The sequence below is a fragment of the Spermophilus citellus genome (assembly GCF_964194105.1).
Source record: "Spermophilus citellus genome assembly, chromosome: 15".
NCBI classification, from domain to species: Eukaryota; Metazoa; Chordata; class Mammalia; order Rodentia; family Sciuridae; genus Spermophilus; species Spermophilus citellus.
In genome coordinates, this window is record NC_138195.1 from 72,578,860 (window position 1) to 73,153,103 (window position 574,244).

The 574,244-nt window shown below is 46.6% G+C and overlaps 10 protein-coding genes and 1 long non-coding RNA gene across 20 annotated transcripts; 4 read left to right on the forward strand and 7 right to left on the reverse strand.

The window, feature by feature from the left end:
• Window positions 1–638: 638 nt before the first annotated feature.
• Window positions 639–29,622, reverse strand: PCGF6 (polycomb group ring finger 6). 2 transcript variants are annotated; one of them, XM_081267403.1, is made up of 10 exons: window positions 28,532–29,622; window positions 26,941–27,040; window positions 26,758–26,854; window positions 25,896–25,951; window positions 25,739–25,798; window positions 24,798–24,930; window positions 17,645–17,672; window positions 7,936–8,034; window positions 5,429–5,515; window positions 639–1,793 (listed from the first exon to the last, which is right to left on the reverse strand). In XM_081267403.1, exons 1-10 carry the CDS (start codon window positions 28,889–28,891, stop codon window positions 1,737–1,739), a joined length of 1,077 nt encoding a protein of 358 aa, XP_081123529.1. In that variant the 5' UTR covers window positions 28,892–29,622; the 3' UTR covers window positions 639–1,736. The 2 variants fall into 2 exon arrangements, with proteins under 2 accessions (XP_081123529.1, XP_081123530.1); XM_081267404.1 differs by having other exon boundaries at window positions 24,798–24,906; window positions 28,532–29,620.
• Window positions 29,623–44,063: 14,441 nt separating this feature from the next.
• TAF5 (TATA-box binding protein associated factor 5) lies at window positions 44,064–61,785 on the forward strand. The gene is made up of 11 exons (XM_081267396.1): window positions 44,064–44,759; window positions 47,637–47,874; window positions 51,318–51,633; window positions 52,372–52,535; window positions 52,645–52,780; window positions 55,392–55,512; window positions 56,151–56,280; window positions 59,203–59,367; window positions 60,161–60,338; window positions 60,520–60,697; window positions 60,796–61,785. The coding sequence occupies exons 1-11, from the start codon at window positions 44,201–44,203 to the stop codon at window positions 61,011–61,013; spliced, it is 2,403 nt and encodes an 800-aa protein (XP_081123522.1). The 5' UTR covers window positions 44,064–44,200; the 3' UTR covers window positions 61,014–61,785.
• A 61-nt stretch (window positions 61,786–61,846) lies between these two features.
• On the reverse strand, window positions 61,847–68,083 carry ATP5MK (ATP synthase membrane subunit k). Its single transcript, XM_081267408.1, has 4 exons — window positions 67,939–68,083; window positions 63,484–63,579; window positions 63,301–63,393; window positions 61,847–61,953 (listed from the first exon to the last, which is right to left on the reverse strand). The coding sequence occupies exons 2-3, from the start codon at window positions 63,568–63,570 to the stop codon at window positions 63,304–63,306; spliced, it is 177 nt and encodes a 58-aa protein (XP_081123534.1). The 5' UTR covers window positions 63,571–63,579; window positions 67,939–68,083; the 3' UTR covers window positions 61,847–61,953; window positions 63,301–63,303.
• A 98-nt stretch (window positions 68,084–68,181) lies between these two features.
• PDCD11 (programmed cell death 11) lies at window positions 68,182–112,429 on the forward strand. Of its 3 annotated transcripts, none has more exons than XM_081268046.1 (36): window positions 68,182–68,266; window positions 71,304–71,416; window positions 72,417–72,548; window positions 73,889–74,056; window positions 75,435–75,596; window positions 76,703–76,826; window positions 77,278–77,459; window positions 79,093–79,200; window positions 81,801–82,007; window positions 84,140–84,264; window positions 84,446–84,506; window positions 85,141–85,287; window positions 87,014–87,265; window positions 87,836–87,982; window positions 88,496–88,690; window positions 89,636–89,806; window positions 90,793–91,012; window positions 92,044–92,193; window positions 92,610–92,725; window positions 95,109–95,650; window positions 96,454–96,516; window positions 99,038–99,146; window positions 100,856–100,945; window positions 101,150–101,252; window positions 101,670–101,847; window positions 105,253–105,309; window positions 105,906–106,028; window positions 106,225–106,347; window positions 106,977–107,274; window positions 107,471–107,584; window positions 108,210–108,359; window positions 108,595–108,845; window positions 109,564–109,732; window positions 110,274–110,427; window positions 110,871–111,036; window positions 112,077–112,429. In XM_081268046.1, exons 2-36 carry the CDS (start codon window positions 71,315–71,317, stop codon window positions 112,246–112,248), a joined length of 5,631 nt encoding a protein of 1,876 aa, XP_081124172.1. In that variant the 5' UTR covers window positions 68,182–68,266; window positions 71,304–71,314; the 3' UTR covers window positions 112,249–112,429. The 3 variants fall into 3 exon arrangements, with proteins under 3 accessions (XP_081124172.1, XP_081124173.1, XP_081124174.1); XM_081268047.1 differs by having other exon boundaries at window positions 108,598–108,845; XM_081268048.1 differs by lacking the exon at window positions 96,454–96,516.
• Window positions 112,430–112,561: 132 nt separating this feature from the next.
• On the reverse strand, window positions 112,562–119,482 carry CALHM2 (calcium homeostasis modulator family member 2). The gene is made up of 3 exons (XM_081268049.1): window positions 118,159–119,482; window positions 116,074–116,787; window positions 112,562–114,516 (listed from the first exon to the last, which is right to left on the reverse strand). The coding sequence occupies exons 2-3, from the start codon at window positions 116,626–116,628 to the stop codon at window positions 114,100–114,102; spliced, it is 972 nt and encodes a 323-aa protein (XP_081124175.1). The 5' UTR covers window positions 116,629–116,787; window positions 118,159–119,482; the 3' UTR covers window positions 112,562–114,099.
• Window positions 119,483–120,560: 1,078 nt separating this feature from the next.
• Window positions 120,561–124,247, reverse strand: CALHM1 (calcium homeostasis modulator 1). The gene is made up of 2 exons (XM_081267742.1): window positions 123,403–124,247; window positions 120,561–121,554 (listed from the first exon to the last, which is right to left on the reverse strand). The coding sequence occupies exons 1-2, from the start codon at window positions 123,952–123,954 to the stop codon at window positions 121,075–121,077; spliced, it is 1,032 nt and encodes a 343-aa protein (XP_081123868.1). The 5' UTR covers window positions 123,955–124,247; the 3' UTR covers window positions 120,561–121,074.
• LOC308634141 lies at window positions 124,236–127,902 on the forward strand. Its single transcript, XR_014018961.1, has 3 exons — window positions 124,236–124,284; window positions 127,352–127,434; window positions 127,772–127,902. It is a non-coding gene; the product is annotated as an uncharacterized lncRNA (long non-coding RNA).
• A 7,760-nt stretch (window positions 127,903–135,662) lies between these two features.
• CALHM3 (calcium homeostasis modulator 3) lies at window positions 135,663–139,143 on the reverse strand (the record flags this gene model as incomplete). Its single annotated transcript, XM_081268107.1, has 3 exons — window positions 135,663–136,136; window positions 137,688–137,943; window positions 138,857–139,143. 3 exons carry the CDS (start codon window positions 139,141–139,143, stop codon window positions 135,663–135,665), a joined length of 1,017 nt encoding a protein of 338 aa, XP_081124233.1.
• A 20,954-nt stretch (window positions 139,144–160,097) lies between these two features.
• On the forward strand, window positions 160,098–232,424 carry NEURL1 (neuralized E3 ubiquitin protein ligase 1). Of its 3 annotated transcripts, none has more exons than XM_081267958.1 (6): window positions 160,098–160,197; window positions 212,283–212,524; window positions 212,876–213,197; window positions 225,793–226,482; window positions 229,394–229,540; window positions 230,135–232,424. In XM_081267958.1, exons 1-6 carry the CDS (start codon window positions 160,113–160,115, stop codon window positions 230,371–230,373), a joined length of 1,725 nt encoding a protein of 574 aa, XP_081124084.1. In that variant the 5' UTR covers window positions 160,098–160,112; the 3' UTR covers window positions 230,374–232,424. The 3 variants fall into 3 exon arrangements, with proteins under 3 accessions (XP_081124084.1, XP_081124085.1, XP_081124083.1); XM_081267959.1 differs by lacking the exon at window positions 160,098–160,197 and adding an exon at window positions 198,869–199,095; XM_081267957.1 differs by lacking the exon at window positions 160,098–160,197 and adding an exon at window positions 200,487–200,712.
• A 1,015-nt stretch (window positions 232,425–233,439) lies between these two features.
• SH3PXD2A (SH3 and PX domains 2A) lies at window positions 233,440–461,675 on the reverse strand. 3 transcript variants are annotated; one of them, XM_081267954.1, is made up of 15 exons: window positions 461,106–461,675; window positions 415,614–415,694; window positions 391,165–391,240; window positions 361,823–361,899; window positions 351,871–351,962; window positions 327,021–327,049; window positions 307,300–307,344; window positions 300,988–301,119; window positions 263,459–263,572; window positions 259,564–259,647; window positions 254,471–254,588; window positions 250,783–251,120; window positions 249,788–249,837; window positions 245,117–245,236; window positions 233,440–242,959 (listed from the first exon to the last, which is right to left on the reverse strand). In XM_081267954.1, the coding sequence occupies exons 1-15, from the start codon at window positions 461,175–461,177 to the stop codon at window positions 240,995–240,997; spliced, it is 3,393 nt and encodes a 1,130-aa protein (XP_081124080.1). In that variant the 5' UTR covers window positions 461,178–461,675; the 3' UTR covers window positions 233,440–240,994. The 3 variants fall into 3 exon arrangements, with proteins under 3 accessions (XP_081124080.1, XP_081124081.1, XP_081124082.1); XM_081267955.1 differs by lacking the exon at window positions 307,300–307,344; XM_081267956.1 differs by lacking the exons at window positions 307,300–307,344; window positions 327,021–327,049; window positions 351,871–351,962; ... (2 more) ...; window positions 415,614–415,694; window positions 461,106–461,675 and adding an exon at window positions 305,848–305,894.
• A 33,664-nt stretch (window positions 461,676–495,339) lies between these two features.
• Window positions 495,340–540,401, reverse strand: STN1 (STN1 subunit of CST complex). Of its 3 annotated transcripts, none has more exons than XM_081268344.1 (10): window positions 540,246–540,401; window positions 539,425–539,616; window positions 525,298–525,393; window positions 516,844–516,912; window positions 510,516–510,677; window positions 509,546–509,669; window positions 508,113–508,284; window positions 504,602–504,724; window positions 502,201–502,273; window positions 495,340–498,850 (listed from the first exon to the last, which is right to left on the reverse strand). In XM_081268344.1, exons 2-10 carry the CDS (start codon window positions 539,576–539,578, stop codon window positions 498,693–498,695), a joined length of 1,131 nt encoding a protein of 376 aa, XP_081124470.1. In that variant the 5' UTR covers window positions 539,579–539,616; window positions 540,246–540,401; the 3' UTR covers window positions 495,340–498,692. The 3 variants fall into 3 exon arrangements, with proteins under 3 accessions (XP_081124470.1, XP_081124469.1, XP_081124471.1); XM_081268343.1 differs by having other exon boundaries at window positions 539,929–540,401; XM_081268345.1 differs by lacking the exons at window positions 539,425–539,616; window positions 540,246–540,401 and adding an exon at window positions 533,436–533,491.
• Window positions 540,402–574,244: the final 33,843 nt, after the last annotated feature.

A 574,244-nucleotide genomic window follows, 5' to 3' on the forward strand; every position in this document is an offset into this window, starting at 1 on the left:
CTTTATCAGTTTGACTTCAGGGAAGGTTCTGGGGTCTGAATGTTGATCAATCACACAGGCACCATATGACTCGATAACTGACCCAAACAAAACAAAAACAAAACAAAATACTACACAGAACAGTAGGTCTTGAGTGAACTTCTCTGGTTGGTGACACTTTACATACCATAGAAAATTGCTTAATTCTTTAGAATTAAGCATTATCCTTGCAACTCCTTGGGAGAAGACACCTGTGAACTTGTGCCTGGTTTTCCTCGATTCCACCCATTTGCCTATTCCCTTTGCTGGTCTTAATCTGTATCCTTTTGCTTTAATAAACAATAACCATGAATATATCAGCTTTTCTGGGTCTTGTGAGTCCTTCTAGTGCATTACTGAACACAAATGTAGCCTTAGGGATCCTGACATACATATGTTAACATGAGATAAAAATTAAAATATTAAGTAATCTGTGCAAGAGATATTTAAGAAGCAATAAATTCTATAGTTGCTACTTTGTCCATTTTCTAATAAAACATCTATACTATGAATGTACATGTTTATTAAATATCTATTTTATGGCACTTTAATTCACACACCTTGTCCATCTTAAAGGGTTTTGGTTATTTTTTAAAAATCCATAGTAAACACATTTCAAAGTAAGCTAAAATAAATTTTTATTAAATGTTAGAAGAGATATATACACAATTCACAGATTCTTTACAAAACAATTGCCAATCCTTGTCCAATTTTTAAAGTTTTATACAGATTTGGAAATTTTGCTGTGAAATAGTCTACAAAATATTTCATTTAGAAAGAATCAGGAGGCTAATTTTAAGCAAAATAATGTTCAAAATTGAAGTCTGCATAAAAGTAAGCAGCTTTAAAACATTCTTATTCTTTATCCCAGTCACAAAATAAGGGGAAAATGAATATTAAGCTGACTTGCTGAGGAAACAAAAAGTATTCTGTAAACTTCTGAAATTCACCTGAAATGTTTTATTATTACTTTCAGAAGGAGTGCCATTACAAGTTATCGACAAATCATACTTTGTATGCAAATAAAATTAAATATGTCATCACAAATAAGCACCTCTTATTGTAAGATATGTTAAGAAGTCTTGTTACACTGAAGGCTTATGACACAGTGTCTTCACACAGATAATGATAATTCATCCATTTTATGAACAAACATTTCTTTAGTAGTATTGCTGGTTTAAGTGGGGGGGGGGACTCTACAAGTTTAAAATATGATGGCAAATACAAAAGCAGCCAGTAGTTTTGGTCTTTTGAGAGTATACCCTGTGGTTTAACAAAGACTGGCTTTGAATCTCCCATTCAAAAGCATACCTCTTTTTCCCAAAAGGATGACTGTCCAACTGATGCTGTTCCACAGAACAGAATCCTTACTGCCAACTTTAAAGGGATATGGCTCAACAAAGGAGAAAACAGTGATCACTTTACCTCAAAGATGGGAAGCAAAAATCAACATCAAAGTATATGGAATTTTAAAATATGCTGTTTTGGAAAAATTCCCCTGAGCTCTAGTGCTTTTTACATATAGTCTCTAGTGAAACAGGTGCATTCCTTTGTTCCAATTGTACCTAGGATTCTTGGCGCTGAAAATAGATAAGGTATGTCTTGAACAGCACAACGTGGTAGTGATTACATGTTTTGTGGAAATCTTTGGTGAAATACAGTCCTGTAGAAATTTCCTTACTTTGTTTGCTTCCTTCCTCATAATATGCCTAGCATCTTCAAGTTATTTTCAGAGGAGAAACCACAAGACCATAATGAAGGACAAGCAGACCATCCTGAAAAGGGGAAGGAGAGAAAAAGACTATTTTGCAGTTTTTTGAAAACTGGTTATGCAAATGACCATATCAAAGCTGATTTATTTATTTGGGGTACTGAGAACCCAGGATGCTTTACTGCTGAGCTACATGCCCAGTTCTTTTAATTTTTTTTTTTAAAACAGGATCTCATTAAGTTGCTGAGACTGGCCTCAAACTTGTGATTCTCCCACCTCAGCATCCCTAGTCATTGGGATTATAGACATGCCTTGGGGCCCAGCAGGCAAGGTTGCTTATGACAAACAATTATCCAAAGATGAATAAAAAAGATTTATCTTTTCTTCTTCTTAAAGTATCATGGATCTATTTAAGAAATGAAACGTTTAGCTGGGCACAGTGGCTTATGCCTGAAATTATGGCAACTGATGAGGTAGAGGTGGGAGAATCCAAGTTTAAAGCCAGCCTCAGCAATTTAGAGAGACCCTGTCTCAAAATAAAAATAAAAAATGGACTGGGGATGTAGCTCAGTGGTAGGGTGCACTTGGTTCAACTCCCAGTACTATTTAAAAAAAGAAACGTTCATTTCCACTTACGTATAGTTCACTACTATTGTAAGTAATGTAACTTTGTAACTCTTACCCATTTAATGGAAGCCTAAAATTAATCATATAGTTTACATCCTCCCTTGAAGATTGTCCTTAGGGATGTTGGGCAACTTAACTTTATACTAAATGATTCTAGATGCTCTGTTTCCAAGTCTTTTTTTTTTTAAGAGAGAGAGAATTTTTTAATATTTATGTTTTAGTTTTCAGTGGACACAACATCTTTTATTTTATTTTTTTATGTGGTGCTGAGGATCGAACCCAGCACCCTGCACATGCCAGGCAAGCATGTTACCACTTGAGACACATCCCCAGCCCTCCAAGTCTTTTTATCAGCTTTTTTGGTGAGTCTCTGTTTCCCTTCTGGATATCAGGTCTTAATTCTTTGTACTCTCACCAAGCCTGTATTCAGTAAGTAACTCACCTTTATAAGGTACTATTTCTATTTTCCTATGGACTGAAAAACTAGCTAAAAGGAAAGACTCATTGGGAAATGTAATAAGGACTTCTCTGAGTAACAAAAAGGAGTGGTGGCACATATCACTTGAATTGGCAATCCTTATTTCTCCCTAACTTTTTCTTCTTCACTAAGATTTTCCATGGCTCCCCTTCCTAATTTCTTACCCACTACTCTGTGATCTGGCTTCTGTTCCTGGCAACTCCAGCAAAAATTATCAGAATTCTAAAAGGGGGTTCACAAATTCAAATGCCCCATGAGGACCAGGAAAGTAACATAAATGAATATTTAAGTTAGGCATATTGAGTCTATAGGGAATGACAAAGGCCAGTCAACAGTAAACCAAAGAGCAGATGATGACTGCTTGAAAAAATTTTGTTGTTCTTCTTATTGTTGCTGGGAGTGAAGCCCAGGGCCTTAAGCATGCTAGATAAGTGCTCGGCTGCAGAGTTACATCCTCAGAACCCAATGAAGAAATTTAAACTCAAAATAAACAAATTTTTTAAAAAAAATTAGCTTGTCTCAATGGGTGCAGTGGAAAAACCGGTAATCTCAGTGACTCAGAAGGCTGAGGCAGAAGGATCACAAGTTCAAAGCTAGCATGGCGGGCTGGGGTTGTGGCTCGGTAGTAGAGCGCTTGCCTAGCATGCGTGAGGCCCTGGGTTCGATCCTCAACACTACATAAAAATAAATAAAGAAACAAAATAAAGGTATTTAAAAAAAAAAAAAGCTAGCATATCTCAAAATAAAATTTAAAAGGCTAGAGAGTCTGGTGTGGTGGTACACACCTATAATTTCAGCGGCTTGGGAAGCTGAAGCAGGAGGATTGCGGGTTCAAAACCAGCCTCAGCAAAAGTGAGGCGCTAAGCACTCAGTGAGACCCTGTCTCTAAAAATACAAAATAGGGCTGGGGATGTGGTTAAGTGGTTGAGTGCCCCTGAGTTCAACCCCCCAGTACCAAAAAAAAAAAAAAAAAAAAAAAAAAAAAATAGTAGGGAGCCTAGAGATAAGCTCAATGATAGAGTGCTTGCCTAGAATGTACAATGCCCTGGACTCAATCCCCACAAAAAAATACATTAAAAATAATAAACATTAAAAAATATATATATCAAATAATACAGCTAAGTCAAATAAAGCATAACCCCATACAATGTCTCTGAACCATCAGATCTATTCTAGACTTAGTAACTGATCAAAGCAAATGAATTTGTATAACAGAAATAGATCCTTAGGGACTGGGGATGTGGCTCAAGCGCGGCGCTGGGTTCGATCCTCAGCATCACATACAAATAAAATAAAGATGCTGTGTCCGCCGAAAACTGAAAAATAAATATTAAAAAATTCTCTCTCCCCCTCTCTCTCTCTCTCAAAAAAAAGATCCTTAACAGTTTTTATATGAATACAAATTATATTTTACATGTTAATTTTTGCATAGTTATTATGTTTCATAAATGAAAAGCATCATTTTATAAAACAGTATATTGATATGCACAGATATAAAATGGAAATGTGGATTGCAAGCTCTTTGAAGATCTCAAAATTATTTCAATAAAATAATATTTTATGAAATAATTATTCAAGTTTATATCTAGATGTCTAAAATTTTTAATTTCTATAAATATAGTATATTTTTATAAATATAAACATGTCAATATATCTATATTTATATTTTCTATTTAGATGTCTCCATTAATGGTCTCAGTTTTAACCATCCACTATGGTTTGGATATGATTTCTCTTTATAGGTTCATGTGCTGGAAACTTGGTCCCCAGTGTGGCAGTGTGAAGATGATGGAAACCTGAAGTAGAGTTGCTGGGTGTGGCATATGCCTGTAATCCCAGCGGCTCCAGGGGCTGAGGCAGGAGGATCAGGAGTTCAAAGCCAGCCTCATCAGCTTAGCAAGGACCTAAACAACTCAGAGAGACCCTGCCTCTAAATAAAATACAAAAAAGGACTGGGAGTGTGGCTCAGGGTTTAAGCGCCCGTGGGTTTGATCACCAGTACAAAAAAAAAAAAAAGGAGAGAGAGAGAGATGTAAAGTGGAAGGTGATTAGGACATGAATGAAGTCTCAAGGGAGGAGGTCAGGTCTTTTAACAGGACTGGATTAATTCCCTCAAGAATGGGTTGTTATAAAGCAAGTTCAACTATTTTAGCTCACTTCTTGCACAGGTACCCCTTATGAACATTGCTAGATCCCTTTCTACTTCTTAGCCAGGGGACTCTGGCAAGGACACAAACATTATCTGTTTGGGCCTTTTGGCCACCAGAATCACAAGCCAAATAACTTCTTTTCTTTGTAAATTAATCTTCTTCAGGTATTTTGTTATAAAGACACTAGATAGTATTCAATCAGTGAGTCTTCTATAATGTAAGTCATTTCATCTATTCATCCATTCACTCTGTGGTACTGGGGATTGAACCAGAGACACTTTACCACTGTTCTGCATGCCTAGTCCTTTTTATTTTATTTTTTATTTTCAAACAGGATCTCACTAAGCTGCTGAAGCTGATCCTCCTGCTTCAGACAAGTAGCTGGGACTATAAGCATGTGCCAGCACACCCAGCTAGTTACTTTAAGGAAGAACAGAGACCTACTTGCATTGCTGCATCACCTATTGCACGTCGGATCTCCCTTAGAGTCTGGTACTGCTCCAGCAAGTGATCACCACAGATGATATCTACCTATGGAAGAATAAGAGCACATCAGATCACTTTCTGCAAGACACCATATGAAGAAATGAAGGGGAGAATATCAACATAATAAGTATTCTTACTTAAAAAAAGGGAAGAAAAAAAAGCATACTATGCAAATTAGCTCGATTTAGCTATCCCACAGAGTATACATACTTTAAAACATTATGTATATAATAAATATAGATAATTTTGTCAAAAAATAATAAATGGGTGGTGGGATACCAACTTTAAGTTTTGGGAATCAATTTTCTGGGTTTTTTTTTTTCTCTCTCCCAGAATTAGGGATTGAACTCAGGGCTTCTCATACATGCTAGGAAAATGCTAACCACTGAGTTTCATCCACAGTCCTGACAATCAAAATCTCTTTTTTAAAAAAATATTTATTTATTTATTTTTTTAGTTTTTCAGCGGACACAACATCTTTGTTTGTATGCGGTGCTGAGGATCGAACCCAGGCCGCATGCATGCCAGGCAAGCGCGCTACCGCTTGAGCCACATCCCCAGCCCCCAATCAAAATCTCTTAAATCACCACATGTGGCACTTATAATCTAAATCCTAGAGAGAACCCCTCCTGAGTATTACTTCTCATTTATTCTATGTGATCAGAAGCAAGTCTTCTAACTTATGCTTTTAGAAACATTAGACTGTTTTTTAAGATCACTCACAATTCTTTGTGCAGGAGTCCTTAAACAACTCTCTCTAACCCAAAGCCCAAGGACAGCCTCAATTATGCCATGGTTACAAGGTAATACGTTATTTCTAATTTTCTCTTTTTATATATATATTTATTTATTTATTTATTCTTAGTGATGCTGAGGATCGAACCCAGGGCCTTGCATGTGCTAGGCAAGCGCTCTACCACTGAGCCACAACGCCAGCCCTCTAATTTTCATGGTACATGAGAATCAACCAGTATATGTCAAGCTCAGAGAGATCACTTTAATTTGATTTAATATACATTTTTAGTACTATGGTACTAAAAACATTAACAAAATTTCAGCATCATTTTAACATAACTACCAATTTAGTAAACAGCAAACAGGATATTTTAGATAAGAAATATTCCATAAAATTTTACACATATGGAGAATTATAAAAACTCCTTATAAATTTGACTAATGAAAAAGCAGTGCTATTTCCAGTGCATTTTCACTGGAACCACATAACTATACATATGTGTATCTTTAATGTTCAATAATATGTAAGGCTTGAGATTTACAGTTTACAAGAAAATATTATACAACTAGAATAGGAGGGGTTTTGTTTGTTTATTTTTTGCTTTTTGGTGGGGCTGGAGAGCAAAAAGAGATATTTTGTAATCCTTAAAAAAAAACTAATAGGGGGACTGGGACTGTGGCTCAGCGGTAGCACACTTGCCTGGTATGTGTGAGGCACTGGGTTCGATTCTTAGCACTATGTATAAATAAATAAAATAAAAATCTATCAACAACTAAGAAAATAAATAAATAAACTAACAGGGAAGGGTAGGCCTGATAGTGCAGGCCTATAATCCCAGCAACTTGGAAGACTGAGACAGGAGGAACACAAGTTCAAGGCCAACCTTAGCAATTTAATAAGGCCCTAAGCAACTTAGACCTTGTTTGAAAATAAAAAAGGTCCGGAGATGTAGCTTAGTGGTAAAGCACTCCTGTTCAATCCCCACTAATTCCCCCCAAAAAGAAACCAATAAGAAGGGTTAGGATATAGCTCAGTGGTAGAGTACTTGCCTAGCAGGCACAAGGTCCTGGGTTCAATTCCCAACACTGTAAAAAAAAACAAAAAACAAAAAAAATCCACCAAAACTAATAAGGTCTACCTTAGACAGACAGATATTATAATTTTCTAGGGTTTGTTTAGTACTGGGGATTGAACCCAGAGGTGCTTAACCACTGAGATATAGCACCAGCCCTTTAAATTTTTTGAGATGGGTCTCACCAAGTTGCTTAGGGTCTCAGCTTCCTGACTTATTGGGATTACAGACATGTACCACCATGCCCTGACACTTTTCCAGGTACTTTGAGCTTGCTTATTACACTACACTTGCAAGGATGTTCTCTGAAGAAAAGTGGATGATAAGTAATCTTTTGCTTTACTACCAAATGAGAAAGAGCTAGAATTGAGAGTCTAGAAGTTCTTAAATATTTCTCATATCCTCAGCTTTCCTCTAACACTAAGAGATGGTCATTGATGGCAAAAAGAAATGAACAGAAAATCAAATGTGATCAAAGTTGGGGGTGGGAATCACTGTGTATCAACATTCAATTGGTATTTACAATGTCTACAGTATCATAAAACAAAGCCACTACACAAAATCCTAGCAAGAAAAAACAAAACAGTTATTTCATCAATATGGGTAAAGGTAATCTCACATCTTCACCTGTCCTTTTACATACATGATGCACTGTACCTGACAAGCTGGATCAAGACCCATTTTTCTTCTGAGGAATTTTTCTACATGTCCAATAGTGGCTTCTCCTGAAACTCGAACAAACTTCTTTTCCAATGGCTACAAAAATAAACAGATAAATCTATTTTCAGAATTTATATATGGATACATAAATATAAAATATGTAAATCTTTAAAATATGCATATCTTGCCGGGCGCAGCAGCACAGGTCTGTCCCAACAGCTCTGGAGGCTGAGGCAGGAGGATCACGAGTTCAAAGTCAGCCTCAGCAAAAGGCACTAAGCAACTCAGTGAGACCCTATCTCAAAATAAAATACAAAATAGGGCTAGGGATGAGGCTCAGTGGTCGAGTTCCTTTGGGTTCAATCTTCAGTACCAAAAAAAAAAGATAATGTGTACCTTAAGACATATTTTATAGCAATGCTGATTTAATTTTCTTGAGAGAAAAATTACTATGAAATTTGAGTTCATTTATATTCCAAAGAAAAATAGAAATTCTTCTCTGTTTTTCCTCTCTGAAAAGTATGTCAAAAATTTATTTAATAGAAAGGCTTTCTAGCTTATTTATTTTATTATTTTTGTGGTACTGAAGACTGAACCCAGGGTCATTTTACCACTAAGCTATACCTCCAGCCATTTTAAATTTTATTTTATTTATATTTTCCAGATAGGGTCTTGCCCAGACTGGACTGAGATCCTCCTACCTCACCCACTCAAGTAGCTAGGATAATTTAATAGCACATCAAAACCACAACAAAGGGCTTTAGGTTTATCTCAGGGGTGGAGTGCTTGCCTAGCATACAGGAGACTCTGGGTTCAATCCCTAGTATCATTTTTTAAAATAGAGAGCTAGGGGTATAGCTAAGTGGTATAATGCTCGGCTAACATAATCAAGGCCCTGGATTTGATCCCTAATCTGCAAAAAGAAAAAATGTTGAGCATGTGGCAGACACCTGTAGTCCCAACTACTAGGGAGGCTGATCACTTGGGCCCAGGTTTTTGAGGCCAGCCTGTGCAACATAGTCAGGTCCTGTCTCATCAAAAAGAAAGATAAAGAGGAAATGGCAGGGGAGGGGTAGCAATTCAGAGTAAAAGTTATTCATTCATTTCAAGTAGTAAATTTACAATTCAAAGACAGAGAGAATACACAGGATCAAATGTTTAAAACCTAGTTTCTTCAACAACAAAAACTGCAAAGAAGAAAAAATAAAATGGAGAAGGAATAGTAAGACTAAAAAGAAAAAAAAAGATGTAGTATCATTATTATGTTTGTTAAAGTAGTCCTTATTATTTATTTATTCTGGTATTGGAGATTGAACATAGAAGTGCTTTACTACTTAGCTACATCCCCAGAACCTTTTGTTGTTGTTTTTGAGACAGGGCCTCACTAAGTTGCTCTAGCTAACCTTGAATTTGTGATCCTCCTGCCTAAGCATCTCAAGTAACTGGAATTATAGGTGTGCATTACTATACATGGCTAAGAATAGCCCTTATCCTCTATTTATTTTTATTACTGATGTTGTTGTTATTATTATTTGCTGAGCTGGTGATCAAACCCAGGGTTTTGCACACACTAGGCAAATGTTCTACCTTTGAGCTACATTCCCAACCCTGCCCTTATCTTTTAGAAGCAAACTGAATTACTTATGTAAAAATGATATACAGTCTGGGATTTGCTTCAAAATTATATGAGAGGGGGACTGGGATTATAGTTCAGTAGTGGAGTGCCTGCCTAGTACATGTGAGACACTGGGTTCGATCTGCAGCACCACATAAAAAAATAAAGGTATTGTATCTATTTACAATTAAAAATATTTTTAAAAAATTGTATGAGAGGAAGAAGAGCAGTGAAGGTATAAACGAATATGTACATAGGATTCCGTTATACTATTCTAATATTGTATGAGTTTAAAATTTTCCATAATAAGCAGGGTGCAGTGGCACACACCTGTAGTCCCAGCTACTCTGGAGGCTTAGATAGGAGGATCACTTGAACCCAAGAATTGGAGACCAGCCAGGGCAACACAGCAAGACTCTGCCAAAGAGAGCGGGCAGGGAAACTGGGTGTAGTGACACACTTCTGTAATCCCAGCTACTCAGGAGGCTAAAGCAGGAGGATCACAAGTTCAAGCCCAGCTTAGGCAATTTAGCAAGACCCTGGCTCAAAATAAAAAGGACTGGGGATGTATTTCAGTGGTAGAGTGCTTGCCACCAAGTCAAGCATGCGTGGGGCCATAGGTTCAAACCCAGGTTCTGGAGGGGGAAAAAAAAATTAAAAACCTTTAATCTGTCAGAAACTACAGGACAAGTGACTCAGTTTTGTCAACAAAAATTATAAGAAGGGCTGGGGATGTGGCTCAAGCGGTAGCGCGCTCGCCTGGCATGCGTGCGGCCCGGGTTCGATCCTCAGCACCACATACAAACAAAGATGTTGTGTCCGTGGAGAACTAAAAATAAATAAATAAATAAATATTTAAAAATTCTCTCTCTCTCCTCTCTCACTCTCTAAGAAAAAAAAATTATAAGAAAAAATAAGGAAATAGAAACCTTAATGACCTAACAACTAAAACAAAGCCATACTACAATTTAGACAAAATTTTGAATATCAAGTAGATTTCTTTTTTTCCTTCTTTTGTGATAGGGTTTCATCATGTTGCCCACACTATTCTCAAACTCTTGGGCTCAAGTTATCTTCCTGCCTCAGCCCACATAGCTTGGGCAATAGATGTATACCACTGAGCCTAGCTCTAGATATTTGATAATAAGAAATTGCTGGGCTGGGGTTGTGGCTCAGTGGTAGAGCGCTTGCCTCATATGTGTGAGGCACTGGGTTTGATTCTCAGCATTGCATATAAGTAAATGAATAAAATAAAGGTCCATCAACAACTAAAAAAAAAAAAAAAAGAAAAAGAAATTGTTAATTCTTTCATTCATTACCCTCAAGCTTTAAAAAATGACAAATTTACAAAGTTATAAAAATAATAAACTCTCCAATAACCTTCACTTAGTTAACCATCTATTAATACATTACTTTATTTGCTTCATTTTTTCTTATGTGTGTATATGTGTATTTTTTTTCCTTAGACAACTGGAATTATTCGCAGGCACTAAAATATTTAAAACTAAACAGACTGGCAGTTAACTTTTCAGAGTAAGGGGATTTGATTTTCCTAATTAACTATAATGTAATTGTCAGAAAGTGGTATGGAAATACTCAGAAAAATTTTTAAAATTAATAATTATGTAAATAAGTCCATATTCAAATTTCTCCAATTGTTATAATGATATCCTTTATAAACTGTTCTTCTTCTTATTATTTTTTGGTATTGGGAGTTGAACTCAGGGGCACTCAACCCCTACATCCCCATCCCTATTTTGTATTTAGAGACAGGGTCTCAATGAATTGCTTGGCATCTTGTCATTGCTGAGGCTGGCTTTGAACTCGTGATCCTCCTGTCTCAGCCTCCTGACCCGCTGGGATTAAAAGCATGCGCTGCCGCACCCTGCATAAACTGAATTTATTTTAATCTAACTCAAAGAAGGATCACATATTGCATTTGTTCGTCACATCTCTGTAATCTTTAGTTCAGAATAGTTCTGCTCATCTTATTTTTATCTTTCATAAAATGGACATTTAGTAACATATTTTTAGGTATGATATGTGGTCATTAAAAAGAAAACAAAGGCACAGTTGCACATGCCTATAACCACAGTGATTTAGGAGGCTAAGGAAGGAGGGTTACAAGTTCTAGGCAAGCCTGGGCAACTTAGCAAGACACCGCTTCAAAATAAAATATAGGCTGGATAGATTACCCTTCAGTGCAATCCCTAGACCAAGGGGAAAAAAGAAAGAGAAAATGGGAAAGAGAGAGAGATTGATTCATCTTTTTTTTTTTTTTTAAGAGAGTGAGAGAGGAGAGAGAGAGAGAGAGAGAGAATTTTTAATATTTATTTTTTAGTTCTCGGCGGACACAACATCTTTGTTTGTATGTGGTGCTGAGGATCAAACCTGGGCCGCACGCATGCCAGACGAGCGCGCTACCGCTTGAGCCACATCCCCAGCCCCCTCATCTTTTTTTTTAATATTTATTTTTTTAAGGTTTAAGTGGACACAATATCTTTATTTTACATTTATGTGGTTCTGAGGATCAAACCCAGTGCCTTACGCATACTAGGTAAGCGTTCCACCAATGAGCCATAACCCCAGCCCCTGATTCATCTTTTTAAGAATACTGAAATGTTGGGCTAGGGATATAGCTCAGTTGGTAGAATGTTTGCCTTACATGCATAAGGCCCTGAGTGCAATCCCCAGCACCACAAAAAAAAAAAAGAATACTGAAATGTTGCCAGGCATGGTGGTGCACACCTGTAATCCCAGCAGTTTGGGAGGCTGAGGCAGGAGGATCACAAGTTCAAAACCAGCCTCAGTAAAAGCAAAGTGCTAAGCAATTCAGCAAGACCCTGTCTCTAAATAAAATACAAAATAGGGCTTGGGATATGGCTCCAAATGTGGTTGAGTATCCCAGAGTTCAATCTCCAGTACCAAAAAAAGAAAACTGAAATGTTTCCAGAATAAGTGGTATAGTGCTAAGGACTGTTGAAAGGTGAGTGGATGGGAGTATAGAAGAAATAAAATTGGACATTAGTTAATAATTGGTAAAGCTGATGATGGGTATACGAAAGTTCGATTCTGTCTACTTCTTAGACTGTTGTTACAATGTTGCAGAGCATGGTGGCAGACATCTGTAATCCCAGCCACTCACAAATTGGAGGTCAGGCTCAGCAATTTAGTGGGGCCCTCAGAAACTCGGTGAGGCCCTCAGCAACCTACTGAGACCGGTATCAAAATAAAAAACAAAAAGGATGTGGGCTGGGTTGTGGCTCAGTGATAGAATGCTCACCTAGCACACATGAGGCATTGGGTTCACACCTCACATAAAAATGAAATAAAGATATTGTGCCGGGGCTGGGGATGTGGCTCAAGCGGTAGCGCGCTCGCCTGGCATGCGTGCGGCCCGGGTTCGATCCTCAGCACCACATACCAACAAAGATGTTGTGTCCGCCAAGAACTAAAAAATAAATATTAAAAAAAAAAAAAAAAAAAAGATATTGTGCCGATCCACCATTTGACCCAGCTATCGCACTTCTCGGACTATTCCCAGAGGACCTTAAAAAAACGCTCTATAGGGATACGGCTGCATCAATGATTATAGCGGCACAATTCACAATAGCTAGACTGTGGAACCAATCTAGATGCCCCTCAATAGATGAATGGATAAAAAAAAATGTGGCATATATACACAATGGAGTATTATGCAGCACTAAGAAATGACAAAATCATAGAATTTGCAGGGAAATGGATGGCATTAGAACAGATTATGCTAAGTGAAGCCAGCCAAGCCCTAAAAAACAAATGCCAAATGTCTGCTTTGATATAAAGAGAACAACTAAGAACAGAACAGGAAGGAAGAACAGGAGGAAAAGACTACAGTAAACAAAGACGAATGGGGGGAGAGAAACGGGGAGAGAAGGGAAAGCACATGGAAATGGTAGGAGACCTTCAATGATACACAAAATTATAAGAGGTTATGATGGGCAAGGAGGAGGGAAAAAGAGGGAGAGAATTGAACAACAGCAGGGGAGGTAGAGAGGGAAGATGGGAGGGGAGGGGAGGGGAGGGGGATAGTAGGGGATAGGAAAGGTAGCAGAATACAACAGTCACTAATATGGCATTATGTAAAAATGTGAATATGTAACAGATGTGATTCTGCAATCTGTATTTGGGGTGAAAATGGGAGTTCAAAACACAATTTGAGTCAAATGTATGAAAGATGATATATCATGAACTATGTAATGCTTTAAATAATCAATAAAAAAAAAAAGAAAAGAAAAAAAAAAAGATATTGTGCCGGGCTGGGGATGTGGCTCAAGCGGTAGCGCGCTCGCCTGGCGTGCTTGCGGCCCGGGTTCGATCCTCAGCACCACATACAAACAAAGATGATGTGTCCGCCGAGAACTAAGAAAAAATAAATAAATATTAAAATTCTCTCTCTCTCTCTCTGTCCCCCTCTCTCACTCTCTCTTTAAAAAAAAAAAAAAAAAAAAAGATATTGTGCCGACCTACAACTAAAACATTGAAAAAAAGGGGTTGGGGGTTGAGGATGTAGTTCAGTGGTAAAGTGCCTCAGGGTTAAATCACCAGACCCCCAACCAAAACCCAAAAAGTTAAAATGCTGCTGCTTTGTAGAAACTTTTATATTGAATATGGAAAACAGAATTCATGATATTGATTCATAGGTTTAGGGAGTTAGACATTTAACAACCATGTATCAACCTAGTAAAATAGGTTTAATTTGAACTCACTTATTAAGTACAAAAGAGAAAGTGGGAAAGAGAAGGAGATTGATTCATCTTTATAAGAATACTGAAATGTTGGGATGGGGATATAGCTCAGTTGGTAGAGTGTTTGCCTTGCATGCATAAGTCATGTTTTTAAAGTAATGGAATACTAAATTATACTGAAAAAGCTATAACTAGAACATCTATTATAAATACATAAGTTAAAAACAATGAGACTGCAAATTTGTTAACTACAATTGTGTAAAAGACTGTTTCAACAATGTAAAAAGTCACAAAATACAGTTAATAGAATCATTTATTTCTAAAACAATACATTCATCACTTCTCATAGTTATAAGCCTACAAATTAACATCTGTATTATCAGTTTAACAGAAAATGTAATATCTCAAAACTATGAGAATAATATAATGATTCCTATATACTTATCACCTCGCTTTAGCAACTCAAGGTCAATCTTGTTTTAGATTCATTCACCTATTTCCCATCCTATCTATCCTATTTCCTGGCTCACCCTTGTCCCCCACATGTGTTTGGAAGCAAATCCAAAATATAGCATTTCATCTGAAAGTACTTTGGTATATCTCTAAAGAACTTTTTAAAAACTCAAGTATAATATCATTATCACACCTTAAAATTCCTTGATATCAGAAAATATCTAGTAAGCTTCAAATTTCAACAATTGTCTCTATTTTTATTTATTTTTCTCTAGAAGAAAATTATTTTGTTTTCTAGGGCTGAGGGAATAAAATTAAAATTTTATTAAAAAAAACACATAATAACCAGTGGTGGATTCAAACTAAAATAGTAACATTTATCAGATACAATTTTTAAAATATTTTATTTTTTAGTTATAGTTGGACATAATAGCTTTACTTCTTTTTATGTGGTGCTGAGGATTGAACCCAGGACCTTGCACGTGCTAAGCGAGTGCTCTGCCACGAAGCCACAACCCCAGCCCAGATACAATTTTTCAAAAATATTTATTTTTTAGTTGTAATTGGGCACTATACCTTTTATTTATTTATTTTTTATGTGATGCTGAGGATCGAATCCAGGACCTCACACATGCTAGACAAGCACTCTACCGCAAAGAAACAACCCCAGCGCTCAGATACAATTTTTATATTCCCAATAAGTTTATACCAAATAAATTATAAACAATGCTTCTACTTTAAATTTCTATTGGATCATGGCTTAATTATTAAAAAAAAAAAAAACAGTTCTCTTGAGATATAATTCATGTACCACTAAATTCACCCTTTAAAAATGTACAATTCAGTGGATTTTAGCATCTTTGCAAAGTTGAACAACTACCATCACTATCTAAGTTCAAATGTTTTCATGACCCCAAAAAGATCCCATATAAATTAAGTCATTCTCTCTTATAATCTTGGCAACCATTTAATCTACTTTGCTTCTATAGATTTCCCAGTTCTGGATATTTCATATAAATGGAACCATACAATAGATGGATAGCCTTTTGTGACTAGTGTCTTTTATTTAGCACAGTGTTTTCAAGGTTCATCCATGCTGTAGCATGTGTCAGTACATCATTCTTTTTACAAATAATATCCTATCACATGGATATGTTACATTTTGTTTAACTATTCATCAGTTGATGGATATTTGGGTAGTTTCCAAATGGGGGATATTATCTTAAAAACTTTAAATTTTTTTTTGCAAATAATGGAGATTGAATCCCAGTGAACTACATCTCTATCCCTTTATACATTTTAGTTTTGTTTTTGCCATGTTGGGGATGGAACCCAGGGCTTCCTGCATGCTGGACAAGCACTCGACCACTGAGCTACATCCCGAACGCTATATTTATTTTGAGACAGGGTCTCACTAAGTTGATTAGACTGGTCTTGAACTTACAATCCTCCTGACTCAGCCTCCCAAGTGACTGAGATTATAGGTGTGTGCCACCACAAGTGGCTCAAAAGCTTTTCACAGATTATTTTTCAAATCAAATCCAAATAAGGCTTATACATTGAAATTAATTTATATGTCCCCTCAGCTACTTTAATCAATAGGTTTTTCTTCATTTCTTTCCCTTTTATTTGCTGAAGAAAAGAATTACTTGCCATGTAGTTTTCCACTTATCTACACTGGACCTATTACTTTGTGTCATTGTGTTCCTTTGTCCCCAATATTTCCAGGAAATGAGCAATCAACTCTGTAAGCATGATCACCTTTCCATCTGTTTTTGCAAGAATATATTACAGGTGGTTCTGTCATCTTGCTTTTTGATGTGCAATAATCAGGAACTAAATTCTACATGTACATGTGCTTCTATTGAAGCAGTAGAGTAACATTTCAATTTATTTCCCAATTCTTTCTTCATGAGTTCTAAAAAATGCTGGCCTGTCAAGACACCATAACTGAGTACAGAGATGTCTTCAGGGAACTCCAGAATCATACAACCCTGTCATTGTACCATTTAGAAACTTAACTGCCATTTTCTTACATGTATTATGAAACATTCATTGATATGACAGTTTCCTAAACAAACGCTATGAAACGATTTCTAAAGTTAATTACCAATAGTTTGATACTTTAAAGTCACCAAAAATCATGGGGACTTAACATTGCATTCCCTCCATCACAATAAACTCTGAGAGACATCTATATAATGTACTTTATCCAGAGAAGTACCTACGTATTCTTATGCTTTAATTATTTCTTTAAGTTATTGTGTTCACAAAACAAAGCAGTATGTCCAACCAGGTATAATTTGACAAAAGTTACATAGACTTTGACAAAAGTCACTGGAAACCTAAACAGTTAATCCTTTTTAAAAAAATGACTTTTCCTGAATAACTCATACTATAGCACCAACACTATATCAATGGCACCTGTGATTTGAGCCTTTAGGACAACTCTGAACTTTAAGTATGTTACAAAGGAATGCATTCTTACCTCTAAAATCTCAGTGAATGATTAAAATAACAAGTTAGGGCAGGTTAACTTGAGTCAAACATGTTATATGTAAATAAAATTTTAAGCTCATACTTAACTAAATGCCAACTTTGCAAAAAATGCTTTGAAATTGTATTAATCACCAAGTTAACATAGCATTTGGTTTTAGCTTTTTTTAACATAGCATTTTTTTAATTGAAAAATTATCCACAGTTCTGAATTAATAACAAATCCCTACTTAATAACACTTCCCTTCATGAACCTATTATAATAGGTCGCTGTAGAATATACTTCATATTTCAATAACTTATTTAAAAATATTTTTATTATGAAGTAAGACAGTCTCCATTTGGTTACTAATCTGAACCAAATATGTGTGCTAAGGAATTCTCTTATGAAATGAATGAAAAAATAAAAGTAAAATACCTTAAAATGTCCCGTGCCTTCATTAGCACTGAAAAATGAGAGCAAAGTTAATCAATATTTAATACTTTAAGTTATATGTCTAGTCATAAAACAACAGAAAAATAACTTGAATATAAATATTTGAGAAACATCAGTCTAATGTAAAAGTCACCTAAGTCTTTAGGAAATAAATAAATGTAATTGTCATTTCTGCCACCTAGTGGTAAGATGAAGGCAGTTTTATCCAGCCACTACCATCCATACTTCAGAAGTTAAAAATATATTCTTTATAGGAAACGTGCTAGAATTTTATTTACTTGCCATCTCATCTAGCATTATTAGTATATAATTGAAAATTTTAAAAATGTATATATTTACAATGTACAATGTGCCATTTCAGCTTCAATATATATGTACAACCAAATGATTAAATTGAGATAATATATACATCCCTTCATAACTTTCTTTGTGGAGGAAGCCCACTGCAGATTGAACCCAGATGTACTTTGTCACTGAGCTATACCCTCAATCCTTTTTATTTTTTATTTTGAGACAGGGTCTCCCTAAGTTGCTGATGGTCTTGCAAAGTAGCTGAGGCTGGCCTAGAATTTGCGATCCTCCTACTTCAGCCTCTCAAACTGCTGGGATTATAGGCAAATACCACCAGGTCCAGCTCATATACTTGTTTTGTGTGTGTGTGCAGTGAGAATATTTAAGCAATTTTTTAAGCATGTAACACATTTTTATTAATTGTAGTCAGCATGTTGTACAATAAATTTGCAAAAAAGGATATCGTTAATATTTAGATTTTCCCCACACTTATTGTAACATTTTCCAACTTGAAGAACAATGTTTGTTTTTTAAAATCATAATGAATGTATTTTCCCTCCACAGCAATTTGATATAATTTCTTTAAAAAAGGCTGCCACCTTTCTGCTGTTTTACTTGTAACATAACCACTGGGCTTGATTTTACTGTTTGCCTTTTACAGAAAAGCCCAAAGGGATTTCTTTATTATATCACAGGGAGATAAGGAGCAGTAACTTGTGTTGAGCATATACCGTGCTCCAGGCATTATCTTCTTATACTATGTATGATTTTCATTTAATTCTGACAATAGCCCTACAAATCAGGTATAGGTGTTCCCATTCTACAGATGGGGAAATTGAGATCATAGAGGTTGAATAACTTGCTTCAAGTCACACAGAGCTATATATGATAAAGCTGGTATTCACACTTCATATGTTCCTTCTTCCCTATCATGTTATGAACAAGCAATATCACAACTGCATTATCTCCACAGTATTCTTTATTATAAAAATATAATACCTAAAAGGGGTTGGGATTATAGCTCAATGATAAAGTGCTTGCCTACCATTCACAAAGCTCTGGGTTCAATCCCCAGCACCATACACATACACACCAAACACACACACACGTTTATACAGAGATAGACATTATATATATAATATGCTGCATAATTTGTATACTATATTAATATACATCTATATATTAGGTTAGAAACAATTGTTTATATAATATAAATCTTAATAAAGTACAAATATATTACATATATATAAGATTACAATATAACATTAGAGTTATAAAATAAAACTTCTATTCATTACAAGAATGATCGCTTGGGCTAGGTGTGCCTTCTGTGGTAAAACATGTGCATGCACAAGGTTTGGGTTCAACCCCCAGCATCAAAAAACAAACAAACAACAAAAAAATCCCTGTAGAATGTGAGATGTATGGGCAAATGACTTCTGCCTGAACATCTAGAGGGATTTTCTTTTCCTTTTCTCTTTGTACTGGGAGATAAAACCAGGAATGCTTTACTACTGAGCTACATCCTCAGCCTTTTTTAAATTTTTTCTTTTGAAACAGGATCTGGCTAAGTTATTCAAGCTGTCTTCAAAAATTTGATCCTCCTGCCTCAGTCTCCCAAATCACTGGGATTACAAGCATGTATTATCATGCCAACTTCCAGAAAGTTTCTTAACTGACAAAGGGAGCCCATTCTACTTGTGGGCAACTTTGTTAGAAAGTCTTTCTTGTACTAAATTGAACATATTTCTCCTGGCAACTTTTACCTTACAACTGTCCTCATTTTGTCTATTGATGCTCTTGTAAATTAGATAGATCTTTCTTTTTTTTTTTTTTAAAGAGAGAGTGAGAGAGGAGAGAGTGAGAGAGAGAGAGAGAGAGAGAGAATTTTTAATATTTATTTTTTAGTTCTCGGCGGACACAACATCTTCGTTGGTATGTGGTGCTGAGGATCGAACCCGGGCCGCACGCATTCGAGGCGAGCGCGCTACCGCTTGAGCCACATCCCCAGCCCCTAGATAGATCTTTCTTATGTGATAATTTGACTTAAAAAAGTTTTGGGGAGCCAGGTGCAGTGGTGCATGCCTATAATCCCAGCAATTCAGGAGGCTAAGGCAGGAGGATGGTGAGTTCAAAGCAAAAGTGAGGCACTAAGTAACTCAGTGAGACCCTGTTTCTAAATAAAATACAAAATAGAGCTAGCAATGTGGCTATAATCCCCAGTACCCCCCCAAAAAAATTGCTAAATTGCTTGCTAAATTGCTGAGGCTGACTTTAAATTCATGATCCTCCTGTCTCAGCCTCCCGAGTTGCTGGGATTACAGGCATTTACTATCACACCTGGCTCCTGCGATCATCATCTAAAGATCTGAAATTAACTATTTTGTTCTTCCACAGCCAAATAAAATACATACATTTAGAAACCTTTTTTTTTTTTTTTCAGTTGTAGACCGACACAATACCTTTATTTATTATATGTGGTGCTGAGGATCGAACCCATTGCCTCACACGTGCTAGGAAGCACTTTACCACTGAGCCACAACCCAAGCTCTCAAACCTTTTATTATTTTGATTACACCTTGATTTACCAACCTCTCTTAAAATGTGATACCTACCCAGATGTGATCACAGTACATTTGATGGGCAAATGCAAAATACAGTGGATATTACCTCTGGTTTACAAAAAACTACTATGCATCAAGTTTTAGCCATATCATACTCATATGTCATATGAATCCGATTTTTTTAGCATTTATATGTTGTATAGAGTACCATGCATGACCTAACCAATCTTTCATTCTCTTTGCTTTCTTATTTATTGTAAATAAATACAAGCACTCTACCACTGAGCCACAACCCCAGGCCTCTGCATTATTTCAATCTTAAGAACATGGTAAAAGGGCTGGAGCTGTAGTTCAACAATAGAGTACCTGTCTAGCGCACATGTGAGGCACTGAGTACAATCCTCAGCACCACATAAAAATAAATTAAGAAAGGTATTGTGTCCATCTATAACTAAAAAAAAAAAAAAAAAAATTAAAAAGAATATCAGATGGACATCATTACCCTAGGTATGTGTATGATTGCACAAACGGTGTGTCTCTAAACCATGTACAACCAGAGAATTGAAATGTTGCACTCCATTTGTGTACAATGAATCGAAATGCATTCTGCTGTTAGGTACAACTAAGTAGAACAAATAAAAATAAGCCTAATTAAAAAAAAGAACATGGTGGGGGGAAGCTGGGATTGTGGCCCAGTGGTAGAGTGCTCACCTAGTGCATGCAAGGCCCTGGGCTCAATCCTCAGCACCACATAAAAATAAATAAATAAAATAAAGGTTATTTTGTCCAACTACAACTAAAAAATATTTTTTTAAAAAAAAAAAGAACACCGGGAGGCTGATTTAGGAGGATCGTGGGTTCAAAGCCAGTCTCAGCAATAGCAAGGCACTAAGCAACTCAGTGAGACCTGTCTCTAAATAAAATATAATAGGGCTTGGGATGTGGCTCAGTGGTTGAGTGTCCTTGAGTTCAACGACCCCAGTACCCCCCCAAAAAAACAGAACACGTTAAGAACTGTTAAGAACACACCGAGGAGGCTGGGGTTATAGCTCAGCAATAGAGTGCTGGCCTAGCACATGCAAGGCCCTGGGTTCGATCCTCAGCACCACATAAATAAATAGATAGATAGATAGATAGATAGATAAAGGTATTGTATATAGATAAAGGTATGTATATACAGAACACACTGAGTATTTGTTGTTTTTACAACAAACCTGTGAGTTGCTGTTAGAATTCTCAATTTAGAAATACAGAACTGAAGGGCTGGGGATGTACCTCAGTAAAAGAGCACTCGCCAAGCGCTGGAGTTGTGACTCAGTGGTAGAACCTTGTCTAGCACATGTGAGGCACTGGGTTCGATCCTCAGCACCACATAAAGATAAATAAATAAAATAAAGCTATTGTGTCCATCTACGACTAAAAGAAATATAAAAAAAAAAAAGCACTCACCTAGGTGAGGCCCTAGATTCCATCCCCAGTAGTGAGAGAGAGAGAGAGAGAGAGAGAGAGAGAGAGAGAGAGAGAAAGACTAGACATAGATTCACAAGCACCAGTGCCATTTCCTAGGAACAAACATTATTAATATTTCCTTATACGCCCTTTCAGAAATTTCCCACCACTCTTAAAAATAAAAGCACCATAAATAAATGGACACATGATACATATGACTTATTTGTGGGAGACGGGTATCAAGATTGAACTCAAGGGCACTCAACCACTGAACCACATCCCCAGCTCTTTTTTGTATTTTATTTAGAGACAGGGTCTCACTGAGTTGCTTAATTCATTGTTGCTGAGGCTGGCTTTGAACTCTCAAGCCTCCTGTCTCAGCCTCCCAAGCTGCTAGGGATTACAGGCATATGCCACTGGGCCCCACTGACTTGCTCTTTTACACTTTGTTTTTTTTCTACACGATACATGTTAGAAATTGTTCCATATGAATGCAAACATTATTATATTAGCAAATATTCATGTATGAGTTTATCATTATTTAACTAGTTTCCTTAACCTACTTAGGTGGAAACTTTTTTTTTTGGTAGGGTTGGGGATTGAACCCAGGGCCTTGTGCATGTGAGGCAAACACACTATCAACTGAGCTATATCCCCAGCCCAAAACACATTTTTTAATAATAGAAATTACTGGATTAAATTTTGGAATTACACGGTTTCTTTTAATTCCTCTAGAGATCTTTATTTCATCATCATCAACCACTACTTATATGAGTTTCAGGGGAGGGGGCGCGTAGGGGAGGTTTCTCGCCTCTTAAGCATTCTTAAATTGAAAATACAAGATAAATATTTATCTCCTTCTCTATTATATAAATCTATATAATAGAGAAGGAGATAAATACAAGTAGAGAAGGAGATAAATATAACATAACACATTAGATACTAAAATAAATGATACAGGCAGCCTAGAGTTATAAGGAGGAAGTGATTGAAAAGTAAAATAGTCACCAATAACACAAATTGGAAAATATAAATTTTTCTAAGGCATTTTATTCTGTGAGTTATGTAAGTAGAGTATCTGAGAACGTTTGACACATGCCAACTCTATGACCACGATAAATCTGTTTTACAAAGCTGCACTCTAAAGGAATATACCATATCCTACAGTGTTTGAAGCAATTGATTTGAATTAAATATCTAACTACTTTGGAAAATAACTTGGCAAAATCAAAATAAAACTGAGAAGAAATATATCCTAAAACTCAGCAGATCTATACCCTTAGATCTACCACATATGCACAAAAAATATCCGTAGAAAAATGTTTCTAACAACATTGAAATAGCAAAAAACAACAACAAAAATAAACACCTGGAAACCACCAAATTGTTTAGCAGTACAAGAAAAGGTACATCATCACATATTCATTTTAATGAATTATCAGACAATGGTGAAAATGAATGAATTAGCGTTATACTTTCTAACATGAGTGATTCACAAAATTGAGTAAAAAAAAGCAAGTTGAAAAACACAGTATGCAATTAAAGTTTTTAAATTTGTAAAAACAATTCTATATGTTGTTTAGAAAAGGATACATTTTGTTAAGCCTATGAAAAATGATAATAAACCCTACTTTTAGGAAAGTTGTTATTAACTTCTGAGGGAGAGAGATGAACAGAATAGGTAGCCGTGATAGCTACATTACTAATGGTTTCTTTCTTTCTTTCTTTCTTTCTTTTTTATTGGTACCAGGGATTGAAACCAGGGACACTTAACCACTGAGCCACATCCTCAGCCCCCAGGCACCACCCCCTTATTTCAATCTCACTCTTTCATTCTAGAACAGTCTAAATTGCTCAGGGCCTCGATAAGCTGATGAGGCTGGACTTGAACTTGCAATCCTCCTTTCTCAGGCTCCAGAGTTGCGGGATCACAGCAATGTGCCACCACATCTGGCCTAATGGTTTATTTCTTAAACCAGATGATGAAGCTATCCATGGCTATTGTGCTATTTTTTTAAATATTTATTATTTTTTAGTTGTAGGTGGACACATATCTTTATTTCATTTTTATGTAGTGCTGAGGTTTGAACCCAGGCCTCACATGTGCTAGGCTCGAATTCTACCCCACTGAGCCACAATCTCAGCCCCAATTGAGCTATTTATACCTTTTTCTAAATCTTAAATATTCTATATTTTATTTATTTAGGTACTAGGGGTTGAACAGAGAGGCATTTTGCAACTAAACTGTATTTTATTTTTTTTTGTTTGAGATATGGTCTGGCTAAATTGCTGAGGCTGGTCTTAAAATTGTGATCTACCTGCCTTAGCCTCCCCAGTCACTGGGATTATGGGAGTGTGTCATCATACCTGGCTCCATAGTTATTATTTTTGGTACCAGGGATTGAACCCAGGGATGCTTAACCACTAAGCCACATCCCAGCCCTTTCATTTTTATTTTGAGACAGGATTCTGCTAAGTTGCTTAGGGTCTCGCTAAATTGCTGAGGCTGGCTTTGAACTTGAGATCCTCCTGCCTCAGCCTCCTAAACTGCTGGGATTCTAGGCATGCACCACTATCCCCAGCTCCATAATTAATTTTTAAAGGGATATAAGAAAAACTTGATTTTACCTGAGTTTGGAATAACTTCATAGTTTTGGGACTTAAAAAAGTCCTTGTTGGGCTGGGGATATAGCTCAGGTTGGCAGAGTGCTTGCTTTGCATGCACAAGGCCCTGGGTTCAATCCCCAGCACCACCAAAAAAAAAAAAAAAAAAAAGAATAAGAAGAAAATGTCTTTGTTAAGATCAATGGGTAGACTTTTAGGATACTCACCCAATGAACTCCAGTAATAAAGACATGTCAAGTTCAGGTGGAATACGAAATACTGATTCTAGGACTTTCTTAGTTCTTCCTTTGCTTGAAGGGACTGACTGTGGAACAGCTATTTGATAGCCAAACAAGAAAGCTGATTTAGGATAAAAATTTCATAAATTAAGATATTTCAAAAAAAAATAATTATATGTGTATTAGAATTATGTTGACTAAAATGTCATAAAGCACTCAATCCTCCTTTCATTAATAGTATCAACTAATGTCAAAATTAGTGAAATTAACAGCAAATCAAGGACCTCCTCCAAAATGGAAAGCTGAAGTATGTGGCTGGTTTATCAGGGCCACAGAGAGAGTTCACCAGAACATCAATATTTGTAGATAACACTTTTTAAACACTACTATGTGCCAGGGCTCATGCTTAGCAATTACATGCATTTCATTTTTTTTTAACTGATAAGAAAAAACCCCTGAAGCTTAGTAGATTAGGCAATTTGCCTAAAGTCAACAGGATTTAAACCCAAATCTATCTGACTTCTATACTGTGTGTGATATTACCAGCATCATAAAAACTAATGTCTGAGCAGTTACTATGTGCCAGGTACTGTTTTAAGTGCTTATATTACTGATTTTTTTTAAAATGAACTGTAACCCCTCTTTTAAAGCTGAGGAAACTGACGCATTGAAGTAACTTGCTAGAGTCACCTAGTAAAATGGTAGAGCTAGGAGTGAATTCAGAAAATCTAGCTCCAGGGCCTGTATACCCTAATTCTTTTATTCTTATGAACAATTAAATTGGGTTACATTGTAGCACTGCCCTCAAAACATTTCTCTCTCATCACATAATAACTAGCTATCCCCAAAAAAGAACTTCAAAGGCCCTGATTTCAGTAAGTTAGTATTCTTTAATCTATAAATACATTATGGTATACACCCAAACTTACCAGGTTTAGGTACTTCTAGACCTCTTTCTTTATAGAAATCATGCATTTGCTTTTTTTCTCCTAAAAAATGATAAAACACAAACTAAATTACACTTAAAATGTAACTAGTAGAATCAGAGATGCTGGGGTTCACAACTATGTAATAAAAGAAACTTACTTTCCTCTAGATTGATCACTAATTTGTACACTATATCTTGTAATTGTCGGTCCAACCTAATAAAAGGAAAGGATGGAGAATACCTCAGAATTCATAAAAATGCATTTTCCTACAGTGAGTTAAGTGTGTTTTCCCAGGGGAATGGGCATCTCCTTTTTCAGTGGCAAGTTACTTTTAGGTCTCACTTAAAGCTCCTGAGACATAACTCACCGAGGAGAATCTCAAGTAATTAGTCACAAGTACTCATAGATTCTTAAATGGGTCACTAAATTATTCCCTGTGTTGTGGTATTATTCCCTCAAAAAGAATGTGAGCTTGAGGGTAGACACTGTATTTTTAACTTCTGTGTATCATCTATAAAACACTCTTCTATCAAGGCAATACAAAATCAACAGTATTTGCTGAGAAAATTAAATTAATCTACTTTCAGTATTTTTCTTCTCTTTAGAAATTAAACATTCACTAAAACTTGTCTTTACAGCTATAATGATCCATAACAGATAGGTTGTACTAAAAAGACCAGTTGTTTCAGGTCTTACTTCTAAAAAAAATTCTAAATACTGTATGATGAAAATAACAAGACTAAACTAGCCCCATTAACTTGTATGATGGGATTTAAAAACCTCAAATAAAGAGGCTTGTTTCCCTTTCTTTTTCTTTTCCTATTTTTTACCTCTCTTTTCAAATCCCCAGTAGATACCACAGTGCCTGGTACATAGTAAGTGCTCTACACACATTTCTTTAAAGAATACGTAGTTCTCTTTCTTCCAATTTTGAGGGAGTAAAGAATTTATTCCCAACTAACTTCAAGCTTTCAGAAAAAGTATACTTAAAACAATTGTTACATAAATATTCCTCTTACCTTATATTGTAAAGTGGTTGTGTCTGATGTACAACTACGTTGCATTTTGGACATCTGTTGCTATAGTAAAAATGTCTTACAATGCAGCTTTTACAAACTGTTAAAAAGAAAAGTTTAAATTAGGATTCTTTAAACATTTCAAATATTAATGATGTTATTTAGAAATGTAAACTGTATGCTTACACGTATGAAGACATTCTGTAATGGTAGTTGCATCTATTAAATAACCCTTGCAAATGGAACACAAGATATATGGTGTCAGCTCAGCAAGATTAATCAGGCGCTGCAAATGCAATGGAAATAGTTTTAAAATATGTCTTTGCCTTCTCAAATTCTTTTCCTCCCCAACTAAACACATATATAATTTTTTAAAAAATACTTTTTAATTGACAATGGACCCTTATTTTATTTGTTTTTTATATGCCATTCTGAGAATCCAACCAGTGCCTCACACATGCTAGGCAAGTGCTCTATCACTGAGCCACAATCCCAGCCCCTAATTTAAAACATTAGAATAAATAAACTTCATTTTTTCCCCTGCCTTTTTGCACACTGGGAATTGAACCCAATGGCACTTTACCACTGATCTCCATTCCCAACTCTTTTGCTGAGGTGGCCTCTAACTTACATCCTCCTGCCTCAGACTTCTCAGCAGTTGGGATTAAGGGCCTGTGCCCAGCTGCCTTCTCAAATTCTTAAACTAGCGGGTGAGGTGGTCTGGGTCTGTATTCCCAGGTTCTTTGGAAGCTGAAGCAGGAAGATCTCAACACTGAAAGCTGGAGATCAGCTCAGGCAACACAGTGAGAAAGGTCTCAAAAATAAAACAATTTAAACCACATCTCAGCAGGGCACGGTGGAGCATGCCTGTAATCCCAGGCTTGGGAGGCTTAGGCAGGAGGATCTGGCGTTCAAAACCAGCTTCAGCAACGGTGAGACACCAAGCAACTCGGTGAGACCCTCTCTCTACATAAAATACAAAATTGGGCTGGGGATATGGCTCAGTGGTTGAGTACCACTGAGTTCAAACCCCGGTATCACCTCCCCTCACCCTCCCCCCAAAACCCCACATCTCAAGATCTGTTACAAACAGCATGAAACATTACAACATGGAAACCTATACCTCTAACCCTTCAAACTCCTACTAAAAGTTACAATGATACAATATAAAGCAATGTTTCAGAGGGATCTCATTCTCTTGGATATGCAGTATACTGGCAGTGAAAGAAGGCCTCATTACACATTACACATTGCTTAGAAAATGGGCAAACATTACACATACTGGCGGACAAGTTTAATAATTTGGTCAGTTGCATTACCTAACTTGATGAAGAATGTGCTACTACGTTAAAAAAAAAAAAAAAAAAAAAGAAGAAGAAAGAAAAAAAAACAACTCTCCGTTTACAGAATGAATAGGTAGAGTGCCTATTATCTGGGTCGCACTGTAAACCGGGGATTGCAAGGGGCATGGCACCCTAGGCGTCTAATCCGTCCGTCAAGCAGTAACCTCAATAATTATTTGCAGAATGAATGACTGGGACCCACAGGGCCTTAGCAACCTACTGGGACCTCACAAAACAAGTCGGCTGGGAATCGGGCCGGGTCAGAGGCCTCCCCCCGCCACACGCCTGGGCAGGCAGAGCGAGGAGGGCTTGAGGTACACACGAGTGCCTAGGGCTGCAGCAGAGAGCCGGGGTCGGCCCCGGGGACCCGCGAGGGCGAGCTAGGTCCTCAAGGCCACGGAGGCCCAGCAAGATCAAGCGGGGGCCATATATACCTCCTCTTCGTCCTCAGAGTCCGGCCGGCCCCCTTCCAGCCTCAGCGAGAAGTGGCTCAGCTCTTCCTCCTCCTCCTCCTCTTCCTCCTCCAACTCCTCATCCTCTTCCAGCTCCTCGTCGTAGTCTTCGAAGCGGCCCCTCAAGCGGCCCAGGCTGCGCTGGGGCTCTAACTCAGGGGGCCGGGAGCCGGAGCAGCCTGGAGCCCCCACCTCGGGCAGAGGAGCCGGGCCCTCCTCGCCGGCCGCGGGCGGCGGGGTGAGGGCAGGTGGGGACACGGGAGGCGGAGGCGGCATGACTGCGGCTCCCTCCGCCTTGGCAGCGCCCGCGTTGCCTGCCGTGATCGCCGCGACCCCTTCCATGGCCCCGGCAAAAATCGGACCTGAAAAGCTAAGTGCCGCGAAGGGAGAGCGCGGGAGTTCAGTCGGACCGCCTTCGCTGACAGTGCGCAGGCGCGGGAGCCCTGCAGGGGACGCTGGGAGATGTGGTTCACCTAGGCCGAGGTGAAGCGGGACGCTCAGGTGTATGGGGCGGAGCTCGCGGCTCGCACCTTAAAGTAAACTCACCCAATTTTGCTTTGAAAGGCTTGATTCTTGGCACTAACTTTAAAAATGACTAAACTACCTCAGTTTCAGACAATGATATGCTTGACATCAATTTATGCCAAACAATGAACTAAATGCCATATGATGTTGCATTATGAATCAAGATGATTTCAGTTCGAATACAAATTACATGTTTCTTCTGTGGCAAATTATATTCACCCAAGCTTATTTCCCTTGGCAAGTATGAGATTCCTATTTTGAAATATGTAAATTTGTTTATGTTAAGGAATTATACATTATATTGCCACGGGATGTAAATCTATCCAATATTGAAATGTTGTCCATTATACTCTATCACATAATGAAAAATTAATTCTATTTAGATCAACGAACATTTATAGAGGGTCTTCTATAGCAGAAACTGAGACCCACACACATCCTCTTCCCCACTCCCCACCCCTGATTTTATTAGAAGAGAGTTTTGGAGTTGAATTACATTATCCTTGCTAAGATAATATCGGTTAAAGTCAGAATGTCTGCAAGACAGCCAGGTTCAGGAAGTCAAATGCTCCTTAGCTTAACAATTTTTTTTTTTACTTTTTTTTTCTTTTTTTAAAAAGAGAGAGAGAGAGAGAGAGAGGAGAATGAGAATTTTTTTTTTTTTAAGAGAGAGAGTGAGAGAGGGAAGAGAGAGAATTTTTAATATTTATTTTTTAGTTCTCGGCGGACACAACATCTTTGTTGGTATGTGGTGCTGAGGATCGAACCCGGGCTGCACGCATGCCAGGCGAGCGCGCTACCACTTGAGCCACAACCCCAGCCCGAGAATGAGAATTTTAGTATTTATTTTTCAGTTTTCAGCGGACACAACATCTTTGTTTGTATGTGGTGCTGAGGATCGATCAAACCCAGGCCTCACACATGCCAGGCGAGCGTGCTACGGCTTGAGCCACATCCCCAGCCCTAGCTTAACAATTCTGGGGAGCAAGGGGATCAAGGTCACATTTCAGAAAATATGTTGTTACTGAATTAAAGTTAGTTTGATCATGTGTTAAAATGGACACATTATTTTATCTTACGCAATGGTATAATAATGAAGGTAAGGATGCAGAATAGGCTTTTCATTTGTTGGTGACAGTTTAAGTAATACAACCTTAAAGAAGGGAATTTGGTGCCAGGTGTGATGGTACTTATCTGTAATCCCGGTGACTCAGGAGGTAGGAGGATTGCAAGTTCAAGGCCAGTCTGGGCAACTTACTGAGACCTTATTTCAAAATAAAAAAATTAAAAAGGAACTGGGGATATAACTCAGTTGTTAGAGTGCTTGCCTGGTATGACCAAGGCCCTGAATTTAATCCCCAGCACCAAAAAATAAATAAATAAATAAATAAGGACTGAGGATATAGCTCAATGGCAGTGTGCCCCTGAGTTCAATCCCTAATACTAAAAAAAAAAAAATAAGTAAAATAAAAAGAAAGAAAGAAATAGTAGCAAAATCATATCAATAGTTAGTTAAAGTATTGGGATCAATGTGGCTTTTTTTGTTGTTGTCTTTTCTGTAATGTGTGATTTTTTTTAAAATAAAAATTGTATGTGTTTAAAGCTTGAAGAAACAGGGGCTGGGTTTGTGGCTCAGTGATAGAGCACTTGCCTTGTACATGTGAGGCATTGGGTTCGATCCTCAGCACTACATACAAATAAATAAATTAAATAAAGGTATTATGTCCATCTACAACTAAAAAATAAATAAATAAAAGACTGAAAAACAGATGAAAATTATCAATGAAAAAAGCCAAGTAGAAAAAAAAGGTTTTTCATGGAAATAGACATGTTAATTTTAAGTTTCATACGGAGAAATACAAATGTAAGAATATCCAGGAAGTTGGGTGTTGTGGCCCAGGCTTGTAATCCCACCAGCTCAGGACGCTGAGGCAGAAGGATCATTAGTTCAAAGCCATCCTCAGCAATTTAGGGAGGTACCGAGCAACTCAGGGAAGCCTGTCTTTAGATAAAATATTTAAAAAGGCTGGCAGTGTGGTTCAGTAAGCATCCCTGGTACAAAAAAAAAAAAAAAAAAAAAAAAGAATAGCCAGGAAAACACTGTAAACAAAAGCTACAGAATAGACAACCTCTACCAAATATTAAGGCCTCCTTAATGAAAATCTTGTGTGTCTTACTGTGTGAATAAACAGACAAACCAGAGAGCCCAGAAATGAATAAAAGTGTTAGGGGACAGATTAGAAAGATGGGAACAAGAGGTTAAGAGAATAATTCTATAAAATGGGCCCACTGTGCTGACCCCCACATGCTTTCTTTGCCAAAAAGCAATTTGCCTGCAGCCCTGCCTGACCTAAGTGGCCTAAGTGAACAAGATATGTCACATTCTTCAGCAAACTGCAGGAGAAATACAGGCCCCAAATAATGTTGATAAAGGGAATCCAAGTTACCCTGAAGAGAGAGACTTTTGTGACTAGACCCTGAAACTCTGGGAGATAAGGATAGTCCATTAACCAGGAGGATAGTCCATTTAACCATTAAATCCATAATAATGTATGGTTAGAGGGGCTGGGATTGTGGCTCAGAGGCAGAGCGCTTGCCTACCTAGCACACATGAGGAACTGGGTTTGATCCTCAACCCACATAAAAATAAAGGTATTGTGTCCATCTACAACTAAAAAAATATTAAAAAGAAAACTGAATTGCAGGAGGTGCACATTGTCCTAACCCTCTCTGAGAGGACCCACTCTCTCCATTGAGTGTCCCCTTGCCTTTTCCTATCCCTTCAATAAACTCATTTCTGTTATTCTAAGTGACATGTCTGAAATATTTCTGACTTCATCACAAGAATCAGGGCGTGAAAGGGGCCTTTACACTGCCTCAGTTTCCTGGAAGGCCCCAGCTCTGTAGCAAAAGTACATATGGAACTTCAGTATATGTTAAAGATGACATCTCAAATCACTGAGGCAAAGATAGACTCTTTCATGAAAGTGCTTAGGAAAAATGGTTAATCATTTTGTGAGAAAAGAGTTAAAATAGCATGTTTGGTTACTTATTCTTTTCTGTGTTCAGGGAACTTTGAACTATGATTGACCTTTGGTCAACCTCTGAAGTATGGCCTTTAACATTTTTTTTTTAAATGTCAGTAATTGATGATTTGCTTGTGTGCACCTGGAGCAACAGACCATGTTGTACCAGTCTGTCAAATTGCTTTGTACAAACATCAAGATTTATGATGCGCATGCACCTGGTTTTGTGTTAGAGACCTGAGTTTTAGTTGCTATGGCTGGCTGGGTAGCAGGATATGTCTCCCATATGACTAGGCCCCCATATAATTCTGAGACCCTAAAACTCAAACATATCACATGTGTTCTTATGATTGGCTGCTACAAAGAAAGCATGTCCTGTATGGCCCTGGATAAGAAAGACACAGAAAGTGTGTCTGCCCCTCTGGACTCTGCCAGTATGTTTTCTGCTGCTTTTGTTTTGTATCCTTTGCTGTAATAAACCTCTTTCTTGGGTATAACCTGCTACTGAGTCTTGTATTTTAAGTGAATTGCTAAATCCGAGGCAGTGTGGAATTTCTGAAATACTTTTCAAGAGAGTTAACAGCCATAACTCATATCATATGCAAGATTAAAGCTGAGATTGATTAGAAATGTAATTGTAAAAAAAAAAATAAACTTCCCAGGGCTAGGGGTTGTGGCTCAGTGGCAGAGTGCTTGCCTCACACATGTGAGGCACTGGGTTTGATCCTCAGCACCACGTTAAAAAATAAATAAAACAAAATAAAGATACTAAAAAGAAAAAAAAAAGCAAGTTGGGATATAGCTAGCTCAGTTGGTAGAATGCTTGCCTTGTATGCACAAGGCCCTGGGTTCAATCCCCAGCACAACAACAACAACAAAAAGCAAATTACCTTTGAAAAAAAAAAAGATAAACCTTATAGGCTCTAGAAGAAAACATTGGTAAAGTCCTCTTTAACAGGGTTGAAAGGAAAGTCAGCCCATCTATGATTCTAAATCCAAATGCAATAAAAAGATTGATAAATTTGATTTCATAAAAAAACACACAGGCCCCCCAAAATATAAACAATATCAAAAGTTAATGAAAAAGTTGTAAGAAAAAAAATTGCAACATCCATCTCTGATAAACAGTTACTACTGCATATAGCTCTTTATGTTTCACTCACATTTATGATAATAAAATTACATCTTAATTTATTAACATATAATCTACTTTTTTTGTGTGTGTAATGCTTGGGATGGAACAAATCCAGGGCCTCACACATGCTAGGCAAGCACTCTACCCCCAAGCTATATCCCAGCCCTAAACCACTCTTATAAAATTATGGGAGGCAAAAAACCAAATGCCACATGTTTTCTCTGATATAAGGAGGCTGATTCAGGGTGGGGTAGGGAGGGGGAGCATGGGAAGAATAGACAAACTCTAGATAAGGCAGAGGGGTAGGAGGGAAAGGGAAGGGGAATAGGGTTAAAAATGATGGTGGAATGAGATGGACATCATTATCCAAAGTACATGTATAAAGACACAAATGGTATGAATATACTTTGTATATAACCAGAGATATGAAAAATTGTGCTCTGTATGTATAACATGAATTGTAATGCATTCCACTGTCATATATAACAAATTAGAATAAAAAATTTTAAAAAAATTAGGAGAGGGCTGGGGCTGTACAGAGCACTGGCCTAGCATGTGTGAAGCACTGGGTTCAATCCTTAGCACCACATAAAAATAAATAAATAAAATAAAGACATTCTGTCCATCTACAACTACAAAAAAATTTTTTTTTTAAATTTAGGGGGAAAAGTCTACTTATGGTGGTGCATGCCTGTAATCCCATTGACTTGGGAGGCTGAGGAAGGAGGATCACAAATTTGAGGTTAGTCTCAGCAACTTATCAAGGCCTTAATCAGCTTAGTGAGACCTTATCTCAAAATAAATATAAAAAGGGTTGCTGAGCCAGTGGCAGTGGGCATGCCTAGTAATACCAATGGCTCAGGAGGCTGAGACAGGAGAATTGAAAGTTCAAAGCCAGCGTCAGCAATGATGATGCCCTAAGCAATTCAGTGAGATCCTGTTTTTAAATAAAATACAAAATAGGGCTGGGGATGTGGCTCAGTGGTCGAGTGCCCCTGAGTTCAATCCCTGGTACAGAAAAAAAAGGGGGGGGTTGCTCACTATGTCAGCCTTGGTGTGGTGCTAAGTGCTCTTGCTACATCAGTGAATAACAGTCCCACAGTCTCTGCCTTCGTGGAGTTGACTACTTATTGGAGAATATGTCAGTGTTGTCTAAATTTATCATGGTTTTAACTGATATTCCTTTTGACTTTTTTACAGTTATAAAAATTATTTCACTTTATTGTTTTTTCAAATTATATCCAAGACTCTGAACTAACTTATTCTGAAATCACAAAAATAGTATGATCTCAACGTAACAGATAATACCATGTACATTACAGGTGGTGTACTCCTTCTCAATCTCTGTGCCCATAGACTTTTTCATCAAATATCAGCATCTTTTTTTTCTGTATATATATTTTTTTAATTTTTAAAAAAATATCTTTATTTATTTGTTTTTATGTGGTGCTGAGAATTGAACCCAGGGCCTTGCTCGTGCTAGGCGAATGTTCAACTGCTGAGCCACAACTCCAGTCCTAATTTTTAGTTTTATTGATTTTTTTTAAAATACATGACAGCAGAATGCATTACAATTCTTATTACACATATAGAGTACAATTTTTCATATCTTTGGATATAGAGTATATTCACGCCAATTCATGCCTTTATACATGTATTTTGTTTTTTTTTTTTTGCATTACAAGTCTTATTACAAAAATATAGCACAGTTTTTCATATCTCTGTTTATATATAAAGTATGTTGACACCCAATTCGATTTTTCATATATGAAAGGGAGGGGGCAGGGGGTTAGCAAGGGCAGTGGAATGTGATGGACATCATTATCCTTTTTTTTTAATATCATTTTTATTGTTGCCGTTTGCTTATTTATTTATTTATTTATTTTAAGAGAGAGTGAGAGAGGGGGGAGAGAGAGAGAATTTTTAATATTTATTTTTTAGTTCTCGGCGGACACAACATCTTTGTTGGTATGTGGTGCTGAGGATCGAACCCTGGCCGCACGCATGCCAGGCGAGCGCGCTAGCGCTTGAGCCACATCCCCAGCCCCGCTGTTTATTTTTTTATGTGGTGATGGAGATTGAACTCAGGGCCTCATGCATGCTAGGCAGGCACTTTACCACTGAGCTATCTCCCCAGCCCTATCCTTTTGCTTTTTTAAAAAAATATTTTTATTGGTCATTTATGATATTTATTTATTTATATATATATACGATGCTGAGGATCGAACCCAGTGCCTCACACATGCTAGGCAAGCACTCTACTACTGAGTCACAACCTCATCTTTTGATTTTTAGTATAATAAATTACTATCTATTAAAAAAAAATGGATTGGGGATATAGCTCAGTTGGTAGAGCGCTTTGCACAAGGCCCTGGGCTCAGTCCCCAGAACCACAAAAAGAAAGAGAGAGAGAGAGAGAGAGAGAGAGAGAGAGAGAGAGAGAGAGAGAGAGAAAGGGAGGGAGGGAGGGAGGGAAGGAGGGTGGGTTGGTTGGTTGGTTGGGGATGGGACAGAGTGGTTAAGTGCTCCTGGATTCAAGCACCAGTACCAAAACAAAACAAACCACTTCACCCTGTCTTTCCCATTAAATATAAGTAAAAACTTTGGGGAAAAAAAAACCTGAGGTCTCTGAAATATAAATGGTAATAGGTTGGGAAACAAAACCAGAGCTCAAAGTTTTCTGAATCACTGAGCCATCACTGAGTTTCCCATTTTTTTCTCCTCTGGTATCCCGACTCATACTCAAAAATAAGCTGAAACTCAGAAATGTGTACCAGGATGAACGGAAGGAACTCCAAGAAAAATCCTCTATTGGTGGTCTGAGGAGCAGGAAAGGGGCTTCCTGTAGGTCATAGTCGGCAGGAGAAATTCAAAGTTTTCTTTTTCTTTTTTTAATTTATTTTTTAGGTGTAGATGGACACAACACAATGCCTTTATTTTTTACATGGTGCTGAGGATCGAACCCAGGTCCCCCCCCCGCCCCCCCTGCCCCCTCCCCACGTGTTAGGTGAGCTCCACTGCTGAGCCACAATCCCAGCCCCCCCCCCTTTTTAATATTTTCTAATATTCTTTAAGTTGTAGATGGACATAATGCGTTTATTTTATGTGGTGCCAGGGGTCAAACCTAGTGCCTCACGCATGCTAGGCCAGCACTCCACCACTGAGCCACAACACCGCCTCAGGGGTTTCTTTGCTTCAGTTTTCTCATTGTCACCCACACCAGTTCACTGGCAAATCCACAGTGGCAATGGAAGGAATGACAGGAGGGGCCAGGCAGACACCTAAAACTCTGAGTTGAACTCTTCTCTCTGGCAAGAGGAATTGTGATTCCAAGAGTAAGGTGTTGGTGGTGGGGATCTTTACTGATTTTTCATTGCTTCTTGTCCCTAGAGGCAATTACAGTTTTAGAGAATTCAAAAGAGATGAGATCTGGGACACTTAAGTGCACCCCTGTTCCTAGCTAAATAACATTGGTGTTACAGTAATGACATGTGATATTCCCCCCAACACTTCTGTGTTAATACAGGAGGTTAAATGATTTGATTACAAGAGCTGTGACCAAATCCATGTATTCATCTGTTAGATGGACCAATCATTTGAAAGGACTAACTAGGGGCTGGGGATGTGGCTCAAGCGGTAGCGCGCTCGCCTGGCATGCGTGCGGCCCGGGTTCGATCCTCAGCACCACATACCAACAAAGATGTTGTGTCCGCCGAGAACTAAAAAATAAATATTAAAAATTCTCTCTCTCTCTCTCTCTTCCCTCTCTCACTCTCTCTTTAAAAAAAAAAAAAAAAAAAAAAAAAAAAAAGGACTAACTAGGTGGTAACTGTAGGCAGGTAGGGTATGGCTAAAGGAGTGGGTCATAGGGGGCTTTTTCTGGAGCGGTTCATCTTCCCTGGTGTCCCTTCCTACTTCTCTCTTTGCTTCCTGGCTGCCATGATCAGTCCTCTGTGATGCCCTTCTGCCATGATGTTCTGTCTGATGTTTGGCCTACAACAATGGAGTTGGCTAACCATGTGCTGAACCTCTGAAACAATGAGCCCAAAATGAACTTTTTCCTCCTGTAAGTTGCTGTTGTTGGGTATGTTGGCCACAGCAATGAAAAGCTGACCAACACAGTTGGGGAGAGTAAAGAAATTAAGAAAGTGGCCTAATAAAGCTGTGAATGAACTTCTGGGCTCCTCTCTGAGCTGCATTGGCATGGATTTGACTGACATTAGTCAGCATTCCACAGCTTTGAGAATAGATACAGGTTTTTGACTAGTTATGTCATAGTAATTTATATACCACTAGAAAAACTTTGAAAGCTTTTTGGCAGAGGAGCCATGGCATAGAGAAAATGAGTAGAATATGTGGCATTTCACAAGGGAAAAAATAATCAGCAGACTCAAATAACAGCCATTGGAATTATGAAACAAAAACTTTGAATTAGTCAACTTTTTGTTGTTGTAATAAAAATAAAAGAAAATCAACTTGAAAAATGATTAATTTTAGCCTGAGGTTTCAGTCCAAGGTTTGTTAAATCCATTGCTCTGGGCTTGAGGTGAGGAGGCAGTGGGAGAACATGGCAGAAGTGGCTGCTCACTTCATGACAGCCAGGAAGCAGAGAAAGAGGGGGAGAGAGGGATAAGGAGAGAGGGAGAGAGAGAGAAAGAGAAGAGAGAGGAAGTGGCCGAGGGACAAGATATATACACCCCCAGTATAGGCCCACCTCCCACAGTTTCCACCACTTTCCAATGTTGAACCAGCACACAAAGAAGAGACCACGGACTCCAATTTTAAGCCAAATTAAAGCAAGCTTATATTGTGTACACAAAGAGAGCTGGCCAGCAACTTCCTCACCAAAATTTCAGGGTCTGAGGACAGTCCAGCTCTCAGGGAAGAAAAGGTTTATATAGTACAAAAAGTTACAAAGGGGGTTGTCTTGGGAACTTACAGCTAACAGGGTTTTGGCAAACATAATACAAAGACAGATGGCAGATTAATGATCTATATGGCAAGATATTTCAAGGTAGGGAGTAAACTCAGATCCCAAGATCAGAATTCATGAGGCGTTGCTGAGGTTTCAGAAAGAGTTGTTATCTGGTCAGGAGGAGCCAGAATTCATGAGGCCCCACTAAGGTTTTAAAGAGGGTTGCTATCTGGTCAAAGAGAGCCAGGCATGGGTGACTTCAGAGCACTGGTAGGAATTCCAAACAAATTTAGAAATCTCAGTAATTTATAGTAAAACAGAAATTAACTTCTCATGACTTTGTGACAAGATAGCTCCCAATCTTAAGATGGAATTAGCTGGGTTCTTCACTCAATAGTCCATCCAGTTATGAACCCATCAATGCATTAGTCCATCAATGAGATCAGAGCCCTTAGGATTCAATAATTTCCCAAATGTTATTGAACATTCTCTAAACATTGCTGCATTGGGGACCAAGTCTTTAGCACATGAGCATTTGGGGGACTTTCCAGATCCAGCTATAACAAACTTTAAAGCAGCTGTTATAAAAATGCTCTACAAGGGTCTGGGGTTATGGCTCAGTGGTAGCGTGCTTGCCTAGCATGCGTGAGGCACTGGGTTCGATTCTCAGCACCTCATACAAATAAATAAAATTAAGGTTCATTAACAACTAAAAATTTTTTTTTAAATGCTCCATAAAGTAAAGAACAACACTCTTGAAACAAACTGAAATATAGAAAATCTCACAGTAGATTTTCTATATTAGAATATGTTTAAAAAATAGAAATTTAGAATTGAAAAATACAGTAACAGAAATTTTTAGAAAAATTACTGAATGGGGGCTGGGTTTGTGACTCAGTGGTAAAGCACTTGCCTAGCATGTGTGAGGTACTCACTGGGTTCCATTCTCAGTACCATATATAAATAAATGAATAAAATAAAGATTCATCAACATCTAAAAAAGTTTAAAAAAAATTACTGAATGGGGGTTTTCTGTTTCTGGGAAAATGTTATAGACATACTTTCCCTATTCTTAACACTAACTACAACTAAACCCTGGACATTATGTATAAAACAGATATAAGAAGACTCTAAAAGGTAGAAAGAAAATGACAGAGAGCTAAAAGTTAATACACAAAGAATAACATAGTAGTGAGTTTCCTGGATTTTTTTTTTTTTCCAACATATATCAGACTTTGAGCTGAAGAAGCAAAACAAACAATCAAGAAGGGAACACTCTAATTAAAGACAAAAAAATTTCTAGCCAAACAATCAAGAAAGGAACAATTTAATAAGACAGGAAAATTTCAGATGATAACCATTCTACTCCAAACACTGTAGAAAAAATGTGTAGCTCTCTTGGGCTGGGGCTGTAGCTCAGTGGCAGAGCACTTGCCTTACACATGTGAGGCACTGGATTTGATCTTCAGCAGCACATAAAAATAAAATAAAGGCATGCTGTCCTTCTACAACTACAAAAAATAAAGAAAGGAAGAAAGAGAAATAAGGGTTGTTCTCAACCTCCCCCACCAGCAAAGACTATGTAGGAAGCCTAGTGTTCCATCCTCATGGTATTGTTGTGTGGTACCTGCCACTCCTGACAAGAGTAGTGTCACAAACCAAATAGGGAGTTGGAACTTAATCTCCAGCGGTCAATAATGAGTGCCCTGACTCATGGTCAGTGGAGACCACACAGGGAGATGGAACTCCCAGTCCCAGTCAGCAGTAGTAAGTTGCTATTGAAATTGGTGGAAGTCAAGTAGAAAACATAGACTTCTATTTACAATAATCAGTGATGAGGCAGTGGCCTCCCTCCTCCTGCTTGCCCTGCCAGAATGATAGCCAAAGAAAGATAGCTAAATACTAAATTTAATAAGCTCCAGATTTCATGACATAATATGGAAATGTCCAGGTTTACATATAAAATCACTCGTCATACTGAGAACCAGAATGATCTCAAATGAAAAACACAATCAATAGATGCCGATACGGAGATAACAGAAATGTTAGAACTTTGACAACATTTTAAAGCAACCATGATAAAAATGCTTCAACAAGTAATTACAAATACACACGAAGATGCTGGGAATGGTGACACACACCTGTAATCTCCATGAAGCAGGGGACTGAAGCAAGATTTCTTAAGTTCAAGGCCAACCTGGGCAATTTAGGAGACCCTATCTCAACAGCTGGGTGCAGTGGTGCATGCATGTAATCCCAATGGCTCAGGAGGCTGAGGCAGGAGGATCATGAGTTCAAAGCCAGCCTCAGCAACTTAGTGAGCAATTCAGCGGGAAGTTGTCTCTAAATAAAATATTAAAAGGGCTGGAGATGTGCCTTGATTTAAGCTCCCTTGGGTTCAATACAGTTACAAAAAAAAAAAAAAAAAAACCCGTCTCAAAATAAAAAAAGAGCTGGAGATGTAACTCAGTGATAGAGTACCTCTGGGTTTCCCAATACTGTAAAATAAAACTATATATGAAACAAATGAAAAAATTGTAAGTCTTAATAGAAAGCCTCAAGAAAGCAGATATATAGAAAAGAATAATATACATCATGACCAAGCAGGGTTTATGCTGGGAATGTAAGTTTTATCTAATATTAAAAAAGTAATCAATTTGTAAGGTATAGTGGTGTACACCTGTAGTCACATCTACTGGGGAGGCTGCAGCAGGAAGATCTCAAGTTCAAGACAACTTAGTGAGAACCTGTTTCAAAACGAGTTAAAAGAAAAAAAAAAGGGTGGGATGTACTTCAGTGATACAGTATTGCCTAGCATGTGCAAGGTCTTGGGTTCAATCCTCAGCATTGAAAAAAATTAATCAACATAATCTATGATAGTGAAAGACCAAGGATGTGCTCCATGTGGTCCCAGATGCCTGGAATCCCAGAGGCTGAGGTAGGAGGATTACAAATTTGAGGCCATCCTCAACTTAGCGAGACCCTGTCTCAATATAAATATCAAAAGTAAAACAGGCCAGGGATGTACCTTTGTGGTAGCCTAACAGTGGTCCACTTTAGGCTTTGAATATCACCCTTGCTGCCCTGCCACTGTGACTTATTTTTAAAAGGATGTGATTTTTTCTTTTCTTCTGTTTCTTCTCCTCCCTAAACTCTCCCGTTCCCCTAATCTCAGGGGAAACAGGGTTACCTTTCTTCCAGGTCCTAGGCAGTTTTCTGACCTTGAGCACCAGAAAAATCTCAGAAATAACTGTCTCCCAAATTAACAAGTGAATTACTACTCTGACAAAGAACTCATGGAATGTAACTTCTGAATCACCTCTTTAAAAGCCCTCTGTTCTCCCTGATGGGCAGAATCACAGCTTCTAGAACAGGCGGCTCCAGTGTTTCTCTGTTAGCAAAGCAATAAAATGTCTTTTTCCTTTTTATCAGAACTGTGTCCTCGGCTGGGATTTTTGCTCAGGATTCTCAGCACCACATAAAAAACTAAATAAGCAAATAGGGGCTGGGGTTGTGGCTCAGAGGCAGAGCGCTCACCTACCATGTGTGAGGCACTGGGTTTGATCTTCAGCACCACATAAAAATATTGTGTCCACCTATAACTAAAAAATAAATATTAAAAAATAAATAAAGGTGTTAAAAACAACAACTGTGTCCTACTTATTGGACTGGCGTCGGGGTAAGAACTGAGCCCTAAATGAGACCCTATCTCTACATAAATAAATAAATGGGCTGGGTGTGTAGCTCAGTGGTAAAGTGCCCTGGCATTCAATCCCTAGTACAAAAGGTGCAGGGGTGGGGGGGGTGGGAGTGTCTTAGAAAACTAGAATTAGAAAAAAATTTTTTTTTTTTTTTTGTGGTGCTGAAGATTGGCCTTGTGCATATGAAGCAGGCACTCTACCAACTGACAACTGAGTTATATCTCCAGCCTGGAATTTCTTAATTTGTTAAAGGGCACTGGTAAAAATATCATTATACTTATGTGGCAAACATATTACTTACAAGTAAAACACTAAATTCTCTTTTCCTAAAATATTGAACTGAAAGGGTAAAGTTTCTAAGATGGAAAGCTTGAATTAAAATGTAAAAGATTAGGTATTATTAAGTTCCTCTGTTACACCCAGATTCCTAAGATAGTTAAGACAACCCCCTACTGGCCATTCAGCCTAGGGCCCTGTGCAGTTTGTCACAGGGCGCGAACCAATCAGTTTGAATGTGTACCCAGTTTAGAAGTGACCAATCACCCCTGCCCAGCCTGTTCCCGCCAATGAATGGACTAATCATGTATCAGAGTTGTTGTTCAATTTTCCCACGCGTCGTGATGATTTGTTCTGATGTATGCAAAGCCCCCCACCCTCTCCAAAAAGTGTACTTAAGCTCTGCTTGACCTCTGCTCTGGGCTGCTCTCCCTTCTTGAGTGAGCACGGAGCCCCAGTGCGCTGGAACGGATCCCTAATAAATCCCCCTTGCCATTGCATGGAGCTAGTCTCGTGTGGTCTCTCCTTCTCCGACGTTTCGCTAGACCCTTACAGAACCAATCAAGCGTCTCTACATTCGTCTTTTTCATCTAATACACATATTCAACACATCAGGACCTCTTTTTTTTGGCGAGGGGAAATACCAGGGATTGAACTCAGGGGCACTCCACCATTGAGCCTCATCTCCAGTCCTTTATTCTTGCTTCTTTACAATTAATAAACCCATAAATCTGCTATTCCCTTTCTTAGTTGAAAATGCTCCAATGGCTTCATCTTACCTAAGGGAAGAGTGAAAACTCTTGAACAGGATGAGCAATTTTTGTTAGAACTTAATCCCAATTTAATTCTGTTCTCCCTACTTATAGTTGGCCAATATGGTCCAGCCTCTCTCAGTTCTAGACCTTTGCACCCCACCTTCCTAAGGTGTTCCCACTAGCATGGCAAACTTTTTTTTTTTTTTTTTTTTTTTTTTTAAGGCAAAGACAGTAGTTTATTTAGGAAGATAGATATACATTCAAGAGAAAATATGGGCTGACTCAAGAGTGAGAAGCTGTGCCTTGGGCTGAGGGTCCAATATTTATAGAAAGGCGATATCAGGGGCTGGACTAGAGATGGATCCAGGGTGGAGGTGCACAATTTCGCATCAGTTTTTTTCCTCCCTTGAGTGTTTTCCTTATTTTATAAGGCTGTGGGCCAAAGGCATGCTACTCAAGATTATAACTGTGTTTTCTGCATCTCAAGGCTTTTGGCCATTTCCATTAAGATCCAGTATTTTTCTCTATCCTAAATCCCAGTCTCACTCTCCTCCCTCACCAGACTTGGATCCCTCAATTTTAAGGGTTAGTGAATGTAAAGATCTGGATTCTTCCGCTTCTTCACGCTAGCAAGGGACCATGACCCTGCCTAGTAAATCAAAAATCTCACCCTGATTGCGGGGGTGGTGGTGCACGCGGGTAATCCCAGCATTTTGGGAGGCTGAGACAGGAGGAACACGAGTTCAAAACCAGCCTCAGCAAGGGCAAGGCACTAAGCAACTCAGTGAGACCCTGTCTCTAAATAAAATACAAAATAGGGCTGGGGATGTGGCTCAGTGGCGGAGTGCTCCAGAGTTCAATCGCGGTACCCAACCCCCCACCCCACCCCCGCCGCAACCAAAAAATCCTGAATTTCCATCTTCACACTTCCTTTTTCTTGTGTGATTTTGACAAGTTATTTAACCTCTTTGGGTTTCGGTTAAGCCATTCGTAAAGTCCACAGGGAAAATGGGGACAAGATTGCTGAATTAAATGACATATCATGTAAGATGTCTATCACAGTGCGTGTATATAGCTGGCCAGCAATAATTGGTAATTATTATCAAGCAAATGTAATAGGCGGTCACCAGCTCCCACTTCCTGCCTGCCCTTCACTCACTTTTGAAAGTAGCTCTCACGCCTATTCCTTTCCTCCTTCTCTTTCGCTCCTCCTCCTGCCGTAAATTGCCTACCACAGAGGTCGTGAAATGCTCCTCCCCGCCCTCCATGTGGCGAAAACGCAATCACGCTTGACGGCGCGAGGTGGCTCAGCCGCAAGATGGCGGCGCTGGCGGAGGAGCAGACGGAGGTGGCGGTCAAGCTAGAGCCTGAGGGACCGCCAACGCTGCTACCTCCACAGGCGGGCGACGGCGCAGGCGAGGGTAGCGGCGGCACTCTCAACAACGGCCCCAACGGCGGCGGCGGGAACGTTGCGGCATCGTCATCGGCTGGCGGGGATGGCGGGACCCCCAAGCCCGCGGTGGCTGTCTCTGCTGCTGCCCCGGCGGGGGCGGCCCCGGTGCCCGCCGCTGCTTCAGAGGCCGGCGCTCCCCACGACCGACAGACTCTGCTGGCGGTGTTGCAATTCCTACGGCAGAGTAACCTCCGCGAGGCCGAGGAGGCGCTGCGCCGTGAGGCCCGGCTGCTGGAAGAGGCAGTGGCGGGCTCCGGAACCCCGGGAGAGGTGGACGGTGCCGGCACTGAGGCGGCGAGCGCGCTTCTCAGCCGGGTCACGGCCTCTGCCCCCGGCTCTACGGCCTCCGATCCTCCCAGCACTGGTGCTTCAGGGGCCACAGTCGTCTCAGGATCAGCTTCAGGTTCTGTGGCTCCGGGGAAAGGTGAGCCGCGGTGTCCAGGGGAAGAAGGACCGGCTCAAAGGGGAGCAAGCCGGGAAGGCAGGGGCTGGCAGGCCTGCACCTCTGCGGGCTTGTTTTGAATTTCCTGGGCCCGCCTCTAGGGCCACATGCCCGCCCCTTTCTCCAGTGCGCCGGCTGCGCAGTCAAACCCTCTTCCTAGCTGTCAGTTCCAGCTAGAGGCTGAGCAGAACTTATTGAGCAGCGGGATGCATGGGGAAGAGGGGCGCAGAAAGGCGGGGAGCTCAGATTTTTGATTTTTCTCTTATTGGACTTTTGAGCCTTGGGCAGGTCCGCACTAACACTATTTGTACAGTTCTCTACTATTGTTCTATAAGTACTTTAAGTTATATATTTTAATTTTCCCAGTGGAACTGTGAGGTAGACATTACTTCCACTTTAGAGATGAGGAGGAAACAGATTTCTTGAGGACTTGCTTTGGACCACTAAGCCAGGGACTGATCGAACACAGTGTTGTCAATATTACTCAAAATATGGGCCACATACCACCAGTGTTAAATGTTTTGAGGATGCAAATTGTTAGGCATCAGTCCAGGCTCTGACTATCTAGAGGTGAAGTCTGTGAATCTGCAATAAGTGCTTTTAAGGAGTATTAATGTATGGCAGAATTTGAGAGCCACAAATTCAGGAACAGGTGTGGGACAGACCTTTTTGTCCCTACTGGTTTTACTTGTGTGTTGCCTGTTCCTAAGGTTGAGTTTTTTCTATTCAATAGGTTATTATGAGGCTCAGATATATATGAAATGCCTAATTCTGAAAAGTTCATGCTTCTGTATTCATTCCTGACACTTGTGTCCCCCACTTTCTCTCAGCAACTGTTGTCACAAAGTCCATGCAGTGAAACTTTTATGGGATATAAGATGACAAAGGTGATCAATAAATGTTGAATTAAATTATCCAGTTCAGCCCTCTCATAGCTGTTAATCTGTACTTAGGAGGCCTAATCTTTGCAGCATTGCCAAAAGTGAAGTTTGAATACATAGCATTTTAATCCATAAATAGAAATGTGCTAAAATGTGATTGAGAAGAATCTTTTTTAAAATAGTTTTTTAGTTGTCAATGGATCTTCTTTCTATCTATCTGTCTCTTTATATGTGGTGCTGAGGATCAAACCCAGGGCTTCACACATACCAGGCAAGTGCTGTACCACTGAGTCACAACTCCAGCCCCAGAGAAGAATCTTTTTTGGGGTAGGCTTACTGGGGTTTGAACCCAGGGCCTTAAGCATTGCTAGGGAAGCATTCTATCACTGAGCTGCATCCCCAGCCTCCCTGTCCTTTATACACACACGCAAACATACACACACACACACACACACACACACACACATACGTGCACATACCACTGTTTCTTTCACGTTTTAATTTCAAGACAGGATTTTGCTAAGACTTTGAACTTGTTATCCTCCTTCTCAGCTTCCTGAGTGAGATTGCAGGCGTGTTCTACCAAAAATCTTTTCTGAATACTGAATTTTGTGAATGAACTGTAAAACAAATCATACTGTTTGTTATATTGCTATTATCTCTTATCGCTTCAGAAGCCTTTTTACTTATTTTGGTTCTGAGGATTGGACTCAGGGACACTTTATTACTGTGCTACATCCCCAGCCCTTTTAAAAAATATTTTTAAATTTTGAGACCAAGTCTTGCTAAGTTGCTTAGGGCCTTGCTAAGTCGTTTATTATCATTATTTTTTTGGTACTGAAGACTGAACCCAGGGACTCTTAACCACTGAGCCACATCCCCAACCTTTTTTATTTTTAATTTTGAGACAGTGTCTCACTAAGTTTTTCAGGGATTAAGTTGCTGAGGTTGGCCTCAGACTTGCTATCCTCCTGCCTCAGCATCTTGAATGGCTGGGATTGTAGGTGTGTGCCACCATGCCCAGCACTTCAGAAGCTTATTTTTAGATCTTAATTGAGAAACCAGAAAGGAGGAAAAGAAGCCATAAGAGTGATCCATAGCTGTGAACCCAGCAGTAGAGTGCTTGCTTAGCATGACTAAGGCCTTAGGTTCAAAACCCAGTATTGTCAGGTTTGATTGACAACTGTATCATTGTTTGGCATTGCCATGTTACTAAATACCCATGTTTTCTGCCTTGAGATAGTAGTTATGGAGGTTGCTTTAAGCTTATATAATTGAGTAACAACTCATCATCTTTTGGAGATAATAAAAGGCATCCTAAAATGCTGACATTTTACAAGTGTACATATGAAAATAACACAAGATAGAAAGCATTGGGCTGGGGATATAGCCCAATTGGCAGAGTGTTTGCCTCGCATTCACAAGGCTCTGGGTTCAATTCCCATTACCCCCCCAACCCACACACACACACACACACACACATGAGACAGAAAATGTTGCAGCAATGTCACAAATTATTTGGGTAGCTCAGAGAGTGGGAAATGTTTATAGCTGGTGGCTTGGTGGTGGGAGATGCCATTTGCACTGAGCCTTGAGAGGAGATTTAATAAACTGTTTGATTTGCATGTATTTATGTGTGTGGTGCTGGGGATTCAATCCAGGGCCTCATCCCTGCATATATGATCTTTTATACAATTTGTGTTTAAAAATAATGTAATTCTAGGAAAAATATTGAATTTTTTGTTATTGATTTGAAAACTTATTTTAAGATGTGTACATGTGAAGGGGTTTTGGCCTGGGTAACTGAAACAAGTGCAAAATCCTATTAAAAGATTATGTGATTGGGTTGGGGAAGAGAGGTTGAGAGGAAAGGGACAAACTGAGAAACAGTTTACTTTTGAGCCATATCAAAACAGCAGTAGTCACATGGTACATATCAGATCATTTTCTTAAAAGTTGTCTTTCATTTTTTAAACAGTTGGAAATGTAGCTGTGGAAGACCAGCCAGATGTCAGTGCTGTCTTGTCGGCCTACAACCAACAAGGAGACCCCACAATGTATGAAGAATACTATAGTGGACTGAAACACTTCATTGAATGTTCTCTGGACTGCCATCGGGCAGAATTATCCCAACTCTTTTATCCTCTGTTTGTACACATGTACTTGGAGCTAGTCTATAATCAACATGAGAATGAAGCAAAATCATTCTTTGAGAAGTATGTGGATTTTTACATATATTTTATTTATACACGCATACACACAACTGTAATCACACAAATGTAAAATTGCAATACAGAAAGTACTTTGTGAATCTAGCATAGGATATTATTGAATTGGAGAAGTCAGGAGAAGCTTCCAGAGGAAGCCATACTTAAGGTGAGATCTGAAGATTGCATAGGAATTAACCAGATAAAGAAAAGAGGGGAAAACCATATATGAAAGCTCTGTGGCACGAGGGTCATGGTAGCTGCAAAGACTGAAAGAAGACTGTAGTAGTTGGAATAGAGAATGGGGTGGGTTATGATAAAATATGCAGCTGGAAAATTGGTTAGGGGCTAGAACAATAGGTTCTCAGACCACATTGAAATTCTGTTTGTCCTTAGAGCAGAAGAGAGTTGTATTGAGTAGGATTGGATTTGGCTGAGAGTCACTGAAAATAATGATGGTATAAATAAAATTCTTTTTATCTTTATTCTAAGAGCCATAAGAAACTGATAGATTAGACTGAAAACCCAAGAAGAGACTTAAATATAGACTTAAATATAGTCAAAGTTTATTTCTCATAAAGGTAGAAAAGTTCAGAACTGGTATTAAGGGTCCTTGATTATTGGGGATACAGGCTCCCTTGGCCTTATTGCTCTATCATTCTTGTCATGAAGCTTCCACCATGTGACATGATGGCTTTCTAGCTCTAAGTAGTCATATCTCTGTTATAGTCAGCAGGGAGGGCCATATTCTTCCTAGAAGATACACACATTTACAATTTTTCAGCCAGTGGTTATACTAGATACAATGGAGGTAGGGAATGTGGTCTTAGGTGTCTATATGCCCAGCTAATATTCAGGTGTTTTGGATATTTGGGGGTAATGAGGCATTTCTGCTATAGAAGTCATTGGAGGGCCATGCCATTATTAAATGTGCAACTTCAAGGATCTTTCTTGCATGGTATGGGGAACAGATGGTGAGGAGACTGACTATTGATTGATCAGTCTTAGAAATTTCTGAGTGGTTCTCATTAGGGCTGATATTCCTTCTTTCCCTAGGTCATTTGCCAATGCAAGGAGATGTTGTTTTTTTTGTTTTTATTTGTTTTGGTGGTCATAGTGATTAGGGGAAGGAGCAAGGATACTGAATGTTCTAGGATAGGCAGGTAGTATACTTAAAGAATTGTCCTACCTCAAATGCTAATAGCATTTGAGAAACAGGACTAGATCATGGTTGTGGTAGTGGAGGTAAAGAGAAATAGATCAACTGATGAAACACTTGATGGATTGAATATGGAGGTAAAGGAGATGGAAGTATCATTGATAATCCCAGGTTTCTGGCCCCGCAGATGCATAGGGATTCCCTTCAGCTGACATAGAAAACTCTGGAAGAGGACTTGGTTTGTCAGGTGTGAGAATAGTCTTAGTTGCAATTCAGGTATGCTCCAACTCATTTAAGTAACCTCCAAACCTTATCAATCAATAGTCACCTTTTCCCCTTCTTCCTGTTTTTCCCTTGTTAGAAGAGCTTAGAGAAGTAAGGAATGGAATCATAAATTGGAGTTATGTGCAATATTGATGGATATGGATGTGATTGTAGGAGAATATAAAATTAATAAGAGAACTATGTCCAAGCCTCGGGGAGCTCTAGCATTTAATGGTCAAATATAAGATAAAGGCTAGTGAAAAAGGGAAGAAAATCAGGAGAGTGTTGAGCTGTAGAAGACAAGGGAAAGCAGCATTTAATAGTTTGAATGAGAGCTCTTTAAGGCAAGTAATAGAGCTTGAAGCCAGGACTTGTCAGATAACACGGTAGTGATAGAGGAACAATAGAACTCTTATGTCATTGTATACATTTATTATAGTAGGATGCTTCATAGAAAGTATAGAAATGCTCTGCAGCTTAGTATTCTTAAAAAAAATATTAAGGATGACAATGACAAAATTTCTACTCTGGAAGCTAATTTCTCTTACAGTACTGTCATCAAAAAACCTCTTGTTAGCTGGGCACAGTGGCACCTTCATGTAATCCCAGTGGCTCTGGAGGCTGAGGCAGGAGGATCTTGAGTTCAAAGTCAGTCTTGGCAATGGCAAGGTACTAAGCAAGTCAGTGAGACCCTGTCTCTATATAAAATACAAAAAAAGGGCTGGGGATGTGGTTCAGTGATTGAGTACCTCTGAGTTCAATCCCTGGTACTCCCTCCGCCCCCCCCCCCAAAAAAAAAAAAATACCTCTTGCTCTTCCAGTCTCATGTTATAGCCATCTCCCCTCATAGGAAGATAGGAAGGTGAAATATCATAGAGGACTCTGTCTCCCAGACAGTTATGGACAAGCTCAGCCTTTGCCAGGACCCCACCATGCTCAGATGAAGGTAATAGGCAGTGATTGATATGAACCCCAAGAGGCTGAGATTTCTAGTTTCATTCAAATCTTAGAAACTCTGAGTTCATTTAATGGTGAGTCTATATGGGTAACAAGTAATAGTTTAGGAATCCATTGATATTGTTATCTCAGAGCTAGAACCCTATATCTTAAATCATTGTTTTCTTTTTTGGTACTGAGGATTGAACCCTGGGGCACTCTACCACTGAGCCACATCCCCAGTCCTTTTTATTTTGAGATAGGTAGACTTGCCAAGTTGCTGAGGCTGACCTTGAACATGGAATTTTCCTGCCTCAGCCTCCAGAGATAGTCATTGTTTTATAAATATTTTTCTTTAATGCTGCTCTTAGTGCCAAATATATATCTTTAATTTTACTTTTTAGGAAAGTTAAGATTTGTTAAAACAGAGAAGCACATTTAAATTTACTAATTGTTTGTAAGGCTGAAGGCTTTATTTAATTGCTTTTGGAATAGTAAATGGAAATGCTTATTGTTTGTTATCAATATTTGTTCTTTAGTAATAGTATTAAATATAAGTATTTAATAAATGTTTGATATTAAGAACATTGGGAATAATTAAAAATGGTGGATTTATGAGAATCCATGTATTGATTGTTGTTGAGGCTGTAATAGGTACATTGAATACACTCTATAACATTTTCTGCTTTTATATGTGTTTGAAATTTTTTATAATAAAGTTTTAAAATGTAGGGTTTAAAGAAAAAATAATTCAGCAAAGAGCTCTGACATTCTCAAATGTCTATCAAAGATGGTAAACAAAAGAAACTGTCTATCAGTGGTGGGTATCTTATCTTTCATTCACTTATGATGTTTATTTCAAATTCTTCTCTTAAAAATGTTAATGATAAATTTCATTAGAGAATTAAATTGGTCATTTTTAGGACAAATTTAGAAACTGAATTATAGTCATTTTTAAATGAGTTACTTCTGGTCCTACAGCTTAGTTCAGGGTTTTCTAAAAATATTCTGGGATGGTTTATAAATATATGGGGGAAAGGCAGATCCCTTGATGATTACATTGAAAAATGACTTTTTAAAATCACTGAAACAGGTTCCATGGAGATCAGGAATGTTATTACCAGGATGACCTACGAGTATTATCTAGTCTTACCAAAAAGGAACACATGAAAGGGAATGAAACCATGTTGGATTTTCGAACAAGTAAATTTGTTCTGCGTATTTCCCGTGACTCGTATCAACTCTTGAAGAGGCATCTTCAGGAGAAACAGAACAATCAGATATGGAACATAGTTCAGGAGCACCTCTACATTGACATCTTTGATGGGATGCCGCGTAGTAAGCAACAGATAGATGCGATGGTGGGAAGTTTGGCAGGAGAGGCTAAACGAGAGGCAAACAAATCAAAGGTATGGGAATAAACCTAAGAACTATATAATGCAGATTATGAAAAATCATAACATTTTCATCTACATAATTTATATTTTTTTGTAGCTAGTTTGAGAATAATTTTACACTGTATTTAAAATTTCATGCCCTAAGGACGGTGTATATATGTGAGGATTTGGGAATAATTGCATTAACAGAACCCTGACTACAGTGGCTGAAACAAGTAAGGGGTTTGTCTTCAAGTGAAATGAAATGCAGAGGAAGGTCCTCTAGGACTGGCATAGCTTTACAATGCCATCAATGTCCCTGGCTCTTTCAAGTTTTTGGTCCACCACTTTTAGAATGTGACCTTCTTTGTGCTCACAAATGGCTGTTGCAGTGCCAGCCTTGCAACTACTATGAAGGAAAAGGGGAAAGGACAAAAGGCCGACTGAGTCTCCTTTTTTATCAAGGAGATAAACTTTTTTTTTTTTTTTTTTTTTTTGTAAACCATACCCAGTATACTCAGAATTATGTTATATGTCCATTCCTAGTTGCAAGGGAGCCTGAGAACAGAAATGATTTAACTACTCCAATAAAATCAGGGTTCTGTTAGTAAAGAAAAAGGGGCATATGGCTATTGGTAAACAAATTCAGAACCCTGCCTTGGGGCATAAATTACTATATTGTAATTGTGATTCATCCTGTCAAAGATGTGCAAAGAGTATATTAATGAACAAAAAATTAATTTAAAAAATGCTGGTTCTTTTGACTTGTAGGTATTTTTTGGTTTGTTAAAAGAACCAGAAATTGAGGTACCTTTGGATGATGAGGATGAGGAAGGAGAAAATGAAGAAGGAAAACCTAAAAAGAAGAAGCCTAAAAAAGATAGTATTGGATCCAAAAGCAAAAAACAAGATCCCAATGCTCCACCTCAAAACAGGTGAGGAAGAAACCTCAGCATTTGTATGGAGCTTTAAGATATGTTACACAGGATTCAAGTTTGTTAATACTCAAACAGTAATTCCCACTCTCCCCACTTACCCCCACAGAATCCCTCTTCCCGAATTGAAAGATTCAGATAAGTTGGATAAGATAATGAATATGAAAGAAACCACCAAACGAGTGCGCCTTGGGCCAGACTGCTTACCCTCCATTTGTTTCTATACTTTCCTCAATGCTTACCAGGTTGGTAAAATAATTGGACAATATCTGCCTAGAGAGTCGTATAAAATGGTGATTTACCATTAGGATAAATGTAAATGTGTTAACTAAAATGGAGTTTTGTCATTTAAATTGTTGATATAATTTAAAGATGGGAAAAGAGAATTGGATGCTATAGAGAATAGATAGAAGGCCATGTTTAAAAGGCCCTTGCTTATACTTGTCCCTCATTTCACTGATTAAAATTCTTCCAGCCTTTGACTGGTTCATCCCTATTGAATTTGGTGTAAAAATTCATATAAATTTAATATATTTTTTTTTTGGTTTGTTTTTGTTTTTTTGTGGTGCTGGGATTGAACCCAGGGCCTTGTACATGCGAGGCAAGCACTCTACCAACTGAGTTATATCTCCAACCCTAAACTTAATATTTTTTATTAAGCATTCTACATGTCTTGCCAGGGACTGGGGAGGTTGAGGCAGGAGAATTTCAAGTTCAAGGTCAGCCTCAGCAATTTAGCCAGGCTCTAAGCAATTTAATGAGAACCTGTCTCAAAAAGTGAAAAGGGATATGTTGCTTGAGATACTGGCATATGAATTATGATGTCTGCAGCATTCTCTTCCTCATTGGGCTAAGCCAAATCAGGATAGGTTAGGTGGGCAGACTTGTGCATAATCTCTTAGAGAAAGCAGGCTAACTGGCCTTTTCCACTGGGGGTGGCCACCATGTTTCTTGAACATGAGATGGAGACATATGGCCTGGATTCGTAGCTAATGAGAAATTGGAGTTGCCCCCCCAAACTCTAGAATGCATCCCCTCCTGTTTATGGGGCTTTCCCTGTGTTTTGAGCCTTAAGACTCCTCCAGGACAAAACCCTGCAGGCCGGTAGAAGCTTGGTAGAAGAAGTTTAATCCCCCTACCTTTAATTTAAACCAGGAACATGAGTAACTGTAAAATAGGAAGACACTTAAACTCAGAGAAATGAAATGACTAATTCAAGGTCACACATTGATAGGGATGGAATCCAGACTTCCTGATTTCCTTATTGACCTGCACTATCTTTCAAATCCCACATCACCCATTTTATGGATGAAACCATGGGGATATTGAAGAGTGGACTGAATAGTCACTGCCTGGCCCCTGGAGCCTGATGCATAACTCTTCTCTCACTTAAATGATTACAGCTGGTTGCCCTAACCCTATAGAATGTAAGCTCCATTTTGTTGGGGACCATCTTGCCACCCCAAGGAGAAAACTACACAAGAATGAAACTGACAGAGATGACAGCTGAGTTGTGAGATGGAAAGAGCTGGAGACTGGATAGTGTCTTGAGTACCTGGATCTAACCATGCCTTAAGCTGGTGTAACTCTGGACATTTCCTTTATGTGGGCCCAAACCCCCCCCCCATGAAAGTTTGATATGGATTTTTGTCACCTGCAGCCAAAAGTGTCTTAATTAATCTATGCCATAAGTTGTATATTGTTCTCAAAAATAAAAAGGGCTGGGAATATAGCTTAGTGACAGAGGACCGCTGGGTTCAACCTCCAGTACAAACAAAACCAAAATAACAACAAAAAACCCTACATATCTTTTTTTTTTTTTTTAGAGAGAGAGAATTTTTTTAATATTTATTTTTTAGTTATCGGCGGACACAACATCTTTGTTTGTATGTGGTGCTGAGGATCGAACCCGGGCCACACGCATGCCAGGAGAGTGCGCTGCTGCTTGAGCCACATCCCCAGCCCCCCTACGTATCTTAATAGATAAAATAAGCTACTGATGATATATTCAGTAAACTACAAAAAACAACATTTGCTTCCTGTTACGTTCTCCATAGATAGAGGGCAAAAAGTGGGTAAATAATAACATGTTTTTCAAATAAGAGCTTTCAGACATGGGTTTTATAGGGGAATATAATCTCAAATGATCTTTTTTAAAAAATTTTTTTTTAAGAGAGAGAGAATTTTAATATTTATTTTTTAGTTTTCGGCGGACACAACATCTTTGTTTGTATGTGGTGCTGAGGATCAAACCCGGGCTGCACGCATGCCAGGCGAGCGCACTACCGCTTGAGCCACATCCCCAGCCCCTCAGATGATCTTTTTATATGAGAAAAATAGCCATCATTATGAAGTCTCTAACATATGGTTGTATTTTTTTCCTTTAAAAGAGTAGTGTTGGGCTGGGGATGTGGCTCAAGCGGTAGCACGCGCGCCTGGCATGCGTGCGGCCCGGGTTCGATCCTCAGCACCACATACCAACAAAGATGTTGTGTTCACCGAGAACTAAAAAATAAATATTAAAAAAAAATTCTCTCTCTCTCTCTCTCTCTCTCTCTCTCTCTCTCTCTCTCTCTCTCTCCTTTAAAAAAAAAAAAGAGTAGTGTTTAGTCTAAAACTTCTTTTTGGGCTGGGGATGTGGCTCAAGCGGTAGCGCGCTCGCCTGGCATGCGTGCGGCCCGGGTTCGATCCTCAGCACCACATACCAACAAAGATGTTGTGTCCGCCGAGAACTAAAAAATAAATATTAAAAATTCTCTCTCTCTCTCTCTCTCTCTCTCTCTCCTAACTCTCTCCTCTCTCACTCTCTCTTTAAAAAAAAAAAAAAAATAAAATAAAACTTCTTTTTATCGGCAGGGCCTCACCGCAGTGGATGTCACTGATGATTCTAGTCTGATTGCTGGAGGTTTTGCAGATTCAACAGTTAGAGTCTGGTCTGTGACACCCAAAAAGCTTCGTAGTGTCAAACAAGCATCAGGTAACTGAGATGACTTTTTGGGGTGTGAGCTTTCCATTAGTCTACGCCAGTCTTGATTCCATGGAATATACATACTAGATACCGATTTTTTCAGAAATTCACTTAATTTCTTTAAATGCTAACATTTCCAGCAGTGAAAAAGCATCAGAATAGCTATTAGGAGACTGAGGTGGTAGTATTATTCTACTATTTAAAATCTTAAATAATAGAAGAATACTTTTTGTTTCAGCCATAAAATTGGGTAAAAAAGATCTAATAAGTTCAGAATTCCATTTTTAAAGGTTTTTTTTTTTTTTTTGGCTAAACTTAAATTATCTAACCATAGTAACACATTTAAAATTATTGTGTATTTACATAGTTTTCATTTTTGTAAAACATTGTGGTATAATGGAAAAACTTGAATTTCAATCTAGTTCTAATACTGAGTACCTGTGTGCACTCTAGCAAACCAACTGTTCTGAACCTCAGTTTCATCTTCTGCACACTGGGATGATATCACCTAATTTAGAGATGTTAGCACAGTGGTTGGTATATAGGAAGAACTGTTCAAATGTTAGTTCTTCTCCTGAACTATAATGTGATTGTCTTAAAATGTTTTGATTAATGTACTTTAAAAAAATATTTCTGGACCATTTTAGATCTTAACCTCATAGACAAAGAATCAGACGATGTCTTAGAAAGAATCATGGATGAGAAAACTGCAAGTGAGTTGAAGATTTTATATGGTCACAGTGGGCCTGTCTATGGAGCCAGCTTCAGTCCAGATAGGTAAAATACAAACAATAAAAATTAAATACTGCTATACCATGTAGAGGTAATATAAAAATATCTGGAAGGTATTTTTATATTACCTCCATATTATAGAGGTAATATCTGGAAGCATAGTACAAATGCCTGGAAAATTTTCTTAGAAAAATCTCATGGTTGCCTGTCATTCATAACCTTTTTTAAAAAAAACTTTATTTATTTATTTATTTATTCATTCATTCATATGTGGTGCTAAGGATCGAACCCAGGGCCTTGCATGTGTGGGGCGAGTGCTCTACCACTGAGCCATAACCCCAGACCTCATTTATAACCTTTTATAATCTTGCCATTTGCTAATTCATTTTGGGGAACTGGTGTACAAGATAGCAACTTCATATATACCTCAATTTATAGACTTCAAGATGCCCAGTTCTGGGCTCGGGTTGTGGCTCGGTGATAGAACACTTGCCTAGCATGTGTAAGGCACTGGGTTTGATTCTCAGTACCACATATAAGTAAATAAATGAAATAAATGTCCATCAATAACTAAAAAAAGTTTTTTTAAAAGATGCACAGTTCAGAGCTAACTGGGTTTCGAAAATCAGCTTTAGCTTTGTATAACCCTAATTAGGGGTTGAATTTCTTGAGTCCTTGCTTTGTGTCTGTTGGTACATAAAAAATAAATTCCTGATATTAATGGTATACTAACTATGAACTGGAACTTTATCTTTTGTATAATCAGAAGATAAAGAGGGCTGGGGTTGGGCTGGGGATGTGGCTCAAGCGGTAGCGCGCTTGCCTGGCATGCGTGCGGCCCGGGTTCGATCCTCAGCACCATATATCAACCAAGATGTTGTGTCCGCCGAGAACTAAAAAAAAATAAATATTAAAAATTCTCTCTCTCTCTCTCTCCTCTCTCACTCTCTCTTTAAAAAAAAAAAAAAGAGGGCTGGGGTTGTGGCTCAGGGTTAGAGAGCTCATCTGGCATGTGTGAGGCACTGGGTTTGATCCTCAACACCACATAAAAATAATTAATAAATAAAATAAATACCATGTCCATCTACAACTAAAAAAAAAAGTACTAAAGACTGCCTTTTTTCTTTTTCCATATTTTTATTGGTGTACTATATTTATACATCATGTTTGGGATTTGTTGTTCAATACTGGAACATGCACAAAATATAACATATTATTTGGAAAAAAAAAAAAAAAAGTACTAAGAAATCCAGGCACTGTTGTATGTGATGTGTACCTGTAATCCTAGCAACTCAGGAGGCTGAAGCAAGAGGATTGTGTGTAAGACTTGCCTCAGCAACTTAGTAAGACCATGTCAAAAATTAAGAAGATACTAAAAGGAAATATATAATTGCTATTGCTATTTTAGGTCTTCCCTTTAGCCATATGATTCCAAGGTATGTATGTAGTTATTTACCTGTTTTTTCATGATCTGGAATGTATAGTAATGGGTTGGGTATTTTATATTCATAAGACCATCTGTATCTTACTTAGCTAGATAATAGCTTTCAATCTATTAAGATTTTCCTCTTGAAATTTTTTTTCCCCCCCGTGGTGCTGGGGATTGAACTCAGAGCCTGTACATGTGAGGCGAGGCAAGCACTCTACCAACTGAATTATATATCCCAGCCCCTCCTCTATGAAACTTTTTGAATGAGTTTTTGTTGTTGTTTGACAGATAATATATTATATATATATATATATATATATTTATATATTTATACATATATATATTATATATATTTATATATATATTATATATTTTTATATAATATATTTATATATATATTTTTACATATATATATATATTTTAATTTATTTTTAGTTGTTGATAGACCTTTATTTATTTATAAGTGGTGCTGAGAATCGACCTTAGTGCCTTGCACATGCCAGGCAGGTGTGCTGCTGCTGAGCCACAGTCCCAGCCCCAGACAGATCATGATACATTTTTATTTGATTTCAGACTTAATTCTGATTTTAGTGAAAACTGTCAGGTTTTGTATTTATCCTTGTAAAGTATTATTACCATGTTTGTAGTCTGCCTACTGCCCATAAAAGCCTTTTTTTTTTTTTTTTTTTTGCAGTGGTGGGTGCTGGAGATTAAACCCAGGGCTTTACATACATGCAAAGCACATGCTATACTGCTGAGCTGCACTTCCAATCCCCTCTTTTTTTTTTTTTTTTTTTTTTTTTTAAAGAGAGAGTGAGAGAGGGGGGACAGAGAGAGAGAGAGAATTTTAATATTTATTTTTTCTTAGTTCTCGGCGGACACAACATCTTCGTTTGTATATGGTGCTGAGGATCGAACCCGGGCCGCATGCATGCCAGGCGAGCATGCTACCGCTTGAGCCACATCCCCAGCCTCCCCTCTTTAATTCTTAAACAATTATATAGAATAGGAAAATAGCATCTCCATTTTAGAGCCAAAAATTGTTGAGTTTTACATGGCAGCACATTTCTTTTTTTTTTTAATATTTATTTTTTACTTCTTGGCGGACACAACATCTTTGTTTGTATGTGGTGCTGAGGATCGAACCCGGGCCACACGCATGCCAGGCGAGCACGCTACCACTTGAGCCACATCCCCAGCCCAAAGCAGCAGCACATTTCTTAAACTTTCCCAATGAAGCTTATTTGACTATACATTTTATTACCCAACATTATTTTGAACTGACATTTATCCTTTTATTTTAAAATAGTCTCATTCAGTAGGTGTTCTCTGTAAGTAATGTCAAGGCTAACATTTGGTTTTAACAATAGTTCAGTACTTTCAGCTTTTGGTATCTGTGAATTCCATGTATAAATTGAGAGTGATGTAACATGTTAATAAATTATATTTAATGTTCAAATGTAAGGAAAATCTGGGCAGGTAACCAAATGTTATTTTGGGAATATAATCTGGGAATGTACCAATTTTTCTTCTCTCAGGAACTACCTGCTTTCCTCTTCAGAGGATGGAACTGTTAGATTGTGGAGCCTTCAAACGTTTACTTGCTTGGTGGGATATAAAGGACACAACTATCCAGTATGGGACACACAGTTTTCTCCATATGGATATTATTTTGTATCAGGGGGCCACGACCGAGTTGCTCGGTAAGAACATGGTATCTTGTGATTGTGTTTATTCAGTGAACATACTGGTTTCTTGTTGAGCATTACCAACTTCATCCATACTAATTTTCACTTCCATTATTTAAGAAAAAAACAACTTTTGGAGAACATCTGAATTTATAGCTATTATTTGAAAATGAATTTGGGACAGGAGTTACCATATCAATATGTCTATACCAAGAGTCCTGCTTTTTTTAAAGTTAACTTATAAAATCTCCCCCATTAGATGATTATTTCTTCCATTACCACTTTGAGTAGCTTTGTTTCCCTATCATTGTCTCTTTAAAAGTTCCAGATGAGGTAGCTCAGGTTAGAAACTAATTATATGGTACACAAAACTAGGGGAAAATATATTTTAATGGTTTAGACTAAACTAGGAGTGAAGAGGAGAAAGGGGCAATATAGAATATTAAATACAGAAAGTATATAAAATTAAAGAATTATGAGGGGCTGGGGATGTGGCTCAAGCGGTAGCGCGCTCGCCTAGTATATGTGCGGCCTGGGTTCGATCCTCAGCACCACATACAAAGATGTTGTGTCTGCCGAAAACTAAAAAATAAATAAATATTAAAATTCTCTCTCTCTCTGAAAAAAAGAAAAAAAAGGAATTATGAAAGCTAAAGATTTGTACCAGATCAATTCTTTTTCTAAAGAATGTCTCAGTCATTCCATCTTCTTCCATATAGTTGGCTGGCTTAATGGGAACCCATCTATTTTGGCATTTTACAGGTATAACTCCTAATTATCATCTTTTATATTTCATAACTTTTAAAAGGCTCTGGGCTACAGACCATTATCAGCCTTTAAGGATATTTGCTGGTCATCTTGCTGATGTGAATTGTACCAGATTTCATCCAAATTCAAATTATGTTGCTACGGGCTCAGCAGACAGAACTGTGCGGCTCTGGGATGTCCTGAATGGTAATTGTGTAAGGATCTTCACTGGACACAAGGTATTTCATATAAAACTTCATTATTCCAGCACTTTCCAGATAAATGTATTTTTTAAACTAACCAGTAACTCATACATTTTAAAGATAACATTCATACCACTAAACTAAAATTCTAACTTTGTCTTATTTCCTTAGATATATTTAACTCTACTTTGATACTTTCCATGGAATTCTTTTCTAGGGACCAATTCATTCCTTGACATTTTCTCCCAATGGGAGATTCCTGGCTACAGGAGCGACGGATGGCAGAGTACTCCTTTGGGATATTGGACATGGTTTGATGGTTGGAGAATTAAAAGGCCACACTGACACAGTCTGTTCACTTAGGTTTAGTAGAGATGGTGAAATTTTGGCATCAGGTAATGGCTTTGTGGCAAACACATAAAATATATACAGCAAAATGTCAGAATCTAAATATGACAGATGCAACTAATGGTTTCCTTTGACTTCCCCTTAGGTTCAATGGATAATACAGTTCGGTTATGGGATGCCATCAAAGCATTTGAAGATTTAGAGACTGATGACTTTACTACAGCCACTGGGCATATAAATTTACCTGAGAATTCACAGGAGTTATTATTGGGTACATATATGACCAAATCAACACCAGTTGTACACCTCCATTTTACTCGAAGAAATTTGGTTCTAGCTGCAGGAGCTTATAGTCCGCAATAAATCATTGGTATTAAAGACCTTCTGGAAGCTACTGTTTGAAAAAGGGAGACTAAAAAGCAAATACCTCAGTGATTAATATTTAAGCTACAAAGAATGTTTTTGTCTATATGGATCTGGAAGTATGCTGCTTAGAAAATCTGAACAGGACAGTTCCACGTTTCTACAGCAACCACATTTAACTAATTTCCGTTAGTTGAATAAGAGAGATACTATGTTCGTGGAGGGGACATTTATGGTGCTTTGGATTGTGTGGAAACTATGCATTTTCTGTTCAAATGCTATTTTAATTTATTATGTTTAGAAAAAAATTTGATCTTAAAAATTCATCCTGCTTCAAGATTCAAATTAAGAAATATAATACTGTCTTGAATTTTAGCTGAAGAATTCTATGAGCATGTATGTTTCTGCTGTAAAAATGAAGTTACTGTATGGCACTCAAGTACTATGTTAAATGACCCACTAACATTTTTCTTGGCCCATGATTAGTGGAATTTATGTAACTGGGTAGGGTGAACTAAAATTCCTTCCTAAGATATAGATGAAGTACAACCACCCACTAACATCTCAATTTATACCTTTTGAGTTTTGAGTGCACCAAAACACTCTAAAAACAGGTGAAGAGATTTAGCTATCATGTTCTACTTCAGCTAAAATGGCTACATATACAACCTAGTACACTTGAAGTCAGACAGACATTTCAGTTGCTTACCTCCAGTACTGAGCCTTGCTTTGGAAAACTAAAAGATTTAGACCAAGTCACTGCCAGTTTTTGCCTTTGTTGCATTTTGTACAGTTTTTATATTTTTGATATCTTGTAAATAAAGACAACCAGCTTTTCCAGGTTCATAATTTATTGTACAAATTGAATATTACATGATGAGTTGATATTAGCTTCTCCAGGGATGGGAACTTAACAGATGAGGTCACACATTTTAGAATCCTATAAACAAAGCAAAGACAATTTTGACATAAAATGTGTTCCAATACTACTTTTAAGTAATTACAAAGTTCACTTGCATAGAAAATTGGGCAAAATACTACCTCTTTGTAAAGAAGTAGTCATGGATCATTCTGGAATATGCAATCCCTAAGGTCAACAATTTTGACTGGAAAAACTTCACAGAAGAAAATCTCTGAAGGAGAGCTATATTAGATAAAGATGTGGATTTGGGGATTCCTGAATATTACCTGCCACTAACGCCACAGATTAATTACTCATTTAAGAATGGGCAAGTGAGAGGCTGGGGATATATATAGCTCAGTTGGTACAGTATGTGCCTTGCATGCACAAGACCCTGGGTTCAATTCCCAGCACCATACATATAAAGGAAGAATGGGCAAATGGAGTCTGAGGAGAAAATATACTTTATGGGGGTTCAGAGAAAAGACAATTCATTATTTGAAAACTGAAACTAGCAAAGAAACTACTGAAAAGAACATACGTAACTGTATACAAAAGGTCAGTTAAGGTTAGGGGAGCAGCTTAAGTGGCAAGAGTGCTTGCCCAGGCTGTACAAGGCCTTGGGTTTAATTCCTAGCACTGCCAAAAAAAGTATTATGAAAAGAGCATACACAAGTTGTCTAACAAATAAGGACAAAAATAATTTTAAGAAAAATACAAATAGTAAAAAGGGACACAGTTTATTTTACTCATCAAATTTACAAAAATTAGAAACAAGATTCCACATTGGATAGACAAGACATACCCTTACAAAGTTGGTACCCCATAATCTTTGGGAAAGCACTTCAGCCTAAGGAAACATTCATAGATATAGACTATACTTCATGCTCAAAAACATTCACTGTAATATTTATCTTCAAAAAATTCTAGATTTTTTTCTGTGAAGTATAGTTCCCATGTCAATGAACATGTGCATTCAAATCATAAGAAAATAGTTATAAAATTAAAGAGATGCCCGAAACTACTGGAAATGAAATAAAATACATTTTTTAAAAAGTTAAAAAGAACAAAAATAGATAAATAAGATGGGCAATTTTTTGTTTGCTTGCTTGCTTACATGCAATAATATTTGCAAAAAATGACAATAGTTTACTTTTATAGTTGGGGAGGGAGGCCCCTAACATCAAAGTGGCTTAGTTATGGACTTGGAAACGTCAGCTTACCATTTATTTATTTTTTTTTTAAAAAATATTTATTTATTTATTTTAGTTCTCAGCGGGTGAACACAACATCTTTGTTTGTATGTGGTGCTGAGGTTCGAACCCGGGCCGCACGCATGCCAGGCCAGCGCGCTACCACTTGAGCCACATCCCCAGCCCAGCTTACCATTTATGTTGCTTTCACAGCTGGAGTTTTTTTAGATCTTAGCTTGAAGTATAAGACAGCCAAAGCAATGCCTCCATATGTAGCCAGTACACACTGAAAAAGAAAGAAAAATATAAATAAAAGTTACTGTTACTGTTATATTATTGAAAAATACAACTCCTTAAAGATATCATTAATACTTACATTCATTCTACCAGTGAGAGTATAAGAGTTGAAATATTTTTTAATACCAGTGAACTGGAATTGGGCATCATTTTCTGGACCTGCCATTATTTCAATCTTAAAAAAAAAAAAAAAAGAAAGCAACAATAAATTGGTTTTGAAGAAATTTAAAATAAAATAGGATTTTTTCTTAGTTAAAAAACTAAAGTCAGTGCAAATAACTATTGTGGTAAAATTTCATCTATGTTTCATCCAACACAGGAGTAGCAAAAATGGTGACAAAAGCCTTGCCAGTTAAGAGGAGCTTTTGAAAGCAGGACTTCATCTTGACTACTTTCTTTAAAAAAAAAAAAGTTTAGTTGTAGATGGACACAATATCTTTATTTAATTTATATGTGGTGCTGACGATTTAACCCAGTGCATAACATGTGCTAGGCAAGAGCTCTCTTACTGAGCTACAACACCAGCCCCTTGATTATAATTTCATAAACACCCCAGAATATGTCACATCATCCAGCATAGAAAAAGAACACAGTAGTCACTAAGTTCACCCTGAACCAGTATAGCTTAACATTTTTAATTCCAGGTTTTAGTCACATTAGTATACTGTATATTGAATTAACCAGTTTTAAGATTAGTTGAAAGTTGGAGCCTATGATACTTTCAAATTTTCTCAGAGAAGTGGACACCAATTAGCTTAACTCTCAGCTCCCTATTATAAGTCACTTAGGACTTCCAAGGGAGGGTAGACAAGGTATCATCTACTAAAAGGAGTTGATACTAGCCACTGAAGATGGTGGGAAAGCTGAAATTCTTAACTTCTTATTCCAAAATAGATAAAGGATGTTGAAATGAACAGTGAAACCAAAAAGTCCAGGAAAAAAAACTTGGGCAAACATTTTAATTATCTTAGGAAAGGAAAAATATAGGGCTGGGGATATATAGCTCAGTTGGTAGAATGCTTGCCTCGCATGCACAAGGCCCCAAGTTCAATCCCCAGCACCAAAAAAACAAGCAAACAAACAAACAAACAAAAAAAAAAAAAAAAAAAAACAAAGGAAAACAGCTAGACATAAAATAGAAGTTTGCAAAAAAATAAAATTATAAGCTTGCTTGGAGTGTAAACTGGTACAACTTTCCTAAAGCACAACTTGTAGTATCAATTATTTGTATACTCTTCCATTTAGCTAGTTCATTTTTCCTCTAGGAATTTATTTTTACAGAAATATTATTCCTGTTTCAGCTTCCTGAGTAGTTGGTATGACAGATGTGTGTCACCATGCCAGGAGGCTGAAACAGGAGGATCTGAGTTTGAGGCCATTCTGGGAAACATAGCAAGACCCAATTAAAAAAAAAAAAATACTGTAGCCAGGTGTGGGGGCACATGCCAGTAATCCCAACAGCTTGGGAAGCTGAGGAAGGAGGATCATGAGTTCAAAGCCAGCTTCAGCAAAAGTAGGGCATAAGCAACTCAGTGAGACCCTGTCTCTAAATAAAATACAAAATAGGGCTGGGGATGTGGCTCAGTGGTCAAGTGTCCCTGAGTTCATCCCTGGTACCAAAAACAAATAAAAAAAATACCTGTTATGAATGGAAAAACTGAAAAGTTCAGTTGGAGGAAATAATAATGTGCATAGAACTTTGTGTATCGATGTGGAAAGAGGTCCCCAGGTAATGTTAAAAAAAAAAAATCCAATTTCTGGATCTTGGGAGCACATCAAAGTGTAGTTTAGACCACTAAGAAGAATCAGCATGACTGGAAACTTGTTAGAAATGCCAATTCCCAGATTCCACCATAGACCTATTGAATTAGAAACTCTAGGGCCTAGCAATCTGTTTTAACAAGGCCACTGATAATTCTAATGAACACTGAAGTAATGGAAACAGAAAATCAAATGTAATTATATATACCCCCCCCCCCCAAAATATGCCACCAAGACATATTTAGGTGGGCATGGTGGCACACACCCATAATCCCAGTGATTCGGGAGGCTGTGGTAGGAGGATTGCAAGTTCAAAACCAGTCTTAGCAACTTAACAAGGCCCTAAACAATTTAGGAGACCCTGTCTCAAAATAAAAAGGGCTGGAGATATGACTCAGTGGTTGAATACCCTTGGGTTCAATCTCCAGTACCCCCCGCCCCTGCCAAAAAAAAAAAAAAAAAAAAAAAAAAAGATATGTTCAAAAGGTCACCATAAATATCAGAATATCAGTTGGAAATTCATATGTGTGACCACCTATCTACCACAACTTGGCACACTGTGAGTTCACTGGCAACAGTGATCTCTGGTGGAGATTGGTAAGCAGTGGCAATGACTCAGGTCTTGAAATGGAAGAGGGAATTGTTGCTATGGAAACTGGCACGTTTTTGTTGACCATTCAAAGGCCTGCAGGAGCATTCACTTGCAAAGAATTGGCAATGAAAATTTGAGACCTTAATTTGAAAACTGATTTAGAAAGGTTCTTGGATCAATGAAGAAAATCCAAACTTTTTTAGATTCCTTCACAGGCCTTGACCAGTTTAACCCCATTAGGAAAGACTCCATTAAAAGAAAGCTTTATGTCAGTTACCTAGGAGGCTGAAGCAGGTAAACTGCAAGTTCAAGGCCAGCCTCAGCAACTTAGCAAGAGCCCATCTCAAAATAAAAAGGGGACTGGCCGACTTGGGTTGTAGTTCAGTGGAAGAGCACTTGCCTCGCATGTGTGAGGCCTGGGTTTGATCCTCAGTACCACATATAAATAAATAAAGTAAAAAATCCATTAGCAACTAAAAATATTTTTTAAAAAAGTGGGGGGGGGGGACTGGGATGTAGCTCAGTGATGAGCATTCCTGGGTTCAATTCTCAGTACCAAACAAACAAAAAACCCTTTATGATGTATTTTCATATCAACTGTTTCACTTTACTAAACCTATTATAGGCTAATTTTTCATTCATTCCATGATACTTTTTAAAAAATTATGGGATGATGTCTTATTTTTGGTACCAGGGATTGAACCCAGGGGTGCTTAATCACTAAGCCACATCCCCAGTCCTTTTTTATATTTTAGAGACAGGGTCTCACTGAGTTGCTTAGGGCCTTACTAAAGGCTGGCTTTGAACTTACAATTCTCCTTCCCTAGCCTACCACGCAGCTGGGATTACAGGCAGGCGCCACCAGGTTTAGACTGATGTCAGTTAGTGAGAAACCCTACAGAAAACATGCCTTAACTTCATCAACTCATTAACTGATAACTCCTATTACCTCGTGTCTAACAAAACTTTTTAGGAGGGAGTGGTGTCCAACTGAAACAATATTATGATGCTTTAAATTTTACTCTAATTTACACAACATAGAAGGCTGATGTTCGATATTTCTCAAAACAACTTTGATCCTAGGAAAGGGCATGGTATAGGAACTGAAATTTAGAGTGTCTTAAAGGAGGTCAACTCAGAAAAGGTTGAGACAGATGGGCAGTGGAAATGTTGCTGGTGTGATAAACAATGGATGTAAGCCTCAAAACATCTAGGTCTGCACCTTTCAACAAAGGGCAAGTTATTTTAGGGCAAAGATCAGGAACCCTCATGTTGGAGTACCCTTTATGGAATAATTGAACTGAAACTTACTTTTGTCTTTGTCACATCTAAGTTTAGAAAGCTATGTAAATGAAGGAGGAAATCAACTAACATTCCTTGTGAACTTGAGATTTAATGTTAAACGCTGCTTATAGGAAGGTCTAAGTAGATGAATCTCCTCATTTATTTCTAATTAAGCCACTAACCAGTATTAAATATAACCAATCCTTTCAAGCCTGTCTCTGCCTATAAAATGGTCATTTCATTAAAAGCCTAAAATGACCAGTTGCCCTTGCTTTTTCTCTGTTCTTCGATATTGCTATTCTGCTGTCTGATTGGATATCCATCTGGAGTGATGAGTTCATCACTTAGGGGTAAAACCAAACACAAAAGAGAGCTACAGCTCTCCTCTCAGGAAGTCCTTTCGCTGTTCCTACACACACAGGCCTGGAGAAAAAAGCAAGGGCCAGGCCACACTAGCTCTCGCTCTGACAAAGGTTGCCGCACAACTAAAGGAGGCTTGGTTGCCAGTTTCTTAATCAAAACTTAGTGTCAACAAACATCCACAGCCATACAGGCGAAAAGAGAGATGGGGTCAGAAGTCCGAGTCCTCATTCAATTTTTATCCGTGGGTGACCTTGGGAGACTTCAGCGACGGGTCTCATCTTTTCCCACTAGAAAAAGCAATTTAAGAGTCTTCGGAAAGCGGCTGAGCCTAACCGCTGCTCTCTGAGGTTTCCTAGCTGCTGCAGGAGCCTTTAGGCCTCGATCCTCATTTTCTCTAGCCCCTTTTCCATTCCCCACAGTTCTCGACTCCCAAAGAGAAGACCTCGTGGAGTTCCCGAATCAGAAACGGTCAGTCTAGCTCAGCTCCACAAAGCCGAGGTACTAGGTCCGAGCCGGGGAGCCCTCCTGACTTACCTTGTTAAAGCCACAAATTCGACAGCCGACGTCCTTCAACTTACACAGCTATCTCCTGGACCCAGCCGGAAGAAGCCACCTCCTCCGTTCGATTTTAACGGGCCACAGCGATTCAGCCTTCTGCATCGATTGGCGAGGGCTCCAAGTTCCGCCCTTCCGCTTCCTGTCTATACAAAGCTTCCCAGGCCTGCAGGCAGCAACATAGTAACGGAAGTAGGGTGTGGGGCCCGCCCACACTTCCGGAAGAGCTTCACGCGCTTGTTGGTTTGGTCTCCGCGTGTGTGAGTACGTCTGGACCTACTCCGGGGTAGAGAGGCGCGCGGAGCTGGTGAGTGAGGTCGGGAGCGAGAAGGGAGGAAACTTCATGGCTTTCAGATCCGCTTCGGGGCTAGGTACATCGGGTCCTTGTCACGCACCCACCTGTTGAAATGAGTGGTTCGTACACTTGAGCCCAGTTCTGCTCTAGCGGTTCCTGTAACCCCAACCTATCCTCGGGAAATAGCTTAAGTTCCTTCTCTTCTCCTGGATGGCCTTAGTTATTGGAGCCTTGGTTTCCTTTTGTCTGAAATAAGATTGAGGGTTGAATTCCCAGCGAACTAAATCCCTTGCACTTTCCTGTTTCTATGAAGCCCGCACTTGTACTTTGATTCCAAACCCTAAGGTCTTTCCCGGTCATTACCTCTATTAAGTCTCAAGCCCTTCTAGATTCTTATTTCCAAGTATCTCACAGAACCAATACCTCCTATTTTCTCTTCTCAGTTGTACCTACTTCTTGTTTTCATGGTTTCTTGGCTATTGCATTTAAATCCTACCCGATTTCCTTTCTGCAAGTCCCCTCGTTGCCAGTCTAGTCTATATTCTTTATTACTGCTCTCTCGCTTCCCCACATAAGAATCTTACTTGCCAAAGTAAACATAAACTGCCAATTCTAATTCAGATCTTTTCTCCAAATCCCAACCTTTTAGAATTTAACTCTAATTCTTATGCATTAATTTTCCCTATGATCTAATTGAACAACTGTTCAAAGGCAATAGCAAGCCATTGAAAATTGATAGGCAAATTATTAGTGTTTATTGAGTCTCCCAAGGTCACCCACTTTTCCTTTTTCATACATTACTTTCCTACCCATCAAATTCCTATTTATCTTTTTTAAAAATCTTTATTTATTTACTTTTATGTGGTGAACTTAGGGCCACACACCTAGGAGGCAAGTGCTCTACCACTGAGCTACAGCCCCAGCCCTCCTATTTATCTTTTAACATTAAGCTCAAAAGCATCTTCCTTATGAAGCTTGCTTTCTTTACCAGGGCACCACTTCCAAGCTCTTTGTTTATGGTTTATAATCTGATTTTTAGCAGGCAATGAACCAGGGTGCTTCAGTCCACTGAGTCACATTACTAGCTCTTTTTATTTATTTATTTAATTTTTATTTTAAAAAACTTTTTAGTTGTATATGGACACAATGTTTTTATTTATTTTTATGTGGTGCCAAGGATCATACCTAGTGTCTCATACAACTCCAGACCCCCCCCCCCTTTTATTTATTTGTTTGTTTGTTTGTTTGTTTATGGAATCAGGACTTGAGGACACAATATTTTATTTTTATGTGGTTCTGAGGATTGAACCCATTGCCTCACGCATGCTAGGCAAGTACTGTACCTCTAAACCACAAGCCCAGCCCCGCCTTTTTATTTTTTGACACAGGGTTTCGCTAAATTGCTTAGAGCTGCACTAAGTTGCTGAGGCTGGCTTTGTATTTGTGATCCTTCTGCCTCAGCCTCTGAACTGCTGGGATTACATGCATGTGCCACTGCACCCAACTGATTTATATTGTAAATTACTTGTGTAATTGTTTTGTTTTCTTTTTTTCCGTTGAACACAGGTGTGCTTTACCAATGAGCTATATCACCAGCCCTTTATTTCTTTTTTTAAGTTTATTTGTTCTAATCAGTTATACATGACAGCAGAATGCTCTTTAATTCATTGTACACAAATGGGGCACAATTTTTCACTTTTCTAGTTGTACACAAAGAAGTGTCACACCATTTGTGCAATCATACATGTACCTAGGGTAATGATGTCTGTCTCATTCCACCATCTCACTTATCCCCATGCCTTCTTCCCACCCATCCCTCCCCTTTGGCCATTGCAAAGTTCCTCCACTCATCCCATGCCCCCCACCCCTTAATGGATTAGCATCCACTTATCAGAGAAAAACATTTGTCCAGCCTTTTATCTTGAAAGAGGGTCTCAGTACATTGCCCAGGTTTTTCTAGAACTTGATGATGCTGTCATTGAACTTGAGATCCTCCTGCCTCAACCTCTTGAATTGCTGGGATTACAGGGGTGCACCACTGCACCCAGCTTATTTAATGTATTTGCTACATTAAATCTAAGTCTTTTTTTTTAAAGAGTATTCAGATTTTTAAAAAAAAAAAATTTTTAAAGAGAGTGAAAGAGGAGAGAGAGAGAGAGAGAGAGAGAATGAGAATTTTTTAATATTTATTATTTTTTAGTTCTCGGCGGACACAACATCTTTGTTGGTATGTGGTGCTGAGGATCGAACACGGGCCGCACGCATGCCAGGCGAGCGCGCTACCGCTTGAGCCACATCCCCAGCCCTAAATCTAAGTCTTTTTCATTAAGGAACGTGAGTGGTTTGTGGTTTTGAAGCAGAGATATTTGGAAAGATAAAATATGGATTAACAGGCCTGATATCTCATAGTCTTAAATCTTATCTTCATCTGACCCTTTACTACTCTTTGGTATTTATTCTAAAGAATTAAAGTTACACTATTAGCAATACATGCATACCTATATTTATAGTGGCACAGTTCACAGTAGCCAAACTATGGAACCAACCTACGTGTTCATAGAGGAATGGATAAAGAAAATGTGGTATGTATCCACAATGGAGTTTCATTCAGCCATAAAGAAAGATGAGATTATGTCATTTGTAGGCAAATGGATGGAACTAGAGACCATTATGTTAAACAAAATATGCCAAACTTGGAAATTCAAGGGTCATATGTTGTCTGTCCTATGTAGAAGCTAGAGAGGAAAAAGAAAAAGGCTGGGGAATCTCACGAAAATCAAAGGGAGAGCAGTAGAACAGAGGAAAGGGACCAGGGAGTGGGGAGCGGGAAGTGCTGGGGAGTGCTATTGGCCAAATTATATTGTGTACATGTGTGATTATGTAGCAACAAACCCTACCGTTATGTACAACTATAATGCACAATAAAAAATATGGGAGGGAAAATCTTGTCTTGCACATTGGTAGGAAGTTCTCTTACTCATTGATCACAGCCTTTATGAAACCTGCCATTAATGCTACTTCTCACCATTGTTCTTTGCATTGTTTTTAGGAGACCCAAATATGGCAACTGTAGAAGAAAGCTTCCCCCGAGGGGGTACAAGAAAGACCCACAAATTAGAGAAATCTTTCCAGGAGTCAGTTGAACAAGACAACTTATTTGATGTAGGTTATATGCTGCTGTGGTGAGACTCACTTGAAACTTTCTAACATTTTTGTGGAGAATGAGCCGTATTTGAGACTTGTTATTTTTCAGATTTGTTTTTCGTTGAAGTTCACTTCTGTAATTGAACTCATTGGCGAGGCTCTACCATCACAAAGCTGTATTTTTGAAGCATGACATTTAATAATTGAGTTTGAAGTAATGTACCTTGTCCTTGGGAATTCTGTGCCATGTTGGTTAAGGAGAGGGGGAAAAAAAAAGCATGTTTATTATTATGTTTTTAAATGGGATCTTTGCCACATACAGTGGTCAGAATTTGCATTAGAATTTTTAAAAAAATATTTTATTTTTCAGTTACTGATAGAGCTTTTATTTTAATTATTTATATGTGGTGCTGAGAATTGAACCCAGTGCCTCACACATGCTAGGCAAGTGCCCTACCATTGAGCCCCAGTCCCAGCTCCATGCATTAGAATTTGTAGTCAGTCTCACCTCAAGTAGACTGTATTTCATAAGCTAGAGGAAACTAACATTTGAGTGTATGGCCTTAGATCTATTTTATGTAATCTTTCCAACTATATTATAATGTAGAAATTGTCATTCTGTTATGAGGAACTGAGGCTTAGGAAGATTATGTATTTACTAAGACTGCATAGCTTATCATGGAAGAGTTTGGGAGTTCAGCTTGGGTCTCTTGACCACGGATTCTGTTTTCATGCAGTGTTGCATATTTCTTCTTAAGCTCGGAACCTCAGTGTTCATTTCCAATCAAGGAAAGAAGAATACAGGAAAGAAAAGACTTAGGAACATGAAGGTGGCTTCTCAAACTTTGGCAGTGATGGGTGAATGGGAGAGTTGGGATTATAGCAGGAATTAAAGGAACAGTTGGGAGGAGTAGCAGAGTAATAAAACAAGGTGACATAACCTGAAATGTGAGGTAAAGACCAGGATTGCTGCTTCTCGTTCTTTTAGATCTTTGTGGGTCTTTTTTTTCCCCTTTAGATTTCCACTGAAGAAGAATCCACCAAAAGGAAAAAGAGCCAGAAAGGACCAGCGAAAACAAAAAAGTTAAAAATTGAAAAAAAAGAAAACAGCAAGTCTATCAAAGAGAAATTTGAAATTCTTAGTGTTGAGGTTTGTTAATGTTTTTTTTTTTTTTTTTTTCTTTTTTTGTACCAGGGATTGAACTCAGGGTTATTCAACCACTGAGCCACATCCCCAGCCCTATTTTGTATTTTATTTAGAGACAGGATCTCACTAAGTTGCTTAGTGCCTTGCTTTTGCTAAGGCTGGCTTTGAACTTGCCATCCTCCTGTCTCAGCCTCCTGAGCCACTAGGATTACAGATGTGTGCCACCTTGCCTGGCTTGGTTTTCTTTTTGACATACTATCTTGATTAAGTTTGTGTGTTCTTTCCTGCTTTTCTTTCATTTTTGCCTTTTATATATAGATTTCATCTATGTATGTAAGATTTTTACAGATGTTGAGTATTATTTGATTGCTAAACCAATGCCTAATGTCTTCCTTTTTTAAAAGGTGCTGTTATCTTGCTTGTGTTTTCATGGGACTTTTAATAGATTCAAAGGTTTGAGCTGACAGTAAATTTAGCAATCATTCTACCCATTCATTTCATTTATTTTTATTTTTTGGCATTCAGGATTGAATCTAGGGCACTTAACCAAATCACCAACCCTTTTTCTTTTTTATTTTGAGACATGGTCTTGGTTGCCAAGGGCTTTGCTAAATTGCTGAGGCTGGCTTTGAACTTGCTATCCTCCTGCCTCAGCCTCCTGAGCCACTGGGATTATGGGTGTGTGCCACTATGCCTGGCTACCTATTCATTGTATAAAAGTGAAGCTACCTCAGATATGATGCACTTTATGTTCTTAAAATCTTACATTATTAACTCCTGATACATATTAATTAAAAAAATGATTTGAGGGGAACGATTCAGCCTGTAGGCATATCTTGTTTGTCTTGTTTACTTTAAAAAAAATTGTTTAACTTAGTGCCAGCAGTAGAAACTATAGATTTTACATGAAAATGTGATTCCGCCTCATTACAACTTGAAAGTGTCCATGTTCCTTCATGTTTATGGTCACAAAGGAGCTGCATAGTGGTTGCACTCTTCAGAGCCAACATGTGCACACCACACTACTTTTGTCTCCGCTGGCCTGCATCCATCACTGTGTTGTCTGCCAGACATTTGAATTTGGGTTGGTTGGGATATGATAAAAAGCAAAAATGTCTTTTGGTGACTCAGTACTGTTAATACTGTTGCCTGTAGACCTTTTACAGTGCTCGGATATCTGATAAATATGTGTGTATATTCACACTTAAGTGTTTTTTTTTTTTTTTAATTTACAAAATTCCTGTAGCTTTTAACTGTTGCAATTGATACTAGAAACCAGGTCTTCTAACCTTCCTATCATTGTTCTCTTCCTTACTGTACACATTTCCTTTTTTCTCTTCTAGTCCCTTTGTGAGGGAATGCGGATTTTAGGTTGTGTGAAAGAGGTAAATGAGCTGGAACTGGTGATAAGTCTCCCCAATGGCCTCCAGGGATTTGTGCAAGTAACTGAAATCTCTGATGACTATACCAAAATGCTGAATGAACAGGTGGCACAAGAAGACCCTCTGAAGGTAAGGGAAATCTCTGTGAAACCTGTTACTGAAAGTAGGTGGTATTCAAATAAAAGTAAAATTACCACTTTGCTAAATGCTAAGAAAGAAAGGTAAAGGTGCAATGAGGGTTTATAATAAAGTGTGCTTTAAAAATAAATAAATAAATAAAGGGTTTTACTTAGTCCAAGGAGCCTGAAAGATCTCTATGAGGAAAGGATGCTTGAGCTGAGATCTAAAGGATGAGGGCTTCCTGGGTCAGAAGGAAAGGAGTTCAGGTAGAAGATGGATGCTGTGTAATAGAAAAGGCTGGTATGGCTAGAGTAGAGACAGCAAAGGAAAGTGTGGTGTGAGATGGGGCCAGAGAGCTGAGTGGAAGCCAGATTATACATGGCTTTGTAGACCATATTAAGGGTTGATTTTAAATTCTATAATCAACAGAAAGTCCTTGAATTGTCCTCACTGGAATGGGTGACACATGGACAACTTAGGAAATAGATTGAAAAGGCATAAGGAGGGGCTGGGGATGTGGCTCAAGCGGTAGCGCGCTCGCCTCACATGCGTGCGGCCCGTGTTCGATCCTCAGCACCACATACAAAGATGTTGTGTCCGCCAAATACTAAAAAAAATAAACATTAAAATTCTCTCTCTCTCTCTCCCTCTCTCTCACTCTTAAAAAAAATAAAATAAAATAAACGGCATAAGGAGATTCTTACAAATTGGGAGGACATTGTAGTAGTCCAGGCTCTGAGATTGATGGCAGCTTGGGTCCAAGATTTACCAACTTGTGAGAAGGTAAAGCCATTGATGATAGATTTCACATTGGTAGTGAGGCAGACAGGTGGCTGGGACAAGTCTCAGGTTTAGAGACATGGAGGTTGCTGATGATTTTTCTTGGGAGGAAAAAATGGAGTGAGGGGTGGAAAGCAGTTTGCTTTTTTTTTTTTTTTTTTAAAGAGAGAGAGGAGAGAGAGAGAATTTTTAATATTTATTTTTTAGTTCTCGGCGGACACAACATCTTTGTTGGTATGTGGTGCTGAGGATTGAACCCGGGCCGCACGCATGCCAGGCGAGTGCGCTACCGCTTGAGCCACATCCCCAGCCCAGCAGTTTGCTTTGAGCTGAAGAGTGAGTAGTAGATGAAGTGGAGAGAATAAATATAGGTAGCTCTTCTGAGGAGTCCTTGACAACTGCTTATTATTTGGAGACCTTATGCTGAAATTCAAGATTCAAGATTATGACTTGGCCTCAGAACCATCTTCCTTTGTGCTGAACAGTTACTTTTTATTCACTTTTTTATTTCTGTGGGTTTGAGGATAAGAAGCCACGGAGCCAAGGCAATGGATTCTTTGTTCAGAGGAAAGGGATGTATCAGTTCTTTCTCATTGGTATTATGCAGGACCTGCTACGCTTGCCTGAACTTTTCTCACCTGGAATGATGGTGAGATGTGTGGTAAGCAGTCTGAGAATCACAGAGAGGGGCAAAAAAAGTGTCAAGCTATCGCTGAACCCCAAAAATGTCAACAGAGTGCTGAGTGCTGAGGCCCTGAAGCCTGGCATGGTATGTATCCAGGGTCAGGGAAGACGAGCAGGCAGCATGCCTTTTCCCTCCCCCCACCTCCTTTTACTTTGAGCTTAATGGCTACACACAGAGATGGATCTTTTCCTGGAGGGGAGGTCTCCTGAGCGCTTTGGGTGCTTAATGAACATTGAAGAATTGAGCCTAATTTCATTGTCTTGGAAGGAAGAAAGGGCAAGCAAGTTGAGGTTTGGCTCACCAGCACACAAATGCCTCCAGGGAACCTTAGTGGGGGGCTGGCTGATGGTGAGGAGTTCCTCATAATGACTTCCCAGGACTTCTTCTCAGATTAAACCTTTTTTAGAGGCCTTTTGGCATTTGTGTGGAATGCTTGAGGGTAGCTGAGAGCAGGTGGCAGGGTAGATGGGACCATAAATCTGCCAGCTGTTAGTGGATACCCTGTCACTTTATATCTAGCCCTGTGGAAATTAAGAAGAATTTAGTCCTGGCTTGGATCCTTCAAGTCCAATAGGTACAAAAGAATAACTTACAACCTTATAAATAAGTACTCTGGCAATTAAGGGGCAGAAGATGAATGTAATTTTGCAACATTTGGTTAAAAGTGAGATTTGAGAAAAGCCTGGAAAGTTTGGAAGGATGTAGTTGTTTAAAAAGGGAATAAAAATAAGCCAAGTTGCAGGAAATTGCCAAGTTTTGAGAGCCTTCTCATGACAGATATTGTTTCAAGCACTTTCTCACAGTCAACCTATGAGGCAGGTAGACGTTCTTTCCTTTCTACATTTGAGAACATGGTCTCAAAGGTTTAAGTGACTTATCAAAAGACCAGGTGGCTAATCCACGAAATGTAAAGGAGGTTAAAGGATTTTTTTTGATGTCTTGAAGGTGCTTAGTGAAGACATGATGATGGCTGCAATGGTAGAAACTGGAAGATTCTTCAGACCTTGGGAGAAAGTTGATGCCTTTTGTCCTCTAGTGGGATTGTGGCTTAAAGTTTAAAAGTGGGGATTGTGGTTATTGCATAGTGTTCAAGATTAAAAGTGGAAACATTTGTGTTTGGAAGTGGATGTTTATCATGTGTCCTGTTGTCTTTGACTTGGAACTTTGGGGCATGCTTTCTTTTCCCCCAGCTGCTGACGGGCACTGTATCTAGCCAGGAAGACCATGGCTACCTAGTGGACATTGGTGTTGGTGGAACCAGAGCTTTTCTGCCATTGCAAAAAGCTCAGGACTACATCCAACAAAAGAACAAAGGTGAGAGAGGCCACTGCATGGTGGTGAGGTGGTACATGCATGTGGGGATTATATTTAAATGCCACTTTGCAGTTAGCATGACAGAATGGTGACCCTGAAGGCTATTTGGCTTTGGGAAAATTGGTGGTTAATCCTAACTGATGGGAAAGGGAAGATGTACAAAGGGCCAGGGAATGGTCGGACCATTTTCAGTTTTCTTCGCCTAGATGATTTCACTGTATTTGGGGCCCCAGGGCCTCTAAACCAGCACTCTCCTGGCTTGTTGAGATTTTCATATTTTTGTGAGGTAGTTGAATTTCAGATTCCCTTTTGTAGTTGGTCCCTTAGTGATTGGGAATGTGGGGAATATGAGATGCTAATTGGGCATGTAGACCATAGATCTTTTTAGGTGTTGCTTGGGCCTGTGTTAAAGTCCTTCTCATTCTTTTGGGTATTGGGAATGTGTTTCCAGGTGCTAAACTGAAGGTAGGTCAGTACTTGAACTGTGTAATTGAAGAGGTGAAAAGCAATGGAGGAGTTGTTAGTCTGTCTATAGGGCATTCAGAAGTTTCTACTGCCATTGCTACTGAGGAACAAAATTGGACCCTTAATAACTTGCTACCAGGACTGGTGGTCAAAGCCCAGGTACAGAAGGTAAGCTGTTCATTGTTACTCTTTTCCAAATTTTTGTTATAATAAGAACATGCATACCATCTAAACTGTGCTGTCAGGCTATCCCCCACATGTGGCCATTCAGCACTTGAAATGTGTCTAGTGCAATATGTTCAAATACTGCTATTCTGGACATAGTTGGTTAAGTAAGCTATTATTAAAATAAATTTTATGTGTTTCTTTTTTTTTTTTTTTTTTTTTTTGGTACTGGTGATTGAACCTAGGGGTACTTAACCACTGAGACACATCCCCAGCACCCCCTTTTTAAAATATATATTTAAGTTGTAGTTGGACACAATACCTTTATTTTATTTATTTATTTTTTTGTGGTGCTCTACTGCTGAGCTACAACCCAGCACCCGCAACCCCCTTTTTTATATTTTATTTAGAGATAGGGTTTCACTGAGTTTTTTAGGACCTCACTAAGTTGCTGAGGGTGGCTTTGAATTCGAATTACTCCTGCTTTATCCTCTCAAGCTGCTGGGATCATAGGTGTGCGCCACCGTGCCTAGCTTCTTTGTGTTTTTTAAAATGTGACTGCCAGGAACTGAGCGCTGCAGGTCTGTAATCCCAGGTACTCAGGATCTCAGCTACATGGGAGGCCAAGGCAGGAGGATTACAAGTTCAAGGTCAGCCTGAGTGACTTAGAGAGAGACCTTTGTATCAGAATAAAGTGAAAGGGGCTGGAGATGTAGCTCAGTGGTAGAGTACTTGCCCAGCATGTATGAGCCCCTGAGTTCAATCCCCGGTAATGGGGGACCTGGGGATTGATCTGGGGTCGGGGGGAGTGACCACTAGGAACCTAAAGTTACACATGTGGCTTGCATTATATTTCTGTTGAACAGTGCTGATCTAAAAGGTCAAATGGTAATAAAAGGCTTATAATAAAGAACTGTCTCAGGGTGTGACTGTGGTTCAGTGGCAGAGTGCTTGGCTAGCATGTGTGAGGCACTGAGTTTGATCCTTAGCACCGCATATAAAAAAATAAGCAAATAAAATAAAGACATGCCGTATATCTACAATTAGAAAAAAAAATTTAAAAACCTGTCATTCCTCCTAACCCTTATCATTTTATGCATGTATGTATTTGTTTATTCAGTGGTACTGGGGATGTAACCCAGGGCTAAGCAAGTGGTCTACCACCCAGCTTCAGCCCCCCCTCCCTCTACTTTTTTTTTTTTTTTCAGACAGGGTCCCACTGTGCCCTGCCCTAACCCCTATCATTAACTCTTGTAGCTTGTCCTGTGAAATTTCCCTCCATAATTCCAAGTGATAAGCTGTTTAGCCACAGTTTATCCAAGTTGTGAGTCTGGCAGTTCCCAAGCATACTTGTGTGAAGCTCCTTGCACTCCCTTGAGAAATCCCAGAGGATGGAGGGTTGATGCCTGCTATTGGCTGGAAGGGAGGTGAGCTTGCTGAATAAAGAAATAGCCAGTGCTTGGAGTTATCCTGCTAGTTAATTTTATAGGAAGAAAGATTGATAAAAGGTTAGATGGGGAGAGAAATACAGTTATTGTGGATAATGTGGCATCCAGTGTTTGCTAAGAACAGTGTCTCTCATACTCCTGGTTCCTTCAGAGAAATGTTTTTTATAACTTGTTCTGTTTATTTCTAGGTGACTCAGTTTGGTCTTAGGCTAAACTTCCTCACATTCTTCACGGGCCTTGTTGACTTTATGCACCTGGAACCCAAGAAAGTTGGGACGTATTTCTCAAACCAAGCAGTAAGAAATGATGCACCTATCTTTTCTTGATTCCAACTGTGTCCCAGGCAGCTATACAGTGTCCCAGCTAGCCTCAAGGAAGGTCCTAGCACTGCATATGTACAGGTGTATAGAGAAAAGATGAGGGGAATGATAGTGTTTTGGAGGGAGCACAAGAAACTACTAATAGTGCTTGGGTTGAAATTAGACAAGGAGCAGGTGGTACCAGGAATTGAATTGGGGAACTTCTCACTGAGCCACAACCCCAAGCCCTTTTTGTTTTTTATTTTGAGACAGGGTCTTGCTATGTTGCTCAGGGCATTACAAAGTTGCTGAGGCTGGCTTTGAACTTGTAATTCTCCTGCTTCAGCCTCCTGAACTGCTGGGATTACAGGAATGTGACACTGTGCTCAGCTTGCTTTTATAATTTAAAGTAGTTTAGAAGGGTATTTATCATAGGAAGATACTTTTAAGTAGAAAAACATGGTTCTAAAAAGTTGTATAAGGATTGGGGATGTAGCTTAGTGGTTGAGTGCTTGCTTATCATGCTTGAGGCCCTGAGTTTGATCCCGGTTCCACAAAAAACAACAAAAATGATCTATGAGTAGTATGAATCCAATTTGGAAAAATAATTAAAAAGAATCACCTGGTTAAAACACTGGAGGATTATGTAATCAGGCATGAATTGTGATTAACCCTGGGTGATTACTCTATTATATATCTAAATATTTGAATTTTTTACAATGAACATGAATATTTGAGAAGGATATGCCACTAAAAGTTATTCAGAATTTTTTAAATCCTCAAATACTTTCTTTTCATTTTTTAACAGTAATGTATTCTCATGGATACTATAGAGAAAAATAATTTTCAGAGAAAATAGATTTTTCCATCATCTAGTGATAATACTTTTAATATTTTGTCAAACCTGTTTGTGATAATATATTTCTTTTATAGTACTATTTATGTACAGAGTTGAGACATTTTGCATGTTTTGGCCTTGGGATCAGATCTCATATGTGGTAGGCAAGTGCTTGATCACTAAACCACTGAGTTATATCCCCAGCCTCTTTTTTTTTTTTTATATTTTTAAATTGGGGCATTATAGCTGTACTTAATGATGGAATTTGTTCTTACATATTCATACATACACACAATGTAACAATGTAACTTGGCCAATATCACTCTCTAGCACTTCCCACTTCCTACCCTCTTGCCCCTTTCCTCTGTTGATCTCCCTTTGATTTTCATGAGATCCCTTCCCACCCCCAACCTTTCTTTTCCTTTTTCCTCTTTCCCTGACACATACAAGAGGAAAAAATATGACCCTTGACCTTCTGAAACTGATATATTTCACTTAACATAATGGTCTCTAATTCCATCCATTTTCCTACCAATGACATAATTTTATGTTTCTTTATGGCTGAATAAAACTTCATTGTGTAAATATACCGGATTTTCTTTATTTATTGACTGTTGATGGATACTTAGGCTAGTTTAATAATTTGGCTATTGTGAATTGTGCTGCTGTAAACATGGGTATGCACTAGAATGAGTATAGCTGAGTCATATGTTGGTTCCATGTCTAGTCTTTTGAGGAACTATCATACTGATTTCCATAGTGTTTGTACTAACTTACAGTTCTACCAACAGTGTATAAGTGTTCCTTTATCTCCACATCCTCTCCAGAATTTATTCTTATTTGTATTCTTGATGACTGCCATGCTGACTGGTGTGAGATGAAATCTCACTGTGGTTTTGACTTGCATTTCCGTAATTGCTTATGATGTTGAATATTTTTTCATATATTTGTTAGCCATTTGTATTTCTTCTTTTGAGTGGTGTCTATTTAATTCATTTGCCCATTAGTTAATTTCCCCAGCTGTTTTTACATTGTATTTTGAGACGAGGGTCTTGGGTAAATTGCCTAGGCTGGCCTTGAATTTATAATCTTCCTTCCTCAGCCTCCCAAGTAGTTGGGATTACAGGCCTGTGCTGCTGTGCTCAGCTAGATCAGGCTTCTTGGTGTTACTAGAGCAAAAACTTATGCTGAGTTACCTATGCTGAGTTTTTGCTGTAGGGACACCATTATGTATTTTTTGTTGTATGTGCATTAGCTTCTTGAACCCCTAGTTGATTTAGTAAGCATTGATTTTGTCAGATGTAGTTTTTATGGGTTTTTTGTTTTTTTTATAGTTTCTTTTTTTTTAAATATATTTTGTAGTTGTCAGTAGATCTTTTATTTATTTATATGTGGTGCTGAGGATTGAACCCAGGCCCTCACACGTGCCAGGCAAACGCTCTACCACTGAGTCACAATTCTAGCCCTCTTTTTAAAAAAAAATTTTTTTTTTTTAGTAGTTGATAGAACTTTGTTTATTTATATGTGGTGCTGAGAATCGAACCCAGTGCCTCACACATGCTAGGCAAGCACTCTACCACTGAGCTACAGCCCCACCCCCAGATGTAGTTTTTACAGGACTTTTTATTTAACTTTTCCTTATTGTACTTGATTGTCCAAGCTAACTTTACTAAATATGTTAGTACTTTCATGTGTGATCAGCACATGGGGAGTCTGCTCTATTCCTCCTGCTGCTCATTTTGCCCTTTCTTTTGTCTAGGTAAGGGCCTGCATCCTTTGTGTTCATCCTAGGACCAGAGTTGTGCGCCTGAGCCTGCGCCCTGTCTTCCTGCAACCTGGACGCCCACTCACCCGGCTCTCTTGCCAGCATCTAGGAGCTGTGCTGGATAATGTTCCTGTCCAGGGGTTTTTCAACAAGGCTGGGGCCACCTTCAGGCTAAAGGATGGGGCTCTGGCTTATGCCCGGGTAAGAAGCCTTTGTTTGGTCAGGGATCTCGTCACTGGAAGAACTTTGGAGATACATGGGTTCTTTTCTGCTTTCTTCATTTCTTTCTCTCTCTTTTTTTTTTTTTTTTTGGTATCAGGAATTGAATCTGGGGCGCTGCACCACCGAGCCAGATCCCTAGCCCATTTTAGTTTTTGAGACAGGATCTCACCAAGTTGTTTAGGGCCTTGCTAAGTTGCTGAGGCCGGCTTTGAATTTGAGATCTTCCTGTCTCAGTTCCCAAGCCACTGTGATACAGCATGTGCCACTGTGCCTGGCATGCGTTCTTCGTTTATTTATTTGTTTTGGTACTGGGGATTGAACCCAGAGGTGCTTAACCACTGAGATGCATCCTCAGCACTTTGTTCTATTTTATTTTGAGACGGGGTCTTGCTAAGTTGCTTATTAGGGCCTCACTAAATAGCTGAGGCTGGCTTTGAATTTGAGATCCACTGCATCAACCTCCTAAGCTGCTGGGATTACAGGTGTGCACCACTGTGCTCAGCTCTTTATTTCTTGATATGAGTGTCTCATTTTTATATATCCCCAAGTGTGAAAGACTATTCGCAGGGATTAGAACAATGTCTTTATTATATCAGAGTGCTTTAGAACCAACTTGCCCTATTTGTTTTCTGGTCAATAGTATGTACAAGAATGAGTAAGGGGTTGGGGTTGTGGCTCAGTGGAAGAGTGCTCGCCTAGCATGCATGAGACACTGGATTCAATCCTCAAAACCACATAAATGTAAAATAAAGATATGTGTCCACCAAAGACTAAAAAATAAATATTAAAAAAAAAAGAATGAGTTAGGAGCTACACCAGGGCTCAGCAAAGTTTTTTTTTTTAATTGCTTTTTAAATACATGACAGTGGAATGCATCACAATTCTTATTACACATATAGAACACAATTTTTTATAGCTCTGTTTATTTTATAAGTATGTTCACACCAATTCATGTCTTCATACATATACTTTGGATAATGATGAGCAAAGTTTTTCTTAAAGGGTCCGATAGTGAATATTTTGTTTGTGGACTGTATGTCTGTGTCCTAGCTATTCATCTCTGTTACAGCACGAAAGCAGCCACAGACAGCGTGTAAATGGATGAATATGACTGAGTAAAAGTTGTTTTTTTTTTTTTTTTTTTTTTTTTTTTGATACTGGGGATTGAACTATATCACTGAGCTTCATTCCTAACCCTTTTTATATTTTGAAATGGGTTTTAGTCGGTTGCTGAGGCTGACCTCGAACTAGCAGTTCTCCTTTCTGCCTCAGCCTCCCAAGTTGCTGGGATTACAAGCATGTGCCACCACGCCCAGCTTCAAATAAACTATTTTTTTAAGTTTAAATTTTTGTTTTTTATTTATGTGGTGCTGAGGATTGAACCTAGGGGCCTCACACATGTGAGACAAGTGCTCTACCGCTGAGCCACAACCCCTTTTTTTAAAAAATATTTTTTTAGTTATAGATGGACCCAATACCTTTATTTATTTTATTTATTTTTATGTGGTGCCAGGGATCGATCCCAGTGCCTCATGCATGCTAGGCAAGTGCTCTACCACTGAACCACAGCCCCGACCCTCAATAAAACTTTTTTTTTTTTTTTTTTTTTTTAAGAGAGAGTGAGAGAGGAGAGAGAGAGAGAGAATTTTTAATATTTATTTTTTAGTTCTCGGCGGACACAACATCTTTGTTGGTATGTGGTGCTGAGGATCGAACCCGGGCCGCACGCATGCGAGGCGAGCGCGCTACCGCTTGAGCCACATCCCCAGCCCTCAATAAAACTTTTTATTCCATAAAAATGGGTCTTGGCTTATGAGTGCAGTTTACCAACTTGTGATCTAGATTATTCTCTGATGTTATGGAGATTTGGATTCTTTTTTGGTTGTAGTTGGATGCAGTACCTTTATTTTTATGTGGTGCTGAGGATCGAACCCAGGGCCTTGCATTGCTAGGCAAGCACTCTAAACTGAGCCACAACCCTAGCCCCATGTTGTTAAGATTCTATGATGGTAAAGAGTGAGAAAAAGTACTTTAACAGTCAAACTACTCTTTTTGTGATAAGTGATAAATGTATTGATTCATCAAGTACTCAATCACTTGGTACTTTGCAGCTCAGCCATCTCTCTGATTCTAAGAAAGTCTTCAGTCCTGAGGCCTTCAAGCCAGGGAACACTCACAAATGTAGAATTATTGACTACAGCCAAATGGATGAACTGGCATTGCTTTCTCTACGGACGTAAGTCTGCCATTATCCCGTGTAGGGGTGTAGAGGAGTGCTCCTGTGTGCATGTGCTCTCAGTATCTCCTGGCCTTGCTGGAAGTGGGATTCTTCTCTTGTCAGCAAGATTGTAGTCATGCTGACATTTAGGCAACTTTAGCCCAAGCTTATTTAATCATGCATTTTCCTTTTGTCCTAGATCTATTATCGAAGCTCAATATCTTGGATATCATGACATCAAAACTGGGTCAGTGGTGAAGGTAAGACCTCACGCTTATATATAGATACCCACCTTCAGACATTCTGTAGTTCACAGGTTAATTGTAAGTTCATTAGTCTTCCTGTTAACACATTTGAAATCATGTTCCTTGCTTCTGCCTGCTAACTGGAATTTCTTTCTCTTCCCTTGGGTAACTTGTAATTAATATCAAGGTAAGGTCTTAATTAGCAGCAGAGAGGCAGTAGGTGATAGCCCTGGGACTTGGGATTTGGTGGTGGTTATTAGAGCACATTGAAAGTTAGTTCTGTGATAATTGAGCTCTCTGGAATATTAGAAGCCAGTTCAAGTTGCCTGGCCTTCAGTGTACCTCTAAACAGCTCCCCTTTTTTGGTAGAGTTTGTTCCTTAGGAGACTTGGTCCCCTCATTTAGGGAATGTATTTTCAGGGCAGACAAAAAGTACATGCTCAACCAAAAGATGTGAATGCTTCCATAAATAAACCTCATTAAATCTTTATCTGTGTGGTTATGTGCTTACCCATGTGAGATCTGGAATAACATGCATAGTTAGCCCAGGAAGGTAGGCTTCGAAAGAGGTGTGACATCTCTCTTGTAAAAGATGAAGGGAAACCATTCTTGAGAGACATTGTAGCATTTTTTTCTTTGGATTCCTTAGGGAAAAGTATTGACCATAAAGCCATTTGGGATCTTGGTGAAGGTGGGTGAGCAAATGAGGGGCCTAGTACCTGCCATGCACCTGGCTGACATCCTGATGAAGAATCCAGAGAAGAAGTACCACATTGGGGATGAGGTCAAGTGCCGGGTGAGCCTTTTTTTTTGTTTTTTGTTTTTGGTACCTGGGATTGAATTCAATCAATTGCACTCAACCACAGAGTCATATTCCCAGCCCTCCTTTGTATTTTATTTAGAGACAGGATCTCACTGAGTTGCTTAGCACCTTGCTTTTGCTGAGGCTGACTTTGAAATCTCGATCCTCTGTCTCAACCTCCTGAGCCTCTGGGATTACAAGTGTGCACCACCGCACCCAGCCCGGGGAACCTCTTGAAGGGTCAATTGGGGTTTTGACTAGATGGAGTTGAAGTTTCTGCCTTTTCCCGTAAAGCGAGGGTAGAACATCTGCATTATGTACAGGGATGTGCCTGGCATTGGGAAAAGTGATTTCCTTCTCTTAGGAATTGGGTAGTATGATTGCGAGTTATATTATCCATATAGGAAGAGAGAAGCCAATGTGTCACTTTCTGCCACATTTGATTGCAATCTATATGCTGTTGTCATGTCTTAAAATGGAGAGGGGAGGGTGAGCTGGAACAACAGAATCATTGATATTATGCATAACAACTACCAAGTAGCATGTGTTCTGTACCAGATGCTATAACAGGTACCTGACATGCATTATTTCATTTTGTCACTCTATAAAGTAAACATTGTCCTCATTTTGCAGACTGAGAAATTAAAGCTAAGGATAGCTGAGTATCTTGCCCCATATCACACAGTTAATTAAACAGCAGAACCAGTTTTCAGTTGTCAATGGACCTTTATTTAATTTATTTATTTATATGTGGGGCTGAGAATCGAACCACGTGCTAGGTGAGTGCTTTACCACTGAGCCTCAACCCCAGCCTTCTTATGTGACCTTAATGCCTTCTGGATTTCTGGTAGAGGTGAGACTTGGAACTGGAAAGAATGGTTAGGATTTGGAAGATTGTGGAAGAGCAAGAGATGTGTTCCAGCATAGAAATAACCTAGACAAAGCCACAGAAACATGAGTGGTTTTTTTACAAGATCTTGAATTCCAAGAAAAATTTCATAGAGTTGTGAAGATTAAACATGATAATAAACAGAGCACCTAACTTAGGACCTGCTGTATTCAGGTTCTCGGTGTGAAAGTTTCTTAGGATTTTCGAGCCCAGGATTCTGTGCTTGCTGAGCATGTGCCTACTACTGAGCTATACTCCCAACCTTATGTTTTCTTCTTTATTTTGTTGTTATTGACTCAACAAAGGTAATGACTGTGCATTGGTACAAAATTTTATATAGTAAAATCAAGAAATAAAAATAGAGGAGTTTCTCTGCCCTTAATGAGATTATCTTCTGAGGGGTGAAAGATGATTGCATCAGTCAGTCCTAGTGTAGAGGGAATAAACAACAATGCTAACATGGTAAATTGGTCCTGTCATTCATTTCATTAGACTAGCTGCATAACCTACTAGGCAGGAGCTGAGGTGAGATAAAAGTTACTAGAATACAAGATTCTGGAGGTGCTGTAAAATAATGAGCATTGCTGCATGGCCAGGATGGGTAGTTTTTCATATCTTATGGAAGGAAATACATTTGATGTAGAGATTTATATGCCTTGATGGTCATTCTGCAGGAAGCAGACAAGATTTGCAACTGAGATTATTAGAGGAGATGAGGTAACAGGTTCTTGGGGGAATTGCCCATGGCCTTTGGGTTCACGGGGGTTACAGGCACCAGTTCAGCAGCTTTCTTGATAACAGGTAACTTGATGACCACCATCTTTCCCCTAGGTTTTGCTTTGTGACCCTGAAGCCAAGAAGCTGGTAATGACCCTGAAGAAAACTCTGGTCACGTCCAAACTGCCTGCCATTACCTGCTATGGCGATGCTAAGCCTGGACTACAAACACATGGCGTCATCATCAGGGTCAAGGACTATGGCTGCATTGTGAAGTTCTACAATGATGTGCAGGGACTGGTGCCCAAGCATGAGCTTAGTGCCCAGTATATCCCTGACCCAGAGAGGGTCTTTTACATTGGCCAGGTACATTTCCCTTGGATAGGATTCACTACCCTTTATGACCTTGTGAACAAAAATTTGAGGGACTAGTAAGTAGGAAGACTACCTTTTACAAAAATACGGAGTAGAGTACAAACAGCTCCTGCACAATAATGTAGTGGTCCTGAGCCAGCTAAATGGAGGAGAAGGGGCGTAGAACATAGATGCCCTTAAATTAATGGACCCAGACCCACAACCTGGAAGAAATCAGTCATAATGAACCAGTGTCCTTAACATCAGAAATTCTTCTGAAGCCCACTGTCTCCCCAGGGGCATTGCTGTGAAACTAGTAAGTTTAGGTCTGATTAGAAAAAATAATTTTTTAAAACTTAAGGTTGTACCCAAAAAAGTTATTTCTGTCTTCCTTTTATTCAGAAGGCCAATTTGTGAGGATTCTGTGTCACCTCCGTACATTTCTTCTTTTCACTATATTCTTATGTGATCCAGGGTCTTGATGGGTCTCCCGAGGCTTCTGCAGCACTGGTAGAGGGCACCGTGCTCCTGGGCCTTGAGGCCTGCTGCCTGAGCAGGTAATCATGTGTGCTTTCTCACCAGGTGGTGAAGGTTACAGTGCTGAACTGTGAGCCATCCAAGGAGAGGATGCTTTTATCCTTCAAACTGCTGAGTGATCCAGAGCCCGAGAACGAGAAAGAGAGTGTGGGACTTGGTCAGAAGACAGGAAGAGTCGTTAATGTTGGGCAGGTATTTGGACTTCTTCAGACAAGTTATTCTGTTGTTCACTGACAGAGTGGGGAGCCACTAACACATGAGATACTATGTATAGCTCATGTTGGAGAGAAATCAAGGTAGCTCATGAGAGTCTGAGACCAGAGGAGTTTTTGAGAGAGGACTTCATTTATGTTCTTTTCCTGTGTGCCAGAGTAAATGAGAACTCTTTTGAAAGGAAAGTTTTGTTACAGGTGGCTTCTCAGCAGAGTGCCACTGGTTTGTGAAGGATTATCTTCTCTGGTCACTAGGGCCAGCCTCTTTCCTCTGGAATCTATTGGAGGGATCAGCAAGAAGTGATGGGACCCCACAGATGAGTCCTGAGTTGGTGGTGGGGTGAGGTCTGGAGGAAAGCTTCCTCCCTGCTTCTGGCCTCTCAGAGATTCCTGGCTCTGGAATTTTGTGCCTTTGACTACTGCCTGATTCTGACTAGGTTTCTGTCTGCTCAAGACAAGTGCTAGATTTTTTGTCTTTCTATTCCCTGAGCAGGTGGTGGATGTGAAGGTTTTAGAGAAGATCAAAGATGGGCTTCAGGTGGCTGTCCTGCCCCACAACATCCCTGCTTTCCTCCCTACACCTCATTTGTCAGACCATGTTGCCAACGGTCCGCTATTGTATCGCTGGCTCCAGGCGGGCGACACCCTTCACCGAGTCTTGTGTCTGAGCCAGAGCGAGAAACATGTTGTATCCTTGACTGGTTCTATGGGGCAGTGGAAGGTGTGTGTGTGTGGGTCCTGGGCCTTTGGGTGGAAAATTCTGGACCAGGCTCTACTTAGTTGAAAACCTCAGGGGGGAAAAAGAATCAACCGTTTTATCTTGGATATTGCTCCACAGGGCCAAACTAGTGATGAAGCCTGTGCCTGAAAAGTAAAAGCAGGAGTGAGAAAGGGCTACTCACAGATGGTGGTGATAAGGGTGGAGTAGGCAGAAAGTTTGCCTGGGAGAGTAGGAGTCCAGGGGATGAGGAGGAGTTAATGCACACACAGACCCAGTGGAGCAGCCCCAGTGTCACCTATAGTCTTCTTGGAACATTCAGTTTTTGCCTCTTGGGGTGGAACAGTTAATAAGGTGCTGCTGTCCTTCCCCTTTTCTCCCTACCACTCTCCTTGGGCACATGGGGCTCATAAATAATCCTTTCAGTGTTTATGTGGTGCACTGAAGGAAGATACTGTCTTTTCACAGAATATAAAATAAGATCATCGTAGAGTGGCAGAGAAGGTTTAGTAGGGTTTGTTGTGAAGATGGGTCAGCAGAGAATCATGCAATGGCTGACCCAACTGCCAGACCTTGGGGATGAGCTGTCCCCTTTTTGGTCCCCTCCAGTAATCTGGAGATGAGCTAATCAGTAAAGGACTAAAATTGATTTTCAAATGTTAGTGTGCATCAGAAGTCCCTGGAGGACTTGCTGAAACAGATGGCCAGGCCCCACCCCGCCAGAGTCGCTGATTCATTAGGTGGGTGGTGTTTAAGAACTTGGCTTCTTCTAACCTCTGGGTGATTTTGCTGCTGGTCTGCATACACGCAGACTCGTTGAAGTAGCAGAGGATGTAAGTGAAAAAGAAAAATGGGAGAGTTGGACATTTCTTCTGCTCTTATGAGATCATTCCTTGACAGAGTACCTACCACTAGCTCCTTTGCAGGAAGCCATCCTTGGTTTCCTCAGTAGAAGGTGGTCAGGATCCCAACAGCTTCTCAGAAATCCATACAGGAATGCTGCTTATTGGTTTTGTGAAGAGCATCAAGGACTATGGTGTGTTTGTCCAGTTCCCCTCCGGTCTTAGTGGACTGGCACCCAAAGCTGTAAGTTTAGTTTCACGACTGGGACACCAAGTTCATGGAACGTGAGGGGATGGGAAGGATCAGGATACTTAACTCTTTGAAGAAGTCAAGAGGCATCACTTGAGGTTTGTGGTGGGGTGAGTGGAGCCAAGAGCCTGGCTACACCTTTTACCTGCCATGTGGTCCTGGAGAAAGGACACCTATTGTTCCGTACATGGCAGCATTGGGTGAGTGGGCCGTGGCTCCATTTAGTCTCCAATATAAAGAGGATGTAACTATGTTTACACTCAGCATTTTCAGAGTTGGAAATGGATTTTCCTGAACAACCCCCAGTACCAGTTTTATAGCCTTCTGGGGTTTTGAGAAGTTAAGACACCAGAATATCCTTGAAATTATTATTCCCTCCTATTATTGAATTTTAAACTTTTCAGTCAGGAAAGTATCATAGCAGTCCTGTGCTTAGACCTCCATTGTGCCTGCTGAATAAACTGGGACCTAGAGAGGGAAGGGCATTCAGACTAGATTCAATGTAAGATGACACTGAGCAAATGGCACAGAGCTAATTCCTGCCATAGGTTGTTGATAAATATTTTTTTCTCTTCATTGGTCTCACTTCTAATATTTTATCAAAGAAAGTCTAATTGCGTTCCCTGCTAGAAAGTTTTTTTTTTAAATGGGAACATGGGGGAGGACCCCAGAAACATGCCTAGAGAGGGCAAGAGGGTCACCAATGGGAGTTGGAGACACACAAACAGCCTTGGTCTCTGGTTTGCTAGTAATGTGCCTTCTCTGCTGCTGGGTGTCCTCTCTGAAGGCTAGGTTGGGCAGCCTGGTTCTCTTCCTATGATTTTATGCATGGGCAGTAGAGCTGTGCTCAGAGAGGGCTGGGTGGAGCTTCCCAGGTCCCCTTTCTCCTTACTCCCCTACCCCATTTTTAGACATAAAATGGGTTGTCTTAATAGAGGCTTCCTTTATTTTCCCCATTTTCTGCCTACTTTTTCCTTCAGATCATGAGTGATAAGTTTGTAACCAACCCAAGTGACCACTTTGTTGAGGGGCAGACAGTGGTTGCAAAAGTGACCAACGTGGATGAGGAGAAACAGCGGATGCTGCTGTCGCTACGGCTATCAGATTGCACTCTGGGGGAACCAGCCAGCACCAGCCTCCTCCTCCTGAGCCAGTGCCTGGAGGAGCTGCAGGGTGTGCGCAGCCTCATGAGCAACCAAGGTGGGGGCCTCTGGGCCTGTTTGGTGGGGCAGGAAGCAGAGGATGAGGGCTGGGGGGGGGGCGTGTTGAAAATATACCCATTGTTAGGATAAGTTGTTAGGTTTTCCATAATTCAAAAAAGAAAAAAAAAAGGTAAAACTTTTTTGAGGGGGAGCAGTCTTACTCTTTTACCCAGGCTGCCCTGAACTCCTGGGCTCAAGCAATCCTCCTACCTCAGGCTCCCTTCCCAGTACCTGGGACTATAGCTGCCACCACTGTACCTGGCTTGGCAGACTTTTTTTTTTTTTAAGAGAGAGAGAATTTAATATTTATTTTTTAGTTTTCGGCGGACACAACATCTTTGTTTGTATGTGGTGCTGAGGATCGAACCCGGGCCACACGCATGCCAGGCGAGTGCGCTACCGCTTGAACCACATCTCCAGCCCAACATTTTTTTTTTTTTTAAATGCAAGTATGACCTGCATTAAAGTACACAAATCATTAAATGCATAGCCTAGTAAATATATATGAAATGAACACCTCTGTTGCCACCCAGATTAAGATAAAGGTCATTATGAAAATCTCAGAAGTGCCCTTTGCCCCCTCTGCCAATTGGAATAAAAATTTCCCTTAGTTTTATGGCCTTGGGTTTGCATTTGTTATGAGTTTACTCACCTTTATTTTTCATTCCTTTATTCAGCAAATATATAGTGGATGATAAAAGGTCCCTCTTAGACTTTGAGCCATTATGTAAAATTAATTGCATTAGGCCTGAAAGGATAGATTGAAAATTTAGAAGCCAAAGGAAATCCTGTGTTCCTGGTATTTGTTGGCTGATTTCACAAATTATGGCCAGGTAGGATTAGCAAGTAGCCCAGGTCTGTCTGTCACTAGAACTTTCCTAGATTCTGGACATTTTTGTAAAACCACCTTGTTAGTGGTGCAAGTTTCCACTGCCCTCCTTGGTTGGTGACAGCACACTTTTAGAGGAAAAAAAACAGCGAGTGTTATTTCATCTAACTAATCCCTGCTTCCTTTTGGGCATTTGGCAGACTCTGTGTTGATCCAGACGCTGGCTGAGATGACCCCAGGAATGGTCCTTGACTTAGTGGTGCAGGAAGTGTTGGAAGATGGCTCTGTTGTGTTCAGCGGGGGTCCAGTGCCTGACCTGGTCTTGAGAGCCAGCAGGTATCATCGGGCAGGTGAATGCATTGTTTGCTCATTGTGGTTTGTTGATATGACCCTGTGCTAGTTGTTCCTCTGCTGGCTATAGCATTTCCAAATAGATAATGGTAAGTGGAGTTGTTCCATCTGAAGCTTTTGGCATGCCTAGTTGTGTGAATGCAAATTAAGATAACAGCATGCTAAAGAAGGGTTAGGTATGAATCCTTTCTTATAATTGAATAAATCTAGATTTATATGTATCAGTTGCAGAAATTAAGGTCCACCTGAACTTTAACTATGCAGGTCGAACACCTTGGTTTACTTAATTGTTGTCCATAATAAACCCAGGAGATATGTCTTTGCTGTTTTGGGTTGAAGGGTCCCAGGAGAGGTGCTGTCCTCTATGCACCCTGTTTTAAGGGAATGATCATCCTTGTTTTATTCTATACTGTAGGTCAGGAAGTAGAATCTGGCCAGAAAAAGAAGGTTGTAATCCTCAATGTTGATATGTTGAAGTTGGAGGTGCATGTTTCCCTTTGTCAGGAGTTGGTGAATAGGAAATCTAAAAAGGTAAGCTATACCTGACTTCATTTCTTTCTTTTTTTTTTTTTTTTGCAGGGCCAGGGGGGTACCGGGATTGAATCCAGGGGCATTTACATTGAACATTTTCCCCAGCCCTTTTTTATATATTTTTAGAGACAGGGTCTCACTGAGTTGCTTAGGGTTTTCTTAAGTTGCTGAGGCTAGCTTTGAACTCGCAGTCCTCCTGCCTTAGCCTCTCAAGCTGCTGGGATTACAGGCGTGCACCACGAGACCTCCGACCTTGATTTGTTCTATGGAAGCCTCATAGACTTGTAGCTCAAGGGGTTATAATACAGGCACCTGGAGGTATGGTGACTGGGTGCCTGAATCTGTCTAGGACATGTCTGAATTTTTTTTTTTTAAACATGGGTCTTTATTTTATTCATTTATTTAAATGTTGTGCTGAGACTCGAACCCAGGGCCTCACACATGCTAGGCAAGTGCTCTGTCACAACTCCAGCCTGATTTTTTTAATATTTATTTTTTAGTTGTAGTTGGACACAAATACCTTTATTTATTTGTTTTTATGTGGTGCTGAGGATCAAACCTAGGGCCTTGCACGTGGTGCTAGGTGAATGCTCTACTGCTGAGCCACAACCCCAACCCCCTGATTTTTTTTTTTTTTAATGTTTCTTTTAGTTGTAGTTGGACACAATACCTTTATTTTATTTGTTTATTTTTGTGTGGTGTTGGGGATTGAACCCAGTGCCTCACGCCTGATAGGCAAGTGTTCTACCACTGAGCCAGAACCCCAGCCCAACATGTCTGATTTTGACCTCTTATCCCAGTGAGGTTAAGAGGACTAACTTTCACTGAAGTTCAGGTAATAAATTACATGGTCACCCTATCTTTAGGGCCACGTGGATAATGTAGATGAGTGAATAGGTCATGTGAATCAGGGAGTATAGGGCTAAGACCCTGACAGATGAGAATATGTACCTACCCATACCAAAGGGGTGTAGAGTATTTTATTCCATCTTATTTCCAGGTGGGAATATCTGTGTTTAATGCCTTGATTTTTATTTTTTTTTTAATATTTATTTTTAGTTGTAGTTGGACACAATACCTTTATTTTATTTATTTATTTTTATATGGTGATGAGGATCGGACCCAGGGCCTTGCATGTGCTAGTCAAGCACTTTACTGCTGAGCCACAACCCCAGCCCTAATGCCTTGATTTTTAAGAGATGACAGAATTTGGATTTTTGTTTGAATGAATGTAGAAAATGTTGGAAACTAATTTGATTTTTACAAAACATTGTATGAACCAAACAAAACAGGTCTGGTTGGTTCTAACCTCCAGGCTGCACATCCTCACTCCTGGTGTGCCTCTTATGCTATGCTTTTGTGTGATGTAAAAAAAGTATTTGAGGAAAATCTGAAAATTAGTAGCATTTTCTTCTGGTGACAGATGAGCAGGTTGAATATTTTTTATTCAAAAGTCTTGGAACCAGTTCAGAGTTCAGTTTTTCAGATTGGAATATTTTCAGTAGTTGAGTACTGATACGATTCAAAAGGTTTTGGATTTTAGAGCATTTTGGGTTTTAGATTTTCTGATTAGGAATGTGCAACCCATATTTATTTGGTCTTCATCCTAAGTACTTATTAAGCACCTAATTGCATGAAGTATGGATTAAAATTACCTAAATATAATCCTTGACCTTGAGTTACTTATAGTTTTAAAACTTTAGGAGAGACAAAGGGAGAACAGAAAGCAATACTATGGTACTGGGGATTGAACCCAGGGCCATTTAACCATTGAGCTAAGTCCCCAGCCCTTTTTATTTTTTTTATTTTGAGACAGGGTCTTGCTGAGTTGCTTAGAGTCTTACCAAGTTGCTGATGCTGATCTCAAACTTGAGATCCTCCTGCTTCAGCCTCCTGAGTCACAACTGGGATTTTGAGAAAAGTCAGGTTGGGTGCCTTGTGCATGATGATCTCTTCTTAATGATACTGGCTGAATGGTGGAAGTAGTGAACATATTGGTAGGAGAGTCACAGGATTGAGAGTTAGGACCCACCATGTCTTAAGGCCAAAGAGCCACCAAGAGATCACCTGGCTGTGCATCAGAATTGTCTAAATAACTTCTAAATTTCAGAACTAACTATTTCTAGGATAGGGCCAAGAAATCTGAATTCAAAACAGAAATTAAGTCCAGGTGACTCTGATGAGGTTCCATGAGTTGTGTTCAGATTGGGAAAGCTGGTTCTGGGGAGGGAAAATTAGTTGGTTACAGCTTAGTCCTCTGGACGCCAGAAGGTTTCTCCAGTCTCATCCTGCCTGGTGAGGCCAAGAACAAGTGATGCTGCTGGGTAAGGATGATGCTGCTGGGTAAGGAGAGCAGGGATGATTGCTTTCTTCTCTCTTCCAGCTGAAGAAAGGCAGCAAACACCAGGCCATCGTGCAACACCTGGAGGAGTCCTTTGCTGTGGCCTCCTTAGTGGAGACTGGCCACCTGGTAGCTTTCTCCCTGACCTCTCACCTCAATGACACCTTCCGCTTTGACTCAGAGAAATTGCAGGTGGGACAGGGTGTCTGCCTAACCCTCAAGACCACAGAACCAGGAGTGACAGGTCTTCTTCTGGCTGTTGAGGGGCCAGCTGCCAAAAGGACCATGAGAGAGACCCGGAAGGATTCTGAGACAGTTGATGAGGATGAGGAGGGGGATCCATCTCTGACTGTAGGGACTAAAAAGAAGCACACCTTTGTTATTGGGGACATTGTCACTGGGACTGTCAAGTCTGTTAAGCCCACTCATGTGGTTGTGACTCTGGAAGATGGCATTGTTGGCTGTATCCATGCGTCCCATATCTTGGATGATGTTCCAGTGGGCACCTCTCCTACTACCAAGCTGAAAGTTGGGAAGACAATCACAGCCCGAGTGATTGGTGGACGAGATGTGAAGACTTTTAAGTATGGAGGCTTTGAGGGATGGGCTGGCTTTGAGGGAAGGTTGTCATAATATGCGGGGAATATAGGCAGATTTCAAAAAGTTGCATGTAAATCAGATTCTCTAAAGAACCCTTTAGCACAATATCTTAAAAATAGGGAGTGGTGGTGAAGAGTGTGGGTTTTAAGTCAGACTCTGGGTTTGAATTCCAGATTGACCATACCCAGGTGCTAGTAATTACTTAATTCTCTGAATTTTATTTCCTTGATTTGTAAAGTGAGAATAATTGTAGTGATTACCTTGTAGGGCTGTGGGGAAGACTGAGAGAACATGTATGGTGTGTGCCTAGTAGGCTGCATGGCTAATGGCTCTTGCTCAGTATACATCAGCAGTTGTCATAATCCATCCTCCACTTCACACCTTAATTACACTCACTTTAAATCTGTTATATGTTGTTCTAATGGGAATCCATGCTATAACAAGAAAAGTCAAAAAAGAGTTCAAAGTCTGCTTGTGAATTTCAGGAATTAAGTGGATCTTCAGTAAGTCATATATCCTTTTTAGGCCTCAGTTTCCTTGTTTCTAGAATAAAGGAGTTAGGAATGTTCTTTTCAGTCCTAAAAGACGAGACAAACCAGCTCCTCATCATATACTGCAAGGGATGAGAGTGGACACATTCCTCTCAGACTGACACATTTCCATCCATGGTGGTACAGGAGGTTGGTGGCTTAGGTGTGGTTTGTAGTGGAGTAGATAGAAGTCCTGATTTCCAGATCACCAAGTTCCAGAGAATAAGAGAAGTGATTTGATTTGTTTGTTTCTCTAGGTTTCTCCCAATCAGTCATCCCAGATTTGTTCGAACTATCCTGGAGCTGAGTGTTCGGCCAAGGTGAGGGGGATCCTAGTGGCACAGTCCTATTACGGAAAGAGATTTGAACTTCGGAATCAGGAATCCTAAGTTTTCATCTTGATTCTGTATTATTTTGCCTCATTGATGAGAAAGGCTGTGAAGGGAGGCTGAGGCAGGAAGAATGCAAGGTTGAGGCCAGCCTCAGAAGCTTAGTGAGACCATCTCAAAAAATTAAAAGGGCTGGGGATGTAGCTCAGTGACAGAATGCATGTTTAGTGGGGCCGAGGTCATGGCTCAGCAGTAGAGTGGTAGAGCACTCGCCTGGCACATGAGCACCACATAAAAATAAATAAAATAAAGGCATTGTGTCCAACTATAGCTAAAAAAATTTTTAAAAAGAATGCATGTTTAGCATGTGCCTCAGCCTCCCTGGGGGAGCCGTCCAGGTTGCCATATGCCCCTGGGGCTATTACAGAAGGAACTCTAAAGCAATTTCCAAAGAGGATGGTCTGGTCAGCATCTTGAAGGGATCAGCAAAGGAAGCTAATACTTCTGAGAGGCCTTGTGCCTGACATAATGGAAACAGTCCTGGGACATTGAGTTCCAGATGCTGACCATACTTTTGGAATTTTAAGAGTCAGGCCTGTGGTTCTAAAATAATGAGATTTGATGAATGAACCACACTTCTATTTGCTTACTTCTTGGTGTCCTTAGTTTTTTTAGATTTTTGATCCTATCCACTCCAGTCTTTGTTGTGAAATTAAAGAGACTTCATCATGTTAGTGGTTTTAGTCGTTACATCTTCACCTGAGTTGTGATGTCATATTTTAATTGGACCCATAATTAGTATTGAAGTCAAATAGTTTATTAAAACTGAAGGTGGTTGTCTTAAACTAATAGATAATGCCAGGGATAAGTTAGTGAACTCTGTGGGAAGACTCACTGTGGTCCTGAGAGTGCCTGTTGCCTGTCATCGTTACTGCTGTCATTGGTCTACCCTCCTATCCTGGGAGACTGTGGTATAAACCAGAGTGGCAGTGCCTGGCTGTGGCAAAGCAGGCCAAGCCAGAACATGAATATATTTATTGAAGAGGTGGGAAATGCAGAGATATAATAACAGATAGACAAATCCCAGGACTTCTCGCTCCTCCGGGCAGCTGTGTTGTATTGTGACTTATTTTAATCTCAGGGGCCCTGAGAAACATGGTATGAACATTATATGATATTTTTCTCATGATTACATTTTATTTATTTTGGTACTAAAGATTGAACCCAGGGCACTCTACCACTGGAGCCACTTATCTAGTCCTTTCTATTGTTGTATTTTATTCATTTTTATGTAGTGCCAAGGGTTGAACCCAGTGCCTCACATGCTAGGCAAGTGCTCTGCCACTAAGCTACAGTCCCAGCCTTTATCTTTTGAGACATGGTCCCACTAAGTGAGGGCCTCACTGAGTTGTTGAGGCTGACCTTGGACTTGTGATCCTCCTGCCTCAGCCTCCTGAGTTGCTGGGATTAAAGGTGTGCCCCACTACAACCCAGCCCTGTGTTATGTTTTAAAATAAATATTTGGAAATCAGGATGAAAAACATTTAATTGATTATTTTTTATCAGTTTACATGAATTTTCACTTGCTTTATTTCATTCACTGTTTTTGATATCTATCCATTTTTGTGACTATAGATAAAATAGTAACCTGTCCTGTGATTGTGCCAAATTGTACAGATTCTCAAACTAATGGATGACATTTGGGGTTGTTTACAATTTTTCTCTAAATTATATAAAAATATTAAAAATTATACCATAGTGAACTTGCTGTGTTGGACGTACACGTAAGGATTTCTCTTGGGTGGAATTAGTGGGTCACAGGATATGTGCCTTGCAACTTTAGTGTAGGAAGGTACCATTTTCAACCAGCACTTGTAATCATGTTTTGCATTTTTGCCAGCATTACTTGTACCATTTTATTGATGAGGGTTTTTTTGGTTGTTGTTGTTTAAGAAATTATTTGAAAAGTAGGGGTAGTACTTCATTATTTTGGGGGAGGGAAAGTGATTTTTGGACTGGTAACTTTCATATCCCATGACTTTTTTGCTTTTCTGAAGAAAATAGAGGAGGGGCTAGCAGAGGGTCCAAGTTCTGGTTTTGAGTCAAGCCTTGACTTTAGCTCCTGTTTCAATAATGTACAACAGGCTTAATATCTACCCTGCCTAATTCATTATGAGATTGTTGTTAAGTTCTGTGCAGTTATTTGTGAAAGCAGTTCTGCAAATTGTAAAGCAAAAGCTAAAGTACTAAGAAAGAAGTAAAACATTTTTATTTCCTAATTTTACAGAAATTGTTATAGTCTGGTTCATGTCTACATGAATGACATAGAAAAGATTAACCCTGGGTCAGTATTGTGAGGATTTCCCTTTAAGGAGAGAAATCAGCCATAGAGGGTAGATAAGAGTAGGGTAATCCTCTACAATTAGTTCACAGCCAATTAGGGGAGATGGTTTCAAACTAGAAGCCTCACCTAGAGGTTGTTTTATGTTTTCCATTGTCTTTCTGCAAACAGTGAGCTGGAGGAGGATGGCCACACTGCTCTTAACACTTATTCTGCCAGTCCCATGGAGAAGATTAAACAGTATCATGCTGGTCAGATCGTGACTTGCTTCTTAAAGAGGGTGAGTAGTTGCTGCCCTGCAATGTGAGGTGGTATGTCTTTCAGAAAAGAAAGGGTGGGGGGGCGCGAAAGCTGGAGACATAGGCCATTAGGACTGGGCATTTGGTTCTGTGTTTGCTAGCTACCATGCTGAGCTTGTGAGAGATGACATGTGGCCTCTGCTCCTAGAAAACCTCTGATCTGATCAGGGAGATATATTTTTTAAAACAAGTATCAAGTCCTTTGCAATTCACCATGTTTATTATAGATTAATTGTATAAATGGAGACAAAAATAGACCATAGGGCAAGATTTGAAATAAGTATAATACTAGGTTTATAGTCTTGTGTTTCATTAAGTTCACCAGTAGTACAAAACAATATATAATCAGGTACCAGGTTATGTGTTGTTTTTTTTTTTTTTTTTTTTGGTGATTCTGGGAATTGAACCCAGGGCCTTGTGCATGTGAGGAAAGCACTCCACCAATTGAGCCAAATCCCCAGTCCCAGGTTGTGCATAGTGGCTTCTTGTTTTATTGTATTGACTTGAACCTTGGGGTCTGTGTTTATGGCAGAACACTATAAACAATGAATAATCAAATCTAACCCCAAGTGGAATAGGAGTTCCAAAAAGGAGAGATCATAATCATACCCATTAGAGCCTATCAACAGAGGAAATTGGACTGGCCTTGAATTTTAGGGGTACCTCCTCTTAGTTGCCAGAACCTCTTCCATAAACATCTGAGCATGTCAGTGATGCTTGATCTCTTTAGTTATCTACTACCTATAGATGTTCATAAACTCTGGATGCCTTTACAATGGAGTATAAGGCTCTTCCTGAGCTAACCTTAGGCACCTGTGAACCTGTCTCTCTGAAAACTCCCTGTCTTTTTCCTTCCTGTACACATCATGGTTTCTATACCTTGAGTACTCTATTCCTATTGCTTACTACCCTTCAGGGTTCAGCACAGAGCCCCTTTCCTGATTACTCCTGTAGTGTTTTGTACTCTCTGTATGTTGCTTATGGCTCTGTTATTTACATATTCTTTCAACTTACTGCTTAGACCACAGTTTCCTCAAAGGCAGCACCTGGCTTGTATTTACCATAATGCTTTGTACATAGTGGCTTCTTGTTTTACTGTATTGACTTGAACCTTGAGGTCTTTGTTTATGGCAGAACACTATAAACAGTGAAGAATCAAATCTAAATTGATCTATAAATAAGATGTTGGGGGTTGAGGATATAGCTTAGTTGGTAGAGTGCTTGCCTTGCAAGCACAAGGCCCTGGGTTCAATCCCCAACACCACACACACACACACACACACACACACACACACACACACACAAAAAGCACTAAATAAGATGGTGGCCCATGGAGATGATGAACAATCAACAATCAGTGGGCATAGCCAATCATGCAGGAGGGTAGAGAGGCTGGTAGGGTTTATCCTGATGCATGAAGACATCTTTGAGGTCCTTATTTGCCTCAAGTGAGAAGTTGAGGAGGGATGCATGTTCTGCCAGACTAACCAAGGCTGTGGTAGGCTCTGGATGAAGCCTGTGAGAAGTGGAGATTGGGTCAGGCTAGTGGGGTGGAGGGCTGGACTCCTATCCCTTGGAAAAGTGTGGGATTAAGATTTTTTCAGGCTTATGGTTTTATGAGAGTATGTTAGTAGGGGAGAGAAGGGATGATTGTATTTATTCTATCATAGCTCCTTTTATTTTTCCCCAGTATAATGTGGTTAAGAAATGGCTTGAGGTGGAGATTGCACCGGATATCCGGGGGAGAATTCCCTTGTTGCTCACTTCTCTTAGCTTCAAGGTCAGTGTGCATTAGATCTCTGGAAAGGAGGCCCAGGCTCCTGAAGCTTGACTGTCTGATGTGTGTTCCCAGTGGGTACAAAGAATTCTGTACTTACTTAGGGATTGGTTTGGGAGGTGTTTACTGTGGATATTTAAATGTTAGGGTTTTGGATAAATGACAGGCATTTCTTGAAGCATCAGAAGAATTTTTTTATCCTTCTAGGTTCTGAAACATCCAGATAAGAAGTTCCAGATTGGACAGGCCTTGAGGGCCACCGTGGTTGGCCCAGACTCCTCCAAGGCCTTCTTGTGTCTCTCACTCATAGGTGTGGGAATGAAAGGGTGCCTGGCCGGGGAAGGGAAGGGAAGCAAGGGGCAAGAAAGGGGAGAAGAAGGGAGGGGAAGGCATCTTCAGTTACTGCCCAGGTTGAAGGATGCCTTCAGAGTTGGAATCTGCGTAAAGCCAAGTATGATTTGTTCTGGGAAGTTTTTCTCTTGGCGCTTTTCTCTCTGGGCTGTGTTTCTTTACCACTGTCAGAGTACCTTTACTTACAGTTATTATTTCAGGTCCCTCAGAAAGAGTTGGGATTCTTGCTACATGGTGTTGTGAGCTAGGTCTTTGTGATCCTTCTGGTCTGTTCAGCATGGATGCCCCAGGTCTGGGCAGCCTCCACCTCTCCCAGCCTGTGGTAGAAGAGTATTCCAGTGTTTTCTTCCCTCAATCTGGTTCCTTCTCCCACCAGGTCCTCACAAGCTTGAGAAAGGAGATGTGGCCATGGGCCGAGTGGTGAAGGTGACACCTAATAAGGGGCTGACTGTCTCTTTCCCCTTTGGGAGGATGGGAAGAGTCAGCATATTTCACGTTAGTGACTCCTACTCTGAGACGCCCCTGAAGGACTTCATTCCCCAGAAAGTTGTCAGGTATGCCATGTTTCCTTCCTCTTTTTGCCTTCTGTGGAATTGCTGGATTTTTTTTTCTTTTGTAGAAGTAATCCATGATTTGATACTGGAAATAAAACAAGTATATAAAAAATTAAAAATGTGAATTTCTATCACTTCTCTCTGTATCCATCAGTTTTTACCATTATACACACATGTATGTATAATTTTCCTTTCTATAGTAGTAGAGTTTTGCAACTGTCTTTTCCTTGGAGCAGTTTATCACAGACTTCTTATTTTTAAAAATATTTATTTTTTAGTTGTAGTTGGACACAATACCTTTATTTTATTTATTTATTTTTATGTGGTGCTGAGGATCAAACCCAGGGCCTTACACCTGCTAGGTGAGTGCTCTACCACTGAGCCATAACCCATCCCCTCTGTTACCTTATTTTTAATATTTGTTTAGTATTTCATTACCCATTTCTTATCAAAATGTATCTAACCAGAGCTGGGGGTGTGGTGGTACATGCCTGTAATCCCAGGCACTTGGGAGACTGAGGCAGAAGGATCAAAAGTTCAAAGCCAGCCTCAGTAACTTGGCAAGACCTGTCTCTAAATAAAATATTAAAAAGGGGTGGGGGCATGCTCAGTGGTTAAGCACCCCTGGGTTCAATCTCCAGTACCCAAAGCGGGGAAAATTATCTAATCTGATCTCTGATAAGCCATAATGTTAAAGTGAATATCTTTGTATATATGATTTGGATACTAGAGCAAGTATACCTTGGAAATAAATTTCTAGATGTGAAAATAATGGATCAAATGTCATTATGCATTTTGCCAAATTACCCTCCAAAAAAATTATGCCAGCTTATTTCCCCATTAACAGTATGCAGCATATGACTCTTTCTCACATCCCTACAAACACTGGATATTCTTGGATCTTCCTTCCTTCTTTCCTTCTTTCCTTCCTTTTCTTTCTTTCTTTTTCTGTTTGTCTTTCTGTCTGCCTACCTTCCTTTCCTTTCCTTTCCCTCCCTCCTTCACTCCCTCCCCTCTCTCTTTCTCTTTCTCCTTCTCTTCTTTTCTTCTCCCTCCTTCCCTCCCTTCCTTCCTTCCCCCTCCTCCCTCCTTTCCTATCCAGGACCTCACACGAGCCAGGCTAGATCTCTTATCACTGAGCTACTTTTCCAACCTTTTTTATTTTTTATTTCAAGATAGAGTCTTGCTAAGTTGCTAGGTTCAGGCTGTCCTCAAACTTGAAATTCTTCTGCCTCAGCCTCCTGAGTTGCTGGGATTATAAGTGTGTGGTGTATGCCACTGTACCCAGAATCCTGGGTATTTTTAATTTTTATCATAGCCATTGGTTAAGCAGAAATTGATGTCTAAAAAAAAAAAAAAGTATTGCTGTGAATCTCAAAGCAAAAACTATGATGATGATAAAAAATAGTATAGCAGACACATGGGTGTCTCCTTTTAATTTGCATTTTTCATATTATTCATTTTTATTGACTATTTTACATTTGTTCTGTTTTGCCCGTCCAAGTCACTTGCTCATTTTTATTTGATACATATTCTTAATTTGAAATAACTGATCCATAGGTGTTTTCTATAAATGTGTAGTAAGCTTTTGGGGTTGGGTAGAAGGGGCTTTATTTATGAACTATTTCATGTGCCCTAAAATGAACCTACCTCATTTAGAGTTTAAGACTATTTTATAGCTTGAATATATACTGGTGTTGAAAGGGTAGGTTTTAGCTTAATATAATAAAGTTGGCTAGTAGTTAGAACAGAGCCCTTCAGGAGGCAGAGACTGGAGAATATTCATTGCCCTCTCTCATCTCAAGTATCCCAGTCACTAGTACCTCCTAAATTTTCAATGACCTATCAGATCTAACAACACAGAAATAACCAGGGCTTGGGAAAATAAAAAAAAGAATAAGTCTCAGAGACCTCCAGAGTCCTCTCTGGTTTGTTTCTTGAGGCTTACAAAAATGAGGGTGAATTTTTAATAGTGTATTTATTTTAAATACTTTTTGTGACAGCCGGACTGCTGAGTAGTATTAAGTTGCAGTTTCATTTGTCAGATGAGAGTAACAAATGACTTGCTTAAGGTTAGGTGATCTCTTGAGACCTTTCTTGTTCTGAGGGCCCTGATGCCTATTATAAAAAGCAGATATCAAACTGGGAAAAATTTGGATTGTATTATTGCTGAGATCTTTTTTACTTCTAAGATTCTACACTTTAAAGTTACCACTTAGGATTACAAACAAATTGCCATTTTGGATGAAATAGTTTATAAACACAAGAGTCAACCTTGCTTTCCCATCAAAACCTTCCCTGCTCAGGTTTTACTGGTCCACTACTTCTGAACTGTTATTTGTGTCTTCAGTAGATCTTTCCTTGGTTGTGGTCTCTTGTGGTTAATCTATCTTGTCTGTCTCTCTCTCACTGTCCTAAGATCAGACACTCAGACACTCTTGGGATCTAATGTAGGACTAGTCTCATCTCTCTCCCTCTCTCTCTTTCTCTCTCTCTTTTTTTTTTTTTTTTATATTTAGTTTTAGGTGAACACAATATATATATATATATATGTATATGTATGTATATATTTATGTGTATATATGTGTATGTATATGTATGTATTATGTTTATTTTTTTTTAGTCATAGGTGGACACAGTACCTTTATTTTATTTTTATGTGGTGCTGAGGATCGAACCCAGTGACTCACGCATACTAGGCAAGCGCTCTACCACTGAGCCACAACCCCAGCCCTGGTCTCATTTCTTAAATGCTGCACATACACCTCAACTTGTGTGTGTAGAAGGTTCTATCCCAATAAACCCATTGTAAGTTGAAAATATTTTAAGTCGAAATGCATTGAATTCACCTCACCTACCAAACATCCAGCTCAGCCACACTACAGAGCATTGTTTCCCTTGTGATTGCGTGACTGGTTGGGAGCTAGGGCTTGCTTCTACATCACCAGAGCACATTCTGCTGCTTGTTACTGGCCTGGGAAAAGATCAAAACTCAAAGTATGGTTTCTACTGAATGCATACTACTTTCACACTATTTTAAAGTTTAAAAAAAATAAAATCTTAAACCCCTTGTAAGTCAGGGACCATGTGTACAAGGAGTATGACTCTTTGAGCCTTCCAGAGAGGTTTCACATCTTTACTTTTTTTTTTTTTTCCTAATACCTTTCTTGGGTAAGAAGACTAGGTAGTGCTGTTTTTACTTGACAGACTAGTAAACTAAGGTCTGGAGAGGTGATGTGACTTAACCAGAGTTCCTTAGCAGGTTTTCAGCAGAACAAAGTAGAACCCAGGCCTCGTGTCTCTTTGCTCTTGCCTCTTGTTCACCTCTGGGAAAGACAGCTGAGGCCCTTTGATATTTCCACAGATACCGACAATGAGTATTTCCTTCTTTTGCTCTCCTTCCAGATGTTATGTCCTCTCCACTGGAGACCATGTATTAACTTTATCACTGCGATTGTCCAGGTGAGTATCCATGTTGTTGGGATAGGAAGGGAGGAAGACTCAAGTCAGAGGACTGAGGGGCAGCTACATGTGCCTGACATGGAATTTTGGACTTGCCACCTTTCTTCTCTGCTCATCCACTTTATACCCTGAAACTCTTATCCACAAAAGCTGGGGACATTCAGATTGCTGGAAGAACCCTGTCTGCTCAGGCTCTTGTTTCTCAGGGAGAGGTTCAGACATCCAAATGTAGGTGGTAAGAGAAGAGGGGAGATGGATTAATCTCAGGATTTCCATGGTTGGGCATGAGTGTGGCACGAAAGGGATGAAAGTCCTCATGCTCTGTGGATAGAAATGGGTATTTATAAGGCCAATTTTTAGGTTTGACTTCTTACTGACTTGGTCATCTTCTCCCAGTTTCTGCATGGTTGGCTCTTGGGCAAGCATCCCTGGCCTGACAGAACTCCAGGAGAATATAGTCTAGGTGTGGAGATTATTTCCTATGGATAGATCCAGAGGTGTATTCTTACATGCAAAGTACAATTATTGCAGGTGAATTGGGGAGGGTGGGAATGAGAGGTTAAAGCTGTGTGTACGTAAGCCTTTTATTCCTTTAGGACAAACCCAGAGACCAAAAGCAAAGTAGAAGATCCAGAAATTGATTCCATCCAGGATGTTAAGGAAGGGCAGCTCCTGAGGGGCTATGTGAGGTCCATCCAGCCAAATGGTGTGCTCTTAGGGTGAGTGAAGTGGACCTTGGGACTTGGACCCAGACCATGCTTGGTGATGTGTTCTGGTTTACAAAGCCCACTTTATCCTGCTGAATGCCAGGAGCTTTCTGTGTTTTAAATGTTGTCACAACTTGGGTCCTTGTGAAAGTGAAGTTGCTAGTTCCTATGGTATCCATGACTGCAGGACTTGTCTGTCTCCTTCCAGTCTTGGCCCCTCAGTTGTTGGTTTGGCCCAGTACTCACATGTCTCCCAGCGCAACCTGCCCAACAAGGACCTTTATCACGAATACCTCCCAGAAGGAAAACTGCTCACCGCCAAGGTCCTAAGGTAGGTGCCTTCTCTCCCTCGCCATCATTCTGTCCCTCTGTGATAGAAATCAGCCTCCTTTCTCTAGGTACAGATTTCCAGGCTGATGTTAAATATAGTGGCTTGACTGGGCATGGTGGTGCACACCTATAATCTCAGTGACTCCAGAGGCTGAGACAGGAGGATCACAAGCTCAAAGAATAAGTTCAAGGCCAGCTTGGACAATTTAGTGAGACGGTATTTCGAATTAAAAAAATAAAAAGGGCTAAGGATGATAGTGGTCAAGTACTCCTTAGTCCAGTCCCTAATCCTAAAAAAAACCAAACATAATAGCTGGTGTTGGAGTGCTTGTCATGTTCAGATGAGCAAAAGGCTTTTGTTTAGAACCCTCTACCCAAGTCCCAGCCTCAATCCCTTGAACAGATGTGGCCCCTATCGGGGATGATGAAGCAGGGGGCATCACAAATGTCCCCTGAATTTTTACGAGCATAGTACAACATGCACGTCATTCTGAGAATACTGAGTGTATTGCCGTAGTAAGTGGGGCAGGGCCTGGAGCCAGGGATGCTGAGGAGAGGCCTAGCTGCCTATGGTGCCCTGTGTGCTTTTTGCTGTCCTCACTTTCTGCCCTTGCCCTCTCCCTGTCATAGCCTGAATCACCAGAAGAACCTGGTAGAGCTCTCATTCCTCCCCAGAGACACTGGGAAGCCTGACGTATTTTCCACTCCCCTGGAGCTGCCACTTCTGAAGCAAAAGGAAGGGAGAATAGAGACTGAAAAGCAAGACCAAAAAGGAGAAAAGAAGAAGAATAATCAGAAAAGGAATGAAACAAAGAACCAGAAAGGGCAGGAGGAGGTGAAGGTGCCCAGCAAGGAGAAGAAAGAGCCCCAGAGGCCACAAGTGAAGAGGCAGGATAAGCGGGAGCACCAGGAATCTGGGTATGAGCAGGTAAGTCCCTTGGGGATGATTGAGCCTCATCTCCTGAACAAAGGAGTGTTTGAGAAGCCATCCACAGCTGCCCAGGTTTCTCTTGGATTGAGAGCAGCCTGTAGGGGTAGGCACAGGGTAGTGTAGGGAGGAGAGGGACAGCATTCAGCTGGGTGCTGGAGGAGACACCTGGGCATTTTCCCACCTGACATCTCAGGAAAGAGCAAACAAGAGGCAGAAGACTGGTCTGGCAGAGGAGGATGACAGTGGCGTGGAAGTGTATTATCGGGAAGGAGAAGAGGAAATAGAAGAGACAAAGGTGCAGCTCAAGGTAAAAAGCCAACCCTTGGTGCAGGGAAAGGATGCGGGGAGGGGGGTTCCTTGGCTTCCTCCCAAAGAATTAGGCTGTCTTAGACTCTGTCCTCCTTTACCTCTTCTTTTCCTGTTAAATGTGAAAGGGTAGGGGAATGCTGCTAGTTTCCTCTCCTGGTCATCGGTTCCTTGGAGGTGGGATCTCTTAACCCATGGAGTGAGCTGTGTAAAATGAACTCTAATACACACCGAGTAGCACTTCATGAAATTACAGGGGTGAGCAGATAAAGAGGAGACTTACCTCTCTGAGTTTGTTCTCCTCTGGGAAGGGGGAGCAGGGGTACTTGAGCTGAGAAGAGGGGTCGGGGGCCCCCAGCAAGGTTTCTGGGCATCAGGTGCTTGCATCCCTATTTTCCACAGAATTTTGGTCCTGTGTCTGTCTCTGCTGTACTGTTGTTTTATACAGACGTTTTATAAATTTGTTGTTCTCTGTCACTGCTATAGTTTCCCCAGTGAGCTGACTCCTAACTTGGTTTGGGAGGCCAGGGAGGGTCTCTGCCATGGCAGGAGTATGTTCCTCCCAGTGGGCTAGGGGAATGGAGTCACTGGAGTCAAGTGCTTTCCTCATACCTGTGATCTTCCAGGGGAGGCTGACCAAGCCCGCAGACGTGCCCCGGCTGCAGCTTTCTTCGGGCTTTATTTGGGACGTTGGACTTGACTCTCTGACCCCAGCCTTGCCACCTCAAGGGGAGAGCTCAGATAGCGAGGAAGACGAGAAGCCACATCAAGCCACGGTGCTGTATTTTCCAGGGCTTTGTCCTTTTGAAGAGACCCCTCGGTATCAGAGTCCTGTGGCTTGTCCTAGCCTGGGTATTATTCCTGGGTGGGAATGATGGGGGGATGGCACCAGTCTCAGGCCACATAGTATTTATAGAGCTGTGCACTGCCCTGGCAGCTCTTGGCTTCCACCATGCACCTCCCCTAGGGTTCAAGGAGCACATGACTCATTCACTTTTCTGCTTTCCATAGCAGAAAAAGAAAAGCAAGAAGGAAAGGGAATTGGAAAAGCAGAAGGCAGAGAAAGAGCTGTCCCGCATTGAGCAGGCTCTCATGGATCCTGGGCGACAGCCAGAATCAGCAGATGATTTTGATCGACTAGTACTAAGCTCCCCCAACAGCTCCATCCTGTGGCTGCAGTACATGGCTTTCCACCTTCAGGCCACAGAGATTGAGAAGGCTCGGGCCGTGGCAGAGAGAGCCCTGAAGACCATCTCCTTCAGGTCTGGACTTGGGCTTCCTCACTGTAGGGAGGAGTCTTCAGACAGAGAGCCCTGTGTTGCCCAAGTTCTAACTGCAGAGTTTGCCACCACAGGACATTTCTTTCGAGGCGAGCTAACAGTGTGGGTGACTGTCCCAGGACTCATTGGTTCCCAGGCTTTCTCTCATAGGTGTGGCCATCTGTGAAATAGATCTGCTCACTTATATTTTATGTCCTCTTAACTAAAATAGCTACAGGTGACGTTTATTAGAGTCTTTACACTTAAACAAGGTATGCAGTTTGGAGCAGAAGTAGAATGGGGAAGACAGCTCTGTATATACCTGGTAAAAATCCAGGTGGCCATGTTCCAGGCTGAGTAGAGTTGTTCTCTGAAGCCTAAAGGATGACTAGCCTTGTTTCACTTCCTTGGGGAGAGAATCAGACTCAAGAGTCTGCTTCCAGCCCAAACCTCAGGCCAGTTTGTGACCTGGAGGTTTCCTTCCAGGAGTGGAGTTAGAAGCCAGGAGAGCCTCAGTCCTGGCAGTTGGGCAGGGGTGCAGATTCCTGATGGTGTGCAAGCTACAGTGGGGATGGGGCCTCTCAGTGTTTGCACTTGCCGGTGGGATCTGAGGACATGGGTGGAGCTTAAGAGAAGGAAGTAGGCCATCAACATCCCAGGTGGGAGTGGAGGATCGTTGGGCTGAGTTGATGGCGCTTATGTGTGCCTGCTCTGCCCCCAGAGAGGAGCAGGAGAAGCTGAACGTGTGGGTGGCACTGCTGAACCTGGAAAACATGTATGGCTCTCAGGAGTCTTTGACCAAGGTCTTTGAACGGGCTGTGCAGTACAATGAGCCTCTCAAGGTCTTCCTCCACCTGGCTGACATCTACACCAAGTCTGAGAAGTTCCAGGTAAGACGGCAAGACGGCCAGATGGCCAGCTGCAGGGAGCCTTGAGCCTCTCAAAAGGGCCCTCCTAGAGGTTCTAGGTCCTATCCTGCCCCGGGCTCACTGCCTGATTCCTGGGCCCTAACTTTCTCATCTTCAGGTGAGAGGAGTGGTCTCTTCCCACCTGCAGTTTGGGAAACTGAGGTGAAGGAAGTGATGACTTAAGAAATGGAGGGACAGCAGACCCTGGAGTGTATGACTAGGCCACTGGCGAGGCATTGTCGACAAGGTGGCATTCTGACCTGCTGTACCCTTCTCCTCCTGTTCCCACCGTATCCCCACATTCTCTTGTAATCCAGGAATAGCCTGAAGGGCGCTGGATGAATAGGAAAACGCCCACCCTTTCCTGCCACTGCACACCTCACCTCTCCTTTGGCCTCTAGAGATGGGCCTACATGTGACTTGGCATCAGGGAGCCCAAGTCTTGCTTCTCATGAGTGTTGCAGCCTGTCTTTGTTGTCCCTGTGAAATACCCACTCTTCAGCTTCAGCTCTCTTTCCCACAGGAAGCGGGTGAGCTGTACAACCGGATGTTGAAGCGTTTCCGTCAGGAGAAAACTGTCTGGATCAAGTATGGTGCCTTTCTTTTGCGGAGGAGCCAGGCTGGGGCCAGTCACCGTGTGCTGCAGCGGGCCCTTGAGTGCTTGCCTACCAAGGAGCGTGAGTATTCTTTCCTGGTTCCTGAATATGCTAGGCTCTCTGATATCTGACAATAGGGATTGGCACCTTCTCTTCCAGGGATGGTAACTTCTGAGTTAGGAAAGCCTTATGGAGGGTGTGGAGCTGTCTTTTTATATGCTCATGAATACAGTGATATTTCTTACATTTTAAATGCTAAACCCCAAAGATTGGAGGGTCAGAAAGTAATTAGCATTTATTTTGTTGCCCCTGGAACCCCACACTCTCACCTATCCTGTAATGCCCATTTGTTGTGTATTTGGCTCTAAACCCACCCCACTGTCCTTTTTCCTCTTTGGCCCTCTTGTCATAACTAGGTCTTGACCCAGGAGTGGAATTAGGCTCACTCTGTCCCTGTAGCACATTGTGTTGAGTGGAGGGGTCTGTCAATTTACTAGGTGTCTTAAGCTCTCTTCTCCCCACAGATGTGGATGTGATTGCCAAGTTTGCCCAGCTGGAATTCCAGCTGGGGGATGCAGAGCGAGCAAAAGCCATTTTTGAAAACACACTGAGCACCTACCCAAAGCGCACAGATGTCTGGTCAGTCTACATTGACATGACCATCAAGCATGGCAGCCAGAAGGAAGTCCGGTGAGAGGGGAAGACAGACTGGGGCTGATTTGGCGGGGGTAGTAATGGAGGTGTTGGCCCACTGATAAGTTTTTAGCCCCAATGCAGCTCACAGTTCTCTTGTAGTATAGAAAAACAGCTTTGACATGACTGTGAGCCCCATGGCATTCAGTTTTCCAGCCTCAAAAGGCCAGCCTCTGATCCATGTCTGCACCTTTTGGTGGGAAGTGGCCTGGTCCCTGGCTTGGGAGTCGGCAGACTTGGGTTTCCATCACGATGAACACTGTGCCTGATTCATCATGCAAAACTTTCACAGGCAGGATCTCACTTATCCCCCAGCATCCCCACAAGGTAGTGAGGGTAAGAGGTAGGTAGACCAAGGTCTAGAAAGAACAAGTACCTTACTCAGGCCCTTCATGAGGTTTTGTTTTGTTTATTTATTTATTTTTTTAAGTTTTAGATGGACACAATATCCTTATTTTACCTTTATGTGGTGCTGAGGATCGAACCCAGTGCCTCACGCATGCCAGGCGAGCACACTACCACTTGAGCCACATCCCAAGCCCCTCTTCATGAGTTTTAAGCATTGGTTCTCTCATGGATCTGTGCTTCATTGTGGTCCCTATTCTAGTAGCCTTGTTCCCACTCATTGTGAGGCTCGAAGCCAGTAAGTCCTCCAGCATCTCTAAGTACCTATTCATTTGGAAAATGAAGGTGTGGTGTCACTTCAGTTTATCACAGGAATTCTTTTTTTTTTTTAATAATTTTTTTAATATTTATTTTTTAGTTCTAGTTGGACACAATACCTTTTATTTTATTTATTTATTTTTATGTGGTGCTGAGGACTGAACTGAGGGCCTCGCACATGCTAGGCAAGCGCTTTACCGCTGAGCCACAACCCCAGCCTAACACAGGAATTCTTAATGATGATAAAGTCAGAAGTGGGAGTGCTGGACAACAGAGGGCCCAGAGCCTCAGTGACCGCTAGCTAGTGGGTGACCACTAGCTAGGAGTCATATGACTCATATGACTGGGACATTTGCTTCTGTTCTTCCTTATAGAGACATATTTGAGCGTGTCATTCATCTGAGCCTGGCCCCCAAGAGAATGAAGTTCTTCTTCAAGCGCTATCTGGACTATGAAAAGCAACATGGCACTGAGAAGGATGTGCAGGCAGTCAAGGCAAAGGCCCTGGAATACGTGGAGGCCAAGAGCTCAGTGCTGGACGATTAGTGGCTGTCTGGCTCCACTGGACACTCAGCAGTGGGCCAGCACCACTGTCCCCCCACCCTCCTTAGGCACCTGGGCACTTGTAAAGCTATTGCCTGAGGATTTTATTTAAGTGCAGCTTTTTCTGCAGCATCTTTGGGGTAATCCTGTCAGGATGAAAAAAGAATTGGAGGCCTCCCTTCTTTTTTAAAAATGTATATATTATTATTATCATCATCATCATCATCATCATCTTGCAGGGCTGGAGATCAAACTCAATTCATTGCACATGCTAGGCAATCAGTCAATCACCACATTCTCTGGCCCTTGAGGTTTAATTTCTCTTTACTTGTTCTGTTTTATGATGGATTTGTGTCATCTTTTTTGAAGCTGTTCAGTGATTACAGGCAGCAGTTTGGGGGGCTCCCAGAGAAAACAAGTGTCTGTCCTTCAGGAGAGCTCCCTGGGAACCAAGAGTAGAAAGCCTAACTCCTGTGGATCTCATGGTCAGGATCCTGCTTTGTTCCTGGCAGGCTCTCAGTCCAGCCAGAGGGGTTAGAGTAGTTCCTAGGAAGCAAGCCTTCTGTTAAGGCATTGTCTCAGGCCAGCTAGTACTTCCTGCCCTTTAGTGGAGGCTGGGACAGGAGGACAAAAGCAGGTCCTAAAAGGGAAAATCAAAGAACCTGGATTGCTGAGGAAAGCCACAAGTGTTGACTTAATGTGCCTGGTAACACTCACCCCCAGGCCCACTGTGGCCAATTGACCTCACCTCTCCCAAGCTGGTACATCTCAGAGTTCTGGAAGAATAGTGATCCTTACTAGTTGTTGAACACTTTTCTTTTTGGCTTGGTCTTAAGGGAATTAAAAATTTTCTCTGGCACAGCCTTGAATATCCTGAGAGCTTTTCCCTGGTAAATGACTGAGTTGTATGCCAGGAAGCAGGACAGGGATGAAGGAGAGCATCAAAAGGTTTTAAGAGGTGGTGGAGGTAACCGGGGTGAGGCTGGGAGGGAGCAGAAATTGGGAAGGGCTGGTTCTTGGACATTAGCACTGGGTTTCAGGGGCTACATTTGTCCTATCAAGAACAGGATCTTTTGACTCTTGAAATTTCCAACTGAGCCTCCCTCTGAGAAAGGTCATGTTCTCACTGGTCCAGATCAAATCAGAAAACTGAATCCAGTTGCCAGAAAATTCAGTCCTAGGACCACCCTTGCATGGACACCTGGCCCTCCCAAGCTATTTCCACTTCTGTGCTTCCTTTTAGTCTTGTCCCCTTCACTCCTATACAGACTGGGATCTGGGCCTGTGTGCATAACTGTGCCCATTTGGTTACATAGATACCAAGTTAGTCCTTTATAGTAAGAAATGATTTATCCAAAATTTAAATACATGAAATCATGCCAGAGGCATACAACAGAGGACAGCTTCCCAACCATGCACCACTGAGCTCAATATCCCTTTGCAATTAGATACAAAATTAACTGCACAATGTATTATATAAGGAACCTACAGTGCATTTCTGTCACCTGGCTCTTCTGACTGAAGCTTCAGCTCAGAGTCCCACCTGTCAAAAGAAAACCTATGTCATGGTTAATTGGAGTCAATTAACCATGGTCTGGAAAAGAGGCTTTTCCACAAAGCTATGACCCAAGTAGGCTAGTAGCAACAGGAGAGGCTTCAGGCCTAACAGCTCTCCTGTCAGAGCAGACTGCATTGTCCACAGGATCCTTGTGTCCTCTTCCCTGACCTGTTTGGTCAGGAATCTGTGATTTTAAAAAAATTCCCTTCTGGTGCTGATGTGAACAGGCAGTGGGGGAGTGGGGTTCAGTTTGGAACCAAGTGGTACCATTTGCAAAGAGCGAGTCTGGCAGGCTCTTAGGAGGCTAGCAGGGCCATCTCCACGTTGTCGGGGGCTGTGCCATTGCCAGCTAGACCCTGGGCCCACTTGTGCAGGCGACTGTAGAGCGGGAGACCCTGGTTCTCACGGTACAGATAGACACCAGTGATGGCGTTCCACTGTGGCCGTGGCTGTGTGCCTTGTACTTGGAATTTGGCAACCATCTCTTCATCATCTTTGTTGAGTGCCACAAAGCCAAAGAAACGGCGCACGTTGTTGGCTGCGAGCACCCTGGAGTGCACCTCTGCAGTGCGCTGGAACAGCTGGTCTTCGTTGGTACGGTACTGTGCCCAGTAGGCCTCCTGGCGGTAGCTGAGTGGTGAGCAGTAATGCTTGAGGCACTTGGTCAGGAACACCAGGATGGCCACCACACCGATGAGCAGCCACCCAAAGAGCTGGCCAAAGAACGGGCAAGGATCAGGAGGGGTAGGGAGCTGTCTTATGTCACTACCCACCCCAAGAATAGTGGAAGGAACAGATTCTGCTTCTGTGGGGAGGTAGGAAATGCAGGCCTGTTCTTTCCCTTACTTCCTTTAACTTGTGCACCTTCCCTGTTCTTAAGCTATGCTTCTTGCATGTTCTGCTACCACTTCAAGCCCAAAGGTACCCCTCCATCATTTCACCCATCAAAACCCAGTTCAGCAGTTGGGAGTGTAGCTCAGTGGTAAGAGCATTTTGCTTAGCATGTGTGAGGCCCTGGGTTTGAATGCCAAGTGTGTGTACACACACACCCAACCAACTCAACTACCAGGCTTAGTCATGTTATCTCCAGGAAATTTTCAAAGGCCCCTCTAGGAGTGATCTTGCCTTCCTGAATCCTTCATGGCCTGGTTCACCTTGGATCACTAACTGCCTTGATTTGAGATCACCCATGTGCTGGTCATGAATGCTTGGGTATAAACCTGTCCAAGATTATGTTGGCAAGGACCATCAAGGCCAATTGTACAGAGATCTGTGGGCATTTGATCAGCATCATTTTTTTTAATATTTATTTTTCAGTTTTCAGCAGATACAACATCTTTGTATGTGGTGCTGGGGATTGAACCCAGGCTGCACGCATGCCAGGCGAGCGCGCTACCACTTGAGCCACATCCCCAGCTCCCTTTTTTTTTTCTTTCTTTGTTGATGTCTCTGTCTACTTAGGTTTCTTACATTTCTGAGAGAAGACCTTTTCAGGAAGGTGGTCTTGTGCTCCTTCCTGTCACCCTCACCCTCTGCTTCTCACTCTCCTGACCAACCTCTTCTCCTTCAAAATGCAGCAAAAGCTGGCCAGGATGGGGCAGTAACTGCTTCTTCCTGACTTAATGCCCTGTCCTGCCCCAGGAGACCCCTTGTATCAGCCACACATGAGGCTGATCCAAGTGTTGGGTCTCAGCCAACCACACTACGTTATCAGTTCACAGCCCACAGCAAATGCTTCTGAGGTGGATTACAGGCCCATGCTCACCCTGGCTAAGGTAAACGGCCTATACATGATCAAAGCTCAGTCTGAACTAGAAGAATGTTCCTTCATTGTTTAAAACTGGGATTGAGGGGCTGGGGTTGTAGCTCAGTGGTAGAGCGCTTGTCTCGCATGCGCAGGACCCTGGGTTCGATCCTCGGCACCACGTAAAAAATAAATGAGTGAAATAAAGGTATTGTGAATAAATATTAAAAAACAAAAACGAGTTGACGGGTATAGCTCAGTGGTAGAGTGTGCTTAGCGTGGGTGAGGCCATGGTTTCAACTCCCAGCACCAAAACCAAAACCAAACCTCTCCTAAATTGGGGCTGAAATTGACTTGTCCCACCAAACACTAATGCACAGTTTGTTAACCAACTCTGATGCCTAATGCCAACAATCTATTGCTTTCTTGGAAAACTTAACCCCTGAGTATTGACTTCCCCCCCACATTCAGCACCTCCTCTCCACCTAGGGAGGAAGGAAGAGCCACTTCTTGCACAGCTCCTTACCTGGGACTCATACTTGAGCCTGCGGCTGACCTCCTCCCGGAAGCCTGACAGGTTGGCAGGGCCCTCCCCACAAGGAAACCTAGCCAGGATCTCGGTGGCATGGGCTAGTGGGAAGCCCTCTTCCTCAGCTGTGAGTGAGGAGGGGTCCACAAACTCACTGAGAGCACAGACATAGGCCTCTCCTCGCAGCAGAGAGATGACAGACCAGGTGACGGGGGCCACAGCTGCACGGCCAACGATGGAACTTAGAAGGAGAAAGTTGGGAGCAGCTGAGCAGTTCTTGGTCCTCCGATACTGGCACTCGGCAACTAGGTTCCAGGTGTGGTTGTTGAGGATGACACCGATGAGGAAGAGTGCCAGGGCGGGCACTCCGATGGCTGTCAGCCCATACAAGTAATTCCGGGCTGGTGAGCAGGGACAGTGGAAGGCCACCACAGAGAATAGCTCCTGGCTGCCCACTGTGCCCAGTGCTACCAGCCCATTGAAAATCATCACATCCTTGCTCTTGAAGAAGAGTGACAGGAAGCGAAAGTTCTCTGCAATCAGGGCTGCCATGGTGACTGGTTGGCTGGAGATGGAGTGGAGCGGAGGAGGCAGAAGGGAAAAGGACTGATGGTTCCAGGTGGGACTAGGAAGGCGTGCAGGCTTGAGGACACCTGGAGGCAGGGCATGGTTGTACCATTTTTTTGGCTACAGTAGCTGGTGTGGTGCTTCCTGCAGGACAGGAGATGGCTGATAAACATTTGCCTATGAACATGGTGGGTATGTGGGGTCTATTGACAAAGGAGGAACCCGATTCTGTGGAACTAATGGTGGCCATTATGCTGAGTCCTTGCCATGTGTCAAGTGCTCTCCATCCCCACAATTCCTCATTGAGCTCTTCTATGGAAGGGGAGGCTTCCTGAAGGTGAACCACTGGTCAGGGTTACACGTGACAGCTGAGATTCAAGGTCTATCTGGCTCTTTTTTTTTTTTTTGCCACCACCACCTCCAGGATAGGGGTTAGGAATGGCCCTGTAGTGGTAGGGGATGTGGGATGCTTTCCTTCTGGGATTTCTGGATGCTAATGTCCCAGACTGAGTGACCTTGGACATTGAGAGAGTGTCAAATCTGTAGTGGTTGTCTTGGCTGGGCTGTTATTCCTCTATTTTCTCTAACTCCTGCTGACTTTGCTTGTGATCCCTGCCCTATGCAGCAGTCTCCCAGCAGCCCGGCTCCACCAAGTCCTGGGCCTGGGCCCTGCCCCACTTGCCAGCAGGAGGAAGCCTCCTCGAGGCAAGGCTGTATCTTGCCCACCACCCCTTCCGGAGGCTGCTCTGTTTGCTCTGGGCTGCAGCAGTGCTGGCAACCTGCCAGGGAGTGGGCCTGGCCTCAGGCTCCTGCAAAATTTTTGGCCCCAACTCCTTACCCAAGCGCCACCCACAGGCCCTGAGAGACAAGCCAGGGTGTGGCCCAAATCCTCCCCATCAGGAGGATGAAAAACAAAACTCCCCAGGCTAGAGGAAGCCAGGGAGTGGAGGGAGGGGTGCACAGCAAGCAGAGGTGGTTCTTTGGGTAGTCATCACTACATCTCTGCCCGTCCCCACCTCTGCCGAGTCTGCCAGATGGGCCCAGGCAGGGCCATATGGCCATGTGGGCTCCAGGAAGAAGAGGAGAAATCTGACTCCACAACTCAGAACCAGGGGCTCCCATCTAACTGCTTGGGAAAAGGACTTTGTCTTATTGCGGGGGATACATGAGCTAATGGCAGTCCCGTCTCCCTCTTTCCTTTTGATTTCTAGGCACCTTATTAGCTCCCTGCGGGGCCCAGAGTCCATAAACCCACCCCAATTTGGGTATAAGAAGTCTGGACAGAGTGGGTGATGAGTAGAGGGTGAATCAGGCTATCTTCTGAGACCACTGTGCTGGGGACAGCCTATTTCCAGTGGAAGTGGGACCTCCTCCAACCATCAGTGAAGATAGGAGACAGGCAGCTATGGTGCTTGGGCGGGGGACCGCTCCCTGGGACAAAACCTGGGCCACCTGAGAGGAGCTCTGCCATGCTCCTCTGACACCTGGCACACCCAGGGAGGGGCTCCTCCTTACCTGGGGCTGGCTGCAGGCACTGGTGGCCTTGGCCTCCTGACGGCTGGACTCAGAGTATGGTGCAGGCGTGGGAGACTTGAGGCGGCAGTCCGGTCGCACCCTAAGTGCCTCCTAAGGCGCCCCGGGCTCCCTCCTGCTTTGCTTCTGCACGGGAGCTAAAAGTTTGAGACCAGAGGGCTTGGGGCTGGCGTCTGCAGACAGACTTAACTCCAGGCATCTACAGGCAGATCTCAAGCACCTACAGACAAATTTAACTCCAGAAAAGAGAGAAGGAAACAGTGGGATGGAACCCGCGCATCAGCGAATGGAAAAAGCTTCCCCGGCCAGGAGAGGAGGGTTGGGCGGGCGGCCGAGGGCGGCGCGAGCGGAGAGGAAGTGGAGGCGCCTGTTGAGCTGCTGCTGCCCCGACCAGCGCTGCTCGCTGCTCTTGGTGGCTGGCACTCCACCTCCGGCCTCCACCCTACCTGGTGCTCCACACAGGGCGCGGTGGGGGTAGCTGGGGAGGGTCTCAGCAGGAGACAGGCAGCAGCTCCGGCCTGGATCTGCCCCCATTCCAGTTTCAAAAGCACCCCTTGCTTGATCCCACCTCTCCACCCCCCACCCCCAGCACGCAGGCAGAAACTACTAGAAGGAGCCCCTGTTCAGTTCCTAAGGTCGTGGGAGAGTGCCATCAGACAAGGTGGTCTCTCCGAGGACACAAAATGCCAGGCCCCACCCCAGTCTGGTCCTTCTCCTGAGCTGTTTGCCCCTGACTGAACAAACCATCCCCCATGTGGCTCTTCCCTCCATAGTTCAGCTAAGTCCCAGAACTACTTCACATCTCTGGAAGGCTCATAGTTGAATTCAGGAGTCTAGGATCTTCTGAGGCCCAAGGGGCACAGCCTGGCTGGTAGGTGGAAATTAGGAGGCAGATTTCTGAAGGAGCTTCCCAGCCTGCCCCAGAAGTGGTCCTATCTGTGGGAGTGTGCAAGCTGAGGCTGAAAAGTCATGGGTCAGGAATGCTGAAGAAGAGAGTTCTAAGGACAGGCCACATGGCCCCTGCCAGCTCTGCAGGGCTGTGGTTCCCTGATGGTGGAACTGTTGAGGGATGAGGAAACCTTGCCCGGCTTGTCCACACGCAGGAATGAAGGGGAGAGACCATTTTGGTGTGTTTGCTTGTATGCTTGTTTCAGACCCTATGGCCTCAAATCCTTCCCTAAGAGCTACTTCCTTTTATCCTCACCACAGGCCTAAGAAGCAGGTCTTTTAACAACCCCTGCATGGAGCACACTGCAGCTCCAAGGGCCTAGGTGACTTGCCACAGCTCCTGTAGCTCTGGTGTTTCCACCCGGGTCTGCTGACGCAAAGCTTTACTCTTTCATTCAGGTTTGTCTTTCTCAGTATCCCTGGGCTTCCTGTTCTTACTGGTTGCCCCCACCCACCAACACATGCTTGACTGTGCTCATCTGATCCCCTCTTCCCTGGACCTGGGTCAGGTCCCAACTCCAGCAGGGAGCCCTCCCAGCCCACTTCTGTCTGCAGGGACCTGCCCTCCTTACAAATAAAGAGGGAGACTGGGTCTCAGAAGTGTAAACAGAGAACAAGGAAGGATGGAAATCATGACTGGAAGCAAAGTGATTTCTGAGATGGGTGGGACTCAGGTCTGAAAGATAAGAAACCTATCTGAACCCCTGTTTCTTCCTCCTAAACAAAGACTGAAGTTGTTTATTCCTATGTCTCTTGTCCCTCTTTTAAAGGGAGAGGAAGAGAGACGCCCTCAGATTTAGAAATGAACAAACCCATAAACCACCATGTCCTCAGTGACTACCATATGCCATGTGCTTTTTGACTTTTAAAAATTTATTTGTTTATTTTTACTTATTTTGGGAACTCACTGAGTTGCTTAGGGCCCCACTGAGTTGCTGAGGCTTTGAACTTGCCATCCTCCTGTCTCAGCCTCCCAAGCCACTGGGATCACAGGTGTGCGCCACCGTGCCTGGCTGCCATGTGCTTTTATACACAACCATCTCGAGTTAAGGGCCCTTGTCCCCATTGTACAATTGAGGAAACTAAGGCACAGAAAATGAGTCACCTGGCCCAGAACACAGTTTGTAAGTAGTAGAGCACAGTATTGACCCAGTTCTGCCCCGCTCTGCAGTGTGAGCTATTTCCACTTAGGCAGCTCCTCTCCCTCCTCATCCCACCTCAGGGCAGAACTTCTTAGTGCTTTAGAGCCCCCTTGAGAAAATGGGAGGCTTCCCCTTCTGTTTCTAACAGGAGACATCTTCTGGGGATGGTGTGATTTCCCCCTGAGATCTGGGCATGAGGCAGGTGTTAGTGTGGTCTCCAAGCACCCCTCCACGGGGAGTGTTTCCTGCTTGGTGCTAGTTAACATGGAGTTCACCTCCATATTCATCTAGTGACCACAAACCCTGGCATCTCCTTCCTGGACTTAACTCTCAGCATATTGTCTTATCACCTGCCACCTTGGCCCACTCACCCAGAAGATTCTGGCCAATATCACAAGAGGGCTGGATGTCCTCCTGGTTCCCGAGTCCTGAGCTCCTCAAAAGTCATAGACGACAGAGGATGCAGGGGCAGACAAGCCTGTGAGGCCTGAGAGGAGGTAGTGAGCCACCATGAAAGAAGCAGCTTTAGAAGTGGCCTGGGAAGGTGGTCAGGGGCCAGTCATCTGTCTCCCCAAGTCAGTTCTGAACACTTCTGAACTAATACTGCTTATGGGCCCACTGCCCCAGGGCAGTGTCAAAGCTGGAGGAAAGAGGCCCCCTTCTAGCTCCACAATTCCTTTCCTAAAAGGACAAGTGAGTGCCTGGACATGTGGGCCTGTTCCTGAGGCCTGCTGTGCAGCACCTAAAGCCTTCATTTCTCTATCTTGTTTGAGGGTCTGAGAACTGTGTTTCCTAAGCCAGCCACAGCTCACACTTTGCTGAAGTAGGTGGCCACCTCCTTGCGTGGAGGCCGAGGCCCGCCCCCAGCCCAGCCATTGCCCATCAGAGGCTCCTGGCCCAGCCGCAGTGGTGGTTTGCATTTGTGCCAACTGGTCAGCAGCCTGTTGATGGCACCTTGGTCGGTGATGCCACGCAGCTTTTCCCTCTCTTCCTCAGTACCCTCGGTGGGGCTGTGGGAGGTGGATGGAGAGGTAGCTGTGGCCAGTGGCCCATGAGCATGACCCAGCTCCAGGTCATGGTTCATGGCTTCGAAGAACTGCTGGATGCAGACCTTGGCGAAGGCCTTGGCGTGCTCTGTGCACGTCTCATCAAAGAGCTTGCGCTCGATGTCGATGTAGTGGGACCAGTACTTGCTCTTGAGGAAAGCAGCCTGTGTGAAGCAGGGCCTCACGGAGCGCACCACAAACGCCAGCAGTGTAGTCAGCAGCACGAAGGACCAGCCCAGTGCCTGCGGGGAGAGGGAAGCGTTAGGCCTCCTGCCTCCGAACCTGTACAAACCCCCAAAGCACTCTCTGGGGCCTTTAGTGAGGAGAGCAGGAACTGGACAAGTGACTTCACTTCACCTCTTGGCCTCCTCTGTTTCCTCAACTGCAAAATAAGCATGGGTATACCCACCTCTTGGGAATGAGAGCTTGTATGAGGCATCTGCTGTGTTGGCTGGGTCCTCGTGCACAGGGGTAAACTCCAGACCCTGGAGTGAATCAGCCTGGTTTGAATCCTGTCTGCACTGCTCAGTAGCTGACCAAGAGTGACGCAACCTGACTACTCTGTGGCTAGTGATAGCACCTATCTCATAGTTCCCATGAGGACTAAAAGAGGTAATAGACTTAATAGCGCCTGGTGCATACATAGCACCCACTAACTTTTAGCCACCGCCATTCCAATAGGCCCTCAGGACCATGCCTCTTCCTTTGGGAAAGCTTCTTCACCTCCCCAGGCCATAGTGGCCCTTCCTCCTCAGAGTTCTGTGCCTCTCCTTTAGCTCCTGCTACTGACACCTGCACCAGGTGAGCCTCTTCTCCATATGGGTGGAGCTGAGGCCTCAGGGGTCCCAGAGAAGCCCTGGACAAGCTCTCAAACTCGGCTGAAAAACTGGACCCTTGTCTCTAGCTCTGCTCTGTCAGTACTGTGAGGGCGCTGAAGGCCCCTCCTGGGCCCCCAGCTGCACACAGCAGCATTGGACAGGTCAGAACGGGGATGAGGGGCAAATGCATATACCTATCCCAGGGGGCCAGGCCAGGAGCTGCAGAGCATGTGGTTGGTCTAGGGGTGAGGGGGGCGGGGGGGGGGCCCTCAGGCTGCTCAATGAACAAGTGTGTGCCTAGAGGGGCTGGATCTTCAGATGTTTCAAATGAACTTGGAAATGTGATTTTTATATAAAAAATTCTGAGTTTTAGAGGAAGCCAATCAATTCTAAAGGTGACTTTAGAGTTAAAATTCTGAAGGCCAAATGAAATGTGTCTGTAGGCCAGGCAGCCATGGCCTCTGGAGGCCCTTTCAGCTTGTGATGTGGTAATTTAAAGGTCAGGCAGAGGAGCAGCTGCTTAGACCCTAAGGCCTGCGGTGGTGGGACAAGTGCCCACAGGAGTGGAGACACTGGTCTGTCTGGGAGAGAAACAGAGCTCAGTGGGACACTCACAGGTGGCATCTGGGTGGTGAGGGAGGCCTCATAGGAGAAGGGTCCCAGCTGCAGAGGGGAGCCCGGGGGTTTGCACTCACCAGAGCAGAGTGTGCATATTTCTCCAGGCCTTCCAGGGCAGGCCCAGCCTCCTGCCCCTCTCCTTGACTGACCATCAAAGGGCTAACAGAGTGGTCCTTTAATTCGTATCCCAACTGTGGATCTCCCTTACCCACGTGCTCCCTTCCAAGACACCCAGACCCTCAGCTCCCACTCTCTGAGCAGGGAGGTGCCAGATAGGGGCATTTGCCAGGGAAATATACCCAGATGGCCCAGCCACCCACCAGCTCTCCAAGGCCCAGGCTGGAAGAGAAAATGATGCAAATTCCCTCAGCTTCTAAGCTCAGAGCTCAGGATGCAGGAGATGGGGTCAGCTGAGCTACTGGGTCCTCTTTAGGGACCTCAGGACAGAGGACAAATCTGCTACCCAGAGAGAGCCATAGCACTTTCTCCAGGTGGCCCCAGTCTCAGAGAAAGTTCATTGGCTCTGCTTTTAGTCTCGACTGGGGAAATGTCCCCCATCTCCCACTCCATCTGGAGGGAACCCCATTTTGAAAGTTGGGGGAACAGGGCCTTCCGAGAGGGACCCTGGTCTGTGAGCAGACCCGGCCCCCTCACCTGGGAGATGCAGCGCAGGTAGCGCACGGCCACCTCACGGGCCAGCAGCCAGTCGCCATCATAGATCTCAGGGCAGGGCACCCGAGCCAGCAGGCGGGCAAGCTCGGGAGCAGACAGGCCAGGTGTCAGGCTGCCATTGCCCAGGGCAGCCACGGGCACAGCAGTGCAGAAGGCACAGAGGAAGCACTTGCCATCGAGCAGTGTGACGGCCACCCAGACGACAGGTGCAATGAGGGCTCGCTGGGCCATGGAGCAGAACATGTAGCGCAGCACAGCAGGGTCCTTGGCCCTGCGGCCAGGAGGTCGCTTCCACTCTTCAGCCAGCATGGACACGTTGTTGTTTAGGACCAGGCCGAGCAGGAAGAGCACCAGGGGAGGTGCCAGCAGGATGCCTGCGCTGTAGGCTGCGTTGTAGCCTGGCAGGCAGGGACAGTTGAAGTCGAAGGCTGAGTACATCTGGGCGCTGGCCAGCGCCATGATGCCACAGATGCCATTCATGAAGGACTCCTGGTTGGACTGCAGGAACTGAAAGATCATCCGGAACTTGTCCATCGTGTCCCCCGCAGGGCCCTGCGGCCTCTCCCCACCTCACTGTTGCCTCCAAAAAGGCTCCTGCAGCCCTCCCTGACCACCTGGCACCCACCTCATGACTCAGCCCTCCCAGCTGGGACCGGCAGAGCTAAGGGCAGAGGCTGAGGTCACTGTCGCTTTGAGGAACCTTCTGGTCAGGTGCTGGCCAAGAGGGCGCAGCTTGGCCAATCCTGTGGGTTCAGCCAGGGTTGTGCCCCTCCCTTCCCCACCCCTCCCTGACTCCTAACTCTCCCCAGCTGCCTCCGGCGCTAGGAAGCCACAAGGGCCTCACCTGATGGGGACCAGCTCTCTGTGAGTGTGGGAGGGTGGGGAAGGGGAGGGCACAGGCTGGGAAGACAGTGTGTCCATCAGGGTGGAGTCTGAGGGAGTCCCTGGTGCTGCAGAGGCCTCCAGGCTCCTGGGAAGCATGTCCCCCTCCCTCTGCATGTCTTTCCTCCACACTGCATCAGGATCCCAGGGCCACCTCCATCAGACACACAATGATGGTCTGACGAGGTGGGGATGGCAGTGGTGGGGTGACTGCAGCGGGGGTCAGGGAGATGGGAAGGGTTGGGAGGTGATGTTGGTCACCATGAGGATGGCAGTGGTGGTGGTGGACATGGTGTAATTGTGGGCATGGCATGGAGTAAAATGTCCTGGATTTGAAGTCGGAGGACCTGTAGTGGACAGGCTGCCTGGGCAGGGAACTGTGGTGTCAGACCTGCCTGTGCCTCTGTGTGCACTGCATGTGGGTTGCGGATGGCGAATCCTTTCCTGCCTCCACCTCCTAGCTCTATGTCCCCAGATAAAAAAGTTAAGGGGTTGGTGGGGGTGCTTCCTGCCTGGAGCCTGTGCCTCCAGAGTGTCTGCAGGATGAGGGCCTCCTCCCTGTACTCATCAAAGGGGAGGGGCTTGATGGGCTCCCTTTGATGTCCACAGCTCTCCCAGAAGGGCAGGTCAGATCTGGCTCCAACTGGATGGTTCCTGTCTGGGGCAAGGGGTGGGGGTGGGGGTGAGGCAGAACCTAGACAGGGTGTCTCCACGGGGCCCACAGATCTGTGCCTCCCCATGTTTGTGCCCAGGCATGAGCTTGCTGTGGCTCGCATCTGCGCCTGTAGGCGTGCATGGAACCTCATTAGTGGGCTTTGTATCTGTAAAGTTGACAAAAACAGCGTTGACCTGGGCCTTCCCAGTGTGAAGCTCTAAGCCAGGCACTCGTGTTGTCAGGGGAGAGGAGAAGTCTCTGGAGAAGGAAGGGTCCGGGAGGTTCCCAGAAGAGAGGGGGAACCTAACTCAGGACCAGGGAGGTTCTTGGCATATGTGATAGAAAAGAATTTCAGCACAAGGAAAGGCATAGACGGAGGTTTATTTAGGAAGGTAGATCTACATTTAAGGGGGAATGTGGGCTGTCTGGAGAGTACCTTGGGCCAGGGGTCCCTCATGTATAGAAGGGCTGTATCAGGGGATGAACTGGAGGTGGATCCAGGGTGGAGCTGCACAATTTCACACCAATTTTTCCTGCACTTGTGTATCTTCCTCATTTTACAGGGGCATGGGCCAAGATTTACAACTGTGCTTTCTGTATCTCGACCGCTGATGGGTATTTCCTTTAAGATTCAGTATTTCTCTCTCTTTATCCTGAATCTTGAACTCAGAGAAACCCTGTGGGATAGGCACTGTCCCATTTTACAGAGGTGGGGACTGAGGCTCAGAGAAGGTAAGTTATTAGCTAAAGGTTACCCAGCTTGTAGGTGGGGAGGTGGGATAGGAGCCCAGGCTAGCCCTCTCACAGAGTTAGAGTAAGGGTTGAAGAGAGGTCAGGGCAGTGGGGTTTTGGCTTTTCTCTTCTGGCTGTATCAAGGCCCCCTGTTCTACTAATCCAGGTGGAAATGCTGGTCTCACAAAGGGGATACAGATGGGGAAAATGTTGCTCTGGGACAACTGGAGCCCTTAGGCTGGTAGCCCCTAGAGGACCCTTGTCAGCGGCTCACCTGGGACACCCCTTGGTGGGGATGAGGATGAAGGAGATCAAGCAAAGGAGGCAACCATTGATGTGCACTGGCCCATTGCAGGCATAGCCAGCAAAGGGTCCAAGCTGCAGCTGGGGCCTGGCACACAGCCCCAGGAGTGGTGGGTGGGGATGGGATGGGCCTGGGATAGCTCCGGAAACCAGGAGGGGTGGCCCTAGGTAGCTATCTAGAATCTCTATCGTGCCTATCTTTGTTGGACATGGCTCCCTGTATCAATGTCCCTGTTTAATGGTATCCAAGGTGCCTACTTTACCCTCATATTTATGCCCTGCAAATTCTAACTGCAATTTTATTTTAAAATCTTTGACATAAGGGCTGGTGGTGTAGCTCAGTGGTAAAATACTTGCCTAGGATGTGCAAGGACTTGGGTTCAATTCCCAGTACTATTAAGAAAGAAAGAAAGAAAAGTCTGATATTGATGGATGTGGGGGTGCATGCCTATAATCCCAGTGATTCAAGAAGCTGAGGCAAGAGGATTGCAAGTCTGAGACCAACCTCAGCAACATAGTGAGACCCTAAGGACTTAGCAAGACCCTGTCTCAAAATAAAACATAATGGGCTGGGGTTGTGGCTCAGCGGTAGAGCGCTCACCTAGCACATGCCAGGCCCTGGGTTCTATCCTCAGCACCACATAAAAAAATAAATAAAATAAAGGTATTGTGTCTAACTACAACGAAAAAATAAATATTAAAAAAAAACATAAAAAAGGGGCTGGGGATATGGTTTATTGGGTAAGTGACCCTGGGTTCAATCCCCAGTTACCCCTTCCCCCAAAAGTCTGATATTGAAAAATGTGCTCACACCGGCCAGGTGGTGAATGTCTGTAATTCCAGGGGCAAAGAGGCTGAGGTAGGAGAATCACAAGTTCAAAGTCAGCCTGAGCAACTTAGCAAGAATCTACCTCTAAATAAAATATAAAACAGGATGGGGATGGCTCCATGGTTGAGTGCCCCAATACCCCCCCCACACACACACAAAGTTCCAAGCGTGGTGGTGCACACCTGTAATCCCAGTGGCTCAGGAGGCTGAGGCAGGAGGATTGTGAGTTCAAAGCCAGTCTCAGCAAAAGGGAGGCGCTAAGCAACTCAGTGAGACCCTGTTTCTAAATAAAATACAAAATAGGACTGGGGATGTGGCTCAGTAGTCGTGTGCCCCTGAGTTCAATCCTTGGTAACCCCCCCCCCCCAGAATGTGCTTACTGAAGCAACCTCAAGTTTTTTGTTTTGAGAAGTTTAAAAAAATTAATTTGGATATTTTATGGAAACTCAGCATTTAACACATTTCCTAATACTTTGTTTATTTTTATGATAATTATATAAGATGATCATTTTGTTTTGTTTTTCATCAAGTTCTATGTGGATGTCTCCAAATCCCCTGTTTATCCTAGTGTCATAAACCGATGTCATCATGGTAGGACCCAGGAGGTGAAGAGGTGAAGAGTGATTGGAACAGGCCTTTCTTCTGAAGGGCGGATGGGCGGGGCAGGTTGAGGGGTGGGGGTGGGAAGGAGGAGGGTGTGGCCTTATGAGCACCAGCTGAGGCCAGAGAGCTGGTTGTTGTCCATGGCACAGAAGGGACACAGGCTGCCTGGGATGCTATGCGTTGAACATTTGTCCCCCCACGTTTACAAGTCAGAATCCTAACCCTCCACATAATGGTATTAGGTGGTGGGGTTTGGGGGAGGTAGTTAGGTCATGAGGGTGGTGCTCTCATGGAGGGATTAGTGCCATTATAAAGAGACTGCAGAGAACTCTCTTACCTTTTAACAGGTGGGGACACAGTGACAAAGTGGCCTTCTATGACTGGGAAGGAGGCCTTCACCAGAACCCAACCCTGCTGACATCCTGGTCTTAGACTTTCAGCCTCTGAACTATGAGAAATAAACGTGTGTGGTTTGAGGCAATTCTGTGTTATCTTGTTACAGCGTCCTGGACACCTCACCTTCACTTGTGCTGTCCCTCACTGTCCACAGAGTCTGACTCAAGGCCCTGCCTGCTCACTTGTTGTCCCTTAGTGAAAACCGCATCCCAGAGTGGTTGAGAGCAACCTAACTGGTGACCCAGGTTCAAATTTTAACCGTGCCCCATAGTAGCGAGGGACTTTTGGGCAAGTATTTAAGTATTTAATCTGTGGGGGCCTCAGCCTTCTCATCTGTGAAATGGGGAGAATGATAGACCACCTCTCAGGGGGTTGTGAGGGTGCTGTAGGAGGATGCAGGTGAAGCACTCAGCACAGTGCCAGCCCCAGCATGGGCTCTCTGCAGACGATGGTTACAACATTACGGCAGTAAGAACACACCTGAGCCTCAGCAGTGTCTTCGAAAGTTTGTATTAGGTCATGCAAAGGGGGCCCCTGGGGAGAGTGCCTGCCTGTACCTTTAGGAAAATGCCCGATTTGCATAGGAGAGTCACCCAGCAACTGGTGGAGCAGCCAGAGCACGGGGCAGTGGAGGAGGCAGGAGCCCATGGCGGATGCAGCTGCAGGGGCACTCAGGTGTCATCAGGCTGTGTTTTCAGAGGACCAAGGTCTATTTTTGGTGCTGGGGATTGAGCCCAGGACCTTGCGCAGGCTAAGCAGTGCTCTACCTTCGAGCTCCGCCCCAGCCCCGGTATGTGGTCTTCACCTAAAGAGGATACAGGCTGCTCACCTAAGTCCCCGACCTGCAGCAGTCATCCCAGCACTGGGTTTACATTTGGCCTAAGGCTGGCGGGGACCCAGTTAGGGCCCTATTGGGAAAGTGAGGCTGGGAGGAAACAATCCATTTTTCTCCTGAGCTGCTGACTCCACGTGGTCCTCAAGGTCCCCGAGAGATTGTGCCCTAGGTGCCACGGTGGTGACTCTCAGGGCCTTTGCCCATGCTTTGCACGTTCCTGGAATGCTTATCCTCCTGTTCTTTACTGCAAAACCCCTGTTCATCTTTAAGTTCTCAGGTTAAGGCTCCCCACTTTAGGGAGATCTTCTAGTCTCCTTAGCTTCAGTTAGTCTGCTGATAGAGGCTTTCATAATGTCCTTTCAAGCACAGGTTACAATCTTAATTACTTAGGGAGTGTGTTTATTGACAATCTGGGGCTCAGATATGGCTAAAGGTCCATATCTGTCCTATTCATTACTCTGTTCTTGAGCTTAAGTATTCTGGGTGCTTAAAGAGCTCAATTAATAAGTGCTGGGTTCATTTAAGTAAGTGAATGAAATGAGCCTTGGCCCAAGATGAAGTCCTGGGGAGACACAAACAGGAGACAGTACATGCCTTTCTCTCCAGGTTTCCCTCCAGTCTGTGAGGAGAGTGAGGAGGGCTAAAGGTGGTGGACGTTCAAAGCTCACTGCCAAGGCAGCCCAGCGTCACCTCTGCTCTCCCCATCTGCCATCCATTTCCCACTGGTCTTCTCTAGACTTTCAGGGATACGCTCCCCATTCCACAGTCCTCCAGCCTCCCCCAGCAGAGCCTCTCAAGCACAGGCAAGGAGAAGAAATTTCATTTGGTCCCAAAGGGTTGAGTAAAGCTGGGCCCTCACCAGAGAACTCCTTAATTTTTCTATGGGACCCTCAGAAGTGGAAGCATGCTGGGGTGGACACAATTCCTCGGCTCCCATCTGGTCTTTTGATCCTACTACCTCCCCTTAAAGTCACTCCTGTATCAGTATCACAAATTGGGGCAGGCTGCAAACTCCCTACCCTTCCATTATAATCATGGGTGGGGCAGGTGCCCAGGGATTTATATGAATCCCACAGAACCACTCATCTGCTTGGCCTGGACCCATCCCTGGGTGAGCAATTCCCTGTCCTGGGCACTTGCCAATAATCAAGGACTTTTTCCCTCAGTCCTTCCCTCCTGAGCCTCCCAGAAGTGCTGGATTCGAGTTCATTCCTGTGGCATTTTGAAATTCAGCTGCCTCTGCATTCTCTGCCTCTGGATGCTCTTTCTTTCTCTGGCTTCCCCCTCTTCTTCCTCCAAAACTCATCCTCATCTCACTCAAGATTTTCTCACCAAGGGCCCTATCTTTACCTGAAGCTTTAAGCATCCTCTTCACATGGGTGAATCCCAGCTATCACCCCTTTTCCTGCAGGACAAAGTCAAAGTCTAGAACGGAACCCTGAAGGCTCCTCCCACCCTCCCCTCCTCCTGCAGACCTGGTAGACCAGAAGGCTGCAGCTGCCCGGTTGCACAAGGAGGGGATTTGTACAGCCAAAGCCCAAGCTTCTAGCACATTTCTGGCCTGCGACACTGTGTCTCCGAGGGAGACTCAATGTATAGGATGAAGTCAGTGGTAGGGAGCAGTTGGGCGGGGGATATGGGGTGGACTGTAATCCAAAATTGGTAGAGGCTTGGAAAATGAGCTTGGGTCCCCAAGACAGTGGCTTTCCTGAGGAAGGAGGATCTTTAGGAGCCAGGTGAGAGCCTGCTACCTGTGTCCCTTACTCTCTGGTGGGGTGGCATCCATGCCCCAGGCCTCTTGCTTTTATATACAGTGTGGCAAAGAGGTTGGGGCTTGGAAACCACATCGTCTAAGGACTGAAGAAGGTGGGCAATGCTTTCAAAGGATGTTATGGAAGAGGATCCTGAAAATGTGTTGCTGAAACCTGGTTCCCGGCCTTGATTGCTGTAGCCACTGGTGGGGTCACAGCCCTTTGCTGCAGGAGGGGCTCTTCACAGCTGGGGGTGCCCTTCAGTGTTAGCGGCTGGTCTCAGCCATGGGGACCTGGTTCCTAGGCAGCGTGAGAGGGACCTGTGTGGGGATGGTGCTGCAGCCCTCCACAGCAGGAAATGCCCGCTTACCTTTGCAGCAGACCCCAGTCGCCTGCTAGTATCTGTTCGGGTTCTTGTGAATTTTAAGAACAAAACCCACAGACAATGGAGAATGAGATGAAAGAGTAGGATTTTTTGCAAATGAGAAGAAAAGAAATAGAGCTCTCACCAGGCAAGAGGGAACCCTATAGGAGATTGCCATTCAGGTGTGCTAGTCTGGAGGTTAATATGGCTGCCAGGTAGGTGCATTGATCACTATGTATGTTTATCAGGTATTGGAAAAATACCAAGGCTATTGGTTTGGCCTGTGACCTTCTGATCGCTGGTGCCCTTTTTTTTTTTTCCTTTTGGTACCAGGGATTAAACTCAGGGCTCTTGACCACTGAGTCACATCCCAGCCCTATTTTATATTTTATTTAGATACAGGGTCTCACTGAGTTGCTTAGTGCCTCGGTTTTTGCTGAGGCTGGCTTTGAACTCACGATCCTCCTATCTCAGCCTCTAGAGCCACTGGGATTACAGGTGTGTGCTCCACCACGCCTGATGGTCGTGCCCTTTTTAGCCCTTGAGTCTGAAGCCTTCACTCAGTGCATCCCACTTCCCTTATCCAGCAGCTCCAGGACACGAGAGTTGGCTGGTATGTTTGGAATTTTTTCCAGGTTAATTTCATGGAGTGACGTTTACATTTAGAGCAGTCTTTATGGGGCCCATTGCACTTAACTGCTGCCTATTTTACTGTCTGTCTATCCTGACTATGGGCTAAACTCTTCAGTCCTCTGGCCAAGGCCCTCTACTTTTGCCAGGATGGACTGTCACCTTATTTGATTGTGTGTTCACGGCCCTGTCTCTATCTCTCTGTCCAGAAGCTCCAGTAAGACAGGAGCATGTCTGTCTTGCTCTCTGGGTCTCTAGATGTTCAATAAATGTCTGCTGAATGAGAAAATGTAATTGGCCCAGCCCTTCACCAGACTCTTAGCCTTGGTTCTTGCTGTTCCCTCCCTTGGGCTTCCTCTGCACTCTCTCCTCTTTTCTCTTTTCATATGTCAAAAACTTCCCCATCCTTCAAGACCATTCAAATGCACCTCCACTGCAGAGCCTGCCCTGGTCCCCCAGCTTGGAACTTTACTTCTCCCTGCAAAATCAAAGGCACATGGCTCCTCCATTATATTGGATTACCCCTTTTTCTGCACCATCCCTGTTCACCAAATTGACAATGAGCTTCTTGGGGATAGTGACTCTTGTACACTAAGAGGTGAAAATTTCAAGCAAGACAGGAAACAGGACACAAAATGTAATAAAAGTATAGCAAAGTATACCAGAGGAGAAAGGAAAGATGTCCTAAAAGGAGAGGGTGATCTCCTTTGTTCCCTAGGTTTATGGGGGGGTCTTAGAGAAGTTTCTAGAAAGTCTCGTCCAGGTACCATCTCTTAATTCAATTTTTTTTTTTTTGTACCAGAGATTGAATCCAGGGGCACTTAACCACTGAATCACAACCCCAGCCCCTTTTTATTTTTTATGTAGAGACAGTGTCTTGCTCAGAGCCTCACTAAGTTGATGAGTCTGGCTTTAAACAAGCAATCCTCCTGCCTCAGCCTCCCAAGCAGCTGGGATTACAGGCCCACCTCTTTTTTTTTTTCTTAATACAAAGTTTTTTTTTATATTTTTTTTAGTTGTAGAGGAGCACAATTCCTTTATATTTTATTTATTTTTATGTGGTACTGAGGATCGAACCCAGTGCTTCACACATGATAGGCCAGCACTCTACCACTGAGCCACAACCCTAGCCCCCACCTCTTAACTTTTGATTGACAGTAGGACTGCATCAGATTTTAAAATCCCTACTGTACATGGTCTTACCACAGGTACTCAAGTGAAACTCATGGTGGGGGAGGGGGAAATTTTGCTATGATAATAAGATTAAAATGAGATGTTAAATATCTAAATGCAACTCTTGGTCATCTTGGCCCAGGCTGACTAATTCTAACTGGAACTTGTTTTTTTGTTTTTTTTTTTGTTTTTTGATTTTGCTTTTATAGATTTTATGGTAGTGTTGTAGGGACAAACGAGGCAAGGCACCAAAGATAGCAGGAAACAGTTTTATTTGGCTGCAGCCAGGCTCAGAGGGCACAGCTTTTGCTGTAATCAGTCAATCCCCTGAACCCCGAGCTCAGGTAGTTTCAGAATTTTATACCCAGCATTAAGGGGAGGGGCTCAGAAGTTCACAGTCTGCAGAAGTTCACATAAAAGCAGCTTTTTTCTTTACTGTTCTGGGCAAGTAAACCCTTCAAGGACAACACCTGAGAAGGGGAGAGCTTCTTCTCCCCTTTCTTTCCTCCCCCTGCCAGCTGTTACCATGGAGCCCAAGGGGTAACTTCTCTTATCTTAGAAATGTAGACATCTCTGTGAAGCCCAGCTCAAGGCCAGAGGCCTTGTTTACACATTTTTACAAACTAGTATACTGGATATGTTTGTGGGTAACTAGTAAGGGGTGTCCAGCACACCTGGAGTGCTGATTTCTTCCTGGCCAATGGCCAAGTAAAACAGGGCAACATGAAAATAGGAAGTTTATCTACATTGAACTCTTTTGCAGAGACTCTTTTGCTGACAGTCCTAAAATCAGCCATGGTGAAGATTTCTGGAGAAGCCCAGTTATGACTTTTATGTGGAGAAAGGGGGTGCCTCTTCAGTAGGTCTGCTTTGCTTTTAATTATCCTATTCTCCTGGGCGTTGGAATTTTTGGTCTGCATAAAGTTCACAAAAGTCCCCTCTTCAGGGTGATTTGTGGGTTTTTTTTTATACTTTTATTTTATTTCTTTATCTTTATGTGGAGCCCAGGACCGAACCCAGTGCCTCATGCATGCTATGCAAGTATTCTACCACTGAGCCCCAGCCCCAGCTCCTGATCTGTGTTCTTATAGCAGAGAGAAGTTTTAAATTCTGTGGCTAACAGGTTTTTTGGTCAAGGAATGCAGTGTCCTATTGACTTAAATCAGAGCAGAGCCAGAATGGCTTTGGGTAAACTGGTTTTTGAAAGAAAGCACGTGGGCTGGGAGATATATATATATATATTTTTTTAAATAAAAGAAAGTATGTAGGGGCCAGAACATAGGCCGTAATGTCACCTACCTACTGGTCAGGATGCCACCTCTCATCCCCACCCTCTTCTTCAATTGCTGTAGCAATTTGCCTAAATCATGCCCTACCCTAGTGCCATTTCAGACATTTGCATGGCCTGACCACATCAGGAGGTGGTGGGAGGTGGGCTGCAGAGATTTTCTGTTCTCACAAGATCCCTTGGCAAGAGCCCAGGAGAGCAGAGATGGCCGGGACGGAGGGAGCTGGGCTCCAGGGGAGATTTCCAGGGGCCTCTGTACTGTCCAGGGGACCCTAAAGAAGTATAAAAGCCTTGAGTGAACCCAGCTCTGCACGTGTATAGCAATCATCTGTTCTGGCAAAGGCAGGTGTGTGTGTGTGTGTGTGTGTGTGTGTGTGTGTGTGTTGGATGAATCATCAGGGAGGGGCAGAGGAGGCCCTGGGTTTCTGAAAGACTAGATCTTCCCCTAACTCTTCCTGTTAAGTTTCTGGAGAGTGAGTGACAGTTTTCCCTGCAGATCTGACACTGGTGTTTCAGGGACTTTTGGTCCTGAGATAGCTCCCACACCCATACCTGGCTCTGGACATTGCTGGCCAGGGGCCAACCTCTCAGTGAGGGCAGCATGGAAAGCCCTGGAAGGGGTAGTGTATAGGACTGTGTTGGGCTCAGGGGTCAGGCTGAGGGTTAGGGAGGTGGAGGTGAGTGGGAATGTGAGGGGGGCAGTTCCTGCCAGGTGAAGGGGAAGAGAGGGCTAGACTGAGGAAAAGTCCCAGCATTGGTTGGCTGGAAACAGAACTGTAGAAGCTGGGAAAGTGGTAGCTACACACAACAACCCCCTTGACATAGAAACACAGAAAAATACACTCAACAGGAAAATAGAAACAATTCATTGAGAGGCCAGTAAGAGGCACTAACTAGGGCTTTCTAGAGGAACTCAAAGGCAGAGCTTACTAGAACTTACTGATAGAAGCTAACTTCTATCAACTAACCTTGATAGAAGCTTTAGGAAACCCAACAAGGACATTGAAAACCAACCAATCAAAAAAAAAAAAAAAAAAAGAAAAAAGAAAACCAACCAATCAACCAACCAACCAACCAACCAACTAACCAACCAACCAACCAACCAACCAACCAACTAACCAAATGGTCTAGAGGGCAGACTGATGTGGTAGTTCAGAGCAGACTCCAGAACCAGGCCTCCTGGCATCCAATTCCAGCTCCTACATGGGTGACCTTGGGCAACTTAGCCTCTTTAGGCCTCAGTTTTCTCTTCTAAAAACTTGGGCTTATACTCATACCTACTTCATTAGGTTATTATGAGGATTAAATGAGTTAATATACATAGGGAAGTTAGAACAATGCCGGACACATAATAGTCACCAAATAAGCATGTGCTATTATGATTATTTTTATTATTTAAAATCAACATCTAGGACCCAGAACCCATAACAGTTCTATTTAGACTCCCCCCCCCTCATTTTTAAAATCAGTGCATTGTAATTGTATATAATGGTGGGATTTGTTGTTACATATTGTACACACACACAGTATCTATGATACACAGGTTTGGTCCACTGACCAGAAACATCAGTATTACTCAAGAGCTTGTTTTGAGATTCTGTGGTCCAGTCCTGGATGCATTGAATCAGAACTGGCACTTGACTAGAACCCACATTCATAAGCTAGGCCGAGACTGGGCCATTTGAGACAGAGGCCAATGAGGGCAGACTGTCTGCCCTGGGGTCCTAAGGCCTTGGAACATGGGTGTCAACATGGGCATTTCACATGGGTGCACTGTTGCCATTCAAGCCTGGCAGGGTCCCTACACATCAGTGTGCTGGGACAGCCTTGTGCCTGGAGCCACCATGGGTGCACGGTGGCTGAGGCCAGCCCCCCAGAACCTCGGGGATGCTGCAAGGTCAAGTGGAGGTTTGCTGGAGTACCAGGTACTTAGGAGGTGGTCCACCTGCTCTTGGCTGCAGACTGCGCGCAGGTGGGCCTTCCCACTTCCGCCATCCAGGTCGTCTAGGGGCTCAGGGGGCTCCTCCCCCAGATCCCGGCGCAGCCCCCGAGCCCGCAGCTCACTCTGCATGCTGGCGAAGAAGTGCAGCACGCAGCGGTGCGCGAAGTCCCGGGCATGCTCACAGCACGTCTCGTCAAAGAGCTTCTGTTCCAGGTCCACGTAGTTGCTCCAGTATCTGCGCTGCAGCAAGACTGTCTGGTCGAAGCAGGGCCTCAGGCAACGGGCCAGGAAGGCCGCCACAATCAGCAGCAGGGTGATACTCCAGCCGATGGCCTAGAGGTTGAGGAGGCATGAGGTGGGGTGCAGTGGGGCTCAGGTGCTGTGATACTGTGGAGGTGCTCCAAAGCCCCCTCTTTACTACTCCCTTCATCCTTCCTCAAATCTATCCACTTTCCCATTCAGTCATGCATCCTACCAGCCATTCTCCATCCATATTCATCCATCCATCTATCCATCCATCCATCCATCCATCCATCCATCCATCCATCCATCCATCCATCTTTTCCATTTATTCTCCCATTCTTGTAGCTACTCATCTGTCCAACCATCTTTTCACTCATCCATCCGGTCATCTATCCTCTTATCTGACTATATGTCCATCATCTTCCCATCCAACCTTCCTCCCATCTTGTCCATATCCATCCTCTTAGCCATCCACCTTCCCACCCATTCATGCTTCCATACTCTTAACCTTCTGCTTATCACCCACCCACCCATCAGCCATCCTCTCTCGTCTTTTCATTTAGTCCTTCATGTGATCCTCATGTACATTCATCCATCCATCCTCTCATCCATGCACACATTCATGCTCTATTTTGTGGAAGGCACTGTGCTAGGAATGGGGACAGAGAACAGTGTCCAGGCAGTGAGAAACTGGAAGCCATTCTCCAAGGCTGGAGCCCACACCTAGCAGATTCTTCTTTACTTTCCAAAATTGCCTCTCTTCAAGACCCAGCTTAAATCCTGGAGCAATGAGAAATCACTCCTCGAAACTACAAAGCCATCTGAATGCTTGTCATTTATAGATATGATTCCCATCATTTTCAAAACTGTCTCATATGGCTGCACATAAGACCCTTCCACCCAAATTTAAGGTGAATATTTTATACATGAGGAGCAGAATATCAGACAATTTGCTGAGCTTAACATGACTGATGGCTAACAGCTTAGTTAGGGTTTAAACCCTTGTCTGACTTCACTTTCCCCTGAACTCAGGTGAGCTTAGAGTGTTGAAGCCCACAGAGACCAGCAAGGTTGAGGATAGCAACCCTTCCCTGCTTTATTTTGCACAAGAGGTCAGTGCCATGGCCAAAGTCACAGTCTGAATCAGAATCAAGTGCTGCCTGAACACTGGTCCTCTCTCACTGCACCGCAGATCCATGTTTGCCACCAGCCTGTCTGCCCCCCACAGAAGACAGGGCTTGGGTCTTCATGGCCTGTAACCCTAGTGGTGCTCCGTGTGTAATGGACTCCTGTAATGCTCTTTGGTGGATACACTCCAGCACAGGGATCTGGGGGTGGTGGTGATGGAATCTGAAATCTGGAAGTGGGCCTGGGTTTGCCCCCAGGATAATGGAGTGGGCACCCTATAGAGAGCCAGGCACTGAGGGGAACCTGCACTGTGGTGAGGGGTTTTAAGGAATAATGATACATGCATTCAGATCCCCCACCCTGCCTCTTATATGCTGTATGGCATTGAACTTGTTAACTAAAAACTCTCAGAGCCTCAGTTTCTTCATTTGCAAATGGGATGATAGTAATTGTATCTGTCTCTGAGGGTTGTGCTGAGAATGAAATGAACAAACACATAGAAAATGCTAATACCTGTGACAGGCACCGCAGGTATCGAGACACCGCCTTTCGAGCAGGGTTGTCCCTGACCAGCTCATCTTCTTTGCAGGGCACCTTAGCCAGGAAGAGCTGCACTTGGCTGGGGGTCATGTTGGCAAAGTCCAGAAACTTCTCAGGGTCCACAGAATTGCTGAAGGCACACACAAAGCATTTTCCATCAAGGAGGGCCAGCAGGATCCAGACCATGGGGGCAGCCAGCGCTCTCTGCAGCACAGAGGAGCACATGTACCTGGGAGCAGAGGAAGGAGGAGTCACAAAAGGCAGGCAGAATTCAACTGTGGAGTCAGCCCGAGTTGGAGTCTGAGTACTGCCACTTCCTAGATGTGAGGGCTTGGACAAGAAACTTAACTTCTTTGTGCCCCAGGTCCTCATCCTTAAAAATGGGTCCTATCAAGGAGCGGACTCAGGGCTGAGGAGAGAATTCAGAGAGGCCACGCTTTCGAGGCCCTTAGCAGAACAGAGCTTGACTCCAGGTTGGAGTGCAGCAGGGGCTGGTGAGCATTGAGAATTGCCAAGATCATCGGCTGATTTTGATACAGGGCACGTGTCACAGGGGTGCTACAGGTGAGATCCTTGTCCTTGGGGAACTTGCAGGAGAGGGCATGCAGCCTTTAAGTAAACCACTGCTTCTCATTACATGTAGAAAACTGCTCTGCGTGCCATGGTTACCCCTGGTGAATATGGCAAGTTAAAATCCACGGCCAGTGTGACAGATGTGGCTTGGGGAATTCTTGGGAACCCTGTATCATTCATATTTTTGTGGCACTAGTCATGGAAAGGTGACCAATGATAGGAACAGAACTACACATGTATTTCTTGGGAAGTTGAGGCAGGAGGATGGCAAGTTTGAGGTCAGCTTGGGCAACTAAGTAAGACTCTTTCTCAAAATAAAGTAATAAAAAAAAGAGGGACTGGAGATGTGGTTTGGTAGTAGGGTGCTTGTCTGGCATGTGCTAGGCCCTGAGTTGAATCGCTAGTGCTGCAAAAATGTAGATCTTTCCAGATGGAAACTGGTTACTGGGTCTCTATGAGCTGAAGGAAGTTGGGGAAGGAGGGGGCACACCTGACAGTACCCGGGGGCTGGGTGGGGGAGCCCCTGACAGTGCCCAGGGATTGCTGAGAGAAGAGGTGTGCGATCCTACCAGATGATGCCCGAGTCCTTCCTCCGGAGCCCCTCGGGCCGGCACCACTCCTCCACTATCACCACAGACTGCCGGTTGACCAGGAGACCACAGAGGAAGAGGGCGAGCGGGGGCGTGAGCAGCAGGCCCAGGCCGTAGAGGGTGTTGTAGCGCACCAAGCAGGGGCAGTTGAAGTCGAAGGAGGAGTACAGCTTGATGGTGACCGCGGCCAGCAGCAGGCAGATGCCGTTCATCACAGACTCGGAGCTGTTCTGGAAGTGTTGGAAAAACAAGCGGAACCTGTCCATGGCTGTTGTAGGGTGGGGGCAGCTGCCAGATGGCCCCAGGAGTTCTTTCTCCTTTTCCAGGGCTCTGAGGAGGAGGCCGTGTCTAGTCCTCAGCCCAGCCCCTAAAGACTTAAGGCAGAGGCAGGCTGTCTCCGTGAAGGCTCTTCTGACCAGGCAATTGTCCCCAGTGCTGCTCCCTCTGCGCTGGGCAATGTGTCACTGCTCTGTGACCAACCAGCCCAAAGCACCTCTAGGCAAATGGGTGCCACTCTGTCACTCCACCCCTCCCCACCTCGTTCTTCTTTTCTTTGGGGATTTGGATACTCAGGCCAGACAGCTGGGGGAAGAGGCAAATGCTGGGTGTGGTAAGGCAAGGATGCAGATGGGGCCAAATTGTGCTTTCTGGTCTTGGTCAAGAACATGACTTGGCTCAGACCAGGATTTCTGGTGGGCTCCTGGACTGGGATCAAGCCCAGGAGCATCTGTCCTGGCCTGGGGGCTTCTGGAAGAGAAGACTCCTGGGAAGAGCCTTAAACTGTGCCTCCGCATTGGCCTTGAAAAGGGTTGTGGGAAGGGAAGGGCCTCCAGGTGGGGGTTCTGCATAATCAAAGGCCAGGAGGTGAGAAGTGTCAGATGGGAAGTGAAACTCAGTGGTGGAGACACAGAAGGAGGCCCCAGGTTCAACCCCAGCACTGCAGAAAAAGAGGGAGGAAAAAGAGACAGACAGGGGTGTTGGGAAGGGGCTGCAGGGGGGGTGCTACCTCCCTCGTGTCCATTTTGTTCTATGCTCCCCCCAGTCTGGCTAAACACAGCTTCTACCACACACCCTGCAGCCTCCTGAGCTTGGCATTCAAGCCCTCCTGATGTACCTGACTCCCACCTCTACACCTTTGCCGATGCCAGGCCTCCCTCCCAGACACTTATCCTTCCCTCCTGCCTGCCCTCCAGCAGGCAGCTCAAATGCAGCCCTTTGACCTTACCTCCCGCCCAGCCCTTGGGAGGGCTGCCTGAGCCCGTTATTAAGCCTTCCCGGGTGTGGGGGTGATGTCCCTTCTAGGTAGCACAGGACCCGGGCCTGCACCTTTTTGTTTCCTGGAGCATCTAGGTTGGTGCTAAGCAAATGTTTGTAAGTGATGGCAAATGGTTGTTCTCATGATGTTGAGATGTTTTTATTTATTTTTTATTTTTTTTTAATTTTAATTTTAATTTTTTTAAAATTTTTTTTAAAATTTTTTTATTGATTGTTCACAACATTACAAAGCTCTTGACATATCATATTTCATACATTAGATTGAAGTGGGTTATGAACCCCCAATTTTACCTCAAATGCAGATTGCAGAATCACGTCAGTTACACATCCACAATTTTACATAATGCCCTATTAGTAATTGTTGTATTCTGCTACCTTTCCTATCCCCTACTATCCCCCCTCCCCTCCCCTCCCATCTTCTCTCTCTACCCCATCTACTGTAATTCATTTCTCTCCTTGTTTATTTTCCCATTCCCCTCACAACCTCTTATATGTAATTTTGTATAGCAATGAGGGTCTCCCTTCATTTCCATGCAATTTCCCTTTTCTCTACCTTTCCCTCCCATCTCATGTCTCTGTTTAATGTTAATCTTTTCTTCCTGCTCTTCCTCCCTGCTCTGTTCATAGTTGCTCTCATTATATCAAAGAAGACATTTGGTATTTATTTTTTAGGGATTGGCTAGCTTCACTAAGCATAATCTGCTCTAGTGCCATCCATTTCCCTGCAAATTCTATGATTTTGTCATGTTTTATTGCTGCATAGTACTCCATTGTGTATAGATGCCACATTTTTTTTATCCATTCATCTATTGAAGGGCATCTGGATTGGTTCCACAGTCTAGCTATTGTGAATTGTGCTGCTATGAACATCGATGTGGCAGTATCCCTGTAGCATGCTCTTTCAAGGTCTTCAGGGAATAGTCCGAGAAGGGCAATAGCAGGGTCAAATGGTGGTTCCATTCCCAGCTTTCCCAGGAATCTCCAAACTGCTTTCCAAATTGGCCGCACCAATTTGCAGTCCCACCAGCAATGTGCAAGTGTACCCTTTTCTCCACATCCTCGCCAGCACTTGTTGTTGTTTGACTTCATAGTGGCTGCCAATCTTACTGGAGTGAGATGGTATCTTAGGGTGGTTTTGATTTGCATTTCTCTGACTGCTAGAGATGGAGAGCATTTTTTCATGTACTTGTTGACTGATTGTATATCCTCCTCTGAGAAGTGTCTGTTCAGGTCCTTGGCCCATTTGTTGATTGGGTTATTTGTTATCTTATTGTCTAATTTTTTGAGTTCTTTGTATACTCTGGATATTAGGGCTCTATCTGAAGTGTGAGGAGTAAAAATTTGTTCCCAGGATGTAGGCTCCCTATTTACCTCTCTTATTGTTTCTCTTGCTGAGAAAAAACTTTTTAGTTTAAGTAAGTCCCATTTGTTGATTCTTGTTATTAACTCTTGTGCTATGGGTGTCCTATTAAGGAATTTGGAGCCCGACCCCACAATATGTAGATCGGAGCCAACTTTTTCTTCTATCAGACGCAGAGTCTCTGATTTGATATCAAGCTCCTTGATCCATTTTGAGTTAACTTTTGTGCATGGCGAGAGAAAGGGATTCAGTTTCATTTTGTTGCATATGGATTTCCAGTTTTCCCAACACCATTTGTTGAAGATGCTATCCTTCCTCCATTGCATGCTTTTAGCCCCTTTATCAAATATAAGATAGTTGTAACTTTGTGGATTAGTCTCTGTGTCCTCTACTCTATACCATTGGTCCACCCGCCTGTTTTGGTACCAGTACCATGCTGTTTTTGTCACTATTGCTCTGTAATATAGTTTGAAATCTGGTATCGCTATACCGCCTGATTCACACTTCCTGCTTAGAATTGCTTTTGCTATTCTGGGTCTTTTATTTTTCCATATGAATTTCATGATTGCTTTATCTATTTCTACAAGAAATGCCGTTGGGATTTTGATTGGCATTGCATTAAACCTATAGAGAACTTTTGGTAATATTGCCATTTTGATAATGTTAGTTCTGCCTATCCATGAACAGGGTATATTTTTCCATCTTCTAAGATCTTCTTCTACTTCTCTCTTTAGGGTTCTATAGTTTTCATTGTATAAATCTTTCACCTCTTTTGTTAGGTTGATTCCCAAGTATTTTATTTTTTTTGAGGATATTGTGAATGGAGTGTTTTTCCTCATTTCCGTTTCAGAAGTTTTGTCGCTGATATACAGAAATGCCTTTGATTTATGTGTGTTGATTTTATATCCTGCCACTTTGCTGAATTCATTTATTAGTTCTAGTAGTTTCTTTGTAGACCCTTTTGGTTCTTCTAGGTATAGAATCATGTCATCTGCAAATAGTGATAATTTAAGTTCTTCTTTTCCTATTTTTATGCCTTTAATTTCTTTCGTCTGTCTAATTGCTCTGGCCAGTGTTTCGAGAACTATATTGAATAGAAGTGGTGATAGAGGGCATCCCTATCTTGTTCCAGATTTTAGAGGGAATGCCTTTAACTTTTGTCCATTCAGGATGATGCTAGCCTGAGGCTTAGCATAGATAGCTTTTACAATGTCAAGGTAAGTTCCTGTTATCCCTAGTTTTTCTAATGTTTTGAACATAAAGGGATGCTGTACTTTGTCGAATGCTTTCTCTGCATCTATCGAGATGCTTTCTCTGCATCTATCGAGAGTTCTTATCTTTAAGTCTATTGATGTGGTGAATAACATTTATTGATTTCTGTATATTGAACCAGCCTTGCATCCCAGGGATGAATCCTACTTGATCATGGTGCACAATTTTTTTGATGTGTTTTTGTATTCGATTCGCCAGAATTTTATTGAGGATTTTTGCATCTAGGTTCATTAGAGATATTGGTCTGTAGTTTTCTTTCTTTGAGGTGTCTTTGTCTGGTTTCGGAATCAGGGTGATGTTGGCCTCATAGAATGAATTTGGAAGAGCTCCCTCTTTTTCTATTTCCTGAAATAACTTGAAAAGTATTGGTATTAATTCTTCTTTAAAGGTTTTGTAGGGCTGGGGATGTGGCTCAAGCGGTAGCCCGCTCGCCTGGCATGCGTGCGGCCCGGGTTCGATCCTCAGCACCACATACCAACAAAGATGTTGTGTCCGCCGAGAACTAAGAAATAAATATTAAAAATTCTCTCTCTCTCTCCTCTCTCTCCTCTCTCACTCTCTCTTTAAAAAAAAAAAAAAAAAAAAAAGGTTTTGTAAAACTCCGCTGTATACCCATCCGGTCCTGGGCTTTTCTTGGTTGGTAGTCTTTTGATGGCTTCTTCAATTTCATCCATTGATATTGGTCTGTTCAAATTGTGTGTATCCTCCTGACTCAGTCTGGGCAAATCATATGACTTAAGAAATTTATCAATGTCTTCACTATCTTCTATTTTATTGGAGTATAAGGATTCAAAATAATTTCTGATTATCTTCTGTATTTCTGAAGTGTCTGTTGTGATATTGCCTTTTTCATCCCGTATGCTAGTAATTTGAGTTCTCTCTCTTCTTCTCTTCGTTAGCATGGCTAAAGGTCTGTCGATCTTATTTATTTTTTCGAAGAACCAACTTTTAGTTTTGTTAATTTTTTCAATAGTTTCTTCTGTTTCAATTTCATTGATTTCTGCTCTGATTTTAATTATTTCTTGCCTTCTGCTACATTTGCTGTTGTTTTGCTCTTCCTTTTCTAGGGCTTTGAGATGAAGTGTGAGCTCATTTATTTGTTGGTTTTTTCTTTTTTTGAGGAATGACCACCAGGCAATGAATTTTCCTCTTAAAACTGCTTTCATTGTGTCCCATAGATTCCGATATGTTGTGTCTGTATTTTCATTTATCTCTAAGAATTTTTTAATTTCCTCCTTTATGTCTTCTGTAACCCATTGATCATTCAGTAACATATTGTTCATTTTCCATGTGATGTAGGATTTTTCCTTCCTTCTTTTATCATTGATTTCCAGTTTCATTCCATTATGATCAGATAAAATGCATGGTATTATCTCCACCCCTTTATATTTACTGAGGGTTGCCCTATGGCATAATATATGGTCTATTTTTGAGAAGGATCCATGTGCTGCTGAGAAAAAAAGTATATCCATTTGATGATGGTTGATATATTCTATATATGTCAGTTAAGTCTAGGTTATTGATTGTGATATTGAGTTCTATAGTTTCTTTATTCAACTTTTGTTTGGAGGATCTGTCCAATGGTGAGAGAGGTATGTTGAAGTCACCCATAATTATTGTGTTGTGGTCTATTTGATTCTTGAACTTGAGGAGAATTTGTTTTATGAATGTCGCAGCACCATTATTTGGTGCATAAATATTGATAATTGTTATGTCTTGTTGGTGAATGGTTCCTTTTAACAGTATATAATGTCCTTCTTTATCCCTTTTGATTAACTTAGTCTTGAAGTCGATTTTATTCGATATGAGGATGGCCACCCCTGCTTGCTTACGAGGACCGTGTGCGTGGTATATTTTTTCCCATCCTTTCACCTTCAGCCTGTGTATGTCTTTTCCAATCAGATGTGTCTCCTGGAGGCAGCATATTGTTGGATTTGTTTTTTTAATCCATGATACCAGCCTATGTCGCTTTATTGGAGAGTTTAGGCCATTAACATTCAGAGTTACTATTGATATATTGTTTGTACTTCCATCCATGTTTGATTATTTATCCATTTTTTAAAAAAATTTAGTTTGTTTCTCCATGATTATCTTTCCCCTCGCCCTCTGTCTTTACTGAGGCACTTCCCACTGATGGTTTTGGTTATTGTTTTTCATTTCTTCCTCGAGTAGTGTTTTGCTCAAAATGCTTTGCAATGCTGGTTTTCTGGCTGCAAATTCTTTTAACTTTTGTTTATCATGAAAGATTTTTATTTCGTTGTCATACCTGAAGCTTAATTTTGCTGGATACAGAATTCTTGGTTGGCATCCATTGTCTTTCAGTGTTTGAAATACATTGTTCCATGACCTTCTTGCTTTCAGTGTCTGTGATGAAAAATCCGTTGTTAACCTTATTGGTTTACCCCTGAATGTAATCTGTCTCCTTTCTCTTGTAGCTTTTAATATTTTCTCTTTGTTCTGTATATTGGATATCTTCATAACAATGTGTCTTGGTGTTGGTCTACTGTGATTTTGTGTGCTCGGTGTCCTGTATGCATCTTCAATTTGTATATCTGTTTCCTTTTTTATTTCTGGAAGGTTTTCTGTAATTATTTCATTCAGCAGGTTACTCATTCCTTTGGTTTGAATCTCTGTACCTTCTTCTATCCCGATGACTCGTAAGTTTGGTTTTTTTATGTTATCCCATAACTCTTGGATGTTTTTCTCGTGATTTTTTACCAGCCTTTCTGAGTTGGCTAGACTCTTTTCAAGATGATATATTTTGTCTTCATTATCTGACATTCTGGCTTCTACTTGCTCCACTCTGTTAGTGATATTCTCAATAGAGTTTTTAATTTGGTTTATCGTTTCCTTCATTTCTAGAATTATTGTTTGATTATTTTTTATAATCTCTATCTCCTGATAAAGATGCTTAACTTCTTCTTTTATCTGTTTATGTAATTCATTCTCAATGTGTTCTTTCGCTGCTTGAATTTGCTGTCTTGTATCCTCTTTAAGGTTCCATTCCATCTGTCTAAGGTGTTCCTTGAGTTCTTTATATGACCATTTTTCTGATGACTCTAGGTCCTCCTGAATATTTAGGCTGTCCTGCATTGTTTGTACTCCTTTTCTTCCTTGCTTTTTGAAGCTGCTCATGTTACTTCTTGTTCTGTTTGACTGCTGAGTTACTATTTACTCCTATAAATTTATTTGATGCTTGGGAGGAAAGGTATTAGAAGGGAAGGGAAGAAGTCACTAAAGAGAATGAGAGTAAGCAGGTAGAATTCAAGGAAGGGGGTATAAGATAATTGAAAAGAAATGAAAAGACAAAAGAAGAAAAAAAATAGGAAATAAAAAAAGAAAAAAAATTTTTTTTAAAAAATAATTTAAAAAATTAAAATTAAAATTAGAAGAAAAAAATTTTTTAAAAATTGTAAAAAAATTTTTAAAAAACAACAAGAAAGAAAAATGAAAATGAAAGAAAAACCCAAATCAAAAAAAAGAGAAAAGAAAAAAAGAAAAAAAAAAACTAATAAATGCAGTCTTAGAGTTTGATTAACTTCTCTTCCAGTAGGTGGCGCTGTGCCCACCAGGCCAAGTTTCTCCTGTCAATACGCAGGAACCAATCACTGTGCAGCAGCTCCTCCCAGACTGGGCGAGTCTCCAATCCTGAGTGCCTAGGGCCTCCTCTTGTGTCTAGTCACTTCCCACTTTTCCTCTAGCCAGGCCCCTCTCACGGGTGCTGCTCACCACAATACTGGCTACACGCCAGGTCTGCTGCTCCCGGGAGCCCTGTTTTCATGAACGACTGGGCACACTCTTCCAATTTGCCATTCCCTCAGACCCTAAGTTTGTAGAGCTTGGGGCTGAGAATCCTCAGCGAATTTTACTTGCCCTCCGGTAGCCACTCCCCCGGTAGCTGGTGCAAGAGACCTCAGCTATCAGCCCTGGTGGGAGCGGTAGTTCCGCGCCGTGAGTCCCGCGCCACCTCTGATTCCTCGGGCTGGCTCACGGGAGAGCTGGGAGGGGCCCTTAAGGTTTCCCCGATGTGTGGAGAGGGAAGGCTAGGGAATTACATACCTGTTGCCGCAGGTTTCAATGAAGTTATCTCCTCCGCTGCAGTCTGATGACGTCAGTTCTCTGCCATGGTGGTGTCTCTTGCAAATGGCGACAGTTCGTTTCCCTTTGCTGGGCGACCAATGCAACAGGTGGGTCCTTACTGTCTCTCCCAAGCCCCGTGTGGCCTTACCTATGAAGGCTCTGTAGGCATTTACCTCCGTAGGATGAGAAGGGCTGACCAGTTGTTTCAGCCGGATGGATTAGTGCTGAGTCACAGCTGTTTGTCTGCGGGAAGCAGGTGAACGGGAGCTTGAATTCAGCCGATCCGGGCTCAGTGTGTGTTCTGAGAGGCCCAGACTGTTCGCCCCAGATCCACGTCAGCTCAGCATTGCCTAGTGATCCATTTCCTGGCTTTCAGGGTTCTCAGCGGTCTCCCTGTGGTTTGTTTTCAGCTTCTCCATAGCACAGAAACCTGGGCTCCGGATCCAGGGCAGAAAGCCTAAAAAAGAATGAAAAAAAATGGGGGGGACCCCCTTTATTTCCTCTCCAGCTCTGTTCTTTCTCTTTCCACCTCTTGATTTGTACTATCCTCTCTCTCTGCTCCTAAGAAGCAAATGAGTGGACATAGGTCTTGCCTTCAGTCTCTCTGTCTCTCTCCCTTTGTCTCTGTCTCTCATTCTTTACCCTTCTGTCTCCCTAACTCTCTCTTTCTCTCTCTCCGTGTCTCTTTCTATGGTCCCTTAATAAATATTTCTGAGTGTCTCTGTCTCTCTCGGTTGTTGCTTCTTTCTGTCTTTCTGTCTGTCCTTTCTAACTCCCCTGTCCACATGTATTTGACAGTCCTTTTTCTGAATAGCCTGGCAACAGCCACAGTAGCCCAGGGGGCCTGTTCCTGATGTGGGAAGTCACCTGGGCCTGAACGAGGGGTCAAGGTGGTTGAATATCCAGACCCCAACTTCATAGGCTCCTCCTCAACCTTCTTTTTTCTAGCTCCTTCAAACTTTGCCCACAGCCACTGATAAGGTAAGGGAAGCCTGAGACTGGGATGGACTTGACCCCCACTGGCCCCTGCTCCATCAGGCCTGGAGTCAACTCCAAGTAATGTCCTTAGTGAAATGCCTGCCTCAGCCCTGTTGTCCCTTCCTTAGGCCCTGGGTCCTCATGGTCATGCGTGTGCTTCCCACAGCCCTCTGGAGCACACCAATTAGACATCCTTCTGAATCTGTCCCACCAACACTCCATCTCCATGAACTCACCCTGACTACTGTGGCTGCACCAACCAGCATTCCTTCCATACTCTCACGCAACTTTTAGAAAATGGAAGCATCTCTACTTTTTTTCTTTTCCTGATAAAACACCATTATGGCCAGGCGTGGTGGTACACACCTATAATCCCAACTACTTGGGAGGTTGAGGCAGGAGGATCACAAGTTCAAGGCTAGCCTGGGCAATGTAGTGAGACCCTGTAGCACCAACCAAACCAAACACTCAAAAAACCCCACTATTATAAAAAATTCAAAGATGGCACTATATCTTCCCATCATTGCACATGCAGAGAGTCTGCCTGTCTACAGTGGTGCGTGTCCTTCCAGACTTGTGCCAGGGCCCTGTGGCCCAGGCTGGCTGGCCTGCCTGGAGTTTCCCAGGCTGGGGAAGGATTGACTGATGGGTGCTACTGCTGGTCCAAGGAGCTCCAGCAGCACCCACAGCAGAGGCAGCCTATGTGCCATCCCCAACCGTGACTTCCAATTTGGAGCAAGTCTCAGACACCACCATGCCTTCTCCTATCACATGTGACATCACATAGGTCTCTTTCTGTGCCTCAATCTCAGCTTCTCTGAGGGATGACAGCCCACCTTGCTGTGTGATGGACTCCTGGAACCTGCTAAAGGAATACAGTGTAGTTCACTTAGCCTATATTTTTATTTCACATAATATGCATGTTAGTCCTGGTCTTCCAAGACAGGATTAACTGTGTGGGGAAAATGGTGGGGGTAGAGTTGAGAGGGCAAGTCCCCTGGAGGTCATCAAAGTAGGACCATGTGGAGGAACAGGCAGGTGTTCTGGGGCAGGAGTTGGGAACCTTTGTCTCCTAACATCATGGAGGACAACCTCTACCACAATTTCAGGTAGAGGGCAGTCCCACAAAGGTTGGGTGTCCTGTCTGAGGTCACACAGCCTGGTGGGGACAGAGTCAGAAGAAAGTTGGGATCCTCTTGTACCTTTTTGCCTTAGTCACCCACTGTGCTGTTGACCACAATAGGGTCCAGGCTCCTCCACCCTGAGCCTGCAGAGCAAGAGAACTGGTCTGGGAGGGTCCTCAGCAACACTTGCTCCCATTCTGGTCTGCAGAGTACGGTGGTCTGAGGTAGGGCTGCTTCTTACCTTGGAAGTCTCCAGAAAGGATCAAACAATGCTTCTGGGAGGTCGAGGTGAGAGGTGAGACAGCTTCAGGTCAGCCCAGGCCCCTGGGTTCCCGCAGGGCAGTGGTGTGCAGTTGAGTACCGACAACTGCCTTGCTAGGTATTTACTGGGAAAGGCTTTAGCAGGAAAAAGATGAAGGACATCAACCATAATTTAGAGATATTATTTCTCACAGGGCAAGGAAATGGCTGTAAAGTTTTAAAAAAATCTACATTTTCAGGATTGTCTAATTTCATGATTTTAAAAAAATTTCCAATAAAATCATAAAACTTTTTCTTTTTTTGTGGGGGTGTGTGTACTGGGTTTAGCATCCAGGAGTGCTCTACCACTGAGCTACATCCCCACTTCTTTTTATTTTTCATTTAGAGACAGGGTCTCACTAAGTTGCCCAGGCTGGCCTTGAACTTGTGATCCTCCTGACTCAGCCACCTGAGTCAGTAGGATTACAGGTGTGCATCACTACCCAGATGTCAAAACATTTTTAAAATTTTTTTAACATTTATTTTTTAGTTTTCCGCAGACACAACATCTTTGCATGTGGTGCTGAGGATCGAACCTGGGCCGCACGCGTGCCAGGCGAGCGCGCTACCGCTTGAGCCACATCCCCAGCCCGACAAAACATTTTTATTAGAAAAATTCAAAGAGATAAAGGGACAAGGTGAAATGGTTAACACATTTGTTGCCTTGAGCCTGGGCTTGCTGAACCAGAAGAAGAAACAGAGGAAAGAATAGGAGAAGGACTTAACTTACTCCTGTGTATGGGAAGATATTAAATTGCACATCTGCTGTGTGACAATGCCTATAACCAGACTTTCTCAATCTCCCACTCCATCCCAGAGTTTGGCAGCAAAGTTCTTCTGGGTCTTTTAATTCTAGGAGGGTTTTCTTTCTTTCTTTTTCTTTTTTTTGAGACAGAATCCTGCTGTGCTGCCCAGGCCAGGCTTGAACTCCTGGGCTCAAGCAATCCTCCTGCCTCAGTTTCCCAAGTAGCTGACGCTACAGATGTTCACATTTAAAAAATTCTTCCTCCTCCTCCTCCTTCTTTTCAGGGCCTCATACATACTAGGCATGTGCTCTGCTGCTGAGCTAAATCCCCAGCACCTCCTTTTAAAAATGTTTATATTCATATATAAATGATGGCTCTGCTGGAGAAACTCATTATATCTGGTGGCAGGGGTGCACGTGCATGCATGGTTGTACATACATGGGTGTCTCGTGTGTGTGTGTGTGTGTGTGTGTGTGTGTTTCGTGTGTACATATCTGCTGTGAGGTGGGCATGTGTGTAGTGTGTGTGTGTGTGTGTGTGTGTGTGTGTGTGCACTCAGAAATTCGTGTGTGATTAAGTTACCACTTTGTGTATAATGAGAAACCCTCCCTGAGTTGCTCTTTTTTCTTTTTCCTTCTAAGGAAAGACAGTGGAGTGTGTCCCACTTCTTTCAGGCTGAGGAGGGTGTCTAGAGGAGCAATAGGTCCCTCTCTGTCCAAGAGTGACAGGATTTTGTCAGCTACCATGAGGACAGAGGCCTTTCTGGGTCCTGGCAGACCTGGAGGAAGCCATGTGTCACTAATGTCACCAGAGTCACATGGCCCCCAAGGGACAGGAGGGAGGAAAACAAGAAAGCGAGACTATTTAACCAAGGACACTGGAGCAACTGAGTAATCATTCAGGAACAACTTAAAAGAAATCTCTACATCATTTTTTTATACTAAAATAAATTCCACAGGGTTCAAAGATGTAAGCATAAAAATTAAAATCATAAAAAATCAGAAAGAAAATGTGGGTGAATTGATTCCTCATTAGAGGCTAGGAAGGCCCTCAGGGAGTAGAATTCATCTAGTAGCTGTGGAGAAGAACAAAGTGGGCCTCATCAAAACTAGAAAATTCTGTGGGCAAAAATACCCAATAAGTAAAATAAAACTGCCAAACTTAAAAAAAGATATTTGCCACACACACACCCTACAAAGGCCTATCTTTCTGAATATGCAGAAGCCTCATATAAGTCATTACAAAATGAACAATCCTCCAGAAGAAATGGATAAGGGATGTGAGTAGGCCTATTCACAGAAAAAGAAAGATAAGTGTTCAAAAATCCTGTGAAGATTCTAATCCTTATTCAAAATTAAATAGGAATCTAAACAACCAGGTATTTTTAAAAAGCTTCTCAAGTTGTTAGAAACTAAAATGTTGATAATACCCAATACTGACAAAACCAGAGAGATAGTCACCCTCATAAACCAACAGTTGGGGTACTAATGTAGAGGGTTTTTGTAGGATGGCTTGGTAATAAATTCAAAGCAAATGGCGCTTAGAACAGTAGGATTAGAATGTTACAATTGACACAAAATAAGACAGTCAGCTTCAAATCCTAACATTCTTCCTCATTTACATTCTTGGTCTTGCCCAGTACAGTGGCACATGTCTGTAATCGAAGCAACTTGGGGACTGAGGAAGGAGGATTGCAAGTTCAAGACCAGTCTCGACAATTTAGTGAGACTGTCTCAAAATGAAAAATAGAAAGGACTGGGCGTGTAGCTCAGTGGTAGAATGTCCCAGGTTCATTTCCCAGCACCAAAGAAACAAAAAACCACCCCAAACCCCCAATTGATCTTTACCCCACAGGATATAGTTTCCCTGGTTCATAATATACTTTTAACTCCTTCTTTTCTCAGAAGAGACAAATAAGCCTGGGTTTTATAATATTATCCCTCCCCACTTTTATTTTTGGAATGACTAAGAAGCTGTGAAGGAGAATTATATGACTAAACTGAAATGAAGTTGTTTGCAGACCCTGCGGAAGGGGTTGGTTTCCTGGCTTGGAGATCTTTCTACAATGGCATCAGACCCTACACGTTGGCTCAAATGCAGAGACTTGGGGGCAAAAAAATGTGGGTTGCTGGGGCAGGAGGGGCGCGTACCCAACTGGATTTCCTGAATTCTACTTCTGCTCCATAAGCACACCAAAGTCAAAGTGACTCCAGGTCACCTTTTCCCCTCTTGCCTATATTCATATTCATGAGAGGAAAGTAATTTCTGAGACAGCCCAGGATGGTTAAGTGGATGAAGAAGGGGTTTGTGGGAGATGCTGGGGCTGGAAGTGAGTACCCCCAGATCTAAAGGTAATCAGGTGCTCAGAAGGCCACCCTAGGAAGCACCCCTCCTGCTGATCATAACTTCAAGCTTTGGCTCTGTAGTGACAAATATTTCCCAGGTGTCTGCAGAGGGCCAGGTGCTGACCATACACAGATGTCCACACAGGGCATCTCACCTTGAGCAGGAGTGCTCTGAGCACCCTGATCCACGATTGGGTTTAACCTTTCAAACAGTTGCCTCCAGAGGAAGGGCTTCTCCTCTGGCTCAGGGAGAAAGTGGCCTTAGTGAAGTAAACATGCTCAGAAGGTAACCTCGCAGTGGCTAAAAAATTCGGCCAGTTTCCTTAACGACATGTTTTACTTGTAATGAAGCTGCTAATAAAAGCTATAAGAACTTACATTCCCCCGCCCCCAGAAAAGCTCTTTGCATTTTGAAAGAGGAAAAGAGCACCCCGTAAACGTCTCTTATGGTGTTTTTGTTGTCCGTTTGCCAGAGACAAAGGAAATTCTTGTGGTGTTCTAGTGCTACCTAGTGGTGGCTGGCGAGAGAGATGGACAGGAAAAAGGAGGGGGAGCGGGAGGTGGGTGGGACACAGGGCTCTCAACTGAAGGGTTCCCTGGGGAACTCTTGGGTATACCTCTAGGACCCCCTTGGAGAGGGGGTCAGAGCGAGATAGCCCACTGGCTGCAGCAACTGGAAAAAAGTCAGTCCCTACTCGGGGCTGGGGATGAAAGGCACTAGTGGGAGTTAAGGCTCATTGGAGCGGGGCTTCCTGGCTCTTATTTGTCTGCCAGCTTTTGCCATGAAGGAGTTTTACATTTTTATGCAGTCATATTTATCATATTTCCCAATTATGATTCTATGGTTATGTAAGATGCTTGGAAAGGCTTTCCTGCCAAGTAAAGACCATTTTAAACATCTTTGAGAAAGAGAGATAGGGAGAAAGGAAGACAGAGAAAGACAGAGAGAGATAGAGGGAGGATGCAGGGATACTGAAATCATTTCAGAGCTTCTTTCTTTGGTCTCAGTGTTGTTCTTTTCTTTCTTTCTTTCTTTCTTTTTTTAAAAGAGATTCTTTTTTTATGGGCCTTTATTTTGTTCATTTATTTATATGTGGTGCTGAGAATCGAACCCCCAGTGCCTCACACATACCAGGCAAGTGCTCTACCACTGAGCCACAACCCCAGCTCCTCAGTGTGTTGTTCTTTTGAATCTATTTTGTGTTCATTCGCACCTGGGCACTGACTGGCTAATTTCCAGAGAATTACAGGGTGTTGTAAGGGGTCTCAATCAGGAAGGGGCTGCTTCCGGAAGTTGGTGAGGAGATCACCCCTATAACAAGTGTCACCTCAGGCTGGGGACTCAGAGGAATCCAGCCCAGTACAGGCATGGCATCACATGGGCATGCTAGAGGTGTAACTCAGCTCTTCAATTGCCAGCTCCTAGGCAAGCAAATCTAGGCTTTCCTAAATCTCAGGATTTTCATTTGTAAAATGGGAAAAAGAAGAAGAGTCACATCACAACAACGGCAAGAGTTTGTACCTCCCAGATTGCAATAAAAGTTTGTACCTCCCAGACATGAACTGCTTAGACCAAAGTCTGGTTCCTGGGAATAAGTCCTTCATTGATGTCACTTGCCACAGTGATCTGAATAAGTGGCCTCAGGATGGGTCAGTGGACACAGGACTTTGAAGTCATTACACAAGTTTATCAGGTGGGGGCACTTTATCCTCTTTCTGGCATTGAACATTTTCCTTTCTGCTTCCTGACGGACTTTCACCTGCCCTTTCAGATGCAACCTTGGGAACATGCAGCCTCAGGCCTGGATTATTTTTATTTTTACTGAAGTTGAACCCAGGGGTACTTTACCAATGAACTTTATCCCTAGATCTTTTAATTTTTTAAATTTTGAGGCAGGGTCTTGTTAAGTTGCTGAGACTGGCCTCGAACTTGCAATCCACCTGTCTGAGTCTCAAGAATCATTTGGATTAAAGGCATGGCCCACCACACCCAACTCAGGCCTGGATTTTATGAATGCACACTGTAAGCCCAGTATTTAGGCCTATAGGACTTTTAAGGGTCTGCTTGAGACTGGGGGAAAATTACTGGCTCCAAATTATGAAAGGAAAACTTTGAAATAAAAATTTAGAAGTGCTCAGTTAAATGCCTATAAAACTTAACATTGTATTGACTTTATTAATCATTAAATGGTAGTACTTGTAAAGATTTCATTATGGGGCTGGGGATGTGGCTCAAGCGGTAGCGTGCTTGCCTGGCATGCGTGCGGCCCGGGTTCGATCCTCAGCACCACATACCAACAAAGATGTTGTGTCCGCCGAGAACTAAAAAATGAATATTAAAAATTCCCTCTCTTTCTCTCCTCTCTCACTCTCTCTTAAAAATAAACATTAAAAAAAAAGATTTCATTATGTTTGAAGACCATCATAGATTTTTCTCACTTGGCAAGAAATTCAACACATGCATGATTGCTCAAAAGTAAAACACGTGGTAAATTTGATGAGTTCCTTGTCGTCCAGTGTTTCCAACAAAATTGTAAAAACCCTTTCAAAAAGTATTAGGCAAGAAAATTGTTTCATGTAAAATGTGGTATATTTTAGTATATTTGACCTAATGGAGATAGACCCCAAAGATAAGAGTTTGGGGCTCTATGAAGATCTTACAATCAATTCAGGGGCTTCCTTCCAGAGGGCAAATCTGTCTGCAGAGCCAGTGAGGGGAGCTAAGGTCCAGGTGTGACCAACCTCCTGCCCCACCTTCAAGGTGGCTTGCCCTGCTGGCTGGCCTGCTCCCCCAAGTAGTACCCAGTGTTCCCCAGGAAAGGCTGCAGGCCTTCTTTAAACCTCATCCCCCCCAAATAGAACATGTGGACCAGTTTCCCAAGGTGTGAGCAATAAGTGACCTATAGCAGATTCTATTGAGCCACAATCTCTCATGGGGAGGAGGATCTTCATTTAGATCTTCTTCCCCTCTCCCCAAGTTCCTATAGACGATTTGGATGCACACCTAAGTTTGTGAATTATCAGTCTGAAGAGCATGTGTGTCCCAGGAGGAGAGCAAGAGATCTACATTTTACTCAACTATTTGTCTATTTAGGGAAGTTTCCTAATATGAATATAGTAGTACATATTCAGATTATATATATATATATATATATATATATATATATATATATATATATATATTAGGGTATACATTTAAAGTTTTATTGCTGCTAGGAGTGCACAATCAAAAAAGTTTGGAGCTCAGAGCCAACTGCCTGGCTCTGCAATCTCTGCAATCAGTATTTGTGAAACTGACTGAGAGGTCAGTCCTGCACACAAGCCTGAGAGGAGGAACTGGAATTAGAACACAGAGATGCACATGACAGCTCCCCTTGGTGCTAGCAAGGAAACTGCACCCTGCTTAGTGCCAGGTATACAATTAGTGCTCAATAAATGGTCTCTAGTCAATGAATGAATCTGTATCCCAAAGTATCTGAAAACAAGGCAGTATGATGCCCATTCCATGCTAAAATGGGTAGCACAGAGTTCCATCCCACAGAGAGAAGGCTTCTGGCCTCAGAGAAACTGAGGAAAATGTACCATTGAACTACTGAGAAGGGAACTGCTCTCTGACTGGCTGGGTAGCTGTATTGATAGGTTAATTCATCTGTTTCTTTTTTAATTTAATAAATACATAGTATATTTACTATCATTTTAGTCAGCTCTGAATTTGGCATGACCAAAACTCCTGATAAAAACAATGTAGAGGAGGAAAAGTTTATTTTGGCTCATGGTTTCAGAGGTCTCAGTCTATAGATGGCGACTCCACTGCTATTAGCCCAAAGTGAGGCAGAACATCATGGTGGAAAGGTGTGGTGGAATAAAACAGCTCAGAACATGGGAACCAGGAAGGGGAGCAGGGGAGAGCGCACACTGTGCTTACCAAGGACAAAATATAAACCTGAAAGGCATGCCTCCATTGACCTGCTTCCTTGAGCCACACCCTACCTACCTACCCAGATTACCACCCAGTTAATCCATGTCAGTGGGTTAATCCACAGATTAGGTTACAACTCTCATAATCATTTCACCGCTGAACATTCTTCAGTTGTCTCATATTCATGAACTGTCTTCATGAGCATATGGAGAACAACTCATATCTAAACCATAACGACTATGGTTTCAGGCACTTGCAGACACTCCCTGCAGTTCAGGTAGGACAACCCCACACAGTTTTCTGATAGCCTGATTAACTCTGGACTGACTGGGTCTTGGGAATGTGAGAGGTGTCAGATATCCTAGCTAAGGATGCATGCGCCGTTCCCTGATTTAGTATTAATTTCTCTTTTTTTAAAAAATTTTTTTATTATTAGTTGTTCAAAACATTACAAAGCTCTTGACATAACAAATTTCATACATTTGATTCAAGTGGATTATGAACTCCCATTTTTACCCCATATACATATTGCAGATTCACATTGGTTATACATCCACTTTTTTACATATTGCCATTCTAGTGTCTGTTGTATTCTGCTGCCTTTCCTATCCTCTACAATCCCCCCTCCCTTCCCCTCCCCTCCCATCTTCTCTCTCTACCCCATCTACTGTAATTCATTTCTCTCTCATGTTTTTTCCCCTTTACCCTCACTTCCTCTTATATGTAATTTTGTATAACGATGGGGGTCTCCTTCCTTTACCATGCAATTTCCCTTCTCTCTCCCTTTCCCTCCCCCCTCTCGTCCCTGTTTAATGGTGATCTCCTGCTCTTCCTCCCTGCTCTGTTCTTAGTTGCTCTCCTTATATTAAAGATGACATTTGGCATTTGTTTTTTAGGGATTGGCTAGCTTCACTTAGCATAATCTGCTAGGATTAATTTCTCAATGGGGAGAGAGATGTTATTCCATTGACTAATGTGGTCTCAAGTTCAGGGTGGCCCAGGTTGACCTAGATGACCCCCACTCTTGCCTGCCTGGTAGGGCCATGCCATCCCTGTGGTTGTCTCTGTGTCAGCATTCAGGGGCTCAGGGAAGGAAGAAAGTGGACTCTCAGTCAAATATTTTATTGTTTTATCAACCTGGAGACTTTTCAAAATTTGAATATAGCTGGGTAGGAGCTGTTAAGTTAGAAGGGGGCGAGGTGAACCAGGTGGGAAGGAACCATGGGAGCAGAGGGACAGCAAGAGAGGGTAATAAGGATGGGGAGAAGCAGAGAAGGAAAGGTGAGAAAGACAAGGGAGCCGGAGGGGGTGGGGGGCTGGGAATGGAGAGAGAGAGAGAGAGAGGGAACACACACGAGCTCATGCTCAGGAGAACAGCTTGAAGAAGGGAGACTAGGCTGGTAAAGGAAGGGGAGAAAGGGGTTCAGAGCTACTATTGAAGAATCTGGGCTCCTCCTTAAGTCCCTGCCTCGGGTCCCTCCTAGTGTAGGTACACCCACCGGTCCTCAGAATCCGCACCACTGGGAGGGGGTTGCCACGGCGACAGGTGCTGGAGCACCACCTTGTGAGTATTAATAGCTTTCATTGGAGCCACCGAAACAGTGACTTCATTCTTTCCCTGGCAGGTTCCTCCTCCCTCCTCCCTTCCAGGATGGGGTGGGTTGCTTCCCTGGCCTGGCGGTGTCTTGGTGGAGATCTGTTCAAAGGCATGGGGGTCCTGGGGGAAGGAGGGTACTGGTGTTCTTTGATCCTCTGACCACATAAAAAGGTTTCTGGAGCACAGGACCTCTCAGAGGGGTCATGCTCAGCCTCTCTGGGCTGACCACATCTGCCTCTCATAGGTCCCTGCCTGGCCAGAGACCTGAACCTCGTTTACACTTAAAAGTAGTGTCCCCTTCCCCAGTTCAGAGCTCCCTAGAAGTTTTACCAGGATAAGGCTAGGGAAGAGCCTAGAGTGTGACACATGAGGGGCCCTACACTCAGGTTTATGCCAGTACTATGGTGACACCTTGAGGAGAATGGATCTTCTCTGAGTCCTCATATTTATTCTGACTTATAAAAGGTCTGGTCCCAGCAGCCTCTCAAGGTGACTTCATTCTAGCACACTTCAGGATACACACTGGTACATGCATACACACACACATATGTGTGTATGTGTGCTTGTTTAGAACTAGGTGTACAAAATGCATGGTAGCAAGTACACTTGTATAGTATGGAGGTGTGTGTGAAAATGTGTGTATTGTTATTCAGAGCCCACAGATTTTTTTGATGCATGAGTCATCTGATGGGAGTGAACCTTGGGTAGATACTGCCCCCAAATAAGATAGCAGTCCCTGACCTTCTGTGTCCATTCTGCAGCTGGCTGTCATGTGATTCTGCACACCCAAGATTCTGGCAGCTGGGACCAGGGGCTGTCTTTCCTTCCAGACTCCAGAGAGTGCCTATCACAGATATTTCTAGCTTGCCTGGAGTTTCTGACATTTAAGGGTGTGATGCCTTGAATGGGGTGGGGGTGGAGAAGAAGGGAAAGAAAGTCAAGTCTAAGTGTCTAAGGACACTTAGAGAAGTCCCCTTCCTTCAGGAAGCTTTCTTTGACTGCTATAGGCCACAGATTCCCCTCTCCCGACCTCAGACAACCACTCAGCTTAGAGTGGGTGGTTCTCTAATGGTTTGTTCCTGAGATCTGTTGCCAGGAGACCTGGTCTTATGGTTCTGCTATTAGTCAGGTAATGGGGTCTGTCTGGAATTCTTGCTCTGAGTCATTTCCATAGTGCCCCTGTAGATCTGATTGAGAGCTGAGGGGGAGATCCTCATCTCGATTCCTTTGTTCAACTGTCCATTCACTCTTGAGGGTTTTACTCTGTGCAGGACCCTGAACCTGGTACTGGGAAGTTATATTAGCACTACCTCGCCCCACCCTGCCATCCAGGGAGCTCAACGTTCTGGCGGTAGTCTCTGGTTTTCAACAAGGGGTTCCACTGTTCCGTGAGAGAATAAGCCCAACCCGGGAGACCCAGTCTGCACTAGACTCCGATTTCCCAGTCGCGCCAGGGACCCCCGCATCGCCGAGGACTTGTGGTAGCCGGGAACGCGGCGCGCCCAGGGGCCACATCTGGCCTAGCGGGCGCGCGCGTGTCACTAAGACGCTCATTCACCAGCGCAGCTGTCACCATAACAACCGAAGCCCGGGAGTCCTGGCGACGACTGGGCGAGGGCGGGGGCGGCGGTCGCGGGAACGACCCGGTGGGGGTGGGAGCGCGAGCTCGGCGGCCAGGGGAGAACAACCAACGCGGCTCCGCCGAGCCCCGCTACATGCAGACCCGCCGGCGGGAGGGCGCCACGCAAGTCACCGCAGCGGCCGTCCCCGCGGGCGGGGACCGAGCCTGCAGCTAAGCAGCCAAGCCACCTGGCAGGCCGAACCGCTAAGCACCCGTGTGCGAAGCCCTGACTCTATGGCCCACGGGGAGTGTGCCCAAGCCGCCGCGCCACCCACCACCAGCCCGAACCCGAGCATCAGCGGGAGGAAGAGCGGAGTGCCGGGAGCCGCTGGGCCTGACCCAGGGGCCCGCCCGCGGCCCCCGTCCCCGCCGCGGGGGATGGGAGACAGGTAGCCCGCTTGCGCGAGGACACCCGCGGCGGGCAGGACCCGCCGAGGACCGCAAAACCCAGAGAGAGGGAGGAGAGGAGAGGCCCGCCCGCCCCCGGCCGCAGCCCCACCAGGGCCCTCCCCCGGCGGCGCGCACTCACGCGCGCACACACTTGCACACATTTTACCTCCGCTCCTGCCCAGCCTCGCCTGCGCCCAGTGAGAGCAGAACCTCCTGGGACCGGATGCCATGGGCAACAACTTCTCCAGTATCCCCTCTCTTCCCCGAGGAAATCCAAGCCGGGCGCCGCGGGGCCACCCCCAAAGCCTCAAAGGTAGGCTTCGCGGTCGAGTGCAGCCGGAGGACTGGGCGCTGATGGAGGCTAGGGAGAGATGGAGAGGTGTGGTTGGGGAGGCCCGGCAGGTGCCACCTGTTGTGTGCCTTTGGAGACCGGAGATGCCCATCTGACCATGGAGGTGGGCTGGGGAGTGGGCGCTGTCTATGGTGATAGTGAAAATCAGGGAGAATGGCATTAGGTGGGGTCTGCGCAGTTCTCCCTGCCAGCACTGGAAACAGTCACTGAGTCCCCTCAGGGCCATGATGCTAGGCAGCAGGAAGGGGTAGAGAAGGGCATTTGCCAGGTGGATAGCGGGGTGGAGGGAAGCTCAGGTGGTCCATCTGAGCTCAAGGGAGTCACAGCCATCTCCTTTTCATCTGCTTGGGGCTGGAGAGATCAGGTTGGAAGCACTAGTTGCATTTCTAATTAGAAGGTCTTAAGAATCCAGGACTAAAGGGGCCAGAGATGATGCCTTGCTCCTGGGGTCCCCTGAAGCTATTGACTATATGTATCCACTGAATCAGTCCCCCATAGACCAGATATCTAGTTGGAACTCTTAGAAAAGAGGGGTTGGGATCCTTGAAACAGAGGTCTTTGCTCTCACTGTCCCTGGATCCACTCTGCATCCTCTGGGGGGCCCTAGGCCCAGAACGGGGCTTTGCAGCTTCCAAGGCCGTCTCCTGACCTTCGGAAGACGCAGGACTGGATCCTCCCAGGCCTTCAACCCCTGCTAATTCCCTTCAGGAAGCTGCTTTTCTGTCATCCTCAGAACAGTTGCACTTGTCCTGGACATGCTGATGACTAAAAGCCAGGAGGGGAAGCCCTTGGCTTTCACAAAAAATAATCTACTTCCTCAGTCCCCCAGGTTGTGAGAAGAATTACAGAAGTGCCCTTTAACACAAAGTATTGAAGTGTACAAAGAACTTTCACAAATATCTTTTCAGTGAGCGCAGAAGCCCCTTGGGGTAGTCAGCAGAGCAGAGCTAACTGTGCCCATTTTACAGTTGAGGAGAACCAAGGCTTCTTTTAGATTCCCAAGCCAGTGAGAGACAGAGATAGGCTATAGTCCCTTATCTTATGAATTGGAATTCTGTCCCCTCTCTTGCTGGACAGCTAACCTTGAAGACCAAGGGTGAGGAGGAGAGACAGGACCACCATCTTGCATTCTAACTCCAACTCTCAAAAAAACATTAGCTCAGGAATATCAATGGGTCTCTTGTGTTTTGCTGAAAATTAATATGGTGATACATGTCCAGACCATTTTTAATTGACCTTGTAATTCCATCTAGGGAACTGATTGTAAGAAAATGGAGATGCAGGCAAACACTTATAGCAGCAAGCTAGCATGTTCTCGGCAGTGTTATTTATAGTATGAAAGCAACCTAATGCCCAGTAATCGCAGGGGAGCACATGCAGGCACTAAAATTATGTTTTGAAGATATTTGATGACTTGGTAAAATGATCACAGCACAAAGACAGGATATGAAAATATGAAGATTGTATGATCCCAATTTTGTTGAAAAGAAATATGAATGGCAAGGAAAACCAACAAAACAAACAAAACCCCATAAAGAATGTTTCTAAACTGTTAACTCGAGGCTTTCTTCTGGGTAATGGGATCATATAAGTTTTTATTTCTTTTCTGATTTATATTTCGCTCTTTTCTAAGTTGTGTGCAATAAATATTATTTTTATAATTAGAAATAAGCTGTCATGTTAGCACATCTAAAGACTGTTTCTGGTCATTGAAAACAGATTCCTAATGATGGAGGAATCTTTGGACATCATTCAGCTCAACTTCCCTTGCAAGCATGAATGATGGGCAAAAGAATAATGATTTGCCTAAATTACTTTGTGGGTCACTCAGGTGGCAAAGCTGGGCTCTGTCCATCAGGGATCAGAGGTTTGCTGGAGGTTGGAGAGTTGACTTGGTCCTTTAATACTCACAGATTGTCTCTCTAAAAAGGTCCTGTTCCTTTTTTTTTTTTTTTTGGACTCCGTGGAAGTCTAGAGGAGGCTCCAGGAATTGAACTTCATTCTATCTAAAGTTTGGAATTGTGGGGATCTGAGGTCTTTGACAGAAGGAAAGACCAGGCAGGAGAAGCTGTCCCACTTCCCTGTCCCTATTCACACATCAACTGGAAGTGGTCATGGGAATTTCAGTTCTGCTCCTTCCAGTCCTGGAATGAAAGAGAGAATGTTCCCAAAGGACACCTATTGGTATTTTCCACCCTTCATCCTGGGTCCATTGATCTTCCTTCTTAGTTTGACTTCTAGGGACCTGTTCCCATGACTCTACCCTAATGGAGCCATCACCTTTATTCTGTAATTGTTTAGGTGTTCACTACAAATTCTTTTCTACTCGGATCAGCATTGACCTAGGTGTCTGCTCTGGTGTATCTTTGGTCAGCCAGAATTCCATTCTGATTGTACTGGTGTTAACCCTGGTACAGCATGATTCTAACTCCCCACCCAGAGTTCCGCTGTGGTTGTTTCTGTACTCACCTAGAATTCAGCCTTAATTCTCAGAACTGTTTGTTCAGAAATTTGCTAGGGGTGGAGCAACCCGCTCTATTTTTCCTTCTTCTTCTGTAATTGCAGTCTGTATGGATTCCTTACCATTTTAATTAAAACAATTAGAGGGGACCTGGAATAGTAGGGGGCTGGGACTGGAGTTCACAGATTGGTCCAGCTCTCAGGCTTATGTGATACGGGGTCCATCTTCATCTTTCAGTGGTAGACTTTGGTCTTCCTGGAGACACACTGCTGTCATTTTCACTGGGGTCTGAAGAGTCTTGGAGGCGGTTCATGGTGTAGTTTAGGACCAACAGGCAGACTGAGGAGCTGCTGTATGCTGGGCTCAGAGGTGCATGACATTAACACTCCTGGGGTTTCATGGATTGAAGGAGTATTTGGAAAGGCAAGGCCAAGGAAGTGAATCGAACTGTGTGCTTGCATGTTTGGATTGTTGAAACCCCAGGCTCATGGGCTAAAATGGGGCTTCAGGGAAGGATCTGAGGTGACCATGGAAGGAACTGCAGGAATTGGATGGCAAGGGAGGCAGTGGAGTCCTAGGGTGAATGGGGAAGGGATAGACGGCCAAGGCTTGGGGGAGGGAACACGTGTGTGTATTATCAGTGAGGGTCACGGGGTAACTGAGGCAGGGGTTCATGCTTTCTCGAGAAAAATACAGGGAATAAAGATATTGCCTCCTTGCCCAGCTCTGAGTGTCTGCCTGCTTGGTGCTAAGTGTGGAGGGGCAGGCAACTAGGAAAGTTTTTGGGGAGTTACTCAGCCCCAGTGTCACCAATGGATGGGACTTGAGTGGGCCACTTCCCATCTTCTTTTTATAGTAGCAAAATTTGCATAGCATGAAATTCACCATTTTAACCATTTAAGGTATAACTTAGCATTTAGGACCTTTGGTGTTGTGTGACCACTTTTAATTCCAAGCTATTTTATCACCTCAAAAGGAAACCTCATGCCTATTAAGTACCCCCTCCCCTAAATCCCTGGCAACCACTAATCTACTTCCTGTCTCTATGGATTTGCCTATTCTGGACATTTCACATAAATGGAATCACATAATAACTGTCCTTTCATGTTGGGCTTCTTTGATTTAGCATAATATTTTCAAAGTTCATCCATTTTGTAGCATATCTTTTCTTTCATTTTTTTGTGGCCAAATAATATTCCACTGTATGAATATGCCACAGTGTGTTCATGCATTTGGTGGACTTTTGTGTTGTTTCCACCTTTTGGATATTATGAATATTGAAGCTACAGACATTGTGTATACGTTTTTGTTTGAACACCTGTTTTCAATTCTTGCATACCTAGGTGTAGACTGTACATCTTTTAAAAAGGTAATGCTTCTGGAATTGAACACTTTACAAAGCCACTGGTTGTGACAGCTGCAGGGAGGTCATCCCCTTCCCCCAGCTTGGGCTGGATGTGACACCAGCCTGACCCCTGGTGTTTGTATACTCTTTTCCACAGTGGCTGAGGCTCCTGGGTGACTGAGGGAGGAGCTGCTGGAGTTGGCTAGGGGGCCTGATTATCCAGGTGGACAACAGTGAGCCACAGGAACTTGTCTGCAGATCCGGAACTTCTTCACTGCTCTCTGGGGGTGGTGATGGAGGATGGTCCTCCTTAGACAAGGCCCTCTGCCTTCACATTCCTGCTGCTATTTCCGTGATCTGGGTCCTCCTCCCAGATATTGCAACAGCTGCTGTCTTAATCAGTCTGTCTACGGTCCGTCAGAGAGATCCTCCTACAGCGCTACTTTCCTTGTACCCCTCCCCTTGGCCACAGTGGTTGTGGCTGCCATAATCAGATACTCAAGGCCTCCATTCTTTGGCTAGCTTTCAGTTATTTCCATTGCTCTGTCTGGGTTGCTTCCTTGGTTGCCATGACACTTGTAGATTAGGTGAGCTCATCTAGCTCTCTGCCTCCAGATGTAACAGACAGACCTGGGTGGGGGTCTTGGCTGGTGGCTTCCTCAGCCACCTGGAGACTTCAGAGAGGCAGGGCTGAGTCAGCACCTTCCCACCTGCCCTATTGGTTTTCAGTTCAGCTTTACCTTTGAACTCTCTTTTGTTAATCATCATAATAATATTGATAATAACCACCATATGTTGGGTGGTTACTGTGTGCCAAGTACTTATATGTAGATTTTTTCCATTAAACCCTCCTGATTTGTCACCATTTGTAGATGGGGAAGAGAGGCTCAGAGAGGTAAGTAACATCCCGGGTCACACAATCAGAAGCTAATGGAACTGGGATTCAAACCCAGAGTTCCCTGCCTTTAAAGTTCGTTATCGTGGCCACTATACTATCCTGTCCCCGGAGAATTCTACCTTGGGTGGGTTCTGATTTCCACTGTGGGAAAGAGACTGGGCAGTGATCTCCTGGTTCTGGACTGAGGAGGAGGAGGGAAAGGGAGTATTATGGGGTTCTTGCTGCTGCCTCCCTTGGTTAGCCAGAGGACCAAGGGGCTGGGTAAACCTGGAATTCCCAATCCTGCACCTCATACCACCCTTCCGTGGTTTTTAGTCATATAGACACTTTTGAGAGAACTTCTTTTTTCTCAAAGTGAGGCTTTTCTCTTGCTTATGGTGTAAAATGCAGGCTCCCAACCACTAGCTCAGACCTACTGACTCAGAGATGGGGCCTCCAAATATGCAAGTTAATAAGATCTTCAGGTTATTCTGATATTTCCTAAGACATGGGAATTATTGAAGCCGTGGGCCCTCAGGACAATCCCACCCTGCTACTCTCAGGGTAGGTGGGATCGGCTTCCAGGGGAGGGGAGCTTGGAGCTGGATGGAACTTAGTGAGGAGCTGGAGAGGTCCCTCAGTGAGTGGCCCCGCAGCAAAGACAGGAAAGGCAGGGAGGCCAAGAAATGCAAGATGTGCTTGGGTCGGTGAGCAGCTCCTTTGGCCTGGGATTTGGGCCCCACTGGGGAAGTTAATCCATCTTTTAAGATAGGTTGGGTAAGACCTCAGAGGACCGTGGTTGTCAGGACGAGGAGTTTTATATTTTATCCTGTATTCACTGGGAGACATGGATGGCTTTTGAGCAAAAGGGATGCAGTAATTTTATTTAAACAGTGACAGCAAAAGTAGAGTAGAGGTTGAAGAGAAGAGAAAATGAAAAAAAAAGTTTTTTTTTTTTTAAGAAGCTAGATTCTAATATTGTGCTAGGTACCTTCATATGAATTAATCTCCCAATAAACACGAGGCAGGTGTTATCATTCCCATTTTATAGATGGGAAACTAATGGATGTTAAGGATGCTGTCCAGAAATACTAGAATAGGAAAAGACAGAGCTGGGGTTTCTGCCCAGGACCCCAAAGATCATGAAGGAGAAAAGTGGTCTTGGGAAAATTTCTCTGCATTGGTGTCTCTTCTTCCTGACTCTGGGCGATGTCTTAGTCTGCTTGGGCAGCTGACAGTTTGGGGGGTTGGAAGTCTAGGTCATGGTGCCAGCATGTTTGGGTTGTGATGAGGGCTTTCCTCTTGCCTTGCAGATGGCTTCCTTGATGAGTTCTCAAGAGGGCTTGCCTTGTTCCTGCAGATGTCCTCTGATACTGTTAGATCAGGGCTCCAATCTTATGACCTCATTTAACCTTTATTATGTCTTTATCTCCAAATATAGTCCTGTTGGGGGTTTTGACATAGGAATGGGAGAGGGGATCAAATTCAGTTCATAGCAGATGGCATGTGCCCCTCCAAGTACACACCGAGGCCCAGGCATTGGCTCCACATCACAGATCCCAAGATGGAGGCAGGATGGGCAAAAGCAGAAAGAGAAGTGGGGAGGTAGGGAGAGGAAGGGCAGGAGCTAGGCACTGCCCAGGTAATGCCAGGGTTGCCTTCTCCCCACTGGGCCAGCTGGCAGGACTCATTCCTATTAGTGCGTGACCAACTCATTCCTGGGCCTACACAGCCAGGGGCTAAGAGGCTGAGGGGCTGCCTCTCTTTGAGCTGGTTGCTTTGGTAACCTTGGTCAGGAAGTAAGAGGTCTCCTTGGTAACGCCTGGGAAACCTGCCTCAGGGATGGAGGGACAGAACTGGCCAGTGGTCAGGCCCGGTGGCACAGGCAGAGCTGGGCCAGGCCACTGAGATGACCAGGGCTGTGAGGAAGGGCAGGCTTAGAGAATAGCCTGAGCGGCCTGTTGGCATTTCCCCAGCAAGCCAGAGTCTAGAGGACCTGTGGTCCTGTGGTCCTGCATGGGAGGAGCAGAGTCACTAATGGGCCAGCCCAGGAAGTGGTTAAGGTGGTGTCGGGGGAGGGGAGTGGGGAGAATATTGCTCTGGATGACAGATCCAGCTCCAGCTTATTAAAAGATGCTTATCAGGGGTCATTACCCGGATCCTGCTGCTTCCGTAAATGAGCAGGTGCTGACGCTTGGGGGAGGGGCAGAGCCTAGAGAAAAGAAGGGCTCAGAGAGGAGGAGTGAATAGTGGGGAGTCTTTAGGAGGCAGGTGGGCAGCATCCGCCTTCTCCGCTCTTGCTGCAGTTCTGAGGAGGCTGGGCACAGCCTTGGGCATGGGACTGAGGAGGAGTTCCTGGGATGCTCTGACTGGGGGATGGCAAGGGTGGGTAGGGGAGCCCCTTCCCCGAACACAAATACCAAGCCTGGGCAATGGCCCAGCATTCCCCTAGGCATGAGGATAGTGTCCCACAGAACAGCAGGAGCCACATAGAGCTCACCGGAACAACAGTGGGAAGCAGATAGAAACAAAAATGATGGACAAGTGAACAAAAATGAGTTGGGATAGGATTATTGCTCACAGTCTACGGGCAGGTGCCTGTGCCACCATCCATATACCCACCATCTCATTTAGTCTTTTTTTATTTTATTTTTTGGTACCGGAGATTGAACCCAGGGAAGATTTCTCTAGGGATGCAGCCTGAGAGCTTTACCATTGAGCTACATCCCCAACCCCTTTTTATTTTGAGACAGGGTCTTGCTAAGTGGCTTGGGGCCTTGCTAAATTATTGAGGCTGGCCTCAGATTTACAATCCTCCTGCCTCAGCCTCCTGAGTCACTGGGATTATAAGTGTGTGCCACTGTGCCTGGCTCACTTAGTCTTCACATCAGCTATTTGAAGTAGGACTGGTAATTAATCCATTTACAGATCAATAAACTGAGGCTTAGAGAGACTTGCTTTAGGCTCCATGGTATATGATGGAATTTAGTGGGATTATAACCACGATCTCTCTGACCTTGGAGTTACCACTCTAAAAAAATAAATTTTTTCTCTTATGCAGTTTTGGATTTACAAATTATTGCAAATATAGTACAAAGAATTTATATATACCCTACACCCACTTTCCCTGTTTTATTATTATTATTTTTTCAGTGCTGGAAACCAAACCCAGGGCCTTGTGCATGGTAGGCCAGGACTGTGCCACTGAGCTACTTTCCCGGCCCCTGTTTCCCTATTATTCACATTTCATATTAGTAATGGAACCCTGTGACAATAAACCAATATTAACGTGGCATTGGGGCTGGGGATGTGGCTCAAGCGGTAGCGCGCTCACCTGGCATGCATGTGGCCCGGGTTCGAGCCTCAGCACCATGTACAAATAAAGATGTTGTGTCCGCCAAAAACTAAAAAATAAATACTAAAATAAAAAACAACAACAACAACAACAAAAAAAAACATGGCATTATTAATTAATGTCCATAGTTTATTTGGACCTCATCAATTTTCCCTAATATCTTTCCTCAGTGCCAGCACTCGTATCTAGAATGTCAACCACATTATATTTTTAGTTACCACGTTATGTATTTCCTCGTCATGTTTTCTTAGGCCTCCCTGGGTTGTGATGATTTGTCACATTTTCCTTGTTCTTCATGACCTTGATGGTGTGAGGACTGCTACTTTAGGTATTTGTAGACATTCCCTTCTCTATTGCAGTGTGTCCTATGTTCCTCTCGTGTGTGGACTGTGAGAGAAGAACCAAAACAGGTAATGTGGCTTTTCATCAATCACACCCACTGTGCATGCTGTCCACGAGACTCCGCTATTGATGTTGACCTTGAGCACCTGGCAGAGCTAGTGTTCATCAGATTTCTCCATTGTAAAGTTAAAGCCACACACCACCCGCTCCCTGTTGTGCTCTTTGGGAGATGGTCGCTCTGTAGAGCCACACTTCAGGACTGCAAGTAGTGTTGCACCTCCTTGCTCTGCTCAGCTCTTTCTTTCTTTTTGGTACCAGGAACTGAACCTAGGGGTGCTCAGCCACTGAGCCACATCCCCAGCCCTTTTTACTTTTTATTTTGAGAAAAAGCCTTGCTAAGTTGCTTAGGGCCTCATTAAGTTGCTGAGGCTGGCATTGATCTTGAGATCCTCCTGCTTCAGCCTCCTGAGTTGTTAGGATTATAGGCCTGTGCCACCACGCCTGGCCTTGGCTATTTCTTTACTCAAGCAGTTAAGTTTGGATAAAGCTGTGAAAGAGAAAGCCAGGAAGTTGTCATGGGGAAACTTGATCTTGGAGGGGCAGGGAAAGCTTCTCTAGGGACGCAACCTGAAAAAGAGCTGGGGTTGACTTCACGTTTCCAGAGCTGGAGCAGTAAGCATATTGGGCACGACTGTCCATTTGTCATCCTTGATCCCTGCGAATTAAATGCCACTGGCCACCCCAGGTATCATTGTGACACTCAGTTGAAAACAGTGAGCTGGATGTGGTAGAGGGGTGCAGCGAGGGGTGTTTCTGGGTCAGAGATGGACACAGGCCCCCTGTGCTGGAAGATGGGGCTCAGGGTGCTCAGAGCTGCTGCTCAGCAGACTCATCTGGCTTCTCCTGGCCAGAGTAGGACATCATCAAGCAGCCGCTTCCTTGCCTCTCAGAGCAAATTACTGGCCACTAAGGCAATCTATGTAGGAGTGGAGCAGGAGGAAGGAGGAGAGAGGACCCTTCTTGTGATGAAGGATGTTCGTTGGCTTACCTGTCTACAGTTTCTTTGGCCCTGTATTTTTTTTTTTTTTTAATGTGGCACTGAGAATTGAACCCAGTGCCTCACGCTTGCTAGGCAAATGCTCTACTACTGAGCCACAACCCAGCTCCTGGCCCTGTTGTCCTTGAATGTCATCCTGGCTGCTCCAAAGTGGGGACAGAAGAAGGAGAACATTGCCAGGGGCAGGTGACATGATTAGGGCAGAGGCCGTTCCACATACCCTGGCTGTCCCCTTCATCTTCCCTCCTTGGCTGCCCCCCTCTGCCTGGCCTCTGCTGAGAGGGTGCTCTTCTCCAGGGGATGTGCCTAGATGGGGGTGTCCAAGTGCCCCTAAGAGGGGGCATGGAAGCACTGTGCCCCGGTCAGAGTTGAGCGAAGTTGCAGGGAGGCTCTGGCTAATCACCTCATGTCATGCCTTCTCTGAGCTGGGCATGGTACTGGGTGAACACTGACCTGGTCTCTGCCCTCCAGGTTCACGGCCCAGCTGTGTCCCAGTCACACATCGGTCTCCATGGGCAGAAAGGTCCTGGAGCCCTCCTTCTCCTCCATGCCTGATTTCCCATCCTTTTCTTGTCCTGATCTTCCCAGGGAATGTTCCACTGACCCATTCCTCAGGAGGGAAGAAGGTCTGGTGCTTGGTGCATCAGTCATGTGCTTGGTGGCTAGTGCGAGGACCGGTGGCCACTGACTATAAACATCAGAACCCAAATACATCACAGAGATTGTTTTGTCCTGCCTCCTCTCAGCCCAGGTCCTCTGAGCCCCAGAGGGGCAGTGACTGACTTACCCAAGATCATATGGTTGGATTGGACCAGGTGGTGATAAGGTCAAGGTTCTGAGCTTGCAAGATGGTGCTGAGGAGCTGATAGAAGCTAACTTCTGAGATACACCTGAGGGGACAGATGCTTGCTCCAGTTGTGGTGTGGATGTTTTCCTGCTTGAAGTGTGCTGTCCAGGGGACCCTGGAGGGCTTTACCCAGAAGAGGGGCAAGATCACCTGGATGTTCCAGGAAGCTCTCAAGGCAAGAGAGAGATGGGGCAGGCAGGAAGCCACTACAGTCTTCCAGGTGAGGACAAAGGTGTGGCTTCTGCCAGGAGTTGGAGGAAGTGAGCGGGGGCAAATACAGTGGGTCCTCTGTATTTGCAAGTTCCACACCTGCAGATTCAGCCAATTGTGGATCATAAGTACTAAAAAAAGAAAAAAGTGTCTCTGATTGAACAGGCACAGACGTTTTTTCTTATCATTATTCCCTAGATTATATGTATAACAACTATTCATGTAGCATTTATTCATGTAGCAATCTCTGTTTCTAGCTCCAGATATAAAATATATCTCATCATTTGGCATTACTCATGTAACAGGAATCCCATACAATCCACAGGGACAAGGCATAGTTGAAAGAGCTCATCAAACTATTAAAATGTACTTATTAAAGCAAAAAGAGGGAATTGTGAAGGGGTATATATTCCCCAAAGATAAACTTAAAATAACACTTTTTACTCTAAACTTTTTAAATTTGGATTCATCAGGGCTTAGTGCTGTGGAAAAGCATATGTGTCCAAAAAATGTACATAAGCCCAAGGTACTTTGGAAGGATATTCTAACAGGACAATGGAAAGGTCCTGACCCAGTAATTGTCAGGTATCATAAGTAATCAATAGATGACTTAAAATATATGGAAGGATATGCGTAGGCTATGTGCAAATACTGTGCCACTTTATATAAGGGACTTAAGGTTGCTTGGATTTTGGTGTCCTCTGGGGTCCTAGAAACCGAGGAGTGGCTTTAGATACTTTTGAAGGTGGACCTGAAGATTTGGAGGTGTGGATTCAAGAGAGGGAGCTGTTGAGGAACTAGCTACTTGTGTGAATATGTCAGAATTTTGACTTCCTGGGGAAGTGGCCAGTGAATCGCCCAGGGGGCCTTGTGGGAGGTCATTGCATGCTCATATGTGCACCCACCCTCTGGAGCTGTACTCCTGCCAAGGGTGTGAGGTTTTAGAGCCAGGAGGAGAGAACAGTGAGCAAGTTCAGGCTGGCCCTGAGTTGTCAATTCCATCCCTACCCCCAGGACACCATCAATAATTAATGACCCCTTTGTCATCACATGTGGCTCATGGGAGGGCAGAGGCCAGGTTCTAGCACCTGAGGTGCACCTGGCTTCTACTGTCCCTGGAACCCGAGGCCTTCACTCCTGACCTGGCCAGGCTTCCTCAGGTAGCCCGGGCCTCTTTGTGGGTGCCAGTTCCCAGTCACGGACACACGAACATGAAAGGTGGCCATGAATCAGCCAGACAGGCCAGGTCTTCTCCGGCTTTGTAAGTGAAGGTCAAGGCTGGACCCTCACCCTGGGGCTCAATACTTACTAAATTATTAAGCTCCTAAGTGGGGGAGGGGCAAAAGCAGGAGTGACTGGATGGACGGCCTTGCAGTAAAACAGTGCAGAAAGGGGACTGAGAAATGGGGAGCTGGTGGGGAAGGAGAGGAGAGCAGAGAGATGGCTGCTGGCCCCTGGACTGGAGCTTTCCACAGGGCCTGGTCCTTTGCATCTGAGTAGCACTTAGACTGTCCCCTCCTGTTCTCTGCTCCCATGACAAGAAGCCACACTCTACTGCTGAGCCTCAGACTGTCACAGATTGTGAAAGTCCAAACTTCAAAGTCTTGTTCTAGGCTCTTCTTGGACTTCTTGGGACCCTCGTTCTTGTCCTCACTCTCAGGGGATAGCCAGGACCTCTTCTTGCCTGTGGGTGCTCTGGAGCTTCCAGGGACAAAGGCAGACCTGGGGCATTACAGTGCCCATCCCTACAGGAGAAGTCCTCTCATGGGGCTGGTGGACCTGTGGGGCTGAGGAGACACCTCCAGCCTCTGTTGTGAAGCAAGGAAGTGGAGGAGGTGGTCATGATAGCTGTGAGTGACCAGGATGCCATGCACATGGAAATTTCTGTATGAGAGGGCAGCCCACTTGGAAACTGGGGCTCTTCTTGCACAGGGCTTCCTGTATCCTTCACAAGTGTAGAGGAAACTGTTTTAGGGAGCTTGGGTTTCCTTATCTAAGCCCCAAGTTGAGGTTGTGTTAAAACAACAAAAGTACGAGATGTGCTCGCTGGGTTGGCTGTTGGGATTCAGGACTCGCTCTGAAGGTTCAGTTCCTGAGGCACCAGATTCTATTTTGGCGTGAAGGTGCCTTTTCTACAGGCAAGCTTGTGACTTTCTATGTGGGTATCTGGATTCCAAGCTGGGGTGAGGGTTCCATTCCTGGAGGGCAGCTCTCCATCTGAGGGTCCAGGAGTTATGATTGCACTTAAATTTTGAGTTGTGTAACCAAGCATCCATTTGGGTGCTCAGTATTCTAGCATTGGGTTGAGATTCTCTTGTGATGTAAGACAGATGAGGCTGGACACCAGAGGAATTTTCAGGAGGCAGATTTATTTAGGCTGCAGCTGTCCAGAGGGACTAATGCCTAAAAATCTGTGGATCTGGAAATTCTTTTAGATTTATACTCAGTGGGGTGGGTACTTGACAATTACTCTTTGTCCCATATTTTAGATCAGATAGAGGTTTCACAAGTTTTTGCCAAGAAAAACAGAGATAGTAACTTTTTGTACAAAAAGCTCTCTTGAGACAGAGTTTATCACACCTTTTTGTCTGCAAGCCTGGTGTTTAGAAGAAAGAGGAAGCTTAAAACCACAGTGAGTTCTCTGCAGAACTCCTGTGAAATCCTGTTGATACTCTTTGTGAAATCTTACTGACAAGAAGCCTTATTATGATGTGTGTGCTTGTGTGTGTGTGTGTGTGTGTGTGTGTGTGTGTGTGTGTGTGTGTGTGGAGGGTCCCTGGAGAAGCTTAATTATGGTAAGGGTCTTTTGGGGACTACTTCACTTGGGCTTGGGTTTTGGTTATCAGGGTAGAGGTCTCATGCCCTGAGGGAAAGATAAGTTTTCTTTTCTAGAGCAAATTTTTATCGCTGTGACCAAAATACCTGACAAGAACAACTTAGAGGAGGATGGCACAAGGGCATGGTGGAGGAGCTCTGCTCTATTCATGGCAACCAGGAAAGAGAGGGAGAGAGGGAGATGGGGAAGGGGCAACAGGGGAGGTGAACCCTTCTAGGGAACGTCCCCAGTGACCCACTTCCTTCAGCCACACCCCACCTGTGTACAAGTACCACTCAGTTCATTCAAACTAGAATGGACTGATTAGGTCCCAGCTCTCACAATCCAATTATTTCACCCCTGGACATCCCTGCATCGACACAGCAGCTTTTAGGGGACACCTCACATCCAAACCATAACAGGGCCATCAGCAGATGCAGGGCAGTAGACGGATTTCTGAGCTGATCTCCCTTGGGTTCCAGCCCTTGCCCGAAAGTAAGACCATGGTCGAGTCGCTTGTAAGCTCTAGGTCTCTGGGTGCCAGTGTTGGCCAGACAGCGAGGCTGACTCACAAAGCACCATCCATACTCACTTAAGCCTCCCAAAGTGACACTCATGGTGGGCTCCAAAGGCACCGATGGCCATTGCTCCATGAGTCAAATCCATGGTGACAGCGCTCAAGCTGCCCCAGGCACTGCCAGCTTGGTCCAATTAGTGCCAATCGGATCTTAACTTGTGCTGAGCGGGCCCTGGGGAGACGGAGCTCTTGTTGAGTGGGATGTTAAGTCTGGGTTCTTGAGGCTTGGCCTGTGGCTCTGGTGGGTGGGAGCTGGGCTGGGCCGGGCCAACGGCTCCCCTCCTCATGACCAGCTCTCACTCCGTCCAGGCGGTGAGTGAAAATATGTTGTAAACTGTGAACAAAAGGGGTCCAGCTGTCTTCCTTGTGTTCTGTGAGTGGCTGGGATGCAGAGGGGCTGTCTTCTTGCCCCAGGCTGGCTGGCACGTTCGAGCTGCAACCAATCTTAGCCGCCCCATCCCCTCGCCTGTCTCTCCTCTTACCTCCAATGTGGGTTCCTCTCTTAGAGAGCCAAAGTTGCTGGGGAGAAGACACTGCTTCGTTGGTCTTGGGCTCTCAGCTTGGTGGACCCTCTGTCCTCTTCTTTTCTGGGTCTTGCTCAAGATCCCCTGGAGGCTGCTCAGATATAGGACCTGAGGCATAGGACCTGAACAAGGAATCACTATTTCCTAGCTGTCTCCCAGGCACCTCACTGCCCCTGTGCCCAAGTGGCCAGGTCATGCTGCTGCCCATGGACCTTGGGGTAGGTGCTGACCCTAGGCCTCAGTCCCCACCCACCCTTGCTCCAGACGTACCTTTCTTTTTCAGAAGTCCTCTGAGTCCTGAGCCCCATGATGACAACAGCTAAGATTTGTTGTACTTTCATTCCTTACCTCAAATAAAGAGCCAGGACAGAGGTCCTCCTCTGCTCCACTCAAACAGGGAACATCAATGAATGGGGGAGATGGTTTCCAGGTATGGGGTAGTTTCTTTCCTGTTTCAGAGTAGCTTTTGTGGGACAGAGCCCCTTCTCTGGCACCTGAGAAGGGAAGCCATGCTGTCACCAGCAAGTCCATCCGAGGATATCTGCTTGGGACTGCAGTGACCCTCAACCCTGCTTTCTGGGCCTGCCCAAGGAACTTGGGAAGCTGGGAGGCCTGGGGGTCCAGCTATGGAACCCAACCCAGATGTTGACCTCTGGTGCAGCCTCGAGGCCTCTGGAATTCTCCAAGGACATCCGGTGGGTGGAGGGTTGGGGGTACCATTCTGTTAGGCTAAAGGTATGAGGAGGGAAGAGGAAAGGCAGGCAGTGATGAGGCACAGGCTCCGAGTTGGACTTTGTCTTGCTGCCTAAACCAGAGGCCTGACTTTTCCATGTCTTGGTTCCTTATTTAAGACAACTGATGGAAATACAACACATTTTAGCCATTGTCATCAATTGGGCTCAGATTTCAGGTCTTGGCTTAGGGTATACTTCCTCCGGGACACCAGGGTAGGCTGCATGGCCTCTGCTGTCGTCTCCCATTGCTGCCCTGGGCCCCCATCGCAGCTCTGATCATACTGGTAGTCAGGACCAGTTGCTTGTTGGTAGCATTTACTTTCTCTCAGTTACTGTTGTATCACCACCACTAGCGCCTGGCACACACAGCAGGCAGTCCACAAATATTTTGAAATGAGTGCAGGAAAGGGCTGATTCTGGGGAATTCAGACTTTCCTTCCATGGGCCCTGTTGAAAGGACATTTTCTGAATACCAGGCACAGGTCTGAGATAAGAGAAGGCGAGAGCACGACGGGAGCATTCATTCCTGTTTCGCTCATCCATGGCACAGGTGTTCCTTGGGTGTCTCGTAGGTCTATGCCAGACTCAGAGCAGACATGGTCCTGCCTTCATAGAGCTTGTGGAGCTCATCAGTAGGGCTGAGGGAGACCTGAGGCCAGAGGAGATCACGGTCAGTTAGCCTGAGTGGAGTTAGGTGGGACTCCCTGGTGGAGGGATTTTCCTTGCAGATTGAGGGAGAAGTTTGGGTAGACAGAGAAGGGCTTTCCCTTGGTGGTGGGTGTGGTGGTGGGGGCTGAAGGAGAAGATGGAGCTGCCTGTCTATGATAAGGTGAGGCTGGCCAAGGACAGTGTGACTTGTGGTGTAGGACCTGAACCAAGGACTCAGAGGCTGTGGGTGCCACTGGTCTCCGCACACCCCTGATAGATGAACCATGCTGGGCAGGTCACTCAGTCACTGAGTGTTGTTTATGCGTCTCTAAGATTGGAAGAGTAGTGCCTGCCCTCAGGCCTGCCAGATCCATGTGGCAAAGGCCATGGTCCAGGCAATGGAGGGAGGAGGGGCAGGCCCTGCTGGGCATGGCTAAGTTAGAGGACAGGTGTGTGTGTGGAGAGTGGCCTCCTGGGAAAGCTGGCAGGCAGTCTTGCTTCAGCCTTCTTTGTTTTGTAAATAATTCAATGTTTATTTCCTGTAGTTTGTGTCCACACTGAGGGAGGCAGGTGGGGCAGCTGGAACGAGGTCCAGGAAGTGGTTGAGTCCCTTTTCTCCCCTCTTCCCTTCTTCCTGGAAGGTGGGTGGGAGCCTCCCTCCTTCGCTTCTCTTCTCCCTCTCCTGCCTCCCTTTCTCCCACCCTCTGGCTTCCCAGTCTGGTCCCCCCTCCACTCTTCCCACGGGGCATCACCATGTTCATCTGAAGTCCACCTCCCACCTGCCCTCGGCAAGCACCCCCTGGGTCTGCGGAGCCTCTCAGGGGCCTCGGGGGAGCACCGACCTCTCCCGTGCCCCAGGGCTCCAGAGACAAACAGGCGCTTTTTCATTTTTAGTGCTTAATACTGGGAACGTGAAGGTCTGTTTAGTCTTGTCCAGCTAACATAAACCAGCCGGAACTGGGCTGTGGCGGGGGACTTTGCTGTAGGTTCCCTTATTTGGAATGAAATTCCTTGTTTTACACTGGGAGGCACTGGGAACTTTGAGGAGGCCTGGCTGGGCCTCACCCTGTGGGTGTAGCTCAAGTGACCCCTGTAAGAGTCACCAAGGTGTCTGTGACATAGAAGCTGGTCCTGGGACTCCGCCAGGTTCATGGACTGGAAACAGCCTTGGGCTGTCCCAGGGGTGGAGGGGGGGGCTTGTGTTGTCCAGTCCGGCCCCTTCAAAGAGGAGAAACCAAGGCCCCGAGAGAAGGGACCTGCCCAGACTCACAGGGGTTGAAGCAAGGGGAGGACTTGCAGCCAGGGCTTCTGGTCCCCTGCTTCTCAGGCCTCTATGCTATGGGCCAAGGTGCCTCTGGCCTAGACACTGGCGGGGCTGGGGGTTGAGGGCACTGATGAATCTGGCTGGAAGTGACCTGCAGCCTGGGAACCCTCTAGGGGTTCTGGGAAGCTGATCACTGAGGCCTGGAGCTCGGAGCCAGGGGAGGGATATGGGAGAAGATGAGAGAGAAGAGGCTGGGAGTTCAAAGAGCTGGCTTTGACTGACTCTGCTGTGCCCATGTAACTTTGGCCTTGGTCTTCCAATCTGTCCTGGAGGCCCAGCCTGTTCTTGAGCCTCTCCAAGGATGTGTCCTGTATGAACGGAGGTTGAGGGAGTGTTTCTTAGCTGGGACATGCTGTGTGAGCCAATTTACTAGTCAGGCCACTGTCCCTCTCTGCCCAGAGGGGCGCAGACATTCTATGAGGTCTCTGCTCTCTGATGATCTCTGGCCAGAATTAGCCCCTCCTTCCCTGGCCTGGGCCATCTGCCCTTGGGCTTCTCCCTCTTCCAGAATCCTGAGTCTGCAGGGGCTGGTCAGCCTCACAAGTTTGTGGGGGGGAAGAGATTCTTCCTGCTCAGGCTCCTAGAGAGGGTGGGGCTGGTGGGAGACAGAGAGCATCAGCAGGCACCGTGCCAAGGGCATGAGCTGTAATGGCAGAACTGGGGTTCACATCTTGACTCTGATGCCTACTGGCTGGCCTGTAATTCAAGGCAAAAGCTTCAAAATCCAGGACTCTGTTTCCCCAGCTCTGCAGAGAAAGCAGAGCATGTGGACTGTTGCAAGGAGGACATGAACTCACATCCATAAATGTCTGCCTCTGAGGGTGGGAGTGGGCAGGAAACAGGTCAGCATGATGCCTCTGACCCCTGAGCCAGGGTCCTGATGGCTGGATGCTCAGCCAGCTTGGGGTCTCTCTGGCCCTGCTTCCTTATCTTCATCTGGGACCCCAACTCGAGAAACAGAAAGTGCACGTTTAGATATTCTTTCTAAAGGAGGCTCCCTGTTTTATGTCCTTTGAAAAGAGCTTCTCATCTGTCACTTATTCTTTTCACAGAGAACACACAGCTGGGGTGAAGAAGCTGTAATTGACCAGTGTAGGACTAGAAAACCACAAAGAGCCACATCAGAAAGCGTGGTCTAAAGACATCGTACCTAGAAGGCCCCTGGCATGGGGAAATGAGGGTAGGAGACGTTGCATAGTTTACTATGAAAATTCCATTCATTGCTCTTCTGCAGTAATGCTAGTACTGTAATCCAAGGCTGTTTATAAAGGTACAGTAAACTTTCACTTCTACGAGGTTAGTGAGACACTCATTTACAAGACTGTCTTGTTGCCAAGAGCAAACCACCACCCAATGAGACAGCTCAGCAGTAAAAGTAAAAGGGGATGATGCAGGAAGCGGCGTTCATACTGGCCCCAGGTGTCTCTGGGCAGTGGGATTTAAAGGTTTTGGATTGGATCACTTGAGCTGCCCTCCTGAGGATGGATTTAAGAGGGACAAGATGGGAGACCAAGTAGAGTTGTATCGGGGAACAATCCAAAGTCTGAAGAGGTGTGTTTGATTGGATTGGTGAATGAATGCTATGGATGGCAAGGGAGAAGGAAGAATCCAAGATGGTGCCCAGGATTTTACACAAACACACAAACCACATACTGTTTGATTCCAAGGTTGATGGTGATTCCATTAGGATCCCAGGCAGAAGAGGAGGGTTGGAGGGAAAGTTGGTGGGTTGAACTTTAGTTGGAGTGTATCAGAGAAGCCCTGAGACATCCTGGGTGAGATGTTTGGTCAGGAGCTTCATGTTTGATCTTGAAGCTCAGAGAAGTCTTGGCTGCAATGTGTTGTCAGCAATGGGTGCTGCTTCACTGTGACAGTAATTGAGGTAACACAGGATAGACAGAATGAAACCACGAAGGAGTTGTTGGAGAGATCCAAAGAGAGCCAGGAGAGGGCAGAGGGCTAGAGAAACGCAGAAATAGAGTTTAGAGGAATGATGTGGCACAGAGCAGTGGTTCTCAGACTTTAATGGGCCTATAAATTGCCTGAGAACTTGTAAAAATGCAGATTCCTCTTCAGAAGACCCAAAATAGCCAAAACAATTCTGTAAAAGACCAAAGCTAGAGGACTCACATTTCCTGATTTCAACATTTAACTGCAAACTACAATAATAACAATAATGTGGTACTGGCCTGATAGATAGCTATCTAGACCACTGTAATAGAATTGAAAGCCCAGAAATAAATCCTCTTATATATGCTCAAATGATTTCCAACAGGGGGCCAAGAACATTCAAAGGGAAGGACAGTCTTTTCAACATTTGGTGCTGAAACGCCTGGATATCCATATGCAAAAGAATGACCTTGGACCTTTACCTCACATCATATACAAATATTCAAAATGGATCCATGACCTCAATGTAAGACCTAAAACTATAAAGCTTTTAGAAGAAAGCAGTGAAAAGACTTCATGACATTTATTTTGGCAGTAATTTCTTGAATGTGACACCAAATGCACAAACAAGGAAAAATAAAAATATTTAGCTACATGGAAATATTTCAAATTTAAAAAAAACACTATCAAATGCCTTTAGTTCCAGATACTTGGGAGGCTGAGGTGGGAGAATAGATTGAGCTCAGGGGTTTGAGAACAACCTGGGAAACATAGTAAAACCCCATTAAAAAACAAGAACAAGAACAACAAAAACAAACAACCCCCCCCAATATCAACAGAGTAAAAAAGCAATACACAAAATGGGAGAAAATATTTGTAAATCATGTGTCTGATAAGGGATTTCTGTCTAGACTATATGGGGAGCTCTTAAAGCCAAACAACCTGATTAAAAAAGGGACAAAGAACTTGAATATTTGTCCAGAGAAGATACATACGTGGCCAAGAAGCACATGAAAAAATGTTTAGCAACACCAATCAGGGAAATGCAGATCAAAATTACAACAGCATGCCACCACACACCTATTAGGATGACTACTGTTAAAACCAGGAGATAAGAAGTGTTGGCAAGGTCTTGGAGAAATTGAACTCTTGTGCACCATTAGTAGGAATATAAAATGGTGCAGCTGCTGTGGACAACTATATGGTGATCTTTTGAAAAATTAAAAATAGACTTGCCATGTGATCCAGCAGTTCCATTTCTGGGAACGCACATAAAATAGTTGACAATAGGGTCTTTTTTTTTTTGAAAGTAGGGTATCGAAGAGATATTTGGTTACCCATGTTTATAGTAGCATCATTCTCATAGCTAAAACACGGAAACGTGTCCATTGGTAGTTGATTGCGTAAGCAGAATGTGGTATGTATTTGTAATACATACTATTTAGCCTTTTTACTGGCAAGTTATTTTTTCCCTCTCAGTACTGGGGATCAAACCCGGGGCCTCAAGATTGCTGGGCCAGCTCTCTACCATTGAGTCTGCCTCTCTACCATCCCCAGCCTCATCAACCTTTTTTAAAGGGAAGAAAATTTTACTGGGCACAGTGGCATGTGCCTGTAGTCCCAGAAACCTAGAGATTGCAGCAAGAGGATTGCAAGTTCAAGGCCAGCCTGGGTGATTTAGCAAGATGCTGTCTCAAAATGAAATAAAAAGGGCTGAGGATGTAGTTCAAGGGTAGATGTGTGAGGTCCAGGATTCTGGAGGGAAAAAAAAAAAGATAAGGTATAGATTAACCTTGAAGACATTATGCTAAATGAAATAAGCCACACACACACACACACACACACACACACACACACACACACACCAAATACTGTTTGATTCCACTTACATGAGGTGTCTAGAGTTGTCAAATTCATAAAGACAGAAAGCAGGTTGGTGGTAACCAGGGGTTGTGGGGAGGAAGAAATGGGGAGTTAGTGCTTGGTAGGTTCGGTTTCAGCTTTGTGGGATGGAAGGAGTCCTAGAGATGGCTGGTGGTGACAGCTGTACAATGTGAATGTACTTAATGGCATTGAACACTTAATGGCATACTCAAGATGGTTAAGGCAGCAAACTTTATGTTATATGTGCATTTTACTACAATAAAAAAATGCAGGCTCGAGGGGCCCACCTCCAGATAATCTGGTTTAGTAAGCCTGAGGGTGGACTCCTTGGGCCTCTCTCTCTCTCTCTCTCTCTCTCTCTAAATAAGAATCCCAGGTGATACTGGTACAAGGAACCATGGGTACTCATTGTGAAATATTTGCCCTGGGGTCAGTCAGGCCTGGGTCCAAAAAAAATTTTTTTTTTTTCCTGAGTCGGAGGTTTTGCTATGTTGCCAGGGCATGGTCTTGAACTTCTGGGTTCAAGCAATCCTTCTGCCTCTGCCTCCTGGGTGCTTGGGTTATAGGTGTGTGCCTCCAGGTCTGGCTTCTAGGTTAAAATCCTGACTCCTGAATCTTGACCCGTGGGATCCTTGGGTGTCTCTCTAGGTGCATGTACTGTTGTACAGTTTAAATGAGACTATAGCTGTAGGTGATGTGGCTCAGGGCCTGGTGCATAGTAAGAGCTCATTAAACATAGATGTTTATTACTGGAAGTTGAAAGAAAGTGTGATATGGGACAGGGCAGGCTGCTGATCATATAGGTGGTCAGTCTGAGGAAGGGGTTTCTAGTGAGCACGTCTCTGCCCAGCCTTTGATTCTTAGCTAGGCTGGTCAAAATTCCCATCTTCTCAACTCCTCTGAGTTGATAGGACTGGGAGATCCTGCTTCCCTCTATGCAAGTCCACAAAAACTCATGGATCAAATCAGAAGTTCACTCTTTCCCAAAGAGAAATTTACTGTCAGAAATTTACTGCCTGACACACTCCCCGCTGTAGGGAGCTGCTTGGGGGCTGAGTAAACCCATATCAAACTAGGTGAGCTGAGAACAGTCTGAGAGTTTAATGCCTGTGGGCTCTGAGCTTTGCCCAGGCCATTTCACCAACAGGGAAACACCTGCCAGGCAGACCCAACACGTGGGCACCAACTCCTTGGCTTTGTTTCGTGGCCCTACCATGATTTGCCTCAGTGACACCCCTTTTCACTGATTCCTGGCACCCAATGAACACATCTTTTCTTGAGGGTTCACACCTCCAGCCAGGTCTCTTTGAAGTCCCACCAGGTCTGGGGGCCATATCTCCTCTTGAGAGCAACTTTGTATGCGCTGGTCCATGAAGAATTGGTTTCATAGTCTGAAATTCAAGAACCTTTATTGCCAAGAGCCATGGGGGGGGGCATCTCCTTGTGCCCCCTCCCCACTTGCTGCCCACACAGAGCTTCAAGATGGAGGGAGTGGATTAAGGATGGAATCTCCATGCACAGGAATACTTTGCAGCTGTTAACACTGATGAGGTACCATGATGAAAAATGTCTACCATATTGTTAAGAGAAAATTTGAGCAGCAATACGTGCAGCATGAACCTTTTGTATTTAGACTGTTATGTTTCTCTTTCCTTCCTTTTCTTTTCTCCTGCCCTCCCTTCTTCCTCCCCTTCCTGCCTTTCTGATTTCTTTCTTTCAGTTCACATTTATTCAAGGTCTACTGGGTTCCCAGCACTGTTTTGGACACTAGGATACAGCAGCGGATGATTCCCTGTGCCATGGACTTATACTCTTACAAGGAGAGACAGATTAAAAAAGAAAAAGGCCCAGAATGGCATGTCAGATGGTGATAAGTGCTATGGAAAGAAAGAAGACATGAAGGGGCATGGCTAGGGGTACTTTTAAATAGGTTGGCCAGAGAAGGCCTGATGACCTTGAAGGGCAGCAAGGGATTGAGTAATGTAGAGATCCAGAGGAATAGCTCTCTAGTCTGTTTCATACCTGGGTATCTAGATGTGCATCCACTTATCTCCCATTCATTAACTTTGTGCAAATAGAGGCTAAGACTGAGTGGAGACCCATCCATCTACTACCAGGGGCTCCCTCTGGGAATGGATGGGATGGAGTTGTTAGGGTGACTTGTAGCCAGTTTTCACAGGGTACAAAGTTTTGCAAACAGAGAACAATAAACAGAAAAAACAAAAACAAACAAACAAACAAACAAAAAACCCAACCATTTTATTCACTCTCCAAGAGAAGAGAGGGCCCAAACTCCAAGAGATGTTCTGGCACTGAGTCTGCCTTAGCCTCCTTATGGTTGGGATTACAGGTGTGCACCAATGTACCTAGCTTCCCTGTGTGTTTGTGTGTGTGTGTGTGTGTGTGTGTGTGTGTGTGTGTGTGTGTGCTACTGGGGATGAACCTAGGACCTTGCACATGCTAAGCTTGTGCTCTACCATTGAGCTACACCCCAGCCTCCCAGTTCCTTCCTTTTTTTTTTGGTGCTGGGATTGAACTCAGGGACATTCAACCACTGAGCCACACCCCCAGCCCTATTTTGTATTTTATTTAGAGACAGGGTCTCACTGAGTTGCTTAGTGCCTCACCATTGCTGAAGCTGACTTTGAACTCACTATCCTCCCAAGCCCAAGCTGCTGGGATTACTTACATGTGCCACCACGCCTGGCCCAACTCCTTCTTTGACCAGCTTCATTGAGGAACAAATGAGACATCTGAGTAGTGACCACAGTGGCTGTACCTACTGCTTAAAAAGGGTTAAATTCCTTTTCCTTCTCTTATTCTTCTCCTCAATCCCAGGCCAGACTTAAGTGTTCGAAAGTATGTAAGGTAACATGGAGGAATCCTGGATTTACTCGCCTTCCCAGGGGTCTCTGGGATTCTGTGCCAGGGCTCCATCTTGGGTGCCTCTGAGGGCTAACTGGGTCTGGGACTCCGCAGAGACAAAGGAACCCCTTAAGAACTTGTCCACAGGGTCCTAAACCCTCCCAGGCCTGTGTGTGGTTTTGGGCTTCTGTCCTGGACATCACACTCTGCTCTAGACCTCGTTTTTTAAAAAAAATATTTTAGACTATATATTTTGTCTAAAAACAGAAAGAACTGCAAATAAATACTGAATTAAAAAAAAAATATTTTAAATTCTGATACCATCACCCCCAAAAGCTATCTTAAAAGCAGCTCTTTACTCACATTATTATGAAAGTGACCTACACTTTTTGGAAAATCCAGGAAAACATGAAGAAAAAAAAAGTAAGAACTCACCTAGAAAGGAATAAAGTCAACATTGGCTGCATTTTTTTCTGGGCCTTATTTTTATACCTGTAGAATCCCTTTTGTCTCATATAGTCACAGTCGAAGCCTCATTGGTTGGTTAAGTGAACAGTATTGGGGGAATGGTTTAAAGTGACACAAACATCCCTAAGTGAATTTCCTTTTATTAGTAAATCTCTTGATGTATACAGAGGGCCTGAAGATAGGAATTCCCCTGGGTTGTTCTTGTACCCCCTCTCCTGGGACATGCTGTCCAGGTTTGGTCTTCTTGAAAGCAGAATAAGACGGGCGGGGGATGTAGCTCAGCGGTAGAGCAGTTGCCTAGCATACCTGAGGGGCTGGGTTCCATCCTCAGCACTGAAAATAAATAAGCAAATAAATGAATAAAAGTGCAATGAGAGCCTAAAAATGCTTGTGAATGAATTTGTGAGCAGAATCCTTCTAGATATTTTTCCTGAATGTTTTATAGTTGTCTTGCCTACCTATAATTTAACAGCATTTTTTAAGGGACCAGCATCTTTTTAAAATTCTCAACTTAGTTTGTGTTTTTGTACTTTTAAAAAATAATTGCAACAAATAACCCAATCAATAAATGGTATAAGGAACTGAATAGACACTTCACAGAAGAAGAAATACAATCAATCAAAAAACATGAAAAAAATGTTCAACATCTCCAACAATTAGAGAAATTACAAAGAAATTACAAAACTACAGTAAGATTTCACCTCACTCCTGTCAGAATGGCAATCAAAGAATACAGGCAACAATAAATGTTGGTGAGGATGTGGGGAAAAAGGTTCACTCATACATTGCTGGTGGGACTGCAAATTGGTGCAACCACTGTGGAAAGCAGTATGGAGACTCCTCAGAAAACTTGGAATGGAACCACCATTTGACCCAGCCATCCCACTCCTCGATTTATATCCAAAGGACTTAAAATCAGCATACTACAGTCATGCAGTCATGTCAATGTTTATAGCAGCTCAATTCATGTTAGCTAAACTATGGAACCAAACTAAGTGTCCTTCAATAGATGAATGGATAAAGAAAATGTAGTCTATATATTCAATGGAATATTACTCAGTTTTAAAGAAGAATGAAATGATGGCATTTGCCAGTAATAGAGAATTATGGAGACAGAAAATATCATGCTAAGTGAAATAAGCCAATTTAGAAAAACCAAAGGCCGAATGTTTTCTCTAATATGCGGATGCTAATTCACAGTAAGGTGTGGTAGAGGGAAGTGGGAAGTGAAGGGAGGGGAGGGGAGGGGATGAGGGGATAGGAAAGATGGTAGACTGAATCAGACATTATTACTTTATGTATATATGTGACTGCATGACCAATATGTTCTACAACATGTACACTCAGAAAAATGAGAAATTATATCCCATCTATGTATGATATATATCAAAGTGCATAAATACACTCTACTGTCCTGTATAACTAATTAAATCAAATTAAAAAATAAAAATAATTGCAGGAAAACATTATTGCATAAAATTTACTATATTAACCCTTATTTTTAAAATATATTTTTTAGTTGTAGAAGGACACAATACCTCTATTTATTTATTTTTATGTGGTGCTGATCAGGATCGAGCCCAGTGCCTCACACATGCTAGGCAAGCGCTCTACCACTGAGCTACACCTCAGCCCTTGTCTTAACCATTTTTGTTTGTTTGTTTGATGGTACTGGGGATTGAACCCAGGGGTGCTCTACCTCTGAGCTCCATACCCAGCCCTTTTTATTTTTTATTTGAGACAGGGTCTCACTATGTTGCCCAGACTGGTCCTGCCTTGGCCTCCTGCGTCACTGGAATTATTGACATGTGCCATGGAGCCTGGCAGGCATACAGCTCAGTGATGTTAAGCACATGTGTTATTTTGCAACCATCATTTCCAGAATGCTTTCAGTTTTCTCAAACTGAAGCTCTATTCCCATTCAACTATACCTCCCTGTTTCTCACTGCCCCAACCCCTGGCAGGCACCATTTTGCTTTCTGTCTCTGAGATTTGATTGTTCTAGGTATCTGAGATAAGTAGAGTCATGCAATTTTTGTCCTTTTGTTACTGGCTCATTTCATAAATTCTTTTCTCTCCCTCCCTCCCTCCCTCCCTCCTTCCCTTCCTCTCTCCTTTTCTTTCCTGTGTTGTGGTGTGAACTAATCAATACAATCAATAAGTTATAGGTATAGGATAGACTATAGGAATAAGATTTTGATAAGTAAGATAAGATAAAGTAACAGAAATAAGCAACTGTAAGACATAGGAAATAAGGTATAAGATGAGTAACAAAGGCATAGATAAGGTTAAACCAATATAGCCATAAACATATATATCAGCATGATCATATAGCTTTGCTTAGGATAAGGACATAAGGTTTAAAGATATTAGTGATAAAATAATAGGTAAATATGTGTGTGTGTGTAGGCCATAAGTTAACTATAGTCTTAAGTAAACATTAAATAAGTTACTAATACTGGTTGTGTAATACACAATTATAGCTGAGTAATATTCCATTGTGTGTATGTATGTATGTATGTGTGTGTGTGTGTGTATGTATGTATGTGTATATATATATATATATATATATATATATATATATATATCACATTTTCTTTATCCGTTCAACTATTGAGGGGCACCTAGGTTGGTTCCTAGCTTAGCTATTGTGAATTGAGCTGCTATAGACATTGATGGGGTCGCGTTACTATAGTATGCTGACTTTAAGTCCTTTGGGTATATGCCGAGGATGGGGATAACCCAGTCAAACGTGGTTCCATTCCAAGTTTTCTGAGGAATCTCTATGCTGTTTTCCAGAGTGGTTGCACCAATTTGTAGTCCCGCCAGCAGTACAAGTATATCCCCCTTCCCCGTCCCCACATTGAGGTTGGCTTTGAACTTGTGATCCTCCTGCCTCAGCCTCCCAAGAGGCTTGGGATTATAGGAATGTGCCACCATGCCCGGCTCATTTAATATAATTTCTTTAAGGTTCCTTTCGACAATGAATTTCCTTCCTTTTCGACAATGAATGACATTCCTTTGTATGCGTGTATGCCACCTTTTGCTTATCCATTCATTCCTTGATGGACACTTGAATTGCTCCCATTGTGAGTAATTCTGCCATGCAAATATCTGAGTTCCTGCTTTCCATTCTGTGGGTTTGTACCCAGAAGTGAAATTGTTGGATCATATGATAATTCTATTTTTAATTTTTAAAGGCATTGACTCAATTTGGTTTTCATAGAAACAACAATTTTCTTTCCCTACCCTCTCCTCTCATGCTTAGCGCTTTGTTAAGTTAGAAAATACAGTTTTATTAAACTATAATTGGCATACAATATATGTCACATATTTAAATGTACAACTTAATGTGTTTTGACGTATGTATAGATTTGTGAAGTTATCAGTACCATCAAGTCAGGGGACGTCTCTGTCACCTTCAGAAACTTCCTTGTACCTTTTGGGGATTACTCTCTCCTGCTCCTCCCTGTCCCACCCTGCTGCTCAAGTCACTGCCTGTGTTTCCTGTCATAATTTTGTTTGCATTTTTTCGAGTTCTGTGTAAATGGAATAATACAGTATTCACTCCTTTTCCCCTCTGGCTTCTCTCAGCATAATTATCTTGAGATTCATTCAAAATGGTGGAATGTATCTCAATTGTCCATGGCTTTTTTAAAAAAAAATATTTATTTTTATTTTTAGGTGAACACATTATCTTGATTTTATTTTTATGTACTGCTGAGGCTCAAATTCAATGCCTCATGCATGCTAGGCAAGCGCTTTGCCACTGAGCCACAACCCCAGCCCCCTGTCCATTGCTTTTTATTACTGAGAGATATTCTGTGATGTGAATATAGCACAATTTATTCATTCACTTGTTGATGGACATTTGGGTTGTTTTCAATTTGGGGCTATTACAGTAAAGTTACTAAAAGCATTTGTCTCTAAGCCTATGTGTCAACATGTTTTTCCTTTTCTCTTGGGTAAATATACCTAGAGGTAGAATGGTTCAGTCACATATAGTAGATGTGTGTTAACTTTTCAAGAAAATGCCCCCAAAATGTTTTCCAAAACGGTTGTGCGTTTTACATTTCCCCAGCAGTGTATGGAGAGTGAGAGTCCTAATGTCTCCATATCTTCACCAATACTTGTTAATTTGGGCCATTCTGCGAGGCATGTGTGGTATCTCATCATAGTTTTAACTTGCATTTGATTAATGACTAATCATGTTGAGCATTTTGTCACATGCTTTTTTGTCATCCATATGTCTCCTTTGGTGATGTGTCTGTTTAAATTTTTGCCAGTTCTTTTTTATTGGGTTATTTTCTTATTTTTGAATTTTGAGAGTTCTTTCTTCTAGATTCTTGGAGCCTGGGTCAGGCTCTCTGTAACAAATAACCACTATTGCCCTGACCTGGCTTAAGCAGTGAGGACTGGTTTTGTGTGGCATAGACAAATCATTGAACTTTTTGGAGCCTCAGTCTCTTCATCTGTAAAATGGGCTGCAATAGCTACCTCCTGCCATTCCTGGGGAGCCCATGGGTGCTCACAGGCTTTGTGCACTGTAGGTCATTGACACCAGGGGGATGGCTGCTTAACATCCTCATTCAGTGTGGAGAGAAAGTAAAGTCTTCCTCACCAGGGACAGCCAAGGTAGAGATTTCTCTTGAGCCCAGATTCCCATCATCAACAACAACAACAACAACAACAACAAAACCTGAAAGAGAAGGGAAAGGACAGACTGGGAAGCCACAGGCAATCGGCAGTGGGCTTGGAAGGCGTGGGTTTGAATGCGCTGCTATAAATGGTTTATGCAAATGAGATGGAGGAGCTCTTTCCCCTGCTGATTTAATCCAGAGGGGAAGCTGGGAGGGAGCCAGGTGCAAGGCTTGCAGTATCTCCTCCTGGGGTCCTGCAGGGGGATCTGGGATGCTCTTCTGCTGCCTACAGGGAAGATGGTCAGATAAGCCTCTGTGTTCTGGTTCTTCACTGTTCCAGGACACACCTGGCTGCTCAGCTTCTTGGCTTTTTCTGTCTGCGTGAGCACCAGTTGGTGCTGCCAATAGAACCAAGAGAACAGGGAGGGTCACCTCTGGGGTGGCAAGGTCATGGGCCAGGCAATCTGTCAACTATGGGTCCAAAGGGACCTTGAACATCATGGCTGGGACAGTGACCTCAGGGCTGCAAGCTGGCCTGGAGAAGGGACGAATGGGGGCAAAGCAAGGATCATGCCATCAGTCTCAGCCTTTCTTCCTCTTCTTTTTTCCTGCATAAAATATACTTTGAGCACCAACAAGTGCCCACCATGTTAGGTGCTGGGGATCCAGAGATTAAAAGCTCCCTGTCTGTCCTCAGATTGCTGCCTGTATGGGAAGGGGTCTCTTGCTGTCGCTGTAGAGCTGGGGCTGCACAGAGGATATTGGATAGGGAGTCTGCTTTCAGGCATTAGAATGATCTCAGAGGAAAGACTCCTCTGAATCAAGAGGTGAAGGTTAATCGGGAGTTTTCTTTTTTTTGGTGGGGGGGTACTGAGGATTGAATCCAGGCGTGCTTACCCACTGAACCACATTCCCAGCTCTTTTTTTAAAAAAATATTTTTGTAGATGTATGGACCTTTATTTTATTCATTTATTTATATATGGTGCTGAGAATTGAACCCAGTGCCTCACACATGCTAGGTAAGTGCTCTATCACTGAGCCGCAGTCTCAGCCCCATCCCTAGCTCTTTTTTGAATTTTATTTAGAGACAGGCTCTCACTAAGTTACTTAGGGCCTTGCTAAGTTGCTGAGGCTGGCTTTGAACTCATGATTCTCCTGCCTCAAACTCCTGAGCCGCTGGGATTATAGGCATGCTCCGCTGCATCCAGTTTAAATAGGGAGTTTTGAGTGAACATTTTGGGAGAAGGGGACTCCAGATGGAGGGACAGTACTCAGAGTCATGGACACGCAAGATGTGGCCATGTTGACATACGGGGCTCATGTGCATGGAGTACCTGGGGTGGGGTGGGGTGTCGAGGGAGATGAGACCAGACACATGGGCTGGGACCAGTTCACAGAGGACTTTGAATGCTCCCCAAAGGGGGTCAGGTTCATCCTGAGGTGCTCAGGAGCTACTGAGTCAGCCTGGCTGCCCTGAGGAGGGGATGGAGTTTGGAACATTGTCCACATCAGGATGATGCTGGTGGCCTAAGCTGTGGGAAAAGCCAGAGGATGGAAGGAGGGGATGAATATGGGAGGGACACAGTGACCGCTTGAACAGGGCTACACTAGACCTCTGGCCTGGATCATAGAACCCAGGGGCAGGCCATGGAATCTTGGTTCTGGGGGGCCCATGTTGGATGGGGTCAGGAAGGGGACTTGGAGGCAGTGAGACCCAGCTGAGAGCTGGCTGGTCCTTGACATCCCACCAGACCTTGGTTGAGGGACTCCTGCTTTAGGTGAGTCTGGAATTCCTGATTGCCTCCCCGCAAAGACCCCCCCCCAACCCCCTGATGCAGGTAACTTCTGGTTCAGAGCTAAAGATGGACGAGTCCAATGTGTCCACTTCACACACGTGAGAACTGTGGCCCCAGGAGGGCACTGACTTGCCCAAGGTCACATAGTGAATCAAGGCAGGTGGTGTCACAGCTAAGAAAACAGACCCCTAAGCAAGGCCTAATTTAGCCACCTCCCTTCACTGGCCCTGAGAACAAGGAGATCTCTCTTCTCTGAAGGGGAAGTGTGCTTGGCTTAGCAGGGTTGAGGGTGTGAAGGTTGGGTATCTGCTTAGAGATGGAGGGAGAGGGTCCCTAGGAGAAGACCCCCAGCTCCTATAGGAGGGGCATTAACCTGCCTCCTGAGTCCTTACCCCATGGAGAGCAGAACTGAGGAGGCATTAAAAGATATACCCTCCCCGGGTCCCCCAACACCCAAACATGGTACCAGGCTCTCACAGACTTTCCCTGGTGGAATTTTGCCACAGCCTCAGGGTCTGCCGGGACCCCAGGAATCCTGACTCCCTGGGAAGTCTTCACCATCTAAACTTTGATACCCCCAGCATAGTACTGGTTGCTTGTGGGATCCTGGGCTTCAGGGCTGGAGGCAAGAAGAGAGGGAAGAGGGGTAGCCTCTTGGGGGCGGAGCCTGATAGGCTATTGGAGAGAGAGAGAGGGAAGGATGGAACAGTGGATAGTGTGCACAATGGGAGATGGGGCAGTGACAGGAAATGGTTTCAGGAAGCAAATGGGTGTCCTGCCATAGTATTTGCTGGAGGTGGCTGTCCTTCCTGGGGTGTCCTTTGGTCAGGAGGACCATCGTCTTGATAGTTGCTTTGATGGGCCACATAGAAGCCACCATATGCGCATGGTCCCCTGTCTTTAAGGACCCTGTTGGGGAGGGCTGTGGGTGTGAGATTGTTGGGATTGGTAGTCAAAGCCTGAGTCTGGGGCTAGAGCTGGAAGTGCAGTGGTGGGGGACAAGGTTCTAAAGAGGATGACGCCACTGCACTTGGCATGAGCAGACTGCTCAGAGGAAGGACAGTTGGCTGCATGAAGCCCAGGGTGCCACCCAGCCTTGGGTGGCTTCAGCTGGCTGGAGCCCTGGCTGTAGAAAGGGTGGGCAGTGGGAGCCTTGGCTGAGCTGCAGGGCCTGAGGTGAGTATATGAGTGTGCATCAGGGAGGGAGGGGACGGCTCTGTCCTCAAGAGGAGGGCTTTATCCTTGTCACCCTCGCCAGCTTTTCTCATAATCCTGCAGACCCGGGGAATCAGCCAGTGTGTTTCCGCTTCTCTGATGCATCGGGCTCTGTCTTGTGCCAGCACATATGTCCTATCTCCTATGTCACTCTGGGTCTCCTTGTTGTGCCACCTCTCCTCCCACCATAAAAGTCTCCTTGTCTGCCCTTCCTCGCCCTCCCCAGCAAGGTTATACTGAAGCGAGCAAGTCTTATGAATGCAGATGCTGGTAATTTGTCACTTGTGATTGGGACAAGGACTAGCTTCAAGTTTAAAATTCATCCGTTCTGATCAAAGGCAGAGCACTAACCCAGGTGACAAGGGACAATGCTTAATCTACTTAGTGGAACCGCTGCTCCCCAGCACTCTGGCAGAGCATTGGCACATACGGCACGCATGCGCTGACACATGGAAAGCTAGGAGCAGCCGAGCGCGGCGGTCCCAGGGGTGCTGGTGTGCAGGTGGGCGGGGTCTTGCTGCAGCGCCTCTGCCGCTCCTGGCTGGAGCGCTCACATCCCACCCAGCATCTGCTCGCTGGGACCTCAGCCGCTCCGGGTTTCACCTTCCTGTCTTCTCTGGGTCTCTGGACAGTTGCCAGACTGCGTGCCTTACAGACATTGTGTCATTCTGTCCTTAAGTCCTGTGCTGTTTTAAGTCCATCTTGGCAGAGGGAAAGGCGAGGCTCACAAAGCCCAGTGGCTAATCCAGCCACACAGGGGTAGAGCTGGCCTATGTGACCTCAAGGACAGAGCACCCAGCCTCCATATGGGTGGGGTAGGTCCATCCATCCAGGCTTCCTGGACAAAGATCTTATCACGGGCAAATGTTTGCTTCCAGCTGGGGGCTCTGTGGGTGTGGGCTGTGTCTGGCACACACTGTCCTGGGAAGAGGCTCCTGGTTTCTTCCTTGTTTGGTCCTTTTTGCCCAGCACGGACCCTCTGTCTCATCCCCGCTGGCCTGGCTGACCGAGGGGCTAGAACCAGGGACCATGAGCAGGTGTGTTTATGTGTCTTGGAGGGTCCCAGAAGGGATGGCCTGGCAATGGTCCTGGGGCTCGGAGGAGCCAGGAGGGGCACCCAACTCACCCAACTGCCTGCAGCTTTCTCAGATTCCCTTCCAGTCCCCGCCCCCGCCTCTGCACCTGTTGTGTTCCCGTCATCCTGGGCGGCTGGCAGCTGTCACTGCTGGGGCACCTGTCCCAGACCCAGCCCTGGCTGGTTTCTCTGAAGCATGCAGCTTGCACTCTGTGTGCTTTGTCCTCATCTCTGTCGCCTTCTCTTCCAGACCATAGGCAGCAATCGCACCCTTGTTCTGTTTGTGGGTATGGGAAGAAGTTTGGGGATAGGGTTCCATGTTCTCCAGCACCGGCCCAGCCTAGTAAGTCGGAGAGGGAAGATGTCCCTGGCAGGTCAGCCTTAAGCCCCAAATATCAGGTGACTTATCAGCTCAATCAAATTATCCCTTGTTCTGGATGAAAAAAAAAATACTGTAGCAACCAGAAGCTGCCTCCTAGATCCTCTCTGCAAGGCCACCTCCCCTCCCTGACCTTTCCAGACACAGTCACTTCTCCTACCTCATAAAAGAGAAGTGAGCTCCCTTGTCCATTTTTTTAAAAAAAAAATTATTACCAGGGATTGAACCCAGGGGCGCTTAACCTCTGAGCCATATCCTTAGCTCATTTTAAATTTTTTTTAAATTTAGAGACAGGGTCTTACTAAGTTGCTTAGGGCCTTGCTAAATTGCTGAGGTTGGCTTTGAACTTGTGATCCTCCTGCCTCAGTCTCCTGAGCCACTGAGATTACAGGCATGCACCACTGTGCCCGGCCCATTTTATCTTCACCTCCAGATGCCCTGGACTGTGTGTCATACAAAGCACAGCACCAGAAGACAGTAATCCTGCGTTCAAGTCCTCCTTACCCTACCAGCTGTGCAACCTTGCGTAGGTCTACAATTTAGTAGGCCTTCTTTGCTACATCTCTAAAATGGGCATAAGTCTTCTTTGTCCTCTTGAAGGCAGGGACTGGACCCAATTCTCTCTGGAGGATCTTTCCCTTTAAAGATATCTGTCTCTGAGTCTGAAGGTTTCTATTGCCCAGTGAATTTGTTCAATGTTATATTCTGCGGTTGCTGGTTCTGTCTTTAACTGGAAGTTCTAAGAGGTCAGGTTTAGGATGGGGATGAGGATGCTGGGCTTTGGGGGAACATGGGGGAGACAGGACTTGGCAAGGAAAAAATTGAGCTGGGTAGCCCACCATTGAAGCCAAAATGATGCCCAAGATTCAGGAGGAGTTGGCAGAAGGGGGTCAGAAGGCAGGGAGGTGAAGGCAGAGCAGGGACAGCTCTGGGGGTGGCTGCAGTTCGAGAGCTGACTCGGTTCAGAGAGCCAAGGGGGGTGAGATTCCAGGTGAGGTCAGTGGGCAGTTGCAGCTCCACTGGACGGAAGCGGATTTCTTCTGAACCCAGTAAGGATTCTGTCAGGCCAGGGAGTCCCCAAGGGCACAGCTAGCTGTTGTCCTTATGTCTTCTCTTCCTCAAGCAAGAGGAGTTCATGCTCTTTGGCATTTTTTTCTGGATAGAGCATGAACTTGGATGTCAGGCAGGGCTGGGTTTGAAGTGCACTTCAGTAGAACCCCCAGTAGAACCTTCCCTTAGTAGAACCTGCTCTCAGTAGAACCTCCCCTCAATAGAACCTCTCACCGCCTTTGCAAAGTGTGGCTACCCAACGGAACACTGCGGGGATTCAGCCAGAGCCGAAGAACCTCACTCCTTGATCCCAGCAGAGCGCTCACTGGGATCTGGAATCATGTTTCCTGGCCCATCTGCTGAAGGGTTTCCGAAGGGTGGGGCTGGGTCTTGCTCACCAGCTGGTCCATGGTGAATGCCTGGTGAATGAATGATGCAGCTCAGTGGTTTGCTCACCCCTTTTAGTAACAGAATCCTTCAACCAAATGAACCCTCATGCAATGCCCCAGTGAATAAAACAGGAGGGGTGCATCTCTGGCTCCACCCTGTAGAAGGGGTGCTGCCTCCCTCTGGAGAGGCCCTGGACACTGCTCGGGGGAAGGGGTAGGGAGGGAAGCTGCAGACATAGGGACACTGCTACTTCCTGTTGAAAACAGGGCAGTGGAGTATGGAAAGCCCAAGTAAGCCTGCCCGGCTAGGACTGGGATGGTTGGGAGCCACCCACACTGCCTCCCAGTCCTCTATTCTCTTCTTGCTCAGGTGTCCAGACAGAGGGCTCCTGAGCCAGTCCACTGTGGACTCCCAGCTCCTGAGCCCCCACCTGCCCCTCCCTCTGGCTTAGTTACTTTCCCACAATCCTGTTTCTGGAGAATTACATGAATTCAGTTCTATTCGTGGGCATCTGCTCTGTGGGGGCAGGATGCTAGGCCCGAGGGCAGCCAAAGTAAGCCAGGCGCAGGCCCGACCCTGCTGGATGCCACTGCTCTCTGCTCTGGCACTTCTTGCCTCCTTCCACATGTACCTCCTACCAGAGGGCAGAGTGACTTTTTTGAAATGCAAGGCCAGTCTTGGTTCCTCCCTATTGAAACCTGTCAGGGATTCCCTATTGTGTTCAGGAAAAAGGCCGGTTTTTCCACCCTGCTTCCTAAGGCCCTCCTGGTGTATCTCCAGCGCATCTGGACTTGCCAACAGCAACTCTCCCAGGCTCCTCCTGTTGACCTTGCTCCAGCTGTACTAACCTTGCTTCTCAAATACACTGGGCTCCCTTCACCCCAGGGCCTTTGCACATGTTGCACTCACTCTCTGGAGTACTCTATCAACCTATCTCCACAGCACATGGACATTAGTATGTTTTTGGCATTGCTTTTTTTTTTAATATTTATTTTTTAGTTTTTTTAGGTGGATACAATATCTTCATTTTTCAATTTTTATGTGGTGCTGAGGATCGAACCCAGTGCCTCATGTATGCTAGGCGAGCGCTGTACCACTGAGCCACAACCCAGCCCTCACCGTTGCTTTTCATGAAAGCCTGCCCTGAGTCCCCCAAGAACCTTGCCTCTTTGTTTCATAGCACTTTTCTAGGATTGTGATTCTAAGTTCCTTATTGAGGTTACTTGATAAATGTGTTTCTTTCAGGACTATAACAGCCAGCTCTGTTTCTCATGGATTATCATTGCATCCCCAGTGCAAAGCTTAGGTCTGCCACACAGGTGCTCAATAAATGTGGATCAAGTTGTATTAAGTTGTCAGCATGCACCCAGGGGAAGCTGAGACAGACAGACAAGGCCCCAGCCAGGCTGTACTGTCTCTGTGTAGGATGGAGCAAGACAAGCAGTAGGAGAGGTAGAGCTTGGGTTCAGAGGAGAGACAAGTTCCAAGATGGGGACACTCGCTGTAGCTGGGGCCCTAGGGAAGCTTCCTGAAAGAGGCATTCCTGGATCCGGGTGGCTGGAGAAGAGACATCCAAGTGGCAATAAATGGGAGCCAAGGTGAGAGGGAGGCTGGTTTGGGGAAGGACTGGTATGCAAGGGCCCTGCCAGGTGCATTAAAAGGCAGGTGGGATGAGGTAATGACTCTCCTGTTATAGGAACAGCCTCCAAAGAATCTTTGTTCTGCCACAGTTTCCTTATCTGTAAAATGGGCATTAAAAATAAACCTTTCTTGGTCTTGTTGAGAGGGTTGAACTAGTTCATATGTGCAGCATGCTTAGGGCAGTGCTGAGCACAGAGCAAGGCCTTGTATTTGGTATTAATATAATTGTCATCCACAAAAGGAGTTTGGGTGACTTCCTCTTGGTCAGACTGCCTGAGCCTCCCACCCCGACAAGAAGTGCCCATGTGCATGTGAGTGCAGCCTGTGCCTGTGGAAAGAGGGTTGCTTGGATAAGACCAAGCTGCAGCTTCTCCCAGGGAGAGGTCTCTGGCAGCATGCTGGGCTCTGGGCACTTCCACCCAGGGCCTGCTCAGCTTCTGGTGGCTCACCCCAGGTCAGGCCTGAATGTCCCTCCCTATTTTCTCTGCCCCTCCCCCCAGGATCTCACAGGGGATGGCAGCAGCAGGGTCCTGAGCAGGTCCAGAGCCCAACACAGTCCCTCACAGCAGCCAGACCTCTGAATTCCACCCTATGTGGGGCAGCCCCTGCCTGTACCACGGCCCCTTCCCCAGCCCCCAGCCCTCTCTTCTCCCATCCAGACCTTTCCCTAGGGCTTGGGGCCAGGCTAGAGCCTGGGAGGGGGGAGCTGTGCTGTTGTTTGGGAAAAGGCCCCTGTCCTGAGGAGAGCCTGTGATGGACAGTGAGATTGTCCCAGAGACCTGGCTTGGTGTCTTTTACTCCACTCTGAAGAACTGCAGCAAGCTCCTTAGCTGCTCAGAACCTCCACTTTCTTTTCTGCAAAATGGATTCAATAGTAGCCCCTCCAACCTAGAATAAACATCAGGGGGTGCACTCCCAATGATGATTTGGGTGCCAGTGTCATTATTTGCTTGCTTTGGGTTGGAGGGGCCTGCCTTCCTGGCCCTCTCTCATTCCATCTTGTCTGCACCTTCCCCTCCCCTCCAAGTGTGGGGTGCCAGGTTCTGCACCTTAAGATCTCTCCAGAAATTGCACGAGTCTGGTAGGAGAATGCGTGTGGTGTGGTGAGTATGTGCAGGGTGTGTGTGTAACCATTGACTCTGTGCCTGGTAGGCAGGATGTAGGTAGGTGTGCATGGTGGTGGATGCCTGCAGGAGCTTATGAGACATGTCTGTGCATAACCATTGACATGATCTAGGTGTGTAGTGCAGGTCTGTGTTGCTCTCTGTGTGTGTATGTACATGCATGATAAAAGGGACAATTTCTTCCCTATTCAGGGTGGGATTGGGGGGGGGGATGGTCCCATTTCCTGAGAAATGAAAGCCTGAATTCTGGTGCTAGATTACCTAGGTCTGCATCCCTTCCCTGCCCGCTTCTAGGTAAGAAATCTGTGTCTCAGTCTTCTCACCTTTAAGATAATACTCCTCATGGTACCTGTTGATAATAGCGGAAATACTGGCCTCATCATTCCAACCGAGAGGACCAAAGGAGTTAACTACTGAAAAGTGCTTGGAGCAGAGCCAGGAAGAAGACAGAAACTGTGTTAGCTGTGCATGAAGAAGCTCCTCTAGCTGGACTGTGAACCCCTTGAGGGAAAGAAGGATTTCTGTTTTGCTCCCTCCCTGCACCCTTCCTAGCCCCACTAGCCCCATATTTACATGTAGTAGATTGTGACAAAGGCCTGGTGAGGTGTCTTTGTGTGTCACTACATCCATGGGATGATGCTAGTGTGTGTGATGGGTGTGTGTTTGTCATGGGTGTGTGTGTGTGATGGGTGTGTGTGTGTGTGTGTGATGGGTGTGTGTGTGTGATGGGTGTGTGTGTGATGGGTGTGTGTGTGTGATGGGTGTGTGTGCATGTGTGTCATGTGTGTGTGTGATGTGTGTGTGTGTGTGTGATGGGTGTGTGTGTGTCATGGGTGTGTGTGTGTGTCATGTGTGTGTGTGTGATGTGTGTGTGTGTGTGTGTGTGTGTGATGTGTGTGTGTGCGCGCGCCCGCCCGCGCGCTGGGGCATCTCCAGCTCTGGAGGGCTATTTCAGGAAGCCTCCAGTCTCCTCCTCCTTATGTAAATAAACATGACAGATCCCCTCGCCTGTACCAGCGCGGGGGCGGGGAGGCTCCGAGTGGGTGGGAGCGGGAGGCGGGCGTGAGCAGGGCCAGGGGGTGTGCATGCGTGTGTGGCCGGCTGGCGGGCGGGCGTGTGCGTGCGGGAGGGAGCGCGTGGGGACGCAGGAGGGGCCGCTCGGCCCTGCCATGCCGGCCGGCCGCGGGGGAGGGCTGGGGGGAGGAGGAGGGGAGCTGGCGCCCGGGGCGGCTTGGTGACGAGGCCAGCTGGCCAAACGGTGGTGGCCGTGCTGTCCTGTCCGCTGCCGGAGATGGGGGGACAGATCACCCGGAGCACCCTCCACGGTAAGGCCCCAGCCGATCCTAGGGGTCCGCCCACCCCCAACCTGGAGACCACCTGGGAGGCTGGGACCCAGGGGCACTGGGACTCAGGGCTTGGTCATCCCCCTGCCTCCTCATTGGTTGATGGGCTCCAGGGCTGCCAGGGGGGCCTTTGAGTGGTAGGCACTGGAGTGGGGAAGCAAGGAGGGCTGGGGAGCAGAAAGGTCAGGCAGCTGAGTCCCCCTACAGAGTCTCCGCTTTCTGCTCCCAGGGTGTTGATCAGCTCCCAAGTGGGATGTAAGGTCTTGGGTGTCTCCCTACCTCTCCCGTGGCCTGAGGCAGACCACAGCTGGGGGGCTACATGTGGGCTATGGAGGTGGTGCTCTGCTCCTTGATGGATCTGGAGAGAATGCGTGGCACACACGTGTGCACGAGTGTCTGTGCTCATGAGTGTGCACTGGAGGTGTCTGCGGGTATGTACCTGTGCTGGCTTGTGCCTAAGCACATGAGTGTGCTAGTGACAGCTCACATAGTGCCTGGGTTTTCAGAGTGTCAGAACTTCTGATCCTTGGGGCCCCCTCCACTGTGAGACTGACAGAAGTGCAGGGGAGGGGACCAGCCGGCTTGTCCTCTCATCCCTCTGGTTCTAGAGCTGTGGTCTTGGAAGCAACATGGCTGATGTGGTACCAGATCCAGGAAGGGGAAGGCTTCCTCAGGACTAGGAACTGGGGTTCCTCTACAAAGTGGCTGGTGACAGAAAGCACGCTGACGGTGGGAAGTCCTTGCCACACACCCCTGAGCTCCTTCCCTTGGACTCCACAACTCCATCTGCTGAGTCTGCTGGGCATCCAGGGACCTGGGAAAGGCCCAGGCAGGAAGAAGGGTGGTAGCAGAAGCCATTGGGAAGCCGAGCCTGGTGACCAGTTGGCATCCCCCTTCCAGGCTCTGAACTTTGGGACTATAAATTTTAATTTAAAAAGAAAAGGCGGAGAAAGACATGGGAAATGCAAATCATTGGCTCTCTTAAAAGGAAATTTATTTTGTCCTGGGCACGGAGGGCCAAGTGACAGATGGAAGGCCCTGGAAGACACATAATCCGGAGTCAGCCAGGGGCAGTGCCATTGGCCTGGGCCTTGGCCCGAGACTTGGGTTGGGCTGACCTGGGCCTGGCCTATCCGTCTGTGGGGTGGGGGTTCTTTTCAGGGCTCGCTGTTGGCAGAGGGTCTGGAGCCGCCTGACATTTTCCACTGGAGTCAGACTTGGGCAATCTCGTGGCCTGGGAAGGACAGAGAGGCACTCAGTGCAGGCTCCGGACGCAGTACATGGCCCTCCAGCTGCTTCCAAGCACAGCATCACAGGGGCCAGAGGACCCCGAGAGCTCCCGAGCTCATGATCTGGAGTGGATGAAAAGGGCAGGGGTTGTGATGAGGGCAAGGGTCTTCCTGCGCTTCCGTGTTCTCCTGTGTCTGTGGGGTAGCCCCATCAGGGGAGCCTGAGGATCACATGGATGGATGCGAGTAGGGAACTTGGGGAAAATCAGGAGGGCTTGCCTTCTGAGCCCAGGAGTCACAGTCTTGCCTTCCATATGCCCCTGGGGACAGGAGGATGGCTTAGGTGGGCATCCAGGCTGGGTGGCCCTTGGTGAGTGTTAATCAGATGCCCTATCTGCCTGCCTCTGTCTCAGGCTGGGTGTCCCTAAACTGGCCCCAGCCACTGCCATCACTACCATCCACATCAGTCTAGGGGGTGTGGGTGTGTGCCTGTGCCCACACAGCCCCCGCCAGAACCCCTGCCTGCATGTCCTATGCTTCTGCACTCGTGCCCACCCTGTATGCACACACCAGCTACTTGGTGGTTTTGCCTCCTGGGAGGGGTGTGGGGCCAGTGTGAGGTTCAGGGCTTGGCTCCTTCTTAGTGGTGCTTTCAGTCTGCACAGACTCCCCAAAGACATGTTGATGTGGTCCTAGTTTGTATTTCCTCTGTGGCCTTGGGCTTTTGGTTTGCCTAAAGCCCCCAAATTTTGGATTGCTGGGCTATGGTGGATGAAGGGGAAGTGGCAGAGACTGACTCGGGACTCTAGGGTGGTGGTGGCATGATCTAGTTTTGTGCATGAGGATGTGTTTTGGGTCTCTGTGTGTTTGGTGTCCACAGAGTGTGTTTTGGGTCTGTCTTTGTATACCTCTGTTATGTGTCTCTTGTCTGTGTGTTGAAGGGATTGTGTATTGTTCTGTGTTTCCATGTGAGCAGCCACATTTGTGGTATATTCTGTGCCTATGACATGCCTGTGTGTGTGTGTGTGTGTGTGTGCGCGCACGCGCGTGCATGCATGCGTATGTGTGGTGAGGCTGCTGGTGAGGAATCAGGCTCCTCTGGGACCAGCCTGACAGGGGACTCAAGGGGGAAATGAATTCCCAGTTGGAAATGGTTTGGGCAGTGGCAGGCTTGATCTCTTTAATCAGGCAGGTTCCCAGAGCTGCTCCTGGTCTTGTGGGCAGGCTGGTAGGGGTGGGGCGGGGGCTCACAAAGGGAGGCAGCAGTGGTTCTGAGAAGCCCCCTCTCCTCTCCCTGACCCCCTCTTCCTTTCTCTTCACTTTCTATTCTTCCTCAGCCACCTCCCTTAGGCACTCCCTCCCAGGGCAAGGGGCGGACCACTGCTGAGGGACTGACACTTGGATAACACCTGATGCACACTCAGACATGTCACTCCCAGCTTTGTCTCTGGGTTTCACAAACCTGAGTGCTGGGGGTGCCAGGGTTCAGTGACCTGAGATATTGGTTCCTATTCCCTCCTTTCACAGAAGGGGATACTGTGCTCTGGAAAAGGAAATGGCTAGCTAAAGTCATGCGGCTGGTGACTCAGAGGGGATGCCAGGCCTTGTCCTATCAGGCTGATTCCCTACTTCTCCTTCTTGGGTTCCTTAGTCCTCAAGCCAGCAACGGGGGAGGAGGCATCCCATGGTCTTATGAGCCCTGAGATTAGTGCGGAGGGAGCCACCAGTTTCCCAGCAGCAGTGGTGGGGGCTTAGGCCAAGGTGAGCTCCCTGGAGCTTGGGGGCGTGCCGGTGACCTTCTGTGCACAGGCACACCTGCATCCCACTGGGCCTGCAGGCTCTAGAAGGGCAGGTGGTAGGCTGACCCAACTCCATGTTCCCTTAACTCAGCCCAGTGCTCGGTGCTCAGTGGACACCAGCAGGTGCTCAGTCAGTGGGGAAGTGGGAAGCGTGTGGGGTACTGCTGCCTGCTGGAGCTGAAGGTGGGTGTCAGGGAGAAGAGGTGAGATTGAGCTGGGCAGCTGAGTGCAGAGAGGAAGGGGAGTTGGGGCAGTTGTTCTGGGTGAGAGTCGGCTGCTCTGCTCTTGCTGGCTGTGTGTCTTAGGGTCGGTCCCTTCATCTGCCCAAGTCTCAGCATTCTTGTGCATGGACTGGGGGTGGCAAGGTCTTCCTGCAGAGGTGTAGCAAGGATCCAGTGGACTAACAGGCTCCATAGCAGGGCACTGGCCTGTGGTAAATGGGGTCAGGCTTTCATGAAGGTTTTGTGGAGGTGCCTCAGGCCTGGGTGTGGTTGCCCCCCACCCCCCCGCACCTGCAGCTGTGGCAGGCCCCAGGACAGTGTTCCGGAGTGCTCATGTCCCCTATTAGGCACTCCCACCATCTGTGTGTATGCATGCACACAGGCGGGGAGCTCAGGGTGGAGGTCTGTGTGGCAGGGTGTTTTGATGTGAGTCATGCCTCCCCTCATTGTCTCAGGCCTGGCCTGGTGGACTTTGGAGAGGTACTGGGAAGACAGGGACAGGAAGCTGAATCATCCAGAATCCCCTTCTGGAACCTTGAGGTAGGAAAAGGGAAGAGGAGGAGGACTGGTCTGCCTCCCAGCAGTGAGGATTTTCAGAGGCACAGCTGCCTGCACATCTGGCTGCTGGGAATGGCAGATTGGGTGTCATAGTGTGTGAGTGAGGCTTGGTTTGGAGATGCACTTGGCTATGGAGGTGGCAGTCGTCTGTTCCTGGACACACTCCCCACCTGGGCATCATGTTCTGTTCATTCTTCCAGGCAATATGCAGTCAGGTGCTCTGGGGAGACGATAGGGTGCTAACGTGGCTCCTCACTCTGGGTTGAAGGTGTGTGCACGAGGGCTGAGAGGTCAAGGAGAAACTGGCTTGGGTGGAGTGGAAGGCTCGGGCAGGGGAGAGAGTGCTGAGCACACTGGTGTGACAGATCAGAGTTCAGGGCTGAGCCCCGCCCCCTTACAGCTATGTGACCTTGATGAGTCACTAGTTCTCAGAGCCTCTGTTTCCTTATCTACCAAACGAAATTATCAGTACTGCATTAATTATCTGTAATAATTTGCTGTACAAACCTTAGCAGTTTAAAACAACAAACATTCAACTATCTCACCTTGTGTGGTCAGGAATCTGGTGTGGTTCACTGGGTGCTCTCCGAGGATGTGGTCATATTGGCTGGGGCTATAGCCTCATCTGAAGGCTCACCTGGAGGGCAGCCATTTCCATGCTTACTCAGTTGTTGGCATTCTTGGTCCCCCACAACATGGGAGTCTCCATGGGGCCTCCTGTGATATGGCAGTTGGCCTTCCCAGAGGGAGCAGCTCCAGAGAGGCCAGGAAGAGTGACCAAGATGGAAATGATGGTGTTTTTGATTACTTGGTCTTGGGAGTGACATGCATAACTTCGGCTGTATTCTACTCTAAAAGTGAACTTTGGGTCCGTCCAGTCCACGCTTGGGGGAGAAGGAGGCCACATAAGGGCAGGAAGGCCATGAGGAGGATGGGAATCACCACAGTACGGGTGGCTTCCCACAGATCGGGTTTGGGAGGGCAAGTCAAGTTTGGATATGAAGGGCGGGTGCAGTGTCTGGTATACAAGAAAGATCAACACACACAGACTTCCTTTCTCTTCCTTTTTCCCTGCCAGCAAGTGGGTAGCTATTGAAGGGCCTCCCCCAACCACCACATCCCCAGTCCTTTTTATTTTTTGAGACAGGGTCTTGCTAAGTTGCTTAGGACCTCACTAAATTGCCGAGGCTGGTCTTGAACTTGGAATCCTCCTATCTCAGCTTACCCAGCTACTGGGATTACAGACGTGAGCTACCACATCTGGCTGAAGGTTCTTGAGCATGCACAGCTCTAGTCAAGGGTGTGGACTGGGATCTTGGTGCTGGGCAGAGGAGGAAGCTACCCCATTTATTCCCTCTGTTTTGCAATGTGTCCACTGGCCACTAGAAAGGGCAAGGCACAAAGTGAGTCCTACCTGAACACCTGCTAGTTGCAAAACAGATGGAAGAATCAAACTGGCAATTCCTTCAACAGCTTTTGTTGAATACCTGCTATGTGCTCAGAGCTAGGCACTAGGGAGATAGCAGTTTAAAAAAAGAGATGATATTCTCTGCCTTCAGGAGGCTCACGGTCCATCAGGGGGACAGATAGGCACAAAGAACCCTGCAGCCTTTCCCAGCCAGGAAACTGCTTCGCAGAATATGGAAACTGGTCTGAGTTGTCTTTCTCAGTCTCACAAGGATGGTGTTCTGGATACAGAAGAGCCAAGTCAAGGCAGTGTGCACACCGAGGCCCTTGGGGGATTGGGAGGAACCAGGATTGGGAAAGTCTGCTTGGTGATGGATGCTCAGCTTGGGGGCATGGAAGTCCCCACAGATCCAGAGCAGTGCCCCTAACCAAGTTTAGGGGTTTGAAAGGAATTGAGGTCCACTTGATAACTGAGAGAAAGGCAGGTACGTGGTGGGAAGGGGATGGAAATGTTTGCAGCTGAGAAATGGGCTTTGGCCACACCTGGAGGGAAGAACAGTCAAAGGGCCCCTCCAAGGAGACCAGGAGGCTCACTTCTGCCCAGGTTTGCAATCATCCCTGTCACCCAAGTCCCCTCCCAATGGCCCTCCTGCCTCCAGTCAGGGGTCTCCACCCTTTCTCTCAAATTCTTTACCCCAGAGGGAGCCCTGTTCAGTTAGTGCGTGCAAGCTAGTCCACATGGGGACTGTCCTGGCAATCTGAGATTAGAGTGTTTGGAATAAAATAAGAGTACAGTTGTCTGGCCTCCCACTGGGCTGAAACAAGCTGATCTTTTCTATGGTGGTAGTTGTTGCATTTATTTAAAAAAATGTAAGACATGTTGAGGTCAGGTATTAAAATTTGCAAAATTCTTTCGCATCCATGAACTCGCTGAACCTGCACAACCACCTGGAGAGGGGGCAGAGCAGTTATGATGAGCCAGAAAAAGAACTCAAGGTCCAGAAAGGTGAAGCAACTTGCCCAAAGTCATGTAGCAAATCTGTGGCCGGTGAGGGTTTGAACCAGGGCCTCCTGCCTCCAACGCTTGGGATTGTGGCCCCGCCCCATTATCCAGAAAGGGAGACAAGCCTCCTTCATAGGAGATGGAAATGACAAGGCTTGCATTGGGATTCAGAGCCATGGATTAAGGGCAAGGTGATCTCAAAAGCAGTGGAACTCAGCTGGGCTTTAAGATAGGCAGGATTTGCAGAGGCTGAGTTGGGGCAGGGAGAATGGTCTGAGTCAACATGTGGAGGTAGGAAGGGATGGAACAATGAAACTTATGGTAATAATCATAATAACAGCAGCCACTGTATGTTTTACATACAGCATCTCATTTAATCCTCACAAGAATCCCACAAAGAAGGTCTGCTGTGATTCCATTTTATTGATGAGAAGAGCAAAGCTCCCAGAGGCCTCCCAGTTGGAGATGGAGCTGTTGGACTGGGAGGCAGTCAGGCCTGGGACTAGGCCCTGGGCTCTTCACTCTGACCGGGTGACCTTGACATGAAACTTAGCTCTGAGGGCTGTGTCAGAGTGACAATGGGAAAAAGTCAAGACACTGCCTGTTGAGCCACGTGGGGGTTGGGCACTATCATCGGGGTTAGGGCCACTGCTCTGGTTGAGTGGTGACCTCCTGCTCCCTATCTCTCCTTGATGGCTAGGCTGGACATGGGGGCTCCACAGTGGTTCTGGGGCAGAGCTTGGTGTGGGCCATGGGCAGCTCATTCTGGAGACTATGTGTTCAGGCTTCTCCCCTGGGACCCTGCCAGGGGCAAGAATGTGATCCAGAGCTGGCGAGGGTCAGCCCGAGGGCTGGCCAGGCTTGTGTCTAGCAGCTCATGAATGCCCTGGAGGACTGGGGCCATGGGGGTGAGTTTCCATGTGTCAGCTGCAGCTTTGCCAGAGCAGGGCCCCCGGGGCTCCCAAGAAGCTTGTAAACCTGTCACTAAGGGGGCCCTCTCTGGGGGCTCTGTGGGAGTCAGGTGTCATGATTGGGGGTCCACTCAGGGTCCCTGGCCCCTGGTAGGCTAGTTGTGCCCCCCACATGCCCACCACCTTGAGCCCCACAGCCTACCATCTTGGACTCTAGGGAAATGAATTCTAGTTTTAGGTGCTGCAGAGGGTAAAGGACTGTGGACATGGCATTGGAAGACCAGTGCTGAGGTCCTAGTTTTGCCACAGAATTGCTGGGTGGCCTCAAACAAGTTGCTTCACTAGTCTAAATTGTAATTTACTCATCTTAGAATGGAGACCTAACGGGGTCGTGGTGCATGTCAAAGTGCGGGGAGGAAGTTGGATGGTGTAGGGAAGGAGCCCTGTCTCCAGCGGCCCTCTCTGGACCCTTGATACCAGAGCTGTGCTCAGGTTAATTCCCACTTTGCTTTCTGTCTCCTGCCCCCAGGGATTTTCAGGCCAGCTGAGATGGGAGAGGGAGATAGCAGAAGCAGAGACTCAAGATGGTGGCCACCCTGGCCAGGACCTCCGCTTTTGGCCCCCAATTCACATGGTCATCCATGAGAACAGCACATCCTGGGAGTGTTCGGGACACAGCCTATGTGGCTGGACATAGTGGGCCTGGTCCTGATTCAAAAGAGAAGTAACATGGCCTGAACTATGGTTGTAACAACAGAGTGGACAGGAAAGAGCTGATCCAGGGATGTTGATTTCTGAGGCAGGACTTGAGATTTGGAGTATTCGGGATTTCAGGTGTTCAGAGGTATGGAAGGGTTGGATCAGGGGTGTGTCTAGCACCTGCCAATTGCAGGAGCCCATGGTCCAGGGGCAAGAGGTGCCCAGTAGACATCACTCAGACAGCTTGAGCTCTGAGAGAAGGGGTTGGGACCAACTCCTTCTGGCAGCCTGACCTCTGGCTATCTTGATGGCCTTGGAGACCTCCCTGTAGGAAGAAGGTGCTCGGAATTTCTCAGACTCCAGGAATCAGGACATGGTGCTTTGCAACTGTTAGAGTGCTCTCTCTCCACACCCATGAGGGACAGGGAACAGCACCCATTTCATTTCAGAGATGTGGAAGGGACTTACAATTAAGAGTTAGAGTGGCAGACCCAACTCAGCTTTGGGAGGTCTCCTGTGAGATGATCCAGATCCTAGCACTGCCTGGGGCAGAGCGATGGGGTGCCTTGGGAGTCGGGAGCACCAGCCTCTCCTCCCTCCATCTTCATGAAGACCTGGCTTATTAGTTGTTGCTTTTTAATTTAGGCATAATGTTCATTCATTTTTTTTGACAAATGTGTGAGTTGTGTAACCACTACACCAGCAAGATAGAGAGCAATTCTGTCATTGAGAAAACTTCCTTCATGCCCTGGTGTGGTCATATCTTCCCCCAAATGCTGATACCCATTGATCTCTACCTCCCTGCTTCTGCCTGTTCCTGAATGTCACACGGATGGTGTCCCACAGTAGGTAGCCTTGTGTATCTGGCTTCTCTCCTTGGCATGCTTTTGAGTTTGTCCTTGTTGTGTGCGTCTCTGTTGTCATTGCTGTTTTTCTTGCAGAACGGTAATCCTATGCACGTACCACATTTTCTTTATCTGTTCACAGTGGAAGGTTTTTTTGAATTGTTTCCAGTTGGGGATCATTATGAATAAAGCAGCTATACATTATGCACAGGTCATTGTCTGGATGTGTTTTCATTTCTCTTGGGAAAATGCCCAGAAGTGTGAGTGCTTTGTTGTGTGGGAGGTGTGTGGCTTTATTAGAAACTGCCAACCTGTTTGCCACACTGGCTGTCTCCGGCTGCATCCTGCAGGCCGTGGACAAGGGCTGAGAACATGGTTTGGATTTCTTTTTTTTTTCCTGGTTCTGGGGATTGAACCCAGGGCGTGGTGCATGCGAGGCAAGCACTCTACCAGCTGAGCTATATTCCCAGCCAGTGGTTTGTATTTCTGTGTTTTGGTGGCTCTATGTGTCTCGTGAAGGCAGTTTGATAAAAGCGTTCCATGGCATGATTTTAGGTGGTACCTGGTTGAGCTTTTTTTTTTTTCACATTTGTAAGTTATAATTGTATTTTAAAGTGCTTTTAAAGAATGTACCCAGAATGCTAAAACCATGATTTCCCGGTTATTCAAAGCTTAATAGCTAAATGACAGTCCTGGAGTTAGATTGTGGGTTTGACTTCCATTTTTTACCTCCTGTGTCATTGATAAAATGGGTTGATAAGGACCCTTCCTACTTCATAAATTTGGTGTGAGGATATGTAAAACTCCCAGTTCAAGCTGGGCGCGGTGGCACCCACCTGTAATCCCAGCAGCTCAGGAGGCCGAGGCAGAAGGACCATAAGTTCAAAGCCAGCCTCAGCAATAGTGAGCAACTCAGTGAGACCCTGTCTCTAAATAAAATACAAAATAGGGCTGGGGATGTGGCTCAGTGGTTGAGTGCCCCTTAGTTCAATTCCTGGTTCCCCCCCCCCACCAAAGAAAAAACCCTCCCAGAGCTTGGCACAGGACTGCCATGATTATTAAATATGTATGGCCTCTGTGTGACGGGCACATGTTTTCTGTGTGTTGTTTTGTACAACCACATGTACACGAAGACATGCATATGTCAATGTGGGATTCCTGGTCTCAGGATAAGGAAGAGGGATGAGCCCTTCTCCCTCTGGTGTGCCTTAGGGTTGGGATGGCCTTTGTGTTCTCACAGGTGTGTGTGCACGAGTAGGGCTTTTGGAGGTCACATGTCTGAGTGCATGTTGGGTCCCCAGGACAAGGGTATCCTAAGTACGTACACCTTCTCCAATTGTTCTACTGTCACTCAGCCTGTGGACTCTGTGCTGTCCCTTCCGCACTCTCCACCCCGACCCAACCCTGGAATCTGTACCCTTGGGTCCTCCCCGTGGAAGGGAAGCCTTGGGGAATGTCCTTCAAGGTCCTGGATCTCTGGGTCCTGGGCATCTCCACCATATTTGCCTAGAGCCAGTGTTTTCTGGACTTTTTTAAGGTATTTATTTTTTAGCTGTAGTTGGACAACAATACCTTTATTTATTTATTTTTATGTGGTGCTGAGGATCAAACCCAGGGCCTCACATGCGCTAGGTGAGTGCTCTACTGCTAAGCTACCACCCCAGTCCCTGTTTTCTGGACTTTTACCTAGAGCCCCAGAACCCTAACAGGGATGGGTGGGAAGGAGAGGAGACATCTTGAAAGAAGCTGAGGCCCTGCTTTAGCTGAGGTCTATGGGCTCTGGTTGGAGGAATGGGGAGTGAGGACTCTAAAGGAGAAGCTCCAGTAGGTAGCTGGGCTCAACGGGCTTTGAAAACTATTGGCTGGGCAAGGTGACGTAGGTCTGCAGCCTCTGGAACTTGGGTGGCTGAAGCAGGAGGATCTCAAGTTCAAGGCTAGCCTCAGCAACTTAACAAGGCCCTATGCAACTTAGCAAGACCTAGTCTCAAAATGAAAAATAAGAAGGCTGGGGCTGGGATTGTAGTTCAGCGATAGAACACTCACCTAGCACGAGCGAGGCCCTGGGTTCGATCCTCAGCACCAAATAAAAATAAATGAATGGAATAGAGGTATTGTGTCCAACTACAATTAAAAAATAAATATTTTTTTAAAAAATAAGAAGGCTGGGGATGTATATCAGTGGCAAAGTGCCCCTGGGTTTAGTCCCTAGAACCCCTCCGCCACAAAAAACCCTCAACTTGCCTTATTGAGGTATATTTGCCATTCAATAAACCATGCGTCCTTGAAGTGTATGACGTGAGGCGTTTTAACATGTTTACACCTATAAAATCACCACCACCACCATCAGGATGACGAGCATGTACCTCCAAATGCTGCCTCCTGCTCCTTGGTGATCCCTCCCCCTCCCCCTGCTGCCCTGGGCACCTACTTTCCTGCTTTTGATTGCTGTAGCTTGGTTTGTCCTTCCTGGAATTTGGTAAAAATGGGGCAGAGTGGAAGGAGAGGAAGGCTTGAGAGAGGAACAGGGGTTCTGCGGTGGCTCCGTGGACCGTGCTGGGTTTTTAGACTGGCTCGTGTCACCCAGCCTGATTATTTTGCAGTCATCTGTGTCGTCACCTGTGTCAGCAGTTCGTTGCTTTTTCCCACTGAGTACTAGTCCCCGCACAGATGCTCTGAGCTTTTCCATTCACGCAGCAGGGGGTTTCTCCCCTTTATAGTTTCTTTCTAGTGTGGATAGTCCCTAAACAGCGTGAAATGCTTCCTTTCCCCAGCAGGTCTTATTTGAAACTGAGAGTCAAGCTGTGTCTGAGGTGGCCGGAGCCCAGTGGGCACCTTTTCCAGGCAGCACACCCTCTGCCCTTCACCCCAACCGTCTCCTTCCTGGAGTGACTTCCCTTCCCCTGCCCTCTCCAGAGTTCATTTGACTTCTCCCAGGAATCTTCCCGGGCTGTCTGGGGCTGTCTGGGGCTCTCCGAGCAACTCCAGCCCTGGCAGCCTGACCGCTCTCAAAGCCTTGCGCGGTTTGGCAGTTCCAGAACGTCTTGTCTCCTCGGTGAGAGCAAGGCCAGCCTTCCTCATGCACCCCCACCTCTCAGGCCTGGCATACAGGAAGCTGCTCCAGACAGGCCTCAAGGACTGTTCCCCGGGGCATGGCTGGTCCTGGGCTGCGGGAGCTGGTGCTCGGGGCCCTCCGAGAAGGAGGGAGCAGAGATGCCAAGAGATGAAACCAAAGCCGGCAGCCTGGACCGAGGTCTCTGCCCGCCGCCTCCCAGCTTCCTCTTTTCCTCCCCCTCCTCTGCAGTGGCAGGGTCTGGGCGGACCTGAGAAGGCTCTTCTCCGCATTACTAAATTCCTGTCTTGGAGGAACTAAAAATTTGCAACATCCCAGAAAACCCCAGTCACCTTTTGAGGCTTGGAATCCCTCCACCTCCTTCTTCCCTGTCCTCAGTGGCTCTCTTTCCTGAAGATGACAGAATGGACAGGTACTCCAATTCCTGAAGGACCGGTGAGGACAGCTCCTGAGGAGGAACTGAGGGCCCCAAGCCCCCTAGCCCCCAGCCCATGTAGTCATGCTGCCCAGCTCCTGATTTGTGTCTTAGAGCAAGGGACAGAGGCCACCCCCTGGGCCAGAGAGGGAAGTGTCTTCTCCAGAGTCACACAGCCAGCAAGTGACAGACACAGACACCTAACACTTAGCTCTGTGCTCCTTCCTCTCCCTGCCCCATCTCATGCCAACCACAATGGTTTGTAAAGTGTCTGCTCCTCAGCCAAGCCCTGCCCCATTCTCTACCCCATTTTCTAGAACTGTCTAAACCTGATGTGGGACAGAGGTGACCCTGAGGGAGAGACATGATGGTGGACACAGTTCTGGAGCTGATGCTGCAGAGACTCTCTCTTCCTCCCTGTAGTGGTCCCTCATGGACCTCAAGCCTGCCCAGCTCCAGTGTCACCTCGATTCAACTCTCCCCCAGGAGGTCTTCCCGAGAAGTGACCTGCCTGTTGGTCCTTTTGGTGTTTGTCACTGTGTGCTGTGATAACAGAACGTCCATGTCTGTCTCCCTTTCTGGACTTGTGGCTTCAGGAGGACAGGATCCATCCATGTTTCGTGTCTGTAGCTGCAGTGCCTAGGACAGAGCCTGGTATTCAGTAGATGCAAAGGCTATAATTCAGTGGTGGCGGTGGTGATAGTGAATGGCGGTGCTCATGGCTGGGTGGGTGGGTGGGTAGCTGGTGGATGGCGTTAAGACAAATGAGGAGGATGAGAGGGTGGATGGAAGTGGATAACAAACCAATAAAGGATGATGGGAGAAGGTGACCTGGGAGATTGTGGCACATGGCAGCAAGAGAGGACAGTGGTAAAGTGGCCATGGTGCTGGGTGGCAGTGATGGTGGAAATACTGGGTGACAGACAGGTGCTGTCTGCTTATGCCCTAGCCTTGGGCTCTTCCCTGGGGGACTTAGTCTGGTTCTCTGACACTGTGGCCTGTTCCTTTGCAGACTCCATTGGGGGCCCCTTCCCCGTCAATTCTCACAGATGCCACCACAAGCAGAAGCACTGCCCACCAGTGCTACCCAGCGGGGGGCTCCCGGCCACGCCGCTGCTCTTCCACCCACACACCAAGGGCTCCCAGATCCTCATGGACCTCAGCCACAAGGCCGTCAAGAGGCAGGCCAGCTTCTGCAACGCCATCACCTTCAGTAACCGCCCGGTGCTCATCTATGAGCAAGTCAGGCTAAAGGTGGGCCCGCCCTATGTCCCCTTGTGCCTCTGACCCTCTCCCCACAGCCAGGGTCTGCTGTTAATGCCATTAGCCCCCTGTCCCGCCTCTTTCCTTTCCACTGCCACCCTTCCCTCTCTTCCTTACTTTCCCCCAGCCTTCCTTGGTGACAAAGAGGAATGGGCCTGGGAGTGGCCATGGGAACCGCTGGCTCTCCCCAGCCCATGAGAAGGCTCCCTGGGGGAGGGAAAGGACAGGCTGCAGGACATCCCTGGAGGTCTGCTGAGGGTGGTTTGCAGAGAAGGGTGCCCTCCCTTCCCCTGGTCTGTCTGAAGGGGGAGTGGCTGGGCTGAGGCCATCCCCTGCCACCAGATCACCAAGAAGCAGTGCTGCTGGAGCGGGGCCCTGCGACTGGGCTTCACGAGCAAGGACCCATCGCGCATCCACCCAGACTCGCTTCCCAAGTACGCCTGCCCTGACCTGGTGTCCCAGAGTGGCTTCTGGGCCAAGGCGCTGCCTGAGGAATTTGCCAACGAGGGCAACATCATTGCCTTCTGGGTGGACAAGAAGGGCCGTGTCTTCTACCGCATCAACGACTCGGCCGCCATGCTCTTCTTCAATGGGGTCCGCACGGCTGACCCACTCTGGGCCCTGGTGGATGTCTACGGCCTGACGCGGGGCGTCCAACTGCTAGGTGAGTGACCACTCCCTCTGGTCCCCGAGGGGCACGGCGCATCCCTCAGTCTCCAGGTGCTGCGCCTTGACACTGCTCAATGCCATCAGGCAGGGGACTTCTCCCCAACTTGGCAGCAGCCCCAGGGCTGAGGGGCTCCAGGGCAGCTCTGGGGCCATTGTGCTGCAGAGAGCTTGCTTCCTCTCAGCCACAGCTACTGCAGGTGGAACCCAGGTGAGACCCTTCCCCTCTGCAGCCCCTCAGGTGGTACCTCTGAGCAGTGTACAACCTTTGCCATCAGCAATAGCCTTGAGATCCCACCTGCAGAAGTCATCAGTGTTCATCATAGTAGCCCTAGTTTATAGAGGTCTTACTGGATGCCAGACACTTCATGATTGCCTGTTCTCATCACAACCTGGGAAATATTGGGCCTATAGAGGCAGAGACTCAAATTCAGGGAGGTTGAGTCATGAGGCCTGTGAGTGTGGAATCAATGCTCTGCCCTGAGTTTGTCCAGCTCCAAAGTGAGCTCTTAGTACTGGGTCTGCAGCCTCCCCAGAGCCTGGGCTCCATACCTTCCTAAGTGCTTTTCACAGGGAGGTTGGGTAAGAGATGGGGCAGGAAGCAGAAGGCACTGGGGGGCCAGGAATGGCCAAGACTTCCAGGTACCTCCAGGCTCCAAGTTATCCTCTTGCAGAGGGAGGACTGACATACTGTGGGGGTGGTGGGTGGCTAGGAGAGGGATCATCAGAGGTGGCCTGGAGCACTAAGGTACAGACTTCCTGCCGCAGCACTCCTGTGTGTGGTAGACTTCGGGTACAGATCAGCACGTTAGCGAACTGTCTTTGTCCCTGGGCAGAGCCTGCCGGAGCCTGACACAGTTTCCTCATTGTGAAATGGGTTGGTGGGAAGAGTCCCTGTGAGCGAGTGTCCAGCAGTCCTGGGTACCAAGTGTTTGCCCAGCCAGTGTTTGCTTCTGCTTCCATCTCCCATCCACACCCCTTCTCCTCGCAGGGAGAAATACAGTGACGGTGGTTCAGTACCCCCGCCCCCTTTCTGAATTCAAAGCATAGAAACAGTGAAACTTTTCAAAAACACTTTCACTTGAGTAAAGAGAGTGAAAGTAAAAACAAAGTAAGTAACAAATAAATAAAAAGGGCTGGGGATATAACTCAGTGAGTAGTGTGTCCCTGGGTTCAAACGGCCAAAATTAAAACAACAACAAAGACATGAGTAATGGCCAGAAGCCTGTTTGTGGAGTCCTGAACATCAGAAGGATGTTTTTATTAACTCACAGTTTGGGAACTTTCTGTTTCTCAAGTCAATAAAAGTGTTTCGGCATTCACGCTGACACACTGAAAGCCTGAAACGGGCTGTTCCAGGTGTCAGCTGAAGGAAGGTGCCCTGACTGACCGGCGGCAGTCTGCTCCCCACTTCTGATGGGACCTGGGTGCACCTATGAGACCTCCTCTGGCAGGAGGGCAGAGAGGTGTGCCTGAGCTAGATATAGACCAGGTTGGGTCCTGGTCTCACTTTGTGCCAGGGGTGGGACTCAGTTTCCTCATTGTGCAATGGGGTAATAGACCCTGGGGTTCTTTTGAAGAGTGGACTGATGAGGAACAGCTGACACACAGTAGGTGTCAGACATTCTCACCCACCCTGGGGAAGGCAGTGCTTGACCCAGGGTTAATTGAGCATCTTCTTGGTGATCTGGTGTCCTCAAGACAGCACACATCCAAAGATCTATTCTTAAGCTCCGGCCTGGCCACTCCTGTCTATGGCTCGGGCTCCTCTGTAAAGTGGTTGTGAATTCTGTGACTCAGCCCTGAGTTCTGCCACATTGTGGAAGATGGAGAATGTCTCTGCTCTTGAGAGTCACAGTCTTTTGGCGGGGAAGGTGTAGGATGTAGTGGCAAGTTCCTGCTTTCCCCTGAGCAAAGAATGCTCTTCCTCACAGTCCCCACTCTGGCTTGGAGGCCCAGCCCAAGAGCTGCTCCTCTCTGAAGCCTTCCCCAGGAACGTTCTTCTCCATCCTGCATCCTACCACATGGGGGCTGTGCTTTTTGCAGTACTGAGGCCTCTGCTGAACCAGGGTCCAGCTACGTGTCTCTTCCCCCACAATAGAGAGGGCGCTGAGGGAGGCACCCATGTCTTACCCAGCCAGGCTCCCCTCCAGAGTGGACCCGCAGCTGGGCCTGAGAGGATGTTGAGTAATGTTTGCAGGAAGGGGAGAGTGGGGAGATGGATGGATGGGAGGATGAGGGACTGGCTAGCTAAGGAACAGAGTGGGTGGATGGGGGCAGAGACAGAGCAGCCTGGCCCTCAGACAGCCCTGGGCTTGCTTGTCAGTTCGGGAGACAGACACTGCAGACACAACCAAGGCAAACCAAGTGGGTAGTAAATTGTTAAGCACTATGGACCTAGATCCCTTCCATCTACAGTAACGCTTTCCATATGGGCAGCTGCTTTAACCTCTCAGCAGCAGACCCAGGAGGGAGTCTTTTTTCTCCCCACTTGGCAGGCAGAAAACTGAGGCCCATGAGGACCTGGCTTGCCCATGTGGGGATGTGGAAGGGCCGGTCCTCCAGGAGGTTTCAACATAAAAGGAGGCAGGAAGTCAGAGGAGGCTGAGGCCAGAGGAGGCTGAGGTCTGTGAGGGATGGTGTAGTTCCGGAGGCTTCTCGGGAGAGAAGATTTGGACTGGGCCTGCCTGTTCCAAGAGGCTCTGGACAGGTGGGAATGAAGGGGAACATGCCAGGTGACATGTTCCGACCTCCAAGGGCTGAGGGGGGCCTGGAGAATAGTACGCAGGTCCCTGCCTTGGGGACACAGCCCATGCAGAGGAACCTGGCCAGGCCCCACTCGCTTTCTTTGACTATCAGTGGTGGGTGGGGGTATCGTGGTTGCCTCTGCGTCTCCTGGCAGGCAGGCTGCTCTGCACCCAGATAACCCCAGCTGATTCCCATCCTGGCCATAAATCACCATAATCCCTGGGCATTTTCAAACTCTGATTATGGCCCCTAAATTCAATTAGCAGATTAAAATATCTCTTCATTTGTTCCTCCTAAGTTGATTTTTTGTGTGTATGTTAAAAAGGCAGAGAGCAGGGGCAGGAGCTGGAGCGCAGCGGTAGAGCACTCGCCTGGCACATGTGAAGCACTGAGTCGATCCTCAGCGCCACATAAAAATAAGTAAATAAAGATATTGTGTCCATCTGCAGCTAAAAAAGATGGGGGGAAAAAAGAAGTGGGCGGGGCGGAGGGGCAGCGAGCCGTCCAGGAGAGCTGAGGTGGCCGCAGCAGGCTCTCTTCCTTCCCTCTGTGTCCCCACTCAGACATGCTAGTGGCCCTGTAGAGACTCAGAGTCAATTTTCTTTCTTCTCTTGTCCCCTCCCTGTTGCCAACCCTGTCACTACATCTGTGTCTTTCAGGGTCTGTCTCTCTCTCCTTCAACTCTGATTCCATGAGCTCTTCTTGCTTTTCCTGGGCTCCCTTCTTAGCAGCTGTCTCTCTCTTTTTTTTTTAGAATTTTAATATTTATTTTTTAGTTCTCGGCGGACACAACATCTTGGTTGGTATGTGGTGCTGAGGATTGAACCCGGGCCGCACGCATGCCAGGCGAGTGCGCTACTGCTTGAGCCACATCCCCAGCCCCACAGCTGTCTCTTTCTTGAAGAAAGTTGTGCCCTATATTGGTGGCTTTGAGGACAGGCCAGCCTTTCCTGGGGTGATGATCCCCCAAACCAGTGTCTGATCTTTAGGGATGTCCTGCCCCTGCACCTGTCCCCTCCTGCCCTTTACACCTCACCTGGCCTGTGTCTTATCCTCGGCTCGGAGGTGTCTTGGGTGCCTGGCACATAGTGCACATAGGTAGGTATGCACACAGTAGGTTTGCAAGCTGAGCCATGGATAGATGAGATGTCCAGGAGCAGAGTGGAGGCAGAGGCTGGTGTCACACCCTTCCCTGCCTTGATGGTGACCCAGGCCCCTGCTGATGCCATGCCATGGCCCAGCAGGCCAGCTTCAGGCGCCCAGGCTGCCGGCCATCATGCTGGGCTCAGCAGATCGTCCTCTTTTCTCTAGGCTCCCTGATCCAGGCTGGTATCTCCAAGAATAACAGCTTCCTACCTCCAGGAAGAGGGACCTGCCAGCAACTAAACAAACACAAGTTTTATGGGGTGATTAATACTAGGGCAGATAAACTCTTATCCCAGCTTCCTGAGGGCTCCTTGCTCCTCTCCAAAATGTTAACTGTGGAAGAGCAGCTGTGGTCCTGGCAAAGGGCTGGTGAGCTCGGATCCACCCATGGGTGCTCTGAGCATCCCCCGTGCCCACTACAGCTTGAGCACTATGCAGGGGTCGGAGAGACAAGAACTGAAAACCGGGACCCCTCCTTGAGGAGTTCTTACACTGGGGACATGTGGTGTAATTGCAGTGAGGTGGCCTAAATCCAGTTTTTCAATTCAGTGTGACCTGAAGAGCAAAACTGTAGGGGTGCAGCTGGGGAGCGATCCAGAAGGACTTCCCGTAGGAGATGAGCTTCAAGTCAGGATCCCAAGGAGCAGAAAACAATGGGTTGGCTGGGGAGGAACAGCTAAGGTGATTCAGGAGGGTGTGCACAGGCGCAGGGGTGGGAAGGAGCCGTAGGAGGGGAGCGGATGCTTGCGGGGAGGCTGAAGTAGAAAGGTAGGGGCAACTCATGGGTGAGGGTGTGCACGGGGAGATTGGAATGTTCCCACAGCTTCTGCGCTGTCAAGTTGTTCCATAGGAGGAACTGCGGTTGACAGTAGAGGAGGACGGGGCCCAGATGTGGGGGAATTCTCCCAGATGGACAGACGCCAGGACAGGCCTGGAATTCAGATCTCCCAGGATGATCTGGACATAAGGTCACGTGAGGGGAGCTGTTGGCACATCCAAATGGTGGAGCCCAGGAGGGTGTTAGGTGGGGGCTGCCAGGGCTTGTGGCATTCCGCTTCATTCCCAGGTCTTGGTGAGGGACCCCCACCTGCCACTGAGGAGGGAGATGTAGGGAGACTCTCAATGTATGGAGGCTGCTGCTGGGCTGCTTCGGGGGGTGGGGGGGTAGGTCTGTCCTGCAACAAGACCCCCCTGCCTCAACCCTGGAGATAAAACAAGGTCAGGCTCCACCCAGAGTGTGTCTCAGCTTGGTGGCACTGAAAGAGTGAGCAATACCCTCTGCCATCTGGGGCTCCTGCTTCTTAGGCTAAACCAATATTTACCCTCAACCTTGGCTGCCAGGGGCCGATAGACAAATATTAGTTTAAGGTGCCTGTGCTATAATGGTGGACAGCTAGGATGCTGATATGTCCATCACTGTTTCTTCTCCTTTGAAAATTTCCCTTTTTTTTCCCCCGTTAAAAAATAATAATAATCTCAACTAAGCATGGTGGTGCATGCCTGTAATTCCAGCAATTTGGGAGGCTGAGGCAGGAGGATTGCAAGTTCAAAGCCAGCCTCAGCAACTCAGTGAGACCTTGTCTCAAAATAAAATTAAAAGGACTGGGGACAAAAAGGGCTTGGGACATAGCAGAGTGGTAGAGTGGTAGAGGGCTTGCCTAGTATGCTCGAGGCCCTGGGTTCTATCCCAGCACTGAAAAAAAAAAAAAATCTTGCTGTTTCTTCTGTTTCAGAGACTCTTCTAGACCCTTCCTTTCTGCTCACCCCAAATTCTGCCAATTGTATCAAGGCCCCGTACCAAATCTTCCCCTCCTTCAGGAAGCCTTCTCTGATCTCCCCTGTTCCAGATGATCCTTCCTCCTCTTGACCACCCAGAGTTTGTGGAGGTCTAAGTTATCTAAGCAGTTTTGCATTATGTATTGTCCTTCCCTCTCTTTATAAAGAAAATTATTATTGCCAGATATGGTGGTGCACACCTGTAATCCCAACAGCTTGAGAGGCTGAGGCAGGAACTTCGAGTTCAAAGCAAACCTCAGCAAAAGCCAGGTGCTAAGCAACTCAGTGAGACCCTGTCTCTAAATAAAATACAAAATAAGGCTGGGGATGTGGCTTAGTGGATGAGTGCCCCTGAGTTCAATCCCTGGTACATGACCACCCCCGCACACACACAAAAAGTTATTATTGGACCCATTTTTTAGACAAGGAAACAGAGAGACCTGATAACTTGCCTGAGACCACACAACCAATAGTTGGTGGAGATGAATTTGAACCCAGTAGCCTGGGCTGCTTTCCCTCCTAACACCTCCAGATGTGAGTCCATCTGAGCTCCTTATTAAGTCCGTGGCCCTCCTGTGACTTCCAGAACAAGGTGTGAGAGAACTCAAGGCAGGAAGGATCAGCTGTACATGTTGGACACAGAGAGGCAATGGGGCCCCAGCAGTGCTGGCACGAGGAGGTGGGGTCCCAGAATACCTTATTTGGTGACAAGGGTGCATCTGCCTGCCTTGTATTCCCTGAAGGTTCCCGAGGGCTTTATCTGGCCCCTGGTGTGGGTGCAGTGTGGCCCTTGTCCAGATGCACAGGCACAATGGAGCCATTTGTGACCATCTTGGCCTGCTTCTCACCTACTGAAACGGCAATTTCATATTTACCTAGTATCTCTGGCCCAAGATGTAGTTCTGGTGACCTTGGAGAGATCTGGAGGGCTGTAGGACGTGCTCATAGGGAAGAGCTGGGCCTCGCAGTATTGGGGACAAAGCCCTTGTTTCAGAAGCAGGAGAGAGACTGAATCAAGATTTGACGTGGCCGCTCACTGGCTGCGGGCAGTTCTCTGCTTCCCTGTGCCTCAGCCTTCTGTGGAGTATTTGGGCATAATTATACACGCCCCACTTAACTCACAGATGTCATAGATTCAGAAGTATTTACAAAGTGGGAAGCATTCTTGTCTTTGGTTTAAAAAGGAATATCTAATCTAACCTCCTCACCCACCTCCACCAAAGAGAGACAGACTCCTGAGCCAGGAGGAAAACTGTGTGGTCTAAATTGTCTCTTGGAATACGATCTCTGGTTCTCCATCTGGGTTCCTTGGAACACTGGGTTGCACAGAAGCGTCTCTGGGGGCATCTGAGAAGTGCAGAAGGAGGGTGAGGCAGGGCTCTGCACCCACCTCCTAGACTTAAATTGGAGCCTTTGGTTCCTTTGGACAACAAAGATTCCCTTCTTGAAAAAAAAAGAAAAAAAGAAGAAAATTTGAGAACCACTAGACTGAATGATTCTGAGAATCTATAAGATGCTCTGGCATGAAGATTCTATAAATCTAAGAGTCTGTGACTATGAGCGATTCCAGAACATTCCACCCTTCCCTCAATGAACCTCAGGAAGCTTGTTTGTTTCTCCTTGCTTTCCCGTGGTTGAGTTTAAAGGGAGAGGGTGGAGGCGGGTGTGGGTCCCAGGGTACTGCCCGGAGGAGTGGAGAAACCCCTCGTCCGTCCAAGCCACACACCCGCCCTCCTGGGCTCCTTCCCCTACCCATGCCAGATGCAGACCGGCAGGAGGATGTTTATGGAGACAGTAAATGGCCTGGCAGCGCCTTCCAAACAGGGGCTGGCAGATATTGGCCAGGCAGCCAAGCGGCTGTAGGCTGACCCGTGGTTAAAGATTATCCAGCGCTCCGGATGTGAGAATCCAAACAAACAAGACTCAGGCCTGATGGTGGGCCCTGCTTCAAAGGAGGCCCCTGTGCCAGTGCCAAGGCCCTGCCCTGGTTACCCTGCACTGCTGGCCCAGTGCGACAGAGCTGGGTGATTCTCTGGGCCAGAGCTGGTCCCAAGGCCCTCCTCACCTGGCCTCTCTGATTGTTCTCCATTTGCCAACAGTCTTCCGTCCTGCAAGTCTCTCATTCTAGATGAATCTAAACCCTGGCCTCCAGCCCAGGTCGAATCCTGCTTCTTCCAAACTCTTTCCCTGACCTCCTCTGAAACAGGGGACAAGGACTTGGGCCTCAGTTGGAGATCTTTATTCCAAAGGGGGTATTTATCCGAAGAAGGGGAAGATCAGAGGGAGCCCCATGGGTGGACTAGGACCCCTGGATCCATACAAGGAGAGATTTTCTAACAGTCATTCAGAGATAGGGCACAGGGAGCCTTGAGAGGTGATGAGCTTCCTGTTCCCAGGGACATCATAGCAAAGGTTGAGTTAGAACTTGGCAGGGATAAACAGATCTCTTAATGCCTTAGCTTCTCAGTTCCTCTAAGGTCCTTCTAATGGGAGATGCTAAGTAACTGAATTGTATTAAAAGTAACTTCACGCCTCGAAGCCTTGACCCTCCACTGTCTGATAGCCCCCTAGGATCTAGGTCCTGGCTTATTCCTCTCCTGTGCCCCTGTGCAGGGCTGGGCACCCAGGAGGTCAGCAAGTGGGGCGCCTGGCCCTGGCCTCCTCAGCCTGGCCAGGCCTGGTTAGTTCTGCTCTGGCTCTCACGAGGCACCAGGTAGGCAGGAGCGGGTGGCTGGCTGACGAGTTTCTTCCTGAAAGAGGGGACATGCTGCTGGGCAGCTGAGCAGCTCTCTCATAGCCTTGTCTGTTCCTGACTCCATCACAAACAGCCAAGGTAAACGTGGGGCCACCCTATTGCTTCCGGCTCCAGGTTGCCCCTGGTTTATCTCAGCTGTATCCCAGCGGGCAGTCCAGAGGTCAGGTGGGGCCCAGGGGTGTCTTCTAGGGGCTTGGAGCCAGACCCGGCCCTGATGCTCATCTCGATGTCATCTCATTCAGCTGGACCTTTGCTGTCCCTCTTCAGGAGGGCACTCTTCCAGCTCAAGTTTCATCTATTTCAGGGACTCACACAGCTGGGCCTGCTGGTGGGATGGTTATTTTGGAGTTTGCTGGCTGCCTGCAGCTGCTCCTGGCCCACGGGGTGGAGGGGAAGGGGAGAGGACATATTTGGCTGGGCACCGACCCTCGGGACTGGTGCCGTGTTTAGCAGTTTCCCAACAGCTCCCAGGACCTGGCTTCCAGCTTCAGCAGTATTTCGAGCAAGGCCAGACGGGTCACTTTCCTATCTCCTCCATCCCCTAATGCTCCTCCTTCCTTCTTTCTCTTCTTTGCCCTCTGGTCTCCACATGTGCGCTTCCTCTGGGCCTTTATTCAGTGATTTCATTCAAATGAATATGTTCCCAGTGCCCATCAGGATGGATGTAAAATCCTACATTAGGGTTCAAAAAGTTGATGGTCTGAGTACAGATGGTTCTGACCTTGGCTAACAAACCCACCCGAATATCTGAAGTTCTCAGGGACCTTGTGGGTGTCAGGGGCTCCACTGGATCCTGATCCTGCAAATGTCACAAGGGAGGCAGCTGCACTCCTGCTCTCCAGTGAGCCCTGGGGGCTGCGGGAAGTTGCTCACTCCAAGCTACCAGCCAAGTGCTAGATCGGGCATTTAAACCCAGGCCTGAAATACCCCAGAACCCGTGCACTGGCTTCTGAACCACTTGGCATGTAAATAATGGTAACAATGGCTCGTATTGACCTAATGACTCTTACGTGCCAGGTTTTCTACTAGGTGCCCAAGGACCTTATTCCATTTCATCTTAACATCGTCCTTCCTAAGGGCGGGATGAGAGTAACAGATTTTGTGTGAATCAGTAGACTCAGATATGACTGCTCAAGAAAAGGGGCCCCATGAAGTTAAGCTGCTTTTCCTAGGTCATGTGGCAATGTCATAAGGCAGCGGCAGTCAGGATTTGAACCCAGGGTGATGATTTCAAACTCACTGCACTTGACTGTGTCCCTATTCTGCCTACCAGCATATGGATTTTGGTTACTGAGAAAGCCCAAAGTACTCTAAGGTTACATTATTAGATGTATCATCGGAGATGATGGCCAAACTGTCCCTCGAAATGGTCCATGTGCATATGGAATACTGAGTCTGTTCATTGTCTAATGAACAGAGGTGGAAGGTGAGTGGGCAGTCTGTGTATTCCCTGAAGAGAGGTGTCTGACAGGCCTGGAGGTATTGGATTAGATACCAAGAGGTAGATTTTGTTTAAGAGAAGGAAACACATTCTTAAAGACAGATTAGCTCAGGTGAGAACAGGTTGCCTGTGAGGGTGAGGAAATCTGGTAGTAGGTGATTTCAAGTAGAGGACTCCTGAGGGGACAGAGAGACCAGGATAGCTCACGCCCAGCCCTGTCAGAATACAAGGCCTGTCTTGTTTATTTAACCCCTTCTGCAGAGGCAATGTCCCCAAATTTGGCTGGTGTCACAAGAAGCCACACTAGGGTTTTCCCAGCTTGCTCTTGGGGGATAGGCTGGGTAGTGCAGGGGTCCACATGCATTTGGGCCCAGTGGACAGCTTAGTTCCTGAAGGCTCTGGCTGGGCATCTCGAAAGACTAGATTCCCCTTCTCCCTACTGCTCCCTCCCTTCCCCTTCTCCATTTCTCTGGAGTCCCCAAGGGCCAGTTCCTGGAACCCCTGGGAGGCCAGGGAGCAGGGACTATTCCCAGGAACAGGTCAGCCACAAGCCTTCCCTGCTTCCTGCCTCTGTCCCCCAGGCCTCCCCTCCTGTGCAGGCCCTCCACTCTCCACGCAGCCCCCAGCCTCTGTGCCATTGCTGTCACAGAGTCAATTCCCCGGAATAATCGCATTTTCCAGTTGGCTCCCTCCTTCTCGCCAACACGATGCTGGGAAACCCTAACCAGCCAGGCCCCAGGAGGCCTCTGCAGAGTGGCAGGAGACCTGGGGGTGGGAGCAGCACCCTAACCTCACAGGCCCCAGATAACATGGTTCCTGGAAGGGCCGCAGAGGCAGGAGAACAAAGCCACGGAGGCTTTGGAGACTGGCTCTGTGCTCAGCTGGAGCTGAACTCTGGTCTCTGCTGTCCCTACCATATCAGTCCCCCAAGCTTCCCTGTCATGGCAGAGCACACAGCTGCCCTCGTCCAGTTCTTGAAGAGAAAGCACAGAGAGGCATTGATCCATGGTGTGGCTTCCAGTGGCGCCAACCAAATTTGGGGACATCAACTCCATTGAAAGAGTTCAGTCAGGAGCCCTAGGAAGTGACGAGTATGGTGTGGGGTGGGAGTTGGGCAGAGCTGGCTTTAATCTTGGATCAACCGCTTGGTGGCTGTCATACAACATCCCTGAGCTTTATCTGTAAAGTGGGCCCCCCTCCATGGGCTGCTTTAAAGTGAAATGGATTCATGGCACATAGTGATTACTTTCCTTATAAGTTTATGACTCCATAAAGCAGCCATTAAAAGAATATGGCATTGGATCTGGGCACTGATGGTGCATGCCTGTGATCCCAGCAACTTGTGAGACAGGCAGGAGGATCATGGGTTTGAGGTAAGCCTGGGCAATTGAGCAAGATTCTGTCTCAAAATAAAAAGGGATGAGCATGTAGCCCAGTGGTAAAACACCCCTGGGCTTAGTCCCCAGTATTGGAGGGGAAAAAGAAAAAGAAAAGAAAAGACTACAGTGTTGGAAACAATTACAGTTGTGAAAAAGAAAATTCATAGTGCAGGGTTCTTAGCCTTCAGGATATTCACAGGTGTCCTGAAGTTATCCATAGAATTTAGTGAAAATGTGTGTATTTTTCTGGGGAGATAGGTCAAAGTTATGATAACATTTTCAAAGTGATTTGCTAACCAGAAAAGGTTGAAAACTTCTAGTGTTTATATAGCATAACTCAATTTTTGCATTAGGACAGTAACCAAAAAAAAAATTTTTTTTTTAATTGCTTATACTAGGGATTGAACTCAGGGGCACTCAACCACTGAGCCACATCCCCAGCCCTATTTTGTATTTTATTTAGAGACAGGGTCTCACTGAATTGTTTAGTGCCTGGTTTTTACTGAGGTTGGTTTGAACTCTCGATCCTCCTGCCTCAGCCTCCCAAGCTGAGGGAATTACAGGCACGACTGTGCTCTGCTCCCCATTTTTTTTAAAGGCTGAGAGAGCATGATCCAGATGTTTAAAGTGCTCTTCTCTGGGTGGAGGGACAGCAGATGGTTATTTTTCTTTCTGCTGAAATGTATTTTCTACAAACCTTATTTCTATAAAATAATTTGTATGAGTTGTCTGATTAAAGAGAAAGGGTTTGACTCTCAGTTAAATCATTCTCAAAAGGCTTTCTTGGATGAATGGACTCAACTTTTTCTTCAGTCTTGGTGTCCTTATGTGGCATGGTAATCTCAAAAGACAAGTGTTATGATCAGATGATTCAATTTCTGCAAAGGAGTCCCTCTGGCCCCCCAGTGTGTTAGAATGTCATCAGTGCATTCAGTAAGACAAATATTTATGTTTGCCTACTAAGTGCTGCACTCAGCTCTAGATGCTGGGATACAGAAGGGATACATTTACGAAAAGGGTCCTACCCGCTGACTGTAGGCAATAAGGAAAATACACACATTACCAAGAGCGCAACCAGCAATTTTAAGCATTTAGAAGCAACCATACGGTCCTGAGGTTGGTGTCTTCCCTTCCAGCCTCCTTCTTTGGCTAGACAGATTCCTGTGCACCCTTGCTCCCTGATTTTGCTCACTAATTTATGTCATAAGCATTTTCCATCCCATTAAGCATTCAGTGTTTCAGTGGTGCAGACTTGAAACACAGCAAGAATCAGGCCGCGGGGGCCTCCCCCGCGGGCCGCCCGGGTCTGGGGTGACGGTCGCCCGGTCTCCCGCTCTCTCCGCTGCAGACAGCGAGCTGGTGCTGCCTGATTGCCTGCGGCCGCGCTCCTTCACCGCCCTGCGGCGGCCGTCACTGCGGCGCGAGACCGACGAGGCGCGCCTCTCGGTGAGCCTGTGTGACCTCAACGTGCCGGGCGGCGACGGCGACGACGGCACGCCGGCCGCTGGTTGCCCGATCCCGCAGAACTCGCTCAACTCGCAGCACAGCCGCGCGCTCCCCGCGCAGCTCGACGGCGACCTGCGCTTCCACCCGCTGCGCGCCGGCGCTCACGTCCGCATTCTGGACGAGCAGACGGTGGCGCGCCTGGAGCACGGGCGCGACGAGCGCGCGCTTGTCTTCACTAGCCGGCCGGTGCGCGTGGCCGAGACCATCTTCATCAAGGTCACACGCTCGGGCGGCGCGCGGCCCGGCGCGCTCTCCGTTGGTGTCACCACGTGCGACCCTAGCACACTGCGGCCAGCCGACTTGCCCTTCAGCCCCGAGGCCCTGGTGGACCGCAAGGAGTTCTGGGCCGTATGCCGCGTGCCAGGGCCACTGCACAGCGGCGACATCCTGGGGCTGGTGGTGAATGCCGACGGAGAGCTGCACCTCAGCCACAATGGTGTGGCCGCTGGCATGCAGCTGTGCGTGGACGCCTCGCAGCCTCTCTGGATGCTCTTTGGCCTGCATGGGGCCATCACGCAGGTCCGCATCCTCGGTGAGTGCTGGGGCGTGGGTCCTCCTTGGTGTGGGGGCGATATGGGAATAAAGATCCCTGCCTTTAAGGATGCTCATGGGTCTAAATGAAAGTTTGGTATGTCAGTAGCCAGGTGTCTCAGCAGGGTGGTGCCTGGGTTGAGGGGGTAGAGGAACACCTGAGCAGGTGGCCTTGGGGAAAATGGGGTTGCAGAGTTTTAGGTTTGCCTTTTGGGGGGGGGGAGGGACACAGTTTGAATGGACTGCAGAATGTGAATTTGTGTAAGCCATGTTTCCCAGATAGTTCTATAAGGTGTTAATAGGTACTCTTTGAAAAGGGGTCCTTGTGGTTAAAAGGTTTGGGAAACATGGAGTTAAAAAGGGGAGTGGGATGAGTGTTTCTTGCAGGACTTCTCAGAGCCTTTAATACATGGTGAGAATCTTAAGTTGATGATGGTTATAGTGTACAGTTTTTCCAAACTAATTTGATCAGAAATTTTTTCCTTTTTCTCCACAAAGCATCTCCTTGGACCTCTGTTACCCCAGAGGGAGCAGTTCTGGTCTGCTAACCAGCTTTCCATTACACTGCGCTGTTTCATTAGCCTCACCTGGAGAGCCTAGTAAAGGGAAGATTCTTGGATCCCTCCTCCAGAGACTGCTATTCTGTAGATCTTGGATAGGTTCCTGGCATCTGCTTTCTTTCTTTCTTTCTTTCTTTCTTTCTTTCTTTCTTTCTTTCTTTTTTTTTTTTTTTTTTTTTTTTTTTCAGTGCTGGGGATGGAACTCCAGCCTGGCACATGCTAGGCAAGCACTTTACCACTGAGCTACATCCCCAGCCCTGATCTCCAACCCTGCCTCCCCCCCACAAAGCAAGTAGGCTTTGCCAAGTTTGGAGCCCTCTGGGCCTCACAGCCCCAGCAGGCTTGATAGTTTGAATTGTGTGTGTAAATGTGTGAGTCCGAGCTGCTCTGAGCTTGGCATACTGGGTCGAGGCCGTGTGAGTAACTAAATGCGTGCATGGTTGTGTGTGTGCTGCTGTTGATGATTGCAAGAGTGGAGAGCCTGTGAAATCAGATAAAGTCAGTGGGCCTCCCAACTCTGGAAAGAGCAAATAAAGAGGAAATGAAAAATAAATAAATAATGAATGAAAAGAAACGAGGCTAGGGTGCTAAGAAGTTAGAGCTGCGGGAAGATATAAATCAGGAAGGAATGAAAGATTAGATGAAAAGAAACCAGATAGAAGGAAGATGAATCAGGCTAGGGTGGGAGTTCAGGATGGAATAAAAAGAAATGGATAGGGGAGAAAAAACCTTCAAGCTGAGATGAAGAGATACTGAGCTGCACTCACCAGGAGACACTGCTTCTCAGAGAAATAAAATTACATAAGGGCAAGGTACTCTCTTGCGTCAGCACCATCTAATAATAGATAAGTAGCTTTCCAGTAAGGCTGTGCTGCCCAAAGAGGCTTATGAGACTGGAGCAAAGGGGAAGTAAAAACAATAAAATGAGGACTTTCCTGTGCCAATGATAAGCGAGCCGAGGTGGATGTAGAAGAGTAACCATCCAGAATTCACCGTCTGTTAAACAGAGTGCTCCAAGCTGTTTGGAGAATTGGACATCTCATCCAGCAAATTGGTGGTGTGAGACACTCACTTGACTCCAAAGGAAAACCCAATCCGTGGCCATGTAGGAAGGGTCACTGTTGATCTTACAGAGGAAAGTTTGGCTTTGTGGAAGGCCTCCGTAAACTTAAGAATGGAAGACTTTTTCCTTCACTCATGAGCACCGCCAGACCTGCAGCCAATTTCATACTTATCGTCAGAACATTAGAAATATTATCATTAAACATAGGAATATAGCCAGGCGTGGTGGTGCCCGTCTGTAATCCCAGTGGCTTGGGAGGCTGAGGGAAGAGGATCACAAGTTCAAAGCCAGCCTCAGCAACTTAGCAAAGCCCTAAGCAACTCAGAACCTGTGGTTAAGCATCCCCTGCGTTCACTCCCTAGTATAAAAAATAATAATAGGAATATAAGTAGAGATGCCTTAGAAACGTTGTTCCAGAAATGCTAGCCAGTGTGATAAGACAAGGAAAGTAAATAGGTGTGCGTTTCTGATGGGACATGATGATGGACTTAAAAAGATATCAACACAGTAAGAGAAGCGCTCTGGACATTTATTGAATTTGCTTAGGAATAATAACACTATTGAGTTAGAGCTAATAATAAAAAGCCCCCTTGAGCCCCTGACTGTGTGCAGGGATTCTGTTAGGGTCTTGGGAGAGCCACAGGTGGATGATGGTTCTTGTTCTAAGAAAGCTTGTGGTTCAACTGGAGAAATAGAGCTGGATTCCTGGTAAAGAATGGATAATATCCCTGGCCTGTGGTGGTTCGGTCTGTATCTGTAGTGGGTGGGGGGTTGGTCATGGCTGGATGGACCAGTGTGGTTTTGGGGAGTTGAGGCTGTCCAGAGAAAAGGGGATTGAGGGCAGCTCCACTAGGCTGCTTGGGCAGTTAGCTCTTTAAGGACAAGGGCTCTGTCTGCAGCTTGTGTAGACAATGCCTGGTCCCTGTAGGCCCTCGGAAAGGATTAGTTGAAGGAAGCAGGGAGGGAAGGAGGGGAAGAAGGGGATAGGAGAGAGGACAAGGGGAGATAAGGGGGGAGAATGCAAGACTAGGACACATGGGAGGAGGTGAGGTGTTGGCTGCATCAGTGCCCAAGAGGTGACATCTGGGAATGGTGGGAAGAGGACAGGGCTCTAAACAGGAGGTGCGGCAAGGGGCAAGGAAGGTGGGACTTCGTTGTTTGGACTGGAGACCTTGGGCTGAGGTGGGACTCCACGGAGACCTGGGAGCCCACGCTGGGGCAGGCCCCAGTCTTCTTGCTTCAGGCCAGGTGGTGAGTGCAGCCCCCTCTCCCTGCCGCCCTCACTGCAGGCTCCACCATCCTGGCCGACAGAGGCATCCCATCGCTCCCCTGCTCCCCGGCCTCCACACCAACCTCACCCAGTGTCCTGGGCAGCCGCCTGTCTGATCCCCTGCTCAGCGCGTGCAGCTCTGGCCTTCAGGGCAGCTCTGCGGGTGGTAAGTAGAGTCCCATGTGCTGTGTCAGACTGTCACCCCTGACGGCTCCTGCTGAGGCAGGCGTGCAGCCGCTGTCAGGCTGGGAGTGAAGAGGAGCTGGACTTGTGGGGTGGTGACTTCCGGGGTGTCTCTCTCCTGTCCCCAGTGGGCAGGTTTTTCCAAAAAAAAAATTTTTTTTAAAGTACACAGGGAATGCCAAAGGGTAGCTCAGGAGGGATCTGCCTTAGATTTGGGGCCCCTTCCCTTCACCATGCCTCCTTCTTTCCCTCCCTGCTGCTCATGGCTTCCCTGGCCCCTGATCTGGGGGCTGAGTGGTTCAGAAGTGGGGCTGCCCCGCGTTCAGTGTCATCCCTTGTGCAGGAAGTTGCGTTGTTGGGGTGAACAGGCAGGTCTCCGTAAATGGATTGGGGTGCAAGAGGCCAGGGGCCCCCTTCCCGTGAACCCTGTGCCAGGCATACTGGGTCGAGGCCGTGTGAGTAACTGAGTGCGTGCATGGTTGTGTGTGTGCTGCTGTTGGGGACTGCAGGAGTGGAGAGCCTGAGAAATCAGGGGACCCAGCCACATCTGCTCCTGACCGATGCCCTCTGTGTCCAGGGACAGCCCCCAACTCACCGGTGAGCCTGCCCGAGTCTCCAGTGACCCCGGGGGTGGGCCAGTGGAGTGACGAGTGCACGATCTGCTATGAGCACGCGGTGGACACGGTCATCTACACGTGCGGTCACATGTGCCTCTGCTACGCCTGCGGCCTGCGCCTCAAGAAGGCCCTGCACGCCTGCTGCCCCATCTGCCGCCGCCCCATCAAGGACATCATCAAGACCTACCGCAGCGCCTAGCCCGGAGGGCCCCTCTGTAGACATCAGCCGGCTGCTGCTGAGGGCCAAGCCCGGGGCCGCTTCTCTTCCTCATCCTCCTCCATTAGACGCAGGAACCGGAGGCTCCTGAAGGCTTGGGCACGGAGCAGGTCCGAGGCAGGAAGGCGGGGGCAGAAGCACATCACTGGGCAGAGAGGGGAAAAGGCCACACTCCCCAGTCTTTCCCTTCTTTGCATCAGTTCTTCCCTGCATGACGAGGGGTTAAACTGAGGTCAGCCTGTCCTACACCTTCCCAATCTGGGGCAGATTCTAGGAGGTCCCTGTAGCCCATGTGGCACCTTGGTGAGAATTAAAAAGTGTGGATCTTCTAGTGGACAGATGCTGCCCTAAGCCAGGGCATGTGGCTTGGTCAGTGGAGTAGGGACTGGATTTTAGCCTCCATTTTCTCCTTTAGCCAGTGACTCTTGAGCAGTGCACAACCTGCTCAACAGCAGCCCACAATGGGCGGCTCCTGAGTTGCTCACTCTGATCTGGACCCACCTTCTCTTTCCCCTCTTCCCTGCCTATTGGGACTGGCAGCAGGGGACAAGAAGGCCAGTTAACTCTTCTTACCCCAGGCTGTGGAGGGCTCTAGGTTCTGGATCCCTGGCCCTTCTGGGCTGAAAGGACTCCTTCCTAGCCATGGTTCTGTCCCATTCATCTCGCCCTTGCCCTTGTGCAGGAGTGTCCTTTGGTATGGGGTGGGGACAGGTATGTCTTTGGTGAAGGTCTCTAAGCACAGGTCTTCAGCTACCCCCACCCCCGCCTGTCCTCCCGCATCTCAGTACTGGCCTGGGCCCAGGATGATCTCAGAGGCTGTACTGTGCCAAGGAAGGGCCGTGGCTCCTGGTGAAGGTGGGGTGTCCCTAACGATGACCAGCCTTTTCCCTTATTTTAATTTATTTATTTATTTGGTTGGTGGGTTTTATTGGTTTGTGGGTGAGTTCCCATCTCCTGAGCCCCTAGAAATGCCGTCCTGTATATGGGTGCTGGCGCGGGGACAGTAGTGGTTATCATCACTCAGATCTTCCCCAGGCCCCATCTGGGAAGCTCACGGCCAGCCTAAGTTGGAACTCCATCTAAAAGGGCCAAATTGGGCCACTTCCTGGCAAACGGTGTCCATTTTGTAGAGAGGCGCACTGAACCTCCACAGTGCCCTGGGGCTGGTAGGTCACCCAGCACCATGAAGTGCCCTTCCTTCCCGAGCAGAAGCTGGGTTATCATGGTTGGCTCTGGAATCGCAAATGGCCCAGGAGTCTCCTTTCCATAAGGACATCAAATGCTCCAAGAGGGTGCAGGCAGGGAGCCTAGCATGGGCCAGCGAAGGACCGGGGGACCCTTGTCATAGGAGGGCAGGGAACCTGCTCTGGGAAAGGCTCTCCACCCTGGAGCAAGGTCCTGGCTCCTGCCCTACCTGTTCTGAGGTTGTGGTCACCTCAGCCCTGGCCACCTGTTCTGGGCTGGGCCAGTGCAGTCTTGGCCTAGCCCCCCTGCTTCCCAGCCTCCTGTCATCAGGTGACTCTAGTGTACCCTCAGAGACAGCCTCTCCCTTGACTGGCAGAGCCTGGGGCTCTAGCCCTGGCCAGGCAGCTGCCCTGAGCCTCAGCTTCCTGTGTGAGGTGGCTGTTTTGTGGGGGCAGACTTTCTGTATGGCTCTTGGGAGTTCTCTGTGGGGTATTGCCAAGAGGCGGTGTGATGGAAGCATGGGACAGGACTCTTGGCCAGACAGGCACCTGCACTGGACTTACAGGCACCTTGGAGAAGTCCCTGGACCACTCTGGGTCTTGCCTTCCCGGACCCTGCCTCTCAGACCTGCGGCAGGAGTGGGCTGGGGCCAGCAGGTGGCCCCATCAGTCAGAGAGGCACAGGTCCCAGAGGTGAAAGGTCCAAGTGCATGCAGGGGCTGCCCCGCCGGGGGCTGGGGAGAAGCCATCATCCACTGTTAGTGCAGGGGTAGCCACTGCCTCACACCTTTGTGAACTCCCCCATGGGGTCGCTGTGATTGTGAATAAAGGTGATTTCTACCAGCCCGAGGGCTCTGCTGTGCTGTGGAGGCTGAGAGGGAGGGCCCGTGTGTATGTGGGCATACATATGTGTGGGTGGGGTTACCCAAAGTGTGGCCCTGGGAGAAAACAGTGGGCCTCTGAGGCCCCAAGGTGGCTGAGACAATCAGGCCAGGCTCCCAGGAGTTGTGGGCCAGAACAGTACCTGTGGCTTGTTCAGCAGGGGCCATGGTACTGGTGAGCCCTGTAAGTTGGAAGCGAGAAGCCCTGGTTCTCCTGGTGGCCTCGGAAGCCTGGGTCTGTGGGAGCAGGGTGTGGTCCATGCAGTGGGAGCCCAGGAGGATGCTGGGCTTCTCAAGGCTGAGCAGGCCCAACCTGGATAGGAGCCTGTGGGGTGGTGGCACCACCTAGGGGAAAGTGAGGGAATGACAGGTCTTCCTTCCAGGTGAGCAGGGCTGGCTGTGTCCTCCCTAAACTCAGGCCTCTCCAGTGGCTGAAACTCAACTATTTTCTTATTGGTGGGTGCAGAGGCCTAAACCACACTGGTGGTACAGCTGGGGAGAAAAGGAAAGTCACTGGACAGGGACCCCTGGAGGAACTTTCTAAGATATGCTAAGCACATCTGAGTAGCTGGAAGTAGGGGCGGTAGGAAGACAGCCAAACTGATCCCAAGGTGTGGGCACACCACCTTGAAATTGCACTTATTTGGCAGGGCCAGGCCTCAGAGGCACATGGGATATCTGCCTACCCACCCTGTATCCTGGCCTCCCAGGCTCAGCCTGGTCTTGAACCCAGGACCATGCCGCTCTGCTTACTGCAGTTTAGTACAGATAGGTGGGTTCAGTGGGTTCAGGGGTTCAAGCTGAGGACCCAAGCTTGGCCACCCCCGAGGCATGGATGGGGCTGGGGAAATTTGTCTGATTCTCATAGTAGGGACATACATCCCCCTCCTGAGTCCTTTCAGAGGCCTGGGATTCTGGAGTCTGTGCTGAGTTTGGGTTAGAGGGACCTCTGCTATCCAGCTGAGTGAGGGAGAATTAGGTGATTATGTACAGTTAAAAAGGTCAAAAAACTTTATTTAGTTTTTAGGGAAATACAAGATGCATGTAAACATAAACAAAATACAAAACAAAACAACCCAAATCTTACAGTCTAGAAGCATGCCAAGACAGCATCTCTGCAGACCGAAGAGTCCCGTCAAAGTGATAAAGGACACCTGGAAAGTGGCAGGCCAAGGGGCTGAGTCCCTTCCCCAAGGACACTGCATTTTTGTGATGAGATAAAAAAAAAAACTTCACTATTAAAAATATCAGAAACATGGAGATAGTTTAGCACCACCATGGATCCTGGGATGATTTGCACTCACCCTGACGGCACTGCACTTACTGCCCTTCTCTCCAGCTTCTCTGCTGAGGCGGAAGAGGGAAAAACCCAGAGGAAGGGCTTCTCCCACTAAGAGCCCACTAAGGGCTGGGTGGGGTGAGTAGACACCACTAGGAGTTCCTTGCAATTCTGGAGCCCAGTGACACCCACCATTTTACTTCAGACCCTGGTTCCGGGATGGCCACTCTGTCATGTTGAGAAGTCGCCTTCCTGTAGACCTGTCGGTACCTGGCAGGGATACCCATTCCCCATCTGGCATCCTGGATTTAAAGAAAACCTACTGCAGAGAACAGCTGTAAATGCAAGAATGGAATAAACTCTAAGAACAGCGTGCCCTAGTTAGAAGCCACTAAAAAATGGAAGAGCACATATCCACGGGTGGGTGTGTATCTCACCTGGTCTACTTCATACCAGGGAGGCAAACTCTGCAAATGGAACCACCCCCGGTGACCAACAGAGTGCCTTTGGAACAACTGGTATCAACAGAAAGATGAGTGAGGCCACCTTCCTCCCAGGTGGAGTCCAGTTTGGGATGGCAGATCCCTATTGCATGGCCTGTCATGGTCACTGTTCTGATTTGTAAAGTTTGAGACTGGCTCTGGAATAGGCAAAGGGTAGTGGAAAGACTCCGATGGGAACCTGGGAAATGAACGTAACTCTCCTGGAAACAGCTTGCAGCACCCCTTCCCCACGAAGTAGATCAGTAACCATTCCCTGAGACCCAGCGAATGGTAGTTTCCTTTGGCCAGCTTCTTCTATGGCTAGGTTTCGAAGACTGTCCCACCTCCAGCTCTGACTGGACCCTTGCATGTTGGATCATGAAGCTTCCTGTCTACCTGCTTTCTCTCTTCTTCCTGAAACACTCACCATCAACCTCTTCCTCATTTCTAATAAATAAAGACAAAAACAAACCTCCGAGCCCTCTTTCAGCCCTCCTACACCTTCTTCTGTCTGGAAGATATCCTCTTTTGGAAGCTTCCTTCCCAGTGAAGGGATGGGAAGCCCCAGCCACCCCAAACGTGCACACACTCTTGCCAACGTGCCTCTCACTGGCTTCAACGTGCTCAATCAACCCTTTTGCTCTGAATCACTTTTCTCTCACACATACCTCTTGAGGCCTAGCCCATTGGCCAGGGTGGATCTGGGAGCAAGGCAGGGGCCTCCAGTACAGGGGACCCTACTCTCAAAGGCCACTCAGTTTTAGGACTGGGAAGGGAGAGGGTGCTGATTGTCAAGTGCAAACATGAGATTTAGATGGAACAGGGGAAGGAGGACTGCATGCTAATCCTGGCCTTACAGGTAGGCTGGGATCAAGGCCTTGGAAGGTAAAGCCCTTGACCCAGTCTATAAGCACCATCCTGTGCCTTGTGGCCTGGGGACTCCAGGCATGTAGGACAAAGCTGGAGAGAAGTTAAAACTTGGGGCCATTTCCCCCAAGGCTGTAGGTTACTGACCCTGTCCTCTCACTGGCTCTGATCATGGAGCTTGGGAACCACAGAGAAATATGGCACTGCCTCAGTGAGGAGATTTAGCCAAAAAGCTCGGTCAGGTCCAGGGGAGCCCTCCACGCTACTTTCCTGAAATATTCAGCCGGTGTCCGCATGCGCAGGTCTTGCTGTGCACACTGAGAATCAGTTCTCACCCCGCCCACTCTGCCTGCCCTCAGAAATGAGAACCAAAGGGTCAGCAGTGCTTGTATCAGGGAATCTCAGACTGATGACTCATAGGGTGAGAGGTGGGAGCCTGTAAGGTGACTCTCGTCTGCAGGTCGGTGACCTAATGGAACCACCAACACTTCCACACCCAGTGGTATCTCTTTTCCACATCTTCATTTGGAGCCTGGGACGATGGCCTAGGCTGCTTCTGCTAGACCTGATAACGCCAGTGTGAAGTTTCCAACTAAATAATAATATTATTACAAAAAAAAAAAAAAGACACATTGCACTCTCCAGCCAAAAATTGTGTGTATGAATGACACACAGACTTGATGCCAGAAGCGCGAGTCCCTTGGGACCTGCCCAATGCCAAGGACTTTTCAGTGGAGACAGCTTGCCCGGTGGTTTTTATTATTTTTTCTTTTTCTCTAACCCCATGTTATTAGTTCAAGCGGGAAATTACCAACACTCACACGCACACATGCATGCACACATGTGTGCACACACACTCAACTCACAACCCTCAAAAAAGTGAGGGAATCGTAATTTTTTAGCGATGTGGACAGTTCTCTTTCTAGAGAGCTCTGCATCAAGACTCTCAAAGATGATTGGCTGTGTAGATGTGTCATTCCAAGGGAGACTCACACAGGGGCTTGAGTCCTACTCTGGGCACAGAGATAGATGTCTGTACAGAAATTCACCAAATATGGGGTTGGAGCAGCAAACGTACAGTACTGGAGGTGGAGGGGACAAACCAGCAAGGGCATGCCTGCTGCCCTGAGGGGCAGAGCTCCTGGTCTGGACCCCAGGAGACTTCCCAGCCTGCCACTTTCTCTATCAGCACCAAGAAAGGAGGCATCTGGCTTGGTACCTGTTGTGGGGGCATCTGTCTGCAGAGACCTAAGTAGACCCCTCTGAGTCTTCTCCGAGAACTCCCGCAGACTGTCTGGGTGTGGAGCACAGGCAGGGCTTGCTGCTCAGGCTGAAGTCGCTGAGATGAATGGGCTGGGCTCAGTACTGGGCCCTGCTGCAGGTCTGCGGGAATTCCATCTCCCTGGGGTAGGCCTCGGTGCCCACACCCTCCAGATGGGTTTGGTTACATCTAGGTTTCCTGCCCATAAACTGAACTGAGGTTTCATAGTTTTAGAAAGATTCAGACATACATCAAAAGGATCACAGCCCAAACATCAGGAGACTGGGGGCAGGGGGAATGGGGTAGAGGGCTGCTGGGAGGCATTTTTAGGACAGGTCTCTCTGAGCAGCTGGCTGGAAACAATGGAAATGAAAACAAGGAACAGTTCCTGGATGTCCTCACTCTGCTCTGGAGACTGGGCCCAGGAGGTCAAGAGCCCCCACACCTCTTCCCTGAATCCCTTTCTTCCGGGTGGATGATACCCAATAGTAACAGGGGTTGCCCTCTGGTGGGGACCCCCTACCATCTTGCCAGGGAAGCAGGAGAGGGAGAGGGCTAAAACATCAAACCCCAAAGCCCACCTGTCAGTTCCACAGTTCCGATTCCTCCCAGCAGTCCTCCTCCAACTTTCTGCAGACTGGACCATGGGGTCTTTCTCCACCATGCCAATAAGCCCTGGCATCCCTCTTGGTAATATTGCACTTTTCCTGTCTCTCAGATTGTTTTCATTTCAATTGAGAATGCAAAGTATTTGAAAGGGGTAGGGGAAGTGAGTAACCTTAAAGAAATAATATATTAGTTAAATACAAAAACAGGAAAAGTAGGGGCTATTTCATTTTCCCCCCTTAAAAACAAAACTACCAAACCAAAATCTAAACTTAAATAGTTCTACGCCTACTCTGCAAGTACTAGTAATATGAAAATAACGTTGGATCGAAATTCCCTTGTCTTTTTTCCTTAAGATGATGAAAGTAGTAACATGCCTTACTGAGGAAAGCGATGGATACAAATGCCAGTAAAATATGCTGCTCTAACATCTGAAAGTGATTACAACGATTCTATATAATGCCTTCGTCAAGATGGAGAAGAGAGGAAGAGAGAAATCTTTGGAGCCAGGCGGGGGTTGGACAGGCTGAAGCCTGGCAAACAAAGCCCGCTGGGTGGAGGGGAACCCCAAGGCAGACCGCACACCTGCTGCTCAGGGGTGCCCCTTTCCAGCTTCCTCTTGAGCACAGAGGAGCCAGGCAACACGCCAGGCCTGCCGAGACAAAGAAGGACAAGGTGGGAGAGAGATGAAGACGTATTTTTTTCCCCTTGTAATAAAAGAAAAAGGTCTTTAAACTGAATAGAAAAACAAAGCACCAAAGGATGCAACTTCGGGCATTATATAAACCTCAATAATGACCGCAGAAGGGCTCATTATGGTTAAAGTTGCAGTATACAGCAATACAATGTCATTTCACATTTTCAATTGCAACTAATGGAAAACTAGGTTTGGACGCTGCTGAGATTTCATTTTTCTTTCCTTTTAGTCCGATTTGGTTTTCCTCCTGGTGGGTCAGAACTCCAGGCCCCCTCCCTCCTCCGCTGCTGCTGGCAGTTTCCTCCAATGTCACAAAGCAGCTCAGTAGCTCTAGGGAAAGGCCCTCTTGCCCAGGGTAGGGCTAGGAGTCCAGGGGCACAAGGCTTGGCACCCCCTGGCCATATCTGAGAAGGACTGGCATGCACCCTTCTTACTTCAAGTATTAATATCCTTTGGGTTGCAGGGCTTCTGCTGTGCTGGGAGGCAGGGGCTGAAGGGGAGGGGTCAGGAGTGGGGTCTAGACGAGGGCGTGGCGATCCCTGTTCACTGCCCAAATCTACGTGATATCACCAGGTGGCAGCATTTCCCACTTTTCCTGGATGCCTGAGCAACTCCCAGCCATCCTTGGGGCTGGATGTCACAATGTAAACATGACGACCACAGAATAAGCTATAATGGGGGCGGGAAGGACACAGGATTAATGCAGTGGGGAGTCTGCCATTAACTAGCTGTGTGATTTTGAGAAAGTCACTTCCTGTCCTTGGGCTGCAGTAACAGGAAGGGATGGGATGGAGCAACCTCCAGGGTCCCTTCCAGCCCTGCTTTTTAATGACTCTCTGGCTTCAGGGCACTGGGAATCAAGGAGAGGGGGTCCTTGAGGGGCTGGGGGACTGGTGGGTGGTAGAGAGCCTGACGGGGCAGATGCACACATGGGGCAGGGGAGGCAGGCTCTGGGGAGCACTGTGGTTGGTCCAGTCCAACTGAGATGCTCTGTACTTGGCAGCCACCATGTGCTGTGCTCCCTCCGGGCCTGGCCGGTGGTGGTGTGCTAGTGATTCAACTGGCTCAGAGCGGACATCTGTGGAGCGAGGCCACGGGCCCTCCCCAGGAAGGCAGCTATGTGGAAGGTCCTTTAACCCGACAGACACTCTACTTTTAAATTTTATTTTAAATAATCATAAATTACTTTTTTTTCTTTTAATAAATATGTGCTGTTTAAAAATGAGAAAAGTATATACTGCATCTTTAAGTAATGCACTTTGCTCTCTGGGTTTCTTTCCATTCCACCTTAAAGTGCATTAATTAAAAAATAATGAACCACTTCTTTATCATTATTGTTCAAATAAGTAAAAATAATATTAATATGAAGACACTAATCCACTACCATTAGTACTGCATTCTAGCAGATTAACTCAACATCCTGCTCTATTTAATACTGTCCAGCAGAAGAAAATATCTAATTTTGATTTTAAACAAACTCACGAACAAAACAAAAGGAAACAAAACAATCTCACCACGGCCCTCTGACAAAGAACACGAGCAGTTGGCTACAGCTGCCAGGATCAGTGTGTGGCGAGGGGCGAGGGCTCGGGGATCCCAGGCAAGGCCTCTGGGATCCTGGAGGTGGGGGGAGAGGGTGAGGCCTGCTCGGGGGAGCAGGTGAGGGCAGGGCTTCCCTCCTCTGTAGGAAACCACAGCCCTTAGTCTGGTGATTCTGGCAGCTCATTCGGTGGCTATGAAGCCTGGTCTGTCTGAAATCAAAGGCACGTGCGGAAATCCACTCCCAACAAAGGGTGAGTCCTTGGAGAAGCTGGCTGGGCTTCTTTCTGGAGAGTCCCTCTGAGATATCAACAACGGAAAAACAACCCAAAGTTGACAGAAGACCTGCAGGAAATGTCACTCTCTTGCTTCTCTCTTCTCTGGGGCACTGCCCCCGGGAAGACCAGACTGGCTCCAGGCACAGGGTCCTCCTTCTTCGCGAGCAACTATGGCATTGCCAGTAGGCCAGAGGAGTGGCTGGTGGTGTCTGCTCCAGTCTGACCCAGGAGGCCCAGCTGGGGTCCCCTCCACCCAGGGTGGGGGCCACGGCTGCTTCACCACAGTCTCTGTAAGGCTTTCGGCCCTGCCCCGGTGGGAGAACATACACAGAATGGCAGCCACCCAGCAGTCTGGGCGCTGCCTTCTCTCCAAAGGTCTGGCTCCTAACAACACCTTCCTCCCTCCCGGGGTGGGTTTTTGCCCCACCAAGGTTGGGCAGGAACCAGAAGGACAGTTTCTCTGTTTTGCCAAGACTGGGACCTGGGCTTACCCAGCCCCAAATCCCTCCGGCAAGTGCCGCGCAGGCAAAGTCCACACAGTGGAAACCAAACGAAACGACGTGGCTTATGGAGGGGAGAATGGGAAGCCAAATACAAAACACCCCTCCACAGAGTACAACAGAAAAGCCCACCCTCCACCCCTTCTGTTCCCATGTGAGGCTGACCCCCCAGGGTGCCCAAACAACGCCTAAAATAAGACCCAAACCAAAGGCCTGACATATAAACCCCAAGTCAACAAACCTCTCCCGAAACATGCAAAGGAACTGCTCACCCAAAAATACCCAAGTAGTCTGTGCTGATGACGGACAGCCTGATGACTTCCCCTACCCTCTCTAACTCCAGCACTGTGTCCTCCATGGGGTACCCCAAGGAGGGCGGACTCTCTTCTCAAGGCCGGGGCAATGACAGCTAAGAAGGTAGTTCTTGTGGCACATGGGAACTGTGTTTTTTTTTAACTCTCAGACACTGATAGTGGCCTGGCCCCGAGAGAGACGTGAGCTCAGGAGACAACTCCAAGTCCCAGGGCCTGTGGGGTCTTCATATGCACCCAGCCATGGTGGATGGTGGCAATCCCTGGGAAACAGCACAATCCATAAACACGGATAAGGACAATACAAAGGCTACCTCTGGTGGCAACATGGTAGCCACCAAAACAGCCCAACGGGCAGGATGCTGGAGGCCCCCCTATGACCACATCTTTTCCAGATTTGCAGCAAAGGCACAATTGGGGTTTCCCACATGGCCTGTCCCAAATGACATGTAGTCCATCAATGAAGTCACCAAAGTGCACACGTAGGTCCCAGCTTTCTCATCTCTGGGTTCCAGGTCATTCCTCCCCTATTCAATGTATCCTCCCTTCCAGGCAACAGCTGGGAGGCGGGCCATCTTTCAGGTCCCACATCTGCAGGGCTTAATGTTGTTCTTCCCCCACCCCCTCCCATTTTGTCCTTCCCCTTTGGTCTGCATGTCACTGCTCATCCAGTGGCGGGTACAGTGGCACAGAGGCTGGAGTGACTGTACAACCTCGGTTAGTTCTTTTTCTCCAGGTAGTTGGAGGGCACCCAGCCTTTGAAGGGCTTCACGTCATCCAGGATCTGGCAGTACCACCAGCCATTGGGGTTCCTCTCCAGTACCTCCATGGACACCCCCTCCTGGAAGCCTGCGGTCTCCTCATCCCCCTCATAGTCTGCAATAGAGACGTACACATCTTTGAGGTTATTGTGGATGAACTGGGACCTCTCAATGGGCTTGGGGCGCACAGGGGACACAGGGATGCCATTGCGCTGTGTGGGCAGCAGGGGTGAGTCGGAGCCCTGGCTGGCGGCCCGCTCCGCCAGGCGACCCTTGGCCTCCGTGGCCGCTGGGCGTGCTGTGCTGAAGGAGGAGTTCCTGCGGACGCCTCTCAGGCTGTCGGTGGCTGTGAGTGACTCGTTCCTCCGCAGGGCGCAGGACAGGTTGTTGTCTTTGGGTGGTGGGGACACAAACACCGACTGGGGCCTGACTGCTACCTGTCGCACACCGTTTCTCATCTTCACCGCCACAGCACCTGATGTCTTGCCAAAGCCTCCCGGGGGCTTGGAGGGGATAGGCGGTGTGGCCCTCTTGCTCTGGTTGACGGTGTTGAGCGCCTGCACCCGCCTCTCGATCTTCTCCAGGCTGTCTGACTTGCCCTCATTCTGCTTGCTCTTTAGCACATCCTGCTCTTTGCCAGGGGTGTTGGGCTGCTCGTTCTCATCGGGCACCAGGTAGTGGGAAGGGGCCCAGCCCTCCAGCTCCCCAAACCTCACATACCACCAGCCACTCTCCTGCTTCTCCAGCACCTGCACCTCCACGCCAGCAGGGAAACTGATCTCCGAGTCCTGGACCTTCTGGTAGGCACTACATGTCACGTAGGAGGTGGCTGGCCCTTCCCACTCCTTCTTGGGGGTACCCGGGAGAGCAGTGGCCGGGAGGGTGATGATGTCGGCTGAGCCTCTCCTGGCCCCCTCACTGGGCCCCTCGGAGGCTGTGTGTGGGGGCAGCTCTGAATCCTCACTCCTTGAGCCCTTGAGGCCCCCCCGGAGCTGGCCTGTGGGTCTCAGTTGGCGTCGTAAAGTGCTGATGTCCATCTTCTCTTGACTCTGTGACTCTGCCCGGTTCAGGAAGGGCTTAGGCCGGACAGATGGCTTGCCCCGGGCACAGGAGGTCAGCCCAGCCCTCATATCAGTGTCCTTCTTGGCCCCGACCTTGGGAGTGCCACGGATGCCTGCGTCCGAGGCAGAGCGGGGCTTCAGGTCACCACTGTTCTTTGACAGGGAGGAGGAAGAGGAGGAAGAGGAGGAGCAGGTGGTGTTGATGGTGATGGACGAGGAAAAGGAGGCCGAGGAGTGGTTCTTCCCCAGTTCTGCCTGGGCGTTCTTCTCTGCCTTGAGCTTTAGGAGCGATGATGACTTTGGGGAGCCCGACTTGGGCGAGTTTTTCCTGGCAAGGGACAGTGAGGAGCCACCTGGGGAGTCACTGTCCCCAGAGGAGCCTCTGGTCGACAGGGTGTCCTCTGCATATGGCCGGAAGCCCTCATTCTCATAGATGGTCTCCTCTTCCAGGGCTACATCTTCTGAAGACTCGCCCACCTTGAAGCGGGCCCGCTGCAGGGAGGAGGCAGGTGAGGGTCTACGGGGCTGGGCAGGCTTCCGGTCTCCGGAGCCTCTGTCCTCTGTGGGCTCCTCATTCAGCTCCGGCTCGGAGTCAAAGCCAAAGGCGGGGATGTCATACTCGGGCTCCTCGTACTTGAGCTTCAGTGGGGAATCCTGGCTCTCGTTGGTACCCACAGGACCCTCCTCGGTCTCCTTGGGCTTGCTGGGGGGTGCTGGCGGCGGGACCTTGGGCCGTGTCAATGTGCTCGTGCGGCGGCTCAGGTTGGGCTTCTTGCGCTTATCGATGTAGGACGCGGGGGCCCAGCCCTCCTTCTCACCGATCTGCACGTACCACCAGCCGCCTGAGTTTTTGTCGATGACCTGGGAGGAAGAGGTGGCAGGCCAGTGAGCTGAGAGGGTCTCTGGAACCTTGTGGTGTCCCGGGTGAGGGGCCTCACACTGGGCTCTATCACCTCCGCTTTGCAGATGGGAAACTGAGCCCTTGAGAAAGTGGCCCAAGACCCACTGCAGTAAATGACAGATCAGAATTTAAACCCTGCCTCTAACATCTCCTGGTTGAGGGGTTTCTACTGTCCCCTAATCTTCCAAGTCTGTATTGAGCTGGCCTCCTCTACAGAAAACTCCTCCACTTCCCCTAAACCATCACGCTGTTCCCAGTCCCTACAAAGCCCTACTTGCCAAGGAACCAGATGTACAAAGAATCACCACCATTCCACTACCCAGTCCTCCTCCCACCCCCAATATTCCTAGGTCCTCCCTGGGAGGCCCTTGAAAGGGTGTCTCAGGGAAGTCATAGATGGATTGAAATGGGACATACAGGCCTAAGCCAGAGCCTCTTGGCAAAACATCTCCCAGTGTCCCCTGACTACTGTCATTTCACTGTAGAATCCTACTGAAATTCCACGACCTGAGATTTCTTTGGGTTGAATGCCTTCCTGTAGAAAGGGTGAGGGGCTTTTATTCAATCATTTCCATGTTATTATAAACTAGTTCAAGGAGCTTCCTCCTTGACTTCTAAGATGGGCTAATGACCAGAATGAGCTGCTGGTTGTGCTGGGGTTCATTTGAACTGGGGAATGTAAAGGGAAGATAAGTTGGGATTGTGGGACACTTGCGGAGGGAAAGGTCCCAAGGAAGACTTCTGGGGCTGGGGAGCATGAAAACACTGGCACCATGGAGTGGGGGGAAGGAAAGAAGAGAGGAAGAGTGGAGAACGACAAATTGAGCTCTTTGGAGACCATGCCTCTGCAGCCCCACCAAACCTACATTCTAAGTTTGTAGGCTTTTCTGGAAACCCTAGAACTAGAGAGAATGATTTCTCTTGAAAATAGTTCCAAGTTCCAGACACGTGGTTGAAAACATTCATGCTGGGGTGTCGGCTCTGCAGCCAGCAGAGGAAGCCCAGTGAATCTGATAGCTTCACACATGTCTCTCGGATTTAACTGCATGGCCATACAAAGCTACTCCAGAGAAATGAACCAGTCACAATCTTCTCTGTCCCCTGGAACACCATGCTCAGCAATAAAACATGAAGTACAGTCGTTTTCCCTTAGCCAAGGTTTTGTGTTCCAAGGATGCCATTACCTGTGGTCCATTAACTGGAAAATTCCAGAAATATACAATTCATAAGTTTTAAGTAACTTTTATTATGGTATATTGTTGTAATTGTCGTATTTTATTAGTTGGTATTGTTGATCTCTTACTCTGCCTAATTTATATGTTCAGCTTTATCACGACTGTGACTATACAGGAAAAAACGGTATATGTTGGGTTTGATACTGTCCATGGTTGCAGCCATCCACTGGAGTCTTGTAAGGTTTCCCAGGTGTGTGTGTGGTGTGTGTGTGTGTATAGAATTGTTTAATGCTAGGAGGCCAGCTGTGGTGGTGGGGGGTACACATCAGGGTCTCGTATCCCTTTTAGAGACAATTACTCAAAACCTGGGGGGAAAGAAGTGACTGCATCAAAGGCCAGAGGTCCTGTGGTGCAGATGTGGCCACACTGGGGCTTCAGTATGTTGTTACTGCACCGGCCTGGACCACAGTCTCCCAACAACAGCACTTCGCGATGTGGGTTCTGTGGGGTGCAGGCCCCTGCGGTGCTCCTGGGAGGGAAAGGCTGTGGGGACAAACAGCAGGCCCAGCAATACCACTATGATAGACTGGGTGCCACCCTATCCTAGGCTCTGAGAAGCCCTGCCATCATAAAAACAAAATGAGTTGGATCTTATTTCATCCCTGTCCTTGGAGCTTGTGTGCTCATAGCAGCCTTTTGTTTTGAGGCATCCATTCTCAGCTCCCACCCACGCTCTGGCACCATGAGTGCGCACAGGTGGAGGCACACATCTAGTCCCTACTGTGGCCCTGACCAGCTTTAGGCAAGTGCTCTTCACTGTGGGGCATGTTTCTGTACCATCCCTTCTTGTCCCAGGAACCTTGCTAGCAAGACATAAAATGGGAAATGCAGGCCTTGTCCACAATGAGTGAAACCCTCGTCGGCGTCTGGGCCAAGGCTCACCTCTGCCTTCTGTCCACCACGGAAGCTGATCCCATCAGAGATGCAGGATTGGAACTCAGCAATGGTGTAGTACTCCACCTCGACAGAAGGGGGCTCTGGTGGCTTCGGCAGCTGGAACCCCTGAAGTGGAAAGAGAACACTGAGCAAAATCCAGCTAACCAGGGAGGCGACAAGGCCAAGGACCGGTGCCCGTTCCAGCTGGGGGATGTGCGTGTGGCTGTTTGGACCAGCTGGACAGCAGCTGGCCCCGCAGGCATCTGTCCTCGCTTGCAGGGCCGATCCCCAAGAGGCTGCGCTCCTGAGGAGATTCCAGCGGTACCTAGGGTTCACTTGAGACTGGTCTGAGCTGGCAGATGCTTACTCTTAATATTAGAGTTTCTATGCTTCCATCTCTGGAGGGCCAGTTTTCAGATGCCTCAACAGTTGGATCCCAAAATGAAAACGATAAAGCGGAGAAATTCTCTGACAAAATGCATGCACTGCCCCCGGAGAGGAGCGACTCCCTCCTGAGTTGAAAGGTGAGGGGCTGCAGGTGGGGGGGCCTGGCAGCCGGGCGGGGCCTGGGAGCTCACCATCTCTAGGAGGCTGAGGTGGGAGTGCAAGGGGCAGTGGAGTTGGGGAGAAGTCTTCAGCTGCTCATTCTGACAGTGCCAAAAGGTTAGGGAAGCCCCGATTAGAACTCAGGACACTGTCTCCAAGGCAGATAGAACACACTGAGGTCCCAAGTGCCTTTTAGACCCCTGTACAGCAACATCTAAACTCCACAGTCAAGGACACTTTTTGTTTTTTTTTTGCCCCAGCTCATGGTTCCAGGCTAACGTGGGCCTCATTTGTTCATGCTACTACCATTTGCTAGTGGCTCCCAGGTGCCAGAAGCTGATCTGAGATGCCGGGCATCCAACATTAACCCCAATGGACAACATGCCCTTGTGGATTCTAGCTTCAGTTAGCCTCCACTGATTAGAATGGGCTTTGGGTGTGTGTGACCTACTTCATACAGAAGGGGTTAAAGCAAACCAACTGGGAGCGGGGAGGAGGGAAGAGATGAGGAGGGGGAAGCAGCTGTGCTGTGGCAGGAGGCAACTGTTTTCAGTCTCAGGGTAGATCCCCACCACCGCCTCCCTCACTCCCTGCCCCTTTTTCTGTGATTGGAAGACCTAGAAGACTGCTGGGCTCCAGTCCCAGTATTTTACCAGCTGTGTGTGAGGCCCTTGATGTCAACTCTCTGAGCCTCAGTTTCCTCATCTACAAAATGGAACTAATAACAGGGTCATTAAGAGACTTACTGAGATATGTAGATAACTTCTAGTCCAGCAAGGGACATAGGAAGAGCTCAAAGACCAAAGGTCAACACCCCTGAAACCCTCATGTCCTAATCCCAATCCTGTCAATCAAAACAGATCTGTTTAAAGCAATCATGAAATTCATATGGAAAAACAAAAGACCCAGAATAGCAAAAACAATGCTAAGCAGGAAGTGTGAATCAGGTGGTATAGCAATACCAGACTTCAAACTATACTACAGAGCAATAGTAACAAAAACAGCATGGTACTGGTACCAAAACAGGCGGGTGGACCAATGGTACAGAATAGAGGACACAGAAACCAATCCACAAAACTACAACTATCTTATCTTTGATAAAGGGGCTAAAAGCATGCAATGGAGGAAGGATAGCATCTTCAACAAATGGTGCTGGGAAAACTGGAAATCCATATGCATCAAAATGAAACTGAATCCCTTTCTCTCGCCATGCACAAAAGTTAACTCAAAATGGATCAAGGAGCTTGATATCAAATCAGAGACACAGCGTCTGATAGAAGAAAAAGTTGGCTACCATCTACATACTGTGGGGTCAGGCCCCAAATTCCTCAATAGGACACCCATAGCACAAGAGTTAATAACTAGAATCAACAAATGGGACTTACTCAAACTATAAAGTTTTTTCTCAGCAAAAGAAACAATAAGAGAGGTAAATAGGGAGCCTACGTCCTGGGAACAAATCTTTACTCCTCACACTTCAGATAGAGCCCTAATATCCAGAGTATACAAAGAACTCAAAAAATTAGACAATAAGATAACAAATAACCCAATCAACAGATGGGCCAAGGACCTGAACAGACACTTCTCAGAGGAGGACATACTATCAATCAACAAGCACATGAAAAAATGCTCAGCATCGCTAGCAGTCAGAGAAATGCAAATCAAAACCACCCTAAGATACCATCTCACTCCAGTAAGATTGGCAGCCATTAGGAAGTCAAACAATAACAAGTGCTGGCGAGGACGCGGGGAAAAGGGTACACTTGCTCATTGTTGGTGGGACTGCAAATTGGTGCAGCCAATTTGGAAAGCAGTATGGAGATTTCTTGGAAAGCTGGGAATGGAACCACCATTTGACCCAGCTATTCCCCTTCTCGGTCTATTCCCTAAAGACCTAAAAAGAGCATGCTACAGGGACACTGCTACATCGATGTTCATGGCAGCACAATTCACAATAGCAAGACTGTGGAACCAACCTAGATGCCCTTCAATAGATGAATGGATAAAAAAAATGTGGCATCTATACACAATGGAGTATTACTCTGCATTAAAAAATGACAAAATCATAGAATTTGGAGGGAAATGGATGGCATTAGAGCAGATTATGCTAAGTGAAGCCAGCCAATCCCTAAAAAACAAATGCCAAATGTCTTCTTTGATATAAGGAGAGTAACTAAGAACAGAGTAGGGACGAAGAGCATGAGAAGAAGATTAACATTAAACAGGGATGAGAGGTGGGAGGGAAAGCGAGAGGGAAGGGAAATTGCATGGAAATGGAAGGAGACCCTCATGGTTATACAAAATTACATACAAGAGGAAGTGAGGGGAAAGGGAAAGATAATACAAGGGGGAGAAATGAATTACAGTAGAGGGGGTAGAGAGAGAAGAGGGGAGGGGAGGGGAGGGAGGGGGGATAGTAGAGGATAGGAAAGGCAGCAGAATACAACAGACACTAGTATGGCAATATGTAAATCAATGGAAGTGTAACTGATGTGATTCTGCAATGTGTATACGGGGTAAAAATGGGAGTTCATAACCCACTTGAATCAAAATATGAAATATGATATGTCAAGAACTATGTAATGTTTTGAACAACCAACAATAAAAAAAAAAACAAAAAAAAAACAGATCTGTTAGCCGAGTGCGGTGGAGCAAGCCTGTAATCCCAGCAGCTCAGGAGGCTAAAGCAGGAGGATTGTGAGTTCAAAGCCAGGCTCAGCAAAAGTGAGGCATTAAGCAACTCCTTGAGACCCTGTCTCTAAATAAAATACAAAATAGGGCTGGGGATGTGGCTCAGTGGCTGAGTGCTTCTGAATTCAGTACCAAAATCAAAACCAAAACCAAACCAAAAAACAAAACAAAACAAACAAAACAGAGCTGTCTTGGAGCACAGTGAATGAGGGTGGGAGGGAGCTGGTTTTCAGGGACTGGGTGTGAATCAGTCAACCCTCCTTGCACAGTGCCTGGCTCTGTGATCCTGTGCTTCCTGGCCAGGTGAGATTCAGAACCTACCTGGACGGTGGCCCTGTCTCAGCAACCTGGAATTTGGTGTGTGGAAGGAATTAGCCCATTTTCACACAAATTAAGTCTGCCTGAAAATAATTAGCTTGTGTTAAAAGAGATGGGAGGGAAGCAGAATCCATTGTTCAGTTGTAAACCCATGGGGAAAAGAAAGCCAATAGCTAGGGCAAGGAAGGAACAAAATCTTCCAAGCCCTATATGTACAGAGGTCTCCTCTTCCATGGACTGATGCTATCCCCTCTCTAAGGGCAGATGTCACTGATCACAGTGATTTGCTGCTAAGCCCAGGTGTGACCTTAGCATCTTTTCCCGTACACCAGAAGATTCTACCCCATAGTCAAGTTGATATGGGAAATAGAAATTGCCTGCCAGCCTTATGCATCGCTTCTTATCCTTAGGATAGCCCTAAGAGATAGCTAGGGCTGTACCTATCTTATAAGGAAATTGAGGCCTGAGGAGGATAAGTGATTTGCCTAGGGTCTCTGCATCAACATGTTGGAAGTAGAACGCACAGCCAAGCCTGGCAGATTGAAGCTCCAATCTGTCCACAGCCCTGATGACAGTTCTTTGTTCCAGGACTCTCAGCTTGGCACCACCATTTGGGTCCCCCAAGACCTAGACCGACTGCACATCTACCTGCTTGAGATGCTGGTCACCAGGAAACCCTACCCGTAAGAGCCCGGAACCTAGCAGTGGGGACACTCTATAAACTTTGGTGTGAGCCTGTCCTTGCAACTCCGCACTCACAGATCTGCCCTCTGCCCTCCCAGGCTCTGACATCCACCACATCCACCAGGCATTCCTGAGCAAAGCAAAGCTGAAAGTCTTCCAGGCAACATGGACAGCAGCCCCATTTCCAGCTCCTGGCAATGCCCTGGTTGGACATTGCTGCTGGCCAGTCTAAATGTTTATGTCTGCCAGTGCAGTGGCTGGGATGGATTTATTTAGCCATGGAGCGCAGTGCATTTCCGATTATAAACAGTCCAGTCAGGCCCCGAGAAAGGCCGGTATCTATAGGCTTCCCTCCGTGCCTCCAGCCCCCCAAAGCTGGAAGCCCCAGAAGAGCCCCAGAAAAGGAACAAAAAGGGAGTAGAAATTCAGCACGCATACCAAGCTGGATTCTCGGCGTGGTGGAGGTCTTGTCCTTAGGTTTGGGGAGCCTAGAAGAAGAGACATGGCTTTAGTAATTCCATTCAGGCAATGGGCAACAGCATGTCTATTTTTTGCTCACTCTAAATCCTTAGAGGTTAGCACAGAGCTAGGCAAGAGGGGACACCTAATGACAACTTCCCAGCTGATATCTAAAAGGTTTCATGCACAAGGGCCAACAGAACCAAAGTCAAGAGCTCAACTGAAAAAACAGCTTTCCTCCAGCAGCTGGGATTATAGGTGTGCACCACCATGCCCAGCTAAAGGAGATCCTTGGCATAAACTCTGTTGAAACCACTTTGTGGAGAGTGCTGAAGTCTCAGCTCATTCTTTCAGGTTTCTAGAAACTGGTGGAAGAGCTGTAATCCTGGAGACTCAGGAGACTGGGGTAGGAGGATTGCAAGTTGCAATCCAGCAAGGTCCTGTCTCAAAATAAATAATAAAAAGGGCTAGGGATGTAGCTCAGTGGTTGCACACCCCTGGTTCCAACCCAGTACTTCCTGGTTAAGTCCCAGGAAGATGTCCTACCATCTCTCACTCCAAACAGAAGCCCTGCAGGTGCTTGACAAAGCAGGGAACTGAGGGCTTTATTTTCAAATCATCTATACATCAACCACTAGGTTCCTGACGTCTTTATTATAGTGTGAAGAAACCACTTCTTTCTCTTGGACTACATTCCTCTGAAGAGTGGCTGTTCCTGGTCTCTAGGGTTGGGGCAATGCTAACAGCCTGCACTCATGTGACTCACTTTCAGAGAGACGGCTGGGAGAGGCACAGCCACACACTCCCCTGCCTTCTCCACTGGTGATGAGAATGACCTGAGCTGACAGCCTAAGGGCCCAGGATCCCTCAGTCTGTAGCTTAGGTCCCACTCTCTCTTCTGGCCTTCCTTGTACTCTCTGCCCCCACTATAAAGAGCTCTGTGGCCAGGACCTGAAGGTCAGTGATGTGCTTACTGATCTGGGCCCTCTGAGGGGCAATCCTGGCTACAGCTGGAGAGCCCTGGGCCAGTTTGGAGACGGTCCTCTCAGGGACACCGAGGGCACTACCATTGGAAGCATTGCACAGGATGGGCAAGCTTATCTCCTTTTTGGCAATGGGGGCCTCAGAGCCTTCGCCTTCAGTTGGTGGAGTCTCCTTGTCCCCAGACGTCTTCTTGTTTAACAGGTTGCTGATCTCCATGATGTTCCCAATGATCTCCACGGGGCCTGCCAGATTCTTTTTCCGGGTTGGCAGGTCATCCTTGGCCTTCTTTAGGTAGGATGCTGGTGCCCAGCCCTCTTTGCCCAGGTATCTGTGGAGAGGAGTGGGCCACACCATCATTACATCTCTTTCAGGCTCAGGCCCTAGTATCCACCTGGCCTTGCCCAGCTGAGACTTTTCTACCATGCGTTGCTAGAGACTTGGTAATCCCACTGCTCCAAGAGAACCAGAGCTGAGACTTGCTGGGAAAGATGCTCAGAGAACAGCTTCTTTCCTCTAACTCCCTTTGCTTTACCTGGTCCCTCTTGGCATGGGCTCTCATTCCCTGCAAAGTGTCAGGTAAAATAAACATGGGACCTTGAGATTAGAGTTCTCCAGTGGTGGGTGCCCAAAGGTGGACTTCACAATAGCTATTCACAATTGAGAATGTTATTCCACAATCATTTGAGGGTAACCCTAGAGATAAGAAATGGAAGATAAGGGATGAGAAAGTGGTGTATGGAGTTAAATGCCCCACAGGAAAGAAAAGGATTATTAAAGAGGAAAGAGGTATCACAGGGTGAGAGTTCTGGTCTATGGGACCTTGGAAAAGTCTGTTTTCTGGAGCTCAATTTTACTTTTCTGCAAGATGTAGGAACAGAGTAGCTGTTAAAGTGTATCTATAAGGATAGACATACTGAAGAGGTGTGTAAAGAAGACTGACTGACTGGGGAGGGTGTGGGTACTACGCAGGGATAGCACATGGGTGAAGTTCACAGAGTAAGTCCGTGAACAGGCTAACGGCAACATTTCAAATCAGTAGGATGGATTATTCAATAAGTGATTTGAGGACAATGCATTATTCAATTAGGAAAAATAAGTAAGAAAGAATCTGGCCATACAGGGGGCAAAAATAAAAAATATTTACATAATTTGGAGGTTTGAGAAAGACTTTCTAAATGGGGCTCCAAAAGTAGAAACCATAAATGACAAGAATAAAGCACATGACTGGTAAAATTAAAACCATTGGTATGGCAAAACAAAAACACAGCCAAACAAACCCAAAAGCTCATAAACAAAAGCAAAAGACAAATGACAGGGCTGACTTCATTCTGGTGATTTGATGACTTCTTAAAAACAAGCTTTTCCCCTTTTCCCCGTGGTGTTGAGTCTTCACCCAAATCCACTGGGGACTCGCTTCCTGGACTGGCAATTGCTGGCCAGTGCCCCCAAGCCTGAGTTGCAATGTCCCTGTCTGCTCCCTGGGACACATCTGGCTCTTTGGAATAGTTCTTCCAGGCCAGATGTCTAACAGCCCTCCTCTCACCCTCTTTTCTTAGGAACTCATTAGGTGGGAGAAGGAACATGGAGATTTGCTGGAGAACACAGGAAGGAGGAGGCTCCTTCCGTCCATAACAGTAATGTGCACAGGTTGTCCCAAGCTCATCTGTCTGGGCTTGGAAAGCAGACATCAATGAATGAAAGATGGAAGTTGGGGCTGTGATGGCTCTCAGGTGTAACGGTGACTTTCAAAGGTGGAGAGAAGCAACTAGTGAAAGTGCCTAAGCTTCCTATTAGCCAAAGGCCAAGGCAAAGAAAAGCAAAGCAAGGCCTGCTTACAGCCCCAAGTGCCCCCATTTCAGAGTTTGTATGTTATTTAGATAAATCCAGGTTCCAGGCAGGGAAATGCAAGGGCACCAGGAGTGGCTGTGTCTGAGCCCCTTTCTCTCACAGCCATTTCCCAGCTCTGAGCAGGGCAGGCAGCAGAGGGGTGTGTGTGTGTGTGTGTGTGTGTGTGTGTGTGTGTGTAGGTGGGGGAGGAGAAAAAAAGACAGGAAATGAGGATCAACACAGAGCCTGGAATGTTGGGAAATGGCATACTTAAGGGGGTGTCTGGCAGCTTTCTTAAGGTGGAACTGTTATGGCACGGTGTTCTCAGCTGGAACTCCCACTGGCTAATGGGGACAAGGACTAGGCCATGGGAACAAGAGTTGATTAGAAGTAGCTCAGAGTAACTTTGCTGGTCATTTTAGAAAACCAAAAAATGAAGCAAAACAAAGCAAAATAGAAAGCAACCTTGTAGGTCACTTCCAGGCAAGTGAATGAGACCACCAGCCTGCCAAGACATCTGCTGGCCTTTCCACTTCAGGCTCCTGGCTGCTAAGTCTTTGGCTTGGCTTTAGTTTCTGCTCCTAAACATAAAAGCCAGGGGCAATGACCATGGGCAACACACACCCAGGTACTGTTCATCCCACCTAGCAGGACAAAAAGGGACATTTCATTACTCCTGACTGATATACAACAGGGCAAGGACCATGAGGGGAGAGAACCTCCTACCAAGTCACACTAAGGTTTGGATTCTGTGTAGCCAGTGGCCTTCATCCAGTCCTTCAGCTCAGCATAGACTAACTTTTAACACCACCATGTCCTGCCATGTTCTGAGCAACTGTCCTGTGAGTGCTCACATTGCCCTGGTCACAGGGGTGCCATAGCACAACCCTAGCCTCTCTGGGAGAGACCACTCAGTACACATCCTGCCGGTGCAGGGTCTGGGGTTGCTGGGTGCGCTGGGTTGAAGTGGCAATTCCCAGAGCCCACAGATAGGGGGCAGTCTCCCCCAGCCAGGTGGCAGCAGAGGAAAAGCTGGGTCAAGTCCCCATGGCTGAACTTCTCCAAAGGAATCAACAGTGTCTCCTGAGAGCAAGTGCCTTGGAGGGCAGAGGGGGCTAAAGGGCACGTCTTGGTCTGGTAATGCTGAGTGAAGCCACAGGGTTCTGTTTACTTCCAGTGGGTCAGGAGACTGCCTTCCCCCCCACTCCCTGACCTATACCCCAAATGGATTTCTCAACTGAGAAGTGGGATTAGGTTCTGGGAGAGGGAGGGGGCAGGGGAAGGAGGAACCTCTGATAGCCCAAACTGGGCTTGGGCTCAGACCTTTCTTCCACTCTAGTCTCATGACAGTCCTGCAAAGTGGAACAGCCCTCACAGGCCAGGGACATGGACGTCACAGGCTCACATCTGGAGCCCTGGGTGGTGAGCCATGGCAGCAGAGGCTGTCTGATGGGAATTCAGTAGGGCCTGGGGACACCAGTGCTCCAAACTGCTCTAACTGTGGATCAGACCAGGCAGCCAAGGCTGGACGCAGAAAACCAAATTCAGATGTACTGAACGCTTGGCAGATGAGCGGGAAAGAACTGCACCATGGCCTGTGGGCCCTGCACTGTGCTGGCTGTGCTCAGCCTTGCTTTCCTGCCCCCGGAGACACTCTGCAAGACCAGCGCTCCCTGGTTGAGCTTTCCAGATGTGCACAGTTGGTACGGGGCTGCTGTCAGTATGTACCCACCAGCGGATGGCCATAGCTACTTTGCACCCAGTTCTGTGGGCCCAGGACAGATGGGCCAGAGGCATCTGGGAGGGGCCAGATGGGCCAGAGGCATCTTGTGGCTCTGTCAAGGGTCCTACCTGATATACCACCAGCCCTCCAAATTCTTCCGGATCACCTCCACGGTGACACCCTTCTCAAAGCCAATCTCGTCCTTGCTTTGGCTGACATAAGGTTGAACGGTGACATACTTCTCTTCTGTGAGTGGGCAGTGGGAGTAAGAGAGCAAGATTATTTGAGGTTGAGGTGCAGGCCCTGCTTCTTGTCCCCTCCTGCCCAGGCTTGGCCTTGCTTAGCTGCTTGCCAAGGTGCTCTGGGTCAGCTCTGGCTTCTCCAGGGAAGGGAGGGACCAGGCCTCAGGAGTAGCAGTGGAAAGGTCACGGGGGCGGGGGTTACTGCCGCACCCAGTGTGTGCCAAAGCCAGCCATGTCCCAGGTTGTTCAGCAAAGCCAGCTCTCCCAGCCTAATAATGGCAAGCAGGATGCTGAGCCTGGAGTTAAGAGGGCCCCAGAAGCTCCCTGGGCTAAAGGCAGAGTTAGAAGGAAAGTGCTTGTCAGAAAGTCTCGAGACCAATGCTGGATGTCCCCTGGTGCCTTCAGGACCCTCAGGATACCCCTTCCACAAATGTGCCAGTTTCCATCTGTGTCCCAAATGCCCTCTCCTGGCCCTGCTCCCACCTCAGTCCCTTAAATCCTTCCTCATTCTAAGCCTCAGACAGCTCCAGGGGCACCTCCTTGGTGAAGCCTTCACTAAGCACCTGGCCCTCGACTGACAGCAGGTCATGTAATGTCCCCAGGAGAGTTCCATGGAATGCAAGTCCTATGGGAGTGGCTGTGTTTTGTTAAGATAAAGGTCTTGTGGCAGGTGTGGAGCTGCCAGGTGCCCCACAGCCAGTGCCCCACATTCTCCACAGTTCCTGGGTTTGTGTGGCCGTCCGCAAGATCACTGCTCATTCATGTCTACGCTACTCTCATGGATGTGACTTCAGGGTCTTGCTCAAGGTTTTCCCAAGGCAACAGAAAGGCACCTTGGGGAACCTCAGGAAGAGCTTGAGGGGACAGGTGTGGGGAGACTGGGATGCCAGGCATCCCCTTGGCCCCCTTCAGTCTCCCTCCTACGGAGGCCCCATGCTCCCCCTACAGCCTTTGTTCAGGTTTCCAGGGAGGTGTTTGCTCTAGGTCTGCTGGGTCCACTCCTCCTGTCCCTGGCAAGACCAGGTAGACTCACAGTTGGCTAGGGAGGACACCCTGGCTCCTAGGTGAGATTCTGCCTAGAGGACAGACAGCTCAAGGCTCACACTTCCCACCCAGCCTCACTGGGAGAACAAGGGACAGCAGAGGAGAAAAAACTGATGATCTGGCAATGCCCTTGGAAAGTCCTCGGGGGCCTGGGTGCTCCAGAGGTGGAACTGTGCTGGTGCAGCAGGAGCAGGGGGCTGTGGGCCGCTCCCTGAGGAGGAAGGCCAGGCTGGGCGGGGCAGTGGCTTGAGTGGGCAGCCTGCAGAGAGCTTGAAATAGCAGGAGCTGGCCTCTAAGAGCCTGCCCCTCCTGGCTCCCAGCTGTGACAACCACCCCCTGGACTCCTTGGCTGGACCCTCAGGCAGCCTGCCTGGGCCTCTAGCGGCTGTGGGGGAGGGGGACAGCTGCCACCCCAGCTCCCTGCTGCAGGAGGGCCATCTGTTCATTCTCCCCTGGATTATCAGGGTTCCTGTCTGCAGCCCTGTGCTGGGCCAAGATAGTGACTCCCTTTGGGGTGGAGGCGGCTGTCCTGCCAGGCTGAAGGATGGAACCGATGGGCCACTGGCCTAATCTGAAAGCCTGCCAAAAAGCAAAGGGTGGGTGACAACCCACGGGAGGCTGTGCCACTCCTCAGCATGCTCTCCACAACTGTAGGTCTTCTTCAGCCCCGACTCAGGGAGGGCCCTGCTCCAGGGGGCTTCAGATTCCACCCCAGACCCTCCCCCCACGAACTGCTGCCAAGCCCGCCTGAGAACCTGCCCAGACAGACTCTGACTCGGGCCTTGGAGCAGCTCCCCACTCTCTGGGCCAACCTTCGCTCTCCTGTCTGCTTCTGGTCCTGCTCCATTTTCCAGTGGGGCACGGTAAACCCTGGCCCAGGCAGCGGCCTGAGGGGCAGCACCAGGCCGGGGAATCCAGGGTCTGAGGTCTGAGGGAGGTGAGGCCTGCGCTTCATATTTTGTCTTTGTTCGGCAGGGCTATTTTTAAAAGCCTGCGGTTTGAGCAGGAAGCCATCATTAAAGTTTTCCTAGGCAAGGTAACTTTTTGCAGAGAAAAATGATAGTTCTTGCGGGGAAGATCAGAGAAGCCTTGCCCTGCCCCACCACCAAGTACAGGGCCTTGACCATGTAGTGTGGGCTTGTCTTCTGGAGCAGCCAGGCCCTGCTGCTGCAACCTCTTAGGGTGCCTGTGGCAGACAAGCATCCGCAGGCCATGGAAGCTCCTGTCTTCTCTGACCTCCTGGGATAGGAAGGGGGACAGAACCAGATATCAGTTCTGCCAGCAAAACTGAGTGGGTCCTGCAAAAGGCCCTGTTCTTAGGGGTTCTGGGCTGTGACATGTCCCCCCGGAGTTTATGTGCTCCTTGTAAGACCACTGGCTACCAGTGAGGCTCACCCTGCCCTGGTCGCTGGGCAGGACACTGAGGGAGAATTCAGGTTCCTTGTCCCTGGAGGGGCCAGGCAGTCAGACCAACTCTTCCCACTTGTCTCCATGGGGAATGGCTTTCTGTCCTGGTTGGCTCAGACGGAAGAGGCATGGACTGCCTCCATGTGGACATGTGTCACGCGGTCCTCCCAACTCACAGGTGACTGAGGGACAAGTGGAGACAGATACTCTTATGGACCTGGCCACAAACCCCACCCTGGGGATGTCCAGACAACAGAATACACAGATGGATAGAATCGGCCTCAGTGGGTCCTGAGTGGTTCGGCAGGCCAGGAAGAGCTGGTCCCTAGGAAGCAGCTGAGGGGTGGGAGACTGTGAGCTCAGGGACCTCTCAGGGCTCTGGGAAGTGCCAGAACCTGGGCACTGGGATTGTGCCATGTAGGGACGGGGGCACTCCTGTCCTGGTAAGGGCTGGCCAGGCGGCTGGCAGGGTGAATGGGCAGGGGGAGGTGGACAGACTGTTCTGGTTTGGGAGGCAGGGGCTGGAAGTCCTGCAGTTTCCAAACCACAGAGGCCTCCTCTTTCCAAACACTTTCCCCTCTGTCAGCAGTCTCTCCAGCTCTCCTCCCGGCCCCCACAACTCCCTCACCCCTCTGTGAGAGAGAGGCCTTTGATTCCAACGGCCTGGCTGGCTGTGGGGACGGGGAGTGGAGCGGGGCCCCGGGGAAGCACTGCTTTCTCTTGTCTAGTTCTTCGATGTCCCCCTCTCCACCCTGCTCCCACCCACTCTGCTGTTTGCAGTGCTGTCCCCAGCAAGCTCTCTGCAGGCCTCTCTTGGCTGCCTGCTTTAACAGAGCAAGGCTGAAATTATGCTGGCTAGGTCTCTTGGCCTCTTATGGGGGGTTGGGTATTTGCTATGTATGGGTGATACGGAAGTATTCATTTGGTTGTGTAATTGTGTCCACGTGCATCATCCTGTGAATAGCTGTGACTACAATGCCTGTGTACCCTTGGTATGGGGGTTATGTGTATGTGGACTTGTGGGTGCTGCTGAATGTGATGATGTGATCGACTGTTAGTTGTGTGTACAAAGCCTTGATGACTAAATAATGTACTTGTGGCATGGTCTATGTGTGGCTGCATAATTGGAATTATATTTGTGCCCTGTGATGGACTGTTGATGGGGAGCTGTGACGGGAAGGAAGGGTTAGATGTGACAAGGTACTGCAGCCATACTGTGGCCATGGGAGCCGTGCAGGGTGTGTACTGCACCAGCTGCGTGTCTGTGGAGTCAGTCATGTTCGGGGCTTAGTGTGTAGAGTGTGGGGCAGGCCAAACCTTCGTCCCTATGATTCCAGGTCCCCATTCCACTCTCTTTTGCCACCATGGCTGGGGTTGCTTCCCTGCACTGCTGTTCCTCCCTCCAGGTTGAAGGTGGCCTTTGCTTTACATTTGGCCTGGTGCTGTTTTTACAACTCAGCCCTCTGTCCTACATCTGCCCCCAGGCTCCAGCCCATGTTCCTCCCTGGGGACAAGCTGGGTTCCTCATGACCAGTGTTCTGAGCCTGATGCTGAGCCAACCACAGGCTGTGGCCACCCAAGAGTCCAGACTTCCTGCTGCCTCAGGCTTGGGGCAGACACTCAAACATGCTCCCACTGTCTTCTGGAAATAAGCTTTGAGGGTGGGAGTATGAGCTGCGGCATCCCTGTGTTCCCAAAAGGCCAGTGCTCATTATATGCCCCTCTCAGGGGTAACAAGCTGCTCTCAGCTGTGTCCTCACCCCGAGGAGCACACTCTCTGCTCTCCGTGGGGCAGGAGAAACTGGCCCTCCACCAGTCGGGGGCTCTGCAGATGGTTAGGGGGTGTCCAAAGGCGTGTACCTTCTTCCCTCACCTCCCCAGCTCCTGGTGTTGGGAAAACTCCGACAGAGCAAATGTCTCCCTTCCTCATCAGCCCACGGCCAGGTGAGGAGCCTCCCTGGAATCCTCTTGCTTTAGCCCCTCCTAAAACCCCAGTCTGCTGCTGTTGGTGGGGTCTAACCCCGTACTCCACTGGTCGGGGCTGTGCCCTGGTTCCAGGCTGTGCCTGCCTTCCGCACCTTTCTAGTGGAGCTGGACGAAGGGGGAGGCTTGTGGGCTGGCCCTTCTTTGCACTCAGTTTCCAAGCAGCCACAAGGACGGCTTAGCCAATGGAGCCTTTCTCAGCAGGAGACAATGAAGGATGGAGAAGTGGGGTGCCTTATAGGGACTGAGATCCCCCTGGTCCCTCAAGACTTGTTCCTTTCTTGGGGACCTATAACCGTGTCTGAAGTCCCACGACCCCCATTCCCAGGACACCAGCAAACCAGCACCACCCTTAGTGCTGCCCCAATTCCCAAGCATGGCCCCTTCCCCACTCCCAGTTGCAGCAAGTGAGAGGAAAGTTTGTCCTGTACATATGGTAAGTCAGGAGGCCACAGGAAGAGGGCAGAGGGCAGAGGGTGGGAAGGAGCAGGCGTTAGTGAGAGACAGCAGCAGTGGGGGGAAGAGAGGCGTGTGCCCGCAGTCACCTCGGCTGTGCTGCCTGTTGACCATCCCGCCCAGGGTCCACCGGCGATCCAGGCGCCGCAGATGGGCCTTGCGTCTCTTGGACACTGGTGTGGGAGATGGAGATGGAGCATGCGGCCAACACGAACCAATGGAGAGAATGGAGATGAGGATGAGATGGGATGGGGGAGGGGAGGAGGAAGGGACAGAGGGCGGGAGGTCCAAGCACGCTTCCAGGTCATCATTACCTAGTCTGAGCCCAGGGTCAAACCTAGCTGGATGAGGGTAGATCTGACAGATGATATTGTTGGCATGTGGGGAAAAAATGCAACCAAACCCAAACCTCTCAGCTTATGCCCCAGAGCCATGGAGAGAACTACAGATTTTAGGATCCTGGCCAGGCATGGTGGTGCATGTCTGGAATCCCAGTGACTGGGAAGGCTGAGACAGGAGGACCTCAGCAACTTTAGCAAACCATGTCTTAAAATAAAAAAAAAAAAAATTTTAAAAAGCAGAAGAGCTGGGATGTAATTCAGTGGTAAAGTGCCCGTGGGTCCAAACTCAGTACCAAAAAGAGTCCCTTACACCAGTCCTTGAGAGGCAGCCCCTCAGCTGCAGCGATGGATCGCTGTTTCCTGGGAAGGCTGATTCAGAGGGCTTGTGTCCAAAAGCACCTGGGTTGACATCAAGAAGTATGATTGTGAGCTTGCCATCATGGGCCCCGCAGCATGTTGAGAGGGATGAGTGTGCCTAGGAGAGACTGGGGTCCCTTCCTGGCAGGCTTCGCACTTTCCGGCTTATGTCGTTGCTTTCGCACTTGTCCCATTAGATGGTGTCTATTGAGGATGACAACTTTGCCTTTTTTTTTTTTTTTTTTTTTTTTTGGTACTAGGGATTGAACCCAGGGGCATTCAACCACTGAGCTACAGCCCCAGCTCTTTTTATTTTTTTACTTTGAGACAGGGTCCCATCAAGTTGCTTAGGGCCTTGCCAAGCTGATGAAGCTGGTTTGAACTCGTATCCTCCTGCCTCAGCCTTCAGAGCTGCTGGGATTACAGGAGTGCGCTAGAGCACCAGACAGGACTTTGCCTATTGTCTCTGCATTCCCAGAGCCTCACACAGCACCTCTGGCCTAGGAAAAGTTTGCTGAATGAAATGCACAGGGACAAATGCCGCAGCCCTGGCTCTGCTCCTTCATGTCATCCATTTGGGTCTTTGACAACAGAGACTGAGTTTCCCCAGTTTCTCACTGCTTGAGATCCCTCTGCCAGGGCTGCTCTCTTCGCAGACTGTGCACCGGTCCTCTAGTTATTAAGGCTGGGTTTTGAGCCCCCATGCACCCCTGTGCTCAGGTCCAAGTTCTAGATGCCCCTACCTTCCTATGGTACTCCCAAGGGGATTGGACACTGAACCAGGACTCCTGGGTGCTAGCTGGCCCTACCTCCTGCACTGCAGAAGGAGGCTGTCAGGTTGCCTGGGGCCAGGGGAGGGAGGGAGGCCAGTGGTTAGAATGAAAGAAAAACTGCCCAAACCCCTGCAAGGCCTTCTGGGATGCATTTGCTCTCCCTGGGAGGAATCTGACCTGCCTTGTATAAGTAGAGGTCTGGGGAAAAGGCGAGGAGGTGTGGATTCCAATTCAGACTCCACCACCTGTGACACTCTGTGAGGCCTTCCATCCCTCTCTAAGCCTCTGTTTCCTCACCTGTCATAGGGTGACACCTCCTGGTCTGGCAGGGGCCAAGCAAGGTCTTAAGGAGCACTGGGGACATTAATCAGGTCCTGTGTAAGGTTTTTCAGATGGGGTGGCGTGAGGGAGTGGGGCCTCTCTGGGTGGCAGAGGGGCTTAGCTGATGTCTGGACTTGGGGCCACTTTTATGGTAGCTGACATTTACTCCCGGCAAGCCAGGCCCAGTCTAAACCACTCACAGATCATCTCACTCAAGCCTCACAGAAGCCTTGTGTCGTCAGCACAAGCCCCATCACACAAGTGGGGAAGCAAAGGTCCAGGGGTGCTAAGTTACACGTCTACCACCCAGCTGCAGAGCTGTGGACACACCACAGTGGCTGGGCCTGGGGCTTGGAATACCCAGCCCTGAGCCCTTCTGTGGTTCCGGCAAGGTATGCCCGAGATGTGATGGTGGAATCCATAGCTGTCTATGTGTGGCCAGGTGTTGGCACACAGGTCCTACCAGAAGCAAGTAGAAAAGGGGCACTCTGGGTGCACATGTACACACACACACACCCCTGAACGCAGACTTGCACTGATTGCTGTCTGATTCTTACTCTATCAAGATCAAAATCCTCAACAAACTGCCACCGCCTATTCTATGCGAAGCACCTGTGCCTTATTCCGGCCAGGCTGGCATCATGCTCCCAGGCCCGCCAGGCTCCTTCCCACCTGGGCTTTTACTTACTCCACCATATACACCCCGACTCTGCCCTTGCTGGTGCAGCCTTCTTAACCACACACTCTCCTGGAGTTGGGCCTAGAGTAGCCTCCCTGCCAAGGAGCATATGTTTCACTGAGAGGCATGTGGCACAACAGTGAGGCCCAAGAGGGCCCAAACCTGAAGAGATGCAGAACAGCAACAGTGTCCTCCCAGGGTGGTGGCAAGGGCAACGAAAGCCTCTGATCTACCACCTGGGCCCCTGTGAGCCATTGTTATCGAGAGGCAGTGGCATGCCTCCCAGGATGCAGAACTAGGTAGGAAGTGGGGACTGCGGAGCACAAACTAGACAGACCACCTCAAGGCCAAGGCCTTCCACTGCTCCAGAGGACCAGTGGGGGAGGATGCAGGCTCAGTCCCTCGGCTCAGGGAGTAGCTCAGCCTGAAACTCGCACCCTCCCTGATGGGGCCTATTCCCTGAGACCTGTCCAAGGTGGCTATGCATTGAAAAGGCCAAGCTCTGATCAGTGTGACACAGGAAGAAGGGTGGGGCCCAACCGCCAACCGACTAACTGACATTTAGGGATGGAAGGAACAAGGGGCTGGTGCTGGGGGAGCTGCTTATTTTGGCCTGGGCAGCAGGGAGGTGGGCGCGGGAGGAGCAGGCCTAGAAGTGGCTGAGCCACGGGTGGCAGGCCTAATCCCTCTGGCTCTCAGACACATCCTTCTGGATCATTCCCACAGTTGGTTAAGGAAAGACTGGCCGTTTCCAGGCCACGGGAGGTTTGGAAGGCTCTAGGAGCAGGCAGCAGGGAACTGGGGATGGCTCAAAAGTCCTGGCCTTCGGCAGGCAACCCACTCTGGGGAATACAGAGTCCACAGTCAGGCTGCCAAGGCCAGCGATGGCCTGGGGGCAGAGGCAGGCTCCTTGAAATGCAAGAAGAAAGACCCAGAAAAACCTCAAGGAGCCAGAGCTAATCAGAGAGGCCGAGTGAGAGGCCTGAGCCTCCTCTGGGATCTGGGAAATGGTTCACGGACCTGCCTGAGCCTGTGCCATGGGCCAGGCTGGTGGCCACCCAGGCAGGACACACACATACACACCCAGTCTCTTGTGGTCATCCTTGTTGCAGGAAGCCCAGCGTGGGACTGGGACCATAGGCCAAGTCTTTGTGGGGTCCTTGAGAGGTGTCCAGGGCTTATATAGACAGGGAGTTTTCTGGGGGTTTCTAGCTCTAAGACTATTCTTCCCAGTCTCTGTCCCAAAGTTGCCAAAGCCTGGGGTCCACACACCAAGGGAATTTCCCCTGTGTTCTCTGCCCCATGTGGGGCCAGCCAGAACAGGCCTGGGGAGGTGCACTTGTGGGCTGGTTTCTATACAGTGGAAGGGGCTTGGGTGTGGCCCCACTTACTTCAGTGGTTCAGGTGGTTTTAGGGAGAAGAGCCTCCCGTCTCCGGTAGGGGCTGACCCCAGAGGCAGCTGGCCATGTGTGCCAACCTCTATGCTCCCTCCCAAGAACCTGCAAGCCCTTACCTTCCCCGGTCTTGGAGGTGTTGATGTCTGAGTCATCCCGGGTCCCATTCTGGGCCTCTAGGTAGGTGGCAGGGACCCAGCCCTGCTCCTCGGAGGTGCTAACAAACCACCATCCTGTAGAGGGGACAAGAAAGAACAGGCCATGAGAACCTTCTCAGGGTGGTGGAGGTGGGTTGGGGGCAGGGATGCAGAGGGAAGGAGTGGCCAGAGGGCAGGGCACAGGGCCAGATGGCCTGGGCACCAGGCAAAGGCCTTTCCCTTGGCCAGCCTTGAGGGGCCTGGGTTTCACCTAAGGAAGAAAAGACCTACACACTCCCTGAGATGACCAAACAAACTGCCATCCATTCCTATACATTTGATGAAGAAAAAAAAAATCCAAAGACCAAATAGAAATAATGATGTCCTACATGAGAAATGTACCTTGCAGGAAAGGCCAAGTGAGCTCTGTCCCTGCACAGAAGACTCAGGGTCTTTCAACCCACTATGACCATGAGAAGGGTGGAGGTTGGTGCCTCCTCTGCTTTCAGAGGCAGAGAGGCAGACCGCCTCACACCTTTCTAGCACAGGTCAGCAGTACTGTCACCTCAGTGCCACTCCCAGCTGCTCTTGGATGGTGTGGCCATTTCAATCACAGTAAATGAGTGATATAGCCTCAGGTGACCCCTGACAACTGCAGCCACACATGAAGGCTGGGCGGGTTATTTCTGGCATCCTGGTCCTAAGGAGCCAACAGCTCAGAGAACTAAACCAGCCCTCTCTACAGAGGATGAAACTGAGACCCCAGAAGGGCCTCTGAGCCAAATAGACCTGGGCCTCAATGGGCTTTGCAGAGCTGCAAGCAGAGTACAGAACTCTCCAGAAAGGGCGGGCAGCAGAGGGCATTTGAGCCTAGGCCTATTTGGTTCAGAGGCCTCAGCTGGGTCAAATACTATGACCCAGGGCCCCTGTTGGCCACCTAGCATGAGCCACAGAGAGTCTATCTCTGCCTGGGATGAAAGACAGGGAGCAGTAGGGTACCTACCTAAAAAACCTAGGTCCTGCCCTCTGCTCCCTGGGCCCATCTTCCACCTCAGGCCTGGCCAACCCCAGTGACCAAGGCCTTCCCTTGACATAATCCATATAAGCCTGAGAAAAGCAGCCTGGCCCACCAAGTCACAAACGTTCAGTCAGGAAGAACTGGGGACACACTCCTGCTGCTGGAAGAACTGAAACCATAGGAATAACTTCCTTTCCTTCTTGCTCTGGCTCCAAACTCCCATCTCCCAAGATGGTTCATTTGGACTGCCCATGCCCAAGCCACCTCTTGCTATGCTCACTTTGCAAACAGGTACGTAGGTGATGAGGAACTGTGGCAGAGAGACTGTGAGCCTTGACTGGTCCCTGAGCATGTGGGCCCTAAACCCTATTCTGTGCCACTGCTGCAGGACCAGGGGGGGCATTTCATTTAAACACTGCCCCACAGGCCCTGAGACTTCCTGCACCAGGCCTATCAACAGGATCCAGAAGAGGATGTGATCTGCAGGCTGATGGTTTTCTGGTTCAAGGAAAAAAGGAGGCTTTTTTTTTTTTTTTTTTTTTTTTTTAACTGTATTGGAGATTTACCACTGAGATGCTTTACCACTGAGCAATATTCCCAGCCCTCATTTTTTTATTCTGAAACAGGGTCTTTGTAAGTTGTTCAGGCTGGCCTTAAACCTGCAATCCTCCTGCCCCAGCCTCCAGTCACTGGGATTACAGATGTGTGCTATTGTGCCTGGTGAGGCTTAACTTCTTAGAGGGAACAGCTGAAGTCATTGAGCAACTTGTGGGGACAGGCAGGTACTGGCATCTACTCTTGGGGCCAGGGCAGCAGCCACAAGGCAGTTCAGAGTCTAGTGGAACACTCCACTAACATCCACTGGCATTTCCCAACTTTGGGTCTGAGGATGGTTATAAGGGTACCAGACACTTGCACTCACTCAACTTCTGGTGAAGTGACTGGTTCCAGGAAGCTGATACTCCTGGGAGCTGATAGCTCAGATTGTGTGTTAAGCACCCTCAGAACCTGCTAAAGGGAGATGAATGCTCACTTTGGGGTCCAGACCACGCTAGAAGAGGTGGTCCTTGGCCCTGGGGAGCCCCTGCCCAACATATAGGTTAACAAAAGAGGCCAACCTGACACTCTGAGGGAGGAAGGCTGACAGGACCACCATTCATTGACATGGTGGGAAGGGTTTTATTGTCCACGTCTTTTGAATCAGGAAGACCTTGAGTCCCACAAGCTGCTCAAGAAGTGCTAGAGGATCTGTCTCCAGAATGATGTCCAAGGAGGTCTTTGTCCACTCTTTGCAGTGTTGGGCAGCAGGAGGCAGAGGAAAGCAGGAGCAGCCAGATTGGGGGGGGGCACTTTAGGCACTCTGACCCAAGGCTTTGGGTGCACGTGGAACTCCCTTCTTGGCACAATTCAGGTTGGTAAAGAGCTGTGTCTTGCTTGAATGGGATGGGAGTGGCCACCTTTGTCTTACCCACAGCCATCTGCACATTTTGACCCTATTAGGCGAGGGAGGGCTGCTTGGAGCAGCACCACCCATCCTCTGGAAGCCCAGGCCACAATGGCTTGGATGCTCAGAAGCTGTGGCTGATTGGGCCCCAAAGCAGCCAGAGGGTGTTGCCTTTTCAGGGGACCCTGGGTGGGATATCTGCCTCTGAGTCTCTAGGGTAGCACTCTCAGGAATCCCATCAGTCTCTGCCAGGAAGCCCCAGTCCCAGCAGTTCCTCTACGACCCTGGCTGAAGGTCATGGAGCAAGGTTCCTCCCTCTCACTGGGTTGGCATCACTTGACCTTGCCTCCTTAACCACTGAAGTGGGCGCAGCTGGCCAACCGGGTCTGTCTCTCTTTTTTCCATAGCTTGAACCAAGGGGCGCTCAACCACTGAGCCACATGCCCAGCTCTTTTTTATATTTTATTTAGAGAAAGGGTTCTTCACTTTTACTGAGGCTGGCTTTGAACAAATGATCCTCCTGCCTCAGCCTCCGGAGCTAATGTAATTACAGGCATGTGCCATCCCACCCAGTTGGCCAGCCATCTCGATTGGTTTGTCGTCTCTCCAAACACTGTGATAGAAGGCCGGAGAGCCAAGTCAATAAAGCAGCAGGTTTGTCATGAGAAGGAGGACAAGCTAGTCCTGAGGACATCTTCTACCTGGGAGTCTGGTGTACCAAAACTAGACCAGCCTGCTGGACTTCCTCATTCAATAAGCCAAGGAACTGTTCATTGACCTGGAGGTCCACGGAAGAGGGCAATTGATGAGTTGACCTGGAGCTGGGTCTCAGTCATTTGAATAGAGAAAGCCCTCACTAATCACCATCACAATCGCCAAGCATCACATGAGCCCAGTCTGAAGAACAAAAGTCATCTGTCACCATAGACCTCAGCAGGTGGGCACTGAATCCTCCAAGCCACTCCAGGCAAGGTGCCACTGCCCCAAATCCTGCTCACCAGGATGATCCCCAAGACCCCCAAAGAGCAGTCACCAACTTTGGTCACTTTCAGAGGCTCTTGAAAGCCAAGGCTTACACATGACTTCCCAGGACCAGGGTCTAATTCCAAGAGCACAGTTGTGGCTCTCCCATCTCATCCAGATCCTTCCAAGCAGACCTCCAAAGACCTACCCTCTAAGCCAAGCCGTGTCCAGTGGCCAAGGAAGTGCCTGGAAGGCCTGGCTTCAGATGGGAGCCCTTCTTCCAGAGAGAGGGTTTCCCCAGAACAGACTTGGGCAGGGGCCAGGGATTTTATTGTCATTGGATGAAATGAGATGTGCTTTGAGGAACAGCATAGCTCAGGAGCACGCCTCTGGTTAGGGACTTGCCAAGATCACTTCATGACCAACCTCTTTTTCTACACCAAGGTGTCCCTACCAATACCATGCTCTCAAACAACCCCCCTTCTCCCTGTTCATCCACACTGGGAGACTATTTCTTCCCTTTTCTTGTGTGAATCTAAGGTCCCAGATAAGCAGCTGTCTTGGTGGTCTCGTGGCTGGCTGTCTTCTAAACCTTCTCTCTGCTTCTAGAACTTGGGACCCAAAGTAATCCTCAGCAGAAGGAGGCAACCCCCCTTCCATGGATGCAGAAGGGAGACAACGTTCCCTCTGCCTGTGACTGTGAGTCCTGGAACCTCTGCTTTCCTGGGGGGATTTTATTCATCAGTCTCATCCAACTGGTCTGTATCCTGAAAAGTTGGGAAGCAAGTCCCAGAGCTGCTGCACTCTTGCATGGGCCTTTCTCTTTGTCTCAAGTGCCCTATGATCCTAGGACTCAGGTCTTTTCTCTGTTGGAAGCATCATGTCTTCTCCCCCTTATTCCATTCCTGGGAGCCCTTCCATATACATGCTGCTCTTTCCCATTCCCAGGAGCCAGGGACGCGGGTGGAGGGTTGATCTGCACCTATGAGCACCAGGGGCACTCCCAGGGCAGGGCAGGACAGGGCAAGGCAGAGCAGGCCAGTTCCTCCTCCTACCTCTGCTGCATAGGCCTCAGCACATGGGAGGACTGGATAAGGACTTATGAGGGGCTGAATGGATGACAGAGGTGCCCAGTAGGCAAAGCATCACCACAATTGGTACTTGACACTGTCTCTGGATGTCCCATGGATGTGCTCTGCTGTCTGAATCCTAGCCTTTCTAACATCTCTGTTGTTCTCGAAGCTTCTGGGACAACTAGGCACATTGTCTATTGATTATGAACATCTCTCCCCAGGACAGTAACTTAGGATCCTATTCTGCTGTGGCCCTAGGACCTGGGGCTAACACTGTCACCCCCCCGCCAGCCTGATGCCCCAGACAATCTTGCCTGAGAACACTGGACTAGGTTCCACTCCAGCCCAACACTTGCAGAGTGTGCTGGGTGGCTTCTGACTCAGGCTCCTCCTGAATCAGACTCTGAGGAGGAGACAATGGCTATAGAAAAGAGACTGCCGTGGGCTTGGCTGTGGGCATCTCTGCTGAGCCAAGACGGACAGGCTTAAACATGGCCTAGGTGGGTGAACATGGTGCCCACCCTGGTTCCACAAAGACCTTCTGGGATTCTGGGCATGAGTCACATGGCTGGGCTTCCTGGAAAGACTCCCTGGGCCGGCTCCCACCCACGGCTGCTGACAAGCCTGTCCCACATGCCAGCAGCTCAGACGTTCGTCACTGCACCGAAGTCACTGCTGTTCCAGTGAGGAACCACGACAACCTGAACTCCTGGGTGTGGCTCAACTATCCGAGAGGGCTCAAGTACTAGCTACAGGCCTGTGGGGTTCCCAGGATCACCCCCAATATGTGTAGGGGCCTAGCTGTCTTTTCTAGTCTCTGTGTGCTGGGTGTGGGTGTGGACCAGGGCTCGTATTTGAGTCTATGGAGGTGAGTGATGTACATGTGCACACCTGTTGGGGGGCGTATCGGAACATGGGAACAAAGCCAGGTCTGTGTCTGTGTATTACAACCAAACACAGGGGAGGGCACTCTGTGTCAGGTGCTAAACTTGACATACATCCCTTTACTCTTCAAGGTTCTCATGGAATAATGTTACTGTGATCAGCCCTCCGCCTTACATGAGGAAGCTTGTGTTGTAAAATCCAGGGGCCAGATAGAGATCTGGATTCTCAGCCCCACAGAAGCAGTGAGGGTCTTCTAGCAGTAAAGGGGAATAATTAGGGTGCCCTGACTTGTCCCATCTGCAGGTACCTTACTCTGCAGAGCTTCCAGGCTTCTCTTAGGGTTTTGGAAGAATGGAGGTCTATCCCCCAGCACGGCTTGCTGTTTCCAGCAGTTGTACTTCATGTCAGCAAATCATGGAGGGCAACGAGGTTGGGGGTATACATCCTGGGGGGATTCCCTTGAGGCCCTGGGACCACTCTCAGTCTGGCTTCTGTCCTCTGGCTCACTTGGTTCCCCAGCACAAAACTCCTGCCGTCTCCTCTCTCCTCTCCATATCCAGCTCATCCTATAAAGTCCTGGCTGCAGCCCACCTCCTCCAGGAAGCCTTCCTTGATAAATGTCCAGGTGCCAACAGGTCCAGGCATCACCACAGCTGCTTTGCTCTCTGAGAATTATCTTGTCAGCACTATAGGCACCAGGTCCAGTTTGTATCCAGGGCAGAACTGAGTTTGCAGCAAGCAGCCTGGCCGATGAGGAAACTGGCAGAGTGATGTATAGGAGCCAAAGAGCTGAGTTTGAATTCTACTACTGCCACTTCTCTGCTCTGTGGCCTCAGGAAACTGCCTTAACCTTTCTCAGTTTCCTCATCTGTGAAACTAAGAATACAAATGGCAGCTATGGGCATTATTAAGCTCTTCATTAATGACTACAGCCACCCGGACCAGAGCAGCCACTTCTTCCAGCCTCCAGGAAGATGATTCTAGACTCCCAAGCTGACCTCTGCTAGCCTTTTTCTTCCACCCTCCTGGCCTCTCTTTGGAGAAAGACTCAGTAAGTTTCACTAAGTTACCTGGCCTTGAACTAAGGAAGTGGCTGCACCTGTGCCCACGTGGGGCCGCTGTTTTGGGGCTGGCAGCCACACCTGGCCTCTTCTTACAGTCACCTGGTGAAAGGGCAGCAGGCTCTTTCAGGGAGTGAGGCAGTGAGCGTGGTGGAAGCAGGAGATGGTAGAGACCCTTTGGCATGTTCCTCCAGGCCTAGCCTGGCAGCCCTGCCCTGTGACACCTGCCAGGGCCTTACTTAGGAAGGTTTTCCCACCTGGAGTAGCTTTATGCTGAGGTGACCCCTCCCAGATGGGGGCAGGCAGCGGGAATCCCACACCCAGTTCCTCTATCGGGAAACTGCAGACTGATCCAGAGGAACCCTTTAAGTGGACACTGTAGACACCTGACATGCAGGAGAAACTCGGTCTCCAGGGCTAGGCCCCACCCTGGGCTAGTCACCACGGAGAACAATGACCTGGCCAATTCCTTGAGAGCTCCGGCCCTCTGGCCTTTCTTTCAGTCAGGGCTGTGTTTCTGTGGTGCCAGGGGCCAGGACCCAGCCCTTTACAGCAGACAAAGACCCAGAACAGCAACGTTCCTGTCATCCAGAGCCAGTTCTGCCAGTAGGCCCCAGGAACAACCCTCTTCTCAGTGGTGGGTCCAGGGGCCAAGGAGGGGGAAGACACATCAGGAGGTCTAGCAGCATCTCCAGCTCAGGGTGGCAGGAAGGGAGACCCCCAATCCCAGGCCAGTGCCCAGCTTTCCCAGCTGCCATAATCTTCAGGGCGCTGGCCCAGCCATTTGGTCTGGGCTCATCTGTTTGGCCAATTTCAAAGACCTCACAAATGGACTCTAACTGGGGACTCCCAGTGCTGGCAGGGGTCAAGGAAGAGAGAAAGAACAGAGACTTTAAGAGTGACACAGACTGAGGTGGACAGTGAGGCAAGGGGGACTGAGGGACAGAGGGTGGGCTGGGGGCCTCAGCCTCTGCAGGAGGGGCTGAGCTTGGTTGGGGGTGGCAGGAAGTGATGGCCACTCTCAGGCCACTGCTGTCCCCAGGGTGACCAGGCCACAATGGCCTCTTTAAGGAGGCAGGATAATGAGCTCATTAGGGCCAGAGTGAGGCCAGCTGCACACAATTAGGATGTTAATAAAGTCCTCTGAGGTCACAGCTCAGCCTAGGACAAAGCAGATGGTGGGGGAGGGGAGACCCCTGCGCCTTCCTCTCCCTCTGAAATCCTCCCAGTCCTTCCAGATGTCAGGATGTGTTCTCCATAAAGCCCCAGTGCTCCTTACTGTCCCTGCTCACCCAGGGGTCTGTGGGATGCAACTTAGCCTCCTTCCCAGGACAGGCTTCAGTTTGGAGCCTCACTTCACCACTTCCTAGATGACCTAGGTGACATGGGGCAAACCACTAGTCCTCTCTGAGCTTCGCTGGCATACCTGAACAATAAAAACTACTCCCAGGGTTGTCCTGTATCAGGGACATGTGACGTAGTTAACATCCAGGAACTTTGCACAAGCAAGTATTTCCTGAGCACCTGGCATGTGCCAGGCGCAGCTCCACACATGGCAACACCAGCACTGTGAATGGCACGCATTCGGGGCTCAGACTCTGTTGCCCCATCACCCCGGGCATGGCACACAGTGGGGACTCAATCGTATACTGGCAGCCGAGGCCAGCAGGCGAGCTCTGGCTTCTCCGCTGCAGCCCGCCTTCAGATCCTAGGCGCAAATCAGAGGATTCTGAGGCAGGACGAGACTCCGATTTTGGAGTTTGGGAGACCCAGCAGACTTGAGTTGCTATCCAGGCCCTGCCTGTCCTTCCCACCTATTGATTCACAGTTGAGCAGGCTTGGAGCACTGACTCTGACCCCAGGCCTCCCTAAAGGTTCAGGAGGCAGGTGGGAAGGGCAGTCCAGGGAGCCAGGGAATGGAGAGGACACAGCCCCAGACTTAGGGTCTTGCTGGTTTGGATTCTGGGGGAGCTGAAGTCCCTCTTTCCAGAACCTCAACTAGCACCCTGGGCTGCTGCCTGCATGTCCTGGCTTGGGCCTTGTCCTCTTGGAAGGGGGACATGTATAGGTGCTCCCATGTTCTTTGCTTGGAGTGGGCTTGCATAAGGGAGCAGGGTAGGTGTCAGTGAGCACCAAACATTGAGAGTGAGGAGAGAGATACTGAAAAGAGGAAGAGCTCTAAAGTGGACCGGCCAAGCCACACCTGGTAAAAGGCTAGGCTTTAGGGGGCTGCTTCTGCCCTGGGCCCAGCCTGGCCCCCTTCCTATAACCTAAGCCAGATCTAAGGCTTCTGGTGAGAGACCAGGGAACTGGAAATGCAGGCCGCTGATGCATGCTGTGCCTTTAAGAACAGTGAAAGGCCACCCTTCCCGGCCAGGCCTCCCTGGTCCGAAGGCTCTGTCACTGCAGCCTTTTGCCAAGACACACTCCAGCTCTCAGCATGCAGCCTCTATGGTCCAAAGAAAACAGGAGTGGCTTTGGAGCGGGGGAGAGGCTCCCCCAGCCCCTCCTGGGTGCACCTCCCAACTCCTGTCTTCCAGGCCTACTCAACTGGTCTGAACCCTGGCGCCCGCCCTGCTCTACTGTCCAGGCCTTCCCTCCCCCTCAGATGGGGCTCTGAGGCCACCAGGGCCCCAGAACCTTCCCTGGGTGCCTGGATTCCAAGACCATTAGCCAAGCTGCTACGTCACCATTTGGAAGGCTCCATGCAGCCCATGGCAGGAAGACAGCAAGAGCTGGGCCTCTGCCACCTCTCCCCACCTCGGCTCCAGCCTGCCCACCTCACTGGACCAGCCCGGAAGCCCAGGGCTGGGCTGGAGCCCAGACAAACCTGCAGGGCTCTGACGGGTCTGGTCAAGCGGAGGTCATGGGCAAGGCACTCAGAAGGTGGCCGGGTAATGAGCACTTACAGACAGGGACACATGACAGACGACAGGTGAAGGACATGATCTTCAGGGCTCTAGAGTCAGACTGCCTGGCATTAAATCCCAGCTTGGCCACCTCCTAGCTAATAAGTTTGGCCTGAGTGAGGCCAAACTCAGTTTGCCTCAGTTTCCTCATTTGTGCAATGGACCTAGAGTGGTACCCACAATGTTGTTATGACTAGAAGAGGAGTCCTTCAAAAGCGTGAAGAACAGCACCCAAGTCCTGGTGAGTTGCAAGATGCTAACATTAATTTAAATGCAAAGCACAAGGAAGTGCAAGAAGGCCCCCAGTGACTAATGCCACCCACGGCTAGACACATGGGTCTTAGGTGTCTGGTCTCAGGGGAGAAAGACTTGGTTTTGTTATTATTTAGCCTTGACATGGGAAGGTCCCTGTTGAAAACGTGTGGGCTTGGTTCTTGGCCTGGCACCAGAAGGGGCTGGGGTCCCAGAGAGAATGCAAGGTGGCATGAGGACCCTGTAGGGGCTATAGGACAGCAGAAGGACCAGGGGCACAGGGTGAGTTATAGCATGAGACTGCCGAGGGTGTCCAGACAGCCCATGCAGAGGACCTGGTGGTAGCTGACGTAATGCTTGCTGAAGGAACTGCAGACAGCCAGAGACAAGATCAAGGAGTCAGGCAAGAATCATAGAGAAGAGATGAAGGTAACTAAAGATAAAATCTGGAGGGGAGCGGGCAGGGAAGTCCAGGGGGAAGCACGGCAAGGGCAGAGTGGCCCAGCCTAGATGCTCAGGGTGCTGTGTGGGAGGCTGTTCCCGGTGGAAAGAACTGGAAGAGGCAAGCAACTTGGAAGTCACTGCCATCCACCCCTTCAGAAAGCAGAGCACAGGGCCAGGACCTGTGGCCAGGTTCCTGAACAGAAAGTGGCTCCGGAGGGTAGAGGACACAGGAGGCAAACTCTGTGATCATAAATGAGATGAACAGTGGGAGAGGAGTGGCCACAAAGGGGGAGATTTCAAAGACAACGGCAGAGCGGGAATTGCAAAAAGCCAACAGGGAGGTAGGAGCCTCTGAGAACGAGGGCAGGAAGGTTAGGTTCCCAAAAAGAGGAGGCCTGGGAAACTGCCGAGGGTAACAAAAAGGGTTCCAGGCCAGAGAGGAAGGAGAGTGACGTTTCTCTTCTGAGAAGGGAACAGCCACAAGAGGCAGATGGAGGGAGGTCCCACGGTGAGGCACTCTTGTCCACCTTCAGAAGTGGGTGCCCACACTGGGGGGCGGGGCTTGCTGAGGGAAGGAGGGCAGGTGGATGGAAGGCAGAGACAGGGACGGTGCTGGCAGATGTCCTCCATGTGATCTCATCAGCTGGCGTGGGCAAGGGTCCTGAGAGCACTTGTCAAACACCTACCAGTCACCACTGGGAATCTTTAAGACAGAGATGGGAGCAAGGCCAGAGGACACAAAATGGTCAGGCCTCAACTTTCAAGAAAGGTGAAGGTCAACTCCAGAGCAGAGATCAGCAACCTCAATGCTGGCTATGGTCCTAATGAACAGGGATTCCCTGAGCAATGCTTGGAGAAGCCAGAAAGGGTCTCTGTGCACTAATCAAAATAGTTCTGCCGGGGGCGGTGGAGCACGCCTATAATCCCAGTAGCTTGGGAGGCTGAGGCAGGAGGATCATGAGTTCAAAGCCAGCCTCATCAAAAGTGAGGTGCTAAGCAACTCAGTGAGACCCTGTTTCTAAATAAAATGCAAAATAGGGCTGGGGATGTAGCTCAGTGGTCAAGTGCCCCTTAGTTCAATCCCCAGCATCCCCCCACCAAAAAAAAAAAGATAGTGCAGGCCAGGGGGAGTCGCAGGAAGTGAGGGGCCAACCATTCAATCACCCTAAGTTCTACCAGCCAGTGAACTGCTGGCCTGGCGGGTCCACGATTTGCCAGAGCAGAGCTTCCAGGCCTGTGGGTCTATATGACCCCCCAGCACCTGGGGGCCCGCAGAGCTGCATGGACAGATTCACAGCCGCCGGCTGGCATATCACCAGGGAACCTGTCCTGATGGATGTTTTAATCAACCCAGGATGAAGACTGAGATGCTGTGTGGGTGGTGCCATCTCATTTAGCAAAAGCTGTGCCAGGATCAGGAGCCAAAGGGGGAAGAGCAGATGGTAATAACAGGTCAAACCTGACAAGATGCTAAGTATTAAATGGAAATATGAAAGGACATGACTTGGAGTTTGCAGTGCTGGGAATTGAACCCAGGGCCCATGCATGCTACGCAAGTGTCCTATCCCTGAGCTAGGTCCCCAACCCTTTTTAAATTTCTTTCTTTGAGAAGGTAAAATGCCCAGGCTGGCCTTAAATTTGCAATCTTCTTGACTCAGTCTCTTGAGTAGCTGGGATTACAGGTGTGTGCCACTATGCCTGGTTAGTCTAATTAGTAAACTGGTTACAGTTTACTATCCAAACTCTGAGCAAATGAAGGAGTGCTATTAATAATTATGCCAGCGGATTCTGTGGGCTCCTGCCAGCTGTGCAATCACTGTACACAGTGCTGAATTCTGGGTTGGAGACGGGGGAAGGAAGCGGTCCAGTTCGGTTCTTCACCGGTCAGACCACAGAGGAAGCCAGCGGCCACCATCTTGGAGAGTTGATGTCATCATCCCTGTTTTCAACTGATCGCAGCTCATTCAACCATAGAACAGGTAATTTCAGGCTGCCATTCACCTGCGTCTCGCAGACAAATTACTCAGGCGCAGTGCTAAAGAACCCGCGGAAACTGCTTCTTGGGGCCTGCTCCTATCAGAACATACACGGAGCCCGGGGCGGCCGAATTCTGGATCCCGGAACTGCTCTGGCCCAGGGCTAAGGAGCCCGCGGAGGCTGCTTCTTGGAGCCTGCTCCTATCAGAGCATGCACGGAGCCCAGAGCGGCCGGGTTCTGGCTCCCGGAACTGCTCTGGCCCAGGGCTGAAGAACCCGCGGAAACTGCTTCTTGGGGCCTGCTCCTGTTGGGGCATGCACCGAGCCCGGAGCGGCCGAGTTCTGCCTCCTGGAGCTGCTCTGACCCAGGGCTGAGGAACCCGCGGAGACTGCTTCTCGGTCCAGATCCTGCTGAGTGCTGTGGGGGCCAGAGGGGCAGAGCAGAGCTGCAGCCCGCGTCCGGAACAGCCCCAGCGACCCGCCGGCGTGGTATCACTTCACCCCAACTGGGGTGGGGGCTGAGTAGAGCTGCCGCCCGAGCCTGCAAGGTAGGCAGACCACCGGCCGATCGGTGGAACGGGCCCAGCGGCCTGCCAGCGTGGTAGCCACGTCACACCAATGGGAGTAGGGGCAGAGCAGGGCCGCCGCCTGCGCCCGGAGTGGGCCTAGTGACCCGCCGGCGTGGTATCGCTTCACCCCAACTGCACTGGGGGCCGAGCAGAGCTGCCGCCCGAGCCCGCAAAGTAGGCAGACCTGCGACCGACCGGCGGGACAGGCCCAGAGGCCTGCCGGCGTGGTAGACACGTCACACCAATTGGAGTAGGGGCAGAGCAGAGCCACCGCCTGCATCCGGAACAGACCCAACGACCCGCGGGCGTGGTAGTCACGTCACCCCAATTGGAGAAGGAGCAGAGCAGAGCCGCCACCCGCGCCCGCAAGGTAAGCAGACCTGCGACCGACTGGCACAACAGGCCCAGTGGTCCGCAGGCGTGGTAGACACGTCACACCAATTGGAGGAGGGGCAGAGGAGAGCCGCCGCCCGCACCCGGGACAGCACCCAGAGGCCCGCCGGCGTGGTAGTCACGTCACCCCAAGTGGAGTAGGGGCAGAGCAGAGCCGCTGCCCGCACCCTGAACAGGCCCAGTGGCCCGCCGGCGTGGTAGTTACGTCACACCAATTGGAGTAGGGGTAGAGCAGAGCCACCGCCCACGCCCGGAACAGGCCCAGCGACCCGCCGGAATGGAAGTCACGTCACCCCAATTGGAGTAGGGGCAGAGCAGAGCCGCCTCCCGCGCCCGGAACAGGCCCAGCGACCCCCCAGCGTGGTAGACACGTCACATCAACTGGAGGAGGAGCACAGCTGCTGCCTGCCCTGCAAGGGAGACTTTTCAACTATACAAGAGTAATATAAATATATAGGGGGAAAATTTCAAAAACACAACAGTTTCACCAAGCAGAAAGAAACGCGAGCAGTATGAAACGACAAGGAAAGAAAGGACCACAAGCAATGCAGGTCAACTCAACTTTAGAAGAGGTAATAGCTGCAGCAGATGGAATGTCAGATAAAGAATTCAGGATATACACGCTTCAGATGATCTGGAGTCTCAAGGAAGACATCAGACAACAAAATCAGACAATGAAAGATCACTTCGACAATGAATTACATAAACAAATCCAAGAAGCAAAAGATCAACTATACAGGGAGATAGAGGTAATAAAAAACAAACAAACAGAAATCCTAGAAAGGCAGGAGCAATAAACCAACTTAAAAACTCAATTGAGAATACTACCAACACGTAGAAGATAGAACATCAGACAAAGAAGACAAAGTATTTCAACTTGAAAAGAACATAGACAGCTCAGCAAGACTGTTAACGAACCATGAGCAGAACACTCAAAAAATATGGGACAACATAAAGAGACCAAACTTAAGAGTCATTGGGATACAGGAAGGGATAGAGGTCCAAACCAAAGGAATGAGCAATCCATTCAATGAAATAATACGAGAAAAATTCCCAGACTTGAAGAATGAGACAGAATCCCAAATCCTAGAAGCCTACAGGACGCCGAATGTGCAAAATCATGAGATCCACACCTAGACACATTATAATGAATATGCCCAGCATACAGAATAAGGAGAGAATTTTAAAAGCTACAAGAGAAAGGAAGCAGATTACATTTAGGGGTAAACCAATCAGGATAACAGCTGATCTTTCAACACAGACTCTGAAAGCTAGAAGATCCTGGAATAACATATTTCAAACTCTGAAAGAAAATGGGTTCCAACCACGAATCGTGTATCCAGCGAAATTAAGCTTCAGGATGGAAGATGAAATTAAAACCTTCCACGATAAACAAAAGTTAAAAGAATTTGCAGCTAGAAAACCATCTCTTCAAAACATCCTTGGCAAAACATTTCAGGAAGAGGAAATGGAAAACAACAATGAAAACCAACAGTGGGAGGTAGGACAGTAAAGGGGGGAAAATAATCAAAGAGGAAAACAAACCATGTTTAGTAACATAAATAAACAAATATGGCTGGAAGAACAAACCATATCTCAATAATAACCCTAAATGTTAATGGCTTAAACTCACCAATTAAGAGACACAGGCTAGTAGAATGGATCACAAAACAAGACCCAACAATATGCTGCCTACAGGAGACGCATTTGATAGGAAAAGATATACATAGACTGAAGGTGAAAGGTTGGGAAAAATCATATCACTCATATGGACTTCGGAAACAAGCAGGAGTGTCCATACTCATATCAAATAAAATAGATTTCAAGCCAAAGTTAATCAAAAGGGATAAAGAGGGACACTACATACTGCTCAAGCGAACCATACACCAACAAGACATAACAATCATAAATATATATGCCCCAAACAACGGTGCAGCTATGTTCATCAAGCAAACTCTTCTCAAGTTCAAGAGTCTAATAGACCACCATGCAATAATCATGGGAGACTGCAACACACCTCTCTCAACACTGGACAGATCTTCCAAACAAAAGTTGAATAAGGAAACTATAGAACTCAATAACACAATTAATAACCTAGACTTAATTGACATATATAGAATATACCACCCAACATCAAGCAGGTTACACTTTTTTCTCAGCAGCACATGGATCCTTCTCAAAAATAGATCATATATTATGTCACAGGGCAACTCTTAGACAATATAAAGGAGTAGAGATAATACCATGCATCTTATCTGATCATAATGGAATGAAACTGAAAATGAACGATAAAAGAAGGAAGGAAAAATCATGCATCACTTGGAGAATGAACAATAGGTTACTGAATGATCAATGGGTTATAGAAGACATCAAGGAGGAAATTTAAAAATTCTTAGAGATAAATGAAAACACAGACACAACATATCAGAATCTATGGGACACATTGAAAGCAGTTCTAAGAGGAAAATTCATTGCTTGGAGTTCATTCCTTAAAAAAAGAAAAAACCAACAAATAAGTGATCTCATACTTCATCTCAAAATCCTAGAAAAAGAAGAGCAAAACAACAGCAAAAGAAGTAGAAGGCAAGAAATAATTAAAATCAGAGCTGAAATTAATGAAATCGAAACAAAAGAAACAATTGAAAAAATTAACAAAACTAAAAGTTGGTTCTTTGAAAAAAATAAATAAAATCGACAGACCCTTAGCCATGCTAACAAAGAGAAGAAGAGAGAGAACTCAAATTACTAGCATACGGGATGAAAAAGGCAACATCACAACAGACACTTCAGAAATACAGAAGATAATCAGAAATTATTTTGAATCCTTATACTCCAATAAAATAGAAGATAGTAAAGGCATCGATAAATTTCTTAAGTCATATGATCTGCCCAGATTGAGTCAGGAGGATATAGACAACCTAAACAGACCAATATCAATTGAAGAAATAGAAGAAACCATCAAAAGACTACCAACTAAGAAAAGCCCAGGACCAGATGGGTATACAGCAGAGTTTTACAAAACCTTTAAAGAGGAACTAATACCAATACTTTTCAAGTTATTTCAGGAAATAGAAAAAGAGGGAGAACTTCCAAATTCATTCTACAAGGCCAACATCACCCTGATTCCTAAACCAGACAAAGACACTTCAAAGAAAGAAAACTACAGACCAATATCTCTAATGAACCTAGATGCAAAAATCCTCAATAAAATTCTGGCGAATCAGATTCAAAAACATATCAAAAAAATTGTGCATCATGATCAAGTAGGATTCATCCCTGGGATGCAAGGCTGGTTCAATATACAGAAATCAATAAATGTTATTCACCACATCAATAGACTTAAAATTAAGAACCATATGATCATCTCGATAGATGCAGAAAAAGCATTCGACAAAGTACAGCATCCCTTTATGTTCAAAACCCTAGAAAAACTAGGGATAACAGGAACATACCTCAACATTGTAAAAGCAATCTATGCTAAGCCTCAGGCTAGCATCATTCTGAATGGAGAAAAATTGAAGGCATTCCCTCTAAAATCTGGAACAAGACAGGGATGCCCTCTCTCACCACTTCTGTTCAACATAGTTCTCGAAACACTGGCCAGAGCAATTAGACAGACGAAAGAAATTAAAGGCATAAAAATAGGAAAAGAAGAACTTAAATTATCACTATTTGCAGATGACATAATTCTATACCTAGCAGACCCAAAAGGGTCTACAAAGAAACTATTAGAGCTAATAAATGAATTTAGCAAAGTGGCAGGATATAAAATCAACACGCATAAATCAAAGGCATTCCTGTATATCAGCGACAACTCCTCTGAAATGGAAATGAGGAAAAACACTCCATTCACAATATCCTCAAAAAAAATAAAATACTTGGGAATCAACCTAACAAAAGAGGTGAAAGACTTATACAATGAAAACTACAGAACCCTAAAGAGAGAAATAGAAGAAGATCTTAGAAGATGGAAAAATATACCCTGTTCATGGATAGGCAGAACTAACATCATCAAAATGGCGATATTACCAAAAGTTCTCTATAGGTTTAATGCAATGCCAATCAAAATCCCAACAGGATTTCTTGTAGAAATAGATAAAGCAATCATGAAATTCATATGGAAAAACAAAAGACCCAGAATAGCAAAAACAATGCTAAGCAGGAAGTGTGAATCAGGTGGTATAGCAATACCAGACTTCAAACTATACTACAGAGCAATAGTAACAAAAACAGCATGGTACTGGTACCAAAACAGGCGGGTGGACCAATGGTACAGAATAGAGGACACAGAAACCAATCCACAAAACTACAACTATCTTATCTTTGATAAACGGGCTAAAAGCATGCAATGGAGGAAGGATAGCATCTTCAACAAATGGTGCTGGGAAAACTGGAAATCCATATGCATCAAAATGAAACTGAATCCCTTTCTCTCGCCATGCACAAAAGTTAACTCAAAATGGATCAAGGAGCTTGATATCAAATCAGAGACACAGCGTCTGATAGAAGAGAAAGTTGGCTACCATCTACATACTGTGGGGTCAGGCCCCAAATTCCTCAATAGGACACCCATAGCACAAGAGTTAATAACTAGAATCAACAAATGGGACTTACTCAAACTATAAAGTTTTTTCTCAGCAAAAGAAACAATAAGAGAGGTAAATAGGGAGCCTACGTCCTGGGAACAAATCTTTACTCCTCACACTTCAGATAGAGCCCTAATATCCAGAGTATACAAAGAACTCAAAAAATTAGACAATAAGATAACAAATAACCCAATCAACAGATGGGCCAAGGACCTGAACAGACACTTCTCAGAGGAGGACATACTATCAATCAACAAGCACATGAAAAAATGCTCAGCATCGCTAGCAGTCAGAGAAATGCAAATCAAAACCACCCTAAGATACCATCTCACTCCAGTAAGATTGGCAGCCATTAGGAAGTCAAACAATAACAAGTGCTGGCGAGGATGTGGGGAAAAGGGTACACTTGCTCATTGTTGGTGGGACTGCAAATTGGTGCAGCCAATTTGGAAAGCAGTATGGAGATTTCTTGGAAAGCTGGGAATGGAACCACCATTTGACCCAGCTATTCCCTTTCTCGGTCTATTCCCTAAACACCTAAAAAGAGCATGCTACAGGGACACTGCTACATCGATGTTCATAGCAGCACAATTCACAATAGCAAGACTGTGGAACCAACCTAGATGCCCTTCAATAGATGAATGGATAAAAAAATGTGGCATCTATACACAATGGAGTATTACTCTGCATTAAAAAATGACAAAATCATAGAATTTGGAGGGAAATGGATGGCATTAGAGCAGATTATGCTAAGTGAAGCCAGCCAATCCCTAAAAAACAAATGCCAAATGTCTTCTTTGATATAAGGAGAGTAACTAAGAACAGAGTAGGGACGAAGAGCATGAGAAGAAGATTAACATTAAACAGGGATGAGAGGTGGGAGGGAAAGCGAGAGGGAAGGGAAATTGCATGGAAATGGAAGGAGACCCTCATGGTTATACAAAATTACATACAAGAGGAAGTGAGGGGAAAGGGAAAAATAATACAAGGGGGAGAAATGAATTACAGTAGAGGGGGTAGAGAGAGAAGAGGGGAGGGGAGGGGAGGGGAGGGGGGATAGTAGAGGATAGGAAAGGCAGCAGAATACAACAGACACTAGTATGGCAATATGTAAATCAATGGAAGTGTAACTGATGTGATTCTGCAATCTGTATACGGGGTAAAAATGGGAGTTCATAACCTACTTGAATCAAAATGTGAGATATGATATGTCAAGAACTATGTAATGTTTTGAACAACCAACAATAAAAAAAATAAATAAAATAATTATGCCAAAATTTTAGGTGGTGCAAATGGGGAGTACCCAGGGCAAGCCAAGTTGTTGAGTTGTGTGGCTCGCCCACTTGACAGTGAGGATGAGCAAGGACTTCTGAGGATCTTAAATCCAATATGCCTGGAGGGAAAAGTCTGCCTGCCTCCCCCTGAGTTTGTTAAACCTTAGGCTCCCTCAGCAGACACCAGGAACCGGTGACTAGGAACAACGTTAGGTAGCACCCAGGTCTGACACCTCTTAAAAACCTCTCTAGCCATTCATTCCTCTGCAGAAAGAGACCAACATCACCTGCTTATTCTATTAGTTCCTTAAATCCCTATTTCCTAGATGAGCCAAGGAAATCAGTCCCCTCACTGGTTCACCTCCACTCAATCGACCAGTGTCTACCAAGCAGCACACGTCTCAGGCAAGTCAAAGGCATGGCATTTCTACCTCTGGCTCCCACTAAGAGGAGGGGGCTGACAGGTGGGTTTCAGGCCCACTTCTAAGTCACCTCTCCTCTGAGCCCATATGGTAAGGTAAAGCAGGGACACGCAGGCTGAAGGAGCTTTTAGACATAAAATCTCATCCAAGAGTTTTACCAGGCAAGAGTAAATTGGGATCAGCATTTCTTAAACCTCAGATATCCTCCCTCAGAAGCCACCTTTGCCGCATCTTTGAACCACATATTCCATGGCTCACATGATTGATATATATTATACATATATGATCGCTATGTGTTGCTTAATCATGGGGCTGAGTTCTAAGAAATATGTTGAGACAACTTTACTGCTGTGCAAACATCTTAGGGTATACTTCCCTACACCTAGATGGTACAGGTCAATCAAGATGGCTGCCTCATGCAAGCAGAAGATGCAGTAGACATGAGAAGTATGAGGCTGCTGCCCAGCATAACATGACATGCTGCTTTACAGTAAACTTTTAAAAATATGTAGGCAGAATGAGTACCCTCTAAAATAACAATAAAAAAGTATTGCATAAACTGGGCATGGTGCACACACCTGTAAAATTTTTTTATGAAGGTTTGGGGATGTAACTCAACGCTAAACTGCTTGTCTAACATGTGAGAGGCCCTGAGTTATATATATAAAATATATAATATATATATAATAATATAGTATGTAATATATATGTAGAGAGGAATACATAAACCAATAAGACAGTCATTTGTTATCAAATATTATGTACTATACATAATTGTATGTGATGTATTTTTATACAACTGGCAGCTCATGTTTGTTTATACCAGCAGCACCACAAACACCATAATGTGTTGGGCCATGACATTTTTACAGCTCCAACATCACTAGGACATAGGAAGTTTCCGCTCCATTAGAATCCTATGGGACTATTCTGGTACACATGGCCGTCTTATGAGGTATGTACCTATTTAAAGGAACTCACCTTTTTATTTTCAACTTTAAGAAAGTAATTTGTGAGCTGGGGTTGTAGCTCAGTGGTAGAGCGCTTGCCTAGCAAGTGTGAGGCATTGGGTTTGATCCTCAGCATTGCATAAAAATAAAGATATGGTGTCCATCTACAACTAAATATTTTTTAAAAAAGAGAGTAATTTGTTAAGGAGATGTCATGTCTCTGCTATGAATTAACACACAGGACCACTGGCCCCAACCATGAAGCACACCAGTGGGCAGAAAGCACGGGAGGAGACTGGAGCTGCTACAAGCCAGAGGCCGCCTGCTGCCCAGGGAGGTTTGTCTATTGGGTTAACAATTGGGGAGCATCAAGCTGAGATAAACCCCAAGGCTTGGAAGAGAACAAAAACGGATCTACCTACCGTTCTCACTGTGAGGCAGAAGCATTGCATATCTGCCGCCACCCAACACACAGCCGGAGGCCATCACAGGGACCACCGTGGGGAAGGGATTTCAGGATACAACCATGGCACCAGAATGATGCCTGCTTATTCAAAACTGCCCGAGGAAGAGGCTGAAGAGGCTCATTGCCTCACTGGGGAGCAGGGGTCTGAAGTCCCACGGTCGCCCAGGGGTACCGGGAGAAAACAGCAATCCTGGAAACTGCCTGCCTAGCACTGCACCTGTATGACGTCATGTTTGACAGGTAGTGTGGAGAAGAGGCTACCGGGAGGCCCTGCTGTTGTCACTGCTCATTGGACAACTAAAGAGCTAGCCCTATTCTTTGAGTGAGCTCTCTCCAGGGTCTAAGAAGTACACATGGACAAGTTTGTCCATTTCTTCTCTTTCCTCTCTTTGCTAAAAATGGAAGCTTCCTGGCCCCAGAACTGAGTTGGTTTCAACTAAAAGCTGGAGGCTGACAACCTCCCCACCCTCCCAGCTGAGTTCAGCCCCTCTTCAATTGGGCAAAAATAAAACGGGGGCAATTGCAAATTTAAAGACCATCCCCATAAACAAAACAAACCCGCTCCACAATTTGTTGAGGGCATTCCTCCTTCCAAACCCTCCTTATTTAATTTCTGGGGAATTTTAAATAGAGGGCTTGCAAAAACTCTGTACCGCCTGACGTCAACAGCTCTCTGACAACGTGGATTCCTCTGCATGGTGTGGGGAGCAGCCACCACGAATGCCAATGCTTTTCCAGGCTCCTTTCCCATTTGGAACTTGGGAACCACTGGTGTCACCCTAGGAGACTGTGGGACATGGAGAGTGCCCAGGAGAAAATGTCCCACTTAGGGTCCTTTAACTCTGCATTTCCCAAACTCCCAGGAAACTAACACATCAGCCTGAGTAACACCTGTACTGGTGTTTCCTTGGTGTGTTTATTTAAACCGACTTTAACAATGTAAATATGCTTTTCAGGAAGACATTCTCCTATGCTACACAGAATGGAAAACCAGGATCCCTTGGCATAAATAGAATATAACTGGAAAAATGCATATAATGAAATGAAACGATGATGTCATTAAGTTCAGCAAGATATTAAGGCAAGATCTAGCAAGATACTAAGCCTGGACCAGATTTTCTCTTAAACAACCAAAAAAGGGACATTGGTCACTGTTACAAAGGCACTGACAACACAGGAGCCCAAATGGAGACTTTTCCCTTGACCCAATGTGTAGTGAAAGGGAACAGCGATGGAAGCCTACGTCATGTGCATCTACCTGCCTGACCCACTCTCAGGGAAACACTGATGTTGCTCTGGAAGGAGCACTGAGTAAGGATATGCAGCCCCTTAGTTGACACCCCACCTTGGCCACCAGCAGCAAGCTTGGAGTTCTTGTGCAAACTGCTTACCTATTCTCCTTTTGAAAAACAAAATCAAAGCTACCTTTCCTACTTATCCTCAGAGTTATTCAAAGACAGATGGAAAAATGCTTGAAAAATCTCCAGGTTGATGGCAAATGCGAGTGGAAGCGTTATTATTCCATGTAATTTCAGGAATCCAATGGACTTCTAACTTTCCCCCAGATATAACTTACTGCCTGGACTGGGTAGTAGCCCATCCCTGCCATTTAGAGAAAATGAAAGGAAAATGAATACATCACTTGACAATTTTCCTTCATGGTGACAGCTACGTGGTTTTGGATATTATTCCCATTTTATAGACAGGGAAACTGAGGAGCAGAATGGCCACATGCTAGCCACAGGGTGGTAACTCAGTGACAGTGGGATCTGACATGTGCCTTTCGTGAGGTCTGGGGGAAATGATCTCTATCCTTCTCTTCTTGACCCAGCAGGTTTGAGAAGCCCCCAGATGTACTGGGCTCTCTGATTCATCATTGTATTCAAGCCCATCCTACAAGCTACCACTTCTGCAAAGTTCCAGTCACTCCCTGCCAGCTGGCCTCTGATTTCTTACCCTGAGCTGCCCCAACACCCTGACTTGAGGTTTGAGTTGGTAATGTCCCCAAGAGCTCTCTGAGGACAAAGTCCGGGTCCTGCTCATCTTGGCAGCCAGTCATGACTCTGCCTGGCTTGGTGTTTTGGACAAAGAAGGGGCCCAGTAGGTAGTTGTTGGGAATGAAATGCAATGACAGATCGGCCCAGGCTTGCTCCTTCTCTGTCTTCTCCCCTCACTCCAGGTCTTCCTGCCTCCTTGTCCTCAGAATCTCTCAAGCCCAGCTCCTGGGGCCAGTGCTGGGCCAGTTCTGGGCATCTTCTCCCCAGCTCTCATCCCTTTGGCCCTGGGGGGCCTTCTGCCCTGCTAGAATCCAGTGCAGCTACTCCCTGGGCAGTGTTCCCTCCTCCAGGTCCTCAATTTGGGGAAATAACTGACTTCCAGCGCCCCAGGTCATCCAGGGGAATCTCCCCTCAGGGACCTGAGGCAGGGAGATTGTTGTTGCTTTTGCTTGTCTGGCCCCAGATCACCCAGGCGGCAGATACTCCCAGTCCTCTTGAGAGCTCCTGCTCCTGCAGTCTGCCATACCCAACTGGGCCATTTCCTCCTGGGCCTCTCCCCTCGGACAAGCCTACTTTTGGGTGAGGCTCCGGGAAGAATGCAGAGACAGGAATAGCAGCTTCTCCCAAGACCATCTGAGGCAGCTACAGGCTTCCACAGGGAAGCAGGGTGCCTTGGTTTCTCCTACAGGGCCCTCCTCCTTGCTGGGTGCTCTGGGCTGCCCCAGGGACCTGTCCTGTCACCCCTGCAGAGGGTGGTGGGGAGACAGCTACACCAAAACCAGCTTCCTCATCACGATGCCCTCCACCGGAGTTACCAGGAGCAGCAGGGTGCATGGGGGAGACCTGGCAAATGACCCCAATCTCTGGCCCTTAGTTTCTGATCTGTATAACAGAGGTCATGTTACTGTACCGTGTGGGGCTATGGTGAGAATTATAGGACAAAAGAGATCTGGCTCCCTGCCTGACACGGAGGAGGGACTTTTCCTCCATGATCCCTTATCTGCCTTTCCCAGAGATTTCAGAAAATAGCAAATGAGTTTAACTTCAGCCCTTGTCCCCAGGTGCCTAGCCTCAGTGGGGTTGTCTGTGGTGATCTAGGAATGGGTTCTCCGAGCTTCTTTCTGCCCTATTTTCCTTCCCATCTCTCTTACTTCTAGGCACTAGCTTGTTTCCTGATTCCCAAGAATGGATCTAGTATAGATCCTACTCTAACCCATGCAGAAAAGGCCACTTCAATCCAGAAACTCCCTTAATTTACATGCCCTGGAGTCTACCCAGTTCATTCTAGAGGCCTGCCACAGTGATTGGTCAGGCAGTGTTGATGAACACTCATGAGGATCAATAACGAATGAAGCTTTTCCTAGGAAGTGGCCTTTAGGTGGGAGGGTTGCAAGTTCAAAGCCAGCCTCAGCAATTTAGCAAGGCTCTAAGCAACTTAATGAGACCCTGTCTCAGTGCAGAGGGGAGTGAGGGGAGGCGGGGAGCGGGGGGGTGTGCAGATGGAAAGGATGGTGACATAAGATGGACATTATTACTCTATATGCATGTCTGCAGTGTGACTCTGCACCGTGTACAACCAAAGGAAGGAGAAGTTGTGCTCCATTTGTGATCAATGTGTCAAAATTCATTCTACTGTCATGTATAATTAGAACAAAATTTTTAAAAATGTGTATACACACACACATAACAGTCTCTCTCCCTCTCTCTCTCTCTCTCTCTCTCTCTCTCTCTCTCTCTCTCTCTCCCCTTGGTTTAATCCCTAGTACCAAAATCAACAAAAAAAATTTCCCTGGGATGAGTCAGAGCAGATAACTGTCAGCTTCACCTTCAGCCCATCTGCTTGATGAAGGTGGGGATCAATCTTCCTTGTTCACTCTGTCTGAACACAGCAGGACATAAAGGTTGGGGAATGAATCAGCGTATGCAGGTCTGATCTCTGGCTTCTGACTACATGCTCACTTACTTGCTTGGTTCTGGATTTCTCCATCCTGAATAAGTCTCAGATTAATCACACCCTACCCAAGGGCAGAGACAGGGCAGGCAGCTGGGGGAAGTCACTGTCCTCACCTGTGCTTCATACAGCCTCTCATCCGCATCCTACCACCACTGAGCCCTGGGAAGACAGACTACATTCTAGAAGTGGCTCTAGGGTGGCAGGCCTAGAAGAGCTGAAGACAGAAAGTGGGAGGGCCATGAGCACCTCTCCCCTTTAAATGTGTCTTGGCAGTGGCAGGCTCGAGATGCCTTCATGGAGTCCCAGGCCCTCAGCCGGGCACACTGCAACTTCATTCCCCAGGAAGTAGGCAAAAGCACACCAATCACAGCTCCCAGCTCTGACCTGTCCGTTAAACTGGAGCATGGCTGTCTCCTTCCCCCAGTCTCCACATCCAGGCCTCTGGATCAGGGTACCTGCCCAACCTGCCTCAGACTCCTTCTAACCTCCCACTGGGAGTCACTTCTAGAATGAAGTTTTTTTTTCTTCAAGGGCCCCAGGGGGGTAAGATGATCCCATGGGGGCTGAGAGATGGGGGCATGGAGGGTAGTTTAGGGCTGAGATCAAGAATCCTCCTTCCAGCTGCCACATTAGTATTGACAAGTCGCTCTGGCCCTCTGAAAGTCAAGGCCCTTTAGATTCAAGGTGAGTCTATGTCTGGCTGTGCAGCAGAAGGATGAGGGTATAAACTCCTAAGGGGTTCAGTGAGGCAGGATCTCGGATGCTCATTCTCCTAATGCAAAGCTGGATGATGAGGTAAACTTTTCTCTCCTCTAAGGAACAACCAGTTACAATTCCACTGTCGGGGAACAAGGTTCATGCTACCCCTGGATCTGTTCAATGCCAGGGGAAGCATGTTCCACACAAGGCCAAGCCTCCGGGGAGCGGCATTAATGATATCCAACACAGTAGAGCTGATCAGAGGCTTGCCTGGGGCACTGGGTGAGGAACGGGGAAGACTGGAGCCACAAGGAATGAAGCCCCAAAATTCCAATGTGCTGAGCCATTTTCTTTGATATTCTCACCTGACCTCTTCCCCACCCGCTTTCCCATGCAGTCAAAGTGCATGGCACACGCAGAAGACACCAGGACACTTGGCTGGTGGGCAAGCCAGAGAGGAGAGACCCCTGGGAGACAAAAAAGACTGGGGAATGCTGGGCGCAGTGGCGCAGGCCTATAAGCCAAGGGGCTCAGGAGGCTAAGACAGGAGGATTGAGAGTTCAAAGCCAGCCTCAGCAACTTAGCAAGGCACTAAGCAACTTTGGTGAGACCTGACCTGTCTCTAAGTATAATACAAAAAATGCCTGGGGATGTGGCTCAGTAGTTGAATGAGATGAGCTTCGGATGCTCTGGCTGGAGAACACAAACTCACCAGTCTCCAGTATTTAAAAAAAAAAAAAAAAAAGGTTCCCCAGTTCACCTCAAGTAGGAATGGGGCAGCAGGTAGGTCAGGCAAATTGCAGCCCAATACCAGCGGGGGTCAGTGGAGCCCTCCATCACTGTGTCTTTGCGACCCTCTCCAGATTGAATACTGGCCTCTCTAAGCCCCAGAGTATGGCTTTCAGATCTTATTGAACTTGAGGTGGTTGGGGGAGGGGCTGGGCAAAACCACATTCTTCCCCATCAAAGCCAAGAGTCTAAAGTAACACTTCTGGTTGTAACTTATGCGGGCCTGCTTGTGATCAGATCCTGCGCTGGCTTTCTGGCTGGGCAGCCCTGGATCCCCGCAGCCCTGCTATGGAGAGATACTTTCCCTCACTCAGATAATCTTGTCCTCATGTGACATGGCCAAAGACAGCCATCAGCCCCTCTGCTTTCAGCAGTTCTCCAGGGCAACCCTTCAAAACATTATTTTAAGGGGGGTAGTGCAGGGAAAGCCACCCAAAAGCTCCAGCATGACATTCCATGACACTCATCATATTCTTTCTGTTCCCAGCACTGAAAAACATAAGAAGCCTGAGCCACCACACTGGCTGATGCAAACTGAAGGAAAGAGGAGACTGGACCATCTTCCTGCTTTGCCTAAAGTGCCCCCGCCCCCGCCTTTTAATTAGGGGGAAAACACACACACACCTGCACCTTTCTGCTGCAATAGTACAGAAGTGGCTCAAGACTACTGCTCAGCTGTTCTTTCTCCAGAAATTTAATCTGCAAAGCATTTGGCCTCACAAAGCCCATACCAAAGGTGTCCAGGAATCCACAATCCTGTGATCATCATTACAAACCCAGGGACATTTGCAGCCACTGACCCATTTGGCAGCTGGGGAGACAGGCTGAAGGCTGCCCAACATGGTCAAATTCCCCTCGCCTGCTCCCTCTGTGCTGACTGGCTTGTTTCCAGAGCCCCAGGGGTAAGAGGGAATCTTAGGAGCTCCAGACCATGAAGATGAAGGGGCTGCTTCTTGCTCAGCTTGGTAAAGACACAATCAGGGGACTAGGAAGCTAGGTCACTAGAAAGCAACCATGGTCACTGCTGTCACTCCTTATCACACTTTTGTTCCTCAGATGATGACAGCAGATGCTCAGAGAGCAAAGTGGCTTGCCTGAGGTCTCCTGACTGGTTGGTGGCTGAGATCAGAGCCTAGATTGACCAAGATCCTCTTATGCAAAGCCTGGTGTTCCTTCCACGATGGGACACCAGCTACTCTGCCTATTAACATGACACCCTCAGCACTTTGCCAAGTGCAATCCCTTGACCCAAGGCCTCCAGCAAGAAGTGGGTGTCCAGAACTGCCAAAAAGCTCCACCAAGTCACAGGGAGGTCAGTTGGTCAAGCCAGGCAAAAGAGAAGCCTGTAGTTAACACTGAAGGTGCTGGTAAAGGGACCCCAGGCCCTGTGTCCTTGTCACACCTGCTTGCTACCTGCCCTCACAGCCCCTATCACAGCAGCTTAAAATTCTGTCGCAATCAAAAGATAGTGAACGTGCTGAGCCTAGAGAAGTCTGGGGCCTTGTGTGAGCACTGATTAGAAGTACAGAAAACAGACAAGAAAGACAGTGTCCAGAAACACCAGGACTGGACGCCTGGCCAACCTCAACAGCAACCACACCCGCTTCCTGGGGGAGAGAGAACGAAAGAGGCTGAGGCCGCAGAGCCTTGTGTCTGAGGGGGGCTCCCAGCCAGCCACAGGACGGCTCCCTCCCTGGACGGCACTTCTCCCTCATCTTGACCCCAACCCTGAGAAGTGGCGTTGCGAACTGGGTGAGTTTGTGTTCTCCAGCCAGGGCATCCGAAGCTCATCTCACCAAGAAGATAGAAAAATGAGTCTTGGAACGCACGGGGAGGTGCTGAGGGATCCAGCCTCAGCCAAGGGCTGCAGGGCCCAACGTGGGGAGCTCAGCTCAGTAGGGAGGGTGGCCCAGGTGCTCTGAGTACCTCCTGCCCTCCGTGGCATATGCTGCACCTCTCCCGGGGGCCTTAGTAGCCCCTGTGACACCAAGGGCCCAGAGCCAACCCTGGCATAAACTGGCTGTGATGCTGGCCTTGGGCCATGACATCCTATTCCCAGGCCTCTTTTTCTATTTCATGGAAGGACAGGGGGGGTGTTCCCTGTACCTGACATCTGAGGCCCCTCCAACCATTTTCTTGTTGATAGCAACCATCCCTCAACCAGGTCACTCTTGCCTTCTTCGGCCCTGCTGGTCACGTGGGCCTCACCCCGTTCAGGCCTCGCCTTCTCCAGAAGCCTTTCCCTCTTGGCAGACCAGGCACAGCCAACAGCAGTCATGAAACCTGCTTTGGAGTCCCACCCTCCATGGTAGTAACCCTGTGCTTTCTGCCTTGTGCACTGTAGGGATGCAGGGGACATAGAGGACTCATTGCATCTGGATTTTCCTCTGCAGGAAGAGAAAGAGCCCTAGAATGCTGTCTGCTTCGGCAATGGGAAGACAGGCAGCTGCATCTTATCCACCGCTGTGCCCCAATGCAGGGTGTACCATAAGGCACACAGTAGGAGCTCTGTTTCTTGACTGACTGAGCAAGCTGCATCCCGAGGAAGCTGTCCCTGGGTGTAGGATTTCACTGAGGTCTGGATGCTGGGGTGAGGGGAGGAAAAGGGGCTACACGGCAGGTCTCTTCTGGGTGGGGTGAGGTGGGCAACGGGGCCAGGATGGGTGTGCTTGGTTAGATGAGGGGAAGGCAACATGGGGTGGAGCCCTGACCAGCACCAGAGAGACATAGCCCAATGCCACCTCATGTCCTTAGCCTTGTCCGCCAGGGACCTGATGAGCAGACCCACCCAGCCATGCAGACTAGGCCCCCTCCCCAAGGACCCCGTGAGCCCAAAGTGGGACAACTGTGAAACTTTCTTGCTAGACACTGAGTCAACGTGCTTTTCTTTCAGATCCCCTCTGACCTGCTGCCCCTTGGCCTTTTTCCTACTCCAGTGGGGGCTTTTGCAGGATTGACCTCTGTTTCTGGCTCTCAGAGGCCTAGGGAACTCACACTGCAAAGCTCTTGGGGGTTTGGCTTTACAAAGAAGTAAAATCCATAGTGTTAGCGCTCCAGCCTCCCACCACTAGACAGAGCACACTGTTTGAAGCCCGTGCCTCCCTTCCCAGCTGTGCAACCTTGGGGCAAGTCACGTCACCCCTCTGGGCTTCAGTATCCTCCTTGGAAAGACAGAATGCCAATCTCCACCCTGCTTCTTACCAAGATGTTTTAAAATCTGCATGACTTTATATCTTATAAAACATAAAATATTGTGATTCAGAAAGAGATCACCTTGAGAAAAATCCAAAATCCTCTATTAGTTGGCAGGAGCAGGCATTTCCCCAGGTGGCCTTGACCTCCCAGCTGGCCTTCCGTGGGTTTCGAAGAGAACAGACATGCAGGCTTCTGGCCACTGTGCTGAGGTTCCAGGACATCGCCTGTGGCGATGCCAATGGGTCAGATCCTTAGAGGAGAGAGGGCTCTGCTATCACGCTGGTCTCAGGCCCCCACATGCAGAGGGCCACTTTACTGCCAGTCCTTGGCAAACTTCCTCTGTTTCTGGCTTTCCCTCATCTCCTGCGGTGCTCCTGGGCCACTTCCCCACAGTCCCATCCAATAAAAGCTTAGGGGAGGCAAACGAACTTTAGCATGAGACCGAGCCATGCCCAGCTGACAGGGAAACATGGAGCTGGACTGAGACAATTCCACGAGACCAAAATAAGAGCTTCAAATAGCACATTTCAAACAGAGGTAGAAATCGCCGTGGGGATACACGAGCCAAAAACTTCCCTCCGTTTTCTGGGGCTTAGGAGCTCCGCTTCAGTGTCCCTACGGAGAAACGCTGGCTCCCCACAGACTCCTCAGGCGCCTGAGCTAACTGGGTCGCCTGCTTGTTTCCTGCCATGAGGCCAGGATTCTAGATCAGCACTGGGACCCAGAGGATGAGGTTATGGAATCTGAAAAGATGCTGATAGGGGTGAGGGTGGTTACCCTGGGTCACCCCCAACTACCACCAGTGTGATTACCGAAAACCCCAGTGCTGAAGGGTGTAATATTGAGCGGCCACAGGATACACTGGGGAAAGAACGAGGAAAGGGCAATTTGTGAGCCCAAATTCCCTGAGGTCCTGACAAATTATACTCCCCAGAAAGTGTCTGCACTACACTCTGCTGAAGTGTTTTATGTAAGAATAGAGGAAATCAGGGAGATGTTTTCCCTATACTTCAGATGAGGCCTGTCATTTGTACTGGGGACAAAGGGAGTGTGTGCACATGTGTTGGGGTGGCCAGAGGGTCTCTAGTGCTGCCGGTGTACTAGACACCTGTGCAAAGGTAGATCTGGGTAGGGGGAGTGTCCACAGAGCCAACATCAGGACAGGGTGACTGGCTGCTCCACCTGCCCTGCTGAGCAGGTGGAAGCCCAGCAGCCAGAGCCTCCCCTGCCTGCTGACCAGCCAGGGCACCTGGCAGCTGGCTCCGGGCAGGTGGCTGGCAGTGCTCAGTGCTGACAATAGCCCCAGCAGATCTGGCCAAGGAAAGAGTTATTTCCAGAGTCTCCTTGTTGCCACCAAACCTGTCCCTGTGCCTTCCAGCCACAGCCAGGATAGCCTGCTCCAAACACTGTTCTTCAGCTGGCTCTGCTGCTCACAGGCTTTGGTGGCTAATGTACCCAGAGCTTCCCAGCAGCCACTTTTCTTCTGCCCTGGGCACTCACATGCCTGCTTTGCTGTCCCTGTTCCACTGTCCTGCATGTCCCTCTTAGCCTACCAGAACCTTTTCATTCACTAAGGCCCACCTCCTCCTCTGAAAGCCTTCCCTACTATGCTAATCTTCTTCCTTGGCATTTTAGCTCTGTGTCATGTGACAAAGGGATGTCACTGGTGGGCCTCTCCTCTTCCAGCCTTGCATGAAGCCCCCTGATACCCAAGATTGCTCTTGAGTCCTCAAAGAAACTTGAGCTCCAGGGTGGTGGCTGTGGCCAGACCCCAGCAGGTTTGTCCTTGGCCTCACTACCTTAGAGTAAACTTTCTGCTGCTATACACACCTGACTGGCCCTCAGGGCTGACAGCATCCTCAGAACCACTGGGTATAATCAGTTCTCAAGCAGTTGGGGAAATTGTGTCAGAGCTGTCCCCATCCAGTGGCCTTATCAGGGCTCTCATACATTGAGTACTTACTGTGTCCCAGGCCCTAAGCACTGAATTCCTTTTGAATCAGCATATACAACCCTATAGTTGTGGGAGCAATTATTCCCCTTTTACAGTCAAGGAAACTGATGCTTAGGAGACCCAGGAAACTTTGTCCTAGAGTCATCAAAATCAAGATTAAAACCAGGCTTATCACTGGGTGTGGGGGGCACATGCCTGTAACCCAGCTACTCAGGAGGTACAGCAGGCTTGCAAGTTTGAGGTCTGCCTCAGCAACTTACCAAGACCCTGTCTCAATGTAAAAAACAGAAAGGGCTATGGATGTCGCTCAGTGGTAAAGCACCCCTGTGTTCAACCCCAGTACCAAACAAGCAAACAAACAACAACAACAACAAAAAAAAAACTGGCTTATCTAACTTGAAATCCATGTTCTTAATTGCTAGGCTATACTGCAGTCTTATTCTCAGAACAATCTCTACCCTGAGGTGAATAAAACTAGACTGAAGCCTCAATTAGGATGAACACCTCTGCTCTGGGATTTATGCCCCCAGACCGTCTCCTCTCCAGCCAGCTTTGTGAAGTGGATAAGGGGCATACCAGAGATGATCTCAGACCAGAATGGACCTGGGCATTGCTGAGATTAGGTAGATATAGCAGGGAAACGTGGTGCACTTAGGAAGAGAAGAGCTATCAGGTCTAATGGCTTGGACAGGACCTCCAAATGGAGACTGGTCATGGGAACCAAACTACTTCAAGGCTCTTCCAGAGATAAGAATGCTAGTTCACATATCTGCAATGCAGACTGCAATAAACCTACCTTTCTAGAAACAGCCTATACTTATCTTTGTTGGGACACCCATTTTCTAAGAACAGTGTAGCCTGGAAGCTTGAATTGGCAATTAAGTGGTTCTTTAGTGAGTAAGTGCCAGAATGTTCAAATCAATTAGTATTCAATATCCATAAAGGCAGGAACCTTATGGGTATGTATCCAATCAGCACAGGGCCGGGGACAAAGGAAGTTTTCAAAAATTATGAAATAAATGAACAAACTAATGAATTCCATATCCATTATATTTCACTCTTATAAAAAGCTCAGGTGGTACATACCACTGTCCCTTTTTTCCTAGGCAAAAACAAATGAACTCCTATTTAAATCACATAGTTAGCATTAGATATTTTAGATTTTTTTTTTTTTTTCTTAAGGTGCTAGGGTTCCAACTCAAGAGTTTTGTGCATGCTAGGCAAGCTATATCCACACCCCATAGCTTTCGGTCTTAAATTCAGTATTTGAATTTAGTTTTCTAGGTTTCTTTGCTCTTTCCACCATACAAAGCTGCTAAACAAGTAAATGGTGGAAACCACCATTTTTTTTTATTCCTTACCCTCCTCCCCAATATTTCTCGTCTTTAAAACCTACCCTTAATAACTGTTGTTGAAGAGGTAGCCATGCTTATGCTCTTGGTAGCTTCTCCTAAACATAGCTGATTGGACCATAGTGGACGTGTTTTCTACGGTCTGCCATTTCATTGGCTGACTGGGAACCAATCAGATCCGAACTTCATTTTTTTTTTCTTTTTAAGAAATGGAGTCTCAAAGCCGGGGAGGCGCACTCCTGTAATCCCAGGGGCTCCAGAGGCTGAGGCAGGAGGATTGCGGGTTCAAAGCCAGCCTCAGCAAAGCCAAGGCGCTAAGCAACTCAGTGAGACCCTGTCTCTAAATAAAACACAAAATAGGACTGGGGATGTGGCTCAGTGGTTGAGTGCCCGAGTGCAATCCCGGGTTAAAAAAGAAAAGAAAAGAAAAGAAATGGAGTCAAACCATGTTGCCCAAGCTGATGTTGAACTCATAGACTCCAGCAATCCACTTGCCTCTGCCTCCCAAGTAGCTGAGACTATGGGTGTAGACACTGCCCAGCTCCAGCATAAAATTTTGAGCTCAGAGAAGCAGAAGCTATTGTCAGGAACTGGTAGCTATCATAGAGCTTCTGATGCTAACAAGCTAACACCATGTAAACAAGCTGCTATCTGAAGAAAAGAAGGCTGGTCTACACTTTGAAGAGCACAGCTATGCTTTCAATCCATTTGGAACCCAAGACAGAGCCAAGAGTAGCTTCTTTTGGCTTGCACAGACTTTCTGATTCCTAATTTCAGCCTCCTTGGGTTCAGTGAGATTTTCCTGCAACCTTTCAATAATCTGTTGAGCAAGACAGCCCATTTCTATCCCTTGCTCACAACTCAGTTGGGACCAAAGCGCTGACTTTGGAGGAACCGAAGATTTTCAAGGTTGTTTTCTTACTGGTAAAAATAAGTGGAGGGACCAGAGGAGCTCAAAATGTCTTGCTTCCAAGGAAGTACAAGAACCCCCAGAATATGGTGCCAGTGCCAGGAAATAAACAGACTCAGAGGAAGAAAGCTGAGGCAGGAAAAATTCTGTTGACTCATCTCCCCACTTCCTGTGCTGGCCTGTATTCCCGAGAAGGAAAAAACAATTCTGGAAAGTTGGAAGCAGTTTTGCTCAACACAGGACTCAGAGAAATCAGGACCCTGGCACCTTCACACTGCCAGATGTTAGGGCTGCTGCCTGCTAGAGGGTGAAGCCAATGTGGTCTTTGAGGCACAAGAATGTTCTACAAAGGAGTCATCTCAGGCACTGCGGCTCATGTCTAGGGTAGAAGGGTTTCCACAAAGCAACAATGGCTGCCGTATGCCCTGCTTAGCCTGCAGGGTGGTAAACCAAAGTTGTTGAATCTTTCTGCTCTATGTCACCCTGTTGATGGACGGAGACAAAATTGTCCTTTCTTGGCAGGGACCCCTCCAGGCTCTGTTTGATCAAAAATGCTTTCCAAAAGCTACTCAGGTTCCATTCTTGGGAACCTGTAACTTCTGATTATCTATGTCCAAGGAATGGGTTTATCTTTAGTGTTGGGAAAACATCCTCCTTCTGAGATCTTCTCAGCTGTCACCTGCCTCCAAGTTCAAAGAATCAACTAGCAATAAGCAATATGAATTTCTACTGTCTATGAGCACCATGCTGGCAGAGGGTCTCAGAGACATCCTCTGGCAAGGATAGTCCTGGGAGTTCTGCATTGGCTCTTTTAGCTTATGTCTCTCCCCAGCCCACAGCCCACTTGCCATCTGGGCTCAGCCCATTCTTAGCCTCTCCCATGAGATCTGTAGAAGGGAGAGATCTCAACTCTTGGACTCTTTGTTACTTCAGCCCCCAAACAGTTAAAAGTGCCTCCTGCGGCCACATAGACTTGTTCCATGGTTCTGGTAGAATGATTCCGTGAAGGGCAGGGCCTGGCACCTATTGTTCATTGTTTGTGGACTTGGAATTACCTTCCAGGCACGTGGGCTGAGACAGATGAGAGCATAGGGCGCTGGCACGCCCACACCTACACAGCACTTCCTGGCTAAGGTCCCAGCCAGAGGACCAGAGGTCACCTCTATGGACCCTCTATTTTACTGCCAGCTAGGTGAGAAGGCACCCAGGCAGAAATCTGGCACCCAGCGGGAGGTCCAGGGAGGCAGGGATGGTGCTGACTGAGCTGCTGCCCCAACATGGCTGGTGGAAATGCCTCAACTCGCCCACCGTGTCCAGGTCAAAGGCATCACAATTGGGTCTTTGTTCCAGAGTTCAAAAGCCTCACTCACCACTCCTTCCAAAGCCAGCTCCCAGGACGCACAATAGGCTTCCCCCCACCCCCACCCCAGGCCTCCAGCTTCCCTACCAGAGGAACCACCTCCCAGGATCTGCAGTTTGGCCTTCTTCCTTTCTCCCTTCCACCCACTTAGTTCCTCTGGTTGTAAACTCCAGGCCTCCTGGCTTCTGATGGTGACAGAGAGGGTGGGTTTGTATGGGTGGCCACAGCACTCCAGTTCTCTGTGCAAACATCTGCAGCTGAGCAGCTGTCTCTACCCAGGGGAAAGACACTAAACTTCCAGAGAACCAGGAAAGCTATGCACAGCAAGGCTTTCTCTACATAACATCAGGGCCCTGCTGAGTTCCCCAGCCAAGTTCACCCCAGGAGAGGGCTCAAGGAAGTCATCTACTCCAGCCCCTGTTCTCAAGAAGCTGCAAGGCTACCTCCATTTCACAGAAGGGATAACTGAGGCCCAGAGAATCAGAAGGACCTGAAGTCAAGCAGACAGCAAGTGATAGGTAGAATCCTATTTCCAGGGATAGCGGCTCCCTCCCAGGGAGGGAGCCAGATCAGGTTCCTCCAGCCACTCAGGGTGAGGGGGAGATAGGGAGTCATGGGGAACAGATATCTCTGCACCATTTCCAAGTCTAACAGACATTCATCTTTCCTCCAGGTAGGATTCCCAAGTGTTCCTAGGCTCCGGGAGGTGGGACAGGAAGGGAGAAGACACAAACACCCCTATGCATCTTAGAGTAGAACAGACTTCCTTTCATACGGAGCTTCCTCTTCCGCTATCCTGGCCAGTGGCTGACCCCAAAGACCCAGGAGCTCCTCAACTCCTGCTGCTGCAGGGTTACATGGCTGTGGGCGAGATGCGCAGGTGAGGTGAGAACCTCTAGGAAGAACTGACCTTGTAGAGAAATGGGCCCGTCTTTTTGAGGTGTAAGCCCCCAAACAAGCAAACACCCTTCTCCTGGCATCTCCCATTCCAGAGACCCTCCCATTCCAGAGACCCCACGGCAATGCCAGCTTCCCTAGGGAGCAGGATGGTGGGGTTGGCGATGGGACAGAGGCTGAGGGCAAAGCTGTTGAGGAAGGGACTACTGTGGTGGTTCCTGGAAGTGAAGGGTCAAACCTTGCATTAGAAACGTGGTTCTGCCAGGTGTGCAGTGTCACTGCCAACCACCCTGGCCCTGGCTCCAGGCATGAGGACAGAGCCCGACCTCTCTGAGAGAGGAACAGTCTGTGAAAGGCCCAAGCTTTGGAGGTCTGTTCTCACGGAGCACATTCTGAGGCAGGAGTTAAAAGTGCCTCCTGCACAGGAGCCTGGGCCTGCCTCCCCCAGGAGGCCTGCTGGATTTCCCCAGCCTCTCTGCAGCTACCTGCCACCCAGAGGCACAGGAATCAGGGGCGCAGGATCATTCTAGTTTTACTTTGGATCTCAGAAGACTTCCTTCCCTTCCTTCTCTGTGCCTCAGTCACTCTGTCTACAGAATGGACTAACAGTCCTTTGGCTTCCTTGGGCTGGGATGTGGCTCAGTGATAGATGACTTGCCTGGCAGGCATGAGGCCCTGGGTTCAATCCCAGCACCAAAAGGAAAAAAAAAAAAAAGTTGGTTTGTGTTCCTTTTGGGACCCGGAAAGAGACAGGGAAGAGAGAACAGGCCCCTCCCCTCTGGGAGTGTCCATGAAATACAGTCCAGGGGAGCTCCTGCACACAGGGGCCTCCCCGGTGCAAAATGAAACTGAAACAAGATGCCCAGCAACCAGCCCAATGCCCCCCAGCAGGCTGTGGGGCTCTGCCAGTAGAAGCATTGGGTCTAAGGCCCATCCCGGTCCCTGCAGGGGCCCAAGGCCCACATAGGGAGCTTTCTCTTCCGCTATCCTGCCAACTCGAAACTGACACACTCAGGATCTCCTTTTCCACCCGCTACCAAAGACACCAAGGGACTGTGGTCCACTCTACAAGAACCTTGGAACCAGCAGTCCCCAGACTGCCCAGATACGGCCCCTACGTCAGCTTCCAAAGACAGAGTGCTGTAGGACCTGGCTGCCGCCCTCGAGGCTCTCTTCCCAGGTCCCCAGCCTCTAGCTCAACAGCGGGCAGTCAGTTCACCAACCAGACTCCAGCCAACTCCCACAGGCCCGGTCCTTCTTTAGGGACTCTGGACCCCACAGTGAAGTCACGGCCTGCTTTCCCAACCAGCTGGCTGAGTTCTCCTGCTCCTTCCAGGACCCCGGCTTAGAATATGGCCCCAACAGGGAAAGCCACGGCTGGACACTGCTGAGCCTGAAGCCACCTTCCCCAGGGGCCTCAGATGGCATGGGGTCCGTGGGCAGGGGCTGAACAGTATGCCCACGGCTGCCACCCTGGCCTTGCATTCACACAAGCCGGCTAATTACCCCCGAGCCAGGGAGACATTCTTCCACCACCAGGCAAGCTGCTGGCCTGCAGCCCAAACCAACAGGGGGAACTTCAGACTCCTTGGCCTCTCCCTGCCAGATGGAAATAACGTATAGCTGCAGAGGTGGGGGAGGAGGAGGGGAACAAAACCCAGCCAGGCCCGGGAGCCAGGCCGGGGCCCTGAGTGGACAGCCGGATGGCCGGGCACTCACCGCTCTCGTTCTTCTCGATGACATCCACCACCTCCCCGGCCTGGAGGCTCAGCTCTGAGTTCTCTTGCTTCTTATAGTTGGACACCACCACGTACTGTTCCAGGATCATGGGCTCGGCGTTGGTGTCGGCACCTGGCGAGGGCAGAAAGCACGCGGTGAGCCAGCGGCCAGCCATGGCCCCGCGGCCGGGGCGCCCCCTGTCCATCAGCCTCGGGGGAGGCTGCTCGGTCGCCAGTGCTGCTCCGAGGGGCTGCCCGCAGCCAGGGCTCGCAGCTCTCCGGGCCCCAAGGACAGGCCATATAGCAAGGCTCCACACCGGCCCGCTACACTGCGGGGACCGGGGGACATGGGGAGCCAGGGGACAGGGGGAGGAAGAGGGGGAGGACAGAGACAGAGGCAGACAGAGACGGAGGCCAAGGATGTTGAGGAAAAGGGCTTCTGCTGAGAAGAGTTAAGTCACAGCCCAGCATTGGGGAGCTGAGGGAGCGGCCTGGGGCCCAAGTGGTCTGTCCAGACACTGGGGCCAGCAGGGGTGTGTGGAGGGCCCCAGGGGGCGGGTGGGCGGCCCATGAGGGCTGAGGTCAGAGGCAGGAGGGAGAAAGAGGAGAGGGAGGAGGAGGCCCTGCCTCTGCCCCAAGCCCTGTAAACCCAGAGAGAAAAGGCAGCCCGGCTCCCCTTGGGCGGGAGAGGGAGAAAGCGGGAGAGACTTCTCCGCAGCCCAGGCCCAGCGAGGAGTCCAGAGGGTTTGAGGCCGCCAATCAGTGGGGTTTACTTGCAACCCTTAAATAGAAACACATGAGACCCATCGAATGAGGAGCTGGGGGTGGAGGAAGGGGAGGAGGAGGGCTCAGACTGTTTACTTGAAACCCAAGAAGAAAGTCCCAGCGCCAGCGCTGGAGAGCCCAGCCCACCCCCCGCCAACTTTTCCTCAAGTTCGGCTCCATTCCTGCCCCTCTGGCTCGCCAAGGGACGGGCACAGACGGCCAGCCCCAGGCAGCTTGCCCTGCCCGCGTCCAGAAGGACCTCAGTGGACCTGGCTGCCGTCCTCTCCCCACACAGGGGTGGACTCAGTCTCCCTGTGCCCTGAAGTGCGGGGCTTGAGGTGCTCATCCTCTACCACCCTCCTGCCACCCTCACCAGCAGTTTCAGGAGGCTGAGGGGACGTAGCACAGGGAGGGCAGGTGAGGCCCAGGCTCCCAAGAGCAAATTCTCTGTCCTCCTTGGCCACTGCACCAGTGGGACATTCATCAAGCACCCCACTGGAAGGTGGGCAGCCTGGGTTCCCATCTCAGCTCCCTGGCTGTGCATATGTGATATCCTGTGCAAACCTCTTTGCATTTCAACTATTACACTCTCCAACACCCAGGATGTCATGTGCCCTGATAGGAGTGAAAAAACCCACAAGCCAAAGACTGGCTAGAGCCCTCCTTCGGGAAAACCTTCCCAGCCCAAATAAAATTCCTAAGTACACTTCTTAAACTGTACGCCTGCCAGTCAGTTGGGGTAGTGCCCTGTAACCCCAGAACCTGGGAGGCTGAGGCAGGGGGATCACTAGAGCCCAGGGGTTTGAGGCCAGCCTGGGAAACGTAGTGAGGCCCTGTCTCAAAAACAAAACAGCATGCCTGCCAATCTCCCTGGAGGCTGGGGTTCCACAGAACTGGCCTGGCTGCAGAAATAGCTGAGGATCTCCTCTCAGCCCCTTGGTGCCTCAACCCATGGCCACAGGCCCTACACTCCTGAGCCTGACTTATGTGCCAGCACCTCACAACAGCCCTCTTTCCCCATTTTACAAACTAATCACAGGCTCAGAGAGAGCAAGAGACTCCCCCAGTTCCCACTGCTGGTATGGAGAGAACCAGGATTCCCCAGTATTTTTAGGATCAAGTCCATCTCTCTTTCCATTACAGAACCACCTGATGTCTGTTTCCACACATGTCATTCTTTGACTACAGTGGTCCTCAACTTGGTGGCACTGAATCACCTGAGGAGCTGTTTAAAAACACCAGCTTCAGAGGTCCAGGTTCAGGTGGTCAGAACCCAGGAACAAGTATTTTGTAGACACCCCATAATGCCCCATGTTCTGGGGTGCAGCCAGGAATGAGAAGCACTGCTTAGATCTTTGTTGGGCAGCCTAGGCAGGGGGCACCGGCCACATTACTCTGGGAAACCCCAAGGGAGGCCCTCCTGGGGGGAAGATAGAAACCCACTGCCCTGGCGGCTTTCTAACATATAGTGTGGGCCCTGTGGCCCCAGCAGGACTCTTTGGAGACCCAGAAGGGACCCCGCCCCTGCTGAGGTGTGCCACATGAGTGTGTACATGCAGCCTCAGGCAGCCCCTCCACAGGCGGATTGTATTTCAGGCAGAAATGCAACCAACAGCTGGGCAGCAGGCCGGCTCCGCCCCTGCACTCAGATGCTGCCAGCTTCTGTGCCTGCCCTGCCAGCAGGACAGCAGCAGCACTAGGCGAACAGATGTCCCCCAGTGTGTCCCCAAGGGACATCAGCTTCCAAGTCCTGGGGGCGCCCCAATTCTACCAGTAACAGCAGACCTCAGTTGAGGCTTCCTCAAGGTCAAGTCCTCCGTAAAGTGCCCCACTGCAGTCCTGTTCTGTCTCATTTAATCTCCGCGACAGCCTTATGCAGTAAGCCCTGCTGTAGCCCCACTTTACATATGGGCAAACTGAGTCTCAGGAAGGGAAGTGATTTTCCGAAAGTCCCACAGCTGCACCCAACTCCAGCTGACCTTCACATATGATCTTTACTTCTTCGGCACCTTATACGGCCAATGGGGTGCCAGGTACCTGGTCTCCAGGGAAGAGTCCCGTCTCACTCTATCCCCAGACACCCTGGCATACAGGTGGTGTCTAAGAAAGACTGTAGTGTGGGAGTCTTGCTGCCTCTTGCTGCCTCTGTTGGGCAGACCCCAGGACCCATTAGGTGGTGGACACTCTGTGTGAAGTGAATGATCTGGCAAGACACAGGACAGAGGGATCTGGTGTTGTTGAGCCGATCCTGCCCTTACATGCTGAACAGGGGAAAACTAGACAATGGAACTGGAAGAGAAGAGTGGGAGCTGGGGAAACTGAGGCAAAGAGAAGCTCCCGATTTGTGGCCAGAGAATGCTGGAGCAAAGAGGAGGTGCTGGCAAGTAGATCCCATCAGCTCGTTTTGATCCACGCCAAGAAAAATTTGAGGCAAGATTTCCAAAGTGGAGGAAAATCTACTCCCTGGCCCCTCCCCCCAGCCTCTGGAAAATTGGTCTGGAGTCTTCTGAAGGCCCACACTCTGGGACACAGGTAGGGAGGTGAAGAGAATGCAGGGCCAGCGCTACAGAACTCAGACGGGCTGTAGCTTTTCCTGGAGGCCACTCCTTAGGTTGTGGGACAGACACACAGAAAGACAACTTGTCCTTCCTGCTGCCCACCCCTCCCCCAACACAGGCACTGCCTCTTAGGGCATCACTATGCGGCACTGCCCTGGGGCCAGGGTGGCGGGTGTGCTGGGAGGTGCCAGGACCAGGTATCCAGATGAGAAACTGCGGCTCGGTGGGCCAGGCAGCTGGTGGGCAGTGATGTCATCCCAGAGGCGGCTCTGGATCCCCTCCCAGCCAAAGCTTGGAAAATTGGGGGCTGGAGGAGTCTGCCCGAGAGAAGGGAGGGGAGGGGCAGAGGAGGGAGCCTCTGGTATTCAGATGAAAAGGGTTTGGCAGAAGCAAGGAGGAGGGCTGGACCCCTGGTAGAGAGCAGAGCCTCCCCCAGGTTGGAAGGGGACTTCGCAGAGCCTCATTCAGAAGTAGACCTTGTGCTGGATCTGCTGGGGCTCCGGGGGTCCCTGGAATCCCTGCCCTTCCCTTGCCTCACACCTGTGTTTCTGCAATACCCACCTGGATGGAACCCTGGCTCCTGGTCAATCCTGACTGCCAACTTAAAACTTCTAAACTAGACCTCTGCCAAGTCAGTCCCGTGCTCCGGCATCTTCAGTGGCTCCCTGTTACCTACAGAATAAAGGCTGAATTCAAGCCCGATCTTTCTTACAATCTAAGCTCAAGTTCCTTGAAGCCCTGCACGCTTTCATGAAATATTCATGATTCAAAACACATGCATTGAGCACCTACTGCGTGCCAATGACAAAATTTTATGCAAGATCTGACTTTCTTAGCCTTTGCTGCAGCCCCTGCCCCTGCCTGGAATGCCTTCCCTTCTCTTTGCCAAACCCAATTCTCCCCTAACATTTCTGCCCCTGCAGAAGGCTCCCCCATCACCCTAGCCATGGTGCCCCCTCCTGTTCTCTCCTGGACTTTTTTATTGGGCACGGATGCCGAACCAGACTGTGTGCTTCATTCCAGTCTCCATGATAAGTGGTGACACCCCAGGACAGGTGCCATAGGATGGGACAAAAATCATTATGAGATTCATCCATGCAAAAGCTTAGGATCTGAGGGTCAGGTCCAGTTCTGCTTTACCTTTACTTGCTCTATCCTGGGGAGGACACTTAACCTCTCTGAGATGTAGCTTCCTCATCTGCACACAGAAAAAAAAGCAGAACCTCATAGCTGTTCTGAGCATGCAGTGAAGTTACAGGGGTTAAAGTCCGATGTAAACTGTAGGGCTGTGTCTCTGCAACATGCCTCTCCCATACCCACCTCCAGGCAGGCAGCCAGCACTTGCCAGCGGGAAAGAGCCAGACCAGAGCTCCCTGGGCCCACTCCAGGGTGGATGCCAGACTAAGCAGCCCCCAGACCCTTATCTATTAGCATCTTTAGCACCAACCAGTCACCTCTGAGTTTCCTGTCTCAAGACTTCTCCAACAACTTCTCAAGACTTTTGAGACACCAAAGCCCAGAGAAACCTGGTGACTTGCCTGAGACCCCAACACTGGACTCCCCTCAGCCAAACTGCCTCTCCTGGGTCTCTGGCTCCAAGCAGCGGGGCTCCTCCTGAGAAGACAGGTTATGTGGTGGCCTCTGCCCCAGGATCCCTATCACTCTCCCAATCCTAGGCATGCCACCAAGGCCTCTCCAGCCCCTCACAAGCCCCTCCCAGGCTGCATTGGGGCTGCTGGTCTCTCAGCTATACGTTTGGTGAATAAAATGTATCGCTGTGGGCCAAGTGGCTCACTGGCTCATGCAGAGGGGAAAAAGGGACAGGCGCCCAGTGATTAGCTCAGGCCCCAGCCCCTCGTCACAGGGAACACCAGAAGGATGATTGCAAGGGAAGCAGGCCCTCCCCCCCCCCCCACTGCCTCCTCTTCTCCTGGCCCCTCTCCCAGGACGTCGGCCTCCCATTCCCTGCCAACAGCTGTGGTAGGGAGGGCTGGGGCCTGGGCTTTAAGCCCTGGAGCCAGCCCAGCCCCCTCTGACCCTCGACCCTTCTGCTTTTCCTCCAAGCCCCCAGCCTGCATCTCTGCTCTTAGAAATGAAGGGGCCCCATGGAAGACCATTCTGGAAATCCCATCCTTCCCTTGATCATCTCTGTCCAGGCACTGAAAATCCCGATGTTCAGGGTTTTGTTTTGTTTTTTTCTTGACATTGTCTAGCAAGACCAAAGGCTAAAGTCAAGTCCCTGACCCATGGCCCAGTTCTGCCCAGACACAGGCCACGGCCCCTGTCCCTAAGGGCCATGTGGGCCAGCGGGCCAAAGCCTTGAAAACCCCCAGGCTAGCGGCAGCTTCGATATCTGTATTGCTGGGTCCTGGGAGCTGTGACCCACCCTAGGTCACAGTCACAAGACAGCTCCACCCCCACCCCAAATCACCAGTTCCCCACTGAGATCTCTGGAAACCAGGCTTGGCACAAGGACCTCAGCTCCCTGCCTTGGTTTAACCACCTGAAGTGAGACCAGTCACCTTTGCCTGGCCTGCCCCATACTCCCAGGGACAGCCAATGAGATAATGCCAAAGAGAATGGTAGCCCACCACCACACCACCGCCCGAGCGCTTTCTGTGTGTCAGGATCCCCAAGGTAGCATTACACCCCCCTAGAGGGATTGCGCAAGCCGCTCCAGGCGGCTCAGCCAGGACGTGGCAGAGCCGGGCTTCAAACCCACACACCCTGTGGCCAGAGCACATCTGCTCACAGCTGTGCTGCGTGGTCAGCACCCCACAAAGGGCTTCCAGGCTGGATCTGAGAATGAAAAAGGGGTAGCCCGGCAGGCCGAGGGCACGGAGAGTGCCAGATGCCCTGCATGCTGACAAAGGGCTGCCGCAAGTCACACGGAAACAAGCGGAAAGGAGCCCGCGGGCACCGGCTCCGGAGCATGCGCGCTGGGACCCACATGTTCACATGCACGCAGGCACATGCACACCGGGCAGTACCTGTCACGTCCTTCTTGGGAGACTCAGCCCAGCTGGACAGCCACACTTCAGAGTCCCCCGAGAGAGCAAGCAGCAGGAGAGGAGAACCAGAGGAGAGAGAACCGTTAGGCAGGCAGGAGGTCCACCGAGTGCGCCGCTGGATCAGCAGCCGTGGGCGGAAGGCGGGGGAGGGGAGGGGAGTGATTTCCTGGCCCTGGGATGGCTGCTGGGCGTGGGCCTGTGTGATTACAGAGGCTGGGACCGGGATAATGAGGTGTCTGTCGAAACGCAGGAATCCGCTGGAGCGCAGAGAATCCTACGCAAAGCCTCCCTGCAGTGGGACCCTCTGGTTCCTGGGCCCTGCAGCAGGCAGCCCTCTCTTCTCTGTGGCCATGTGGGTGGCTGGCCCCACAGAGCTCCCGAGATTCTGGTGAGCTAACAGGCTGAGCAGCCTGGACCCAGAAGCTCAAATGTAAGGGCTGAGGCACTCCAGGCCAGGCTCCAGGTTTTGGGGTGCCAATCTACTAGGTACCCTTGCTCAGCTCTTGCCACAGTCCCACCCAGTGAGAGTGGAAGGGAGTCTCCCTGATAGAGCCTCACTCCTGGCTCTAGGCAAGAGGGACCTCTAGTGACCAGGACATGACCGCTCTGTTCCATGCTCAGACAATGGTGTTCCATCTGGGCCTCAGTTTCTCACCTGTAAAATGGGGTTAAGTTATCCTGTGGAAGAGGAGCAAAAAAATCAAAGCACCATAGAAGAACATCTGATTATGAGATGTGGTGCCACTAACGTCCTGAGGCAGAAAGCTCTTGGCCTAATCACGGGTGTGAACATTTTTAGAACATCAGAGGCTACCACATGCAGCCCGGGTGCTGGCTGCCAGTACAGACTCATTTACTTCCCACACAACCCCAAGAGGTGGGCACGCATCTGTGGACCCATCTTGCAGACAGGAGCCATTCAGACAGGGGAAGTAACTGGCCCAAGTTTCCAGGAGCCAGAAATGGAACCAGGCCTGGCAGCACCCCAAGTCGAATACTTTCTCTGCTGGGCTGTTCATCACCTCCAAGGAGCAGAGAGCTGGCTGCTGTGGGGATAATTATAGGAAAACATGGAGATGAAAGTCTGAGAGCAAACCCTTGCACTGTCCACCAGGCTGTCCAGGAAAGCTGCCTGATCCCTTCACAGACAGTAACAATAAACAGCAGCATACATTTATATAGCACTTACTGTCTGCCAAGCTTTGTACCAATACTTTCCATAGAGTAACATATTTATTTTTCACAACAGTTTACAGTGGTAGATACTATTATTCCCTCCCTTTTGCAGATGAAGAAACCAAACCAGAGAGGTTAAGTTACTTGCCCAAAGCTGCAAGCTAGTAGTGTCCATCTCTTTAGGGACACAGACCTCAGGTGATCAGAGCTGGATGCCACTTACCATTTAAAGCACCTCACCCTCTCCCTTGCTGAGCAAGCCACCTTCCAATTGCAGGCTGACTTTCCACAGAGAAATGGGAAGATGGCCCTTCCAGATTGCATTGGAAGCCCACAGACTTCCAATTGGGGGCTCTGTGGAGAGGTTTAGGGAGGCCTATGGAGTCTGCCTGGGCTCAAATCCAAGCTCTGTCCCTTTGAGGAAGTTACTTAACCTCTCTGATCCTGTTCCTGATCTTGTTAAACTCAGGATGAAGTGATGTACTTACCTCCGGTTGCTGTGAGGATTAAATGAGGTAATACATCACAGTGCCCTGCATGGTGCGGCTCAGTAGGGTGAGCGGCCATTGGCCATATCTATCTCGAGTGTGTTTGCACACACCAGATTCCCTGGGTTCAGTTCCCTCTGAGTGCCGCAGGAAAATCAAGCTCCCAGGGTTGCCAGGATGGAAACTCGATGGCATTTGCTACTGTATGTACCAAGAACACACTGGCACCTGCGCCCAAATATTTCCCCGCAGTCACTCTCAGACACCAGGTCAGCCGAATTGGGGTCAAGGGATGAACAGGGTTCGATCTGCAGCCAGAGCCTGTCCCTAGGCCTAGTAGTCAGCAGGCGCCTTGGCAGCAGGACTTCCATCCCTGGCGTGGCCTGGACACGGACGATGTGCCGAAGCCCCCCCCCCGGGCTACGCTGTGTGGCCGAGCAGGCCCGAGCTCCCGTTGGGTGCCCACATCTTGCTAAGCCTCCAACTTCCGACTGCCCAACCCAGAGATGTGGCTACATGGGCTGCCCAACCAGCAGTGCCAAGCCACGCCCCCGGGTAGGCTCGTGCCAGGCCCAGCCCAGCCCCATCTGTCCCTGCTAAGAGGTCACCCACAATCCCCTCCACCTCTGATGGCGTCCATGCTGCATTCCTCCCTTTTGGGGTTCCTCGTGAGGAAATGCTTTGGGAAAGGCTGACCTCTTTCAGGGGACCTAGGCATCCTTCCCAGCCCACCCGGAGCGCCCAGGAGGACCTGTCCACTAGAACGGGGGTGGACAAGGGGCCTCCGTGGAGACCCCTCCGGTGGCAGGGCACATGCAGCCATGGACAGAATGGGAAACCATGAGCAGGCTGCTCCCAGGTGTCACTTACAGAACCACTCGGGGGGCTGGGCCTGGATGATGGGCAGACCACCTGAGCTCAAGCCTGTCCCCTGGCCTTCCTTCCCCTGCCCCCAAGAGAAAATGGGAAGCAGACCAGAAACGAGCCTGTCCTTCTAAAAGAAAAGAAAGATGACCTCTCCCCCAGTCCCGTGGATGCGCAAAATCACTCCAATGCCACTGTTCCCACCCAACGCCCGCGCCGCGGAGTCCCTTCACTCCAGGCCACCTGAGCGAGCCCTCTCCCCGGGTGGGAGGGAGCCCTTCCGCTCCTTCCGATGAACAGAGGACAGCACTGGCTCGCGAACCCTGGCTGTCTGGCCAGGAGGCAGAGGAGGCTGCTGGCGCAGGGCTGGGGAAATGGAGATGGAGAGACAGCGAGGTGGGGTGAGGGGGGCCAGAGGGTGCAGCCGAAGGAGCAGCTGTGACCGACACAAACCAACTGCTTTCTGTCCTCCCCACTGCTTCCACCTCCCTCTCCTGGTGACACAGAACCAAAGGCCCTCCGGAACAGGGTCACAGGCCTGCTGGGAAGCAAGGGGCACTGGACTGGGAATCTGCATGAGGGGGTCTTGCCCATAACCAGCTGTGTTACTTTGGGCAAGTGGCTTGACTCCTCTGAGCCTCAATGCTCATACTGTAAAATTAAGCATGTGGGCGTGCTGATCTCTAAGGTAGTTGTCTGATGTTGTAGACTTTCCAGCAGAAATCTGGTAGTCTCCACAACATGAGTGTACCATAGCTGAAAATAATCTTTTCAAAGAAAGAGATCACCTTTCCAGAGAAAAACGCTCGAACGTGGTCTCAAGGTAAGGAAACTCAAGTTCGAAAGGGATCTCTCCGGCACTGAGCAGAAATTGGGAACAAGACTCAGAGAAGCCTAGTTCTTGTGCTCAGCTCACCCTGCTGCTGTTGCTCACTAACTTGGGGGGCATTTAGCAAGTCTCTGAGCTTCTTTTCCTTCCATAACGTGGGCTTGAAATGACCTACTCTGCTTCCTTCACATGGATACTTTAAGACTGAAATGAAGGCAGGGGTGGTGGTGCATGCCTGAAGTCCCAGTTACTCAGGAGGCTGAGGAAGGAGGATCCCGAGTTAGAGGCCAGCCTGGGCAATTTAGCAAGACCCTGTCTCAAGTAGAAAATAAGAAGGGCCAGGCATGTGGCTCAGTGGTAGAGCATCCCTGGGCTCAGTGGCCAGTACTGGGGGAAAAGAAGCCTGAAGTGACCCACGGCCTGTGAGAAGCAGAGTGGAAGGAATGAGCTTTCTGGGACAGGAAGGGGAGTGGGGACAGGGCCAAAGCTGGGGGCAAAAGCTGTGGGCTCCTGGCAGTAAAGGTATGTGGATGTGCCGCTCCCTACAGCTAACCATGGTAATTAGGCTCCGGCCACAGTGTTCCTCCTGGCTGGGGAGGCCAGCCACACTGCAGGCCCAGGGAAGCCCAGGTGTGTGCAGGTCACGCCAAATTCAGGGACCTGAGGGTGCTTCGATGCTGGCCCCAGTTCTTGCCAGGTCCAGGTGATGACGAAGCCAAGGACTGCACGACAGGGGCCTGACTGTATAGGGGCTCCCAGGACCACCCTGCCTGGCCAGACCCAGTCTGGGGGAACCCTCCATTTGCCTATTAAGTCTTCCTTTAACCTCGTGCAACTCCAGAGCACTGGGAACTGAGTGCAATCTACCCAAATCTAGTCCTCAGCCACGTTTCTGGGAATGCTTCCCTGGTGTAAGGCAAGTTCCACCACCAAACTAATAAATCCAGAGTGGGCCGAGAGCCCAGGTGGGAGAGACAGGGCCGAGCACTGCCAAGGCCCAAGGCTCAAACCCCGTGGAGAAAGAAAGCCAACTGAAGGCTCAGGGGACCAGGCAGGGCCACCCCTTATCAGCTTCCACAGCCCCTGCCCTGAGGTCCTGGAGGGGAGGGACAGCAGAGACCCTGCAGGGAAGCAGACACCTCCCCTGTCCTGCAGGACCGCCCCATTTCTGGGAATTCTGTTGTTCTTACCCACCACCTTGAACTGGTCTCCCAATAACTGCTGGACCCTGGTCTTTTCCTCGCTGTGGTACCTGACCCTGCACAAGGCTGGAATTCTTGTTTCCTGTAGACCACACCTGCTTCTTTTTCTTTGTAACTAGGCCACCCGGAATCCGGCCACTGCTTTCAGGCCATCCACTACGGAGGGCCTAGCGGCGGCTGGCCTTACTACCCAATCGTAGTTGCCAAGCCAGAAAACAAACCACTGTGCAAACATGTCTTCCCATCCAAACTCACCTGACTGTAAGCCTGGAGTGAGTGGTTCACTTGTTTGGTGTGCGCTATGGTTTGTGGGGTCTGAAACACGTTTACATGTCATCGCCATTGTAACAGTGTTGGGAGGTGGGGTCTAGGGAAGGGGTCTGGATTGTGGGGCTGGAGTCCCCGGATGAGACAATGCCTTTCCCCTAGGAATGTCAGAGTTCTGCCCCTTTTCTCTCTGGCACATGCCCTCTTGCCCTTCTGCTTTCCATCCTAAGTTGAAGCCGCAGATGTGGCTGCCTGATGTGAGACTTCCCAGCCTTAAGAACCCAATAAACCTCTTTTCTTTATAAATTATCCAATCTTGGGTATCCTGATATAGCAACCGAAATGGACTAAGATGGCATGTGTGAGCTGCTTCTCACAGGGGAATCTCTGTGAAGGTTATTTCAGCATGCGCGGCAGTTGCCATCTGGCCATAAGTACTTATAGCAGGAAGACATAATGCCCTTGTACCAGAGGGGAGGGGTTCATGCTGCCAGAGCAGCAGCTCTGCCCAGGCCCTGCCTCCTACTCCAACCCTTGCAGGTGGCTGGTTTCATGGAGGTGTGCTGGGCTGTCACCTATGGCCTCATGCTGAAGGGCCTTGGGCTGTTTAATGCTCCTCTGTCACGGGGCTGAAATCATTCATAATTTATGAACAAGGAGGCCCTGTGTTTTCATTTTGCATTGAGCTCCAGTTATGTAGCTGGTTATGCCCAAGGCCTGAGGGTCCTGTTCCACAGACTTTTGAGCTAAATGAATAGAGTACTTAAGAGGAGTGTTAGTAGGCTAGATTTCTGCTAGGTGTCTTCTTTTCTTTCTTCTTTAAAAAAATTTTTTTTTAATTGTAGATGGACACAGTGCCTTTGTTTTATTTATTTATTTTTAATGGGGTGCTGAGAATCGAACCCAGTGCCTCATGCACGCGAAGCCAAGTGCTCCACCACTGAGCTACAGCCCCAGCCCATCTCCTGAGTTTCTTCTGCAAGACAAAAAGCAAATCCTCAATGCAGACCCCCTTCTGGCTTCTTGGTGGTACCTTAAGGCTAGGAAGACCACATAAGGATTTAAGACCAGAAACAGGAAGACACTGTCCTAAGTCACGCAGCAAGTAAGTAGTAAGGCTGGGGATAGACTATACCCCACTCACTTAACGTTCATGCCATGCATGGGGTTCAACATTTTCTGGGCATTACTTTCTTTAATTCTTACAACAATCTGAATTTGGCAGGTGAGGGATGTGAAGCCCAGGGGAAATCAAGGTTCTTAAGGCTCCACAGCAAGGAGGTGATGGTGTCAGCCTTGGAACAAGGCAGGCTGGCTGGGAACTGGGACCCAGGGGCCCTCATGGAGGATATTGTTTTCTGGATCCTCCGCAGTCACTGGCCAAGGCCCATTCATTTCGGCTGTGCCTCTCTTTGTCAGTGCAGCCGTGTTCCCACTCTCTGTGCACTTGGCAAGAGAGGACCTGCCCCTTCCCCAGAGTCCTGCCTCTCCCAGAATCCAGGGTACATGTGGGGCAGCCCAACCCGGGACAGGAATGCGCCCTGACCCTCTGGCCGCTCAACTATGCAGTCAGGGAACAGTCAGTCTCCCTGCTCAGGTGGGGAATGGGGTGCGGAGAGGGGCTGGGCCCGGAGCCACCCACAGCCCCTGAGGACTAAGTTCAAGGGCGCCTGCCTAGGCCAAGGCTGGACCAGAAGGCAGGAGGCCTGATCGGCCCCTGGGAGCGTTGCAGCTGCCTAGGGGGCCGCCCTGGGGGGGCAGCAGACAGGTTGGCCAAGGTGCCAAGGAGAGCTGAAGCTTCCCAGTGAAGACAGGTGCTGTGGTTGGCTGGAGGCACCGTGGTGGGTGGATGGTGGGACGCTGTGTGTGTGTGTGTGGGGGGCGGGTCTGAGCCTCTACTCCCGCAGCTGCTGCATGACCCCATGGTGGCCCCTGGGGTGGCAGCCTCCCCCTCAGTTCTCAGGTTCTCACCTCGCCCCGCTCCGCCAGGATGTGTGTGTGTGTGTGGGGGGGGGGGAGACAAACTCAACACTGTGCAGAGTTCCAGGATCCCAGCCACCCGCCTCCCTGGGGTGGTCCACCTTGGTGGTCCTCCCCCACTTAGTGGGATGTCCCCCCATTACCCCACCCACCAGCTCCCTGAGAAGCCCAAGCCCCAGCCCAGTATGCGTGTCAGGAGAAAGAGGCAGGCTAAAGCCCAAAGCGCTGGGCCCCAGCTCCATAGGCCTGCCTGCTGCTCCCAGCTCAGTCTCCATGGGAGGGAGCTGGGAGGGAGCAATGGAGCTAGGGTGGTACCCTTGGGACACATTCCCACCCAAGCTGAAAAGCAGAGGGTCTGCAGAAGAGCCTCTGTGATCAACCTATCAATGGATCAATTCCAGCTATTTGATGAGCATCAGCCCCGCGCACACCTGGGGGCCTTGCTTTGGACCACCTGACTGTAGATACAGCATGACAGTGGGGACAGGGGTACACACATCTTTCCCATGCAGTCCTGTCTATTTCAGGAGACTTGTTGGCTTGGGGAGAGAGCCTGGCTCCTCAGCCACCTGCCTGATACTATTAGGGCCATCACAAAAGTGATTCCTTCCTTCCAAAGACTGCCCAGACCCAACGGGAGGCAGGTTGCTCTTGGTAGTCCAAGGCCAAGCCTTGGAGGCTGAGCCTGTGTAACTGGGCTGCCTTTGGGGCAAAGCTCACAAGGCTGTAGCAGACACCTGGCTGGATGCTGCCATGAACTAGACCAGGACAGGAATGCAGATGAGGGTCGGGGGTTGGGGACAGAACTCATCCCTGAGCAGAGGTTGAGGACACCCACTTTGCAAAGTCTGCCCGTCTCTCTCATCTTGCCTGGTATGATTCGCTGACTATTTCAGCTGGCTGCAGAATGACTGGTTAGGACTAGAGTCCTAGCAACTATCTGGCACATAGTAGGTGCTTAATAAAAATTTGTTGAATCTCTCCAGGTAGAACAAAAGTTCCTTCAGGGTCTTAACCCTGTCCACACCTCTATAACACCCTGAACACAGGAGCTGCACAATTAATCCTCAGTGGCTGATGGGAGGATGGACACTTGCTGATCTTAGTCTTGTGGATATCATGGGAAAATGAGACTGACCCACTGCCCAGGGCCTTCTTGGTACATGCAGCCCTGACCTCGCCTTTGCCTTCTGTGTTTAGCTTATGCTTGGCACAGAGGCTCACGGGAAGACCCCTAGCCTGGCAGAACATCCTAGACATGCTGCTGGCTTGCAGCATCTGCTTCAAAGCCTTTCAAAGAGATTAAAAAGAAATTATCCATAACCAACATGGTCTCGTAGCAAGATGAATGTTGCAGGAAATGGGAGTCTGCGCAGGAACAACTTCCTTGTCTATGACGTCTGTCGGGAGCAGAGCTCAGCGCAACCCCCCACAGTGTTTGCTGGGAGCCCTGGGCTTCTCCTTATCTCGTTCCTCCCCTGCTCTGTGTGGGTCTGGACCAATCCCCTGAGCTCGCAGATGCCACGTAAACAGAGCTGTGCATGCGCGTGCACACACACACACACACACACACACACACACACACACCACTGCTTGGGAAATCCCCACATCTGGCTCTCACGTGACTGAGCTATGCCCAGAAAGCTGCAGGACAGGGGAGGACGGAGTTAACCCTTTGGCACCTCAGTGCAGGGGCTCTGGCTGATGCTAAGCTCCATTCCAGGGAGGAGCCTGGAGGAGGCCTGTGCTTAGAGGCTCAGATGGTCCTGTTCCTGGTTCATTGCACAAGCCGAGCAAGGTCAGGTCATTTCTCTGGGTCTGCTTGGTCTTCCCCGGGGATGTGAAAAGGCTATTCTTTGTCCTGTCAGTCCTGGTCCACCATCAACCACTGGGGGTTCTTCTGGATGGATACTCCTTCCCCAAGGGAGGCCACAGTCGGCTATCCAGTGAGCACCTCCTAGTGCCAGGCACCTGCCTGGGCGTGGGGCCACTGTCCTATAATCACAGTCAGGATTCACACCGTCCTTTCACAGGTGAGGATAAACATCTCAAGAGACCCTTAGAGGATCCTAATGATAAGGAGGTTGGTGGTGGCTCTTGGGGCACGTTCTTGTTCTTTCCAGCCTAGGTGCTGCAACTCTATGGAGCCAGCACCCCTGAAACACACCACCCGGTAGGTACTCCGGGACACACCAGGACACCTATTGCTGCGACTGGCCAGATGTCTTCTGCACAGTTGCTCCTTCCCTGTGCCCCGCTGGCTGATTTAAAACCTTTGGTGAACCAGCTGCGAGAGGCCTCGAGCTTCCCCAGCAGATCTGTGTGTCTTGCACAAAGACTCCAGATCACTCCACTCCAGCTCTGTGTGGCACTGGTGACACTGTATTAACACCATTGTTGACACGCCCACCACTCCCACCAACTACGGAAAAGTCTAATACCAACATTTAATCAGAAACTTGCTTCCTATCCAATCAGCTTCCAAAGGTACCATCCCTGTCTCACCCCCAAGGCAGGCTGCCATTAGTGTCCACTGGCCACAGACCTAGAAAAGAGAGCACAGCCCATGTCTTGGAGAAAGGTGGAGGAGGGCTCCAACCCATGAGCAGGAGCTGTGCTAGAGGCGCCAACTCTATTTCCAAGCCCGGGGACCCGAAGGCACTGCTGCCCCGGTGCGCGACTCCAGCTCCAACGTGAACTAAATCCATCTTCCTGCCAGATGCTTGGGTCACACTTGGAAACAAGATCCAGAGGGCAAAGCAAAGGCAGTCAGGGAAAGGCATTTTTTATTTTTCCTTGCAAACTTCTAAGTTTTCCTAAAACTTTGGAATTTTTTTTTTTTTTTTTTTTTGCCTTCACATTTCAAAACTGACCAATTCTAGACAGGCCCTGGGCCAACCAAGTTATTCACGCCACATTTCTGTTTCTAAACAAAGTAACTTTAGATCAGAAAAAGGTGCTACAACAATAAGTAATGCACATTTTCCCCAAATCCTTGTTTTTCCGTTGGCTCCGTTACTGGAAATGTTGCCCATTGTCACATGTCTCTAAACCAGAATGCTGAAGGCAGGAACAAGTTGCCTTCTGGCTGGGGGCCGTGGTGGGAAGCATTTCTTTGCTGGACCACAATTTGGGTGTCTCCTCCCCACGGGAACAAAACCTTGTGAGTTTTAAATAAAAGGCAGACGGAGACTCGTCACGGCCTCCTGATGAGGCCAGATGGGAAGGCCCCTCACAGGGTCAATCTCCAAATGCTGGCCTGGCATTTCAGGGAGAAGAGGCTTAGAACTCTGTCCTCTGACAGGTCCCCCATTCCTGCTCCTCCAGGCCACTCCTGACTCAGGAGACACTGAAAGCACTTTCCAAGAGCAGCCCTGTCTGTCCAGTCACAATCCATCTTGGGGCACCAGCACTCCTGCCACCTCGCTGCCCATCTTCCCCGATCATGGTGATTGGCCCACATCCAGAATATAACCCTGGTTTGGTTTTGGACTTGTGAGGAGCCTGACAAAATGCAGAGGTCACCCCCGAGATGCTGATTCGGTGGGCCTGGGCAGCGCCTGGGACCTGCATTTCACCGTACAGGCCTCTGCCCACTCCTTCCCTTCTAGAACAACTTCCTATTTTCCCAGCAGTGATAGGTACAGGAGTGGGCAGAGAGCGAAGCAAGCAGGTCAGAGGGAATCAAGGCTCCGGGCTAGCTGTCTCCTTCCTGGGATTCCAGGATGGGGAAGCACTCCCCTGTCCTGCCTCGCCCTTCCCTGCCCAGGCTCTGTGTCCAAGCCAGTCGGGCAGAGGGGCTGCTGCCTCAGCTGGGTGTCGTGGCGCGCGCACACGTGAGCAGCATCACTTTCTCCATCGCATCACTGCCACATGGGCTGGCCGTGGAGCTGCCAAACCAATCAGCCTCCTTTCATTTCCAATTAGATGACTTTGAACTCCAGGGTTGACATCAGGCAGAGGACCCAGTGCCATGAAAATAAAAACTGTTTAAAAACACCACCCCGGGTGAGAGGTGCCAGAAGCCCGGGAATTTACAAGATACGCTTACTTTGGGGATGGGCTGTGGGAGGGTTCCAGGAAGATCTTGGCCATTTCATGAAGCAGCCTGGGCCTTTCTTGCTGAGGATGGGTGGCTCGGGCAGACGAGGAACCCTGGAGATTGCTCTGAAAGGTCCTGCTGCACTTCCTTCAAGGCTTTCTTTCTAGAATTATCTCCTGTCATCCCCTTCCCCAGCAGCCTCTTTACCTCTGCCAGATGAACACTTTTCCTTTCTTCAAACTTCTCAAACTCAGGCTGGGGAGCTGGTGCAGGGGTACAGCACTTGCCTAGCACTTGCCTTTAACCCCAGCACCACTGAAACAAACAAACAAATTCTCTGTCTACACCCACATCTGTGATCCTGGCAGTCTCTCCCACGGGGGAACCCTGTGGGGGGACCCTGGAGGTTCATTCCAATCTCCTGCACCATCTCCAGTCTTCCCCTACTCCTTGTGGATCATGGTCCTCCTGCCTGGTGTGAGCTGGGGAATCCCAGGCAATGTCCCGCCCTCTCAGGTGTACTCCATGGCACCCGCCCAAGAAACACCTAAGTGAAAGGAAGACCTCAGGACCCCTACTTCAGGGGAAGGCAGGCTGCTGCTGGCAGCTTGTCCCTATCCATATCCTCTGTGGCTGGTGAGCAGGGCAGGTCCAGAAGGAGACAGAGAGCTGGTTCTGTCCTGTGCCCTTCTGGACCTCATTTCTTCCCCAAGATGGGCCTCATTTCTTCCCTCCAGGCCTTCTTGCTCTTAGTCACAGTGGCCCTAGATCCAGCAGCTGGTGGGACCAGGTTCTGCCCAGCCTGTTCCCCAGGCTAGTAGCAGCCCCCCTCTCATTTGTATCTGTAAGAGGAGGGCGGGACTAACTTCTTGAGATAGAGGAACTTTTTATAGTAGCCAGTACTATGGGCTGGTCTTATTCTAAGCAAATCCACTTTACTAAAAGCCAAACCAATAAAAAGAGAGAGAGAGAGAGATTGATTGATTATGGGGCTATTAGTCATGCCTTGTATAGAGACCCTTTACCCTATTAAGAATTTCCTTGTGACCAATGAGTTCTTTCTAGAAACCTGGCAGGGGAGGTGTGCTCTTGAGGCAGGCCCCTCCCAGTCTAAAGAACTTCCAGTCCTGGACACCAGTGGATCCCTGGGCCCTGGAATAGGAGGGCTCACACATCAGTGGGTCAGAAGGGCCAGATGTGAACCCTGGGTCTGCCTGGCCAGCTGACCTTGGGCAAGCTCCTTAACCTCCCTTTTCTGGCCTATAAAATGGGGACAAACTAGGCGTGGCGGCACACAGGGCTTGTAATCCCAGTGACTCAGGAGGGTGAGGCAGCAGGATCACAAGTTCAAGGGCAGCCTCAGCAACTTATCTGTTGTAACAGTGGCCCACTTTATGCCTAGAATATACATACCCCTTGCTGCTCTGCCACTGAGACTTATTTTTAAAAGGACATGTTCCTCTCTCTCTTTCTCTCTCCCTGCTCTTCCCTAATCTCCTCCACTCTAATCTCAAGAGAAACAGGATTACTTTTGTTCCCCATCCTAGGCAGATTAACCTGTCCTTAAGTACACACCCACCACAGTAATCCAGACTTTGGGGATGGCACCAGAAGATTTTGGGAATGACTGTCTCCTAAATAAATAAGTGAATTACAACTCGACAGAGAACTCGCAGAATGTAGCCTTTGAATTACCTCTTTAAAAAGCCCTCTGTTCCCTCTGATGGGCAGAATCATAGCCTCTGGGACAGGAGTCTCCTGTGCTTCTCCTTTGCTAGCAAAGCAATAAAACGTTTTCCTTTTTCTTAAAACCATGTTCTTGTCCCCATTCATTGGCAGTGGGGACAAGGGCAGAGATTTTGGTAACAGCGAGGTCCTAAGCTGGGCTGGGCATGTGGCTCAGTGGTTAAACGCCCCTGGTTCAGGGCAGTTAGGAGATGAGGTTTGCTCAGCCCTATCCTGTCTGAGTTGCTGCTGGAGGGGACAAGAACCAAAGGTGGAGCTCTGCAGATGGAAGCTAACCTCTCCTGCTGCCTAGCCTGCTTAAGGCCCTGTAAAAACCATGTAACCGGGTGAAGGCTTCCTCAGTGCAGGCACTTCTTGTTTGTTACTTTCATTTCCAGCCTCAAACACATGGCCTGATAAAGTGCTCCCATGACCTCCATTTTAACAGATAAAAAAAACCCAGGCACAGGGATGTTAAGGACTTGCCAAGGTCACACAGCAGGCAGGGATGGGATATGAAACTAGGCATTCCTGCTTCAGTCTGCATTTTTTTTTTTTTTTTTTTTTTTTGGTTACTGGGGATGGAACTCAGGGGCACTCAACCACTGAGCCACATCCCAAACCGTTTGTGTAGTTTATTTAGAGACAGGGTCTCACTGAGTTGCTTAAAGCTTCACTGCTGCTGAGGCTGGCTTTGAACTTGTGATCTGCTGGGATTACAGGCATGCTCCCTGTGTCTGGCAAACCCTGTATTCTTAACTTGACAGACCACTCAGCAATGACTGCATGTAAGTTTTGTCTCCTCTGGGGCTCAGAGAATGGAAATAAATGCTAGTTGAATTTTTTTTTTAAACATACATTCTCTTCTATAGCACTTTATTTTATTTTGGATGGTGCTGGGGATTGAACGCAGGGCCTGGAGCATGCTTCACCACTGAGCCACACTCTCAGCCCCCAGATGAATCTTTTGACTCTCCAGTCTAAAATACGGTCAACTTCTCCCCTTCTTTCATAACCCATCAATAATAAGACGATAATAAAGCTAACTCAGGGCAGAGTGAGGTTCAAACCCTGCTTGGTTTGACTGATGCCAAAACCTAAACACTCAACCCCAGCAACTCTGCTCCTTCGAAATGGAACAGCATCAACGCTGATCTCATCACCTCAGCCCAATAACACCATTTAATGATGCTGCCTGGCAGCGGGCTGAGCTCACCGCTTTTCCAAGGAGAAACATAAAGTAAACAGGACTTCACAGGAACATCGACGCTTGCCTAAGAGAACAGACTTGCAACACTCTTGAGCAACCAACCTCATTTGCATTTAAACGAGCTGGAGCTCCTCACAGCTTCCTTGGTGGGATGGAGCACCTGGCCCTCTGCCTGACTGCTGTCGCAGGGCCACGATGATCTGAGAGGTTCATTGCCACCTGCGCCCCCTTGTGGCCGGTCTCGGAACTCCACACAGCTTCCTGCAAAGCTGTGCGATGGGTTGGGGGGGGTCCTCTCTTCACAGGTCTGCAGAAGCCCTGCTTTGGACCTGCTCTGGCCTCTCTGGGCTCCTGGAAAGCTGCTCAAGTTGGGGAGCACTCATAGATAATAACACTAGGTCCCCCCTGATGCCTGGCATGGCACAAAACCCTCTAAGTGCATTGCCTCACTGAGCTTGGAACGTGAATGTCCCTGCCAGGTCACTGTTTCTATGGCTATCCATTTTACAGGTGTGATGGTCAGTGTTAGGTGTCAAGCTGGCCAAGCCACAGTCCCAGGTGTGCTACCACTAATCCAGGTGTTGCTGAGGAAGGTAGTTTTGAAGTTGTGATTAAATCAGTTGACTTTGAGTGAGGAAAATTATCTTAATAAATGGGTGGGCTGAGCCAGTAAGGTGAGAGGCCTCCAGGACAGGGCTGAGGCTCCCCTGAGGACATCTCCCTGGGGACAGCAGCTCCAGCTTGCACCTGCACTCCAGCCTGCCCTTCTTCACGCCAGTCATTACAATAAAGGCCTTAAAATCTCTACCCTGCTGATTCCACTTCTCCCGCGGAACCCTGACTGACACAACAGAACAGGTAAGCTCAGAAGTGAAAGAGTTGTCCAGGGTTATGTGACTGGCACACTGGGGACCTGAGAATAGGAACTCAGGCAAGTGGCTCAGATGCCTCCCAACTTCCACGCATCCCATCAGTGAGGTCCACCCAATACCACCGGTCTTACCCTCCACGGAACTCCTCTGCCATCCCTACTGGTCTCCTCCCTGTTGGTCTCCACTTACCAACCAGAAAAATCATTCTATAATCAAAGTCAGATCACACCAGGTGAGGTGGTGCATTCCGGTAGTCCCAGTGACTCAGGAGGCTGAGGCAGGAGGATTGCAAGTACAAGGTAAGCCCCAGTAACTTAGTGAGACCCTGTCTCAAAATAAAAAGGGCTGGAGAAGTAGCTCAGTGGTAAAGTGCCCCTGGATTCAATCCCCAGTACCAGAAAGAAAGAAGAAGAAAGTCAGATGATCACATTTACCCCTCAATTCAGAACACTTTGGTGGCTCATTTTTCTCAGGGAAAGTCAAAATTCCTAAAATGGCCTTCAGCCCTTTCAGTGGGTGCTGCTCCATCTCACCCCCCTTAGTCACATCTCTGCTCTCCTATCACCCTGCCATCCCCGATTCTCCACTCTGGTTACAAGCCCTATGAGCAGCCAGCAGACCCACCCTGGGTCCTTGCACCTGCTGTGCCCCTGGCTAGGTGACTATGTGGCTTCAGAAAGATATATATTTTAATTTTTAAACTTATTTACTTATTTTTATGCAGTGCTGAGGATCAAACCCAGTGCCTCGCACATGCTAGGCAAGTGCTCTACCACGGAGCCCCAGCCCCAGCCCCAGATATATCTTTATAACCTCAACACCTTGCAGAGTGCCTGGCAGACAGCTGGCGCTCCATGTGAACTAAAGTATCTGGGCTATCTGGGCTGCACACAAGCCACACTTAGTCCTCCTTGGCTACCTCTTTGCATGTGCTCTCTCTGGATTGTCAAAGTGTGCAGCACTCTGCCCCACATCAGGAAAACTCCTCTTTTGTCCAATGTCCCCAGTTTGAGGCAGACTGACGTCTCTTTCCTGACCCTGGCGGGTTCATTCAGGCACACCTTCATTTTTCTGTTAAATCCCCTTTTCAACAAGCCAGTGGCCATGGTGCTGGTGAAAGCCCTGCAGCCCAGGTCTTTGCTCTTGAGGTGATAGGCGACAGTAAGCAAGAAAACCCACAAGACAACTGATGGGTGGTCAGTGATATAGAAGGAGGCAGTGACCTGAGACAGCAGCCAGACAGTGGAGGATTGGCGTGGCTTTGCTGAAAGGTGATGATAAAGCAGAAATCCTAAGAAGGGATCAGCCATGTGAAAGATGGAAGAAGAGCGTCCCAGACAGAGGGAACAGGAAGTTCAAGATGTCACAGAAGAATGAGCTTGATGTGTTTAAGGCACAGAGGGTGACCATGCGTCTGAGCAGGATGGACTCAGTGGGGTTTTGTGTGCAGGGTGAGGATGAGGGCACAAGAGGGTAGAAGCCAGGTTAGGATGGCGGGCAAGGGCCACATCATAAGGGCAGTCCCTGGGGGAATTCAAGCAGTCAAGTGCATTATTTGGTATGAGCGCCCCCTAGCTGTGATGTGGAGAAGGACAGGAACAGGTAAAGGTGAAAGCAGAGACCAGGTAGGAAGCTGGGGCCTTCTAGAGAAAGAGGGTTAGCGATGGTGGAGGTGGGAGAAGCTGGTGGCTCTGGAGGTCAAACTGGCAGGTCAGAGAAGCACAGGAGCCCTATGATGGACTCAAACAACAGGTGAATGGTAGCAGCTCCTGAGAGGGGGAAGGTACACGGAGCAATCAGGCTCATGGCAGGGAGGAGCACAGGTGACTGTGGGACCACGCTCGCTGCCTTCCAGTTTTCAAGGACACATTCCCTCTCCTCCATGAGGCTGCAAACTGCCTCCTCAGTTGAGTCCACCCCGTGTGACCCTTGCTTCAGAGGCTCCTATGCTTGAGCAGGGCATGGTGGGAGTGTCTGTGGTCCCAGCACTCATGGGGCCAAGGTGGGAAGATAAGCAATGACTCTAGGAAGCTTCATTACAGAGCAGGACAGAGCCCTACACATGCACTCAATTCTATACTTCCCCAGGACTCTGGGCAGTTACCCCCTCTGAACCTCAGGTTTCATTTACAAAATGGGAACCCCCCCCCACCATGTGATATCACTCAGAGTAGCAAGTGAGGAAACATGTAAAGTTCCTAGCACATAGTAGATGCTTATTAAATCATAACAGCTAGCACCTTGGGAGAGCTTCCTAGGAAGCAGGCAATGTTCTAGGCATACTTATGGATATTAATTGAGCTGGCCTTCACTATTACCAAGAGGTGAAATTTACCTAGTGTTCTTCAAAGAAACAGAACCAATATCATGGGGACATAGAGAAAAAGAGATTTATTTTAGGTATGGAGTGTTGGCGAATTTGAACACTGAAGGTGGGGTTTGGTAGGTAGGAGCCTGAAAAAGAGCTTCAGCAGAGTTCAAATGTAAGTTGCTGGCAGAACTCCTTGCTGGGGGTGGGAGTAGGGTGTCTTTGTTCTAGTAAGATCTTCAACTGATTGGATAAGACCCACCCACTTTAGGGAGGGTAATCTGCTTTACTCAAAATCCACTGATTTAAACGTTAATCTCACCCAGAGACATACTCACAGGATATATCCAGCCTCACAGAACATTGAAAATAAAGCTTGACCAAATATCTGGGGACAATGGTCCATTCAAGTTAGCATGTAAACCACACACACACACACACACACACACACACACACACACAAAGTTAACCATCAAGAGGTAGGCATAACTGTTATCCTAATTTACAATTAAGAAAACAGGTACAGGAGGGTAAGAAATCTGCACAAGGTCACAGACAAAAGCAGTCAGACTCTCCTGCTTGGCTCCAGCACTGGCACTTTCTACCACGACACTAAGTGGCCATTATCATAAGCATACCAAATGTAAATTAAATTTCTCCATCCATCCATTTCCTGGCCTGAAGGCAGAAGGCACAGAAACTGGAGGAGGATTTTCCTGGGGGAGGCAGCTTGGGTGGGGCCCTGGATTGCTTAGGAAGCCACTCAAAAGCTAAGCTGTAAGAGCCTGGGGTGTGGAGTAGGGACAGAGGACCTAGCTTTTTCAGGGGGAAACAGGTTCAGAGTGGAAAATGGATTTGTCTAAGATGATAGTTGAGCCAGCAGTAGGTCCCAGGGCTTCAGAAGGTGATGACGACAACGATGGTGTCTACCTGGTAACTTAGGTAGTTAGTTATGTGCTAGGGACTACTCCTCAGTCCCCCTCCCAGGGCTGAGAATTGAACACAGGGCCTCACGCAGGCTAAGCTAACACTCTGCCGGGGAGCTAAATCCACAAACCCTTTGCTAGGGGTTATTTCACATTAACTTCTTTAATATTTTGCATGTGACATGTATTCTATTATCATCTTTGTTTTAAAGAGAATGAGGAAACTTCAGCACAGAGAGATTAAGAAATTTGCCTAAGGTCACACACAGGAAGAATCTGAACTCAGGCTCAACCAGTATACTATACCTCTGAGGCCCAGGGCAGGTTTCTTGGGGGGGGGGGGTGTGTCATGACACTACACAACCCCAGTCTTGTACCTCCCTCTCAGCTCTCCCAAATGGGCTCTGCCTGGGAATGACAGCTGAGATGAGGCCACAGTCCCTCAGCTCCTCACCCTCCTCTTCATAAGAGGAAATGCCCTTCTGCCCCAGTGGGCGGGCAAACCTGAACCCGAGACACCTACCTGACAGTCATGGACACACCTCTCCTCACAACCGGATGGGTCTCAAACAGGTACACAAATACACTTGAATACGGACTCCAGCCCCCACCACCAGATCTAGCCCAGCTCACTGGCACACACCCCTAGCCTTCACACCCAGACAAGTAAATGTACCCCTGGAGCACACAATTATCTGGACGACACATGTCCACCCCCAACACACACATCACTGCACAACTTTCCTCCTCCCAATGAGCAGGTAAGCAAGCACTTGTATGCGTAACACATAAAAACGGTACCCACACTCACAAACACAGCAGTTACATCTATCCCAACTCATATCGCAGTTGTGTGCTATCATTCGAGGCACACGAACCTCTTCTTGTACCCAGACCAAGGCACCTGGGCACAAGAGCCGTTGCCGCAAGTCACTGCCTACATTCTCAAGGGCCAGACCCCTCAGATGGCTGCCCAAGGATGCACCATCTCATAAATAATGGGCCACACACGGGTAACATAGATTGCTCCAGCCTGTCCCTGCCCCACCCCCAGAACACAGAGCCCTAATTCCTGGGGACCACACCCCACACCCCTGCATTTGCCATTTGAAAGAACAGTCTCGCGCACCCCTAGAGAACTCTTGACCCCAGCGGTCAGCGCACAGCACGCAGCGTCCGCCAGTGGACTTGCCCCACCTTGCTGTCCTAGTCTCCGCCCACTTCGCAAACTCTGGGAGGGCCTGGGCACCTGTCAGGCCTGTGCAGAACCGGCTGCCCCCTCCCACGCGTCTCGCCCACCAACAAGCCGAGCCCCCAGCTTGCAGCAAGGAGAACGCGCTCGCATCTGGGGGAGGGGAAGGTCCACCATACAGGCGCTAAAAACTCAAGTCACTCAAGGATGACCCCTTTCCAGTCCTCATCTCCCTTCTCCGGGGGAAAAAGGCCCGTCTCTATATTAACCCTTCCATCACCGCCGCACCACGGGAAGGAGCTGCCCAGCAGTGGCCACCGCAGCCCGGGGGAAGGGGAAGGGATCTGCATGCCATCGTTGTGGGGGCTTGGACCCGTCACGAGACAACCCCACACTCCCCATGCATCCACCCCCGCTCCCACCTAGGAGACCAGGGGACCCGGTGGGAGAGATCTCAGGGGGCAAGGGCTCAGGAGGGGGCACCTGGAATATCCCTGGCTTCTCAGGACCAAAGCGCCAGCGGACAAGGACAACCCCCCAGAAAGTCCTCCGCAGGATCAGACGGACACATGCAAGGGGCAGAAAGGTTGGAGAGAAAAACGCCCGGAGGCTCCCTTACCTGATTTCCTCTTGGAACTGCCATAATCTCTGAAAAAGAAGCAACAACAGACAGACATGGTTAGATTTCGGCGGGGGGCTGCAGGGCTGCGGGTCTCAGGCTGCCGGGGCACCCACGAGCGGGCTGCGGTCGGTCCCGGCGCCTCTGCTCATGTGATGCGCGCGGCTCAGCAAGCCGAGCGCTCCGCAGCTGCACGCACTGCGCGCGCGGCACTGCCCGCGGGTGGCCCCGCCAGCCCGGCCTCCGGGAGCGATCGCCCCGCCCCGCCCCGCCCCGCAGCCTGCACCCCTGACGGCCACGTCCCAGCCCGGCCCGCCAACGAGGGTTCACATTCCCCAATCCTCGGAGGACCGAGGAGTGCAAGCCGCTGCCCAAGCACTTGGTGAGCAGGGAAACTGAGGCTCCAAGAAGCAGGTTGCTAAAACCTAGACCCGGACCTGCGCTGTGATGCGGCTCCCCACCCCTGGAGCGTTCTGCCTCCCAGTTCTTTCCATCACTTGCCCCATCCCACTCAGCCTCCTAGTCACGACTGAAATGTCACCTGCTCGATGCGTTTTCCTCAACACCCCCAGCCCCTTAACAGATTTGTGTAACCTTGTTATTTTTATTTTTCTTCTGGTACTGGGTATTGAACCCAGGGGCAGTCCACTTCTGAGTTACCTCCCTGGCTATTTATTTTTGAGCTATTTATATTTGAGATAGGGTCTCTCCAAATTGCTGAGATTGGCCTTGAACTTGTGATCCTCCTGCCTCAGCCTTCCAGAGTTGCTGGAATTTACAGGGACGTCCCACCCCCTTGACCCTTAGATTAAAGTATGCCTTAGGGCACACTATGGCTCCTTTCCTCCCCCACCCCCCACCTTCTCCTGGGCCCAGCAAAGGTGAAGGATAAACACTGGCTTTGGGGTCAATGTTGAACTCAGCCTTTCTTCTTAAAGGCTAAGGCTGGGCAATCTGGGCAGTTAGTGGGGTATAACACACTGCAGGGGTAACTGGGAGGCCAGGAGTGGTAGGGATGGGGGTTGAGTTTCTGAAGGAGTACTGGATCGAAAATCTATCACTGACAATAACTGTTAGATGACCTTAGACTCTTACCCCTCCCAACTTCCACTCCTGGCTTGGAGGCTCCCATGCCCTCCAGGGAGAGATTAACCCAGATTCAGGATCAGGCAGGTTTCCCAAATCCTGCCCCCACACCTTCCCCAATCTTCAATTGACCCAGGAAGGAGAGTGGCTTTCCTAAACTGAACTTCTGGACCCCTGAGATGCTTTGGGTTTTTGTTTTGCAGTACTGGGAATTGAACCCAGGGGTGGGTGCTCTATCACTGAGCCCTTTTTATTTGAGACAGGGTCTTGCTAAATTGCCCAGGCTGGCCTTGAACTTGAGATTCTTCTGTCTCAGCTTCAAGAGTCGATGGGGGCTGGGGATGTGGCTCAAGCGGTAGCGCGCTCGCCTCGCATGCGTGCGGCCCGGGTTCGATCCTCAGCACCACATACCAACAAAGATGTTGTGTCCGCCGAGAACTAAAAAATAAATATTAAAAATTCTCTCTCTCTCACTCTCTCTCCTCTCTCACTCTCTCTTAAAAAAAAAAAAAAAAAGTGGATGGGATTACAGACATGTGCCATTGTGCCCTGGCTTACAGTGCTGAAGTTGTGTTAGCACGCAGACACTGGCAGGCTGCCATGGGGTCTATCTGGAGACTGGAGGAAATACCTCCTTGCTGTCCATCTTTGGTCCAAACTAGTCAGCTAGATCTGCCTGCTGGAAAGGAAGTCTCTTGGAGAAGGGACAGATCACAGGCAACATCAACCTCATGAAGACTCTGAGTTCCCATTCTAGAGGCCTAGGGATGACCAGTTACACTGGAATGCTAGGACAAAGTCTAGGAAGTTTTTCATTTTTTTATTTTTATTTTTTTTTAGTTGTAGATGGACACAATATTTTTATTTATTTATTTTTATGTGGTGCTGAGGATTGAACCCAGGGCCTCACACATACAAGGCAAGTGCTCTACCACTGAGCTAACCCCAACCCTAAAAAGTTTCATTTCTAATCCCTATTCTTCCCCCTCATCCTGTCTGAGAACCCCCTTGGTATGCCAACCCTCCAGCCACACTAAGAGGAAGGGGTTATCATCCCCATTTTTCAGATGAAGAAACAGGTTTAGCAGTGCCCAAGGTCACCCAATGGGGGAAGGGCTGTTATTTATAAACCTACCAGCAGGAATAAAAAATGCTGGATGAGAATCTGTTGAAACTGTTTCTCCAAAAGGCATCAGGAAAGGGGGAGGGGGAATCCCCCAACTTCCAACCAACATGTTCCTCTTTCTGAGCCAGAAGGGAGGCTGGGCAGACACTGTCCAGGTTTGCCTGGCAATGCTGTCTTGGAGCTCAAGCATGGGGAGGAGATTACAATCAGGTGGCTGCATCCACCCAGGGGGCTCTCTGTGCCCAAGGAGGGAATTAGCTTTTCAGGTTTTTTTTTTTTGCTGAGCAAGGCTGGGCCACCAGCGAAGGGCAGGGAATGACTGGCAATGAGGAGCTATTCTCTGTCCCACCATTTTCCTGCTGGACCTACTGGGAGAAGACTCCTGGGCTTGGGACTCCACAGCCACCCGATATTCCTGGGGACACCAGCAATCCAGACAGGGGGTCACTTCCTCACAGTGATGCCCCCTTCTCCCCATTGTTCGTGCAGCTGTGGGCTGTTCAGGATTCTCTTCTAGCTCCCAGTAGGGAGGTAGGGAGGCTATTCCCTTGTGACAGGGGAGTACACTGAGGCTCCGGAGTGCAGAAGGGACATAACTCATATGCCTTGAGTGGCTTTGTGCCAAGTACCACATCGGTAAGTCTCAGCCTGGCCACTCAATGTAATCATCTAGAAAGCTGGCTAACCCCCACCCCCATTACCTTCATCTCCAGAAAGCTTCCCTGGGGATTCTGAAGCTCGCCAGTGTTGCATAATCTCTACTGGGCCCCAGCCACCCCTAAGACACATCCACACTAAGTAAGAACAGTGTGCTTGGCAAGGCAAAGAAGCTTCCAGACAAATCCCTTGGCCTGCCTGGCCTTCAACCAGAGTGGGGAGCCCACCCCACCAAGGGCTTCTCTATCGCTCCCTGCATGTGGTGCAGTCTCTTCTTCTTGCAGGTGAGAAAAACAAGGTTTAGAGAGGCTGGGGAACTGGGTCAAGGTCAGGGAGGGCTGGGTTGGGCAAACCCCCAGTGAACACCCCTCCCCCCAGCAGTGGGTGCCAGAGTGGAAGGCAGAGCCCTGGGGCCTGACAAGCACGTGGGGTTAATGAGTGAGGCTGAGCGCTTGTGGTGGGGGCAGCCAGGCTGAGACTGAATGGCAGGATGGTAGGCCGAGGAATCCTTCACTCGGTATCTGGCCTCCAGCCCAAGCAGGCGCTGCCCTAATAGGAAACCTCTTAGAGGTTTCCGGTTGGGCACCTTTTAGCAAAGCCATTTTGTATTTTTAGCTGCCGAATATGCTGAGAAGCAGCTTAGGTATCCAGTGGCTGGGAATCCCCCCAACCCTCACATACCAGGGCCCCCACCCCTGGCACACCCACCCCCAAGGGCCTTGCAACCAGTCCTGGCCTGGGCAGGAGGGCAAGGCCCTCTGTTGGGGTCCAGTTCCCTCACAGCTCAAGACCCCCTCCCACAACCCTTCTTTGCTCCAAGGCTTGCCGTGAGCCATGCTGACAGCCCCAATCCTACCAGTGACTCCCCTCCCAAGAGGTCACAGTCTAGCCTCCTTCTGACTTGCTGCTGAATCACCATCTCCCACTGAGCCATAGGAAGAGAGGAGGGTAGGGTAGGGCTAGCGTCTCCCTCTAGCGATGCTGGAAGCTAATGTAATTGAAAAGGCCTCCCAGCCTGTGTCCTGAAGGCCATTTGGCCTTCTCCCCAGCTGGTCCAGGGACAGACTAAGACCATAGGCATAGTGACCAATGGAACCAAGAAAACAGGAACATGGAACTTACAGGGCTTATACTGGACAAACTGTGACTGATGGTCCACAGGTCTGGTGGGTTAGGGAAGAGAGGCGGTGAAATTCCTCCAACCCAGCACCCTATTCGAATCTATCCAAGGTCGCCTAGAGCCCTACTCCCCAACCCCACGTGACAGCATTCATCCCTAGGCCCTTCCTCCTGGGAGATGCGTCAGCTCTGCATGAGGACAGCCAGTCTGCAGTTCTAATCCGGGCTTTTGAGGTACTTCTTTCATCCCTGAGCCTCTATTTCTCCAAATGCAGGATGAGGACAGTCAAAGAACCTTGAGCTTTGGGGAGGAGAAAGTGTGCAGCATGCAGAACGGGGCAGCCTGGCTGGACACGCACTGTAGGAATCACCTCTGATAGCATTCATTCTTCTTTCATACCTGGACGCTGTGTCCAGCCTTAGTTGCTACCCAGATGGCAAAGGCCTGTTGAAACTTGGCTACTACAAGGGCATAGTGGCTCATGCCTGTAATCCCAGCAATTTGGGCTTCTGCAGCAGGAAGATCATAAATTCAAGGTCAGCCTTAGCAATTTCTCCTGGCATTATCTATAAAAGACCTGGGATGTAGCTTGGTGGTAGAATGCCCCTGGGTTCCATCCCTAGTACCAACAAAGCAAAACAAATCAAAACTTGGACCCTGTGGATCCCTAAAACTCTCTGGATATTGGTAAGAGATTGGTGGAGCTGGGTGATCCTAGTCCTGCTTTCAGAGTTTTCACGGACACCAAGACAATCATTGGTCTCTGTCCAGTACCAAACACTGGGAGAGCCTAGTGTTTTTGTTGTTGAGATGGGGTCTTAGGGCTGGGGATACACCTTAGTTGGTAGAGTGCTTGCCTCCAATGCACAAGGCCCTGGGCTCAATCCCCAGCACCATAAGAAAGAGAAAGATAGGGTCTTGCTATATTGCTCAGGCCAATCTTAAACCCCAGGGCTTAAGTGATCCTCTTGCCTCAGCCTCTAGAGTAGCTGAGATTATTGGCACTGTGCTGGGCTAACAGGACACATGGACCCTTCCCAGGAGCAGGCCCTGCATCTTCGTGCTAGCACACACCTGGAAGGAGCTGCTTTCTTCCTTTGCTTTCTTTCTTTTTTTTTCTCCTCTCATTTCTCTTGCTGAGACATGATGGGCTCCTTCTCCAGGTATTCAAGTGCAGCAGTTGGTGTGGGAGAGTGAAGGGTATTTAATTCCTGCCCTCTGTCCACCTGCTTTTGCACTGACTCTCCTCTTTCACCCTCCCCGGGAAAAATTCTGCTAGGAATGTAGCTCAGTAGCAGCTTGCTGGCCTAGCATGTGTAAGACGCTGGGTTCCATCCCCAGAGAGTTAAAAAAAAAAAAAAAAAAAGAAGAAGAAGAAGAAGAAGAATAAATTCCCAGTATCCAGTATTTGGCCTTCAGTGCTCTAAAGTAAGCAGAGCAAGTATTAATCCATTTTATGAATGAGGAGACTCAAATCTGAGGGTTTAAGTGGCTTTCCCAGGCTCCTGAGGCTAGATGGACAGTCCTGACCCAGAATGTTCTCCATGACCCAGAATGTTCCCGATAGGCCTGCCGGCCTGGGATTGGGCTTCAGGAGGGGATGCCCTAGCAGCAGGCAGTGGGCTGTCCCTGGGGAAAGGAGGTGCCATCCTGTGGTCAAGGTTCCCAGAGTGAGAGGCAAAGGCGGGAGCTAAGACAAGGGAGGGAAGAGGAAAGCCCACTCCAGTGTCCCCAGCTCTGGGAAGGGGGCGGAGTCCCTGACAGTGCCATTCTGACTGAGCCCCACAGCCTGTGGCTCCCGCCCCGTTCTCCCTCCACAGCAAGCGCCTTGGCAGAGGAGGACACACAGACTTCCAGTCCCGTGTTCTGTCCCTGCTGTCTGCTGGCTGACATTGGCCACTCGGCCTGGGATGCCCGTCTGCAGGGCCTGCTGCTGCTGGGAACTGCTCAAGAGACTGGCTGGGTGCCAGATAGCTGACTTGGGGTGACCTTGAGAGCCACACGGTGGCTGGGGACATGGGCACTAGAATAGGAGGGCTGGGAGAGAAAGCTCACAACCTTGGCCAGAGGTTAACCTGAAGGAGATACATCCTCATGGTTTTGACCACTTTTTGAGCTCCTTTTGTAGGTGGGGATGTTGAACCCAGGGGCACTTTATCACTGAGCTATGCCCCCTGCCCTTTTTAGTTTTGAGATAGGGCCTCACTAAGTTGCCAAGGCTGGCCTCAGACTTGCAATTCTCCTGCTTCAGGCTGCTGAGTTGCTGGATTACAGGGTGCACTGCCAACTGCCAAGCCTTTTCCTTTTTCCTTTTTTTTTTTTTTTTTTTTTTTGGTACTGGGGATTGAACCCAGCGTAACCACTGAGCCACATCTCCAATTCTTTTTATATGTCGCTGAGTTGCTTAGGGCCTCATTAAATTGCTGAGGCTGGCTTTGAACTTAAATCCTCCTGCCTCAACCTCCTAAGGTGCAAGAATTACATGCCCAGCTTCCAACAAGCATTTTAAAAACAGGATAAGAAATAATCAAGGAGTCCCTCATGGGCAGGCTGTATTGTGAAGCTCTGGTTTCAGGTGTCTGACTACCTACCTATCTTTCTGTATTGGGTTGTGATGTGAAATTTATTTCTTATTGTGGCAGAAAAGTTTAAAAAATGCCAACAAATCCTCTGGGTTTAAGATTGTCCACTCCTAAAAGACGTGACTCCCAGTGACCCATGGAGCTGTTGTAAGGATTATAATCCTCTGGGAGACCCATACAGCAAGACCAGCATGTTCTTCCAAAGCCAAGTTAGGAGGGTCTGAGTGAAGGGGCTTCAGGTCAGCTGGGGTCTGGAGAGAGCCAGGGGATTTTTTCCGCTCCTCTTAACCCCAAGCCAGGCTTTTGTTCTAGCTTTTGAGGGCCTTTTCACGGAATGGTCTGGAGAGGCAGCGACCTCCAGGCAAGACAGAAGAGGGGCATGAATGCCGTTCTTTGCCCCCATTTGTGCCCTGGTCTAAATTGTTGCACTGAGGGCTCTTGTGTTTAACAAGAATCCATCCTTTCTCTGCAGGGCCTGTGTTTTCCTGGCTTTTGAGAATGGGCCCCATTGTGACCCTGCGGCTAGCCCAGAGAGGCCAGATTCCTGGCCTGGGTGAAAATGCTGAATTCCTGGGGAGGGAAGGGGTCTTGGGTCCCCCAGTCTGTGTCCTAGACAGTCTGAACGCTATGGCTATCCCAGACCTCAGAAACCCCCTGGGAGTTTAGCTTGTGTCCTAAATATCCAAGAGGATTGCTACCACTTCTCCATCCACAGTGAAAGGACAAAGCACTGTCTGTCTGTCTGTCTCCACTGACTTGTCCCACCATTATAAGCAAAGGCCCTGAATGTCTCCAGCCCAGGGATGGACTCTACCTTGTCTGGACCTCAGAGCAGAGAACTAAGAGGGAGAGGGGTGGGTTCAAACCCTGGTTTAGTCGGTCACCTATGACTCCATGATGCAGACAAGTTACTTAACCTCTTTGTACTTTCAGTTGTAAAGGGGGATAAGTCATTCCTATCTGACAGCGTTGTTATGGGGATTAAGAGGGATAACGGGCAAAACTTTAGGACACCATTGGGCACATGGAGAGGACCTCAGCCAACAGCCTGGGTTCATAAGAAGGGCTAGATTTGGAGGGTGGATGGTTGCCAAAATATGGCAGGTGCTGACCAGCTCACCTTCGTGGGTATGGACTGTGTAAGACCCTGGCTGCAATCTCAGGGTGCCACATTAGGACCCTGAGAACAGATAAGCCTGGATTCCTACCCATGCACATTCCAAGGAGTCCCACCCAGAAGGGGACTCTGACATGCAGTCCAAGGGAGAAGATCTAGGAAGCAGGAGTGGCAGAAACAGACAGATGATTTCCTAGAGGGAAAACAGGGCGGAGACTGATCATTCAGCCCATTGCCTTGGAGGGCTGTGGGTCTCTTGCAAGGCTACCTGAGATCCTACTTCAAATTTTGCCAGCCTCCGCTCCTTGGATACTGGGGGGCTGCATGCCAGACCCAGTGAAGGACTGGCAACAAAATGTGGTAATTGGTTTCAACTATGAAGTTCCAAGAGATAAGGACATCAAGGGCCCTCCATGTCTGGAGGTCCTCCTTGTCTTTTTTCAAGTTCATTTGTTTGTCCCTCCATTTATCCAGCAGCCATCCTTCATCCATCATACATCTTTCCTTCATTCACCATTCATGCTCCATCCATCCATTTTCCGTTACCCATCCATCCATCAATCACCATCCATCATTCATCTATAGGTTGCTGTGGACGCATTCTTGTGCTTGAAGCAGAAGACAACAGTTTTGCTTTAAAGAGCACACTGAAGATACAAGAAAAACATGCAGGAAACAAAGGTGATTGATTAGCTGTCCCAAAACTTGGTCAAAGAGTGCGTGTATAGGAATTCTCAGGACGGGGACATCCCAGTGGTCCGGGGTGGTTGGGGAAGGCTGCCTAGAGAATGGAGGACTAGAGCCAGCCCCTGGAAAATGGGCGTATTTAGAAGGTTAGAGCAGAGGTGGGGAGGAGACTGGAGGTGGAAGGGATAGTGTGAGCAAAGGTTCAGAGGCAGGAATGGATGTGGGGTCACACAAGGAACACAGGGCCTGGACAGCTCAGGGAAGCAGACACCAGGGGGAGCAGGACATGCAGCTGGGGCTGGACTACAGTGTGGGGAGCTGGCTCAGACTTCAGAAGGAACTTGTGGGGAGAACCCATGGCGATGTTTGTAGGGTGAGATTTCCCATGGAGAGCGGTGGCATCACCTCCGTGACTGATAATCAGAGTCTGGACCTGGTTTCCCTGCTGGGGTGGCAATGTGGGGATTGTTCAGGGGAGACGGAGGACTGCTTTGCTCTTGAGCTTCACAGCCTCATCTGTGTGTGTGCCGGGTCTGCGTGACTGACAGACAGACAGCCAGGCCCCGCTGCTGAGCACAGGCCTGGGGCTTGTTCCTGGGCTGCTGGGCCTTTGACTCCCGAGTCCTGGTCTAACTTTGAGCTGGGACATGGGAGCTGGGCCAAGGGCTCTCTGCTTTCCATTTAGAGGCACAAGGAGAGGCCAGGAAGGTGGGCAGGGCTGCTGGGGGAGGGAAGGCCCTGGGGAGATTAGCCTCACGGGCCCTGGAGTCCGGGGGACAAAGCTTGGGGTGTCTGTATAGATGAAGAAGCCCAAGGCCACAGGGCTGGTTGGTGGCAGAACTGGGTGTGGCAGAGCTGGGGACTGAAGCCCAAGCCAGGCTGATGGTCCTCTCAAGGGCCTGGGCTCTCACTGATTCATCCAGGCAACAGGAATGACTGGCCAAGCCTGGACACCCTCTCTACTGGGCCAAGAGGTGGACTTAATGAGGCTGCTCCACAAAGAGCAGGCGGCTGCCACGCTCCGGCAGCGGGCGCTCCAAATGCAGGACAAAGGGGCTCTCAGCCAAGGGCCTGGGTGCCCATGGAACTTGGGGATGCTCCAGAGCCAGACTGGGGGCTTCCCAATCGCCTGGGGACTGCCTCCTGGCGTGTGGAGGAGAGGGCTCTCCCGGGGAGCCCTGACGGACCCTGCACCAGGCCAGCCCCGCCCGGGGGCCATGAGACCTGAATTCCAGGCCTGGCCCTGCCTGAACAGGCAGTGTGGCCTGGGCAGGGGCAGCCCTCTCTGTGCCTTACTCTCCCTGACTGTAAAAATAAGGTCATTGGACTGGGTCCCACCTTAACCCAGACTCAGACACTTCACTTTCACCTTCAAACGTTTGATGGGCGACTAAAAGCGGGATTAAAAACTTGGCATCTCATACTGCAATCTGTACCCGTGGAAAAAAAAGAATTCATACCCCACTTGAATCAAATGTATGATATGTAATCATTGTAATGTTTTGAGCAACTAATTAAAAAAAAAAAAACAAAAAACTTGGCATCTCTGCCTCCATTTTGCTTCTGTCTCCTTTGCCCGGAGTCGCCCTAGGACTCCAGGAATAACAGGTCTGACTGACAGCACCTTACATTGAGTGGAGGTTACCCCACCCCCAGCCCCGGGCAACAGTGACCTTCCTATGCCCACTGGGCCTCACTGGACGGATCCTGGTACAGATGGGCAGGCCTCACCTGATGAAGTTCCCAGCTCTGGAGACTGTGCAAAGCCTCCAGCTAGGCACCCCCCCCTTTCTGTAAAACCCCAAAGTCACTGTCAGCCCCTTAAAGCAGGGCTAGGATGCGGGTCCCCTCTGCTGTCAGGGAGAACCACGCTGATGAACGTTCCTGTTGCTCTCCATCATCACCCTTTCTATTTGGCTGTGGGGTGAACGCTGCACCTGATTTGTTGGATCCCCAAGGTGAGGCCTCTGGCTGAGGGCTCTGGCAATGTCACCAGCTCCCTGCCACACACAGGCCTGTGTCCCTCTTGTGGCAGGAGGGGCGACCTGGGAGCCCTGGTGACCCTTCTTGTCCCTGTCCTCCTCCACCTGTGTCCTGTCCACACTGCACCCTCTTCTCTGGGTGGGCACAACGGCAACTATAGAGAAGTCGCTGCTGACCAGGACACCATTCCAGAGGCCAGCAGGCCAGCCCTGGCCCTCTGCCTCCATCCTCCACCAAGTAATGTCCTTGGAGCTTCTGCTGCCAAGGAGCAGGCCTGAGCCCCAGAGTGACTCCAGAGTGGACACGAGGGGAGGGAAGCCATGGGCTAGATCTAGGATGGAGCCACCACGGAGTGGCTCGCCCCACCTGCGTGGCCCTCCCAAAGGCGGGTGGGGAGTACATCTGGTGTCGGTGTTATTATTCCCTGGCTGTTATGACGAGAGCTCTACGTTTGTGGAGCCTTCTCCCTCTGCCAAGCACCAGACCGAGTCCCGGACACACTTTAGTCTGTGTCCTCACAATGTGCCTATGTGGCAGCTTCCTTTATCCCCGTTTGACAGAAGTCCCCTGGGAGGCCTGCTCTTTTAGACAGCCTTTCCCATGCACATGACCCCAACAGGTCCCACACCCTCTCCCAGGTCCCCTCTGCCCCCCGCTGGAGCATCTCTAAGGGACCTGCTTGATGACCTCATGTTCAGCCACTGTCCCTGGTATGCTGCCCTCCTGGGAAGAGAGATGCAGGGCCTGGCCTCCTCCAGGTGGGACTTCCTGATAACCTTGGCCAGCAACGACCTCAGGTGATCACAGGCTAGTTTCCACAGTCAGCGAGTGACAAAGGTCTCAGCCTGGAGCCTTAGCTGAGTGGGAGTGGGCCCCTCCCTGTAGCACCAGCCAGCTGCTTCACCAGCTGCTTCACTTAGTCCTGGTACTCTCCCAGTTCACAGGGATGTGCTGAGCACCTATTGGGTGCCATGCCTCAGGGTCACAGGTTAGAAGAAATCAGCCTCACTCCTGCCCCTGGGGAGCAGAGGCAACCAAGTCAGCAAACTGATGCGGTGCCACAGGAGCCATGCAGAGAACGAAGAGGAAAGGCAGCTGAATGAGGAAAGGCAAGGTGTGAGGAGGTGAGGGGCAAAGGAGAACGTGAGCGGCAGATGGCAGAGGTGGGAAGGTTGGGAGTTAGGGAGGTGGGGGTTGGGGACCAGGCTCCCCAGTCACAGGACACCAAGGGCTCTTTAAAGTTACCCGAAGCACATTGGAAAGCCACCAGAGTTGATCTCACCAAGGCTCTTTGGCAAGTCCCCCTGGCTGCTGTGTGGAAGGGCTGGAAGCGGGTGTGTGGATGCCCTGCACCCTGCCCTTGCGGTGGCCCTGGAGGAGAAAGCTGGTGACTGGCGCCCGCTGCTTCCCTTCCTGTCTTACACCGCACTGTGGGCTCCTGCTCTCACCTCCCAGACAAACTTGAATCCTCATCCTGAGATCAGCTTCTGGAGGATTCCATACCAAGACACCTACCTCTCCAGGAATTATTTTGTGTCTCAGGGGACATGAAGTGTCCCCTACCTGACCAATAAGTCCTCATGGTTGGTAGGGCTGGGCATAGTGCAGGGTGGGAGCTGACATGGGGAAGATATGTCCTTTGTCCTTGGGCTCCCAAAGCAGCTGCCTGCAGCCATGCAGGTCTCTGAGGTCCCTGACCAGGTAGCTAGGTCCACAAGTGACCTTTCCTGCCCAGGCCGAGGTGCCCCTAGAATTTCCATTCTTCAGCCTGCGGATCCAACTTCTCTAATTGGAATCTGCCTCTGCCTAATGGAGTCAGACCCCAGCATGGCGTAGCTCCTGCTCTGGGCCAGGCAGATCAGTGGCCCTCCTATCTGTCTCCAGTTCAAGTCTTCTTATGAGCTCACCTTGGGCCCATGGGCAGCCTCCAACACACCAGCCGTGGAGATGCTCCAAGAGCCAGGAAGAGCCCTGGACTTTGAGCTAAAATGCCTGAGGCTGGTCCAGCGTCTCTGACCTCAGGCCAATCTGTCCCCCTGTCTGGGACGTGTAACCTGCCAGGGCTGGATGGATGATGTCTGAGGAACTTTATGCTCTCAAGACTGGGACTGGAGGTGACCTCCCACTCCTGCTTCTCACTGGGACAGCACCCTAGAGATAGGAGGACGTCCTGCTCCAATGGCTGGACACAGCTGCCAGCAGGATGCTGTTTTGTGGCCTTGTTTATCTGTGTCTCTGGCTTTGCTCTTCAACAATAGCATTAGTACCAGCAGGTCCCGGTCATTATGACCCCATGCCACCATGTGCCACCCTGTGCCAAGCACTTGCTGAACTTCATGGCAGGATGGGGAAGAGCCAGAAAGAGCCAGTGGCAAAAAGCCAGATCATCGTGGCCACTTACCAGCTCTGCAAGTCATGTGACCTCTCTGCCTTAGTGGCTTTATGAATAAACTGGGGGAAATAACTGCCCCCCTTCATAGGATAGGTGTAAACGTAAGAGTTAAAACAGGTATATTGCTCAGAAAAGTGCTGGCCCGTGTGAGCATTCAAAAAAATAGCTCTCGTTACCCTTCTAGACCTTACAATAACTCCTATTGTCCCTGTCATATTCCTGGGGATAATGAGGCTCAGAGTCATCCACCTCTATTTATTGGACACCTACTGTGCTCAGCCTTCAGCTGTCTGGAGGAATACAGTGAGGCCCAGACAGAGGCGGTCCTGGTCCTCAGGGAACCACAGCTTCTCAGGGAAGCTGGATGCTGAGCTGTTGAATTACATCCTTGGTATGGGCCATACCTAAGGCCCAGTGTTGGAGGCGGGGGCAGCAGTGGGGCAGGCGGCCTACATGGGGGTGAGTGAGCGGAGTTTAGGAGGGGGTTAAAGGTTGCCACACCTGATACACAGCTGGCAAGGGACCTAAGCAGGATCTGAGCTTAGACCAGTAACTCCAAGGCCCCACTCCTCTTAACCACTCTGCCATTTCTTTCCTGGGAGCATCTTGAGAGGGAAAAATGATCATAAGAAACCAAACTGACAATCAGCTTCTCATTTTTTTGCTAAATAACTGGGCTGCCAGGACCCCTGCCACTTGGGTACAAGTTGGGCATCTTTGTGGCTTGGCCTGTTAGTCTGCTGCCTGTGCCTACCGGCCTTCTGAGAAGTTTGGTGAGACTAAGCATTGCATTTGAGGTGTTTTTCTGCCGTCCTGGGAGCCTAACTACCTGGGGCTGTGTATAAAGTTCAAGGTGAGCACCCAATTGGGCTGCTAGACTCAATAGGCAGGGAAGGTGCCCGCCAAAATGGGTACATATCCCCTCCACCCTGGGCCTCCAATCAAAGGTCAGCCCACCTTAGGGCTGTACCAGTAATCTGTACCTGGGCTTTGGAGTGGTTTGTGCAAGGGACAGAGCAGTGACTAGAATTCCTGGAGGTCTAGCAGCCAGAGTGGGTGGGGCAGGCTCAGTACCTGCACACAGCACTTTGTCTTCTCAGATAGAAGCAGAGGGAAGGACGCTACTGGAGCTCCCAAACACTGGCGTTTTGAATGAATTGAAAACCTCCTTCTGGGATCCTTTTGGGGGTAATAGAAATGTTCTGAAATTAGACTGTGGTGATGGCCGCACAACTAGAAATGCATAATCATAAGGGAATCTTAACACAAGTAAACTGGATAGTATGTAAATTATACATTAATAAGGCTGTTTCGGAAAAAAAAAATCTCCCTCTGGCCCTATCACTGAGCCAGGCTCCACCAAAACAGCCTCTCGTGGGAGCTCTGGGCTATGTTGCCTAAGGCCATCTGCAGGCCCTTGTGACTCACGATTCTCTGGGTGGCAAATGGGCCTCGTGTTAGAGGGCAGGAGGGGGATTAAGGGCTCAGCCTGTGATTTGTGGGAGGGGGATTGGCTTTTCTGGATGCTTCCAGAACCAGCTTCCCTGTCCGTTCTATCAGGGGAGCCTGTACCCACCAGGAAGCTCTGTAGAGGTCTGGCTCCAGAGCAGAGAGCCCCCTGAGCTAAGGGAAGAGTCTCAACCAGCTGCTGTGGGGAGCCTGGACTGGCCCTGGGGGTGCCCTGAGCTTTGAATCTTTTCAGGGCTGTGGCTGGGCAAGAGACTGGATCTTCGTTAAGAGATCCTTATCCATAGAACGTCCCTTCCACTTGACCTTCAGCATAGCAGCTTCCGGTCACCACAGCAAGCAGGGAGCCCTTTTTGTCAGGTGAAAGGTCTCATTTTGAAATTTAGAGCTAATCACCCTGGTGTGGTTCAAGGGCTTCTCTTTCCTGCAGCCCTGTGTGGTCGTCTGGGGTGCAGACTTGGTGTTGGGTGTCTTAGGTTCTGAATGCAGCCTCTGCCACTTACTAGCTGAGAGGTTATGGAACCAATCTGAGCAACTAATTCTCACTTTTAAAAAAGATCATGAGCCTCACAGAAGAGCACTGCTGGTTAAACAAGGCAAATCACACTCAAGCTGTGGCACACACCTTTGCCAGACAATCATCTGGATCTGCAGGCTCTGTAGCTGTAACATCCACTATTGCCACCAGGTGGAGCCACACACACAAATGTCTCAAACTGAGTGGCTTGGGATGCAAAGTTAGAATGGTGTGGGAACTCCAGGCAAGCTCAAGACCCAAGTTACAGAACCTGTGATGGGGAAGGGGCTGCTTGATCTCCATGATGCTCAAGGTGACCAACCAACCTGGCTGCTGGACTCAATAGGCAGGGAAGGTGCCTGCCAAAATGGGTACAGTTGTCTATGAATGCTTCCCATGCCCACAGCCAGCAGTCCTACTCCAGACCACCGCCTGCTGCCTCTTTGGACCACTATAATAGCCAACTAGTCCAGAAAGACATAGAACGTCAGCGGCAGGGGGGACCCTGGAGATCCCCAGATTCTGCACTCTCACCTGATGCTGTAGTGTGGAAATGGTTAATGAACGCCTCAGGCCCATCTCTTCTCAGAAAATCCCCTTATTCATCCTCCAGGGAGACGGAATTTCTTCCAATCCTGGAAGCCGCTGCAGCCTCTGGGACTCCCTGTAGCCTGGAGGCCCTCCTCTGCCACCCCCTCTTGAGGAGCTGGTTCTGTCCTCAGTCTCAGCTTGGATGCCACCTCCTCAGGAAGCCCCCTGCCCACCTGCCTAGGCTGGCCTGTTGATGCAGATGGCCCTGTACCTACATAACCACTTGTTTCTTTTCTGTCTTCCCCACTGGATCAGCCGCTGTGCTAAGCCCCATTTTAAAATGTGCGGGAACTCTGGCTTTGGGAGTTTCAATAATTCCCCGGCCACTCAGAGGGAGCTGGAGGAGCCAGGGTTCTGGCCGGCACCTATGATGCTCTGTTTCCTCCCACAGGGGTTTCTGCTACTGCTGTCCTTACCCTTTGTTTCCCATAGGTGGGGACTCAGTTGTGTCCAGTCCCCACACCTCACAATGATACTCCAAAAGTGCTTGACTGACCCAGTGCTTCCTGCCTGGGTGGCAACAGAGATCCCTGTTCCAAATAGCCCACGACCCAGGCTGTAGCTCCAGCTCTGCCCAGGGAACAGTTACTCAGAGGGCAGCCCTGATGAGTTCGGGGAAGTGAGGCCACCAGGAACGAATCAATAGCAGAGCAGGTTTAGGGCTCTGAGGGGCTTCAGAGGACACTGTGGGCCTGGGGAGTGAGGAGTGGGCATGTGGGGACCTTGAGCACCTGCACACCAGGACCACCCACCCAGGGCTGAGGATTCAGGGAAACACAGAAAGCATGAGACTGAGAAAGTAATGGGGGACCCAGCTACTCCTCCATAACAGGACCCTTCCCTGATAATTCTCTTCTGCCCTTGCGTGGGAGAACTGAAAACCCTGAGGCTGTCCGTGGAGGTGGTCCTCGTGGGCTTTAGCTGTAGAGCTGAGCCCAGACAGTTTTGAATCCACTCCTCTCCAGCTTGTCTGCCCAGCATGGCAGCAGACCCATGGAAGTCCTTGCTCCACAGAGCTAATGTGCCTTTCAAGTTGGGTAGATGGTTTCCTGTGGGCACCTTCTTGCTACCTGGCCACCCAGGATGAAGGATTTACTTACATAAAATTCCATGCCCCTCTTCTCCCAGCCTCCCTCGGACCCACAGCCTCCAGATCCAGCTGGCTCTCTCAACCATCAGCATAAAGAAGCTATTTGTGCAGTGGCCAGAGGCGAGGGAGGAGGTTACGGGGTAGATGCAAGGACAGGTTGGCTCATCACCAGATGAGCAGGGTGCATTGAACTGTACTGCTCATGAGGGTCTGGCCAGAGCTCAGGCAAGCATGGGGTGGGCTGGTTCTCTACCCAAATTCCCAATCCAGGACAGGAACGTGGGATGCCAAGAGTTCCCAGTGCCAGCAGGGTGCCTAGTAGGACAGGGGTGAAGGGAGCAGCCTCACCCACGACAGTCAGCACGGGGGGGGGGGGGGGGATGGGGGGCACAGGGGGCGCTCCTGAGGCCAAGGTCTCAGTGGGCTTGTCCTGCTCTCTTCTTCAGCCCCACCCACTTCCATTCATGCCTTTGATGAGCAGCTCCTCTGGACCCTGGCCTGGGTGGGTAGAGAGGGAAGAAAGCCCAGACTTGCTGACTGAGCATCTGGACTGGCCAGGGATGCCAGAGGCATTTTATACGCATCCCTTGGAGCCCACAACGGCCTTGCCCAGTGGTGCGGTTGGCCCTGTGCACAGATGCGGGAACTAAGTCCTGAAGAGAAGTAATTCATTCAAGGCCACAGGCAGAGCTGGGTGTTGACAGCCATTAATTCAACTCAGTTTAAGATTTTAACTGAATGAGGCCTTAAGCTTTGAGTTCATTGGCCTTCGCAGTCCCTGGCACACAGTAGGTGCTCAATAAATACCTGCTGAGTGAGGGAAGGCTGCAGCAGAGATTCCCTCCCTCCAGGGCTCTCCCTATGACTTTCCATTGCCCACCCCCAGCCCCCAAGAGGAAGGGAGGAGGAGGAGGACCTGACTCGGCACCTTGCTGTGTGCTCCACACATGTCACCTCAGGTCATCCTTAGCTGCATTTGAGCTATGACTTTGTGACTTAGGAAAGGCCATGTCATCGGTGCTGCTCACTGGGGCAGGCTGGACTCTAACCCCAGATGTCAGCCGTCAGACGCAAGCCCAGCAACCAACAGCCTTCTGAGCAGGACAGACCCGAAAATCCTCTGGGACCAGTGCTGCCCGGCTGTGCTGCCATACCTGCCTTCGAGCTGGGTCTTCCTGCTGGGCCTCTAAGGCCAGGCTTGCCCTCCCTTCTCCTCTCCTGGAGTCTGTCTTCACAATCCCCCCGAAAAGTCAAGGTAGGGGCCGGGGAGGGGGTGACACGTCTGCAAAGAGGTGAAGCTCCTGGAGTCTGGCCTCTTCAGCCGTCACAGGTGCTCAGCGCCTGCTCGGCACCTCCAGGCCAGCCCCTCGGCCTCCTTAACCAGCTCTGGCCCAGCTTCCACCCCAGCACTCTGGCCGCATCAGACCTCCTCATGGGATGCCCCCTATCTTCTGCCTGTCCCTGTGTCCCAAGGGCAGGGCAGGTGGCAAGGATGTTGGGGTGGACTCTGCCTCAGGGCGTGAGGGCTGGGCAGGGGCTTTCCCAGCATTGCCCCTGGCCCTGATGGAAGCTGGCCTCTGCCAGGCTGGGGCAGGAGTGATCCTGATCTGGCAAGGGCCCATGGCCTGTCACCCCGGGTCCCTCTGAACATTGGGGCATTGTTCCAGGCCCCAACAGAGGGTGGCTCTGTGGCTCTGAGGCTGAGGAACAAAAACTAGTTTAGCAAGGCTCTGCTCCTCATGCAATTTCAAGAATTTAATCAGAATCCTGGCTAGCTTGGACAGGAAGACATGAGCTGAGGGACAGGCCTGGGCCTGGAGCTGAGAGGGGGCAGGAGGAAGCAGGACACCCTCCGGACCACCTTCTATGCCACAGGGGCTGTCACAGAGGAGGTCACTAGTTGTGAGCTGACAGCCAGCTGGACAAGCAGACACTGGGTGACAAGAGGGTGGCATGCCAGCTCAGCCTCCATGTCCTGTCTGCAATGTGGGGGTACTAAGTCCTGGTGCACTCCTACTCATGGGATTGCCCAAAAGCAGAGGCCAGCAGTGGTGACGGGAGGCTGGAACAACAGCTCTGTGGGGACAGATGGCAAGTATGTGGCTTCAGTGGTGGATAAAGGTATAGAGGGTTGGGGATGTAGACAGATGCCCTTGCTGCTGACAGATGCCACTGGGTGCTGGCGGTGCTGCCTTGTACCTGTGTTGTTCAGGCTCCTTCCTTCCTTCCTTCCTTCCTTCCTTCCTTCCTTCCTTCCTTCCTTCCTTCCTTTCTTCCTTCCTTCCTCCCTTCCTCCCTTCCTCCCTTCCTCCCTTCCTCCCTTCCTCCCTTCCTTCCTCTTTCTTGTTGCAGTACTGGGGACCTGGGCCTGACACATGCTGGGCAAGTGCTCCACTGCCAAGCTATACCTCAGTTTTTTCTATTTTGAGACGGGGTCTTGTCACATTTTTCAGGCTGAAGCAGGAACTGTTATCCTACTCTACAGATAAGGAAACTGAGGCATGGATGGGCTGTGCCACTCACCTGGGGCAAGGAACAGAGCTGGCCTCTGAACCAGAGTTCTGACCATCAGCAGGGTTGAGGGCAGTCCAGGCCTGCCCCTGGGGGGGGGGGCAGTCCAGTGTATAACAGCTCAATGGCCTAGTTTTGCTTGGGCACAGATCGGCAACCAAACAACACTTATGAGAGAGGTATCAGGCCCTTGGGGCGCAGAGACTGGACTCCACGTGGTGGGGAGAGACCCATAAGCAGAGTTGGGGTGGCTGGTGCCAGCCTGAGGTAGCTAGTTTTAGGGGGGTTTCCCTGGACTGGCAGCTGGAGGCTGAGGGCAGAGCAGGCTCAGGCCCAGGTGGCTGGGGAGGGCGGCTGCTCCGGGGAGGGGGAGCTGGGCACAGCATGGGGGTGGAGCCAGCAGCTGGCAAGCTAAGAGCCAGGGAGTGGCAGGGGGCCAGGGCACTGCAGAGATGCGAAGGCAGGTCACAGGCCTGGGGGGTGGGGCACCTGCCCTGATCCTTCTCCAACAGGAAGCTGCATCCTCAGACCTGGCTCTGAGTTCCCTCTGAGAACCTTCTAGATTCATCGCTTGCATCAGATGAGGATTTAAAGTGGAACACAAAGGGGTGATTTCTGGGTCAGCTGGTTGACCATGGTGTAGGTCCTGCCAGACTGGTCGCTCATTGGCCATAAGGGCACCACATGTCCAGCAGCATCTAGGGAGATCAGAGCAGAGGGGCTCCCTGTTTGAGGGGTACCCCTTGGGCTGCAGAAGCCAGGCCAGATGACACCTGGCCCCTCTGTCCAGGAGCCAGGGAGAGAAACTCCAGAGCTCAAACAGAGCAAACCTCGGGGGCTGGGTTATTGCGGTCTTGGCCCCAGGATGCTTTGCTGGGCAGGGAGACCATGCACAGGGGTGACGACGGGGTTGGGGCACATGAGGTATGCCACCTCACCTGGTCAGGTTCACCCTCATTGTCAGAAAAAATGCTAGTCCACCCAGGCTGCATTCCCGCCAGCTTCATGGGCTGACAGGACGGTGGCCAGGCTCCCCAGGAAGGCAGCCTGGGTTCAAGGTCTTGCTCCCCACACTTCTCGACTATGTAGCCTGGGTGGCCCTGTAACTGCCACCACCTCCATTTCCCCATTGGTCTAATGGGGACAATAATTCCGCCTCCATGGGGTACTCTGAGATTTAAATGAAATAATATTGTGCAGGGGACAGAGGGAAAGAGCAAGGAGGCAGACTCGTCCCTTCCCCTTCTGCTCCTCCCTCCCTGTCAGGAGGCTCACACCAGTGTGCATGTGTACACCCACACCCATGCACACACATATACTCCTATTCATCTTCCAAGAATGAGAACACTTCCTGTGTCCCCCTTAAATTCCTGTATGAAATCCTAATGCCAGAGTGATGGCATTAGGAGGGGATTAGCTCATGATGGAGGAGTGCTCATGGAAGGGATCAGTGCCTAATAAAAGAGACCCCAGAGGGGCTAGGTTGTGGCTCAGCTGTAGAGCACTTGCCTTGCATGCATGAGACATTGGGATGGATCCTCAGCACCACATAAGAATAAATAAATAAAATGAAGATATTGTCTCCATCCACAACTAAAAAAAAATATTAGAGAGAGAGAGAGAGAGAGAGAGAGAGAGAGAGAGAGCGAGAGAGCGCCCAGATGACTTGTTTACTCATCCACCATGGGAGGAGAGGTGGCTATGGTAAAGATAGCCACCTATGAAGCCAGAGGCAGGTCCTCACCAGACACTGGATCTGTAGGTGGCTTGATCTAGGACTTCCAGACTCCAGACTGTGAGGAATGAATTTCTGTTGCTTGTAAGCCACTTGGTCTAGGGAGTTCTGTTACAGCAGCTCACATGGACTAAGACACATACCCTCCTTGCAAAGGGACTGAGGAGGCTCCACCAGCCCTGGCTCAGGAGGGGTGCAGCTGAGGTGCTGCAAAACCTTTGGAGACATAAACCGGGAGTTGGGTTAGGGCGTGGTTAAAAGAGTAAGTCTGAGCCAGGCTTGGTGGTGCAGGTCTGTAATTTCAGCTACTGGGGGGGGGGGGGGCTGAGGCAAGAGGATTGCAAGTTTGAGGCCAGCCTCAGTAACATAGCAAGTCCTTGTCTCAAAATAAAAATAAAAAAGGCTGGGGATGTAACTCAATGGTAGAGCATCCCTAGGTTCAATTCTCAGTACCAAAAAAATCTTGATGTGTAAAATCACATCATAGTCATAACTACCATGTAAGACTATAATAAAAACTGAATGACATCAGTCACTCATTCGACAGATTCTTCCTGATGATCTGCTCTGGACCAGGACTACCCAGGGCACTGGGCATGTAGCAGTGAGTAGGGGAGGTCCAAGTTCCTACTCACCTGGAGCATGCCTTCTAGTGGGAGGGACAAATAACAAACAAACACAGATAGTGTCAGTCTGCTCAGGCTGCTATAACAAAATATCTTATACCAGGTAATTGATGAACAACAGAAATTCACTGCTTATCACTGGAAGATGGAAAGCCAATATGAAGGTAGGTACCAGCAAATTTGGTGTCTAGTGCAGGCCCATACCTCATAGGTAGGACATTCCAGTTGTGTCCTCACATGGTGGAAAGAGCAAGGAGGTTCACTTGAACCTCTTTCATGAGGGCACTAATCCCATTTGTGAGGGTAGAGCCCTTGTGACTTACCCCCTAGTGGCCTTTCACCCTAATACTGTTGCATTGAGTATTAGGTTCCAACACTGAATTTGGGGGGGCTCCCACATTCAGACCACAGCAGTCAGAGAACAGGTCACAAGTGAGACAGTTGCTTCTATAAAGAAAGAGGAGGCTGGGGAGGGGCAAGTAAGTGCTGGGGAGTTCAAGCAGGGAGGCCAGGGCCAGCTGCACCAAGAAGCTAATAGGTAAAGACTGGAAGACAGAGTGGAGCAGGCGGAGGGGCTCTCCTGGAGGCTCAGCGTGCCAGGCCAGGTCTTTTTTTTTTTTTTTTTAAAGAGTGAGAGAGAGGGAGAGAGAGAATTTTAATATTTATTTTCTTAAGTATTTGGCGGACACAACATCTTCGTTTATATGTGGTGCTGAGGATGGAACCCGGGCCGCACGCATGCCAGGCGAGCGCGCTACCGCTTGAGCCACATCCCCAGCCCCATCCAGGCCAGGTCTTGCTGCCCACACTTCGAAACTGTGTAGCCTGGGGTTGGCCACAGGTGTGCTCAGAGGGCAGGTGCAGGCAGACTGGACTCTGAATGACAGAGGGATTTGGAGCAGGAGAGGGACATGATCTGATCACAGGCAGCCAGGCAGAAGCAGGGGGGATCAGGCAGGGAAGATGGCGAGACTTGGGTCCAGCATGGATATGTTCTGAAGAGAGTGCCCCCAGGGTTGGCTGACACATTGGGTGGCGGATGTGATGCACAGAAATTAGTCTACAAGAATGCTGGGGCTTGGGGTCTGAGCCAGGGGTCCTGACAAGGCTCAGCACTGCTCTGCACACTTCAGTGATATGTGGCAGCCACTGTTCACAGTGAGAGGAGGGGACATGGGACTCCACAGCAACCTTCCTGGGGTTGCCACATGAAGAGGCAGGACCACCATGGCTCTGTGCCAAGCCCATCAGAGGCATCTGTGTAGAGCATCCTTTCTGCGCTGAGCCAATGATCTTGAAGATCAACCGCTGGCTGCCACCCAGGGGCCTGGCTCTCCAAACAGAAGCCAGAAAAGGGATCAAAGCCCAGGGGCTGCTGCTCACCTCCCCCACCAAGCCTGTGCTGTCGCAGACTTTGTCTTCCCTGTAAGATGGAAAAGGAAGAAGACATCCCCCGCCTCAGCCCCATGAAATCCCGAGGCTCCCTGAGAGTAGCACACTTGAAAGAGACCGAGGTTATCTGCAAAATTCCAATTAAATCCACAGGCTTTGATAATTTGATAAGCCACTCTGCAGTCGCCCTGGAGTCAAAATATGCTGTTACCAGATCCGTGTTTACATTTCAGGATAGAGCGGGGGCTGCACAGTGGCCCGGGAAGGTGCAAGCGTCTCTGGGAGGGAGGCAGGCGGGCACTTGGCTGATATATGGTCAGCCTGTCTACCCAGGGTCATGGACAGGCCGGGCTCCTGCACAGCAAGCACTCTTAGGGAGCACAGGTCTCTCTGAGCAGGTCCCAGAGGCAGAACGCAGACAGGACTGGGCCAGGGGAGGAGCGGCCTTTCCAACTGTCTGCCTTCAGCTCACCCCACTTCTCGAGCTTCAGGTCTGGGGGGGATTCCTGTTCTTCGGCCCATCTCTTGCCAGACAGATGAGGGACTGGCCCCGATGGCAGATACCACCTCAAGAAAGAGGCGGCTAACCCCTATTGCCAGGATGCCCTGGAGGCTACAGATTTCCAACTTATCCCTGCAAAGCCAAGCTATGCTCTGTGGGGTGCAGCGTGCACCGAGCCACAGTCCATTCTGTCCCCCAGGCTTCTTAGACAACAGTATTGAGCATCTACCTGTGTCAGTAGCACTGGCTGCGTTATCTCAGTGAACCCTTTTACCCAGCCAAAGTGTCATCTCACATTAGGGATGGGAGGACAGGTGCAGAGAGACTGCACAAATGGTCAAAGATCTCAGAGCCTTAAGTGGCAGGACCTGAACCCAGAGCCTGGCCCAAAAAAGCCATGCCCCACTCTCCTGGTAACACACAACTCAGGGGCTGTGGTGTGGTTTCCACCTTTCCTTGAGGGCCTTCTATAGATGAGCAAAAGGCCATCCTTCTGCCATATTAGGTCCACAGTGAAATAGGGCCCATTTATTTAGCTGACTGGCAAACACTAGGGGCAGATGCAGGGGTCTGAGGCCAGGTGGGCTGCTTTTGTGGCCCTTTCAGCCATCAACACTCCCTTCCCACCCTCTGCCTCTTTCTCATCTACCTTTTACTTTAAGATTTCAGAGGAACAGGTAAGGAGTGAGGTGATCAATGGGTATCTCCTTAGTCTCGTCCCCAACCCTCTCTCCTACCCAATACCCTTCCATGGCTACTTTCTTTGCCTTCTTTGGCCCACCAATTTCTGAGTGGAAATGATTTCTCTCTCTACTGAGAGCCTATGGTGGGGACTGTAGAGGAGGAAGCTGCCCTGAGGTGAGAGGTGGCCATCAGGCTGGACTTTAGTCAGATATGTGGGAACCCAGCATGATGAGGTGCGCCATCTTGACTGCCAGGCCCAGGGTATCATGACTCTAGTGTATTCCGCCATTTCTCTCCAAATGAGGAGACATCTGGTTCCCAGGCCACTGGGCACTTCCAAGTCTCATGCCTGTGACGTACCCAACCAACGTGTGACTTTGGTAAAACCAGCTGACCTCACTGGGCCACAGTATTCAACTGTGTCAACAGGGCTACTAATGTCAATCATAAAATGCTACAGCTAAAAGCAATCTTGGAAATTCTTCATTATTTTTTATGAATTGTACACAATCTGTGGCAGCACCCAGACTGCTGAGCTCTTCAGCAGGTGGGTTTTCCTCCTGGGCAGAAGGTGTGGCCTGTGCCTGCATGTCAGCTGGGAAAATTGTAACCTTAACAGTTACGAGCAATGACTGCTAACCCTGACCGGCACCTGAGCAGCAGGATCGTCACGTTTTCTGCTATTTTGTCTGCTCCTTATAACAAGTCTGTGAGCTACAAAAGAGTTTTAGGAAACACCTACTGCACAAATGTAGACACACCCTCACTTTCCAGCACAAGGGCAAAGAGAAATTAGGAACAATCTTTGGCAAAAAGGAGCCTGAGGAATAAACAGTCCCTTGTTCCTTTGACATGTCATTCCTTAGCCGGGTTGGCATTGCTAGCTCCCCCTCAATTGTGTTCCCACACCCTCAGCCTCCCTGGGGTGGCCTCGGCTTTGGCTCAAACTCCCAAGCACATAGGAAAGGCCTGAGCTTCCACTCACTCTTTTGGGGGGTTGACATCCTCAGGTCGGGCCTCGAAGAAACGAAAGACTTCATCACACTGTGAAATGTGGGGAGGGAGCCGGACCAGTGCCTGTGGAAAGATAGAAAGTAATGGCATCATGAGCTTGGGACAGGAAAACCAGAGTGCCAACGTGAGCCAACAGTGATGGGAAGGCTCAAGTACTGTACCTTGGAAGGCACAGTCACCCGGCCAGTCACCAGCCTCCCAGTCAATCAATGACTTAACTCGCTGACTACTGAAGCTATTATTTACCCATCCATCCATCCATTCATCCATCCATCCATCCATCCATCCATCTCAACTAAAAATCCAACAAACCAGCCAATTAATTAATCAACTAAACAAACACCCCAATACTCCATGAACCAACTGGACAATAAAAAAGATAATCAGTTAACCAATCAACTATCCAGGCAATAATTCAATCAATCATCCAACCAGCTGAGCAATTAAGCAGCCAACCAAGCAAAACACATTGACATTGAACCCCAGGTCTCAGGGCCCTCAGGAACTGGTCCTTCTTCATGAACCCTGGAGGAATTTTCTCCTGCTCATAGGATAAGCTGAGCTCCTGAACCCAACAATGTGAGGCCTCGTCTTACCAGGCTGACCTCCCATTAGCCCCTCTACAGCTGCACTAGATAGCCACGTTCTCTGAATACTGTTGGTGCAATTAATTATTTATTGACTGCTACTGAAGACAACAGGAAGCTATGATGGGAGTTTGACAGGACCTAAGATGATGGGGGCCTTTCAGGAAGGACTCTGCAGCTGAATTCTAAAGCCTGGGAAAAATTGAACTGCTCAAGGTGGGCAGAGTTCAAATGCGGGGGCTCCAGGAACTGGAGGAAGGTTGATGTGGCCTGGGCACACAGAGTGAAGGAGAGAAGGTGTGGGGCGCCTGACCTAGCAGGGCTCCCTGGCCACACTGAGCATGCCTGGGGAACAGTGCCCCGCGATGGGGTGAAAGGCTTCCAGCACAGTGGGCCTGGCCTTGGCTGGAGGGATTTGGAGAAGTAGAGAGGAGAGGAGTGGGCACCCCAAGGGGAGTGACAGTGAAGGCCAGGGTGTGGCCAGTGTGGGTCAGTCATCCCGGAGGACCAGAGGACCGGGAGGACAAGCCTGCTGCTGGTGTGAGGGGTGGGGCTGGTGGTCTCAGGTGGTACTGTCCTCCCGCAGGCGCTCCACACCTGCAGCAGCCCCGCCAACCCAAAAGCAGGGTGTGGGGGTAGGCCAGGCGTAGCCTTGTTTCCTGGGCCCCTTCCTCCATTCAGTGTGGGGAGAAATACTGGGGCAAGGAAGGGTCCCTTGGGCCAAAGGGACAGAAGAGATCACTGCCAAAGCAGCCCTGAGGGGTGTGTACAAGGGAACCCAGGGCTGGAGACAGTAAAAGAAAGAGGAAAACCTGGAACTGGAATCCAGGAACATAGGAGTGTGATAAGGAGTCTCCAGGTCCATATGGAAGGACCCCGTCACAGGCCTCTGCTTCCTGAGACCCCACACCTCCCTGGAGGGCCTTCAGATGTAATGCCCTTCTCTGGTGGCTCCTGTGCTAAGCATGGTGGGCCTCTCTATGTGGCCACCTCATGATGGCTCCCCGGGAGCAAGATTCCCATCCCTGTGTTATAGACAAGGAAACAGAGGCTCAGAGGGCCACGAGGCCTGTCTGCAGGCTCTCAGGGAGAGTGGAAAGACCACACAGGGTTAAACTCCACGCAGGCAGGGATTTTAGTCTGTTCTGTTGATTTTCACCAGGTCCTAGCAGGGTGTCTGCGGCTGAGCAAGCACTCAGTGCACATTGTCTAATGAATGAGTGAATGAACGATGGATACATGATCAGGACTTTGGTGTGGGAAGCCAGATGCCCAATAGCAGTGGGACACGATGAGGAGGCAAAAATAAATAAATAAATAAAACATGTGTGGCCTTGGGTGGCACGGGCAGAACCCAGGGGAGGGGAAGCCGTAGCTTGACTCTTGGCAGAGCTGCTCTTCTCCAGTCTGTCACCTAAAGCCACCCAGTCTATCAGGAGGCCCTTCTCAGGGCCAAACTCCCAGCCAGGCAAGACGGGGCCAGACGGGGCAAGGCCACTCTGCAACTCCCCAGACTTTCCTTCTAGAGCCCTGGCTTTCCAAGGGTCCCCAGATCCCATCATGCCACTGAACTCCCATGTGCCACGTTCCACTCATCCGACCGTGGTGAAGGCTTTCGGTGTGTGTGGGACACGGGGCTGTCCCTGCTATTATAGGGAGGGGAGGGCTAGTCCTGCTCTCCAGATAGCGTGGCTAAAGATGTGTCGCCACATCTTGTCCTGGAGATGGACGGTCAGGACGGGAACACCGAGGCTGTCGGGAGAGTGAAGTTATAAATGAGTTAAGCGTCAGAGTCAAAGCCCCTTGCTCGGAATGTAGGATGCGTGGACCTTGTCCCCAAAGGGGGCATTTAATGCTCAGGCTATTTCCTGTTTTCTCCACCAGGAAGGGTAGAAAGAAAAGGAACAGAAAACTTGAGGGAGACAGACAGACAGACATAGAGAGGGAGGGACAAAGAGAACGTGTGAAAGAGAAGGAAGTCAGGCACATGAGGAGTAAGGGCTCCGGACAGAGGGCAGGAGGCCCCAGCGGGGACCTAAGGGCTGGGACTGGGGAGCAGTGGGGAACCCATTGCCGGCAAACTGGGCTGTGTACAGGGCAGGACCACAGCTCCCAAAGGCAGAGGGAGAGACGCAGGGCAGGAGAGGGCAGGCTTTGGCTGGCCCAGGGTGCCAGCCAGCCCAGTGCTGCCACCCAGCCTCACAGCCCCGAGTGGTCATGAACAGAGGAGCTCTTCATGCCTGCAGAGAGCAGCGTTCGGGGGCAGAGGACGAGCGTGTGGGCTGTGAGGGCCTCAGACAAAGGAGCCTTTGGGTGGACCGACCGTGGCATCTTTCTTTAAGAGGGAGCCCTGCATGGAGCACTTAAGGGCCTGTCCTGATCTCAGGCTGACAAGAGGCCCTTGGGCCACAGCAGCTTCCTTCAGAGCTGCCGTCAAAGCCAGTTCTGGCCAAGACCATTTGGCAGGAGAGACTGGTGCTGAGCAGTCTATCAGGGGCTGTGCCAGCAACCACGGCCGAGGCCGGGAAACCTCAAACTCAGACATCCTGAGAAAAGCACGGTGACGGGGCTGGATACATGGGTATTTTCGGGAGTACCACCCCTGGTGTAGGGGTAAGGTTCTGCCCGAGACATTCATGAGGTATACTGTGTGGGGGTTTTGCTGGCAGACCAGGTTTTAGGGCCTGGCTCTACCATTCACGGGCTGTGTGGTGCCAGATGTATTACTTGCCTTCTCTGAGCTCAGCATAATGGATTCAACAAGGAACCTAGCTGTTAAGAGGTTAAGTGAGATGAGGAATAGGAAGAGCTCAGCACAATGTCTGGCACTAAGTAAACACTCAGTAAATGTTAGTTGTTATGACATTATTGTCACTATCACTCGTTGGGTGAAAAGAGTGTTGTGCATGGGAATGGGAGTCAGAGACCTAATTCTTGTTCCAATTCTCCAGCTATGGATTTGCTATGAGACCCTGAGCAGCTCACCTCACTTCTCGGGTTCTCATTTCTTGCAGGTTAAAATACAGTAGCTCTGGAATTCCAAAGTACATCTCATGGAACAATTTGCTTGATGGGTATAATGAGTTCCATGGGCATATGTGAAATGTAGGGGGCCTTGAAGGTCGACCCTGCCCCTGTACCCAGTGCCATCCTGGCCTTGGAGATCACCATGTTCAGAAACAAGGCAAAGTGTCTGGAAGTCCTGCAGGAACCTCTTTAGGCCAGTGTTTAGTAACAATGAGGACATCCTGGGGACTGACTAATTCAATCATCATGTCAATGCTAAGAGTTTTTTTTTTTCCTTTCCTTTCCTTTCCTTTCTTTCTTTCTTTCTTTCTTTCTTTTTTTTTTTAATAGTCTGGGGATAATTTCAAATCTATAGAAGAAACTCAGGCCCAAAGAGTTTAGTTCCCCAAGGCTATACTCTAAGTATCAAAATTTTGCTTCAGGTATCTGAATCCAGGCCCCCTGCTCTACTCATACGCTGCTCACACCTGCTCTCTTTCCCTCTCTCTCCTCCTCTCATTCTCTCTTCCTCTGGTACAGGAAATTGAACCCAGTCTCTCCTCCTCTCATTCTCTCTCCCTCTGGTACAGGAAATTGAACCCAGAGGGGTTTAACCCCTGAGCCACATCCCCAGCCCTTTTGATTTTGAGACAGTATCTCTCTAAGTGCTTAGGGCCTCACTTAGTTGCTGAGGCTAGCTTTGAACTCACAATCCTCCTACGTCAGCCTCCCAAGCCTCTGGGATTCCAGGCATGCACTACAGTGCCCAGCTGACACATGCTCTCTACTGCCTCAACATTACTCACAGGGATTTGACTGTGGAGCTGGAACTGCTCCTGGTGACACCTCATGGAACACAGCTGGGGCCAACCCAGATCAGACACATCCTGAAGGTCCTCCTAGCGTTAACAGGCTGTGGCACTAAGGCTATGCACAGCCCCATTATCAGTGAGTTCAACTGCATGATCTGTCAATCAATCTGATTGAACCTTTCTAACAGGGCTCTGACTCAGGTGAGGTCAGAGGGTCCCAAAGGCCCTGGGTTGCAGAAGGGCCAGAATGAACCTGACCTCACACTCTCAGCTCCTGGGTAGGGAGCAGGGCCCTGTGGGGCTTGAAAGCATGTGCATCCCTGCAGGATGCTGGCTAAGCTAACCCCAGTCCTTTCCAGTCCTGCCATTCTGAGATCTGGGCCGGGGAGGCGGCTAATACCAGGCCAGGAGAAACGGGGAAGGGATGTGGGTGGCGGGTGCCTAGTTTGGGCAGACTGATAAAGAGGCACAAGCGAGCCATCCAGGTTTGCTGTCAGCTACTTCTGCTGCCAGAGCCCCCCTTCCAGTCCTGAACTGCCCTAAAGTCTCCCGTTCCTGCCCCTCAAAACCATTTTCTTAGCAGCAGGTGTCATCAGGCCCATCATGGTGCAGGTTTGGAGGGTGGGGAGCAGGGGCTGCGTGATGTGTCTCTGAGACCTCTGCGCAGATACATGAAGCAAAAGTCTAGTCTTTGGAAATGCAAGCGGCATGGGAAGGGGCCTAGCTCACGGCTCAGTCCTTGGCTCCCTTGAAGCTCAGCTCTCTAGGTAATGTCTGTCCCAGGGCAAAAGACAAAGTTCTGCATTTGGCAAAACAACCATGGGTGTCCTGCTCTTTACAAAGATCAGGCATTACCCTCTTTCTAGAAGTGCCAGTTGCCGATCAACAGAAATCTTACAGGTAAAAGGCAGACTGCACTCCAGGCCTTGGGGCTGCCTCTGACCTGCCCAGGCTGTTCTTCCCAGATCACTACCTGGAAAGCTGGGGTCTCATGGAACTTCTGTAAGCCACAGTATTTCAAATGCAAGAGTCTCTTTCGAGGACCTAGCAGCCCCTCCTTTTCAAATGTCAATCATATCTATTTCTTGGTGGCAGTTTAAGCTGTTTCTCAAGGGATCCCAGGACACTGGGGCCTGGAAGAGGTGTCATCCTCTGAGGAATTTTCTCTCCTGGGACCTTTTCATCTTGTCAGCAGATGCTGTCACTGGGGGCCACACTTCCTGCTTGCTAGTGAAGACAGGAGGATAACAGATGTGCCCCCCACCCCGGGAGCTTCTTATCTGGAAAGAGGTCAAGGGGAAGTTACCATTGTGCAGAGGACAGATGTGCAGAGCAGAGGCATGCAGAGTGCTCAGCTTCCCTGGGAGACACGAGGCATCTCTGAGGGGCCACTATGGAAGCTGCATGTGTCCCTAGGAAGCAAATTAGCTCAGGCCAAGGGGCAGAGCCCTGGCTAGCTGGAAACAGCCTGCTCAGGTCTGGCTGACTGGACTGCAGCGTGTGGGGGAGAGGCAGGAGTTGGGGCTGGAGCAGTTCTTGGAGGCTGCTCCCAGAGGGCCTAGCTGAGACACTTAGCCATTCTCGGTGGCAGTGGGACTCCTCCAAGGGCCTCTAAGGAGAACAGGAACTGGATTAGCTTTCTCCTAGGCTAAAAACACCTTTCCTGGGTCTGTTGGGGGAGATGGAGAAAATCTACTGATCAAGGTCCCCCAAGGACAAGACCACTCAGGAGGTATGAATGGTCACTTCACGAAAGATGTGTCATCCTCAGGAATTTTCTCTCTTTATCAGTCTGCCCAACTTAGAAATCCTCAGCCTACCATGCCTCAGTTTCTCCCACCAGCAGCACTCCTGGCCCAGGTCCTCCCTCAGAACAAAGACCACAAGATCAAGATTACTCTCCCCAAGGGAACAGCCAATGATGGGCCAGGAATAATACTTGGGATTAGGATTCACCGGTATATAACAATCTCAGTTTCCAATCTGGGAAGTGGGGATAAAGTGAGTCTGGGAGACGCAGGGGAGGGTCAGGGGATCTGTGGCCTTCAGTGCTGACCTCTTGGTGGGTTTGTACTTCCTGTCCCCCATTCCTTCATCCCTGAAATCAAGTGTGTTGTGGACAGAAGAATCAGAGAAATAAGCCCAGCTACTGGGGCAGCAAAAAAGTCATAGTCACACACACCTGAAAATGCAGATTTGCATAAATGGCACCAATATGTCAAAGGTGAGTTGACCATTCTCGAACACTCTCCCTTACACACATACTTTCCACTGGGATACTCATTTTATTCCATGGAAAAACACTACAAACATGTATGTCCCCGGAAGGAACAGTGTAAATGGAGTCACAGTCAAAATTGGTAGTCTGAGCTTCTATATAGCTTATGCTTGTTTAGTTAAATGAAAGTCTTCATCTTGTTGCTATCCCCAGAACCATTAAATAGTAACCGCACAACCATGTTGCCCATTAAATTAATTTACAGAGTTAAAGAAATGCCTTTGGAACCCCTCTTGTTAGACATCTGGCCCTTAAGTGCCACATAAAACAATCGTCAGGCTGGAGCTTGGTAAATTTTCCATGATGCTCATCCAATCTGCTCCATATACGTTCAAAATCAACACTGAGATTTGGGTTTATGAAACCACCCTTAGAGGAGGGACTAGCTGGCTGATGAGGGCAGAGATCCCAAAGTCTGGGGAGTTTCTCTGTGTGGTCAGACTTTTCACATCTGCATGCTCCTTATGTAGAGCAGGGCTCATTATTTTGGGTGCATTTGAATTCCCACCAAATCCCAGACTCTGAGCCCACGCTGTCTCACAGGCCCAAGGAAGAAGATGCTTGCTAGCCACGCAGAGCTGGATATGCAGGGAGCTGGAAATAAGGACTCTAGAGACTCCAGGCAGTGTGCATCTAAGGACAAAGGAAGGGCTGGCATAGAATATGCTGCACGTGGCACTTGGCCATGAAGTTGGCTGTGGTGGGCAGTAAAACTCAGTGGTCATAGATTGGACCATCTAGCCAGGCAGAGCTGTGAAATATGCAACACTGGGTGGCAGTGGCCATGGACGGCTGCTGGCTTCCCCCCACTGACTGTTCCTGGGTCAGGGGTTTCTCAGACAATCAGACCACAGATCCCAGCTTCTCAGTTCAGCAGAATTAAAGGTCAGTCTGCCTTGTCCCCTCTCCACTGCATTCTAGAGTGAATTCCTGCCTGTGAGAGGCCGTCTGCCTGGCAAACCCCTGACACTGTTCATGGTCTGGCTCAGAGCAGTTCTCAACTGTGCTAGTCGGGTGGGGAGGACCCCCTCTTGCAGACCCACCCGGTTGACTCCCCCAGCCACCAGCAGCAGACACCCTCTGAATCAGGAGTCCCATTCAAAGCCTGATCCTAAGAGATAAGATGCTATCAGTTTCCTCCTCTGGCTGATCCAGGAGACACATTTCCACAGAGCCCAACTACAGAGGCCTCTGGCTCTCCAGCTCAGAGAAGCTGAGACTGATTTGAGCCATAAATCCCAGCTGGAAAAGGCTTCCTCCCGCCCTTTGCCCCCTCCTCCATTAGCTCTGCCCATCTATTTAACTTCCCGGGAAAGGAATAAAGAGAAATGAAAGCTCAGGCTGAGGCATCAATTGACCAGAAACAGTGCATGCTCTTTAAAGAAAAAAAAAATGAATATTGATCTGAAGAAGAGGGAATCTAGCTCAGGGGAATTCACCCTCTGGGCATCCTTTTAGGACAAGGCAGAACATGTGACCCAAGTTTAATCTGCACAAAATTCAAATTCTGGTTTAATGAAATTGTTTGGGAGCACTTGTCCTCCTAGAGGCTTGGGAACGACAGTTAATAAAGTTAGCAACTTGGTTCTTATTTAAACATTTATTGCCAGGCATAATGATTCAGAATTATAAAACACCAGAGTAGAAGGGGACCTTACAGGTAACAGTTCTGTGTAAGGACAGGGCATTTCGGAGTCGAAATGGTGTGCTATGCCTCCTCCCCCTCAACCCTGTGAGACAAGATCTCTATCCTCATTTTTCAGATGAGAAAATTGGGGCTAAAAGAGATAAAGCAACTGTACCAGGACACACAGCTCCTGAGTGGGGCCCTGGGATCCAACTGCAGCTCTTCTCATGTTAATGACCACATTTGGAACAAAACATTATGCCACACTTGCTTCCCTAATATTTTTAAGTCAAATTCCACAAGACAAAATTGTTTCTGTTAAAGCCAGTGGTATACAGAAGTAACATTATTTAATGCTGGCTTTTTATTGGTTTGTTTTTATTTGCTTTTGTTTTCTTTACTATTATTATTATTTTTTTCACTGCTGGGGCTCAAACCCAGGGTCTTACATATACTGGTCAAGTGTTCTACCACTGAACTAAACCCCAGCCCTTTATTTACTTTTTTTTTTTTTCCTTTTGCAGTGCTAGGGATTGAACCCAGGGGTACTGAGCTATGTCCTCAGCCCTTTTTATTTGAGTCAGGTTCTCACTAAATTGCTCAGGCTGGCCTTGAACTTGTGATCTTCCTGCCTTAGCCTCCCAAATTGCAAGGATTACAGGTGTGTTCCACCATGCCCAGCCCTTTATATGCTTTTAATAAAGTTTTTTTTTTTAAATTTGCAAACAAAATGCCTTGTAACAACAAAATCATCTACTAAAAGCTTCCTCTGAGCTAAATAGTAGGCCTGATGATTGCCAGCTCATTCCATCTTCATGGTCACCCTCTCTGCAAGAGGGACAATTCTCCTTCCTACTGACATGGAAACTGAGGCTCAAGAAGTTAAGTAAATTGCCCAAGTTCATAAAGCTAGCCAGACGTTTGAACCCAGGCAGTTTGGCCATCCAGAGGTCATGTGCCAAGGACATGAAGTAGCCTCCCATCCTCACTGCAGGGGTCCTAGGCTCTAATCAATGCAGAAGGACAAATGGGCTCTGGCTCATGACATTGCTGTCACTCTCCTGTCTACTCTTTGGTATTGGTTGCTCTAGTTATGCACAAGTGTGTGTATGCAAGCTGGCTGCTGCCAGTTGTGTGAGTGTGTGAGACAGAGAAAGAGAGAGAGAGAGAGAGAGAGAGAGAGAGAGAGAGAGAGAGAGAGAGAGAGCGCATTTGCATCTATAAAGATGTGTATATGAACACTGGCATCTATAAAGCTTATGTGAATAAACAAATGTGTATTCCAGATGCCACCAAACTCAGAGCTGACTCCAACAACATCCCAAAAGGAATTCAAAGAAACAATTGTCCATGTCCAGCAAAATGCCACACACAAATCCCTTCAGCAGGAGGCCTCTCATGTAGGTCCCAAGCCAGTGGAAGTGATTTAAAACAGCACTTTGTAAACATGGCTGTGTTCTGAAAGGATAGTGACCCCTCTTGGTGGGCCACCCACTTCCATCCTACTGGCCAAGCAAAGCCAAGCCTCAGAAGTGTTTGTACAGAGAGCCTCCTTCACAGACAGACAGCCCCTCAGGCAGAGGGTCCACCCCCACTCCCAGACACACCCTTACCCGGCAGTATTCATCGATGGGCTTCAGCCTCTTCACAGCTACATCCCGGATGTGGCTTCTCCGGAAGAGGATCTTGCCTGGAAGAGAGACGCTCGTGAGCCAGACATTCTGGCTAAAGCCATCATAGGATCTTTTCATTTCCCTCCCCCTTGTCCAGGAAACAAGAGGAGTGGTCACCTCTCCCGGGGGGCAGGAGGCGATCAAGGCTGAGAGCCCAGGGCCTCTCCCTGGAGGCTGCCATCTTGGGCTTCAACGAACAACTTGGTCAAGTTACCTTGACTGGGTCTAATGGCAGGATCAATGCCTGACATGGGTGTGGCTTCTAAATGACCTCACAAATAAATATAAAGTATGGCCCAACCCATATGCTATGTTTTGTTTTCAGACCCATCCCTCCTTGAGAAATCGACATACATTTCTGCCAACTGGGCAGGAATTTCTATTCTTAGTGTAGGTGGGTGGCTATTTCCAGGGCGGGCACAAGCCAACGCCAAGGATCATGGCTGCCCCAGTGTGACTGTTGCCTGGGCTTTCTGTACACACAGCCTCCAGCCATTCGGGCTGCTGCCAGCTGTGTTGGTACATCTTTCTACAGGTATGGACAAGGCTTACAGGAAGTGCCACTCGTCAGACCTTTCCAGCAGGTCCTTCTGCCCTGGCCACATTCAATCATGATAAATACATTGGTGCACAATCCTTTTCTAGACTGTTAAATTCAGAACCTTAACTCTGACAGTCAAGGTCTTATACAACTGACACTTCTGTGCCCAGTGGCCCAGTGGGCTAGGGCCAACGTCCCTTTTCAGAAAAGCTTCCTTGATGGTCGAGCTTTCTCTTTCCAGAACATCCACAATACGCCCATTCCTGGGGCACTGACCATACTGTACTGTATTTTATAGCACTGGTGACCCATGGGAGGTCCAGCAAGCCCAGCACGTGGTGGAAGTGCTGACCTCGAGCTACAACATGCGTCTGTTGTCCCAATCTGGGCAAGGCCGCTTCCATTCTTAGCCCTTGGGATGCCAATGGAGATAACCACATGCCAATGGCAAACGGTGCATGTGACTCAGCTTAGTCAACCAGTGATTGGCTCAGGAATGGGCACCCCTGATATGGGCCAATGAGGGTAAGCCCTGAGACTTCCTTCTTCCACAGTTGCTAAGTCCCTGAATGAAAGGCTAGTGCCTCTAGTGGCCGAGTTTATTATTTCCTGAGAAGAAAACAAAATGAGAGAAAGGAATTGTGCCTATCACAGGTAGGTGCTCAATAATTGCTTCTTGAATGATTGAAAAATCAAAGGCAAGAAATGACCAGGGCCAGATTCCTTTGATATCATTTCAGCAGCTGGATATAGCTGTTCCTGGACCTCGGATCATCCTGCTACTTGTCACTTGTGTAAAGCAAAAAAAAAAAAAAAAAAAAAAAAAAAAAACAACTTTTTAATTTAATCTAGTTGGAGATAAAGTTTCATCACTTGCATTTGAAGGGCTCCTAATTAAGATCATTTCCACTGCATGTGAGCAAATATTCCACTGCAAGTTCCACTCAAGCTTCTTCTGCCAAGCACCAAGTGAAGTACTAAGAAAGGCAATGACCTTAGTTCAGGCTGTTCGCATGGAAGCAGCCCTAGAAATAAGAATTTGAATCCTAGTGAATTATGTGGGAGGCCATCCGCGGAGGCATCCTTAGGGGAGAGGGAGAATAAGGCAGAAGGCAGAGAGATCAAGAGTTATCTCCAAGGGCTGGAGCTCCGTTCTGTTGGGCAACTCCAGGGGACACACCTCAGGGGCATCCCTGCAGAGGCTGGGGAGTCTGTGGAGGCTAGGGAGGCTGGGGTAACCAGCCACCAACTTCCTGCTTGTCATTGAGGGCTTCTTTTGAGGACATTAATTCTAGCACCTCTGGCTAAGTGTGCTCCCGTGGGTGCTGGTACTTCCTATAAGGAGTCTGTGGTAGGCAGAAGGGAACAGATAGGACATGGGGACATGAAGCAATTGCTGCAACCATCCCTGATTTCCCTGTCACCACAGTGACATGGCTCCTTGACCACTGAGCTGCACAACCAACCTGCTAATCCTGCTGGGAAGTGGCAGTGGAGCAGCAGCCTAGAAGGGCTAGAGCGTGGGCTACCAGCACAGGACCTGGCCACTAGGAGCCTGCCACGCCACCATGGGCCTGAGGTATGGTGAGCCAGGGCTGAGGCAAACCAGGGCACACTGACGGGTCACCCTGCAGCAGCCAGACTGGGCCTGGTGCAGAGGCCTACTCCATCCAGTATGCATCCCAGAACCCCCAAGCATCTACCATCAGACGACCTCAACCTCCCACTTCCAAACAAGCAGTGGAAAACCCAAGTGGGGCAGACCAGAATGGAGACTGCAGTGCTAACCAACAGCTTTGATACTTTCCCAAACCCTGATTAGCATAAATTTGGACCAATAGCATTGACCCGAGTGCTATATAAACCTCTAGACTAGCACACACAAGTGGCAACCTGCTATCAGATCCCCTCTCACCTTGTGGGAGCTCTGTTTCTATTCACACTTGAATAAATCCTGCTCCTACATGCACTCATCCTGGCCAGACAAGAACCCAGAAAGAAGTTGGTGGTGAGCTGCTGGGGCCTGCTGCATCACTGGAAGGCCTACCCTGCCATAAAGAACTGTAACACATCACTCAATGGTAGTGGAAAATAAATGGGCTAACAGGCCTTCTCGGCTGTAGAGGCCTGTAGCTTATGCAGACCCCACCTGCCTGAAGAAGCAGAGAAACCCTGGTTTCCACAGTACTGGTAACAAGCCTTGCGTAGGTCAGACAGTGGAACCCATAAGCATGTCACAGCATGTGTGACTTGCTTCCTGCTTGAAGCCTTTGGTTTTCCATACAAAGCCTGGCCTCCAGCTCAGGCTCTGTCTGCCCCACATGTTCCACCCGGCAGGGGCCTTGGAATACAGCCGATGCTCAGTAAGTGCACACTGGCTCACTTCCAGCTTGGGCCTCTTCCCAAGCTCTCCTTCCTCTGGGCTCTCTAGAGTCAGTGCACAGATTATCTGTGTAGATGGCACCATGTCACCAAGACAAAGCACTCTGCCACATGCTCCTTTGGAAAGGAGATAAAAGGTGATGTCTCAAGACACTGGTGAAGATGTCACAGATCTGGTATTCCTTGCCTCTTTGCCTCCTGCTCCTTTTTGGTTGCCTGTTGCTTTACTGCCCATGTGCCGCAGAGCCTGTGTGTGCAGCTGGGGGACTCTGTGAACAGAAGCACGTGGCATGAGCGGACCTGCTCTCTGGACTGACAAAATGACAGGCAGCCAGGACTAGCCTTCCACCCGAGTCAGCTGTCCATCAGGAGCTGGACGTGGCCGAGACCCAGTTGACACCAGTCATCAAGGGGTATGAAGGAGCATCCGAGGCTGGAGGAAACCACAGGGGAGGAGGCCTCCTCCTCTGAAAATGGCACTCCTGCTCTTTCTCATCCCACCCAAAGACAAAAAGGAAAGGAGGGAGATGGGGAGACACACTGGGTCCCCCTCCCAGCCCCCACCCAAAGCTGGTCACACCCCTAGATGAGCCTGTATCCTGAAGAAGTAGATGCTGCTCTTTATCTAACAGCAGAGACTGATCCAAAAAACAGGGAAGGAACACTCAGGCCTCCAGAAGAGAGGGATGGGCAAGGTGGGCAGGAGGCAGGAGGCCACGCTGGCCCTAGAGCACGGGACCCCATTTGCCCCTTGCATCTACTCATGCAAGCAAGGCCACCATGCTACCTGCATGTCTAGTCCCCTCAACAAGCTCATGGTCTGCTGCTTGGGTGTGAAGTCGGAGGAGAATTTTTGCACAAGACAAATCCCCATGTGTGTTTCAGGTCCCCACTGGACTGCCCTCTTTGCGGCCGAAACCCTGACAGGAGCAACAACACTTCCTTCTCTTGGGGCTTTGGCACATTCAGCCAGTGGGGAACGAGGGAGGGAGGGAGGGAGGGAGGGGGAGGGATTCCACGGTCTTGACTTCTCTGCGAGGAATCCAAACCACACTCTGAAAGCCGAACGGGTGACCATATTAAAAGGGAGAGAGAAAAAGGGGGTGGAGGAAAATCCCCATTAAGGAAACCGACACCACAGGGCAGTAAAGGCCTCTTGTAAATGTAATTCAGCCTCTTTATGGCGGCGCTCTGCTTCTGCCAGAGTCTTCAAAGTCCTGCGGATGCTGCAAGCCCTGCAGATGCTGCCCCAGAAATCTGATAAGAATCATAAGGCAGATCACACGTGGCCTGAAACAGACCTGGCTCAGCCTTAAATAGACTTAACTCGCTCCTGAAAGTAGAGAAAGAAAGCTGGAGCCTGCAGTCTGCAGGCATGCCTGCCACTCAGGGCCAGGCGTGGATGGAACAGGCGGCCCTGGGCGAGGGGCCTGGGTCCAAGTCCTGCCTGTGCATGTTCCACCGACAAGCTGGCACCCAGGGGTGCAGCCTCCCGTGGCTGTGTGGCTGTCTGGTACTTTTACTAGGTCCATCTTGTACAGGAGGAGATGGCAGCTCAGAGAGGTGGCTGAATTGGGATTTCACCTTGGGGTTTTGAGCTTGGAGAATGAGGGTGAGAGTTTTGGCAATGAATCCAGAGGGTTCTATGGGCTCTTTCGAGCCATGATGTGAGGACTCTGGGTTTCACCCGTGTGTGAGGAAAGATGAGAGCAGTTAACCCACTGGGCCAACCACAGCCTCCCGGTACCAAGTGAAATCTATGGTCCTCCATGAGAATCTGGGGGTCAAGGCCCTGGAAGAGCAGAAGCACAGCACAGGAAGGCCCACTCCAGCCATGAAGAGTTCTGAAGCCACCTCCACAGACTAGGTGTATGTTCTACAAACAAGCTAGCACCCAGGTGGGCACACTGGCTGCAGGGGTGATGGGTGATGAGAGAACCCCTTGTGGTCTGAAGAGGCTGATCTATTCCCGGCAGCCTCTCCTCGTCAAGATACACAGTGTCAGCCAGGCGTGGTGGTGCACACCTGTAGTCCCAGCTGCTCAGGAACTGAGGCAAGAGGATGGCTTGAGCCCAGACATTCTAGGCTAGGCTGGTCAACATAGCAAGACCCTATCTCAAGAACTAAAGAAAGAAAGGGAAAAAGGGAAGGAAGGTTGGGAAAGAGGAAGGAAGGAAGGAGATATATCTGTCTATACCAGCATGTTTAACTCCCTCTTCCCGGCTTTTTAAAAAAGTTTATTTTATAATCATCTGGAATCATTATTCAAAGACATCCATCTGTCCATCCATCCACCCAGCACTGTCTTGGTGGGGCCTGCTGTGCTGGGCTTGCTCAAAGCCCTGCAGTGAACGTGACAGACAGACGGATGAGGCCTTGCTCTCAAGAACCTCACATGCTGTTTGGGAAGGAGGGGCAATATATATTTTTCATACCAAGTAAGTAGTTTGGTAAGATGTATAGGTCTCCCCCCAGCCTTTACAGAGGGAATAAAAATAGGTGTCTGAGGGAGAATTCAGATTGGTAGGGAAGTGTCTCAGAGGTTCAATGGAAATTCTTTTGGGTACAAGGGATTGAATACAGGTGTGCTCTACCCTTGAGCTATATTCCCAGTCCTTTTTATTTTTTATTTTAAGAGAGGGCTTTGCTAAGTTGCCCAGGCTGGCCTTGAACTTGCAATCTGCCTGCCTTGATCTCCTAAGTAGTTGGGATTACAGGTGAGCACTGCCATACCTGGTCAGTGAAAACTTCAAGGAGGAGACATTTGTGCAAAGCTCTGGGGCAAGAGGACTTGGTCAGAGGAGGTCACAACAGCAAAGTCCCTGAGGCAGGAAGAACTGAATATGTTGGAAGAAATGAGAGTAGCCTGTGAGCCACAAAAAAGGGAGCGGTTCTATTCCAAGTGCCCTGGGAACCCTTCCCATCCTTGGTTAAGGCTCGGGTTCTATGCTACCTGCTCTGCAAAGCTTCCTTGAATACTCATTACCTCTGTGCCAACCTCCCAGTTCCTCGCAATCACCCATGCTGTCCTCTCTCCTTTGCTATCCTGGAGAATGTCAGGAATCTCTCTCCAGAGGAATATCCTATTAAGAGGTCCCTCTGGTGTATAGCCGCAGTGTCAGCAGTCCCCAGACTTGGGGAGGGCCAGCTCTCTCAGGTGCCTCCCAATCCTCTCTCCTCAGGGCTGCCCTGAGAGCCTGGAGGGTCAGAATCAGAGGAGACCACAGAAAGGCCCAGAGGCCCACAGCTGCAGAGTCCAGGAACGGCATTCCTGCCCTTCTCATGGTGTCTGAGGACAAAGGAAAGGGGAGCATATGGGCCTCCTAGGGCTGTTGTAACAAACTGTCACCAACTTAGTGCCTTAAAACAATAGGGATTTATTCTCTCTGAGTTCTGGAGGCCTGATATCTGAAGTCCAGGGTCAACAGGGCCAAGTTCCCTCTGAAGGCTACAGAGGCCTGGCTCTTTGGCTTTTCGGTGGTGCCAACATTCCGTGGCTTGTGGTGCATCACTCCAGTCGGCCTCTACCCACACCTGGCCTTTCCTGTCTCTGTCTCAAATCTCCATCTGCCTTTCCTCATTTTGACACTGGTCACTATGATCCTAAATCTAGGATGATCTCACCTTGAGACCCTTGACTTAATCACATCTGCAAAGACTCTATTACCAAAGAAGGTCCTAGTCACACGTTCCTGGGGTCAGGACTTGGACATTTCTTTGGGGTCATCATTCGACCCACTGCAGGAGGTTATGGGAGAGAACATAGAGCCATCTGGTTGCCTGCCCGTCTCTATCCCTAGCTGACTGCCGTCGCCTGAGGGCAGGTACAATCTTCTATCCTCCTTGTGCCCCTGGTGATACCTGGCCTGGTCCTGGGTACCATGAACATAGGAGCTGCCTGATGTCTTCAGGAGGACAGAGAAGTTTCTGGGTCAGGGACAGAGTGCACCAGGCTCCCTGGGGCCCAAGAGGGGTGAGGTAAGCTGGGAGGGTCTAGTGCTAAGTGGCTGAGTGAAGCGGACGGGGGTGCCCTCTCTGGCTGTGCTGGCCAATGTGGCACCCAAGAGACAAAAGACACATTTCCCAGACAAAGTATAAGAAAGATGTGATGGTCATAGAGGGACCCTCTCTTTAAGGGAGAACACAGGCAATTCTTGGGCAGGGGTGGGTAGTTAAGTATCCTGCCCCCCCCCCACTCTGCAGACTAAAGATGTGACCTGGGTCCCTGTGGGAAGTGGGCCAGGCCAGCCATGAGCTTGTGTCCAGTTGCCCTCAGAGGGTGCCTCTGACAACGCGTTTGCTGACCAACTGCTGGAGTGGCACTCTGACACAGGAAGGACCCTAGGGCAGAGGAGGGCAAAGAGAATATATTGCAAGAATCTGCTGATGGTTCCTCCTTCACTGTGAAAAACAAAACAAACAAGCCCTCCATTCTGTTTGATTTCAGAGAGGCTGGTATTAGCCCCCAGTCCACAAGGAAACCAAGTTGGTACAATTCGGAATCATCCTAGGACTTTTTTTTTTTTTTTTTTTAAAGAGAGAGTGAGGGGGAGAGAGAGAGAGAGAGAGAGAGAGAGAGAGAGAGAGAGAGAGAGAGAGAATTTTTAATATTTATTTTTTAGTTCTCGGCGGACACAACATCTTTGTATGTGGTGCTGAGGATCGAACCCGGGCCGCACGCATGCCAGTCGAGCGTGCTACCGCTTGAGCCACATCCCCAGCCCGGACTTTTTTTTTAATACCTTTTTTTAAGTCGTAGATGGACACAATAACTTAATTTTATTTATTTATTTTTATGTGGTGCTGAGGATCGAACCCAGTGCCTCACATGTGCTAGGCAAGTGCTCTACCGCTGAGCCACGACCCCCAGCCCCTTATCTTGGCACTTGTGATGGTTTAAAGCAAGCAGCCAAAAGTAGGGTTTGCTGTGGGCCCTAAGAATATCCTACTGTAAAAAACATGCCTACAACCCACAGCCTACCTTTTGGATACCTGAGATTACAGAATTAGAATTTATTTTCTTTGGTTTAAGATTTTGGTTACAATATATAAACCTCTCCGTGGAGGATGGCACAGTGAGCCTCTAGCAACCAGTCACACCTGAGTATGAATAAGCATCAGTTTCTCACTGGACCAACAGGTCTAGTTAGGGGAGAGGACACAGCACAGAGGCCTTGACCGAGGTGCATGGGAAGCAGGAGAAGACTGGAGAAGGTGGAGTCGGCCTTTGCTGGCTTCCTGGTCTTCCTGCAAGGTGCTTCTGCTACTTCCTGGTTGTGTGGCCTCCCAGTGTTCACCTGGGTTAGCCCTGCCTTGCTGCGGTCTGAGTGGCAGGTGGGCAGGCCCATGCTTATCTTGTTGATGCTGCCACCTCTGACCTTCTGCAGCGGGGACCACAGGCCCTGTGCTCCCTGGAAGGCTGCTGTCAGCCCTGGTGCAGCTGAGCTGGCATACCCCCACCTGCAGCCTCGCACCTGGCTCAGGCTGCACCCTAATCCTGCTTCTCTCCTGCAGTGCCCAGCCTGGCTTGCCCTTCACTTGGCCTGGGGTGAGGCCTTGAAGCAGTCGCAGGTTCTGGAAGGAGGTGATTCTGTCAGCAGCCCCAGGCCCCGACTCCATGCTGAGTTCTGACCCATGATTTTCCGTCTTCTAGAATCACATCAAGACCTTGCTTCTGGCTTGAAGTATCAAGCATCCATGGGTTTTGCCTGCCAGCCTCTGCTCCCCTTCTACAGCAGCTACTCACCCATTAACTGTAAGCCCCAGGCTTCTAGGGAGCATCTTTTTTTTTTTTTTTTTTTTTTTTTTTTGTATCTCTTGTCACCAGCTGGGGGATATCCACCCGAGAATAAAGTCAACAGAAAAGAAAGTAAAGCTGAGAGCTTGAGAGACATGATATTTGGCCACCTAGATCCAGCCATGCCTGGTGACATTACTCCTGATTTTTCATTATGTGAACCAATACATCCCTCCCTTTTTTAAAAGGCACAGTGAGATGGATCTATTTCTTGTTACCAGGAGAATCCTGATGAGTACTCTGCCTCTTACTATTGTATGACATGGGACAAGTTAAAACCTACTTGAACCTCAGTTTCATCAAGCTGCAAAATGGGGACCATATGCCTGACCATATGCCTAAAGGATTATTGTCAGCAATCAGTGAACTAGTATATAAACACATTTACCACAGATCCCAGTCCATGATAAACGCTGAACACATGGGATCTTACAGTCAATGATTCCAGGTCAAAGAGGTGGGGCGTGGGAGGGTGTGGGTACAACCTGGCTCTGCCTGTCTCTTTGCTGGCACATGAAAGCCAAGCACTGTAAGCATTTCCCAGGCACCCAGTCTATCCACCTGGCTCACTCTCCCAAGGCCAGACCCCTCCCATACACCCCTGCAGCAGCCTGTCATGAATCTTCTTCACCTATCAATGCATGACGTCTCCCCCACCAGCTCCCCCTGCTCCTCTGAGGGATGCTTCTCCAGGGCCCAGTTCAAGCAGAGAACATAACAATGACAGCAGTGATTCACTTCATGCCCCACCTTGGGATGGCCCTGGGTGACTCACACAGGTGAGTGTCCCCCCTCCAGCACTCCCGCCGCTCTCCCACACATTCAAGGAAACAGAAATGGCAAAAATCCCCTGGGATTCCCCACGGAGGGAAACCATACCTTCCTCACCTCTGTGTGCTTGACAGCAAACACCAGCACGTCCAGGAGGGGAAAAGGAGCCCCTCAATTCTGGCCTGGGGTTCCCATACTCAGCGCCCAGAGCCAGGCTATGGGGAACAAATCTTCTTTCCCTCAGCCAGGGCTGAGCGCCTGGGTGCCAGTGTCCCACCACCCTGGACTGATTCTGCCACCCCATCCCATGTGCTTCTCTACTCTCCATCCAGTGGGAACGTTTGATAAAACTGAAATCTAGGGCCATGCAGTTGGAGGCAGCAGAGCCAGTATGGAGTGTGGTGCTGATAGGCACAGGCTGGACACCACCGCGTCCCTGGCACATGTCCATCCTGAGCAGCAAGCTTCTCTCATTCCCAAGGATTTTGGGGCTGGATTATGGCTTAGAACCAGCACATGGCACACAGCGCCAGGCACACAGGACTGTCGATGCACAGAAATGTAGGGTCGAGTCACTGGATATCAGGTCAGTAGCCCGTGAGTCCTTCGATGACCTTCTGTCAGTCTTGAATCTTGATCCTGTCTCTGGCCTCACTCCCAATCCACGTTCACCCAGTAGCCAGAATTAGATTCTTCAAATGTAACCCCGGCCTAAAACTTCCAGCCACTGCACAGGGCACGGAGATAAAACCTAGACTCCTTCCCGCGGCCTGTGAGGCTGTGCAGATCAGGCTCGCGCTGCCCCTCCAAGCTCGTCTCCCCTCACTGCACCCCGGTGTGTCCGTGCCACCACCTCCCCACTGCCTCACCCCAAGCTTGTGTGCACACCGTCCCTTTCCCAGAACCCTGCTCCACTGCCCTTTGTGCACTAATGCCTTCCAGCCTTCAGATGGCATTATAAATGTCACCTCATCAGGAAGGCCTTGGCAGGCCACTCAGAACACAAGAGGCCTCTCCCCACTTCTCCAGGCCCGGACGGTATCCTTCTCAGAGTAGCCACCATTTGTGATGATCTGACTGATGCACTCTTCATGTGATTCCTTCAGTACAGAGCACAAGCTCATGCAGACAGTGGTGCTCATACCCTTAGGGCCCAGCACAAGGCCCTGTGCACAGCAGGCAACTGACATGTGCTGAACAGGCCAAGGAGTGTGTGTCTGGCCATCTCCCTCTGAGCCAGCTCCTTTATTCATGAGTGTGCACACACACAATCTGAGGGTACCAGCAAATGAGGCTCACCCCCACACCCCCCACACGGGCTGCCCTTTAGAGCTGGGCTGGGGCTGTGGTGAGGGGTGGACTCGCCCTCCAGGACCCAGACAGAGTGGGGCCAGAGAGTGTGGTTAGCTGCGAGGCCGGCACCAGGGCCAAGCTGTCCCTGCTCCGTACGGGCGTGGGTGTAGCGGGCGTGGTGGGCAGAGGCTCAGTACCCTCCCTGTGGGAGCCCAGGAATAAAGGGCCCATTCAGCCTGGCAGCCTCAGCTCCTCCCCTGCAGGGGAGCTGCCCTCAGGAAAGAGGACGGTGGGATGCTGGGCAGAGCTCCCTGGCAGCCTCTCCCTGTGGCATGGCCCACAGTGGGGAGGGTGGGGCTGGGCCTGAGCATGAAGATGTGATAGACAGGCCCAGCCTTCTGAATGAGATGCCATGGGGCAGGCAGACTAGACTCCAGGCCCAGCGATGCTTGTTCACTTGGATGCTTGAAAGCACAGGAAAATCCCCAGCGTGCAGAGGCTCACTGGAAAAAGGCCCTATAGCCACAGGCTTGACCATGCCAGTAGCGGGGTTTGCCTGGCTTGCTTGAGATGGACGCCTTGAGCCTTGGCCCTGTGGGCAGAATTGAGCTCAGACAGATGATCCTATTCAACAACCTCCCACCAACCATAGAACCACTTTCTGTGGTTCTATCCCCTACCCCTGCAAGGATGTGAGGATAATATTAAGAAAGCAGGAACGTGCACTGAGCACTTGACCTTGCAGTAAGCGCTGTGCATGAACTTCATATTTATTACAGTATTGGATCTTCATAACAACCTTTGATCTGGCTACGAGGTGTTGTTGTTATTTCCACTTTACAGACAGGTAAACTGAAGGTCAGGAAAGCTGAGTGACCTGCTGAAGGTCACACAGCTGTTAAGTGGTAGAGCTGGGATTTGAAGAGCCGTGGTGTCTTTTTTTTAAATGTAGACTGAAGGTGCCTACATTCTTAATTCTTTTGCTATGTTTCTCTTTTCCTTGTCCCAAGGGCTGTGTATCCCCTTGGTCCACCTTCCTCAGGAGGCACATCTCAACCCACCTGGACCCCATGCATAGGGTCAGCAGGCATCATTTATTCTGTCCCTCTCAAATGCCAGGTATTACACAGAGACTTGGATGTGATGGTGATCAATATTGACACAGTCCCTGCTGTCACAGAGGACACAGAATGTGTGGGCACTGAGCTGCAATGTATGAGTTATCATGGGGACACGCAGGAGGGTGACAGTTCTGAAGAAGTGGCAGGAGACAGCCAAAGAGACACAGGAAGAATATTCCAGGAAGGGGAAGAGCCTTAGCAAAGGTCAGAAACCAGGTGCATGTGAGAAGATGAAGTTTGGTATGGTTGGAGAGAGGGGTGCATGTGGGGGGATGCTGCGGTGTTACAGGGTGTGGGTCATGAGTGGTGCAAGAAGAGACTGAGCAGGTGACAGGATTTGACCACAGAAGCCACACAGAGCAATGTGAAGCCATTAAAACTGCATATTCAGAAATACTCAAGCTCCTGGACCTTCAAGGCCAAGGACCACAATTTCTACCTAAAAGGACACAAGCACCCTCAGACCCAACCCATGTCCTTCTTTCTCATGTCTTAAGCTTGGAGGTCAGGAGCTGGGAGAGCAGCTCCCGCCTGGTCACTGGCTGGGGTCACACAACACAACTCAGCCTGTGGTCTCACCAATGTCTATACAGCCCAGGTGGATGGTGGAGGTGAAAACCAGGAGACCCCACAGGCAATCACATCCAGGCCCTTATTCCTGAGGTCAAAGCTGAGCTCAGACAAGGCAAGGCCATGCCTTGCCCCACTGGACATAGCAATTTAGTGGTCAGCTTGAACTCAGAAGGCCATTTGGGCTGGCAGCCCAGTTCTGGGGTGGACACGGCAGCTTCTGCACTTATAGGTCATGCTGCCTAGGGTCTCCAACTTGGCTATCTTTCTTGCCTCCAAATTCTACCCCAATCCAAACCCAATGACAAGAGTTGCCACCTACTGGCATTATTAGATAACTGAGGAACTTATGGAGATTGCATCCAAGATGGCCCCTGGTGAACATTTCCCTCCCAGCCTGAAAAGGCTCACCTGTGTAAACAACAATGGCATGACTTCTAAAAGACCACAAGGGAAGATGAACTGTGTTATAAGGACACTCGAGCAGCCCTAAGGAGAGGACTATGCGGCCAGGAACCGAGCCTTCTGCTGACACAGCACCAACCTGCCAGCCACACAAGCAAACCATCCTATAAGAGAGCCACCAACTCCAGTCAAGCAAACGCTTGGACTACACCTCATGAGAGATTCAGTCAAACCCACCAGGTTAAGCAGTGCCTGAGTTCCCGCCTATAGAAACTATGAGAAATTCAAGAGAGTAATTTTATATAGGTAACTAAAATGCAGGGCCTAGCAGTGCTCATTGGAAGGTGAGGGCCCCTGGTTGGCCTTAATCAGAGATATTTGAGAGAGTTGGCTGCAAATACAGATCCTTGGATTTGCCCAGATTCCCTAAATTAGAATAGAAGGAAACATGGGCAGGGTGAGAGTCTTCATTTTTAACAAGGCCATGACAAATTCTCACATACTTTGAGGCCAAGAATTACTACCCTCATCTAAACCCCACTCGAGATCTAGAGAGGCCCAGAGTGCTCTCTGGGATGACCCTACAGAAACTGAGGCAGCCTGGCCCTGGAATCCACTTCTGACTCCTGGCTCGGTGCTCCATCTACCTTGCTCACTCGTATTGCTTGTTTGAGAGGTAAGGGGTTTCTTGTCTTTGTTTCTCTTATTTATGTTTTAAATATTTGCCTGGGAACAACTTTGTCAGCACTACCCATGTGGCCTCCTACTAAGAAGGATGGGTGCTGCGTCTCGCAGAGAGGTGGGTGCTGCTGTGGGGCAAAGCTCCAGAAGGTACTTGTTCTACCTCCCAAGATGTCTCAGTTCCAGCCTTTCTCTCAGACCAAGAAAATGCAGCGTCTGCAAAGCAGAGGTGAGGAATGAGGATAATGAGGGAGTCTATGTCAACGCCTGCCAAACCTTCACCCTGGTAGGTAAGAATAATCCCACTTTCATTTGCATAGTATTTGTGGCTTAGGAGAATCCATGCATGGCCAATTGAATTACCTTTGCAGACTGCAAGACAGGGAAGTCTGGTACCCATTCAGTCATGCTTGCTACATACTGGTTGAGCATCTGTAATGTGCCAGGTAATATTCTAGGCACAGGGGATAAATAGATATGTTGTGAATGTCCCCAAGTCACACACTGCTGGTCTGAATACCAGGTCTGAGTGCAGGCAGCATTACCTAGCTCCACTACATGTGTCTGCTCACCAAGAAGGCTTAACAAGAGAGGGGTACAAGGGCAGCAGACAAGGAGTGTGCTGCTAGACCCCAGAAAGACAGAGGGTTTTTCCAGGCCCCACTGGCAAGTTAGAAGCATCCCAAGAGACACCAAAGCAACTGACTAATGCTCACGCATGTCCAGACCTTCCTGATTTGTGACTGCCTGCTGCCCTGCCACGATTCACGCCTCCAGACATTTGGGGGCATTAGTATTTATAGACCAAGTTTCTATTTATATTTTCACTGAATTCCTGCTAACCCTAGCTGCTTCCCCCCACCACAAAAATTAGAGAGTGGAGGATAAGAACTCTTTTTTCACCAAGTAAGTGAAGGGCAAAGGTGAAGGTCAAAGTCTTGGCTATGTGTGCACTCTTTCAGCAGGAGCCCTTCACAGGGAAACATTCAAGACAAGGGGGCTTTCTACGCCTTCCAAAGGAAATGGGGGTGGGGTGGGGAAAGGGAGGTGGGGAAGGGCACAATGCTGGCCTTATACAGAGGCAGCCACATTCTGCCTATATGGTGGGATTTGAGGCAGGCTTAGAAGAACTCTGCTTCCCTGAAATGTTTTTTCCCTTTTGCATAATATTCCATCACTAGACAGTGATGATCCTTTGTTCTTCATAGCTTTTAAATCACAAAAATATTGGCACTATAAGAAAACCCAGACAGTATCAAGTCCATTGTATTTCACAGATGGGGAAACTCAGGCTGTGATTTGTCCTCCTTACGGGAGAATCTGAACCAATAAATGGAATCCTATTACACTGTGCAGGAGACCATCTCAGTGTTGTTGGAGGAAGTGCTGTTGGGCACAGCAAAAGTAACTGGGGAGAGCAAAGCAGGCCCAGAAATCCTCCCTCACCAAGTTTTAGGAATAAATAAGTACAGCTATGGGACATAGTTCTGTTGGCACCCCAAATTGAAACTTTTAGGTTTGTATCACGCAGAAAATCAAAAGTAGAGTTTCTATCTTCCTCATTTTTAGTCTCTGTTGAATCAAGGTTTGTCACTGCTTGGCTGCTTTCCAAAGCTAGCTGGCCAGATGTCTATTTCCTTCTGGGCATATGCCTGCAATTCCAGAGTTGGCCACTAGGTGGTGGGATCAGGTAGATTGAATGAAAGGTAACAGAAAATATTGTAAACTAGACGAGACTTTTACTGTTGGAATGTGACTCTATTAAGAAAAAAACAACATTGATCATCCTCTAACTGACATATTTTTAAAATACAAAACTTGAAACACAAGGATTAAAGAACTGCAAACACCTTCGTATAGGGAACACTCCCATTATTTTACACCAAACTTCAACTGATAGTTTCCAAGTAGTACATCTCAGGTCTGTCTATCCCACTCCAAGGACTTCCAGGGCACACAAAGCAGTGGTCAAAAGCTTGATCTTGGAAGTGGAGGGGCCTGAGTTTGAAGCCAGCTCCACCTCTTACTGACTGAGTAGCCTTGAGTAAGTCAAGCAGATTTGTTGTCATTCAATTAGATAATATAAGCACACGGATTAATTTGCACAATCTCTGGGAAACATATATGTTTAGTAAATAGTAGCCACCATCCTCTGGCAGAAAATTCTCCCATTTACAATCATTTAACCTGTCTCAATTTCCAGGCCTTATCTGCATTTCCTCAGGAGGCTCTGTAACTTCTCTCCTACCACCAGTTCCACCAAATGTTACCTCTGGGCCGCTGGGCTCCTGTTGAGAACAGTTGTTCTATTCTCCCTCTGCGGGAACAAGCCTTTCCAATAAGCAAGAACAGCCCTGCCAGCCACTAGGTCTCATGTAAGCCATCCTCACCAACTCCCAAGCATTAAACTTGTAAATCCATCTTTCAGAACACAAGCCAGAGGCCAGGAGTATGACCTGGCCACCACCAGTCACTCCCTAGACTCAGCTCTTTTCCTGTAACTCCCTTTTTAATTCACTCATTCATTCTTTATTTTTACTTTTATTTTTTTGGTACTAGGGATTGAACTCAGGGATGCTTTACCACTGAACTATATCCCCAGCCCTTTTCTTTTTTATTTTATTTTTTTTGTAGTTGTAGATGGGCAGAATGTCTTTATTTTATTTGTTTATTTTTATATGGTGCTGAGGATCAAACCCAGTGCCTCAAACAGGCTAGGTAAGCACTCTGCCGCTAAGCTATAGCCCCAGCCCTTACTTTTTATTTTGAGAAAAGGTCTGTCTTGCTAAGTTGCTGAGAGGCTCACTAAATTGCTGAGATTGACCTCAAACCTGCAATCCTCATGCCTCAGCCTCCCGAATCACTGGGATTATAGGAGTGCACCCACTGTTCCCAGTTCTGTGACTCTCTTATTCTAAAGTTCAGGTTTGCAATAATTATTTTATCTAGATAAGCAAAAGAGTCTTCCTTTAAAAAGTCTCCTTCTAAAAAACAAACAACAAAAGAGTCAGCATCCCTTATTAAAAATAAATAAAATAAAATCTTACTTTTCTGTCTTAATCTCTCTGACCAAGTCTCCTCAGAAGAGACCCCCTCTTTCCTAACAGTCCAGCATAAGTAGCTATATAGGTTGTAGATATTCTCATGCCATGTTATCTTCAAAACCAGAGGCCAGTCACTCCCACCTCCAAAAGAGACTTCTAAAATGAAATCAGCAATCTCCTCGGCCCCAAACTTCACCTTCTTGGAAGGGAAGGGAGAGACAATGTTCTGACTCGCATCTGATGAAAGTGTGTAGCTGGGCCTGAGTATCCTCCTGATTAGTCTAGTGATGGGAATCCAGGATTGTGCTGTTGCTTATGGCCTCATACCACAGGATATAGGACCCCAGAAACAACTGGGCAGCTGTAAAAAGATGTGTGGCCCCGGCGCCACGCTCGCCAACTGCATGAAGCCTCGTCTCCCAGTGCCCCTCTATTTCAAGTCGGAAATGAAGCTGTCATCCCAGGTTCAGTGGTTTATATTATGTGAATGAACTGAACAAAACCAAACACCAAGAACTTCCTAAAGACAGGGCAGACAGCCTACTGGAGGGCTCCGATAAACCTTAAAACAGTGCTTCTCAAATGACTGGGCTCTTGTTAAAATGCAGACTGTGACTCAGCAGGTCTGGGGTGGGGCCAAGACTGCATTTCTAACAAGCTCCTAGATGTTGCTTGAGCTGCAGATCTGCAGACCTCTGTGTGTGTGGGGGGGGGGGGGGGGGGCGGACAGAGAGAGAGAGAAAGGAGAAAGACAGACTAGGGATTGAATCCAGGTTATTTTGCTACAGGTTGCTAAATTGCCCAGTCTGGCCTTGAACTTGCAATCCTCCTAGCTCAGCCTACAGGAGTGCGCCACCACCCAGCTCTCAGAACACATTTTGAGCTACAAACCTTCAAACACCCAAGCCTGTGAATCCTTGTTTCTGCAGAGAGCCCTTGTTCCTGGAAAGGATTCCAGGAGGCTGCCTTTCAACTATCCCTGAGAGACAGCTCACCACTTTGGTGGAATCCAATATTAATAATCACAATCACCATCATGTAGTGAGCACTTACTGAGTGTTTCACAGGTGACATTTCATTCGAGATCTCAGTCGCCCTGGGAAGTGTTTCCTAGATGAGGCTTATGATAGAGGTACAAGGATGCTGAGAACTGGCCCAGTGTCACACAGCTGGGAAGAGGAAGAAGCCAAGTTGCGATTTGAACCCAAGTCTGTCTTGCTTTTAGGCCTCCAGTGCTGAAATACCAGAAAGTACTTCCCATTTCCACCCCAGGAAAAGTAATGTTAGAGTCAGACGAGGACCACCAAGAAGAAGGCCCAGATCTGTCTGAGCCCAGAGCCAGCACAGTCTCCCTCCATGGCTCACAAAGCCCAGAGCTGCACTAGCTCTTAGGCAACACAACTCTGGAAACTCACCGAACCTGCTCGTCTCCCCAAGCTCTTCCCAAATCCACTCTCACTGAGGTGAAATCTGGCTCCTGGTGTACGGGCCTGGGGAGAAACAAACATGGCCTCCTCCCCTTCCCTTGGCTGCTGAGGCCTGTGGGGTGTGGCCCCTACTCAGGGCAGACTTGCCAGGCACTCTCGCCCTCCCCTTTGCTTCCTCCTCTGCCTCCTTAAGGTGCATTCAGGTGAAGAGACTCCATCTTCAGGCCATGCCAGTCTCCTCAGGCCACCTGTGGTCTGGTGGTCTGGCAGCCTGGCACTCGGAGCCTCTTTAGTGGACTCGGTCCTGGGTACTGCGGAGTTACAGGAGGAGGAGGTGTTTTCTGGGCCAGATATGGATGGACTGCTGGACGGAAGGACTGCTGAACACCCTGGATGAATGCTGCATGAGCTCCTATGCTCTGGGAGACTCTGAGAGTCAGTTCAGGCCCTGCCAGGGAAGAGTTCTGGCTAGAGCTCTATCCTGGGGCCTGAGTCCAGTCAGGGTGACCTTGGAGAGCAGTGGGGGATCTGGCCAGGAACCCTGTGGAGATTTGTCATCAGTGCCCCTCACATCCTCAGTGTGTGTGGGATGAGCTCCCTCTCAATGGACCTCAGTGTTCCCTCTACCACCACCACCCCTGTGTCCTTCCTTGCCCCCACCAAGACCTGGATCCAGAAACCAGAGCGCCGAAGGCTCTTCGGAGGGAGGCTGCCCACCACAGGGCACCTTTCAAATGCTCTAAAGGCCTTAGTTATCTCAGGGAAGAGGAAGGAAGCCATTTCCTTTTGCCCTAGGGATGAAGTCCACAGGGGATGGGTGCTGCGAGGAGACGTTAGTTCTGCATCTTGGCCACAGCTCCCCGACAGGTCTGTGGGCATCATCATTCTTGACCCCTCCCTCACCCCACCTCCAATCCACCAGCACAACCCCTTGGACATTCCTCGAAGACACATGGCGGATCTACTTACACTTCTCTCACACCACAGCCAGCCTAGGCCAAGCCACCTTTATCTCCCACCTGCCTCTCCTGGCCTCCAGCTGGCTTGCCACCTCCATCTGATGCAGGCCAGCCTAAGGAATCCTTTCAAAACAGAAATTGGATCAAGTGGCCTCTCAGTCCAAACCATCTCACTGCACAGAGAGGTCACCCTTAGCGTGGCCCCAGAGAACCTGCACGGCCTGGCCCTGTTGAGATTGCCAGCCCCCTGTCCCAGCCTGCACTCATAAGGTTCCACCCTGCAGCTCACACACGCCCTGTCTCCTGGGTTTCTCACAGGCCCTACAAAGCCTAGAATGTTCTTTTTTCTAGGCTTTTGAAATTTATTTAGATGAACTAAAGATTGAACCCAGGGCTTCCTGCAGGCTACACATGTGCTCTACCACTGAGCTGCATCCCCAGCACTTTTAATTTTTTTTTTTAAATTTTGAGATAGGGTTTCCCTAAATTGCCCAGGTTGGCCTTGAACTTGTGATCCTCCCACCTCAGCCTCCTGGGAGGCTGGGATTACAGGTGCTCACTGCTGCACCCGTCATTCCTTCTTCCTTCTCTTCCTTCTGCCTCAGCTGCCCTTTAGCTCTCTCACCTCTACCAAACCTGGGCTCAGTACTGTCCTGTCAGCTATCGACACTCGAGTGTAAACTTGCTGACAGCACCAGTCCCAGGGACACCAGGGGATGAAGTGAAGGGATCTGACCTTGTAAAAGGACATTGGACATCGGGTAAGGAAACGATTTATTTCCAGGGGAAGGGGTGGGAAGGGAAGGTCAGGAGCATTACAGAGACCTGAAATCACTCCCGTCACTTTCTGGTCACTTTACCAACAAGCAAGGTGATTCTGGTTGCTCTAGTTTGACTTCAATTGTGTGCAACAGAGACCAGCAGAAGTTGCACTGGAATCCAGTGTGCTGAAGTCCTGAGCCGGGGTGCATTTCTGGCAGGGTGAATGACACCAGCTGACTGAGACCAGGGAAAGATGCACCCTTCTGCTCAGATCTTGGGGAAGATGCTTCAGACACACTCCATTCAGGAATAGGCACTTGGGGCAGGTGTTCAGGAGGTTGGTTCCCTTCTAGAACTATCTCTAGACAAGGAAGACACAGAGCAAGCTATAATGGGGTGGTTCTGAAATGCAGAGATGACATGAAGGAAGGGTCTGAGGTCAGATCCACATTTACTTTCAAGAATAGGAAGGTCCCCTGTATGGCTGCCTCCTGCAAAACTTCACTGTCAGCCAGACCTGGTAGCTCTGGGGCCAGAGCCTATGAATCTGGAGACAGGCTGTTGGGACAATGATGTGAGTCCAGGGCTTGGCTGCCTACCCACCTTTCAGCCCAGGTCAATGAGCTGTGATGTCAGGTTTTTTTTTTTTTTTTTTTGTATTGGGGATTGAATCCAAGGGTATTTTACCACTGAGCCACATCTCCAGCCCTTTTTATTTTATTTTTTTTTATTTTGAGACAGGGTCTCACAAAGTTGCTTAGCGCCTCGCTATGTTGCCGAGGCTGGCTTTGAACTTGTGATCTTCCTGCCTCAGCCTCCTGAGTCACTGGGATTACAGGCATTTGCTTGACTGGGCTGTCGATTTTTAAGAAACAAGCTCTCTGCTGCTTCAAGTTGGCATAGGTGCAGGAGCAGCTGCAAGTGCCAGGCAGAAGGCACTGCGAGAGCTGAATCAGCACGGAGGAGGTGGAGCCTGTGTTTGTGTCCTGCGGCAAAGTCACCAAGAGAAGCAACCTTGAAGCATCAGCCCTCTTTGCAGTGTGCACACACTTTCTATGCATTAACTGCTTGGAACGTCTCCCTGAACCATGCTTAATCCATTTGACAGATGAGCAAGGGATGCTGGAAGCTGTGTGCATGTGACTGGACCAGATAACCCAGTTCGTGCACACATGCACGGAGCCTGCTCCCTCCCTTCAAGGGTAGCTTTGCCACAGGAGCCTATCTCAGAGCTTCCTGGTTCTAACTCCTGCCTGCTCAACTCTCTGTGGTCACCCAGCCCTCCCACCTCACTCCACCAGCTCTTGCTGTTACTCATACACATTCTTGGTCCCCCACTTAGGTCACTGTCCTTGTTGTCCTCTCAGCCTGGCACCCTTGGGACCCTGATCTTCCCCTGCCTGGCCAAGTTCAGATGTCACCTTCACAAGAGGCCCTTTTCGGCCACTGAATCTCAGATGTCCTGATTTACCTTACCTGCTATATGACCTATTTTTTTTTCTTTCTGACACTTATTGCTATTAGAAACTGCTCATTTCTTTGTTTTCTGACTTTCCCAGTGGAATGCAAACTTCCTGAGAACAGTGACCTGGCCTCCTGTTCTCAGCCATATTGCCAGCGCTTACAGCTGGGTTGGCACTCAGTAGGTGCTCAATAAATACCTGCAGTAGGAATGAATGAACACAGCTCTTTCATGTAGTGTTCAGAGCAGGATGCTGACAGCAGGCCCTGAGAGTTGCCGATCTCAGATTACAGAGTGGGAGAATGAGTTTGGGGGTGGGGTGGGGAGCTGTAATTATAGCACAAGAAGACCCAGCACCTCCAGGGGAGGACGGAGGGGTGCCATGCAGACCTATAATCATGTTGACCTTTTTAAAACCCCAGCATTACCAGCAGACCTTCTCTATCATGTAGCTTTATCTTTTCCTGCCATCCCAGGTTACCAGTGGGGCCCAGAAGCTTCCCAGTCCCTCTCCTTAAGGGGCTGCGGCGCCTGCCAGCATCTCTGACCTGTTGTCTCTGCAACAGCTTCCAGGCCCTTGGGCAAGGGTTTTCCTAGGCTGGTGCCTGGGGGAGGCACCCAGAAACACCTAAGCCCAGCAAGAGGGTCAGACCTCCCCACACTATGGACCAGCTCTGGCTAAGGCCATCCCTCCCCCAGCTTCCTTCTGTGCCAAACAAACACCGGATCTGCTGTGCAGGGCTCAGAAGGCAGGGAGGAGGAAGGCCCGGGAGCGGGTGTCTGCAGTTCACCCAGAGCACTCCCACATGGGGGCTCCCCACTGCCTCTTCGTTAAGGGGCCAGAAAGGAAACCAAGCATGCCCACTGTCTAAAAATACACCCCTCAAGGTGCAAAAGGTCACCAGGCTGTCTCAGGCTGGCAGTTCCCACCTTGATCATGGTTAGAGGTTCACTTTTCTCCCTGAGTAATCCCGCTTCTTCCTGACTCATGGGTCCAGGAATAGGTACAGTTATGGGTGGGGCTGGGTCTGCTATTAGGACATGGGGCTTTGTGAAACCCAGGGACCTGGTAGCCAGCACAGACACACATGTGGCTTGCAAGGGAGGGGACCTCGCATTGCCTTTGTAGAGTGAGTTCTGCTCTTTCTGCTCCACTGCCTGACTTCTGAAGTCCCTTGGTCCCTGGTTGGAGTTGTTTGCTTTTTACATCAGCAGCTACACACTCTACTTCACTCTGTAATGACCATTTCCTCCCAGGGAGCCTTCTCTGGCCAGCAAGCTCGGGATACACAGGAAATCTACTCCAATCCCAGGATGGGCAACAGGAGATGGATTTTCCACAATAGTCTTTTAAAGCAAGGCAGAAAGTTCCATGTAAACAGTAGGCTGTCCTCAGAGTCTGCTGACCCCAACAAGCTTGGCCCAATATAAAAAAGAACTTCATTTCTGCCCACCCATCCCCAAGGCAGGCGGTCCCAGAGAGCACCAGATAACTTTCAGAGAATTCTTGGGTTTCTTGTAAACAAGGCAAGAAAGGCCTTTGCTTTACATTATCTTTTCAAAGGTGTTTGCAAAGGGGGTGTCTTACCCTAGAGCAAACAGCAGGTTTGCTTCCTGCCCATCATAAGAGATATGGGGTCCCTAAGATCTGGGTTTCTTGCTTATAATGTAACCCACCTTATGAAAAAGGCATTGATCTGAGCCTACTGTGTCACACTTGTGGAACCTGAAGGCATTGGGAACTGAGGCACATGTGAGGATGTTCATGCTGGTTATTGTCCTGGGATAAAGTCTTTTCTTTCTGACCCCGGGGTCTTTTGTTTTCTGTGGCACCTGTGAAATCATTTCAAGCTAACTTAATTGGCTTACATGGTAAAAATCTCAGACTTTTCACAGTGTTTGACAGTGCTGTTCTTTTATCTAATGATTGAGGTCAAAGTGACTGTCCAATCTCTAAACTCTAGGTCTGCCCTGTTTCCAGAAAAATCTGGAGAAGTTCCAATTCTAAAAATGAATGTAAACCAGATTTGAAAAAAAAAAAAAAGAATTACTTATAAAAGAAAGTGGTTTTTTGTGATAGAGCGCTTGCCTAATATGTATAGAAGCCCTGGGTTCAATCCTCAGCACTGCGTATGTATAAATAAGTAAATAAAAAAGTAAGTAAGTAAATAAAGGTCCATTGGCAAATAAGAAAAAAATATTTTTTAAAAATGACAATCCAAAGAAAGGTTGTAAGGGGGGATAGGAAGGGCAGCAGAATATAATAGACATTATGATTGCTTTATGTATATAGGTGACTCTATGACCAGTGTGATTCTGCAATCTGTACAAATAGAAAAATGAGAAATTATATCCCAATGATTCAAATGTATGAATTGCCAAGATCATTGTAATGTCATGTGTAGCTAATAAAAAATAAATAAATAATAAAATTTAAAAAAAAGAAAGTGGATTTCTCACATGCCTCTTTTAATTGAATACCACTGAGGACACCTACAAGATGATGTGATTTGTCCCAAAGAGATTAATTTATATAGAAGAATTCAGGAATATGCTCTCATGGAAAACAAATTTTACCTGCACCTTTTGCTGTTGTTGTTATTGTTGTTGTTGGAGGTGGGAAAACCAAGCAGTATGGCCCGAGAGTGAAGCTTGTTGGGGGGTAGTCTCAGGCAATGGCCTCCTTCCTCAAGGCCAGATGGCATGCTTGTTTAAAGGCACTCCACCTCCTTAACATAAAAGTCAGTCACTCAGCTCTGTGGTCCAGCTAATTGAGTTATGCCAATATCAATTTCCTGGTTTTGATAACATACTGTAGTTACGTATACTATTGGCAGGAGGGATGCGATGGTGGAAAGTGAGTTGACCTCTCTCCCTCTCTTGCTTTCTTGTGTTTCTTTTTTGTGGTACTGGAGATTGAACCCAGGGATACTCTATCACTGAGTTATACCCCAGCCCTTTTCCCTCTCATGCTTTTTAGTTTTTATTTGGACAGACCCTTGCTAAGTTGCCCAGGTTGGCATCAAACTTGCAATCTTCTGCCCCAGCCTCCCAAGTCGCTAGGATTACAGGTGTGCACCACCATGCCCAGCTTGATCTCTCTCTTTAAAATGGGAACAATGCCATCTGCCCTATACTATGGAGGTGGAATGTAGTGTGCCTAGCATTTTTGCAACATTTGGTTTCTAGGATTATTTCAAAATAAAAAGTTAAAAATGCATATGATTTAGGAAACCAAATAACCAGTCTTGTTAGGTTGATAGTTAAATGGAGATAGTGCTCTGAAAGTCTTATTTGTAATCATATTAAAATAATAATACTCTAAGTTTTAAGAAAAAAGTCAATTACTTCGTGCTAGTGATCTCAACTACTCAATGAATGAGAAAGCCCTTACAGGTCACCTGAGGCCACATGACGTTCAGGCTACTTCCTTGTCTCACACAGGGCACTCCTGATGCTCATGATGGCAATGACAGCTGGGGGAGGGACTGCTGGGTACAATGTCTCAGGTCCCTAAACTGGGAGGTGTGGAGGCCAGAGGGAAGGGTAAAGGCAGAACTTAGTGGAGGCTGGCTGTGACAATTCCCCCCTAGCCAAGGAAAGACCTGGGACATGGCAAGAACAGCACCTACCATGTGTCTAGCCCATGAAGAAGTGTGAAAGAAGTAGACAAGGGCCTTGTCTCAAAGGGAGGCCACAAAGGTCAGCTAGAGAGATAGGTGTCACATAACACAGGTTTGGAGGCCAGGCCCGGAGGGGTTCCTTCCATCTCTGGCATCCACCGTCACTCCCAAGGTGGGCACATCCTGGAGTCACTCTTCCTACCACAAAACCCACGAGTTTTCCCCGAGTAAGCCTTGCTGGAGAATTGCCTGCCCCACGTGGGCACCCTAACTCTCCTTGGCCTTCCCATGGGCACTGCAGACTGGAAATTCCAATAGTCTTCAGCCAGTCAGAAAAGCAGTTCTAGCCCTGGTGAAAATAATTGAGGGTCCTTCCAAGGGAAGTCCCCCTACAACTCTTACGTCAGATCTGATTGACATGAAAATGTCAATAATTGGACTGGCCCCTGGACCCCCTGTAGGCTCCAAGCCCTACCTCTACCAGTGTCACTGCACAACACCCAAGAGCTAATGGGCCTCATCATGTCTTTGTTCAGGTGGCTCAGAACAGAGCAGTTGGACTGAGACTCCAAACACCTACAGACCCCTCCCAGGAAGCAGAAATGCTCATCACATCCCAGCACCTCTAGAGCCAAAACTGAGACCCTCTGGGAAATAATGCATGCTCTATTTCCTCTGCTTGGATTTTCCATCCCCTGAAATTCCAGCTGAGGCAAAGGGCTGACAGAGCTGTCCCCAGGGCTTCCTGCTAAGCTTCCCTAGGGTGGCAAGAGAGTTTGCATTCGCTGGGGTTCTGCTGAGTCCCTGCTGCCAGAGATGAGCCTAGGGGAATTGGCAGGTGACCTCAGACACCATCCCCCAAGGCAGGGAGGTGGAAACAGAGCCTCAAAGGGGTGTCAGGTGACACAGCAGATGCTAAGAGATGACCAGAGAGTGTCACTGCTAGTCACATAGCTGCCTCAGTTTCTCAGAGGTGTATCCTCAGTCATTGGGAGCCACCGTACCTATACTTCATATCCTCCAGGGCAGACAAGAGGTGACCAATATGTCCTTCAGATAGGTCAACTCTAGTGCCATTCACCCTGACCCCAGTGGGATCAGAAGGAGTCTGGACTTAGCTGCCGCTACCTCTCTGCCTCACTTCTACCCCTTCTCTGTCCTGCTTGCCTCCCTGCTGTGGGAAACTCACAGGCCAGAGCACACGCTCCAAAATCACTTGCAGATCCATGTTCCTCACTGACCTTCACTTACATCCTCTCCTCTGAGGACCCCCTTTGATATAGCAGGTGGGGTGGGTGGGAATCCTCATGGTTCCCAGCCTGGTTCTGATTGTGTTGGGCTCTTTTGCCCCAATCCTTTCCCTTCACATTCAAAGTGAGGAGTGAGTACAGTAGGAAGGGGGTAAGGTGGATTCCCGTGAGCAGGAGGAAGTCCCGGGACCTGGGATGGGGCTTTGGAGCTCTGGGATGGGTTCCAAATGGCCAGCAATGGCATTCTGAAGTCCTGGAGAGTGGAAGAGCAAAGGACAGGAGTTCAAGGGAGAACACTAGTGTGGGAGGGCTGAGAGGGAGCCAAGCCAGGACAAGGGAGACTTTTCTTTTGGAGACGTGGAGTCAACCTCACTCCCCTTGACAATACCCCCACTATTCACAGTCACCTGTATTTGGGGGCTGGAAGGTGTTCCATGCTTGACTTTTCTCAGCAGGTGGGATGAGGTGGGGGCAGGTGACTTTACCAACAGCTGCCATTTGTTGAGCGTTGACTATGGGACTGTGTCAAGTGCTTCACGTGAATTCTCTTAATCCATACTCCAGTCCTTTAGAGCAAACTGAACTTTGAATAGAGCCTGAGTCTCACAGCAGCCATTGGGTTATTGTCCCCCCAGGCAGCCTGCGTGGAAGGAGCCTTGGTCCCAATGTCAGGCCTAAGAGTTCTGGTGTTGGCTATGCCTCCTGGCTTTGTGCAAGTCTATTAGCATCCCTTGGCCTCGATTTTCTGGCAAAATGGGGCAGTAACCTTACTGGGAGGATCAAATAAGATTATACATGACTGTGTGGTATGAAACACCAGGTGTGTGAGGCATTGGTAATAAGGGCCGGCATTCATTTGGCACCTACTGGGATCAGCCACAGTTCTAAGCACTTGAGATGCACTGATTCATTTCATCTTATACAACAGTGTCACAAAGTAGATATTGGTATCATCCCCATTTCTCAAATGAGGAAACTGAGGCATAGAGAGTTTAATACAACAAGTAACTGCCAGAGCCAGGGGTCCAGGGCTGACCCCTATACATGGGACTGGGTGGCAGCTGTACAAAGCTGTGCCCTTTGCCCCACGCTCCAACTTCACTAGCCTCCAGGGGTCAGATCTGGGAACCCCTTTCAGGGAGGCCTTTGCTGACCTCCTCAGCTCACAGTGAGTTCTCTGAGCTCCAGTCCTTTCACACTCACAATTGCATGATGGGAGAGGGCCACATCCTGCATTATATGGTTCTCTGATTATGGAGATGGTCTTATCTTGCACCATATTGAAGGTTCCTTAGATGAAGATCTCCCCTTAGTGGCCAGGCCAGCCCTGCCCCTCCTAAACAGCTCACTGGCTGACAGCAAGGAGCTTTTTCCCTTGGAGCTACTGCCAAGAAAGAAGTGGAAGAAACAGCCCATTTTTGAGCAAAAGGGTAGCCTTCATGGACCAAGGCCAGGTTCACCACCGCACTGCAACAGGGAACCACCGTGTCCTCCTGTTACCTCTAGGATACTTATGCCCACAGCACCCCAGCTGGGCTCCCACTTCCAGGTGAACAGAGCATGCACACTGTGCTGGAGGAGCATCTAAAGTTGTTGTGGACCTAGATGTTGGCTATTCCAAATTCCCTTGGGATTCAGTATGAAGCCAAATGAAGCAAGAAAGTCAGCCTATAGCAACTTGGAGGCTAGGAACAGAGAAGCCATATTCTGCCTCTGTGGAAGGAGGAGGCCAGGGGTTGTTAGGGTCTGTAAACAAGTCAAGATGGCACCTGGCATTTTGCCAGAGGGAGTGGTTTGTGAAGTAACGCCGGCGAGCCATTAAGTGTGGAGATTCCTTATTGGTTGACTGCTGTATCTAGTTTATGTTAATTAAGATAAGCTGTGTGTAATGTATATATACCCCTCCTGTCCTACAATAAACGGCTCCCACTCCTGCTGTATCAATCTACACAAGTTGCTCAACACCCTCTGGTTATTTTGCTGCAACCGGACTGCGGCAAGGGGTGAGATCCCTACATACTTATTTCTGGTCTTCAGAAACTATGGGGTTTAGATGTTCCTCCTTTATAGCTAATTCTCTCCAGCTCTAGCACAAGTCTCTGAGGACAGGCAGTGGTACATGCTCTAGCCTTTTGATGCTTTGGAAGATGGGGGTGAATAGGACATCCTTCACAGGGGGGCCACTCGTGGCTCCCAAGTCTGTTTTCAAGTCAACAAGTAGGTACTGACTGTGGGCTGGGAGTGTGTCGAGGGCTAAGGATTGTCCTGGTGGCTGGCTTAGTGGGGGGAGTCCATGGCCAGCATTAACCCAAAGGGAGGGAAGCTTCCCAGGAAACCCAAGCCCAGGGGCTTGGGGACAGGTAGAAGCCCAGGGGAGCCATAAGGCAGTATTATCCACTAGCAGAGGCCAGGTGTGGGATAAGGGACCTGAGTTCACGCCTCAGTTCTGCCACCTCTACGGGCAGTTACTTAACCCCTCTGAACCCTCAAGTCTTCCTCTCTTTGGGGAAATGATAATACCCACCTTGGTGGGAAGACCTGTACATGAAAACAAATAGAGAAGCACTCTGTAATTACGCTGCAGGTCTGCACAAACCTAAGGCATCATAGTAATAGCAGGCCAGGCACACCTGAGACGTCTTCCTCTAAATTACACAACATAATCAGTTGTCTGAAACAGTCCAAATTGATGTTGTGGTTAATGTCCTGGCCTTTATGGCCAGACAAGAGTTGGGTTCAAATCCCGTCTCTCTCAGAATAGAGGGATGTTACATGAGTGTGTAATGACTTGTGAGGCCTTCCGGAGCTCAGATCTGAGGAGTGTGCTCAGTTTGAGGTGACTTACAACTGGAATGGGAGGCAGTAAGAACAGTTCTGCCTACAGTTCCTCTTCCTTTCCTAGAACTTGGCCTCTCGGTGCCTGTTATGAAAAGGAAGCTAAACTCCAAGAGCCTGAGAAACTCCTCAGAGGCTCAAGCCGGAGGTCAGCAGACATAGGACTAGAAGGCTGGAGAAGCCACTTGGAAGACAGTGGCCTTCAAAAATCAGGGGCTTCCGGATCCCCTGGGGATGATTAATGTGCAGATTTATAGGCCAAACCCACATGGTTTTTCTGGCTTAGCAGCTGACCTCTTGACCTATAAGTGCCCTTCTCAAAGTCACCTTCAGCCCCTTGGGGGGCCACCTGAGCTTACCTGGGAGGAAGGGTATGATCCTTTGCTTGGGGTCCTTCTGGCCACCTTCTATGGGGAATTTATCCAGAAGCTGCATCTAAGGAGGCAGACAGACAGAGAGACAGAATTCAGAAGACTAGACTGTCCTCAGCGCCCCTTCCCCACCCCACCCCACTCCACTGCCCTCGGCGCTCACACGGATGAGTGACGCCTGAAATCCCTCATTTCACAGACGATTAACAAACCACATGGGGCATGAGAGGGATGAGGCCAGGGCTCTCCATGCATCAAAGAGGGTGTCTGAATAGTCTCGGGAAGGGGGAGGTGTCTGGAGACACCCAGAGTAGCGAGGCTGGGCCAGGGACCAGCAGGCCTTCAGGCCAGACTGGGGTTGCCAGATGCTTCTTTGGGCTCAGTTCTTTCTTTCTTCATCTGCAGGTGAATCCTTTAGCCACTGGCCATCCCAAACTCTCCTGGGCCAGGATGGAGGAAGGCCCCACCTGGTACTTCAGACAGACCACCCACCTTCTAGAACTGCTCTGCAGAAACAGACCCAGATGTTATTTTAATTGCAAAACCAAATCTATCTCATTGTCCCCACTGCTGGAAGACCCCTTCCTCTGCTTCGTCCCTTCCTACCCTGAGATTGCTACTGTTTTTCCAGGGACATACCCACTGGAAGAGTTTCCAGGAGAAACACTGTTTTTTTCTTTAGCTATTCTGGGCTGAAATTCTGTGTAAACTGGAAAAACACACAGGAGGCAGGGCTCCTATGTGTGCAGTTGATCTCAGTTCTAAGGCACAGGCGGGAAATGCAGCCAGAATCTAGTCTTGCTGCCCCAGCTGTGTGACCCTAAGCAAGGCAGGGAACCTTCCTTCCTCAGCTGAGCCCTGGGTACCGTCCTTGGTAGAATGAGAGGATCAGTCACATGGTATCTAAAGTCCATTCATTCTTCCATTCCTTCAAATCTTTACTGAGCCCATATTTAGAGTACTAGGCACCAAAGAAAGAAGCTAGGGGCCAGGGATGTAGCTCGGTGGCAGAATGCTGGCCAAGCACAGATGAGGATCTGGGTGGCATCCCCAGTACAGCAAAAAGAAAAAAAAGCCAATGTTTTCCCTCAGGGAGTTTACATTCTAGCGGAAAAGGACAAATGAAAAGGAAATAGGTCATGTCAGGAGAGACACATGCAATGAAAAAAGTGAAGTAGGGTAAGGCACTGGAGCAAGATCAGGGTTGTTATTTCATCTGCAGCGGTGAGGAAGTCCTTATGTATCCAGAAGCAATTCAGCAGAGACCCACAGGAGCAGAGGAAGCAAGCCACTCTGGAGGGGGAGGATGTTTCAGGAAAGAAGAACAGGAAGGAAAGAGCTGAAAAACACCAATGTGGCTAGTGTGGCATGACCAGGGCAGATGGACAAGCAAACAGAGGCAGGATGGGCTAGAATGTAGAAAGCCTTGCAGGCTATGAAGACTCAAGAGTTCATCCTGATGCAAGGGGAAGTCCTGAAGGTTTTTGTGCAGAAGAGAGACACAAGCTGATCCATGTTTTGAAAAGGTAGCTCCAGCCCCAGTGTAGAGAACAGGCCATCGGACGGAAGCCAGAAGACCAATTAGGAGCCTACTGACACCAGCGAGGACACCACTTCAAGGTGTTAGCACTGCAGGTGAAGGAGGTCCTAGGCTAGGTTGTATGTGTGTGCACCTCTGTCCATCTGTCCATTTATGTATCCAGCTCTACACAAGATTTCAGGATTTTCTCTTGCACAATCATTACGTGATATGCATAAAGCCCTTGTATGAAAGGGGGTGGGAGAATTGGTAGATTCATTCAAAACAAGACAGAGACTGCACCATGATTAACTTTCACTTCCCTGAATACAGATGGCTATTTAGCAAAAGCAAGCTCATGAGTTTTTCATGTTGTAACTTCAAATCTCAAACATTTAATAATCTCCTGCCACACGTAAATATAGCCATTGGGCTATAACTCTATACACTGTTCTTAGATTTTTTTTTCCTTAATTAATACATTTTCAAACAAATTCTGCTAACTAGAACTCCAATTTTCTCTTTCCTGTTTGCCTTGCTCATATTCTATTTTTATACATTTCATTTTTGTATTACATAAGAAATTCATGCTCACTGAGGGAAAAACCTAGAAATTACAGAAGCAGCGGGTGGTCAAAAAAAAGGAAAGAGAATCACTTATAATCTCTCTCCCTGAAAAGGCAGCATTAATATCGAGGGCTACGTATATTCTTTCCAGGCATTCTTCCATGCATATAGTTTATGAAATGAACACGTCGATGCTTTTACATTACACAATGAACATTTTTTCCATGTCAATGTTCATTTCCATATCAGCATTCTCAATCATGACATGGAATTTCAATGTTTGCATTGTTTATTTACCTACTCCCCTACTGTTGGATATTTAGGTTGTTTCCGACTTTCCACTAACTGTATACAACATTAGATTGAACAACCTGTCCGTGGATCTCTGCACACTTTCTTTAGACCAACATATTTTTTTTAATTTTTTTTTGTTTTATCTTGTATTCTATGCATATTTTATAAGTGCCTTAAATGTTTTCTAGACTACTGAGAATAAATAGATGGATAACTATTATGCGTGGGCCAGGCCTGAGGCCTTCAAGCAAAAGTTCCATAAGGTCTCTGAGGAGGAGGCAGAGACATCTGAGGAGTAATGTAGGCCCAGGGGCATGCCCAGGTATGAAGTGATCTGCCCTTACCTGTACCACTTCTCTCCCCAAACAGGGTGACCAGCTGCACCACAATAAGCTGTGGAACCTTGCCCAAGTGGCTTTCTCCAGAGCTTACAGGAGGTAAAGTACAGAAACTTAAATTTCCCTCCAGCTCTGCTATATACATTTTCTCTGACTCCTGCGTTTTGCTTTCAGACTCACATTGTCACTAACTGAGAATGTGGTGCTGAAAGGGTGGGCAGGGCAGGTGACATTCATGAATCATGTCTTTCCTCCCCAAACACTGACATATACTGACATATGCCTTGTAGGTGCCAGGCCCTCTGTTAGAAATAAGTCCAATCCCAGCGCTGGCATCAAGGGGCTCCTGCAGCCCAGGGCTATGGGACATGCATGCAAAGTGCTGGCAGCAGTGAGAAGGCTGGTTCTGTGGGCCTGGGCAGGGCCCTGGGCCTCGTTTCTCCCCAGCCTGCAGGTGCTGTTGAAGCTGCTGGTCTGTGGGCCACACTCTTAGCAGGAAAGCTCTACAGCGCTACTGTCCACATGGCAGCCCCTGGTCACATGTGGCACTGAGCACTTAGAATGAGACTGGTCCAAAATGAGATGTGCTGCATGTGTCAACTGTACACTGGATTTTCAAGGCTTAGCATGGAAAAAATGTGAAATGTGAAAGAATTTTGTGCTGATTGCATGTTGATAATTTAGATCAGGATATAAATAAAATTATTTAAATAATTCATTTCACCAATTCCTTTTTATGTCTTTAAGCAGCTACTAGAAATTTTTACATACGTGGCTCTTTCTGTTGGACACTGCTGCTCTAGAGCGTGATGGCTCTCGGAATTGCGGTGATGTCTCTGCTCACCTGATTTGCATGGGGGCTCCTTGGTTAAAAATGCAAGTTCCCGGGCCCCACCTGGAAGCATGTGAACCTTTGATCCAGTGCTAGAGACAGACCAGGAAAGTCCAGCATGGGAGCTGAAGGGAAAGGTCAGGGGAGGCTTCCTGGAGGAGGCAAGTGACAGTCACAACCTGTGTCTTCCTAGTCAAAGGGCAGTCTGAATTCCCTCACTAGGTTCAAGTGCCTCCTGGAAGGAAGGGTCATGTGACAGCCTGGCAAATACGTAGGCAGATTCGATTTTCCTCCACAAGGCCTCCTGAGGGGTGCTTGGCAGCAGCCTCTCACCTACCTTTTCTTTCAATGGCAGATTTTCCTCGTCCTGCACCTCTGGTTCCATCTAGCCTTCCCCTCCCCTCCTACTCCCAGGCCAACATAAGCCCATCCACTGAGACTCCTGGATCAACCAGTCCACTCCAGGGCTGTGAGCCCCTAGCTGGCCTGCTTCCTACCTCTAGTCCTCAGGAGCCCAGTCCAGCCCTGTCACCTATTCCTATCATCATGGCTAAGCCAGCAGGACCTTGTGTTGGCCCTCCCCATCAGTCTTCCCTAGAGCCCACTGGCCATGGGAGAAGGAAGTCCAGCTAACCAGCTGCCAGTGACAGTTTCTCTGCCCACAGGTCACCTTTCAAAGAAAGCAAATTCCCTGGCTCTGATTCCACAACAAACCAAATAGAAGCACCCAGCCAAGCTGCTTCTGTGTAGCCACAGCAGAGCTGCGCCATGCAGCCTCTTGGCCCACAAGATGGCGGATGGTGGGCAGTGGGACCATGCTTGACACACAATGCAAATGTTGCCCCTTCTGGGTGACCAGGAAGACAGCACAGTGGGTTCTTTGACCTGGTCAGTGGCTGATGTGCAGGGTTAGGTTCCACAGATAAAACAACTGCAAGAAAGGCTGAGTTGAGGGGGCTGTCTGCTGGAGGCCCCCGACTGGGCCTTCTGACTGGGCCTTCCGTGAGGAAGCCTGGGTGCGTGGGCAGTGAGGAAGGAAGACTCCGCCCAGCAGGGAGCTCTGCGGCCACCTTTTCAGGCAGGAAGTGGAGTCTCCCAGCAAGGCCCTTACTCAGGCTGGAAGAAAAACAGATCCCATTGCCAGGATCCTTTTTGGAGTGAGGTGTCTGGCTAATGGAGCCCCTTGCAACTTCTCAGAGTGGGGAGGAGGTCGGCTGTTTACCTAAGGGGTGGATGGTGTGAGAGATACAGGACAGTGCGGCTCCAGGAGCTGGTTCCAGCCAGAGAAAGCTGATTCGGCAGCTCTCCTCCGCAGGGCTCTACAGCAATAAACACCGGGAGAGGAGGGTGGGCCCTGGCCCAGCTGAGGCACATCTGTAACCCAAGAGGCCCACTCCTAGCCTGCAGAGAAGGTGGAGTTCCCAGAGACTTCAGCCTTGGTGCCCCAGTCTCCAACCTTAATCCCTGTGACCCTCTACATCAGGAACAAGGGAACATTACAAGAAGATGGTGGGTTCCCTGACCTAAAAATTCCCCTTAAAAAGGGACAAGGCCACCCAATCTCCGAGGAACCAAGAGAGATCTAGGAAAACCTCAGAATTCATCTGTCCACTCACTGAGCACTCAGCAGTCCCTGTGTTAGATGCTGGGGAAACCTCAGTGAGCACCACAAAGGCAGGCGACAGCAATAATCAGAGCAGCTTTTCTTAAAGTGCTCACCCCTTGAGGCTTAAATGCACTTCCCTGTTCTCTTCTGTTCTGTTATGACCTTACAAGTGACTTTAAGAAGTCTTCCTTTTTGAATCCCAGCAGCCCTTGTGCTTTTCACACCCTACCTCACCACATCAGGTGGTCTCCTGGGATTTGCTCCTTAGTACAAGTTCATCCCATTGCTCAAGAGGAAGCACCCTCCTTCACCCTTAATGGTCTTGGCTCCCTTGTTGAGCCAATCTGATATGAAGGTATAGAAATACCATATCTGTAAGGGACCGATTAGCACCTCCACAGCGATATCAGCAAATCCTAATTTGGGGGAAGAGTGAGTTGAGTGGAATTCTCTGTTCAAATTAAATCCAACATCAAACCTCAAAACCTAATTTCTTTGGGTATAGATATCCTATCACTTCAGAACAATTTGCTGAAAAGAATCTGTTTCCCATTGAATTAATTACCTAATGTCTTTGTCAAAAATAAATATATATATGAGGTTCTATTTCTGAACTTTATGCTATTATACATATATATACATATATATGTATAGACATATATATGTATATATAAGATATATATTATATAAATGAACACTTTAGAGGTAGAGGCCAATGATTGACATATCTATCTATCTAGATATATCTATCTGCTCCTTGGCTGCCATGGGCTGAGAAGGATATCTACCTACAGATATATAGATAGATATTGGTATAATCAATCATATGGAAAAATATATATCTTGACACCACACCATTCTTTCTTGATCCTGTAGATTCTAGTAAGTATGTCTACAGCTGTTATGTCGATACTTTTAATAAGTATCGAGATCAAACTTCTTCTGCTACTTTTGCAAAATCAATTTGGTCATTCCCCCCTCAAGTCTCAGGCACTGAAATTGAGAGGGGACCCAATCCAGACTCCAAAGTCCTTAATAAGTTAAAGAAGTCTCCCTTGGCCATTGTTACGGTTTGGACATGAGATGTTTCCTGAAAACTGCATGTTAGACAAGATAGAAATGTTTAGAGATGAAATGATTAGATTATGAGAGCTGTAACTGGATCAGTGGATTAATCCATTTGATGGATTAATAATTTGAATAGATTACTGAGTGGGAACTGTAGGCAAGTGGGGTATGGCTGGAGGAAGTAGATCACTGGGGGCATGCCCTTGGGGATCATATTTTGTCCCTGGTTCCTCACTCTCTCTGCTCCTTGGCTGCCATGGACTGAGAATCTTTCCTCAATCACACTCTTCCACCATCTTGTTCTGCCTCATCTCTGGCAACAGAGCCAGCCAACTATGGACTGAACCCATGAAACTGTGGGCCCAAAATAACCTTGTCTTCCTTAAGTTGTTCCTGTCAGGCATTCTGGTTACAGTGACAAATGCTGACTAACAGCCATTTCTGGAAAACATGCAAGCCTTCACCACTTCAAATCCCTTCCCTATTAGCCTTTACCTAGGATGTTCCATGTACTGCACCAGCAGAATTCAGGAGTATGAATCCTGGTCCAGGATCTGATTGGGAGCTGGGATACCCACATGTGCAATAAGGCATTTACCTGGTATTAGATGAGTGTCCAGCTGCTGACAAGCTATGGGGAGGCGGGGGATCAATGCAGCCAGGTGAACAAAGTGAAAGAGAAAACAGAGGTAGGCCTGAATAAAGGGGAACTGGCAAGAAGGGAGGAAAGTACCCCAGAGGGAGGAATGGCAAGCATAAAGGCTGTGGGAATACCAGAGCTGCTGCAGCAAGCAGTCAGATGGGATTAAACAGACTCATTCATGAATTCCACAAAGTGCTGCCATGGGTCAGGGAAAGAAGTGGGATCCAGGGTGGAGGCTCCAGATCATTTATTCCAGAGATTTGGAGATGAGCACACAGTTGGCACCAGTGCTGGGTAAGGGCAGCTGCCTGGCATGCTGCTCACAGAGGTTGTGGGGAGGGCATCCTGAAGCAGCACTGGAAATGAGAATGTATGGAGAAAAAAGTCCTTTATAGAAGTCAGTTGGAGGATGGTGTTGCATGTGGTTGGAGTCTTTGGGGTGGGGGATGGGCAGGTGAGATGCCCCAGCCTGACAGAGTAGGGTCTGGGGACGCAGAGCTGCCTCCTTCCCAAGACCAGGTGAGAATCTGATCCATTCCCTTGCATATTTTAGCTTCTAGAGGCCACCATGTTCCTTGACTTGTGGCCCCTTCCGCTGTCTTCAAATCATATGTGTATCAGGGTGTGTGTGGTCTGGCCATATTAGTTTGCCAGGGTCATTATAACAAAGTACCACAAAATAGGTGGTTTAAATGATGCAAGTTTATTGTCTCACAGTTCTGGAGGCTGGAAATCAGAGACCAGGAGATTTGCAGAGCTCCTCTCAGAGCTGTGAGGGAGACTCTGGTCCATGACTCCCCATGAGTTTCTGGTAGTTGCCAGCAACCTCTGCTGCATCGTGGGCTTATAGAAGCATCACCCTGATCTCTGCCTTTGTCTTCACATGGAGATCTCTATGGGTGCCTGACTGTGTCTGAATGTCCCTTTTTAATAGGGACACCAGCCATAGCACATTAGGGGTCCACCCTACTCCAAGATGACCTCATCTCAACTAATTACATCTGCAAAGACTCTGTTTCCAAATAAGATCACATCCCAAGGTACAGGGGCTTGGATTTCAATATGTGAATTTGGCGGAGGGCATATAACCCTTCAGTCCCCAACACTAACACACTTCTTAAATGACATATAACTGCTGGGCTTCGGTGAGGCACTACTGTAGTCCCAGCCATCTGGGAGGCTGAGGCTGGAGAATCCTAAGTTTCAGGCCAGCCTGGGGAACTTAGGGCAAGCTTGTCTCAAAATAAAATGTAAAAAGGGTTGGAGATGAAGCTTAGTAGTAGACCATGTGTCTAGCATGTTTAAGTTCCTGGGTTCAATTCCCAGTAAAAGAAAAAACAAGAAAGGAAGGGGGGGGGGAGGGAAGAAGGAAGGAAGTCAGCCCAGGACATCACTTCTTAAAGGGAATGCTTCTACCCATGTTCTTCCAAAGTCTCTTCCTGCACTCACAGTGATGCTTGCACAACATTTTAGAAAATGTGAAGAACAGTAAATAGTGCAGAGCTAGGCAGATCCGGGCCAACCAGACACCTCATCTGTAGAATGGGGACAGTGAGAGAACACGCCTGGGAGGGTGGGAGGGAGGATGAAGCGAGATGGTGTGTGTAAAGTGCTTGGCGCAGAGCCTGGCACTAAGTGCTCTGTACACATCAGCTATTATTGTCACTCTTGTGTCATTGTCACTCTTGTTATACCAGATTGTGTCCCTAATTGTGTCCCAGGGAAAGTGCTTAGGAGGCTATAACCATGTGATGAGGGAGGCAACAGGGAGACCGCGAGGGACAGATAGGCTTGGGAGGGGTCTTGGCCAAGCCCAGGCTGGCTCTGAACATCTAGAGGCCCCGGGGGAGCTGCCCAGCTGCTGTGCGTGGGCCAAGCATGGGGCGGAGGCCTCTGGCTTTTCCAGGGGCTCGTCAGGGGTGGGGGAGGCCAGGATGTTTAACATTCAACATGGTGCAGCCTGGGCTAACAGCCTGCCACCGGCAGGGAGACGCACACGGAGAGAAGAAACCAATACCTCTATTCTGGGGCACCTCCTCAAACCTGAGGATGCCCCTCCCTGATGCCCAGAATATGCCCAAACAGGCTGGCTTCCCTTGCCTCCCTTAAATCACCACAGTGTGTCCATTCCACCTGCTGACCAATGGCCTTTGTGCAGGAAAAAGAGCACTGGATTGAAGTCACGAAAGGAGGGCTTCAGTTCCAGCCTGCCAAGGACGTACTGGGCAACTGAGGCAAGTGACTTGGCCCTCTGGGTGACAGAAGCCCCACCTGTGAAATACTTGTTCTGCCTGTATCCATGGGCGTAGTGAAGATCCAAGGAGAAGACACTGGAGAAAGTGCTGCCAAATGCCAAGTGTGATTATTCCTACTTATTCTTTGAGCCTCAGTCCACTCATCTGCAAAATCTCTTAGCACTACTCTACCATTATTAGTATCCTAGCTAGTCTTATAACGCTGGAGCTCTGAGGTCAGAATTCCAGCTTATTTCTTCGCTACATGATTGTGGCCATGTCACCTTTTTCTCATCTGTAAAAAGGTGAGTAAAAACAGCACCACATAGTGATGTGTAGATTAAATGAAGTAGTACAGGTGATCAGGTGCACCTGGCTTACTCTCAATGCTTGATAAATGGGGACAATGCTTGATAAATTTAAAACAGGAGTTTTAAAATGAAGAAATCCCATGGTATCATCTCATTTCTGATGCTGGCATTACCCGTTTCTGCTTTCAAGGAGCTGCCCAGAGCTATTGGCCAGGCCCACCACTCCTTCCCTGGGATCCTTCACCTGTGACTTCACAGCCCTTCCCTTCCTACGGCTCTTGAGTTTTGACCCAAGGTGCCAACCCTTGTGTAACCTCAGCTCCCCTTGGCCAAGAGGAAAGGGCACGATGCCAGGGCAGCCAATCATCTGGAGAGCTAGGAACCAAGAGTGCCAGGCCAGGGGCTCCGGCCAGTCAGCTCTGAGCCCGCTCTGGGATGAACGAGTAGAGCTTCCCCAGGACACACACGCACCTGAGATGCAGTTTCCTACTACGGAATCAGAAATGCACCCCACCTCCTCCTAGCACCCCAGTGTGTGCCCTGGCCACTTGCTGCTCCTCTTCCTTTCACCCTGGAGGGTGCTCAGGGCCTCAGGAGCTCGGTGCTACAGCAGGGTGGGAGTGTACTGGGCGGTGCGAGGGGAGGGCTGCAGGGATCATCTCAGACTGAGGGGAAGGACTTGGACTTCCTGCTCTGGGAAATAGGGAGCCTCTGGAGGCTGCTGAGCAGAGGAGGAACAGTGTGAAAGTAGAATTCTAGAAAGACACATCCGGCCAGCACATAGGCTAAAGAGTGGTGAAAGAGACATCTGGGACAGACGGCCGGAGGAACATTGGTGCCAGGCCAGAGTGTGGGTGGTGACAGTCCCCCAGTGGAAATGAGCTCTGCCTGGACAGGCATTATTGTTCTGTCAGGGTCCTGGCTGGGTCGCCCAGTTTCTTCCTCAGGGTCTACAGCTATTCCCTAACCCTGCCTGGAGACCCCTCCCAAGGTTCCTACACTACCTCCCAGGGCTGCCTGACATTTTCCCCTCCCACACGAATCCCAAGGGCCAAAAAGGGGGGAGGCCCTGAAGAAGAGGGACGAGGAAAGGAAGAGAACAGGCTTGAGCCTCCTTCCAGCCAAACCATATGCTTGGCCTCAGTTTTGCTCTACTCTGCTCATTCTCCAAATGGCCCAGAAATGTGGTCCCCAAATTGCCCTGGCCTTCATGGGATCAAAGTTCTAAATCAGTTTTGAATAAAGAAATGGCACATTTTGGGCAGAAATGAGGCCAAAACAGACCCTTGGTGGTCTCCTCAGGCTGAGGCTGCTGTTCAAGGCAGTGAGATTTCAGGCCTGATCCTCAATGTGCCTTCCTGATGGGAAGAGAGGCCAAGCAGGTGGCATCTGAATGACAAGCCTCCCTCCCTCCCATGTCCAAGCATTTCCATTCCCTATTATTTTTTTTTCTCAAATGGGTCAAGGTACTTGCAGACTTTTTTGTCTTTGAGACAGTATCTCACTATGTTGCCCAGATTGGTCTCCAACTCCTGGGCTCAAGCAATCCTCCTGCCTCAGTCTATAGCTCAGGAATAGCTAGGACTATGGATGAGTGCCACCACGCCTGGCTGAGGTACTTCCAGGCTTTAAAGCTCCCTCCCCACAAAGTTCCCTCCCTCCTCCTGTAAAAGGAAAAAAAAAAAAAGTAGGCCCTGTTTCAAAATAAAAAGGACTGGGCTGGGGATGTGGCTCAAGCGGTAGCGCGCTCGCCTGGCATGCGTGCGGCCCGGGTTCGATCCTCAGCACCACATACCAACAAAGATGTTGTGTCCGCCGAGAACTAAAAAATAAATATTAAAAATTCAAAAAAAAAAAAAAAAAAGGACTGGAGATGTATCTCAGTGATAAAGCAGCCCTGGGTTCAATCCCCACTTCAGGAAAAAAAAAAAAGCTGAAGAAGGTAGAGATCAGGGATTAAAGTGAGCAGAGCCCTGCTCTTCTCTCTGCTCTTGTGCTGTCAGTATGGAGCCCTCGATCCCCAAGAGCTTGCTTGGGAGCTTGGGAAGAGCCTTGGAGTAGCTATTGGAGCCAGCTTGGGAGTAGCCTTGGAGCCGGAGGTCAGTACCAACCTTCCCAGCACCCCACCTAACCAGGACACAAGAGCAGTTGGGCTGTCGCAGAACCTGGGAAGGGTCATAGTCTGTGCCATCAGGTAGACCTAGCAAGCTGCAGCAGGATATACATTTTTGAGCCTCCTACACAATCTTCTTAAAACTTGGTCATTTTGGCCCAATCTCTCTGCTTTGGTCCCCGCCTGCCCCTTTGTACTGCTGAATGAAGGGAGGAACAGGCCCAGCCAGCACCCCCCAGGGGCACACGCAGAGGAGTTCCCTCTACCCTTCTACTGGGGATTCCTCCTCAAACTGCTCCAGTGGGGAGGGAGGCCCTGGGAATCTCAGGACAAAACAAGCCTGTCTCCTTGGGGAGTGAGCCAGCCAGCCTTCACAGAGCTGCCCACAGGGGACACAGTGGGAAGAATGGCCAGTTTGTCACATGCTGAGCCACACTCTGCAGACTTCTCCAGCCCATGCACCAGCACCATGCTTCCTGTTTGGTTTGGGTTTTCTTTTTGAAGTATATCTGAATGTGGTCCATTAGTCTCATGGACTCCATTGCCCAATCCTAGCCTCTTGCCCAGCCCTCCAGCCAGCACTGAGCTACCAGATAAAGGCTGGGTACCAGATAAAGGCTTCCTAAAATTTTCAGATAAAGTCAGTCCCTGGCTGGCGTGGAGGCCTGTCTCCAAGCATACTTTTACTGCAGGTTGAAGGTGCCCAGGAATCTCTGGTGACTGGGGACATGTTCCTCTGGTCCAGGCTGGGTAGACACTGTTCACAGGGGGAACCTGGATCCCTTTCCTTCTTCAGAAAGGCTAAGACCCCACACACAACTCACACTGATGCTTCACAACTGCTCGGGGAAGGTGGCAAAGGTTTCCTGTGCCTTGTCTCTTTAAAATCACAACCATTCTGAGGCAGATTCTGTAATGACAGCCATTTAGCAGGTAAAATGGTGGAAACTCCTGGAAGTTAGATAATCCCTCAGTCACAAAACTGGTAAGAGGTGGGACTAAGGCCCAAATGCAAGTAAGACTGATGGCACCGCCTTTGCAAGGGACTGCCCCACTTGGGAAGTTGGGGATTAGGCACCGGGAACTCACAAGCCCTTTTGAAGAGTTACAGTGGAGGTCTCTGGAGATCTGAAATCTTTTCTTTGGCTGCAGCTAAATTGATCACATAAAGAAAGCACCTCTAATTCTCCAGCGACTCCCACCGTGGTCTGATTTAAACAAGCCTCCCTGAGACCTGGTGATTGCAGACCTTAAATTCACCCAGGGGCCGAGGTCCAGTGTGGAGTGGTGGGTGGCTGATGAGGGGAATCAATGCAGCTCCCATTCCCCAGGGGCCCTGCTGGTGGTAGATCACCTTCCAGAGGGATGAACAAACTCTGTCTTCCCTCAGAAGGGCCCACACCTCAGGCTCCTGCAGCTCACTCTGGCTGGCCCACATGCCTATTGCCATAGAAGTCAAAGCAAAAGCAAGCTGACTGTTGCCATCGCCAGCGGGAGGTGGGCAGTCCAGGATGCCAAGGCCCATGTCACACAGCATGCTATCTGCCACAGCACACAGGCCTGATGGCGTGGTCTACACTAGGGCTCGATCCTCTCTGGGGCAACACCCACTGGGCATTCAGCCTGTCCAGACTCTTCCACCAGCTGACAGCTCGTGTCCAGACCAGGGCCACCGGCCTGCCTCTTCCTCTTGAGGTCCCCAGTACAAGCACAGTGCCAGGCCCTTAGCTGTCACACCTCCACAGGTGCCAGGATTGACATGAAATTCCTCCTGGCAGGAAGGGACCGACTTGATCAGCTAAAGCTTTGGGGTGTGCAACACACACACACACACACACACACACGCACATACATACGCACACATGCGTCACTCACCTGGCCACCAAAGACATTCCTTCCCGTCATTCTCCAGTTTGGAGAAGGCGCACTGTCCCCCTAAGCACTTTCCATCCAACTTCCCATTGGTTATCCAAAGAGGGGTGGATGAAGACGCGGTGAGGACAGAGCTGAGCTTTCTAGGTCGGGCCTTTGGGCCAAGACCAGAGCAGGAGGAGGTGACCAAGGCAGCAACTGCATTCCACAGCCTTCCTGACGTGACACGCAAACACGCCCTGGTATGACACCTTCTACCAGGAAAACAAGGTGCACAACTCCCAGGAGTCACAGGGTGGTGCGGCTGACTCACGCTGCCCCTGGCGGGGCTGAGGTTTTACTGTCCGACAAGGAAGGAGTCTATGGCGGGGGGGGGGGGGGGGGGGGGGGGGGGCAGGCAGAGGGGCTGCGCTCCAGGCAGCGCCCATGCCTGAGGGAGCTGTGCGGACCTTTCTGGGAGCTAGACAGTTCTTCTGTTCTTGGCACAGGCAACTTCTCTCTGGGGAGGGAGAATGGTGCCTCACCCCTCACCAGGAGCTCTCTCTGTGATGCAGCAGGAGCTTCCTGCACTCCTCACCCCAAAACCAGAAAGACTTCTGGGTGGGCTAGAAACTCAGATTGAAATGAACTAGCACCTGGAGCACTCAGCTGTCACTTGCTGGTCCCATCAGTTTGGACACATCACTTCTCTCTTGGGGTCTCATTTTTTCATTTGTCCAATAATAGAAAGGAGCTAGCTCAGAGGGTGGTCAATCAGTCTCACCCCAAAAGGCCATTGCCAACTGACAGGTGGTGACTCCCTGAAGATTATTTTTTTCTCTTTTCCTTTTTTAGCACTAGAGATTGGACCCAGGGGTGCTTTTCTAAGCTATATCCCCAGCCCTTTTTGTTTTTTATTTTTTGAGACAGGGTCTCACTAAGTTGCTTAGGGCCTCCCTAAATTGTTCAGGCTGGCCTCGAATTCGTAATTCTCCTGCCTCAACCACCTGAGTTGCTGGGATTACAGGCATATGCCACCACTCCCAGCTTGGTTTTGTGTTTTAGAAAGATTCTGAGATGATGTGTGGGCTCAAGGTGGATTAATAATGTCTGCCATGGGCACAGGTTGGGAGATTTACCATGAGCAAAGATGTCTGCAGTGGGCATGACGATCATGGTGACACAAATGCTGGTAGATGACCTCTAAGGGCCTCTGGTTGTAAAACTCACAGTTCTACATGATTCCCCAATGGACATGGTTAACATTGTTTTGTGACAAGCATGTACCTTTCATAACTGTGGTATTTGCACATAGCCCTCATTCAAAAGACTTCCAAAAATTTAGAGCCAATGACCAATGCCGTGGCTTAATACCTGTAGGATACTCCAGCTGCTCTTCTGACTTCCCCTGTCTGTGAAGGAGCTTCCCTTTGCAAGGAAGGAAAAAAATCCCAGTCTGACCTCAGAGAGATGTTGAGAGGTGGCAAAGGGAAGAGAAGGCTTCTGATTTCCCAGCGCACACCAGAGGGACTTCTCTGACAGGGCTTTACATCTGTTAGGAACAGACACAGCTGAACTGCTGAGCTTTAAGAAGTGTGCACCTGGATCTGATGCACACAGGTACCCAAAAGGAGCTCACAGATCATGTATGGAAAAGCCTGATTCCTGAGCATGCCTGCAGGACCGGGGGAATGCCACAACTCTGGACTGTGAGAGGGCTGGACAAGCCCCTCTGTGCTCTTTGTACCCACAGGCTCTGCGTGGCTGGCCCCGTATAGAGGTTCTTAGGGCCTGAGCTCACCTACTGCTTGTTTCCCTTCTGCACAGATGTACAGAGCCCCCCAGATACTCGTGCCTGCTGCCTCTGTCCCCTCCCCTTCTCCATCTGTTCAGAGCCAGTCCCTGAATTGCCCTAGATTTGAGAGGCCCCACCTGTAAAAAAGGGTCTTTCCAAACTCACAGAGCTGCAAAACTACACAAGAGGCTGCAAATGCCATGTGCTTAGAGGGGGGAAAAGTAAACCCAACTCTCCCCAATGCCTCCAGCTGAACACTATGAAACCCCAAGACGAAAACTCGGTGGTAAGCAGCTTTCCCATCCTGAGCCTACCTCCAGGGACCAGGTGACCCAGGCCCTCTCCTCCTATCATGCCACAGCCCTTCCCAGCTCTGACATGCTGTCCCCCAGAAGACCTGCCCAAGGGGTACATAGCAGGAAAGAAACTAGGGTTCACCTTCAGTCCCAGGGGTGAGAGGAAAGGGAGTGCCTGGAAGAGGGGCCACCCCGCCCCCCGGGGGGAGGAAAGCCAGTTATGGAATTCCTGGGCACCAACAGAAGCCCCAGAGGGCTCCCCTGAAATCCCTCTGTGTCATCAGGCATTTGAAAGATGCCTTCTTTCCAAGAGCAAGGAAAAGCTGCCAGCCAATAATTACTTTTTAAAAAATAGTGTTTTCTTAATAACATTGCTGGGAGGAAATGGAGTGGAGATTGCAGTATGGAGGCAGACCGCGCTATCTGGCGAAAGTGAAGTCTATGTTAATGGAGCACAGGAAGAAACCTTTGTCTCCAGATGGCCTGGGGACTCTCCGGCTGTTTCCCCTTAGAGTTAAGTTTCTGAGGTCCTAACCAGGAATGTTTCAGCTTCCCTCACTTTTCTAAGGGTTTATTTGACACGGATCGTTTCATTTCATTCTTTCTATTACAACCTATGAGGCAGGTATTTTTATTGGACCCATTATAAGCATGGGAAAACTAAGGCACAGAGAGGTTAAATAACTCATCAAAGGTTATACAGTTAGTAAAGGCTGGAGCTGGTCTTGGAATCCAGCCACTCTGGTCCTAGAGCACATGCCCTAACCACTGTGCTCTCTACCATTACCTGATTCACTGTGGTTTCATCCTGACACAAGAACAGTTGCCAAAGGGCTTCTTGCTCTATATTTAGCTCAGGGATTTTAAGCAATACTTCAAGACAAGATTCTAGTTTGACAAGATAATTTGGACAAGTCTGAGGGGTTGGTTCTAATGAGATCTAACCAGTTATATTCTACTAAAATGATCCAGAATGATAATCCAGGAAAAGTAAGGCAATATGCTTTTAATAATTAATTCCATTTTCTTTCTCTTCCTAGATATGCTTTTAATGTCTACTTTTTAACCTGTATTTTATGTCCTATTTTATTGTAATGACCACAAGTGATATATTTTTTAAATATTTTTTTTAGCTGTACATGGACACAATATCTTTAATTTTATTTATTTATTTATTTGTATGTGGTGCTGAGGATCAAACCCATGGCCTCATGCATGCAAGGCAAGCACTCTACCACTGAGCCACAACCCTAGCCCCACAAGTGATATATTTTATTTTAGATTTCCCACTTTCCTTGCCTTGCCTCAAAGGTAATTTTTTTTTTCTTGTGGCACAGGAGATTTAACCCAGGACTTAGAACATGCTAGGCAAGCACTTTAGTCCTTTTTATTTTATTTTGAGAGAGTCTCACAAAGTTTCCCTGGATGGCCTCAAACTTGGGATCCTCTTGCCTCAGCCTCCTGGGTAGCTGCCCCAGGATGATAGGTGTGTGCCACAATGCCAATAGTTAACTCTTTAATTATTAAATATTAATGTTACAAATAACACATGAGGGCAGTTTTCTTTTTTGAAACAGCAAAACCTTCCAAATGAGGCTAAGGTTCTCCTTTAACCAATCTCTCCCTCAACTCATGTACCCTAGCCCCCATCTAGAGACAATGGTAACCAACCTTCTAGATCTCTTAATGTATCTGCAAAAGAAATGTCTTACTGTTATTGTTGTTTGAATAATTGCCATCATCCTGTAAATATAGTCTTGAAATTTTCAATTGTTCGTTCGTTGACATTTCTTGGGGATTCTTCCATGGAACTGAGATCAATCACATTTGTTTTGACCATGGAACTAAGCCGTATGAGAATACCGCAGTTGGCTTTTGGATGGTCATTTGTTTCCTCTGTGGATCGTCATTTGTTTCCCATTGTCATCATGTCAAAGAACAGGAGGCTCTCTGAGCCCTCCTGGGACTGGGACTGACCTCAGTCAAGGTCAATGTTCTCTTCTGTGTAAGCAATCACAATGGGCCACAGCACACCCCAATGCTGGGTTGGAGCTACCACATCTGCACAGAGGGTGTCAGAACCCCTTTGGCATAAAATCATTTTTGGAACTGGCTAAGTTACCTCCCCAGGATTTGACCCCTTGCCTCTCATCTAGGGTCAATGATCTAGAACATGTTCCCTAAAAGGCAGAGATCTGCAGGAGAGGAGAAACTTTCTTGCTCTCAGGTTGATTCCTGCCACACACCAGGATCACCCCAGTTGGAAATCAGCTGAGGTCCACTCTGGACCACAAACTGAAATAAAATTCATAAATTTCATAAATAAAAAAAATCAATAAAGTTCTTTACCTGTAAAGAGAAAGATTTAGAATAAGAATTCTTCTGATTCTAAAAATGCAACAATCCCATAAATATCCATAAGTTATGTCACACCCACACCCACATCCAAACCCACATCCATCCAATGCTGGGTATTAGCCATTCAGGGAATATAGCTTTGCTCACTCATCATTAGTCAGGCTATTCAAGAGCTGGAAAGTGAGTCTCACCCTGGGGTGGCTACGTGGGCAGCGACTGGAGCAATGAATAAGGAAGAGAGATGAAAGCTCTTCAAAATAGGTTAAGTCCTTCAGAGCAAACGAGCAGACCTGAACAGCTCTCTTGACTCTGTCTTCCAAGTGGTGCAGGGAAAGCTGAGGGCCTCTCCCAGCTCTGATCAAATATTGACCCAGTGCACTTGCTGGCCAGGGTTCAGACTAAAGGACCAGCAGCACCATGGAGCCAATGTTTGCAGAGAAATTACTGCAGCCCAGTGCCTTGTAGGTCAGGCTGTGAAACAACCCCCGATAGAGCCAGGGCTTCAGAGAGCCTTCCGGTCCTTCCTCAGAGGAGCAGGTCATGGGGAAGCCACTTAAAGTGAAGGACCTGTACAAGGAAATTGACAGAGAGGGGAAATGTGGTTCAGCTGCCAATGAGAAGGCAACTTAAAGGGCATCTGCGGCCCCTCGCCCTCCTCCTCCTCCCCTTAATGCAAGACAGTCCCCTTATAACCAAACAGGCCTCAAGGTTAGGCCCTGTCCTGCCTAGCTCCCTCTGGGACAGCTCTTTTTCCTGGTCCCACAGGGTGAAGTGGGGAGTTATTTTTAGAAATCAAGAGCTTCGCCTCTTCCCTGTTTTCAACTTGACATCTGAAATGCTCTTGAAGCCTTCTCTGGAAACTGACCTGGTTCTCTGGAAACTGAGGTGTATGGAATTGCTGAAATGCTCTATTGATGGGGAAAATCATGCAGGACATAGTCACCCTCTTCTTGCTGGAGCCCTAGAAGATTTTAGCAGGTAATATGAAGAAGGCCTGGCAGGGCTGCTGAGCACTCTGGGATAGGCATGAAGCCAGACAGAGCCTGCTGTATGTAAGACAGTCTACAGCAGAACAGCCCTACAGAACTTTCTGTGATGACAGGAACATCCCATCTGCTCAACACAGAGCCACTAGCCACTGTGGCTACTAAGTACTCATAGTGTGGCAAGTACAGCCAAGGGACTAAAATTTTAATTTCATTCTTAAATTTTAAAATTAATGTAAATTTAAAGAGCCACATGTGGCTAGTGGCTATAGCATTAACACAAGTCTCAAAGCTTTCGCGCCTGGGGCACGTGTGTGCTCATGCATTTGTCTGGGGAAAGAATCTTCTTAGAAGCACAAAAGAATTCCAGATCTCAAAAGTAAAATTAGATAAAATACCTCATCAATCTGTGAGATAAAACTCACTTCCTCAAGGAAGCCTGCTACAAGCCCAGAGTATAAAGTTTCCTTGTCCAATGTCTGTGGCACCTTCTTTGCACATCTGGAAGAGTGTAAAGTATTATTTGCCTTTTTAAAAGCAGAATCTGACTTTGCCCACTAAACTGTGAGTCCCATGGAATCAGGAACCAGATCAGTGTGCCCCCAGAGCCTAGCACACCACCGGGGATGAGGAGGGCAGACACTACCTACCTGTTGAATGGATGGAGGGAAGGAGGGAGGGAGGGAAGAAGCAGAAATAAATGGGTGAACAAGCTAACAAATAAATTAGGGACACACTTCAGTCCAATAACTGTGGTTCTCAAAACCCAACCAAATCCCCCCAAAGGAGTGATGGGGGCATATGTCTATCACTCCAGGCTACCACCACCAATTGAGACCATATGGGTGTACTCTGTCTACCTCCCAGGAAAAATTCACTTTCCTTCCTCTTTATCACAGAGCATTTTTTTAAAAGTTTTTTTTTTAACTGTAGTTGGACACAATACCTTTATTTTACTTATTTTATGTGGTGCTGAGGATCAAACCCAGTGCCTCGCATGTGCTAGGCAAGCACTCTGCCACTGAGCCACAACTCCAATCCCACAGAGCATGTTTTTTTGTACCCCAATCTAGTATTTATCTCATCTACAGTGAACTAATTATTAAAAAATCTTTTCTCCACCAGGCGTGGCGATGCATGCCTGTAATCCCAGCAGCTCGGGAGGCTGAGGGAGGATTGCAAGTTCAAGACTAACCTCAGCAACTTAGCAAGGTCCCAAGCAATTTAGCAAGACCCTGTCTCAAAAACAAAGAATGAAAAAGGCTAGGGATGTAGCTCAGTGGTTGAGTGCCCCTGGGTTAAATCCCTAGTACCAATAAATAAATAAATAAAAGTTTTCTCTCCCCACTGATATAGACTCCCGGGAGGAAGAGACCTTGTCCTGCTCAAGTCTGCTTCTCAGCCTGTGCCATTTTTGCTCTGCAAAGCACAAATGCCTTGGCAAGCTCTGCGCAGGCTTATGTGTCTCATTCTCTTTGTGCTTCCACTCTCACCACTCACATAGCCAGGGTTGGACTGTCAGATTGAGCAAATAAAAATGCAGAACACACAGTAAACTTCTGAATTTCACATAAAGAACAAATTGCTTTTTTAGTGTGAGTACTTCCCATGTAATATTTGGAATATACATATACAAAAAAAAAAAAGGATTTGTTATTTATCTGAAATTCAGCTTATAGGACATTTGGTACTTATCTGACAACCTTAACTGGGGGCTTTGCCAGAAGCAGTTAGCCAGCAGTGAGGAAGGTGTGTGGCAGGGTGGGAAGGGAGCAGCGAGATAACAGGATCTGCCCTGCCCAGGCTAAGGCTTGGGTAAGCACTGCAGGAGCACTTACCTGCCATCTCTGACTTCTCTGCCTTCTCTCCCCTAGCCCTGCAATTTCCCCTATGGCCTATGAAGAACCACCTTCTCTGCACACCTTCTCTGTACCTGTGTACCATCAGAGGTCTAAGTGCCCTGTAGCGGGCTCAGTAATGCCATGGGTCACCTCAAAGAGGTCACAAGTGCAAGCCCTCTGGCGCTGGCTCCCTCTTGCTGCCCCTCGGGCCTGGCTGCTATGTTGTGTGCCTGAACCTGTCCATGCCCAGGGATTTTTCTCCATGTACAGAGCAGTCAGGTCCCGGCAGAGGAAGATGGGAACCCAGAGTGACGTCCCGAATCTCAGTGTGCACAGGGTGGAGTGGGGGATGGTGCTGGCCTGGACTCTGCAGCAGAGAGAAATGAAAAGCCCAGTCTGGGGGTTCTGGTCAGGTCTGCAATACAGCACCTTTTAATTGCTCTCTGACCTCATGGCTTGGGACATGCAGGGCAGGGCATGGCTGTGCATCTCCCTGCTGGCCCCCTAGAGGGAAAAATGGAAGTGTGCTTTTCTGGATGAGATTGGATCTGAATGTACCCCATGGCCCTCAACTCACTGTCAGAGGAGGGTCAGGTTCACTTGGTATTACCTTGCACACGATTCCTGAGTTACATTAGAGGTGGGAACCCAAAGCCTTCTTGTGGTAACCTGACCTCCACCAGAGGCAAAAGACACCATGTGGCAGGGGAGAAATCAGGGGGAATACATAAGGACACCCACACTGGGGACAGAGTAACCAACTTATGCTGGGGGGGAGTGTGGCCCAGGGTACCATCAAAGGGGTATCCAGGCCACATGCGATCCTCAGAATGCCATATATAAATCCCCCAAATGGTGTCCAAGCAGCACCAGAAAGGAATGCAAAATTCATGATCTAAACTAGTTTGGCTCGGTGGCTCTTTGTTAAAGGCCCACTGGGAGTCCGTGAAAACTTGCTGCTGTAAGTAAAATTGTACGTATATGCGCTTTTTCTGGGGAAAAGTTTTCTACCAGATTCACCAATGGGTCTGTAGCCCCAAGAAGGCCCAGAACCACATGCAGTTTTCGTTGGGCTGGCTTCTTGAGCCTGGCCTTTATGGTCAGGGCGAGGTGGGGCTCAGCCAGAAAGGGGAGGGGCAAGATGGTTCTCAGACCAGGCCTGTGGGCCACCCGGGAGGAAGAGACCTTGTCCTGCTCAAGTCTGCTTCTCAGCCTGTGCCATTTTTGCTACTCCTTCTCCTGTCTACCCCAGAGGCCCCTTCCAGACAGAGGCTGTGCCTGCATACTCTGAATACTCCAGCATACAGCAGGACATCTGCAGGGTGAAGCACACACGGGATAGATCCAAAGCCCCAGCCCCTTGAACAGCACAGCCCAACATCTCATCACTTGTGATACCTCATCAAATCCTCAGGACAACCCTGCCAAGTGAATACCATTCAGGCTTTCATTCTGCAGATCGGAGAACTGAGTCTGGAGCAGTTAAAGAACCTTTCCAGAGTTACATGATGACAGTCAGGAACCAGTCTCAGGCAACATGTCTCTCTACACAGCCTCTTAGAAAACCAGAATTATGCATTCCGTTTTCTCTTCCTCTATAGGAGCTACCATATTAAAACCAGCAATCCTGAGAAATAAGAAAGTCATGAAAATAAGTGAATGAACATTATGGAAGTGAAAATGAATGGGAGAAGTCACATGGTGTGTGTGAAGGGGCTCACAAAGATGCTATATTGGATTCCAAGGCTAAATTCCAAAGGTGCAGCTCAACCCCCTCCAGCTGTGTCTGCAGTTATTTCTCAGGGTCCACAGAAAATTGGTTCCAGGACCAATACCAAAATCTCTGGTGCTCAAGTCCCTTATATAAAATGGCACAGTATTTGCATATAACCTGTGCAGACCCTCCCATACTTTAAATCTCTAGATTTCTTGGAAACAACTATTCTACGGCACTGTTTAGGGAATAATGACAAGGAATAAAGTCTGTACATGTTCAGAGAAACTTTTTTCCCAAATATTTTTGATCTGCAGTTGGTTGAATCTGCAGATGTGGGAACCACAGATAATGGCACACTGATGGTAAGGACCCACAAGGACAAGCCTGGCCATCACGACAAGCTGTTCCATGCTTGTGTCCCCTCCCAACATGCAGGAAATGAACCCTCTGGGCAAGGGAGAAGAGGGGAAGCAAATTCCTTTCTTGTGAGATTCTAGGGAGGGAGTAGGGGGCCAGAACGGAAAGGGGGGAGAAGAAAAGTCCTGATTTGGAAGTTTCCACTGGCTTTCAGACCTCATCCCACTCATCAATGAGCCCTTTCAGGTTGCCTCTCCCCAACTGAGTTATCATTTCCTGTCCGGCACACTGTACTCATTGATGGGGTGTCAGCAAATCCCACCAGTTTATGCTGGAAGGACCCAAGGAGACTGGACAGGAACTGAAAGAGGAAGAGAAGGAAGGCAGAGGATAAGGAATGGCTCTCAATCCCATATGCAATGGGACATTCAGTCAGAATGACCAGGGAATAAAGGAAGGTAATACAGGCAGCTGAATTACCTTTGGTTTGTCTCAGAGGAAGCACAATAAGGACAGGAGATAAAATCAGGTATTAGGGGGCAAACATTCAGTCTTGCCTCTCAGACAACCCACCATCAAAGGCCTGCAAGCAAGCAAAGGAGTGAATTCTTGTCCTGAGGGCTAGGAGTGGGTGTCTCTGGTCTGTGTAACCAGGTTCACACCCTGAGGAAGAATCCAGAATACCTCAGTGTAACCAAGTTCACACCCTGAGGAAGAATCTAGAGTACCTCAGTCAACTTGCAATGACTCTCTCCCTTCTCTGACATTTGCCTCTGACACACAGGAGTAGACTCCCTGGTGGCCTTGTCTGTTCTATAAGGCCCCCTATCCCTGGCCATTCTGACTGGTCGAGAAAGAGCACCTGACCCAAGTTAGGCCAATCAGAGTCTTCCCTTGTGTTTGTCAACTTGGAACTGGGAGAGAGTCAGTGTGTCTGCTGTTGGGAACCACAGATAAGAAATTCAAGAACTCTTCACAGTCAAGCACCTCAGGGTGTGAGGGAATAAAAGCTGAGGACAGTGTCAGAGGGAAACAAAGAAAAGACAGAGGGAAAGCTGATCTGGGGCTTAGGTCTGCCCAAAGTCACTGCTCTTCTCTCCATCTGGTAGGCTGCATAAGCTTCCCAGATATATTTTTTTGTCTCAACCAGCATAAATGTAAAAGTGTCACTTGTCACTTAAAAGAAGACTAACTAAACTGGTTGGCACCAAGGGGTGTCTGCAGTGGTAACTGCAGGCTCTGTAATACCACCCCCCTGTGAGAACATGCCTGTGTGAATTAGAGACACACACCTACCATCCACATGTACAAACTGGGTGGCAAGTGCCTTATTTGGTTAGGCAGACACAGTGGTATGCCAAGTTTGCGTCTGGAGTTCAAAAAGTTGCTTATTTTCTGTTTCGGTCTTCTCCTCATGTTTGCTTTTCTTTGCCTGAAATGATGTGGCGGCTTGTGTCTCATCCTGAATGTTTACAGACATGTCTGCTCAGGCCTTAGCACCCACAGCCATCCTCCTGCCTCTTTGTTGAGCAAGTCAATAATGCCCTGAGTGTCTGCGTGCCATATCCCAGATGGACAAGCACAGCTTCCCTCATCTGTCCCTCTGCACCAACCTCAATTCCAACCATGACGGCTCTGATGGGGGCTCTCTAGACGAGGGACGTCATGAGAGGCCAGTCCATCAGAAAGACTCGGGCTCCAGCCAACTCACCTGCAGATCAAAGAACTTGCTGTACCTCCGGTAGATGGTCTGGGAGGTAGAGTCGGACCAGGTCACGTTGATAATGTATACCTGTGGGAAAAGGGAAGAGCAGGTGAGCAGGTGACCAAGGCAAGCCTTCAAGCTGTGCTGGATATCTTCTACATGTGTAGGTGTACCAGGGTCAGGGCCATGCTTCTTGTCCCATCTGTCCCCCTAGAAATGAATGTCAGGTACCATGTGGATGCTACAATATACATCTGAATACACTGCACCCACATGCAGACCTGCACACATCTAGAGGGACATTCAATAAAATGTTAATGATGATTTTCTTAGAAGGGTAAGATTAAAACAAGTGGTTTTAATTTCCTTCTTTTTAAAAAATATTTTTTTTTAGTTGCAGTTGGACACAATATCTTTATTCCATTCATTTATTTTTATGTGGTGCTAAGGATCGAACCCAAGGCCCTGTGTGTGCTAGGTGAGCGCTCTACCACTGAGCTACAATCCCAGCCCCTAATTTCCTTTTTTATATGTATATACAATGAACATAAAATTGGGGTCATTACCTTTTTTGCTTGTTTGTTTTTAAGGTGGTTAATCTACTGGTTCTCAAACTTTAGAGTGATTTTAGAAAATTCCATGAGGGATCTTCCAAAATTATATGTGCCTAGGTCACTCGCTAAAATTCTGCATAGGCAGACCAGGGCACGGGGACTCAGACATCCACGCTTTCAATAAGCCCAAGTTATTCCGCTGCGTTCATCCTTAGCACTCACTCTGAACAATGCTTCAGAGAACATAAGCCCTTCAGAGAGCTGCAAGTCACCTAAGTGTCCCTAAGTCTTAGCTTGGTGCCTGGCACAGAGCAGGTACTCAGAAATATCTTGCTACATTGAACAATCAAACAGGATTGTAAAATAAGAAGCAGATTCACAGAAGAGACGTTAGCTCATTTGTGAGCTTTTCTCTGTGGGTTTCTTGCAATGAAGGTGTTTCAGGGCCAGAATGGCACCCCAGTTCCCAAGGCCCCCTCAGGCTCTGCAAGGCTACTGCCTCAAGCCATTCTGGAAGGTATCTGAACCACTAGGTTGCTGGAGAAGAAGAGAGAGCTCCTGCCCACAATCCGGCCTGCTGTTCCCAATATTTTTGTTCCTCCTGGGAGAAGCCTTAGTTAGAGAGTTGGGCCATCTCCCATAACCACAGGGCTCTTGTGCTGAACTCCCTTGGTGCCTGGGCCAGATGTGACCCAGGTGAGACCTCAGGAGAGAGGCAGAAGCTGTAGGTCCCCAGTGGTGGTTCCCACACCAGGATGCCTATCAGAATTCCCTGGGAGACCTGCAAAAATGCACATTGCTAGGCCTTTGCCTAGTGATTCTGATTACAGAAGTCTGGAGGGGCACTACCAGTGAGGATGCCAACGTAGCCAGAGAAGGCTAGGGTCCAGGCCATGGTGAGGAGAGAGAATGTGAGCGAAGAGCAGTATTTAGACCCTGGGCACACACTGGCTGCCCTCCCTTGCTGCCTGGACCAGGGCTTGCCCATGAATGCCCAGGTTGCATGACTGGCATTCAGGTAACTGTACTTCCTCCCCTAACATTGCTAAGTCACAGAGCCAGTCTCATGCTGCGGGGAGAATTTGTTCCCAAATGCAGCTGAGGAAAGAGCCATAAAGCCAGGCAACTAGGACTGGACGTGGCCATCAGAGATTTATGACATGAGATTCTGATAAGGAAGAACATTAAATAAAAGGCCATCCCTACCTTCACAAGCTCACAATAAATTATTGACTTATTATAATAAATAGACATGGATATGCTTGCTTTATATCATATGTAAATGTATGTCTCATACAATAAATTGTAAAACCACTTAGCTAACGAAGTGTTAGCTTATGTTTCGGTAACCAGATGTGACAACATGCTAGTACAGTGCAAAGCATTTATACCTATTAGCTCATTTAATCTTCAGCCCCACAAAGTAGCAACCAATGGTATCTTCACATGGCACAGGAAAAAGGAGAGGCTCAAAGAAGTTAGTAACTTGACTGAGCTCCATAACCAGTAACATATTAAACAAAAAACTTGAACCCAATCTAGCTGAGTCCACACCCCATGTTCTTGACCATACTGGATATCTTAGTTCATTTTCTGCTGTTACAACACAATACCTGAGACTGGGTAAATTATAAACAATAGAAGTTGCTTTGGTTCTGGACTCTAGGAAATCCAAGACCATGGTGCTGGCATATGGCAAGGGTCATTCCATGGCATAAGGTGGAAAGGCAAGTGAATGCAAGAGACAGAAAGGAATTAGGGCTGAACTCATCCTTCTATCAGGAGCCCACTCCCACGATGGCAGCATTAATCCATTTAGGAGAGCAGAGCCCATATGACCGCTTCACCTCTTAAAGGACCCACCTCTTAACACTGTTACCTGGAAATTAAATGTCAACTTGAGCTTGGAGGGGACATTCAAACCAGAGCCCCTGGACTATGTCCCTATATGAAAATGTGGGAGTGTGAATATTTTAATCAAACTACTTGATCAGGCCTGAAAGACATCTTTTAAAATAAAGCTGCAGGTGACCTGAAAAGTGTGAGCCAGCACATGCTCAGGGGGGTGGCCAAGAGGAACATGGTGGAGACAGGGTACAGTACAGACAACCGTGAGAGCTCAACACCAAGAAGAGACAAAACTTGGGGCCCAGACAGAAGCTGGCGGTTAGGACTGCTATGAACCCAGACCACCACGGAGGAACCGTGTGCTCCAGAGGCTTCATGATGAGGCAGGAGGCGCTGGGATTTCCACACGTTAGAACCCACCCCATTCCCGCTGCTGACCTCCGGCTCCATCTCTCCCGGGCCCCACTTCCATCTGCACTTTCCCTTCCCACACGTCCCCAGGCAGGGAGCAGCTGTGTGCACCTGCCAGGTGTTGCCTGCTGAACCTAAGGAGGCCCCGAGTGGCCTTGCCAGCCTGGAGAGAAAGCGCTTGAATGCCCCTGCAGGACACAGACAGCAGCCTTTCTCCTGGGCCAACCAAGCAGAGCCCAGAGGAAGGGCTTAACTGGGGCTTAACACCCACCCTCCACCCTGCGGAGCAATTAGGGGCTTCCCTTCACCTCCCAGAGAGAATTAATCACAGGCTCACAGTCCCTGGCAGCTGGGATCTGGGGAGGTGTGTGTGTGTGTGTGTGTGTGTGTGTGTGTGTGTGTGTGTCTGTGGTGCTGAGGCTCAAACCTAGGGACTCACACATGCTAAATGGCCTCTTCTTTGGCAGAAGAGGAACCTAGGGCCCAGCACGGTGACTTGCCAATGGGGATGGTCAGGTAAGGAGTGAATTCTGGAGACAGCCACAGCCAGGTTTCACTCCCACCACCACCTTGTTAGAGTCTGGGAGACCTCAGCCCAGCCTCCCAGACCTTCAGACTCCTTCATACAGTGGTCACCACCTTCAGGGCTGCCAGGCCTGATGCATGCGCAGTTATCACTGTAGGGTGCTCATTCTTAGTAGAAAAGCTGGGATGGGGACACAGACCCCCCCCCAATTCCTAGCCTAGGACTAGTTGGCACGTGACTAAACATGCCCCCCACCTTGGAAAAGTCCTTTGTCTTTTGAAAACTTACAGGAACCATTTCTGTTCTGTGGGTCCATTGACCTGGACCCACACCAAAAATGCATGCTGTGGAGAATTGGTCAGAGGAAAGGGGTGACAGAAAACTGTCCCTATGACCCTTATCAGTTATAGCCACATAGCCAGGACAGGGCCATGCCCCCTCCCCCCGAAAAAAAAAAAAAAAAAAAAACTTATTCCCTTGTTTGGCAAAGAACTGCTCCTGTTGACACCTTGCTCCTCCCTTCCCATGCCCCAGGTGGCACAAGCATGACACAATGGCAGGGGGTAGACTCTCAGTTTCTCTGAAGTTTCTGGGATGTGCGAGAGGCTCCCTGCATTGAGGAAATAGTCAAAGTCCCCTCTAGAGATAAGCCCAGGACACGAGGACAGTCTCCAGAGCCTGTTCTCTCATCGGCCTGTCTGCTTTCTTCCAAACCTTGAATATCCTAGATTATCCCTCCAAATGAGTGATGGGGACACAAAATTCCAGCCTGGCCTATTCCTAGCAGCCCTACCCTGACACCAGAGTTTCTTAAGTCTCCCTGCTGGCGCTGGAAACTTTAGAGATAAACTGCAGAGAAAGAGCAGGTGCTGGGAAGGGGGACAGGGCGGAGGTCACCCGAGAAAGCCAGCTCTGTTTACTGAGCCTGCGTCAGGGGCCCAGATAAACCCCCTCTGGTCTCAGGAGCAGCCAAGATAACATTACCCGGCAGCTGGGTCTCAAGAAAGGTTTGGCAATTAAACATCCTGCTTCCAAGCACAGTACTTGGGGTTATGTTTCCCGGGTGGAGTTTCCCTTCCTTCTGGATTTTAAAATGCATGGATTCTATTTCCCCATCTCCGGCCATTTCGGGCAGATGGTGGGCGGCTATGAAGCCTCACTAGAGACAAGCAACTGTGTGCAGCTTCCCCTGGGTCAGCCCAGGCGCAGGAGGCCAGGCGGTCACAGTCTGCTGCTGGCTTACCTGTGTGGAGGAGAATCCCCCCGCTGCAGGCCCAAGTGTGGCGCTCTCATATGACCCATGTGAGGCTGCCCTCTGTCCCCCAGCTCAGGTGGCCAGCCAAATCCAAACTTTCCAAACTTGTCTTCCCAGTGGGTACTTCTCTCCTCCATTAACTGTGCTCCAACAAGACCGTGACCTGGATGCAAATCAGACTTGCAGCTTAACCCTAGAGCACAGAGGATGAGGCCCAGTCTGGTTCTGTGGAGGGATGGGTGCCCGTGATGAGATCTGGGCTGATGGATCAACACCCGAAAATAGATGGCCCAACCATTGCTAGAAGGCCTAGGACCCGCCCGTGCTCAATCAGAAAGCTCTGGTAAGTACCTGTGCCCCATCTGCTGACACAGTACAGCAAGAGGCAAGAGCTAGAAGTGGTGGTGGCCACTGCACATCTCCATGGCACCGCGGCTCCATTTACTGAGGAAGATTTTATTTTTCCTGGACCCTGGCCAGCTGACCCTGCCCTTGGCCAAATGGAAACTCAGTGACCAGCTTCTTATACCTGCTGTCCCCACCATGGGGCTGGGATCAGCTGGCTAGGACTAGGGCCATGGCATACAATTGGATAAGTTGTCCACTGCCCCAAGTTGCTAGTCAAGGGACAAGCAGAGGTGAAATCCAACCTATTCTCTAGTTCCCAGACTATACATCCATGCAGAGAAAGGGACACCTTGTTCCACTGTGTGGGCTGTCACTATTTTCTAGGGTCCTTGAGGTCACAGGATCACCTCAGGCTCAGTTCTTCAACTCCCCAAGTCTATGGATGGAGAGAGGCCCAACACTTGGGATTAACTGCTAAAGACCATGGCCCCCAAAGTCAATCCTGCAGTCAATAAAAGGGACTTTACATCTGGCGACATGATCATTGCTACGGCCTCCTGCTGAAATTCATCATGTCAAGTTCTTCCCCCAAGAAATTAATGCCGCCCCTCCCCACCGCAAGGTGCTAATAAATTCTACCTTTCCATTCACACTGCTCCATGTACTAAGTTCTTATCTGGCAGATTGGGGGAAGAGTGGCAATAAGTCCCAAATTCAGCCAGGCTTGTTCTGTAGATCCAGACCACCCAGCATGGCAGAGGACCCAGGACTGCTTCCGGTGCAAGCAGCTAAACCAAACAAGGCCAATTCCCTGTCTCCTCCCTGCTGTGCCTGCTGAGCCTCCCTGGTGTTACATCACCAGCTGCATCCAGAGACAGAGCCCCCCTGGGTGCCAACATCTGACCTGGGCCCCCATTAGCCTCAAATGCCTATGTCCATCTCTTGCAGTGCTCATGGTCTGTGTTCACAATTAGCCAATTATTATATCTGCCTTTGTCTGCTAATTGTTGGTGCAGAATGAGCCAGTGCTTGACAGTGCTGTGCTGGTCTCTATTTAACACGGGTGAGTCCATCTCCCTCCCAGGGGTCCCTCCCAGCAGAAAGCGTCTTCCCCTTCTCTTGGCCTGCCAGTCCACTGGGCACATCGTGGTAATGACTGACTAATATAATGAGAGAAAACCTACAGAGTCTGGAGCAACCAAGAGGTGGCTGGTGACATCCTTGGAGACTGCTCTCCAACCCAGAGGTAAGCCCCAGAGGCCAAGGGGTAAAATACAAATATATCTGACTGGATGCGAGGGTCTTTGCCAATCTGAGGCCTTGCCAGCAAAAGCAAATTCAACAGCCTGAGGCCACTTGGCTGAAGTTTTTGGGCTCAGCCTGGGAACACTGAGAACCTCAGGGTGTGGCCCTATTAAAATTCCAAATCCTCTGGGTGGTGGCTTGTTCCTGGGGGTGGTGGTGGTGTAGATTTGGGGAACACCCACCACTTAGAAGCCTGGACTTGCAGGGTGACGTCCACTCCAACACACACAAATACTCACAGGCTGACCACAGGGTTAATGATCAGGTGGCAGGTTCTTTTGGGTCCTCAGTCCCCAGACTGCAGGTTGTCAGGGAGCAGTGAGAGGGAAGGCAGCAGAGCGCACCCCAAAAAGAGTGGTGGGGTGTGTGCCAAGAGAGGGCTCCTCCCAGAACCACACATCCACCCATCACCGCCAAAACAGGAGTGCCTGCAGACCCGGCCACCTGGGCCTTTTCTGGGATAAACAAGGGGCTTTTAAAAGGAACTCAGGAGGGGACAGTCTGCAGACTCCAATACCATATCAAATGCCACTTGAGAGTGCATCACCTGTGTATGCAGGGATTTCGGGCCTGAGTTACTAGACTTGAGGGATAATGTGAAGGCAGGAGGGTCTGAAGGACCCCACACAACGACAGTGGGTCCCTCACTTTGGGGGTTGTCATGATGATTCAGTGAGTTAACCCTGGAGGCTCTCTGAAGACATCCCGGTTCTAATGCCCATCACGACATTTGGCCCACTTAATGTTCCCTAAAGATGTGAAAGAGCAAAGCAGTCAGCAAATACTGCCTGAGTGCTTACCTGGTACCTGGTTTTGTGCTAAACTAAATAGAAAGTACAGCAAAGTCCCAACCTCCAGGCCCTTACAGCTCAGCAGAAGCAGCAACACTTACACTGAGGAATCAAGCAGGGAAAAGTGTGAGATGGAACAGTGCCAAAAAGGAACAGAGGAAAGTGGCTTTGAAAGCACTCGTTCGATTGTAATTTCAGACCTTATACTTCCCTGCTGTGTGGGCTTGGGTGAATATCTTAGCCTCTCTGAGTCAGGGTTTCCCTAGCTATCATATAATTTATAATGGAGCTTTCTATTAAATGTGAGGCTGTGCATGGAGTGCTGGGACGATGAAATGTTAGGTGTTTAGACAGCAGGAAGGAGGAGGCAGGCAGCTGATTTCTTCCCATTTGCCACGAGCCTTGAATTGTGACCCATGAATAGAAATAGGAGGGGAGAAGGTGAAAAGGGGGACACATGAACACACACGTGTGAACACATGCACACACACAGCAATGGTGGAACCACTACTAACAAGGCGCCCAGCCTGGGAAAGTAGAAGAGCAAAAAATAACTGTATCGCCCAGGGCCAGAAAAACAATGCCACCCCCAGGAGAGTCTGCTGAAGGGACAGGCGTGCTATGGGGGCCCTCCAGGGACAGAGGCTTTTTTATTTCTTTTTTCCATGTTTCCTGGAGGGAAAGTGAGCGTGTAAGCTGGGAGCTCCCAGGACTCACAGACCCTACGGAGACCTCAAAGAAAAGATCAGCGGCCAAAGCCCTATCTCAGCGTCCCCGGAAAAGCAGCGTAAGGAGCTGCTTGCTCTTCAGACCTTCTTCCTATGTGGGCAAACAACTGGGTTCACGGGGAACACCGCTCCTAGGACTAAACACGGCCAGCCCTCCACAGCTGGACCACGTTAGCTTCTTGAACAGACCACACTGCCTGGAGCAAGACCTGGACTTGTGGTCCAGTCTTCTCCTCTGCTGTGTGGGTGATCAACCACTCAGTACTGAGGTGGCCTTCGAGGCAGATGGCAGGGAGTCCTGTGCTAGGATCAGAGCTTCATTTTATATGGTCTGGAACCTCGCGGCAGCTCCACAAAAAGTCAGCACTCTCCCCGAGCCTTCATTCCACATCCATAATTCCTGCCTCACTCTAAACACTGAGGAGAACACAAAAGCAAAGAACGAGACCAGATCTGGGGGCTCCCCAGTAAGTGGGACTCCCCTTTCCCATTCTTTCCCTTCAAAGTGTCAGGACATTATGGTTTAGATATTCAGTGTCCCCCAAAAGCTCAAGTGTGAGACAATGCCAGAAAGTGTAGAGGTGAAATCCTTAGGTTATGAGAGTGTTAACCTAATCAGTGCACTAATCCCCTGGTAGGGATTAACTGGGTGGCACCTGTAGGCAGGTGGAGCGTGATTGGAGCAGGAGTGTCACTGGGAGTGTGCCTTTAGAGTTCATATTTTGCTCTTGTTAAGCAGAGCTCGCTCTCTCTCTCTCTCTCTCTCTCTCTCTCTCTCTCTCTCTCTCCTTCCTGATTGTCTGTCCTGAATTGCTTTCCTCCACCACACTCTTTCCACCTTGATGTTTTCTGCCCAAAGAAATGGAGCTGTCTATGAACTAAGATGTTGGCAACTAGGAGCCCCAACTTCTCTAAAATTGTTCTTATCAGGTCTTCTTTGGGCCACAGCAGTGAAAAAGTCAACTGAAACACTGGCACGGTCTTCTGCCTTCTAAGAATTTTATTATTTTCCCTAGAAAATTCTAAGGGTACCAATTAATATGGGGCCTAAAAAGAAATCCCCTTTGGGATTTCAGAGTTCTGGGCATGATCCCTGCTGGGACATTTTCCAGAGCGCCTGAGGATATGTGGTTGACCTTTGGACCTTCCTTCCACCAACCCTGCCACCACCCTCTGGCCCCAAGCCAGCTTATCATACTGTTGAACCAGCAGGTGTCCCAATGGAGAGGCCAACAATGGGTAATGGCGCTCTTGGGTGATGCCCAAGTGCCCAGAGAAGGTGGCAGTGTGCCCAGGCTGGGGGAATGAGGTTCAACCTCAGATGAAAATGGGGGGTGGGGGGAGGCAGGGACTCTACATGCACATTAACAGGAGGAGGAGCTAGAGCCCTGGAATCTTTAAACAAATGTATCCTCTCCTGAACCATCCAGATAATTATGTCCTGGGCATTCCAAGGGCTTGGATATAACCCTGTGGATCTAGGAGAGTTAGAAAGGGGGATTCTTGTTCCACACACTCCCAAATCAATGACTGACCCTGGCCCACTGCCCTCGGCACACAGGGTACACACATCCTGTGAACGTGCCCCACTCCGTTGTCACACCCTGAGAGCAAGGCAAAGGTCAACACACACAGCTTGGTTTCCTCTTCCCTGGGCAACACGGCAGCAGCCTGCGAAGGCCAGAGGCCAGCGGCTCCTCCACACACAGCCCGCAGGGGAAGCGACCCGGCGCTCCCTCCCCACCAGCCCGCACACTCACACCTTCCTCTCTGCTGTGCTCAGCAAAGTTCAACTTTTGACACATGGCAAATAGCTCTTGTTAGGAAATTGTTGCCTGGGATAGACTGGAACAATCTTTTTGCAGAGCAATTTGGCAATCTCTATCCCCAAACGTATTCTCTTTGACTTCACAATTGGACCTCGAAGAATTTACTCACACAAGTTTGAAAGTACATGTGTGTGTTGTGTATGTACATAAAGATGTCACCGCAACAAAAAATAAGGAATATTTAATGTTTATTGATTTTACTTTATTTTTTGCCCCCCACACACACTTTTTTCGAAAAGTTATATAAAGTATGGTTCCTCCACCTGTTAAGGATAAAGTGGAACTTTCTTTATTGTTATGAAAAATGTCCACAATACACTGAGAAAAGAAAATGTAAAGTGGATTGCAAAACAGCAACTATCTAACATAATACATTGACTTGGGATGTATGTGCATGGGGATACACGTGTTTGTAGATGCACATGAAACAAGAAAAAATACAACAAACTGGTCATGGTGGTTATTTAGGGAAGAGGAATAGAGAGGAGAAACAGAACAGTTTTGCTTTCTACTTTGTACAGTTCTTTCTGATGTGTATCACTTTGTATACACATCAGATCACTTTTTATCACTTTATTCTGATACGTATGGCTTCCATAATGTAACACAAGATTTCTATTTTAGAAAACAGTTGTGTCCTCCTAACCTGGCCTCTGGCTCCTGCCAGCTGCGGAATGCTGTGGGGACTTCCAGCACTTGCTCATTCTTGTGGTTCAATGCTGAGTTCTTAAAGCCAAGGTCTACAACTCTGGCTGTACATTATAATTAACCTGGGGTGCTTTAAAAATACTCCTTCCCAGGACCCGCCCATTCCAGCTAAATCAGAGTCTTGGACAGTAGGGTGGGCTTTGTAGTTTTAAGAGCTCCCCAGGCAGGTCTACTGGTGTTGAAAGTTGAGAATCATTAAGTTCAAGCAAAACCCTAAAGACACTGGACTGGCTGAATAAACAAACAAACAAACAAAGATACTTCTTTAAATGGAAAGTAATATCATAGTGGAATTTTTTCTATCAAAAGTCAGCTAGATGGGCTGGGTTTGTAGCTCAGTGGTAGAGTGCTCACCTCACATGTGGAAGGCACTGGGTTTGATCCTCAGCACCACATAAAAATAAAATAAAGGTATTGTGTCCATCTATAACTGAAAAAAAAATTTAAAAAAAAAGTCACCTAGAGAGTTTGTACTCGGAACTTCTACTCAAAATCCTGCTTCCAGGTGTGAGATTCATCAGTTCAAATGGGAAAAGAAAACAAGGAGCCAGGTCCATTAGTTCTGGGTGTGGCTGTGCCTGAGCTTTATTTGGCAGCCTGTGCCACCCCCACATGGTGGTCTAAGTTAGTGACCCAGGGGTTGGAGTTGGGCCTTTCCTGGCTCAGGAGGAACAGCTGAAAGAGCTAGAGGTACTCAGCCCAGAGAAAATATTTAAGAGACACATGGTTTCAAATATTTAAAGGATGATCAAAATGTGGGGCTCAAATCCAGCTGTAGATAAAGGAAGGTGCTGGATAATGTGTGCAAGTTATAGCCAAGCAGGACTTTGTCTGGTCAAGAAGAACTTTCTAACCAGCAGAACTGGCCAAGATGGAAGGGGCAGTCATGTTGGGATTGCTGGGGCACAGGATGTGGCTGGAAGACCCCTTCCCACTCAGTTTCCAACTTCCAACTCTATCAGGTCAGTTTTTAGCAAAATCCACTGGGAATGCAGCTCCTTTGAAAAAGAATCTCCTGCTCTTAATGAATAGTCTGTGCACCAGGTGAGGGCCAGGCACTGTGGTAGGTGCTGGAAATCCTGGCAGTGGGCCAGCCAGAGTCTCTCGTCTTCAAGAGTACACTGAGGCCAACAGAAAACACAGGGGCCATGATTGAAGGCCCAGAGTGCATTGGCAGACACTGACTGCAAGGGAGACACGATTTTAGATTGATGGCCACCTATTAATAACGACTTGTATCTAGAACATACAGATAATGCTCTGAAACTGTGATGTGTATGTGAGTGTGTGTGCATGCTTTTGTACTACTCACTGTAAAGTCAAAAGCTCATAAATCAGACCTTCATAAGTCAGGGACCGTCTGCACATGAATCATCCAAAATAGGCAAATCTATAGTCAGAAAGTGGGAAGTGATTGCATAGGGCTTGGGCAGTGGGGTGGGGTGGCTCAGGGGTGGCTTGGGGAAAACCGAAGGGACCACTACTGGGATTTCTTTTCTAGAAGACAAAAATGTTCCAAAACAGACTGTGGAGATGGCTGCATAACTCTGCGACTATTCTAAAAACCGATGAATTGCATTCTTTAAAGGTGTGAACTATATGGTGTATGCATTTATTATCTCAATAAAGCTATAGTTAAAAATCAGAAGAGATATCACTCTTGGTAAAGGGGTCCTCGACTCCATTTCTATATCCTCTCAACCTAATTCCTCCAAATACCTACCGTGTCCTAGACACATCCCTGGTTGCCCCAGCTCTGGTGCTCCTTCTGCCCTCATCTGGTGCATAGAGTACTTGTGCAAGCAGGGGTCATGCGCACCATCAGGTTTAGAGGGTATTGCTGGACCTCTGCCATCCCATGTCACTGGTCACCAACACTGGTACCCACTAGGTGTCCATGGCAGATAAAGCAGGAAATCTGACTTCAAGAGAATGCACCTGGTTTCCCAGGTTTGGCAAGGAAGAAGCCGGGTCTTCCAGCACTGAGACTAAAGGAACAGGTGCCCGAAGCAATCTGCTCTTTGCCCGGAGAGTTTGCTGGCCCGCAGACCCTGGCGTGCAATAAAAGTTTCCCAATCAAGAAGCAAAACTGGAATGCTATCAGCTCCCGTTTGGCTTCCAGGAAAGGGAAACTGCACTTCAAATCCATTCACCCTGTTCCAATTCGGGAAGATTCTAGGACGAGGTGAAATCTTTGTCCTTTGCTCCAGCCCAGGCCTCATGGGACCCCTTTCTGCCCATGGTCTTCTCCCCCTTTTCCAAAGCCCTATGAGCCCCTGGCACCACAACACACAGTTCATTACTAGAGGCTCCATTGCCAATGTCATGTCTGTCCGTTCCCTCAGTCCATTCCCAGAACTGTCCTCAACTGCTTATGAGGCCCTTGGAAACAGTATTTTATTCCTGACTTCCCTTGTTTGTCCTACAATATCTAATGACGTTGAGAATTTGGTAAGTACATTCTCAATAAAGCCATGTTGCTTGCCTGATAAAGTCCAGTTCAGTTCAGGAAAGAAGTATTGAGTGTTTGCCATGTGCTAGGCTCTGCAATAGACACTGAAAACTCAAAATTTATCTAATATTATGCAGTTCTGATCCCAGGGAGCTCCTAGCTGATGAGAAAGAGTAGGACCAATGGATAATGGTCCCGTGAGTTCAGATGGAGAGTTGCGCATGGTTCCAGGGAAACCCAAGCGAGAGGCACCAAGTTGTGAAGGTGTCTCAGTCCAATTTCTGTTGCTATAAGAGAATAATTGAGATAGGGTGATTTATAAAGGAAAGATATTTACACTGGCTCAGGGCTCTGGAGGCTGGGAAGTCCAAGAGCATGGCAGCAGCTTCTGGAATCCATCATAACATGGTGGGAAAGCGGAAGGCAAGCAGGTACTGGAGGGGCAGCCTCACTTTATTAGCAGTCAGTGGCAATCAAATTTCAACACGAGTTCCAGAGGAGTCAAGCCATGATCAAACCATAGCAGAGGACTCCCAGAGTGGGTGGGGCCAAAAGTGAGGCAAGCAGCAGTGGCAGCAGGTGCCCCAGGCAGAAGAGGGTGCAAAGGCAGCTGTGGGCTGGGGTGGGGGATGCCATGAAAGGGACCCCAAGGTGTGACAGCCATGGGCAGCTGGGGGAGCTGCAGCCTAGAACCCAAGGCAGCCAGTGGCAGGAGATGACCCTGGCAGAAGGTGATCTATCCTGGCTCTGAGGCTTGAGGGAACCTTGGGGACAGGAAAGAAAGGAAGGGGAGGATGACAAAGAAGCAGAGGTTCAAAGGCAGCCATGGTGCTTCTTGGGTGGAAAATCTGGCACAGTTGGGAGTGGAGAGAAGAACAGGTATGGGGACATCTAAGGACCACGGCGGGGGAGAAATGGGAGGAAGGAGCCCTGAAGGAGCCCAGGGAGCCCCTGGCACGTTGGCGAGGTCAGGTTTGGTAATGGGAGAATTTGGGCAGCAGAACGGACGGGGTCCCTGAGGAAGGGAGGGGAGATTGGAGCACGTGATAGGATGTTTGGAGATGGAGAAATCCCACTCCAAAGGCTTCTGGGACACCAGGTAGATGGGTCAGGAGGCAATTGATTGGTAGGAGCAGAGTGGGGCTGGGGGACCCCAGTGCCCGGCAGAGCACAAGGCATTTCACCCGCTACTTTTGGGCAGTCAATGACTAGGACCTCGAGGCAGTCAATGCAGAGCATCAGCAACTTTGGAAAAAGACAGGAACAACGTGCTGAAAGTCAGAGCTCTGAGTTATGCTCCGTTCCCTCTCAGGCACTTTAAATCCCCACTCCCTGCCCCAAACTTGGCTCAAAACACAGAGCAGGGGACCGAGGATAGGGAACACCAGGTCACGTCTTTCCAGCCCCCGACCTGCTTCTCCCTGCTCCTTCCTGCCATGGGGCTAAAGTGGACCCTCCTCTCTGCCACAGCCAACTCCAGGACGTCATTTGCTCCTAGGTCCCTTCAGGGAGGGGGAGGAGGGACCTGCCAAGCCAGCTGGAGGAGAGCCCTGCACGGTCGGCCAGGGAAGCCTGCCAGGCACTGCATCTGGCGGGCCTCCCTCTTTCTGATTTCTCATCAGGCCAAGGCTCAGAGGTGAGCAGGGAAGCAGCCAGCCCTCCTCCCGCCGGCGCCCCCTCAAAGTCACGTCATCCAAGCTTCCCCAGGGGATGCGGCCCCCTCCCTCTGACCTCAGCCTGTTTCACTTGGCCACAGCTCACCCCTAGGGAGCCAGCCCCTTCCCCACACTCGCTCACGCCCAGGCCCATGCAGGCGAAGGCCTGAGTTATAGATTCCAGCCCTCCCAGGCCGCACACCGAGCCCCAAATAAGGGCCTGCCCCTCCCAGCCCTGGCTGCAGAGATGCCAGCTGGACTGCAGGGGGGCACAGGGGGCTGGGGCATTCGGCCAGAGCCCCAGAACACCGCTAAGTGGAGTCTCTCCGCAGCTTTAACCAAGGGGTCAGGGCTGGGGAGAAAAGACAGGGAAGCCCAATGTGTGGCATCAGATTCCCATATTAAATCCTAGCTTTGCCTCTTACTTAGTGTAGGATCTTGGAAAAAAACGACCTGATTTTTTGCACCTTCATCTCTATCCATCTCTGAAACGAGAGCAACGAGGACATGCTTTGGATGGTTTGAGTGGGGGAGTAGAGGGGATAATGCGTGCAAAGTGTCTACAGCGTGCCTAGCAGAACACTCAGTGGGACTGGAGACGTGGCTCACTGGTGGGACACTTTCCTAGCACATACGAGGCCCTGGGTTCAATCCCAAGTACCACAAGTTAAAAAATACATAAATAAATAATCAAAGTGGCAATTCCTTCTTTTCATTTCCTGGTTTCCCTGGGAATTCCTGCACTGATAGCAGTGCCAGGGAAGGCTTAGTCTGTACCTTCACAATCTCTATCAGTTGGCTCCAAATACAACGGAAGTAATTCTCTGATGCCTGTTAACAAAGACAGGCCCAGGAAGCTCAGAAAGCCCAGGGAGGGCAAAGACACTTCCAGTTCACAGCCCCCAAGGGAACCGATGTCAACAGCACCAAGCACCCCCCAAGAACACCAACACCAACTCTTCCCAGGGAACAGTCCTCTAAGAGTAAGGTAATGAGCTAAACCACCTATTTTTTTTAATAAGCCAATGATGTGAATAGGCATTCCATGTAAAATCTATACACAAAAAGATGCTCAACCTCATGACTGAAGAAGGCCAAACCAGAACTGCAAAACAGTGCTTCTATCGGAGCGGCAAAGATGTTCAAGTTCAGTAAAACCCAGTCCTGATGAAGTTATGAGGAAATAGATGTGTCTTGTGCTTTGTGGGAAGGTGGTGGATTCTTTTAGGAAGGCCATTTGCTAACATACATCAAAATGAAAAATGCAGACTCTTTGACCCAGCAATTCCCTGGCCAGAAATCTCTCTTGGGGAATAAACTCACAAAAGTGTGCCTGATTAGGTTTAAAGGCATTGTGGGCAGCCTCCATCAAGTTGCTCTGGGAATCCTCAGAATAAATACTTGGCATATCCCCAAAACCAGATAGTCCAGGCTGGCTGATAGGGACAGTACTCCACGGGTGATGGGAGAAGAACCAGGTGCAGGATCAATCCCTTTGGCATACTATACACTTCAAGGCAGTTCTGGCTTTTTCTAAGAAAGTGACGTTCTTGACTCAGCACAGAGCTTCAACCCATAACTTCACCAGTGTCAGATCTGCCCTTTCGGAGTTGGGAGCATCGTTCTGATCAGCCAAGTCAAAAAGCACTACAATTTCATGGGACTTAAGGAAGGAACAACGCTAGGCTCTCTTCTGGAAACAGGCCTACATAACCCAGCTCACGAGATCCACACACAAATGCTTATACGTAGTATCTCCATCTAACAGAAGATGATGCTGAAGTTCCAAGTGGGTATGTGCCTTACCCACAGTCACAGGGCCAGAACGTAGCAGTGCTTAGATTCTAATCCCAGTGAGCCTGATTCCAAATGCTGTGTTCTTTCCCACCTTGTGGAAAATTCTCATGCTATGACTCAATGACTCTTAGAAAGCTGAGAGGGCTTCGTGAGCCCAGGGAAGGAGAGGCAGGGAGGAACCCTCAGAGGTGGCTAAGGGAAGGAGGGGGCTAGTCTCAGCAGGGACAGCCAGCCCAGGCCAATGGACTTGCCTCACTCATTCCTGCAGAGTGATGAATAGAGACATCTCAGCACCCACACCCTACATCTACCAGGTGCTCCCTCAGGCTGTGCCTGCCAACTGGAAGCCACTCCCTGGCCCCCAAGAGGAAGTTCCTGGGTCGGCAGGGCTATTTTAAAAACTGGAAGTGGCATGTGCCCTATATGGCATTTCCCCAGTGACTTCATATGCACTGGCTCTCCAGGACCAGATGTCTTTCCCTCCAGGGGACAGGGTAGAGGCCTGTGGACCCGAGAGGAGACAGGCCACGGACAGCATTCGTTTCCCCAGTGACTTTAGCCATCACTTCATCCTTTGGCCGCAGAGTCCCTGTCTTTAACATGGGAAGACAAGGGAAAAGGCAGAGTCGGGAAATGACTGCCAGTGTCCCTTCTGCTTTTAACATTTTCTTCTCTGGGCTTCTCTGTGGCTGAGTGGGGAGGTTATTTGAAGGAATGCTACAGCAGGGACCAGGCTGGGACAAGTGGAGAAAAAGGGGATTTGGGGTCAGAGCCTGGGGTTTGAGTGCAGCTCCATTACCATAGGCTCTGAGACTAGGAGCCCAAAAGGAGGCTGTGGGTATCAAATAAACACTCGGCGAGCCTGTGTGGGGGACAACTGCCCACTTGTCCCCACCTCCTGGCCCTGACATCATTCCCCTCACAGACACAAATAGGAGTCTCAAGTGAGGAATCCAGGAAGCAAGAGCCAGGTCCCCTGAGTTTCTAATGACAGAAAGAGCCAGAATTGACCAAGAGACGAAAAGAGAATCAGGCTCTCACAACTGGAAAGGAACCTGAAAAGTCCCTGATCCTGGCTCAGTGTTTGTGTCTAGTGTTGATGGGGAAGTCACAGGGAAGGTGGCCCATTCCATCTCTGGGCATGAGACTATCAGGTCGTTCCCCCTTATATTGATGGGAATCTCCTCTTGCTAGCTCCTGCCTGGACCCCCATGCTCTTCCCCGTGGCCACAGGCAGCAAATCAGCCTCCTATCCCAAAAGAGCATCTTGCAGGCCCCCTCTAGCATCTCCTCTGCCCGGGGCTCACTTCCCACTTCCTTCTGTTGCTTCTTGTGGCCAGTGCTGTGTCCTCCACTATCAGGGCTGCCTGATGGTGCTGTCCTCCTCCCTTCTCCCCCTCACCTGTCTAAACCCTAAACTTTAAATGCATTCTAAGATCTGTGCATCTGTAACTGTACCCCCAGGCCCTGGAGAGCTTTGCTTGCTTCTGGCATCTGCTGAGGTCCTGAGCAAACCAAACCCTGGCTCCACACACACCTGCTTCCAAACCTCCTGCTACCTGCACTTGGGCCACTGATTTCATAGATCAGGACCTGTGACATATATTTTCAGGACAGTGCTATTTATTGAGAAGCTACTCAAGAGCAGATGCTGGGTTGAAGGTAAGAAAATGGAGAGTTACTGTTCATGGATAGAGAGCTTCAATTTTGCAAAACACAGGAAAGACATGGATATTTTTTTTTCCGTGATGCTAAGATAAAGGGATTTTTAAAAATTTCCTCTTCAATTTATTCATTCAAAACCCATTGTAAAGCCAGGTGTGGTGGCATATCCCTGTAATCCCCACTGCTCTGGAGGCTGAGGCAAGAGGATCTCGAGTTCAAAGCCAGCCTCAGCAACAGCATGGCTCTAAGCAACTTAGTGAGATTCTGACTCTAAATAAAATACAAAATAGGGCTGGGGATGTGGCTAGGTGGGTGCTCCTGAGTTTAATCCCTGGTACCCCTCCCCCCACACAAAAAAACAAACATTGCATTTATGCCTATTTAATTCCAAGCTTCCTTCTTCAAAGTAGTTTTGAAGCTGGCCTATTATTTAGCTCGCTCGCTCTCGCGCGCGCGCTCTCTCTCTCTCTCTCTCTCTCTCTCTCTCTCTCTCTCTCGCTCTCTCTCCACCCCCCCCCAGTGTAACCAATAAATGTAAGTAGGATGACATGAAAATCCCATCCCAGTCATTTTCAAACATCCTGGGTCAGAGACAAAGAACAGAATCCTAGAGACTGTCCCTCGGGTCACCATTGACATAGTTTAGTTCTGTATGAAGCTAAGAACAGGGTTGCTGCTGAGTAAAAATGGTCTTATATAACAAATAGCTTTTTTTTTTTAAAGAGAGAGAGAGAGAGAGAGAGAGAGAGAGAGAGAGAGAATTTTTAATATTTTATTTTTTAGTTCTCGGCGGACACAACATCTTTGTTGGTATGTGGTGCTGAGGATCGAACCCGGGCCGCACGCATGCCAGGCGAGCGCGCTACCGCTTGAGCCACATCCCCAGCCCCAACAACTAGTTTTTCAAACCATAAAGTAAACTCTCTTTATAAAAGAATTGTCAGGCTGAGTGTAGGGGTGCATACTTATAACCCTAGCTACCCGTCAGACTGAGGCAGGAGAATCACAAGTTCAAGGTCAGGTTGGGCAGCCTAGCAAGAACCTTTCTCAAAATAATTAAAAAAAAAAAAAAAAAAAAAAGGCTGGGTTTGGGGAATGTAGAACAGTTGTAAAGTGATCAAGGGTTCAATCCCCAGTACAAAACAGAAAAAAAAAAAAATGCTCATGTGTTAGGCTTCAGCTCAGTGCTTCAGGCATGAAGGCACATCATTAATATTGTCACCTCCATTTTGCAAGCAAGGACACTTGGACTCAAGAGAAATTCCATGACTTGCCTAAGGTCACAGATATGTAAAGAACACACAGCCAGGTCTATTGGACTCCGTACCTGTTCTTTCTGCTTTGTTTAAAGAAGGTCCCATCTTCTTACATCCATTCTCTGGTCTTAGCCCAGAACCCATCGAAGACCCCCAGCATGCTTTGCAACTCCTGCCTGCAATCAGACAGCTTCAGACTGGCTAGGACCACACGGTAAGCCCTGGGAAACACGGGGGGCCCAGGATTAGAGTGTAACTGGCTCCTGACGCTAGAATTTTTGTTCCCTAGTGAACATAATTCCTTACGTTATTCTGAGCACACTTCAGATCTTAGCAACAACTTTGACCCTCTTCTGCTCAGGGTCTACCAAAAAAGCAAGTCCTACCGAAGTTCAAGAAAAAGGGAAATGGCTGGGCTCTGCCTTAATTACCCATTAAAAGGGTATCACAACAGTGATAAGAAACTGACTTCACAGTTCCCAAAACACCTTCCCCCTCCCCACCACAGGGTCCCTGCCAAATGTCATTGTCTCGGCTCAGAATGCTCATACCCTTCCTTCCAAGTTTGCAGAGCTGCCTCTGTTCATATTCAGAGCATCCTGTCCTTTTTCCAGTTAATTCCAGATCTCGGTTCACCATGGCACAAGCACTCCTGTGACACTTTGGTTAGTGCTTGTTCAGTCCCTCTGTCAGTTTATCTGGAGATCCACAGTGTCTGACACAGTGCCTGGTACACCACAGGCACTTCATAAATGCTTCTTGGATGAACGTCAAATAAGATACATGGGGGGCTGGGGATGTGGCTCAAGCGGTAGCGCGCTCGCCTGGCATGCGTGCGGCCCGGGTTGGATCCTCAGCACCACATACAAACAAAGATGTTGTGTCCGCCAAGAACTTAAAAATAAAATATTAAAAAATTCTCTTTTTTTAAAAAAAGAAAAGATACATGGGCATGCTTTTCACAAGGTTGGCAAAGGTTGGTGAGGTTGCCATGAGGTAATTAGGAAATACTGCTTGGAGAGGACTCTAGGACCCACAAAGAGCCTTTTTCAGAGTGGGCACAAGGTAGAGAAGCAGAGGGCAGTAATCAAGGAATGAATCCAGTTCCTTCCACACAAGGATGTCTCCTGGCTTAACTGTCATCTTGACGTGGCCACACCCATTGCACATAACCATGTCTAATCAGTTACCCAGGGAGCTGGGGTGGAAGAAGGGTGGGACAGAGATGTCACCTCCAGGGAGCCAAGGAAAGTTGGCATTCAGCAGCCAATACGTGTCATCAGCTGTAACCCTGAGCTGATGTATTTGTGATGGCTAGAGGACTGGGCCATCGTGGGAGGGTCTGGTAGAAATCCTGCCTTTCCCAGCACCCTCCTCTTTCTCTTCCCTTGGCCTGAAATGCTCACCCTCCTTCCTAGCTCCCTTCTCTCCTCTATCCACCCTTCAAGGCAATTCTATAAAAGTCTCAGACCAAGAGAATGTGTTTTGGAATTAGAATGCATGTGAGTCCAGGACCGGGTCTACCACCCATGAGCTATGCAGTGCATGGTAACTATATAACCTCTCTGAGCCTTCGTCCTGTATTTATAAAATGAATTTCATAGGGTGCTGCGACAATTAAGAGGTCATGGATACAAGGAAAATAGCTCAGACTGATAGATGGTATGCTCAATGCACCATGAGTTCCGCCAACTCCTCCCTAGAATTCCCTTGGACTTTGTGGTTCCAGATGATTCTACTAGGTGCAGAGAACTGTTACTGAAAGGAGGTGCTCTCTCCATAACCAGACAGGGAGGTTTTGGATGGCGGGGCTGTATTCTGACCATCTTACCCAGTCCAGAGCAAGCACAGTGCTGAAAATTCCCAAGGCCTAGGTTTGCATTCCAGCTACACAGCACATGTATGAGCATGGGCCAGAGTCTCTGCTTCCCGTCTATGAAATGGGAATAAGGAGAGTGCGTGGTAACAGTCCTGCCCTGCCAGAGGCTGATGGGAGGCTTTGTGAAGTCACAGGTGTCCGGCTTGCACGGTTCCTGGTGTAGAACTGCAGTCCAGTCCATGCTGAAGACATAACCATTATCCCTGCAGGGCTGGCACAGTATGCAGGGGCAATGGCACATTTTGGGGGAACGAGAGGAAGTCTTTGCAATGAGAGGCTATGGTTCTCCGTTTCTGCGTCTCGGGTAACAGAGCTGATACACACCCCACAAGAGCGGACACGAGAAGGATCCCGGTGCTAAGGAGCTGGAGTTAGCGAGCTGGTGCCAGGTCACAAATCAGAACAAGAGTCCATTCTCCACACCTGGTAGTTCTTCCCGATGATTCATGGGCAACCTTCTCATGTTTCAAGTCTGGCGAGTGATTTTACAGCCACTCCTCAAACAAGCTTCCCCCAGCCCATTAAAGCAGAAGGCCAGCAGCTCAGAACCTGGTCAGCTTTGAAGCATCGCCCTCCCTGGGGGTGACCCTGAGATAACCTGGCCTAACTTTTAATAAAAGCAAGATGATTCCTGGGTCTCTTTCCAATTAAAGTCAGGCTGCCCTCACAAACTCACCCTGGCAGTGGGCGGTGGGCAGCAGAAGCCAGCAGAGCCTCATTGCTCAGATCTTCCAATTGCAGAGTCAGGGATTCTCCTGGCTCAGATGCTGCCTGGATCCCAAGGGTAGGGCCTCTGCTAGAGCCAGCAGCTCTGTAGCTGTGTCCATCTTCGTTTTGACCAGGATGAGAGTCTTTCCCTATGACTCTGCTTTGAGTCTTGGGAGAACAAAGAGCACTTCTGATCTGCACTTCCTGTCCCTTCCTCCTAACCTCACCCCAGCTTGACTCACAGGTGGACGATGGCTTGGGGGAGCTGAGATACATACATGGGTGCCTTGATTCACTTCCCAGGTGAGAGGCCAAGTTGCAACTTTTGCGTATGGAACACACACACACACACACACACACACACACACTTTATGCTTTTAATGGACCAGTCACCCGTTGCCGCTCATGCTGCTTTGTAGCCCTTCTGCCTTTTGAAGTCTCCACCATATCTTTTGCCCACTGAGTGGGAAGTTCCATGCTGCCGGGTTCTTATTTTCTTAACACAGTGGAAATATTTTGCCTTTTGCACAATATTTAGCTCTCCCGATACAATACATAGACAGCACTTTTTTTCCTGTTGTGTTTTCAAGGGACTGTTTATTTAAGAGCAGTCAGTAGGATACCACACACTGCTAGGGGAGGCCAGCCCTGCAGATGGGGGGTGGGCGGGCCCATGAGCCATCCAGCGTGTGTGCTCCTGACCCACTTGTGGGACACATGCAGGCATCCACTCCTCTCTGAAGAGTATAATTTATGATGCCTCTGTAAGTTAAGGGGACTCTCCAAGTCACTCCCAAAGACCCCCTACCCCCAAAAAGCAATAAATGAGACTAAAATGAACATTTGTGAGGTTGAGGAGGTAATGCCATTTTTAAAAGGAAGGATTTTGTTTGTTTTCTTTTAAATGGTCTGGTTCTAGCCTTTGAAGATGATGGATTAACATGTAATCCTGTGTCAACCGCCCACCAAGTATTTACTGAGCACCTGCTAAGTGAAAAGATCTGTGGAGCAAGGCAGATGGGAGCAGAGGGGGGCAGGTCCCAGGAGAAGAGAGACCCTAATGCTCCCTACCCACAGCTCAGAACATAATGGGAGAAGCCAGACAAACACATACTATGTACATAACACAGGACATAAGCCATGTTTAAGCCTCACTGGAACAGGGCAAAGCAAAAACAAAGACAAAAAAGATAAGACTTCAACAATAGTCCATTCCAGCAGTGTAGGATGTCACAGAACAGTTACGACTAATTATCGGGAGAATGGCTCAAGCCAATAGTTGAGTAGGATTAGGTAGGATTCTTTTTCCTCTAATTATCCCCAACAAATAAGCTCAATTTACTTCCGTTTGCAAACAGGCCCACAATTTAAACAGAGCTAAATCCCAGTCTTCTGGGATTGGAGTGACATCCCAGGGAGGCCTGGAGCCCCACCCACCATGGACAAATGCAGGTGAAGAAGCACCTCTGGGTGGGGGGCTCCTAAGGGGGCAATCCACAAAAATAGACAGCAAGGCTTCACCCACTGAGCAAGGGGGAGAACACAAGATAAGAGGAGTTTGTTTCAGAGGAGTGGAAAAACAAAGGAGGTTTAGTTTTGAAAAGCTGGCTGAGTTCTTAAGATAATGGAGGAAGGTTTTAGGTTTCTGGTTGCATTAGTAAGAACCGGGTAGAAAATTATAAAAAGAATTTTCACTCCAGACCAGGGGGACAGGCAAGGAAGGAATGATATAAAGAGATTAAAATTCACTCTATCTTCCGGTGAAGGTTGGTTTGGTCCAAGGGAGGAGTACCAACAGCTTGGAAGGTCTTCCGGTAGTGCCAAGTGTTGGCAAGGGCGTAGGAAGGTGGGAACCTACGTCTGCTGCAGGAGGTATATACACTGGTGCTGCCATTCTGAAAAGCAATATGGCGGGGTTTACTAAACTAAGTCTGTGTATGCCCCGCGCTGCAGCAATCCCACTGCTAGGTACACAAGTGGAAGAAGTACCTGTGCAGTTTGTGAGGGCTGCAGTTTGGGGGGGGGGGGTGTTTGCCACAGTAGAGTTTGCAGTAGAGGCAACCTTCAGTTTCCGTCAAGAGGGAAGTGGATCAGTGGCATGCAGCAGTCATGGGTCTGGAAAGCTACACAGCAGTGGAAGCAATAACCTAGACACTCACAATGCAAACAGGGCTTCTAGACATCATATGGAGAAAAAGGGGTTTGCCAAACAAAACTGATAGCATAATACCACCTATATAGATTATAATCCAGACACATGTGAATAGCATAACCTCTTTTCTGAGGATACACTGGCTTAGATTAAATAATAGCTAAAAATAATAGCTAAATAATAGCTAGGTTGTGGAACCAACCTAGATGCCCTTCAATAGATGAATGGATAAAAAAAATGTGGCATAGATACACAATGGAATATTAATCAGCAATAAAAGAAAATAAAACCATGGCATTTGCAGGTAAATGGAAAAATTGTGCTCTATATGTAATGAGAATTTTAATGCATTCCACTGTCATATATAAATTTAAAAATTAATTAAAATTTTTTAAAAAGAGAGTGGATACCTAAGGGAGAAGGGGACAGGAATAAAGATTAGGGCTAAAGGAGGAAAAAACAGTAGAAGGGCTTTGCAAGAGCGATAATATGCAGTGAACTGAAAAATAGGATTAATTTAGCTAGCTGCACCTGAAGTCACACGTAACCTGTGCTTTAGGTGTGAAAGGTCCCAAACAAGGCAAGATCAGCAAACACTGACAAGCATTCCACTCAAGGTCCAGGAAAGTCCTTGTCCTAGGGGAGCCTGATGCCTTAGTAAGGAGCTCCAGGGCAGGACTCAGGCTGCCCTCTCCTCACACCCTTTTCCTTAAGTAACTGAGTTAGACTACAAGACAGGCATGGAGGAAGCCCCTGTGCCTCGGGGAAATCTGGAAGACCCTGTTAAGGAGGCATCTGAGCGGTGCCTTAAAAGATTCCAACAGGTGAAGGGCACACTCCAGGCTGTGGAAACAGTTTGGGCAAAGATGCAGAGATGCAGGGTGGCGTCAAGGTGACGGTTCTTGTCAGCCTCAGCAGGCTGCCAGGTGGTCCAGAATTGGGGCAACCAGGAGAGGGGTGCAAAATGGAAACTGAGAGCTAAGGAGCATGTGAGGCGGGGCAGAAGCAGGTCCTGGAGAGTAGCTCTAGTACACGGTCTCCTGGAACCTTTGAACAAAGGTTCAGATCCCCTCTGCCCTCCCCAGTCCTATTTCTCCCTTCCCACCCAGAGTAGCCATAGTTTTTTTGGTTATATTCTTCTGCTCTGTTTTCATGCTTCCACTAAAAACACATGAAACTATAAATAACACACTAATGCTTTGTGAATATTTAAAATTTACATAAATGGTATGATATTCGCATAAATAAAATTTACTTAAGATAACAGATAATATTCTACTTCCTGCTTTTTTTACCCTATTTTTGTGGGGACTTTCCATGTGGACAGGTGTAAACCTTATTCATGTCAGCTGTACAGCAATTCTACCATGTGACTATGCCATATCTTATTTACCTATCCTTGTTCTCATGACTGTCCCAAGCGACAGTCAATAGGGCTGGTCAGTGACTGTTTCAGCTCTCCATGTCCTGCCAGGTACATGACAGGACTGTGCTTCCACAGCAACTTGATGTGGGGTCTGCACGATTTCTTTGACCAGTGACATGTGTCCATTGCAGACAAAAGCATTATTTTAAAAATCTGATGTATAACTCATACACCCTTAATTTCACTATTTTAAAATATACAATTCAGTATTTTCAGTACATTTCTAGAGTTATACAACTACTACAGCAATGCTAGAACTAATTCTAGAACATTTCCATCACCCACAAAAACAAACTACCTACCAGTGAGCAATTGCCCTCATCATCCTGTACCGCCAGCCCATGGAAACTGCTAATCTACTTTCTGTTTCTAAAAATTTACTTGTTCTGGACATTGCATGTCAATGGAATCATACAATATGTGGCTTTATATGACTGGCTTCTTAGCATGTTTTCAAAGTTCATCCATGTTGTAGCATGAACCAGTCTTCCTTCCTTTATATGACCGAATAATATTCCAGGAACAGAAGCAAAATTACCACTGCCAGACACTGCTGCTGTCTGTCCTCTGCCCCAGGGACTGTAGAGCTCTCTGGTGCCTTTACCAGTCTCCATCCTTTAATGCCTACAAGAGCAGAGGTCTCTGTCGACTCCAATGGACATGGAGTGTGAGCAAGAAATAAAATTTGGGGGCTGTTAGGACTTGTGCTATAATTCATCTCATTCTGACTGACAGACCAATTTCTTAGCTTTTTATGAAACTGCAGTAATAGGGGCTGGGGTTGTGGCTCAGCGGTAGAGCGCTCGTCTAGCACATACGAGGCCCTGGGTTCGATCCTCAGTACCACATAAAAATAAATAAACAAAATAAAGGTACTGTGTACAACTAAAAAATAAATATTAAAAAAAAAAAACAAGAAAGAAAATACAGTAATAAACATCCTTGCAGGTGTCTTCTCATGTGCACCCGGGGGAGTTTCTCTAAAAGGGAAACCACAAGGCCACAGACAGACACACTTTCAAAGGTAGATATTGCCAAACTATTTCCCAACGTGGTTGAACCATTGCCTCCCCATATTCTCACCAAGACTAAATATACTAAACTATTTTTTCCTTTGCTTCCCAACAAGGAATCACACAATCTCTTGAACAAAGCTGCTAACTAGGGAAATCAGGAGTATAGAAAATTCCAAATATCTGGGGTTAACCAGGAATTCCTTTGTGTTGCATCTTTTGTCTTTGAACGTTATTTTAGCCTGCTGCCCAGTCACAAATGGAAAGAAAATGCAAAATAACGAAATATTCCTGAATTGCTTCCACAGATTTCAAGGATCCAGCATTTCAGCGCAAATCTCACTTCCTATTTTATGGGTCTAGATAAAGATGGTAAAGCAGAATTGCTTGAATGTGACCTGACCTACCCAACACAGATTCCAAACTCTCTTATCCATCAATGTCACTCATTAATTTATCCTACAAAAACAGGACCTAAGTTCCCAAAGATATATATGGATAAATGTTTAGGGCTGTATGGTTTGCAGTGTGGGGGAGGGAAGTTGGAAACAATATCCAAATTTTCATTAATAGAGGGATAGTTTTTGTTTGTTGGTTTGTTTTTAGGTTATATTCCTTGCTATGTACTTAGGAATAGCCTCAAAAGTGAGATGATCATCGCCACATGCTGAAGTCAGTTCTGCTGGGATTTTGTTACTTGCAGCCGAATGCCACCTCACGGCTGCACCAGTTTTGCACTGGCTTGGCTCTAGCTAGAGGAAAAACAAACTCAACCCAACTCCACACTTGGAGGACTCCAAAGCACTTGGCGACTTCCCCATCAGCTGCCCCCAAGAGAGAAGTCCCATGACCCTGTGTCTCCAGGGAAGAGGGCAGAAACTTTCACCAGAACTTGGTAGCGGGGCTGGGGAGTTCATCAACATTAAAAACAAATAAAGATGCTTTTCTGTCTCTCTCCCCACCCCATCCCGGAAAGAGAGTCCCTGGGGGACAGATCAGTAAAGGCTTTGTGCAGTTTCCACCCCTCCCCCAGGTCTCTGACCAGGCCAGAGGAAGTATTGGGAATAAAGCACAGGCCAGATCAGGGCTTCCTGAAAGACCCAGCCTTGGCCAGCTTCAAGGTCCTGGGGTGGGGGAAGTCCATGCGCTGATATGATTAAGGAGGGGTGTGCTCTGTGGAACCTGCGCCTAGGACCGCTGGCCCCTACCCTGCCAGAGCCATGATGAGGGTCTGTACCCAGAGAACCCACCTAGCTCACCCTACAAGCCATAGAAAGGGCTGAGCTACATGAACATGCTATGCTAGTGAAAGAAGCCAATCACAAAGACTACATAGTGTGCAAGACTCCCTTTACATGAAATGTCCAGGGCAGACCAATCTACAGACAGAGAGTGGTGGCCAGGGACCGGGGACTCATGAGGGACTCATGGGGTGATGGCTAAAGGGTACAGGTTTTTTGGTGTAATGAAACTATTCTAAAATGGACTATTACAGTCGTAGATGCCCAACTCTGTGACTACTCTGTATAATAAAAGCGATTGGATTGGGTACATCACAGGCGTCATTTGTGCAGTACAGGAATTGTATTCCAATAAAGCTGTTCCCAAAGGCAGGGGCTAGCAGCTGTCATCCCTGGGGCAGCTCAGTGAGGGTGCCAGTGTCCACTGTTTCCTGTGTTTTCACCAGGAAACATATTGTTTCTGTGCAGCCACCAACTCTACGAGTTTGTGCCACTTTGTTAGCCCCATTACACAGAGGGCATACTGAGACTCAGGGAGATTAAGCAATGTGCCCCAAGTCTCATGACCAGTGGAGACTCTCGCTCCAGAAGCCCTGCCACTTGGAACCACAGTGCTATATCACCACATCCTAACCCAAGTCAGTACCAGAAGAGCCAACATGAGGTCAATACTGTATGGATTGAGCACTTACATTAATAGTACTGGGCCTGGGACCTTATTAGAGGATGGTTTTTGAATAATTGTGCTGCCTGAGTGAGTCCTATTCTTTCCAAAGCTGGTCTTGACTGATGTCAAGGTGGCCCTTTAAGGGCCATCACTGCCCCCTCCAAGGGGGGGGGGGCATAGGTGGCCCTTTAAGGTTCCTGGGGACACTGGCAGGAACTATCTGCTTCTGTGGAGTTGTCTGTAGTCACCCAGCTGGCTGGGTACCAAGAGGCCCTCTCCCAGCAGCTCTGGGAACCCAAGTACATGTGAGCCCTAGGACAGGAGCAAATCCCAAGTGTCCCAGCCCAAGTCGCATCTGGGGCCGCAGCTTCCCTGGGCTTTCCCTCTGCTCTGATGTGAGCTCTCCTGGGCGGGAACAGCCAGGCAACCCTGTGGCCCCACTGTCTGGTCTGCCAAGAACTCAGGCTGAGGAGCCGTCCGTCCACCCTCTCCACGCCTTCCAGGAATCCCGGCTCGGAGGTGTGCTTCTCTGCCTGCGCACTTAGTAGAGGCCAAATTACTTAGCAGATGGCGTGACAGATCTTCACCACCTAGCCCTGCACCTGGATGTGGAACTGTCACACTCAAAGAACTCAGGTCCCACGAGCCAGCAGGAGGAGGGGAGCTGACATTTGCTCTGAGGGCACAAAAGTGAGGCACAAAGTTCCTTACCAACTAGAATTTTCTATACAATCCTCTCCTTGAGACCCAGGAGGTAAAGTCAAGGTCTTCCTAAGCTTCCCCTGCCCCTCCCCAAGGCTTCCCTTGCTTTTCCACAGTCTGCATCTCTGTCCACCCCCTGGTCACATCTTTCCTATGGTTCGGCTAGAAATCATGTTCCCAGAGTGAGTGTCCTGGATGCAGAGGGAGCCCTTTCCACAGCGCAGTGACATGGCACCCTCTCATCCACAGGCCCACCTTCCAAAGGGCGAGGGGCAGGACAGGGCAGGAGTGAGGGCTGGTCCAATCCCTGTCCTACCACCTACTAGCTGTGTCACCTTGAGTTTTCTGACTGAGCCCTTCAATCCTGTTTCCTGATCCATTCAAGGGGAGCAACATGAAGTCTAACTAAGCCTGCCTGGCACAGAAGAGGAGGAATAATGGCAGTTATATACAGACACGTGAGGATCCATGACATCCTTTTATACACAATCAGAACATCCTTGAACCCTGTAGCCTGACTATAAGGATGGTTGCCGAATAGGACTGGTAGACATTGATGTAACTGCTTTAATTACACCCTCTCTCTCTCTCTCTCTCTCTCTCTCTCTCTCTCTCACACACACACACACACACACACACACACACACACCTCTTTCTTTATTTTCTCAAAGATGCTTTCATTACCTTATGATGGAGAGAGGACTAAAATCACTGTGGCCCCCGGGCCCCCGGGCCATGCTATTTTTCTGGAAGTTCTTCTACAGGAAGCAAACCTTTTTTTTTTTTTTTAAAGAGAGAGTGAGAGTGAGAGAGAATTTTTAATATTTATTTTTTAGTTATGAGAGAGAGAGAGAATTTTTAATATTTATTTTTTAGTTTTCGATGGACACAACATCTTTGTTTGCATGTGGTGCTGAGGATCGAACCCAGGTCGCACGCATGCCAGGCGAGCGCGCTACCCCTTGAGCCACATCCCCAGCCCCACAAACCTTTTTTGATGCAGGTCTTTTTGTTGTAATAGGAGGTCAGTATCAGAAGAGCCAACATAAGGTCAATACTGTATGGCTTGAGCACTTAAATTAATAGTACTGGGCCTGGGACCTTATTAGAGGATGGTTTTTGAATAATTGTGCTGCCTGAGTGAGTCCTATCGTTTCAGGGCTATGCATGGGCAGGTTGGTTCTTTGGGGTGGTAAAATACCCAGTTTCTCCACAACTTCAAACACTGTCACAAGAAGCTTTAATGTTTATAATGTCCAACTCCCTGCCAAATAGCCAGATTTTACAGACAGGAATTTCATGACAGACACATACAGTGTCTCCTCATCTATGTCTCCATGTACCTGAGCCCACAGGCCAGCAACCCTGACCTCCAGGCCCTTATTAACTAACGCTGCTCTCCCAGCCTGATCTGTGATAGATGAAGACATCAGATTTCTAGTGTCCCTGAGTCCCTTGTTCGTTTCTTTCTCTCTGGGGCAAGTCTCTATAAGGTCAGAGTCCACGTTCCCAAGGCCAGCGTCCCTCCATCATGTCTGCATTGGCTAAACCTAGGCCCCATGAGCCCCTAGAAGCTGTTGTATTTATCAAGCATCCTCCACCCCATACACTCTGACTCACTCCAGAAACCGCCCTCCTATTGCAACAAAAAGACCTGCATCAAAAAAGGTTTGCTTCCTGTAGGAGAACCTCAGAAAGACAGCATGGCCTGGGGACCCAGGGACCACAGTGACATTAGTCCTCTCTCCACCATTGCTAGCAGAAATGTGCTCCTAGTCGGGTTCTTCCTGAAGCAGACCTGAAGACAGTCTTGGGTGCAGGCTGCTGACCCCAACCTGAGCTGCTTGGGGGTGGCCCTTCCCCTGACCTTCCTCAGGTTCGTCTGCTGGAGCACAGCAAGCCTCATTTATGCCACAAAATTGGAAAGGGCCCTAATACAGAGAGGTGAGAAGGGGAAAAGGGAAGGGTCAAAAGCCTGAGGATGGGCACCGCCAGGGTGCTGGACACACTGCAGCATGGCAGGTAGACTCAGGGGGGCCCAGAGCATGAGGGGGAGGGCGTCAGCAGAGTCCAGCACACTTCCAGAAGTCAGAGCCTTCTCAGAACCTTTCCTCGTCTGTGAGACGGACAGGAGACCTGTTCTGCTTCCTGGCAGGGTCCCTCGGAGGAAGTGTGGGTTATGCGATCAAACTGGGGTGCTGTGGGTACCAGCAGGCGCCATCGCCCTCGGCACCTGCGGACCTGCAGCAGTGAACACCGGGAAGCTTCTGAGGGCAGAGGTGTGCAAAGAAGGCAATTCTAGGCGGCAGCCCCTGACCATCCTCCACCTCCCCTTGCCAAGCCCTGTGGCGGTCTGGTCACATGAATGGAAGAGCCCACTGGCAGTTCCATGCTGTCCCCGGCTCTCACAACCCCCCAGGAGGCATGGCCATGGCCAGGGCCAGCTGAGAAAACACCTGGCAGGGTTAAGTGACTGGCTCATGGCACACGGCTAGGAAATGGCAGGGTCACCTTCACTCGCCTGCTGGTATGACCCTCATAGAGCCTCTCTCTAGAAGATGCCACAGGCTCCGTCCACGCTGCCTCTGTCACAGGCGCCATGCAGCCCTCTAAAGTTCTGGGAAGCGACTCTCCTGCCATGTGGGCTCCGTTAACAGCACTAGCTGGGCACCAGCCTCCGAGTGCTCTCCTCTTCCTCGCCCAGGTAAACCTCCCCATGATGCCATGGGGACGGAATAGCCCCATTTTACAGAAGAGGGCACTGAAACTCCAAGTGGGTGAGTCACTTGCCCAAGGCCACACAGCAAGAAAAGGTAGACTGACATATGAACTCAGGCAGGGGCTCTGATCTGCTGAGTCCCTTCCTCTCTGGGGTGCAGCCACATTTTCCTCCCCTATCCATGAGTAGGCCACATCCCCAGATGATGGGAATGGAGCCGCCATTGCCTTTCTCCTTGAGTGAGAACTGACGAAGGCTAGGGAGGCGAAAACAGCATGCCCAGCCACCTCTCTTAAAGGCTCAGGCTCCTAAAGAGTGCAAATCCTCGGTCCTGAGTGAGATCTTCTTACTGGGAACTGTGGGAACTGGTGTGCCCACGGTGGCACCAGGCACCACGGCCCAACAGAATTAGAGCCAAATGCCATTTTGTTTTTCCTTTTGAGAGTGACGACTTTTCCTTTTGGATGCTCTAAGGGGGGTTCCCAGTACAAGTTTTCCAAAAGAGGGGCAAACACAAGGGAAGGCCAAAGAGAGCAAGAAGCTACCACAGGACGGAGCCAGGGGGAAGCCTGATGAGCTGGCTCCCGGCTGCAGCTCTGGAAAGACCAGAGACCCTGCAGAAGAACACCCCTGTGTGACCTCACCCAGATGACGGCTTGCACTGCGGGGGCATCAGCTCAGCAGCTGAAGACCTCAGGCAAGCCCGCCATCTTCTTCCCACTTTCTATCATCAGCAGAACCAAGTGGAAGAGTGATCCCAGCCTCCTTTCTCATGCCTCCACCCTGACTCATAAGCACTTCTGCCACCACCTGTCAGTCCCAAGGTGGGATTTCTGACCACAGGGCAAAACAAAGCCAAGCTAAAGAGCTGAGCAGCCCAGGTTCAAAGTCAGATTAGGGGGCAGTAACTCTGCGGGCTCTCTGCTATGCACGGGCAGGTTGGTTCTTTGGGGTGGTAAAACAGCACCCCCAGCCACCTGTCTTAAAGGACCAAGCTCCTTGGAGGAGCACAAAAAGTCCCATTCCCTGGGCTCCTACGTGGGCCTGGCACAGGTTTGAATGTTTTACATACGTTAGCCCATTTAATCCTCACTACCAGCATGGAGATGCTTTGATCATCCCATTTTTCGGATGAGAAAACTGAGGTGCAGAGAACTTCCTCCTCCCTGAAGGCCCTGCAGCTCTTGAGTGGCAAAGCTGGATCTCAAGTCAGGTGGCCTGCCCTCAACGACTGCCCAGCTACCTCAACAGCACTGCACTTAGTTCTCACAACACCCTGCAACAGAGTTACTATGAGCTGCTTTTACAGACAAGGATACTAAGGACTGGTGCTGAGCTACCTGCCCAAGGCCATAAGCTAAGTAAGGGGCAGAGCCGGGAGCCCAGCTGAGGTCAATTCAGGGGTACCACTCACACTTGCCTCGCTCCGGGACAGGAAGGGACACTGCCAGAGGGGAGGCAACAGGCCTGGGAGAGGGCTAGCCAGGGCACACTAGCTGGCCCAAGGCAGGCTCCATAGCATAGAGCCAAAGGGCCCCAATGCCTGATGCCATGGAACCCAAGGGTGCAGGGCCAACAAGAGCCTGGGGCCAGCAGACAATGGAGCCAAGGACAGCTGCTGTTTATTTTGGGGCTGGAGAAAAAAGGGAAGGACTGGGTAGGACCCGCCTCCATCCAACAATAAGCTGAGCAGGGCCGGGTGGGGAGGCTGCCAGACCCCAGGCAAATCAATGCCCCACCACCTGCTGGGCTTTGCTGAGAGCTGAATGGTCTAGGTGTCAAAAACTCTCTTGCCAGACACCCTAATCTGGCCTTCACCAACAAACACCCCCAGCCCCCTGGGCTGGACTTGCAAATGGCCCAGGAAGACAACTTCCCAGAGCAAACCCACCCCCTTCAGTGTCGAGTTCCAGGAGCAAATGGTTTTTCCTGTCTGGGGAAGAGAGACTGCTTCCTCCGGCCTCCCATGGCTTTGGATCCCCTCACTCTGACACCGGTTAACAAGTGTCGCAGGCAAGGCCCACAGGGGGCCAACCTGGGCTGCTGTGAGACTGGCTGGTTGGATTCCCTGAGAGGCTATAGAGCAAGTTTTCCCAAAGGACTTTGAGTCCCCCTGCCTGGCTCGGAGCCCCAGCTGGTAAATGAATCTCTCTGTGCCCCTGTTTTCTCATCAGCAAAGAGAGGTGCACCCTAGTGCTTTCCTCATAGGGTTGTTCTGAGATTAAAGGTGCTTAGAAGCGTGCCTGGCATATCAACAGTGCTGCCACTGCTGTATGACTTGGCCTTGGGGTTTCCTTCTCGCTGTGAATACGGAAGATAGTTTTCCTGGATCAATACACCGAGCATTTAGGTTCCCAGGTTAGCCCATAAAGGAGGTGAATTGAAGACCTCTGGTTTTTGAGATGTAATTCTGTCAACTGGGAGAAAGAGAAGAGTTTTGGTGGGCAGACCTGAGACTCTTAGCACCATTTACAAGATTATATTGATAGAAACATGTGTTTTGAGTTTCCACCAACCAATTCCTACAACTGTAAGTTAGAAGCTGTGGTAAAAATAGGAGTGGGGTGGGAGGAAGGGGCTTTGCTAGAACAAAGCCTCAGTCCGGGTTTATCACACTGATCAGGGACCTACCATGATGCAGACGCTCTGCTGGCCTGAGGAGGGTGTGGAAGAGGCAGGACGCTGCCCTCACAGGGCTCCCCACTTCTGGCTCCGGGCTTTCTGCACAGTGCCTCACACATGGTGGGTACAAGACTATGTTCAGCCTCCAAAACTTCCTAATGTGCACACTGTCCGGGACCCTGGAGTTCCTATCCCCATCACTGCTGACCACGACGGCATCTCCCCAGAGGGCCCCACCCCGGGGATCAGGGTCAAACCCCAAAGAGTTCCCAGTCACTTTTCCAGCAGCATTTTGGCCAGTTTCCATCTTCGAGGCCCATCCCTGAACAGAGCATGCCACCCAGGTCGGGGAGGGATATGGGGCTCAGGTTGACCCCCTTCCCTGCCCCCACTACCCGCTGCTCTTCCCTCATCAGTCCACAGTGGCCTCCTTGCTCTTGCCTAGAGAGGTCAGGCATGGCCCTACCTCAGGCCCTTAGCACTTGCTGTTCCCTCCTCCCTCAACTACTTTCCCCAAATAGACACAAGCCTCACTTCCTTGCCTTCCTCAAGTCTTATCTAAAGTCACCCACAGAGTGGGGCTGTCCTTGAATACCCTCCACAAAAAGCACAGCAACCCCCACATCACCAGCCCTCCCTTGGTCCCTCACCCTCCCTTAGTTCTCTCCACAGCATTTGTCCCCCATGTGTTTGTTTACTGTTCCCCTTCTTCCATCAGAATGTAAACTCCAAAAGGGCAGGGGTTTTCATCCGTCCTGCTGTGTCCTCAGTGCTTGGGAGCATCGAGTAGTGAAGAATGAATATGAGTAAGTAACAGCTTGCCAAAAGCTGGAAACCCAAGGCCATTCTTGGTGTTAAATGAGAAGTAAAACAGTAATCATTTTTAAAATGCACAGACAGGAAATATTTTAGGATGAGAGGTCAGGGAAGCTTCCGGAAGGTAGAAGAAATAAATGGATCAAAATCATGGATGATAATGATGTTAATGACAACAGCTGCCATTTATTGAACAGCTATTATATGCCGAGCGCTACACAGAGTCACAACCATATGGGGTAGGTATTATTATTATTCCCATTTTACAGATTAGGAAACAGAGACCCATGGAGATTAAGAGGCAGGGCTGAGACTCATAACCCACCTGGGACAATGGGCAGAGGCTATCCATGCCCTGTCCCTATCCTCTTGCCCTCAACTTCCAACCGCTGGCACCTCAGTCTCTCCCCAGGGATTTATTCCAGTTTCCAGAGCCTGTTTTTTGCCTGAGGCTGGAGTTTTTGCGCATCAGCTAGAAGACAGGAGATTAAATTGCCCCCTGCTCCAACCACAGAGCTGTGCTATCCACCATCCTTAAGGAGAGGACAGAACCCCTGCAGCTGGGACCTCTGAAGGACCAGGACTTCAAAAGTGATCCTGGACAAGAGTTGAAGGGGAAGAAAAATTCGAACCCAAAACAGAGACCATACCTCCCCATAGGCTTATTATCTTATCTCGACCAGCAGCTGCAGACCTATAAAATAGAGGGGCTCAGAGGAGGTCAGAGTGAGCAGGTGACCTGGGGTTTCATCCAGATCCTTGATGCTTTATCTGGGACCCATGAGCTCCTAAGTCCCTGGCCTCTGAGGGAGCTGTCAGAAAAGGTATCTGGATGACCCTGGATGTCCAGCCTTCTGTGGGAAACCCACTGCAACACACTCCCTTTCTTCTGAGCCCAGGGCAGTGCTAAGTGTTCCGGTCCCCCACCTCCAGAGCCACAAAGCAGGCTGAGGACCCCCCTGAGAGCATGGAACAGCCACAGAGCCCAAAGTCTGAGGGAGAGTAGAGAGGGTGAGAAAGGCCACGCACGTGCAGCTACTTTTGACATGAGTGGGTGTCTCCGGCCTGGGCAGGGGGAAAAAAGGACACCCACCCTGCAACCCAACCTCTGGGAACCCAGTAGAAACATCACAGGTTTTGTTGCTGCAGAGATCTGGGCTCAAACCCTGCCGCCCACCATTTACCACCAGTAAATACCAGATGCAAGATGTGGTGCCTCTCTGAGTCCATTTTCTTATGTATATGACATAGATGATGACCAGGGCCTGCCTTGGGTCAAATGAGACAACAAACAAGGAGCCCTAGCCCAGTGCCTGCACCTAAAAGGGGCTCCAATAACTCAACTCTCCACTTCCCCACCTGGAAGGGTGCCTTGATCAGCTCCGAATCATGGGGAAAATGAGACTGCTCTTCTCAAGTTGCCAATGAGCAATGACTAAATAACGAATCCCGCTTGAAACCAAAGCTCAGACATCCATTCTAGGACAGACCTCAACTCTGTAAGAGAAGGATCAGTTTGCCAACCCCCTGGGGCTTAGGCCAGCAGAAATCCTGGCAGCCACCTCCAGGAACCTGGTCCTCATCAACAAGTACTTATGTCCCTCCTGGGTGCCAGGCACTGTGCTGAGAGCTCAATTAATCCCTTCCGGCCCAGAAGGCAGAATTCAGGAGTTTCCCTCTGAGAGCTGCCCTGCTAGCACCATGCCAGGCAGTTGGGCCTCCTCCTCTGTTGTCACAAAGAGAAATTCTCCCACACAGGCAAGTCCCTTAAAATAGCTTTTTGGGTCTGGGCCATCAGGAAACAGAATAAAGCTGGATCAGAATCGGGCCTACCATGAAAGTTTATAAAGCAGCCACTTCAAATGACAGGAACAGCCCCTATACACTCAGGGTGGGCAAAAGAGGCAAGGCAGGCTTCCCAAACAAGAATGGGGGTGCCATTCCACAGGAGAACAGCACGTTGGGCGTGAGACCCTGGGCAACCCTGGAGTGTGTAAGGCACAGGGACAGCAGCTGGGGGAGGGGCAAACACTCCTGATTGTGCGCTTGACTGACAAGCAACCTTGCCTTTCTGAACTGCAGGCTCAAGTCAAATGGGGTTAAAAATGCAGCCCCTTCAGGTCTGTGTTGGGGCCGGAGATTATAAATCAGAGGGCTGGCAGTGCCTGGCACAAAATGTGTGGTGGCTGCGTGACAATGGTGGTGACGTAAAACAGGTCAAGTTCTGCTTCAACTATTACCAAGTAAGAATATTCCTTGAGAAAAGAAAATGCAGGGGCCTCTACCAGGGAGGGCGCTGTGATGGGCAAAGCAAACCAGCCCACAGCCTCTTGAGCTCATACCCTACCTGGTGCCCCCAACAGGTTCACCATCTGCATGGGGCAGCAACCCCACCCCCTGTTCCTAGGAATTTCGGTCAGATCTGATAAGAATGATCAACAGCCCCAGGTCTAAAGTTCACACTCCCGGGATCCCAGAGACAGATTAGATGGCCCCTCACACTGGCCCCTACTACATAATTTATGCTGTGTTGACGCACTCGGAGGAAGGGCTTCTGCCCCATTCCGCTTTGCTTGTGCCTCCACCCAGGCTTGGGAGGGAAATGACAGCAAAAGGTCAGAGAATGCCTCAGGGTGGCTGGGCAGAAAGCACAGCTGTTTCCTCTTTGTTAACTCAGCCGCCTGGGAGATGCTTCCTCCCCTCAGGTAAGGAGGAGGAGAGATGGGCATATCTCTTCCCATTCCCCAAAATGACAGGTTTGGAAAGAAGCAAAGTGTCATTGCCAGAGGTGGTATTCTAGAAAGGTCTTCAGGGTGAGGGTCTGAGGTGTCCTGAGTCAGCCTGGCTACACCTTCTCAAGAGGAGGCTGGGCAGGTGAGCCTTGCTGAGATTCTCTGGGAGTCCAGAAGAGCTCTTTTCCTAAAGTATCCTCTGCCCCACGGGATTAAGAAACCAGCCTAAGGGCTCTGGAGCCTCCTACAGTGATTTTCTCTGGGCTTTGCAAAGTAGTCATCATGGCTTCTGCAAGGCAGGCCGGAGAGGAAGCAGTCACCTCCTTTTCTACATGGGCAAATGGAGTTCCAGAAAGAGGAAAGTGAGGTGTGGAAGAGCTCATGGCTGGAGAGACTAACCAGTAAGGTCTCAGGTTGAACCCCCTGGGGGCCCAGTCCCCTAGGTTCATACAATGTCATTAAGGGAGTTCAGGATCTCTGAGGGGACACGGCAGGCTTTGGAGCCCACAGCTCCATGACAAGTGCAACTCATGGGCTGCACAGGGTGCCCTCCCCTGGGTGATGTGGACGCCAGCAGGCTGGAGGGGCTGTTTGAGAATATCCACAGACAACTCTTAGCACATAGAAAGCATTTCAGAATGTGCGCTGTTATTTTTATTATGACATTTCACCTGAAGAATAAGACTTGCTAGAACATCTAGGAGTGGTGGGGGTCAAATAAATGAAGAAGTAGTTGTATTTAAAATACTCAAAATGAGTTCAGAAAGCTCTTGGAGTTGAAGGCAACCTTAGTGTGAGTGTTTCAGATGACACTGAGAGAGACTTCGAAGCTACCCTGGAGCTGTTTGGTATTAGCCCCCAGGCCATCTAAGGATAGGCCTGCCAGCCAAACCCACAGCAGCTAACACCTCACTCCTGGCTGCTCCCCCTTCTCCTCCTCCACAGCCCACCCTCCCAAGAGCCTGGGTGCAATCAACTTTTATGGGGCAGCCTGACCCCTAGAAATAAGAGCTATAAACAGGAGGGTCTGGGATCTGGCCAAGTCAAGCGTCCCCAAAGCAAAACTAGAAAAAGGTTCCAGTCCTTACCTAGCCCTGTTCCAGCCACGGCAGCAAGAGCAACCCTAGAGTCCGTTCTGGAGCCCACCCAAGGTCTGGTACCAAGAAGCCATTGTCACTGTCCCCCAGCCTTGGTGAGAAAACAGAGATTCCTAGGGATCTATTCAATAAACTCTGAATCCCCCGAGCTGCCACCCCAGGCCCTCAGGATCTGGCTATGACCTTCTCCTCATCCTTCTTCCCCACATTTAGGTTCTGCCTGGATTTTCCTGACCCGTTCCACCTCTACACTTTTGCTTTTCCCTTTTTGGGAATCCCTTTTCCTGATTTTCCCATCTCAATCCGACTCTTTCCTAGCCAATCCTAATGACTCCCCAAGGCCCACCACGAAGCCTTTCTTGAACCATCCTCCTTCCCTGAAAACTCTGGGTCCCCGGGAGCACTCCCCCCTCTGAGTATCTTAGAGACTTAATGATTCACATGGCAAACATGTATGCTGCACCTTGGATGTGTCAGGTGTCATTCTAAGCTCTTCACACGGAGGACTTGAGCCTGTGAACCAGGTCCGATCTCCCACATTTTTTTCCAGATGAGGAAACTGAGGCAGTATAAGGAGGAGATGGAATTCCAGCCAGGGATACCAGAGTCGGTACTCAAGGACACACAGCATCCCCAGAGGCACCTCTCCTGCCCTCAGGATGGGATGTGGTGACTCCCCATCTCTGATTCCCAAATCGGTGAGCTGCCACTGTCTTCCCGCTGAGAGCCGAGTCCAGGAGAGATAACCAGAGTCCCGTAGAACAGAGTTCACACAAAATGCCCTCTAATGGCATCTTCCACAGTGCCTGGCATCCCAGAAGGTGTCAAGTTAGTTCTTCCCATCCTGACTGGACTCTGGTCAGTTCTGTGCCTGCAGCAGGGGCTCAGTCCCCACGGCTGATGTAGTGATTTGCCTGGAGGTTATGTGGGCCAGGAGAGCGGTCAGCTTAACATCCCATTCACCTGCCTGCCTGCAACTGATTCCCTGCAGGCAGCAGCAGCCCCACCAGGCAGGAAGCAACTCTGGGAATTGGCCTGTTGAACGCTGACCACCCTAGTGGGAGCGTCCATTATTTTTGGCAATTGTCATGGCAGAGGACACCTCTGGCCCTAGCTCAGGACCCATTTCCAAAGCCAGAATCTCCACCTCATTTCCCACACACACACACCTTGTCCTTCCTGTCATTTGGGTCTTGGTCCCAATCCATTATCCCTTTCCTGGATTCTCAGAACTCAAGAGGAGTACGTGTGACTACTGTATGTATAACTATCATTTGTTTTATTTTGGATGCAAAAGAGAACAGAGTTGCCTGTTAGACTTTTTCTGGCCAAGAAATAGTCTGGTCAGTGACTCAAGCTGAGGAAATTAGAAGGTAATTTCCAGGGAGCTGCTTTGCAAACCCCAAGTCAGAAGTCCCCCCAAACGCTCCCTAATTTGGCCTCCACTGCCCGTTAACTCTGCTGGCCCCAGAATATCTCTCCGGAAAATGCAGCAGCTGGTGCTCATATTTCTGGAGCTGGAAAAGGTCTCCTCTGACATCAAAAAGGTTTATTTTTCCCTTCCCTTCCCCTCTGCCTGCCACCACACATGGTGATCCCAACCCCAGTTTGCCCCCCAGAAAACCCTCACTGAGCTCTGAGCAAGACCAGGATAAATGGCTGGCTGTGATCCCTGTTCCAACGGTCTTGAAGGATGTGGTTGGTTGTTCCATGAGCAAGGAGCCTCGTCAGCCCTGTGAATCACCCCTCAATCACTTCCCTCTCCAGAGAAGAAACAATTCCTGTTCCTGTGCATGAGAATATACAGAGAGAGAGAGAGAGAGAGAGAGAGAGAGAGAGATGGGGAGCAGGCAAGAGTGCGCACCCCTGTATGGCACTGACTACTGACCTTGCTTTTATCTGGAGCACCTTCTTCCTCTCTCCCAACCCATATTCCTTCCCTTTTCAGCTATCAGGAAGCCATCAGTAGGTTCCAAGCTCAGCTCAGGATCCCCTCCAGGTCTGAACAGCTGTCCCATGTTTATCTGTTTCTCCAGGACTGGGTGTTTTCCATGGGGCAAGTAGCCCAATTTCACATCAGACTATGAACAGCTGGGCCTTCCTTTCTGCCCAGTCTTTCCTTTGCTCTCCGTTTCACCTATAAGGTCCCAGATGTGCTTCAGTGCTTTGGTGAGGAGGAATACCACATGGAAACCAGTATGCAGCTAGCACCCATGATGGGCGCCAGGTTCTGGGTAGAAGCTTTCCCCTGAATTATGACAGGTCAAAGCCCTGTGAAATTACAGGAGGAAACAGAGCCCCAGAGTGACTGGTTCAAGGTTGCACAGCTAGGAAGAACCAGAGGCCAACCCAATCGGCCCAACGCCATTCCTTCCATAACGGAACTGGCCCTGGAGAAGGCCTTTTCAGACTGCAGCTGTACATCCTCACTCCTCGTGGGCTGGAGCCACAGTCTAAGGGCTCAGAAATGAATGAGTTTGGGGTCAATTCCTAAAAATGTGGTTCCAAGGACCCACACCAAAATCTGTGATGATCTAAACACAGGGAGAATGTATTATTTCCACAGGGTCCACCCTTCATTCCTCACTCTGCACATCACTGAGTACAGAAACCATTCTGAATTTGCTCCACTCCTCCCAATCCCCAGGGACCTCCCATCATTGCCCATCAAACTCACCTACCTGCCTCCTGGTGGACGACCCATACAGTGAGGCAGCCCTCTGATACCACCCCCCATTGTACAGGCCTGAGCCTGGCCTCCCCACTCATGTTCCAACTGAAGAGAGGGCCCATCTTAGAATCTCTCCTCCTTTGGATGTAAACTGATATGCATTTCCCAAGATCTGCCTGAGAGACCCCATGCAATCTTGTTAACCTCTCTTAGCCTGTTAACCCATCTGTAAAAAGAAATCAAAGAACCTCCCCAACACAGGAGTACATTGGATGAACTGTAGCAATCCCATGAGAACATGCATGTTGAGTGTTAGGCACCATGGATGGTAGCTGTTAACACTGGCTACTACTTGTTTTCCCTAAAGAGTTCTGTGGATATCAGAATGTACATGATTGGTATTTGTCTGAAATAAACACTCAGGAAAGAAAATGATGGTCCAAATCCAAACAGACATAATCCATCGTTTGCTTTAGATAAACGAGCTTCTCATACAGCTCAACATACACCTATACTCATGTGAACACAAAGAATTATGTGAATCTGAACTCAATCCCTATCAGAAAGCTTCCAAATGGGATTAATTTGCAGTTTGCATCCAGCATTAGCAGGACCCTTTTAAGGACAAGTGGTGGCCAGTTTTCCTACAGTCTCCTGTGGGCAGCTCATGAAGACTAGGAAAGGGGCCCAGCTCCGGGCCAGGAGCCGGACCTAAGCAGCAGCTGCTCCCCCTTCCCAGCCCCACCCCTAGCAGGGGCTGGCAGAGAGAAAGGAAGCCAAGGGCTGGCGGCATCATGCAAACTGAAGGAGGCTACTGGCCTGTCTTGCATAAACAGACCCAAAGCACAGGACCCCAGGCAGCTCTCCCTCCTCATGGAGATGAGCACGCCCCTGGCTGGATGTCCTGAGAGAACCTTTGCATGTGTTCCTGGAGTTTGGGAGCCAGTGGAGCTCCTCCTGCTTGGGCCCCAGGCCTCTCTCATCAGCGAGTTCTGGCTAATGTGCACATCCCATAAAACCTCTTTCCTCTGCAATTTACCAAACCACAGACTCAGCATTCACCATAGGTGGAGGGCAGACTAGAAGGAGGCATGCTTCTCCAGTGTAGAGGTTTCTAGAACACATACAACTTGGACACAGCACATTCTGCCAGCTAACCACACCAGAGTACTTTACCCAGAACACTTAACCTTGTGCATGAGGTCCACACCCCAAGGGCCAAGAGAGGAAGGAGTTCCAAGCCTCAGGGGTCACAGCCTCCTCAACTGGCTCCTTCTGTCCCTGTTGCCCCTGCTTCCTATTATTGGACACCCTATTTAATGCCTTATGCCCCAAATGTAGAGGAATCTCTCCACCAACAGATATTTGTCTTTCTAGTCAACCTCAGCCAGACTTAAGGTACCATTGATGAACAAAACCCATACCACAGGCAAAAGGCCAGTTCAACTCAGAGGCTGAGACAGCTGTGATGCATATTACTCCATCCGGTTCTCAGTTTCCTCATCTACCAGATGAGTCCTTGATCCCTGCCAGCTCCACAATCCCACCACATACAACACTTTCTCCTCTTATTGTTTTCCAGGACCTCAGTTCAGAAATCTGTATGGCTCAGTGACATCACTCCCTGTCCCAAACACTATGTCATTGCTTCTTACATGGGAAGCGGAGCTGTCCCAGGAAACACTTTGTCTGTAAAAAGGGAGGAAATGATCATTTCAAGAGAACTGGACAGGACTTCTTTTGTGTTGCCCATACAGCACACGTTATTATCAATCTTAAGACCCAAAGACTTTCTTCCTTTTTGCCAGACCATTAATAGCTGCTTTTCAGAAACACTTTCTTAGTCAGAATCTCACCAACAGTCAGTTACCATTTAATGAGTGCTTGTTATGTGCCAGGAACTGGGCTAAGTGCTTTACATGGATGATCTCATTTAATTTTCCCCACAGCCCTCTGAAGTACATACTATTATTATCCGCACTTTTAAAACGAGGAAACTGAGGCCCACGGAGGTTAAAGAACTTGCCTAAGGTTGTACAGCTAGTTAGTGGCCAACCTAGGCATTGAATAAGACCTCCTAACTTCAGAGCCCCCAGAAAGACCCTCCCTGGTCCTGGTGGAAACACTCCTGGTTTGTTGCCAACAGATTGTGCATTTGTAATCTTGGGCATTGTTGGTCAGAGCTAAAAGGCAAGGTTTAAAATGTCTAAAATCCAGAGCTAAAAAAGCACCTGCCTGGGTCTTGGAGCAGAGTGCCATCTGTTGAAAGCAGTGCCAATCTCTGCCAAGGATTAGAAAACAGAACCCTTAAACTTAGCCTGCAAAACTTGAGAAAAGAGGTTAGGAAAACCGGTTTGATTCTAAATCCTGGTATGTGCAAATGGGCATCTGTCCTGGGAGCAGGGTGATCAACTGGTGATCCAAGCTCTCCAAAAGTTTTCTTGTAATGGCAGTAGAAGAAGCTTGCAAAGCCAGATGACACAAATGGATTGACTCTCTGATTGTGTGTCAGGAAATATCCCCCACAGGCACCTACCTCCCTGCCTGATCACTTTAACCTTCTCTCCAACCTGACCCTAGTCACACTTTCTCAACTGTAAAGAACTCCCTCTTCAGAGCTCCTGGTGATTCCAGAGAAAGAGTAGCCTGAGGCTGACAGTACCACAAACCCCAGTTCCCCTCCAGCAGGGAAATAACAGGCACTTCAGAGATCAATGGGCAATCTAGGGCAGCAACCAACAGCCTGTTTTAATTGTTAAAATTAATGCTTTGAGCATTCTGAATGCTCCTTTTAAATGCTTAATTTGCAAATAAGATGCAGCCCTGCTGTCACCATGTCCTCTGTACTTTGGAAACTGGGTTGTGGATCTCCTTTCTCTCTAGGACAGGAGCACGGTGCTAAGATAGGCATCTTCAAATGTCAGAGACACTGTTTACTTCCTAAGGTGTGAAGGATGGGAAGACAGGACTGGCTTAGATGAAAAGGGGACTGTCACACAGAGCCTGGAGCCCGGCCCCCGGTCAACCTCAGCCCCTTCTCATTAAGTTTGGGGAAGGTAGGGGGAGGGGCGGTTGGCCATTCCTTGGAGACCACAGCCAACATTTTTTTTTTAATATTTATTTTTTAGTTCTTGGCGGACACAACATCTTTGTTGGTATGTGGTGCTGAGGATCGAACCGGGGCCGCACACAAGCCAGGCGAGCGCGCTACCGCTTGAGCCACATCCCCAGCCCAACACAGCCAACATTTGCCTTCTCGTGTCTGGAGATGGAGCATCACTTAAGAGGAAATGACCCCGGTTAAGGGTCACGTCCAGAGGAGGGATAAAAGGAAAAGCCACAATTCTCCTCACACCACGGGACACAATAGCTTTAAGAAGGAAATCAAAGCTGGGCGCTGAGAGTGAAGGGGGGCAGGGGACACGGCGCTTCCTTCTGCCCCCAGACCCAGGCCTAGGCAGGCAGACAGCAAACGTGGGCTGCAGAGTGCGAGGCGCGGGTCTCCGGGCAAGCCTCTGAAAGCATCCCGGGCTGAGCGAGCGCGAGCGACCCGAGCCCCCAGGGAGCGCCGGGAAGATGCTCTTTCCCAGTGGAGTCGCTCAACTAGGGGCTGACGAAAGCGCCCCCCTCCCCGCCCCAATCCATCAAAGCTCAGGCGGACAGATGACTTCACCGTTGTAACAGACAAGGGCAGCCACTTGCCAATTCCAATGCCAAAAAAAGAAACCGGAGAGAGGGGAGTGGAGAAAGGACAGAAAAGGTTTCCCTGAAGATCACAGCCCTGCAAAGAAACTCTAGAGCCACAGGCTGCCCTGAGGGCACGCAGCTCCGGGACTTACTAGCGAGGAGGAGCTAGGGGCCACCCGGCGCCCTGGCCAGCCCCCCGCTGGGGTATATGGGTGTGGGGGGAGCGGACAGTACTCACATAATGCTTGGAGGGGTTCCTCCGCTTCTCCACGTCCACCACCGTGGCATCTTGCACGCAGTAGGCGAGCATCTTCCCCACAAAGCGAGTGGCGCCCCCGGGCGGCGTCACCTTCTCATCCCGGCCCTGCTCCGGCTCCTGCAGCCCGGGTCCCCGCCGCCACCCGCCACACCGGCCCGGCGAGCCGATCGCTGCCCGGGCTTCCTGTGCCCACGGGCACGGCCCGGGTCAGGCGACGGTCCCGAAGGGCACGAGGGCTCCGTGCGTCTCGTGAGGCTCCCCGTGGGCCTGCCTTGCGCCCCTTCCCTCCCGCGTCGCCGCTGCAGCCGCCCGGCTCCTGCTCGCCCGCCCGCCTGCTCTCTCCGCCGCCCGGTGGGTCCGGCGGGAACTGGCGGAGCAGAGGAGGGCCGGGGGTGTGTCCCGCCAGCGAGGGCACGGGGCGGGGGACCAGATCCTGCTGTCAGCGCGCCGGGGAGGGGCCGGCGGCGCCCCTTCGCGGCGCTCCGGCTCCGGGGGGCTTGGAGCAGGCGGAGGTTGTGGGCGCAGGAGGCGGAGGCAGGGCCCGGCAGGCAGCGAAGGGAAGGGAAGGGAGGGGAGGGGAGGGGAGAGGGGAAGAGCGCGGGGAGGGGCTCCGGGACGGGGGAGGGGCTCGGGAAGACGGGGAGGGGGCTGCAGGCGGCCGGAGGGGTAGGGGCGGGTCGGCGCGCCCCAGCCAGAGCCGAGAGAGCAGCCAGAGGCCTGGCGCGGCACTGGGCTAGCCCGCTGGGCACAAAAACTCGGGGTGGCTTTGGAGGGCGGAGGCTTGGGGAAAGTGAACGCGGCTCTCCCCCATCCTGGCTTTCTGTCTCGGAAAGGATTTGTGCCTTCTTGTCGCCACCTTTATGTCCCCCTACCTCTCCTGTCCCACATAGCTCTTTAATGAAAAGTAGTTTATTACCCGGCTGTTACTGCCCAGGGACTCAGAAAGAGAAAGGAATGGAAAGGGCCTGCATTAAATCCTTCAATCAGAGCCTCTTCGGATGAAACTCCTGCCCCCGCCCCCATCGGGTCACAAAGGGTGAATTCTCCCCGGAAATGGGATCGATGGATTCGCTGCATGAGTCCTTCATCGATCTGGGCTTGTGTAACTATCCTGTGACATCATTTACTAAAGACAAGGTTACATACTACATAACAAGGCTGCCTTAAGCCCAGGGCTCCCCTGGGACCCTCCCGGGCTAGCTACCAGGGAGGGGAACACAATGGTGGGAAAATCCACTGGGTCGGGGGCCAGCTCTTCATTAGCTCCAGGCTCTGACTTTCTCACCACCCTCCCTCTGTTCTGGAAAATCAACTATCCAAGCCACTTGTCCATCTCTGGACTTGGAGCACAATTTTACTTAATTTGATTTAGCTTTTCCCCCAACTATTTCAACCTTTTTTTCCCATTCTACTTTCAAACATTTAAAGGGGGAGAGCTTTCACAACTAATCCAACTGTTTCACAATCACAATGAAGTTTTGTGACTGTTGACCAATGGAAACATCTGAAATGGGGGCGAAGAATTTTGTGATCTTATTTTCTTCTTTGCACTATCAGAACCCTTGTACCAATCGAAGACTGCATTCCCACATTTGCTTGGGGCAGAGTACCCCACTCTGTTCCAACCATTTTGGGGAAGGGTGCAGGGACACCAAATGATGGCACATGAGAAGGAAATATAGAAGAGCATAGGGGTCCAGACTTGATGCACTGAAGACTTCACAGTTGTATCAGACAAGGGCAGCTACTTGCCAATTCCAATGCCAAAAAGAAAGAAAGGAGAGAGAGACAGAGAGAGAGAAAGACTAGGCATCTTGTCTGAGATGCTAAAAAATGCTTTTGGGTATTGCAGCAAGAATACTAGGAGAATGTGATCTGGAAGTGAAGTTCAATTGATGGGGAAACAGGGAGAGTAGGGCCCCCTCTCTCAAGCAAAGTTTGTTCCTTGAAGGGGTGGGTGGGAGAAACGGCTGTCAGTATTGAACTTCCAATCCAGCTCCCAGTCTTCTCTGGTGATGAGTCAAGGAAGTCTGTGAGTTCAGTTAAAAGGATTCATAATAGCACTAGCAGCCCTTCCTCTACAGAAGGGAAAGCATTCTAATACTCTAACAATCCCCTGGGGAGGGGAGCTGATGTTTGTCTGTTGCAGGGAAAAAAGAGGAGGGGACCCAGTTCACCATGGGTCCCCTTGGGAATCAGAGCAGTAGGCTCAGGCAAGAGGGCACCACGGCTCTCCTGCTCACTCTCCTACTCCTGGGCGCTGATTCACACTGAATATGACACCAAACACAAGAAGTCCATGGAGAGAGGGTCCCATGCTTCCCCGCTGCCCTGGCAATATGGTGTTCACCTAACTTGTATTGATCCTTTTCCCACTTAAGAAATTCCAGAAAATCTGACATCTCTTAAATTCAGTTTGTTTGTTTGTGGTGCTTTTCGTACCAAGGATTGAACCCAGGGGTTCTTAGCCACTAAGACACATACCCAGCACCCCCCCACACTTTTTTTTTTTTTTGAGACAGGCTCTTGCCAAGTTGCTTAGAGCTTCGCTAAGTTGCTGAGGCTGGCCTTGAACTTGCTGCTTCAAGCCTCTCAAGCTCTGAGGTTCCAGGAGTATGCCACTGCTCCCAGCTTAAATTTGATTCTTTTTTCTTTTTCTTTTTCTTTTTTTTTTTTTTTTGGTGGGACCAGGGATTGAACCCAGGGCCTGTGCATGCTAGGCAAGCACTCTATCAACAGAGCTGTATCCTAGCCCCAAATTCAATTCTTTAAGCACAACCTCAACATACTTCCAACTTCCCCCATGCTCCTGAACAGTCTCCATTGGAGGGAGTAACTGAGTGCTACCACTTAATCCCAACCCCATTGTACCAAGAGCTCTGGAGAACAGAGGTTATTTATATGGTGGGAGAAAAGGTATTTATGAATGAAATGGTGCAGGCAGGTGCCCTTCCCTAGGAACATGTCAACCTCATGCAAACTTCTTTTCCACCATTGCTTTAGGTATTCCTTTCCATTCAACACTTGTTTACTGAGAGCCTCCCAGGTGCCTGGTTCTTCCCTAAATGATGGAAATTAGCAAAAGTCAGGTTGGAGATGGGGCCTGTGCATAATTAGGTACCTACTATGTGCTTAGTGCCTCAGGACGCCTCTGTTGGAGACAATGGCTTGAAGAGCCAGTGCTGGAGGGGATCAGATAAACTCCTATTTTGCCACCTCCATCTATGAATAAGCTGGGATAACTCCAATTCAAGGATTCTGTGTGAGTTCAAGTGACAAAACACAAACTGAAAAAAAAAAAAGTTTGGGATAAATGAAGGAAAAAGAACTCAAGATAAAGATGCAAACCAATAACTGAAAATCAGATTTTTCCTAAACAAGCAATTATAGAATGTTTAGAATCTAAGAATTTTCCAGCTGGAAGGAACCAGAGAGGTTATTCATTCCTTTAATTTTACAGAGAGAAAACTGGGACCAAAACAATCTAAGCAAGTTGCTGGATGCCACATAGCTAGTTAGGTCCAGATCCACCATATTTTCCCTCCATCATGCTATGTGCCTATTCACAGGCAAGAAAAGTTTATTTAAAAAGCACACTTAGGGGCTGGGATTGTGGCTCAGCGGTAGAGTGCTCCCCTAGCACGGGTGGGACCTGGGTTCGATCCTCAGCACCAAATAAAAATAAAGGCATTGTGTTGTGTCCATCTACCCCTAAAAAATAAATACTTTTTTTAAAAAAAGAGCACACTTAGCGGGCTGGGGTTGTGGCTCAATGGTAGAGCGCTTGCCTAACATGTGTGAGGCACTGGGTTTGATCCTCAGCACCACATAAAAATAAAATAAAGGTATTATGTCCAACAACTAAAAAATTATAAATATTTTTTTTAAAAATCACACTTAGCACATGTATTACCACCTGTAGATTCAGAATGCTGCATGCTCTTGAACCCTGACATGCAACCAAGAATTGTTCCTCACACATGAATCACATTGCCTGGATCCCTATCCCCAAGGAAGACTGGATAGTCCTCCAGGTTAGGGTCCTCTGTGCATGTGCAAATCCAACCTGCTCCCTGTATGCACAGCCTACCCCACCTCCTCTCCCATGGATACAGGAAAGCACTGAAAATTATTGAGCACTAAGCAAAGGCACAGTCTAATCCTTTCTTCCTCCTTTTATGGCAATTGCCAAGAGTGGAGGTGCACACCTGTGATCCCAGCAACTAGGGAGGCTGAGGTAGGAAGATCACAAGTTCGAGGCCAGCCTCAACAACCTGTCAAGGCTTAAGCAACTTAGTGAGATCCTATCTCAAAACAAAACAAAAAATAATAATAATAAAGGACTGGGGATATGGCTTGGTGGTAAAATTCCCCTGAGCTCAATCCCCAGCACTGCCAAAAAAAGAAAAGAAAGAAATTTTATGGCAATTGCTAACCATTCACTTGGTTATTAGTCAACATTAAAACTGGGATGGCTCAGACTCTACTGTATTGAACCATATTCACACCTTTATTTTATTTAACTTTCATGAGCTTAGGTTGTAACTTCTAAGCCAATAAGAAGTCTGTGAGGGCCTTAAGGACCATGAACTTAGACTTTGACACAACCTTCTCCCTCCCCACCCCCATCCCATAAACCACTTCTGCCACTTGCCATCTGCCACTTGCCATACACACCCCACTCATCACAGGGCTTTCATTTGTGTTCAACAAATGATTGCATTTTTAAATTACTGGGACCTCAGCAGATATTTGTAGAGGTGGCTATTCTAAGGGATGCCTCAGAAGAGTTGGAAAATAGAATCTCAGAGCAGGGCTTATCTAACCTGGGTTCTAGTCCTAGCTCAGCCACAGTCCAGCCTTGTGACCTTGAAGTGAATTCCCTTCTCTGGGTCTCTGGTGATCTTTCTGGGCCCTTCCTTCCATGCTCTTCCGTGGTGGATAAACTATTCTGTAAAGTGAAGTCTCACTAGATTGTTACCTAGAGATGTTCAAATTGGAGTGAAATTTGGGGCCCCCTCCTGGCCAAAGTGGTTAACTCCAGCAGCTGGCCCAGGCAGCATCCCTCTGGCTACACTCTGGTGGGGACAAACAGGAGGGCCTGGCATGAAAAGCCTGACATTCTACAGAGAGCATACATACTCCTGGGCTCATGCATCTCTCTCTGTTTCTTCTCCTTTCTCCCCTCTTTCTTCTTCCCCTTCTCTCTTTCTCAAATTTGGCAGTAACATATGACTTATGTTTGGGGCATGCTTTGAAGATGGTCCTCTCTGATGCCAACTTCCCAGGAAGGAAATTGCTGGTCAGGTTTTTCTTGCTGGACAATAGGTCCAGGTTTGGGCCCTAGAACTGCCCACAATTCACTAATTCCAGCCATAATAAGACCCTGCCAATTTTTCTCTGATGCCCAACACAGCAAAATCTCCATGTACTTCTTTACAAAATGCTGTTGAGGGTCTCAGCCTCCCATCTTAGCCTTCACTCTGGTGAGAGACCTTATGTGACAGACTTTTGTGATAGACCCACTTGAGATTCCAGCCTTAGCAAATGACCATGCCCCTGGAATACCAGAAGGAAATCTGGTAATTCACACAGCCAGAGGCCAAGGACACAACTGAATTCACAGATGAAAAAAATATGCTTCTATAACTCCAGGCTTCACCCATAATCCTGCCCAGACATCTGGTCCCCAGACTAGTATACTGTATACCGTGTCTTAAGACCTTCAGAAACTAGCGTGGATAGTTTCATATCATCTGATCTCAGCTACTGAACATACCTGGAGGGTATTTCTATCTGGTAGGGGGTTACCAGCACCATCTTGGTATAAAATATCAGTCTGTATAGTTCCATTTTAACCATAAACCAACACATATTTTCTTTTTCAAAATCCCCTGGATTTTCCAGAAGCCAGCAAACCCTGGGTTGGCCACTGGATGACAAAAAGAACAAGGGAAAAAGAAAATCCCTTGGGGAAATTCAAAGGCAGTTTATTTTAAAATAGCCAGAGGCTTAAATAACCAAAAATGTAAGTCTGGTTTTGGTTTGACCTGGGTGTCCCGCCCCACCCCCACACCGGCCGCCTCTTTTTTTTTCTAGTTCTCTATTCAGAAATGTCATAGAAATTACTCTCTCTCTCTCTCTCTCTCTCTCTCTCTCTCTCTCTCTCTCTCTCTCTCTCGTGTGTGTGCGTGTGTGTGTGTGTGTGTGTGTGTGTGTGTGTGTGTGTTTTCCTATTTGAATCCATGTCTCTTTCAGGTGAAAGATGCAAGACTCTCAAGGTCAAGTCTGGCTCCAGCTCCAGACTTGCCCTTTCTGTATACAGCAGAAACAACCAATAGATGGTTTATTTCCTACTCAATAGGTGAGAAAAGGCAGCCGTCAGAAAGCTGGTTCCCATAAAGGTGAATCTGGCTGGGTTGTTATCAACTTAGTTCATTTTCTTTCCTAATATATGCAGAGTACATGCCTTATTTAGACTCTTCAGTTTATAAGTACTAGACAGTGAGCTGAGCTAGCTAAAAAGAAAAAGGAAATAAAGGCTGGCCTTTATTTTCAACATATGTAGTTCCTTGTAGAATCTACAGATATTTGGACTTCAGTAGAAGCTAGAAGTAGCAAACTTTGAGAATATGAGCAATAGGTTTCTTCATCTCTTATCTCTGTTTAGTATCGTGTGTTTTATTCTTCTGACTCCAGACTTTTTTCTCCTTCTCTATGAACATAGCAAGAGCCTCAGTCCAGACATCTAAGACTCACTGGCTGCCTCTGGAGCTTAGTCCCTGGTTTGCTGTGGAAAGAAGATTGATTTAACCACTGAGACATCTCCAGCCCTTTTTTTGTTTGTTTGTTTGTCTTTTTTTTTTTGGGGGGGGGGTACTGGGGATTGAAAAAGATTGGCCCAGGTTGGCTCAAGTGTCTGTCTCAATCGAATCAATTATCATGGGGTGGAGTCATGTAGTACAAACTTAATCATAAGCTAACTTGTTTGGTTAGGAGATTAGTTCTAAGAGAGAGGGTTGTTATAGCCAGGTTGCATACATCAAAATATAGCTACTAAGCTGGGGTGTGGTGGCACATGCCTGTAATCCCAGCGGCTCAGGAGGCTGAGAGAGGAGGATCACAAGTTCAAAGCCAGCCTCAGCAATGGTGAGGCACTAAGCAACTCAGCAGACCCTGACTCTAAATAAAATATAATATAGGGCTGGGGATGTGGCTCAGTGGTCGAGTGCCCCTGAGTTCAATCCTTGGTATCCAAAACTAGCAAGCAAATAAACAAAATGTATATAGCTACTAAATTATTGCTTTCTTTTTCAAGGACTTCATTAATTTATTTATCTACTAAATAAGTATTTGTTAAGTTCCCAACATGTCTCACCTGCTATGCTAGGAGTACCGGCTTCAGTTGGAGGCAAACCAGACAAGGCCTTTGTCCTTATGGAGGTTTACATAGTCTTTGGAGAAGATAAACTTATTTTTGTTTGTTTGTTTTTCTATGGCATTGGGGATTGAATCCAGGGGTACTGGGCCATTGAGCTACATGCCCAGATCTTTTTATTTTTATTTTTATTTTGAGACAGGGTCTCATTAAGCTGCCTAGGCTGGCCTTGAACTTGAGATCCCCTGCCTTAACCTCCTGGATCACCAAAGAGAGAGAGAGAGAGAGAGAGAGAGAGAGAGAGAGAGAGAGAGAGAGAGAGAGAGAGAGAGGGTTTTGGTTTTTTAAATTTGAATTTGGGAAGGTTCACTATAGTCAGTGGAGGGGCCTAGTAGGGGAGGGGAACAGAAGTTTTAAAGTAACATCTGAGAGATGAAGACAGCTTGGACTAGGATAGTGGTGTTGGGATGGGATACAGGTAAGCTTTAGAGGTAGAGTGGTTTTGAGATAAGTGGGCTCTCAGGGAGAGAGAGAAAGAGACCCTTAGGAGATGGAGATGGGATGTACAGGCATGACCAGCCACTGTCCCTTTAGTTAAATGAACAAAACCTCCTGCATAGGCTTGTACCAGATCAACTGGAACAAAACCATAATCAATTTAAATGTCACCAGATTCAAAGAATTATATAATGTGCCCACAGCTGATTTAAGGCTAAACTGCTTAACCAAAAAGAAACGTACCAAACCCCAAATATCAAATGATTGTCATGGAATTTGATTTTCAAAGAAGCTTTCCTGAGAGCCAGCACATTTCTTCCCAGGAAAACCATATATATGATCAGAGAGCCCAACCTGGGTGCATTACCCATCTTCTTTGAGAGGCCAGGGGTGCCCACCCCCTACTTTTGGTGTGTGAATGCCTTCACTGTCCTTAAATAAATCTTCACTTGTGCCTTGCTTTTAATGCATCATGAAATTCTTTTCAGCAGCTTAAGTGAAGAACCTCCCCAGGCTGAGTTTGGGTCCCACTGCTCCATGGAGGGACCTCCTTGGACCTCTGTCTGGTGACAGCCTATTTGGTGATATTGTTTGCCAGAGATGAGGGAAATAGAGGTGCTAAGGACAATTGTAGTTCCTGCCCTATGTAACTGGAGGGATGTGGTGCTATTGCATTTTCTAACTTTTTCTTTAATCTGTAAAATAAGGTGACTGATCTAACCCATGTCAAAAGTTCTCTCTAAATATAATAATAATAATGATAATAACAGTAACAACAATGTAATATCAGCAATTGTTTATTAAGCCCCTATTACGTGCTGTACCAGGAATTGTGCTGAATAAGCACTACACTTGTACATCTCTAACACAAATGGGAATTTGGCCACAAACAATAACATCAATCCCTTGTGGAAATCACTGTCTTGGTGACAATGAATTACACATGGGAAAAGCAAAACACTGGGGCCCCTTCAAATCTCTATGCTTTAAATATTTGTTCAGCATTAATTAATTAATTTTTTCCAATCATCCACAAGGGTTCCAATTTCTCCACGCCCTTGCGGCACTGAGGATGAAACCCAGGGCCTCCCACAAGCAAGGCAAGGGCTCTACCACTGAGCTACAGCCCCAGCCCATTCACCATTTATTTAATATAGAAGAAATAAATTTTCTAAGACTACACCTCTTTTTCTACATGTAAAGTGAGGCATTTATAATATGAACTGATCACAATGTTTTCTGAATCATCTTTTATTTCATGGTTTTTCATACCTGAATAATGTTACATGCTTGCCACAGGTAAAAATAGCTTATAGGAATGTAGCTTCAAAGTCTTAAAGGATTCTGCTATAGTTTTTTCTTTGTACTTTCGTGGAAATCAGATGTTTGTTAGTTTTCTAGAGTTCTTTCTTGTTTATTCTTTATAATAAACACTGTTTTGGAGAGTTAATTTCTTTGGAGGCATATTAATCCATTTGAATGTTCCGGCAAATAATTGCTTCCAAGGAAACAGCAATAGGCTATGTGATCCTGCATACTGCAGCCTTGCCCTGCTGACTCAAAGGGCCATCTGCTGGCCGGGGTCAGAGCTGATGAGCCAGCTCACTCTAAAAGTGGAAAGCATCTCACACACACACACTGTACAAATGTTCCCTGGAGATGTGAGGGGCTTGCCAGAGGGGATTTTGTTGCTTCTTAAGCCTCCTGTGTTCTGTGCCGGGAATTGTGCTGAGTAAGTACTATGCTCATTTGTTCTACAAACAGGAATTGAGTCACAAACCAGAATATCACTCCATTGTGGAAATCACAGTTTAGGTGACAATGGATGAAGCAAAGGAAAACCAAGACATTTGGGCCCCTTCGAATCACTATTCTCTAAATATTTGTTCAGCATTTACTTAATTAAGGCAGGAAGAAATAAATTTCCTGTTAAGGACATACCTCTTTATCTGTATCCACTCAAGGATGTGTTCTACTCTGGTAGGAACTGGACCACTTGTGCCAGTTGACCCTTGGAAAATCCCACTCTTTCAGGCCAAGACTCTTGGCCATTTGTCTATGTTGCCCAACAGTAGGAGGGTGACCACTGATCAAACTTTAAGAAACAAGATAGAAAGGCCTCAGCGATGGAAAGCCAAGAGACCATGAAGACGATATCTGATTATTAATTCATGATATGACTAAAATATTAGAAGGTAAACTCTTAAGTTTGCAAGTTTTCACTAAACATGCATTAAATGAACAAGTGACTCTTAAATAGAACAGAAAGTGGGTGATTGAAAAAAAACTTTTCAACTGAAGCCTAACTCTTAGAATTCCAATTTTTTTCTCTCATTGCCCATTAAAATTTTTTTTAAAATATTTATTTACTTATTGAGGCACTGGGGATCAAACTTGGAGCCTGTGCAGGTTAGGCAAGCACTCTACTATTGAGCCACACCCCAGCCTTAGATAAAGAGCTAATTAATTACTTTTAGCTTCTGTAAGACAAATTTCTCCTAATCTTTTCCCAAATCTCTGAAGCACCCCTGTATTTTTCAGTAGTTACATAAAGGCACATAGGTGGATGCAGCCACCTCCTAGCATATTTCGTTTATTTATTGCAGTGATGTTTTTACATGCCTGTGGATTAGTACTCCAGGTGGCTGACCTACATTAATCCAGCTCTGATGATCACTGCTCCAGAGGAAATACAAGAGTCCCCATCTCCATCCAAGAATAGGAAAACCACCCAGGAGATGTTCAGTTAAGCATGGGGGATGAGCAGAAGTTCACCCCTTGGAAAGAAGCTAGATAAGTAAGTTTCAGGAGGAGGAAGAAGAATGTGCGAAGAAAGGGAGCCTAGGTCTGTGGATGGTGAGAGCAGTTCAGCAGAACCTCTGCAGGGCTGGGAGGAGTAACAGAGAAGCTGGAGACATGAGAAAGAGCCATGATGAGAAATATGGACTTGTCGTGTGTGTGTGTGTGTGTGTGTGTGTGTGTGTGTGTGTGTTACGTTTTTTGAGTTCTTTATATATCCTGGAGATTAGTGCTCTATCTGATGTGTGTTTGGTAAAAATTTGCTCCTTTTCTGTAGGCTCTCTCTTCACCTCACTGATTGTTTCTCTTGCTGAGAAGAAGCTTTTCAGTTTGAAACCATCCCATTTATTGATTCTTGATTTTATTTCTTGCACTTTAGGAGTCTTGTTAAGGAAGTCAGGGTCTAATCCAACATGATGAAGATTAGGGCCTATTTTTTCTTCTATTAGATGCAGTGCTGAGAGCCATTGCCAAGTAGGAATGACGCATGGCAATTTCTTTGTCAGCCTACTCCATGTTGCTTAGAGGAAGGACTCTCCATTGTAGAAATGGGCTTGCCTTTGGACCCAGGTCATTTGCAGTGACATTGCATATATGCTTAAGTAAAGTGACCTTGCTCAAGGACCAGGGCAGATCCAGGTTTAGGGTGTATCCTGCTGGGATTAGGGAGTATCCTGCTCCTTGGGCTTAGGGCGGTTCCAGGTTTAAATTGTACCCTGCTGGGAATAGGGTGTATCCTGCTGCCTCAAGCGCCTGCCTGCTCCTTGAGTTCCCTTTGAGTTCTCGTGGGATTCAGAAAGTATTTGGGATTCAGAGCCTGGTGGAGAACGTGAATTTTGCCCAGAACGTGGATTTCCCCAGAACGTGTGTAGAGTGCCGGTGTGAGTTCGGGAATAAAGAATTGCTGTTTGAATCTACAAGGCTGTGAGTGGCTCGTGATTTTGTGCCCAGCCAGACTGCGGTCTCTGGTCTAATTCCTAGGTTTTTGATCCACTTTGAGTTGAGTTTTGTGCATGGTGAGAGAAGGGATTTAATTTCATTTTGCTACATATGGATTTCTAGTTTTCCCAGCACCATTTTTTGAAGGGGCTACTTTTCTCCGATATATGTTTTTGGCACCTTTGACTAGTATGAGTAAACTGGGCTGAGGAACTGAACAGACACTTCTCAGAAAATATACAATCAATCAAATATATGAAAAAAAATCACATTAGATAAATGTGAACCAAAACTACTCTAAGATTTCATCTCACTCCAGTCAAAAAGGCAGTTATTAAAAATACAAGCAAAAATAAGTGTTGGCAAGGATGTGGGGAAAAAGCACACTCTTACATTGCTAGTAGGACTGCAAATCGGTACAATCAATCTGGAAAGCAATATGGATATTCCTTAGAAAACTTGGAATGGAACCACCATTTGACCCAGCTGTCCCACTCCTCAGTCTATACCCAAAGGAATTAAAAACAGCATACTACAGGGGCACAGCCACATCAATATTTATTGCAGCACAATTCACAATAGTTAAATTGTGGAGCCAAACTAGATGCCCTTCAATAGATGAATGGATAAAGAAACTGTGGTATATATACACAATGGAATATTACTCAGCATTAAAAGAATAAAATCATGGCATTTGCAGGTAAATGGATGGAGTTTGAGAATATCTTGCTAAGTGAAGTAAGCCAGTCCCCAAAAACTAAAAGCCAATTGTTTTCTCTGGTAAGTGGATGCTTATCCATCATGGGGGTGAGAGAGAGCATTGGAAGAAGGGAGGAACTTTGGATAGAGTAAAGGGGAGGGAGGAAAAAGGAGGAAGTATGGGGGTAGGAAAGATGGTGGAATGAGATGGACATCATTCCCCTGGTACATATATGAAGACACAAATGGTGTGATTCTACTTTGTGTACAACCAGAGACATGAAAAATTGTGCTCCATTTGTTGTACTATGAACTGGAAATTCGTTCTATAACAAATTAGAACAAATTAATTAATTAATTAAAAAGAAATATGGAGTTGTCCAGAGAGGCACTGAGAGGCCTTAAGGAGATGATCTCTAACATGTTGAAATACTAACCTGTGTTAGCAGGAAAAGCTGAGCCCAACCCACCCACCACACACACACATTTGCACAGTTGAAAGGACTGTGGTTGTCCCTTGCTATCTGCAAGGCCCTGGTTCCAGGACCCCACTCAGATGCTTAAGCCCTTACATAAAGTGGCTTCATGTTTGCATACAAACTATACAATCCTCCCTTAAAATTTAAATCATCTGTAGATTACTTATAATAACTAATACAATATAAATGTTATTAAATAGTTGTTACACTGTATTATTGAGGGGATGATGACCAGGAAATAAGTCTGTACATGTTACATGCAGACACAATTTTTTTTTTCTGAATTTCCCATCTGTGGTTGGTTGAATTTGTGGATGCCAGCAGAGAGCCAACTCAGCTGGTCACCTGTGCTCCAGAACCTGATTAGGAGGCCAGGGAAATCTGACTTCCCCAGAGATGTAATTAGGTTCAGGGTCCCTGCATTAAGACATGAGTACAAAAGACACTGTGCAATTTTTCTTTTATTCTTTTCATTTCTTTAAAAGATACAGGACTACGTAAAGCAAAAATTATAACATTGAACTATGTGGTTAATAACCTAAATAGATGAAATACCTGTAGCAATAACACATGTGTCAGAGGAGGACTGTAAATATTTTTTTATTTTGAGGGCCATGTGATCTCTGCTGAGACTACTCACTTCTCTGTAGGATGGCTATGCTACAACCCAGCAAGTTCACTCCTCAGAACAGATCCAAGAGAAGTTAGTACATATCCACAAAAATAAGCAGAAATATTTATACGAGTATTATTCATAATATTCTCAGACCAAAAACCACCCTAATATCCATCAATGTTGAACGCATCCATAAATAATGTTCTGTTCATACAACAGAATACTGTATGCCAATGATAAGGAAGAAAACTATTGCTGCAGACAATGACGTGGATGAAGCTCACAAATACGATATTAAGCAATAATGACAATGATAATACAGACGCAAAGAGGACATGCTGGATAATTCCTTTTACATAAAGTTTGAAACAGGCAAAATTAATTTATAGTGATAGAGGTCAGAAGAATGGTTGCCTCTGAGAGGTATGAACTGGGAGGGGACACAAAGACTGGGACACTGGAAATGTCCCCCTCTCAATCTAAGTGAAGGTTTTCAGATATGCGCTGGAGTCATGTGTTCACTGTGTGGGTGCTTCACCTTAATAAAAAAGAGGAGAGGGACTGAAATTAAGCTGTAAGGGTCCGGCGAACGTCGGAGGAAGAGACCACCAAGAGACCGGCTCATGCAACAGCAAAAGGGGTTTATTGAGGATCCAATCCAGCGCGCTGGGGCTCCAGGCTCACTCAAGACAGGAGAGCGGCCAAGAGCTCCGAGCAGGGGTTGAGCGGTGCTTAAGTACACTTTTTGGGGAGGGCGGGGGCTTTGCATACATCAGAGCAAATCATCATGAGGCGGGGGAAAATTGAACAACAATTCTTAAACATGATTAGCACATTCATTGGCGGGAACAGGTCGGGGTGATAGGTCATTCCTAAAGAGGTGGATACATTTAAACTGATTGGTTTGGGCCCTGAGATGCCTACGTGCCAAGCTGCACAGGGTCCTAGGTTATTAAACAACTAAATGGTCAGTACCAGACATTGTCTTAACTGCCTCAGGAATTTCAGGTTTTGTGTGCAGTTCAGAAACTTTACAATACCTAGTCCTTTACATTTTAACTCAGGCTTTGCAGCTTAGAAACTTTACCCTTTCAAAGCAAAATGAATCAGCCTGGATAAATCTCTCTAACTAGTGAGTCAAAGCAGGTGCAGAAAGATATGTATAGTTACAAAGGTCAAACACAAAAATATATATATATGGAATAAAGCTGGACAGGAAGAATACTCACCAATTTTAAGGTAATTACCCTGATGAGAGAAAGGAAGTGGAGAATTCTGCAGTAGTAGTTATTTATGTGCCTTTTTAAAAGGAATTAAAAGCCAGGTGTGATGGACCATGCCTGTAATCCCAGTGACTTGGAAGGCTGAGGCAGGAGGATCGGGAGTTCAAAACCAGTCTCAACAACTTAGCAAGACTGCAAGCAACTTAGCAAAAATCTGTCTCCAGGGCTGGGGATGTGGCTCAAGCGGTAGCGCGCTCGCCTGGCATGCGTGCGGCCCAGGTTCGATCCTCAGCACCACATACCAACAAAGATGTTGTGTCCGCCGAGAACTAAAAAATAAATATTAAAAATTTCTCTCTCTCTCTCTCTCTCTCTCTCTCTCTCTCTCTCTCTCTCTCTCTCTCTCTCCTCTTTCACTCTCTCTTTAAAAGAAAAAAAAATCTGTCTCCAGATAAAAAATAAAAAGGGCTGGGGATGTGACTCAGTGGTTAAGCTCCTCTGGGTTCAATCCCTGGAAGCCAAAAAAGAAAGAAAGGAAAGGAAAAAAAAAAAAGCAATTCAATGCAGGAAACTGTTAATATTTATTCTAAGTGGTGGTTGGTAAGAACTTGTCTTTCTATATTGCTTCCTGTACTGTGAAGTGTTTAAAATATTCATGATTTTTAAATACTTCATTATAAATGAAAATATAAAATCAATTAGTCAGGACAATGAATTTGCTTAGAAAGCGTAGTGTTAGGGTCCCGAGGAGCATCGGAGAAAGAGACCACACAAGAGACTGGCTCCATGCAATTGGCAAAAGGGGATTTATTGGGGATCCATTCCAGCGCGCTGGGACTCTGTGCTCACTCAAGAAGGGAGAGCAGCCCAGAGCCCAGAGCAGAGGTCAAGCAGAGCTTAAGTACACTTTTTGGAGAGGGCGATGGGCTTTGCATACATCAGAACAAATCATCATGAGGTGCGGGAAAATTGAACAACAATTCTGAGACATGATTAGTCCATTCATTGGCGGGAACAGTTTGGGCAGGGGTGATTGGTCACTTCTAAACGGGGTACACATTTAAACTGATTGGTTCTGGGGCCTATATGCTTACGTGCCATGCTACCTGGAGCCCTTAGCTATTAAACAACCAGGGAATCAATGGAGATATTTACTGGGCAGTTCCCGCATTGTCCTAACAACTTTACAGAGATTACAGGTTCCAGGGATAGCAGAGGAATTGTAACAATAGACTTTTACCTTTTAGCCCAGGCCTTGTAATCTAGAAGCTTTACAATGCCCTAGTCTTTTACACTTTAACTCAGACTTTTGCAGCTTAGAATCAGCTTAGAAATTTTACCTTTACAGTAGAAATCAGAAGTTGGTGGTTATGGACTTCAATTTCAGTGTTATATTAGTGCCAGCTATCTATTTTCATGTTTTGTAATAGATGCACAGCAGAGTAACTCAATTCCCATGAAGAAGCCTTTGCAAATAATGTCTATAAGCAATTCGTTTTGCAGACTTCTGACATTCTTCAGTGAAACTGTTCCATGAACTTGAAAGAGTGGTAATAAGAATTATCTCTTTCAAAGTTCCATTACTAATAATATCTCATAACTGCTCACATTCTTGAATCAATTTCAAGTCATCAAAAGGTTCCTCTGCTAGTTTCTCTCTCTCTCTCTCTCTCTCTCTCTCTCTCTTTTTTTTCCTGTGGTGCTGGGGATTGAACCCATTGCCTTGTGCATGCGAGGCAAGCACTCTACCTACTGAGCTATATCCCCAGCCCCCTGTGCTAGTTTTTAATCCTTATTGTTGAGTAAACCTTTCAGATATACTTTATAACTTTATGAAATGTTCAAGGAAGCCATTTTTTAAAAATCAGGTATCTTAGAGCCTTAGTGTATCAGATTTCTTGTAAAATTTCTAATCCAAATAATTATTTTTAAAATTTAGAGTCCAGACTTCATTTTAATTTTTAACCAACACTTTAAGTTGCAAATACAATATAACTCCAATACTGCAATGCAACTTCAACCTGCTTGGGTTGGTGAAAATTGCATCTGGTGCATTCAATTTAAATTGAGCTCATTTAAATAAAAGAAGTACTTAGCCAAACAAAGGGTGTTTTTGAACATTTTTTGAAAGAGGGTAACTTCTTGTAGTAATTTCTTTTCTCACTTGAAATGGTCATGCTAATATTTTGGTTGGCCTGAAAAGTTAGAAGTTAATTCTGAATTTCATAGTTCCTATTGTAACAAAAGCTCTAAAACACTAAAAAATCTGCATTGCAAAGACAGTACCTCAACATCATTGAAAGAGCCATCACATTTAAGTTGCTATCTTCTTCATATGGTCAATTTTATTTTATTTTTTTTTTTGAGTACTGGGGATTGAATTCAGGGATGCTTTACCACTGAACTGAAACCTAGTTCTTTTTATTTTTTATTTTGAAACAAGGTTTTATTAAATTGCTGAGGGTCTCACTAAATTGCTGACACTGGCCTTGAATTTGCAATTCTCCTGCCTCAGCCTCCCAATTCGATGGGATTACAGGTGTGTGCTACTGAGCCCCACTTGTATGGCTAATTCTTTGTGTGGGGGGGTACTGGGGATTGAACCCAGGGGTGCTTAACCACCGAGCTAAGTCTCCAGCCTTTTTATTTTTTATTTTGAGACTGGGTCTTTTTAAATTGCTTAGGACCTTGCTAAGTTGCTGAGACTGGCCTCAAACTTGCAATCCTCCAGACTCAGCCTCCTGAGCCGCTGGGATTTCAGTTTTATGACTAATTCTTGATATGTGCCCTATGATGCCGCTTGACCTTGCCTGGTGCAGGTACAATTTAGTAGTAATTTGTAACTAAGTAGTAATTTGTAACTTGTAGTAATTTCTTTTCTTACTTGAAATGGTCATTGTTCCCTTTTACCCCTTTGCCATTGTTTTCTCACCATTTGAAAATCACCACTACATTTTTGCCAAGGCTTCAAGTTGTCTAAAAACCATGTCCTCCTAATAGCTTTTCTGAACATCTATGTGGCAGAAGAGAGTGGTGGGGAGAGGTGTGGGTTCTGGGTTCCCATGTCTGGTTTGGATTTCTGCCCTACTATTATTCTTTGTGTCACCTTGGCACAAACACAAGAAACTTTACTATTTTGCCTATAAAACTGAGATAATAATGACTATCTTATGGTGTCATTGACACGTGAACATGAGCTAATTATGTAAAATGGTCAACAACAGTTGAGACACATGATAAATCCCCAGGAAATAGTAGTCATCATCATTATTATTATTTACTAAAATAAGTACCACCTATTCTCTGGTCCAAATGGCAAAGATTGAAATAACTTTGCTCTTCAAACATCAAGCAAGCTGGGTTCAAATGTTAAGTAAGTTGTGTCCATTTACTGAGCAGCTTATTGCTGTGACTAAGGTAGACTAGAACCCTGCCCTCAGGAGACCTGCATTTCTAGTAAGATTTGTGTGTTTGCAAATTCCTCTCTGGGCTGAGTTAGCAGACTGTGGTTCTTGTGGCTCTTTTCGTAGCAGCCTGCTCAGTCAATGTTCTTGTTGTCCCATGACTAATAGGTCCTATTAATAATAGCTTAAGGCCTCCTAAGCATTTCCTTAACAGTGGGTTCTCCCTCGCGGGCAATGTGTTATTTATGTGTAGCACTGACAGTGCATTTTCATTGCCAGGTTTCTTTGCATATGTCTTTTTTAAAAAATATTTTTTAAAAGATGGACTCAATATCTTTATTATTTTATTTATTTTTATGCAGTGCTGAGAATGGAACCCAGTGCCTCACATGTGCAAGGCAAGCACTCTACCGCTGAGCTATAACCCCAGCCCCTGGATATGTCTTTTCAAAACATTAAGTTGTTCTTCCCTGGATGGGAATGGAAAGCCTTGTTTTCTTTTTTTTTTAAAGAGAGAGTGAGAGAGGAGAGAGAGAGAGAGAGAGAGAGAGAGAGAGAGAGAGAGAGAATTCTTTTTTTTTTTTAATATTTATTTTTTAGTACTTGGCGGACACAACATCTTTGTTTGTATGTGGTGCTGAGGATCGAACCCAGGCCGCACGCATGCCAGGCGAGCGAGCTACCGCTTGAGCCACATCCCCAGCCCCCGAAAGCCTTGTTTTCATACTCCATCGTATTTATCTCACAATGGCATTGCAACTTCGCAGGTTCTACAAAACTAATTTGCAAAGTTTGCTACACAAAACATATTGAGGACTTGAGTAATTTTAATTGCTATAAAAGGTGACCCCCCCAAAAACAATTAAATATCTTTCTCTCTTGTCTTTGCAGGCATATTTTTGGCACACTGCTTCATAATCTACTGCCAGTGAGGTTGATACTTTGAAGATTTGGTCAGAGGTAGGATATTTTATATCTTTAACTTGATCAAACTCACAAATATCATTAAATTTTCTTCTTCTTTTATTGTTTTGCAATACTGAGATTGAACCCAGGGCCTTGCACGGGCTAAACAAGCTGTCTGCATTTGTGTTACACCCCAGCAATCCTACTTTTCTTTATTTTTTTAATTTGAGACACTAAATTGCCTAGGCTGGCCTTGAACCTGCCATCCTCCCATCTCAGCCTCCCAAGTTACTAAGATTATAGGCATGCACAACCACACCAGCAAAGTTTCTCCTTAAGTGTCCCATTTTTTTCATCAGTGGAAGCCATTTTTAATTAAGGGTAGCTGTTTAAGTCTACTTGTAGAAAATATTACATTAATATACAGTGGCTCTTCAGGCACTCAAATCTAAGAGCTGTGGCAGGATAGTGCCTTGAGAAGGAACAGGACCGTAAACTAGTTTCTTGCAGGATTAAGGAAGGATGAGGACTGAATTGCCTGTGGTCACTAATGTACTCCCATTTGGAATGATCACACATTTGCATGTGGGGATTGTTGCTTGAGTTTTATTTATTTGTTCATTTATTTTTACGTGGTGCTGAGGGTCGAACCCAGTGCCTCACACATGGTAGGCAAGCACTCTACCACTGAGCCACAACCCCAGCTTACTTATTGCTTGAGTTTTAACATAGTTCAAGTCTATTTGGTTTTGAAAAATTATTTTTTATAGAATATTGCACAGCAGGGCCCTGTCCGTGTATATGAGGAGATTGACAGATGTGTATCGGATATAGTCAGCGCCCTGCCCCCTCCCCATCCGCCCACCCCAGAGACCTGCAGATTCAGCGGAGTTAGCTTCCCTGCATAATGGAGGCCTCGGTTCTCAGGAACGTGTGTGCGCTCTCTCTCTCTCTCTCTCTCTCTCTCTCTGGCTGTAGGAGTCGGCTTGAGAAGCTACTGTTCCTAGGGGCAACCCACAACCACTGAGGGGCTGGAAATGGTGGGTACATTTTCCAACTTCCTTGTCCCTTGGTAGGACACTTCTGAGGTTTGTTCTAAAGGGTCACTCAGAAGGTCCCAATGGGTTGCCCAAGTGCTACCCTGTACCTGTGCATCCCCCCATTGCCCCCCCTTTTCTGTCTCACTTCTCCATTGCTCTGGTCCCAAGATAAGACAGAACATCATGGCAGAAGGGCATGGTGGGAGAAAACTGCTCAGCTCATGACAGCCAGGAAGGAGAGAGAGAGAGAGAGAGAGAGAGAGAGAGAGAGAGAGAGAGAGAGAGAGAGAGAGAGGAGTCTACAAGGCATGCCCCTAGGGACCTATTCCTCCAGCCATGCCCCACAGTTACCACCCAGTAATCCATTCAAATTATTAATCCATCAAATGGTTTAATCCACTGATTAGGTTACAACTTTCCCAATCTAATCATGAGCTTTGGGGAGGGCCACATCATATTCAAACCATAACAGACACCATATAACACATACATACACAAAGGACATGGAGGGTGCAGTGAGCACAAATTAAAGTGGCTCCCCAGGAGGATCACAAGTTCAAGGCCAGCCTCAGCAACTTAGTGAGGCCCTAAGCAATTTCGTGAGACCCTGTCTCAAAGTAAAATGTAAAAAGGGCTGGGGATATGACTCAGTGGTTAAGCACCCCTGGGTTTAGTCCCTAGTACAAAAAAAAAAAAGAAAGAAAAGAAAAAGAAAGTGGCTGTTCAGCTCATAATATTTCTCCCATTTAGCACATATATGCTACCTCTCTCCTTTTGAAGAATTGTCTCCTTACCCAGTGGGAACTGCTTCCCTGGCCATAGTGATTGGTTGGGGCTGGGTGTCTTATTCAAGTCGTTAATAATATCCCAACCCTGGCAAATGTGGTTGGTCCATTTGCCCAAAGCTGATCCCAACCATGACTTACCACACAGAGGATCCTGTTCCCAGTGAGAGTATGCCACCAATTCCCAGGGGAAGGCAGAGAGATGAATGACAAGAACATCTTCTTGGCATTTGAATCCCTAGGCCAGTTGATCCCAAACCCCTTTCACTCTGTCTCTCCCGACAGTTTGGTTATGGAGTCTTCCCTACACCTTAGCATCTTAGCATAAGCTAGTTAGAGTAAAACTTTGTCATTACAACCAGCGACTCCTACTATGGATGTTTAGCTCTGGGGTGGAAAGGGGGGTTGAGAGGGAGGATGGGAAGCAGAGATTTACTTTTCAGATATTGTGTTTTTTAGTTCTTGGATTTCCATTTAGTTTGTTCTTGTAATTTTTAAGTCTCTCTTAAAATGTCTCTTCACCCAATGTACATATCTTTTCCAAAGACTATTTAATGTATTATAGAGTCCTTATCTACCAATTTTGACACCTGGGTTGTCTTTGGCTAGCATTTCCTATCTCTTGATTATGGGTCACATATTTCTTTTTCTTCATGTATCTACTAATTTTTGTATAATGAACAGGGTGAATGATGTTGTTATAGACATTGGATTCTTGTCTTCTTCTAGTGAGCATTTTTTTTTTTTTTTGAGAGATATCAGGGATTGAACCCAGGGACACTTAACCACTAAGCCACATCCTCTTTCTTTCTTTCTTTCTTTTTCTTTTCTTTTTCTTTTTTTTTTTTTTTTTTTTTTTTTTGAGACAGGGTCTCACTAAGTTGCTTAGGGCCTCACTAAATTGCTAAAGCTGGCTTTGAACTTGAGGTCCTCCTGCCTCAGCCTTCCAGGCTGCTGAGATTACTAGTGTGCACCACCACACCTGGCCTCTGTTCACCTCTTCCAACTATCAACTGTCATATGTCCCCTCAACTCCTGGTAGTCTCACATGCACATGTACATTTCTGGGTCCACCAATAATTTGAGGAGAACGTAAACACATATTTGGTAGCTTCTGGCCCTGGGACTCTCCTTCCCCAAGTTTCTGCTCAACTTCCCTCCACTTCAAATGCAAACTCCTCTGAATTGTCAGGCCAATATGCTGTGGCTTTCTGCTTCAGTTCTAGTTCTTCAAGGACTCCTGCTCTGCTCGAGCTGTGGTTTTCAAAGTGTGATACTTGGGCCAGCATCATCAGCATTACCTGTGAACATGTTAGAAATGCAAAGTTCCAGGCCCCATCTCAGATCCAGCGAATCAGAAACTCAGATGGAACCCAAAATCTGTCTTTTAACAAGCTCCAAAGATTCTAACATACATAGGTTCCAGAATGATTCCTTCGGGGAAAAACCATACAAGTATGGATCCCGTCCAGAGTGGTCCCTCCTTCTTAGGATCATTGCCCTTTCTTTATTGTTTGTTGCTCTCCAGTAGCATCAGAAAGGTGTTTGTTTTTGTTTTACCCAAAGTTCGTAATTACTGTTTGTAGGAAGGGCTAGCCTTCTGCCAATCATTCTACTCTCAGACCAGAATTTGGATACTTTTGCTGGGATTTCAGGTATGTACCACCATGCCAGGCCCATTTGATTAAAAAAAAATAATAATGATCATATGCATTCTTTGTCATTTAAAAGATAAATTTTTTAAAGAGAGAGTGAGAGAGGAGAGAGAGAGAGAATTTTTTAATATTTATTTTTTAGTTCTCGGCGGACACAACATCTTTGTTGGTATGTGGTGCTGAGGATCGAACCCGGGCCGCACGCATGCCAGGCGAGCGCGCTACCGCTTGAGCCACATCCCCAGCCCATTAAAAGATAAATTAAAAAACATTTTAGACTGATATTTGAATCAAATATTTGTGAAACCAAGCCTTGTAGTTTTATGGGACACAGCTTGAAAATCTTTAGTCCAAGCCACATGATGGACAGAATGGGCAGGGATTAGCTTCAACCATGCATAGGAGTATTTCTATGGTAACTGTCACCATAGCATCAGGCCATGACAAGAGTGGTAAATGAGCTTGTGCAGAGTGGGGAGGGATGCAGCATGATGTCTTCTTAGTTCTCTTTCCAGGAAATCCCAGAGATTTGCTCTTGTACCTTGAAAGAGGATGTTTGCAAGTGGTGACAGGTGCAAATGACCTCTTTGCAAAGAGCAGCCACATTTCCAGCATTCCAATTTGTACTCAGGAGGCTCTCCTGGGACCAGATTCATGCTCCTAGTTTGCTTTATCACTCCTTACCTCTTACCCTCACCTGTTCACATTACCCAGGTGCAAAGGGTCCCACTCCTCCATGAGAAGCAGGAACTCCCATCCAAAAGGGAATCGAACTCAAGTCACACTGTATTTCCACCCTATGGAATGAAAAGAAAATTAATAGAAAACATGTGGGCTTCTCCTTCCCTACAGACCCTATTCACACCCACTGGTGCTCTATCCACCAGGGAGCAGAACTGGGCATCCCTTCTCCAATATTAAGGTCTACACCAGTTCCCTAGAGATTTTCTTAGAGTGTTAATCCTGATTTAGTAGGTGTTATGGGCCTAAGGGGACCTCTTAAGATTCATATTGAAATTCTAGCCCCTGTACCTCAGAATGTGACTGTATTTGGAGAGAGGATCTTGAAAGTGGTCATTAAAATTAAATGAGATCATAAGGATGTGGCCTTAATCCAATATGACTGATGTCCTTATAAGAAGAGGAAATGGAAGCTGGGCACAGTGGTACAGCCCCGTAGACCAGCTTGGGCAACAGAGTGAGACTCTGACTCAAAAAAAAAAAAAAAAAAAAAAAAAAAAAAAAAGAAGGATATGGAAGAGGAGAGATGAGAACACAGGTAAACACAGAAGACCACGTGAAGGACCACGTGAAGACACAGGGAGAAGACAGCCAATTAGAAGCCAACGAGAGACCCTTCAAAGAAACTAACCCTGCTGCCACCTTGATCTGGGATCTAGCTTCTAGAATTTGAGAAAATTTCTGCTCTTTAAACCACCCAGTATGAGGTAGCTTGTTATGGCAGCCCTAGCAAATACATGTCTGGGGAGGGAACTGAGATTTTGTATTTCTAACAAATCCTGGGTGCTGCTGATGCTGCTGGTCCAAGGACCACAGTTTGAGTTGCAAAGACACACAGAATCTGGTTCCTTTTCATTTTATGGTACTGTCAGCAGCTTTGTAAGTCACTAAGCAGGTGAGGAGAAGGACATTTTTCTTTTCAAACTCTGCCTTCCTTAATATACCCAGGGCAGTTTTTCTTCATTTTATTTTTTGGTACTGGGGTTGAACTCAGAGGCACTTGACCACTGAGCCACATCCCCAGCCCTATTGTGTATTTTATTTAGAGACAGGGTCTCACTGAGTTACTTAGCACCTCACTTTTGCTGATACTGGCTCTGAACTCGAGATCCTCCTGCCTCAGCCTCCCGAGCCACTGCACCATGCACCCAGCTTTTCTTCACTTTTTGAAGATTACAAACATGGTAGCACCTTCCCAGTTCTGTAAATGAGTACATGGACAATAACAAGAGGGTAATGACAGGTGTCTACAGTGGGTGGCTGCTACCCTGTCCCCATATTCTTAGAAAGCGAGCTTCATGTGGCCAGATATCTCCAAAATTCAAGAGAAGCCAGAAATTTGGTTTTTTACATTAAGTCTCTGGATTTTTAAACTGTTAAATATTGGCAACTCCATTCACTTAATTTCGCAATGTTGTAAGACAAAGGAGCCCTCTGAGCTGCTGGATGTGTTCTACATCTTGTCTTGGGTGTACACCTTTATAAAAATCTATCACACAGTACAATGAAGAGTCATACAATTTACTACTTACAAATTATGCCACAATTTTTAAAAGTTTTTAAAAATTTGCATAGCAATGATATGAATCATATTTGTTACCTGTGGGGCCAAAGGCAGGGAAGGAATAGGTTGGCCTTACAAGTATGTCTAGCTTATGTTTCTTTTTTTAATATTTATTTTTTTTAGTTTTAGGTGGATACAGTATCTTTTATTTTACATTTATGTGGTGCTGAGGATGGAACCCAGTGCCTCAAGCATACTAGGCGAGCGCTCTACCACTGAGCCACAACCCCAGCCTCTTTTAGCATATGTTTCTTTAGAGAGGGAGAACACGGTGGGCCCCACAGGGGAGGTATTAACAGCTGGTCCATCCCTGGGGTTTCTAGGTTCTGCTTTATCATTTTTTTGTACATTTGAGATAACTCATAATCAAACATTTGCATTATTAAAAGAAATAATGCCTGTGAAGGCACGAGCCCAACCGAACCCCTGGGAATCATTCTCTTGGCTCCCCCTGGACTATGACGCTGTTCAGGGAGGAACATGTGCTGCCTTTGCCCAGGTCTCCTCCATCTTCAGTAAACACGTATTCCCTCTGTGCCCTGGTGTGTTGTGATGTCACCCCACCCACTCAGCCAGTGTTCCATAGGACATTCACCACCAGAAGCAGAGTTCTCAGTGCAGCTCAGCTATGGTCAAGAAAAGCTTATGTATCAACCCAAGTTTGAAGACACTCTGTGTCAGCTTCACAGTCTACACCCACCAGAGAATGGCTTCTCAGACCCAGAAAACAATAATTCCTAGTGGTCAAACTCACCTGGTAGGAGCCTGGTTTTCCACTTATTAACTGCATGTCCTTAGGCAAGTTGGTCTCTCATCTCACTTTTCTCATCTGTAAAATGAGACTGAAGAGAGTCTCTGCCTTTTAGGGTTTTAACATGAAGATTTAAATTTACTTAAATGATTCTGCATAACTATTCAATAATCATTAGCTATTGTTAAGTAATTAACACTTTTACTTGAGTATCTTGCTCACATCATGGAGTAAGTCTGAAGCCATGGGGTTACTAAATCAATACCTAGCCACCAAAGGGAAAACATCTGCAACTCTGATTCAAGTAGCCCATGCAATCAAACATTGTCAAGGCCTCTTTGCAAGAACAGAGAAAGTCAAAACTTGCTTCCTGCCTCCAAGGAACCTACCTGTTTCTAACATCAGTGAAAGGCCCCAAGTTGCTAAAGCCAACTCAATGGAAAAGAAGCTGAGGTTGGTTTACTTCTCTGCCTCAAGCCTCTGGGGCAGTGTTGCCTGGCAGTCTGGCTTGTTGATCCCCTGGGGTTGCTATGTGGAGCTTGTTGCTCAAGGTAATCACCCAGAGCAGCACCCTGCCAGTGGCCTCACCACCCAAAAAAGGGCTTTAGACGTGACTAATTAAGCTTTAAAGGATGATCACAGATCCAGGAAAATTTGTTCCCTAGAGGAACAGAATATCAGCTACTTTTCAGTTGGCAATTCTTTGTCTTTTAAGTCACAAACATTAAGTTTCTCCCTCTGAAATTCCAGTTCTCCCATTTGTGTTCTCTAAAGATGCCATTTTCTCTGGTAAATCACTGGGATTCTGGGTTCCTGGAATGTGAGAGAGCCCATTTTCTATGTGGGCTTTTCCTTGCATTTCAGCGGTTTATTCTTCCAGCATTTTTGCTATCACCAGAGATCTCCTGAATCCCCTTTCCCTTCCCTTGGTGTAAAAGTCCTGTGCGCTTTCTGTGGTCTGCTGAGCAGAATCTAGAGGTAACCCGGCCTTTTCTATTCTCCACATGGTGACCCACCTCCCAGTTCTATTGCATCAGTGCCTCGGCCTGTTTCCGTCCCCGTTACAGCTCAGGTCCTCCCTGGATTGTTGCAGTAGACACAGGCTCTCTGGTCTACTCGCCCCAGAACATGTTCTTCTGTAGTGCTCCAAACATAAATGCGACAAATGTAAATCAATGCCAGCTCTCCGCTTAGAGTCAAATGCTGACCCTCCCCCCTCTGTACCAGAGTAAATGTTCCCAGGACTTCTGCATTATTAAGAAAAGCCAGAAATTTGGATTTTTTTGTTTCTTAGTGATTACATTTTACACATTAAAAAATTAGAAAACATTACAATGTCTCTCGTTGACTCTTGGCCCCCAATTCCCTATAAGAGGCTCTGCAATTACCCACGTCTCCTATAGGCTTTGATGCACACATGCTACCTTTTTAAAGGACATGGATGGTAGTCAATTTTTCAAAGTTGCTATAAAATTTTAAAACCCTGATGTCAAAAAAAGTCCTTTTGCACCCGAGTGATAAACCACATAGGCATATGCCTTGTGGTCCACTTGATTGAAAGTTCCGGAAGACAAGGAGCTTTGTCCAGCATCTCTTTCCGTACTTGGCCTCATGCCTTGCATATAGTTGGCACTCCATAAGCACACTGCCCACACAGGAAATATTTATTAAGTACCAATGCTGTGCCTAATGCTGAGTCTGTCACAGACTTCCAGGTGAACCAGGTGGGATGTAGGCAGCCTCAGAGGGGACAAGGGAACAGTTTGGTCTCGAGCCTCACACCAGACTCATCATCCGTCTGCAGGTTTGGTGCCTGCCCACCTCTCATTTTCCACGGCCATCAAGTCCACAGCAAATGGACAGAAACAGCAGATCACCTTCATCTCATAGTCTGCTCATGCTGATAGCCCAACCTCCAACAGAGTGCTGAGACCAGCATTCCTAAGCCAGCTGTCATTCCAGGGGCACAGTTTCTATTTCTTGCCCTCTACCAGGACAAGACAAGCCGGGACATGACAGAACCACAGGCATAGGCAGAGCCTGCCGACTCTACCAGGGCTGGGCTGGGCTGGGCTGGGCTGGGCTGGGCTGGGCTGGTTGCTCTACTGAGTAGAGACTTCAAGCTTCTTCATGTTGGGAGAAGACTCATTGCTCAGGCATTTTGGAATCTCCTGAGTTCGGTCTATTTGCTCACTTGCCTGCATTCACTGTTCCGCACAGTCAGATGAGAACAGGCCTGTGTGCACTGGACACCTTCCCTGCTGATGGCAAAGCGCCATGGTGAGATTTTTCTGATCAAGAGTAGATGGACACCACCGAAGACACCACCCCCATGCTCTGAGGCAGTGATTTCTGCAGCAACACAGGACAAGTGTTTTTTTTTTTCTTGGTCACCAATCACAATCCCGTGGGAGGGTCATAAGCAATGTTCCTGGAACCACACTGTGACATCACCCCTTCTTCTCCCACTCAATAGAGTATCCTGGAATGCAAGTTACCCATAGTGTGAGCTCTTATCTTCTGGGCTGGCAGGAAAATTATGTTGGTAGTAGCAGGATAAGGCAGATTCTCCCTCTGGGAATCTGTGAAAACCCAGATTATGTGCAACCCACTAAATATGGGCAGGGCCACTCTTCTCCAGAGACCAAGGCCTCTGCAGACATCCCAGGATTCCAGCTTACACATCTGCATCCCTTCAAGGAAAGAGGCTTGTGGCTCCTTCCCTCCCAAGCTTCAGCTTGGGGCTCTAGGCTGAAGATGGGAATCCTAGGCTGAGACTCTGTCCCTCTGAAGATACCACAAAGCCTCTCCACAGAAGTCCTGCCATCCTGCCACCTGCCACAAGACTGTCAGGGAGTGCATTCCAGTCTGCAGGACCTGGGGTCCACTAATCTCCAACCAGTCCCTCCCCAGGCTCCTGGCTTTCAGCAAACATGTGCCTGGCAGTCTACACAAAAACTTCTCAATTCAAACCAAACCTCCCTGAGGCAAGGCTGGCTTCCTACTGAGAAAGAAGAAATAAAATACAGGACAGACAGATCTCAGCTAATAGCTCAATACAATATCCTGCCACCTCATTTGTATTAGAATAATCTAATTATCTACAAATTTCAGTGCAACACAAAAGCAGCGCTTGTCAGCAACACAAAAGCAGCTTGCTTGTGCTGTTCAGGAGAGCTTATGTAACACCTGCCATGTTGCGTGGCCGGAGAGTAGAGCTAAAAAATGGAGGACATTCTGTCCTCACCCGGCCTCATTTCCTCCATTCCCTGTCCTCAGAATAAAAAATGAAGACCCTCCAACCCAAGGGAGCAATTTCTAGCCAAGATTATCAAAATGGGTGCTGCCCAATGGTCCAATTAACTGCACCAAACCCTGTCATAAATGGAAATGAAAGCAAGGGCCTGCTGGGATAATTAGGCTATCCTGATTCATATGGAGGAGGTAGCAAAACCATTTCTACAAGGAAAGCTCTCTCCTCGCCTTAATTAGCACTCTCTTAAAAAACATTCTTGGGTTTTCACAGTTAACTGACAGGGGACAGTATCACTGAACCAGCACTGAATAGTGTCTGGTCTGATAAGTCTGAGTGGATAATATGGTGATTGTTTCTAAACAGATCACGGTCAATGGAGGGAAATTGAGGAACCAGAGACGGGTAAGGAGAAGTGAAAGGCAGAGACCAGGTAAAGATACACACGAGAGTTTATTTGTCAGAGCTGACAAATAAAGGCCATCTCTCTGTAGGAGAGAGACACAACACAGGCTTGGGGTCTGGGATTTTTATAGGGCAGGCTTAGGAATCAGAGCGGAGGAGGTCCTCATACCAGCAGTTAAGGGTTGGGTTGGTATGAGGGAGAGGTGGGCCTTTCTCAGAAGGCCCTTGGGAGGGAAAGCAAAACTGTTTCCTTAAAATGGTGGCTGTCACTTAAGATGGCCATCCAGATGCTAAGCAAGGACCTTATGGTAAGAACTATTAATATTCTGGGGGTTTATGATCAGGCGCTTGTAGTAGCAAGTCGGGAACTCTGAGGGTTAAGCTCTTTGGGATGTTTATTCTGGCTGTTCATTAACTCATAGCAGCCAGGCAGGTTGGTTCTAGGGCTGATGCCACTACCAGGACATGACTGGCCATCTTCTGACCCTCTTAGAAGCAGGGGCTACTCTCCAGGGTAGAACCTTTTCCGTGTAAAGGTTCTCAAGATGAATGCAGGCTCATAGCACTCACACTAAGAAACACGGGGGCGGGGGGCGTGGCAAGCAAAACCAGAAGTTGTTCTTTACCTGGTTGGAAAGTGATGAAACATATTGATAATACAATGTGGGTGAGCTTGTGGGCAAACAGTAAACTCATCAGTCATTGCCGCAGTCTGGCTGGGACACAATTCAGGAGCCACTTGTCAAAAGAAACGAACTTTATTTTTAGAACTACAAACACCAAACAAAACAGCTCCTCAGGAAAAAATCCTCAGAGCCCAACTGCCACCACCAGCTTCCCACAAGCCTCTCACCCACACAAGCCTCACCACCTCCCACAATCCTCCTGCTCTTGAGGCCGATTGGCTGGGTTGCGTGGGCGGAGCCAAAGAAGTCCCCCAATGAGCAGCTCCGTGGTCTGAAAGGGCAGGGAAACAGCCCAATGAACATCACCGCAGAGGAGCCAATCAGCTAGATGTTGCTGGGGCTGCTGTGAGCCAATCATCAGCTGGCAGTCTGAAGGGCGGGGAAACAGCCCAATGAACATCACCGCAGAGGAGCCAATCAGCTAGATGTTGCTGGGGCCGCTGTGAGCCAATCATCAGCCGGCAGCTGGAAGTTTGCTGGCAGCTGGAAGTTTGCTGGGGCCCCTTTGGCTGTGGCTCTCGACAAGTCATTGAACGCATGGTCATTGGATCTGTCTTTTCAATATGTAATTTTCAACATCTATTCAAAGTTTTATATTATTATTATTATTATTATTATTTTAGTACTGGAGATTGAGCTCTATCCCTGAGTCACATCCCCAGCCCTTTTAATTTTTGAGATATGGTCTTGCTATGTTGCCTAAGATGGTCTAGAACTTGTGATCCTCTGCTTCCGCCTCCCAAGCAGCTGGGATTACAGGTGTGCACCACTGTGTCCAGCTATTCAAAATTTTAAAATTCATATCCTTTCCTCAGGCAGTTCCTATAAAGTCCTTGCTTAGCATCTGGATGGCATTTCTGAGAAAGGCTCCACTCCCTCATACCAACCCAATCCTTAACCACCCACATTAGGAGGTGCCCAGCTCTGATTCCTGAGCCTTCCCTATAAAAGTCCCAGAACCCAAACCTGTGTTGCCTCTCTCTCCTATAGAGAAATGGCCTTTATTTGTCATCTCTGACAAATAAACTCTCATGTGTATCTCTGCCTGGTCTCCCTCTTTCATTTTTCACTTACCTATCTCTTGTTCCGTTCTTTCCCTTCAGTTCCATTGCTAGAAATTTACCATAGAAAATATACTCACTCCCAGGTAGTGGTGGCACAGGCCTGTAATCCCAGCAGCTCGGGAGGCTGAGGCAGGAGGATAGCGAGTTCAAAGCCAGTCTCAGCAACTTAGTGAGGCACTAAGCAACTCAGACCCTGTCTCTAAATAAAATACAAAATAAGGCTGGGGATGTGGCTCAGTGGTCAAGTGCCCCTGAGTTCAATCCTCAGTACCCCCCACAAAAATAGCAAAATATACTCACAAATGTATGCCAAGAAAAGAAAAATATACAAGGATGTTTCCTGCTGAACAGGTTGCAATAGCAATAAAGCAGAAACAATGTTTCTCAACAGGAGCCTAGTTAAATATACTTTGGGACAGCCATACATTTGAATTATGTCACCATTTAAAAGAATGTGGTTATTCTTGCACATAAAATGGGGAAAACTTCCAAGATGTAGTATTTAAAAAGCAAGGTGCATGTAAAATGTGACACTTTTCCCCCTAGGATATGCAAAATAATATGGTTTATTTTTCTAATTATATATACATATATATGCATATACAAACACACAATCTTTGAAAAATATCTAGTACCTGGGAAGTAGTTGATCATTTCTCCCTTTCTTGGAACTTTTCAGTATTAAAAAATGTGTTATTTCTTTAAAGAATGAAGCTGTCTATGCATAAAAGTTGAATGACTCTATTTTCCAAAAATAGCCAGAGCAATATTCCCTATCCTGCATGTCCTTTAAGAACCTTGTTAGTTTGCATCAGAAGGTAGAATTTACTCCCATCTTCTTGACCTGGTTGGGACTTTGTGACAGCCTTGACAATTAGAATGCTGTGAAGTGACACTGCATGGCTTTGGGCTATGCACAGAATGGCCATGCACCTTCCATCTGGCTCATGCTTTCTGATGCATTGAGTGACACTCAAGTGGGTAATGTACATATGACACTTAGAATAGCACCTGGCATAGCGTTAGGTGCCAGTGAATGCTGGGTGATTATTTCACATAGGCAGCCCTTGTCTTTTTCTTTTTGTGGTGCTGGGGATTGAACCCAGGGCCTTGCACATGCTGGCAAGTCTCCACCCTCATGCTCTCTTGGGATGCCTGCCCTGGAAACCCAGCCACGATGATGTGAGGAATCCCAAGCTAGCCCATGGTTCAATAATTTGAGTATATTTAGTTGGTGCAAACATTACCGCTGATTTCAGGACATTTCCATTAACCAAAAAGCAACTCCACCACTGAATCCCCTTCTTCCCTATGCCTGGAAACCACTCATCTATTTTTTATCTTAAGGATTTTCCCATTTCCTGGACTTTTCATATAAATAGGATCATTCAATATATGGCCTTTTGTGTCTGGCTTTTTGTAATTAGCATGCCTTCAAGGTTCTTCATGCACAAAATGACCACACAGCGTCCATCTGCTCGTGCTGTCTGTATCACAATTTCGTTCCTTTCCATGGATGAATAATACACCACAGTGTGGATATCCCACCTCTTCTTTTGTTTTTGGCACTGGGGATTGAACCCAGGGGTACATAGCCACTGAGCCACATCCCCAGCCCTTTTTATTTTGAGACAGGGTCTCATTGAGTTGCGTAGGGCCTAAGTCACTGAGGCTGGCTTTGAACGCGTGATCCTCCTGCCTCAGCCTCCTGAACTGCTGGGATTACAGGCATGTGTCACCACACCCAGTCTCTTTTAAGTACTGTGATTTATTTTTTAGTTGTAGATGAACATAATATCTTTATTTTTATTTATTTTTATGTGGTGCTGAGGATCAAACCCAGGGCCTCATACATGCAAGACAAGCGATCTACCACCGAGCTACAACCCCAGCCCCTTTTAAGTACTTTTAAATCACCTAAGTATCAGATAATAATGTATTCTCAAATGATAATGATACATACTTAAAATATTTCTTTCATTAAAACAGGTTCCCTAAGAGCAGTCCTCCTTTACAATTCAAATTTAATAAGGACCATTGGGGAGAACTACAGTAATAAAATAGCACTACTTCCAACCCAGACTTTCCAGTTCAGACTTCTTACCAAATCAGTCTGAATTAATGAGACATCATTTTACTGTCTCTATCTAAAACAAAATAAAAAACACCCAAAACCAAAAATAAAAATAAAAAAACCCTAAAGCTATTATGTGGTCTTCAAAATGTCTCTCTTTATATTCCAAAATGAAAACCTATCATTTTACTTTGAAATACAGGGAGGGCCCAGAGCCTCTTCAGGAATTTGGGGTTTGATTTTGACTTCCTGTGAAATGGAATCTTGTGCTGTGCTGTCTTACTGTTGTGTTTACTAATAAATACAGCAGAGGTTAACTGGTAATGCATTGCTCAAATTCAATAAAAATGGGCTGAATATAAAAAACAATTCTGGATTATATGGAAGCCCACTGGCGTAGGAGTAGGGGCTCACACTGAGCCCCTCTACCAGTGGAACACCATGCAAACAAGAGCTCAGCCACAAAGCTTTGTTCAAAGACACCCTCACGCCTCAAGATGGCCCCATTCTCCCCCCAGTGCCTACCAGTGAGCTGCTTCAATCTTGAGTTTGCTATAGGCGTCACGTAAATTTAGTACAGAAACAATGAGACTTTTCTTTGGGAGAGCTTCTGTAGAAGCCACTTGCGGAAAAGAAACCACATTAGTAAGAAAGTGTAGATGTTTTCGCCAAAAAAAAAATTACTAGTTTGCTTGATTTCAATCCTTGGCCCCGAGTCTTAGGTTCCTCATCACTGAATGGACCTCTTTCCACTTGGCTTTCTCTGGGCCAGTGTCCTGGCACACCATCAGAGAGGAAAAGAATTACAAAGAAGTGTCTTATAGGGATGAGGAGTCCTGGTGGCTTACCAGATGGGGATAATCATGGATCTTCACACAAATCCTTGACCAGACAGTAGTATTATTTGTCTTCTTGCCTACATCGATTATATGTGAGTCCACGCCTCCCGAAACCCGTGAACATAAAGATCTAGAGGTTCACTCAGTACCTCTCCTTTTCAGGGGGACCCTCTGCTGGCCTCACCACATAGGCAGTGGCCCCCATAGTTAGCCCCATTTTCCCTCACCTTCTCAGCTTTTCCATTGCTGTGGGAGAGGCCCACCTCATTCTTGGCTTACTCATAATTCAGGTTATATGAGTGGGTTGGGGAGTGGAAATAGCTGTATCACTTTTGTACATACGACATTTGCTAATTGTAATAATACCAAGTATAGGCTAGTAGTTGATTATTATTTTTTCCATATTTTTTATTGGTGCATTATAATTATACACATTAATGTGATTTCCTGTTACATGTTCATATAGGTACATGATATAACAATATAATTTGGTCAATACTATTTTATTTTTACTATTGTTTGAGATGGGGTCTTCCATGAGCCACCACACCTGGCTATAGACCTGACATCTTACTTTTCAAAAGTCATAGGTGTATTACTTCAATAAACATTTCTAGTAATCTTTCTTTGGGTGTATATAATTATTCATGCATTTCCCAAATGTATCAGTGAGCATGGTGTGCTCATACAAAAGCTGATCCTGAGGCAAAGGCTTCTATAGAGCAAGAAATTCATCTGAGAGGTCTACTGAACAGGAATTGGGAGAAGGAAGAGAGACAGGCAGGATCAGACTAGTGGGTATCAAATTGGCAGCTACTGTGGGCGCATGTTGCTTCATCCTGCAGAGCTCTGGAAGACAGTGTAGAACATGTGCTGTGACAACCTCTCACCTGAAGGCAAGGGAGCTGGGACATCTACACAGGAGGCTGCTCCCAGGGGATGTTGGTTCTGCACTCTTCAGTAGAAACAGCCTTCTAAGCTCTGGAGAAAGCCACTAGGAAGGCAGACCCTGGCAGCTGGAAGTTCTCAAAGATGTGCCAGGCACTGCTTTCAGTACTAGGGACAGACGAAAACGAAAAGGGAACTTTGCCCTCATGCAACATTCCTTCTACCAGAGGGGCAGACCATAAACTGGGCAGGTAAGAAACATCTGGAGTGTGTGAGGCATCCACAAGCTGAGGAGGAAGGAGAACAAGTTGGCTACAATCAGCAAAGAAAGCTGCAGGCAGGCCCCACTGTGAAGGTGACACTCCAGCAAAGACCTGAAAGAGGGGAGATTATCTGGGCAAAGAACATTCTAGGCAGACAGAATGTCAAATGCCAAGGCCCTAAAGCAAGAGCGCACCTGGGGTGTGAAAGCAGCCACGCCTAACAGCTGAGCAGAGTGGCAGGGGCTCAGCAGGAGAGGCCAGGGGAAAGAGGCTTCCCATCACTGGCACGCCTCAGGCTCCTACCTGGAGGGAGACCAAAAGTCACAGGGAGTGGGAGCGTCACAGGACCAAGGTTGCTACACTGAGGATGCCATAAAAAGGGACAAGGGCAGAAGCAGGGAGGACAGTGAGGGGCAACTGCAACACACCCAGGAGGCAGAGGTGGAAGAGAAGCTGTTGGAGTCCAGAAACATTTTGAAGGTGGAGCCAAGATGATCTGCAGCAGATTGAATATGGGGTGTAAGAAAGAAAGAAGCCAACAGACAGCCTGAGAAACCAGGAAAACTGCACAAGGGTCAGAGGGGAAGTCAGGGCAGCTGGGAGCCTGGATGTGTGCGGATTAAGCTTGTGGTGTCATCTCCACTCTGTCAGCAGGAGGCTGGATACAGAGGTCTGAGCATGAGGAGATGCACAGCACTGAGACAGTGTGACCCATGAAGCTGGCTGAGAGCCCCAGTGCTATAAGCCAAACTGAGATGAGGTCTGGGACTGGCCCTGAGTCTTCAGGGAGATAGAGGCTGACCACTGAAAGGTGCAGCCAGGGAGTGTGGTGTCCTGAAAGCCAAGTGCAGCAGGTACTTCTAGGAAGAGGGAGTGACCAACTCTACGTCTTTGTGTACACGTGCTATAGGTACAAATGACACATATGCAGAAACACACCATTGATGTAGGACACGCACACAGGGAGCTTTAGATCCAGGGTACTATACTATACAAACACATCTTTAACTCGATTTCCTTCTCACTAACCTATCACTAGTACCCTGTAGCAATTGTATCCATCTGTTCCAACATTTTAGCAGCTGCATAATATTTCATTGTATACATAGATTGTAATTAACTTGTATTCTATAAAGCTTTCCCCTAATCATAGAACTCTAGATTACCCTGTGACATGCGCCTGTGGATTCATCCTCTCACACTGTGTAGTTATCTCCTGGAGATGAACCCCTTGGCTGCTCTGTGCCAGAATATGCCCTTTTTCTGTTCTGATTCCAGACTCTCCTGGGAGGCTCCACCAATCGAAGATATATTCAATATGGAAATACCACGGATTGAAGAACTACTGGGAGTTCATTCCAGGAAGGGCCTATTCAGAGACCTTTCTGAGCATAGTTGAAACAGGACAGTTGTCTGTACAACAATGTTAGAAGTCGGCAGAAGTGTGGGTCAAGCTGCAGGTACTAGCTCTCTGCCTGACAAATGCAGCTGAGGTGGATTTGTGAGGGTAGAAACCACTCCGTGTCCACAGAGGGCAGAACAGCTCTCCAGGCCTGCAGTATCTCCAGCTAAGCCACTGAGACTCTATTACGTCAAGAGCCAACACAGCAGATGAAGGCAGATGTGCCTTCTGCAAAATGACTGTAATTAACTCCAAATCTGTTTCTCCATGCTTTATTTTTGCTGGCTGGATTTGTCGTTTTCTGTTAGAACAAGCTTACTACATGCCTCAGATGGTTTTTCTTTACCTTGTCATTCTGAGCAAAAGCATGACTCCATCACCTGTCTGGGCATACACCAGGAGTCTCTATCTTGATGGCATCAGCACCTCTGGCACACTCAACAGCAACCTTGAAGATCACATCTACCCCTGCCAGGCTACTGACACCTCTGTCCCTTGCAGAGGCACTGAGGGACCATGTGTTTAGTCCTGCAACACTGGGAGTGCAGGGAATTGTTCTGTGACACCTTTTAATTTGGAAGGGAAATAAGTGCTGAATACAGAGCCACACCTCGAACCCCTGCCTACTTCCATCTCTGGGGGAGTCGGTAAACAGCAGCAAACCTCAGGCCCCGCCACTGGTGCTGGAGCCTCAGAAAGCAGAGGTGAGGGGCTGTCATCCAGGAAGCACCCCTCCCTTGCCTGGTTCCTACCCACTGGGAGTGGCCACAGGGACATAGGTGACAGCCTGAAGGCTTGCCAAGCTTAGAACTCGTGATCTGGCCATAGGTTCCTGAGTTCCTGCAGTGCAGTGCAGTGCCTTTGACTCTGTGATGTCCCTTCACCAGGACAGGGCCTCAAGCCACAAACACACCAATTAAGGTGACAATACTGTTTCCTCCCCATTCTGCTCCTTGAGCCATGCCCCATCCAGACAGGAAGTCAACAGGGAGGAATTTCTTGTGTGAGGGGCTGAGATCAAAGTCACTGTACCCCAAAGTCACAGCACATAGGAGGCAGCTACATCTCATTCCCCAAGTGACCATACTAAAGTAGGGTTAGGTTTATTATGAGGTAACTTCTTCCAGACATAAGCCCTGCAAGATGTTTACAATTAGAACCTGGGGCGAATGCCACCTTGTCCTTCTGCTCCTCAGTGACTCCGAGGGCCTCTGCTCAGAACGCCTTGTAGTAGCGGTCCATTGTGCTGATGATGTCACTCTGGTCCTCCAGCAGCTCCAGCACTTGCCGCAGCACGGCCTCACTCAGGCCTGGGTGGAGGCTCAGGTGCACACAGGCCAAGATATGCTGGAAGTGGCAGCCCTTCTCCATGTCTGCAGGCAAAAGGCAGGTGGCTAAGCTTCACTATGACCGTCAGGCCCTCCTCTGTCCTATCTGTAAAATCTTATGCATTAGAATTATATAAGTATTGGATCGAGACATAAAATGTGTTTCTGAGACAAAGTCAAACTTCATCACTAAAAGTAAACCCACCCCAGTTTTCATACTTTGAAGACCCTGGCAGGGCCACACATACCCAGGACCAGGCATACTCCAGTGCTCTACCACTCTATGTGGTTTTCATATGACAAAATGCTTTAGGCTGGAAGGTGCTCAAAGGTATTGTAGTATTGGGAAAGTATGGCTTGACATTTGGTGCATCCTTGCACCCTGAGGCAAGCCATAGCACCCCAAGCTTCAGTTTTCTCACCTAGGGCTGGGGGACAAGGGACTGATCACTTCTGAAGTTCTTACCAGTCCCAAGGTTCAGAGGCTGGTCCTGGGCTAACAAAGATGTACTAAATTGCGACCTCTAGTGGTTGCATCTACTCCTTAATCCTCCCAATTGGTTTAATGTTCTCCAGTTTCAGGCAAGCACAGAACTGAACACCTACTGTGTGTGTAGCACTGAGCAGGGAGGAGCAAGTACAGTGTGGCTGATGAAGAGCTGACCCTGGAGCCCAGCAGACCTGAATGCAAATCCTGCATGTCAACTGGGGCAAAGTGGCTCATAAGAATAAAACCACCTACTTTACAGGGTGGTGTGGGGGTAAAATGAGATCCACGTGCTTCTTAGCTAGGGAACAACCATGATTCTTCATCACTTTCATAACATGAGATCACAGCCCGCCCCCGACTAAAGAAGCTTCAGCCCTTTCCCATGGAGCTAACTGAAGATGGCGGGATGCGCTGCTGATGGAGGTGGAGGGACTCAGCACACCAGCTGCAGAGCAGAGAGCCCAACCCAGGAATTTCACCAGCACTTAGCTTTTCACCTTAACTTTGAGGCCCAGGTGCTTTGGCTCAGGGCTGAATTGATTCCCAGGCATACATGGGGCTCTGGGCAGTGCTTCTGACAGCTGTAGGCCTTAAGCCATTTCTCCAGTAGGTGGTTCTGTTGGAAGGGTGGTGTGGTAAGCTATTCCCAAAGTCACCTTCCAGTAACATGGGGATCATGCCTTATGCTTTTCTTTTTTTTCGATACTGGAGATTGAACTCAGGGGCACTTGCCCACTGAGTCATATCCCCAGCCCAATTTTGTATTTTTATTTAGAGACATGGTCTCACTCAGTTGCTTAGTGCCTCAAGTTTGCTGAGGCTGGCTTTGAACTCATAGTCCTCCTGCCTCAGCCTCCCCAACCACTGGGATCACAGCCACTACGCCCCGTTTAGACTCTTCTTTATATGAGATATTACTAGAAGACAGATGAGTAGTAAAAGCCTGCAAGCAGTTCCCTAGGGGTTAGGACAACAGCAGGCAGCCCTGTATGGGACAACCCTCAGCCACAGCAGGCTTTTCTGCAAGGTGCTTGCTTGGGGGCCATGGTTGTCTTGGGGGCATTGAACTGATTTTATTTATTGATTTATTTTTGCAAGGTTAATGATCAACCCCAGGATCTCATGTGTGCTAGGCAAGTACTATACCACTGAACTACATCCCTGGCCCTTATTATTTTGAGAAGGGTCTTGCTTAGTTGCTGAGGGTCTGGCTAAGTTGTCCAGGCCGGCCTCAAACTCAAGATCCTCCTGCCTCAGCCTCCCAAGCTGCTGGGAAACATTGCTCATCTTTAGAAAAACCTCATCAATCCTTTGATGAGAAACACATCAGTGACTGAAGAGTTCAAGTCTGTCTACCAGTCACCCTGATAAGGAAAACCCTAAGCTCTTATTTTATATGAAAGGCCAGAAGTGAAATGAAGGCCCAGGAGGAATGGTGAAATAAATGGCTGACTCTCTCTAGATATATGATGGAATACTGCAGTTAAGACTGTGGCACTTTCACATGTGCCCTGCTGATGACAAAGGACCTCTAGAAGCCAATGTCAGAAGTAAAATACAAGGTGCGGGGCAAGGTAGCTGGTCCCTCAGGGCCACCTAGGACATTAGGTCCTTTTAAGGGATGAAGAGTGGATTTCTTTCCTTTGCTTTACCAGGCTGCAGGTTTTAACCCATTCTGTTCCTAATGTAGGAAAGGAATCTTGGGAGCACCTCCCTCTCCTTCTAGTTGAGGAATCCCAAGAACACTGCTCTCAAATAGTCTCCAGGTGTGAGAAACAGGCTTCTCTTCAACAAAAGGATACCTGTTCTTATTGTTCCAAAAGAAGTGAACTCACTGACTGCATTAAAATCACAGGTTGCTTTCAGTTTATTTTAAGACCTGTTGTCATACCACTCTGGGGTCTGACCTCATCAGGTCCTAAATACCAGGGCGGAAGACCTGGCCCTACTCCACCCGCTGAGTCAGCCTGGACCGGGTCCAGGCCCAGGGATGCCTGAGACGAAAGGCCTGGAAGTGGACTTCTATGGCAAGCAAGGAGGCAGGACTGGGGACCTCAGGTCACTTATAAATCTTTCCACTTCCCTCCTAGCATCACGTGTTGAACTAGGTCAACATTCATTATTAGCATATGTTTGCACAAGTGAACTTTGAAAAGTCACCTTGAAGACTGACCATTTTGTATAGGATTTAAAGATAGGACTAATGCTGCCTTCTCTAACCAGGAAAAGATCATGTTTGTCGTCAGACTAGTTACAGTTTGAAAGTCTAACCACTAGGGGATGACCTAACTCCACTGAAACTATTTTCTAAACCATTTCTTTTGCAAACTTTTGGTTTCCAGAATGACAGAATCACATCATTCTAAACTAAAAAAAAAATTTAAAAACAAAAACTGTAGTGTCTAGAACCATTCCTCCCGACACTGAAAAGCTTGATGTTAGGAGTAAGTAAAATGTCAGGTTTATATTCAAAGACAAGGAGGATGAATGGAACAAGAAATGCAACTCAGAAAGAATATGAGAACCTGCGCGACATCACAAAATCCTGGTGTCCTGGCGAACTGGCTTACCTCGAAAAACCATCTGAGCCGCTCTCCTATTGAGCCTCAACCCTTCCCCTACAGAATGAGAATCCCCAGGGGTGGGACCTGGTCACTGCACCTTTAAAAGGGCCCCAAGGTTGAAACTTTTTACATGGAGCCAAGGTCTGAACAACTGTGCTAGCCCAGTACTCACGTTAGAGGGGACGAAACTAAGGCTCAGAGAGAGTGGGTGCCTTGACTGTCGCCTTTCAAAGTCACTGCTGGGAACAATCCCAGTCTTCTGACCCTCTGTCCAATGCCCTCTGGGAGGGAGCAGCCCCTTCCAGGGCACCCGCACGTCACCTGCACACTATGCCACTTACGACTGGGTTTCTGGCAGTCTTCCTGAATGATCCGGTGGATTTTTTTGTGCAGGTCTTTGTCTTCTCTAGTTACCTATATAGGAAAGATAGTTCAGGAAAAAAATGTTCTTACATAGCACAGCAGTTGTGACATCCAGACTCCCAAATAAGTATGCAGGATAGTTTCTAAAGATTCCACCCCCATCAGCTTCCCTACACTAATGATGTGACTTTTGGTACCTGGCCTAGTGTCAAACCAGTTTTGTTCCTCAGCAGCTCACTGCTCAGGAGGTGGCCAGAGGACATGCCCTTAGAGTGGGTTCACTGGGGCCACGACGGAAAGGAAAACTGGAATTCTGTGTTTTTAAGGGGCTACTTACTAATTGAACATTATATTCATAGCATCTCTCTTATTTGTTATATTTTTGACGGGGGCACAATAATCAGAGTCTCTGATCTCCACCCAGGACTCCTTGCTCTGGGCCCGGACTCCTAACCAAAGGGGAAAACAAAAGAAGAAAACAACTGCCAGGAACAGAGCATATCTAGCCTTCCACTGACACACTGTCTACTCTCAAAGGCAGACATCACCAGGCTTCTTTTCAACCAGTCCAGGGAAAGGGGGAAGCTGCAACTAAATAGGGCTTCATTTTCATGTTCAACAGCAAACCTAATAACAACAACAACAAAAGGTGAAGAAAAGGACGACAGAAGAGGAAGAAATGATGGGGAAAGAGGGAGAGAGGGGAGAGGGGAGAAAATAACACAGACGGAAAAAAGAAAGAAAGTGTGCAGAGAGGTAAGTTTCCACTGAAGAAAGCCCCCTATGCCTGTGGGCCTAACTTAGCGACCCTCAGTTCCCAAGGTGATTGTGATGGCTAAATAAGGTCATGTAAGCCCATGGGCTGGGCTGGACAAGAAGTACTGACATGACAATGATAACCATTTCCCTCAGGCTGGGCCCTGGGAGAAAGGAAACCTTCCCACACACAATGAGTGGAAGAGGAGGGGCGGTGTCAGAGAAGGGGACAAGGGACCTGCTCTTGCTCCATCGCCCCATTCTAACTCACAGTGATTCATAGGAGGAAGTGCCCCAGCCAGGCAACACCTCAGCCTGGGCGGTGGCCTATGGCTCTGTTGTTCCCCAGGAATGGCTGCTCACTACAGATCCTGACAGAGCCCCAGAGCCCCAGGAACATGTGTCTCAGAGGGGGCTTGACCTGAGCTGCCGGCCTGGTGGGACGACCTCCAGCCAACTCCCGGTGCCTCCCCATCCCAACCCACCCTCTCCCACAGGTGGATCAACTCTACCAGAAGCAGCACTGAAAACCAGTCTTGATTTTTAAAACCCTCTGAAATGGGGAATCGGTAGAATAAATCAACATCAGGAAACGTGCTTCTGAGGAAACCTTCCCCTCAGGAATTTCACTCATAAGTAATGACACTGATCTATCTCTAGGAGACTCACACTTTCTGGAAGCCACATCTATGCCCTCAGAAGGCCCATTTTCAGCTGGGCTCCTCCAACACTAAGGGCATACAGCAAGAGGAGGCCTTTTATATCAGGGAGGGAAACCAGGAAGCAGCCATTTGTATATTCCTGGGAGGTCAACTGGCACAGCCTTTAGGGAGGCCAATGGGATTGTGTCACCCAGAAGCTTAAATGCTCACGTCCTTTGCTCCTGGAACTCTTCCTTCAGGAGTTAATTGTACAGAAATACAGACATGAGATCACAGGGACAGCTGTGCAGAAAGGGCCACAGCAGCACTCTCTGTGACAGCAAAAGTTGGAAACACGATAAATGTTCCCTCACAAAGGTATGGACAAAAAAATTTATATCAAGTACCCAAGCATGGAATATCATCAGGGTGTCAGAAAGAATGACGTAGATTCCCAATAATGTGGAAAGGTGTCTGCGAGATGCTATTTTGGTACCAAAAAAAGTTGCTGAGCATTATTAGAGCAGTAGTTCTCAACTGTCCCAGAGGACATTTGGCAATGACTGGAGGCATTTTTGGTTGTCATAATGGGGGAGGTGTCATTGGCAATGAGTGAGGGAAGGTCAGGGATGCAGCTAACCATCCCATCATGCACAGGCTAGTCCCCATGGCAATCACTGGACCAACTTAGTGTTGAGGGTGAGAATTCCTGATTTAGAAGATGATTGCTATTTTTTTTTTTTTTTGGTAAAGTGGAAGAGCTACAGGAGTGTATTAGTGCATCTGTAAATGTACAGGTGAACCTCCAGAAGGATGTATGGCTGTAAGAGGTAGTTCAGGGAAAGGTAAGGATTACATTTACTCCTGACTTAATATACCTCTTTCATGATTTTTTTAAAAAACAATAAGCAGGTATTCATAATTAATAAATATATTAGTAATTGAAACTATGAAGGAAAAATTAAAATTGTGGGTCTCTTACATGGTACAGGTTATTAAAATCACCACTTTTCTGGAAAACGAGTCCTTTTTCCTGTAGCAGCTGAATAGCATTCTTAAATACACTATGAATTGCCTTGGAAGGGGTGTCATTCTTAAACTCCACCTGTATAAATAGGGGAAAAAAAAAAAAAAGAAGAAAAGAAGTAAGGCACTTTCAGGCACCTAAAAGCAACTTCCCAGACCAACTGGTTTGTGAATTTGCCCAACAGGTTTTTAATCTGCTGAGTCAAGATCAAGGCATGTAGCAGCCTAGCAGGAGGGCTAGAAGTTTGCTTTGGCAGGATCACGCTTGATAACTGCTGTATATTTCAGCTGTGATTTGTTTAATTCGGTGATATGGAGTGGAAGACCAGGAAGATACTCTTGCTGTTGGCTGGTCTTTTGTATACACACTGGCTCTTTCCTTCCGCAAGACCAACTGGCAGAAATCGAGCATTGGAGGCCTGGGAGAGTAAAAGCACAGCTTCGGCTGTGAAGCAGGAGGACTCATCTGAAATGGATCTCGGTAAATATAAACAATATGTGATGCTTCCTTTCCAAAAACTTTGCCTCAGCTGACCCAGGGGATTTTTTTCCATCCTGGTTTGAAGACATCAGTCTCAAGGGCAAGGCCTCTCTACTTCTATAAGCCAGCAGTTCTTCTGGACAGGAATCTGTGTCTTTCTTGTCATTTTTGAAAAAGCAATGACAGACTCATCCGATTCAGGAAATGGAAATGGCTCCCAGACTCAAAAGTTGGCTGGCTGCATGTGCTGAGCCTCAGGCTCCAGCCAGGAACTGGGCGGCTCCCTGAAATCTAGCTTCTCTTCACTCCCAAACCAACTCAGTGTTCATCTGGCTGTCAAAGATACAATGGTTTTGCCAGACATGGTGCTGCACACCAGTAATCCCAGCCACTCGGGGCTGAGGCAGGGGAATCCAAGTTCAAGGCCAGCCTGGGAAACTCAGCTTAAAAAACGGGGGTACAGTGGGGTAGGTGAGGATGTAGCTCAGTGGTAGAGCGCTTGCCTAGTCCACAGAGGTCCTGGGCCCAATCCCCAGCGCCATGGGGTAAAAAATGGTTTTGGAAGGTCTGCCTGTCATGTTTCTGGATTTGCTAAGGGCCACAAAGGAAAAAATAGAAAGGGGAAAAATGCTCTCACCTCTCTCCCACCTCTCAGCTAGGGCACCATCACAGTGACTTTTTGTTAAGCTTTTGTTTGTATGAGGAGGGAAAGTGCCAAAGCTCTCAGGTTTCACCATCATTGTAAGCATCTTTAGTCTCCTGGGGATCTGTTAAATGGAATTCAATTTAATGACACTGACCTTCCCAACCAGAGCAATGTGATGGACTAATTCATAATTAATGGAAAAAAAATCGCTTCCAAAGACAAATAAATACGATGCCACAGCCATTCCATTTCAAACATACAGCGTTGGGCAGGCATGATTTTCTGCTCTAAGCTTTTTGAGAACGATAGCACACGAAAATGTCCCCACAGATCATTTTGAATGGAGGAGTCTTCAGTCCTCAAAGAGTGCTTAAGTCTCTGTACTTAATTACAACTACCACAGAAGAGCCAGCTTCAAGTGAAGAATGTGGGCTTTGCTGAGCCTTAAAGTTTCCTTGCAAATATGCTGATAGTCATTAAAAGTCCTAGGAGGTTAATTTGGCTTTGAGCCTCCTCTGAATGATTAAATGGGAAGAAGGTCAATCTCGCTGTCAGGAGACAGCTGGAAAGCTGCAACTGTTTAGAAGCGACCTTGGCAAAGAACAAAGCACCCAGCCGTGACCCTCCCCACCTGGGTGCTTTCTGAAATGATATCCCTCATCTCTCTGCATGAAATCCTGGGTCACTGGGCACACAAGCATGTTGGCAGGAGGAGGTAATTAGGTGCATGAACAAAATCGAGAAGCAGTGGTCATGCCTAGGAGGTCGGGATGGTGACCTGGTTGGTGTCTATTCCACCAGAATCCTGACGAAAAGCTTTGGTTACTTAGCAAAAGTGTGTTCTCAGCAGCCCTGTTGGCAATGGGAGGATTGGAAAACATGTTAGTCCAGAAGGGAGGAGACTGGTTAAATACATAAACCAATCTTCCAGGAGAGGTAACAAGATTATTACACAGGGGCAGATCAGGATGTCCTACTAGGAAAGGACCTGCAAGAACTGCTCAGTGAAAAGAGAGGTCAATTATATGCTGCCATATGAGGGAAAAAGGAGAGACTCAATTACCTACAGTTTATATATCCATCAACTATATTTAGGAGGACATGCAGGAGACTGGCATTGGGGCTTGTCTCTGGGGACAGGGACAAGGTGAGAGGGAGGATGGGAAGAAATCTACTTTTACTTTACTACCTTCTGAGACCACTTGACTTTTTAACAACCATTCATTCATTCCTTGTATCAACAAATAATCACTGAGAATCTGCTTCATCCGGCCCTGTTCTAGGGCCTGGGTTGAGGGCACCCACACAATGCTAGGGATAAAAATCAAAATGAAAAATTTTAAGAGGGAGAAGGTATTTCATTCCATGGAGGGCAAACAAATGCAGTGACATCATAATGTCACAGATCTGAATGTAACAGGGTGGGACAAGTGGTGGTCAGGGCAGATGGCTGGGGGACCAAGGTGATATTTAAACTGAGATCATTCATTTATTTAAAAGTAAATAAATATCAGTCATGTCACAATGAAAACAAACCTAAGAATAGTAATAAAAGGGAAAGCCTAAAACAAGTCTGCAATAATTCAAACACACACCAAACAACCAAACAAGTTCATCTGTTATACTAGAAGTGAAAAAACAGGGACAGATCTCTCCAAGAGCATTACTTTAACATTCCCTGAAATTTTTACTTATAAACCAACTGAATACAACTTTGTCTTTATTTAAAACTCCTAAAACATGTCAGATCAAACCTTATTTTTGACATGCCAAAAAATCCGGGTTCAAGTTCAAGAATCATCTTGCTGATCGATAAGTAATTCTGGGGCTGGAGTTGTGGCTCAGTGGTAGAGCGCTCACCTTGCAAGTGCAAGGCCCTAAGTTTGATCCTCAGCATCACATAAAAGTAAATAAAATAAAGGTATTGTGTCCAACTACAACTAAAAAATAAATATTAAAAAAAAAAGTAATTCTGGATGCAAGATAATGACCTCCCTCTCATCTCCTTCTCCCTCATTTGGCTTCTGCTTAGATGAAATACCCATCTCAGTGAGTACTAACAACTAGGTGCTATGACCTGAGCCTATTATTATCTTTTTCAACTCAAAGATTAAGGGCAATGAGATTAAGTAAAGAGGTGGAAAGGACAGGTCTAGCCTCATTTCAAATTGTTAGTGGTCAGTGACCTTTCCAGAATAGAAACAGCATGTGCTGGAAGGGTGACCTCTGCCCCTGGGTCCACCCTGTGATTCTTAACATCACAGTCATGTTCACCCACACCCTTCAGCTGCAGACTTGGGGCAGAGGCCCAGAACTGTCACATGGGCACGTGGCACTCACTTGGTTGGAGCAGGTGCTGTGAATCACGGGCTGATTGGCAAAAGTCAGCAAAGATGGCACCATTTCCAGCTCCTGCTGGTAAAAGGTTTTCACTCTCTTCTCCACGAGGAACTCTTTGATTTTTTCACTCAGCAAACACGTGAGACTGGTAAGGTCTTGGGCTTCTGGATTGCTGCCAGGAGAAAGTTTTTAAAAATCCCTGAAGAAAACCATCACCTTTGTTCCTTTTTGGTGTGCACAAGGCAGAAAATTAGGTAGAAGATGCAATATTATATTGAGACTTGTTTTTGACATAGAGGTACATACAGTGAATACTGTGTGGTTGCTTAAAATTATGAGAACCAGGGTTGGACATGTGGCTCAGTGGTAGAGCAGTTGCCTAGCACATATAAGGTCCTGAGTTCAAACCCCAGTACATCAAAAAAAAAAAAAAAAAAAAGATTATGAGAATTAAAAAAGACATTCATGGTAGACTAAGAAAAATGTCAAGCTTCAGAAGAAATGAAACCTATATGGCTTTATTTTTGTAAAAAAAAAAAAAGGAAAGGACAACCTACAAAACATATATGTGGCATTTATGCTTATGCATGCACAGAAGAAAAGAGTCTAAGAGGAAACAGCTGCCAGGAACAGTGGCAACCTCTGGGGAACGGAACTGAGGGGACAATTTCTACTTTATACATTCTAGAGTTTGCACATTTCAGAAAACATAATTCCTGAAATTCACAAGTTAAAAAAAAATTAAAGGAGGGCTGAGTGTAGCACAGCAGTAGTAGAGTGCTTGTCTAGCATGCATGAGACTGTGGGTTCAAATCCCCAGTATCACAAGAAAAGAAAAGAAAAAGAAAGGGGCCATAGTAAAAAGTCCGCCTTTCTCTTCTTCTCCCATCCTGCCCCAGCCTGCATCCTCTCCTGGTTCTCTGTATTTCTTCCCGTACACTAGCAAATATCCATATATTCTCATTCCTCCTGGGGTTGGCTTTGTTTTGTCGCATACCTAAAGGAATAAAATCATCCCTGGTGGAAAACAACTGCCGTAGGTTTTTTTGCAGGATTTGGGTTATGATGTACTATGGTACAATACTTTGTGATGTGCCTCAGAGCAGTTTTCTTCATGTTTCTTACCCTGGGGTTGGTTGAGCTTCTTGGATCTGTGAGTTTATAGGTTTTCACAGCTTGGAAAATTTCAACCATTATTTCTTCAAATATTTTTTTTCTGTGCTCTTCCCTCCACTCCTTCAATGATTTCAATTATACGTCTATTTTCCTGACTTCCCTCTGCAGATGAGGAAATGGAGGTGTACGGAGGTGAGAGCCCCACAGTGCTCAAGTGGAAGCTTCAGGCCTGGCCCAGGCCCACCCCAGCCTCTGGCTCCTACTGCTCAGTTGCACTGCTGCTGACTCACCCCTGACAGTGGTAAGACCCAACTTACCCTCCTGCTGCTTCTTCCTCTAGAGCTGGACTGTGGAAGGGCTGGTCATAAACTCTCCTGTAGAGAGTGGGCAGCTCAAGCATTCTTGCAATTTGAATTTTCCACACTGGATCATCCACTTTGTCTAATAAGGCCAGGGAAAAAAATGTCAGAAATTACACTGAGATCAGTTCTTTCCCATGTCCACGCTACTACAAGGACAGCAGTCTAGATGCACTCCCAGCCTTCCTGTGAGGGTGAAGGCAGTGTCCCATCATAGGGACAGCCAGGGAGCAGAAGGAGACTACAAGGAACATTGGTACAGATTCATCTGACACTCTGGAGGACCACAGGGGCTAAAAATCAGCCAGGGGAGATAATGCAGGACTGTCCTATTTCTAATTAGCTGTTTTCATTTAAAGTCAATGGACTTGGCCAGGCATAGTGGCACATGCATGTAATCCCAGCAGCTTGGGAAGTTGAAGCAGGAGGATCAAAAATTTGAAGCCAGCCTCAGCAACTCAGCCAAGGAACTTAGCAACTTAGTAAGAACATCTCAAAAAAAAAAAAAAAAAAAAAAAGGCTAGGATGTAGCTCACTCCTGTGTTCAATTCCCAAATAAACAAACAAAAGTTAATGGACTTAATGGTGTTCAGGAAATTTCCATCATTTTGAAGAATATGAACTCTGCCCTAATGGATTGACACTTGAATTTCAAAGTTTTTTGGAAACGACTATGTTATTAAAATAAACTTGCCAACTATATATAGCCAATAATTTATTTTCTTTCCTAATTTACTTATTATTAACTTTTTTCCAAATAAAATTGTGAAGTGCTGCTTTTCTAAAAAAAAAAAAAAGCATATTATACAATATAACATTAGAGTGAAATCTTCTGAACTTTTTGAAAGTTAGACTTTCAGCTAAACAAGAGTCTTCTGGACTCACTCCCAGAATAACAACCAATTTGACAAAAACTTCTTGTGCTTACAATAAGCAGTGGCACGAATTTCTCGCTCTTCTCTGTATGTGCGGACGTAGCCTCTGATTCGGATAATGTCCCCAAGTTCTACCTTGGTTCTCTGCTCAATGGTCTCTTGAAGCTTCTTAAGCCGTGAGGTCAGACTCAGCTCACTTGCTGCACTTGGACCAGCTGCAGTGTGAAGGGGGCAGGAGAGAGAGAGGTTTAACGCCATCACTCCACCACACTGCGGACAAAGTTCAAGAGCAAGACCCACACAGCACATTTATTCTCCTTCTGATCAGTTGCTATACTATAGGAAATCCTTGTAACCTTTGAAATCCTCAACTGAACAGTAGAGGTATAAGATATAGCTGCAATTATTCAAAAGCAGAGAGAGGGAGTCTGGACAGGCCAAGTAGGCAAGCTCCAGGGCAGTCCCGAGGCCTTCTTTCCCACCTCTGCAATGCCAGCAGTCAGGGCTCTACAGGGTCCTGAGTGTGATTCCAGGGGCAACAGCTCTAAATAACCCTCTAAGGTGTCCCTGCAAACAACTGTCCTACCTCAGTGCTCCACATCCCAACCCCTCACCTTTCATTCATTCTCTTACACACTCACTCACTCATTCTCATACAACTCAAGAATACACCCTTAAGGGCTGGGTGTCGTGGCACACACCTGTAATCCCAGCAGCTCAGGAGGCTGAGGCAGGAGGATCTTGAGTTCAAACCCAGCCTCAGCAATTCAGTGAGGCCCTAAGCAACTCCATGAGACCCTGTCTCTAAATAAAATATAAAAAAGGGCAGAGCTGTGGCTGAGTGGTGAAGCACCTCTGGGTTCAATCCCTGGTAATGTCATGGTGAAAAGAAGCCAATGCACACTCAATCCTAAATAATCTCTACCCCTCAATTTTTTTTTTAATTTCCAAACCATGTTAGTTAGTTAAAAGAATAGCCACGGATGTTCAGGTAGACAGGTGCTACTCTAAAACCTTTTCAATGTATCAGCACATCCAATCCTCACAACTACTCCCACATATTACTAGCCCTATTTCAGAGAAAGAAACTCAATCACACAGAGTTCAAGCAACTTTTGCCCAAATGAAGCTGCAGCTTAGTTGCTGGCTGCAGAGCCTTCTCACTGATCCTTTATTCTCTGTTGCTATCCCAAGAGGTTCCTACATTTTCCACAGTCAGAGTTGATTGGTGTAAAAGATTGTATGTTCTGCCAGGCGAGGTGGTGCACATCTGTAATCCTCAGCAACTTAGCAACTCAGAGAGACCCTGTCTCTAAATAAAATACAAAAAAAGGGCTGGGGATGTGGCTCAGTGGTTAAAGCACCCCTGGGTTCAATCCTGGTACCAAAAAAAAAAAAAAAAAAAAAAGATTGTATGTTCTGTTTTTCTACCAATTCCAAATAGGACAGTCCTGCATTATTCCCCCTGGCTGATTTAGTTGCAAGTCTCAAGGACAGCCACTATGGTCCTGCAGAGTGTCAGATGAATCAGTACCAATGCTCCTTCTAGTCTCGTGTATCCACACAATCTACAGAACTCAGCATTTTAATGAACAATATAGCATTATCTCGCTGATATGCTAGTTTATTTTACTAGTCTCACTAAATAGCCCCTCCCTTTAAAAATATTTCTTATTTTGGTGGAACTGTGGATTAAACTCAGGGCCTCATGCACAGTAGGCACTGAGCTACATTCTCAGCCCCTCATTTTTATTACTTTTGTATCACTAGCATTGGGAGGGGGGACAATATAGGCTAAAGGTCAGCATTTGACTCCTGGAGTCAGAAGGACCTGACTTGAATCTCAGTTTACCTGTTGTTAGCTGTGTGACCTTGGGCAGGTTGCTTAACCTCACTGTCTCTTCTTCTCCACTCATACATCTCTTGTTTCTTCAATTATGAACTGGGGATAATGGTAGAGTACCCCATGCATCAAGGTATTGTGTATGATCTAATTTAACCCTTAACACAATGCCAGAATATCAGAAATAATTAATGTGTGGTATTTGCGATAATAATTCAGATCTCTAGACAAATTATTTTCTTTGGGGTCTTTCATTGGGGATTACTGGATAAAAAGTGTACAAACAATGTACAGTTCATGGCATATTGTCAGAATGTTTGCCAGAAAAAAGTCTGGCAAACCCCAGCCACTCTGCCTTGACATGATGTCACCAGTGACGCACGTGCACGTCCTCACGGCTCCGACGCCGGCTTCAGTCACTGGGGCCTCTAGTGCTTCAATCAACACATCATGACTCCGTGAAGTTTTATTTTATTTAAATCACAAGAGTGGCTCTGTGTTTTTATGTGAGATGATCTCTTCTCTGTATTTCTTTATAGATCTGCCCTTTATCTCTTCAGCTTTTGTTAGTTCCTATTAAATCTCAGGGAAGGATTATCAGTGATGTTTATTACATGCACTCTCCTCTCTCCATTGTTTTCCTTTTTATGTTTAGGGGACTTCATTCTACTGTATAATACCTTGAAAAGATCTTGATTTGTGAGAACATCCCTCTTGTCATTCATGATAGCAGCCAGGGACTTATGAGAGCTTAATGTGTTTATTGGGATAAATATACAACTCTGTCTTCTTTGGGTTGTTCGGTGTAAGCTACAAGACAGCAATCAAGGTGAACTCTTTTTAAATACTGTTATCTACCTGAGGCAACAACATTTGCTAAATACTGATTTATTTCTACTGTCATATTATTTCTGGGTTTTATTCTTTTTTTTTTTTTAAAGAGAGAGTGAGAGAGGAGAGAGAGGAGAGAGAGAGAGAATTTTTAATATTTATTTCTTAGTTCTCGGCGGACACAACATCTTTGTTTGTATGTGGTGCTGAGGATCGAACCCGGGCCGCACGCATGCCAGGCGAGCGCGCTACCGCTTGAGCCACATCCCCAGCCCCTCTGGGTTTTATTTATTCTAATGGTGTTTCTAAAATGGAGCAAATCTCTCTTTTGGTCTCTGAATCAAATTTTTCTGCTTTTTGACCTAAAACAATTTTGAAACCATGACTTTGTAACAAGCAGAGGCATTAATTTTGACACATTTGCCATACCCAGGGAAACCAAGGGAGAGCAGGGACCTTGCACACGCAGTAACCAACACCTAGGAGATTAAACACACTTGGTAGTAGTGTTGCTCAGCTTACTGGGTTTCTCTTCAGAAAACATCCAAGAATAACTTCCCAGAAGGCTTCTCCTCCACCCATTATTTACTTATTTATTTATTATCCCCAGGCCGCCTTCTTCTTGGGCTGAGTTTTAGAGGTATTTATAAATTTCATTGCCCATTACACAGACATTATAGGTGACATAATAAAAAAAGGCTTCGTATAGCACCACTGAAATTATCAGGCTGACAGTTGGTCTGCGAAAAAGAGGCCCAGCTCTCACTGCAAGGGTGAGCCAAAGTGCCAAGAGAAGGCTCCAGCATGTAATTTAATGAATGTAATGAGACGGCTGGAGCCTGACAGAATTTCATTTTAAATAGTCTATTCCATCTTGAACGATAAATCCCCTTTAACATTCTAATACTAAAGGCCAAGCTTTCTTAACTTTGCTCATAAGCAAAGCACATTCAATGTGACATTTATGGGAGCTAACATTATATTCTTATGCTTTAATTAAGTGGAACATGACTAATTTTGACTTAGACTAAATTTTGTTTTAAAAAATGTCTTCATTGGCCACTTTCCAATGGAAAGCTTTTAAACTTTGGGCAATTAAATTAAAAGGAGAGAATGGGCAAATTGGGAACAATTTAAAAACATCACTTCATGGGTAATATGATAAGAATCATTTTTAGGGTTTCTCTGGATACTCTTATCCTCTCTATTTGCAATTTCAAATTAAGGCTACTCTCAATTCAGCTATTCACAGATATTTTTAAAAACTTACTCTCAATATTCTTAGTATTACATTAGCCATTTTATTAATCTAAAAATTACTAAGTGTAAGAATTATATAATATTCCTGATGATGCCATTTCTTACTAGAGTTAATTTTTAAAAACTAAAATAATATTTAAAACCATTATCCATAGACCAAATCCATTTACAACCTGCTTTTATAAATAAAGTTTTATTGGGACACAGTTGTGCCATTGTTATGTATTATCTATGGTTGCTTTTATATTAAAATGGCAGTATTAAGTAGTTTGACCTAAAGTATATGGTCCACAAAGTAGGAAGTATTTATTGTCTGGACCTTTACAGAGAAAGTCTGCTGACTCTCCATCAAAATCAAGTAATATATACCTTCTGATTAAAGATTGTGACAACATCCATAAATCTACAAATGATATCAGTACTGCTATGATTTGAATGTTTTTGATCCCTTCCCAAACTCATGTTAGAAACTACAACTATATTAGTCAGCTTCCCATCACTCAGAAGAAATACCTAACAGACCATTTATGAAGGAAAGAGGTTTATTTTGGCTCATGGTTCTGGAATTTTACGTGCAAGATCAGGCAGCCTCATTGACTTCTGGTGAGCAGTGCATGTCAGAGTGAGCAATCATGCATTGAGTCAAAAAACAAAGCAAGGGAGACACCTGGGTACATAGTCCCTTTGAGGGCATGTCCCCAATGACCTAAAGACCTCCCCCTGGCCTCACAGCTTATGGTCCACAGCACCAGGATCAGGCTTTTATGCATTGGTCTTTGGGGGACATTGATCCAAACCACAACAGCAACATAACCCATGTTGGGAGAGGGCCTGGGAAGGGTTAGGTTATGGGGTTAGATTAGCAGAACTGGATTAATGCCACTGTCAAAAGGATTCTCTAGTTTGCTCTTCTGCCATGGGAGGAACCGTGCTCCTCTCCCATGGAGGACTCAGCACTCAAGGTGCCACCTCAAAGTGGGGACTAGCCTTTACCAGATGTCAAAACCTGTCAGCACACAAAGTTTAGATTCCCCAGCTTCCAGAACTGTGAAGAATAAACTTGTTTTCTTCTTAAATAAATTACCCAGTTTCAGATACAAAGTAGTAACAGCACAAAACAAACTTAAGAAAATACCCTACATACATGAAAATCCAGATATTTGATTGTCTTACGAGTTTATTTTTTACCTAAAAGATAATCTGCATAAAAACCTGTTATCCTCTTAAATTTATCTGCAGAGCTCATTGATTTAGATGTTTCCAAATTAGGAATGAAAATGCCAAAGTTACGTGAAACTGATGGCCAAATCCTAAATGTATTTATATCAGGAAACTAAGCAAATGAGCACACCACTGCTCGGTACAGTCAAAGTAGGAAGTTGAGATTTTGACATCTATTGGCAAGGAGGAAGGAAGAAGCCACTGCAAGCATCACACACCTCTTGACATGTATAACACAAGTCACTAAACAGCCCCATGTGCAGGGCACCATGCTGAATCATGTTGTAAAACAGGAAAACCAAGAGGCCAGTTTCTGTACCTTCTCTAAAGCCAAAAATGATCATGAGTAAAGCATGATGCAGTTTAAATATTATGAGCTTAACTTTAAAAATTATTCCAGAGGGAGCCAGGTGCAGTGGCGCACACCTGTAATCTCAGCGGCTTAGAGGCTGAGGCAGGAGGATCGTTGAGTTCAAAACCAGGTTTAGCAACTTAGTGAGGCCCTAAGCAACTCAGTGAGACCCTGTCTCTAATAAAATATTTTAAAAAAAGGGCTAGGGATGTGGCTCAGTGGATAAGTGCCCCTGGTTCAATCCCTGGTATGGGGGAAAAAAATTATTCCAGAGAGCTGGGGGTGTAGCTCAGTGACAGAGCGTTCTCTTAGCATGCAACAGGACTTGGGTTTGATCCGCAGCACCATAAATGTTATTTCAGTTATAGTCAATGTGTTCAATACACAATTTTAAAGTTGTTTTGCAGTTTATATTATTTAGTGGCTATCTTCCAAAGGAATCTCATTTTAACAACAAGAATTTCTATCTGGCATTTGTTTGACTGGGTTAGAAATTTCAAAAAATCTAGATCATGGTAGAACAGAATTGAGAGGCAACCACATAAGAGCAGGGGCCTTGAAAACTTTGGTCTTGACTTACATAGTAGATACCAGCGTAAAAACAAACCACTAAATTCCCCAGGATCTGTTCTGTATTCCTACAGCTTAGGAGGAAGTGAGCACCAAAAAGATGGGAGAAAGAGAAGCCATGCCCTTGACCAAGGTGCCAGTTTTCAGAGCAGCAAAAGCCCTGGGTACAGTGCTTCAAATCCATCCCTGTAATTCACAGAAGATCAATGTGAATATTTAGCCCTGTAGCCACTTTCCAGTGATGTGCTTTGAGTAAAATCCACTGCTTAGCTGAAAAGCGAAGGAACACGACAAATAAAATTACCTGACGAAGACTCGGGATGGCTCGACTTCTTCCAGCAGATACAGTTTATTACTCCAGTGCTGTCGTCCACTGCAAGAGAAGTGTAAACGGGCAGAGGAGCAACGAGGACAGGGCTGGTGAGTGCACATGTCATTACAGCATTCAGCCTTACTGAAAGATGACATTTTTCAATAGCCAACAGGGGCAAATCCCCTTATCAAACTCTCCCTCTATCTTTAGAAACAATCTCTCGCCATACACCAGCATGAACTGCTTGCCTGTGCACGTGAGCACAACACACAAGCCCAATGGGATGCATCCAACATTTCGATTATTTTACCTCGAGGGCGCTGTGTCTAGTCTACACCTCTCTGCTAAAAGTGGCATCCTTAGGAAGCCCTGTGCAAAACTCTCAATCACTGCCCACACACAACATTAGCCTTTTTTGCCCTGCTGCAAGCAGAAGCATCACGTGGTCTGTGGTCAGGGGCATGCAGAGCAGTGCCTCTGTCACCACTTCTCTTTGACTAGCATGCTGACTTCCCAAAACAAAGCATTCCACATCACTTGGCCTGGGTTTCTCTTTGTGGAAGGGCTGCTGTCCCGCCCTTAACCCTGTAGGGGGTGTAAGGAAAGCCAAGCATGTCCCAGAGGGCAGACTTTTATTTCCATAAGATAAAATAATTATATCTTGTTCACAAAATCCATATTGGTCTGACTTATTTTATTCCTGATTGTGGGGTGGGGGGAGTCAGACAATTTCCATGGTATTGGATTTGTAACTGTAGAGAAATATGGATGTTTGCTTGGGAAGATAGATGATTTTTCTTTATCTAATTTTTGACAAATTCAGAAGAGAAGTTGTTAAATATGGGCTCAGGGGGACCTCATGATTTTTAAAAAAATCATCAAGTAGTTTGTTGTAAAAGCATATGTAATATATAGAAGAAATATAAATAAAGCAAAAATGTTTTATTGCTAGCTTAAATCTCTGTTGCAATATGCTGTAAATACTTCTCAGATGGGTTTCATTTTGTTAAATTTTCTTAAGATAAGAAGATACGGGTGAACACTTTCACCCGGAGCTTCCAGCTGGTAGGAAACACTTTTTAAAGCAGAACCTAAAAATTAGAACTCATTTGAAAAAAACAGTCTGATATGTTTGCTAACCTAAAAGCCAGTAATGGATGGCAATTTTCCAGATGACTGGGTTGGTGCTTTATATGTAAAGAGCTCATATAAATTAATAAGAAAAAGACCAAGACCAGAAAAAAAACTTCCCAATAAGTATATGTCAGTGTGCTAAACTCACTAATTACCATCTTTTAAAAAGCAAGTTTAAATAATCTCTCATTTACTAGATTGACAAATATTAAAATACTGATATTCTTATATGCTGTTAGTACCAAATTTCTAAAGAGCAAGCTTGGAGGAATTCATCAGATTTTGAAATGTGTATGTGTACACACACACACACACACACACATGATTGATTTGGCAATTACTTCCAATAAATTGAACTGAAGAGGAAAAAAAGAACAAATACACGGATGTATACATCTTGTATAAGTCTATTGCTCACTCCAGTATGGTTTGTAATACTGAAAACTGGAAATAACTAAATGTTTATAAATAGGCAATTGATTAAATAAACTAGAATAACATAGTATATGAAAATAAAAAGTTATGGGCTGGGGGTGGAGCTAAGTGGTAGCATGCCTGCCTAGCATGTGTGAAGTCCTGGGTTTGATTCTTGGCACCACATATGACTAAATAAAATAAAGGTCCATTGACAACTAAAAAAATATTTAAAAAAAAGAGAGAATAAAGATTATGAGAAATTATATGTTCACTGCTATTAAAAAATATACATGCTTCCCTGTCAAACAGAAATCTTATGTCCTATAAATCTTATGAATAATCTAACTTATGTAAAGCATTAAACAGTGTATTTTAACAGAAATTATTTTCATGATATTAAATGCTAAGAGCAGCATCTTTTGGATATGGAGAAGGAATCCCATATTCCATATATACATTAATTATAATTCTAATTTCAAAATCTTTAAGAAGATAAAAACATGCATATGTAACAGTGCTAAGGAAATAAGGCATTTCTAGATTCTTCAACATTAGCAACACTCTAGGAATATCGGGGAAGATGTTCACTAAAACACTAACATTGTTTTGTTTAATTTATGTATTTTACATGAATTTTATGTACTTCGTTAAAATCTTCTCATTTTAAATTTTATTTTTTAATGAGTAAATATCAAAAAGAAGCAAAAAACAAAAAAAATCAAGAGAGACATTTTGAGTTGGAAAAAAAAATGTATGACCCCTATAGGATCGCCACTTCTCTAGCCAATTGAAAAATCTTGATTTATAATGAAAAGTCAAAGAATTAGCAGATGAGTATTATTCTAGTACATACGACATCATTCTGGTCTTGTCTTGAGCTTGAGTGGCTGCCAGGTGCTCTGTACACCACATGCACTGCTACCAAACCCTCCCTTCCCTGGCTTGTGACCTCTTCTAGCAGATTCCATGCCAGTCCCCAAGGCCTGCTGCTGAATGCCCTGGAAGAGGAGCATGCTGGCAGTGTGGCACAGTGTCCTCCCCAGGAATGAGTCAGTGTGGGCAGAAATACCCCCAGCACAGGCCTGCGGTGAGTCAGGGAGAGCAAGCCCCAGGATAGCAGGGAGTGGCGGCCTGGCAGGTGGCCCGAGAGCCAAACTGGGCCTGAGGACAGAAGGGAGAGAAGCAGTGCTCCACTCGAACAAGCCACACAAGAATTAGAGTTGCCAAACAAAACACAACCCATAAAAAAAGAATCAAAGTTGAAAAAGCATTTCTGCTCTCAAGTGCTTCCACATCCAGACGCTTGCCACGTTCTCACAGCCCACAGATGTGTTGTGCTCTCATGACACCCACTCAGAGGGAAAGGCTTCTTGGGAAGAGTCAAACATCATTTAAATTTTTTTTTTTTTAATAATGGGAAAAGGAATGAAGTGAAGACCCTTTAGGTCAAGGGCCCAATTCTCAGACCAGGACTAAAGTTCTCAACAATCTCATTTATTTGATCTAAAAATATAGAAGACTAAAAAATTAAATCCAGCTGATTTAGGGGCAGGAGGCTGGAGGAGGAAGGGGATGAGAGGAAGAAGCAATCCAACTTATAAGCAAATTGCAGAGCACACTGGGGTCAGTGCACAGCAGATTGGACCCCAAACCTCCATCAGCAGAGCCTTGAACAAGTTACTGAGCCTTAGTTTTCTCACTACAAAATGGAAATAAAAGCTGTCCTTTCTATTTCAAAAGATGAGGGAGAGAGTAACATGAAATGATGAATGAAGGTGCTTTGTAAACTTAAAGACACTATTATTTCCTCATTGGTATCAAGAGAGGAAGCACTTTATTGTATCATAGTCCACAGCTGACTGGACTGAGGAACTTAGTAAATGTTTGTTGTCTTGGAGAAAACCAGGACCAGGGTCTTTGATAAAATGAAACAGAGAACAGGTTCCGTATGGTTGTGCCTGACAGAATGATCTATTGCTGATTTAAAAATTTATATATGCTGGGGAAAAAAGTGAAAGACAAGCAAAATCTCCTCTCTCATGTGCTATTTTAATATGCATGAGACTATTGTCTTCAGGAAAAAGAGTAAATGTTGAGGAAATGCAATGACATTGTATCTACAAATGATCAATCATGTATAGACTGCCAATAAGTGTTCTTGGTCACAAAGTTTGATTACCTTCTATTATTCCTGAAGTACAGCAAGAATGCAAATCCAAGCTGGGGTTGTGGCTCAGCAGTAGAGCGCTTGCCTAGCATGTGCAAGGTTCGGGGTTTAATCCTCAGCACCATGTAAAAAATAAATAAGTAAAATGAAGGTATTGTGTCCAACTACAACTAAAATATATATATATATTTAAAAAAAAAAGAAGAATGCAAATCCAAGATACCACAAAAAGTGACGGCATCAATTACAACAAAGGTTTGGAATTCAAGTCAAGCTTCTCACCAAATATCTAACAAAGCCTCTCAACTACAGAGACTCTTGGAGTTGTATAAGGCAATGTATTATAATGCTCAAATAAAACTCAAAAAAATCAAGACCCACTACTCTAAAATCATATTCTAGCAATTCTCTGATCCATAATACAAAAACCCTTTATTTTTTTTCCCTTTTTTTTTTTAATATTTATTTTTTAGTTCTCGGCAGACACAACATCTTTTGTTGGTATGTGGTGCTGAGGATTGAATCCGGGCCGCACGCATGCCAGACGAGCGCGCTACCGCTTGAGCCACATCCCCAGCCCCCTTTTTTCTTTTTTTTATTGGTTCACTATATAGTTGTACATAACGGTACGATTCATTGTTACATATTTGTACATGCACACAAAATAACAGTATAATTTGGCTAATATCATTCCCCAGTATTTCCCCTTTCTCTCTCCTCCTTCCTCCCTCTGGTCCCTTTCCTCTGTTCTACTGATTTCCTGTGGCAAGCCAGCCATGGGCTGTGTGAGCTGGGAGCATTTTATTTATTTATTTATTGGTTGTTCACAACATTACAAAGCTCTTGACATATCATATTTCATACATTAGATTCAAGTGGTTTTTACCCCAAATACAGATTGCAGAATCACATCAATTACACATCCACAATTTTACATAATGCCCTATTAGTAACTGTTGTATTCTGATACCTTTCCTATCCTCTACTATCCCCCCTCCCCTTCCCTCACATCTTCTCTTTCTACCCCATCTACTGTAATTCATTTCTCTCCTTGTTTATTTTCCCATTCCCCTCACAACCTCTTATATGTAATTTTGTATAGCAATGAGGGTCTCCCTTCATTTCCATGCAATTTCCCTTTTCTCTCCCTTTCCCTCCCATCTCATGTCTCTGTTTAATGTTAATCTTTTCTTCCTGCTCTTCCTCCCTGCTCTGTTCATAGTTGCTCTCATTATATCAAAGAAGACATTTGGTATTTGTTTTTTAGGGATTGGCTAGCTTCACTTAGCATAATCTGCTCTAGTGCCATCCATTTCCCTGCAAATTCCATGATTTTGTCATTTTTTAGTGCTGCGTAATACTCCATGGTATATAAATGCCACATTTTTTTTATCCATTCATCTATTGAAGGGCATCTGGATTGGTTCCACAGTCTAGCTATTGTGAATTGTGCTGCTATGAACATCGATGTGGCAGTATCCCTGTAGTACGCTCTTTTAAGGTCTTCAGGGAATAGTCCGAGAAGGGCAATAGCTGGGTCAAATGGTGGTTCCATTCCCAGCTTTCCCAGGAATCTCCATACTGCTTTCCAAATTGGCCGCACCAATTTGCAGTCCCACCAGCAATGTACAAGTGTACCCTTTTCTCCACATCCTCACCAGCACTTGTTGTTTGACTTCATAGTGGCTGCCAATCTTACTGGAGTGAGATGGTATCTTAGGGTGGTTTTGATTTGCATTTCTCTGACTGCTAGAGATGGTGGGCATTTTTTCATGTACTTGTTGATTGATTGTATATCCTCCTCTGAGAAGTGTCTGTTCAGGTCCTTGGCCCATCTGTTGATTGGGTTATTTGTTATCTTATTGTCTAATTTTTTGAGTTCTTTGTATACTCTGGATATTAGGGCTCTATCTGAAGTGTGAGGAGTAAAGATTTGTTCCCATGATGTAGGCTCCCTATTTACCTCTCTTATTGTTTCTCTTGCTGAGAAAAACTTTTTAGTTTAAGTAAGTCCCATTTGTTGATTCTTGTTATTAACTCTTGTGCTATGGGTGTCCTATTAAGGAATTTGGAGCCCGACCCCACAATATGTAGATCAGAGCCAACTTTTTCTTCTATCAGACGCAGAGTCTCTGATTTGATATCAAGCTCCTTGATCCATTTTGAGTTAACTTTTGTGCATGGCGAGAGAAAGGGATTCAGTTTCATTTTGTTGCATATGGATTTCCAGTTTTCCCAACACCATTTGTCGAAGATGCTATCCTTCCTCCATTGCATGCTTTTAGCCCCTTTATCAAATATAAGATAGTTGTAACTTTGTGGATTAGTCTCTGTGTCCTCTATTCTGTACCATTGGTCCACCCGCCTGTTTTGGTACCAGTACCATGCTGTTTTTGTCACTATTGCTCTGTAATATAGTTTGAAATCTGGTATCGCTATACCGCCTGATTCACACTTCCTGCTTAGAATTGCTTTTGCTATTCTGGGTCTTTTATTTTTCCATATGAATTTCATGATTGCTTTATCTATTTCTACAAGAAATGCCGTTGGGATTTTGATTGGCATTGCATTAAACCTATAGAGAACTTTTGGTAATATTGCCATTTTGATAATGTTAGTTCTGCCTATCCATGAACAGGGTATATTTTTCCATCTTCTAAGATCTTCTACTTCTCTCTTTAGGGTTCTGTAGTTTTCATTGTATAAATCTTTCACCTCTTTTGTTAGGTTGATTCCCAAGTATTTTATTTTATTTTTTTGAGGATATTGTGAATGGAGTGTTTTTCCTCATTTCCGTTTCAGAAGTTTTGTTGCTGATATACAGAAATGCCTTTGATTTATGCGTGTTGATTTTATATCCTGCCACTTTGCTGAATTCATTTATTAGTTCTAGTAGTTTCTTTGTAGACCCTTTTGGGTCTTCTAGGTATAGAATCATGTCGTTCGCAAATAGTGATAATTTAAGTTCTTCTTTTCCTATTTTTATGCCTTTAATTTCTTTCTTCTAATTGCTCTGGCCAGTAATTCGAGAACTATATTGAATAGAAGTGGTGATAGAGGGCATCCCTGTCTTGCTCCAGATTTTAGAGGGAATGCCTTCAATTTTTCTCCATTCAGAATGATGCTAGCCTGAGGCTTAGCATAGATAGCATTTTGAATGCACGGCACGAAGCAGACTGGACTTACGATGCTGCTCTGTCTGGGCTGTGCATGCAGTTGTCCCTTTTGCTTGCTCTGCCTTTGGTCATCACACAGCACGTGAGATGGGTGTGACCTTCCAAGATGTCAATCTTCAGAGAGCAGACATCCAGCACCAAGCTAGACTCAACCCCCTGAAACCTGACCCCTTGCCTCATTTGAATGGCTTCTCCCCAATAAAATCCAGGTCCCAGGCGTGCTTCTCTTTCTTGCCTGCCTTGTCCCCTGTGGTGGAGCTGCAGCTGAGGAACATTTACTGAACCCAAAGAAAAGGTAGTTTCTGTGTCTGTGTCTTTATTTAGTCCCCAAACTCACTTGGAGTGACTCTGACCAATTTAGTCGTGTCTTGACAATCTCCCTTCTATTTTCATGAGCACCCCCCAACCCCTTTCTTTTCCTTTTCCTCTCTAACTTCCACACATGAGAGAAAATATTTGACCCTTGACTTTCTGAGTTTGGCTTATTTCACTTAACACAATGTTCACCAATTCAATCCATTTTCCTGAAAATATCATAATTTCATTCTCTTTTATGGCTGAATAAGACTGCATTTTGAATATATACCACATTTTCTTCTTTCATTCATCCACTGACAGACACCTAGGTTAGTTCCATAGTCTGACTATTGTGAATTGTGCACCATAAACATGGGTATGCATGATCACTACAGTGATGAAATCTTTAAATCTTTAGAATAAATACCAAGGAATGGTATTGCTGGGTCATGTGGTGGTTTCATTCCTAGTCTTTGAGGAACCTCCATACTGATTTCCACAGTGGTTGTTTCATCATGTGAGTGAAAGGAACTTTTCTGATAGTGGATGTTTATCCCTTTGAGTACCAGAATTTTTTTTTTTTTGTTTTTAACTGTTCTGGATATAAATCTTTTGAAGTTATTTTTACACCTCTCTGTCTTCTTAAAAGGTCTACTTTTTAATCTGGTTTTTTCTTTTTAAGGTATCACTATAAACATATATTGGCCAGGCACGATAGCACATGCCTATAATTCCAGCAACTGGGAGGCTGAGGCATGAAGATCACAAGTTCAAAGCCAGCCTAAACAACTTAGTGAGACCCTGTCTCAAAATAATTTACAAAAAAAAAAAGGGGGGGGGGCAGGGTGGGGATGTGGTTCAGTGGTTAAGTGTCCCTGAGTTCAATTTCTGGTTCTTAAAAAAAATAGAGAGAGATCTACATCTTTATCTGTATCCATACAACTGTCCTTTGTTATTTTTAGCTATGCCTGTAGGTATCAGTGTCCTCCCTGTCAATCAGTAATCCTAGACTGCTCTATTATTTTTCCTACCTTCTGGCTCCCCAGCAGTGGTCCCTTTATAGTATTCCTCAGCATCATTCCTAACTCATTCTTCACTCAGTCTGCATGTGGGGCTTCAAGAACTCCCAGCAGAGGAATGGGCTTTGTGAACTAGCTCCCAGATGCTCTGAAAGGCTGCGCCTGCTTAAAATTCAATTTTTAGCTAAGTGAGGACCTTCTACATAAACTTGATTTCAGACATCATTGTTCTTACCTGCATAACTGTAGAAAGCATCTTTTTCTCTCATTCCAACGACGGTCCCCAGAATATCTACCTGTTTTATTGGATGACCATTGTACAAAAATATACCTAAAATTAAAAAAGAGGCAAAGTTCATATAATATATGATTACATTTTCTGCTTCATTAAATGTCTGTTGAGGGAGGGTGTGGGGATGTCAAAACACTGTTGCCGCAGTCTTGGCTGGGCACAGAATCACGAGCCACTCAAGCAGGAACAAAACTTTATTTTGAAAAAGCCGCCAAGACTCTGTAGGCGCCGGTAAGCCAAACCCGGTCCTCCCACGCGGGCGTCTACCAGAACCTCCTGTCTCCCGGAACCGGGGGTCCCCCGGACCTCCCCCGGAATTTCCTCCTACTATCCTTCCCCAACCAATGGGAACTCTCCATGAGTCCCGGTAACATGAGTCCGGTAGCAGGCCAGGGTGAACAGCGGGAGTCCAATTTCCATATGAATGTAAATCTTAACATAATCATATCTCAGTGGCTAGCTGGCGTCACTTTACAACCAAAGGTGCCATACATCGTATATTTGCTTGTGGCTCCTAGCATTTGCCCCCTTCTGTTTAATTAAGCAACAAGCAATGTGGCTAGGGACCGTGCCTGGTAGGTTGTCCAATTTAACATATGGTTCTTACCTGTCATGGGAGAACTGACATTTAGGCGTCAGCTTCCTGTCTTAGGTTGAATACACTGTAATCAGATCAACCCGTCACTGACTACCGGTCCAGCATTCAGCCATGCTTGTGGATAGGCCTATGCACCAGTGGGGGGGTGAGGTTCTTGCCTCACCTCTGTTGGCCCCCAAATTTAGCCTTGGTGCCAGTGGGGGGGTGAGGTTCTTTGCCTCACCTCTGTTGGCCCCCAAATTTTAGACCATCACTAGTAGAAGGGAGGAGGATACAGAAATGCCACAACACCAAGCCAATTGATGGCTCTTTTGGAAAAATTGTGTCACTGGTGACACCATCAGCAAAGATATGCCAGTATTACCACAATAAACATGGGGTGAGCTGGCAAGGAAATTGCATCACTGGTGACACCATCAGTAAAGATATGCCAGCAGTACCACAATTTGGTGCACCAGATGATATTTCACAATGTATGCAACTGATATATAGTCCAGGCAAGTTCTGCAAGCAGTTCAAATTGGAGGAGTCTATCAATATGTCCATTTCCTCCCAAAGTAAATCAAGTCCTTGATTGAGCATTACTTGTTGAGTTATATTCATTGATGCATCAGTTTATACAGTTTACTGTGATAGCTATCATAGAAGCTGTAGTTTGGTTTTATCTCAGTCTTCACCGGAATTGGGATGGAGATGGAAATTCTGGCAATGATGCTAAAGAGACATTATCCTGAACAGAATTATTAAATATAATGAAAAGGAAAGGTGAAAGTAAACAAACAGATCTGTTAAACTCCTTTAAAAACAATCCTTAATAGCTGTTTACCTAATTTAAATTAGTAAACAAACAGATCTGTTAACCATTTCTAAAAACAATCATTAACAGCTGTTCACCTAATTTAAATTAAACCATATAAATCACGTGAATAAAGAAAAAATTCGGATCCATTTTTTTATGAGCGCTCCTCATATAAGAAATATGGACATACACACATACAGACATACAACACAAAACAGAAGTGTGTACACAACATACAACACATAAGACAATAGTAAATAAAGGCCTTGTAACTATACCTAGGTGAAATCTCCATTGCAATGTTTAAAAACTCCACAGTCAAAAAAATAAAACACAGTCAAAAAATAAAACTGATCAGAAAAACATTAACCTAGGTTTGTATGAGCTCAAAATTAAAATAGAACTTTATGATGTGGGAAAAATGCAATAATAAAATAGATATTGAAAAAAAAAACCTTGGTTAATCACTGTCGCAGATGTAAGAATAGCCAAGCTGGAGCTCTGGATGTCAGCTGTTATGGATTTGAGTCAAATCATCTTTTTTTTTTCTGTAGAAATTGTTTTAGTTAATCTCTCTGGAATCCAAATCGGTTGCTGTTCATCCTGTGGGAAAACACAGACAGCGCCCCGATTCCAGACTATCACTGGATCCGGGCCTTTCCATTGTCCTGTTAGAATATCTTTCCAAAGTACCTTAGGCTTATGTACATTTTTTGGGTACAAATGTCTTTCCGCAGCACTAAGTCCCGATGAATCCAAATTTAAAAAGTTTAGAGTAAAAAGGGTTATTTTAAGTTTATCTTTGGGGGATATATACCCCTTTCCAATTCCCTCCTTTTGTTTTAATAAGTACATTTTAATAGTTTGATGAGTTCTTTCAACTATGCCTTGTCCTTGTGGATTGTATGGAATTTCTGTTATGTGAGTAATGCCAAATGTTGAGCAAAATTGTTTAAAAGAGGTGGAAGTATAACCAGGACCATTGTCCGTTTTTAACTGTTTTGGAACACCCACAGTGGCAAAATTTTGTAAGCAATGAGCTATAACATCTTTAGTTTTTTCTCCGGCATGAAGGGAGCCCATCAAAAATCCAGAAGAGGTATCAACTGTAACATGTAAATATTTTAATTTTCCAAATTTTGGCAAGTGTGTGACGTCCATCTGCCAAATATGGTTAGGTATCAGTCCTCTAGGATTGACTCCAAGATTAACTTGTGGTAAAAATGTCACACAATTTTGACACTGTTTTAGTATATGTCTGGCTTGTTCTTTAGTTATTTTAAAACGTTTTTGTAAAGTATTAGCATTGACATGGAACCTTTTATGAAAATTTATAGCTTCTTCTATTGTGGAGAAAATATGTATGTCATGTGTAGATTTATCTGCTAGTTCATTGCCCATACTAAGGGCTCCAGGCAATCCTGTATGTGCCCTGATATGACCTATAAAGAATGGATCTTTTCGGTCCCAGATTAGACTTTGTATAGCGGAAAACAAAGAGAAAACAGTAGAAGAAGGTGAAATCCTACCAGCATCTTCAAGGGATACTATAGCATTAACTACATATTGACTATCAGAAAATAAATTAAATACAGAATCTTTAAACATCATAAAAGCTTGTAATACTGCATTAAGCTCTACCTTTTGAGCTGATTGCTTGGGTACTAAAAATGTAAAAATTCGATCAGGAGTAACTACTGCTGCTGTACCATTGTTTGACCCATCAGTGAATATATTTGGAGCATTTATGATAGGGGTTTTTCTTGTCATTTTTGGAAAAACTACAGGATGCTTAGACCAAAAAGACAACAAAGGATTAGATGGTAAGTGATTATCAAATGAAAAACTAGTTTTACACATGATTATTGCCCAAGTATTTAACTCATTAGCTAACTCATCAATTTGATCCATAGTATATGGAGTAATAATTTTATTGGGAGAAATCCCAAATACTCCCTTAGCTGCTTTTATTCCTTTGAGTATCAATTGTCCTACAGCCTCAGGATATCTAGTAAGAATAGTGTTAGGAGAATAAGATAAATGTATCCACAATAATGGACCTTCCTGCCAAAATACTCCTGTAGGAATATTTTTTGTTGGTAGTACAATAAATAATAAAGGCAAACTTATATCAATTCTATCCAAATGCATATTTTCCATATATGTTTCAATGATTTTTAATGTTTTTTTTGTTTCAGGCGTTAACATGTGGGGTGAATTTGGATCTGATGGACCTTTTAGAATATCAAATAAAGGTCCTAACTCTCCTGTTGGTATGCCTAGATAAGGCCTTATCCAATTTATGTCTCCCAATAACTTTTGAAAGTCATTAAGTGATCTGAGTTGATCTACTCGTATTTGAATTTTTGGTGGACAGACCATGGTTGAGGATAATAGAACTCCTAAATAATTAATTGGAAGATTTAATTGTACTTTATCTATTGCTATCTCTAGATTATAATTTTTCAATAAGTTTGTAAGTGTGGCATAACATTCTAGTAATGTGTTTTTATCTTTATGTGCCAATAACACATCATCCATATAGTGAAATATTTGTAGTTCAGGATTTTGATTTCTAAGTGGCTGGATTGCTTTATTAACATAAATTTGACACATAGTTGGGCTGTTAGCCATCCCTTGAGGGAGTACTTTCCATTCATATCTCTGATCAGGACCTTCATGATTCAGTGCAGGGATAGTAAATGTAAAATGTGGACTATCCTCGGGATGAATTGGAATTGAAAAGAAACAATCTTTAATATCTATAGCTAAAACATGCCAGGTTTTTGGTAAAGCAGACAATTGAGGAATCCCTGATTGAGCAGGTCCCATAATAACCATCTCATTATTAATGGCTCTTAAATCTTGCAATAATCTCCATTTACCAGATTTCTTTTTAATGACAAAAATGGGAGTATTATGGGGGGATACGGAAGGTTGTATATGTCCTTCCGCTAATTGTTGTCTGACCAAGTCATGGGCTACTTGTATCTTTTCTTTAGTCAGGGGCCACTGAGGAACCCACACTGGTCTTTCTGATTTCCAAGTAATTTTGATTGTCTCAGTGGCCCTTTCTGAAAACCCAATTCATGTCTATTTATTTCTTGATCTATTTGAATAGGTGCTGTCATACCTTGTTCTTGTTCTCTTAATCTTTTTTCTTTCCTAAAGCCTTGTTTAGCCCTAGTAGTGGGCGCGTTAGGATTGATGTTATTTGTTAATGTCAATCCTAATTGATCTAGGACATCTCGTCCCCATAAATTTACAGGAAGATGATCTAATACATAGGGTAGGGCTGTATAGTTCCTTCACATCCTTCAGGATCCCTCCAATCTAATACCATTGCGCTTCTATCGGGATTAGTCGCCACTCCTAGGCCTCGAAGCGTTTGAGTGGCTTGTTGTAATGGCCAATGTTTTGGCCATTCTTGACGAGAGATGACACTAAGGTCAGCTCCTGTGTCCAGCAGCCCATTAAAGTTATGTCCTTGAATATTTAATTTTAGCATTGGGCGAGAATCTAAATTTAAAGACAGCATAGCCCAATCTACACCTGTGGAGCCTAATCCCTTGGAACCTCTTTCTACATTACAACTGGAAAATTTATCATGCAGGCTGGGTATTATTAATAACTGTGCTATTCTATCTCCTGGTGAAATTACTGATATACCTCTTGGAGAACTAGCTATAATTTTTATTTCACCCTCATAATCGGGATCAATTACCCCAGGACTTATCGTAAGTCCTTTTAGTGTAGAAGAACTGCGTCCCAATAATAATCCTACTGTTCCCTGGGGAAGAGGTCCTTTTACTCCTGTGGGAATGATTTGAACTCCCATCTCTGGAGTTAGTACTGCTCTGGCAGAGGCGCAGATGTCCAGCCCTGCGCTCCCTCTAGTTTGTCTGATGAGGGATTTAATGGATAATGCGTCCTGGGCACTACCTTGATGGTGCTGTTGGGTTCCTCCATTGCCCCATATATTTGTGGTTTTGGGCCCCGGGGCATTGGGCCCTCTAGTCCGTTTTTTGGCAATGGAGCCTGATACCTTTCTCCACGATATCGTGGGTAAACACTTGGTCCTTGTCCGTTTTTTGATAATGGAATACCCTCTATGGTGGTTTGAGAACGGCATTCATTAGCCCAATGTTTCCCTCTATGGCATCGTGGGCAAATACCCGGTATTCTATTCCTTTGATACCCAGCTTTGTTAAACCCTCCTCTTATGGGGCAACTCCTTTTAAAATGTCCTGTTTGATTACAATTATAGCATGTTTTTGGCCTGGCATCTAAAGCCTGTTGTACTGCTGCTAAGACTTGCCCTTGTTCATTAATGTCTCTACATAATTTAATATATGTGTTTAAATCTTCATGTCTCCATGGTCTAATGACCTCTCTGCAGCAACGATTTGCTTGGTCATAAGCCAGTTGTTTTATAAATGGCATTACCTCTTCTGTATTACCAAATATCCTAGAGGCTGACTGAATAAGTCTATCTACAAATTCAGCGTAAGGTTCATTAGTTCCTTGTATTACCTTAGATAATTGACCTTGTAAGTCTCTATGCCCCTGTAAAGTTTTCCATGCCCTAACTGCATCTACAGCAATTTGTGCGTATACGCCAGGGTCATATTCAATTTGCTGTCTTTGACCCTCATAAGGTCCCTTTCCCAATAGCATATCTATATTTCTTTGAGGGTAACCAGCTTCTGCATTTCGCCTAGCTGTCTCCATGCAAAATTCCTCATTGGCAACCTTCCATAACAAATATTGTCCTCCGTTTAGCACAGATCGACACATGTTAGCCCAATCTGCTGGTGTCATGTCCAAGTTGGTAACAGATTCGACCATGCTTATTGTGAAGGGAGCTTGCGGCCCATAGGTTGTTATAGCCTCCTTTAATTGCTTTATTGTTTTGAAATCTAAAGTACGGTGAATTCGTTGCCCTCCTGCCTGCTCAAGTACAGGGCATGCTAATCTTTGGGGTTCTGTCTCAGAATTCCGTCCATCAACTATGGGAGTTGAGGGCCGCTCAGCGGTAGATGGAGCTGTTGGTTGAATTATGCCCTCTGGTGATAGAACGGAGTTAGTAGCAACCCCCTGTTGTAATTCTCCACCTGATGGCTGCTTTTCCTCTAAGCTTGCTTTCTTTAAATTTTTTTCTGTCTGACTAGCTTGAGAGACCTTCTCTTTTGCTTGACCTAGCGTTTTTTCTACCATAGTCTGGACCTCTAACAATTTATTTAACAGTTTTTCGGTTTGTTTTTTACTGGATTCTAATCTACTAAAAAGGTAACGTAACCCAATAAGATAGGATAAAACAAAGCCGAAACAGAATGAAACAAAAACGGAGCAGAGAATGGTTGTATCGATTTTCTCTTTCTCAGGGCCGAATAACTTCAAACCTTGAGCCAACCATTTTTCCCAGTTCGCCTGAGAAAATTCTAGGGCTAGGGAGCTCGAAATAAAAACAAAATAAATCAAAACAAGAACACATTGTTTTTTGAGATGGGCACCCATCCTGTCGCCTTCCCTCAGGGGCGAGCAATTTTACTCACCTCTAAGCTTCAGGCGTTCCCCGTACGGGCCACCAAATGCCGCAGTCTTGGCTGGGCACAGAATCACGAGCCACTCAAGCAGGAACAAAACTTTATTTTGAAAAAGCCGCCAAGACTCTGTAGGTGCCGGTAAGCCAAACCCGGTCCTCCCACGCGGGCGTCTACCAGAACCTCCCGTCTCCCGGAACCGGGGGTCCACCGGACCTCCCCCGGAATTTCCTCCTACTATCCTTCCCCAACCAATGGGAACTCTCCATGAGTACCGGTAACATGAGTCCGGTAGCAGGCCAGGGTGAACAGCGGGAGTCCAATTTCCATATGAATGTAAATCTTAACATAATCATATCTCAGTGGCTAGCTGGCGTCACTTTACAACCAAAGGTGCCATACATCGTATATTTGCTTGTGGCTCCTAGCACACTGTGGTATGCTATTTGCTGAAATTCCAATCTTAAGAAACAGTTGCCACACATGCCTATATTCCTAATGGCTCAGGAAGCTGAGGCAGGAGGATCACGAGTTCAAAACCAGCCCCAGCAAAAGCGAGGTGCTAAGCGACTCAGTGAGACCCTGTCTCTAAATAAAATACAAAATAGGGCTTATGAAGTGGCTCAGTGGTCAAGTGCCCCTGAGTTCAATCCCTGGTAGCCACCCCCCTCCCCTGTAAAAAGAAAAAGATAAAGAAACAGTCCTTGCCAAATGGCAAGTTACAAGAAAATTAAAGGTTTTTTCCTCAAGGGTCAGAGGCAGAAAGCTTGGCTTTAAAGAAGTCTGGAGTAGTGCAGAAAAAAAATGATGTTGCCCAACTAGATTTGGTGAATTTGCTTCCCGTTGTGACTATGAAATGTACATGTATAAAGACACGAATTGGTGTGAATATACTATGTATACAACCAGAGATATGAAAAATTGTGCTCTATATATGTAATAAGAATTGTAGGGGCTGGGGATGTGGCTCGAGCGGTAGCGCGCTTGCCTGGCATGCGTGCGGCCCGGGTTCGATCCTCAGCACCACATACCAACAAAGATGTTGTGTCCGTCAATAACTAAAAAATAAATATTAAAAAAAAAAGAATTGTAATGCAATCTGCTGTTATGTATAAATTTAAAAAGAAAGAAAGAAATGTACCTTCATGAAGAAGGCTCACAAGGGCCTACCAACAGCCGGTATCTGATGGGACCCACACAGGACTGCATTTTGAGAAAGAGAAAGGAAACCATGAGAAAGGCTTCTGGGCTTTTTTAAACCAGTGCTTTTCTAAGAAACCAGTCATCATTTCTGTGAACTGGCCAGAACCCCCCCTTTTTTTTCCTTTTGTAAAAAAAAAAGGAGATGACACATAGGTTACAAAATACTACTCTTCAGGGCCAGCAGATTGTAATTCAAAAACCTCTCTTTTCAAAACTCTGTTTTCAAAACCCAAACTACAGATGCTGTCAGTCAAAGTTCTGCCAAGGGAGAAACCTGACTGGGGAACCCACCCAACTAAACCCACAGCCTTTTTCAGACCTGGTGACAGAGGCAGACAGAGGGACCCTACCTGAGTCCCTGACTCTGATCTGAAGTCCCAAAGCTCCTGACTTCTGCAGCACCTCTTTCTGGGACCCTCATATTCTTACCTGAGCTTTCCATGGTAGCTTAAACACTGTGTTCCTGCCACCTGCACAAAGGGTCCTGACTGACCTCCTCTCTGGCCTCTCTTACCGGTAGCTAATAGTTTATTTTCAGAAACAGGTTATAAACTTTTAAATGGCCATTTCTTTCTTTCTTTTTTCTTTTTGGCACTGGGGATTGAATCCAGGAGCACTTTACACTGAGCTATATGCTAGCCTTTTTGTTGATTTTGAGATGGGGTCTTGCTAAGTTGCTTAGAGCCTTGCTAAACTGCCCAGGATGGCCCTCAACTTGTGATCCTCTTGCCTCCACCTCCTGAATCACTGGGATTACAGGTAAGTGTCACTGCACCCAGTTTTGGCCGTTTCCTTTTTAAATAAATGCATAAAATGTAAACAAAGAAGCCATGGTCACTTCAGGCATCTGGCCACCTCCTCCCCTTCCCACCAAGTTTGGTCAGAGCCTATGGATTTCAAGCCACAGTGGGACCTGTGGCCTGAATCCAAACTGTCCCCTGTGGGTGGTTCTCTTGTTCCCCTTTAGGATGATTAGAGATGAGTCACTCATGGCAGAGTCCCAGGTATAGACAGGAGCCCCTGAGCCTTAGCCTGCCAGAGGCACTAAGAGAATGAGATATTTGTCTAAAGAAAGAAAACAGAGTAAATTTAGTCCAAAGCAGACTCCTCTCCGTCTGCGTCTGCAAAGGGCAACTTCTAAAAATGACTTGGTGGATGGAAGATCATCCCCAGGGCAGCTTTGGAGGCCATGAGCTGAAAATGGCAGTCACACAAGGGAAGGAGCCTGAGTCTCCCCAAAAGGAGAGTCACCCCTATCCAGGAATATTTGGGTTGAATGGGAACAAAGTGGATCCACAGAAAAACCATGAAATTTTAAGACGTTTAAGATGGGGGAAAGAGCTAGACAAAAGGTGCTTTGCCTAGGTTGAAGTCTATGGAAAAGAAGGTGAGGTGACTGGACTAGTGACACAAGCCAAAGATGTCCCCAAGTTGCCTCTCCTCTGATGTTACAAACTCTGTATCTGGTAACACTTGATAAAAATCTGAACAGTTCTTTTCTTAAGGACACGGTAGACTTCTTTGAAAAAAGACAGATGTGGGCCCCATAAACTTTTACCTCGTGAATTGACAATGGCTTGCCTTTGAAAAGATATATAGTCTCTTGAGGATGCAACAAAAAATGTTGCGTCTCCAAGGATTGATGCAAGAAAAAAAAAACTTATGAGAATCAGAACAAAAGACAACAGCTGTATAAGAAAATAACACATGGTTTGCATTTAAAACTCTGAGAAAATTCACTGAGGAGGAAATACACTGCTTACAAAGACAGAAGAAATGTCTCAAAGTACACGGAAACATGAACCACACAAACAGAGATGCGTGGCCTCTATAAGAAGAGGGCCAAGAACACAGAAAAAGAATTAGAGAACCACTTCCTTCCATCAGAGTGAGAGCTCTCCTATGAGAAGAGAGCTCAAGGGAGCTGGATGACAGCCCTGTCAAGTGAGAGAAAGCCCAACAGGCTAGGAAAATGATCACAACAGACAAATGCTAGCTGACACCAAGTTCCTGCTCCAGCCTTTTCCAAGGGGTCCCCTTGCTCCTGCTGATCCACATACAGCCCACAGAGGCCTACAAAAACCAGGGGGTCCCTGGAGCCTCACACCATTGAGAGGAGAAAGGTCAAGCTGTGACAACTGAGGGACCTGGGGTCACCAATAGATTTGACTCAGATTTCAAACAGCAGACCCTGAACATCCATGACCACAGCAACTTATTTGCCTATTTTTTTCTCTTAAAAGATACTTTTGATGGATCTATTTTCAGCTTAACTGTTATTTTACTGATGTATAATTGCTCTTATTGAAATATGACAGCAATAAAATTACTAATAAAATACTTTTAAAATATAGATTCATTTAATATAATCCTTATAAATACAGTCATACCTGGCTATCTATGAGGGATTGGTTTTTGTTTTCCCTTGCTTTAGATGGCCAAAGGGAATTCTCTGACCTACTTTGTCCAGGGGTAGGTCTTAAGACCCTCCTCATTTCAAAGGGGTCCTGCCACATACCTTGGAGGCAAGATACTGGATAGAGAGGCCAAGAAGAATCTAAACAGAAGGGCCTTGCTGGGTCTCCCCACCTAGTCTCTTAGCATTACATCCTATCCTTATTGTCCAATCATATTTCTCCAGTTATCCATGCTCCCATTATGCCTATGCAAATAAGTCTCCAATAAGATGCCATAATATAAGGTTTTCAGAGCTTTCAGGTAGTTGAACATGGAGATTCCTAGAGGGCAGCACATCTGGAGAGGGCGTGGAAGCTCAGCAGAACTTCTCTCATAACTTAAATATGCATTTCTTCATCTCCATCCTTTAGAATGTCCTTTATAGTCACCCAGTAAATATAAGTGTTCCCTGAGTCCTAAGAGCTGTTCAAGCAAATTAGTTGAACCTGAAGAAGGGGTTGTGGAAACACTAATTTATAGCCACTTTGTCAGAAGAACAGATAAAAACATCCCAGGACTTGCAACTGGCATCAGAAGTTGTGCAGGGGAAGTCTTGGGGACAGAACCCTCAACCTGTGGGATCTGACACTATCTCCAGGTAGATAACATCAAAACTTAAGAGAATCACAAGTTAAAAGCCAGCCTCAGCAAAAGCAAGGTGTTAAGCAACTCAGTGAGATCCTGTTCTAAATAAAATACAAAAAATAGGACTGAGGATGTGGCTCAGTGGCCGAATGCCCTTGAGTTCAATCCATGGTACCAAAAAAAAAAAAAAAAAAAAAAAAATTGGACTATAGGATGCCCAGCTGGTTCCATGGCAGAACCTGCTGCTTGCTTTCTGATGAGGAGAAAAACCTCACATCTTTTGGGATCGGAGAAATCTTCTGTGTTGTGTATGATATAAGAGCAGAAGAAAAACAAAGCTGTTATTTGTCTAATATTTGAAATTTGACATTATAGGAACATTTGAAACAAAGACTTTTTTTCATGTTATGAGCTGTTATTTTTGTTTTTTTTAAATGCAGAAACTCCCCCAAACCTAAGCATTACCACCACCATAGAAACTTTACAATATTTTTATAAGTTCAACCCTAAATTCACAGATTAAGGGAGATGACATTTTGCAATGCAATTCTAACACTAAGTCTCCAGCCAGGTTAAATTTCACAGGTTTAGGATACAAACCCTTACAAGACTGCTCTCACTTCAGGCACTAGCCCCAAGTTTTGAGGGAATCCTCTGACCATCTGCATTCTGACCAACTGGCTATAAATCTAGGGATTCCCATGAATCCCTCAGATTTGGTAATTTGCTGGAACTTAGAAAGATGTTATACTTAGGAGTACAGTTTTATAATAAAGAATACAACTCAGCACCAGTTAAATGAAGAGATAGAAAAGGGTAAGGTTTGGGAAGGTCCAAATGTGAAACTTCTATATCTCCAGTACACATCATCCTCTGACATATCAATATAAGATCACTAGCCAAGAAAGCTCATCTAAGCCTCAGCATACCAGATTGTTCAGGAAAGCAGAAAACTACGGGGGAGGCTGGCTACCTTCCAAGGAAAAAACCAGACCATGTCCAACAATAATTAGGAAATAAAGGTGTGGTGAAAAAAAATTTGTACAAAAGGCTTCAGTGTTAAAACCATTCAGATATATTTGTACATATAAGTGGAATCACATAAAAGTTCACCACTTAAACCTGTGGATACTCAAGATCATTGACCATTCTGGCACATAGCTTGATATTTAAAAAGCTATTGATTGGAAAGCTTCACTCAAAGTAGCAAAAAGAGTACAACTGAGGGCTAGGGATATAGCTCAGTTGGCAGAGTGCCTGCCTGGCATGCACAAGGCCCTGGGTTCAATTCCCAGCACCAAAAAAAAAAAAAAAAAAAAAAAAAAAGTGTATAACCAAACTTCTCATACTGTTTTTGAAGCTTGGTCCTTGTCCCTGATGCCAAACCAATTACAAGGACACAGTTTGTTTTTTAATTTTTTTTTTAGTTGTAGTTGGACACAATACCTTTATTTATTTTTATGTGGTGCTGAGGATTGAAGCCAGCACCTTTGGAGTGCTAGGAGAGCACTCTACCACTGAGCCACAACCCCAGCCCCAAGGACAGTTTTGAGAAAAAGGAAAGAGAAGGTGTATTGCTTTGCTAATAAAGGAGAAACACAGACAACTCCCGTCCCAAAGGCTGTGTGATTCTGCTCAACAGCAGGAATAGGGGGCTTTTAAAGAAGGGATTCAAAGGTTACATTCCATGTGTTCTCTGTAGAAGTTGTGATTCATTTGTTAATTTGGAAGACAGTAAATTCAGAGATCTTCTGGTACCATCCCCAAAGTCTGAATTACTTCACTTCCTTGGGATGGTGGTTGTGTATTCAAGGACAGATAAATCTGCCTAAAATGGGGAAGTTTCCTCTGAGATTAGGGAGCGAGAGAGAGATTAGAGAGTAGCAGGGAGAGAGAAAGGGAAACAAACATGTTTATTTTAAAAATAATTCGCAGTGGCAGAGCAGCAAGGGCTTTATTCAAAGCATAAAGTGGACCACTGTTACAGTATAGCACAGTAAACATGTGAAGACACACCCACAGCTATTCCAGTTATTCAAATTTACCCCAAACTCTATTTGTTGTACTTTTAAGGTATGATAAGCCTTTGTAGTAGCCATTACTCTACCAAATTTTATTTTGAGGTACTGAAGCTTGAACCCAGGGGCACTCCATTACATCCCTAGCCCTTTTAATTTTGTGACAGGATCTCACTAAATTGCCCAGGCTGCCCTTGAACTTGCAATCCTCTGCCTCACCCTCCCAAATTGCTGGGATTACAAGAGTGCACCACAGCCCCTGGCCTAATGAACAACTTTTATTTATCTTTATATGTGTAATTTGTTGTTTCAATTGCCTTTTCTTGAGGGCTCCCTCACTACATGCCAGGCACTGCTTAAAGCACTGTGATTACATAGGTGAACAAGACAGACGATGTCCTTACCCTATGGAGTTCATAGTTCTTTGATTCTGATTAATTCAAAACAAACTCCCACAAAATCAATCATGGTTAATAACCATTTTTACAATGAAGAAATCTAAGATTTACAGAAGATGGGTCACTCACAAAGGCAGGTGACACAAGAGGCCTAGGAACATCTGGTTTGATGATTTTTAACACCAAGGGCAGATCCAAAGAAAGACAACTGAACATTTTTAAATATGGAAGACCTTGAACACAGGCAAAAAGCTTCCTTAATACAAAGGTAACTTCCCCAGGGCATCTTTTTTTTTTTTTTTTTTTTTTTTAATTTGAGACTGCTTTAACTCATTCCAAGGTCCAAACTAGGTCATGTTCTAAGCAGAGAGGATTCTTTTTAAAGCATCTAAGCCTCTGCTTTCTGCAACTTTTGGGAAAGAGGGTGCAGATGCAACACAGGGATCCATCTGGCTGACCAGTCACATACCTGGCACTTGGCGGGATTCCTTCATGCCCAGGATATCCCTGATGTAGAGTTTTGCAAAGGCTAGAAATACAGGATCCAAACCCCACAAGAGGGATGGGGTCTCCTCTTCACATCTGCTGGATTCAGACTGCATCAAGAGGCCGGGCTGTGGCATTCAGCTAAACCTTAAGACTGTCTCACTGAGTCAAGGATCTATGAGACACAAAAATCAGGATGCAGGGCATTCAATATAGGCGAAATTGGCAGTGTCTGGAAACTGTTCCCAGCAGGCATCCAGAACTCTGGGAGGTGTAAACCCAGGGGAGCCAGGTTCTGTCAAACTCTAAGCCATGGGGTGCGGAAAGAAACATTACTGTATGAGGACCTTTTCCCCAAAGTACAAGCTTGGAAATGGCTAAACAACTAATTTTCACTTTGGGGAAAACCCCCACACACACTGGTATGCCCTGAAACCGTTTTAATGGTGGGTACCAGCAAACAACACAAGCCCTTGGGACCACGCACGTGCAGGGACACAGTAGATGCATGTATCCGTCGCTTTGCTTCTGCACCTTTCGCTTTTCCGGATGAACCAAGGGGGAAAAAAAAGGGGGGGGGCCAGTCGTGGTGGCGCAAGTTGTAATCACAGCGGCTCGGGAAGCTGAGACAGTAGGATCGCGAGTTCAAAGCCAGCCTCAGCAATGGCGAGGTGCTAAGCAACTCAGTAAGACCCTTCTCTAAATAAAATACAAAATAGGGCTGGGGTGTGCCTCAGTACCCAAGTGCCCCTGAGTTCAATCCCATTTAGGAAAAAAAAAAAAAAAAGGAAGCAAAAAATGGACCCGTTCGCAGCCGCAACAGCTTGGCCTTGGGCAGATGCCAGCAGCGCAGAGGCCGGTCCTTCCGGTGGTCGGAACCGCAAGAAGCCACAGCCCTCGCGCGCTGCTGGAGCAGTTGGCCGAGGTCAGCCCTGGAGTTCCGGCGGAGCCCGACACCGCCTCCAGCAGGAGCCAACCCAAGTCAGCCAGCCTGCGTATTTCCTTCCTGCAGCCCGCGCCCGCCTCGGCCCCGCCCCCAAGCCTCCGAGGCCCCGCCCCCGGGCTGCCCAGGCTCTGCTTCAGGTAGTGGAGGGGCTGTGACGTCAGCTGCCCGGGCTGATCTCTAGCACTTCCCACGACCCGGCTCCCGCCGCGGCGCCGGGAGCAAATGGCGGAGGCTTTGGAGTGGTTCCCGAATTTCCTGTAGTCCAAACCTGCCTTCCCAAATCACTCTTTCACCCTGTTTCCTGCGGCTGACGGGACCCTGAACCAGCATCTCTTAGAGATTTTTTTAAGGATCAGACTTTTGTTGTAAAGGAACAACAAAATAAAGCAGCTCCCAAGGCAGGATTGCGAGTGGCTTCTTTGTTAGCTTGCGGTACTAGGGTTTGATCCCAGGGCCTCTTGCATACTAGGCAAGTTCCCTATTGTGAGCTATGTCCCCAACAACATTATGGTGTATTTTAAATGATCTCTCTTGGAGATACTATTAGAATCTAAATTTGAGCCTTTGAGTGAATACCAGACCTTGTCTCTGCTGTGGACAGCCCTGGAAGGTCATGACCCTACCCTACATTTTGTCTCATTTCCTCTTACGTGAACTACAGTCTGGAATGTTGTACACTTAAGAACTTTGAAAAGCTGGCACTTTGATGCTACCCTGTTGGTGCCTTGTCCTCTCACTAATTTAAAGCGAGAAAAGATAGTCACGTTCCACTTTCATAAATAATGAAGCTACATCATAATATGACTGGAGATGGCAGGAGTTCTTCCTAATTTACAGGGCCTCTAATATGACATGAACAGGACAGGTCAGCCCAGCAGACCAGTCCCCCGGGGGGCAGGTGGTGACCCAAAGAGATAATTACTAAACTATTTATCAGAAAAGGAACTTTAAGCAACTGGAATGGAAAATGTGTCATTAGAACCATGGCATTCAATTACCTCTCTGGCACAGATGAAGCTGAAAACAGGCTTTGGTAAAATACAGCATCACCCAGGTTCTACTGTAATGAACAGTTGGGCCTGTAGAATTTAAGATCTAATTAAGAGAAAACACCCTCTCTCATAGAAGGGAAACTGTCCCCAAGGAAACACCCAGTCGGACAGGAGCTTCCAGCTCACTTGTCAAGCAGGGAGAGACAGGTTGGGTGACATTTTCCTAAATGCACACATCTGCTCCAGGGTGGGACCCAAAAAAGGAAATTACTCCTAGGTGTACTCAGAGCCTGAGATGATTTTAGAAATGACTCTCATGGCTCTGAGGGGTAGAGTGCTAGAGATAAGAGTCCTTGGGAACTCCAAGCTTACTGCCAGCCTTGGGCAGGGCCCTACCCAGGTTGAATAAACAGAACAGATTACCCCATGTCATCTTTTATAATGAAGGGAGGACTCCTTTGAGTCCAGGGGGCTTCTTTTGATCTGAGCCACAAACCTAAAGGAGTAGGTTATAACTGAAACTTACAGTGAGGTGTGGAAGAGAATTTCCAGATAGCAGAAACATCTAGAAGAATCTGGGAGAATCCTTGTAGCTTTAGTCACCAATTCTGTAGATTCCAACTTCCCCAAACCACTGCCTGGACTTTGTGTGAAGGGGCTCCTGAGATCTTTATCAACACTGCAGGGCTCCTGCTTCATACTCCATAACACTGCATAGCAGACATTTCCAAACCCAACAGCTAGCACTTAATGCTAGGAACCCTTTCTTATGGGTTCACAGTGTGGTGTAAAATAACTTGTTTTATAGGTTATTTATTTTTTAACAGAATAGACGATTCTTTCTAGAAAGTTAAGATTTTAGTAAATTCTTCTGGGAGTTGAACTGCATATCTCAACCTCAAAGACTAAATTGTGTTGTAAATATTTTTTACATCTTTGTAGGTAGATGGGGTTAGTCCATTTGTAAATTGAATTAGATTTTTTTATCCCAAGTTTACAACTGACAAATATTCTCTTCTTAACCAAACTCTAATCAGGATCCTTTGAGCCCTCTTTTGGACTAGGCCTCAACCTTGGCCTGCAAAGATCTGAATAAACACTAACAACTCAAGGACACATTCTAGTCCCTCTTAAAATGCCTGCCTGAGAAAACTGAAGGCTGGCAAAAGAATTACAGCTTGTTCCAGCCCTTACTTGAAAATAAGTTCCTGGTACCTAAGGGAGGGTAGGAGCCCAACTTCTATGAGTACCAGTTAGCAAACCTAGATGGGTTTCACATGACCACACCTTCTTCCTACTTTTGGTAATTTTTCAATTCCCCAACTCTTGTCAAGCCCTTACTGTTCATCTCCCCTTACTCCCTCATTTTCTCTTTAATAAAAGACCTAGTTCTCTAGAAGTCTGAATGAACTCAGCTCTTTACCCTCCTGTCTGTAGTTACTAAATAAAATCTGTTTTTATTGCTTTAACTAATGTCTGGCTGTGTCTGTCTTGATGTAATAAAGACAACTTGACATTCTTATTATATTATCTCCCTGGAGGGACCTTCAATAGCAGCATATCTTGAACTCTCTATGCACTTTGACACTGGACTATGGGACTATGGGGAATCACTAATTATATCATTGGTACAAAAAGAGTGGTGTGTGTGATATGTTAAATAACAAAGCAAGAGACTAACTTGTGACTTAATACTGAGTGTGTTTGCCTGGCTTATAATTATTTTATGGGTTATGAGAGATAAATGGAGGGTTCTTATTAAATAAAATAATATAGTATTGTATATGTTGGAATAAAGCATATGTTGGAATAAAAGTATGTTGGAATAAAGCGCTCAATATATTCCATCTATTATTTGTTTTCACCACACAGTTGCAATTTAAACTGTGTTTTGAAAAACTGGCAAAGCTTTTTTATTCGTGAACCATAGTCTTAAAACTCTGGTCAGGCACTGTTGACTAGAAGTGGGGACCAGGAAGGCAAAACCAGGTGCGGGGGGTTCCAGCCCTCCTGGAACTCCCATTTTGTTGGGAGGAAAAGGAAGGGCGGTGAACAAAAGTAAATAAAATAAATACAGATTGTTCTCAATGCTTTGAAGAAAGTTAGAAGTGCATTAGGCTTGCTCCTATTGGGATCTGGGGGCTACATCAGTTGAGATGAAGTAACGCGTAGGCTGAGACCTGCAGGATATGAAACAGCCACCCTCAAAAAAGTGCTCATGAAGGGGCTGGGGATGTGGCTCAAGCGGTAGCACGCTCGCCTGGCATGCGTGCGGCCCGGGTTCGATCCTCAACACCACATACCAACAAAGATGTTGTGTCCGCTGAGAACTAAAAAATAAATATTAAAAATTCTCTCTCTCTCTCTCTCTATCTCTCTCTCTCTCCCCTCTCTCACTCTCTCTTTAAAAAAAAAAGTGCTCATGAAGGAGCATTCCATTCAGCAGTTAAAGTCAGGCAAATGTCTGGAGGTAGAAAAGTATAGGAGAGAGTGTGGGGAAGCCTGGCTGTCAATGCAATTGAAGAGACAGGCAGAAGGCAAATGTAAGAGACCTGGTAGGCCACAACAGATGGGAATTTTATCCTCAGTCTCCCTGTCTGTATAAAGGGGATAATATTGTGGTGGGGCAGGAACAGTACAAAGGTACCAGGGTGAGCCAGGCCCATGTGTAGGCAAGCCAACATGGCAGCCTGATTGGAGACGGAGCTGCAGTGAAAGGCAGTGAAAGCTAGATTCTGAATGGCTTGAATGAGTTGCTATTTTTATTCCCTACAAACAATTTAATGGTCTTGATTATTGATCAGAGGAATGATTTAATGAATTAAAAAATTGTAGAGATAACTGCCATCTCTGATAAATAGTGATCGGACAAAAATATGTAAGAAGTGTTCTTTATCCATTTTTCTGAATCTATCCTTAAAATGTGTCTCAGGGATATTCTCCAGTTGAAGGCAAATAAACTAGGATAAGAAAATATTTGGGGGCCTATTCCAGTGGCCCTGATCTATATCCCTTGTCCCCCTGTCCCCTTAACAATCTTCCTAAAAATCCTGTGATGTTTCTCCCTCTTTCTCCCTTTTTCTGGCTCCCCCTTGGCACGTAAATAAGCTCTCCTGCTCTTCTAAAGTGTCTTCCAATTTAAAGCAAATAGCCTTTCTGAAGACCTCTGCCCTTTAATTACTGTCCTCTGGCTTAGTCTCCTGCTCTCTCCTTTCAAAGCTAAACCCCTTGGAAGAGTCTGGGCATTCCCTGCCCACACTTCCCTATGGTGGTTCTCCAATTCAACCCACCATAATCTGACACCAATCCACCTCTTCACTGAAATTGCAGTCCTGAGGTTATAATTACCTTCAAATTCTCAAATGTGATGGCTATTTTCCTTATCATTTCTGGGATCATTTTTTTTCTGTTTTTCTAGCATTTAATGTTGAGTGGATCATATTCTCTCCCTACCCCACCTTGATTCTTCCTTCCCTCTCTTTCTTCTTTCTTGGTGTTCTTGTTTACTATTTATCTCTTACAGGTTGATGTTCCCAGGATTCAGCCTCCTGCTCATTTTCCTCTCTTCTCACCTTATACATTTCCTCTGAGTACCCCGGTGAATCCTATGCATTCAACTGATGCAGTATTCCAGTGACTCTCAACTTTTCAGATTTAGCCCAGAGCTATTCACAAACCCTGCACCTGAATTTCCAAGTGGACTCCCCTGGATCCCCAAACTGGATCCCTCTTCCCCTGTTCTACCCTTCTGTTCCCTGCCAGGATGAACATCACCATCACCTGCCAATTATCAAGGTCAGAAAACTGGAAGGCTTCAAGGACATCCTGCTCTCTGTTACCTTGAGATGCAATTAGTCATGAACCTATCAATTCTGTTTTCTAAATATGTTCTCTTGTTTAGCCCCTCCTCCCCATTCCTGTGGCCATAGTCTTAGTCAGACTTTCACAATTACCACCTGGATGGCTGACAGTACCTTTCAACTAGTTCCTCGACCTGGCCTCCCTCCAGTTCATCATCTACACCTCTGCCAGTATGATCCTTATAAAATGCAAATTGGACAGTGTTACTCCCTTGTCTAAAATCTAGTGGCTTTATGTAGGAGGTAGAATAAAGTTCAAATTCCTTAGTATCTTATATCAGGTTCCTCCAGGGCTGGTCAAGATGTACATTTCCAAGCTCATTTCCCACCACCTCTTATATCTGACATCCCAGACCAGCATCTCCTGGTGCTTTTCTGAGGAGTCCTTCCTCAAGATATTGAAGAAAGTCAGGCTGAATAAGTTTGGATTTAAGTCCAATAAGTGGGGAAAGACAGTAGAATGAGTCAGACATAACTTTCCTATGTTCATATATGAATACACAACCAGTATAACTCCATATCATGTACAACCACAAAAATGGGACATTATACTCCATGTATGTATAATATGTCAAAATACATTCTATTGTCATGTATAATTAAAAAGAATAAATAAAAATTTAAAAAATAAATCCGATAAGTGGATTTAAACACAGTAATGTATATTTGAATAACTAAGACAGAAACGGAGTGGGTGAAGACTGAGCACCAAACTAACATTTCAATGAAGTTAGTTTGGGAAATGCAACTGAAGATATGTGAAACTACTTATAGTAACTGGAATATGCTAGGCTATCTTTTGTTTCTCCCCCTTCTGCTTGGGATAGCACTCACTTATTAGTTACAAAAATGACTCTTCTATATATGCTGGGAATGCAGAAAAAAGTGCTATGTACTGGTCATATGGAAGGAAAGAGGCTCTGTAAGAACCTAACATGTAAACACGTGGTCACAGTGTATCATGATGAATGCTATGTAACTGGGCAGCATGAGGTGGGAGACCTGAGTTGAAGTGATCAGCAGACAATAACCTTGCCTCTCCTTCTTCACCTGAGTTATATCTAAGGTACCTGTCAGTTCATTTCATGTATTTTGGATTAGTTGTTAAGTTCACATGTATTTCTAATTGTTATCTCTTCTTGAAGTTTTGACTCTTAGCATTATGAAACATTTTCCTTTGTCTCCAAGAATAATTCTTGTCTTATAGTCTATTTTTCCTGGTGTTATTATAATCATTCCAATTCTCTAATGGTTAATGTGTATACAATATATCTTTTTCCATCCTTTTCATTGTAATCTATTTGTGTCTGAATCTAAGCCTCTTATGGATGGCATATATAGGCATATATAGTTTTATATTACACTTTGCTTTACTGTGCTTTGAAGGCATTGTAAATTTTACAAATTAAAGGTATTTGTAATTAGCTGTGTGCAGTGGTGCACACCTGTAATCCCAGCAGTTCAGGAGGCTGAGGCAGGAGGATCTCGAGTTCAAAGCCAGGCTTAGCAACTTATAAAAGCCCTAAGCAACTTAGTGAGACCCTATCTCTAAATAAAATATAAAAAGGGCTGGGGATGTGGCTCAGTGGTTAAGTGCCCCTGGGTTCAATCCTCAGTACAAAAAAAATATATTTATAATTAAAATATGTACATTATTTTTTAGACATAATGCTGTTTATATTTATTAGACTATAGTATGGTATGGACATAACTTTTCTTTAAAATTTTTTTAGTTGTAGATGGAAACAATATCTTTATTTATTTAGTTTTATGTGGTGCTAAGGATTGAACCCAGTGCCTCACATGTTAGAGGCAAGCACTTCATCACTATAGTCCCAACCTTGAACATAACTTTTTTATTCACTAGAAAATCAAAACATTTCATGTGACTTTATTTTGATATTTGCTTTATTGTGGTAGTCTGGAACTTTCCATTATCAATGAAGTATATCTATAGTAGGCCCTTCCCTTTTTATGTAGTCTAATAATCTCTGCCTTTTCATTGGGGTATTTAGGCTATTCATATTTAATATAATTGTCAATGTAATCAGCTTAATGTTTTACATTTTTCTATTTGTTTTCTCCATGTCAACAGTATTTTTTATTCTTCTGTTCCTCCTGAACTATTTTATTTTGTACTAAATGTTTTAGGTGACATTTAAATTATTCTGTTAGTTTTGAAAAATATTTTTATTTTGGGGGATTTAAGAAGTATAATATGCATCTTAACTTTCTACAATCTATTTCAGATTGCCCTAACTTAGTTACTTAATTTTGCTTCAATACTCTTATATTCCCTCCCTCCTTCTTTGTGTTATTACTGCCACATATCACATTCATATATATATATTATAAACCCAGCAATACAATGTTATCATTATGGCTTTGCATGATCTCATACCTTTGAAAGAAGACAATAAGTGAGAAGAAAAATTGCTATAGATTTTTGTGTCAGTCAGCTTTTTGTTACTGTGACCAAACGCCTGATGAGAACAACTTAGAGGAAGAGAAGTTGGGGCCCATAATTTCAGATTCAGTCCAAGGTCAATAGGCTCCATAATTCTGGGCCTGACATGAGGCACAGCATCATGGTAGAAAGGTGTGGTGAAGGAAAGCTAAAGATATAATCCCCAAGGGTATGCCCCTAGAGACTCACTTTCCTCCAACCATGCAGTCTACAGTTACCACCCAGTAATCCATTCAAATTATTAATCCATCAAGTGGATTAATCAACTAGTTAGATTGCAGCTATCAAATCTAATAATTTCACTCGTGAACATATCTGCATTGTTACATGAACTTTTGGGAGGTATATCTCATTCCCAAACCATATCAATTATAATTATAATTTCTGGTGCTTTTCTGTCCCTTCAGATATGAGTGCTCCAAATGGAATGAGTCCCTTGGACTGTAACAGAGAAGCTGTTGGTACTCACTTTGCTCTGCCCAACAGAACTTTCATATTGACCAAGCTGGGTGCAGCAAGCAAGGGGAATGGGAGCAGCCCCAGAACAGAACGCCTCAGACTCCTACTCTTACTCTTCGTACCTGAAGTTCAGTCATTGTCCAAGTACAATTGCTTTTAAGATTGTTGTGTGCCTTGAATCTATCTATCCTCAGAGTGACAAAATAGTTGTTCTGGTCAGTTTTCCTCCAGTTGCATTTTTTGGAGATGATTTGTGATTTTCTTTCTTAATCAGCCGTGGTTAGAAATTTCTGATAGTTGGGCTTTCAGTTAATAGCAAATCAACTGGACAGGGAGGGATGAGGGGGCTCAGAAATAAGGAGCAAAGGACTAAAGAGTAGAACAAGGTCAGAAGTTGCCTGGTTGGAGAAAACAGGTACAGCACATCCTGCCTCATTCTATGTCAATGAAAGACAATGTGTGAACTGGGGTGCAATTCACTAGAGCACCTTCCAGAAAGAGAAGAACCAGAAATGATAGAGATGACTGAGTGTGAGGTACCCTCTGTATCCTTACATGTCAAACAAGTAACTCCTCTTTCCCGCACAACTGATCTGATTTCATCCACAAGGAGCCAGAGATTGGATGGTCACTTTTGTAAAGATAAAGGGTACAGTAGTAGGCAGGCTAAGGTTCATCCTGGAGAGCAGAGAGTGACTTCATCATGAGAAAAATTTTTGAGTTCACCTGTTGGAAAATACCTGTCTTATCCTTATATTTATCTTGTCATAAAGATGCTGCACAGTTTGTAAGGCATTTGGAATTAGGTAGGATTATTTTGGAGAAATTGAATTAATCCTTATTAATCATAATAGACCATTATAAAAATATTAACCAAAGTGTCAAAAATAAATGAAAGCTTTTCTTTTTAGGCAAGACTTTTGTAAATGTTTATGGTCTTGACCAAATGAATTTTGTGCAGACATATATAAAATTTTATTTTTGTACCAGGTATTGAATACAGGGGCACTTGACCACTGAGCAACACCCCTGGCCCTTTTTTTGTATTTTATTTAGAGACAGGGTCTTACTGAGTTGCTTAAGGCCTTGCTAAGTTGCTGAGTCTGGCTTTGAACATGTGATCCTCCTGCCTCAGCCTGCCGAGTTGCTGGGATTTCAGGTGTGCACCACTACACCTGGCCATACATACAATTTTAAAAATAATTTAAAATATGCTATTTTGCAATTTAAAATTTTTGAGTATATATTACTTAATAACAAAATTTACTTTGAAGTTAGCATCTACAAATCTCACAAATGTAATATTGAGTGAAAGAAGCCAGACACATAAGAGAGTGCATATATGTATGATTATATTTATATAAAGTGTAAACCAGGAAAAATTGTTCTGTGTTGTTGGAAATCAAAATAGTGGCTACCCTCTGTTGGGTGAACCACAAGAGAGCATGAAGGGGACTAGTGTGAGTCCCGGTCATCTAATGCAACTCAACCTGAATCTATGTTGTATTTCCGTAAACACTTTTTTTTTTTTTTTTTAGTTTGCATCCTTAGTATTTGAAGTTGCACTTGAAGTCGAAGAGAATTAAAAAGTTAATTTATTATCTGGGGAAGAACTCATATTTTGTGTTATTGTCCCTTTCAGAGAAAGTAGATCATTTTCAATGTTAATGTGATTCAAGACAAGAGACAGAACATCTTCATATATCTTTATTATTTGACATGTTCCGGTAGGCTCGAATAGCCATGCCAGTTCATATGCATTAGCATAAAGCTGGCCAACTGAATAGAATTTTGTTTTTTTCTTATCGATCTATAATCCTCCCGAGGGCTACTTCCAATCAAAGAAAAATTTAACTCCCCAATGATATCAAAGACAGCACATTCCAGAGGTTAATTAACAAATCACCCAGAGAAGATCGAAAGGCTATTATGCTGACAAGTTCAAGAGCTAATCTGTTCTGATGATGTAATTTGCAGCAGTTCTTGATCCATATTAGCCTGATGGGTAACAGCTGCTCTGGTCCCAGATGATTAAAGTGGGAGCAGTGAAGGGTAAATGCCATCAAATGGAGGGAGAATACACAGCCAGAGTGAATACACCTACTATGCTGCTATCCTATCTAGAAAACTTGTTTACTCATCTTGCTTTCATTAATACAGATTTTACAAATCTATCACAATCTCGGCTCTGGGTTCCCTCATCCAAGACCACTCCAGTCAATACTGGCTGATGCCTTTTCCCTAAATGCCTGTGGCACTGACAGCATCACACACTTTAGTACTTACTCTTTGCTAATTATGTCAAGAATGTGAACCTTGTCCCCCAACTTCGCAATCAGTTGCTTAAGGATATATATATATATAATATATATATATTTTTTTTCCTCATATCATGAGAGATGATAGACACAAAAACTAAATAAAAAATAACTGGAGCAAAATGCTGATAAATGCCCAGGAAGAGGGATAGTTACATATGAGTCTCTTCTATTATCCTATCTGCTTTGGTAGGTTTGAAAATGTCCTCAATTGTAGGGTTGGCAGATTTAGCAAATAAAAATGCAGAGTTCTCAGTTACATTTGAGTTTCAAATGAACAACAAATACTTTCTTACAATACACAACTCATATTTTATTATAATATCACTTATAATATTTAATATCTATTTAATTTAAATATGCAATTTATAACAATATTAATGTCATGCATTGCCTAACAAAGGAATACATTTCTGAGAAATGTATCTAGGTGATTGGCTTCTTGTGTGAATGTCACAGAGTGTACTCACAAAAATTGAAACAGCTACAACTTCTCTAGGTGACATGATCTTATGGGACCACTATCATTATGTGGTATGAGTTGAGTGAAACACTGTAATGCAGTATATGATTGTACATATAACATTTTATTATAATATTATTAGATATTATATTCTATGTTTATATTATTATTATTATTATTATTATTATTATTATTATTATTATTTGTTCTCATGAGACATACTAAAGTTATTTGTTGATTACCTCAAATACAAATTTAATGGGGTGTTCTGTATTTTATCTGGCAATCTGACTTGTTAGAAACTTAAAAACATAAGAGGTGATTAATTGATGGGCTAAAGGAAAATGGATGAAAGATACCTGGGCATGGTGATATATGCCTATAAACCCAGCTCCTCTGGAGGCTGATCTAGGAGGATCTCAAGTTTGAGGTCAGTTTGGGCAACTTAATGAGCCCTGTCTCAAAAAGAGGTTGGCGTGGGTGGGGGTGGTTCTGGGAATGTACCTCAAAGACAAAGTGCCCCTGGATTCAATCCCTAGTATCAAAAGTAGATGGAAAAAATCCCATGGTATCTCTTAAAGAGTGATCTGTAGTCACTTGCATCAACCCCCTGCCCCCAAGGAACTAGTGAAAAGGGCATCTCCCCTGGGCCCTTACCCCTCTCTAGAGTTGCCAAATCAGCACTCTGCTGGGGACACAGTATTTGCAGTAAGTTTCCCAGGTGATTCTGATGCTATCCCTAGAGCCAATCTGATATCTAGGATATTTCTAATTTTTCTGATTTGATCTCTTTTCCTTGTTTGAGCAACTTCTACTTTTTGTACGTCAGGGAACTGACTGAAGAGGTGTTAATATTCCTGCTTAATGACTCACTGAAGTTAAATCTAGTCACAGAAATTCTAGTAACTTTTTGTAGTGAATTGTTCCTTAATATTCATCTAATGGCCCAGCATCTTAACTTTAAAAAAATTTTTTTTTTTAGTTGTAGATGGACACAATACCTTTATTTTATTTATTTATTTTTATGTGGGGCTGAGGATCTAACCCAATGTCTCACATGTGCTTTGTGAGCACTCTACCACTGAGTCACAATCCCAGCCCTAGCAACTTAACTATTGATCCATAGACTACTAACATATTTTCATTGTTATAGAAAAATATTAATTGATAAAAATCACAGCATCCTTTAGTATCTTAAGACAAGGGCTTCTGGAATGACCAAACGTCCTTCTGTGTTTAGGACTGTTCCAGTTTTAGCCCTGTTAGTCCTGTGTCCCAGGCTAGTGCCCAGTCCTGGTTGTTCCTGGTCACCTTACCCATGATAGATGTCATGGTAGGTTGTCTCCATTCAGGGCCAACCTACACATTTGCCCAGTTCATACTTGAGACTTTCCCTAGAGAACTACCTCACCCAAACCTATGGCCCATCTTGGGGTAGTAACTGTGGCTGCAACCTGAGCCCCAATTCAAGCCATTGCTGGTGGTCATGGCTCCAGAACCCACCGTGGGACTAGCTGAGGCCTCTGTTACAACTGCCCTGCAATTCCAACTCCCCTTTACCCCTTGATGTTTTCCTCACTGCCTCTCAATGGCAGCTCCTGTTACATTCCCCTGCAGGCAACGTCAGGGGCTGAGAGTCCAGAGAAGCCTGACCTACAACGTGAGGATGCGATGCTGCTGGAATGGAAGGCACTGGAGGCTGCAGTGCCACAGGCCTACAGAGGTCCAGGGAAGTAGCAATTTGAGGACGGTGGAATGGGATCACTGTTATTGGCTACTATCAGCACATTGTGGAGAGACCATGAAGACTGAGCATGGTTAATCATTGATATAAGGTTGAGTGTAAAAGCCAGAGGACCTTCTGAGCAGAGAGATTCTCCTGCAATCAGAGTCCAGACCTCCTGGGTTTAAGACCTGGAACTTAATGTTAATGTACCAAAGCTTCAGTGAAGATGAAATTCTTGATCCCAGCAAATAGGCTATGTCAAAGTCACTTTCTATTTGGGGAGCAATGAGATCCTCAGTTCTCGAATGAGAATTTATGGACAACTGTTTATTTATTAATTTATTTAGGTACTGAGGATGAAACCCAGAGGTGCTTTATCTCTGAGCTACATCCCCAGTCCTTTTTTATTTTTTATTTTAAGACAGGGTCTCACTAAGTTGCTTAGGGACTTACTAAATTGCTGAGGCTGGCCTTGAACTTGAAATCCTCCTGCCTCAGCCTTCTAGTCACAGGGATTACAGGTGTGTAGCACTGTGCCAGCTAGGACCACTGTTTGTAAAATCTTGACTCTGCAGGATTCCTCTAACCCCTCTGGACCTCCAAAAGGGGCCTACTCTCCAGGTGAACTATTGTAGTAAAATATTCCTTGGCGTACCCCACTTTTGAAGTCAATACAGAGATTTTTGCCTTATAATAAAACACCTCACTTTACAAAATCTTAACCCATCTACTTTCAAACCAATAATGAGGGTTCAGTCACAACAGAAATGATGGGCTTGCCAAGAGAGAAAAGAGACTGTTCCTGGAAACAGCTATTGAACCTAGACAACATGTGTTGGCAGAAACCAAATGAGTAAAGACAGTCCCAATTTAGGATGGTTTCATTTAGGTTTCTTCAATCTTATGATGGTGAGGAAGAGATATGCATTCAATAGAATATGTACTTTGAATTATGATCTTTTCCTGGACTAGCAATATGTGTTATGATACTCTCTCACATGGCTGGGCAATAGTAGGGAGCCAAGATATATACAATCATGAGTGTGAACAACATATGCTCAGTATTGTACTGTGTTGCTAAGCAATGAAATACAGCAGGTTAGTTATATTAAGTGCATTTCGACTTATAATATTTCAGCTTACAATGGGTTTATTCAGAATAACTTCATTGTAAATTGAGGAGCATGTGTATATACAGATCCTAATTTTGTATAATTAAGTGCCGGGTTTCTGTTCTCGCGACTAAAATGTTCAGGGGTTACTCCAGTTGAATTGGGCTGACTGGGCTGCACAAAATAACCACACAAGTGGCACAAATACTTTTTCTTTGGGGTCCCTGTGATGGCTCCTCTGACCTTAAGGGTCCGCAGGAAGACAGAGAGAGAGCATGCGCTGACCCCTTTTATTGAAGAGAAGCTATTCAAATGAGGCAAGGGGTTAGGTTTCAGGGGGCTGAGTCTATGTTCATGATGTCCACTGTCAGCAGGTTGACTGACATCTGGGTAGGCCACACTCGAGGGCAGAGTAAGAGAAGGGGACACACACAAGGAACTTCCATGGAACATTCTACCCTAAACAAGGCAAGGAGTTAATATACAAAGGAACAGGTGAGCACAGCTCCACCCATGGGACTGTAGGAAGCCACACCCAGGCACAAAGACACAGTCATTAGAACCCTAGAGGAGCGGGGCAATCTAGCAGCATGGGTGCCTGAGGCCACATCACCCAGCAGGGGAGTTAACTCAGTCACACCTGCGAGGTTGGTCTCCCACAATTAAGGGGAGTAGAAAATAAAATTGGATAAGGAGTGATTTGATGATTGGACAGCATTATTCTGGTGTAGGAGCTCTCCTTGCCAAGGATCTCAGGACATGATGCTGCTACTAGAATAGCTCTTGGAAGTTACAGTTAATATAAGCAAACTTGGTCCACAATATCAGTGATATGTATTAAGCATAGTAGGTAAGTAAGATATGCAAGTATATTGAGAGCCTTGATAAGACATTTGTGCTTCAGAGGGTAGGGGGGCTCTATCTCCATCAGTAATGCTACAAAGTATGTAGACTGAGCTATCCTGAGGAATTCCCTCCCAAGTAAAAGATAAATAGTTGCATTTCGACTGAGAAGGAACTAGCAATACTTGGTTGGATTCTGAAACAACATTTTCCACTCAGAAACACTGTTGTGGCTCTTTTCCTGGTAACTGGAGAGACTTCCGGTTTTGATTAGGCTTTGAAGCATGTCCAGGATGCACTAAGAGCCTCCCTGCTGCTTGGGCCTTTCTAGCTTTTCTAGCTTTGCTAGATCTAAGCATTTGAAGATGTTTGTATTGCCACATAAACTCCTCCATCGTGCCCCTCAAGTCCTTGGCAAAAAGGAACCTCTTCCATGAGTGGGTGTGAGAGGTGCTGGAGTTTCACATCCAGATTCACAGGCTGTGAAACCAAGGTGCTGATGTGGTAATGGAAACCCAGAAAATGAGAAGTTAAAGATGAAATGAGGGCTGGGGATGTGGCTCAAGCGGTAGCGCGCTCGCCTGGCATGCGTGCGGCCCGGGTTCAATCCTCAGCACCACATACAAACAGAGATGTTGTGTCCGCCGAGAACTAAAAAATAAATGTTGAAAATTCTCTCTCTCTCTCTCCTATCTCACTCTCTCTTTAAAAAAAAAAAAAAAAAAAAAAGATGAAATGACAGGGAGGTCCTACCTGACAACAGGGTTGCACATTAAATTAAGAAGATAAGGGGTTTTTAAAAATGAGAAACAAGTCTTGTAAAAGGCAAGATGGTAATGGTCTTTTATAGTTGCCCTCACATAATTTGCACAGAAAATATAAAGGTAACTATGGATGCTTCTCTCCACCATGTTTGCTGAGTAGCCTAGAATGGGGATAAAACTGGGACCCTGATATAAAACCATTTCCTTTGGGTTTCCTCCCAGATACCATGTGGCATCACCATGACCCTCCTCCTGCCCTGCTTCAGCTCCTTGGAGTCCGCTGCTGCCAAGGTTGCTCATACCTGGGCCCAAAGTGCCTGTGGCTCTTGCAGAGTCCTGTGCAGACACTACAGCACATTCCCCACTGCCACACAGCCCAGGTCACCAGCCTCCAAGTGGCTGCTGCAGCTGCTACCCTTTGGCTTTTCAGTGCTCCAGAGACAGAAACATCTTCTCAGCCTGTCCCCAAGACATCCTGGGTAATGGACACTTAATTGGATCCCGCAGTGAAGTGTCTAGTTATGGGGTATTCCGAGGGTATAGTTTTTAAACAACCTTCCTTATGCCAAAATAATGTTCAATAGTAACAATGAGAGAGAATATATATGATGCATATATAAGTATATATCTATGTATAATCATGTCCATAAGCAAATAATAAAAAGACTACAGTACAAAAAAGAAAAAAATTAACATTGTTAATATTTTAGTTACATGAATGATCTTTCCCCCAACATTTTTTTTTTATTTCCAACATTTTAAAAATATTTTTTTAGTTGTAGTTGGACACAATGCCTTTATTTTATTTATTTTTATGTGGTGCTAAGGATTGAACCCAGTGCCTCACATGTGCTAGGTGAGCACTCTACTGCTGAGACACAACCCCAACCCCCAACATTTTATTATGCATATTTTCAAACATACAGTAAAATTAGAAGAATTTTATGTCAAACACTTATATAGTTTAGCACCTTGATCTTACCAGTAATATTTTATTATACTTACTTTATTTTAGGGCTCTCCATCTATATATCCCTTGAGTCATCTACCAATCTAATTTGTTATCCTTTTTTATTTTTAGATAGTATTAGGTTCACAAAGATCTTGATGGTTCAGAGAGTTCCCATATACCCTGCACCTAGTCTCCCCTATTATTTATGTTATAATATGGTTCATTTGTTGCCACCAATGAAACAATACGTATATGAGTGCCATACCTGTGTGTGTGTTACTGGGGATTGAATTGAACCCAGGGGATTTTACCACTGAGTTTCATCTCATCCTTTTTTTTTTTTTTTTTTTTGGGGGGGGGGGGACACTAGGAATTGAACCCAGGGCCTTGTGCATACAAGGCAAGCACTCTGCTAACTGAGCTATATCCCCAGCCCTCTAGCCTTTTAGTTTTTTCCTGAGGCAGGGTCTCATTAAAGTTGCTGAGGCTGGCGTTGAACTTGTGGTCCACCTGCCTCAGCCTGAATTGCTAAGATGACTGGCCTGCACGAGCATGCCCAGCCTGAGCTCCATACTTGCATCAAGTTTACAGATATGATCTTTCTATTTTAGTTATCTTCTTCAGGGTTCTATGTTATATCTAGTTGTTATTTATCCTTAGGCTCTTCTGGGCTGTGAGTTTCTTAGATTTTCCTTGTTTTAGATAACCTTGACAGTTTTGAGAAATACTGGCCAGATAGCGTGTCCCTCAGTTTGGATTCTTCTGATGTTTCTCATAGTTAGTCTGGTCTTTCTGTCAGGAAGAGGACCATAGAAAGCCAGTGTATTCTCAGTACATCCTGCCAAAGGTATGATGCTGTCGGGATGATTTGCACTGGTGATGTTAATTTTGATCACCTGGAGAAAATCTTGCTGGCCACTTCTTTCATTGTAAAGTTACTGTTCCCATCCTTTCCACACTGCGCTCTTGGGAAGCAGGTCACTGAGAAGCCTATACTCACAGAGCAGGGAGGTAGGTTCCACTTTCTTGAGGAGAGAATGTCTACACAAATCATTTGGAGGTCGTCTGTATGGCAGACATGGTTTTTTTTCTCATTTATTTATTCAATCATTTATTTATATTAGTATGGCAGATTTATTTTCTATTTTAGATTATAACCAATACTTTTATACCAATACTTTTATTTTTTTTATTTAAAAAGTATTATACCAATACTTTTTAAAAAAAATTTTTGCCCCAGTTTGCCCAGCTTTGGTCATTGGGAACCTGGGTCCTTTTGTTATACCCAAATTGTTTTATTTTTTGAGTACTGCCTTACCTTCTGGCACTACATGATGTGTTCAAGCCCATCTTGTATATTCTGTGGCCAGGTTCCAGAACCAGCCATTCCTCCAAGGATCTCTTGTTCTTTTTAATGGAGGATCGTATTAGAAACAAGATCTGGGTACTAGGCGTGCTTGTAGATTTTGCTTCTAGGCCCCTTCGATAGATAGGGCTAAGAAATATCTTGCATATGTATACTAACTTACATATACACACTTACCTATAATTATTTCTATATCTATACAGAATATTAACCTAAACGTGATTTCACATATGTCTCCCCTTCTAATGCAGAATTATATACCTCATTTGAGGCTCTTCCCATTGCTTACCTCTAGTCTCCCTCTCCAACAGTGAGAAGCCTGTCTTTCACCATCTGCTAACCATTTTCTTATTGGTTCAGTCTCAGCATATATTTGTAGCAGTTTCAGAATGATTAACTTGTATCCATTAACACATATCCTTATCAACTCAAGTAGGTACAGTTCCTTTTGTTTTCAGTCTTGCAGTTTCCAATCATTTCCAAAGATAGGCAATGCTGTTTTCCCCCATAGATGTGGTACATTTATAATATTGTTCAATTCTTTTATCATTTTCTGTATTCCATCCTGGGATTCCCCGGTGTCCTGGATTATTATTTAACACTTTGCATACCTTAAGGCTCACTCTTCTGTTAAGTTCTCTGGATTTTAACAGTGGGTAGAATCATGTATTCACCACTACAACAGCATACAGAATAATTTCATAGCTCTAAAATTCCTCCATGCTCTTCCTTATAAACACTCTTCTCTCCCCTGGCAATAATGGACAGATCTGTTTTCTGTCTCCATGAATTTTACCTTTCCAGAATGTAGAATTTTCATGGCTTTATCATTCTGATTTCTTTTACTTAGTAATATGCATTTAAGATTTATCCATGTTTCTCATAAATGACTAGCTTATTCATTTTAAGAAAAAGAGTGGCTATTTCAATTTTAGCTTATCTAAGTAATGAATAATATTCCATGATGTAAGGTCTACAAAATGGTTAGTGACTTAATCAAAATTGATCTTTGCTTCTTCATAGTCAGAAGAAAGTGCAACCAGATTTGACAATCTATCATTACTTATCATTATTTAATTTTGAAATGTTTCTTTCACCTAAGTAGCAAGTATGGAAAGTTCACAGAAAAAGTAAAATCCTGTGGCTGTTACATCTATAGGAAAAGATGTTTCATTTCAATGTAAGAAAAATGCAAATTAGAATAATTCAATAATATTTGTACTTCTCAGATTGGCAAAGATCAAAGAGTTTGATGACATGATGTGTGCATAAAGATGTGGGAAAGCAAAAACGTTAATACATTGCAAGTGGAAGTGAAATTGGAGTATCCTTTTAAATTACGGCAAGAGCTATCAAAATTATAAGTGCATGTGCCCTTTGGTTCTGCCTTTCACATACAGAAATGTTCTCATTTTATGCTTTACTATGCATAAAATGAATTATGTCAACATTATTTATTGCAGGATTATTTGTAATGGCCTACAATTAGGAAAAATATAAATATCCATCAGTAAAGGGCAGGGTAAATAAATTATATTAATCACATTAAATTCTATGTTATTATTTAAAAGATATCAAAAGATCTTTCAGATAAATGAAGAATGCAAGCTGTAGAGCACTATGTATAGTATCTTTCCATCTGTTTACAAAATATTTATTTGCACATGCAAAAGTTATCTCTTGAAGGATGCTTATTTATAACGGTGTGACTTCAAAGAGAGCAGGTAGATGGCTGGATTCTGGAGTGGAAAGAGACCTACTTTTCACTGTGCATTCTTTTGTCCTTGTGAAATTTGTATCATGTTAATGTACCTGTAACTTTGGGAGACTTGAAAATTACCCTTGGGAGACTTTAAACTAACTCTAGAGAGTAGTTGCTGGATGAGAGCCTTGTATATATATCTGTATTTAACAATATCCTGTCTACAGAAAGAAAAAAAAAGTGACAATGGCCTGGAATACAGCAGGGCTACAGGTGGCCAGAATGCTAATGATTCCTTCACCAGGTAAGGAAATATTCATGCCTAGAGATCAAACACCCATGCAAGATATGCAACACACAGTTCATTTTTTTTAAATAGTTAAGAAAATTTTTCCTAACAAAATAAGGGAAACATTTATATTGAGGATTCAGGCCTGAGAATCATCGTAAACACTCTACCTCCTCCCAGTCACATACCTACAAAGCATCAAATTCTATTAATTTAGTCTCCCAAAGATATCACAGACATCCTGTCTTCCCTCTACCACTTCCCTAGAACAAGCCACTACCAGCTAGACTGGCATTCCCTGATCCTTCCATTCTAAATTAGAATTCCTTGTTCACTTTCACAACATATTTTTTTCTTCTTCATGACACTTATCCATACACAAGACATTTATTTGTGTACTTGTTTGATTAATATCTATCTCCCTAACTGGAATGGAAGTTCATAAGTTTAGAGACTATGTCTTAATTTTTATTTTTTATTTTTGGCAAAACATAATATTCCCAACTCAAAAATTTGTGTTGAATGAATGAATGAATTAGACTAGGGAACCTCTTTGAAAAACAGCAGTCTATCTAAGGGCAATTTTAAAAAATTACAGTGAGGAGACTAACAGGAGATAAATGATCAGAAGCAGTTGTATTCTTGGTCACAGAGGCCAGTCTAAAAAATGTTCTAGGTCCTTTGAGTCTCTGCCCTCTACAAATATGACAAATACTGAGAATTGTCAGCTTAGGTGTTCCCTGTCCATGAGGCACAAGACTTTTAATAACAGCCAGTGGAGCCATCTCCTCTCCCTTGGAAACATGGATCTCTCTACTGTGCTTCAGCAAAGGAGAGCAAAGAAACTCCAAGTCATGAGGTCAAAGAAGATTGTATTGTTTTAGCAGCTCCTCCCCAGTGAGCCTGTACAGGCTGAGTATGACTCAGGTGGAGTTCATGACAAAGTTTAACTTCAGGCATTTCCTGAAATAACTCTCTGCAGAAATTCAACTCTCACAGTTGAAAATGACTTGACCTCATGTACCGCAAGGACACATTTAAAAACTCTGGGAATCAGGACCACCACGAAGAAGTTTCTGGTGTTTCATGTTACCAGGTTATAATGGTCATCAGTATTTTGTTCATAATTTTCATATTCCATTGTATTGTGATAACCCATTTATGTGTCTGTCTCTTTTACCATTAGACTGTGCCCCCCTCAATGACAGGAATATACTAGGAATTTAATAAGAATTTCTTAATACTCAATAATCTATATTCTGTTGCTGGATTTTACTCTTGAAAGAAGAGAGATTATAGAGACAATTGTAGCTTTATTTCTCACTTGTTAGATCTGTAACCCAGAATAGACCATTTACTCTCTATTTACTTTCCCTCTTTTATAAAAAATTGTGAAGAACGTAAGCATACAAATTATTAAGACTAATAAAAATTAACATATACCACCCAACTTTATACAATTTTAATATTGTGTCAAAGGTGGCAGAAAGAATGCCATGTTTTCATTAATTTCTATTTCGTTTTCCTCTTCTCAGGCCCACAAAAAGCTTGCATTTCTCAGTTTCTTTTGGGGGTTAGATTGGTGCCATGACAGAAGTTCTGCCAATAGGGCTGTAAGCAGATATGGCATAGGTTATTTTCAGGCCTATTCTAAAAGAATGACTGACTTCTTTGAGTTTGCTTTCTGTTGCAGAGATCCAGGAAGCCATCTTTCAAAATGGCAGGATCAGAAGACACTATAGTTCCCATTAGCCTTGTTCCTGAATAACTTTGTGATTCAGTGTTTGAGACTCTTCCTTGCTCTACTTCTTCAACAATGAGTTTGTCATCTTTCAAGACTTTTCTGCCAGTTTGAGGGTTTGCAATTATTGTTTTAATTTTTTTAAAGTTGATTATGAGCGATTCTGAGCACCTTTTCAAATGTTTGTCATTTGGGTTCTTCTGTAAGTAAGTGTCTGTAGTCTTCACCTGTGGTGGTGGCAGGAGTTCATTATCTTAGTGTTTTTCTTTGTTTCAGTGCTAAGAATTGAACCCAGGACCTTTACCATGCACTTTACCACTGAACTATGCCCTTGGCCCTATCTGAGTTTTGTCAGAATACTTTGGAAACCAATCTTTTATTAGTTACATTTACTGTAAATACTTTCTCCAAATCTGTAGCTTACTTTTTCACTTTGCTTAAAGTATCTTGATTGTAGAGAACTTTAAATTTATCAATTTTTTCCATTATGCTTTGTGTAAGAGTTCTTTCCTATATCAAGTTCTCAAAGAAGCTTTCTTCTATTTCCTTTTTAAAGTTTTAAAAACATGCCTTTCATTTTAAAATCTTTACTCCACTTATAATAGTATGTACATGTGTGTGTGTGTGTGTGTGTGTTTGTGTGTGTGTGTGTTGTAATATAAGGACCTTTTTTTTCCCTCTATAAAATAGCCAGTTTCCCAAGAAAAATTGGTACTTATCCATCTTTTCCATTATAGGAAATACAACTTTGCCAATACTAAGTTTCCATTTATGTAGGGATCTGTTTATAGTCTCTATAGCCCGTTTCATTGGTTTATTTGTCTGTCCCTTGCTTTCTTCATTGTTAAAAATTCTGACATCTGATGATGTGAGTATTCTTCTATTTAATCTTCATTATTTTTATCTATTATTGACCTTATCTTTGCACTTTAGTATGAATTTTAGCTTGAGCTTATCAAATTCTATAAATAACTAAGATTTGTGTCAAAATTGCTTTTACATTCTGTTGTTACCATGGTTGAAAATGAGATATTTTTACCATTATATTTTCTACTTAAGACTGATGATGCATTTAAATGATATTGATTTCATATGTTGACTTCATACTCAGAAATCTTGTTGCACCTTCATATGAAGTATGTCTATAGAATCCTTGGAATTTGTGGAGCTTTTATATTCTTTAATAAGAACAGTTTTTGTTTTTTTCCTTTTCAATTCTTATATTTCTTAGTACTAAATGAAAATGGCGAGTCTTATTCTTGATTGTAATGAAAATGCTTTTAAGCGTTTTGTCTGTTCGATGGTTGATCGGTTGGTTTTGCTCTGTTTTTGAGAGATGTGTTTAGGCTAAGAAAGCATATTCAAATTTTTGCACTTCAAACTTCTCATCTGAAGCATGTGGATATCACCACCTGTTTTGCTTATTTTACTAGGCCATTATGAGGTTTAAATGAGATATTATATATGAAAAAAGCTTACTGTATTAGTTCACGTGTGGGTATGCATGCATATTTGTTCTATTATGTCTCCAATACCTGGAATATTTTCTGGAACATAATACTCAATAAATATGTGTGAGATGATTTTTAAAAGATATTGTTAATATTAAATAGATGTTTCATAAAAAGTAACATTCACTTACATCTTGACAGGGGTGAACACTAAGGCATTCATGCTGCCATTGCCTGTCAGATGCAAAAAAAATCACTGTATTATCTCAGAATTCTGTTTCTGAGCTTGGCCTGTGGACCTTGGAATCCATTTCAACTCTGTGTTCTAGGCAGCCAATCTGTGGTAGTTGGCATATGAAAAATAACTTATTTACCAATTTACTACTGGTTTGGTAAAGTTTAACAGCACTTAATCTCCATTTGATCAGGCATATGGTGTTGTTACAAAAGAGAAATTTAGTTATCAAGGTTTTCTTATTTCTAAAGGTAAATATCCATGGGTTACTACAGGGCTACGTAATCATCATTATGTAAGAAAGCTCAATCCAATAGGATTATTCTTCTTGTATATGTCTTAGGTTGAAAACAGAATGTTATCTAAGGAAAAAAGTAATATCAGGCCTATACAAATGTTTCCTCTTTATTAATAAAGTGTTTTATTCATAAGTTTATCTTTCTTATTGTATGACTGGCTGGAAATGAGAACTGTGAGTACCGGTTTAATAAGGGGATTAAAGGGCTTTATTTCTAAAAATCTTTCCAGCAAAGCTTACTGAATCTTTTATTTCTGACAGTTAAAAATTGAGGTGAATCATAAATAAGAACAAATAAACATTAAGCTTACAAAGTAAATATGAAGTACCTTATTTTATTTTGAGCACGGATATTGCTTCTCTGATTACATTTGCTATTTTCACATCTTTTCATGTTCTTAATCTATGATTTCATATAAAAGGGACCTTGCTGCATTTCTCTTCCCAAACATTTCCAGCTGTCACTCCCCTCCTACTTGTCCCAAACTTCTGCCAATTTTTTTTGCCTTCGAATATGCAACATTTAGAGATTAAAGATAGAAATGTAAGGCCCATGTCACAGGAAGGATGTGTTCATTTTTGAGAATTAGTTGATCAACGAAACGTGGAATCTGACATTGAACCACAGACACTTTATACCTATAAAGACTTTGGTTTCACCACGGTTGTTGATGTCTGTCATTACCACTCTGGCTCCTTGGAGGTGGATGTGCTCCAACTTTGTGCTCACACTGCTGGGCTTTTAGGAAATGTGTCAGAACAGTCAAAAAAAAAAAAATCAGATGCTGTATTCTCTACCAACCCACTTTGCCAAATTCAAGACTTGAGGCTCTTATAAAAGATTAAAATGTCAAAGCTAGTTCTTTGCAATGAAAAGCATGCATCATTATTTTGTTCTAATCTGCAACCACCTGACAGGCTCAAGAGGTAAACACGGCCAGGACCCAGAAAATCCCAAATATTGTAGAGTCATTGTTGATTTGCAGATTTGATTTAGGCTGTTCAGAAGCAATCAAATAGGGAAATGTGAATGATATAAAAAGGTAGTTATAAAACAGAATAAAATGTTCACATACACACATAAATTAAGAAAATTAAGATCTCTAAGTTTCAATGTCCTCTTCTACAAAGAAAATGATGATAATAATATCTATATCACAGGATTGTGGTATTGAATGAGATCATTTATGCAAAGGATACAGCACAGTGTGTGGCAAGAAAGTACAATAAAAGAGTCTTGTAGACTACATATTATCACCAATATTTTATTTATTTATTTTTTAAAAAATATATTTTATTAGCTGTTGATGGACCTTTACTTATTTATATGTAGTACTGAGGATCGAACCCTCACACATGCTAGGCAAATGCTCTACCACTGAGCCACAACCCTAGCCCCTATTTTTAAATTATTATTACTATTTGTGATGTTAGGGATCAAACCTAGGGCCTCAAGTATCTACATAAGAGCTCTATCACTGAGTTACATTCCCAGCCCAGTAGCCAATATTTTAGAACAAAGGTTGGAGGCATATATGCCTAAAATCTATTAGTTATTTTTGGGTATTGGTATAGATGGGTATGATTTTCTTTCTTTTGCTTTGACAGTGTTTCTAAATTTTCTCCCATGAGTTGTTGTTGTTGTTGTTATTATTATTATTATAAGAAAACACAGTAGGGCTGGGGATGTGGCTCAAGCGGTAACGCGCTCGCCTGGCATGTGTGCGGCCCGGGTTTGATCCTCAGCACCACATACAAACAAAGATGTTGTGTCCGCCGAAAACTAAAAAATAAATATTAAAAAAAAAAATTCTCTCTCTCCCACTCTGTCTTAAAAAAAAAAGAAAAAGAAAAAAGAAAACACAGTAGTCTCCTTCAACTCCTTCAACAAAAGTATCCAGGTGGTTCTCACTCCCTGGAGTCACAGTTTAGACAGTGGAGCAGTATTAAGGCAACATATGGAGCTGCCTGTGATAGGTCATTATAATGGCCCCTCATGGCCCCCATCTCCCTTCTCCACACACCTTTGCAATGTGATGTTGCTGCTCCATCCATCAATAAATTGAGTCTTGTGACTTGCTTTGACTAATAGAGTGTGACAGAGATGATGTTGTGAGAATTATGGAACCTAGACTTCAGCAGCAGCTAATGCCTTAGCATCATAACATGCAGATCAGCTCCATGCCATGCTGAATCCCTGTTTAGTCTATGTGAGGATAGCATGGGCCCCACTGGAGACCAGCACCCACTGCTAAACATGTGAATGACACCCTCCTGCCCTCTAGCTCTAGGCAAGCAGTCAGATGACCACAGTCACTTAAGTGACTCCACATGAGACCAAAAAAGAGGAGTGCAGCTTGTCAACATACATTCTGTAACATTGGTGTTTTAAAATGCCCTGTTTGGGATGGTTTGCCAGGCAAGCTTAGATAATGGAAATACTGTTCTTTGTAGATACAAATGCCAACCAAACAGCTTATTTACTTCATGGGGGCTAAAGAAAGAAAGGATTTCTCTCCAAAGATGGTAAACTTCTCTGGGCTTTATACTTGAAATTAAACTTACTCTGTTGTAAACCTAGATGTTACTTGGTAAATGTGAAATTGAGGGTCCACCAACCAACAACCCCTGAAGCGACAGTGCTCATTTCCAGGGAGGGGTTCAATGTTTGAAACTTGAGAAACTATGTTTTATTCTCACTGTACTGTTATATGATCTCCATTTTCTGGCGTTTCTCTGGCTGGATATCAAAGGAACAAACATTCATTCATTGATTTGTTGATCTATTTCTTAAAAAATCTACTGAGCACACAGACATATGAGACTGGGATAAGCGGTGAAGGAGAAAAGAACTTAAGACACAGCTACTGCTCTTCATAACAGGTAGATAAAATATACAGACAATTACTATAGAAAATAATGCATGCTACAGTACAAAGTGAATGTACAGATAATATAAACAATATAAGCATGGAGAGGGTGAGAGGACTTTCAACTAGGATGTCATAATAGCAAACATGTGACTTGATTTTAATCTTAAAGGTTGAATTAAGAGTTTGGTGAAGGTGAGATGAGGAAGAGGTTGTCCAGACAAGGGAATCTTCATGAGCAAAGGGTAGGAGATGGACAAGTCCCATCTGAGAGATGTGTCTTGGACACAAGTTTAATTGAAGCAGAAGGTTCGCTTACCAATATGTTTATTGACTCAGTAAACATTTACCTCATGGCTACTAGGTGTCAGAGCCTTTGCCAGCTCTGAAAATACCAAGATATAATGACACAGGGCCCACTTTTAAGGCATAAATAATCTAGAGTGCAGGTGGCAAAAAAGTCACCATGGTGAACAGGATAATAAAAGTTTGTGGTTAAGTACTGACAGAGAGAAGTCTGGAAAAGTAGGTTAAGACCAAACTATGGTAGGCCCGGAAAGCCAGGATTTCACTTTTATGGGTTTGAGAAATTTCCACATTTTCAAAAAACAGTGGAAACTTTCTTTTCATATTAAGTGTTATTTGGAATCACAGTATAGAAGACAGATAGTTGGGTACAATGGTGCATGCCTCTAGTTCCAGCCAGGCATGAGTAGGAGGATAGCTTGAGCCCAGGAATTCAAGACCAGTCTAGGCAACCCAGCAAGACCCCAGCTCAAAAATAAATGATAATAATAATCAAAGAAAAGACAATTTGATTCAATACAAAAAGTAACGTGTCAAATTATATTAACATTTACCATTCACCTTTTCTAATAGGATATGGCACAAATTCATGAAAATATTGCCTCAGCAGGTTTTTGGAGTACTCAGAACAGCTCTCCATAAAGAAAAAAAAAAGTCCATTAAAATACTAATGGGTATTCAGACTGACTTATAATTAAAGAAAAGCAATGTAAAACAAAGAGGCTCCAAGGCCACCATGTATACTTGTTTGGCTTGAGCACTGTGCCATGGTGAACAGCCACGGGGACAAATTGGGTGGAAATAGAATTCTGGACACCAAGTCCCATGTTCTGGCATGGCCTCTAGATTGTCTACCTAGAAGGTTGCAGAAGTTAGGAGAGGCGAGAACTTTTTAGCTCATTCCCCCAGACCTTTTAAAAATTCCCACAAAGATTTTTCAGCTATAGATTTTCAGGGTTCCTGAAAAATAAGTTTTGTTATGTCAACAGCTGGTGAGTTGCAAATAAAAAGGTATTCTCTTTTTTTTTTTTTAATATTTATTTTTTAGTTTTCGGCGGACACAACATCTTTGTTTGTATGTGGTGCTGAGGATCAAACCCCGGCCGCACACATACCAGTGGAGCGCGCTACCGCTTGAGCCACATCCCCAACCCCTAAAAAGGTATTCTCTTGCATTGATTTTGGGGGATTTTTGCAGCTTAAGTTGGTGCTGCTTTTGTGGGAAGTAATTTGGCGCTATATACTTTTTAATTTAAATTCTCATAGTATTTGAACTAGGAATTCTACTTCTATGAATTTATCCTGAGGATATATTACACAAATGGGCAGAGATTATATTCAAGGATGCTCCTTGCAACATTTTTTTTTTGATAAAAGGGAAAAATTCAATAAAAAAATTCAGTACATTCAACTCCACATATTCATATAGAAAAGTCTGGTTAAAAATTATGGTAACTATACAATGGAGTAATATGAAACTTTATGGAGGTACCTGTATGTACAGATATGAAAAGATATATAGAATGTATTTAAATGGAAATGGAACTGATCAAGTGGTACAACAGTTTACGTGTTATATACTCATCTATGCACATAAGTAATATAGTTATGTGTATCTATAGTTGTAGATTTATTTACAGGAAATTCCCGGAAGAACATATAAGCGGTAAACAATAGTGATTTCTTCTGGGAAATGGTGTTAGGAGTGTGCGGTTTTAACCTTTCAGTGTATACTCATTTTATTGTTTAATTTTTTTTTTTTTTTTTTTTGAGAACAAGGTGGAAACAAAACATTTTGAGGAAGACAGATCTGGGACAGAAAAGAGTGTGCTGAAAGTTTATCCATTGGAGGGTTCTCTTAGATTCAACCCTGGTGGAAGAGAGGGGAGGAAGCAGAAGTGGGCAGGGTGAAGACAGACTGAGAAACTTTCTCAACAAGGTCTCAGCTAACCCCATTGAGATCTCCAGAGCTTTGATGGAGCTAGAAAATTCTGAAAAGCCCTGAAATGGAGACTGGGTGGCATACTTGATGATTGCTTTTGTAGCAGGAGCACTTTCTGCAGGCCAATATTTATTTATTTGTTTGTTAATTTGTATGCAGTGTTGAGGAAAGAACCCAGGGCCTTGTGCAATGCTAGGTAACTGCTCTAGGTAAGTGCTCTACCACTGAGCTACACCTTCACCCTACTAATTGCAATTTAAATTTGCAATTTAAGGTTATCCCTTTCTTTCCCTTCCTACCTTCTTTCCTGCTGGGGATGGAACCCAGGGCCTTAAGCATGCTAGGCAAGTGCTCTACCACTGAGCTATATCCTCAGCCCAGTTATCAAAGACAATTGATATAAAGAACAGCACTGAATTTTGGCCCTTGGCTCTTGACTCTGGCCTCCCCTATTAATATCAACCAACATCATTTAATTACTAGTCTTCTTGAAGGCTTAACTTCTTATGTCAAGCTGGTAATAAAAAGACAAAATGTCTTCTATCTCAGAAACATCACTACTCTTATTTTTTTTTTTTTTTTTTTTTTTTTTTAGTTTTAAGCCTGCCTCTATTCCTTCTTCAAAATGCCTACTAAAGGGATTCTAAATCCTCTGGTTAATTTGCCATGTGCTTTTGGGAATTAAGGGGATACTGAATTGTTCCTTCTGTATAGCACACAAATAAGTAATATTAGTACACAGAAACCCTCATTTGTTAATAAAAACGATGTCTTACTAAACCCAAAGGAGCACACCACTTTACAGTACTTTTATATTCATAATTGAGCTAGCTTATTTTGCCAGCTCAATAACGGGGTGAGCAATTTGAAAATAACTCAGTTGGCCTGGTTTATAGGAGTGCACCACACTGTAAATGAGTTTATCTGGAGAATCTGGATACTATCAAAGCATAATAGAACAGAGCCTGCCCTAGGGAAACTAAACCATGTGGCTTGAAGGCAAGACAAAGGAAAGTGAACAAGGGCTTCTGAGTCTGTTGGTTTAGCAGGATTGGTTCGGTGCTGGATGGCAGTAATACTTGGCTTCAAAGCGGTCTTTATCCCTTAATAATTCCCTAATCCTTGTTGTTATGTGAATTGGCAAACATTTGAAAGACTAAGATGAAGAATGGAATTAGGATGGTCTCCTGAGTGAAGCAGAAAGATTTAATGGAAGCAAAGAACTTGCAGGGTTCTAACTGAACCCACATTTTGTGAAATTGAGTGAATAGCAATTAGAAGCAAAATGTCTTATGAATCAGTGTAATTATCAGTGCTTTACAATTATAGAAGGTATCACAAAATGGTGAAGGCTACCCCAGGGGTGGTTCAAAATTGTATGTTGAAGGGGCATAAGGGCTCATTGTCGGTTTGGACTAAGAGATGTCTCTCTAACTTGTGTTTACCACACATTTTACCTAACTTGGAGGAAAACTGTCTATTTTATTTGTCCATTTCAAAGAATGGTAGTTATCAGTGGTGGTGCTGGGAGTGCTACAGTCCACTCAGGTCAGACACTCTACCTCATCATTGCTATTATTTTTCTGTCCTGAAAAAAATGAAGTTTCAATTAACAAAATGACAAGTGAAGGACCATTTCTTAACATTTTGCTTAGGGCTCCTGAGTATAAGCTTAATGTTAATTGCAGCATGTAATGTGAGTCTGAGTTTACTACTACTATTATTATTATTACAAAACTGTGGGTTGTTTTTGAATAAGATGCAAGGTCATAGTAATTGATTATATTCATTAGTTGATTAGATATCTCCATTAAAATGGCCTTTTCACTTTCATAGAACTATGGTTGACACAATAAATTGCACAGATTTTAAATGTACAGTTTAATAAGTCTTGACATTTATGAATCCATTACCATAATCAAACACTGAACATAGTTATTGCCAACCTTCAAGTTTCTATTAGCTCCTGTATCATCTTTCCCTCCTCCTTCTGCCATCTCCAGACAACCATTAATCTGCTTTTTGTCACTATAGTTTAGTTCATATTTTAGTTTCCATTTATTGTATGAATGGAACATAATCTTTTTTGTCTAGCTTCTTTCAACCTAATTCTTTTGAAATTCATCCATATTGCTGCATGTATCTCATTCCTTTTAATTGCTAAGTAGTATTCCTTTGTATAAGTATACCATAATTTCTTGATCCATCTACCTGTTTATGGATATTTGTGTTGTTTTCAGTTTGGGCTATTATACCTGATATTAACAATATTGAGTCTTCTAATCCATGAACATGGTATAGTTCTCCATTTACTTGGATTGCCTTTAATTTGTCTCAATGAAATGCCAGGTTATAATGATTGATTTTAAAATATCATTAAAACTTACTTTCAAAACCAAAATTGATATTTTATTTTAAGTGGCAATAGACTAGAATGGTCTTAGAACAGAGATAGGTCAAAAAAGGTGCTATGAATGTCCATGGGCAAGTCTTTGTATGGCCATATATATCCTTTTCTCCTGAGTATATACATAGGAGTGTATGGCTGGATCATATGCAAATATATGTTTAATTTTTTTAGGAAACTACCAAACTAACTTTCCAAGTAGTTGCACAATGTTACCTTCCCACCAGCAGCACGTAAGAGTTGTTCCACATCTTTTCTAATATGTGGTGGGGAGAATATTTTTAATTTTGGCCATTTTGGTGGGTGGGGAAAGGTATCTCATTACAGTTTTAATTCACATTTTCCTTTTGGCTAATGATAATGAGCATATTTTCATAGGGATAGGAAGGATAGTAGAATGAAACAGACATTATTATTATTGTGTGGGTATATGTGACTGCATGACCAATATGATTCTGCAAACTGTACACTCAGAAAAATGAGAAATTATATCTCATCTGATTCAAATGTAAAAATAAATAAATAAATTTAAAAGCCCCCCCACCAAAAAAAACCAAAACAACAACAACAACAAAAAACAAATATCTTGCCAGTTTTTCAAATTGGGTTGGTTGGCTTGGAAGGGACACTCTCAGGGCAGTTTAGGACACCCAGTTTTGGTTCCATTGGTTCCAGTATTGCCATGTGATTTTAACCACAGCCTTTTTCCTTCTTTGGATTCTTTGCAGATGAGGTTAGGTTCACTGGTCTATAAGTCTTCTTTGAGTTTTAAGGTCCATGTTCTTCATTGGATATGTGTTTTGCAAATGCTTTTTCTTTTCTTAATATATATTTTTTTGTGTGTATGTGGTGCTAGGAATAGAACCCAGAGTCTCACAGATACAAAACACTACCACTTAGCCACATTCTCAGCCCCAATAGTTTTTCTTTTCTTTTTTTTTTCTTAAAGAGGAAAAATTTTAAATTTTGATGAAGTTCAATTCATTAATATCTTATCTTTTTCTTTTCAGAGTCTTGCTATGTTGTCCAATGCCTAAGCTGACCCTGAACTCGAGATCCTCCAGCCCTAGAATTCCAAGTATCAGAGATCACAAGTGTACACCACCATGCCCAGCTTAAGTTACATTCTTTTTTGTTGTTTTGTTGAGGTGCTGGAGATGGAACTCAGGGCCTAAGGAATGTTAGGCAAGTGCTCTACTACTGAGCTACAGCCCCAGGCCCACAAACATTTTTAATCAACCCCAAGTGGCTGTTTGCCAGATGATGTGCTACTGGATTACTCCTATTTAGTGTCTTATAAATGAAATGAATTCAGTAATGAGCATTCAAGTACTTAAAGTTTAGAAGATGTTATGGTATCTAGATTTTTAAATTGAAATTTGAATATTACTTATAGAAGAGGTATGTCTACACAGTTTTTATTTTTTAATTTCCCAAGGTTTGAATATATTAAGCCTTCTTATTATTCCGCTAAATGTTTATGATTCATTTTAACAGAAGTAACTAGGAATGAGGAGAGGTGGGAGTGTGTGTGTAATAACTATGACGCAGAAAGAGAGATGAATTAGAAGGAAGGATATTTTTAGATTCTTTTTCTGAAACAAAAAAGATCTTAAATCAGGTGATTTGTTTACTTTTTTCTTTTAAAATAGGAAAAATATGATAAAAAATCTGATTTGTAATTTTCTGGCTGAAACTCAATTCTATTTCAGGAGGACAATTTTCATAATTGCAGGTTACTTTCTTAAAATACCTGAGAAAAATTCTGTCTAAAAATACAATTCCACAAGGATAGAAAAATGTGTTTATGCCACAGAGTACACATACGTCAAAGACATTAGTTACTACCATCTGACATTTAAAGAACCAACAAATATATTAGAAAGGGGAAAGGAAATAACTTGTAATTTCTTTCAGTGGGTATAAACATTTTTCATTTTCATTCATGTACTTAACAAAAATTTATGGAATAGGAATACATTGGGCTAGATTCAGGGGCTATAAAGATGAACATAACCCAGCCCCCATCCTCAATGTACTTTTAGTATAAAGGGAGAAACATATATATACCCCCACACATGTTATTATGATTTAGATATAAGGGATCCCCCAAAAGCTCATGCGTTAGACAATGCAAGAAAGTTCAAAGGTGAAATGATTAGGTTATGAAAGCTTTAACCTAATCAGTGTGTTAATCCAGTGATATGGATTTACCGGGTGGTAACTGTAGGCAGATAGGGTGCGGCTGAAGAAGGTAGATCACTGGGGGCCTTTGAGATTTATATTTTATCCCTGGTGAGCAGAGTTCCCTCTCTCTGCTTCCCAATTGTGCTAAATAAACTTTTTCTCCTTTAAAATTGTTCTTGTCAGGTCTTTTGATCACAGCAGTTAAAAACCTGACTCAAACACAGGTACACAGGAATATATACACACTCGCATAAACACACACACACACACGTACCTGTTCATACAATACATAAACACATTCATACACCAACATACTACACACTCACATATATTTAAATGTAAACACATATACACATAAGTAACCATATGTTTTCTAAATATAAAAAGTATATACCTAGAAAGAAAGCTCACACACGTATATGCTTGGGTGCTAACAAGGTGGAGACAGTTGAATAGAATATGGTTTTCTTTTTTGGTAGTCCTGAGGATCAAACCAGGGCCTCAACCATGCTGGGCAAGTGCACTACCACTGAGGGAAATCTCCAGCCCCTAGAATATGTTTTTAAGTTAAGAAAGGGAGGAGAAAGACGTTCAGTGGCAATAATCCTGTGAGATAGCAATTAGAAAAGCTCAGTGAGGCTAAGGAGATAATCTTAGTGGAGTTGTCAAATACTAGGGAGTTAGGTTTACCAAGATCTGGATTCAAGTTCATATCTGTCATTACAATCTGTGAACTATAAGCAAATTATCTAACTTTCTGCTTCAGTTTTCCTCTCTTTTACAAAGGGATTAGCATAGTAACTGCCTCATAGGGTTGCTGTGTATAAACCACTTAGCACAGTGCCTGGCATGTACATTGGCTACATACTAAATTCTAAGTTAAAAAAAAATTTTTATAGTTGTAGGTGGACAGAAGGCCTTTTTAAAAAATTTGTATATGGTGCTAAGGATAGAACCCAGTGCCTTGCACATGCTAGGCAAGTGCTCTGTCACTGAGCCATAGCCCCAGCCCCCTAAATCCTAATTTTAAGTGATATTCATTCTTTTTGTTATAAGAGAAAGTTAATTAACAGGTAAACTGTGAGGATAGTACTTACCTCACCAACC

What these genes read in the sequence shown, in the direction of transcription:
- PCGF6 (XM_081267403.1), bottom strand. Translation starts at nt 28,891, where the DNA reads ATGGAAGGGGTCGCGGCGATCACGGCAGGCAACGCGGGCGCTGCCAAG. An exon ending in CAACCACTTTACAATATAAG is followed by an intron (nt 25,952 to 26,757) that starts GTAAGAGGAATA and finishes TCCTTTTATTAG; the next exon opens with GTTGGACCGACAATTACAAG. An exon ending in AGTGATCAATCTAGAGGAAA is followed by an intron (nt 25,799 to 25,895) that starts GTAAGTTTCTTT and finishes ATCATTTTTTAG; the next exon opens with GAGAAAAAAAGCAAATGCAT.
- TAF5 (XM_081267396.1), top strand. Translation starts at nt 44,201, where the DNA reads ATGGCGGCGCTGGCGGAGGAGCAGACGGAGGTGGCGGTCAAGCTAGAG. An exon ending in GCAAAATCATTCTTTGAGAA is followed by an intron (nt 47,875 to 51,317) that starts GTATGTGGATTT and finishes TCACTGAAACAG; the next exon opens with GTTCCATGGAGATCAGGAAT. An exon ending in GAGAGGCAAACAAATCAAAG is followed by an intron (nt 51,634 to 52,371) that starts GTATGGGAATAA and finishes TTTGACTTGTAG; the next exon opens with GTATTTTTTGGTTTGTTAAA.
- ATP5MK (XM_081267408.1), bottom strand. Translation starts at nt 63,570, where the DNA reads ATGGCAGGTCCAGAAAATGATGCCCAATTCCAGTTCACTGGTATTAAA. An exon ending in CTCTCACTGGTAGAATGAAT is followed by an intron (nt 63,394 to 63,483) that starts GTAAGTATTAAT and finishes TTTCTTTTTCAG; the next exon opens with TGTGTACTGGCTACATATGG.
- PDCD11 (XM_081268046.1), top strand. Translation starts at nt 71,315, where the DNA reads ATGGCAACTGTAGAAGAAAGCTTCCCCCGAGGGGGTACAAGAAAGACC. An exon ending in CCAAATGGTGTGCTCTTAGG is followed by an intron (nt 106,029 to 106,224) that starts GTGAGTGAAGTG and finishes GTCTCCTTCCAG; the next exon opens with TCTTGGCCCCTCAGTTGTTG. An exon ending in GGCAGCCAGAAGGAAGTCCG is followed by an intron (nt 111,037 to 112,076) that starts GTGAGAGGGGAA and finishes TCTTCCTTATAG; the next exon opens with AGACATATTTGAGCGTGTCA.
- CALHM2 (XM_081268049.1), bottom strand. Translation starts at nt 116,628, where the DNA reads ATGGCAGCCCTGATTGCAGAGAACTTTCGCTTCCTGTCACTCTTCTTC. An exon ending in GGCTCAAGTATGAGTCCCAG is followed by an intron (nt 114,517 to 116,073) that starts GTAAGGAGCTGT and finishes TTCTTTGGCCAG; the next exon opens with CTCTTTGGGTGGCTGCTCAT.
- CALHM1 (XM_081267742.1), bottom strand. Translation starts at nt 123,954, where the DNA reads ATGGACAAGTTCCGGATGATCTTTCAGTTCCTGCAGTCCAACCAGGAG. An exon ending in ACCTGCGCTGCATCTCCCAG is followed by an intron (nt 121,555 to 123,402) that starts GTGAGGGGGCCG and finishes CTCTCCCCGCAG; the next exon opens with GCACTGGGCTGGTCCTTCGT.
- NEURL1 (XM_081267957.1), top strand. Translation starts at nt 200,583, where the DNA reads ATGCGAGTAGGGAACTTGGGGAAAATCAGGAGGGCTTGCCTTCTGAGC. An exon ending in ATGAGCAAGTCAGGCTAAAG is followed by an intron (nt 212,525 to 212,875) that starts GTGGGCCCGCCC and finishes CCCTGCCACCAG; the next exon opens with ATCACCAAGAAGCAGTGCTG. An exon ending in TCAGGGCAGCTCTGCGGGTG is followed by an intron (nt 229,541 to 230,134) that starts GTAAGTAGAGTC and finishes CTCTGTGTCCAG; the next exon opens with GGACAGCCCCCAACTCACCG.
- SH3PXD2A (XM_081267954.1), bottom strand. Translation starts at nt 461,177, where the DNA reads ATGCTCGCCTACTGCGTGCAAGATGCCACGGTGGTGGACGTGGAGAAG. An exon ending in GGAACCCCTCCAAGCATTAT is followed by an intron (nt 415,695 to 461,105) that starts GTGAGTACTGTC and finishes CTTTTCCCACAG; the next exon opens with GTATACATTATCAACGTGAC. An exon ending in GCAAGTTCTTTGATCTGCAG is followed by an intron (nt 391,241 to 415,613) that starts GTGAGTTGGCTG and finishes CTGCCTCCTTAG; the next exon opens with ATGCAGCTTCTGGATAAATT.
- STN1 (XM_081268344.1), bottom strand. Translation starts at nt 539,578, where the DNA reads ATGCCACAGCCCGGCCTCTTGATGCAGTCTGAATCCAGCAGATGTGAA. An exon ending in GGAATCCCGCCAAGTGCCAG is followed by an intron (nt 525,394 to 539,424) that starts GTATGTGACTGG and finishes TTTTAATTTTAG; the next exon opens with GTATATTTTTGTACAATGGT. An exon ending in AGACTGCCAGAAACCCAGTC is followed by an intron (nt 498,851 to 502,200) that starts GTAAGTGGCATA and finishes TTTTGCCTGCAG; the next exon opens with ACATGGAGAAGGGCTGCCAC.